Raw genomic sequence first — 544,623 nt, forward strand, 5'->3', positions numbered from 1 at the left:
AGCAGGGAGAGCCCTGTAGGCACTCACTGTCCCCAGCTCAAGACCAGGGAAGCCATTCCTGGCCATGTCTCACAGGGGTCCTTGGGGACGGCAGCCAGCAAAACTAGGGAGGGGCACAGAGTGAAGGACACTCCTAGTTGAACCTGATAATAATTTCCACTGAGCAAAAATTTTCTTGAGCAGAATTGGGGTGGGGGAGCCAATGGGAAGTGCAGATACCAGCACAGAAGTTGCAGCCAAAGGTGCAGGCAGATGGGGAGAGGTGAGGCCTGGGAGCCATGCTTTCTTTCTCAGTGAGGAGGCTTATAGCCTGGGGCAGGATTTCAGCCCTGCTTGCCGGCTGCCTGGATGTAAACTCAGTGCTGTGACTGGGGCACAGAGAGAGTGAGATGGCCTTGCTGGCTGTGTGGGAACTGGGCGAACCAGCTTTCCTCCACTTTCAGGCAACCTTTATGATGTAGCAGAAGCAGCCATAATCTCCCTAATAACATAACTCCACTGGCCTGGGAACCATTACCCCATATGCCACAGTGGCTGCAGCAAGCACCATCCAAGGAGAGTCTGAGCTCAGACCCACCTACCTGTGTCCTCACCTGATGGTTTTTCTCTACCCGTCCTGATAGCCAAAGACAAATGACATAAACTCTTGGGAGCTCAATGGCCCCACCCATCACCTGGGAAACCCAAGTATTTATCCTGGCCAATCTAGGGCAAGCTTACATCCCCCTTCTACCGCAGCTGGTGCTGTCTTGCAAGTGCCACCTGCCGGCTGAAGGCCAACCAACTCAAGCTATTACAGCAACTCATACCAGAACAATCCTGCTCCAAAGAAGATAACCAGAGCTGTGTCCCCAATCAGCTTCACTCCTAGCACAACTAGCATTCAAGAAAGCCAGTGCACTAAACAAAACTACAACCAAGGACTCCCACAGAGTCCACTTCACTTCCCTGCCACCTCCACTGAAGCAGGTGCTGGTATCCACGGGTGGGAGACCCGAAGACAAATCACATCACAGGACTCTTTGCAGACATCCCCAGTACCACTCTGGAGGATGGTAGCACTGCTGGGTAGCTAGACCCAGAAGGGCAGTAACAATCAGTGAAGTCTGGCTCTCAGGAAGCTCCATCCCTAGAAAAAGGAGAATACCACATCAAGGGATCACCTCGTGGGGAAAAAACCCTGAACAACTGCCCTTGAGTTCCAGATCTTTTCACTGAAACAGTCTACCTAAATAAAAAGAAATCAGAAAAGTAATTCTGGTAATATGACAAATCAAGGTTCTGTAACACCCCAAAAACATCACAGTAGCTCTCCAGCAATGGACGCAAACCAAGACGAAATCTCTGAATTACCAGAAAAAGAATTCAGAAAGTTAATTATTAAGCTACTCAAGGAGGCACCAGAGAAAGGTGAAAACCAATTTAAATTTTAAAAACAAGTTCTGAGGAGAAAAATGGCAGATGGGAAGCAGGACTAGATTCCAGCTCCCACTCAGACGAAGACAGCAGTGTGTGGAGACATGCATCACGAATTTTTGCTCCAGAACTACTGCAGGAATAATTCACGAAAGTCAAGAAAACCCACAGACCTTCTGAAGAAGTGGATTGCTCCTGCAGGACCAGGGAAACAGCTCAAATACTGTGAGTGCCCAAATTGTGAAAGTGAGAAACGGGGAGCATCTGCCCCTGAACACATACCCTCATTGGGAAACCTGAAGGTCTAGATCATAGGAGAAGGATCCAATCTTACCTGAAGCTGAGTCAATTTAGAGATCTGAGCAAAACACAGGGGTAAAGGAAGCAGCAGAAAAAGCCCTGTGGGCTCTCTGGGTCCCTTGGGAAGCTATTTAATACCTGTCTCACAGGTGTCCTTGGGGAGAGCTGCCAGAGTTACTGGGAAAATACCACAGTGAGAAGGAAAGCTCCAGCTGAACGTCGTAACAATTCCAACTGAATGTGAAGTCTCCTAGCCAAAACCTGGGGGAGGGCACGAATCCTGTGTGTAGACTCAACAGGTGGGGAAGCATGAAAGCCCTGCTTGCTTTTGCACCTGGGAGGCTGGTAGCCTGGGGCAAGTTCTCAGCCTTGCTCACTCACTTCCTGAAAACAGACTTAGAGCTGTTGGTGGGGGTGCACAGTGGGAGTGAGACCTTTTGGGTTGCATGGGAGATGGGTGAAGCCTGTGACTGCCAGCTTTCCCCAGCTTCCCTGACAACCTGCATGACACAGCAGAGGCAGCAATCCTCCTAGGAACATAACTCCATTGACCTGGGAACCACATCTTCATCTCCCAGAGCAGCTGCAGCAAGACCTGCCCAAGGAGAATCTGAGCTCAGACATGCCTAGCCCTGCCCCCACCCGACTGTCCTTCCCTACCTACCCTGGTAGCTGAAGACAAAAGACATGTACTTGGGAGTTCTAGGGCCCCACCTGCTGTCTATTCTCCTTATACTATCACAACTGTTGCTCTCTTGAAAGCGTCACCTACTGGCAAGAGGCCAACCAGCACAAAAATAGTGCATTAAACAACTAAAACTAAGGACCCTCACAGAGTCCATTTCACTCCCCTGCCACCTTCACCGGAGCAGGTGCTGGTATCCATGGCTGAGACACCTCCAGACAGTCTACATCACAGGACTCCGTGCAGACACCCCCCAGTACTAGCCTGGAGCCTGGCAGCCCTGTTGGGTGGCTAGATCCAGAAGAGAGAGAACAATCACTACAGCTCCGCTCTCAGGAAGCCACATCCCTAGGAAAAAAGAGAGAGTACTACATCACAGGAATAGCTTGTGAGACAAAATAATCTGAACAGCAGCCTTGAGCCCTAGATCTTCCCTCTGACATAGCCTACCCAAATGAGAAGGAAACAGATAAACAATTCTGGTAATATGACAAAACAAGGTTCTTTAACACCTCCAAAAAATCACACTAGCTCAACAGCAATGGATCCAAACCAAGAAGAAATGCCTGATTTAACTGAAAAAGAATTCAGAAGTTCAGTTATTAAGCTAATTAAGGAGGCACCAGAGAAAGGTGAAGTCCAATTTAAGGATATCCAAAAAATGATACAAGAAATGAGGGGAGATATCTTCAGTGAAATAGATAGCATAAATAAAAAACAATCACAGCTTCAGGAAATAAAGGATACACTTTGAGAATTGAAAAATGTTCTGGAAACTCTCAGCAATAGAATCAAACAAGCAGAAGAAAGAATTTCAGAGCTCAAAGACAAAGTTATTGAATTAACTCAACCCAACCAAGACAATGAAAAAAGAATAAGAAAAACTGATCAAAGCCTCCAAGAAGTTTGGGATTATGTTAAGTGACCAAACCTAAGAATGATTGGCGTTCCTGAGAAAGAACAGAAACCTACAAGTCTGGAAAACATAGTCTGGGAAATAATCAAGGAACACTTCTCCAGCCTTGCTAGAGGCCTATACATTCAAATAAAATAAGCCAAAAGGACATCTGGGAAATTCATCACAAAAAGATCATCACCTAAGCACACTGTCGTCAGGTTATCTAAAGTCAAGATGAAGGAAATAATCCTAAGAGCTGTAAGGCAAAAGCGCCAGGTAACCTATAAAGAAAAATCTATCAGATTAACAGATTTCTCAGCAGAAACCCTACAAGCCAGAAGTCACTGGGGCCCTATCTTCAGCTTCCTTAAACAAAACAATTATCAGCCAAGAATTTTGTATGAGGTGGACCAGATGACTCTTGCCTTGCCATGTCTAAGGTGGACAAGATGGCTATTGCCTTGCCATGTCTAAGTGGGATCAGATGGCTCTCACATTGTAGCTTCATAAATGAAGGAAAGATATAGTCTTTTTCAGATAAACAAATGCTGAGAAAATTCACCACTACCAAGCCAGCACTATAAGGACTGCAAAACACACAAAACCACACCCAACATTATACTGAATGGGGAAAAGCTGAAAGCATTCCCTCTGAGAACTGGAACAAGACAAGGATGCCCACTCTTACTATTCAGCATAGTACTGGAAGTCCTATCCAGAGCGATCAGACAAAAGAAAGAAACAAAGGGTATCCATTATCAGTAAAGAGGAAGCCAAAGTGTTGTTGCTTGCCAAAGATATAATTGTATACCTAGAAAACTCTGAAGACTCCTCCAAAAAGCTTCTAGAACTGATAAATGAATTCAGCAAAGTTTCAGGATACAAAATCAATGTGCACAAATCAGTACAAACTTTGCCGAGTTCATTTATCAGTTGTAGGAGCTTTTTGGAAGAGTCTTTACAGTCTTCTAGGTATATAATCATATCACCATGGCAAGGCGAGTGCCATCTGGTTGACAGATATGGGAAGGTGAAAGCCATTTGGTCAACCTTAGACACGGGAAAGCAAGAACCATCTGGTCGGCCTTAGACATGGCAAGGTGAGAGCTTTCTGGTCAACTTTAGACATGTGAAGGCGAGAGCCATCTTGTCAACCTTAGACATGGCAAGGCGAGAGCCACATGGTCAACCTTAGATATGGGAAGGCAAGAGCCATCTGGTTGACCTTAGACATGGCAAGGCAAGAGCTATCTGGTCGACCTTAGACATGGCAAGGCAAAGGCGATCTGGTTGACCTTAGACATGGCAAGGCAAGAGTCATCTGGTCAACCTTAGACATGGGAAGGGAAGAGCCATCTGGTTGACCTTAGACATGGGAAGGTGACAGCCACCTCACTGACCTTAGACATGGCAAGTCGAGAGCCATCTGGTCGACCTCAGATATGGGAAGGTGATAGCCATCTGGTCCACCTTAGACATGGGAAGGCAAGAGCCATCTCATCGATCTTAGACATGGGAAGGCAATAGCCATCTGGTTAACCTTAGACATGGCAAAGTAAGAGCCATCTGGTCCATCCTAGACATGGCAAGGGGAGAGCCATCTGGTCAGCCTTAGACTTACAAAGGCAAGAGCCATCTGATCTATCTTACTCAGAACAAAGCAACGTCATCTGGTTGACCTTAGACATAGGAAGGCAAGAGCCATCTGGTTGCCTTAGACATGGCAAGGCAATAGCCATCTGGTCAACCTTAGACATGTGAAGGTGAGAGCCATATGGTCGACCTTAGACATGGCAAATTCAGCAAAGCTTCAGGATATAAAATCAATGTGCACAAGTCAGTAGCTCTACTATACACCAACAGTGACCAAACTGAGAATCAAATAAAGAACTCAACCCCTTTCACAGAAGCTGCAAAAAAAAAAAAAAAAAAAAAAAAAAAAAAAAAAAAAAAAAAAAACAATACTTAGAAATATACCTAACCAAGGGGTGAAAGGCCTCTACAAGGAAAACCACAAAACACTGTTGAAATAAATCATAGATGACACAAACAAATGGAAACACACCCCATGTGCATGGATGGGTAGAATTAATATTGTGAAAATGACCATACTGCCAAAAGCCATCTAGGAATTCTGTGCAATTCCCTTCAAAATACCACCATCATTTTTCAGAGAACCAGAATAAACAATCCCAAAGTTTGTATGGGACAAAAAAAAAAAAAAACCCATACAGCCAAAGCAAGACTAAGCAAAAAGAACAAATTGGGAGGCATCACATTACCTGATTTCAAACTACACTAAAGGCCATAGTCACCAAAACAGCATGGTATGCATATAAAAATAAGCATATAGAACAATGGAACAAATAAAGAACCCAGAAATAAAGCAAAATACTTACCACCAACTGATCTTTGACAAAGCAAACAAAAACATAAAGTGGGGAAAGGATACCCTATTCAACAAACAGTGCTGGGATAATTGGCAAGCCACACGTAGGAGAGTGCACCTGGATCCCCACCTCTCACCTTATACAAAAATCAACTCAAGATGTATCAAGGACTTAACTCTAAAACCTGAAACTGTAAAAATTCTAGAAGATAACATCCGAAAACTCTTTCTAGACATTGGCTTAGGCAAGGATTTTGTGACCAATAACCCAAAATCAAATGGAATAAAAACAAAGATAAATAGGTAGGACTTAATTAAACTAAAGAGTATTTGCCCAGCAAAAGGAACAGTCAGCAGAGTAAACAGACAACCCACAGAGTGGGAGAAAATCTTCACAATCTACCCATCTGACAAAGGACTAATATCCAGAATCCTGTATGAACTCAAAGAAATTAACAAGATAAAACCAAACAATCCCATCAAACAGTGGGCTAAGGACATGAACAGGCAATTTTCAAAAGAAGATACACAAATGGCAACAAATATATGAAAAAATGCTCAGCATCACTAATGATCAGGGAAATGCAAATCAAAACCACAATGTGATACCACCTTACTCCTGCAAGAATGGCCATAATAGAAAAACTAAATAATAGTAGATGTTGGCATGGATGCAGTAAAAAGGGAATACTTCTATACTACTGGTGAGAATCTAAACTAGTACAACCACTATGGAAAACAGTGTAGAGATTTCTTAAAGAACTAAAAGTAGAACTATCATTTGATCCAGCAATCCCATTACTGGATATCTACCTAGAGGAAAAGAAGTCATTTATGAAAAAGATTTTGCACACACATGTTGATAGTAGCACAATTTGCAATTGCAAAAATATGGAACCAACCGAAATGCCCAGCAATCAATGAATGGATAAAGAAACTGTGGTATGCAGATATGATAGAATACTACTCAGTCACAAAAAGGAATGAAGTAATGGCATTTGCAGCAACCTGGATTGGATTGAAGACTATTATTCTAAGTGAAGTAATTCAGAAATGGAAAACCAAACATCTATGCTGTCACTTATAAGTGGGAATTAAGCTATGAGGATACAAAGGCATAAGAATGACACAATGAACTTTGGGGACTCGGGGGAAATGGTGAGAAGGTAAGGGATAAAAGACTACAAATTGGGTTCAGTATACTGCTCAGGTGATGGGTGCAACAAAACCTCCCAAATCACCACTAAAGGACTTATGTAACCAAATACCACCTGTTCCCCAAAAACCTATGACAACAAAAAATTTAAAAATAAAGCAACTAAAAACAGTACAGCATGTGGTTGAAAGAATCTCCAGAGAAATAGATATCAGGTAGAAAAGACAATCACAACTTTTGGAAATGAAAGACACGCTTACAGAAAAGCAAAACACAGTGGAAAGTTTCAAGAAGAGAATTCAAACAAATAAAAGAAAGAAACTCAGAGTTTGAAGAAAAGGTTTCCAAATTACCCTAATCTGACAAAGACAAAGAAAAAAAGAATTAAAATAAATAAACAAACCTCCAAGAAATGTGAAATTATGTTAAACAACCAAACATAAGAATGTTTGTGTTCCTGAGGAAGGAGAGAAATTTAAAAGTTTGGAAAATGTATTTGAGAAAATAATAGAGGAAAACTTCCCTGGTCTTGCTAGAGATCTAGATATCCAAATACGAGAAGCTCCAAGAACACCCTGGAAATTGATCACAAAAAAGATCACCACCTAGGCACATAGTCATCAGATTATCAGGGAAATTTAAAAATTGTTTTAATTGAACAACAATAGTGACATAACCTATCAAAACCTCTAGGATGCAGCAAAGGTGGTGCTAAGAGGAAAGTTCATGGTATTAAATGTCTACATCAAAATGTCTGAAAGTGCACAATAGACAATCTAAGCTCATACCTCAAGGAACTAGAGAAACAAGAACAAACAAAAGGCAAACCCAGCAGAAGAAAAGAAATAACCAAAAGCAGAACAAAACTCAATGAAATTGAAACAAAACAAAATGAAAAAACACAAAAGATAAATGAAACAAAAAGCTGGTTCTTTGAAAAGATAAACAAACTCCATAGACCATTAGTGAGAGCAACAAAGAAAAGAAGGAAGAAGATCCAAAGAAGCTCAATTAGAAATGAAATGGAAGATTTACGACCAATACCAGAGAAATCATTCAAAGCTACTGCAGATACCTTCATGCGCACAAACTAGAGAACCTAGGGGAGATGGATAGATTCCTGGAAATATACAACACTCCCATATTAAACCAGGAGGAAATAAAAACTCTGAACAGACCAATAACAAGTAGCAAGATTGAAACAGAAATAAAAATATTGCCAACAAAAAAAGCCCAGGACCAGATGGATTCACAGCTGAATTTTATCAGACATTCAATGAAGAAGAGATACCAATCCTATTGAAAGTATTCCAAAAGAGAGAGAAAGAGGGAGTCCTCCCTAAATCATTCTATGAAGCTAGTATCACTCTAATACCAAAAACAGGAAGGGACATAACAAAAAAAGGAAAATACATACTGAAATACCTGATGAACATAGATGCAAAAATCCCTAACAAAATACTAGCTAACTGAATTCATTAGCGTATCAAAGAGATAATACACCATGATCAAGTGGGTTTTATATCAGGGGTGCAGAGTTGGTTTACCTTATGCAAGTCAAAAAATGTGGTACACCACATAAAGAGAATTAAAAACAAAAATCACATGATCACCTCAATAGAGGCAGAAAAAACATTTGACAAAATCCAGCATACCTTTATGATTAAAACCCTTAGCAAAATCAGCATAGAAGAGACATACTTTAAGGTAATAAATGCCATCTATGACAAACCCATAGTCAACATTATAGTGAGTAGGGAAATGTTGAAATCATTCCCCCTGAGAATTGGAACAAGATAACAATGCCAATTTTCACCACTTCTATTCAACGTAGTACTGGAAGTCCTAGCCAGAAATATCAGACACGAAAAAGAAACAAAGGGCATCCATACCAGTAAAGAGGAAGTCAAACTGTTGCCGTTCACCAATGATATGATCATATACCTAGAAAACCCTAAAGACTCATCCAAAAATCTCCTAGAACTGATAAATGAATACAGTAAAGTTTCAGGATACAAAACCAATGTACACAAATCAGTAGCATTGCTATACACCAACAGTGACCAAGCTGAGAATCAAATAAAGAACTCAACCCCTTTTAAAACAGCTGCAAATAAATAAATAAATAAATAAATAAAATACTTGGGACTATACCTAACCAAGATGAACAACCTCTACAAGGAAAACTACAAAACACTGCCAAAAGAAATTATAGATGACATCAAAAAATGGAAACACATCCCATGTCCATGGATGGATATAATCAATATTGTGAAAATAACCATACTGCCAAAAACCATCAATAAATTCAGTGAAATTCCCATCAAAATGCCATCATCATTCTTCACAGAACTAAAAAAAAATCTTAAAAATCATACAGAACCAAAAAATAGCCCACATAGCTAAAGCTAGACTAAGTAAAAACAACAAATCTGAAGGCATCACATTACCCAACTTTACGCTACAAGGTTATAGTTACAAAAACAGCATGGTACTGGTGTAAAAACAGGCACATAGACCAAAGGAATAGAATAAAGAACCCAGAAATAAAGCCAATTACTTACAGCCAACTGATCTTCTACAAGGCAAACTAAAATATAAAGTGGGGAAGAGACACCCTATTCAACAAATGGTGCTGGGATAATCGGCAAGCCATATGTAGAAGAATGAAACTGGATCCTCATCTCTCACCTTATACAAAACTCAACTCAAGATGGATCAAATACTTAAAACTAAGACCTGAAACCATAAAATTTCTAGAAGATAACATTGGAAAAATTCTTCTAGACATTGGCTTAGGCAGAGTTCAGACCAAGCATCTGAAAGCAAATGCAACAAAAACAGAGGTAAATAGATGGGACTTAATTAAACTAAAAAGCTTCTGCACAGCAAAATAAATATTCAGTACAGTAAGCAGACAACCCACAGAGTGGGGAAAAATATTCCCAAACTATGCATTCAACAAAAGACCTAATATCCAGAATCTACAAGCAACTCAAACACATCAGCAAGAAAAAAACAAATAATCCCATTAAAATGTGGGCTGAGGACATGAATAGAAAATACTCAAAAGAAAATATATAAATGGCCAACAAACATATGAAAAAATGCTCAGCATCATTAATTATCAGGGAAATGCAAATCAAAACCACACTGAGATATATATTCTTGCAGTAAATTATTCCTTTTACACTTGACATGAAATGCAAATATTATGAAGTAAAAGATAGACAAATGTTACTAACCAAAATGATCAAATCATTTTGTTAGCAATGTATTGGTAAATAATGTTAAAAAAATAAGTGAAAGATTGAAAGAAAATGTTTACTATATATATATAATAAAAAGATACTATTCAGAATATACAAAGAGTTCATTCCAATAAGTAAGAACTTGCAAAACCCAATGAGAAAATGGGCAAAGAATATTAAGAGGAATTGCACAGAAGAAAAAGACAAATTGTGTATAAACAAATGAAAAGCTGCTTCATCTGTCTAATGGCCAAACTGTCTATTAAAATATAAGATAGTATTTCCCCTATCTCATGGATAAAATTAAAAAGTACACATCCATTACAGAAATTACCTGTAATATCCATTACCTCACAAAACAATGGAAAGGTATTTATTTGTAGTGGAATTCTGAACAGATTCCCCAGATAAAAAAATCAATAATGACCAAACTAATTGGGAGAGTGATAAATTTAACAAACCTTATTTTTTGATCAGTGAAGACTAATTTTTTATTTATTTAAAGATTTTTTGATTTAGCCTTGGATAATAAAGTCAGCTAATATAGGGAATGTTCACTAACATATATAAATTCAAATGAATTGTTAATTTAGAATGATGATTTAATATCAATAAAAGTTGTCTAAATTTTTCAGGAAAAACAATATATATAAAATATATATATATAAAACGTCAGGTAAGTTTAAGAGAAGGCAGACTGTATCCTGTTTATCATCTTGTGCCTGTTTTTATTCTGATTCAGCATACTGCATGAATTTTTTTAAAAAGCTTTATGTGGTTGTGGCTGTTCCGCTCCTCTCAGGTAATATTTAATTGTTCTGTCAGAAACAATTTTAAGGTTTGCAGAGTTGTATCTCTATCAAGCAGTCCGATTAGAGGAACTTGAACCTTTAGATCATGAAAGAGCTTACTTTTGACTTGTCATAGTTGGCATGGAGTCTGTGCCTTATGATGTAAGCAATGTGAACATCGTAACGTCTTCAAGGTTTCTATCCACGAAGACATTAGCCAAAGAAGTGGGGTACTCATCTGATGATATCCGAGATGAAGAATAAGTAAAAGCCATGTAAGAATCTTCCAGAAAACTGAATTCATCTTGGATTCTTTGGAGAAATGAATTCTGACATGGAACTTGGGGAAGGTTTTCTGTATTTACCTGAATTACATCTGACTATAGTTTGTTGAGAATTATTCAGAATTAAGCATGTTTAGAGATATTCACGGATTTTGGATATTTGAATAGCATTTCTCTGATGGCTAAAACGCTTGGAAGATGGTGTTTGTTTAGCAGTAATTCAAGAGTCAAGGCTCCCCAATTAATTGACTGTACAGCAGAAACCCAGTTCCTGAGATAGCGGCAGAAGATGTCCAGGAAAGAGTTAGCAGCAGTATAAGGGGCTTGCACTATACTATACTTGCACTTATATAAGAGGCTCTTGTCATGTCAGAACAAATCCTGGATTGAGATGATCCACATTTCTTATTGTTCTGTAGGTGAACACTGTCACACACCAATCAGCATTTTAGTCTTTTAAAGGCAAAATAAATTGACGCAATGCCTCATAGCACTTAGTCAGTTATTGAAGAAGTGTTCCTGGGATGTCTTTATTTAGATTTTGAATTTTGCACGTTAATAAAACATAATGGAAGTCCTGGATTTCAGGGCTTTTCATCTTATCACATACTCTCGTCTCAAAATCTCATTGTCCATTTCTGAAACCCAACACGCTTGGAGTCATAAAGCAAAGAATTTTTAAGCTGTTGGGCTAATGTAATGTGTCAGCCAGAACAAGTAACAGCTACTTCACTGGGGTTCCCAAGCATTTGAAGCTGATATCTGTTTCTGCATGTTTTCAAGGAGAAAGTTATCATCAGATTATGTTTGTCTACTATACATGAACACAGTGTCTTCTAGTCTTGCTAAAATTGAACTATATTTGTTTGTAAAGAACCTACACACTTCAAAGTAGTTTTCTGTACATTTGATGGCCTTTATATATACATTCACCTCCCCTTTCTGATTTCTGAAAACTCAATTTGTCTATCTCTGATGGAAAACCAGCTTTTCCTCCAATCTTTCTGTCTCTTATGGTCATGACAAATGCCATTTGCAAGAAACAATCTAAAGGCACCAGATGGACATGATATTCACAGATGTCTCTCTGAAGATCCTCACTGACTTTGTTTTTCTGCTTTCCTTTAGTTCATCGCAAAATGAAATGTCTTTTAACTGTTTTAAAATGGTACAATATTGGAAACCAACATGAAAGAGTTATTCAGCAACCTCATCACTGGTCAAAGTCAACTTGTACCTTTGAAAAATGCTCCCAAGAAAAGTGTGTTGTTTCACTCAAAGATTTTAAAAAATGTTTTTAACTTCTTGCATTGCATGAACTACTAATGAGAAAATATTTTAAATTTCCTTTCTGTTTCTCCGGATTCCAACTGCGTCTTTAGAGATCATCTAAAAACTTTTGATTCACCACACAGGAAGCTAAAAAAGCAACTCTTACCTGATATGTACTCAGAGGTGCTCTGGGTTTTATACTATCCATCACACATGCCAAACCAGGCTCCACAAAACAGGAACCAGGAACCTAAGTAGTTTCATTGTTTTTGTGCTCAAAAACATGGGGTGCTGTATCCTGAGTTCTGAAGCAACTGAAATCTATGTTGTCACTTGTAATACTAATGATAGGATGACTGGAGTAAGCTATTTTTTTCTGCAACTAACGACTCTTTAAATAAGTCTTAAGATTCTTGTGATCAAGTTGATACCTCAGGTAACGTGTTGTTTACAAACCTTCACAAAAGCATAGCCAGTTAAGGTTGTGTCCATATTCAAAGACAGTTTATACCAAATCAAAAACAGTCTCATACTATTTGGTTGTAGAAAAGAGAAAATGTAGATTTCTTCACCTGTGATTTACCTGATGTTTCTATGGAGAGCTCTCTTAGGGGCTATTTCAACAAACATGACATTTTCCCCTAATTTGGCTGCAGTTGTGAGAGCCTGGATGAAACCAACTGGCTCTGGAATGTTTCTGTATCAATATTTGCCAGGAGTCAAATCTTCACAAGCTGTTTTTCCTGTTGTTATTGAAATCAGTTCCATTTCTGGCTTCATCCTCCCCAAATTCCCAATGCTCTCTTTAACATCTTTGCACACTGGATCCCTTATATAATTGTAATTAGCAGCTGGAACTGACAGAATATATGAAATATCTTGCTTTTCTCAAACTGCTGAACCACCTCTTCAGGACACTTGGCTATAGCTTCTCCCTTTTCTGACAGGGTACAGGAGCAAGGACTGTTAAAGGTGCCTTGCTCATTCTTTTGGAGGACACTAGAGCCTTTGAATTTCTGTTCTGAGAACCTAAAAAAGCTCTAAAAATTAAAGTCCCTTATTAAAAAATAAAATATAAATCATAACTACATACAATTAAATGTATTACATGCTTTACTACTATATCCATTTCATAGTCACCTCCTCTTGCTATTGCAGTCAGCTCCAGTGTTGCAAGTATCCACGTAAAACACCGGGTGATGCTCGTCATCTCCACAGGAGCAGTTGGACTCGCTGGTAAATCATGTTTCACAGTGAAAAGTGATCTCTCGGGGTATTTTCTAAAATTATTTTTATGGGTGCATAGTAGAGAGATATGTATATATATATATATATACACACACACACACGAGATATTACGCTCAAGGCATACAAAGCATAATAATCACATCAGAGTAAATAGTATATACATCACCTCAAGCATGTATCATTTCTCTGCATTACAAACATTCCATGTATACTTTTTTAGTTTTAGGTTTTTTTTTGTTTTTTGTTTTTTTTTTAAACTGTTTCACTCTTGTCGCCCAGGCTGGAGGGCAGTGGCACAATCGATCTCAGTTCACCACAACCTCCACCTCCCGGGTTCAAGCAATTCTCCTGCCTCAACCTCCCGAGCAGCTGGGATTACAGGCATGTGCCACCACGCCTGGCTAATTTTGTATTTTTAGTAGAGATGGGGTTTCTCCATGTTGGTCAAGTTGGTCTCAAACTCCCGACCTCAGGTGATCCACCTGCCTCAACCTCCCAAAGTGCTGGGATTACAGGTGTGAGCTACCACTCCTGGCCTGTATCTTTTACTTGCTATAATCATGTATTCTGTTAAAACTTAAGATTGTAAGACATGTTGTTCTCTGTTGCCACATAGTGTTAATTATACTTTTATTGAGTGTAATAATATATTGCCTGGATATACCACAGTTCACATAATCATCTTCCCGTCTGTGAAGAATATCACTGGTATGTTGATAGAGACTGCATTGACTCTGTGGATTGCTTTGGGTAGTATGGACATTTTAACAATATGAATTCTTCCAATCCATGAAAATGGAATGTGTTTCCAATTTTGTCTCCTCTTCACTTTCTTGCAGCAATGTTTTATAGTTTTCATTGTAGAGATCTTTCACTTCTTAGGTTAAGTGCATTCCTAGGTATCTTATTTTATTTGTAGCTATTGTAAATGGCGTTAGTTTCTTGATTTCTTTTTCAGATTGTTCACTGTTTTGTATGTTGATTGTTTTCATCCTGCAACTTTACTGAATGTGTGTATCAGTTCTTAGAAGGAGTCTTTAGGTTTCTCAAATATAGGATCACATCAACTTCAAACAAAAATAATTTGACTTCTTTCTTCCCAGTTGGATACCCCTTATTTCTTTCTCTTATCTGAAAGCTCTAGCTAGAAATTCTTGTATTTTTCATGTTTAGTGAAATAGTGTGAACCACAGAACCCAAAGAAAGTACCACAAGTGATGCATAAAGTGCTCCCAAGAAGCAGAGAAATACCATAACCTTGTAAGAGAAAGCCGTGATACTTGATATGTATCATCGATTGAGGTCTGCATCTTTGTTTGCTTGCCATTTCAGATAGATGATTCATCTCAGAAACATATGAAGTAAATTTATGTTACCAATGAATTCAGTACAGTATTGAAAATACACTTTATCTTCCTCATAATTTTCTTAATGACATTTTCTTTTGTCCACCTTATTTTTGTAAGAATATAGTATATAACAAAAAATTAGCCAGCTGTGGTGGCACACGCCTATAGTCCCAGCTACTCAGGAGGCTAAGGCAGAAGAATGGCTTGAACCCAGGAGGCAGAGGTTGCAGGGAGCTGAGATTGCACCATTGTACACCAGCTTGGGCAACAAGATCGAGACTCCATCTCAAAAAAAAAAAAAAAAAAAGAATATAGTATATAATACACTGAACCTACAAAATATGTGTTCATTGACTGTTTATGTTATGAATAAGGCTTCTGGTCAACAGTTGGCTATTAGTAGTTAAGTTTTGTGGGAGTCCAAATTTATATGTGAATTTTCTACTATGCCCCTACACCCCACATTGTTCAAGAGGAAAGGAAAGGAAAACATTAGAATGAACCATGTGGGATTGGACTGAAATGGAGAGTGTCAGTAAGAACTTGGGATTTTCAACATATTTTGATACTGAAATTTGGATTAATGTAAGCATGTATGTATGTGTATTTATGTATATGCATATATTTCTCTGCTCTGTTCCAGGAGGAAGCCTGTGAGCAATGAGAACCCCCACAGCCATATACACATCTGCTTCAACTAGTGGCCAGATCTTGGTTTCTAAATATCATTCTCCCCTAAAAAAAATCTGGTCTGCCAGAAAAATGGCTGATTTCAGGCCTGGGGAAGAGAAAGCAGATGATAAGCTTGGAAGACTGTGTGGCATAAAATAAAGAAACGCTTAAAGAATAATGGCAAAACATCAGAAAGACATGAAGTCAACCTGAAATGGCTATCACTGGCCAAGTCTGGGGGTATTTGAACACCAAAATAATGTTTTCCCTTCTCCCCTGTTTGTTTGTTTTGTTTTGTTTTGTTTCATTTTTTAATCCATGTAGAAGGTATGAAAGAATAAGAAATCATCATGCAGCCACCATCAGGCCAGCATCACTCATCATAGTTAAATTCAAGCAAGAACCATCAATGCAGCCAGGTGTGGTGGCTCATGCCTGTAATTCCAGAACTTTGGGAAGCTGAGGCTGGGCGGATCCCTTGAACCCAGGAGCTTGAGACCAGCCTAGGCAAATAGCAACACCCTAGCTGTTTGGGAGGCTGAATAAGAGGATCGCTTGGGCCCAGGAGGGAGTCTGAGGCTGCAGTGAGCTGAGCTTGTGCCACTGCACTCTAACCTAGGGTACAGAGCATGACCCTGTCTCCAAAAAAAAAAAAAAAAAAAAAAAAAAGAACAGCAAAGAAAAAGGAAAAAAAAAATCATCAATGCAATACTAAATCTAGTGGGTGAAATTTTGAGGTGTAACTAGATATTTATAGAGCCACAAAGTATTGTCACACAAGATATCAGTGAAATACAAAAGGTAAACAGTAACTTTACCATGGACAAACCTGACAGATCCTCCTTAACCAAAGAAGCAAAGTCAACACTGTCCAGCAATGAAACCAACTGACAGCCTCCAGATATGCTCCATAAGTCTCCAGATAAGTTGTATTGGGAAGAAGTCAGCTTCACCTGTGTGACATTCCTGCCTGAATGATATAATCTTAATCTAATAATGAGGAAACATCACATGAACACAAACAGAGAGAAAAGCCATAAATAATTGACCCATACTCTTCAAAAGCATGAATGTTACAAAAATCAAAGAAAGGCTCAAAAACAGTCCCAGATTAAAGGAGAACAAAGAAAGAGGACAATTGGACCCAGCACATCATTGAATGTGAAAATCCCCCATCTTGGATTTTCTTTGGCTATAAAGGATATTATGGGGGAAACTGGCAAAATCTTAATAAGGTCTGTCAATTAGATATTAATATTGAATCAATTTCAATTTTCTGATTTTGATAATGATAATCATAGTTATGTAAGAAAATTTCTTCTTTTTAGGAAATAGGAAAGTATTTAGAAATAAAGAGGCATCATGTCTGTGACTAACAAATGGTTCAGGAAGAGAAATATATATTATGTACCTACATTTATATTTATTTAGAAAGAGAAGAAGAAAAGTGGGTGAATAAGTAAAGCAAATGCAGTAAAATGTTAACATTTGGGGAATGAGACCCAAGGATTCTTTGTACTATTTTTATAATTTTTCCTTAAGTCTGAAATTGTCAAAACAAAACATGTCTAAGAAGAAAAACAAATTTTTAAAAATATCAACAAATTATATCCCATTGCATGAAATAAACCATGCAACCATGTTGATCTAAGTAAATGAATAAATTGAAGATTTTATGAGGAACAGAGATATTTACATAGTCTTAAATTACCTCCCCACAATATATCAATTAATTACAAGATGAAAAAGTAACACTGCAGAAAAGAAATCCAGCAGATACCATCATTAATTGTCAAAGCTAATGTCACCAGTAATAAGACAAATGAAAATTATAGGTTATATGGTAGGATGCAATGAGAAGATCCCAGGATCATCGCTGAGGTACTCTTGCCAAAAATAATACAATCTAAATCTCATCATAATGAAACACCAGGAAAAGACAACTGAGAGATATTCTATACTCTGAAATTTACTCTTCAAAAGATTCAAAGTCATGAAGTCAAGGAAACCTGAGGAACTGTTCCAGACTGAAGGAGTGTAAGAGACACACATCTAAATGCAATCCATGGGTCTGAATGGGATCCGTGTGCTATAAAGGACATGACAGACAATCAAAGCTCAAAAGAAGCTGAAGATTGAATGATACGATGTAGTAAAGTTAACTTACTGATTATTAAGATTGTATTGTAGTTATGTAGAGTGTCCTGACTTGTGGGAATACCTACTAAAGTAATCAGGAGTGCTGGCCTAATGCCAGTAATTTACTCTCACATGGTTCAGAGGGATAATTATTTGTAGTATAACTTGGAACTTTTCTATAATTTTAAGAGTGTTTCCCAAAAGTTCACAAATAAAAATAAAAATAAATAGATAGAAAAGATGAAAAGCCTAAAGCAATTCATATATTTCCAGGAGAAAAGATCTACATACACCAGTGCTTAAAATCAAGAATACGTAAGTTTGATGGCACTACAACAATTGACATACATCCAAACGTTGACAATGACCACAGTACCAATATGTCAAAAGGATGTGTCTAAATCAAAATCTATCACCATATAAAAATTACAAAATAAGAATAAACCATCAATTAACTCCACTGAAGTATTAATGACAACTTAGCTGCTTGGCTGTTTAACCAGATGGCATTTTGAAAGTTTGAGTATGTAAAACTCAATAATACTAGTTTTCTTCTTCTTTCCTATTTTTTGTTTGGTTGGTTTTTTTTTTTTTTTTTTTTTCCTTTTCTTTTTTTGTTTTGAGATGTAGTCTTGCTCTGTTGCCCAAGCTAGAGTGCAGTGGCATGATCCTGGCTCACTGCAACCTCTGCCTCCTGGCTTCAAGCAATTCTCCTGCCTCAGCCTCCTGAGTAGTTGGGATTACAGGCACGCGCCACCACACTCAGCTAATTTTTATATTTTTAGTGGAGACAGGGTTTCACCATGTTGGTCAGGCTGGTCTCAAACGCCTGACCTCATGATCCACCCACCTCGGCCTCCCAAGTGCTGGGATTACAGGCGTGAGCCACCACGCCTGGCCAATAATACTAATTTTCATTTGTAAGATCTACTTGAGAGTTAGTCAAGAGGACCAAGAAACATGATTTTAAATACTATATAAGTTTTCAACAGACATGCATGATACAAAAATATTTTCCTTTAATAAAGATTTTCACATGTCATATACATAATGGGAAGCAAAATGTCAGGTAAACAGACCAATAATGACATTTTGCTATCTTTCAGATATTTCTGGTTAAAATCAATACATATTTCTTAATATTTCCAAACTATATCTTAATTTATAGTTGACTCATTAGTAGGTCCTAGATGAGGAACCACATATGATTCCAATTCAAATTCACCAGCATCTGGAAAGAAAAAGAAAGAATTACTTATCTCAAATATTCCATAGTTAACTAAGTGTAAGTCAGTAACATGAGGCGAGAACTTTATCCATGCTAATAAGAATAAAAAATACATATGCAAAATCACAATACAAAATTACTATGAAATATAATTTGGTCATAGTCACAGATTGAATTATCATTGTGATTAAGTATCAGAGTTCCTGGTTTTCTCATTTTTTCATTCATTTATTCAACAACCATGTGTTCAGGAACTAGGACAAGCACCGAAATTACAAGATGAAGATGATATAGTCCACCCCTCAACATTGCAGGTTGTAGTCAACCTGAAACACAAACAGACACACAGGCAATTTCCATAGACAGTCACGGACACCATAGCAGGTATTAAACATAGCACTGCTGGAACACACAGAAAAGACATGTATCTCAGTTTCATATCAATATTGTAGGCTGTTTGCTGGAGACAATATGTAGGTTAATAGCTTAAGGACAAGAAGGAAGAACAGCTGATGGAGGGAAGAACACGTGCAGAGAGCTGGAGCTGAGGAAGGTCCCTGTGTTCTGCGTAGCCGACTTTGGCGAGATGCTAGAGCGATGGGACAGAGTATGGCAAGTGATGAGAGATGAGGCTGAATAACTTGACAGGAGCCAAACTGATTTGGGTGTTTTTACTCCATGCTAGGAATCTGGAACCTTTCCTGGGGGCAAAAGTAACCCAATGACAAAGTAAATGACTGGAGATTTAAAATGTCACGTGTCACGTGGCTGCCTTTGAACTGGAGTAGCCTGACTGAGTGTTACTAGATGAGCCTGGAGTCTGTCTCTTGGCCTTAAATCACCACCATAAACCCAGGAAATCGATGATGCCTTTGTTGTCTGAGAACAGTTTCAGTGTGCTGGCTGGCAGGTCCCTAGAGATGGCAGAAGTGAAGGACGTGTAAAGCCAGAGAAAAAAAGACAGATTTCTTGAGATTTCTCTGAAGTTATGGTACATGATGAATTAATGACGGGTTAAGTATACTTTTAATTATAAATGTTAATGCTTTCACATCTTTCATTAGTGGTGTGTATGAAAACATATTTAACATATTACCTGTTAACCAAATTATGGAAAAGGATGCTATTTACTATTTGTAGTTTGTTTCAGAAATCAATGAATTAAGTTTAATTCATAAACTTTGGCAAGATACCTTTTTGTAGCTCTCCAGTTATACTGTCTTGAAACTCCTGCAGCATCTGAAATACGTCAAATATAATTTATAATGTTTAAGTTAAACAAGAGACATTATTATGAGAATGATACATCACTTACAAAAATGTAGCCTTTTATATAATAATTTCAAAGGCTAGGTCTAATTTGAGAATTGCTCAAATAAACAATAACCACATAAATAAAATTCCTACTTATTTTAAGTTTAGATAACAGAGAACATATATGTGTTATGCTGTTTAGATTAATCTGATAAAAAGTACAATTGATATATTAAAAATAACAACTATATCATGGTGAAAAGAACTAAGCTCTGATTTTTATCTTATCCAAATTCCTACCTAGGAGTCTGGGGAGTCATGCCCTAGAAACCATACATTCTCATCAGATGGGTTTTATTTAACTCTATATATTGTGACTTAATTTTCAATCTGACTCTGGCATAACATTATGAGACATGGAAAAAAAATTAACCCCAAAATATATTTCTTGCCATACCTTGAAATTGCCCTGCAAAATCTCTTATGGGAAAAATCCACATTCTATAGAGAATCCCCTTGCCTCTTTGTTCTTTCTTTCTTTCCTTCCTTCCTTCCTTCCTTCCTTCCCTCCCTCCCTCCCTCCCTTCCTTCCTCCCTTCCCTTCCCTTCCCCTTCCCCTCCCCCTCCCCCTTCTCCTTCCTTCTTTCCTTCCTTCCTTCCTTCCTTCCTTCCTTCCTTCCTTCCTTCCATCCTTCCTTCCTTCCTTTCCAGAACCAGGAGATAATCGACTAATAGCCAGGCACCCTTTTAAAAACAATTTATAACCTGCTGACTCTAAAGTGTGCTATCAAAGTGCTTCCTCTGCTCAATTAACACTTGGTCTCCACAATCCTGGTTATCTTTAGGTTATCTATCTAGGCCATCCACAATCTAGGTTATCTTTAACCCAACATTCCTTTCTATTGATCCCAGGTCTTTAGACAAACTCAACCAATTGTCAACTAGAAACGTTTAAATTTACCTATAGCCTGGAAGTCCCCGCTTTCAGTTGTCCTGCCTTCCTAAGCCAAACCCATGTATTTCTTAAATGTATTTGATTGATGTTTCATGCCTTCCTAAAATATATAAACCAAGCTGCATCCCAACCACCTTGGGCACATGTTCTCAGCAGCTCCTGAGGATGTGTCATGGGCCACAGTCACTCAAATTTGGCTCAGAATAAATCTCTTCAAATATTTTACAGAGTTTGACTCTTTTCCCCCACAGTGATAATGATAACATGATAGCCAATGCCTTCACAAATTTGGGGTATAAAGACATTTTTCTGACTAACAGGTTTAGGAATAGTTTGAGAGACAGTTTTCTATAACTTTTTTTGTGAAAATAACATTATAGATAGACTTTTTTTTCAAAATTTTTTTTATTATTATACTTTATGTTTTACGGTACATGTGCACAACATTATAGATAGACTTTATAAAATGGGTAACATGACAAAATCATTACTAGCCAGGCCTTGTAAAAGTAAAAACTCAATTCCAGATAAAGGGAGAAGCGTTTATCAAAGAAATCTTACATTATCATTCATTAACACTATGTAAAATGTGCAGTTTTACATGACTTCGGCTAACAACCTACTAATGTAATGTTATTATTTTCTTTTCTTCCAGAAGCTCTTCTCCTAAATACTTCCTTTGTGTAATATATTTTATTAGTTCATGATACCGCAGTTACAAATACTTTCATAATACTTCCATGTTACTTAGATTACAAATCAAATACTTTTCTTGATAGGCTTCTTACTTTTATCCTCAAGAAGTCTTAACTCTCTAGATAGAGGATGCTTTCTGTATAATAGATTTAAGTAAAGGTCGTTCTTTTCCCTCCGAACTCTACAGGGTAGAAGTAATTGTATCCTGGAGCTGCCCCTCCCTACATAAATCCTCTTCCAGCCTTTTGCTGACTTTTGAATGTTTTACCACACAAATGACGCTGAGGGCAACTGCCTTTGGGAAAGAGATACCAGCTCAGATTTGAAGGGTCAGAGGGAAAAGGGACAGACCAGAACACAGGGAGGGAACTGTTCTGAAAGGGGATTCCAAGAGCTGTCAGAAGGGTTGATGGCCCCAGTTTTATCCTGGCTGGTGGCAGGCAGGGGTAGTTCTGCCCATATTCACCAGTGAAAACTGGCAAATATGAAATGACTTTTCAAAATCTCTTTCATTTTATTCTTGCTTTACCATTAAATAATATATTTTCCAAATAATTCTCTTAATAGAAATTCAGAACTGTTGTCACCCATTGAATGACTTAAAACAGTGCCTGGTACAGGTTATAGAAGGAAGATGGAGAGAAAAGCATCTTGGTGACATTAATCACTGTCCTATTCAGTTAGAGACAAAGGTGGCATCAATGGCTTTGGAAGTGTGTAGAGCAACAGCTTAGGAGAAACTGAACATTGTCAGAGGAAATAAAAAAAGCTTAGTAAACTGCTCATCTTCATTTTATGCAATATACCAACCAAATCAAAAGCTACATTAGCTCCTAATGAATTAAAATATATAAACTTTTCATTCAACACATTCTTCCTTTCTCCGTGGTCTTTCTGTTTATTTCCAGGTGGAGATTATGTTTCAGATGGTGGAGGTGGCTTCAAGTCCAACATTAATAAGGGGAACACATTTGAAACTTCATCTGTACTTTTTCATTTAAAAAATCAGTAGGTGACAAAATTATACACAGGAGAACAATGTACCAGCAAATTTTAGCTAATTAGAAACATTCTCTCATAACCGGTAGTTTTCAAACTATGTCCCAAAGAAATCTAAGGTTCCACACAGGACACTGCAGGATTAAAAGATAAGGAAGTCACGGTTTAGAGCTCCCATCCTTCCCTTAGCCAGACAACTGAACTTCTGTTTTACAGAACACAGTTTCATAGACATTTTCTTAAAAAGGAAAGCGCTATTCTTCAATTTTTTAAGGTATGCCACCAGTGTAGTTAAAATCCCTAAGTTTTCATAGGAGGCAACACAGGCTCAGAGAGATTGTAGCCTGCCTGAGGTCACATAGTGAATTAGCTACATACAGGCCAGGAATGGGCTTCAGGTCTCCTTACTGAGCCTGGAGATCTATGCCAGCTGCTTCCTTCTTATTCAGAAAACGGACATAGATTTTAAAATATAACTCAGAAAATGCACATGTAAAACTGTCACATAGCTCAATAATGTTTAGGCACGATACAGAAAAGACTACTTCTCTAAATTGTAAGTTTGAAAGTTATGAAAAAAATTAGAAACAGCAATTAACGTCAGAACTTTTGTTAGTAGCAGTGAATGTACTCAATGTATAAAGAACATTTTTTTTTTTAAGTCACAGGACAGGGAACATGAAATAAAGAGCCTTTAGGTGAACTAAGCAAGCTGGAGCTGAGAAAAATTCTTCCTCAAAAGGACTATTAATTTTCTCCAAATAAAACATGGTTTACCACAATCAATCAATCAAGTCAATTATCCATGTTGTGGGTTATTTATAGCAAAATTGAAGTGGCAAAACAGATTTATCTTTTTCATCTAGCACACTTCTGTCCACCTCCTCATCATTACAAAGACATGGATTTAATTTCAATTACAATTTAAATTCAGGCAGAAGTGATAGGAGAACCTTGGCTTCCCTGACCTCACATTTCCACATGAGGACTAACACGCTCTCTACCTTCCTTGTGGGAAGATTTACCAAAAGGGTGAATTTGTGCTTGCTTGGTTCTGTGTCTCTCCTGTGAAATGATATGTCTGCCCACAGTGACATGAATTCAAGTCAGCTGTCATCTCTGCAGCAGGCAGCCTGCTTTGGGGATGAGTATCAAGCTTTCTCCACTTACAACTGTGTGTGTGAATGCCTAACCTGGGATGAAGTGTTCAGAAGCCCACTGTGCCCGCACATCTGAGCCACATCCCCCATTAGTTACCGGGAGTCAGTAATAAAAGCTAGTATGTTGATGCTCATCTGTCTGACTCCTATGTTCTCAACTTCAAAGGGGATTTGCTGCTTACCTCCCCACAGCCTTAGCAAGAAAGCTGACCTTACAACACGTATACCAATGCTTCCTTCTTCCTCAGTTACATGCTCTTACTGTACATTCTCCAACACACCCAACTTTAAGAGGAGAAAAGTCGAAAGGAAAATTTTAGAAAAAGGAATATAGTGAAATCAATAGCAATGGGAAATCCCAGTAAATACAGATATATAGTTCATTCATTCAACAATAGTGTATAGTACAGGCTACTGTCAATTAACACTTGAGATCCACTGGCTGGAAAACACTGCAGCATTTTTCGAGACTGATTTAATAAATACATGCACACCAAACACACATTTTTATAGCTACTATATTTTCAGTAACTTTTGATGTTTTCAAATTAAACTGTGACAGCATTCTCTATTTTAAGGACCATTCAAGTGTAGTAAAAGTAAACATGCACTCAAGTGCATTAGAATCAAATATGTTTGCCCATTTAAACCACTGCAATTCAACATAAATTTAAATAGGCTAATGAATGGAAGAAATGATATTCGTCCATCTGTAATTATGAAATACATATATTTTGTCACAGAGAAAATAAGTGGGGAACAGTCTGCTGATTGAGGAGCTAAAGGATTCAGCACAGAGCCACACATGTATTTAAAGACCTTGTGAAAAAAGTGAAGAGAAAGAATGGGAAGAAAGTGAGAGATTGCCTGAAACTTTCAAAGGATAAAATGAGTACTGGACATTTGACTAAGAAAGTACAATAAAGTGCAGACAGAGGCTGGGCATGGTGGCTCACGCCTGTAATCCCAGCACTGTGGGAGGCCGAGGTGGGCATATCACGAGGTCAGGAGATCGAGATGGTGAAACCCCATGTCTACTAAAAATACAAAAAATTAGCTGGGCATGGTGGCGGGCACCTGTAGTCCCAGCTACTCGGGAGGCTAAGGCAGGAGAATGGCATGAACCCGGGAGGGGGAGCTTGCAGTGAGTCGAGATCGTGCCACTGCACTCCAGCCTGGGCAACAGAGCGAGACTCCGTCTCAAAAAAAAAAAAGTGCAGGCAGAAGGAATTATATAGAACATATATAAATGACATAACAAAAGGTTAATCAAACACTGCCTTTGTATCCAGAGTAAACAGCATAACTATTATGATAGTTTCATTGGAGTTAAAATTCAGAGTAGACAGGCACTGCCTTCGTGATGCAAACAGGCCTCTTTTTAGTCAGGAAGAAACGCAACTCACTCAGTTGAGACACAATGCTCCACCATGAAAAAAAATCAAACATTTAGAAATGTTGTTTTAGCTTGGATGTACCCATATAACCACATTTAGCTAAAGAGAAAGCATCTTTGAGAAATAGAGAAATTACTTAAATAAGCATTTCTGAATGTGTCCGCAGTGCACCCAAAATCTAAAACCAATCAATGTAAAAAAGAGTCTTCCTATTTAAAACATTAAAAGAAAACATTTACTCAGTGACTACTGTGGGCTTTGCATCTGAAATCTTATTAAACATAAACCTGAAACCTTATTAAACATAAACTCGTCAATGTTCAAAAGTTTATTGAAGACCACAGATTCATGAAAGTAAAAACTAAACATCTAGAGAACGTTTAAGAATCTCACAATAGGCCGGGCGCGGTGGCTCACGCCTGTAATCCCAGCACTTTGGGAGGCCGAGGCGGGCGGATCACAAGGTCAGGAGATTGAGACCACGGTGAAACCCCGTCTCTACTAAAAATACAAAAAATTAGCCGGGCGCGGTTGTGGGCGCCTGTAGTCCCAGCTACTCGGGAGGCTGAGGCAGGAGAATGGCGTGAACCCGGGAGGCGGAGCTTGCAGTGAGCCGAGATCGCGCCACTGCACTCCAGCCTGGGCGACAGAGCGAGACTTCGTCTCAAAAAAAAAAAAAAAAAAAAAAAAAAAAAAAAAGAATCTCACAATAAGAGAAGTTTTTCCCTAAATTACAAAAAATTCAAAGGTATAACATAAAATATTAATAAATTTGAATCCATTAAAAAATTGGGTTTACGCTCTGATATCTAACCTGTACACCACCCCATAGCAAGAGCCTTAGCTCTGGGTATCTTTGGATAGATGAAATTTCCCAAAGTTCTTCAAGTGCATTTTCCTGAGAATATTCTATAGATATTCTATTTTTCTAACATTTAATATTCTATAGGTATTCTACTTTTCTATCATTTTTATAATGTTGTAATAGTTACATTTACTGATATATGATCCATCAAGTCATTGTACTAAGCACTTCTATATACATCAATAAACTCATTTACCACAACTCTAAAAAGGAGAGGTTACAAATAGAAGCAAGCTGCAAGATTTTCCCCAGGTCTTCTGATTCCACTTCTAGTGCTCCTCCCCCAAATCACAGATCCTTCTGTGGTGTAAATATGCAAATACAAAAGAAGCTTATTTCTCCAAGACGCCAAAGGTAAATAAGATGAAATGTACAGAGCTCTTCTTAGAAAATCATGAGATTACTTGCTGTTGCAATAACTTTTGTTTCCTTCACAATGTTGGAAACAGTATTAAATGTGAAATAGGAGGAAACACTAAACTATCTCACTAGGAACAAAAGTAAGTATACGTTATGGTATCGTATTGTTTCGAAAAGCTTTTTGTACTGAAATAAGATACCACTTGGAGAAAACTGTTACTCTCAAAAGTAAGGAGAATCACATTCAAAATATGGTCTCTGAATTGACTGTACTTTTTTGCAAATAATTAACTTCTCCAATAACAAATCAAGGGGATGAAATCACTTCCAAAAATTAGAACATCTATTGTTAGTAGCAAGGGTTTGGAGATAATGGGGAGATCATCGATTCCTATGGAAAATATTAAAAGCCTCTCCTTAGGATGAGGCCGTCATGAGAGTCACTGCTTAACCACTGCACTCAGATGGAGTTGAATTTAAAACATGACTTTATCCAACAGCCAGAAATGCCACCACTACCACCACCCCCAACAATACAGACACACATGAATGGTTTTAAGATATTCTCTATTTGCCAAGATACATATGGTTGGATTTTAAATATATATACACGTACAAACATGTATACGCACACGTATTTGAAAATGACTGAAAGGAAATACCTGAGAATTCCTTTTCCTTCGAGCCAGTGCTATCTCCCTTTGTTTGCAAAGGTGATTGGTCAGGATTTCATCTTGTAATATTCTGGCATTCTTTTCTCGAGAAAGTTGCCTCTGGGTGTCACTCAGCTCTGTACAACCTAGAGATACATTAGATTTTTGGTCTAATAAACATTGAAAAGTCTAAAACATTGAGAGCAGAACCTTTAAAAAAAAAAAAAAAACTCTTTAATAAGTAGCCTATCAAAACACAAGAACCGGCCGGGCGCGGTGGCTCACGCCTGTAATCCCAGCACTTTGGGAGGCTGAGGTGGGCGAATCATTAGGTCAAGAGATCGAGACCATCTGGCTAACACGGTGAAACCCCACCTCTTCTTAAAAAACAAAACAAAACAAAACAAAAAACAAAAAATTAGCCGGGCGCGGTGGCGGCGCCTGTAGTCCCAGCTACTCGGGAGGCTGAGGCGGGGGAATGGCTTGAACCCAGGAGACGGAGCTTGCAGTGAGCCGAGATGGCGCCACTGGACTCCAGCCTGGTAGACAGAGTGAGACTCGATCTCAAAAAACAAACAAACAAACAAAACACAAGAACCTTTTTCCTTGAAGAATTACACAAGCTTTAATAGTATAAGTAACACCTAAATTCATCAAAGAGCAAAAACAGTTTTTAAATACAAGCAGATACAATGTGGTGAGGTAAAATTTCTTTGCAAAATATTTAACTAGTTTCAATACAGTTTTAAAGCTATTTAGCCTGTATTTTAACTTAAAAATGCCTAACGGAACATTTATGTTAGTGATCAAACTCAACGTACCCTTCACTCAGAAAACATACTGAGCATCTATTTGATACCAAGGATATAATAAATAACTTTAGCTATAAATGTCATCGTTTATTTTTAATTTTTGATTTTTTAAGACTAAGTAAGTTATTAAAACAAAGGGATATTATAAGTAATACTGATGAAGTAAAATTAGAAATGGAAACTTTCTACCAAAGATGATTTTACCTGGTTCAAATTATTTCTTACTGTCCTCAATTCCATATCTCGTGTTCTCAGAGTCAGTTGAAGCTTGTTTGTTCGCTTCAACTTCTTTCATGTACTGCTCTTCTTTTCTTCTTAAGTGTCCCCTGATTTTTTCATACAATGTGTTGGCATTTTTTCTCTTCTCTTCTTCTTGTCTTAAGGCAGATCTGCAGTGAAATATGTTTATCTTAATATTAGTTTCATTAGAAAATAATAAGTTCATTTTGTGATCTGGCTCTGCATATGTTGGTTGCTTTCTTAGTAAAATGTCTACACTTGTGAATGTTTTTCCTTTCTAGTTCTTATATTTCCAATTTCTTACTTCCATCTCTTCCAAATGATGCATACTTGAAAGGTAAGGAGGAAAGAACATTCTGGTAATTGGGAAGTTTCTGTTCCTAGTAACTCTGGCGAATATTATAGAAAAGGATATTGGAAATTATTCACCAACACTACAGGTAGAAAAGTAATTTTTTCCCCTATACAGTTGTAATTGCTCCTCAATTAGAGAAAGTTATTTAGAGTTAGCTAATTAAAAAGAAGTTGCCATTTATAAACATGTTTATAAATTCACTAGAAATGTTCATCTTCATGAAATAGTGCAGATATCTCTAAAAATGATTTACAGTGTAAAAGAGCACCTTCATCTGTTTTTCACACATGTATCAGCAGATCGCTATAATGCAAGACTAGGCCAAGGAGTCTAACCGGTTACCCCACACTTTTGATGTTTCTTTTATGGGTGACACTTTGGACAGTATGTGTTTTTCACATAGAACTCTGAATTAATTTTATATGTGGAAAAGTGAGAGATGTTGAATAAACGAATCAGAAATCACTTTCCATTTCAACTTTTATTTCATGCATAGTAAGAATAAAACTATAAATTTAAAAGAATTAATCTGAGTTTTTTTAAAAATGGACATTTCATACCGTGTTGGCTACACTGTAAGCTAATATAAATTTTCTTGTGAACAACTGAGAAATATTGATCAAAGACCATTTGTTAAAAGTTTTTATAATTGAACAAAAAAAATCTATATTGAAGAATTTATTCAAAGTAAATAGCCAAAAATATAGAAAAAGATTTGTATAAAAAGATGTTCCTTGCAACATTATTTAAACACAAAAAACTTTAAAACCCTCAATTCAATTTGCTAAATCAATGATGAGATTGCCATATGGTAAACTCCTATACAGTCATAAAAATGATGATTTAAAAGAGTAAGCATTTAGTTATTTGTAGAAGTATTCACAGTAAAGAACTTGTTATATTATATCAAAGAATTTCATGCTCCAGAAGGCTCAGAAGTTCTCTCCCCTGTTCGGCCCCAGAAGGTAAGTCAGTAAATACCAGAATTCTTCTACATATTTTTAGCATAAAGGAAATACGTCAGCCATTTCTTTAAAACTAGGGTGCCATGCCTCAAACTGTAGAAATCTCGTTTCCATTCATCGTTTTGATGTTCTAACTGTAATTTTATTTCTATTGTTTCAGATAACTCCTTTTGTAGTACATGGACCTCATTTTCCATTTTTTTCATTTTTTCTGTAAGTAGTTTACAGTGATTTTTTTTCAACTTCTAATTGATCTTTCCCATGAATGAATGGCATCCTGAATTTTCAGTAGGTTAACAGGATCTGTATCAGAAAGAAAACAAGATAGACATCAGATAAATGAGTACTTTTTGGATATAAAAAACTGCATTTTAGCATTCAGTCACTCCTCCCTGAATAAATATATATTGCCTACAATGTGGAAGACATTATGCTAAGTTCTGCAATGAAACAGGCAAGACCTCTGCTCTTGTTAGCTTCAAGTGTAGTGAAGGATAAAGACAACAAATATAACAATTTTAAATCCAGATAGATGTTGTCAGAGAAAAGAGTTTTATGAACACATAAGAGAATTTGACCTGTTTCTCTGAGGAAGAGATGGCTACCCTGAGCAATGAAGGATGGAAAGGTTAAGCAAAGGGGGAAGAAAGGCATTCTAGCCAGTCTGCGGCATGTGCTGAAGCTCTGCTGCGATCCACTTCTAGCCAAGAGGGAGCAACAGGTACTGATCTTCCTTCTTACCTGAAACAACCAAAAACAAAACAGACAACATACGTTAAGCAATGATTTTCAAGAATGTGAACTTCAGGCAAAGAAGACACTCATCCCTGAAAGACAGGAAACACAGTAAGCCTATGAATGCCCCAAGCTGCCTGCCTTGACACTTTCCAGGCCGTGACAGAGGAAGAACAAGACTGAGGTGGAGTCTACCAGATGCCTTGAGGTGGAGTGATGAAGCTGAGAGACTCATAAAACCAAAGCAGAGAGACCACAGGAAAGAACACTGGACGGGAGAGCGCAGTGCGGGGAAAGAACTCTGGAGATCTGCAGAAATCTCCTCTCGGGTATTCAGTGCTGGCAAACTATCCGAGACCAAGGAAGAAAACTATCTGAAAAATTAGAGGGAACCATGCCTGGTAGTCACACAGTGCCAGAGGAGTGTCCATTTCCATGAGCCAGGATGGAAAAACTCATACTTTATATACAACAGTGGATAATCAGAAAGGTTTCACTTCAAGACTGGGCAATTGCTCAATCATAAACATAAGATGAAAAAGGATCTGGCTGTTTATAAGTGACTGAACTGGAGCTCAAAGTAAAGCTTGAGAAGATAAGTAGGGGCGTGGAAGATATTTTTAAAAACTAAATTACACTTATGGAAATACCAATTACAATGTCTGAGACAAAACTAAACTGAATGGAAATAAACACAAATTAGACATCACAAAAAACAAGATTCATGAATTTGAGATGTCAGTGAACTGTGAGAAAACTTCAGGCAGCTGGTAGGTAAGTCCCTTAAGAGGGAAGAGAGAGACAGAACAAGATATTTGAAGAGAAAATGGCCAGGAACTTTCTAAACTTAGTTAAAGTTATAATCCCACAGACACAGGATGGATCTGGCTGGGTGACAGGAAACGAAAGTATACTATTGTAATTTTCGTATACCATCTATGATGTGGTACAATATTACTTGAAAGTGGATTGTGATAAGTTAATATCATATACTATAAATCCTTCAGCAACCACTAACATAGCAAAACTAAGAGTTACAGCTAATAAGCCAAAAAAAGATTTAAATGACTCACAAAAATTACTTGACTAATCTAAAATAAAACAGAAAAAGAAAGAAAAGGGAAAAAACAGCTGGGACAAATAGAAATGAAACAGCATGATGACAGACAAACCTGACTATATTCATAATTGCATCATAAATAAAACTGGCCTGAAAAATCTCAATTAAAAGGCACATTATCACACTGGATTAAAAAGCAAAACCCAATTACATGCCACCTCTAAGAAATGCACTTTAAATGTAAAGACACAAATTGGTTAAAAACTGAAAATGATAGACCACGCTAACACTTGACAAAAGAAGTCTCAGCAGGAGTGGCTGTATTATTATTATTTTTTCTTCGAGATTTATTTTTTGTTTGATGAATCTGACACCAGTCGGGGAGAGGAGAATGTGGTGACCCGGCAGAAAAATACGGCCCCAGAGGAGGGGCGGCTTCTTCCTGCCTGGGTGGGTTTGGTGCTGGGGTTTATTTGTTATTATTTTTTAATTTGTTGCTGGAAGTTTTATTTACTTTTATAAATCTCTCCCCAGGCTTGTGAGCTTCCCCTCCCTCCCGCCTCCCCTTCCCCTGCCCCCAAATTTCATTTTTAAAAAGTGAGCTTGCTCGCAAAGCGCATCCCCCAAGCTCTCACAGCTGTAATAAATAAGGAGCACCTGTAAAACAGTAGCTTGCCTTGTGAAGTGACTCTGTACAACGAAGAATCTAGAAATACAGTATGTACACTGCCTCCTCAGGCCGTGGTGCTTCAAGGCCAGCGCCACACCATCCTGGCCCTGCCCACCTGTGACTCGCCACCCCTCCTGCTGAGGCTCCTTGTGGGGCAGGAGCACCTGGACACCTCCAGAGGGAATAATTGCTTTGAGTTAGTAAACAGATACACTGAATCACAAGGTGATTTTTTTTTTTTTTTTAGTTTTCTTCCTTTTTGATTTTTTTCTTAATTTTTTTCTCCTTTTTTTTTTTCCCCCCGTACTCATCAGAATGGGATACTCCACAACTGTCTCACCAACTCAGTGCCAGTACACATGCTCTAGAGGACTTCTGGACTCACAGCTACAACTGTACAAGTGCACACGAGTGAGTCTACCCTGTTATCCTCCACCTACTGATTGAGGATCGAATTGCACATTTCTCTTAACCATGACAGAAGAAAGCAAACAGTGAAACAGAATCATGGGTGATTTTTCTCACTTTCCCTCTTGTTTTCATTGGTTTGTCCATACCATTCTAATTATCATGAAAGGGCTCTGCGTATAAAGAGATTGTCTCACTGACTTCCTGGATCACTGAAAACCATCAGGGTTGACGTTTCCTGACGCCCCGCAAATATTACCCCTCGGATTATTTTACACCTTGAGGGCATTTTGGTCTTCAGTTCAACACTCTTGCTCTTGCTCTTCAGTTCAGCACTCTTTCCAAAGGGGGCGCTATTTAGGGGAATTTAAAGAGAAAGCTGAGAAGAATAAACATTTACTGAGTTCTCCTGGCATTCAGTCTCTGAAAAACCACAGTATAAACTATTCATGCAGCTTCTTACATCTGTCAAATCGAAAATTAAAAGCCATAAAAGTGTAACACTGAAAATATGGCGTCAAAAAGGATAAAGGTGGCCTTTGTAAAAATAACAAGAAAAGTATATTAGCCAATAAGATATTCTAACTCTTCATTTAAAAGTGCATCCTGGGCAGGACAGAGATGACTCTGAAGGGTTGGGCCTCCAGGACCACCCCTCTCCGCCGTCAAAACGTGAACAGTATAGGTCCAAAACCATACAATGCAAATCACAATTCTTAGTGTAGCAGCAAAACCACAGCAGTTTTTTTAAAAGATTTAAAAAGATTTTTTGGGTTCCAATCCATATCATCTTCCAGCCTCAGCCGCTGAGACTTGAAGACGTAGCGGGGAGAATACCTACATTGGTCCTTGTGGCTTGTCCATATTTCGTTTTTTTTTTTTTTTTAAAGCCAGGGGTGAAATCCCTAAGATTTCATAGCAAAAAATCTTGCCAGGAATAAACAAGGCCATTTTATAATGAGAAAACATTTAACTGATTAAGAAGACATAATGATCCTATACGTGTTTATGCACCTGATAACATAACGGCTTTATTTTATTTTATTTTATTTTTTTAATTTATTTATTTATTTTTTTTTTTGAGACGGAGTCTTGCTCTGTCGCCCAAGCTGGAGTGCAGTGGCGCGATCCTGGCTCACTGCAAGCTCCGCCTCCTGGGTTCACGCCATTCTCCTGCCCCAGCCTCCCGAGTAGCTGGGACTACAGGCGCCCGCCACTGCGCCCGGCTCATTTTTTGTATTTTTAGTAGAGACGGGGTTTCACCGTGGTCTCGATCTCCTGACCTTGTGATCCGCCCGCCTCGGCCTCCCAAAGTGCTGGGATTACAGGCGTGAGCCACCGCGCCCGGCCCATAACGGCTTTAAAACATGTGAAGCAAAAATTGATAGAACTGGCTGAGCGCGGTGGCTCACGCATGTAATCTCAGCCCTTTGGGAGGCCGAGGTGGGCGGATCACAGGTCAGGAGATCGAGACCGTCCTGGCTAACACGGTGAAACTCCGCCTCTACTAAAAATACAAAAAATTCGCCGGGCGTGGTGGTGGGCGCCTGTAGTCCCGGCTACTGGGGAGGCTGAGGCAGGAGAATGGCGTGAACCTGGGAGGTGCAGCCTGCAATGAGCCGAGATCGCGCCACTGAACTCCAGCCTGGGCTACAGAGCAAGACTCCGTCTCAAAAAAAAAAAAAAATGATAGAACTACAAAATGAAATTGGTAAATTCAAAGCAATCTCAGATTTCAATACTCTTTGCTTAAGAAGTGGTAGAATAAGGAGACAGCAAACCATCAAGAGTAGAACAGACCTGAGCAACATCACCCTGCTCCAGTACCCATGGGACACCTATCAAAATAGACCACATTCCAGGCCATGCAATACATCTCAATGAAAGGATGAAAGCAAAAGGATGTAAACCTTACAAAGTATGTCCCTGAACACAAAGTAATCAAATTAGAATTCTATCAATAACAAAAGCAACTCTTGAAAATACTCAGATATTTGAAAACTAAGTAACATACATCTAAATACCCTGGGTCAAAAAGGTAATGAAAAGATAAATCAAAAATATTTCAAACTGCCGGGAATGGTGGCTCACACCTGTAATCCCAGCACTTTGGGAGGCCGAGGCGGGCGGATCACGAGGTCAGGAGATCGAGACCATCCTGGCTAACACAGTGAAACCGCGTATCTACTAAAAATACAAAAAATTAGCCGGGCGTGGTGGCGGGCACCTGTAATCCCAGCTACTCGGGAGGCTGAGGCAGGAGAATGGCGTGAACCTGGGAGGCGGAGCTTGCAGTGAGCCGAGATCGCACCACTGCACTCCAGCCTGGGCGACAGAGCAAGACTCAGTCTAAAAAATAAAAATAAAATAAAAATAAAAAATTCAAACTGGATAAAAATAAAAAAATACAACATATCAGAATTAGTAAAATGCACCTAAAAGAGTACTTAATAAACCACTTTGAGCACTGAATATCATATTACAAGAGTCTCAAATCAATGACCATGACACCTACCTTAAGAAACTACAGAAAAAGAAGAGCATATTAAACCCAAAGCGGCCGGGCGCGGTGGCTCAAGCCTGTAATCCCAGCACTTTGGGAGGCCGAGATGGGCGGATCACGAGGTCAGGAGATCGAGACCATCCTGGCTAACACGGTGAAACCCCGTCTCTACTAAGAAATACAAAAAATAGCCGGGCGAGGTGGCAGTGCCTGTAGTCCCAGCTACTCGGGAGGCTGAGGCCGGAGAATGGCGTGAACCCGGGAGGCGGAGCTTGCAGTGAGCTGAGATCCGGCCACTGCACTCCAGCCTGGGCTACAGAGCGAGACTCCGTCTCAAAAAAAAAAAAAAAAAAAAACCCAAAGCATGCAGAGGAAAGGAAAAAATAAACCTGTGTCATGGTCTGAATGTTTGTGTCCCCCCAAATTCATATGCTGAAGCCTAATCACAGAGGTCATAGCATTGGGAGGTAGGACTTTTTGGAGATCGTTAGTACATGGAGGCCACAGTCTCATGAATGGGATTAGTGTCTTTATACAAGGGACACCAGAGCTCTTCTTTGCCCCTTCTGCCATTTGAAGACACAGGGGAATAAAAGACATCTGTGAATAAGGAAATGGTCCCTTACCAGACACCAAATCTGACAGCACCTTGATCATACATTTCACACCTCCAGAACTGTGAGAAATCAATTTCTGTGGTTTAGAAGCTACCCCCTATAGTATTTTGTTATAGCAGGCCAAATGGACTATGACATCAAATATGAAATCAATAAAACAAAAAAATATGGAAAATTAATAAGACTAAACACTTCAAAGAGATCAATAAAAGTGATAAGGCTTCCTCTAGCCAGGATACTCAGGAAAAAGAGAAAATAAAAATTGCTAATTTCATGAGTATACAGATTCCACAAATACTTAAAAAAAAAAGTAATATTATTGCTTTTATGTGAATAAACAGGACAAGTGAGATAAAATTAACAAATTCTTTGAAAAACAAAAATTACCAAAGCTCCATCAAGAAGAAATAGATAACCTGATTTGCCTTACATCTATAGAAGAAAATAAAATCATAGTTGAAAACTTTCCTACAAAGAAAACTTCAGCCCCAGATAGCTATGCTGATGAATTTTACCAAACATAGGAAGAAAAAAATTCTACACAAACTCTCCCCAAAAAGTAAAGACCAGGAGTACATCCCTATGCATTACTCTGAAGCAAAATCAGACATTTATATTACAAAAAATAATCATAAAACAGCTCCCTTGGGAACATGGATACAAAAATTCAACCAATTTTTGAAGCAACCAAGATATCCTCCGTAGGTGAATGAATATACTGTGGTACAGCCATGCAATGAAATATTATTCAGGGCTTAAAAAAACGAGCTATTAAGCCATGAAAAGATATAAAGGAACCTTCGATGCACATTACCAAGTAAAAGAAGCCAATTTGAAAAGTCTACTTACTGTATGCTTCCAACTATATGACATTCTGGAAAAGGCAAGACTATGGATATAATAGAAAGATCAGTGGTTGCCAAAGACTTGAGGAGGGTAGGAAAGCACAAATAGGCAGAACACAGAGGATTTTCAGGGAAGTGAAAACACTTTGTGTGATACTATAGTGATGGATGGATACATGTCATTATACCTTTGTTCAAACCCAGAAAATGTACACCACCAAAAGTGAACCCTGATGTGGACTATGGACTTTGGGTGATTACGATGTGTCCATGTAGGTTCATCCATCATTGCAACCGTATCAGTCTGGTGAGGGATATCGATAATGGGGAGGCCGTGCATGTAGTGGGGGGTATATATGGGAAATCTCTCTGTACCTTCCTCTCAATTTTGAAGTGAACTGCTCTAAAAAATAATCTTTTAAAAATTCTAAACAAATTTTTTAACAAATTGAATCCAATGATATATTAAAAGGATAATATATCATAAGCTAATGGGGTTTATCCCAGAAATACAGGGTTGGTTTCACATTAAAAAATCACTGTTACTCATCACATTAACAAACTAACAAAAAGAACTATATGATCATCTCAGTACATAGAGGCATTTGATAAAATTAAACATTTATTACTGATTAAGACTAAAAAAAAACTCTCAGTAAAGTAAGAATACAAGAGAACTTCCTTAGCGTGATAAGGAGCATCTAGGATAAACCTACAGCTAACACATGTCATGATGAGAAACAGAATGCTTTTCCCATAAGATCGGGAACAACACAGGGATGTCTGCTTTCACTACTTTTATTCAGTGCATTGAAGATTCTAGCCAGTGCATTCAGGCAAGAAAACGAATACAATGGAAGAAAGAGATGAAACTATTTTTATTTACAACCATGATCACATAATAGGGGTGAGGAAACTTCAACCCGTGGGACACCTTCTTGTTTTCATAAATCAAGTTTCACTGGAGCACAGCTATGTTCATTATTTATGTATTGTCTATGGCTGCTCTCATACTTCAGTGGAAGAGTTGATTAGCTCCAACAGAGACTGGTTTGCCGCAAATCTTAGAATATTTACTAGCTTTAATAAGAGCATACTTCGAGAAAGAAAAGGTTTGACAACCTTTGGTCTATGGAGAAAATCTTATCCAATCTATTAAAAAGAAACTACGCAGAAAGCAAAGGTCAATTGAACTTCTTCAAAATTAAAAACCTCTCTTTAAAAAATATTAAGAGAATGAATAGTGAAGCCATAAACTGGAAAAAAAATTCTTGCAAAAATCATAGCCAATAAAGGAATGGAATCCAGAATACAAAAAGAACTCTTAAAACAACAAATAAGAAAACAACAGCATAATATTTTATTTGTTTATTTTAATTAAAAAAATTTTCCCATAAGTTATTGGAGTACAGGTGGTATTTGGTTACATGAGTAAGTTATTTAGTGGTCATTTGTGAGATCCTGCTGCACCCATTACCTGAGCAGTATACACTGCACCATATATGTTGTCTTTTATCCCTTGCCCTCCTCCCACTCTTCCCTGCAAGCCCCTAAAGTCTGTTGTATCATTCTTATGCCTTGTGCCCTCGTAGCTTAGCTCCCACATCTCTGTGAGAACATACGATGTTTGGTTTTCCATTCCTGAGTTACTTCACTTAGAATGATAGTCTCCAGTCTCATCCAGGTCATTGCAAATACCAGCATAATATTTTAAATGGCAATAGATTTGAAAAGACAGTTCTCCAAAGATACAGATGGCAAATAAGCACATGAAATTATACTCAACATTAGTAGTCATTAAGATAACGTGCATTAAAACCATAATAGTATACACAATACACATCCAGCAGAAAGGCAAAAAAAAAAAAAAAAAAAAAAAATTAAGTGTCCAGAAGTCCATGGTGTGTGTGACAATACACAGCAAGTGGAGCTGTTGTTTACTGCTGATGGGAATGGATAATGGTACAAATATTTTGAAAAACAATTTAGCAGTTTCTTAATAAGAGGATATGAAGGGGTATCAGGAGACTTTAGCGGGTGATGGATATGTTAACTATCTCCATTACGGTGATGATTTCACAAGGGTGTATGTATGTCAAACTTACCAAATTCTACATCATATACATGTGCACTTTATCAAATATCAATTATATATCACTAAAGCTACTGACAGCAGGACCACACATCTAAGACAGTGGCTGGGACACAAACAGAAAGAAGAGTATGAAATGATGCAGCAGAGAGCTGGAAAATTGAGATCTTTAACCTTATAGCGATGAGAGTAATAGCTAGCTTTCAAACAAAAGGTAATAGCTAGGTTTCAAGCAAAAGGACAGCATGATCAGATATGAATTTTAAAACATATATAATTATGGTTGCCTAACAGACCATGATTTAGGAAGGTGGGATAATAAGGAAAACAGTTCAGAAGTTATTGCAGTATTCCAGGTGGCGGACAATGGTAACCTGACCTTGAGGAAAAGCACAGGAAAGAAGCAGAGTCAACCAAAAGACTGGGAGTGCCACACACATGGAGTACAGTGGAATTAGCACAGCTCTTTGACTGAGAGTGCATAATATACAATCGTTCTTACTCTCTTTTGACATAAGGCATCCTTCTGGGATGAACATCACTATAACACCTCAGCACTCTATAGTGCAGTGCTAAGCAAAGTGTGCACACACATTACTACAGGATACATAAAAAGACCTTATATTTATGTAATGGTAGTGGTCCTACCTTTACAATCCATGCCAAGTTCTTCGATGAGCAATATAAACTTTTTGTAATTAGAGTAAGGCAGCTCACAACACTCTGAGGCTATTTCAGATGACCAAGTTAAGTCATCAAAGCCATCTATAGAATGGATTTGGTTTCTGACCTATGAAATAAATAACAACATATCAAAAATTTCCACAAAAAATTAGAGCATGTACTAAATGTAAAGAAGTGGTAATCACCCATCTTTTGATATGAGCAAAAATGTCAGTAAAAGAACTGATTTTTTTGATAAAAGGATACCTTTATCAATAACTACTATTTTTTTCAACCTTTGTTTTAGGTTCAGAGGGCACCATGTGCTGGCTTGTTAGTGGATAAATTGCATGTTGCTGAGAGTTGCTGTAGGAATAATCCCATCACCCAGTTAGTGAGAACAGTATCTGATGGTTAGTTTTGCAACAAATGACACCATCCCCGCTTTCCCTCTCCCCTGAGTGTCTTGATCCCATCTTTGTGTCCATCTGTATTCAATATTGAGCTCCCACTTATAAATGAGAATGTGTGGCATTTGGTTTCTGTTCCTGCATGAATAGGCTTAGGATAATGGCCTGCAGCTGAATCTATGTGGCTGCAAAGGACATGATTTCATTCTTTTTATGGCTATGTGGTATTCCATGCTGTATATGTACCACCTTTTCTTTATCCAGTCTACTTTTGATGCGCCTCTTGGTTGATCCCATGCCTGTGCTATTGTGAATAGTGCTGTGATGAACATACGAGTGCAAGCATCTTCTTGGTAGAAAGATTTATTGTACTGTGCGTATATACCCAGTAGTGGGATCGCTGGGTCAAATGGTAGTCCTGTTTTACGTTCTTTGAGAAATCTCCACATTGCTTTCCACAGTGGCTGAAGTAATTTACATTCCCACTCTAGCAGCATATAAGTGTTCCCTTTTCTCTGCAACCTCACTAGCAACTGTTGTTTTTTGAGTTTTTAATAATAGCCATTTTGTCTGGTGTGAGATGATATATCATTGTGGTTTTGATTTGCATTTCTCTAATGATTAGTGATAAGCACTTTTTCATATATTTGTTAAGCACATGTATGTCTTCTTTTAAGAAGTGTTTGTTCATGTCTCTTGCCCATTTCTAAAGGTGTTATTTGCTTTTTGTGTCTTGAATTGTTTAAGTTCCTTATAGATTCTGGATATTAGACTTTTGTCAGATAAATAGCTTGTGAATATTTTCTCCCATTCTGTAGGCTGTGTTTTTACTCTGTGGATAGTTTCCTTTGCTGGGCAGAAACTCTTTAGTTTAAATATGACCCACTTGCCAATATTTGTTTTGTTTCAATTACTTTTGGAGACTCAGTCATAAATTCTTTGCTAAGGCTGAAGTTGAGAATGGCATTTCCTAGGATTATCTACTGGAATTTTCATTATTTGCGGTCTTACATTTAAGTCTTTTATCCATCTTCAGTGAATTTTTGTATATGGTGAAAGGAAGGAGTCCAGCTGCAATCTTTGGCATGTGGCTAGGTAGTTATCCCAGCACCATTTCTTGAAGAGGGAGCCCCTTCCCCATTGTTTGCTATTGTCAATTTTGTCAAAGATCAGGTGGTTGTAGGCGTGTGACTTTATTGCTGGGTTTGCTATCCTCGTTCATTGGTCTATGTGTCTGTTTTTTGCCAGTACCATGCTATTTTGATTAGTGTAGCTTTGTAGTATATTTTGAGGTTGGGTAGTGTTATGTCTCTGGCTTTGTTCCATTCACTTAAGATTGCTTGGATGATTCAGGCTTTTTGGTTCCATTTGAATTTTAGAATAGTCTTTTCTTATTCTGTGAAAAATGACATTGGGGCCAAGCATGGTGGCTCATGTCTGTAATCCCAGCACTTTGGGAGGCTGAGGCAGGTAGATCACTTGAGCTCAGGAGTTTGAGACCAGCCTGGGCAACATGGTGAAACCTCCTCTCCACAAAAGATACAAAAATTAGCATAGTGCCATGCGCCTGTATTTCCAGCTACTCAGAAGGCTGAAGTGGGAGGATGGCTTGAAGGCCGGGAGGTGGAGGTTGCAGTGAGCTGAGATCACACTATTGCACTCCAGCCTGGGTGACAGAGTAGGACCCTGTTTCAAAATAAAATAAACATGACATCGATAGTTTGATAGGAATAGTGTTGAATCGTAGACTGCTTTGGGCAGTATGGCCATTTTTAACAATATTGAATCTTCCTATCCATGAGCATGGAACATTATGCCATCTGTTTGTGTCATCCCTAATTTCCTTCAGCAGTATTTTGTCATTTTTATTTTAGAGATTTCACCTCCTTGGTTAGCTGTATTCCTAGGTATTTGATTCTTTCTGCGGCTATTGTAAATGGCATGTATTCTTGATTTGGCTCTCAGATATTTATTGCTGTATAAAAATGGTATTAATTTTTGTACACTACTTTTGTACCCTGAAATGTTACTGAGGTCATTTATCAGATTTAGGAGACTTTCAGCAGAGTTTTTGGGGTTTTCTAGGTAGTGATTGATATCATCTGCAAAAAATATATATATAGTTTGACCTCCTCTCTTCATATGTAAATACCTTTTATTTATTTTTTTCTTGTCTCGTTGTTCTGGCTGGGACTTCCAGTATCATGTTGTATAGGAGTAGTAAGTGTGAGCATCCTTGTCTTGTTCCAGCTCTCAAGGGGAATGCTCCCAGCTTTTGCCCATTCAGTATAATATTGGTTGTGGGTTTGTCATAGATGGTTCTCATTATTTCGAGGTGTGTTCTTTTCATGCTTTCTTTGCTGAGGGCTTTTAACATGAAGAGATGTTAAATTTTATCTAAAGCCTTTTCTGAATCCATTGAGATGCTCATGTCGTTTTTGCTTTCAATTTTGTTTATGTGGTTAATCAAATTTATTGATTTATAGTTGAATCAACCTTGCCTCCCAGGAATAAAGCCTGCACATTCCTGGTATATTAACTTTTTGATGTGGTACTGGATTCAGTTTGCTGGTATTTTGTTTAGGATTTTTGCATCCATGTTATTCAGGAAAATTGGCCTAAAAGTTTTCTTTTTTTGTTGTCTACCTGGCAGGTTTTTGGTATCAGAATGACACTGGCTTCATAGAATGAGTTTGGGAGGAGTCCCTCCTGCTCAATTTTTGGTAACAGTTTCAGTAGGAGTGATACTAGCTTTTCTTTGTACATCTGGTAGAATTCAGCCATGAATCTATTTGATCTTCAGCTTTATTTTTCCATTGGTAAACTTTTTATTACCGATTTCATTTTGGAATTCATTCGTGGTCTGTCTAGGGTTTCAGTTTCTACCTGGTTCAGCCTTAGGAGGGCTGTATGTTTCTAGAAATGTTTCTTTTTCTTTCTTTTTTTTTTTTTTGTGGTTTTCGAGTTTGTGTGCATAATAGTCTGTGAGGATTTTTTGTATTTCTGTGGAGTCAGCGGTTATGTCACCTTTGTCATTTCTGATTGCAGTTATTTGGATCTTCTTTTTTCCTTATCAACGTAGCTAACAGTCTGTCAATCTTGTTTATTCTTGCAAAAAACCAATTACCAGTTTTGTTAATCTTTTACATGGATTTTTGCATCTCAAATTCATTCACTTCAGCTCTGATTTGGGATATTTCTTTTATTCAGGTAGCTTTGTGATTGGTTTGTTCTTGTTTTTCTAATTCCTCAGGTGCGATATTGGTTCTTAATTTGAAATTTTTCTAACTACATATGTAGGCAGTAAGCACTATAAACTTTCCTCTTTACATTGCTTTAGCTGTGTCCCAAAGAGTCTGCTATGTTGTGTCTCTATTTTCATATGTTTTTTTTTTTCATTTAATTTCACTCTTTATCCGAAAGTCATTCAGAAAAAGGTTATTTAACTTCCATGTAATAGTATGGTTTTGATATATCTTCTTGGTATTGATTTCTATTTTCATTGAGCTGTCAGCTGAGAGTGTGGTTGGTATGATTTTGCTTTTATGAATCTGCTGAGACTTGCTTTACGGCCACACATGTGGTTGATCTTAGAGTATGTGCCATGTGCAAATGAGATGGATGTATTAATATATTATATTTTTGTTGGGTGAAGTTTTCTGTAGCTGTCTATTAGGTACAACTGGTCACATGTCAAGTTTGATCTGTCTAACACTGTAAGTGCAGGGTTGACCTCTCCCACTGTAATTGTGTGGTTGTCTAAATCTCTGTGTATATCTCTAAGAACTTATACATCTTTGTGCTCCAGGTTGGGTGACAGTATATATTTAGGATAGTTAACTCTTCTTGTTGGATTGAGTCCTTTTTATCATTATATAATTCCCTTGTTCATTTCTGATTGTTGTTGGTTGAAAGTCTGTTTTATCTTATGTAAGAATAGTGACCCCAGCTCTTTGTTTTGTTTTCTGTTCACCCGATAGATCTTTCTCCATCCTTTTCCTTTGGGCCAATGGGTGTTATTACTTATGAGATGAGTCTCTTGCAGACAGTTGGGACTTGCTTCTTTATCCAATTTGCCACCCTATGTTTTTTCAGTAGAGCGTTTAGACCATTTATATTCAAGGTTTGTATTTCAAATGAAAAGGATTTCATTTCTCCCTTGCTTACAAAGCTTACTTTGGTGGGACCTGAAATTCTTGGAATTTCTTAAGAATGTTCAAAATAGGCCCCCAATCCCTTCTGTCTTGTAACGTTTCTGCTGAAAGGTCTGCTTTTAGCCTGTTGGGGTTCCTTTCATAGTAACCTGCCCTTGTTCTCTAGTTGCCTGTAAGATTTTTTCTTCTGTGTTGACCTTGGAGAACCAAATGACTATGTGTCTTGGGGATGGTCATCTGGTATAACATCTGACAGGGCTTCTGTGAATTTCTTGAATTTGCATGCTCACCTCTCTAGGGAGACTGGGGAAATTTTTGTGCGCAATATCTTAAATATGTTCTCCAAATTGGGTGTTCTCTCTTCTAATCTTTCGGGATTGCTACTGAGTCATTGTTTTGTTCTCTTTACACAATCCCATATTTCTCAGAGGTCTGATCATTAAACATTTTTTTCTATTTTTCTCTGCTTGTTTTGCCTTGATGGAGCAGTCTTCAGTGTCAGAGATTCTTTCCTCAGCTTGGCCTATTCTACTGTTAATGCTTCCAATTGTATTTCGAAATTCCTGTAGGGAATTTTTACTCCCAGAAGTGGAGTTGGGTTCTTTCTTGAAATAGTTATGTCATCTTTCAACTTGGATTGTTTTACAGCTTTACTTGGATTGGGTTTCAGCCTTCTCTTGTTTCCTGATGAGTTTCCTTGCCATACAAACATTGAATTCTGTTTCGAAGATTTCAGCCATCTCCATCTGGTTAAGCAGCATTGCCAGGGAGCCAGAGTGATCATTTGGGGGTAAGAAGACACTGGCTTTTAGAGCTGCCAGAGTTCTTGTGCTGGTTCTTTCTCATCTGTGAAGGCTGATGTCCTTTCTTCCTTTTAAGCTGCTGTACTTTGGCTTTATAATTTCATGTTTGAGGGTTTGACTGTGGTGCAATGTAGTTATAGATGAATGGCTTCATTTCTGGATGCTTTCAGAGGGCCAAGGCTCAGCTCCACACTCCTGGGCTGAGTGCTCTAACCCTAGGTGGTTGCAACTAGGCCTGTGGCTTTGTTCTCCGGTCTCTTGTAGTTGACCACTGATGGCCTGGGGGAAAAGGTGCTCCCAGACCACTGGCAAGAGAACTCCACTGGGTGCTGGGGATGATAGGGCTCTGGTGAGGCAACGAAAGGCTGCAAAGAGAAGCACTCCAGGGGGCTGCTGTGGGCGGAAATGCTTTGGAGGGTAGGTGGGGATTCCTTGGGCAGCAGTGCTTTGGAGGGGTCGCTGGCTGCTGTTTCTAATTACTTTTTCAAAGTAAATGTCTTTACAATCACAGATTCTCTGTTTTTTCACTTTACCTCTTTTTTTATTTTTATTTTTATTTTTTGAGATGGATCTCGCTCTGTCGCCCAGGCTGGAGTGCGGTGGCGCGATCTTGGCTCACTGTAAGCTCCGCCTCCCGGGTTCAGGCCATTCTCCTGTCTCAGCCTCCCAAGAAGCTGGGACTAAAGGCGCCCGCCCACCATGCCTGGCTAATTTTTTGTATTTTGTTTAGTAGAGACGGGTTTTCACCGTGTTAGCCAGGATGGTCTCAATCTCCTGACCTCATGATTCGCCCACCTTGGCCACCCAAAGTGCTGGGATTATATGCGTGAGACACCGCACCCGGCCAACTTTACCTCTCCTAATGTATTTTTTAACAATCATATTCACGATAACATATTTTTAACAATACCTTGTCCTTCTCATTAGATGTTTTCTTCGTAAGCCTAAAACAACAAAAAGTTCATGTCAGGCAAACGACAAATATGTAAAATACAAAGAATATCTAAAACTATTGTCTTGTGTATAAAATCTCTGTATTTGTTATGTATTTCTCTTATTCTTAAAGTTTACGGGTAATTTTTTTTTCTTCTTTTGAGACAGAGTCTTGCTCTGTCACCCAGGCTGGAGTGCAGTGGCATGATCTCGGCTCACTGCAACCTCTGCCTCTGGGTTCAAGGGATTCTCCTGCCTCAGCCTCCCGAGTGGCTGGGATTACAGGTGCGCACCACCACACCTGGCTAATTTTTGTATTTTAAGTAGAGACGGGGTTTCACCGTGTTGGTCAGGGTGGTCTTGAACTCCTGACCTCGTGATCCACCTGCCTTGGCCTCCCAAAGTGCTGGGATTACAGGTGTGAGCCACTGCACCTGGCCTACAGGTAAGTTTTTTACAGGGAATGGAAAATACAATTATTTTATACAAGGGAGATTAAACTATAAACAGAAAAAGCTACATCAAGGGTCAAAGAAAATATACTGCTAATTAACTATACAACCCAAAATTAAATTTAGAGTAAGCTTTTTGACAGCCACAGCAAAAGGAAAAACAGGTTACTTGCATTATTTGATAGAAGATATATACCACTTTTTGTTATTGTCATTTTCAATGAAAACAAGCTATTTGGAAAATATTACTTATGTTCTTATATGAGAGAAATTCCTCTTAAATGTTATTACTTAGCTTTTCAGGCCTTAGTAGGCAGTTGGATGCTTTCTTCTAAGCCCTGTACATCTTGTAAAAATGCACTTGAATCCTCACTGCAATTATGTGAGGTGGGTAATGTATCAGCTATTTTATAAAGGAAGAAATCAGGCACAGGAAACTCATGTAACTCTCCCCAGCCCTACAGCTGGTCGATAGCAGACCCAGCATTCAAACTCGGGAATTCTGGCTCCAAAACATGTGTTTCACAGCATGCCATGAACTCAGTATTTATTTTCAGCTGTTTTTAAGTGATACGATAGCACATTAATCCAGACTTTCATTCTATTTCTGGCCAAAATTATAAGTAATATTTTCTGAATCTTGCAATTAAAAAAACTACTAAGAACTTATACATAGGCAACTTTAGAAACCTACTTTCAATGAACAAACAATTCAATTTTTTGCTAAAGACCCATCAACAGGCATTCATTCATCTATTCAACCATTTATTCCTGCATTCAACTAATGCTTCTTGAGCACACAATACATGTCAGTTGGTCCAGGAAAACATGGTTGTTATACTTCAAAACTGTATAATCTAAAAGTAATAATCCTTGATAGATCATCAGTAGCTTGCTTTTCTATTGTACATAAACAGAATCATCCTCTTCTCTCCAGAAGCTAAACAGCTATAGAGTTGACATACCTGATATTTCTGAGTACCTCACCAAATCATAGCTATTTATGATGCTATTATCAAAGGTATTGTAATATCAATCACCAAGAAATATGTAAATACTATTTGGTATGACCTAATGTTTGTACATTTATTATTACATTACTTTAAAGAATCTATCTATGATAGTTTAACTTTTCGGTCATCATTTTTATGTTCAGTTTCATTAGAATATTCCATTTCCAACTCAATTCTGAAGGAATAACCTCTTACCATAAAATTATACATGAATAGCAGAGGGAAAAGAATTAGTTTACTATAAATCTTTAAATAACACTGTATCAAGCTTTCTAATGCTTAGGCGTGCAAACCAAATTAAATCTCATAAGCATGCCCTTCTCTACTGGATCAATTACAAAAGAATACAAACATACTCTAAAAGCTTCTATTTTTAAAATAAAAGAAGAAAACACCCTTGAATCCCATATTCCTTTTCACTTATTACCCATTTCTTTGTTGCCTTTCACAGACAATGTTCTCTCTAGAAATGTCTACTGTCATCCACTAGAGTCAGGGTTCCACGGTGATCATTTATTGAAACTGCTCCTTGTCAAACCCACTCATCCTTATCTTTTTTTTTTTTTTTTTTTTTTTTTGTTTGAGACGGAGTCTCGCTCTGTCACCCAGGCTGGAGTGCAGTGGCCGGATCTCAGCTCACTGCAAGCTCTGCCTCCCAGGTTCACGCCATTCTCCTGCCTCAACCTCCCGAGTAGCTGGGACTACAGGCGCCCGCCACCTCGCTCGGCTAGTTTTTTGTATTTTTTTTAGTAGAGACGGGGTTTCACTGTGTTAGCCAGGATGGTCTTGATCTCCTGACCTCGTGATCCACCCATCTCGGCCTCCCAAAGTGCTGGGATTACAGGCTTGAGCCACCGCGCCCGGTCTCGTCCTTATCTTAATCGATCTTTCAGCAGCATTGCTACTGTTGAGTATTCTGTAGCTTTGAAGTATTTTACTATTCTATTTTCAGAAAAAGTAATCACTGCTAACGTTCCTTTACAGAGAAATAAAGAACGCATCAATTTTACCTTCTTTCTTTCTCATCTATTTCAGTTAAACTGCTGTCATCAGTCACTTGCAGCAGATCATGAGTTATTAAATCGGCCTTCTTAAATACTAGCAGAGTCACAGATTCTGTTGTGATCCATTCTTCATGTTCATTTTTCTTTACTTTCTTCATATGCAAGGCAGGGACACTACTTCAAAAAATTCATTAAAAAGATAATGTTTTCTAGTAATTCTACAGACAAAAAATAGTAAACCAAATTTTTATAAAACTGCAACTCTTTTCCATCTCAATTCATTTCTTAATACAAAAACCTGTTATGAAGTACCAACCAAATGCAAGGAAATGTATATTCTCTGCTTCAAAAGACTGACAAATACACAATTATACTACAATGCAATATGTAAGAGCTGATCTATGAAAAGCTTTTCTGAGCACAAAGAAGGCTTTACAGAAGTAGCAAAATGTAAGGGAAGCGCACGAGGAAAAATGTACACGAAAGTCATCCTACTTAGAGATCGGGATGTGAGCACAAAGTCTGGGCACGTGGCATCTAGGTGATTCCTAGGAACCCGAAAAAGTGTAAAATAGAAAGCAGCAAAAAATCAGAGATGCTTTTCTGTAAAGTTTTAATGAGCAGAAAGCATCTGGTTAAAGTTGCCTTCCAGTTAGGAAAGGACTGACCTGTAGCCACGGTAACAAGTAGTTACCCAGAACCAGTTTTAAATCTACTCAATGACCAGTGGCCTCACCCACCAACCAATCAATGTCAGCTGCTTGCTTCTGACACAGAAACAATCAGAGACAAACTCACTCCAATCAGTGAGCCTGGAAATGCCAGCCAATCCACAACAATCTCACTCTGATAACCATGCTGCTCCAGGTGATGTCAACCCATTTATTCCTTTAAAACTCAGCCAGTCCTTCAACTCCACTCTTACCAAAACCCTATGTAAGATCAGCAGCTGCTCCATCAGAAGAGACTGTGCCTGACCAGCACATCTCTCCCACTATAGATGGAAATGAATTCCAACCTTGCCTTTTTTTTTTTTATAATCACTGAAGGCTTCTAATGCTTTGGGAAAATGTTTTCAAGTCAATTACATCTACCACCCCTATATTTTATTTTGCTTAAGAAAATACAAATGAAGTTTGCAATTCCTTTGGTCCACAGTACCATAATTAAAACTATCGTAATTACCAGAAAAAGAATAATTTGTGAATAACCACAATATTGGGCTTTTCTCCCTAGATGGAAAGAGCCAACAGAATCCAAAATATGAATATAACTTCCAGATAAAATTGTCGAAATGAACCCACGTCAAACTGGTTTTTAAGTAAGAATCTACTTAATGTCTAAATCAATATACCCAGGGTAAATTCTATTCACTCATTTGATAAATACTTATTAAGTTGATACACACTATCTGCTAGGCACTTTTCTAGGCACTGAGGGTACAGCAATAAATAGGAATCCCACTCAAGAGTGAAGTAAACACACAATAACAAATACAATCGATAGGCAAAATATACACTACGCTAGAGGGAAAAAACTAAAGCAGGAAAATGAAAGGTTTTATGTGTTGGGGAGGAGGGCTGGTAAAAATAGTAGAATGACCAGAAAGGGTCTTGCTGAGAACATGGCTGTTAGACAAAGACCTGAAGGAACGGAAGGGGCAAGCCGGGAGGATATCTGAGGGAAAACCATCCCAGACAGAGTGAACTGCCAAGTACAGAGGTAAGTCTGGAGTGCTTCAGGAACAGCGAGAAGTTTAGCGTGGTTGGAACGGAGCAAAAGGAATAGAAAAATAGCAGTTTAAGTTGGAGAGATAACAGGTCAGGTCACACATTGCCTTTTAGGTATTAGAAAGAACATTGGCATATATTCTGAGAGAAATAAGAGGCAATTAGGTTGTGAGCAGAGGAGTGCCATCATCTAACATGTTTTAGCAGGTCCTCTGGGTTAAGAATTCATAAACAGAGAATTAAGAAAAAGAAACAAGATCAACTGGCAGTCTGTTACACTCATGGAGACAGAACATGGTAGTGGCTTGAACATGTAAGATGTGACTGGCTTTTGGATATATTTTGAAGATAGGCCTCGTAAGACGTGACAACAGATTAGATGTCAGGTATCAGAGAGAAAGAAAGACAGAGAGAGATGAGTCAAGGGTGACACGAAGGTTTATTGTCAGAGCAACTGAATGAGTTGCCATGTACCCAAGTAGGAAAGACTACCTGTGGGGAAGGTATGAAGAAGAGCATCAGAAGCCCGATTTCGGACCTGACAAGTTTGCGATACTCAACAGGTGACCAAAGAGAGATGTCAAGGAGGCAGTTTGCAGGTCTGAAATTAAGGAGAGAGACCTGGGCTGGAGATACACATTTGGACATCATTCTCAATATACAGGATAGTAACAGTCATGAGAAAGAAGACTGAGGACTGAGCCGTGGGACATGTCAATGTGTGAAAGGTAGGGGATGAGGAGAAGCAAGCCAAACAGACTGTGATAGATGAACTAGAAAGGCAGGAGAAGCCAGGTGAGGGAGAGAGATCCTGAAAGCCAAGTGAGGGAAGTGCTGAGAAGCAGGGAGTTCTCTGTTGAGTGAGGCGTTGCTGGTAGGTTGAATAAAACAGGGTCTCAGAAATTATGGCTGGATTTATTAAAGTGAAAATCAGTGGTAACCTTGAGAAAAACAATTTTGGAGGAGTGATGGGAGAGAAAATTACTGGAGTGACTTTTAGAGTGAATGGAAAGGAAATGTGAGCCCTCAAGTACAGGCAGTTCTTTCAAGGTCATCCTCCCTAAGTGGCATGATCATGAACCATCTAATTTACTTGTCATTTAGCTGCATTTTTCTAATCTTATATAATGAGTATACAGTCTATTTTAACACTTTGAAGATTTTTAAAATACATATGGCATTTAAAAATGCAAAACCAGGGTATTATAAGTTCATAAAATTATAGAACTAAAAAGACTACTGGAACATTTCTAGATTACAGATGCTGATCATCATTTTGCTCATATTTATAAATAAATACCACAGAAAGACTAAACGTTTCATGGGCAGTATTTTGTGCTTGATAACAGCCATTTAACTCTAGGATATTTTATCCTCATCCAATGTACAGAGTAATGACTCATATTAAAATACTGAGTTCCACAACAGGAATAAAAGGTGATCAATGAAGGAAACAATCTTATTGTATAAACCAAATTTTTGTAAATTATATAGTATGAAGTCCTTAATGTGTATGTATTAACACAAATCATGGCTTCCTGTAGGATCTAGTCCCAGCAGTGAAGGTCTCAGGTGAAAGGAATGTTGAAATTTTGACACACTACTAAATTACCATTCAAGAAGAATTTACCAATTTCATTTACCCACAGTGTATGAGAATCCCTTTTTCCTCACATTTGTCAACAATGGTTATTATTTTTAAATAAAATATTGATATAATTGAAAAAATGGTACTTCTTTATTTTTTTGCATTTTTATGATCAGGCAAGGCTGAATATCTCTTGTAAAAGTGTAAAATTTGTTAATCATGGATATTTGCCCAAATTAGGGTTACTTTTATAGTACAGTAGAAATGATCTACTGTTAAATACTGTTAAATAGGCTTACCTATCGCACTCTTCATGCTCTGTCCTAGGAATTTGCTGACCATCAGTTTCTCCACTCTCTCCTTGTTGAATATGGTCATCAGTGGAGCCATCATGTAGGTTTCTTGATGCTTCTGTTTCATTCCTTGCATGCTTCTTCCTTTCTCCCTCAGCCTTTAGTGAAAGTTTCATAGATAGGATAATTGTTATCATTTTATCCAATTGAAAAATTGTTCTGTTTTAATTGATTGTATCACTTCACAGTTTAACTTTCACAATTTTAGTCATTAAAATATTTTGTGCTTATGTTATTATATATAGGATTATATATAGAATTATAAGATATAAGTAGCATAATTTTATCACTGACATTTGTATAAAGTTAGCTTTATTTCTGTGTGAGTGAATGAGACAGAATTTTCCAAAATTTCAAAAGGGCTCTTCTAAATTTTATCCTTTTATTTCCATCCATTCTTTGCTATCTCATATGAATTTTCATCCATTTAACTGGGAAGAAACAGAAATAAAAAGACAAAGACAAATATGCGTCATCTTCTGCCTTTACCTCCTGGATTTTACATCACACAGCCAGATTTAGAGGATGTGACATTTGGGGCTTCAGGAAGAGAAAGGAAGCCCCTTTCTTCACTAAGCTATTCTGTTTCCCACCACATTTTATAATTCTTTTTTCTTGTGGCTCCTGGGATATCAAAAAAGTGAAGGTGCTCACTGAAATACATGTATATACACACACACACACACAATCAGCCCAAAGAACACCAGATGAATACACTGAAAGACTACACCATGCCATATAGATATCAGACTGTCTAAACAGGAACGAAAAAATCCTACAATCATCAAGAAGAAAGCATCAAGTCATCTATAAAAGAAACCTGATCAAACTAACGTCAACTTCTCAGCAGAAGTCTTACAAGGCGGAAGAGACAGGGATCCTATTTTCACAATGCTTTAAGAAATAAACTGCCATCCTAGAATTTTCTCTCCAGCTAGAAAAAGCTTCATAAATGAAGGAGAACAAGTCTTTTCCAGACCAGCAAATGCTGAGGGAATTCTTCACCACTAGATCAGCCCTAGAAGAAATGCTCAAAGAAGGCCTAAACATGGAAAACAGCTGTCGATGTTCATCATTCATAAAAACACACTGAAGTGTAAAATTCATAGCTAGTATACAGTGATTCATGCATACAATGCAAGCATTTTAGGAGGCCAAGGCAGGAGGGTGACTTGAGGCCAGGGATTTGAGACCAGTCTGTGCTATGTAACAAGATGGCATTTCTACAAAAATAATTTAAAATAAATTAGCTGGATGTGGTGTGTATGCCTGTAGTCCCAGCTACTTGGAGGCTATAGTAGGCAAATCTTGTCTTGCTATAAAGGATTACCTGAGGCTGCTTAATTTACAAAAAGGGAAGTTTAATTGGCTCACAGTTCTGCAGGCTGTGCAGTAAGTGTGTCATTAGCATCTGCTCCTGGTGAGAGCCTCAGGAAGCTTACAATCATGGAAAAAGGCAAAGGGGAAGCAGGCACATCACATAGCAAGAGTGAGAATAGGAGCATGAGGAGGGAGGTGCCACACACTTTTAAACAAGCCACTCTCATGTGAACTCACTTAATAGCAAGGGGTTGGGCTAAACCATTCATGAGCCAAATGCTCCCATCATCCAATCATCTTCTATCAAGCCCCAACTCCAACACTGGGAATTATATTTCAATAGGAGATTTAAAGGGAACAAACTTCCAAACCATATCATTCCACCTCTGGCCCCTCAAATCTCATGACCTTCTCACATTTTGAAATATAATCATGCATTCAAAACAGTTCCTCTAAGTCTTAACTCATCCAGCACTAACTGAAAAGTCCCAAGGCCCAAGTCCAAAGTTTCATTTGGAGATGAGTTCCTTATACCTATGAGCCTGCAAAATCAAAAAGAAGTTATTTACTTCCAAGATACAAGAAAGCTACAGGAATTGGGTAACAATTCCCATTCCAAAAGGGAGCTATTGGCCAAAATTAAGGGGCAAGAGGCCCCAGGCAAGTCTAAACCCAGCAGGGAAGTCATTAAATCTTGAAGCTCTGAAATAATACTTTTTCTGACTCCATGTCTCACATCCAAGGCACATGGGTGCAAGGTGTAGGCCCCCAAGGCCTTTGTCAACGCTGCTCCTGTAGCTTTGCAGGCTGCAGCCCCTGTGACTGCTGTCACATGTTAGCGTTGAATGCCTGTGGTTCTTCCAGGTGAAGGGTGCAAGATGCTAGTGGATCTATCATTCTGGGGTCTGGATGTCAGCAACCCCCTTCTGACAGCTCCACTAGGTGGTACCACAGTGGGGACTTGGTGCAGGGAATCCAACCCCATATTTCCCTTTGGCATTGCCCTCGGAGAGGCTTTTTTTCCCTGCGAGGGCTCTGTCCTGCAGCAGGCTTCTGCCTGGACTCAGGTTTTCCCATACATCCTCTGAAATCTAGATGGAAGCCACCAAGCCTCCTTCACTCTTGCATTCTGTGCACCTGCAGGTTTAACAACGTGTGGAAGCCACCAAGGCATATGGCTTGTGTTCACTGGAGTGACAGCCCAAACTGTACCTGAGCCCCATTGAGTCTCTGAAGCCAGAGTGGCATGGATGTGAGAAACAGTGTCATGGAGCTGAGCAGAGTTAACAGGGCCTGGGCATGACCCCTGAAACCATTATTTCTTCCTAGACCTCTGGGCCTGTAATGAAAGGGGCTGCCTAGAAGAGCTCTGGAATAACTTCAGGTCATTTTCCCTAACATTTTGGATATTAGAACTTGGCTATGTTTTAGTTATGATAATCTCTGTAACAAGTGGCTGCTCCCCATCCCATTGTATTTCTCTCCTAAAAAGGCTTTTTCTTTCCCTACTACATGGCCAGGTTGTACATTTTCCAAGCTTTACACTTTGCTTCCAGTTTAAATACAAGTTGCAACTTTAAGCCATTCCTTTTCTCCCGTATCTGACTGTAGGCTGCTAGAGGCAGTCAGGCTACTTCTTGAACTCCTAGCTGCTTAGACAGTTCTTCTGTCAAATACCCTAAGTCGTCATTTTTAAGCTCAATATCCACAGATCCCTAGGACTTGGGCACAATGCAGCCACACTGTTTTCTAAGGCATAACAAGGGTGATCTTCGTTCCATTTCCCAACAACTTTTTCATTCCATCTGAGACCTGGCCTTCACTGCCCAGATTCCTATTACATTTTGGTTCTGACCACTTAACAAGTCTCTAATTAAGTTCCAAACTTTCATCTTCCTGTCTTCTGCTGAGCCCTCCAAACTCTGCCAGTCTCTGCTAACTGCCCAAACCCAAAGCTGCTTCTGGTTTTCTGGTATTTTTATTGTAACACCCAATCTTTGGTACCAATTTTCTGTGTTAGGCCATTTTTGCATTGTTATAAAGAAATACCTGAGGCTGGTTAATTTATAAAGAAAACAGGTTTAATTGGCTCATGGTTCTGCACACTGCACAGGAAACATGGTGTGAGGGCCACAGGAAGCTTACAATCATGGCAGAATGCAAAGGAAGTGCAGGTGTGACACATGTTGAGTATGAGAGCATGGAGAGGGGGAAGTGCCACACACTTTCAAACAACCATATGCAAACTCAGAGCAAGAACTCACTTTCGCCAAGGGATGGGGCCAAACCATTCATGAGGGATCTGACACTATGATGCAAACACCTCTTACCAGGTTCCCCTCCAACATCAGGAATCACATTTCAATATGAGATTTGAAGGGGACAAATATGCAAACACCTCTTACCAGGCTCCCCTCCAACATCAGGAATCACATTTCAATATGAGATTTGAAGGGGACAAACATGCAAACTATATCAGAGGCCAAGGCAAGAGGATCACTTGAGCTTGGAAACTTGAGGCTGCAGTGAGCTATGATTCCACCACTGCACTCCAGTCTGGGTGACCGAGTGAGACACTGTCTCTAAAATAAATAAGTAAATAACATAGAATAAATTTAACAGGATTCCTAAAAACAGTTACACGAAGGGTGAGAGAAAGAAATCAAATGGCAACATGACAGAACTCCATTAGACCACAAACACAGACAGAAGGAAACAAGGAACAAAGAACTTTTAAAACATCCAGGAAACACATAACATTACAACAGGAACAAAATCTCACATATCAATATTAACCTTGGATTTAAATTGATTTAATGCTCCACTTAAAAGATATAGATTGGTGGAATAGATTTAAAAACATAACCCAACTCCATGTTGCTTACAACAATCTCACATTAACTGTAAGGACACTTATAGACCAAAAGTAGTGGCAGGGAAAAAGATACTCCATGCCAACAGAAACCAAAAGTGAGCAGAAATAGCTACACTTTTATTATATAAAACAGATTTTAAATTTAAAAAAGTTAAAAAGACAAAGAATGTCATTATATTATAATAAATGGATTAATTTAGCAACAGGATAAAAACAATCTTAAATATATATATGCACCTAAAACTGGAGCACTCAGATTTATACAACAAATATTATTAGAACCACATATAGATAGCAACACAATCTGAGTGGGGAACTTCAATACCCCACTGACACCACTAGAGAAATTATTGAGACAGAAAATCAAGAAAGAAACATTGAACTCAAATTGGACTTCAGACCAAACCGATCTAACCAGTATTTATAGAGCATGCTACCCAGTAACAAAAGGCTATACATCCTACTCATCAGCACGTGGAACATTCTCCAAGCTAGACCATATGTTAGGCCACAAAATAAGTCTCAATAAATTTTTAAACATCAAAATCATATCAGGTATCTTTTGAAAGCACAGTGGAATAAAACTAGAAATCTTAACCAAGAGAAATGTCAGAAATTATAGAAATAAATAGAAATTAATATGCACTGGAATGATCTTTGGGTCAGCAAAGAAGTGAAGATGGAAATCAAAAAAAGATTTTGACACAAATGACAATGGAAATACAGCATACTAAGACCACTGGAATTTTATGACACTAAATGCCTACATTAAAATAATACAAAGATAATGAATTAACAACCTAACATTGTGCCTTAAAAAATTAGAAAACTAACCACAAACCAAATCCAAAGCAGAAAGAAAGAAATGACAAAGATCAGAGAAGAACCAAATGAAATAGAAACCAAAACAACAATGCCTAGGATCAAAAACCAACAGCTGACTCCTGGAAAAGATGAACGTAACTGATAAAGCCCTAGCTACACTAACCAAAAAATGAGAGGAAAGTCAAATAATCAAAATCAGAAATAAGAAAGAAAACATTACAACTGATACCACAGAAATAGAAAAGATCATCAGAGACTATTTATTATAAACAATGATTCGCTAGAGGAAATGGAAAAATCCCTGGAAACATACAACCTCCCAAGATTTAACCAGGAGGAAACAGAAATCCTGAATAAACCAATAATGAATTCTGAAACAGAATTACTACTAAAAAAAACCTCTGAACAAATAAAAGCCCAGGACCAGATGGATTCACAGCCAAAATCTACCAAACATAAAAAAAAGAGCTGGTACCAATCCTCCTGAAACTCTTCCAAAAAATTGACAAGGACAGACTCCCCACTAACTCATTCTGTGAAGCCCGTATTAATCTGATATCAAAACCAGACAAGGACACAACATAAAAAGAGCACTACAGACCAGTATCCATGGTAAACAGATATGCAAAAATCCACAACAAAATGCTAGCAGCCTGAATCCAACAGCACATTAAAAAGATAGTAAGTACATCATGATCCAATGTGTTTTATTCCAGGGATGCAAGGAGGGCTCAAAATATGCAAATCAATCAATGTGATTCATCTCACACACAAAATTAAGGACAAAAACCTTCAATCATCTCAATACATGTGGAAAAAGCATTTGATAAAATCCAGCATCCTTTCACGATAAAAACTCAACAAACTAGGCATAGAAGGAACATATCTCAAAATAAAAAAGGCAATATACGATAAACCCACAGTCAACATCATATGGAAGAGGTAAAAAGTTGAAAGCATTCCTCTATGAACAGGAACAAGACAAGGATGCCCATTTTCACCTCTCCTGCTCGACAGAGTACTGCAAGTCCTAGCCAGAGCAATCGGCAAAGAGAAAAGAAATAAAAGGCATCCAAATTAAAAAAGAAGACATCAAATTTTCTCTCTTCACTGATGGTATGCTCTCATGTCTAGAAAACCCTAAAGACTCCATAAAAACCTCCTTAGATTTGATAAATGAATTTAGCAAAGTTTCTGGATCAACACACAAAAATCAGTAGAATTTCTCTACTGCAGCAACCTACAGATTCCACCCAATTCCTATCAAAATCAGTGTGAGAACTGAATCAAGAAGACAATCCCATTTACAAATAACAACAAAAATAAAATGAAATAAAATACCTAGGAATCTATGTAACCAAGGAGGTGAATGATCTCTACAAGGAAAACTACAAAATATGGCGAGAGAAACTGTAGATGACACAAATAAATGAAAAAACTCATGCTCATGGATAGAAAAAAATAATAGCATTAAAACAACTGTATTGCCCAAAGCAACCTACAGATTCCACCCAATTCCTTTCAAAATACCAACATGATTTTTCACAGAATTAGAAAAAAAATCCTAAAATTCATATGGAACCAACAAAGAGCCACAATAGCCAAAGAAATCCTAAGTAAAAAGAACAAAGAAAAACTGGAAAATCATTAAAATTAGAAAATAATTTAAATTCAACTGTTAAAAATATTACTCTATGTCTAGCTCCTCCTAAATCACTGGATTATAATTAAGAAGTAAAAAATAATTCACCTCACCCTGAAGTAGGAGAGAAACATGAACCAGAAAACTGTCATTGTTTGTTTGCACTCAACTTAATTCATGATGTGTTTCAATAGGACGGCTATAGTCAATAATAACTTAATAATAATAATAACTTAATTGTACATTGTAAAATAACTTAAAGAGTGTAATGGGACTGTTTGCAACTGAAAGGATAAATGCTTGAGGAGATAGATACCCCTTTCTCCATGATGTGCTTATTTCGCATTGCATGCCTCAGTCAAAATATCTCATGTACCCCATAAACATATATATCTACTATGTTCCCACAAAAACATTAAAAATAAATACATAAATAAAAATGATGATGTGTTAAATCTACCAAAAATGAATTAGCAGATGATTTGTAGCGTTGCAAAGTCCTCTTTTCCTAAAAAGATTTTACCATATGACACCTTAAAGGCCAAGCCCTACAGTGCATTTAAGCACTTTTTCTAAAGATTACTAACTGGAGAAGAGTAAACTTTAAATTATTCAGAGCCCAAATCAGCATCAATCAGAAAGAAAAAGCAAATTCTTAAATTTTATTTCCAATAATGTATCATAATAAGATAGTGTTATGTATCTAGATACACTCTCTGCTTAAATCCAGTTCTAATTTATTACAAGGTCCACTAATGACAGTGGGTTTTAAAATTAGTAACATTTACTGATTTCCTGCATTGAAATAAGTCACAAAGTTACTGTTTGTGTCTTAACACCAAAGATCCCAATCTGCAAAGCACGATTCTCTTCATCAGCAGTTGGGTTGACTTTATAAGACCATTTTCTCCCTGAACATGGACAACGAAGTCAACTAGAGACCAAAAGCTAAAATAAATCTTTAATGTTGGTACTAATGATCAGCAATATCAATCTCCAAATTTTGAACTCCTGGGAATGAGTGCTCCTTTCACATGAATGTAGCTCAGTGGCCTTTACTGCTCAATTGTTTATCATTTCTAATGCTAAATAGTAAAATGCAACATTTAACATTCTTTATCATGTAAGGAGGTTATAAAAACGGAAGACCAAATAAAATTCTAAACATTGTTTGCCTCTATATCAAGAGTTAAACAGTAGCTATGAGATACTATAGATTCTAAGAACATTTTAAAGTTTATATATCATTAAAAATGCTTTCAAAACTAAACATTAAATTATGATCTATTGATTCCAAACAGCTAGTGTGAAAGGTAATTTCATTTGGTCTATGTCACGTCATTAAAGCAAAGCAAACAACATAAAATCAGTATTTAGGTTCAAATTTGTACACACCTGTGGCTTGTTCTTTTCACTTCCTTCAAGCTTTTCTGGCTTTTGCTCTGATATCACTTCTAAATCTTGTTCTGCTGACAAATCCATATAGTTAGTTAAAATGAACTACGTAGAAGAGTTAGATAAAGGCTAAAGTCAATATAAAAATATTTTATAAATTGAGAGTTTAAACGAAGCTTAATGTTTAGTGAAATATTTATTTCTTTAAGAAATACTTCCAGTTATCCAAAACTTCAACAAACCCCTCCAGGACACTAGATATCACCAGTGCAAGCCACACAAAACAGCTCAAAGATTTTCTCACAAATGTATCTACCCAACATAAATAAACAAAACCATCAGAAACAAAACAAAGTGTAAAAATACACTAAGAACATCTATGGTAACACTGTATGCTGTTCTCTACTTCATAACAGTGCCGTGTTATTTATTTTATTTTTTTGAGATGGAGTCTCGCCTTGTTGCCCAGGCTGGAGTGCAGTGGCATGATCTAGGCTCACGGCAACCTCCACCTCCCAGGTTCAACTGATTCTCCTGCCTCAGTTTCCTGAGTAGCTGGAACTACAGGCATGCATCACCATGCCCAGCTAATTTTTGTATTTTTAGTAGAGATGGAGTTTTACCATGTTAACCAGGCTAATCTTGAACTCCTGACTTCAGGTGATCCACCTGCCTCAGCATCCCAAAGTGCTGAGTTTACAGGCATGAGCCACTGCGCCCAGCCCAGTAGTATCATTCTTAACGACACACTACACCTATGATCAGTGATTTCCAGAATTACTGTAACCATTTATACTTTTACCAGTGCACAGCCTGTTCTCGATATCTGAAATGTTTTCCTCTATCATTCTAACCATTTCTTTTTCATCACTCACATTGCTGTGTGAAGTATTCCTTGATTCTTGCTATCTTTCCTTAGATAAACAGGTGTCTCTTTCCTTGAGGCTGACTTAGTACTACATTGATTTTTCTAGTGTATCTTTACCGCCTGAAATGTACATTCTTTCTATGCATGTCTATTACTCCCTTTGTCCTAAACTGTATGGGACAATCTTTCAAATCACCTTTTCTTTTGTTTCATGTTTTTGAGACAGGGTCTTGGTCTGTCGCCCAGGCTGGAACACAGATGTGCGATCTCAGCTAACGACAACCTCTGCCTCCCGGACTCTAGGGATTCTCCCACCTCAGCCTCTGAGTATCTGGGACCACAGGCACGTGCCGCCATGCTCGGCTAATTTTTGTGTTTTTTCCAGAGACTGGATTTCACCGTGTAAAAAAGGAAATGAAACTATTGGGGTGCAAAATATTTTATGATTTATTACTATATAGATCTGATCGTATACCTGATTAAAGACACTGAATTTAACTGGGACATAAAGTAGAACACATATTAGATGCAGTTATTCAACAGATTATGTGTCCTAGTAAAATTAAAATGTATTTTCATGTTATTTTTAAATGACACCACCTTCCTTCAAACCAATATTCCTAGTAAATTGTTACTCATTAAAACAAGGTGATACACTATGTGGACACAGCCGAAAAGACACCATCTAGCAAATTCTCAAGGATACCATTCATACTGGGAAAGTCAATTCTATACTACATAAAGTCACAGAAATTATTAAAAATAACTTAATTTGGGGGTTTGGAAGGTGCTTTTTGGGCTACATTTTATATAGTTACAACTGATACAAATTCAGACCTATGGAAACGGAAAAACAAAGAAACCACATTGTGTTTGAGCAGGCAATCTTTACATCCTTGCCTACATTTGCCCTCCAGTCCCAAAGTTCTATGTGTAATCCTTGGACTCACATTCAAGTTTATGTTAAATACTAGCCTAAACAAAATTACTTATCCTTCTCATTCTCTTTGTTATTTTTATGTTGCTTTGGTTAAAGGAAGAACACAAATGCCCTGCTGATAGGTCCTCTGTTTGGTTGTAGCTTGTATAAGGAGGGTGTAAATACAATACACACTTTGCCACAAAATGATTCTTTAAAAGTTACAACTATGGTGTTATGAAGCCACGTACAGCTATGCTGGGACTGAATTCTCTGTGCTTCTTTATTACCTTCTTTGCTCTCTTTGTTTTCTGGTAGCTGTGACTCACACAGGTCATGGAGAGTGTAATTCCAAAATAGAAATGCAGCTGCAGTGGTCATCTTTTCTTGATCTATTAAGTTCATCTGCCCCAAGTCTGTGGATCCCAACACAGTTTTGGTCATTGGTGGAGATACAAATGGACATAGATCACTAACTTTCAAATTCTCAGATCTTTCGTGAATCTCATTACTAAAATCCAAAGCTGAAAAAGCTGAAAGTAAAGTTGTCATTATTAGAATGTAAATCATAATACAACTTGACTAACGTGGAGAAATTCCTTCTAAAACAGAAGCAGTCCCTTGTCCTCCATTCCCCCAGAAACACACCACTCCTGCATGGCTTATTGTATTCTGCATGTCCTGTACTTGCCATTCACTCACGTCGGTTTTATTAACAATCATCTTCGACATTTTTATTTTTTAGTGTTACTTACTTTGATTCACTCAGTGATATTATATATTTTGTTTTCCATGAGAGCTTTGTTTATTAATAATAAAGAGTCTTCAGGAATATGAACTTTCTTTTAGTAATGAAACTTATGTTTAACCATTAGACACGTGATGGTCATAAGATCATGGGTGATTAATGGGCTGGAGTTATAATGGCTATTGGAATGCATGGAAATGCATGCTTATATTTTAAATTATTCAGCTTCAGTTTTTGATATAGTAAATAATCAATAAATACAATCCACTTAAACAAAAGCTCTTTGGAATCTGCTATCATTGTGGATTTTTTTGGGTTTTTTTTTTTTTTTTTTTTTTTTTTTTTTTTTTTTTGAGACGGAGTCGCGCTCTGTCGCCCAGGCTGGAGTGCAGTGGCGCGATCTCGGCTCACTGCAAGCTCCGCCTCCCGGGTTCACGCCATTCTCCCGCCTCAGCCTCCAGAGTAGCTGGGACTACAGGCGCTCGCCACCACGCCCGGCTAATTTCTTTTTGTATTTTTAGTAGAGACGGGGTTTCACGGTGTTAGCCAGGATGGTCTCGATCTCCTGACCTCGTGATCCGCCCGCCTCGGCCTCCCAAAGTGCTGGGATTACAGGCTTGAGCCACCGTGCCCGGCCTCTGGAATCTGTTATCATTGTTTAATGTTTTCATCTTTTTCTCACCATGAAGAGAGTTTAATTAAATGTGGTAGTCATAGCATGAAATACTATAGAAAATGTAAACTCAACTAGAGCTACTTCTGAAAATAGTGATGGATCTCTTTGATCAAATGAATGGGTGTGAACAAAACATATCAACTGATTTCAAAAATATAATGCTGAGTAAGCAAAAGAAAGCTGCTGAATAATATATATAATGTACAATCATTTCTATGAGTGAAATTTTAGGACAGAAACATCAATTCTACATATGATTTATGGCCATACACATATACAGTAAAATGTATGAAAGCTGCATGACAATGGCAAACACCTAATTCAGGGTGTTGGTTACTTCTATGCAATAATTATTAATTGTACAAAAAACCCTAAGCCTATAAAGTTTCAGACTCACTCTTTGAAATGAGTGTGTCTGCCAAATAGCCATGAAAAGATGATTACTTTCCTCATTTTTGTAATCCAAGATATTCACTGCACACACACACACAATAATCAAAGCATTCGATTTGCTTCAGATTGTCAGTCTAACAACACTAGGATGAAGTAATTAAACTTAATACAAAATTGACATGTTAGCAAGGAAAGCTTTCCTCCAGGTAAAGATCAGAATTCCAATAAGCATTCCCAACACGGGAAAAACTGTAGTCTCATAATTCACCTCTGTGGAACCTGAATGAGTATAGGTATTCCCAACTGAGAACTTCAGCCTAGCAACATGTAAGAGAAGATACATCTAAGTTAGAGCTTATGTTTTAAAAATCTCTCTATATTGGCCGGGCGCGGTGGCTCACGCCTGTAATCCCAGCACTTTGGGAGGCTAGGCGGGTGGATCATGACGTCAGGAGATCGAGACCATCCTGGCTAACACGGTGAAACCCCGTCTCTACCAAAAATGCAAAAAATTAGCCTGGTGGTGGGCGCCTGTAGTCCCAGCTACTTGGGAGGCTGAGGCAGGAGAATGGCGTGAACACGGGAGGCAGAGCTTGCAGTGAGCCGAGATCCGGCCACTGCACTCCAGCCTGGGGGACAGAGCGAGACTCCGTCTCAAAATAAATAAATAAATAATAATAATAATAATAATCTCTCTATATTATGCTTCTAAGTATAATGTTTTTCAAACATAGATACCAACGCTAATATCTGCATTATATATATCAAATCTATCCATCAAATTTGAAAAAAAAGACAGGAATATGAAGACTGTTAGCATTTAAAATATTTTAATGTGCTTCTTTCCAGAGTTAAATTTGTATTGCAAATTGCAGATGAAGCCAGAGCTGAATTCTACCAGATGTACAAAGAACAGGTACTAGTTCTATTGAAACTATTCCAAAGAATTGAGGATGAGGGGCTCCTCCCTAACTCATTCTAGGAAGCCAGTATCAGCCTAATACCAAAATCTGGCAGAGAAACACACGAAAAGAAAACTTCAGACCAATTACTCCGATTAACATAGACACAAAAATTCTTAACAAAATTCTAGGAAACAGAATCCAGCAGCACATCAATAAGTTAATAAACCACAATCAAGAAGACTTCAGTCCAGGGATGCAAGACTGGTTCAACATATGCAAATCAATAAATGTGATTCACCACATAAACAGAACTAAAAGCAAAAACCATATGATCATCTCAATAGATGCAGAAACAGCTTTTGATAAAATCCAACATCACTTCATGTTAAAAACCTCAACAGACTAGGTATCAAGGGAACATACCTCTCAAAATAATAAGAGCCATCTATGACAAACCCACAGCCACCAACCGACTGAATGGGCAAAAGCTGGAACCAATCCCCATGAGAAATGGAACAAGACAATGATGCCCACTCTCCCCACTCCTATTCAACATAGCACTGGAAGTCCTACCTGGAGAACTCAGGCAGGAGAAAGAAAGAATAGGCATCCAAATAGGAAAAGAAGAAGTCAAACTCTCTCTCTTTGCTGATGATATGATTCTTTATCCAGAAAACCAAAGACTCTGCCAAAAGGCTACTAGAACTGATAAACAACTTTAGCAAAGTTTCAGGATAAAAAAATCAATGTGTAAAAATCAACAGCATTTCTATACACCAATAATGTCCAGGTTGAGAGTTAAATCAAGAACAGAATCCCATTTACAGTAGCGACAAAGAAAATGAAATACCTAGGAATGCAGCTAACAAAGGATGTGAAAGATCTCTACAGGAGCTACAAAACACTGCTGAAGAAATCAGAGATAACACAATTAAATGGAAAAACATTCCATGCTCATGGATTGGAAGAATCAGTATCATTCAAATGGCCATACTGCCCAAAGCAATTGACAGATTCAGTGCTATTTCTATCAAACTACCAATGTCATTCTTCACAGACTTAGAAAAGAGTATTCTAAAATTCATATGAAACCAAAAGAGGGCCTCCACAGCCAAAGCAAATCTAAGCAAATGGGCAAAGCCAGAGGCTTCAAACTATAAGGCTATAGTATCCAAAACAGCATGGTACTGGTACAAAAGCAGACATATAGATCAATGGAACAGAATAGAAAACCCAGAATAAAGTCTTACACTTACAACCATCTGATATTGCAAGGTTGACAAAAACAAGCAATGGGGAAGGGACTCCCTATTCAATAAATGGTGTTGGGGTAACTGGCTAGCTATATGCAGAATAATGATACTGGACCCATACCTTTCATCACATACAAAAATTAACTGGAGATAGATGAAAGATTTAAATGTAAGACCTCAAGTGATAAAAATCCTAAAAGAAAACCTCAGAAGTACCCTTCTTGACATTGGCCTTGGGAAAGAATTTTTAACTAAGTCCCCAAAAGCAATTGCAATAAAAATAAAGAATGACAAGTGGGACCTCATAAAACTAAAGCGCTTTGGCACAGCAACAGAAATGATCAGCAGAGTCAACAGACAACCCACAGAACAGGAGAAAACATTTGCAAACTATGCATCCAACAAAGGTCTAATATCCAGAATCTATAAGGAACTTACGCAAATCAACACAGAGAAACCAAATAACCCCATTAAAAAATGTGGAAAGAACATGAACACATACTTCTCAAAAGAAGACATATGAGTGACCAATGAACATATGAAAAAATGCTTCACACCACGAATTGTCAGAGAAGTGCAAATCAAAACCACAATGAGATACCCTCTCACACCAGTCAGAATGGCTATTAATAAAAAGTCAAAAACAACAGATGTTGGCAAGGCTGCAGAGAAAAGGGAATGTTTACACATTGTTGGTGGGAGCGTACATTAGTTCAGCCACTGTGGAAAGCAGTCTGGAGATTTCTCAAAGAACTTAAAACAGAGCTACCATTTGACCCAGTAATCCCATTATTGGATATATACCCAAAGGTAAAAAGACCATTCTACCAAAAGACACGTACACTGATATGTTCATTGCTGTGCTATTCACAATAGCAAAGATATGGAATCAACCTAGGTGCCCATCAGTGGTGGACTGGATAAAGAAAATGTGGTACATATACACGATGGAATTCTACGCAGCCATAAACATGAGTGAAATCATGTCTTTTGCAGCAGCATAGATGGAGCTGGAGGCCATTATCCTAAGCAAATTAATGCAGGAACAGAAAACCAAATACCACATGTTCTCACTTATGAGCTAAACAGCAGGTACTCTTGGACATAAGGATGGGAACAACAGACACTGTGGACTACTAGAGGCAGGTGGAGGGAGAGGGGTGCGGGTTGAAGAACCACCTGTTGGGCATTACGCTCACTACCGGTGTGCAATATACTGACGTAACAAACTTGCACACATACCTCCATATGTAAAATTAAAGTTAAAACATTTAAAACATGAGTATCATTCTGATCTAAGTTTCTTGAGTTGTTCAAAGAATCATTCATTTTGTATCCTAAGAAAGCAATACCCAAAGAGGCCTTAAACGAGTTTTCTTTGAATAAGTAAAAGCAGAATAGTGTGACAACTCATAATTTCCAGAAATTGTGGTGGGTCTTGGAGGTCTGGGGAAAAGAAACCTTAATGGTAATCTCCTTGTTTCAAAAAGTGAAATCCTTAAAATAAAAAAGGGGGTTTCCTTCCTTCCTGTATTTCTAGTATTGAAAAAGACAGATCTTACTCTTCACTGAGCCAGCTAAGTATTTTCCTCCCTATTCACCTAAACCCAGGACATACTCTGCCCTCTGTAGATTATTGCCATGTGAATTCTAAAGGAAATAGTATAGCCTATGTTGTGTCTACACATGTTTCTGTCGTATGAATGGCAGGGTGTAATATTAACATGAAAGGAATTTGAAAGCATGTTCTACGATCTTTTCCTCAAAGGGGAGCCAGATCAGGGAGAGTAAAGGAAAAAGGCCTTTAGTTGGGCTGCTGCACTGGCAGTTAGAACATTTTCTGGAATATTTAGAGGAGAAAAAAGTCATCTGCAGCGAGGCCACTCACCAGCCTAGTGGGGCTCTGCTGCCTTCCGTGCCCACCATGGCTCAGGGCTCTACTCTCATCTGTGCCACTCTGGTACCCACAGCCCTTATATCAAGTATTTTTCTATTTCCACTCAAAAATTAAAAAGCTCCTATGGCAAACTCCAGACACTGAGTTGCTGAAGTGAGTGGTCTGAGTGGTTAGTGTGCTGGTTACAAAGTTGCTATGCTGGAGAGATTTGCCTTGAACTCTCAAACCCTGTATTTTCATGAACTGTCTTTTAGTGCTTTCTGTAGAGTGCAAGGTTTTTCAGGAATTAGTGTATCGTGTTTTAGCAGTGACACTTGTCTTATCAGTTGTTACCTTTCATTTCCTGACGAACTCATCTTGGTCTAGATTGTTGAGGGCCTTGCCAATAAAAGGAAAATCATTCAAATAAGAATAATGTCAATAAAGCCAAAATAGAACATTTTCAAGGACAATCATGGCCTGAAGATACAGTGGCAATAAAGGTATTTTGAATAAAGTAACACCCACAGGCTGGGCATGGTGGCTCATGCCTGTAATACCAGCACTTTGGGAGGCTGAGGCAGGCAGATTGCTTGAGTTCAGGAATTTGAGCCTAGCCTGGGCAACAATGCCAAAACCTCGTCTCTACTAAAAATACAAAAAATTAGCCGGGTGTGCTGGCATGTGCCTATAGTCCCAGCTACTCGGGAGGCTAAGGTGGGAGAATCACCTGAGCCTGGGAGGGTGAGGCTGCAGTGAACCAAGATCAACCCACTGCACTCCAGTCTCGACAACCAGAGTGAGATGCTGTCTCAAAAAACAAAAAATACAAATAAAAAATTTGTTAAAAAAAAAAGTAGCACCCAGCACCAAAGAGGAAATAATAATGGTTTCCTGTAGACATAAGGCTAAGCAGTGTTTATAATGAAAAGATGACCTCCCTTCAGAGCTCCTCCAAGCTTAGGTGAAGTTGGTTGTGAGCAGGAGCAGTGGATTTCAAAATAATACACCTAGATTACCCTAAGAACACAAAATTCTTTTGACTTCACTTACAATTTTATACAAAAGCAGAAGTTACCAAAGATTACTTATCCTTCGTATTTACCACAATCTTTTTACCCCAACCCCTGTGTCTATGTGTAATTAAAGGAAGCTTGTCAAGTAAGCTACCTATTGAATACTTGGAATGAGAGAGGGTGTGCTGGGAGTTGGGGGACTGCTTGTGTGAAACATTTCTCTCTCCTAGATTTAAAACTTAGTCTTTGTTGCCAATCTGTTAACAGACAGTTTGTAAATGAAGGGGAAGAAAAATATATAAATTAGCTTTCTAATCAATCTGAAATTACAAATGTGAACCACAGCAGGGAAAAAATACTTGACCAAAAATATGTAAGTAAGTGGGTGCTGGGGAATCACAATTTTTAAATATCTCAAATTTTTGATATGAAAGTTCTATTTCAAAGTTTTCAAAATGATGCCGAATGTTCCTGCATACTGTGTTCCAAATGTATGTACACACAAGATGGAAACTGTGAAGTATGTGCCTTCAAAAAAGAAAAAAAAAACTGACATTTTACCTATATATATTTAACAGATTTATCAAGAACATATGTAAACATATATAAATACAGATATCTCATCAAGGAAGATTTAGGACATATGAATATGTGGCAGGGGTTGGAATGAACATAATTCTTTCCCAGAAGGGGAAGGGGGAACTATACTTAATTGGATCCAGCTACAACGTAATTGTAAGTCACTTCTCACCAAAAAGTACCTCCACTGCAAATTGTGGTGGATACATTTTCCATGTTTTTTGTTTATGTGGATTATCCAATTCATTTCTTGGTAGATAAAGCCTAAGAATAGAAAAAAAAATATTATTACATTTTCTACTGGGGCTAACCGAAAAGCCATGCAGTTGGGTACCCACATTAGAGCTGGAAGAAACAAAAAAAGAACCTCATCATGAATAGAACTTCGGCCCCTTTTTTGTGTCTCAGTTGGCTCCTTCCACCTTTTTAGTGAGACTTAAAAATACTTTAATCTTCAGCAACACGTGAGTAACACATGCTGACTCTCTTACCATTGCTTTATATGGAATTAATGACATCCAAGTTTAATAAAATATCTCCATTTCTAAATGGGACAGAAATCAGTCAGGATAGACATGAATGAAAACCCAGGAATAAAATACTATATCTCTTTTAATTTATGTGTGAGGTTTGCAATTTTTTGAATTTTTACAATCAGACCTTGGAAATGACCTTGAGGAGTAGGATATAACTCCCACAGGCTGAGCATTCCAATAATGGAACACTAGGCATGAATTGGTTAACCCATTTATGCCTAGTGTTCTAAATGATAGAAGTTAGCATTTTTGGCTAAACAACAATCTCGTAAGTAACAAAAACAGCTTTACCAAGTAGTATGTAAATTTAAATGTTACAGAAATCTTTAGAAATGTATATAAAAGTAAGAATAAAAGTGATCTAGCTTATCACTTCTCCAAAATGAACATAGTGTTTTAAAGGGAAAAAACTATCCTTTAGCAAGAACCCCTTTTGAGGAACAGCATCAAATGAAGCTTCACCCAGGTCTCATTTTGAGGGACTTTGCTCATGTTAGAAGAAAAAGCTTATTGCTTGTATGCATCTAAAAAAAAAAAAAAAAAAAAAAAAAAAAAAAAAAAAAAAACTTGTAAAAACTTTCCATCAAATCCAAAGTTCACTCTATCAAAATCCATTAAATGTTTTGCATTGCAAGTATGTAGGCCAGAGGTTTAATTTGCCGTTGCCTTGCTGGACTTAAGGAGTTATTAGATCCAGTTCACATTTGAAGAAAAGATTAGGACTGGATGTAACAATAACTATCAATTCATGCCACATATAATCATAGCCACTTCTTCAACTCTGACCTACATCATTTACAACAATTTTGTCCTTTTGTATTGAAGAGTATGGTTGACACAAAAAAAAATCTCAATTTTTCACCATCACAAAACAAATGCTACTTATAGTGGAGAACTTCTAAACTGAGAAATGAGTTTCCAAATATGGTAGAAGGTTTTTTGGAACAATAATCTCCAAGCCCAGCTAATAACTTTTCAGAAAGTTTTCCCAATTCATTACTAGAAAGCCACATTTAAATGGCTATTTAAATAGACTATTACTTAATGATATTTTTTAGCTATATTCCTTAATACTGTGTCTTGTAACTTCTCCTAGATATAGGTGTGTCAGTCAACTTTTCAGCTAGCTGAAGCCTCCCTAGGTCTTGCCTCACTTTAGCACAAAATTTGGTGGTGGTTCGTCATTGGTAAATCAGCACCTACTGACGGGGACCTGCCATACTGAAGGCGCTAAGCAGACTCATATTGAACTTCTTTGAGAGGAATTTACTACCACACTAAAAATCTGATTATAATACTTTTGAACTCATAACACAGTCCTATGGCATGGACCTTGAGGATACTGCATCAGAGGGTCTCAAGAACAAACGTATTCTTAAAATAACCAAAATAAGAGGAGTAAGGCGAGGAAAAATGGTGGTTCAATAATTTTTTGCTTTCTATAAATTAAGTTTATGACAACCAGCAAAAGACTTGCCATTATACCTTATACATAGACATTGAAGATTAGGCTGTTTCTATCGGTTTATATTATATTCATACCTGTTACTTTGAATAAAAGATGTGTTGAACCGGAAGAAAAATGGACAATTGTCATAGTATTTAGGAAGACTCTAAAAAGAAAAACAAAAAAAAATTCAAAGTAAAACTGATCCCAAGAACTAATCATTCCAAAGAAATTAAAGTTCCTTCCTTTATTCCTTTATATATTTATCAATTATAACCATTAAATATGTAACACTCTGCAATCTATAACAATACACTCAAGATACAAAGGAGGAGGCTTGAAGAAAATGCTATTGTATTCTTTTGCTGTTTCTATCAACATTTTCAAGGAAGAGTATTTTTCCCATGATAGGTATTTAATTTAGATGCTGATATTTGAATCTGGTTTAGATAGTGCCAAACACACTCTACTAAGGACCTATGCCTATATAGACCCAAGTATATTGTAGTGAATTCTTATCATTTTTTTGCTGCCTCAGCATCCCTTTTAAATATAAATTGGACTTTCTGATAACAGAAGTGGGGTTCAGTCACCCTCAGCAGTTTCCAGTTCACCTCCTCCCAGTTTCTCCATGTGACTGATCCCGATGTCTGTCTTATACAACCTTCTCCTGGTGACCACTTCATTATGGGACAGCTAGATATAACCTACTTGACTCACCCCACAGACCCCCATACTCTACAGGGACCATGTGGATATATCAGTGACCACCTCTCAGTCACAGCAGAGACTCATGGCTGCTTGCATGAAACCAAATTAGACCTCCCCGCAGGAAACCTGCTCAGGTAGCACCTTACATCCCAATAAAGGCTTCCACTCTCAGGTCCTTCCCCCTCTCTCGCTACTGCTCCCACCCATCAGTCGAGCACAGGTCCCCCTTCCAGTTGGCCCTGCAAAGCATGTTGCCCTCTTCTCTCTGGAATTAATAAAAAACTGCTTTGGTTATTTCATGTGTTGTATTGTGCTGCCTTCTCTGTTTCACCCAACTGAGTCACCCAAACCTAACTCTCTTTCCAGTCAGTGCTCCCAGCTACTCGGGAGGCTGAGGTGGGAGGATTGCTGGAGCCCAGGAGGTTGAAGCTACAGTTAGCTATGATCATGCCACTGCACTTCAGCCTGGGTAACAGAGTGAAACCCTGTCTCAATTTCTTAATTGTTTTAAAAAGGTGCAAAACAAAATGTAATCATTGCTATGCAGTAAAACATAGCTTTTTTTTTTTTTTTTTTTAGCATCTTGGCTTTTACTTTTTTTTTTTTTTTTTTTTTTTGAGACGGAGTCTCGCTGTGTCTCCCAGGCTGGAGTGCAGTGGCGTGATCTCGGCTCACTGCAAGCTCCGCCTCCCGGGTTCACGCCATTCTCCCGCCTCAGCCTCCCGAGTAGCTGAGACTACAGGCGCCCGCCACCACGCCCGGCTAGTTTTTTGTATTTTTAGTAGAGACGGGGTTTCACCATGTTAGCCAGGATAGTCTCGATCTCCTGACCTCGTGATCCACCCGCCTCGGCCTCCCAAAGTGCTGGGATTACAGGCTTGAGCCACCGCGCCCGGCCGGCTTTTACATTTTGTTTATTTTGTATGTTTTGCATTTGAGAATACATGTAAATTAAGAAAAATTTAGAAAATTTACAATTAAAAAAACAAAAATTATTTACATTACATATGTTCTTTTAAAAAAATTTGTTATAGATCTGATTTATTGTTTTCCTCCCCCTCCCTTATTGGTAATTGTAGTAAAGCAAATCTTAAATAAAATCATTAGACCAGACAAGAACAATGGCAGAGGCTATTTTGTGATTACTCACCGAAGAGAAAAACTGCACCTTCACATCATCATACAGAGGGGGACCGTCGAATACATCAGTTAATACTCTGTCTGTTTCAGTGTCATGCAATATCTGTGAATGAACACATGGAATTGAGAACTATAAACCTAGATAATGATAACAATGAGGTTCCTTTTCACTTATCATGACTTCCTATATTTATCAAGTATTTTGGTTTCACAGCCCAATCACTACATGTATAAATTATAATCTTTTCTAGTTGCAATACTATTGTTTGTGTGCGTGTGTGTGTGTGTGTGTGTATGTTTTCGTTTGCTCTTTATTTTTTGAGACAGAGTCTCACTGTCACCCAGGCTGAAGTGCAGTGGTGTGATCTCGGCTCACTGCAACCTCTGCCTCCCAGGTTCAAGTGATTCTTCTGCCTCAGCCTCCCGAGTAGCTGGGACTATAGGCACATGCCACCACACCCAGCTAATTTTTGAATTTTTAGTAGAGATGGGGTTTCACTATTTTGGCCACCCTGGTCTCAAACTCCTGGCTTCAAGTGATCTGCCCGCCTGGGCCTCCCAAAGTGTTGGATTACAGGCATGAGCCACTGCACCCGGCCTGTTGTTTATGTCTTTTAAAGGCCAACATGTCTGAGGGTTATCATGAACCACTTTTCTTTTTCTTTTTTTTTTTTTTGAGACAGTCTCACTCTGTCACCAGGCTGGAGTGCAGTGGCATGATCTCAGCTCACTGCAACTTCCACCTCCTGGGTTCAAGTGATTCTCCAGCCTCAGCCTCCCAAGTACCTGGGACTACAGGCATGTGCCACCAAGCCCAACTAATTTTTTTTATTTTTAGCAGAGATGGGGTTTCACCATGTTGGCCAGGATAGTCTCGATCTCCTGACCTCGTGATCCACCCACCCTGGCCTCCCAAAATGCCGGGATTACAGGCAGGATTACAGTGCCCTGCCATGAGGCACTTTTCAAAAGTGTTTCACTTTTCAAAAGTATTGAATTTTCTATTAGACTTTAATCAATTAAATATTATTATTTAATGTGTGTCATTTGATGTTCATGTGTTAGGGCCTTTTTTGAGAATACATTAAGAAGCTCAATTTTAAAGCTAGCATTGACATTCAAAAAGCAATGCTTAACTCATCATGGTTTTTTATTTTCTAAATTTAAAAAATAACAATGGGGGTCTGTAACACTTGGGGGTTGGGCCTGCATGCCCCTTCCAAGGGAAGGGGAGAGTGGGGTCCCCCTGCTCATCATATTTTATCAGAACTCATGTATTTGTCAATGGGATCTTTGAACTTGACCAGTGCAGGCTGCTGGATGGAGGGACCAAAGATAGGTCAAGTTTTGGAATGAATGACTTTGAAGCTATATTATTTCTTTGACTCACTCTCATATAAATAATAGCACCCACAATAAGAAAGGTCTATGCGAGGCCCTGTGAAAAACACAAAAGGAGGTACAGACTCGGTTGGCCCCTTCAGGGAGCCGTACACATAAGAAACAATAGTAGAATGGTACATAACTGAATATGATGATAAAGACTGGGTTTGCTGTTAGGCACTACCGGGGACTAGTTAACAGAAGGTGCAGAATGTGAAAATTTCATTAAGAAGGTAGAAACTGAATTGGGAATGAAGCAGTTTAGATCAAGGAAGAAGAGCTCTGAAAATCCAAAGGGAGGGAAAAAGACCAGCAATAACACAAGGTAGAAATTAGAAACATGGGCAGGGCGCGGCGGCTCCCGCCTGTGATCCCGGCACTTTGGGAGGCTGAGGCGGGCAGATCACCTGAGGTCGGGAGTCCGAGACCAGCCTGACCAACACGGAGAAACCCCGTCTCTACTAAAAATACAAAATTAGCCGGGCGTGGTAGCGCATGCCTGTAATCCCAGCTACTTGGGAGGCTGAGGCAGGAGAATCGCTTGAACCCAGGAGGCAGAGGTTGTGGTGAGCTGAGATTGTGCCAGTGCACTCCAGCCTGGGCAACAAAAGCAAAACTCCGTCTCAAAAGAAAAAAAAGAAAGAAAGAAAGAAAGAAAATCGGAAAAACAACAACAAACAATGTCGGGCAGTGTGGCTCATGTTTATAATCCCAGCAGGTTGCAAGGCTGAGGTGGACAGGTTGCTTGAGCCCAGGGGTCTGAAACCAGCCTGGGCAACATAGCAAGTCCCAGCCTCTACAAAAAATAAAGAAAAATAAAAAAAATAAAAAAAATTGGGGGATTGCTTGAGCTCAGGAGGTTGAGGCTGCAGTGAGCCATGATCATGCCACTGCGCTACAGCCTGGGCGACAGAATGAGACCCTGGCTCCAGGCAAAAAAAAAAAAAAAAAAAAAAAGGAAAGGAAGAAAGGAAGGAAAGAAATAACCAACTAACTAACTAAATTAGAGCTGTGTTCCAAGAGCCAAAAGGGATGACCCAGTTTATTTGGAATGAAGTCTGCTGGTCAAGCTACTGATGGAAAAAAGCTCAGGTATTACGTTAGGGCCATTATATCTTAAGAGCTCAAGAGCCAAGGAAATAAGAGTGAAGGTGTTGAAAAATACGGTGGGGCATTTCCTATGGGACAGAGAGGCCTGGTAATTATCACACATAACACTTATTTAGTGATTTATAGTTTACAAAGAAACTTTCTATATATTATCTAATTTAATTCCCATCACACTTGAGATGTGATATTGATTTTACAGATAAGGACGTTGAGCCAGAGGTGTGAACTGGCTCTGACCACGGGCACACAGTGTGTCTTCTGCTCAACCTACAGTTTTTCATAATGAGAGCAATATTTCAGGACGCATATTTCACGACTCTATACATTGCATTACATAAGGAGAAAGAAAGGGTAAGGAGACCACTGCAGAAATCCAGGCATGAGCAAAGGAGATTCTGGACAATTAGTGGCAGTGAGAACAGAAAGGAAGGAGAACACTGAAAGCTCTCAAAGGCATCATCTACAGAGATTGATGACTGACTGGATTTAAGGGGCCGAGGCAAAGAGAATCAAAGCCCAAGGCCTGAGTGGAAGAAGGCTGGTGCCATTTGCAGAAGCAGAGAGAAAGCTCATTGATAATTCAGACTGGCTGATGCATTTGAGTCGGAGTGGAAACTGTTCATGTTGTAGCTCCTGCATCTACAACTCAGTGGGTGCTCAAAAATATCTGTTCAGTCAATGAATAAATAATAGTTGAAGTAAGGGGAATGGGTCATTCTTTAACTAAGAATAAAGCATTTGCTAAGAACAGAAAGCCAAGGGTCAGGCCTGGGTGAATGCTCTCAGTCAGGAGAGGCCAAAAAAGCCGGGGTGGGGGGAGGGGGAAGGGGATGGCAGGGAACAGGGTCAGTAATAGGAGAATTTGAGACAAAGTCCTGGGTAGGAATTCTAAAAGTTTATGGTTATTAGACCATGAAGGATGCTTTCTTGCTATTTCAGAAAAGGTATATAGTTTTAGGCATTTCTTCATTGTAGCAAAACATTGACTACCAGGTCCCTTTTGCTTTGGATAAAGAGGTTCCTCCTCAGTTCATTCACTCTTGCATTGTTTCTCACAGGGTCATCCCACAGAACCTCTGACTTAGAATCACTTGGGACATTGCTAAGTCTATAGATTCCTGGGCCCCATTCCAGATTTCCCAAATCATACTTTGGGGGTACAACCTAGGAATATAAATCTTTACAAGCTCTTTGGTGGTTTTCATGCACACTAAAATTTTAGAATCAGTGCTATATAATAAAAGAAAATGACTGGGAAGAAGAGAATTGGCTAAAAATGACCGGGTATGTAAATTAAAATCCTTAATACATTCCTGGGAACACACTCAGCATTTGTAGAAGTGTGAAAGGCAAAGCAACACTGAACAGAAATAAATTCTGGAAAGCACCCTGAGAAAACTGTTTTGAGCAAACAGGTTAATTTATCTCTGGTTTGCATCCAAACCCAGTGACACCAAGTTGATGGTAACCAGAAAGCGTTAGGGAATCTCTTTATGGTGAGTGATAGTTTAGGGAGGTGAACATTGCTGGTTTGACATTCAGCCTTAAAACAAACATCAGATTTTTTTCAATTCACGTGTTTTCTCTTACCGAACAATTTCCTAATGAAGTACTGGAAAAAGACAACCTTTTTCTCCATTACTGTTTGGACTTTTAGATCACATACATCGCCTGTTCCAACACCTAAATGAAATTAAAAAGGTAGGTTGGTTAGCGTGAAGATCAATATGTCTCACTAATTAACATCATGGATTAAAAAGAGAAAAAATTATCCAAGCTAACAATGTATCAGTAGTTACTTATTTGGTCTTGCATGGATTTTGTCTTTGAAAGACAAGGTTTCAAGCCAAGTTCTGTCTCCTAAAGCAGATTTTATAAGACTAGAGAAGAGAAAAAAATACATAGAGTTCAGCTTCAAAGACTTAGAATCCCATCACTTTATCTTTCCAGAAAAAATATTTAGGGAAGGTAAGATGGGCATGGTGGCTCACGCCTATAATCCTAGCACTTTGGGAGGTCAAGGTGGATGGATTACTTGAGGTCAGGAGTTCTAAACCAGTCTGGCCAAGATGGTGAAACCCCATCTCTATTAAAAATACAAACATTAGCCAGGCGTGGTGACACATGCCTGTAATCCTAGCTACTCAGGAGGCTGAGACAGGAGAATTACTTGAACCTGGGAAGAAGAGGTTGCAGTGAGCTGAGATCACACCACTGCACTCCAGCCTGGGCGACAGAACAAGACTCTGTCTCCAAAAAAATAAAAGAAAAAGAAAAAGAAAATTCAGGGAAGGTGACTTGCAACCTTTCTTGCTAATGTGTTGCTTTCTTCAGACTTCTAATCAGAATGATTCTTAATAATAAATACTGTAGTTTAACTACTTTAGCCCTTCTTTAAGGCCAGTTCCTGATGCGATCTCTATAAAAATATAGGATAGTTAGATCCAAAAATTCCCGTGGTGTTCAGTGTATATTTACAGACAAAGGCTTTTTTGTTCCTTTTTTTCAATTCAAATGACCCACTTCCCTTAGCGTTTCCTCAAAGACTTGGTTTCTCAGCCAATTAATTTTTGTATTGCTTGCCTCTCAACTCTACATTAATTTTAATTCAAATATGTACAAAACTGAAGGTAGAAAATTAAAACAAATATTTTAATAAATTAGTGTATTATCTTTGATAGATCATCTCATATGCTGTTTGTTTTCATTTAATTTTGTTTTCACTAACACCATGATATTCATTTGTCATTAGAAATCACAGTATCTTGCCTCAGTTCCCTCTTTCCCATTCCAGTTGCAGAACTTCTTTCTATTGATGTCGACCAGAAATCAGTGAAATGTAGAACTAAACTCAGAAGGCTAAAAATCCTGGGCTGTCTGTGTAGACACCAGCATCCTGGCACCATGGCACCTATAGCACCCAGCACTGGCACCATCTCAGGTCCACAAGCTGGCTGCTAGTAGAGGTTTGCCTTAGGGGTTCTGAAGCATAGCCTCCCTGCTACCTCTCTGGCAGCGGGAGTGGTGAGGCCCCATCCCTTCCATGCAGACACATCCTGCTTTCCCACCTCCCCTGAGTGTAAGCTGTGAGTGAGAGGGTTACAGATGAGGAGAGAAGGGAAAGGGAGAGCCCCCTTAAGGTGATGAGAAAAAAAAAATATGCCTGTAAAAGGAGGTGAGAAAATGATACGATCTGGAGACACCTTCACCAAGGCAAACTCTGAACTACAGGTGGTTTGAGAAATAAACAGTCTTGAGGGTACATGGTCCTCCTCCTCCCTCATCAGAGGCTCACTCCGCCCTGAAAAGTCCACCGTGGTTTGAGACCAGAGGAGCAATGAGAACGGGAGAGATGGGAAGGGGATGAAGTCCCCCAAATTGGTGATGGAAAAGAAAAAGTGAAGAACATCTAAGGGCTGGCAATCAATGGGCAATTGCAGGAGGAGTTCATGTGTGAGGACATGTAAAAAGACAGGTATGAGTCAGGATCATTTGCATATACAACTATGAGCAAAACCCTCCCAGAGTGGGAACATTGGCCCTCCTGCCCAATTCTTCATTTATACATAAAGCACTTACCACGAATCGAATAAATAATGAATCTTTTTATAAAGAGTATCCGTCTTGGAGGGAGATTCCAGTTGTAGAGATGTTTCACTTGTGCAAAATATCCAACATATCTATTCTGAAAAGCAACAGAAACCTTACTTTAAGTGGAGATTGAAAAGTCTAAAGTCTGCATTCTTTTTTTTTTTTTTTCTCGGATAAAGCTTGTTAAGGGAGGTAAGTAATTAAGAAAACATTTACTGGATGCCACTATATAACCAGGCGTTTTTCGGGATGCTGCCTCACAACTATCTACCTTGAGGGAAAAATACTGAATTCAGAGCAATGAGGAAGTAACAAGGATGCAGCCAGGTCCTGTTTATAGGCTGCTTAAGGTTGAGACGGCAACTAATCAGAAGCACAACAAAACAGTTACAGCATCATCAGTGTCCAGAGAGAAGCTTAGCTGTGACTGAGTTGGAGGAAGGCTTGTGGTTTGGCGAAGAGCAGCTTCCTGGGCATGAGAGAATATGGTATAAGTGAAAACTCCAGAGGATACCTCCATACCTCAAGCAGGCTTCCTGTCATTCTTCTTTGGTTCCTGACAGCTAGAATTTCTTCACTTTGCATTTCCTCAGTTCTGTTTTCACAAGGAAGCCCTGGAATTCTCTTAGCCTTGTCTTTTCCCCGGGGCAAGCTGTTCACAATGGCTCTCCCCTGAATCTTTCTTCAAGGCATTGAAGAGCTCTGGTCCTGAATCAACTGGTTCAGAATCCAAAAGTTGGCCATCATGGCGGCTCCCGCCTGTAATCTCAGCACTTTGGGAGGCCAAGGTGGGCAGATCACCTGGCATCAGGAGATTGAGACCAGCCTCGCCAACAGGGTGAAACCTGTCTCTACTAAAAGTACAAAAATAGGCCACATGTGGTGATGGGCACCTATAATCCCAGCCACTCGGGAAGCCGAGGCAGGAGAACCATGTGAAGGCAAGAGGTCGAGGTTGCAGTGAGCTGACATTGCACCACTGCACTCCAGTCTGGGCGACAGAGCTAGACGCTGTCTCAAAAATTAAAAACAAAACAAAACTCATAAGTTCACAGACTGTTCCTTAGCCATTGGGAAATGTTCATTAAAGTAACTAACCCACCGGTGTTCATTAAGGTAACTAACTGCCATACTTTCCTTTAGGAAGGGCCATTCATGAGGAAGGCTCATGAAAGTTCTTAACTTAGGAGTAGATGCAGTCCGTAGAATGGCCCACAATGCAGGATCAGAATGCAATGGTGTCTGAGAATCACCAGCAGACGCAGAGGCCACTCTGTCCTGAGGTCTTGCCAACACAGCTCTCAAACGTGCAGCTGAGTCCCTGTGTTGCTTTTTCAGTGAATCAGAAGAGATTCAGTTGCAACCTTTGCTGTGCTAGTTCTGGACTAACGTTAGGGAAACTGTGCAGGACTGCAGAAGAGATGGGGATGGGGAGATGTGTGGGGAGAGTTGTTGAAGGAGCTCCATTTAGCATCCCCTTAGCTTCTGCCACTAGATTCTCCACCTCTCCCTAAGGGCTGTAAACCACCAGGGCCCTCAAGCTGCTTGTACTCCCATGCTTCCTTCTCCTACAACTTAAGACAACGTGGACTTGTAGTAGAAATTAATACAACCAACACATAGGAGGCACTCACTACAAACAAAGAGGATATTATGAGAAAAGGGTGGAAAGATGGGTAAGCCATGGGCTTTGCCTTTAAAGCGGATACAGAAGTCACCACTTCAAATAACTAGAGAATAACGCAAAGTGACGTAGTCCCTAAAACAAACACAAAGGACTTTAAGAATTGAAAAAGCAAGAGATGACTTCAGGCTGAGAAGGGAAAAGGACTCTAGGAAAAGGGGCACGAGCAATGGCATGAGGGTATCAAGTGGCCATAGGCTGGGAAACAGCACACAGTCTAAATGTGTGGCGTGTGGGATGTGTGCATGCACACAGCGGAAGAAAAGGTTGGAAAAGTCAAACTGTGGCTCCCAAGTGACAGGTTGAAACATTTAGTTTATTGCCATTGGCAGTGGGGACATAGTATGGATTTTGAGCATGGAAATGGCAGGATTAGGGCTGCACTTCAGTAAATTCACCTATTACTTTTAGCTTAGGGTCTATGACTATCTTTGTTTTGTTTTGTTTTGTTTAGGGCTTGGGTGTGGGAGGAAAGTATCAGTGGATAAGGCTGAGTTCTCCTGGCCCAAACTCAAGGTTTGGGCCCAGTAGTTAGAGTGTTCTTCTCATAGGGCCAAGAGTACTCACTCAGCTTCCACCACTTAAAGAAAAACTCATTTACAGCCACATCCGAATCTATTCAGGAATTCCCAACCCACTCTCACTTCGGTTTCACGGGCAACATAGAAAAGGCAATAGAAATGAGAGGCTGTGCACAGCGCGGGCTCCAGAGACTGACATTGAGATTTCAGTCCTTGGTTCAACAGTTACTTTCTCTGAACCTCAATTTTCTAATTTATAACATGAAAATCATAGTAGGACCTACTCAAAGAGTTACTGAGAATATTAAATGAGATAGTGAATAGACAACTCTTAGAATGGTTCAGCAAAGTCTAGAACGTTGTAAATGCTATAGGATAAACATCCCGGTTTCTGCAATAAACAAATTACAAGTAATAAAAAATGGTGAGAAATTTATGAACTTAGATTCTTAAAAGAGACTTAGGAGACACAGCAACCAAGCGAAATATGTGGACTTTGTTTGAATTCTGATTAAACAAACTAAATTTTCAAAGATTTTAAGACAATTTTGGAAACAACCATGGACTACAAATTTGATATTAAGGATTTTTAAGGTATAATATTTTTAGATATGATAAAAAGTGTTAAGGTTTTTTGTTGTTGTTTTAAGAGTACTTAAATGTCATACTAAAATGCTTGTGGGATAAAATGATCTGAGGACTGAAATTTCCTTTAAAATTAACCCAGATTTAGGGAAAGCAAGAGTGGAGAGTGGGGTTGGGGGGTTTGAGTGGAGTGGGAAAAGAATGGATGAAACATGGCTGGCTGCAGGCTGAAATGACTGTTGCAGCAATGTGATGACTATGTGAGGATATATTGTATGATTCTCTGCTTTTGTATATGATTAAAATTTTCCATAACAAAATATTTCTAAAAGAAGAAACAGAATAACAGTGTATATTTCCTATGGGTGTTATGGGTATTAAATGAGATATGTGAAAGTGCAATACTGTCTGATATACGGAAGGGGTTTTGAAAAGTTTATTTCCCCTTTTATTTTCTCTTTTAAAATACACCTCCCTGACAACACACAGAAAAGACACACAGAAAAGACACACACACACACACACCCACACACACACACACACACACCCCAGGAGTCATCCAAAAACAGACTTTGTGATGTTTTGCAAGGGTTGAATTGCCCTAATAAGGGTTTGTGAAGGACTTGGATCTTTTTTAACATTGAAATCAAAGGCTGGTGATTTTAGATAAACTTCAGGGTCCTGGAGCCTTGGGTACTGGACCTTCCTACTTTGGGAAAAGAATCAACTCCTGAGCTCCATAAACAATAACCAGTATAGAACAGAAAGCAAGATTCTCTGGGGAGAAGACAGAGTCCCCAACATGTGGGCTGCACCTGAAGCATGACCCTCAGACTCAGGAAGGGACCAAGGCCTGTTGCAGGGCACCCAACTGCTGCTACCTGATCACCAGAGGAGAAGAGTCTAAAATGAAACCAAGTAACAGGTGGCAACCTTAACCCACTCCCCTAAAAACCAAAACTCCCACTTTTAAAAAGAAAACTTACCTGAGAAGGAGTTTCTACTCCCTGAAATTTATTGCTGTTGGTTTTATCTGTTCACCTTTCTCCAAAATAATACAGGCTTTCCTACAAAACAAACAAAAAAAAGGGTACAATACAACCATGGTTCGTCTGCACACGTTCCTTTCCTATATTAGGTACCCTTAGTGTTTCTACACCCACCTTCTTTCCTAAAGTCAGTGATTTGTTTGTTTGTTTGTTTTTTGGTAGAGTCTTGCTCTGTGACCCAGACTGGAGTACAGTGGCAGGATCTAAGCTCACTGCAACCTCTGCCTCCTGGGTTCAAGTGATTCTACTGCCTCAGCCTTCTGAGTAGCTGGGACTACAGGTGTGTACCACCATGCCCAGCTAATTTTTTGTATTTTTAGTAGAGATAGAGGTTTCACCATGGTGGCCAGGCTGCTCTCAAACTCCTGACCTCAAGAGATCCGCCTGCCTCAGCTTTCCAAGTGCTGGGATTAAAGACGTGAGCCACCCGTGCCTGGCCGCAGTGATCTTCGGGCAGAGGCTATCCAAAATAACAAAATTAGGACTTCTCTCATTCAAGGATTCACAAATTCAGAAAATTTTAGAGCTAGAAAGACCTTAGGAAGCATCTGGTCCAACCCTTCTTTCCATATTACAAATGACAACACTGAGACCAAAAGAAAACCAAGCAATCCGCCCTGGAGATGCTGCAGCCAGTTAGAAGCAGCTCAGGCCAGGAATACAGGTCCCTGGATCTCAGTCTAGGGCTCTGGATCAATAGCTGTCAATGACTTTCAAACCGTTTGTTTTTTAAGCTGCAATCCACATTAATAAACCTAGGAGAAACACAGACACACACCAATATTTAAACCTTTTTATATTTTCTATTCTGCTCTATTCCATTTTATTTTTAAAAGATGTCAGTTACAACCCAGTAACTTTATTTTACAACTCACTGATAAATCATGATCCATAGCTTGAAAAACACCATCCTAGAACATCCATTTTCAAAATCTGTGTACCTCAAATTAGAGAAACCAAAGGTGGTGGAATTGGAGTGCTGGGCATTGTGCATAACCACCACCTCTTCCCGAGACTGTAGGCCAAACAACTCCAGCAGAGCTGCTGGAAATGGCAGCAATTCAGCAAGAAAATGGCGGAAAAGAAAATGACTGAGAACTCTGCTTGAAGTGGAAACAGCCCACCTTGTGTTATCAGAAATTTCTAGAGGTCACAGACTCCACATGTATTGACTAAGCAAAGACATTTACATTCAGGAGAGGCTTTGAGTTGTGAAATGTTGCTTTTTATCTACCTAAGAGTTGTGAGGATGGTCAAGGCTGGAGTTATCTAATTAAGCTTGATACTATCCTCATGAGGAAGGAAGAAGTCATGGTACTGGCAGGAGTAAGAGCAGAGCCACGTGAAGTGAGGGAAGCATCTTGATTACTGAATTTTTTTCATCTGTATAACATGGCTTTACTCCCCTCACCTTCATCCTTCCCCATCAGGTCTTGTCTTTATTTAAAATGTTGATATTGTATACATCATAGATTTTTTGCATTAATTTTTGTTGTTAAAATATTGCATTGAAATTATTTTAACTATTGCAATTTTTAGCATTCCCTTAAATTTTGCACCTCATTGACCTCACTCTAGTCCCGGCCCAAAGGGATTCTTAAGTCAGCTACTAACTAGTGCATGTTAAACAAGAAAGTATCGAAAACAGAGTTTCTAAAAACTGCTTCTCTAATTATAATTTTACTAAGCACCATGACTAAAATAATCATCTTAATGTCCTACCAGTGATGTTTCAGAACTAGCAAACTCAATTATCATAAGACAAAGTTTGTAGAACATCTTTAATACCTCTGCAGTTAAAAATATTTCAGAGGCAATAAGGAAGGCACAAATCATAGTTCCAGTTCTTCCTAGAAAAGAAGTTAGTTCAAGGAACATATGTGGTATAAAAATACACTCAGAAATATTCAAGGAGTGCATTTTAAGTTGATTTTCTTTCTTTTTTTGAGACAGGGTCTTGCTGTGTTACGCAGGCTGGAGTGCAGTGGCACAATCTTGGCTCACTGCAACCTCTGCCTCACAGGTGAAAAACATGCAAATTACATTTACAGTAAAAATATCTCACCACCTGTAGACAAAAGGCCACGATGAGGTTTTTACTAAATCTATAAGAAAGCAACAATTCATGTCTTTTATAATTTTTTTGGATAATAGGAAAAAAGAAAAATTCCCAACTCATTTAGTACATTAATATAACTGATTCCAAAATTGCACAAATACAGTAGAAGAAAAGATAACTTTACACCAGTCTCACATATAAATGTAGATTTAAAAATATACATATATTTTCAAAGTGAATTCAGCAATGTAGAAACACCAAGTGCCATTTCTCTTAACGATGCAAGGATGTTTTTTCCAAGATGGCAGATGACAGGCTTTTAGAATGCCTCAGTCATTTGGCAGTAGTAAGCAAGTACATAAAGACCAACTCTGTGAGCTTTCATTCAAGAAAGAAAATGGCAATTCCCCGGAATTCTAAAGGACATCCCAGATCCTGGGGAGGACAAGGCAGGCAAGCAGCCCTTATGACAGCATTCAATTGATAAAAGTGAGTGGAGTGAAGCCTCAGTATGTGAGAGAGACAGACAGCACCCCTCTATCTCACATTCCCACTGGAGATCCAAGCAACCCGGGCAGAGGAAGAGTATTGTTTCTCCCAAGCCTTGGAGCTAACTTGAGGAGAGACTTGGAGACTTTGTGAGGGAAAGACACAGGGAAACGCTGTCAGCATTTTCCCAAACCTGGACTGAGAGCTGGACAAGACTGGGGGATTTTCCCCAGCTGGCTCCACCCATCTTATGCCCCCAATCCCCCTATCCCTAGGGCTGAGGAGGCAGCTCCAATTAATGTGCACTCCGGAAATCAGCCCATTGCCTGAGGCCACAGAGAGCTCCTCCCAATAAACAAGGATCAAGTAGGTAGCCAGCAGCTCTGGCAACAGCCAGCTCTTACCCATGGCGCCATCTACTGGCTTGTAGGTCAAACCACACACCCAGTATAAAACCTGCAGACAGAAGTGCATGGGGCTACAGAAGCAAAGCCAAAAAAGCTTACCTAGCAGGCTCTACAGTCCACCCCCTAGGGAGGAGGGAAAGGAAAAGAAGAAAATAATAATAATAATAATACAGGAGAGGAAAGAAAAAGAAAAAGTCCTACCCAAACAAAAATAATTACACAAATTAGAAGTGCTAGCATCTCCAGCTAAGAAGGACCCGTGCAAGAAATCAGGCACCATGAGAAATCTGAATGCAGTGACACTAACAAAGGATCACACTAGCTCTCTGGCAATGCTTCCTACCAAAATGAAAACTGAGAAATGACAATAAATAATTCAAAGCTTGGGTTGCAAGGAAGCTCAGTGAGATTCAAGCTTGAAATCAACAAAAAGAAAATTCTAAATCAATCCAGGAAATGAAGGAAGAGATAAACATCTTAATAAGAAATCAATCAGAACTTCTGGAATTAAAAAAACTCACTTAAGGAATTTCAAAATACAAGTGAAAGCTTTATCAATAGACGGGACAAAGTAGAAAACATAATTTCAGAGCTTGAAGACTGGTCTTTCGAACCAATCCAGTCAGACAAAAATAAAGAAAAAAGATTTTTTAAAAGTGAAGAAAGTCAGAAATATGAGATTCTGTAAAGTGACCAAACCTGCAAATTACTGGCACTCCCTAGAGAGAAAGAGAAAAAGAAAAGAACCTGGAAAACATATTTCGTTTCTTGAAAATAATTCAAGAAAATTTATTAAATCTTGCTAGATAGACATCTAAGTACAGTGAAGCCAGACAGCGCCTGTGAGATATATAAACAATGAACATTACCAAGGCATATATTCACCAGACTGCCACTGTCAAAGAAAAGCCCTGGAGGCACTAGAGAAAAAGGCCAGATCACATACAAAGTTAGCCCGTCAGGATAACAGCAGACTGCTCAGCAGAAACTTTACAAGCCAGGAGAGATTGAGGGGTCTATTTTCAGAATTCTTAAAGAAAATAAATCATAATCAAGAGATTTATATACTGCCAAACTAAGCTTCATGAGTGAAGGAGAAATAAAAACATTTTTTCTAGAGAAGCAAATGCCAAGAGAGTTCATTACCACTAGATCAGTCTTACAAGAGATGCCTAAGGGAGTTCTAAACATGGAAATGAAAGAATGATACCTGCTGTCATAAAAACACACTTAAGTACATAGCTCACAGATCCTATAAAACAACCATACAATAGAAAGTACTGAAAAAAAAAAAAACCACAGCTAACGATTTCATGATAGGGTGAAAATCTCACATGTCAATATTAACCTTGAATGTAAATGGTTTAAACACACCACTTAAAAGTCACAGAGTGGGCTGGGTGCGGTGGCTCATTCCTGTAATCCCAGCACTTTGGGAGGCCAAGGTGGGCAGATCACGAGGTCAGGAGATCAAGACCATCCTGGCCAACATGGTGAAACCCTGTCTCTACTAAAAATGTAAAAATTAGCCAGGCGTGGTGGCACATGCCTATAATCCCAGCTACTCAGGAGGCTGAGGGAGGAGAATCACTTGAATCCAGGAGTCAGAGGTTGTGGTGAGCCAGTATCGTGCCACTGCATTCTAGTCTGATGATAGAGTGAGATTCTGTCTAAAAAAAAAACCAACAAAAAACAAAAAACAGGCTGGGTACGGTGGCTCATGCCTGTAATCCCAGCACTTTGGGAGGCCGAGGTGGGTGGATCACCTGAGGTCAGGCGTTCGAGAGCAGCCTGGCCAACATGGTGAAACCCCATCTCCACTAAAAATACAAAAATTAGCTGGGCATGGTGACAGGCACTTGTAATCCCAGCTACTTGGGAGGCTGAGGCAGGAGAGTTGCTTGAACTTGGGAGGTGGAGGTTGCAGTGAGCCAAGATTCTGCCATTGCACTCCAGCCTGGGCAACAAGAGCGAAACTCCATCTCAAAAAAAAAAAAAAAGAAAGAAAAGAAATCATTCCCTTTGCAGCATCATAGATGCAGCTGGAAGTCATTATCCTGAGCAAATTAATGCAGGAACAAAAAACCAAATACCATATGTTCTCACTCATAAGTGAAAGCTAAACAATGGGTGTTCATGGACATCAAGATGGCAATAATGGACACTGGGCAGTTCTAGAGGGGACTCAGCAGAAAAGGGCATAGGCTGAAAAACTAACTATTGGGTCCTATGCACAGTACCTGGGTGATGCAATCAATCATACCCCAAACCTCAGCATCACACAATATTACCAATAAACCTGCACACGTACTTCTGAATCTAAAATAAAAGTTACATTGTACCAAAAAAAACTAAGCTCAAAAAGGAAAAAAAAAGTGTTTTGCCCATTAAAAGACAAGTAATAAAAGAGTACAAGAATCATCCTATATCAGAAATCTATATTAATGCAATTTATATGCAGGCTGGATGGCACCCAAGCAAAGAAGGCTTTGCTTACAGAAGGCTTGTGGAACCCTGTTGAGGCTGCATCTTCTTCACAGCCATCAGATTGTTCCCTGAGGTATCTGCTTAGCAGTGCACAGGCTATTTACATGGAGGGCTTTGGGGAGCTGTGGGGTTTGGGTTTGGCTGGGGCATGAGTGTTGGCTGTGGGATCTGTCACAACCTGGTCCTATGGGACACCCAGTCTGGGATCCTTCTTCCCAGACCACCATCCTGCCTGTCACCGCTCCTATGGCAGGTCCACAGCTGCTTGCTGGAAGGGTGTTGGGAAGTGTTGGTCCTCCAGCTGTCACATCCTCCTGTTCAGCTGAATCCCAGTGATCCTCACTTAGAGTCTGGGTCTCAGAAGGCTGTGGCCCTGGGTTCTTGGCTGGCTGAGTTGGTGCTTTTGTAGCCTCTGGGGCTCTTGTATGTGAGGCCTGACCTGAGTTGCTTCAGGAAACTTTTGCCACTGAGGCTGCCTCCTGCTTAAGAGCAGAGCCTTTGTGTGGAGATCTGGCTGGCCTCCCTGGCGCCCAGCCTGTCCTGTCCTGTTATGTCTGGGTTTGAGGCTGTGTGGAGGGCTCTCTTCCCATAGAGGAGGCAAGGCCAGTCATGTGGGTCAGAGTGAAGCATGGCGATCCCAGCTGGCTCTGCCCGTCCTTTGACTGCAGGAGTCTGAGAATGACCAGGCCTGGGGAGCTGCCCTTCCTGGGAAACAGCTTTTCTCCTCCCCTATTGTGGAGTTTCTGGATGTGACCCAGAGGGCGCTGGGCCTCTGTAGCATGTGCTGGGTGTAGCCATGTGATTCAGGGTGGGAGGTGCAGGGGATCATCTGCTCTGAGCCAGGTAAGACCTGGACAGGACTGGGGCAGCCCTCAAAGAAGCCAGGTCTGATGGGAGAATAAGCATGGGTAGGGAGGGGACAGGGTCACTAGGGCTGTGTGTCACCTGTTCTTGCTGCTTGGTCTGCCCTGGGAGTGAGAACAGAGGTGGAGGCTGCTGTGGACCCACTTTGGCTTCCGAAAAGCAGGTGTTCATGTGGGGAGAAAGGTGGGTGGGGGACAAAGCTGGTCTCTGAGGTGTTGAGTGGTTGTTTGTATGTCTTTGTCCTTTTTCTCTCTGCTGTCCCCAACAGCTCTGCTGTACCAGCTCATTGACCAAATACGTCACTCAGAGCATCCTGGTCCTACACACGAGTGTTAAGGCCCCTGAAGGGCCAGAGAGGGTTTAGGAGTTTCTCAGAAGCCTGAGCCCGGTGTGAGAGGGCACCAGAGTCACTGAGAACAGACCATCTGAAAAATCAGGCAGAGGGATCCTGGGCCCTGAGTGTGCCTGCCTGGCCTGAGGTAACCAGGCCAACAGGGCCAGGGCCTCAATAGAGCTTAGCTGCTGAGCTTGGCAGTTGGCCAGTTGCTCTCGGTGGAGGCAGGAACATCCTGATTCCCCAACCCCTGTCTTTTGGTCTCCAGGATCCTTGGAGCAGCTGCAAGGTAGGTAGAGGGGTGTCTCTCCCAGCTGCTTGGTGAGATGAGCCTCCACCTGGCTGCCTCTGCCAGGAGAAAAGAGTAAAGACTGCAGCAGGGAGAAAAGCCAGTTGGGGCCCTTTTAGAGTCAACCCTGCTGCTCTGATTCTAATTTTCAGTTCAGATTTTGCAGGCATGAGTGTGGGTCCCTGAGTGCCCGCCCTTTGAATTCTTTTGGTGAGGACTAAGCATTCCCCAGGGGCTTCTCATTGAACCCCAGAAACACGGCCCCCATTTACCATCCCATACCTTCCCAGGACCTGCTGAAGCGCACACCTGCGGACCACCCAGACTGCCTGTCACTACAGGATGCCCTCCGCATCTCCCAGGACTTCTTTCTGGCATTAGTGATGACATTGACCCCCTGGACTGCAGTCACAATGGACTCCCAAGGGTCAGGTGAGCTCAGGGCCCAGCAAGGCCTCACACTCAGGTTGAGGAGCCCAGGGTGGACCAGATCCCCAGTTTCTTCTCTTACGGCACAGGTATCACTTTGTACCCCTGGTCTCTGCAAACCTGATCCCCCATTCCCAGCCAAGGAGAAGTCTTTGGTCCTTGGTCACCCTGATTTGATTCCCTGCGGCATTTTAAGCCCTAGGCTGAGAGCTTTAAGCCCAGTGTTTCAATAATTTTCCTAAGAATCCACTGAGCCAGAAGAGGAGACAGGCCTGGAGAGTCTCTCCATGTCCACCACACTGTCTTTGAGCTGTGTCAGAGCTGGATTCTTTACCTCGGGCAGGCTGTCTGGAGGCCCCAGGCATTGTTCCCCACACCAGGGAAGTCAGCCTGTGGGTACCTCATTCTTGATTGCAGATGCCTGCCTCTGGCCAGCGTGATGTCATCAAGGTGACCAGGGAGGCTGAGGGAGCAGGAGATCTCAGCCGCTTTACATTGGCCTGCACAAGCAAGAATCAGGGAGTGAGCCCCACATGGGGAAAGGCTAGTACTAGAGGTGGCCAAGGCCATCCACGTTGCTGGAGCATTTTACATGAGCTCCTGGATGTCAGACAGCAGTTTCCATGGGGGCCCTTTTTGGTGCAAGGGTGGGGGTGAGCTCAGTGAGGGGAAGCAACACTCAGCATTAGAGGCACAATTCACCCCTGTGGGTCAGCACCCTGGCCCAGATCAAAGGCTTCCTGACCGATAGAGGCTGTTAAGTGGCCCTTAGGAGTGAAGACTGCCTGGGTTCATGCTCCTGTGTGACATTTGTGAGTGAGGGGCGGGTCTGGAGAGTGCCTGATGGTGCATAGGGAGCTGTTTCTGTGCAGTTTCTGGTGCCACTTTGCAATATCATGGAATGTCACTAGTTTGTTTTTCTCTGGGGATATCTGAAAAATCTCTGGAAGACGTAGAGTAGCATCAGTTGTAGGTCATCTTAACCGTACGCTTTTAGCACACGCACCTACATATTGTAGTATACGTAGGTCACACGGTGTGTCATGGAGACAGGAAAGGCTGGGACAGATGGTCGCAGCCCCACAGAAGCCCTCCTGACTCTGAGGGTGGCTGAGGGGAACTATGGAAATCCTCATGGAGTGGAAACCATCCGGAGCCCAGGTGAGAGGCGGCTGCAGGTCCCCCTAGGACATTTCTGTGGCCCCAGCGACGGCAGCCCGGGGTGTCTCATTCCCTGGGTGTTCTTTTTTAAATGTGTCCACCATACATGAATTTGGCTTTGGTTCCCTTGTTGGGTCTTGTTGTTGTGTATTTTTGTGTGAATGCCAATACCACATTGTTTGGATCACTATAGCTCTTTTTGTCATTTGTAATCAGGGAGCATAATACATCCATGTACTTTGTATTTTCCAGTGGTGAGATTGCTAGATGACATAGTAGCTGTATTTTTAATTTGAGGAGGAACTGCCGACTACTGCTCATAGTGCTTGATCCTGGGAGGCAGAGGTTGCACTGAGCCAAGATTGCGCCACTCCATTCTAGCCTGGGCAACAGAGCGAGACTGTCTCCAAAACAAAACAAAGATTCTCTGCGACAACCACTGTATCGGCCCCTCAGGAGGGAGGGTTTCTCCAGGGCAAGGTGAGGGGAAGCCCAGTGATGGGAGTGCTGCCTGGAGAGGAGTCACTTCCAGTGGCCGGGGCCCTGGGTTTTGGCCGAGGACTGTGCTTTGGCAGCTGCTCTGCCTCTCATAGCCCTTCCCAGCTGCACACATGGGGAGTGTCAGTGTGCAGTCACAGGCCTGCCTCCTTTGGGCCACTTTGTGACCATGATTTTTGCCTGTGGGGCAGGGTAATTTCAGGATCTAACTTGATGCACTTGGATGTTCTCAGCCCCAAAAGGCAGCTCTTCTCATTCTAGCCTTTTGTTTTGTTTTGTTTTGTTTTGTAGAAATGGGGTCTTGCGACGTTTACCAGGCTGGTCTCAAACTCCTTGGCTCAGGTGATTCTCACACCTTGGCCTCCCAGTGAGCTGGGATTACAGGCATGAGCCACTGTGCCATGCTAATTTTCTTACTACTATTTTTTGTAGAGCTAGGGTCTCGCTGTGTTGCCCAGGCTGGTCTCGAACTCCTGGCCGCAAGTCACCCTCCTGCCTCAGCCTTCCAGAATACTGGGATTACATCCCCTTCTTACCTTCTCTGCCAGAAGAGCCCCCATAGTGTGTGAGTGCTGAGTCATGCAGTCTTCTGGGTGCCGAACGGGCTTTGCCGATCTGGTCCTGGGCTCCGTATGTGGACGTGATCTGTGTGAACAGCTACTACACTTGGTATCATGACTATGGGCACCTGGAGTTGATTCAGCTGCAGCTGGCCACCCAGTTTGAGAATTGGTGTAAGACTTATCGCAAGCCCATTATTCAGAGCGAGTACAGAGCGACAGAATTGTAGGGTTTCACCAGGTAAAAGGTGTTGAACTTTGTGATTGCGTGTTCTCTCTGGGCAGAGATGTCACTTGCCTCCCCTGGCCTGCCCTGTGCTCACTGCAGTGCTCCCCTTGCTTCACCTTTAGGCTCACCTGCCGCTACCCCATCCACATTCCCTTCTTGCCAGCATCCAGGCCTCTGCCCCACGCGCTTGGTCCTCAAAAGTGGCCTCCTTACTGGCCTTGTTTCCAGACAGCCTCCTATCACCCGTTCCCAAGTGATATTTCTAACTCCTGACTTCAAGTGATTTGCCTGCTTTGGCCTACCCAAATCCTGGGATTATAGACGGGAGCTGCCATGCCCGGCCTGTCCTCATTTTTTTATCCCTCTCATTTTTTCGTCTTCCTCACCAAAGATAGGTTGCTTTATCTTGTCGGGTTTTTTTTTTTCATGTGGATTCCTGAACCCCATCCAGCCCCTTGTTCCCTCCCCAGCCAGCTCACACTCATTTGTCACAGCTCCTGGGACTCCCGTTGACACATAAAGAACAGCCCCCCACAGTGGACTGTGCTGTTCTGTTTGCACCCTTAAATTTATCATGCTTACAGAATGCCACTTCTGCAAACTAGTCAAGAAGGGGGAAGTGGCTCGTGGATATGCACCCTTGCTCATCCTCTTTGAAAAGGTAACCAGCTCTGATTTCTTTTTTCTTTGAGAGGGAAGATCATTCTTGTCACTCAGGCTGGAGTTCAGTGGCACAATGTTGACTCACTGCTACCTCCGCCTCCCGATTCAAGTGATTCTCCTGCCTCGGCCTCCCAAGTAACTTGGATTACAGGTATGTACCACCACGTTCTCCTAATCTTTTTTTTTTTTTTTTTTTTTTTTTTTTTAGTAGAGGTGAGGTTTCACCATGTTGATCAGGCTGGTCTTGATCTTTTGACCTCAAGTGATCCACCTGCCTTGGCCTCCCAAAGTGCTGGAATTACAGGCATGGGCCACTATGCCTGGCCCCAGTTCTGAATTCTTAAGAAACTCTCGAGAGGTTCTAGGTCAGCACTGATAGACCTGGGTTCTGCAGTGCTGGGTGTGGTGGCTCACACCTGGAATGCTAGCACTTTGGGAGACCGAGGTCAGAGGCTCTCTTGAGTCCAGGAGTTTGAGACCAGTCTGCACAACATAGACCCCATCTCTACAAAAAATTTAAGATTAGTTGTGGCCAGGCAAGGTGGCTGACACCTGTAATCCCAGCATTTTGGGAGGCTGAGGTGGGTGGATCATGAGGTCAGGAGTTCGAGTCCAACCTGACCAACATGGTGAAACCTCATCTCTACTAAGAAAATACAAAAATTAGCTGGGTGTTGTGGTGTGCGCCTGTAATCCCAGCTTCTCAGGAGGCTGAAGCAGGAGAACTGCTTGAACCAGGGAGGCAGAGGTTGTAGTGAGTCAAGGTCATGTCACTGCACTACAGTCTGGGTGGCAGAGCGAGACTCCATCTCAAAGAAATAAGAAAAATAAAAAATAAAATTAGTTGGTTATGGTTGTGCTTGCCTGTAGTCCCAGCTACTTGGGACGCTGAGGTGGGAGGATCGTTTGAGCCCAGTAGGTCACAGCTGCCGTCTGCCATGATTGTACCACTGTGCTCCCACCTGGGGGACAGAGTGAGACCTTGTTTCAAAAAAGAACCCTTGCAATGATAGAAATGCCCCATATATGCACTGTGTGAAATGGTGGCCACTAGTTACATGTGGCTATTGAGGTCTTGATATATGACTAGAATAGCTGAATTTATTTAGTTTAATTAAAAATATTTTTTTTTTGATATAGCCTTACTCTGTTGCCCAGGCTGGAGTGCAGTGGCATAATCACAGCTCATTGCTCAACCTCCTGGGCTCAAATGATCCTCCCTCCTCAGCCCCCGAAGTGGCTGGAACCACAGGCATGCGTCACCACAGCTGGCTAATATTTAAACTTTTTGTAGAGACTGGGTCTCACTGTGTTGCCTAGGCTGGTCTTGAACTCCTGGGCTCAAGTGATCCTCCTACCTTGACCTCCCAAAGTGCTGGGATTATAGACCTGAGCTGCCATGCCCAGCCTGGTTTAATTTCATTATACATACATACATACAAACATACATACATACTTACATACATACATTTACTTATGATAGTGTCTCACTCTGTCACCCAGGCTGGAGTGCAGTGATGCAAACACAGCTCACTAAAGCTTTGACCTCCGGGGCTCAAGCAGTCCTCCCATCTCAGCCTCCCAAGTAGCTGGGACCCCCAGTGTGTGCCACCATGCTTGGCTAATTTTTGTAGTTTTTGTAGAGGTGGTGTCTTGCTATATTTCCCAGGCTGCTCTTGAACTCCTAGGCTCAAGCAATCCTCCCCCTTCGGCCTCCCAAAGTGCTGAGATGACAGGCATGGGCCATCATGCCTGGTCCCAAGGCATATTTTTACTTCTAGTGTAGTTCAGCCTTAAGACTGTACCAGCAGATAGAGGTGGAAAAGTAAGATGAATTGAATATCAAATTATATTTATAAATAAAGCAGTTACTAAGTAATTACTTTCTTTTCTTTCTTTTTTCTCCTTCCTTCCTTCCTTCCTTTCTTTTTCTTTCTTTCTTTCTTTCTTTCTTTCTTTCTTTCTTTCTTTCTTTCTTTCTTTCTTTCTTTTCTTTCTTTCTTTCTTTCTTTCTTTCTTTCTTTCTTTCTTTCTTTCTTTCTTTCTTTCTTTCTTTCTTTCTTTCTTTCCTTCTTTCCTTCTTTCCTTCTTTCCTTCTTTCTTTCTTTCAACAGAGTCTCGCTGTTGCCCATGCTGGAGCACAGTGGCATGATCTCTGCTCACTGCAAGCTCCACCGCCCAGGTTCACACCATTTTTTTTATACTGTCTCACTCTATAGCCCAGGCTGGAGTGCAGTGGCTCAATCTCAGCTCACTGCAATCTCCACCTCCCAGGTTCAAGAGCTTCTCCTGCCTCAGCCTCCCAAGTAGCTGGGATTACAGGCACTCACCATCACGCCCAGCTAATTTTTGTATTTTTAGTAGAGACATGGTTTCACCATGTTGGCCAGGCTGGTCTCGAACTCCTGATCTCAGGTGATCCACCCGACTCAGCCTCCCAAAGTACTGGGATTACAGGCATGAGCCACCACGCCTGTTCCTGGACTGCTTTTTAATAAAATTTTACTCCTGCTTTGCAACTTGCCTCTATCTGGTATCTACCTTGTGACCCTCAGTCAAAGTCTTTCTTCTGAGGAGGCAAGAATTGAGGTTGTTTCAGTTGTGTATGGATTCACCACCGGGAACTCGGATACCTTCCACCTGTAACAGGTCGAGGACGCTAGGTGAAAATGTTATGGAAGCTGCATGCTTTTTACAAATGTAGTGGTTCTCATGTCCAGCCACAGCCACTGCACCTGCGTGAAAGTCCCCTGAATAAACCTACGTCTTTTTTACTGTCTCCAGATCTCTTTCAGATTCCTTCTACACGGTGCCTTCCCTACTGGAGTAAAGTGGGGTCCCGCAGGGCACCCTCTCCCTGCAATTTTTTTTTTTTTTTTTTGAGATAGATTCTTGCTCTGTCACCCAGGTTGGACTGCAGTGGTGCGACCTCGGCTCAGTGCAACCTTCACCTCCTGGGTTCAAGTGAGTCTTCAGCCTCAGCCTCCTGAGTAGCTGGGATTACAGGCGCCTGCTATCATGCCTGGCTCCTTTTTTTTTTTCAGTATTTTCAGTAGAGAGGGGGTTTCGCCATGTTGGCCAGGCTGGTCTCGAACTCCTGGCCTCAAGTGATCCGCCCACCTCAGCGTCCCAAAGTGCTGGGATTACAAGCGTGACCCACTGCACCTGGCCTCTCTCCCTGTATCTTCATGTATCTTCAAAGCCAAGAAGGAGCTTCTGTCCCCTTGGTTAGGGTCGGGGTCCCAGAGGTCCAGGATCAAGGCTACGGCCGCCTCCCAAGGACGTGCATCCCTGCAAGAGGCTGCATCCCCCAGTCATGAAAGAGGCTCCCGTGGGGCCTGCTCCAATTCCTGCTGGGGAAAGCAAGTGGAGGTGCCCCTTGAAGAAACGGGGATGCCACCAATCTCAGGGGTTCTGTCGTGGCCTGGGGCCCTGGATCGTCCAGCCTCTGCTGGGATGGGAAGCAGACGACTCCCTTCTTGGCTGGAGCTGAGGGTGGGGGTCTCGCTTCCCCAAAGGCCTAGCCCTGGATTCCAGCCACAGGTCCTCCTGGGCAGCACCTGGCGCCGCCCCGCCCCTCCAGGCCTGGCACGCGCCCTCAACAAATATGGCGCCGACGGGGTCACGCGCATCACACCGCAGGCGCGTCACGCGACAGGCCCGCAGGGCTTCCCCCGGGCCGCTCTCATCCCCTCAGACTGGCTGCCAAGACAGGGAGCGGGAGGTATGACCTGGCTGGTGGCGGTGTCCTGGGCGGCTCTCAGCAGCTGTTGTGTGGCTGCCCACAGGCGCTGCTGGGCGGGATGCTGTACACCCGGGAGAGCCCGTCGGGGGAGGGCAAGGAGCTCCACTGCCTCTGAAGCTTCCCAGCGGACTTCTCCGACAACAGACGCCGGGGCTTCCAGGAGCAGATGTAGGGGCGACCGTTGGGAGGCGCCCGGAAGCCCGGCGTTGGGAATGGCGAAAGCCCCGGCGCCCTGAACCCTCCTTCACCTGAGTGCCCGGGAGTTGGGGGCCTTGAGGAGGTTAGAGATCAACGGGCTTGGGGGCGCGGGGTTGGAGGACGGGAGAACCCGGGGGACTAGGGGGACCGGGGAGGGCCAGGGCGGAGGAGGCGGGAGGAGGAGGAAGCGCTCCTGTCCAGCCACGTCGGGAGGCGATAGCTGAGCCCGGGCAGTGTACTCTCTTTTATTTTTAATTTTTGAAATGTTTTTGAGACGGGGTTTGACCCTGCCGCCCAGGTTGGAGCGGAATGGCGCAATCCTAACTTCTGAGCTCAAGCGATTCTCCCGCCCTAGCTTTGCAAGTTAGCTGGGGCCCCCATACCTAATTTAAAAAAAAAAAAGAGAGAAAGAAAGAAAAGAAACTTGGTCGGGCTTGGTGGTTCACGCCTGTAATCCCAGCACCTTGGGAGGCCGAGGCGGGCGGATCACCTGAGGGGAGGAGTTCAAGACCACCCCGGCCAACGTGGTGAAACCCGCTCTCTACTAAAAATAGAAAAGTTAGCCAGGTGTGGTGATGAGCACCTGTAATCCCAGCTACTTGGGAGGCAGAGGCAGGAGAATTGCTTGAACCAGGAAGGCGGAGGTTGCAGTGAGCCGAGATCAAGCCACTGCACTCCAGCCTGTGCGACAGACTGAGACTCTGTCTCAAAACAAAAACCAACTTTTTGGTTTGTTTTGTTTTTTAAGATACAGCGTCTCAGTACGTTCTCCAGGCGAACTCCTGACCTCAAGCCATCCTCCCACGTTGACTTCCCAAAGCGCTCATTACAGGCATGAGCCACCAGACACTCGTCAGGCCTGAGGGGCAGGCCCTGCACAGAGCTGGGCCTGGGGATCAGGAGGACGGGACAGTTTAGACATTCTGAGGTTGGCTCTGCCGAGAGGGGAAGGTAGCTTGGTTTTCAGGGTTCAGATAGAGGACAGACAGTGACATCAGACCAAGGACGCCACCCCTGTTGCCCTCCTGACTTGGAATGTGGTCAGCAGAGAAGTGGGATCCGGTGAGGTCTGGGCCGCATTTGCCTGTTCTACCTCCTCTTTTTCTTTGTCTTTTTTTTTTTGAGAGAGAGTCTCGCTGTGTCACCCAGGCTGGAGTGCGATGGCATGATCTTGGCTCACTGCAGCCTCTGCCTCCTGGGTTCAAGCGATTCTCCTGCCTCAGCCTCCCGAGTAGCTGGGACTACAGGCGCCTGCCACCACTCCCAGTTAAGTTTTGTATTTTTAGTAGAGATGCGGTTTCACCATATTGGCCAGGCTGGTCTCGAACTCCTGACCTTGTGATCCGCCTGCCTCTGCCTCCCAAAGTGCTGGGATTACAGGTGTGAAGCACCGTGCCCAGCCTACATCCTCTGTTTCTGACTTTGTGGTATTCAGTACAAGAGAAAGAGAGGAGAGGGCTGGCTGCCGGCATGGGCCTCACTCACAGTGTCCTAAGCAAAGCTCCCCCATTCCCCTAACCAGCCTTCCTCCCTGTGACAGGCAGTGGGTCATTTGCATCTTAGTCACAGGTCTGAACTTTCTTGCCTCAGGCTGCGATGTGCCCCTGGGTTCACCCCTGTCTCCGGAGATACTGGGTGCTATCCGCTCCAACGAGGATCTCCTGGCCCCACTGGTCCAGGTGTACAACCTGCCCTGGCAGTGGACCTGTCATCAGCAGGTTATCTGTCTTTTCCACCAGGAGTCCCCGCCATGTGTCAGAGCTTGTGCTAGGCCTGGGGGCACAGCTGTGCAGCACACTGGTCCCAGATGCCTTTGGGGGCCTAGGAGCTGAGCCCAGCCCTTCTCTTTGCAGTCGGGCCCCACCTTGGACATACCGGTTCTCTGCATCTTCAATGACATCAGCCAGGACTGGGCATTTTGTCAGCTGGGTGTGGTATGAATGGGAGGTGACCCTGCTGAAGGGATGGATCCAGGACCTGTACACAAGAGTGGTACTGAGGATTGGCAGTGCCCACTTCTATGCCATTGTGGTCAGTGTAGCCATTAGCAGGCAGGGCGGGTGGGTGGCCACAGCTGCTGAACAGCCTGGGACCCTCAGATTCCACCCACAGCCTCTCTCCTGGGTTGGGACAGTGGGGGGCCTTACCCTGCCCTGGGGGCTGTGCCCTGTGTAGGGGGATAGGTGGCCTGATCTACCCCACTGGGAAGTCTTTCTTCCCATCTGGCTGGCAGGCCCCTGAGCCCCATGCTGCGGGTTATGTGAGGGGGTGCCCGATAGCAGAGCCCCTCCTTATGCCCCGACCTGCCACCCCCTCCCCATATCTCCTATGTCTGCAGTGGGTGAATGGTGTCCACACGCTAGAGCATGAAAGGGGCTACCTCCCCTTCGAGGCTGACAGCAGCAGCGTGTTCCCGGTGGGGCCCCTGCCCTCCCGCCTCTGCTTCACTGTCGCCATCAACAGCACGCTCACCCCCCAACCCTGCCACTAGGGACCATCCGTACGTGACTGACACGTCCAAGTGGGTACCATCCTGCCTCCACTGCACGCACCCACCTTCCCGCCCCACCCTGTGGTCTTCCTGCCAGGGACAGGGTGGCCTTCGCAGAGAGGAGGCCCTGATCTGGGGGGCATGTGAACTGAGGGCAAAAGACCCGTGGCAAGGGCCCAGCGAACCACAGTCCTCCCGTCCTAGGTATCCCAAGGGTTACTTTGTCCAGAACACAGACTTTGACTTCTTCAAGTACGCGGGACTGCAGCGGTCTGTGCTTCTGTACACGACACCAACTACCTGCATCGATGACATCAACATCACCACCGGCGTGGAGCGAGACAGTGGTGACGGCTTCTGGTAGGATCCTCCCTCAGCGGGGCCCAGGGTGGCTGTTTGTTCCCTATTTGGAAAACTCTCCCAGGAAAAAGGTTCTCCCAGCATCTCTAAACCTTCACAGGTTCCCATCCATCTACGAAGCTAAAATCCAGGCTGTCTGAGTGCGCACGGGCTCCCGAGATCACTCATGTGGTTGATCTCACTTGGAGAAGAGGGGTCTGGCCTAACGTCACATAGCTCAGGGTGGCACTCCTGTCCGTTCCCCACGGTGCTGCTCTCACTCTCGCTCCCCTTGTTACACATTGTGCTCAAGGAACAGGCAGCTTTGGAGGGCCGGGTGCGGTGGCTCACGCCTGTCATGCCAGCTGTTTGTAAGGAGGACTTGGTAGGAGGATCACTTCAGGCCAAGAGTTCAAGACCAGCCTGGGCAACATAGTGAGACCATCACCCCAAAAAATTAAAAAAATTCGCCAGGCATGGTGATATGTGCGGGTAGTCGCAGCTACTGAGGCAGGAGAATCAGTTGAGCAAGGGAGGTCAAGGGTGCAGTGAGCTGTGACCGCGTCACTGCACCCTGGTCTGGGCAACAGAGGGAGACCCTGTCTTTTTTGTTGTATTTGTTTTTGAACTGGAGTCTCACTCTGTAGGAGCCCAAACTGGAGGACACTGGTGCATTCTTGGGTTCACTGCAACCTCCGCCTCCCAAGTTCAAGTGATTCTCCTCCCTCAGCCTCCCGAGTAGCAGCGATTACAGGCACCTTCCACCGTGTCCAGCTAATTTTTGTGTTTTTTTTTTAGTAGAGCCAGGGTTTCACCATGTAGGCCTGGTTGGTCTTGAACTCTTGACCTCAGATGACTCACCTGCCTCGGCCTCCCAAAGTGCAAGGATTACAGGTGTGAGCTACCGTGCCTGACTGGGATACCCTGTTTTTAGGGGGGGAAAATTATTTATTTATTTTTAATATATCTTTTTCCTTTTGTGAGATGAGGCCTTAGACTGTCGCCCAAGCTGGATGGCAGTGGTGCAATGATTGACAGGTGTTTTGGGTCCGCAGTTGTAAGTTTCAAAGAATTTAGGCTAGGTGTGGTGGCTAATGCCTGTCATCCCAGCTCTTTCGGAGGCCACGGTGGGCGAATTGCTTGAGCTCAAAGGTTTGAGACCAGCCTGGGCAACATAGTGAGACCCTGTTTCAAAAAGAAGAAATAATTAAAATAAATAAAGAACTTAAATAAGAATCACACAGCAAAGGTGATGCAGCATAGAGCAATTTATGTAACGGGAAAAGTATTTTGCAAGTGAAGTGCAGAATAGCCTGCGCACAGTTGCTCACACCTGTAATCCCAGCACTTTGGGAGACTGAGGTGGGTGGATGACCTGAGGCCAGGAGTTCTAGACCAGCCTGGCCAATATGGTAAAGCCCCATCTCAAACTCTGTCTCCAAAAGAAAAAAAGACAGTGAGTTGCGGCACACACCTGTAATCCGAGCTACTTGGGAGACTGAGGCAGGAGAATCGTTTGAACCCAGGAGGCAGAGGTTGCAGTGAGCCAAGATCGTCCCACTGCACTGCTGGGCATGGTGGCAGGTGCCTGTAATCCCAGCAACTGGGGAGGCTGAGGCAGGAGAATAGTTTGAACTCAGTGATGAGAGGTTACAGTGAGCCGAGATAGAGTCACTGCACTCCAGCAATCCTGAGGAGGCTTAAGAACTAAACATAGTATGGTCTCCTGGATGAGATCTTGGGACAGGAAAAGAACATTAGGGGAAATAGTAAAGAAATCTGAATCAAGATGAACCTTAGTTAATAATAATATATCGGTATTGGTTTACTGGGACCGGGGATGATGACTCACATCCTAGCACTTTGGGAGGCTAAGATGGGAAGATCTTGAGGTCAGGAGTGTGAGACTAGCCTGGGCAACATAGCGAGACTACATCTCTCTAAATTTTTTTTTCTTTTAGTTAGTCAGCATGGTGGTATGCACTTACAGTCCCAGCTGCTAGGGAGGCTGAGGAGGGAGAATTGCTTGAGCCCAGGAGTTTGAGGCTGCAGTAAGGTGTGACTGTGCCACTGTGCTCCAGCCTGGTCCAATTTTTCATTAAAATTTTTTTTTTCTTTGAGATGGGGTTTCACTCTTGTTGCCCAGGCTGGAGTGCAATGGCGAGATCTCAGCTCACTGCAACCTCCGCCTCCTGGTTTCAAGTGATTCTTCTGCATCAGCCTCCTGAGTAGCTGGGATTACAAGCGTGCCCCACCACTTCCGGCTAATTTTGTATTTTTAGTAGAGACCGGGTTTCTCCATGTCGGTCAGGCTGGTCTTGAACTGCTGACCTCAGGTGATCTGCCTGCCTCGGCCTCCCAAAGTGTTGTGACTATAGGCATGAGCCACCGCGCCCGGCCTTAAATTTTTTTTTTTTTTTTTTTAACTAAAACAAGGTCTCACTGTGTATCCCAGGCTAGTCTTGGACTCCAAGACTCAAGTAATCCTCCCACTTTGGCTTCCCAAAGTGCTGGGTTCATAGGTGTGAGGTACCATGCCCAGCCAGGTTTTTTAACTGTAGCAATTTACCATAGTAATTTAAGATGTTCATAAGAAGGAAGCCAGGTACGAGGGTATGTGTGAACTTAGTGCTGTCTTGGCAATTTGTCTGTAATTGTAAAACTGTTTTAAAATTAAAAGTTTACTCAACTTCCCAATGTGCTGCTAAAGAAAAAAATAATAATAACATTAAAAGTGTTTTATTTTGAAAATATTTCTTATTTTTTTTTTGAGACAGGGTCTCACTCTGTCACCCAGGCTGGAGTGCAGCAGTGCCAAAGTCTTGTTATGCTGCTCAGGCTAGATTCTAACTCCTGTGCTCAAGCAATTCTCCTGCCTCAACCTCCTGAGCAGCTGAGACTACAGCTTGTGCCACCACAGCCAGCCAAAAAGTTTATGTTTCTTTTTTTAAAAAAGAGAGGGCTTAGGACTTCCTGGAGCACAGACTTCAAATAGCAGTTGAGTCCACCATTGTGCTCCCTTCTCTCTGGATCTTTCTTCCTGAGTGCCTGTGAAAAAGAAGCTTTGGCCCTGCCTGTGCGGCTCCAGCCCACCGGTGATTGTCGTTTCCTGACAGCCAGTCCTGTGGACTCTGGGCTTGCTTAGCCAACCCCACAAATGCAGAAGCCAAGGTTTTACCAATCTATCTATCTATCTAGATGTATGTCTGTATATAGCTTTTTTGTTTGTTTGTTTGTTTGTTAGAGATGGAGTCTAGCTTTGTCACCCAGGCTGGAGGGCCCTGGCGCGATCTCGGTTCACTGCAATCTGTGCCTCCCGGGTTCAAGCAATTCTCCTGTCTCAGCCTCCCGATTTGCTGGAACTACAGGCCTACACCACCACACCTGGCTAATTTTTGTATTTTTATTAGAAACAGAGTTTCATCATGTTGGCCAGGCTGGTCTCAAACTCCTGACGTTAGGTGATCTGCCTGCCTCAGCCTCCCAAAGTGCTGGGATTACAGGCTTGAGCCACTGTGCCCGGCTAGAAGCCATCCATTTCTATATCTATGCAGATGTGTGTCACTATATGTTTATGTATCTCTGAATCTGTGTATCTCTCTTACTGGTTCTGCTTCTCTGGTTTGAACCCTAACACAACTATTTTTTTTTTTCTTTTTTTGAGGCGGAGTCTCGCTCTGTCGCCCAGGCTGGAGTACAGTGGCACGATCTCGCCTCACTGCAAGCTCCGCCTCCCGGGTTCCCGCCATTCTCCTGCCTCAGCCTCCCGAGTAGCTGGGACTACAGGCGCCGCCACCACGCCCGGCTAATTTTTTTGTATTTTTAGTGGAGACGGGGTTTCATTGTGTTAGCCAGGATGGTCTCGATCTCCTGACCTCGTGATCCGCCTGTCTCGGCCTCCCAAAGTGCTGGGATTACAGGCTTGAGTCACCGCGCCTGGCCTGTTTTTTTTTTTTTTTGAGTTGGAGTCTTGCTCCGTCACCCCAGCTGGAGTACAGTAGTGTTATCTCTGTTCATTGCAACCTCCGCCTCCTGGGCACAACTAGTATTTTATACTCTTAGGAATTCAAATGTTTTTCAAAAGATCAAACTACATATTTAAATACATATCCAATACAAACTTTTGAAATGATATTATGAAGCATTAAGTAAAATTCTACATTATTAGGCCAGGGACGGTGGTTTATGCCTATAATCCCAGCACTTTGGGAAGCCAAGGCGAGCAGATTGCTTGAGCTCAGGAATTTGACACCCCCCTGGGCAACATAGCAAGACCCTGTCTCCACAAATATAGAAAAATGAGCTGGGCATGGTGGTGCGTGCCTGTGGTCCCAGCTGTTTGGGAGGCTGAGGTGGGAGAATCACTTGACCCTAGGAATTTGAGGCAGCAGGGAAGCATGATTGAGCCATTGCACTCCAGCCTGGGTGACAGAGTGAGACCCCATCCCACCGCCCAAAAAAAGTTAACATCATTATATAATTGTACTCTAAATTATTAGCAAAATGAAAGAAAATTAAGTATTATTTAAAAATAGGCGAGGTGCAGTGGCTCATACCTATAATGCCAGCACTCTGGGAGGGCAAAGCAGGTGGATCACCTGAGGTCAGGAGTTCGATACCAGCCTGGCCAACATGCTGGAACCCCATTTCTACTAAAATTGCAAAAATTTGCCCCGTGTGGTGGTGCGTGCCTGTAATCCCAGCTACTCAGAAGGCTGAGACAGGAGAATCGCTTGAACCCAGGAGGCGAATGTTGCAGTGAGCTGAGATGGAGCCACTGCCCTCCAGCCAGGGTGAAGGAGTGAGACTCCGTCTCAAAAATAAATTAATAAATAAATAGCTAAACTTTGGTTCGAATGGACATAAAGATGGAAATAACAGACATTGGGAACTCCAAAGGTGGGGAGGGAAGGAGCGGAAAGGGTTGAAAAACTGCTCGTTGGGTACTATGGTCAGTGTTTGGGTGATGGGTTCACTAGAAGCCCAAACCTTAGCATTTTGCAGTGTACTCATGGAACACACCTGCACATGTGCCCCATGCATCTAAAGTTTAATACAATAAAAATAATGAACTTAGTGCAAAAGACAATTGTAGACGTTTAATCATAAAACACTTAAGATAAAATAGCACTGATTTTTTGTTTTGTTTTGTTTTGTTTTTTTCAGGCAGTCTCATTCTGTCACCCAGGCTGGAGTGCAGTGGTGAGATGTCAGTTCACTGCAACCTCTGTCTCCTGAACTCAAGCAATTCTCGTGCCTCAGCCTCCCCAGTAACTGAGATTACAGGCGCATACCGTCCGCCTCCTGGGTTCAAGTGATTCTCTTGCCTCAGCCTCCCGAGTAGCTGGGACTACAGGCACCCGCCATCACGCCTGGCTAATTTTTTTGTATTTTCAGTAGAGACGGGGTTTCACCATGTTGGCCAGGATGGTCTTGCTCTCCTCACCTCATGATCCGCCCACCTCAGCCACTATAGCCTTGAAATCCTGGGCTCAAATAATCATCCTGACTCAGCCTCCTGGATAGCTGGGGCTACAGGTGTGTATCATCGTGCCCAGCTTTTTTTTTTTTTTTTGACTTTTTCTGCAGAAACAAGCTCCTGCCATGTTGCCTGGACTGGTCTCCAATTCCTGACCTTAAGTGATCCTCCCACCTCAGCCTCCCAGTGTTGGCATTACAGGCATAAGCCACTGTGCCAAGCCTTTTATCACATCTTGAAGTCAGTAAGAAGTGGATCATCTTGTCTGGCCGGGCACGGTGGCTCATGCCTGTAATCCCAGCACTTTGGGAGGCAGAGGCGGGCAGATCACGAGGTCAGGAGATCGAGACCATCCTGGCTAACGCAGTGAAACCCTGTCTCTACTAAAAACACAAAAAATTAGCCAGGGTGGTGGTGGGTGCCTGTTGTCCCAGCTGCTTGAGAGGTTGAGGCAGGAGAATGGCGTGAGCCCAGGAGGCAGAGCTTGCAGTGAACCAAGATCACACCAATGAACTGCAGCCTATGCAACAGAGCGAAGAGACTCTGTCTCAAAAAAAAAAAAAAAAAAAAAAAAGTGGATTATCTCATAGACCAGAGATTTCAGAACAAGCCAGTATTTTGGCTATTCTTGGCCCTTTGCATTTTTTTTTTTTTCTTTGAGACAGAGTTTTGCTCTTTTTGCCCAGGCTGGAGTACAATGGTGCAATCTCAGCTCACTGCAACCTCTGCCTCCCAGATTCACGTGTTTCTCCTGTCTCAGCCTCCTGAGTAGCTGGGATTACAGGCAGGTGCCACTACACTTGGCTAACTTTTTTGTGTTTTTATAGTAGAGACGGGGTTTGCTGTGTTGGCCAGGCTGATCTGGAACTCTTGACCTCAGGTGATTCACCTGCCTCTGCTTCCTAAAGTTTTGTGATTACAGATGTGAGCCACCACACCCAGCCTGCATTTTCATATAAATTTAGAATTAGCCGGGCGTGGTGGCAGACATCTTTAATCCTAGCACTTGGAGAGACTGAGGTGGGAGGATTGCTTGAGCCCAGGAGTTTGAGGCTTCAGTGAGCTGTAATTGCACCACTATACTCCAGCTTAGACAACAGAGCAAGACGCTTTCTAAAAACAAAATTAGAATCAGCTTGTCAGTATTTATTAAGAAGTATGTTGAGATTCATCCTAATGATGACTGTTTGTTTTAAAAAAAAAAAAAGCGCTGGACGCAGTGGCTCACATCTGTAATCCCAGCACTTTGGGAGGCCGAGGCAGGCAGGTCACAAAGTCAGGAACTCGAGACCATTCTGGCTAAAACCATGAAGCCCCATCTCTACCAAAAATACAAAAGAAAAAAAGAAAGCCGGGTGTCGTGGGGGGCACCTGTGGTCCCAGCTACTTGTGAGACTGAGGCAGGAGAGTGGCGTGAATGCGGGAGGCAGAGCTTGCAGTGAGCCCAGATTGTGCCACTGCACTCCAGCCTGGGTGACAGAGCGAGACTCTGTCTCTAAATAAATAAGTAAATAAATAAATAAGAAAAGAAAGAAATCTGTTTGGATTTTGATAAGAATTACATGTAATCTACAAATCACTTTGAGGAGAACTGATGTTTATGATACTGAGTATTCCAATCCATGAACATGGTATATTTCTCCAGACTCACACAAATATTAATGAATGCAAAAGAAAACATCAGAATGGTAGGGTTTTTGATTCAGAGAACACCCATGGGAATGTCGTTCTGGCATTACTTGCCTTCTAAGGGCTGCCTCTGCTCCTTACTTCCTTTTTCTAGGTTGCTCGATTATTATGTGAACTTGTCATATGCCCAGTGCTGATTGATTCAGGGGAACGCACCTGCCCAGGCCAGTCCAATAAATGTCCTTACACAGATTTTTCAAACGGAGACAGAAAGAGAGTTGAACCAGGTTCTCTGATTGCAAAATACAAAATATAGGAGCTCCCTGTAACCATGCTTCAGATTATGTGAACTAGAGGGTTGGGGGAATTGCTGAGAAATAAGGACAAATCTCAAAGAAACGGAGAAATGACAAGAGAAGAGAGTGGTGTTTGAGTCTCTGGCTCCACAGAGTTCTTAAAGCCAATGAGTTCTGAGAGATAGTCAGAACTATCTTGTTTATGAATTCCATGAGACAGTCCATAAATCTGTCTTTAGGCTTAAGCTAGTTTGAGTGGGGTTTCTGTCACTTGGAACGAGTCCTGACTACTGCAGTGGAGTGGAGTTAAAAGGTATAACCTCAATAGGTGAGCTAGCTCACTTTAAAAGCCTTCCAGTTTGAATTACACTCCATTCCCTCTGGTGCCCCTAGAAAGAGCCTTCTCTAACACAGGCCTGGAACCAGCAGACATGCTTTTGTTTTTTTTCTTTGCAGGAATTTTACTGCCTTGGTTTGGGACAGATTATCAGAGGTGGGCACCGTTATCTTCTCTTTCATGCAGGATTTATCACTTGTAAATATTTGTCTTATGTTTGGATGCTACATTTTGGTTAGAATTTAATGATCATGTCTCTCATCAAGATTACCCACATGATCACCCTAAGGCTGTTGTAAGCCTGACAAGTACTCCATATGTCAAGATGTCAAGTGCAACCCAAAATAAGATGTAAGCACCAAATGGGACTGAGAGAGAAATGCTAGAAATCTTCACCCTTTCTGCCTTTCTTGATAATAACCATGCATGCTGTGAGGGAAATAGTGTTACAGTGATAGAAAGGTAAGGTTCTGAAATTTGAAGAGATTGGAGGCCAGGTGTGGTGGTTCATGCCTGTAATCTCAGCATTTTGGGAGGCCAAGGTGGGTGGATTGCTTGTATGCAGGAGTTCCAGATGAGCTGGGCAACATTGTGGGACCCCATCTCTAAAAATAAAAATTAAAAAAAACTAACTGGGTGTAGTGGCTCACGCCTATAATCCCAGCTACTCATGAGGCTGAGATGGGAGGATCGCTTGAGGAGGTCAAGGCTGCAGTGAGCTGTGATCATGCCACTGCACTCCAGCCTGGGTGACAGAGTAAGACCCTGTCTTCAAAAAAAAAAAAAAAAGGATTGGAGGGAAGAATTTTTGAAGATACTGTGGTGCAGGGAAAGGGCGTGCTGTGTATATGCAGATGGTCCTCAGCTTTCCAAACTTAACTCTGGAACAGGCTACCTTTCATACATTTTATATACTGTATACTGACAGACCCAACACACTTTTCAGAGGACACATTTGAGCCTTTTTGTTTTTTTTTTTAATGTTTTTAAGACAGAGTCCTGCTCTGTCACCCAGGCTGGACTGCAGTGGCACAATCTTGGCTCACTGAAACCTCTACCTCCTGGGTTGAAGTGATTCTCCTGCTTCAGCCTCCCAAGTAGCTGGGACTGTAGGTGTGTGCCACCACGCTCAGTCTGGGCAAGCAGCCCCAAGAACCCAGCCGATGTGAAGGGTCCTGTGGTCGGGCTGGTGGGACGGGGTCGACGGCAGAGCCCCAGGGTTTGTCTGGGTGGAGCCCGTGCTTCACCAGGAGAGGTGAGTGGGCCAGGTGTCCCAGGGGACAGGAAGCTCCAGGCCATGCCAGGCTTAGGCCTCCCCACACCCTGCCAGGACAGTTTTGTGTGCTGTGGGAGAGACCCCTAGATTCCAAACTTAGACTCCAGAAACCAAGAAGGAGGGAGCACAGCCTGCTGTGGGTACACACAGGGAAACTGAGGCTGCAAAGGAAATGACTGGGCCAGGACACCTGGCAAAGGTGACTTGGGAAGTCCCCTAGGAAGGTGGAGGGTTGTCTGCTCTCCAGAGGGCTCTAGTGGAAAGGAGGGAATTAAGAGGGAGGGAGAGACCCTGGGTGGACCAGATGGCCACACCATGAACCCTCCCAGAGACTTTAGACAGAGAGAGGTGCTCCACAGCACCCCACGCTACCTCTGCCATCTCTCACCCCCTCCTCTGTCCACACAGATCAGCCCAAGGCCATCCGCTCAGTCACTGTTTCCGCCATCTTCTGAGGAGATGCAAGCCAACAAGGCCACACTGGTGTGTCTCATGAGTGACTTCTATCCGGGAATCTTGACAGTGACCTGGAAGGCAGATGGTACCCCCATCACCCAGAGCGTGGAGATGACTGTGCCCTCCCAACAGAGCAACAAATACGTGGCCAGCGGCTACCTGAGCCTGACGCCCAAGCAGTGGAGATCCCACAACACCTTCAGCTGCCAGGTCACGCATGACGGGAGCACCGTGGAGAAAGACAGTGGCCCCTGCAGAATGTTCATAGGTTCCCAACCCTCACCCCACCCACAGGGGCCTGGAGCTGCAGGATCCCAGGGGAGAGGTCTCTCTGCATCCGAAGCCATCCAGCCCTTCTCCTTGTACCCAGAAAACCCTCAAACATCCTTTGTCAACCAGAAATCCTGCTCCCTCTCTTCATTTCTTATCTCTCATACAATTTGATGCTTCTCCTGGGTGCTCAGTGTGGCGTTGGGGGAATCCTGGCACCAGTGGGAAAGCAGCCTGGAGGAGAGGATCACAGGCTCCCAGGCGTGTCCCCTGGGGAAATAGGCCAGGATAGGAGGAGTCGGCTCACTGAACACCGGTCCATTCATTCTCTCCCACCTCCCCTTCCTCCTTGCAGCTCACCCTCCAACTCGCTGCCTGTGTTCTGGAGGGAGCTATTTCTGGCTGAGCCTCCAGATACACCCTCTGTCTCTGTCCTGGTCTGGACCTTCCCCTGACCCACAGCCTCTCTTTCCTCAGCCTGGAAATCCTACTCTAGGCCTGGATTCCCTGTGCTTCTGGCTCTGGCCCCTGGAATGCCGTCCTTCCTCTCTGCCCAACTCCCCACCCCCAAGGGCTGGACTGTCTAGGATGCTCCCACACCATCAAATTCATGAGCTCTTAAATTTGGAGCCCACTTTGATTTTTCACCTGACAGCAGGTTCAGAGGTGTGAGAAAAATAGGAGGAAGTCAGGAAGGAAACACACATGAAAGGCCTGCAAGAGGCTCAGGACACTTGTAAAAGATAGGCTGTGAGCTCCCCAGGAACCAGTGCAAGAACGGCAATAGGTGCTCCATCATTTCTTTCTTTCTTTTTTTTTAGATGGAGTCTCGCTCTCGCCCAGGCTGGAGTGCAATGGCACGATCTTAGCTCACCATAACCTCTGCCTCCCCAGTTCAACGAGTTCTCCTGCCTCAGCCTCCTGAGTAGCTGGGATTACAGATACATGCTACAACACCCAGCTAATGTTTGTATTTTTATTAGAGACAGGTTTTCACAATTGTTCAGGCTGGTGTGCTCCATCATTTCTAAGAGATTAAACAAGTGTTTGCTTGAAGGAAGTTGGTGTTTTCAATGCTGAGGCCAGGCAGCTCATCATAATTAAAAGTGGGGATGTGTTTTACCCAAGGCCTCACTACTGATGGGATTTGGGCTCTGACGTGTGCACAGGTGACTGCCTGGCAGCCCTAGGACATGGAGATTTTCTCAGATGTTTGGCACAGAAAGTCACTGACCATCTTTGGAGGAAGCATCATTTTTGGGAAACACTTCTCCATTGGATCCTGAGCCTCAGATGGATAACCAGGTCCTGTGATGGGAATTTCTCTGTGAGGCTCCCTGGGTCTGGGGCTCCAGCTGCTCTCTGAGAAGAAGGTGTAGGGGGAGAGCATGGCCCAGCCACACCCAGCCCCTCCTGCATGGTTCCTGCTGAGCAGGGTGTTAGAGGGGTGGGGGCACCACCAGTGGTCAGGCCAGTGTTTCTGATGGTGGGGCCAAGGAAGGACACTCAGGGCATCCTAGGGAGTCTCTCCGATGGCTCCTGTTTGACTTTCCTGTGGCTGCTGTCACAAATGACTGCTAATTTAGAGGCTTAAAGCATTACGTGTTGATTCTCTCCCTGGTGTGGGGTCAGACGTCCAAAATGAATCCTAGAGTGCTAAAATCAGGGTGCCAGTTAGGCCAGGCTCCTTCTGAGGGCTCTGGGGAGAATCCATTTCCAGGATTTTTCCAGCTTCTAGAGGACACCCTGGGCTCCTGGCCCCTTCCTCCAACTTCAAAGCCAGAGCTCAGCATCTTCAAGTCTCTCTCCCACGCTTCTCTCTCTCTCCCCACCGTCTTCTCTCACCCTCCCTCTTTCTCTCCCTTTCTTTCCCTCCACCCCCACACCTGCTCTCACTCTGATCCTCCTGCCTCCTTCTTTCCCTTATAAAGACCCCACCTTGGACCCACCCAGATAACCCAGGATCATCTTCCACCTCAGGCTCCTTCACATCCTCACATCTGTAAAGTCCCTGTGGCCACACAATACTGCACATGGACAGGTCCCGGGACTGGGACACAGCCATCCCTGGGCCCTAATTCAGCCACCCACAGCTCCTTTCCCTCCTTCCTCTCTCCTCCGGGTATAAGAAGGGAATGCAGAGAGGTTGGTCAATGAATACACACCTACAGTTAGATGCAAGGAGTGTGTTCTAATGTTGGATAGCAGAGTAGGGTGGCTATGGCTAGCAATAATGTATTGTATATTTCAAAATAGCTATAAGAGAGAACTTCAAATATACTCAACACATAGAAATGGTAAATACTCAAGGCCATACTCCAAATTCACTGTCTTAATGATGACATGTTGGATGCAGGGAACCAAACAGTACATGCGCCTCATAAAAATGTTCAATGTTATGTATCAGTATAATATTTTCTACGAATAAGAAAGCAAAAAAAGAAGTTAAGCATAAACTAGCTATTTGACCTAGCAATTCCAGTGCTAGGAATTTATCTAGAAGAAATGAAAGCATGTGTTCAAAAAGATGTATACATAAATGTTCTCAACAACCTCACTCTTTCCAGGCAACAACTGGAAACAACCCAAGTGTCCGTCAGCTGGAGAATAGATAGACCCATGTGGTCTGTGCATACAGTGGAGTGCTGCTCAGTTATACAAAGAAAAGAAACTATGGATACAGGCCACAGGAGGGATGAACTTGAAAACATTACAGTAAGTGAAAGAAGTTGGTGGGTATGGACATAGTTTTGAACTGGCAGAATTTTTCTGTGTTCATCGGGGTATTATGTGTTGAGTCCCTATTGATCAGGTACTGTGCTAGGTACGGCCATTAGAGAAATGAGAAGCAGACACCAGCTCCATTGTGATGAGACTCACCCGATCAGCCATTTCTGATGAACACTCAGGTACCCTAACTCTCACTGCTCACATTTATAGGCTTTACTGAATGCCACTTAAACCTCCCTATTCCCCAAGTCTTCTTTCTTTTCATTTTGTTTTTTAGACAGAGTCTTGCTCTGTCACCCATGCTGGAGTGCAGTGGCACCATCTTAGCTCACTGCAACATCCGTGTCCTGGGTTCAAGCAATTCTCCTGCCTGAGCCACCCGAATAGCTGGGATTGTAGGTGCCCACTGCAACACTGAGGTAATTTTTGTATTTTTAGTAGAGACGGGGTTTTGCCATGTTGGCAAGGCTGGTCTCAAACTCCTCCTGACCTCAGGTGATCCGCCTGCGGAGGCCTCCCAAAATGTTGGGATTACGGGTGTGAGTCACCACACCTGGCCCCCAAGTCTCCTTTCTTTCCAGCTCCCCTCATTAGACACAGCTTTTTAAAGCAATCCCTGCCATACCCATGGCTGCAATTGTTTTTTATATGTTCTGATGACAAAAAAATTTAAATGTCATTTTTATATAGCAGCTTTATTTTACATGACACCTCATTCACTACGATTGTAAATTCAAAGTTGCTCTAAGAAAGTAATAACTAGGCCGGGCGCGGTGGCTCAAACCTGTAATCCCAGCACTTTGGGAGGCCGAGACGGGCGGATCATGAGGTCAGGAGATCGAGACCATCCTGGCTAACACAGTGAAATCCCGTCTCTACTAAAACAAAAGTACAAAAAACTAGCCAGGCGAGGTGGCGGACGCCTGTAGTCCCAGATACCTGGGAGGCTGAGGCAGGAGAATGGCGTAAACCCAGGAGGCACAGCTTGCTGTGAGCTGAGATCGTGCCACTGCACCCCAGCCTGGGTGACAGAGCAAAGACTGTCTCAAAAAAAAAAAAAAAAAAGGAAAGTAATAACTAAAAAGTTGTCATATTTTAGTATGCAAATTTTAGGAAATTTCTGTAATGGTTTGACTGTGTATGTGTTTTTTTAAAAAACGTGACTTTTGATGTCACAGAATGGAGTTATCCTACAGAGGTTTCTATCTAACTTTCTACCAGAGAGCTCCATTTGAATGCAATACTTAAGAGTCCAAAGCTATGTCTTTTTTTTTTTTTTTTTGAGACGCAGTGTCGCTCTGTCACTCAGGCTAGAGTGCAGTGGCACGATCTCGGCTCACTGCAAACTCCACGACCTGGGTCCAAGTGAGTCTCCGGCCTTATTCTCCTGAGAAGCTGGGACTACAGGCACCCGCCATCGCACCTGGCTAATTTTTGTAATTTTAGTAGAGATGCGGTTTCGCCATGTTGGCCAGGCTGGTCTCAAACCCCTGACCTCATAATCCGCCCAGCTCGGCCTCCCAAAGTGCTGGGATAACAGGCGTGAGTCATTACACCCAACTGAAAACTATCCTGAAACTGAAAACTTACCTATTCCTCTTCCTACATTCTCTGTGTAGGAGAAAGTCATTGCTATTTACCCAGTCCTTCAAACTAGAGCCTCAGCAGCCTGTTTTTCCATTTACTTGCCCTGTTCTTCCACATCTAATCATCTAGCGCTTCCTGTTCTCTCTCCCAAATGATCACAAGACTTTTCCATCCACTGCAGTCATTTCCACTACCTTTAGCCTTACCTGTTCTTTCAGATGAACATAATGTCTCTCTCTCTCTTTTTTTTTTTTTTTTTTTTTGAGACAGAATCTCTCTCTTTGGCCCAGGCTGGAGTTCAATGGCATGATCTTGGCTCACTGCAACCTGTAACTCCCAGGTTCAAACAATTCTCCTGCCTCAGACTCTTGAGTGGATGGGACTACAAGCGCCTGCTACCATGCCAGGCTAATTTTTATATTTTTAGTAGAGATGGGGTTAGTGATCCACCCCCGTCAGGCTCCCAAAGTGCTAGGATTACAGGCACGAGCCACCGTGCCTAGTTGTACCAGGGTTTTCTTTTTTTTTTTTTTTTTTGAGACGGAGTCTGGCTCTCTTGCCCGGGCTGGAGTGCAGTGGCCGGATCTTAGCTCACTGCAAGCTCCGCCTCCCGGGTTTACGCCATTCTCCTGTCTCAGCCTCCCGAGTACCTGGTACTACAGGCGCCGCCACCTCTGAGTTTCTTGCCAAGGGTGACTTCCAGTAATAACTCCCCCGCACTTTCCTCAGGACTGGAAAGCTCAGGCAGCCCAGGGTGAATAAAAGGCTGAGTAGTGCCGTCACCACAGAGGGGCAGGGTGGCCACAAGGTGGGCAGCAGCAGGGATGGGCATTGTGAGGCATTGTGTGGGGCTGTGGGGCTGGACATTGTGAGTCACTAGCCTGACCTGGCTGTTTCCTGGTAAGCAGGTGACATAGGAAGCTTTGTGGTTATAGGCATCAGCCAGGGCCAGCAACCCTCCGTCGGTAGCTGGTAGTGTAAGGAGGAGGAGCTCCGACTGTGCTGTCTCACGGCAGTTTTTGTGCCTCTCGGCGCTTGTCGTGTTCATTTATTTTTCAAAGAAGACAGCAGGTCCCCGACCTCATAGATCAGCCAGTTTGGGAAGTGGCGGCAGAGTAAGGGCTGAGGCCCCAGATCTGCCTGGGGTCAGGCTGCTTCTACAAGTGCTGTGCCAGCCTCAGTAGTGTGGCTGCTAGGACAGCACCATTTCAGTTTCATCGAAGTCTCAGGCAGGAGTGGAGAGGAGTGTGGGTGCCCCATGGGGTGTATACTGACCTGTTGTATCAACTCCAGCTGTAGCTGGTGCAGGGGGAAGGTGGCACCCTGTTATGAATCTGTTATTTATGAGGCTGTGGCTGCTGCAACATCAGCATCCACTACTGTAGAGCCTGGCAAGCTGGATGTGGGAGCCACGGAGGGCCACGAACTGCAGCACATCGGCAACCAAAAGATGCCCACAGGTAAAAAAGCCACGGGTGCCGTTTACTCTCTGGCACACCCGTGGCCACCCTCACCCCCTTCCCATAGCCTCATCCCCAGAGACATCCTCAGCTTCCAGCTCCCTCCTGCCCATAGCCAGCTTTCCCAGATCTGGGGCATGGGGGCAAAGGCTGACTCTGCCTCTTGTCTTTGTCATTGAGGCTTTTTTGATCTAGAAAAGGGAGAGCCCTTTTTTCAATGAAAATTCAAATACCCCAATTTTGGTATCCCCATCCCATTCTCTAGCTTACGTATCTGGCCAGTTTGGTACCTAAATAGAGGAACCAGGTAAGGGTCAGATTGTTTCTTTTCTACCATCCCTTAAGGTAGCTTATTTTTTAAAATTTTTATTTATTTATTTATTTAGATGGAGTCTTGGTCTGTTGCCCTGGCTGGAGTGCAGTGGTGTGATCTCAGATCACTGCAACCTGTGTTTCCTGGGTTCAAGTGATTCTTTAACCTCAGCCTCCTGAATAGGGACTACAGTTGCCCGCCACTACACCTGGTTATGTTTTTGTATTTTTAGTAGAGACGGGGTTTCACCGTGTTTGCCAGAACGGCCACAATTTCCTCACCTTGTGATCCACCAGCCTCAGCCTCCCAAAGTGCTGGGATTATAGGCATGAGCCACCGCGCCCAGCCCACATCTTCCATTTCTTTACACTGTGTGTGCGTCCACTGAGTCAGTGGCTGCTCATGCTCGCCCCAGCCCCCGACAGTGGGACAGTCCATCATGGGGATCAGTACCTGGCGAGTGCTGAGCCTCACTCACCCAGCTGTGCAGGAGGTCTCCAGTGAGGGTGATGGGCACCAGGCTAATGATAATGTTGTCCTGAGTTCTGATGTGGCACTGGCCCTTGTCTGTCTGCTATGGATTGGAGCATCTCTTTTTATTTATTTCTTTATTTTTTGGAGATAGAGTCTCACTCTGTCACCCAGGCTGGAGTGTGCAGTGGCTCAATCTTAGCTCACTGCAACCTCCACCTCTCAGGTTCAAGCGATTCTGCAGCCTCAGTCTCCCAAGTAGCTGTGATTACAGGTATGGGCCACCATGCCTGGCTAATTTTTGCATTTTTAGTAGAGACAGGCTTTCACCATGTTGGCCAGGCTGGTCTCAAACTCCTGACCTCAGGTGATCTACTACCTTGGCCTCCCAAAATGCTGGGATTACAGGTTTGAGCCACCACACCCAGCCATGGATTGGAGCATTTCTAAGGCTTGAGGTAGTCGTATTATGAAATACAATGCAGTATCTTCCTGATCTTCCCTGCTTTGACCAAGTGCTGAGGAATGAGCCCAGCACTGACAGATGTTGACCTGCACTGTTCTACATGATCCCTTACACTTCTCAGAATCTGTGAGCTGACCAGAAGCCTGTGGGCTTTCTATGTGTATTTCACAGTAATGTCCATGCCAACATCTCTTGTTCCCTGTACCTTTTGCTACCCAGGGTTATGTGACCACTGGGGCCCCAGTTGATGATGGGCAAAGTTTGGCAGGTTATAGGCCACACAGTTCCAGGGGCACACATACGTGCTGGAACTCCCTGGTGTGGGGTCTTATCACCAAGCCTGAGTGATAACACAGTTGAGTCATACAGACCATCAACATTGGGACCCATTTCTGGGTTCACTTTTGCCTCTTCCATTCAGGAGGTCAAAATCTGGGTTCACTCCTTTCTGCACTCTCTCCATCTAAGGAGTAGGGATATTAAACTGAGTTTCAGGTACAGCTGTGGTGAGAGAAGAAAGAGGTCACTTATGTAAAGTGTATGGTGGTGCTGAAGTTTCTCTTCCTTTCTATTAGAAGAATGACATGACTTGGGAGGCTGAGGTGAGAGGACCACATAGACCAGGAATTCAAGAAAAGTGACACTTGTACTGTGCTGGGCATGTGGGCCACATTTTAGGGATAAAACACACATTTACAGACACACTCACAATCACTACACATTGATTCACCCCTAGCTACCTTCCAGCCCTCCTGCACACAAACCCACACCGTCTAAATGATATGGCTGTCTCCAGGGACTCTAGTGGATGATCACAGCTCTTCACTGAGCCATCTGTTTCTCACACTGCACTCCAGGTCCTCACTCCTATCAGGAACCTGAAGCCAGGCAGTCTCTCCAGACAAAAACAGGCAAGAGAGTCTCCCACAACCCATCACTTAGACTTGTCATCAGCAAGGGAGTGGTCTTAGCATATGTACAGTGTTAGAGAGGCGAATGACACACACTGGGGCCTGTCAGTGGGCAGGGGAAGGGAGAGCATCTGGATAAACACCTAATGCATGCAGGACTTAATACTTAGGTGATGGGTTGACAGGTGCAGCAAAGCACCATGGCACACTTTTACCCATGTAAGCAACCTGTACATCCTGCACATGTATCGCAGAACTTAAATAAAAAAAAAAAAAATTAGGAGGTGGATGGATTGTCTGAGGTTAGGAGTTCGAAACCAGCCTGGCCAAACTGGAGAAACCCTGTCTCTACTGAAAATGCAAAAATGAGCTGGGAGTGGTGGCAGGTGCCGGTAATGCCAGCTACTCAGGAGGCTGAGGCATCAGAATCACTTGTACCCAGGAGGCAGAGGTTACAGTGAGCCGAGATCGAACCATTGCACTCCAGCCTGAGTGACTGAGCTAGACTCCGTCTCAAAAAAAAGAAAAAAGGGAAGAGCCGAGGAGAAATATCACAGGGTGAGTACTCATACCTTTGAGACCCCTTCTGAGTAGGAGTGAGCAGGACCTGGCCTTCCTGCCTGCCGAGAGCATGGTGTGGACATCATCCTAAATGCCTCAAGAATGGAGTTTCATTGCTTTCTCTTGTCATCTCCATCTCTTTGTGCAATGATGGCAGTGACACCAGCAGAAATTGGTGAGGGGTCAGAACAGGAATCAGGTCCCCACTTGTCTGACACAGAGCAGACAGGACACAAGTCAGCAGGGATGGACTTCAGGGTCAGGACAGACACAGACAGGTCCCACGCCTGATCTTCCTGGGGCTGGAACAGATGAGTTTTTCTTTTTCACCTCTTCTGGAAGTCACTTGAGGGATGGTCCTTGAGGAGACACTGTTGGCCAAGGGTTTTCTGGCCCAGAAATATGTGTATGTGGTCTTTTTTTTTTTTTTTTTTGAGATGGAGTCTCACTCTGGAGTGAGTGGTGGGATCTCACTGGCTGGAGTGCAGTGGTGCGATCTCAGCTCACTGCAACGTCCACCTCCCAAGTTCAAGTAATTCTCCTGCCTCAGTCTGCTGAGTAGCTGGAATTACAGGCATGGGCCAGCATGCCCAGCTAATTTTTGTATTTGTAATAGAGACGAGGTTTCTGCATGTTGGCCAGGCTGGTCTCGAACTTCTGACATCAGGTGATCCACTCGCCTCGGCCTCCCAAAATGCTGGGATTACAGGTGTGAGCCACCGTGCCTGGCTGAAATGTGTTTCAATGGGACAGACCCCCTAACACTGGGCCTGTAGCTGCAGCACTCCCGAGTAGCAGGGGAGGTGGGGAGGGACATGAGTTCCAGTGCACCAGGAGCTCAGCAAAGGGATGGTGACGGATTCCAGAGTCCAGCTCATCCTTGCAACTCTTCTGTGGAATCCAGAACACATCAGTTTCCATTTATTTTATAGAAGGTTTGGAATCTTCAGTGTCAAACTCTATCTGTGTTGTGTCTTCCCACAGGTTGGATAGAGGAACCCTGGCTATGGGCATTTCCTGCCAGGGCAATGACTGTGTCTTCCTCATTAGTCCTTATCCCAGAGGTCAGTCCTGGGGAGAACATGTTAGGCCCCATGGGCATTGCGGTGAACACATCCCTGGGATGAGTTCTAGGTCAGCCCTGGGCTGGGATCTAGCGCAGGTGTGGAAATGTTCCCTTCTCAGTCTGTCCAGCCTGTTGAGCCCTACACCAATCCTGGAGCCTGCCCCAGCTCCTGAGTCAGGGTCCCTGGAGATGAGGTTGAGCTCTTGAGGACAGTGAGGTGCCTCTGGCCCTCGGCTCCTGCTTCTCTGATCCTGTCTAGACAGGGTGTGCAGGGCCACGCTCTTCCCTTGTGTGCATGTGTCCCCCCTGGAGGCATCCCTCTGTACCTGGATGTTGTCCTCATTGTTATATCCCCAGCCCCACACAGTGACTGGACCTTTTGCAGATGTTCACTAAGTAACCATAAATGTATGGTAGGAGCAGAGCTGCGAACTATTTTGCAAGAAAACACCAGGCGAGGGGAGTCATGTCTTCCTCATGTCTGGGTCTCCTGTGCCGTCTAGTGCAGTTCTCGGTCATATATGTGCCTCTTCATATTTAAATACATTTAAATATTTACAATTAAAAGTTCAGGGCTGGGCGTGGCGTCTCATACCTGTAATTCCAGCACTGTGGGAGGCCGGGGTGGGTGGATCAGCTGAGGTCAGGAGTTCGAGACCAACCTGGCCAACATGGTGAAACCCCATCTCTTCTAAAAATGCAAAAATTAGCCCATGTGTGGTGGTGCATGCCTGTGAACCCGGCTACTCAGGAGACTGAGACAGAAGAATCGCCTGAGTCCGGGAGGCAGAGGTTGCAGTGAGCCGAGATCATGCCATTGTACTCCAGCCTGGGCAGCAAGAGTGAAACTCTGTCTCGAAAAAAAAAAAATTCAGAACTTCACAACAGCCACCATGCAATCCCCCAGTAGCCTTCTGTTCATGCAGCAGAGAGATTTCCATCCCCGCAGAATGTTTTTTCACATCTGCTGTAAGCCTGGCTGAGGGGCTGATTATTGAACTCCTCTAACTCAAAGTGTGCACCTTAAAATGGGAATCTCAGGGCTGTGAGATTGGAGGTGAGACCTATAATGGGCCATTGGAAGGAAAAAGTTGAAAGGTGGTTCCTTCAGTTCCTCTTTCTCACTTGAAGGCTGGCAAGTGTGAGCAATGCCTTTCTAGAGACCTCTGACTCCCCAGAGCCCAGGGAGAGTCTGACAACACCGAGGGAAGGGCAGAGTGATCTCGTACAACCCAGTGTGGCCTCACCTGGAGTAGGAGGGTGGGTGAGTTGCTCTCTGGAATAACTTTTTGTGGAGTTTTTGTCTTTAAAGATTGGCCAATGGACACCGTCCATGAGGGCAGCTGCAATGAGGCAGACCTGCAGGTAGAGCATGATAGTCTAGGAGGATCTCTGGGAGCAGTTGGGTGACACTTGTTGCTTTGGAAATCAGGAAAAGGGCAGTGAAATCAGAACCAAAGGAAATATGTGTAGAAGTGTGACTTGTTCCTTTTGTATTTTAATAAGATAGAGATGAGGTCATTTGCCTCCATGGGCTTTGTGTGCTGTGTTTGTAACCATTTTTTTTCTTGCTCTGGTGTTTAATGGTTACCAGAAGATCAGTTTTTCCTGTCTATGTCACAGCAAACATCAAAGCCTTGATCTTTGACTTGGGAATGCAGAGTCTTATTAGGTCCAGGCACTGACTAAGATGCGAGATATCTGGTGAGACTCCCTCATGCTCACTAGTTGAACATAGTTGTTTCTCTGAGATGGTCTCAGAATCTTCAGTCCCACGCTCCATATGCCGCATCCAGCAAAGCTCCCTGAGGGACCCACAGTCTCCAACCACCAGGGCACTGACATTAACTCTGTGTCCTTTTAGGCCCCCCTGAGGACAGCCTGAGTTTAAAATCTCTACCAACAAGTGAGGAAGATAATGATGATGCCCAGGTAAGACTCCCTTTCTTTGCATTCTAAGGAAATGGTGCTTTCCTGATGTGAGAAACAAACTCACCCATTGAAACCCAAAGAATGGAGTCAGAGGCCTGCAGAACAGAGAAAGTGAGAATTTTAATGATGGTCTTGCAAGATATATATATATATATATAAAAATAAAAATATAATATATTTTTATATAATATAATATATATATTATATAATATAATATATATTATATAATAATATAATATATAATATATAATATAATATAATAAAATATAAATATATTTTTATTTATATATATATATATATATATATATATATATATATTTATGGTTGTCTTACTGCATTTTGTGGAAGCCCACAATGCATTGCCATCCTAGTCAGCTTAGGAGCTCTTCAAGTATTTGACTTGTGACCTAAGTAGCTGGGCAGGCTGAGAAGAACAGACCAAGCAAGCTATTTTGCAGGCTAGTGAACTTTTAACTTAGACTGTACTTCTTTGTTAAAGTGAGGACAACTAAGCGAGGTGGAAGGGGGACCCAACAAGCCGGCATTGCCCATCCAACCATGAGCCTAGTATTTCTTCTGTGCTTTGCTGAGCTAAACAACTTCAAGGCACTTTGTCTTAAAAATGGACCACTGTATACACTATTTCCTTCACCTGATTTCTTTCCCTCTCAATTAATTTTGGTATAAGGATATGATGGGACACATTATGTACAACATAGACAATAGTCCTTCTTGGGGTGGAGTTCACTGGGAATGTCTTCCCATCTAATACATGACATGGTAGGATGTTTTTGAATGACAGCATCCATCATCAACTGTAATGCAGAGGCATTTTCGTCCACACCAGTTTCCTCTTCGAATTAGGCATTGTGAGTTTACCAATCTAAATCAACTTCAAAGAAATTCTGTGAGAAAAGCTCTTGTCTTTTCCATGCATGTCCTCTATGCTAGAGTGTTTTGTCTTTGATATGGACTCAACCACTGTTTCAAAAGTAGTTTTCTGAAGTCATCAACAGACGAACGGATCTGTGTAAGGGGGCAGCAGAATTGATCTGATCCTCATAGCATCTTCTTTTGTCTCATTACAGATTTTACCATCACCTGTCCTGGGTACGTACCTTGAACTAACTCATTTTCTGAGAAACAAATTTGCTGGCTTGAATATATAGAAACCTTAATCTGGATTCCTGTTAAAAAATGTTGGGGGTCTGTTGAGAGCAAATGATTTTGCAAGTGTATAGGTATGACCAGAGGGGCTGTAGAAATGTGTGTGAACCCAGAGGACCAACCAGGAGATTTTGTGTGAGCCAGTGAGTCTTCACCGGGAGGAGGAGAAGTGAGTGCACCTCTCACTGACTTATCCTGATGTTGGTGGTTTTAAAGAGTGGATTTTGGAAAATCTCAGCAGGGAAGAGGATGCCTTTCCAAGACTTCAGATGGGGTCTAATAAAACAGCATTTCCAAGAACCTTCATGTTATACCTGCTGCTTGGGAGGCTTAGGGAGGGTGTAGAAAGAGAAAAAGGAAAAGTAAATATAAGCCACGTTTGTTATTTTCAGACTTTAATGTCATCATCATGAGGAGTACTATGTTCATGGGCTTTTGAGTATCCTGTATTTTCAATCACCTCTTCTTGGTTTATTATTTAAAGATGATTTTTTGGAGAATACCTGCTCTTTTCTGCCTGTGCCACTGCAAAATGTCACAGCCTTTGGTTTGGGACATAGTTCTGTCACAGGCAGTTACTTAATCCTGAATATAAAACTCTTCTGCAGTGTGCCCAGATGCATAGGAGAGGTTGATCCACACCTTATGAACTTAGGTTTCATGGCAGGACATTCATTTGTCTGTCCTTGCTGTTTACCTCTGGTATCATGCTCCCTGGGCATGGAGGACAGAATGAAAATTCACTGTGGGCTCACTGAAAAGCTCCAGTGTCTTCGAAATGGAGGGAGAAACACAGCCTTGAGCACGCTGTCAGCATTCCATTTCTTCATGTGAATGAGAATATGCAGTTTTACCATCATTTGTGGAAGTTGTTTTCCTTTCCCCATTGTGTATTCTTGGCACCTTTGTTGAAGATCAGCTGACTCTGTATGTATGCATTTAATTCTGTGCTCTCAATTGTATATCTGTGATACTTATGGGTGTCCCCCACAGTAGAAGCATGGTGTCTGAATTTTTCTTTTTTTTTAAATTTTTTTATTTTTAGATTTCAATCTCATGAATGTGCATCTTTCAACACTATTCTTTTTCAATATTGCCATGGCTATTTGAGGCACATAAAAGTTCATTAAAATCTTAGGATTATCTTTTCCATTTCTGCACAGATGGCTATTGCCAGTTTGGTAGCAGTTGTTGTTAGTCTGTAGATCATGTGTGTAGTATTGTGTGTTAGTTAGGTTTAGTCTTCCTATCCATGAATATGGGAAGCCTTTCAACTTACTTGTACGTTCTTTACTTTCTAGAATATTTATGTTGACATCTGATTAGTTAGATTTAATGTGACTGATACGAATTTGTGATTTCTTTTTTTTGTTTTTTTGTTTTTGAGACAGAGTCTCACTCTGTCACCATACAGGTGTGCAATGATATGATCTCTGCTCACTGCCACCTCCACCTCCTGGGTTCAAGTGATTCTCCTGCCTTATCCTCCTGAGTAGCTGGGTCCACAGATGCATGCCACCACATCCAGCTAATTTTTGTATTTTTAGTAGAGATGTGATTTTACCTTGTTGGCCGGGATGGTCTTGATCTCTTGACCTCATGATCCACCCACCTTGGCCTCCCTAAGTGCTAGGATTACAAGCATGAGCCACTATGCCGGGCCAAATTTGTATCTTTTGCCAATATTTTGTCTGTCTGAATGATTATGCATCAAATAAAAAATATTATGTATGCTAGTTAACCAAAAATCACCCCCATACTCAGGGACATTTTTTCATGAATTTGCTCATTTTCTATTGGTATACATTTCCTCATTTCAGTAGCTCATGTATATTTGAACCTGGAAACTTATCCTCATGGCAGAAAGTTTTTAGAGTCATGTCTCTCAGCTTCACTGGTGTAGGTTGCGCAGGCTGTGTGAGCTTGGCCTGTTTGAATGAAGCCTGATCTTTAGCGAATCTCCTGAGGGAGAGTGACACAGAGCTGCTGAAGCCCTTGATCACAGGAACCCAAAAAATTGTATGCACACACCATGGTTCCAGAAGAAGACTTACAAAGAGGAAATCATGACTATTTTTAATTTTAGCATTTTAATAATTAATTTTTTAAATGACCTCTATGAAAAAGAAATTGTGATCCATCTGGTGCAGTGACTCATGCCTGTAATCCCAGCACTTTGGGAGGCTGAGGTGGGCAGATTATGAGGTCAGGAGATGGAGACCATCCTGGCTAACATAGTGAAATCCCATCTTTACTGAAAATACAAAAAAAATTAGCCAGGCGTGGTGGCGGGTGCCTGTAGTCCCAGCTACTTCAGAGTCTGAAGTAGGAGAATAGTGTGAACCCGGGAGGTGGAGCTTGCAGTGAGCCAACATCGTGCCACAGTACTCCAGCCTGGATGACAGAGTGAGACTCCGTTTCAGAAACAAACAAACTAACAAATGAACAAACAAACAAACAAACAAAACTGTGTGATCAGTAGAACAGAGTAATTTGGTTAAAATTGAATCCTTTTCACCAATAAATTAAGTAATTAATCCTTTAAAACAGATGCTAGATGTAGTACCAGCATAATTGGGTGCTAATGTACTTACACAGTCTTGAATACGTTAAGAAAATGCTGTTTGTTTCGTAGAGTTTCAAAACATTAGAGATGGAGGAAGGCACTCTTCCATTGACCCTTAGTGTGTGCTTTATTTCCATTTTGGGTTGACTGTTTTGTGTTGCTGCATGATGTCTTTAGTACAAGGCCAAGGCCTCCATGTCTCATGTCTTTCCTGATCCCCTCCTTTGCCATCCCTCTTCCACTCAGGGGAATAGCCCAGCATCAACTCAGTCCATGCTTGTTAATCAACCACCTCCATACACCACATCCAGAAAAGCTCCCTGAGTGACTCACAGTCACCAACCATCGGTGCACTGATCTTTCTTGTGTCCTTCCAGCTTTTGCTATGGACAACCTGAGTTTAGTATGCCTACCACCAAGTGAAGATGATGACTGGGGTGATGATGATGATGATGATGATGGTGATGATGATGTCCAGGTAAGAACACCTTTCTTTGTCTTCTAAGGAAATGTTGGTTTTCTGATGTGAGAAACAAACTCACCAGTCCAAACCCAAAGAATGGACTCAGGGAGCTGAAAAACAGCAAGAGTGAGATTTTCTTTCCTTTTTTTTTTTCTTTTTGAGACAGAGTCTCACTCAGTTGGCCAGGCCGGAGTGCAGTGGTGCAATCTCAGCTCCATCTCCTGGGCTCAATGAATTCTCCTGCCACAACCTCCCGAGTAGCTGGGATTACACACATGTGTCCCCATGCCCAGCTAATTTTTGTATTGTTAGTGGAGATGGTGTTTCAGCATGTTGGCCAGACTGGTCTCGAACTCCGGACCTCAGGTAGTCTGCCCACCTCAGCTTCCCAAAGTGTTGGGATTACAGGTGTGAGCCACTCCACCTGGCAGAAAGTGAGACTTTTAATGACAGTGTTGCAAGATCTGGTGTCTGATGGGCAGACACACCCAGCACACTTTCCACAAGCAATTTATCTCCTAGTGTGCATTTCCCTCCCCTGGTTCCTCATAGGCTGAGAACTGTGGGGTCACAATCTTCCCAGGTGTTGCCTATTGATTTTTGGGGAGAGACTTTAGATATTTTTCTAGGGTTGTCTTACTGCATTTTGTTGCAGCCCACAATGCATTGCTATCCTAGTCAGCTCAGGGGCACTTCAAGTATTTGACTTATGACCTAAATAGCTGGCCAGGCTGAGAAGAACAGACAAAACGAGCTATTTTCCATGCTAGTAAACTTTCATCTTAGACTAATCTTCTTTGGTTGAAGTGAGGGCAACTAAATGGGGAGGTGAGGGGTCCCAATGAGCAGTTATTGCCCATCCAATCAGGAGCCTGGCATATCCTATTTCTTCTATCCTTTGCTGAACTAGACCAGTTCAAGGCACTTTGTGTTAAAAATGGACCACTGTATACATTGTTTCCTTCATCTGATTTCTTTCCTTCTCAATTAAGTTTGATATAAAAATATGACAAGGCACATTATGTACGACACACACTATTCTCTTTGTGAGGATGGAGTTCAGTGGCAGTTTCCTTTCATCTAATACACGACACACTATGATGGTTTTGAAGGACAGCATCCATCACCAACTGTAATGCAGAGACGTTTTCCTCCACACCAGTTTTTCTCCTTGGATGAGGCATTGTGCATTTACCAACCTAAATCAACGTCAAGGATAAATTTTGTGGGAAAAGCTCTTGTCTTTTCCATGAGTGTCCTCTATTCTAGAATGTTTGGCCTTTGACTTTGACTTTGACTCACCACTGTTTCACAGGTAGTTTTCTGAAGTCATCAAGAGACTCACAGATCTGTGTAAGGGGTGCAGCAGAATTGATCTGATCCTCATGGCATCTTCTTTTGTCTCGTTGCAGATTTTACCATCACCTGTTCTGGTTACGTACCTTGAACTAACTCACTTTCTGAGAAACAAACTTGCTGGCTTTAATATATAGAATCCTTAATCTGGGTTCCTGTTAAAAAATATTGGGGGCCTGGTGAGAGCTAATGATTTTGCAAGTGTATATGTATGACCAGAGGGGCTGTAGAAATGTGTGTGAACCCAGAGGACCAACCAGGAGATTTTATGTAAGCCAGTGTGTCTTCACCTGGGGGAGGAGAAGTGAGTGCACCTCTCCCTGACTTATCCTGATGTTGGTGGTTCTAAAGAGTGGATTCTGGAGAATATCAGCAGGGAAGAGTATACCTTTCTAGGTAGGTAAGAAGATTTCACACGCAGTCTAATAACACAGCATTTCCAGGAGCCTTCATGTTATACCTGCTGCTTGGGAGGCTGAGGGAGGGTGTAGAAAGAGAAAAAGAAAAAGTAAATGTAAGTGAAGTTTGTTCTTTTGAGTTGATGAGATTTTGAGTATCCTGTGTTTTTGATCACTTCTTCTTATTTATTATTTAAAGATGATCTTTCTGGAACACCTGCTCTTTCCTGCCTCTGCCACTGCAAAATCTCAAAGCCTTTAGTTTAGGACAGAGTTAATGCTGGAGACAAAATTCTTCTGTGGTGTGCCCAGAGGCATAGGAGAGATTGATCCTCACCTTATGAACTGTTAAGTTTCCTGGCAGCACACTCATTTGTCTGTTTTTCCCTGCTTACCTCTGGTATCAAGAGCTCTTCCTGGGCATGGAGGACAGAATGAAAATTCAATCTGGGCTCAGTGCAAAAGCTCCAGTGTCTTGGAAATGGAGGGAGAAGCACAACCTTGAGCACACTGTCAGCATTCTATTTCTTCATTTGAATGAGAATATGCAGTTTTACCATCATTTGTTGAGGAGGCTTTCCTTTCCCCCCATTGTGTATTTTTGACACCTTTGTTGAAGATCAATTTACTGTATATGTGTGCATTTAATTCTGGGCTCTCTATATCTGTGAAACTTATGAGTGCCCCTATGCTAGAAACATACTCTCTATATTTCTGTATTTTTTGTGTGTGTGTGTGTGTGTGTGTGTGCGCGCGTGTATTTCAATCTCATGAACTTGCATCCTCTAACACTTTTTTTAACGTCATCATGGTTACATAAGGCACATAAAATTCATTAAAATTGTAGGATTATCTTCCATTTCTGCACAGATGGCTGTTACCAGTTTGATAGTAATTGTTGTGAGTCTGTAGATCATTGTGTAGTATTGTGTGTTAGTCAGGTTTAGTCTTCCTATCCATGAATACAGGATGCCTTTCCACTTATTTGTACCTTCCTTATTTGCTAGAATCTTCATGTTGACAGCTGATAAGTTAGATTTAACATGACTGATAAAAATTTTTGATTTCCTATACCAATATTTTGTATGTCTGAATAGGCATATATATATGTATGTATGTATATATATATATATATATGGAGAGAGAGAGAGAGAGAGACAGAGAGAGAGAGAGATGGAGGTTCACTCTTCTTGCCCAGGCTGGAGTGCAATGGCATGATCTCGGCTCACTGTAATGTCTGCCTCCTAGGTTCAAGCAATTCTCCTGCCTGAGACTCCTGAGTAGCTGGGATTACAGGCGCTCACCACCATGCCTGGCTAACTTTTTGTATTTTTAGTAGACACGGGGTTTCACCATGTTGGCCAGGCTGGTCATGACCTCCTGACCTCAGGTCATCCACCTGCCTCAGCCTCCCAAAGTGCTGGGATTACAGGTGTGAGCCAAAGTACTCGGCCAAAAAAATAATTTTTATGTAAGCTAGTTAACTAAAAATCATCCCCATACTCGTGTACATTTTTTCATGAATTTGTTCATTTCTATTGGTATACATTTCCTCATTTCAGTAGATAATGTGTATTTGAACTTTTAAACTTATCTTCATGGCAGAAAGTGGTCAAAGTCACGTCTCTCAGCTTCACTGGTGTAGGTAGAGCTGGCTGTGTGAGCTTGGCCTGTTTGAATGAAGCTTGATTTTTAGGGAATCTCCCCAGGGAGAGTCACACAGGGGGTGCTGAAGCTCCTGATCACAGGGCCCCAAAAGGGTGTGTAGAAGTCATTCCAGAAGACTTATAAATGGGAAATCATGACTATTTTTAATTGTAGCATTTTAATACTGAATTTTTAAATGATCTCTATGAAAATGAATGTGTGATTAATAGAATAGAGTAATGTGGGTAAAATTGAGTCCATTTCACCCCTAAAATAGGCTTTTAATCAAGTAATAAATCCTTTAAAACAGATGCTAAATGTAGTATCAGCATGATTAGATTCTAGTGTACTGACACGGTCTTGAATACACTAAGAAACGGCTGTTTGTTTAGAAGAGTTTCAAAACATTTGAGAGGCAGGAAGGCACTCTTCCATTGACCCTCAGTGTGCATTTTAGTTCCATTTTGGGTTGACTGTTTTGTGTTGCTGCCCGATGCCTCTAGTACAAAGCCAAGGTCTCCATGTCTCATGCCTTTCCAGCTCCCCTCCTCTGCCATCCATCTTCCACTCAGGGGAATAGCCCAGTATCAACTCAGTCCATTCTTGTATATCAACCACCTCCATACACCACATCCAGCAAAGCTCCCTGAGTGACTCACAGTCACCAACCACCGGTGCACTGATCTTTCCTCTAGGTCCTTCCAGCTCGTCCTGAGGACGGCCTGTTTTTAAGATGCTCACCACAATGCAAAGATGAAGATGATGATGATGGTGATGTTGATTGTGATGATGATGATGATGATGATGATGTCCAGGTAAGATCCCCCTTTTTTGTCTTCTACATCAATGTTGCTTTCCTGATTCTTTACTTCTCAATTAATTTTGATTTGAAAACCTGGCAATGTACATTACGTACACTGTACACTATTGTCTTTGTGGGGCTAGAATTCAGTCAGCATGTCTTCCCAACTGATACATGGTACACTATGCTGCTTTTAAATGACAGCATGCATTATCAACTGCAATACTGAGGCATTTTCCAGAATACCAGTTTTCCTCCTTGGATGAAGCATTGTGCATTTGCATATCAAATTAAATTTAAAGGTAAATTCTGTGAATAGAGGTCTTGTTTTTCTATAGCTATCCTCTGTGCTAGTCTTTGGGGATTTTGACCTATGGCTCAATCACTGTACTGCCTTCTGGTTTTTTATCATTGTCAAGAGAATAACAGATCTGTATGAAGCGCACAACAGAATGTGATTCTCATAATGTTTTCTTTTATATAATTGCAGATAGGAGCTTGGAAAGGAAACGGTATGTACCATGAAATAACTCACTTCCCGAGGGAAAAACTTGCTAGCTTCATTGTATAGAAACCTGATTCTGGGTTCCTGCTGGGAAAGAGGCTTGGGATTCTCGTGAAAGTGATTTTGCCAGTATAGAACTCTGGCCCAAGAAGCTGTAGGAAGGTTTGTCAATCCAGAAGAAAGATTAGGGGATCAGGTAAGAAGCAGCTTGGCATGGGAGAAAAGCCCATCATTCAGCTTCAGCTAACGTAGGAGGAGTGGGTGAGTCACACTCTCTAATGACTTATCCTGGTGTTTTTGTTTCTAAAGACTTGATGCTGGAGAGTATAAGTGATGTGGAGACTCATTCAGGTAGGGAACTACGTGCCAGTAAAAACCCAATGGGAAAAGTTTCCCAGGAGCCTCCAGGTTATCCCTGCTGATTGTGAGGAGGGGCTGAAGGAGGGGGTATGAAATCAGAAGGAAAATGTAAATGTGTGTGAGGTCTGGCTTGTTGTTTTCAGTTTCTTGGCATCATGGTAAGAACTGTCTGTATGGGCTATGAGGGTGCTGCGTTCATGAGAGATTCTCTTTGCAGTCCACCTGCTCTTTTCTTTTTGTGGAACATCAGAGCCTTTGGTTTAGATTAGTCAACACTCCTTGGGATTGGTCATAAGGGGTGTAGGCTTAAGCACTGGGTGTCATCTGTGATGAAGGGAATCTGGGGGACACAGCTCTCTCACAGGCATTTCCTGGAACCTAGAGACACAGTTCTTCTGCTGTGTGCCACGGGGAAATGGAGAATCACCCTCTGAACTTTCAGGACTTGTTAGTGCACATTCATGTTTCTGTCCTCACTGTGCGCTCCTGGTTTAAAGAGATCTCCCGGGGTGGACGGCGGGGTGAATATTCACTCTAGGCTCACTGGTAAAACTCCAGGCTCCTTTGAAGGCAGAAGGAAAGTTTGACCTTGAGCACATTTCCAGCCTCCACTTCCAACCCAGTCACAGATTCTGAGCTGAGGCTTCTTTCTCCCCAGTTCTCTAATTTTGGGGGAAGCCAAGAGTTCCCACAAAAGATAGTATCACACTATTTCCTGTCTTCAAAAATTTGGCTTTGGTTTTGTTCTGTAAGTTGACATTCATCACTCAAGTTCTAGACTTTTTGTTTGTTTCTTTCTTTCTTTTTTCTTTTTTTTGAGTATTTGGATTGCTGTTCTTGCCTTGGTTTGCTAAACATAATAAGCCCCAGGTCTATCCATGCTGCTTAGGACATGATTGTGTGTTCTTCTTATGGCTGTGTAGTATTGTGTGATGTGTATGCACCACATTAAAAAAAAAAAAAAACAAACCTCAAATCCACTGTTGCTGGTCACCTAGGACGCTTCCACATCTTTGTTCTTGTGAATGGCATGGCCATGAATGCGGGAGAGCATGTGTCTTTTGATAGAATGATTTATTGTCTTTTGGGTAGATACCAAGTGTCGTGGAATTGCTGGGTCTGATGGTAGTTCTGTTTTAAGTTTTTTGAGAATCTCTCAACTGGTTTCCATAGTGTGAACTAGTTTTCACATTGACCAAGAGTGTAGCAGCGTTCCCTTTCCTTTGCTGCCTCACCAGCATGTTGTTTTGACTTTGGAAAATTACCCATTGTGACCAACATGAGATGATATCTTATTGTGTTTGGGAGTTGCATTGCACTGAGGTTGTGCATTTTTTCATGTTGGTTGATCACTTGAACGTCTTCTTTTTTTTTTTTTTTGAGACAGTATCTCACTTTGTTGCCCAGACTGGAGTGCAGTGGTGCAATCTTGGCTCACTGCAACCTCTGCCTCCTGGGTTCAAGTGATTCTCCTGCCTCAGCCTCCTGAGTAGCTGGGATTACAGACAACTGTCACCACGCCCACCTAATTTTTGTATGTAGATAAGGGGTTTCACCATGTTGGCCAGGCTGGTCTCGAACTCCTGACCTCAGGGGATCCACCCACCTCAGCCTCCCAAAGTCCTGGGTTTACAGGTGTGAGCCACCGTGCCTGAGTAGCAGTGATTGTTTTTGTAAGGTAAAGTCAATAACAAAAACTAGAGTTTTTGACTTCTGTTGTTGGAAGTGGTTTTTTTTCTATTTTTCTCTTTTGTCTGTTGTTTGCTTTTATATCCTGTGAGCTTAGATTCAGGTTTTCCTCAACTTAAACTCACTCTGTGTTTTCCTGCAGCAGTATTATGCTTTTAGGTCTTGTGTTTAGGGTTTAATGTATTTCGAGTTTGTGTTTGTGTATTGTATAACGTCAACGTCTTATTTCATTCTTTTGTATGTGGCTATCCAGTCATTTCAGACTGCTCAATTGAACAGACTGCTGACTCCTCATCTCATCCTTTTTCCCCTTGGGGACACAGTCCCACTCATGCTGTCACCCAGACTGGAGTGCAGTGGTGAGATCTCAGCTCTCTGCCACCTCCGCCTCCTTGCTTCGAGTGATTCTCCTGCCTCATCTTCCCAAGTGGCTGGGATTGCTGCTGTGCACCACCACACCTGACTAATATCTTTTGTATTTTTACTAGAGATAGGATTTCACCATTTTGGCCAAGCTGGTCTGAAACTCCTGACCTCAAGAGGGCCACCCAACTCGGTCTCTGAAACTGCTGGAAGTACAGGTGTGAGCCACAGCACATGGCCTCATTGCATCTTCTAGGCATTCTTTGAAAAAGAATGTGTTGACTGCAGGTATGTGTTTAGATTCTCTTAAGTCCCTAGGTTGATGGATTCATTTTTATGCCACTACTGTAGTCTTTGGATGAGTGGAGGTGTTACATGTAATTTGAAATTGGGGAGTGTGTGGCCTCCAGTTGAGTTTGTATTCCCTAGAATTGCTTTGCATATTCAGGTTCCTTGGGTCTTCAGTGGATCCATGTGAACATTTAGCCGTGTATTGTTAACATTGCATAAAATGTTTGTTTTACACTTCATGTCCAGAATTAGGGGTGCCTTAGGACATTGTGATACTTGTTTGTATACCTTGAGTATGGATAAAATCAGGGAGTTTCCCATGCTTGTGACCACGTGTAAGTTTGATATCTTCGATGTGTGAACATTCAGTATCCTCCTTGGTAGCTACTTTGAAAACGGCATAACCATATGGTTAAGTATCATCGCCCTGCTTTGGAGTGGAATACCAGAATGTATTCCTCTCCTGTAACTCTCTGTGTACCTATTGCCAATCCTTGAGGTCCTGTCCTCCACCTAGTCTGTGGTGACCACTACTGTATTTTCACCTTCAGTGAGTTAAAGTTTTCAGCTCCCACATGAGTGAGAACATGCAGGCTTGGTCTTTGTCTGCCTTTCTGATGTGATTGAACAGAATATCTGCAGGTGCAGCCATGTTGCTGGAAATGATAGGATTCCATGAATTTTGATGGCATAAAAGTATTCCATCCTGTCTGTGTACCAGAGATTCTTCATCCCTTCATCTGTGGATGGACAGGTAGGCTGATTTCTTTTCTTGGCTTTTGAGCATAGGGCTGAATGCCACCTGGGATGACAGATAATCTCTTCCATGTCCTGATCATGTCCTCTGTGTATATACCTAGGAATAGAATTGCTGGAGAAAATGGTAGTTGTAGTTTTAGGATTTCAAGGAACATCCAAGTGGTTTCTTTAGTGTGCATACTAGTTTACCATTTCCCACCAGATGTGGAGACAAGTGCCTCCTCCGGAAATCCACACCTTGATTGGATTGTGTTTTCATATGTTTCAACTTTTTTCTGGTAGCATCTGTTGCATGTAGAGTGAGATGGAATCTTGAGTGTGTTTTTTATTTTTATGTGTGTGTGATAAGTGGTGCTTGCTATGTTATTGTGAATTTGTTTTTAATTTGTTGTGTAGGACTGGGCAGAGGACCTGAAGACATGAGGTTGATGCACAGGTCAAAGAGAAGATTCTCACCATCGCTGATGCACACAAAAGTGTAAGTGAAAATCACACTCAGATTTCATCTCACTCCAGTTAGAATGAATACTAGCAACATTTGATGGCAGTTTTGTTTCTATAGAGTGTGTGTGTGTGTGTGTGTGTGGGTGGGTATATACATTCACCCACACACACACAACCCAAGGGTGCAAGGGACATTTTGACATATGTATGTGTAGTATCATGATCAAATCATCATATCTGGCATCTCTGTGATCTTCCATCATTATTATTTCTCTGTGGGGAGAATATTCAGAACCGTATTTTCCAGCTGATTTTGAAAAAATTTTCTAGATTCTGTTGACCCTAGTCACCTAGTCACCCTGCTGTGCAATAGAACACCAGAACAGATTCATTGTGTCTCAGTGTCACTCCGTACCTGTTACCAATATCTAAGTGTGGTTTTGATTTACGTTTTGCTGTGGTTAGAGATGTTTGCCAAGTTATCATGAACTTGTTTCAATTTGATGTATAAGACTGGGCAAAGATCCTGAAGACCTGAGAAGGATGCACAGGTAAAAGATTCTGAATCAACATTACTGATCCTCACCAGAAGTCAATCAAAACCACACTCAGATATCATCTCACTCCGGTGAGAATGAGTGTTACCAAAATGGGACGGCAGTTTCATTGCCGTAGAGTAGGTGTGTATAACCAGCGGGTGCAAGGGACAATTTGATCTGTGTAAAGGTAGCATCATAATGAAGTTTCAGTGTCTGGCACCTCCGTGAGCTCTAGAGTTATGGTTTCTCTGTGGAGAGAACATTCACAACTGACCTTTGTAGCTGTTTTGAAAATTTTGGTTTTCTGTTCTTGCCTTTTGTTCATAATGGCCTATGGCTCTGTCCAGGTTTCTGGTAAGAGCATGTATTTGTGTTTTATGACTGTGTAGTGTTCCGTGGTGTGTATGTACCACATTTCCTTTCTCTGATCCACTGCTGATGGGCACCAAGGCTGATTCATGTCTTTACGATTGTGAGTAGTACTGCCGTGAACATAGGAGTGTATGTGAGTTTTGGATGGAAGGATTTTCCTTTTTATAGATCCTTAGGAGTGGGGTTGCAGCGTTGGGTGGTAGTTCTCTTTTAGGTTCTCTGAGAAATGTCCACACTGCTCCCCAGGGGATCTGAACTAGTTTGCATTTCCCCCAACAGTGGACCTGCATTTCTTTGCTCATCTGCCCCAGCAGCCTCTGTTGTTGTGCACTGTGTGTCATAATTGCCATTCTGACCAGTGTAGATCTTATCTCAGTATGTTTCTGATTTGCATTTCTCTGATGATCAGTGAGATCGAACATGTTTTCATGCTCGTTAGTTACTGGTACACCTCCTTTTAAGTGTTCATGTTCCTTGCCCTTTTATAACTTGTTGTTGTTGTTATTTTTTTTTTCTGATTTTATTTGTTTAAGGTCTTTATGGTAAATCGTAGATATTAGACGTTTTTCAGATGCGTAGTTGGGGAATGTTTTCCCTCATTCTATAGGCTGTGTGCTGACTCTGTGGTTGTTTCTTGTTCTGTGCAGCAGCTCTTTTGTGTTTTAGGTCCCACTTATCAGTAATTGTTTTTGTTGGCATTGCTTTTGGGGACTTGACATATAAATGCTTTGCCAAAGCCTCTGTCAAGAAGGGTATTTGCTAGATTCTCATGCATGATTTTTTTTAATAGTTTCAGGTATTGGATTTTTATGTATTTACGTATTTATTTACAGACCAAGTCTCACTCTCTCATACAGGCTGGAATGCAATGGAGTGATCTCGGCTCACTGCACCTTCCAGCTTCTGGGTACAAGTGATTCTTCTGCCTCATTCTCCTGAGTAGCTGGGAGTACAGGCACGTGCCACCACGCCCAGCTAACTTTTGGTTTTTTCTTAGACATCAGCTTCACCATGTCGGCCAGGGTGGTCTCAAACTCCAGGACCTCAAGTCATCCGCCTGCTTCGACCTCCCAGAGTGCTTGGATTCCAGGAATGAGCCACTGTGTCCAGCCCAGCGTTTTACTTTTCAATCTTTGATTCCTTTTGAGTTGCTTTCTGTACATGGTGAGACATAGGGGCCCAGTGGTATTTCTTCTGCATCTAGCTAGGTCACTTATCTCAGGACCACTTGCTGATAGGGAGTCCTTTCTCCATTGCTTATTTTTGTTGATTTTTTTTTCAAATATCGATGGTTTCAGGTGTGCAGGTTTATATCTGGGTCTTCTAATGTGTTCCACTGTTCTGTGGAACCGGGTCTCCAGCTTTTCAGTGAAAATGCCAATCCATTACCTTGTCTATCGGTGTTTTCTTGGAGTGTTTCCTTTGGTTTAATGTTTTTAAATACCTTTAGCAGCCTACATGTATGGATTTCTTTTCTAAAATAATGCACACCCTATGTTTTCTTGTTGGAGTTTTGTGGTTTCAGAATTGAGTTTTAGGTCTTTAATGTATTTTGCATTGATTTTTGTGTTGCGTGACATAAGGGTCCTATTTCAGTGTTTTGTATGTGAATATTCAGTTTGCTCAAAATCATCTATTGGACAAGCTCTTTTTTTCCGATTGCATCTTTTTTGTGTTCTTTTGAAAAACGTGTTCACTATATGTAAATTGGAGTTGAATATTTGGTTTACTCATTCTGTCCACTTTCTTAGTTTATGCCAATAAAAGATTGTTTGGATAATTATAAAAGTTTGTGTTTTTCATTCATGCTTTTAGCTTCTAAGTTTGTATTTTGTGACATAATTTCTATGTTTATTATAGACTAAAGGGTACAAATGCAGATTAGTTACTGTCTTTGGTATATTCCATGACACTGAGACTTGGGGTCCAAGCAACCTTATCATGCAGGCAGTGGGTGTACCCACCAGGTAGGTCTTCGGCACATACCTCATGCCTTCATCCTTTTTCATCGGACAGTCACCAGTGTCTGTTGTTTTCACTTTTACGGTAGGGTGTATTCAATGTTAGCTCCACCTTATAAGTGAGAACATGTGGTATTTGGTGTTCTGTTTTTTCCTTATTTCTCTTTAGATAAAGGCCTCCAGCTCCTTTCATGTTGCTGCCAAGGACATGATTTCCTTCTCTCTCTTTTTTTTTAATGGCTGCCTAGTTTTTTGTGGTATATGTGTACCACATTTTCCTTTTCTGATCCACTGTTGATGGGTACCTAGGCTGATTTCATGTGTTTGCCATTGTAAATACTGCTGCCATGACCATTTGTGTGCATGTGTGTTTTGGAGAGAAGGATTTCTTTTCCTCTGTGTATACCCCAGTGGTGGGATTGCTGGGTCAGATGGTAGTTCTGGTTCAAGTTCTTTGAGCAGTCTCTCCAAAGTGCTTTCCATGGTGTCTGAACTACTTTGCATTTTCACCAAAAGTGGACCAGTGTCCCCTTTCTCTGCTGCCTCAGCAGTGCCTTTTTTTGTTTTTTAACTGAGTTATCCCCATTCTGACCAGCGTGAGATAGATTACATTGTGCTTTTGATTTCTGTTTCTCTGATAATTAGGTTGAGCATATTTTCAATTTGTTGGTTGCTCATCATCATCTTTTGAGAAGTCTGTGTTTATATCCATTGCCTATTAATTATGAGGGTGGTTTTGCTAATTGATTTGTGTAAGGTCTTTAAGGTAGACCTTAGAACTTGGTCTGGTGCATAGTTTGGGAACATTTTCTCTCATCTTGTATGTCGTCTGTCTACTCTGTGGGTAATTTCTTGTGTTGTGTGGTGGCTCTTTAGTGTATTAGGTCCTACATGTCGATTATTGCTGTTGTTGCAGTGTCATGTGGGGTCTTAGGCATATAAATGCTTTGTCAAAGCTGATGTCAAGAAGGGTATTTCCTAGGGTCTCTTGTAGGATTTTTGTACTTTGAGGTCTTCCACTTACATCTTTCATTCATCTGAGTGAACTTTGATACATGGTGAGAAGTAGATGCCTAGTGTTACTTACTCTTCTGCATATGGTTCGCCATTTATCCCAAGACTATTGAAAAGGGAGTTCTTTCCCCATTACTCATCATTGTGTATTTCATCCAGCATCAGGTGGTATGAAGTGTGTGGGTTTACAGGTTCTCTATTCTCTTCCACTCATCCATGCGGAAGCAGGTCTCCAGAGTTTGAGTGCAATTTCACATCAGGGAGTGTCATGCATCCAATGTAGTTTGGATTTCTCAGAATTTCTTTGGAAATGCAGGGCATTTCCTGGTCTCACATGAACTTCAGCATTGTTTATTTCTATGTCTTTAAAACCAATTTGCTCTCTAGTATAGTTATACAATTAAAGAGTAGAGCGGGACATTTTAATCCATGTATACGTACCTTGTGTAATGATGAAAGCCAGGGATTGACTGACTATCTCTGTTACCTTGTGTGGTTATTATTTATTAGTTCTCTGTGGTCACAATATTCAGAATCCTTCTTTTCAGCCTTTTTTGGAAAATATGCTGGATACAGTTAACTCTAGACATCCTGCTGTGGAGTAGAACAGCTGAATTTATTCCTGTCATCTGAGTGTAACATTGCATCCATTTCCCAGTTCCTGTGCTGCCTCCCCAAGCCCCAGGCTCTCTTCACTACTATGAAATGTTCTACTAGGAGATAAAGTCGTTTAGAGACAAAGTTGATCTCATTCTCATAGGCATGGAATCATGCCGTGTTTCTTTCTCTCTTCCTGGCTCATTTCATGGAAAATCATGTCCTCCAGGTTTCTGTACGTTGTTGCAGATGACATGGTTTCATGAATTTCTATGGCCGAGGAGGATTCCATTGTGTACCGCAGTTTCTTTATCCCTTTATCTATGCATGAACAGGTAGGTTGATTGGATACCTTGGCTATTGTGCATAGTGCTACAATTGCCATAAGAAGGCCGATATCTCTTCAACATAACAGATTTCATGCGCTTTCTGTGTGTAACCAGTGGTGGTATTCCTAGGTGAACAGGTAGTTGTAAAATGTTTAAGGCACCTTCAACTGTTTTCCTTCATGTGTATAGTAATGTACATTCCCACCAATAGTGTATAAAATCTCTTTTTCTGCACTTCTACATTGGCCACTGCCTGCGAATGTATGGGATTTTTCTTGTTTTTGGTAAGTTTCATCCTAATTAGAGTGAGAGGTATCTGAGTGTGGTTTGCACTTAGACATGTGTGTGATGATTAGTGAAGTTGAGCAGCTTCTCTTTGACCTGTCAGTCAATTTCGTGATTACTTTTCAGATGTGCCTGTTGAGGTTCTTTGCCCAGTTTTAGCTTGGGTATTAGATTTTGTTCATTTTCCCAGAGTAGTGTTAGTTTCTCATACATGTTAGATTTCAATCCCTTTCACAGATATGTTTCTGCTGAACTTTCTTTCAATGCGTAGGATGCCTTCTTTTTTTTTATTATTATTACACTTTATGTTCTAGGGTACATGTGCAGAACGTGCAGGTTTGTTACATATGCATACATGTGCCACGTTGGTGTGCTGCACCCATTAACTCATCATTTACATTAGGTATATCTCCTATTCTATCCCTCCCCCAACCCCCGGACCCACTACAGGCCCCAGTGTGTGATGTTCCCCTTCCTGTGTCCAAGTGTTCTCACTGTTCAATTCCCACCTATGAGTGAGAACATGCGGTGTTTGGTTTTCTGTTCTTGCGATAGTTTGCTGAGAATGATGGTTTCCAGCGTCATCCATGTCCCTACAAAGGACATGAACTCATCAGGATGCCTTCTTTAATGGTTCATTGTTTCTCTTTCCCATGCAGACGCTCTCAAATGATGTATAGTCCCGTGTGTTTGTATTTATATTTTTTAGCAGTGATTTTTGTGTCCCATCCAAAAAGAACAAAAAATAAGAAAGAAAAAGTAATGCCAAATCAATTGCATGGCCTAAGGGTTTGCTGCCATAGATACTTTTTGCTGTTGTTTTCTTTCTTTTTTGCAAACTGCATGCATAGACACAAGTTTTGCTGCAATAAACTCCCACTTTTCTTATAGGAGCTTTGTGGCTCCAGGACTGGATTGAAGTGTTTATTTTGTGTTGATTTGGGGGTATCATATTTCAGACCCTGAAATGTTGATTTCTTTGACTTGTTTTTGTCTGATATACCACAATGGGGCTTGTGTTCTTGTGATCAAATTAAGCTGTGGGACATCCTTTAGATATTGGGTTCAAACAATTCTCTCCTTCCTTGATGTTCCCTTAGGGGAGAGGTGTCAGAAAGTCTGGGAAGATCCATAGTGGGAAAAGGTTATCTGTATTTCCTGGAGACTCGTGGCCAGCTCCCTTGTGCACAGGACTTCTGGAGAAGGCCAGCCCTACCACTTGCATAAATACCTCCCATCTCCAGCCCTTCAGTAAATATTTAAGTGATTCATTAAATATTTACAACTTAAAAAAGTAGAGTAACCCAGTGGAACTTGAATTTAACTAGAATTTAGGTTTGAGAGTAATTGGTCAGTAGAACAAGTGACATAGATTGGGTGACATACTGTGGATTTTAAGTGTTTTTTTGTTTGTTTGTTTTATTTTTTGTTTTCCTTAAACAGAGTTAGCAATAATTAATTTGAATAAAGAAGGAAAACATTAAACGGTTGGCAGGTGTAACGCGAACGCTATTCCATGACTTGTTCAGCCATAGCCTCAATTTGACATGCTAGACGATGAATCCTAAAGACTGGTATACAGTTACTGCACTGGAGTTACTGTTCTCATTCCAACAACTATAGAACATTCTGAATAGTGTTTTAAAATTTTATTTTAACAAAAGCTAAGAAAAAAACCGTTACTTATACACTAAAGAAAATAAACATAAAATGGTTTCCTGCCTGACATGCAAAAGTCCCATGACCTGATCCTGGCCAGCAGGAGTATCTGGTATTGAGGAGCGGGGTCAAGATGTAGCTGAGCTGCCAGCCACCTAGATGTGATTTCCTGGTGTCTCGGGTCTGGGTGAAGGATGATGCAGAGCCGGTGTTCTGGCCAGCATCCCAATAGGGCCCCAGCCACTGCAGGATGTTTCCCGCCTACTGGGATTCGGGCTCCAGCTGACAGGACAGCTTGTAGCTGCAGGACAGAGAGGCAGCTGTGAGGCCACCATGAGCCACACATCGGGTCCCTTCTCATTGCCTGCCCAACTGGAATCCTGGGTCCCCAGCAGTCCCCATGCAACAGGGCTTGATGCTGGTGGTGGAGTCATGGCCATAGGCTCTCTGCAGCTGTCCACAGGAGAGCCTCCTCTAGGCCAGGTGGGGTGGCTGACACCTGTACTGTCAGTACTTTGGGAGGCTGAGGTGGGTGGATTGCTTGAGGCCAGGAGTTTGAGACCAGCCTGGACATCATCGTGAAACCCCACCTGTACCAGAACAACCACTGGAGAACAACCGCACACGGTGGTGGATAGCAGTAGTGCCAGCTGCTTGGGAGGCTGAGGAAGGGCTTGAGCCCAGGAGGCAGATGTTGCAGTGAGCAGAGATGGTGACACTGCAGTGCAGCCTGGGCGACAGAGCCAGACCACATTTAAAAAAAAAATGGAGAGCCTTCTCCCACCCTCTGCCCATGTGCCAGGCCCTCACCTCTCCTTTTCACTGAGCTGCTCCATTCTTGAGAAACAAGTGACAAATTTCTGCAGAGGCCGAAGCCTGTAATTCATGGCGGCCACTTGGAGCAGCTGCATTTCTTGCAGAACTCGGACCTCCTAGAGACAGAGGACAGGATGCTGACAGGGCCTGGGTGGAAGACACTGAGGGGACCTTTGGCAGGCAGGGAGAAGGGGCTGGTCCCTGGGGCCATTCTGTGAAGGGGCCCCATGCAGCCCCCAGCCTGTTCTCAGAGTTGGATGTGAACAGTCCCTCCTGCAGGAACTTGTCTTTGATTCCAGTGCCTTTCCCACTCTCTCCACTGGGATAGGTCTCCTCCTCCTCCTGTGTGTGTCAAACCCTCCCAGTAAACCTAAGATGTAGAGGATGGAGCCAGGGAGTGTCCTGCCCAGGGTGGACTGTGACGTCCACATCCCCAACCTCATCCAACGAGAATGCCCCAGCTGTTCACCTTCTTCCTCTTGTTGCTGTTGCCCTGGAAGTCAGATAGAGCCCATCAGAAAGGTCCCTGGCCCACAACAGCCCCACCCCATCCCTTCCCATGCTGCACTACTGCCAGGGCCACCAGGGTTAGGGGATGTGCACATGATAGAACTTGAACCTGCCTCAGGCTCTGGGCTCTAGGGCAGGGGTCATGGGAGCTGAGGCTCAGGGACCTTCTGCCCCAACCCTCTGAGATGACAGACAGAGAAACTGAGGTCTCTCGTAGAAAGAAAGTGCTCAGTGACCCTGGAATTGCCTGCCCTTGGAAAGGCTCAATTTCACCCTCCTATTATGGGACTACCCTAGGGAGAGGCTGAGTCCAGCTCAGCCCACAGCTCAGCATCGTTGCAGTCAGGTAGCTCTGCAGCTTCACCACTCAGGGATAGGGGCTGGTGACTGCCATGGAGCCTCTGTCAGTCAGAGGTAATGAGATGGGCCTGGCACCCCCTCCCACAGGAGCAGCTGTGAGACTCTCAGGAGAGGAGGTTTTCCAAGGGCTGAGATCTAAGGGCTCCGTCCAGGCCCCTCTCCTCCCAAGCCTCAGGATCCTGGTTCCCAAGCAGCCTGCCCCAGGCTCACTCACATCCAGATCATCCGGGATGGCCGAATCCAACCTGTGTAACTCAGTCAGAAAATCCCCCAGGAAGGGGACCACGCCCTGTGCCATGGAGGGGTGGGGAGGTGGGAGGGGTAGTGGTGATGAGTATTGACCCTGAGGTGCCTGCCCAAGGCCCTGTCCCATGAAATCCCATCAGCCCCTGTCTCCCAGAACCCCCCTCCCCAGGTCTCCCAGTTGTAGCAGCCAAAGACCCTCAGCTACCTTTCCCAATTCTCTGCCTCCTCTATTCCAGCTGACCTCCAAGTCTGGCAGTCACTCCTAGTTACCTCTATGGTGGGATTTTAACAAGTCACAAGGGCCTGTGGTCCCAGCCTTACCCTTCCCCACATCCACTCTGAGTTCTGCTTTCCCAGACCCTTGCTCTGGTCTCTCCAATGGAGGTTTTCCAGGCCCAGTGGCCATAGGAGGACAGGGCTGGGGAGGAAGCCCCCGCTGTCTTGATACGGAGGTCTCCAGCTGGTGGGGAAAAGAGCCCTGTCCTCTGATCCCCTGTGGTCCCTCCATGACACAGTCTCACTCACCTTATTCTGCGTCCGCAGCCTCATCTGGGCTCTCTGGGGGTTCCTCTCCTGGGTGGCCACCTTAAAGCTCCCCGCCTGCCAGGTGTCAGGGACAGGGACAGTGAGGCTGTCTTCCCTTCCCCCAGTTATACCCCAGCCACCCCACACTTGGAACCCCAGGGACTGGTGTGAGTCACCTGGCATAGTGTTCATACCACTGGCCAGCTCCACACTCCCTGTGTGTGTCACCCAATCATACAGCCAGGCCTCCCTGAGACTGTTTCTTCTTCTGTAAAGAGCCATGAAAACCACAGCTACCTCACAGGGCCTCCTGAGTACTGTTTCCTGTAGCTGTTGTCATTGTTCTCCCCCTCATCCCTCTGAGGAAGAACCATTCAGGAGCACCCTCCAATTGCTTTCTTTTCTCGAACCTCATTTCCACCCTGTGAGGCCCGCACTACAGGCTCAGCATCCCTTCATTTTCCAGATAAAGAAACAGAGACCAAGAGTGGGCAGTAACTCCCCAGGGCCCCAAAAGAGAGAGCACCTCCTCCCCCTACTGGAGGCTCCGTCTCGGCTGCCTTCACCCCACATCCCAGCACCACCACCCATCAGGGTCTTGTTCTCTGGAGTCTCTGAGTGTCTAGGACTCCAGCCTTGCAGAGTCGTGATGGGAAAGGGACAGGGCATTTTAGGAGACCTGGTTAAATGGCACCTGCGTATCTGAGCCCCACCGGAGTCTCTGCCACACAAACTGGGTTTGCGCCATGCCAAATCCACGGTTTGGCCTCGTCAGTGATCCCCCAGGGGAGTTCCATGCACAGAACTCTCTCTTCTTCCACTCAGGATGTGGCCTCCTGAGGCGACATCTCTGACGGATATGGCAGGGTTTTCCAGAATCCTGGGTGGGGTGGCATGTTGCCTTCTCATTTGCATGGAGTTTCGGATATCTGGTTGGGGAGGATCCCCTAGGAATGCATGGATCCCCCAGATACTTGTCATGAGCCTTTGTCACTGCTAATTGTTGAGAATCCTGTGACACGACCATTTTCAGATGTCTGCAAAGCGCAGAGCGGGGAGTCCCAGCAAACACATACATGTGTCCTGAGTTTGCCCATTGGTACCCATAGCTGGGCAGTCTACTGGACTCCCTGGCACATGAGCTTCCTCTGTTGTTGTTCCCCCCAGTGTGGACTGCAGTCCCTGCCCATGGAGGTGCGCTGCAGACAGATGCAGCAGCAGAGGCCTGGCTTCCTGAGGAATTGCTGCCAGTTTGAGGAAGGAAGAAAGTCCCACCTACAATGACCACCCACCAGCCTGGAGGAAGCTCCATGCCAGCAGCATTGACCAACATGGGAGCCAGAGCCCTGCTAATGCTGCAGCTCATCACCGCCACTCAGAAGCCCAGCAGCCATTGCCACATCCCATTTCCAGGACCTCTTGTCCCCGTGCCCCCATGCGCCCATGGACCCACACACCTTTCCTCCTGTTTGCCCAAAGTAGGCATGGAGGGAATTTTTCAAGTGCCCTTTTTGTAGGTAAGTCAAAACATTACAAAATAACCACTGCACACCAGGTCCAATGCCCTTCCAAACTCACTCTTTTCTCTGACCCTCAAACACTTGTCCCGCATCTCCCAGACTCCACTGTACCTTGATCAGCAGGTCCCTCTTCACTGCAGTGTCCTTTTTGCAGAGTTCTTTTAGATATTTTGTGCTCTTGCTATTGACAGAGGAAAGAAAAAAGGGTAAATTTGGGAATCACGGGGGAGATTTGTGAGTTCCAATCCCTTTTGTTTGAAAACTCAATGAATCTCGGCTTCCTGCGTGAGAGTTTCCAGTGGGGTCATCTGATGACAAGGGCTCCAGAGGACCAGGGTGGGACTGTCGTGCTCCTCCCCTGGCCCATCTCCACTTCACATGAGCCCCTGCGTGTTCACAGTTAGCTTCCAGCTGGACACAGTTACACTGCTGGGTATAAACACCTGAAAGCCTCCAATTGGCTCCAGTCTGTTCCTGATGGTTAAAAAACCTTCCTCCTGAGTTAGAAATCCTTGCCTAGGAGTCCAGGGCAGCTTAGTGAGCACACCCACCAGCCCATCCCTACCTCCAACGTCCCTGTTCTCCAAGAACCTTTCACAGTTGTTGAGGGCACATGGGGAGACCTATGGGTCCCTAGGTCAACTCTGGTGCTCCCGTGGAGGGAGCTCCTCACCTGGACACTCCTGCCCACGTCTTGTGTAGCCGATGTATTGGGTTGCTGCGCAGAGCAGAGACGATGGCGTGCACTGAGGAGAAGTTGTTGAGGCGTAGGCACTCCTGGAGAGGGAAGAGTGAGCTGTGAGGTCCAGAGTTGGAGTCTGACCCACTTCAGCCTCAGCCCTCTCTGCTGAGATCTCCCTTCCTGAATGAAGCAGAGGCCCAGGGAGCCTCAGGAGGGTACACCTGGGGCTGAGTGAATGTCACTCATCTAGGAAGATTTCAGTTCAACCCAAGGAAGATCCCAGGTCAGAAGTGAGCAGCCACTACTGGGCCATGGGGGTCAAGGTCAGGGAAGCTCTGGGCAGAAGGGCTTAGGGGATGTGCAGGGCTCAGGCTAGAGATACAGATGCCAATCCTGAAAGCCGATGGCGGAGAAGAGGCAGTTCCCCATTTTGAGAGAGGGAATCCCAAGGCCCAACCATGGCTTACCCTGGCCACCTTGATCCAGTGCTCCACCACCCTGGCCCTGTCCTGGGCCCTCATGCTGTGGTCCCCGAGGCAGGAGGTGGTGACACAGTTGGTGAGCCTGTTGAAGTGTGCAATGGTGGCACAAACTGTGGGTGCCACATGCTCACTCCCCTTCTGATGTCGTTGGCTCCAGATGGAGCCCATGCATTCGTAGAGTTCCACCTTCTTGAACAGCTCCTTTGGGGGAGGAGGAGAGTGTCACGGACACAGCACAGCCCAGCTCAGAGTCACCCAGAGTCCCAGGCAGGAAGTGAGCTCACAGTCATCCACAGTCTCTGGCATGAACAGAGCTGAAGCTGAGAAAGCTTTAAAATATGCTCCAGACCTGTGGGAGTCCCTGCATTTGGTTTTCTGCGCACCGAGGGCCCTGAATGCATCATGGCCCAGAACCCAACAAGGGTGGAAAGTGAGAGTGACGTTTTCTTCCAGGCCATTCTCACTCCAAGAACTAGAAGGTGGCTCAGGCCTGCCCATCCTGAGGCCTCTACTTCCTCCCATCCCAATCAGCCCTCTACTCCTTCTCTCCATACCGGTGCAGTTTCCTTGCAGCAACTGCAACCTTGGGCTCTGTTTGGGTGTCTGCCATAGAATCTAATATGCATGAGATACCTAATAAGTGCTGAGGGTAGTGAGGCTCCTGAGCAGCTGGGTGAGTGACCCATGGCCCTGCCTGCCCCTCACTGATCACCTGCCCTGTCCTGCTTTCTGTCCATCCCCTGTCATTCAGTCTGCACAGTCACTCTGTGCAGCTGGCACGGGTGATTTCCCATCTCTGCTGTCCACATGCAGACAGGGAAGGCTTGTGGTTGAGGAAACTCATCCAGATCCCATGGTTGGTAAGAAGTGGGGCTGAAACTGGACCCAGGGCATTGGCTGCTCTTCAGGGAGAGGCTGGTCTGAGACAGCTGGTGCCAGACGCACAGCCTGCAAAGCCCAGCTGCTCACCGCATCTATGAGGGTCAGCTGCTCTGCCAGCAGCCTGGGAGGGAAGGTGGTGATGTCAGGCCGCTCCTCAGTGTGTTGGCTCTTGACAGTCCCGGGACAGGGACAGGGTGACTCTGGGGCTGACTGTGGCTCCAGCACTGTTCCTGGAGGGGGCCCTTCCCCTGGTGCTGGTGCTGGTGTTGAATGTCGATATCCTTGTGCATCCAGGGCTACAGGTGACTCTGGCTCCAGAGCAGGCGGCAGTTCCGCCAGCAGTGGTGGCGCTGGCTCCAGGGCCAGCATTGTTAATGCGTGTTGCCCAGGAGGTGGAGCAGGATCTGGAAAAGGAGAAAAGGTCACCATTCCAGTCACTCCTCACTGGGATTTCCAAGTATAGAAATGACTGGATGGAAATTAAGGGAATTGTACCCCGAAAACACCAGCCCTGGAAAGTCTTCTCACCATCTGGCTTGGCCTCCTTGGGCTCCGGAAGCACCAACTGGCCTAGGACAATTCCCTGATGGTCCTCCAAGCCCAGTCCAGGCCAGGTGAAGGTCCTGAAGGCCAGCTTTATCCAGAAAGATGACCGTTGCAGGGCCTGGCAGCAAACTGAAGGGTTTTCAGGGGGCCAGGTGAACAAAATGGAGCCGGTGGTGCTGGTGATGGAGTGGACAGCTGAGTCAGAGGCCTGGCCTTCTCCCACACAACCCTCCAGGGCACCCTTGTGTGGTTCTGGGTCTCTGGCCTCTTGCTGCCTGTGTAGAGGACAGCCCCACCCTACCCCAAGCCATCAGTGCTGTCCTGGAAGGGGCAGACCTGGCCATGTAGCAGGGCTGTACGGACCCTTCTGCGCCCCAGCGTCCCACTGACATTCTCTTCCCAATGGCCCTGGAGCACAGCACTGTGCAGCTGGGCACTCAAGACTGCAGCTCCAGGCAGATTTGTGAGCAGCTTGCTCATTAAAGCTCCAGCTCTGGTCCTGGGGTGAGGAGGGTAGGGGCAGATGTTGGGTGGAGGAGGACAGGGAGAGCTGGGAAGGCACGGTGCTGGGGATGGGTCTCTCAGTGGCCAGTTGTGACCTCAACCTCACGTCTCCTTTGCAAGGGACCTAAATCTCCATTTACAGAACTCACTATTTGCCTCGTGCAGGGGAAGTCCCCAGATGTCAGCCTTGTTGTGGGAATTACAAGACATATGAACCCCAGGGCTCCTTTAGTCTCTCCCCAGCCAGAGTCCACATATTTCCCCCCATGTTTTGTGGGTGAAGAGGCCCTTCAGAACCCTAAGTCCCCCCAGTTGATACTTGTTGGGCTCCGTCATTCTAGTCAGGATCTGGGAGGATGCCACCATACGTAGAGGAGGCCATGAGGGTTTCACCTCTAACATTCTGAAGATACCATTTGTTTATTGTGTCTACTGTGAGCACCTGACTCTGAGTAGAATTGAGGCCCAGGGATTGTCATCTGCCTTGTTTATGAAATTGTGCCAAGTCACAAGAAGAACGATGCACAAATGAAGTGTTTTGTATGTATGTGTTGAATGAGTGAACCCCAACCATTGGAGAAACTCAGTGAGCCTCTCCAGATGTCAGAGAGGGCCTGTGGCTCCTTTCTCAGCATGAAGGGACCCCACTTCTGTCTGTATCAAGGAGAAAGTCCAGCCAGAAGGAAACTCAGACATCGTTTACTAATGCCATTGCAGACTTGCTTTCTATGTGCCTTTCCAAACAGGAAGAGAGATGGGCCATTGTGGCAGAATGCTGAGAGCTGCTTCAGTGAGGGGGAAGAGAAAAGTAATAAACATGAATCACAGCACCCACAGCAGATTGTCCAGAGTTTTAGGCTCTAGGGACCCCTTTGTTTGCCGTGTCTTAGATCATTCAGTCCCTACAAGAACCCTGTGAGGTTCATCTTCTCATTACTCCCTTTCCAGAGGAGCCAACTGAGGCTCCAAGAGGTGCATCTTCAAGACACAGCCAGTACGGGACAGAGGCACCCTGGTGCCTTGGAGGGGATGGACACTCACCTTCTAACCAGTAGTTCCAAAAAGTGTGGCACGGTGATAAAGTCCCAGGAGGGACCCAGGCAGGTGGCATAGGAGGAGATGGGTTTAGTTAGAAAGGCTGGAACCAGGGACTCCAACAGCTTCTCCCTTGTGCTGGGCTGGAAAGTTGGCATCCTGCAGATCTCATTTTCATACTAGGGGGACAAGGAGGGACGTGAGAGTCAGTGGTAACACCATGAACCACCAGAGGATCGGGATCTGGAACTCACACCAAGAAGCATCAACCCTTCAGGGACTTGTGCATGTGGAGAACCTGGGTGCCCATGGTGAAAAGGGTTCTAGGCTTTCAAGGTAAAATTGCATGTGAGGATGGGGAAGGATAAAATGATTCATGCCTTCAAGGCATCAGCATGGTGAATGTGAGCTGTGGGGCAACAGCACCCTCTGTATCAACAGCCTGCATGAAGAGCATCATCCCTGCACTCCTCAAAAATCACCCTCATGGTGGAGAAGAGGAGACGCGGGCTTTTGGATGTCAGATGCTTGCTCAGCAGCACCCGGGTCAGAAGAGAGCACCTTCCACAGGGAGGACTGGATGAAATTCCCTCTAGGCCACCTGAGGCTCTGCTTCTTATATGGAAGGGAAGGGTCTGGGGAGGTCTCATCCCCTCCTTATTTTAGTGACAGCACACCGGACAAGATGCTCTAGAAGAACCCTTTGACTTAAAGGGATATGATTGTTTTTGTTCTTTAACATGAATGTGAGTCTGGAGAAACAGCTACGGCCATCCCAGCCCCGGTCAAGGGGAAAGTGCCGGAAGACTCCAGGGTGGGAGGAAGCGCATCCCAAGGCCCAGGATCTGCCAGGCGACTCGTGGAAGAGAAAACGCAGGCAGGTATTGAAAGCAGGAAAGCTTACGGAAATGTATGGTTTAAAGTGGAAATGAAACAAGGTGATTCTCTCTGCCACACAGACAACAGATTGACAAAAAGTTAAGAACATGTTAGTATTCAGGGGAGGTTGTGTTCAAAGAAGCAGCTACGTTCAGAGGCTGCTGGTGACCCTGTGAGCAGCTGGAGCCCTTTTGGAAAGTCAACTGGCTACACCTGTTGAAACTTGCTATCTGCACATCCTTTCACCCAGATTTCCCTTTCCCGGGTGTGTGTCTTCCGCAGGGGATTTGTGTACTTTATGGGTTGAATTGTGTCCCCTCCCCCAAATGTAACTGTTTCTATTCTCAACCCCAGAGACTCAGAATGTGACTGTGTTTGGACACAGAGTTCTCCAAGAGGTAATTCAGGAGAAGTGAGTTCATTAGGGTGGCCCCTAAGTTAATAGGCCTGCGCTTCTTACAAGGAGAGGTGGTCAGTGCACAGAGAAATTCAAGAGAAGACCCTGTCCTGACTGAGATAGAAATCAGCCATCTCCAAGGCAAGGAGAGAGGCCCAGAGAAACCACCCCAGACTGACAGTTTGACATTGGGCTTCCAGTCTCCAGAATTGTGAGGAACCAGATTTCTGTGGTTAAGCCATTCAGTCAGCGTACATGTTATGGCAGCCCTGGCAAACTGCTCCAGCCTATTAGGACACACATAGGATTATGCTCCCTGTAGAAAGGCAGCCTAGAAAGGGAATTTTATCACGACAGGCTCCACCAGCACTGAGAGGCTGACCCGCTGTGGAGCATGGCCTCCCTTAAGGAATATTACAGTGACATGCAAGAGTGCAGCAGCTGCCCCGTGTGTCTGTAGGGATGAGTTCTCTGAGATGACACTTTCAACACAGATGCATAGAGTAGCTTCACCTTCTTTTGTTGTAATCACCACCCCCCCCCCCATCTTGTTTGTGTAGAAGTGTTGGATTTTAAGTCCTGGAAGAGGTCAGCAGGGCAGGGGAGCTGCCTGTTGCTGGACATACACTTAGGGTGGGGAGTTAAAATGATAACAGTATGAGTATGTGCTACAATGTTACCATCATACCCAATTCTTGTAGCAACATGCTGAGATACTCCTGGCATAGCATCAAGTGAAAACAGAAGGATTTTCTCTGATCTTCCTCTGATAGGTGAAAGGGACTTTGCCTGTAACCAAGTTGCCACTGGGGACTAATGGCAGCCAGATTCCTTTGGGAGAGGACAGTGGCTCACTCAAGTGTGAAAGCCCTAGGACAGAGCCTAGGGAATCCCCATATTCGTGTTTGAGTCCTGGGCCCACCCTGGTTTTCTGGAATCCCTGTCTGTGGAGACCCTTCTGTGTCCAGTCTCACCCCAGACCAGCACTGGCCGTGGTTGGTAGCAGGGGGCCCCTGCCCTTCTTTGAAGAAGATGGAGAAATGGAATCCATCCAACAGCTCCTGCTTGATCTGCTGTGTGGAGCTCTGCAAAGAGAATGAGCCAGGCGAAGAGGTGTCAGTGGCCTGCCTGGCTGACCCCATAGTGGGACACCCCCATTAGAACTCCTCCCTGGCGCCCCCTTCCCCAACAGGATTTGGCACATAGGAGCATCTGCGTAGACCTCCAGCCAGAGGAGCTTGAGATCTCTGGCAGATGACAGCTTGAGGTCCTGGGATTCAGATCTGAGCAGACAAACTGTGTCCTCGACACTCACCTTCCCATCCTGAAGGCATGGTCTGGGCTGTGAACCTGACATACTGACCAGGCTCCCAACCCCCGACAACCTACCTGCTCCTGTCCAGGGAGGGCCCCTCTTCTCCTGTTTCCCCAAACACATGGGGAGGGGCTCAGCACTGCCCTAGTGGGCACAGTTGAGGCCTGGCCTGGAGGGGCCTGCCCTGGGCCCTGTGTTACCTGTGGGTGCCTTCTGGCAAAGGGCCAGAGGCGTCGAGGGTGAGGGTTGTACCAATGTCTAGATTCTCGAGAAACAGTCTCATTTTGGCCTCTCCTGCGACGAGGAGGTCGGCAGCATGTTGGGACACAGCAGGAGAACATGTTGTTCTCTGGAGTGTCGACTATCAACTGAGCTGGAAATGGGGCTGTGTGTATAATATGGGTGCCTAGTTACCAGAATTCTAAGTTCTGTTGGGGTCTGTCAGTAAGGAAGTGAGGTCACATCTTGTAGGTTCCACAAGATGGAACCTGTAAGCACCTCCTTTCCATAAGACCTACTCAAAGGCCCCACTGGGCTTCTGGCCGCTCACCCTCCCCCATTGTTTCCTTGGAGGATGGCTCAACTTTAGGAGCATGGGTAGACTTCCATTCAAAGCCCAGCTCCCACTTGTAGCTTGGTGATCTTGAGGAAGTGATAGAACATCCCTGTGCCTGTTTTCTCCTCTGAGAAATGGCGTCAGTGAGAATTGCTTCCCTTTTTAATCACAGAAAATAAAGCATGCAAAGAAGTTAACTTGGTGCCATTGGGTGGCGAGTGAGAGCCCAGCAAACCGGAGACATAAGCTTGCCCACATCAGTGGTGACGACTGCGGAGAATGGGTGAGGCTGGGACAGGAATCAGGCCAGCCTGCCAGAGCCCAGGAACGGGTGAAGGGTAAGACTGAGCTCCTCACCTTGAATTCTCAGGGAACAGAGACATGCAGGGGCTGTGGGGAGCACAATCATCAGGTCTGCTCTCGTTCCCCTGGTTCCCTCCGTATCTGATGTAGTCCCAGGGCCCCTCTCCCTGTGTTTCCTCTCTGCCCTGCTTTCTTCCTGGCTGCCCTCCCAGGACTCATTTTTGGCCCTGATCAGGTGGAGTCTTGAGGTAACAATAGGCCTATTAGTAACTCCTCTGAGGTTCAACCCACCTTTTGTTGAGACCTCTGAGCTTAGTCAGAGACCTCCTCCTGCTGGGACCTGAGAGAGGGCTGGAGGGAGCTGACAGTGCAATGGCAGTTTTTCCTGGGGCTACCGCTCCAGGGTCCAGTGGCAGGTATCTGCTGAATTTCATCTTTCTTTTGGGTCTCTGGGGTTCTGAGGTGTGATTTTCCCTCTGAAGACAGGCGGAGCCCCTGGTGGGTGCCTTCACCTCAGAAATGGGTCCCCCTGAGCTGGGAGCTGTGCTCTAGTCTCAGTGTGCTAGGACACCTCTCACCTGGCCCTGCCCATTCTGGCTTCTGAAGCCCACAGAGAGGGTCTGTAGAAATTGCTAGATACGAAAGGGCTACAAATAAGTCACAGGAAGTGTATTTACATAACTCAGTGGTTTTCAGCCATTACTCTACTTTTATTCAGCAGAGGAGATATTTTAAAATGCGAATACCCTGTGTCACCCTGCGGAGATTTGGATTTATTTGATGGGGCAGATGACAGGCATCTTTGGTTTTTTGTTTGCTTGTTTGATTGTAACAGGATCTTGTGCTGTGGCCCAGGTTGTAGCGCAGTGGCATGATCATGGGCACTGCAACCTTGACCTCCCAGGCTCAAGGAATCCTCCCTTCTCAGCCTCCCAAGTGGGTGGGACTATGGGCATATACCACCATGCCATGCTAATATTTATGTTTTGTAGAGACAGGGTCTCACTATTCCACCCAGGCTGTCCTTAAAGTCCTAACCTCAAGCTGTACTCCTGCCTCTGCCTCCCACAATGCTGAGTTTACAGACGTGAGCTACTGTGCCTGACCCTGTATCTTTTAAGAGCTTCCCTAGTGCTTTGAAGAGGCACCCAAGCAAAGAAGGCTTTGCTTGCAGAAGGCTTGTGGAACCCTGTTGAGGCTGCATCTTCTTCACAGCCATCAGATTGTTCCCTGAGGTATCTGCTTAGCAGTGCACAGGCTATTTACATGGAGGGCTTTGGGGAGCTGTTGGGTTTGGGTTTGGCTGGGGCATGAGTGTTGGCTGTGGGATCGTCACAACCAGGTCGTATGGGACACCCAGTCTGGGATCCTTCTTCCCGGACCACCATCCTGCCTGTCACCGCTCCTATGGCAGGTCCACAGCTGCTTGCTGGAAGGGTGTTGGGAAGTATTGGTCCTCCAGCTGTCACGTCCTCCTGTTCGGCTGAATCCCAGCGATCCTCACTTGGAGTCTGGGTCTCAGAAGGGTGTGGCCCTGGGTTCTTGGCTGGCTGAGCTGGTGCTTTTGCAGCCTCTGGGGCTCTTGTGTGTGAGGCCTGACCTGAGTTGCTTCAGGAAACTTTCACCCCTGAGGCTGCCTCCTGCTTAACAGCAGAATCTTTGTGTGGAGATCTGGCTGGCCTCCCTGGCCACCATTCCAAGCCTGTCCTCATATTTTTATCCCTCTCATTTTTTCATCTTCCTCACCAAAGATAGGTTGCTTTATCTTGACGGTTTTGTTTTTTTTTTTTCCATGTGGATTCCTGAACACCATCCAGCCCCTTGTTCTCTCCCCAGCCAGCTCACACTCATTTGTCACAGCTCCTGGGACTCCCATTGACACATAGAGAACAGCCCCCCACAGTGGACTGTGCTGTTTTGTTTGCACCCTTAAATTTATCTTGCTTACAGAATGCCACTTCTGCAAACTAATCAAGCAGAGGGAAGTGGCTCATGGATATGCACCCTTGCTCATCCTGTTTGAAAAGGTATCCAGCTCTGATTTCTTTTTTCGTTGAGAGGGAAGATCATTCTTGTCACCCAGGCTGGAGTTCAGTGGCACAATGTTGACTCACTGCTACCTCCACCTCCCGGTTCAAGTGATCCACCTGCCTTGGCCTCCCAAAGTACTGGAATTACAGGCATGGGCCACCATGCCTGGCCCCAGTTCTGAATTCTTAAGAAACTCTCGAGAGGTTCTAGGTCAGCACTGATAGACCTGGGTTCTGCAGTGCTGGGTGTGGTGGCTCACACCTGGACTGCTAGCACTTTGGGAGACCAAGGTCAGAGGCTCTCTTGAGCCCAGGAGTTTGAGATCAGTCTGCACAACATAGAGCCCATCTCTACAAAATATTTAAGATTTGTTGTGGCCAGGCAAGGTGGCTGACACCTGTAACCCCAGCATTTTGGGAGGCCGAGGTGGGTGGATCACGAGGTCAGGAGTTCGAGTCCAACCTGACCAACATGGTGAAACCTCGTGTCTACTAAGAAAATACAAAGATTAGCTGCGCGTGGTGGTGTGCACCTGTAATCCCAGTTACTCAGGAGGCTGAAGCAGGAGAACTGCTTGAACCAGGGAGGCAGAGGTTGTAGTGAGTCAAGATCCTGTCACTGCACTCCAGTCTGGGTGGCAGAGTGAGACTCCATCTCAAAAAAAGTAAGAAAAATAAAAAATAAAATTAGTTGGTTATGGTTGTGCTTGCCTGTAGTCCCAGCTACTTGGGACGCTGAGGTGGGAGGATTGTTAGAGCCCAGTAGGTCAAGGCTGCCGTCTGCCATGATTGCACCACTGTGCTCCCACCTGGGGGACAGAGTGAGACCTTGTTTCAAAAAAGAACCGTTGCAATGATAGAAATGCCCCATATATGCACTGTTTGAAATGGTGGCCACTAGTTACATGTGGCTATTGAGGTCTTGATATATGACTAGAATAGCTGAATTTATTTAGTTTAATTAAAGATATATATTTTTTTGACACAGCTTTACTCTGTTGCCCAGGCTGGAGTGCAGTGGCATAATCACAGCTCATTGCTCAACCTCCTGGGCTCAAATAATCCTACCTCCTCAGCCCCCGAAGTGGCTGGAACCACAGGCATGCGTCACCACAGCTGGCTAATATTTAAACTTTTGGAGAGACTGGGTCTCACTGTATTGCCTAGGCTGGTCTTGAACTCCTGGGCTCAAGTGATCCTCCTGCCTTGACCTCCCAAAGTGCTGGGATTACAGACCTGAGCTGCCATGCCCATCTAGGTTTAATTTCATTATACATGCATACATACATACATACATACATACATACATACATACATTTATTTACTTATGATAGGGTCTCGCTCTGTCACCCAGGCTGGAGTGCAGTGGCACAGTCTTGGCTCACTGCAACCTCTGCTTCCCAGGCTTCATCAATGCTCCTGTCTCAGACTCTCATGTACCTGGGATGATTGTGTGTGCCACACCACCGGGGTAATTTTTTTTTTTTTTTTTTTTGTATTTCTTGTAGAGACAGTGGTCTCATTATGTTGTCCAGGCTGGTCACAAACTCCTGGGCTCAAGTCATCCTCCTGCCTCCACCTCCCAAAGTACTGGGATTACAGGTGTGAGCCACTAAGCCCATCCTGAATTACTGATTTTTACATACTGTATAAACTTTTACATCCTACTTGTTCTTACTTTTGTTAAATGTGGCCTAAAGCTGCCTCATAAACAGCGAACTATATCCTAATTTAAGCATGTAAGCATTTCACTAAAGGAATATACAAGTAAAATTTTAAAGAAAGAAAATAAGAAAAAGTGCATAAACATTTGGGAAAAGGCCTTTAGGCCTTGTCAGTTTGTAGAATGTATTTATTTTCACTATGCTGGGGACTCCATTTCCAGTATTAAGGTCCATTCCCAGAAGGTGGATTTGGCGAGCATGAGAAAAGGGGTGGGGGAGTAATCGTACAAACAATTGTGTCCAGTCCAGGTTCCTAGGACCAGAGGGACCCCTCTATATGGCAGAGGTGCCCGACAGCCGTACCTGATGTGTACCCTAAGAATGACTTTATGGTCGAAGAAGAAAGTGTGTTCAGAGCCCCAAGCTAAGGAATCAGGAGTGGCAAGATCCTGGAAGGATGCCAACCCGTGAAACTCTGAGTCAAGAGGTCAAGCTGGGCACTTGGTTTCTCAGGTCGACCGCTTGGCCCTCTTCCAAGTTGCACTTTCCTTCTTTCCTTTACTTCCTGTTCTAAAGTTTTTTAATAACCATTTTTTTTAAATACTATCTCACTCTATAGCCCAGGCTGGAGTGCAGTGGCTCAATCTCATCTCTCTGCAACCTCCACCTCCCAGGTTCAAGAGATTCTCCTGCCTCAGCCTCCCAAGTAGCTGGGATTACAGGCACTCACCATCACATCCAGCTAATTTTTGTATTTTTAGTAGAGACATGGTTTCACCATGTTGGCCAGGCTGGTCTCGAACTCCTGATCTCAGGTGATCCACCCGACTCAGCCTCCCAAAGTACTGGGATTACAGGCACGAGCCACCACGCCTGTTCCTGGCCTGCTTTTTAAAAAAATTTTACTCCTGCTCTGCAACTTGCCTCTATCTGGTATCTACCTTGTGACCCTCATTCAAATTATTTCTTCTGAGGAGGCAAGAATTGAGGTTGTTTCAGTTGTGTATGGATTCACCACCGGGAACTCGGATACCTTCCACCTGTAACAGGTCGAGGATGCTAGGTGAAAATGTTGTGGAAGCTGCATGCTTTTCACAAATGTAGTGGTTCTCATGTCCAGCCACAGCCACTGCACCTGTGTGAAAGTCCCCTGAATAAACCTACGTCTTTTTTACTGTCTCCAGATCTCTTCCAGATTCCTTCTACATGGTGCCTTCCCTACTGGAGTAAAGTGGGGTTCTGCAGGGTACCCTCTCCCTGCAATTTTTTTTTTTTTTTTTTTTTGAGATAGATTCTTGCTCTGTCACCCAGGTTGGACTGCAGTGGTATGACCTCGGCTCACTGCAACCTTCGCCTCCTGGGTTCAAGTGATTCTTCAGCCTCAGCCTCCTGAATAGCTGGGATTACAGGCACCTGCTATCATGCTTGGCTCCCTTTTGTTTTGTTTTGTTTTGTTTTTAGTATTTTCAGTAGAGAGGGGGTTTCGACATGTTGGCCAGGCTGGTCTCGAACTCCTGGCCTCAAGTGATCCCCCCACCTCAGCGTCCCAAAGTGCTGGGATTACAGGCGTGAGCCACTGCACTTGGCCTCTCTCCCTGTATCTTCGTGTATCTTCAAAGCCAAGAAGGAGCTTCTGTCCCCTTGGTTAGAGTCAGGGTCCCAGAGGTCCAGGGTCAAGGCTACGGCCGCCTCCCAAGGACATGCATCCCTGCAAGAGGCTGCATCCAGCAGTCATGGAAGAGGCTCCGCTGGGGCCTGCTCGAATTCCTGCTGGGGAAAGCAAGTGGAGGTGCCCCTTGAAGAAACGGGGATGCCACCAATCTCAGGGGTTCTGTCCTGGTCTGTGGCCCTGGATCGTCCAGCCTCTGCTGGGATGGGAAGCAGACGACGCCCTTCTTGGCTGGAGCTGAGGGTGGGGGTCCCGCTTCCCCAAAGGCCTAGCCCTGGATTTCAGCCACAGGTCCTACTGGGCAGCGTCTGGCGCCGCCCCGGCCCTCCAGGCCTGGCACTCGCCCTAAACAAACATGGCGCCGACGGCCTCACGCGCCTCACGCCGCAGGCGCGTCGCGCGACAGGCCCGCAGGGCTCCGCGGGCGCCGCTCTCATCCCCTCAGACTGGCTGACAAGACAGGGAGCGGGAACTATGACCTGGATGGTGGCGGTGTCCGGGGCCGCTCTGGGGCCCCTGTTGTGTGGCTGCGGGCAGGCGCTGCTGGGCGGGATGCTGTACACCGGGGAGAGCGCGTCGCGGGAGCGCAAGGAGCTCCACCGCCTCTGAGGCTTCCCAGCCCACTTCTCCGTCAACCGACGCCTGGGCTTCCAGGAGCAGAGGTACCGGTGACCGTTAGGAGAGGCGCCCGGAAACCCAGCGTTGGGAATGGGTAAGCCCCGGCGCCCTGCACCCTCCTTCACCTGAGTGCCCCAGAACTGGGGGCCTGGAGGAGGTTAAAGGTCAACGGGCTTGGGGGCGCCTGGTTGGAGGATGGGGGAACCGGGAGGACTAGGGGGACCCGGGAGGGCCAGGGCGGAGGAGGCGTTAGGAGGAGGAAGAGCTCCTGTCCAGCCGCGTCCTGAGGCGAAGGCTGAGCCCGGGCAGTGTCCTTTCTAATATTGATTTTTAGTTTTTGAAATGTTTTTGAGACGGGGTTTGACCCTGCCGCCCAGGTTGGAGCGGAATGGCGCAATCCTAACTTCTGAGCTCAAGCGATTCTCCCGCCCCAGCCTTGCAATTTAGCTGGGACCGCCATGCCTAATTAAAAAAAAAAAGAAAGAAAAGAAACTTGGTCGGGCTTGGTGGCTCACGCCTGTAATCCCAGCACCTTGGGAGGCCCAGGCGGCCGGATCACCTGAGGCCAGGAGTTCAAGACCAGCCCGGCCAACGTGGTGAAACCCCGTCTCTACTAAAAATACAAAGTTAGCGGGGCGTGGTGATGAGCACCTGTAATCCCAGCTACTTGGGAGGCAGAGGCAGGAGAATTGCTTGAACCAGGAAGGCGGAGGTTGCAGTGAGCCGAGATCAGGCCACTGCACTCCAGCCTGTGCGACAGACTGAGACCCTGTCTCAAAACAAAAACCAACTTTTTGGTTTTGTTTTGTTTTTTAAGATACAGGGTCTCAGTACGTTATGCAGGCGGATCTCAAACTCCTGACCTCAAGCCATCCTCCCACGTTGACTTCCCAAAGTACTGATTATAGGCATGAGCCACCAGACACTCGTCAGGCCTGAGGGGCAGGCCCTGCACAGAGCTGGGCCCGGGGATCAGGAGGAGGGGACAGTTTAGACATTCTGATGTCGGCTCTGCTGAGGGGGGAAGGTAGCTTGGTTTTCAGGGTTCAGATAGAGGACAGACAGTGACATCAGGCCGAGGATGCCACCCCTGTTGCCCTCCTGACTTGGAAGTGGTCAGCAGAGAAGTGGAATCCGGTGAAGTCTGGGCCTCCTTTGCCTGTTCTACCTCCTCTTTTTCTTTGTCTTTTTTTTTTTTTTTGAGAGAGAGTCTCACTGTGTCACCCAGGCTGCAGTGCGATGGCATGATATCCAAGGGGATGGCTCACTGCAGCCTCCGTCTCCTGGGTTCAAGCGATTCTCCTGCCTCAGCCTCCCTAGTAGCTGGGACTACAGGCGCCCGCCACCACTCCCAGTTAATTTTTGTATTTTTAGTAGAGATGGGGTTTCACCATATTGGCCAAGTTGGTCTCGAACTCCTGACCTTGTGATCCGCCTGCCTCTGCTTCCCAAAGTGCTGGGATTACAGGTATTAACCACCATACCCAGCCTACATCCTCTGTTTCTGTTTTTGTGGTATTCAGTACAAGAGAAAGAGAGGAGAGGGCTGGCTGCCAGCATGGGCCTCACTCACAGTGTCCTAAGCAGAGCTGCCCCTCCCCCTAACCAGCCTTTCTTCCTCTGACAGGCAGTGGGTCATTTGCATCTTAGTCACAGGTCTGAACTTTCTTGCCTTTGGCTGGGATGTGCCCCTGGGTTCACCCCTGTCTCGGGAGATACTGGGTGCCATCCGCCCCAATGAGGATCTCCTGACCCCAGTGTCCCAGGTGTACAACCTGCCCTGGCAGTGGACCTGTCATCAGCAAGCTATCTGTCTTTTCCGCCAGGAGTCCCCGCCATGTGTCAGGGCTTGTTCTAGGTCTGGGGGCACAGCTGTGCAGCACACTGGTCCCGGATCCCTTTGGGGGCTTAGGAGCTGAGCCCAGCCCTTCTCTTTGCAGTCGGGCCCCACCTTGGACATACCGGTTCTCTGCATCTTCAATGATATCAGCCAGGACTGGGCATTTTGTCAGCTGGGTGTGGCATGAACGGGAGGTGACCCTGCTGAAGCAATGGATCCAGGACCTGCACACAAGAGTGATGCTGAGGATTGGCAGTGCCCACTTCTATGCCATTGTGGTCAGTATGGCCAGGAGTAGGCAGGGCGGGTGGGTGGGCACAGCTGCTGAACAGCACGGGACCGTCAGATTCCACCCACAGCCTGTCTCCTGGGTTGGGACGGTGGGGGGCCTTACCCTGCCCTGGGGGCTGTGCCCTGTGTAGGGGGATAGGTGGCCTGATCTACCCCACTGGGATGTCATTCTTCCTGTCTGACTGGCAGGCTCCTGAGCCCCATGCTGCGGGTTATGTGAGGGAGTGTCCGATAGCAGAGCCCCTCCTCATGTCCCGACCTGCCACCCCCTTCCCATATCTCCTATGTCTGCAGTGGGTGAATGATGTCCACACGCTAGAGCATGAAAGGGGCTACCTCTCCTTCGAGGCTGACGTCAGCAGCCTGTTCCACGTGGGTCCCCTGCCCTCCCGCCTCTGAGTCACTGTCGCCATCAAGAGCACGCTCACCCCCCCCCACCCTGCCACCAGGGACCATCCGTATGTGACCGACATGTCCAAGTGGGTACCATCTTGCCTCCACTGCACACACCCATCTTCCCGCCCCACCCTGTGGTCTTCCTGCCAGGGACAGGGTGGCCTTCGCAGAGAGGAGGCCCTGATCTGGGGAGGCATGTGAGCTGAGGGCAAAAGACACGTGGCAAGGGCCCAGCGAACCACAGTCCTCCCGTCCTAGGTATCCCAAGGGTTACTTTATCCAGAACACAGACTTTGACTTCTTCAACTACACAGGACTGCAGCGGTGTGTGCTTCTGTACACGACACCAACTACCTGCATCGATGACATCACCATCACCACCGGCGTGAAGCGAGACAGTGGTGACGGCTTCTGGTAGGATCCTCCCTCAGCGGGGCCCAGGGTGGCTCTGTTTGTTCCCTATTTGGAAAACTCTCCCAGGAAAAAGGTTCTCCCAGCATCTCTAAACCTTCACAGGTTCCCATCCATCTACGAAGCTAAAATCCAGGCTGTCTGAGCGGACACGGGCTCCTGAGATCACTCATGTGGTTGATCTCGCTTGGAGAAGAGGGGTCTGGCCTAATGTCACATAGCTCAGGCTGGCACTCCTGTCCCTTTCCCACGGTGCTGCTCTCACTCTAGCTCCCCTTGCTACACATCGTGGTCAAGGAACAGGCAGCTTTGAAGGGCCGGGTGTGGTGGGTGACGCCTGTCATCCCAGCTCTTTGTAGGGAGGACTTGGTAGGAGGATCACTTCAGGCCAAGAGTTCAAGACCAGCCTGGGCAACATAGTGAGACCATCACCCCAAAAAATTAAAAAATTCATCAGGCATGGTGATGCGTGCTGGTAGTCCCAGCTACTGAGGCAGGAGAATCAGTTGAGCATGGGAGGTCAAGGGTGCAGTGAGCTGTGACCGCATCACTGCACTCTGGTCTGGGCAACAGAGGGAGACCCTGGCTCTTGTATTTGTTTTTGAGCTGGAATCTCATTCTGTAGGATCCCAGACTGGAGGGCACTGGTGCACTCTTGGGTTCACTGCAACGTCTGCCTCCCAAGTTCAAGTGATTCTCTCCCTCAGCCTCCCGAGTAGCAGGGATTACAGGCACCTTCCACCGTGTCCAGCTAATTTTTGTGGGTTTTTTTTTAGTAGAGCAAGGGTTTCACCATGTAGGCCTGGTTGGTCTTGAACTCTTGACCTCAGATGACTCACCTGCCTTGGCCTCCCAAAGTGCAAGGATTACAGGTGTGAGCTACCGTGCCTGACTGGGATACCCTGTTTTTAGGGGAAAAAAAAAATTTTATTTATTTATTTATTTATTTATTTATTTATTTTTAATATATCTTTTTCCTTTTGTGAGATGAGGCCTTAGACTGTCGCCCAGGCTGGACGGCAGTGGTGCAATGATTGACAACTGTTTTGAGGCCGCAGTTGTAAGTTTCAAAGAATTTAGGCTAGGTGTGGTGGCTAATTCCTGTCATCCCAGCACTTTGGGAGGCCACGGTGGATGGATTGCTTGAGCTCAAAGGTTTGAGACCAGCCTGGGCAACATTGTGAGACCCTGTTTCAAAAAGAAGAAATAATTAAAATAAATAAAGAATTTAAATAAGAATCACACAGCAAAGGTGATGCAGCATAGAGCAATTTATTGTAAAGGGAAAATTATTTTGCACGTGAAGTGCAGAATAGCCTGGGCGCAGTTGCTCACACCTGTAATCCCAGCACTTTGGGAGGGTGAGGTGGGTGGATGACCTGAGGCCAGGAGTTCTAGACCAGCCTGGCCAACGTGGTGAAGCCCCATCTCAAACTCTGTCTCCAAAAAAAAAGACAGTGAGTTGTGGCACACACCTGTAATCCCAGCTACTTGGGAGACTGAGGCAGGAGAATTGTTTGAACCCGGGAGGCGGAGGTTGCAGGGAGCCAAGATAGCCCCACTGCACTGCTGGGCATGGTGGCAGGTGCCTGTAATCCCAGCAACTGGGGAGGCTGAGGTAGGAGAATAGCTTGAACTCAGTGGTCAGAGGTTGCAGTGAGCCGAGATGGAGTCACTGCACTCCAGCAATCCTGAGGAGACTTAAGAACTAAACATAGTGTGGTCTCCTGGATGACATCTTGGGACAGGAAAAGGACATTATGGGAAATAGTAAAGAAATCTGAATCAAGATGAGCCCTAGTTAATCATAATATATCAGTATTGGTTTATTGGGACCAGGGATGGTGGCTCACATCCTAGCACTTTGGGAGGCTAAGATGGGAAGATCTTGAGGTCAGGAGTGTGAGACTAGCCTGGGCAACATAGCGAGACTACATCTCTCTAATTTTTTTTTTTTTTGTTTTAGTTAGTCAGCATGGTGGTATGCACTTACAGTCCCAGCTGCTAGGGAGGCTGAGGAGGGAGAATTGCTTGAGCCCAGGAGTTTGACGCTGCAGTGAGGTGTGACTGTCCCACTGTGCTGAAGCCTGGTCCAATTTTTCATTTAAAAAAATTTTCTTTTTTTTGAGGTGGAGCTTTGCTCTTGTTGCCCAGGCTGGAGTGCAATGGCAAGATCTCGGCTCACTGCAAACTCCGCCTCCTGGTTTCAAGTGATTCTTCTGCATCAGCCTCCGGAGTAGCTGGGATTACAAGCATGCCCCACCACATCCGGCTAATTTTGTATTTTTAGTAGAGACAGGGTTTCTCCATGTTGGTCAGGCTGTTCTTGAACTCCTGACCTCAGGTAATCTGTCTGCCTCGGCCTCCCACGGTGTTGTGATTATAGGCATGAGCCACCCAGCCCGGCCTTAAATTTTTTTTTTTTTTTTTTTTTAACTAAAACAAGGTCTCACTGTGTATCCCAGGCTAGTCTTGAACTCCAAGACTCAAGTAATCCTCCCACTTTGGCTTCCCAAAGTGCTGGGATCATAGGTGTGAGGTACCATGCGCAGCTAGGTTTTTTAACTGTAGCAATTTACCATACTAATTTAAGATATTCATAAGAAGGAAGCCAGGTACAAGGGTATGTGTGAACTTTGTGCTGTCTTGGCAGTTTGTCTGTAATTCTAAAACTGTTTTAAAATTAAAAGTTTACTCAACTTGCCAATGTACTGCTAAAGAAAAAAATAATAAAAACATTAAAAGTGTTTTATTTTGAAAATATTTCTTATTTATTTTTTTGAGACAGGATCTCACTCTGTCACCCAGGCTGGAGTGCAGCAGTGCAGTGTTGGCTCACTGCAAGCTCTGCCTCCCAGGTTCAAGCAATTCTTCCACCTATGCCTTCCAAGTAACTGGGATTACAGGCATGTGTCACCACACCCAGCTGATTTTGTATTTTTAGTAGAGACCGGGTTTCACCATGTTGGCCAGGCTGATCTTGAACTCCTGGCTTCAAGTAGTTCACCCACCTTGGCCTCCCAAAGTGCTGGGACTGTGGTCGTGAGCCACTGTGGCCGGACTGTTTTTTAAATACTTTTTAGAACCAAAGTCTTGTTATGCTGCTCAGGCTAGATTCTAACTCCTGTGCTCAAGCAATTCTTCTGCCTCAACCTCCTGAGCAGCTGAGACTACAGCTTGTGCCACCACAGCCAGCCAAAAAGTTTATGTTTCTTTTTTTAAAAAAGAGAGGGCTTAGGACTTCCTGGAGCACAGACTTCAAATAGCAGTTGAGTCCACCATTGTGCTCCCTTCCCTCTGGATCTTTCTTCCTGAGTGCCTGTGAAAAAGAAGCTTTGGCCCTGCCTGTGCGGCTCCAGCCCACGGGTGATTGTCGTTTCCTGACGGCCAGTCCTGTGGACTCTGGGCTTGCTTAGCCAACCCCACAAATGCAGAAGCCAAGGTTTTACCAATCTATCTATCTATCTAGATGTATGTCTGTATATAATTTTTTTGTTCGTTTGTTTGTTAGAGACGGAGTCTAGCTTTGTCACCTAGGCTGGAGTGCAGTGGCGCGATCTCGGTTCACTGCAATCTCCACCTCCCGGGTTCAAGCAATTCTTCTGCCTCAGCCTCCCGATTTGCTGGAACTGCAGGCATGCACCACCACACCTGGCTAATTTTTGTGTTTTTATGAGAGACAGATTTTCATCGTGTTGGCCAGGCTGGTCTCAAACTCCTGACCTCAGGTGATCTGCCTGCCTCGGCCTTCCAAAGTGCTGGGATTACAGGCGTGAGCCACTGTGCCCGGCTAGAAGCCATCCGTTTCTATATCTATGCAGATGTGTGTCGCTATATGTTTGTGTATATCTGAATCTGTGTATCTTTCCTACTGGTTCTGCTTCTCTGGTTTGAACCCTAAGACAACTTTTTTTTTTTGAGCTGGCGTCTTGCTCTGTCACCCAGGCTGGAGTGCAGCGGTTTGATCTCTGTTCATTGCAACCTCCGCCTCCTGGGCACAACTAGTATTTTATAATCTGTTAGGAATTCAAATGTTTTTCAAAAGATCAAACTATATATTTAAATATATTTCAAATACAAACTTTAAAAATCATACTATGAAGCGTTAAGTAAGATTCTACATTATTAGGCCAGGGACGGTGGTTTAGGTCTCTAATCCCAGCACTTGGGGAAGCCAAGGGGGGCAGATTGCTTGAGCTCAGGAATTTGACACCCCCCTGGGCAACATAGCAAGACCCTGTCTCCACAAAAATAGAAAAATGAGCTGGGCATGGTGGTGCATGCCTGTGGTCCCAGCTGTTTGGGAGGCTGAGGTGGGAGGATCACTTGAGCACAGGAATTTGAGGCTGCAGGGAAGCATGATTGAGCCATTGCACTCCATCCTGGGTGACTGAGTGAGACCCCGTCCCACCTCCCAAAAAGGTTAACATCATTATATAATTGTACTCTAAATTTTTAGAAAAATCAAAGAAAATTAAGTATTATTTAAAAATAGGCAAGGTACAGTGGCTCATACCTATAATCCCAGCACACTGGGAGGGCAAAGCAGGTGGATCACCTGAGGTCAGGAGTTCGATACCAGCCTGGCCAACATGGTGGAACCCCATTTCTACTAAAATTGCAAAAGTTTGCCGAGTGTGGTGGCACGTGCCTGTAATCCCAGCTACTTAGAAGGCTGAGACAGGAGAATCACTTGAACCCAGGAGGTGAACGTTGCAGTGAGCTGAGATGGCGCCACTGCACTCCAGGCAGGGTGAAGGAGCGATACTCTGTCTCAAAAATAAATTAATAAATAAATAGCTAAACAGTTGGTTCAAATGGACATAAAGATGGAAATAACAGACCCTGGGAGCTCCACAGGTGGGGAGGGAAGGAGGGGAAAGGGTTGAAAAACTGCTCATTGGGTACTATGGTCAGTGTTTGGGTGATGGGTTCACTAGAAGCCCAAACCTTAGCATGTTGCAGTGTACTCATGGAACACACCTGCACATGTGCCCCATGAATCTAAAGTTTAATACAATAAAAATAATAAACTTAGTGCAAAAGACAATTGTAGACATTTAATCATAAAACACTTAAGATAAAATAGCACTGATTTTTTTTTTCTTTTTTTTCAGGCCTTCTCATTCTGTCACCCAGGCTGGAGTGCAGTGGTGAGATCTCAGTTCACTGCAACTGCCATCTCCTGAACTCAAGCAATTCTCGTGCCTCAGCCTCTCCAGTAACTGGGATTACAGGCGCACACCGTCCACCTCCTGGGTTCAAGTGATTGTCTTGCCTCAGCCTCCTGAGTAGCTGGAATTGGAGGCACCCGCCCCCATGCCTGGCCAATTTTTTTAAGGTTAGTGGAGACGGGATTTCATGATGTTGGCCAGGCTGGTCTTGAACTCCTGACCTCAGGTGATCCACCAGCCTCGGCCTTCCAAAGTGCTGGGATTACAAGCATTAGTCACCGTGCCTGGCCAAATATTTTTCTTAAAAGTCCTTCATGTTTAAATAATCCCATTTCATTTTGATGACTTTGAGATTATCTGACAGAATTCTTGGGGAAAAGGTTAGGACTGTAATCTTTTCATTGACACCAAGAAGTGTGTTTTGCTCGAAAAAAATCACTGCTTTCTTTTGATCTTTCGGTTTCATCGTGTATGAATGGGGAATTTTTTTTTTTTTTTTTGAGACAGGGTCTCACTCTGTTGCCCAGGCTGGAGTACAGTGGCATGATCGTGGCTCACTGCAACCTCCACCTGCTGGGTTGAAGTGATCCTCGTGGCTCACCCTCCTGAGTAGCTGGGATTACAGGTGCACACCAACACGCCCAGCGAATGTTTGTATTTTTAGTAGAGATGGGGTTTCAGTATGTTTGCTGGGCTGGTCTCGAACTCCTGACCTCAAGTGATCCGCCTGTCTTGGCCTCCCAAAGTGCTGGGATTACAGGTGTGGGCCGTTGCGCCTGACCTAGATGGAGATTTTAATCGATTCCCCAAGTCAGTTTCAATTCTGTCATGTTCATTATCTGCTTCTTCAAAAAGTCTTTGAACCAGAGCTAAGAATGATATTATTGTATCACTAGCTGGACGCAGTGGCTCACGTATGTAATCCCAGCACTCTGCGAGGCCAAGGTGGGTGGATCACCTGTCAGGAGTTTGAAACCAGCCTGGGCAACATGGCAAAAACCCGTCTCTAGTAAAAATGCAAAAATTAGCCAGGCACGGTGGCAGGTGCCTGTCATCCCAGCCACTTGGAAGCTGAGGCATGATAATAGCTTGAACCAGGGAGACAGAGGTTGCAGTAGTTGAGGCTGTGCCACTGCACTCCTGCCTGGGTGACAGAGGGAAACTCCACTCCACCTCAAAAAAAAAAAAAATTATTATTGCATCAGATGCTCTGTTTTGTTGGTGTTATTTTCTGACTCTCGAAGATAGTATAGAAGTGTGAAATATGGAAAAATTATTATTATTTTTTGAGACAGAGTCCCTCGCTCTGTCACCCAGGCTGGAGTGCAGTGGTGAGATCTTGGCTCACTGCAACCTTCGCCTCCTGAGTTCAAGTGATTCTCCCACTTCATCCCCCTGAGTAACTAGGATTACAGGCTTGTGCCACCACAGCCGGGTAATTTTTGTATTTTTTGTAGAGACGGGGTTTTGCCATGTTGGCCAGACTGGTCTTGAACTTCAAACCTCAAATGATTCACCCGCCTTGGTCTCCCAAAGTGCTGGGATTACAGGTGTGAGCCACTGCACTCAGACTGGAAAAATTATTTTTAAATTAATTAAGTGTATCCTTGTTCAATTTGGAATTTTAGTGAATCAAAAAACTCCATGAATAGTCTCAATACAAAATAATTCAGATTTGAGATTCAGGCCAAAACAATAGTATTACACCAACAAACATACCAGTATTTCCATATATAAAGCGAGCACAATAGGCTGCATGCGGTGGCTTGCCTGTAATCCCAAGACTTTGGGAGGCAGTGGTGGACGAGTGACTTGAGGCCAGGGGTTTGACACCAGCCTAGCCACCATGGTGATACCCTGTGTCTACTAAAAATACAAAAATTAGATGGGCGCGTTGGCACGTGCTTGTAATCCCAGCTACTCAGGAAGCTGAAGTTTGAGAATCACTTGAATCCAAGAGGCGGAGGTTGCAGTGAGGTGCGAGCTGCGATGGCACCACTGCACTCCAGCCTGCAAGAGTGAGACTCTGTCTCAAAAATTAAAAAGGGCACAGTGCATAAGGATATTGGAAAATCAGAATGCTGGAGACCAAGGTAGAAGGAGTAGGGTAGAACATAAAGAGAATACATTCTCAACGAATGCTTCTTGGAATAACTCTGTGATATTTTAGACCATTACCGCATCTGCCCTAAAACAGACCTAAAGCTAATGAGTGAGTTTCCTTGCTCTATTGGTGAACTAATTAATGTTTTTTTCCTGAGAGCTACTGTGTGGCCAAATGGGCATTCCTGAGTGAAGACGCGCTACGGGCAGCATTCTGCTAGGGTTTTGTTCTTTCTTTCCTTTGTTTTGTTTTGTTTTGTTTATTTGGAGACGGAGTCTCACTTTGTCGCCCAGGCTGCAGTGCAGTGCAAGCTCCTCCTCACAGGTTCATGCCATTCTCCTGCCTCAGCCTCCCGAGTAGCTGGGACTACAGGCACCTTCCACCATGCCCAGCTAATTTTTTTGTATTTTCAGTAGAGACAGGGTTTCACCATGTTAGCCAGGATGGTCTTGCCCTCCTGACCTCGTGATCCGCCCACCTCAGCCACTATAGCCTTGAACTCCTGGGCTCAAATAATCATCCTGACTCAGCCTCCTGGATAGCTGGGGCTACAGGTGTGTATCATCATGCTCAGCTATTTGTGTTTTTTTTGACTTTTTCTGCAGAAACAAGCTCCTGCCATGTTGCCTGGACTGGTCTCCAATTCCTGACCTCAAGTAATCCTCCCACCTCAGCCTCGCAGTGTTGGCATTACAGGCATAAGCCACTGTGCCAAGCCTTTTATCACATCTTGAAGTCAGTAAGAAGTAGATCATCTCGTCTGGCTGGGCACGGTGGCTCATGCCTGTAATCCCAGCACTTTGGGAGGCAGAGGCGGGCAGATCACGAGGTCAGGTATCGAGACCATCCTGGCTAACGCGGTGAAACCCTGTCTCTACTAAAAACACAAAAAATTAGCGAGGGTGGTGTTGGGTGCCTGTTGTCCCAGCTACTTGAGAGGTGGAGGCAGGAGAATGGCGTGAGACCAGAAGGCAGAGCTTGCAGTGAGCCAAGACCACACCAAGGAACTCCAGCCTGGGCAACAGAGCGAGGAGACTCTGTCTCAAAAAAAAAAAAAAAAAAAAAGAAGTAGATTATCTCATAGACCAGAGATTTCAGAACAAGCCAGTATTTTGACTACTCTTGGCCCTTTGCATTTTTTTTTTTTCTTTGAGACAGAGTTTTGCTCTTTTTGCCCAGGCTGGAGTACAATGGTGCAATCTCAGCTCACTGTAACCTCTGCCTCCCAGGTTCACTTGTTTCTCCTGTCTCAGCCTCCCAAGTAGCTGGGATTACAGGCATGTGTCACTACACTTGGCTAACTTTTTTGTGTTTTTATAGTAGAGACGGGGTTTGCCATGTTGGCCAGGCTGATCTCGAACTCTTGACCTCAGGTGATTCACCCGCCTCTGCTTCCCAAAATTTTGGGATTACAGGCATAAGCCACCACAACCAGCCTGCAGTTTCATATAAATTTAGAATTAGCCGGGCGTGGTGGCAGACATCTGTAATCCTAGCACTTGGAGAGACTGAGGTGGGAGGATTGCTTGACCCCAGGAGTTTGAGGCTTCAGTGAGCTGTAATTGCACCACTATACTCCAGCTTAGACAACAGAGCAAGACGCTTTCTAAAAACAAAATTAGAATCAGCTTGTCATTATTTATTAAGAAATATGTTGAGATTCATCCTAATGATGACTGTTTGTTTAAAAAAAAAAAAGCGCTGGATGCAGTGGCTCACATCTGTAATCCCAGCACTTTGGGAGGCTGAGGCAGGCCAATCACAAAGTCAGGAACTCGAGACCATTCTGGCTAAAACCGTGAAGCCCCGTCTCTACCAAAAATACAAAAGAAAAAAAAAAAAAGCCGGGCGTCGTGGCGGGCACCTGTAGTCCCAGCTACTTGGGAGGCTGAGGCAGGAGAGTGGCGTGAATGCGGGAGGCAGAGCTTGCAGTGAGCCGAGATTGCACCACTGCACTCCAGCCTGGGTGACAGAGCGAGACTCTGTCTCTAAAGAAATAAATAAATAAGAAAAGAAAGAAATCTGTTTAGATTTTGATAAGAATTACATGTAATCTACAAATTACTTTGAGAACTGATCTTTATGATATTGAGTATTCCAATCCATGAACATGGTATATTTCTCCAGACTCACACAAATATTAATGAATGCAAAAGAAAACATCAGGATGGTAGGGTTGTTGATGCAGAGAACACCCATGGGAATGTCATTCTGGCACTACTTGCCTTCTAAGGGCTGCCTCTGCTCCTTACTTCCTTTTTCTAGGTTGCCCGATTATTATGTGAACTTGTCCTATGCCCAGTGCTGATTGATTCAAGGGAACGCACCTGCCCAGGCCAGTTCAATAAGTGTCCTTACACAGATTTTTCAAACGGAGACTGAAAAAGGGTTGAAGTAGGCTTTCTGATTGCAAAATATAAAATTTAGGAGCTCCCTGTAACCATGCTTCAGATTATGTGAACTAGAGGGTTGGGGGAGTTGCTGAGAAAGAAGGACAAATCTCAAAGAAACGGAGACATGACAAGAGAAGAGAGTGGTGTTTGAGTCTCTGGCTCCACAGAGTTCTTAAGGCCAATGAGTTCTGAGAGATAGTCAGAACTGTCTTGTTTATGAATTCCATGAGACAGTCCATAAATCTGTCTTTAGGCTTAAGCTAGTTTGAGTGGGGTTTCTGTCACTTGGAACAAGAGTCCTGACTACTGCAGTGGAGTGGAGTTAAAAGGTGTAACCTCAATAGGTGAGCTAGCTCACTTTAAAAGGCTTCCAGTTTGAATTACACTCCATTCCCTCTGGTGCCCCTAGAAAGAGCCTTCTCTAACACAGGCCAGGAACTAGCAGACATGCTTTTGTTTTTTTTTCTTTGCAGAAATGTTACTGCCTTGATTTGGGACAGATTATCAGAGTTGGGCACCGTTATCCTCTCTATCATACAGGATTTATCACTTGTAAGTATTTGTCTTATGTTTGGATGCTACATTTTGGTTAGAATTTAATGATCATATCTCTCATCAAGATTACCCACATGATCACTCTAAGGCTGTTGTAAGCCTAACTGACAAGTATTCCATATGTCAAGGTGTCAAGTGCAACCCAAAATAAGATGTAAGCACCAAATGGGACTGAGAGAAATGCTAAAAATCTTCACCCTTACTGCCTGCCTTTCTTGATGATAACCATGCATCCTGTGAGGGAAATAGTGTTATAGTGATAGAAAGGTAAGGTTCTGAAATTTGAAGAGATTGGAGGCCAGGTGTGGTGGTTCACACCTATAATCTCAGCATTTTGGGAGGCCAAGGTGGGTGGATTGCTTGTATGCAGGAGTTCCAGATGAGCTGGGCAACATTGTGGGACCCCATCTCTAAAAATAAAAAATAAAAAAAAATTAACTGGGTGTAGTGGCTCATGCCTATAATCCCAGCTACTCAGAAGGCTGAGATGGGAGGATCACTTGAGGAGGTCAAGGCTGCAGTGAGCTGTGATCATGCCACTGTGCTCCAGCCTGGGTGACAGAGTGAGACCCTGTCTCCAAAAAAAAAAAAAAAAAAGGATTGGAGGGAAGAATTTTTGAAGATACTGTGGTGCAGGGAAAGGGTGTGCTGTGTATATGCAGAGGGTCCTCAGCTTTACAAACATAACTCTGGAACAGGCTACCTTTCATACATTTTATATACTGTATACTGACAGACCCAACACACTTTTCAAAGGACACATTTGAGCCTTTTTTTAAAAAAGTTTTTTTAAGACAGAGTCCTGCTCTGTTGCCCAGGCTGGACTGCAGTGGCATAATCTTGGCTCACTGAAAGCTCCACCTCCTGGGTTCAAGCGATTCTCCTGCTTCAGCCTCCCAAGTAGCTGGGACTGCAGGTGTGTGCCACCATGCCCAGCTATTTTTTTGTATTTTTAGTAGAGGTGGAGTTTCACTGTGTTAGCCAGGATGGTCTCAATCCCCTGGCCTGGTGATTCCCACCACCGCCTCGGCCTCCCACAGTGCTGGGATTACAGACGTGAGCCTCTGCGCCTGGCTGTACTACTCTGAATAGGTCTTCATAGGTTTTAGTTGTTAATTATTTTTAAATTGATTTCAAAAATCTTCTACAACATGGATGAAACTTGAAGATATTATACTTAGTGAAATAGGCCAGCCACAAACAAATGTCATTTGAATCCACTTTTATGAGGTACCTAGAATTGGCAAATTCACATAGACAGAAAGTAGATTTGAGGTTATCAGGGCGAGGGGGAAGGAAGAATGGGGGACTGTAGTTAATGGGTTTAGAGTTTCTGTTTGGGAAGATGAAAGAGTTCTGGAGATGGATGGTGGTGAAGGTTGCCCAATAGTGTGAATGTAGTTAGTGCCAACGAGCTGTACGTTTAAAACTAAAGTGGAAATATTGATGCTATGCATGTTTGAGTGCAATTATAAAAATGGATCCAGGTGTGTTGGCTCACACCTGTAATCCCATCACTTTGGGAGGCCGAGGAGGGCGGATCACCTGAGGTTGGAATTTCAAAACCAGCCTGGCCAACGTGGAGAAACCCTATCTCTACTAAAAATACAAAAAATTAGCCAGGCGTGGTGGTGCACGCCTGTAATCCCAACTACTTGGGAGGCTCAAAAAACCCAAATCAAAAACAAAAAGAAAAATTAGCCAGGCGTGGTGGTGGATGCCTGTAATCCCAACTACTTGGGAGGCTCAAAAAACCAAAATCAAAAACAAACTCATTGTGATGAGTTGAAGGTGGAAAATGAGCTGGGCTGGGGGAAGGTAGTCATCTCCTCTGGATGTGATTTGAGAGTCCTGTTGGGTAGTTCACTGGGCATGGTCAGTAGGCAGTTGAGCTGAGAGGGTTTGGAGCTGGGATAGACTCCAGCCTCACCATGTGGGCAAGAGTAGGGGTCACAGAGTGTGAAGATGGCCAAGAAAGAGGACTGAGTGGGGATCTTGGAGAGTCAGCAGCCAGGCATAGGCCATGGAGAAACAGATGCCAGGGGAAGAGGAAAGGGGAGTCAGACCCCAAGGGGAAAGGAGTCACTGGAAGGAGGGGCCAACCCCGTGTCACATCCAGCAGAGGCACCAGGTACAGCAGAAGGACTATGGACATGACCATGAGGAGTGCCTTTTTGGCCATGACCTGGGAGAGATGGGGGTGAGAGCATGGAAGACCACACCATGTCCCCAGTATACAAAACAGTGCCTGGTAGACGGGATGGATTTATGGATGGACGGACAGGTGAATGGATGGATGAATGGACAGATGATAGATGGATGCAAAGACAGATGAATAGACGGACAGATGCATAGATGGACGGATGGACAGATGGAATGAATGATCAGAAAAGACTTCATGAACAATGTGAGACTGAGCTGCATCTCCCTGGATAGATATAAAAGCAGAAGAATCTCGTCTTGAGTTGGGAATGACCCAGTGTCCTGGTCCAGGGAGGAAGTCAGGCTGGCAGCCTGGCTTGACTGGGGACACTTGTGGTGGATTTCAGAGGCCCTTAAAATGGGGCCAAGTGAGGTTGGGCAGGTCTGAGCCAGCTCAGCACTCCTCAGCCACACCACACAGCTGCTTCAGGGGATCTGTCACTCAAGGAGTTGCTGGGACCTTCTGTGCCAGCGTTGCCATCGGCACCAATAGCTTCAGAGAGTGGGACACAGGCTGGGGTGACTCCAGGGCTGTGGGCGGCACCTGCTGCAGAGAAGGGACAGGCACAGAGACACTACTGGGATACTGGGCACCCCCTGCCCTGTGCCTAGGTCACAACCTCTACACTGCAGCCCTGTGCCCCTCACACCCAGCAGGTTCCTGCTCCAGCACAGCTCCTGGACTGGCCCCAGGTGCTAGCCCCAGAGGTTTCAATCCAAGCATAATTTACCGAGGCATGTGTTTGGCAGTGGGACGCAGCTCACCGTTTTAGGTAGGTGCCTCTGACAATTTTCCCCAGCCTGTCCCACCCTCTCCTGTCTCTGGAAAAGTCTGCTTTCTTTCTCTGGGGCTTCTTCCCCTCTGCCCTCCAAGTCTTAAGCATGGAGCCCTTCCTTTCTCCATGGAGTCTGAGGGAAGCGGGCTAGTCTCAGGGTATCCTGCAGTAAGGGCCCCCACCGTGGGATTAGCCGCCTTCAGGTTCCAACAGCAGGACACAGCCTGGTCCCGGTGCATGTGCTGGGATTGGGCAGGGTCAGGGCTCCTCCCCTCTCCCAGGGCAGATGTCTGAGTGAGGGACAGAGGCCAGTTCTGATGAGGGGCCCTGCAGTAGCCTTAGAGACAGTCCCCGGGACCCCAGGATCTAGGCTGAGGGCTGGATGTTCCTCTAGCCTCGGAGGGCCACCCGGGGTCCTGGGGACACAGGGGTCACCCCAAGGGGAGACCAATGGAAGGCACAGAGAGGACTCTGGGTCTAGGCTGCAGCTCTGTGGCTTGTGCTGGGTCAGGACCTGGGGACACCGAGGAACAGATGAGACTGGGCGAGGACCGAGAGCCCAACTATCCCAGGGCAGTCACAAGAAAGGACAGGGTCTCTTGGGGCAGAGATGTGACTGTCCCTGGAGTCCTGTCACTTCTGGGGCCTGGTATCTCTCTGTTCACGGGTCGACCACCTGCCTTCATTTGAGGAAGGGCACCTTAGACTCAGGAGGTGACTAGCGGGGAGTAAATGGGGGTGCAGAGAATTCCAGGGCCACCAGGTGAAGTCCAGGGGCATCAGAGGCTGCTGGGGTGGGCATGGGGTCTGTGGTGACCCGAAGTCTGGGCAAGCAGTCCCAAGAACCCAGCCGATGTGAAGGATCCTGTAGTCGGGCTGGTAGGACGGGGGCGTCGGCAGAGCCCCAGGGTTTGTCTGAGTGGAGCCTGTGCTTTACCAGGAGAGGTGAGTGGGCCAAGCTGGGGCACAGCCTGTTGCCCCAGGGGGTGGGAGGCTCCAGGCCATGCCACCCCACACCGTGCCAGACCAGTTTTGTGTGCTGTGGGAGAGACTCCTAGATTCCAAATTCAGACTCCAGAAACCAGGAAGGAGGGAGCACAGCCTGCCCTGGGTACACATGGGGAAACTGAGGCTGCAGAGGAAATGACTGGGCCAGGATGCCTGGGAAAGGTGACTTGGGAAGGCCCCTAGGAAGGTGCAGGGTTGTCTGCTCTCCAGAGGGCTCCAGTGGAAAGGAGGGAATTAAGAGGGAGGGAGAGACCCTGGGTGGACCAGATGGCCACACCATGAACCCTCCCAGAGACTAGACAGAGAGAGGCGCTCCACAACACCGCACACTCCCTGTCATCTCTTACCCCTTCCTCTGTCCACAAAGGTCAGCCCAAGGCCACCCCCTCGGTCACTCTGTTCCTGCCATCCTCTGAAGAGCTCCAAGCCAACAAGGTCACACTGGTGTGTCTCATGAGTGACTTCTATCTGGGAATCTTGACGGTGACCTGGAAGGCAGATGGTACCCCCATCACCCAGGGCGTGGAGATGACCATGCCCTTCAAACAGAAACAAGTGTGTGGCCAGCAACTACCTGAGTCTGACGCCTGAGCAGTGGAGATCCCGCAACATCTTCAGCTGCCAGGTCACGCATGAAGGGAGCACCGTGGAGAAGACAGTGGCCCCTGCAGAATGTACTACTTTGAATAGGTCTTAATAGGTTTTAATTGTTAATTATTTTTAAATTGATTTCAACAATCTTCTACAACATGGATGAAACTTGAAGATATTATACTTAGTGAAATAGGCCAGCCACAAACAAATGTCACCGTGGAGAAGACAGTGGCCCCTGCAGAATGTTCATAGGTTCCCAACCCTCACCCCACCCATAGGGGCCTGGAGCTGCAGGATCCCAGTGGAGGGGTCTCTTTGTATCCCAAGCCGTCCAGCCCTTGTGTAGCCAGTAAACCCTCAATAAACCTTCCTTGTCAACCAGAAATCCTGCTCCCTCTCTTCATTTCTTATCTCTCATACAATTTGATGCTTCTCCTGGGTGCTCAGGGTGGCGTTGGGGGAATCCTGGCACCAGTGGGAAAGCAGCCTGGAGGAGAGGATCACAGGCTCCCAGGCGTGTCCCCTGGGGACATAGGCCAGGATAGGAGGAGTCGGATCACTAAACACCGGTCCATCCATTCTCTCCCATCTCCCCTTCCTCCTTGCATCTCACCCTCCAACTCCCTGCCTGTGTTTTGGAGGGAGCTATTTCTGGCTGAGGCCCCGGATACACCCTCTGTCCCTGTCCTGGTCTGGAACTTCCCCTGACCCATGGCCTCTCTTTCCTCAGCCTGGAAATCCTACTCTGGGCCTGGAGTCCCTCTGCTTCTGGCTCTGGCCCCTGGAATGCCATCCTTCTTCTCTGCCCAACTCCCCACCCCCAAGGGCTGGACTGTCTAGGACACTCCCACACCATCAAATTCATGAGCTCTTAAATTTTTCCACCTGACAACAGGTTCAGAGGTGTGAGAAAAATAGGAGGAAGTCAGGAAGGAAACACACATAAAAGGCCTGCAAGAGGCTCAGGACACTTGTAAAAGATAGGCTGTGAGCTCCCCAGGAACAAGTGCAAGAAGGGTAATAGGTGCTCCATCATTTCTTTCTTTCTTTTTTTTTTAGATGGAGTCTCGCTCTCGCCCAGGCTGGAGTCCAATGGTACGATCTTAGCTCACCATAACCTCTGCCTCCCAGGTTCAACCAATTCTCCTGCCTCAGCCTCCTGAGTAGCTGGGATTACAGGTACATGCTACAACACCCAGCTAATTTTTGTATTTTTATTAGAGACAGGTTTTCACCAGTTGTTCAGGCCGGTGTGCTCCATCATTTCCAAGAGATTACACAAGTCTTTGCTCGAGGGAAGTTGGTGTTTTCAATGCTGAGGCCAGGCAGCTCATCATAATTAAAAGTGGGGATGTGTTTTACCGAAGGCCTCACTACTGATGGGATTTGGGCTCCAACATGTGCACAGGTGACTGCCTGGCAGCCCTAGGACATGGAGATTTTCTCAGATGTTTGGCATAGAAAGTCACTGACCATCTTTGGAGGAAGCATCATTTTTGGGAAACACTTCTCCATTGGATCCTGAGCCTCAGGTGGAAAACCAGGTTCTGTGATGGGAATTTCTCTGTGAGGCTCCCTGGGTCTGGGGCTCCAGCTGCTCTCTGAGAGGAAGGTGTGGGGGGAGAGCATGGCCCAGCCACACCCAGCCCCTCCTGCATGGTTCCTGCTGAGCAGGGTGTTAGAAGGGTGGGGGCACCACCAGTGGTCAGGCCTGTGTTTCTGATGGTGGGGCCAAGGAAGGACACTCAGGGCATCCTAGGGAGTCTCTCCGATGGCTCCTGTTTGACTTTCCTGTGGCTGCTGTCACAAATGACTGCTAATTTAGAGGCTTAAAGCATCACGTATTGATTCTGTCCCTGGTGTGGGGTCAGACGTCCAAAATGAATCCTAGAGTGCTAAAATCAGGGTGCCAGTTAGGCCAGGCTCCTTCTGAGGGCTCTGGGGAGAATCCATTTCCAGGATTTTTCCAGCTTCTAGAGGACACCCTGGGCTCCTGGCCCCTTCCTCCAACTTCAAAGCCAGAGCTCAGCATCTTCAAGTCTCCCTCCCACGCTTCTCTCTCTCTCCCCACCGTCTTCTCTCACCTTCCCTCTTTCTCTCCCTTCCTTTCCCTCCACCCCCACACCTGCTCTCACTCTGATCCTCTTGCCTCCTTCTTTCCCTTATAAAGACCCCACCTTGGACCCACCCAGATAACCCAGGATCATCTTCCACCTCAGGCTCCTTCACATCCTCCCATCTGTAAAGTCCCTGTGGCCACACAACACTGCACATGGACAGGTCCCGGGACTGGGACACAGCCATCCCTGGGCCCTAATTCAGCCACCCACAGCTCCTTTCCCTTCTTCCTCTCTCCTCCGGGTATAAGAAGGGAATGCAGAGAGGTTGTCAATGAATACACACCTACAGTTAGATGCAAGGAGTGTGTTCTAATGTTGGATAGCAGAGTAGGGTGGCTATGGTTAGCAATAATGTATATTTCAAAATAGCTATAAGAGAGAACTTCAAATATACTCAACACATAGAAATGGTAAATACTCAAGGCCATACTCCAAATTCACTGTCTTAATGATGACATGTTGGATGCATGGAACCAAACAGTACATGCGCCTCATAAAAATGTTCAATATTATGTATCAGTATAATATTTTCTACGAATAAGAAAGCAAAAAAAGAAGTTAAGCATAAACTAGCTATTTGACCTAGCAATTCCAGTGCTAGGAATTTATCTAGAAGAAATGAAAGCATGTGTTCAAAAAGACATATACCTAAATGTTCTCAGCAACCTCACTCACTCCAGGCAACAACTGGAAACAACCCAAGTGTCCGTCAGCTAGAGAATAGATAGACCCATGTGGTCTGTGCATACAGTGGAGTGCTGCTCAGTTATACAAAGAAAAGAAACTATGGATACAGGCCACAGAAGGGATGGACTTCAAAACATTACAGTAAGTGAAAAAAGTAAAACTCCATGAGGGAAGTTGGTGGGTATGGACATAGTTTTGAACTGGCAGAATTTTTCTGTGTTCATTGGGGTATTATGTGTTGAGTCCCTATTGATCAGGTACTGTGCTAGGTACGGCCATTAGAGAAATGAGAAGCAGACACCAGCTCCATTGTGATGAGACTCACCCGATCAGCCATTTCTGATGAACACTCAGGTACCCTGACTCTCACTGCTCACATTTGTAGGCTTTACTGAATGCCACTTAAACCTCCCTATTCCCCAAGTCTTCTTTCTTTTCCATTTTGTTTTTTAGACAGAGTCTTGCCCTGTCACCCATGCTGGAGTGCAGTGGCACCATCTTAGCTCACTGCAACATCCGTGTCCTGGGTTCAAGCAATTCTCCTGCCTGAGCCACCCGAATAGCTGGGATTGTAGGTGCCCACTGCAACACTGAGGTAGTTTTTGTATTTTTAGTAGAGACGGGGTTTTGCCATGTTGGCAAGGCTCGTCTCAAACTCCTCCTGACCTCAGGTGATCCGCCTGCGTCGGCCTCCAAAGTGTTGGGATTACGGGAGTGAGTCAGCACACCTGACCCCCAAGTCTCTTTTCTTTCCAGCTCCCCTCATTAGACACAGCTTTTTAAAGCAATCCCTGCCATATCCACGGCTTCAATTGTTTTTTATATGCTCTGATGACAATAAAATTTAAATGTCATTTATATATAGCAGCTTTATTTTACATGACACCTCATTCACTACGATTGTAAATTCAAAGTTGCTCTAAGAAAGTAATAACTAGGCCGGGCGCGGTGGCTCAAACCTGTAATCCCAGCACTTTGGGAGTCCAAGACGGGCGGATCATGAGGTCAGGAGATTGAGACCATCCTGGCTAACACGGTGAAATCCTGTCTCTACTAAAAAAAAAGTACAAAAAACTAGCCAAGCGAGGTAGCGGACGCCTGTAGTCCCAGCTACTCGGGAGGCTGAGGCAGGAGAATGGTGTAAACCCAGGAGGCAAAGCTTGCTGTGAGCTGAGATCGTGCCACTGCACCCCAGCCTGGGTGACAGAGCAAAGACTGTCTCAAAAAAAAAAAAAAAAAAAGGAAAGTAATAACTAAAAAGTTGTCATATTTTAGTATGCAAATTTTAGGAAATTTCCGTAATGGTTTGACTTTGTAAGTGTTTTTTTAAAAAACATGACTTGAGATGTCACAGAATGGAGTTATCCTACAGAGGTTTCTATCTAACTTCTACCAGAGAGCTCCATTTCAATGCAATACTTAAGAGTCCAAAGCTATGTCTTTTTTTTTGTTTTTGTTTTTGAGACGGAGTCTCGCTCTGTCACTCAGGCTAGAATGCAGTGGCACGATCTCGGCTCACTACAAACTCCATGACCTGGGTCCAAGTGAGTCTCCTGCCTTAGTCTCCTGCAAAGCTGGGACTACAGGCACCCACCATCGCACCTGGCTAATTTTTGTAATTTTAGTAGAGGTGCGGTTTCACCATGTTGGCCAGGCTGGTCTCAAACCCCTGACCTCATAATCCGCCCAGCTTGGCCTCCCAAAGTGCTGGGATTACAGTCGTGAGTCATTGCAACCAACTGAAAACTATCTTATTCCCCATACCTATTCCTCTTCCTACATTCTCTGTGTAGGAGAAAGTCATTGCTATTTACCCAGTCCTTCAAACTAGAGCCTCAGCAGCCTGTTTTTCCTTTTACTTGCCCTGTTCTTCCACATCTAATCATCTAGCGCTTCCTGTTCTCTCTCCCAAATGATCACAAGACTTTTCCATCCACTGCAGTCATTTCCACTGCCTTCAGCCTTACCTTTTCTTCCAGATGAACATAATGTCTCTCTCTCTTTTTTTTTTTTTTTTTGAGACAGAATCTCTCTCTTTGGCCCAGGCTGGAGTTCAATGGCATGATCTTGGCTCACTGCAACCTGTAACTTCTGAGTTCAAACAATTCTCCTGCCTCAGGCTCTTGAGTAGATGGGACTACAAGTGCCCGCTACCACGCCAGGCTAATTCTTATATTTTTAGTAGAGATGGGGTTAGTGATCCACCCCCCTCAGGCTCCCAAAATGCTAGGATTCCAGGCATGAGCCACCGCGCCTGGTTGTACCAGGGTTTTCTATTGATTTTCTTGCAAAGGGTGACTTCCAGTAATAACTCCCCTGCACTTTCCTCAGGACTGGAAAGCTCAGGCAGCTCAGGGTGAATAAAAGGCTGAGTAGTGCCATCACCACAGAGGGGCAGGGTGGCCACAAGGTGGGCAGCAGCAGGGATGGGCATTGTGAGGCATTGTGTGGGGCTGTGGGGCTGGACATTGTGAGTCACTAGCCTGACCTGGCTGTTTCCTGGTAAGCAGGTGACATAGGAAGCTTTGTGGTTATAGGCATCAGCCAGGGCCAGCAACCCTCAGTTGGTAGCTGGCAGTGGAAGGAGGAGGAGCTCCGACTGTGCTGTCTCACGGCAGTTTTTGTGCCTCTCGGCGCTTGTCGTGTTCATTTATTTTTCAAAGAAGACAGCAGTTCCCGACCTCATAGATCAGCCAGTTTGGGAGGTGGCACCAGAGTAAGGGCTGAGGCCCCAGATCTGCCTGGGGTCAGGCTGCTTCTACAAGTGCTGTGCCAGCCTCAGTAGTGTGGCTGCTAGGGCAGCACCATTTCAGTTTCATCGATGTCTCAGGCAGGAGTGGAGAGGAGTGTGGGTGTCCCATGGGGTGTGTACTGACCTGTTGTATCGACTCCACCTGTAGCTGGTGCAGGGGGAAGGTGGCGCCCTGTTGTGAATCTGTTATTTATGAGGCTGTGGCTGCTGCAACATCAGAATCCACTAGTGTAGAGCCCGGCAAGCTGGATGTGGGAGCCACGGAGGGCCACGAACTGCAGCACATCGGCAACCAAAAGATGCCCACAGGTAAAAAAGCCACGGGTGCTGTTTCCTCTCTGGCATGCCTGTGGCCACCCTCACCCCCTTCCCATACCCTCATCCCCAGAGACATCCTCAGCTTCCAGCTCCCTCCTGCCCATAGCCAGCTTTCCCAGATCTGGGACATCGGGGCAAAGGCTGCCTCTGCCTCTTGTCTTTGTCACTGAGGCTTTTTTGATCTAGAAAAGGGAGAGCCCTTTTTGCAATGAAAATTCAAATACCCCAATTTTGGAATCCCCATCCCATTCTCTAGCTTACGTATCTAGCCAGTTTGGTACCTAAATAGAGGAATCAGGTAAGGGTCAGATTGTTTCTTTTCTACCATCCCTTAAGGTAGCTTATTTTTTTAAATTTTTATTTATTTATTTATTTATTTATTTAGATGGAATCTTGGTCTGTTGCCCTGGCTGGAGTGCAGTGGTGTGATCTCAGATCACTGCAACCTGTGTTTCCTGGGTTCAAGTGATTCTTTAACCTCAGCCTCCTGAATAGGGACTAGAGTTGCCCGCCACTACACCTGGTTATGTTTTTGTATTTTTAGTAGAGACAGGGTTTCACCGTGTTTGCCAGAATGGCCACAATTTCTTTACCTTGTGATCCACCTGCCTCGGCCTCCCAAAGTGCTGGGATTATAGGCATGAGCCACCGCGCCCTGCCCACATCTTCCATTTCTTTACACTGTGTGTGCATCCACTGAGTCAGTGGCTGCCCATGCTCGCCCCAGCCCCTGACAGTGGGACAGTCCATCACAGGGATCAGTACCTGGTGAGTGCTGAGCCTCACTCACCTAGCTGTGCAGGAGGTCTCCAGTGAGGATGATGGGAACCAGGCTAATGATAATGTTGTCCTGAGTTCTGATGTGGCACTAGCCCTTTTCTGTCTGCTATGGAATGGAGCATCTCTTTTTATTCATTTCTTTATTTTTTGGAGACAGAGTCTCACTCTGTAACCCAGGCTGGAGTGTGCAGTGGCTCAATCTTAGCTCACTGCAACCTCCACCTCTCAGGTTCAAGCGATTCTGCAGCCTCAGTCTCCCAAGTAGCTGTGATTACAGGTATGGGCCACCATGCCTGGCTAATTTTTGCATTTTTAGTAGAGACAGGCTTTCACCATGTTGGCCAGGCTGGTCTCAAACTCCTGACCTCAGGTGATCTACTGCCTTGGCCTCCCAAAGTGCTGGGATTACAGGTTTGAGCCACCACACCCAGCCATGGATTGGAGCATCTCTAAGGCTTGAGGTAGTCATATTATGAAATACAATGCAGTATCTTCCTGATCTTCCCTGCTTTGACCAAGTGCTGAGGAATGAGCCCAGCACTGACAGATGTTGACCTACACTCTTCTACATGATCCCTTACACTTCTCAGAATCTGTGAGCTGACCAGAAGCCTGTGGGCTTTCTATGTGTATTTCACAGTAATGTCCATGCCACCATTTTATGTTCCCTGTACCTTTTGCTACCCAGGGTTATGTGACCACCGGGGCCCCATTTGATAATGGGCAAAGTTTGACAGCTTATAGGCCACACAGTTCCAGGGACACACATAGGTGCTGGAACTCCCTGGTGTGGGGTCCTATCACCAAGCCTGAGTGATGACACAGTTGAGTCATACAGACCATCAACATTGGGACCCATTTCCTGGTTCTCTTTTGCCTCTTCCATTCAGGAGGTCAAAATCTGGGTTCACTCCTTTCTGCACACTCTCCATCTAAGGAGTAGGGATATTAAACTGACCTTCAGGTACAGCTGTGGTGAGGGAAGAAAGAGATTATTTATGTAAAGAGTATGGTGGTGCTGAAGTTTCTCTTCCTTTCTATTAGAAGAATGACACAACTTGGGAGGCTGAGGTGAGAGGACCACATAGACCAGGAAGTCAAGAAAAGTGACACTTGTACTGTGCTGGGCATGTGGGGCCACATTTTGGGGGAAAACACACATTTACAGACACAGTCACAATCACGACACATTGATTCACCCCTAGCTACCTTCCAACCCTCCTGCACACAAACCCACACCGTCTAAATGATATGGCTGTCTCCAGGGACTCTAGTGGATGATCACAGCTCTTCACTGAGCCATCTGTTTCTCACACTGCACTCCAGGTCCTCACTCCTATCAGGAACCTGAAGCCAGGCAGTCTCTCCAGACAAAAACAGGCAAGAGAGCCCCCGTCACCCATCACTTAGACTTGTCATCAGCAAGGGAGGGGCCTTAGCATATGTACAGTGTTAGAGAGGCGAATGACACACACTGGGGCCTGTCAGTGGGCAGGGGAAGGGAGAGCATCTGGATAAACAACTAATGTATGCAGGGCTTAATACTTAGGTGACGGGTTGACAGGTGCAGCAAAGCACCATGGCACACTTTTACCCATGTAACCAACCTGTACATCCTGCACATGTATCGCAGAACTTAAAAAAAAAAAAAAAATTAGGAGGTGGATGGATTGTCTGAGGTTAGGAGTTCAAAACCAGTCTTGCCAACCTGGTGAAACCCTGTCTCTACTGAAAATGCAAAAATGAGCTGGGAGTGGTGGCAGGTGCCTGTCATCCTAGCTACTGAGGAGGCTGAGGCAGAAGAATCACTTGTAGCCAGGAGGCAGAGGTTACAGTGAGCCGAGATCGAACCATTGCACTCCAGCCTGAGTGACTGAACTAGACTCCATCTCAAAAAAAAGAGAAAAAGGGAACAGCCAAGGAGAAATATCACAGGGTTAGTACTCATACCTCTGAGACCCCTTCTGAGTAGGATTGAGCAGGACCTGGCCTTCCTGCCTGCCGAGAGCATGGTGTGGACATCATCTTAAATGCCTCAAATATGGAGTTTCATTGCTTTCTCTTGTCATCTCCATCTCTTTGTGCAATGATGGCAGTGACACCAGCAGAAATTGGTGAGGGGTCAGAACAGGAATCAGGTCCCCACTTGCCTGACACAGAGCAGACAGGACACAAGTCAGCAGGGATGGACTTCAGGGACAGGACAGACACAGACAGGTCCCAGGCCTGATCTTCCTGGGGCTGGAACAGATGAGTTTTTCTTTTTCACCTCTTCTGGAAGTCACTTGAAGGATGGTCCTTGAGGAGACACTGTTGGCCAAGGGTTTTCTGGCCCAGAAATGTGTGTGTGTGGTCTTCCTTTTTCTTTTTTTTTTGAGATGTAGTCTCACTCTGGAGTGAATGGTGCGATCTCACTGGCTGGAGTGCAGTGGTGCGATCTCAGCTCACTGCAATATCCACCTCCTAAGTTCAAGTAATTCTCCTGCCTCAGTCTGCCGAGTAGCTGGAATTACAGGCATGGGCCAGCATGCCCAGCTAATTTTTGTATTTGTAATAGAGACGAGGTTTCTGCATGTTGGCCAGGCTGGTCTCGAACTCCTGACATCAGGTGATCCACTCGCCTCTGCCTCCCAAAATGCTGGGATTACAGGTGTGAGCCACCGTGCCTGGCTGAAATGTGTTTCAATGGGACGGACCCCCTAACACTAGGCCTGTAGCTTCAGCACTCCCGAGTAGCAGGGGAGGTGGGGAGGGACATGAGTTCCAGTGCACCAGGAGCTCAGCAAAGGGATGGTGACTGATTCCAGAGTCCAGCTCATCCTTGCAACTCTTCTGTGGAATCCAGAACACATCAGTTTCCATTTATTTTATAGAAGGTTTGGAATCTTCAGTGTCAAACTCTATCTGTGTTGTGTCTTCCCACAGGTTGGATAGAGGAACCCTGGCTATGGGCCTTTCCTGCCAGGGCAGTGACTGTGTCTTCCTCATTAGTCCTTATCCCAGAGGTCAGTCCTGGGGAGAACATGTTAGGCCCCATGGGCATTGCGGTGAACACATCCCTGGGATGAGTTCTAGGTCAGCCCTGGGCTGGGATCTAGCGCAGGTGTGGAAATGTTCCCTTCTCAGTCTTTCCAGCCTGTTGAGTCCTACACCAATCCTGGAGCCTGCCCCAGCTTCTGAATCAGGGTCCCTGGAGATGAGGTTGAGCTCTTGAGGACAGTGAGGTGCCTCTGGCCCTCGGCTCCTGCTGCTCTGATCCTGTCTAGACAGGGTGTGCAGGGCCACGCTCTTCCCTTGTGTGCATGTGTCCCCCCTGCTGGCATCCCTCTGGATCTGGATGTTGTCCTCATTGTTATATCCCCAGCCCCACACAGTGACTGGACCTTTTGCAGATGTTCACTAAGTAACCATAAATGTATGGTAGGAGCAGAGCTGCGAACCATTTTGCAAGAAAACACCAGGCGAGGGGAGTCATGTCTTCCTCATGTCTGGGTCTCCTGTGCCATCTAGTGCGGTTCTCGGTCATATATGTGCCTCTTCATATTTAAATACATTTAAATATTTACAATTAGAAGTTCAGGGCTGGGCATGGCGTCTCATACCTGTAATTCCAGCACTGTGGGAGGCCGGGGCGGGTGGATCAGCTGAGGTCAGGAGTTCGAGACCAACCTGGCCAACATGGTGAAACCCCATCTCTACTAAAAATGCAAAAATTAGCCCATGTGTGGTGGTGCATGCCTGTGAACCCGGCTACTCAGGAGACTGAGACAGAAGAATCGCCTGAGTCAGGGAGGCAGAGGTTGCAGTGAGCCGAGATCATGCCATTGTACTCTAGCCTGGGCAGCAAGAGTGAAACTGTCTTAAAAAAAAAAAAAAAAAAAATTCAGAACTTCATCTCAACAGCCACCATGCAATCCCCCAGTAGCCTTCTGTTCATGCAGCAGAGAGATTTCCATCCCCGCAGAATGTTCTTTCACATCTGCTGTAAGCCTGGCTGAGGGGCTGATTATTGAACTCCTCTAACTCAAAGCATGCAACTTAAAGTGGGAATCTCAGGGCTGTGAGATTGGAGGTGAGACCTATAATGGGCCATTGGAAGGAAAAAGTTGAAAGGTGGTTCCTTCAGTTCCTCTTTCTCACTTGAAGGCTGGCAAGTGTGAGCAATGCCTTTCTAGAGACCTCTGACTCCCCAGAGCCCAGGGAGAGTCTGACAACACCGAGGGAAGGGCAGAGTGATTTCGTACAACCCAGTGTGGCCTCACCTGGAGTAGGAGGGTGGGTGAGTTGCTCTCTGGAATAACTTCTTGTGGAGTTTTTATCTCTAAAGATTGGCCAATGGACACCGTCCATGAGGGCAGCTGCAATGAGGCAGACCTGCAGGTAGAGCATCATAGTCTAGGAGGATCTCTGGGAGCAGTTGGGTGACACTTGTTGCTTTGGAAATCAGGAAAAGGGCAATGAAATCAGAAACAAAGGAAATATGTGTAGAAGTGTGACTTGTTCCTTTTGTATTTTAATAAGATAGAGATGAGGTCATTTGCCTCCATGGGCTTTGTGTGCTGTGTTTGTAACCATTTTTTTTCTTGCTCTGGTGTTTAATGGTTACCAGAAGATCAGTTTTTCCTGTCTATGTCACAGCAAACATCAAAGCCTTGGTCTTTGACTTGGGAATGCAGAGTCTTATTAGGTCGAGGCACTGACTAAGATGTGAGATATCTGGTGAGACTCCCTCATGCTCACTACTTGAACATAGTTGTTTCTCTGAGATGGTCTCAGAATCTTCAGTCCCACGCTCCATATGCCGCATCCAGCAAAGCTCCCTGAGGGACCCACAGTTTCCAACCACCAGGGCACTGACATTAACTCTGTGTCCTTTTAGGCCCCCCTGAGGACAGCCTGAGTTTAAAATCTCTACCACCAAGTGAGGAAGATAATGATGATGCCCAGGTAAGACTCCCTTTCTTTGCATTCTAAGGAAATGGTGCTTTCCTGATGTGAGAAACAAACTCACCCATTGAAACCCAAAGAATGGACTCAGAGGCCTGCAGAACAGAGAAAGTGAGAATTTTAATGATGGTCTTGCAAGATATATATATATATATATATATATATATATATATAAAAATATATATATATATATATAAAAATATATATATATATATATATAAAAATATATATATATATATTTATTTATTTATGGTTGTCTTACTGCATTTTGTGGAAGCCCACAATGCATTGCCATCCTAGTCAGCTTAGGAGCTTTTCAAGTATTTGACTTATGACCTAAGTAGCTGGGCAGGCTGAGAAGAACAGACCAAGCAAGCTGTTTTGCAGGCTAGTAAACTTTTAACTTAGACTGTACTTCTTTGTTAAAGTGAGGGGACAACTAAGCGAGGTGGAAGGGGGACCCAACAAGCCGGCATTGCCCATCCAACCATGTTCCTAGTATTTCTTCTGTGTTTTGCTGAGCTAAACAACTTCAAGGCACTTTGTCTTAAAAATGGACCACTGTATACACTATTTCCTTCACCTGATTTCTTTCCCTCTCAATTAATTTTGGTATAAGGATATGATGGGACACATTATGTACAACATACACAATAGTCCTTCTTGGGGTGGAGTTCACTGGGAATGTCTTCCCATCTAATACATGACATGGTAGGATGTTTTTGAATGACAGCAGCAATCATCAACTGTAATGCAGAGGCATTTTTGTCGACACCAGTTTTCCTCTTCGAATTAGGCATTGTGAGTTTACCAATCTAAATCAACTTCAAAGAAATTCTGTGAGAAAAGCTCTTGTCTTTTCCATGCATGTCCTCTATGCTAGAGTGTTTTGTCTTTGACATGGACTCAACCACTGTTTCAAAAGTAGTTTTCTGAAGTCATCAACAGATGAACGGATCTGTGTAAGAGGGCAGCAGAATTGATCTGATCCTCATAGCATCTTCTTTTGTCTCATTGCAGATTTTACCATCACCTGTCCTGGGTACGTACCTTGAACTAACTCATTTTCTGAGAAACAAATTTGCTGGCTTGAATATATAGAAACCTTAATCTGGATTCCTGTTAAAAAATGTTGGGGGTCTGTTGAGAGCAAATGATTTTGCAAGTGTATAGGTATGACCAGAGGGGCTGTAGAAATGTGTGTGAACCCAGAGGACCAACCAGGAGATTTTGTGTGAGCCAGTGAGTCTTCACCGGGAGGAGGAGAAGTGAGAGCACCTCTCACTGACTTATCCTGATGTTGGTGGTTTTAAAGAGTGGATTTTGGAAAATCTCAGCAGGGAAGAGGATGCCTTTCCAGGTAGGCAACAAGACTTCAGATGGGGTCTAATAAAACAGCATTTCCAAGAACCTTCATGTTATACCTTCTGCTTGGGAGGCTTAGGGAGGGTGTAGAAAGAGAAAAAGGAAAAGTAAATATAAGCCACGTTTGTTATTTTCAGAGTTTAATGTCATCATCATGAGGAGTACTATGTTCATGGGCTTTTGAGTATCCTGTGTTTTCAATCACCTGTTCTTGGTTTATTATTTAAAGATGATTTTTCAGAGAATACCTGCTCTTTTCTGCCTGTGCCACTGCAAAATGTCACAGCCTTTGGTTTGGGACATAGTTCTGTGACAGGCAGTTACTTAATCCTGAATATAAAACTCTTCTGCAGTGTGCCCAGATGCATAGGAGAGATTGATCCACACCTTATGAACTTAGGTTTCATGGCAGGACATTCATTTGTCTGTCCTTGCTGTTTTCCTATGGTATCATGCTCCCTGGGCATGGAGGACAGAATGAAAATTCACTGTGGGCTCACTGAAAAGCTCCAGTGTCTTAGAAATGGAGGGAGAAACACAGCCTTGAGCACGCTGTCAGCATTCCATTTCTTCATGTGAATGAGAATATGCAGTTTTACCATCATTTGTGGAAGTCGTTTTCCTTTCCCCATTGTGTATTCTTGGCACCTTTGTTGAAGATCAGCTGACTCTGTATGTATGCATTCAATTCTGTGCTCTCAATTCTATATCTGTGATACTTATGGGTGTCCCCCACAGTAGAAGCATGGTGTCTGAATTTTTCTGTTTTTTTTTAATTTTTATTTTTAGATTTCAATCTCATGAATGTGCATCTTTCAACACTATTCTTTTTCAATATTGCCATGGCTATTTGAGGCACATACAAGTTCATTAAAATCTTAGGATTATCTTTTCCATTTCTGCACAGATGGCTATTGCCAGTTTGGTAGCAGTTGTTGTTAGTCTGTAGATCATGTGTGTAGTATTGTGTGTTAGTTAGGTTTAGTCTTCCTATCCATGAATATGGGAAGCCTTTCAACTTACTTGTACGTTCTTTACTTTCTAGAATCTTTATGTTGACAGCTGATTAGTTAGATTTAATGTGACTGATATGAATTTGTGATTTCTTTTTTTGTTTTTTTGTTTTTGAGACAGAGTCTCACTCTGTCACCGTACAGGTGTGCAATGATATGATCTCTGCTCACTGCCACCTCCACCTCTCGGGTTCAAGTGAGTGAGATGTTCTTTCCTTTTTTTCTTTTTTTTTTTTTGTCCTTTTGAGACAGAGTCTCACTCAGTTGGCCAGGCCGGAGTGCAGTGGTGCCATCTCAGCTCCATCTCCTGGGCTCAATGAATTCTCCTGCCACAACCTCCCGAGTAGCTGGGATTACACGCATGTGTCCCCATGCCCAGCTAATTTTTGTATTGTCAGTGGAGATGGTGTTTCAGCATGTTGGCCAGACTGGTCTCGAACTCCAGACCTCAGGTAATCTGCCCACCTCAGCTTCCCAAAGTGTTGGGATTACAGGTGTGAGCCACTCCACCTGGCAGAAAGTGAGACTTTTAATGACAGTGTTGCAAGATCCGGTATCTGATGGGCAGACACACCCAGCACACTTTCCACAAGCAATTTATCCCCTAGTGTGCAGGTCCCTCCCCTGGTTCCTCATAGGCTGAGAACTGTGGGGTCACAATCTTCCCAGGTGTTGCCTATTGATTTTTGGGGAGAGACTTTAGGTATTTTTATAGGGTTGTCTTACTGCATTTTGTTGCAGCCCACAATGCATTGCTATCCTAGTCAGCTCAGGGGCACTTCAAGTATTTGACTTATGACCTAAGTAGCTGGCCAGGCTGAGAAGAACAGACAAAACGAGCTATTTTCCAGGCTAGTAAACTTTCATCTTAGACTAATCTTCTTTGGTTGAAGTGAGGGCAACTAAATGGGGAGGAGAGGGGCCCCAATGAGCAGGTATTGCCCATCCAATCAGGAGCCTGGCATATCCTGTTTCTTCTGTCCTTTGCTGACCTAAACCGGTTCAAGGCACTTTGTGTTAAAAATGGACCACTGTATACATTATTTCCTTCATCTGATTTCTTTCCTTCTCAATTAATTTTGATATAAAAATATGACAAGGCACATTATGTACGACACACACTATTCTCTTTGTGAGGATGGAGTTCAGTGGCAGTTTCCTTTCATCTAATACATGACACTCTAGGATGTTTTGAAGGACAGCATCCATCACCAACTGTAATGCAGAGACGTTTTCCTCCACACCAGTTTTTCTCCTCGGATTAGGCATTGTGCATTTACCAACCTAAACCAACGTCAAGGATAAATTTTGTGGGAAAAGCTCTTGTCTTTTCCATGAGTGTCCTCTATTCTAGAATGTTTGGCCTTTGACTTTGACTTTGACTCACCACTGTTTCACAGGTAGTTTTCTGAAGTCATCAAGAGACTCACAGATCTGTGTAAGGGGTGCAGCAGAATTGATCTGATCCTCATGGCATCTTCTTTTGTCTCGTTGCAGATTTTACCATCACCTGTCCTGGGTATGTACCTTGAACTAACTCACTTTCTGAGAAACAAACTTGCTGGCTTTAATATATAGAAACCTTAATCTGGGTTCTTGTAAAAAAATATTGGGGATCTGGTGAGAGCAAATGATTTTGCAAGCGTGTACATATGACCAGAGGGGCTGTAGAAATGTGTGTGAACCCAGAGGACCAACCAGGAGATTTTGTGTAAGCCGGTGTGTCTTCACCTGGAGGAGGAGAAGTGAGTGCACCTCTCCCTGACTTATCCTGATGTTGGTGGTTCTAAAGAGTGGATTCTGGAGAATCTCAGCAGGGAAGAGGATACCTTTCTAGGTAGGTAAGAAGATTTCACGTGCAGTCTACTAGCAGAGCATTTCCAGGAGCCTTCATGTTATACCTGCTGCTTGGGAGGCTTAGGGAGGGTGTAGAAAGAGAAAAAGAAAAAGTAAATGTAAGTGAAGTTTGTTCTTTTGAGTTTATGTGATTTTGAGTATCCTGTGTTTTTGATCACCTCTTCTTATTTATTATTTAAAGATGATCTTTCTAGAACACCTGCTCTTTCCTGCCTCTGCCACTGCAAAATCTCAAAGCCTTTAGTTTAGGACAGAGTTCTATCAGAGGCAGTTACTTAATGCTGGAGACAAAATTCTTCTGTGGTGTGCCCAGAGGCATAGGAGAGATTGATCCTCACCTTATGAACTGTTAGGTTTCCTGGCAGCACACTCATTTGTCTGTTTTTCCCTGCTTACCTCTGGTATCAAGAGCTCTTCCTGGGCATGGAGGACAGAATGAAAATTCAATCTGGGCTCAGTGCAAAAGCTCCAGTGTCTTGGAAATGGAGGGAGAAGCACAACCTTGAGCACACTGTCAGCATTCTATTTCTTCATTTGAATGAGAATATGCAGTTTTACCATCATTTGTTGAAGAGGCTTTCCTTTCCCCCAATTGTGTATTTTTGACACCTTTGTAGAAGGTCAGTTTACTGTATATGTGTGCATTTAATTCAGGGCTCTCTATATCTGTGAAACTTATGAGTGCCCCTATGCTAGAAACATACTCTCTGTATTTCTGTATTTTGTGTATGTGTGTGTGTGTGTGTATTTCAATCTCATGAACCTGCATCCTCTAACACTATTTTTTTAACGTCATCATGGTTACATAAGGCACATAAAATTCATTAACATTGTAGGATTATCTTTTCCATCTCTGCACAGATGGCTGTTACCAGTTTGATAGTAATTGTTGTGAGTCTGTAGATCATTGTGTAGTATTGTGTGTTAGTCAGGTTTAATCTTCCTATCCATGAATACAGGATGCCTTTCCACTTATTTGTACCTTCCTTATTTGCTAGGATCTTCATGTTGACAGCTGATAAGTTAGATTTAACATGACTGATAAAAATTTTTGATTTCCTGTACCAATATTTTGTATGTCTGAATGAATAGGCATCATATATATATATATATAGAGAGAGAGAGATAGAAAGAGAGAGAGACAGGAGGAGAGAGAGAGAGAGAGAGATGGAGGTTCACTTTTCTTGCCCAGGCTGGAGTGCAATGGCATGATCTCGGCTCACTGTAACGTCTGCCTCCCAGGTTCAAGCAATTCTCCTGCCTGAGACTCCTGAGTAGCTGACATTTCAGGCGCTCACCACCATGCCAGGCTAACTTTTTGTATTTTTAGTAGAAATGGGGTTTCACCATGTTGGCCAGGCTGGTCATGACCTCCTGACCTCAGGTCATCCACCTGCCTCAACCTCCCAAAGTGCTGGGATTACAGGTGTGAGCCAGAGTACTCGGCCAAAAAAATAATTTTTCAGTCAACTAGTTAACCAAAAATCACCCCCATACTCATGTACATTTTTTCATGAATTTGTTCATTTCTATTGGTATACATTTCCTCATTTCAGTAGATAATGTGTATTTGAACTTTTAAACTTATCTTCATGGCAGAAAGTGGTCAAAGTCACGTCTCTCAGCTTCACTGGTGTAGGTAGAGCTGGCTGTGTGAGCTTGGCCTGGTTGAATGAAGCTTGATTTTTAGGGAATCTCCCCAGGGAGAGTCACACAGGAAGTTCTGAAGCCCCTGATGACAGATCCCCAAAAGGGCGTGTAGAAGTCGTTCCAGAAGAAGACTTACCAAGAGGAAATCATGACTATTTTTAATTGTAGCATTTTAATATTGAAATTTTAAATGATCTCTATGAAAAAGAATGTGTGATTAATAGAATAGAGTAATTTGGGAAACATTGAGTCTATTTCACCCCTAAAATAGGCTTTTAATCAAGTAATAAATCCTTTAAAACAGATGCTAAATGTAGTATCAGCATGATTAGATTCTAGTGTACTGACATGGTCTTGAATACACTAAGAAACGGCTGTTTGTTTAGAAGAGTTTCAAAACATTTGGGAGGCAGGAAGGCACTCTTCCATTGACCCTCAGTGTGCATTTTAGTTCCATTTTGAGTTGATTGTTTTGTGTTGCTGCCCGATGCCTCTAGTATGAAGCCAAGGTCTCCATGTCTCCTGTCTTTCCAGCTCCCCTCCTCTGCCATCCATCTTCCACTCAGGGGAATAGCCCAGTATCAACTCAGTCCATTCTTGTATATCAACCACCTCCATACACCACATGCAGCAAAGCTCCCTGAGTGACTCACAGTCACCAACCACCGGTGCACTGATCTTTCCTCTGTGTCCTTCCAGCTCGTCCTGAGGATGGCCTGTTTTTAAGATGCTCACCACAATGCGAAGATGAAGATGATGATGATGATGATGGTGATGTTGATTGTGATGATGATGATGATGATGATGATGTCCAGGTAAGATCCCCCTGTTTGTCTTCTACATCAATGTTGCTTTCCTGATTCTTTACTTCTCAATTAATTTTGATTTGAAAACCTGGCAATGTACATTATGTACACTGTACACTATTGTCTTTGTGGGGCTGGAATTCAGTGAGCGTGTCTTCCCAACTGATACATGCTATGCTGCTTTTAAATGACAGTATCCAATATCAACTGGAATACTGAGGCATTTTCCAGAATACCAGTTTTCCTCCTTGGATGAAGCATTGTGCGTTTGCATATCAAATTAAATTTAAAGGTAAATTCTGTGAATAGAGGTCTTGTTTTTCTATAGCTATCCTCTGTGCTAGTCTTTGGGGATTTTGACCTATGGCTAAATCAGTGTACTGCCTTCTGGTTTTTTATCATTGTCAAGAGAATAACAGATCTGTGTGAAGTGCACAGCAGAATCTGATTCTCATAATGTTTTCTTTTATATAATTGCAGATAAGAGCTTGGAAAGGAAACGGTATGTACCATGAAATAACTCACTTCCCGAGGGAATAACTTGCTGGCTTCATTGTATAGAAACCTGATTCTTGATTCCTGCTGGGAAAGAGACTTGGGATTCTCGTGAAAGTGATTTTGCCAGTATAGACCTCTGGCCCAAGAAGCTGTAGGAAGGTTTGTCAATCCAGAAGAAAGATTAGGGGATCAAGTAGGAAGCAGCCTGGGGTGGGAGAAAAGCCCATCATTCAGCTTCAGCTAACGTAGGAGGAGTGGGTGAGTCACACTCTCTAATGACTTATCCTGGTGTTTTTCTTTCTAAAGACTTGACGCTGGAGAGCATTAGTGACGAGGAGACTCATCCAGGTAGGGAACTACGTGCCAGGAAAATCCCAATGGGAAAAGGTTCCCAGGAGCCTCCAGGTTATCCCTGCTGATTGTGAGGAGGGGCTGAAGGAGGGGGTATGAAATCAGAAGGAAAATGTAAATGTGTGTGAAGTCTGGCTTGTTGTTTTCAGTTTCTTGGCATCATGGTAAGAACTGTCTGTATGGGCTATGAGGGTGCTGCGTTCATGAGAGATTCTCTTTGCAGTCCACCTGCTCTTTTCTTCCTGTGGAACATCAGAGCCTTTGGTTTAGATTAGTCAATACTCCTTGGGATTGGTCACAAGGGGTGTAGGCTTAAGCACTGGGTGTCATCTGTGATGAAGGGAATCTGGGGGACACAGCTCTCTCACAGGCATTTCCTAGAACCTAGAGACACAGTTCTTCTGCTGTGTGCCATGGGGAAATCGAGAATCACCCTCTGAACTTTCAGGACTTGTTAGTGCACATTCATGTTTCTGTCCTCACTGTGCACTCCTGGTTTAAAGGGATCTCCCGGGGTGGATGGTGGGGTGAATATTCACTCTAGGCTCATTGGTAAAACTCCAGGCTCCTTTGAAGGGAGGAGGAAGGTTTGACCTTGAGCACATTTCCAGCCTCCACTTCCAACCCAGTCACAGATTCTGAGCTGAGGCTTCTTTCTCCCCAGTTCTCTAATTTTGGGGGAAGCCAAGAGTTCCCACAAAAGATAGTATCACACTATTTCCTGTCTTCAAAAATTTGGCTTTGGTTTTGTTCTGTAAGTTGACATTCATCACTCAAGTTCTAGACTTTTTGTTTGTTTGTTTCTTTTTTTGAGTATTTGGATTGCTGTTCTTGCCTTGGTTTGCTAAACATAATAAGCCCCAGGTCTATCCATGCTGCTTAGGACATGATTGTGTGTTCTTCTTCTGGCTGTGTAGTATTTTGTGATGTGTATGCACCACATTAAAAAAAAAAAAAAACAAAAACTCAAATCCACTGTTGCTGGTCACCTAGGACGCTTCCACATCTTTGTTCTTGTGAATGGCATGGCCATGAATGCGGGACAGCATGTGTCTTTTTGATAGAAGGATTTATTGTCTTTTGGGTAGATACTAAGTGTCGTGGAATTGCTGGGTCTGATGGTAGTTGTGTTTTAAGTTTTTTGAGAATCTCTCAACTGGTTTGCACAGTGTGAACTAGTTTTCACATTGACCAAGAGTGTAGCAGCGTTCCCTTTCCTTTGCTGCCTCACCAGCATGTTGTTTTGACTTTGGAAAATTACCCATTGTGACCAACGTGAGATGATATCTTATTGTGTTTGGGAGTTGCATTGCACTGAGGTTGTGCATTTTTTCATGTTGGTTGATCACTTGAACGTCTTCTTTTTTTTTTTTTTTTTGAGACAGTATCTCACTTTGTTGCCCAGACTGGAGTGCAGTGGTGCAATCTTGGCTCACTGCAACCTCTGCCTCCTGGGTTCAAGTGATTCTCCTGCCTCAGCCTCCTGAGTAGCTGGGATTACAGACAACTGTCACCACGCCCACCTAATTTTTGTATGTAGATAAGGGGTTTCACCATGTTGGCCTGGCTGGTCTCAAACTCCTGACCTCAGGTGATCCACCCACCTCAGCCTCCCAAAGTCCTGGGTTTACAGGTGTGAGCCACCGTGCCTGAGTAGCAGTGATTGTTTTTGTAAGGTAAAGTCAATAACAAAAACTAGAGTTTTTGACTTCTGTTGTTGGAAGTGGTTTTTTTTCTGTTTTTCTCTTTTGTCTGTTGTTTGCTTTTATATCCTGTGAGCTTAGATTCAGGTTTTCCTCAACTTAAGCTCACTCTGTGTTTTCCTGTAGCAGTTTTATGCTTTTAGGTCTTGTGTTTAGGGTTTAATGTATTTCGAGTTTGTGTTTGTGTATTGTATAACATCAATGTCTTATTTCATTCTTTTGTATGTGGCTATCCAATCTTTTCAGACTGCTCAATTGAACAGACTGCTGACTCCTCATCTCATCCTTTTTCCCCTTGGGGACACAGTCCCACTCATGCTGTCACCCAGACTGGAGTGCAGTGGTGAGATCTCAGCTCTCTGCCACCTCCGCCTCCTTGCTTCGAGTGATTCTCCTGCCTCATCTTCCCAAGTGGCTGGGATTGCTGCTGTGCACCACCACACCTGACTAATATCTTTTGTATTTTTACTAGAGATAGGATTTCACCATTTTGGCCAAGCTGGTCTGAAACTCCTGACCTCAAGAGGTCCACCCAACTCGGTCTCTGAAACTGCTGGAAGTACTGGTGTGAGCCACAGCACATGGCCTCATTGCATCTTCTAGGCATTCTTTGAAAAAGAATGTGTTGACTGCAGGTGTGTATTTAGATTCTCTTAAGTCCCTAGGTTGATGGATTCATTTTTATGCCACTACTGTAGTCTTTGGATGAGTGGAGGTGTTACATGTAATTTGAAATTGGGGAGTGTGTGGCCTCCAATTGAGTTTGTATTCCCTAGAATTGCTTTGCATATTCAGGTTCCTTGGGTCTTCAGTGGATCCATGTGAACATTTAGCCGTGTATTGTTAACATTTCATAAAACGTTTGTTTTACACTTCATGTCCAGAATTAGGGGTGCATTGGGACATTGTGATACTTGTTTGTATACCTTGAGTATGGATAAAATCAGGGAGTTTCCCATGCTTGTGACCACGTGTAAGTTTGATATCTTCGATGTGTGAACATTCAGTATCCTCCTTGGTAGCTACTTTGAAAACGGCATAACCATATTGTTAAGTATCATCGCCCTGCTTTGGAGTGGAATACCAGAATGTATTCCTCTCCTGTAACTCTCTGTGTACCTATTGCCAGTCCTTGAGGTCCTGTCCTCCACCTAGTCTGTGGTGACCACTACTGTATTTTCACCTTCAGTGAGTTAAAGTTTTCAGCTCCCACATGAGTGAGAACATGCAGGCTTGGTCTTTGTCTGCCTTTCTGATGTGATTGAACAGAATATCTGCAGGTGCAGCCATGTTGCTGGAAATGATAGGATTCCATGAATTTTGATGGCATAAAAGTATTCCATCCTGTCTGTGTACCAGAGATTCTTCATCCCTTCATCTGTGGTTGGACAGGTAGGCTGATTTCTTTTCTTGGCTTTTGAGCATAGGGCTGAATGCCACCTGGGATGACAGATAATCTCTTCCATGTCCTGATCATGTCCTCTGTGTATATACCTAGGAATAGAATTGCTGGAGAAAATGGTAGTTGTAGTTTTAGGATTTCAAGGAACATCCAAGTGGTTTCTTTAGTGTGCATACTAGTTTACCATTTCCCACCACATGTGGAGACAAGTGCCTCCTCCGGAAATCCACACCTTGATTGGATTGTGTTTTCATATGTTTCAACTTTTTTCTGGTAGCATCTGTTGCATGTAGAGTGAGATGGAATCTTGAGTGTGTTTTTTATTTTTGTGTGTGTGTGATAAGTGGTACTTGCTATGTTATTTTGAATTTGTTTTTAATTTGTTGTGTAGGACTGGGCAGAGGACCTGAAGACATGAGGTTGATGCACAGGTCAAAGAGAAGATTCTCACCATCACTTATGCACACAAAAGTGTAAGTGAAAATCACACTCAGATTTCATCTCACTCCAGTTAGAATGAATACTAGCAACATTTGATGGCAGTTTTGTTTCTGCAGTGTGTGTGTGTGTGTGTGTGTGTGTGGGTATATATATTCACCCCCACACACACAACCCAAGGGTGCAAGGGACATTTTGAAATATGTATGTGTAGTATCATGATCAAATCATCATATCTGGCATCTCTGTGACCTTCCATCATTATTATTTCTCTGTGGAGAGAATATTCAGAACCGTATTTTCCAGCTGATTTTGAAAAATATTCTAGATTCTGTTGACCCTAGTCACCTAGTCACCCTGCTGTGCAATAGAACACCAGAACAGATTCATTGTGTCTCCGTGTCACTCTGTACCTGTTACCAATATCTAAGTGTGGTTTTGATTTACATTTTGCTGTGGTTAGAGATGTTTGCCAAGTTATCATGAACTTGTTTCAATTTGATGTGTAAGACTGGGCAAAGAACCTGAAGACCTGAGAAGGATGCACGGGTAAAAGATTCTGAATCAACATTACTGATCCTCACAAGAAGTCAATCAAAACCACACTCAGATATCATCTCACTCTGGTGAGAATGAGCATTACAAAAATGGGACGGCAGTTTCATTGCCGTAGAGTAGGTGTGTATAACCAGCGGGTGCAAGGGACAATTTGATCTGTGTAAAGGTAGCATCATAATGAAGTTTCAGAGTCTGGCACCTCCGTGAGCTCCAGAGTTATGGTTTCTCTGTGGAGAGAACATTCACAACTGACCCCTGTAGGTGTTTTGAAAATTTTGGTTTTCTGTTCTTGCCTTTTGTTCATAATGGCCTATGGCTCTGTCCAGGTTTCTGGTAAGAGCATGTATGTGTGTTTTATGACTGTGTAGTGTTCCGTGGTGTGTATGTACCACATTTCCTTTCTCTGATCCACTTCTGATGGGCACCAAGGCTGATTCATGTCTTTACCATTGTGAGTTGTACTGCCGTGAACATAGGAGTGCATGTGAGTTTTGGATGGAAGGATTTTCCTTTTTATAGATCCTTAGGAGTGGGGTTGCAGCGTTGGGTGGTAGTTCTCTTTGAGGTTCTTTGAGAAATGTCCACACTGCTCCCCAGGGGATCTGAACTAGTTTGCATTTGCCCCAACAGTGGACCTGCATTTCTTTGCTCATCTGCCCCAGCAGCCTCTATTGTTGTGGACTGTGTGTCATAATTGCCATTCTGACCAGTGTAGATGGTATCTCAGTACGTTTCTGATTTGCATTTCTCTGATGATCAGTGAGATTGAACATGTTTTCATGCTCGTTATTTACTGGTACACCTCCTTTTAAGTGTTCATGTTCCTTGCCCTTTTATAACTTGTTGTTGTTGTTGTTTTTTCTGATTTTATTTGTTTAAGGTCTTTATGGTAAATCGCAGCTATTAGACGTTTTTCAGATGTGTAGTTGGGGAATGTTTTCCCTCATTCTATAGGCTGTGTGCTGACTCTGTGGTTGTTTCTTGTTCTGTGCAGCAGCTCTTTTGTGTTTTATGTCCCACTTATCAGTAATTGTTTTTGTTGCCGTTGCTTTTGGGGACTTGACATATAAATGCTTTGCCAAAGCCTCTGTCAAGAAGGGTATTTGCTAGATTCTCATATAGGATTTTTTTTTAATAGTTTCAGGTATTGGATTTTTATGTATTTACATATTTATTTACAGACCAAGTCTCACTCTCTCATACAGGCTGGAATGCAATGGAGTGATCTTGGCTCACTGCACCTTCCAGCTTCTGGGTTCAAGTGATTCTTCTGCCTCATTCTCCTGAGTAGCTGGGAGTACAGGCACGTGCCACCACGCCCAGCTAACTTTTGGTTTTTTCTTAGACATCGGCTTCACCATGTCGTCCAGGGTGGTCTCAAACTCCAGGACCTGAAGTCATCCGCCTGCTTCGACCTCCCAGTGTGCTTGGATTCCAGGAGTGAGCCACTGTGTCCAGCCCAGCGTTTTACTTTTCAATCTTTGATTCCTTTTGAGTTGCTTTCTGTACATGGTGAGACATAGGGGCCCAGTGTTATTTCTTCTACATCTAGCTAGGTCACTTATCTCAGCACCACTTGCTGATAGGGAGTCCTTTCTCCATTGCTTATTTTTGTTGATTTTTTTTCAAATATCGATGGTTTCAGGTGTGCAGGTTTATATCTGGGTCTTCTAATGTGTTCCACTGTTCTGTGGAACCGGGTCTCCAGCTTTTCAGTGAAAATGCCAATCCATTACCATGTCTGTCAGTGTTTTCTTGGAGTGTTTCCTTTGGTTTAATGTTTTAAAATACCTTTAGCAGCCTACATGTATGGATTTCTTTTCTAAAATAATGCACACTCTATGTTTTCTTGTAGGAGTTTTGTGGTTTCAGAATTGAGTTTTAGGTCTTTAATGTGTTTTGCATTGATTTTTGTGTTGCGTGACATAAGGGTCCTATTTCAGTGTTTTCTATGTGAATATTCAGTTTGCTCAAAATCATCTATTGAACAGGCTCTTTTTTTCCAAATGCATCTTTTTGGTGTTCTTTTGAAAAACGTGTTCACTATATGTAAATTGGGGTTGAATATTTGGTTTACTCATTCTGTCCACTTTCTTAGTTTATGCCAATAAAAGATTGTTTGGATAATTATAAAAGTTTGCGTTTTTCATTCATGGTTTTAACTTCTAAGTTTGTATTTTGTGACATAATTTCTATGTTTATTATAGACTAAAGGGTACAAATGCAGATTAGTTACTGTCTTTGGTATATTCCATGACACTGAGACTTGGGGTCCAAGCAACCTTATCATGCAGGCAGTGGGTGTACCCACCAGGTAGGTCTTCGGCACATACCTCATGCCTTCATCCTATTTCATCGGATAGTCACCAGTGTCTGTTGTTTTCACTTTTACGGTAGGGTGTATTCAATGTTAGCTCCACCTTATAAGCGAGAACATGTGGTATTTGGTGTTCTGTTTTTTCCTTATTTCTCTTTAGATAATGGCCTCCAGCTCCTTTCATGTTGCTGCCAAGGACATGATTTCCTTCTCTCTTTTTTTTTTTTATTGGCTGCCTAGTTTTTTGTGGTATATATGTACCACATTTTCCTTTTCTGATCCACTGTTGACGGGTACCTAGGCTGATTTCACGTGTTTGCCATTGTAAATACTGCTGCCATGACCATTTGTGTGCATGTGTGTTTTGGAGAGAAGGATTTCTTTTCCTCTGTGTATACCCCAGTGGTGGGATTGCTGGGTCAGATGGTAGTTCTAGTTCAAGTTCTTTGAGCAATCTCTCCAAAGTGCTTTCCATGGTGTCTGAACTACTTTGCATTTTCACCAAAAGTGGACCAGTGTCCTCTTTCTCTGCTGCCTCGTCAGTGTCTTTTTTTTTTTAACTACGTGATCCCCATTCTGACCAGCGTGAGATATATCTCATTGTTCTTTTGATTTATATTTCTCTGATAATTAGGTTGAGCATATTTTCAATTTGTTGGTTGCTCATCATCATCTTTTGAGAAGTCTGTGTTTATATCCATTGCCTATTAATTATGAGGGTGGTTTTGCTAATTGATTTGTGTAAGGTCTTTAAGGTAGATTCTGGATATTAGAACTTGGTCTGGTGCATAGTTTGGGAACATTTTCTCTCATCTTGTATGTCGTCTGTCTACTCTGTGGGTAATTTCTTGTGTTGTGTGGTGGCTCTTTAGTGTATTAGGTCCCACATGTCGATTATTGCTGTTGTTGCACTGTCATGTGGGGTGTTAGGCATATAAATGCTTTGTCAAAGCTGATGTCAAGAAGGGTATTTCCTAGGGTCTCTTGTAGGATTTTTGTACTTTGAGGTCTTCCATTTACATCTTTCATTCATCTGAGTGAACTTTGATACATGGTGAGAAGTAGATGCCTAGTGTTACTTACTCTTCTGCATATGGCTCGCCATTTATCCCAAGACTATTGAAAAGGGAGTTCTTTCCCCATTACTCATCATTGTGTATTTCATGCAGCATCAGGTGGTATGAGGTGTGTGGGATTACAGGTTCTCTGTTCTCTTCCACTCATCCATGTGGAAGCAGGTCTCCAGAATTTGAGTGCAATTTCACATCAGGGAGTGTCATGCATCCAATGTAGTTTGGATTTCTCAGAAGTTCTTCGGAAATGCAGGGCATTTCCTGGTCTCACATGAACTTCAGCATTGTTTATTTCTATGTCCTTAAAACCAATTAGCTCTCTAGTAAAGTTATACAATTAAAGAGTAGAGTGGGACATTTTAACCCATGCATATGTACCTTGTGTAATGATGAAAGCGAGGGATTGACTGACTATCTCTGTTACCTTGTGTAGTTATTATTTATTAGTTCTCTGTGGTTGCAATATTCAGAATCCCTTTTTTCAGCCTTTTTTGGAAAATATGGTAGCATACAGTTAACTCTAGACATCCTGCTGTGGAGTAGAACAGCTGAATTTATTCCTGTCATCTGAGTGTAACATGGCATCCATTTCCCAGTTCCTGTGCTGCCTCCCCAACCCCCAGGCTCTCTTCACTACTGTGGAATGTTCTACTAGGAGATAAAGTCATTTAGAGACAAAGTTGATCTCATTCTCACAGGCATGGAATCATGCCGTGTTTATTTCTCTCTTCCTGGCTCATTTCATGGAAGATCATGTCCTCCAGGTTTCTGTACATTGTTGCAGATGACATGGTTTCATGAATTTCTATGGCCGAGGAGGATTCCATTGTGTACCGCAGTTTCTTTATCCCTTTATCTGTGCATGAACAGGTAGGTTGATTGGATGCCTTTGCCATTGTGCATAGTGCTTCAGTTGCCATAAGAAGGCCGATATCTCTTCAACATAACAGATTTCATGCGCTTTCTGTGTGTAAGCAGTGGTGGCATTCCTAGGTGAATGGGTAGTTGTAAAATGTTTAAGGCACCTTCAACTGTTTTCCTTCGTGTGTATAGTAATGTACATTCCCACCAATAGTGTATAAAATCTCTTTTTCTGCACTTCTACATTGGCCACTGCCTGCGAATGTATGGTTTTTTTGTTGTTGTTGTTGTTTTTTTTTTTTGGTAAGTTTCATCCTAATTAGAGTGAGAGGTATCTGAGTGTGGTTTGCACTTGGACATGTGTGTGATGATTAGTGAAGCTGAGCAGCTTCTCTTTGACCTGTCAGTCAATTTCATGATTATTTTTCAGATGTGCCTGTTGAGGTTCTTTGCCCAGTTTTAGCTTGGGTATTAGATTTTGTTCATTTTCCCAGAGTAGTGTTACTTTCTCATACAGGTTAGATTGCAACCCCTTTCACAGATATGTTTCTGCTGAACTTTCTTTCAATGAGTAGGATGCCTTCTTTTTTTTTATTATTATTACACTTTATGTTCTAGGGTACATGTGCACAACGTGCAGGTTTGTTACATATGCATACATGTGCCACGTTGATGTGCTGCACCCATTAACTCATCATTTACATTAGGTATATCTCCTATTCTATCCCTCCCCCAACCCCCGGACCCACCACAGGCCCCAGTGTGTGATGTTCCCCTTCCTGTGTCCAAGTGTTCTCACTGTTCAATTCCCACCTATGAGTGAGAACATGCGGTGTTTGGTTTTCTGTTCTTGCGATAGTTTGCTGAGAATGATGGTTTCCAGCTTCATCCATGTCCCTACAAAGGACATGAACTCATCAGGATGCCTTCTTTAATGGTTCATTGTTTCTCTTTCCCATGCGGAAGCTCTCAAATGATGTATAGTCCCATGTGTTTGTATTTATATTTTTTAGCAGTGATTTTTGTGTCCCATCCAAAAAGAATAAAAAATAAGAAAGAAAAAGTAATGCCAAATCAATTGCATGGCCTAAGGTTTGCTGCCATAGATAATTTTTGCTTTTGTTTTCTTTCTTTTTTGCAAACTGCATGCATAGACACAAGTTTTGCTGCAATAAACTCCCACTTTTCTTATAGGAGCTTTGTGGCTCCAGGACTGGATTGAAGTGTTTATTTTGTGTTGATTTGGGGGTATCATATTTCAGACCCTGAAATGTTGATTTCTTTGACTTGTTTTTGTCTGATATACCACAATGGGGCTTGTATTCAAATTAAGCTGTGGGACATCCTTTAGATACTGGGTTCAAACAATTCTCTCCTTCCTTGATGTTCCCTTAGGGGAGAGGTGTCAGAAAGTCTGGGAAGATCCATAGTGGGAAAAGTTTATCTGTATTTCCTGGAGACTCATGGCCAGCTCCCTTGTGCACAAGACTTCTGGAGAAGGCCAGCCCTACCACTGGCATAAATACCTCCCATCTCCAGCCCTTCAGTAAACATTTAAGTGATTCATTCAATATTTACAACTTAAAAAAGTGGAGTAACCCAGTGGAACTTGAATTTAACTAGAATTTAAGTTTGAGAGTAACTGGTCAGTAGAACAAGTGACATAGATTGGGTGACATACTGTGGTTTTTCAGTGTTTTTTTGTTTGTTTTATTTTTTGTTTTCCTTAAACAGAGTTAGCAATAATTAATTTGAATAAAGAAGGAAAACATTAAACGGTTGGCAGGTGTAACGCGAACGGTATTCCTTGACTTGTTCAGCGATAGCCTCAATTTGACATGCTAGACGATGAATCCTAAAGACTGGTATTCGGTTACTGCACTGGAGTTACTGTTCTCATTCCAACAACTATAGAACATTCTGAATAGTGTTTTAAACTTTTATTTTAACAAAAGTTAAGAAAAAAAACCGTTACTTATACACTAAAGAAAATAAACATAAAATGGTTTCCCGCCTGACATGCAAAAGTCCCATGACCTGATCCTGGCCAGCAGGAGCAGCTGGTATTGAGGAGCAGGGTCAAGATATAGCTGAGCTGCCAGCCACCTAGATGTGGTTTCCTGGTGTCTCTGGTCTGGATGAAGGATGATGCAGAGCCGGTGTTCTGGCCAGCATCCCAATAGGGCCCCAGCCACTGCAGGATGTTTCCAGCCTACTGGGATTCGGGCTCCAGCTGACAGGACAGCTTGTAGCTGCAGGACAGAGGGGCAGCTGTGAGGCCACCATGAGCCACACATCGGGTCCCTTCTCATTGCCTGCCCAGCAGGTATCCTGGGTCCCCAGCAGTCCCCATGCAACAGGGCTTGATGCTGGTGGTGGAGTCATGGCCATAGGCTCTCTGCAGCTGTCCACAGGAGAGCCTCCTCTAGGCCAGGTGGGGTGGCTGACACCTGTACTGTCAGTACTTTGGGAGGCTGAGGTGGGTGGATTGCTTGAGGCCAGGAGTTTGAGACCAGCCTGGACATCATCGTGAAACCCCACCTGTACCAGAACAACCACTGGAGAACAACCGGACACGGTGTTGGATAGCAGTAGTGCCAGCTGCTTGGGAGGCTGAGGAAGGGCTTGAGCCCAGGAGGCAGATGTTGCAGTGAACAGAGATGGTGACAGTGCAGTGCAGCCTGGGCGACAGAGCCAGACCACGTTAAGAAAAAATGGAGAGCCTTCTCCCACCCTCTGCCCATGTGCCAGGCCCTCACCTCTCCTTTTCACTGAGCTGCTCCATTCTTGAGAAACAAGTGACAAATTTCTCCAGAGGCCGAAGCCTGTAATTCATGGCAGCCACTTGGAGCAGCTGCATTTCTTGCAGAACTCGGACCTCCTAGAGACAGAGGACAGGATGCTGACAGGGCCTGGGTGGAAGACACTGAGGGGACCTTTGGCAGGCAGGGAGAAGGGGCTGGTCCCTGGGGCCATTCTGTGAAGGGGTCCCATGCAGCCCCCAGCCTGTTCTCAGAGTTGGATGTGAACAGCCCCTCCTGCAGGAACTGGTGTTTGATTCCAGTGCCTTTCCCACTCTCTCCACTGGGATAGGTCTCCTCCTCCTCCTGTGTGTGTCAAACCCTCCCAGTAAACCTAAGATGTAGAGGATGGAGCCAGGGAGTGTCCTGCCCAGGGTGGACTGTGACGTCCACATCCCCAACCTCATCCAACGAGAATGCCCCAGCTGTTCACCTTCCTCCTCTTGTTGCTGTTGCCCTGGAAGTCAGATAGAGCCCATCAGAAAGGTCCCTGGCCCACAACAGCCCCCCCCCCCATCCCTTCCCATGCTGCACTACTGCCAGGGCCACCAGGGTTAGGGGATGTGCACATGACAGAACTTGAACCTGCCTCAGGCTCCGGGCTCTAGGGCAGTGGGCATGGGAGCTGAGGCTCAGGGACCTTCTGCCCCAACCCTCTGAGATGACAGACAGAGAAACTGAGGTCTCTCATAGAAAGAAAGTGCTCAGTGACCCTGGAATTGCCTGCCCTTGTAAAGGCTCAATTTCACCCTCCTATTATGGTACTACCCTAGGGAGAGGCTGAGTCCAGCTCAGCCCACAGCTCAGCATCGTTGCAGTCAGGTAGCTCTGCAGCTTCACCACTCAGGGATAGGGACTGGTGACTGCCATGGAGCCTCTGTCAGTCAGAGGTAATGAGATGGGCCTGGCACCCCCTCCCACAGGAGCAGCTGTGAGACTCTCAGGAGAGGAGGTTTTCCAAGGGCTGAGATCTAAGGGCTCCGTCCAGGCCCCTCTCCTCCCAAGCCTCAGGATCCTGGTTCCCAAGCAGCCTGCCCCAGGCTCACTTACATCCAGATCATCCGGGATGGCCGAATCCAACCTATGTAACTCAGTCAGAAAATCCCCCAGGAAGGGGACCACGCCCTGTGCCATGGAGGGGTGGGGAGGTGGGAGGGGTAGTGGTGATGAGTATTGACCCTGAGGTGCCTGCCCAAGGCCCTGTCCCATGAAATCCCATCAGCCCCTGTCTCCCAGAACCCCCCTTCCCAGGTCTCCCAGTTGTAGCAGCCAAAGACCCTCAGCTACCTTTCCCTATTCTCTGCCTCCTCTATTCCAGCTGACCTCCAAGTCTGGCAGTCACTCCTAGTTACCTCTATGGTGGGATTTTAACAAGTCACAAGGGCCTGTGGTCCCAGCCTTACCCTTCCCCACATCCACTCTGAGTTCTGCTTTCCCAGACCCTTGCTCTGGTCTCTCCAATGGAGGTTTTCCAGGCCCAGTGGCCATAGGAGGACAGGGCTGGGGAGGAAGCCCCCGCTGTCTTGATACGGAGGTCTCCAGCTGGTGGGGAAAAGAGCCCTGTCCTCTGATCCCCTGCGGTCCCTCCATGCCACAGTCTCACTTACCTTATTCTGCCTCCGCAGCCTCATCTGGGCTCTCTGGGGGTTCCTCTCCTGGGTGGCCACCTTAAAGCTCCCCGCCTGCCAGGTGTCAGGAACAGGGACAGTGAGGCTGTCTTCCCTTCCCCCAGTTATACCACAGCCACCCCACACTTGGAACCCCAGGGACTGGCGTGAGTCACCTGGCACAGTGTTCATACCACTGGCCAGCTCCACACTCCCTGTGTGTGTCACCCAATCATACAGCCAGGCCTCCCTGAGACTGTTTCCTCTTCTGTAAAGAGCCATGAAAACCACAGCTACCTCACAGGGCCTCCTGAGTACTGTTTCCTGTAGCTGTTGTCATTGTTCCCCCCCTCATCCCTCTGAGGAAGAACCATTCAGGAGCACCCTCCAATTGCTTTCTTTTCTCGAACCTCATTTCCACCCTGTGAGGCCCGCACTACAGGCTCAGCATCCCTTCATTTTCCAGATAAAGAAACAGAGACCAAGAGTGGGCAGTGACTCCCCAGGGCCCCAAAAGAGAGGGCACCTCCTCCCCTACTGGAGGCTCTGTCTCGGCTGCCTTCACCCCACATCCCAGCACCACCACCCATCAGGGTCTTGTTCTCTGGAGTCTCTGAGTGTCTAGGACTCCAGCCTTGCAGAGTCGTGATGGGAAACGGACAGGGCATTTTAGGAGACCTGGTTAAATGGCACCTGCGTATCTGAGCCCCACCGGAGTTTCTGCCACACAAACTGGGTTTGCGCCATGCCAAATCCACGATTTGGCCTCGTCAGTGATCCCCCAGGGGAGTTCCATGCACAGAACTCTCTCTTCCTCCACTCAGGATGTGGCCTCCTGAGGCGACATCTCTGACGGATATGGCAGGGTTTTCCAGAATCCTGGGTGGGGTGGCATGTTGCCTTCTCATTTGCATGGAGTTTCGGAGATCTGGTTGGGGAGGATCCCCTAGGAATGCATGGATCCCCCAGATACTTGTCATGAGCCTTTGTCACTGCTAATTGTTGAGAATCCTGTGACACGACCATTTTCAGATGTCTGTAAAGGGCAGAGCGGGGAGTCCCAGCAAGCACATACATGTGTCCTGAGTTTGCCCATTGGTACCCATAGCTGGGCAGTCTACTGGACTCCCTGGCACATGAGCTTCCTCTGTTGTTGTTTCCCCAGTGTGGGCTGCAGTCCCTGCCCATGGAGGTGCGCTGCAGACAGATGCAGCAGCAGAGGCCTGGCTTCCTGAGGAATTGCTGCCAGTTTGAGGAAGGAAGAAAGTCCCACCTACAATGACCACCCGCCAGCCTGGAGGAAGCTCCATGCCAGCAGCATTGACCAGCATGGGAGCCAGAGCGCTGCTAATGCTGCAGCTCATCACCCCCACTCAGAAGCCCAGCAGCCATTGCCACATCCCATTTCCAGGACCTCCTGTCCCCGTGCCCCCACGCGCCCACGGACCCACACACCTTTCCTCCTGTTTGCCCAAAGTAGGCATGGAGGGAATTTTTCAAGTGCACTTTTTGTAGGTAAGTCAAAACATTACAAAATAACCACTGCACACCAGGTCCAATGCCCTTCCAAACTCACTCTTTTCTCTGACCCTTAAACACTTGTGCTGCATCTCCCAGACTCCACTGTACCTTGATCAGCAGGTCCCTCTTCACTGCAGTGTCCTTTTTGCAGAGTTCTTTTAGATATTTTGTGCTCTTGCTATGGACAGAGGAAAGAAAAAAGGGTAAATTTGGGAATCACTGGGGAGATTTGTGAGTTCCAATCCCTTTTGTTTGAAAACTCAATGAATCTCAGCGTCCTGCATGAGAGTTTCCAGTGGGGTCATCTGATGACAAGGGCTCCAGAGGACCAGGGTGTGACTGTCATGCTCCTCCCCTGGCCCATCTCCACTTCACATGAGCCCCTGCGTGTTCACAGTTAGCTTCCAGCTGGACACAGTTCCACTGCTGGGTACAAACACCTGAAAGCCTCTAATAGGCTCCAGTCTGTTCCTGATGGTTAAAAAACCTTCCTCCTGAGTTAGAAATCCTTGCCTAGGAGTCCAGGGCAGCTTAGTGACCACACCCACTAGCCCATCCCTACCTCCACCGTCCCTGTTCTCCAAGGACCTTTCAGAGTCGTTGAGGGCACATGGGGAGACCTATGGGTCCCTAGGTCAACTCTGGTGCTCCCGTGGAGGGAGCTCCTCACCTGGACACTCCTGCCCACGTCTTGTGTAGCCGATGTATTGGGTTGCTGCGCAGAGCAGAGACGATGGCGTGCACTGAGGAGAAGTTGTTGAGGCGTAGGCACTCCTGGAGAGGGAAGAGTGAGCTGTGAGGTCCAGAGTTGGAGTCCGACCCACTTCAGCCTCAGCCCCCTCTTCTGAGATCTCCCTTCCTGAATGAAGCAGAGGCCCAGGGAGCCTCAGGAGGGTACACCTGGGGCTGAGTGAATGTCACTCATCTAGGAAGATTTCAGTTCAACCCAAGGAAGATCCCAGGTCAGAAGTGAGCAGCCACTACTGGGCCATGGGGGTCAAGGTCAGGGAAGCTCTGGGCAGAAGGGCTTAGGGGATGTGCAGGGCTCAGGCTAGAGATACAGATGCCAATCCTGAAAGCCGATGGCGGAGAAGAGGCAGTTCCCCATTTTGAGAGAGGGAATCCCAAGGCCCAACCATGGCTTACCCTGGCCACCTTGATCCAGTGCTCCACCACCCTGGCCCTGTCCTGGGCCCTCATGCTGTGGTCCCCGAGGCAGGAGGTGGTGACACAGTTGGTGAGCCTGTTGAAGTGTGCAATGGTGGCACAAACTGTGGGTGCCACGTGCTCACTCCCCTTCTGATGTCGTTGGCCCCAGATGGAGCCCATGCATTCGTAGAGTTCCACCTTCTTGAACAGCTCCTTTGGGGGAGGAGGAGAGTGTCACGGACACAGCACAGCCCAGCTCAGAGTCACCCAGAGTCCCAGGCAGGAAGTGAGCTCACAGTCATCCACAGTCTCTGGCATGAACAGAGCTGGAGCTGAGAAAGCTTTAAAATATGCTCCAGACCTGTGGGAGTCCCTGCATTTGGTTTTCTGCCCACCGAGGGCCCTGAATGCATCATGGCCCAGAACCCAACAAGGGTGGAAAGTGAGAGTGACGTTTTCTTCCAGGCCATTCTCACTCCAAGAACTAGAAGGTGGCTCAGGCCTGCCCATCCTGAGGCCTCTACTTCCTCCCATCCCAATCAGCCCTCTACTCTTTTTCTCCATACCGGTGCAGTTTCCTTGCAGCAACTGCAACCTTGGGCTCTGTTTGGGTGTCTGCCATAGAATCTAATATGCATGAGATACCTAATAAGTGCTGAGGGTAGTGAGGCTCCTGAGCAGCTGGGTGAGTGACCCATGGCCCTGCCTGCCCCTCACTGATCACCTGCCCTGTCCTGCTTTCTGTCCATCCCCTGTCATTCAGTCTGCACAGTGACTCTGTGCAGCTGGCACGGGTGATTTCCCATCTCTGCTGTCCACATGCAGACAGGGAAGGCTTGTGGGTGAGGAAACTCATCCAGATCCCATTGTTGGTAAGAAGTGGGGCTGAAACTGGACCCAGGGCATTGGCTGCTCTTCAGGGAGAGGCTGGTCTGAGACAGCTGGTGCCAGACGCACAGCCTGCAAAGCCCAGCTGCTCACCGCATCTATGAGGGTCAGCTGCTCTGCCAGCAGCCTGGGAGGGAAGGTGGTGATGTCAGGCCGCTCCTCAGTGTGTTGTCTCTTGACGGTCCGGGGACAGGGACAGGGGGCTGACTGTGTCTTCAGCACTGTTCCTGGAGGGGGCCCTTCCCCTGGTGCTGGTGCTGGTGTTGAATGTCGATATCCTTGTGCATCCAGGGCTACAGGTGACTCTGGCTCCAGAGCAGGCCACAGTTCCGCCAGCAGTGGTGGTGCTGGCTCCAGGGCCAGCATTGTTAATGCGTCTTGCCCAGGAGGTGGAGCAGGATCTGGAAAGGGAGAAAAGGTCACCATTCCAGTCACTCCTCACTGGGATTTCCAAGTATAGAAATGACTGGATGGAATTTAAGGGAATTGTACCCCGAAAACACCAGCCCTGGAAAGTCTTCTCACCATCTGGCTTGGCCTCCTTGGGCTCCGGAAGCACTAACTGGCCTAGGACAATTTCCTGATGGTCCTCCAAGCCCAGTCCAGGCCAGGTGAAGGTCCTGAAGGCCAGCTTTATCCAGAAAGATGACCGTTGCAGGGCCTGGCAGCAAACTGAAGTGTTTTCAGGGGGCCAGGTGAACAAAATGGAGCCGGTGGTGCTGGTGATGGAGTGGACATCTGAGTCAGAGGCCTGGCCTTCTCCCACAGAATCCTCCAGGGCACCCTTATGTGGTTCTGGGTCCCTGGCCTCTTGCTGCCTGTGTAGAGGACAGCCCCACCCTACCCCAAGCCATCAGTGCTGTCCTGGAAGGGGCAGACTTGGCCATGTAGCAGGGCTGTACAGACTCTTCTGCACCCCAGCGTCCCACTGACATTCTCTTCCCAATGGCCCTGGAGCACAGCACTGTGCACCTGGGCACTCAAGACTGCAGCTGCAGGCAGATTTGTGAGCAGCTTGCTCATCAAAGCTCCAGCTCTTGTTCCCCTGGTCCTGGGGTGAGGAGGGTAGGGGCAGATGTTGGGTGGAGGAGGAAAGGGAGAGCTGGGAAGGCACGGTGCTGGGGATGGGTCTCTCAGTGGCCAGTTGTGACCCCAACCTCACCTCTCCCTTGCAAGGGACCTAAGTCTCCATTTAAAGAACTCACTATTTGCCTCGTTCAGGGGAAGTCCCCAGATGTCAGCCTTGTTTTGGGAATTACAAGACATATGAACCCCAGGGCTCCTTTAGTCTCTCCCCAGCCAGAGTCCACATATTTCCCCCCATGTTTTGTGGGTGAAGAGGCCCTTCAGAACCCTAAGTCCCCCCAGTTGTTACTTGTTGGGCTCCATCATTCTAGTCAGGATCTGGGAGGATGCCTCCATATGTAGAGGAGGCCATGAGGGTTTCCCTTCTAACATTCTGTAGATACCATTTGTTTATTGTGTCTACTGTGAGCACCTGACTCTGAGTAGAATTGAGGCCCAGGGATTGTCATCTGCCTTGTTTATGAAATTATGCCAAGTCACAAGAAGAACGATGCACAAATGAAGTGTTTTGTATGTATGTGTTGAATGAGTGAACCCCAACCATTGCAGAAACTCAGTGAGCCACTCCTGATATCTGTGTGGGCCTGTGGCTCCTTTTTCAGCATGAAGGGACCACTCTTCTGTCTGTATCAAGGAGAAAGTCCAGCCAGAAAGAAATTCAGACATCGTTTACTAATGCCATTGCAGACTTGCTTTCTATGTGCCTTTCCAAACAGGAAGAGAGATGGGCCATTGTGGCAGAATGCTGAGAGCTGCTTCAGTGAGGGGGAAGAGAAAAGTAATAAACATGAATCACAGCACCCACAGCAGATTGTCCAGAGTTTTAGGCTCTAGGGACCCCTTTGTTTGCTGTGTCTTAGATCATTCAGTCCCTACAAGAACCTGTGAGGTTCATCTTCTCATTACTCCCTGTTCCAGAGGAGCCAACTGAGGCTCCAAGAGGTGCATCTTCAAGACACAGCCAGTAGGGGACAGAGGCACCTCCGTGCCTTGGAGGGGATGGACACTCACCTTCTAACCAGTAGTTCCAAAAAGTGTGGCACGGTGATAAAGTCCCAGGAGGGACCCAGGCAGGTGGCATAGGAGGAGATGGGTTTAGTTAGAAAGGCTGGAACCAGGGACTCCAACAGCTTCTCCCTTGTGCAGGGCTGGAAAGTTGGCATCCTGCAGATCTCATTTTCATACTAGGGGGACAAGGAGGGACATGAGAGTCAGTGGTAACACCATGAACCACTAGAGGATCGGGATCTGGAACTCACACCAAGAAACATCAACCCTTCAGGGACTTGTGCATGTGGAGAACCTGGTTGCCCATGGTGAAAAGGGTTCTAGGCTTTCAAGGTAAAATTGAATGTGAGGATGGGGAAGGATAAAATGATTCATGCCTTCAAGGCATCAGCATGGTGAATGTGAGCTGTGGGGCAACAGCACCCTCTGTATCAACAGCCTGCATGAAGAGCATCATCCCTGCAATCCTCAAAAATCACCCTCATGGTGGAGAAGGGGAGACGCGGGCTTTTGGATGTCAGATGCTTGCTCAGCAGCACCCGGGTCAGAAGAGAGCACCTTCCACAGGGAGGACTGGATGAAATTCCCTCTAGGCCACCTGAGGCTTTGCTTCTTATATGGAAGGGAAGGGTCTGGGGAGGTCTCATCCCCTCCTTATTTTAGTGACAGCACACCGGACAAGATGCTCTAGAAGAACCCTTTGACTTAAAGGGATATGATTGTTTTTGTTCTTTAACATGAATGTGAGTCTGGAGAAACAGCTACAGCCATCCCAGCCCTGGCCAAGGGGAAAATGCCGGAAGACTCCAGGATGAGAGGAAGCGCATCCCAAGGCCCAGTATCTGCCAGACAACTCATGTAAGAGAATACGCAGGCAGGTATTGAAACTGGGAAAGGTTACATAAATGTATGGTTTAAAGTGGAAATGAAACAAGGTGATTCTCTCTGCCACACAGACAGCAGATTGACAAAAAGTTAAGAACATGTTAGTATTCAGGGGAGGTTGTGTTCAAAGAAGCAGCTACGTTCAGAGGCTGCTGGTGACCCTGTGAGCAGCTGGAGCCCTTTTGGAATGTCAACTGGCTACACCTGTTGAAACTTGCTATCTGCACATCCTTTCACCCAGATTTCCCTTTCCCAGCTGTGTGTTTTCCGCAGGGGATCTGTGTATTTTATGGGTTGAATTGTGTCCCCTCTCCCAAATGTAACTGTTTCTATTCTCAACCCCAGAGACTCAGAATGTGACTGTGTTTGGACACAGAGTTCTCCAAGAGGTAATTCAGGAGAAGTGAGTTCATTAGGGTGGCCCCTAATTTAATATTCTTGGGGTTCTTACAAGGAGATGTGGTCGGTACACAGAGAAGTGCAAGAGAAGACCCTGTGCTGACTGAGATAGAAATCAGCCATCTCCAAGGCAAGGAAAGAGGCCCAGAGAAACCACCCCAGATTGACAGCTTGACATTGGGCTTCCTGTCTCCAGAATTGTGAGGAACCAGATTTCTGTGGTTAAGCCCTTCAGTCAGCGTGGCATATTATAGCAGCCCTGGCAAACTGCTCCAGCCTATTAGGACACACATAGGATTATGCTCCCTGCAGAAAGGCAGCCTAGAAAGGAAATTTAGTCACGACAGGCTCCACCGGCACTGAGAAGCTGACCCGCTTTGGAACATGGCCTCCCTTAAGGAATATTACAGTGACATGCGAGGGTGCAGCTCCTGCCTGGTGGGTCTGCAGGGATGAGTTCTCTGAGATGACACTTTAAACACAGATTCATAGAGTAGCTTCACCTTCTTTTGTTGCAATCACCACCCCGCCCGAACTTGTTTGTGTAAAAGTGTTGAGTTTTAAGTCCTGGAGGAGGTCTGGCAGAGGAGGGGTGCTGCCTGTTGCCAGAGATACACTTAAGGTGGGGGTTAAAATGATAACAGTATGAGTATGTTGCTACAGTGTTACCATTGTACTCAATTCTTGTAGCAACATGCTGAGATACTCCTGGCATAGCATCAAGTGAAAACAGAAGGATTTTCTCTGATCTTCCTCTGATAGGTGAAAGGGACTTTGCCTGTAACCAAGTTGCCACTGGGGACTAATGGCAGCCAGATTCCTTTGGGAGAGGACAGTGGCTCACTCAAGTGTGAAAGCCCTAGGACAGAGCCTAGGGAGTCCCCATATTTGTGTTTGAGTCCTGGGCCCACCCTGGTTTTCTGGAGTCCCTGTCTGTGGAGACCCTTCTGTGTCCAGTCTCACCCCAGACCAGCACTGGCCGTGGTTGGTAGCAGGGGGCCCCTGCCCTTCTTTGAAGAAGATGGAGAAATGGAATCCATCCAACAGCTCCTGCTTGATCTGCTGTGTGGAGCTCTGCAAAGAGAGTGAGCCAAACGAAGAGGTGTCAGTGGCTTGCCTGGTTGACCTCATAGTGGGACACCCCCATTAGAACTCCTCCCTGGCGCCCCCTTCCCCAACAGGATTTGGCACATTGGAGCATCTGCATAGACCTCCAGCCAGAGGAGCTTGAGGTCTCCGGCAGATGAAGCTTGAGGTCTTGGGATTCAGATCTGAGCAGACAAACTGTGTCCTCGACACTCACCTTCCCATCCTGAAGGCATGGTCTGGGCTGTGAAACTGACATACTGACCAGGCTCCCAATCCCGGACAACCTACCTGCTCCTGTCCAGGGAGGGCCTCTCTTCTCCTGTTTCCCCAAACACATGGGGAGGGGCTCAGCACTGCCCTAATGGGCACATTTGAGGCCTGGCCTGGATGGGCCTGCCCTGGGCCCTGTGTTACCTGTGGGTGCCTTCTGGCAAAGGGCCAGAGGCGTCGAGGGTGAGGGTTGTACCAATGTCTATATTCTCGAGAAACAGTCTCATTTTGGCCTCTTCTGCAACGAGGACGTCGGCAGCATGTCGGGACACAGCAAGAGAACATGTTGCTCTCTCGAGTGTCGACTGCCAACTGAGCTGGAAATGGGGCTGTGTGTATAATATGGGTGCCTGGTTACCAGAATTCTAAGTTCTGTTGGGGTCTGTCAGTAAGGAAGTGAGGTCACATCTTGTAGGTTCCATCCTGTAACCTCCTCTTTTCCATAAGACCTACTCAAAGGCCCCACTGGGCTTCTGGCCGCTCAGCCTCCCCCATCAACTTCTTACCTTTTACCATTATGCGAAAGTGTGCCCCTTCAGCACGTTGGGAAGACCTGGATGTATCCAGGGTCCCAGGTTTGAGGAGACAGTTCTGGGTCAAACAACCTTTATCTTAGCAGTTGTGAGACCCTAGAGAAGTCCTTTGGTGTTTTGGGGCCTCCCCAGCATGCACAATGGGGATTACGCCAGCATCTCCCTCCTAGGGAACTCATGAGGCGTGTTTGAGATAGATTTATAAAACTCATGGTGTGGTGTTCCCTGTAGATATTGCACACACTTACAGATGCAGGAAATTCAAAAAGGAGTGAGAAGTAGCATGGAATAGAATTCCAGTGGGCGTGGGGTTCACAGTGTGATCTCACGAGAAGACACTTTTGCTCTGGGCCTCCTCTTTCATGCCGCACCGGTAGAGGTTGAGATTAAATGAAATTCAGACATCCTCCTCCTCTGACATTGCACCTTCCAGTGCCTTCCCATTTTATTTAGACCCAGACACTGTGCCTCATCTCAGCCTAAGGTGGGCAGCATGCACAAAGACACCACTGAGGGGTTAGTGACTCCCTTCTGAATGATGGAGTATGACTCAGGTGATGGAATCGCACTTCTGGGCTAGTTCAGGATGTTACAACAAAGAGCCATAGCCTGGGGATCTGATCAAAAACAGAATTATGTTTCTCCCAGTTCTGGAGGCTGGAAGTTGGATATCAGGGTACCAGCCTGGTTGGCCTTAGTGAAGTCTCCCATCCCATTCACTGAGCTTTTACAGTGCTGTCCTTTCCTTGGAGGACGGCTCAACTTTAGGAGCATGGGTAGACTTCCATTCAAAGCCCAGCTCCCACTTGTAGCTTGGTGATCTTGAGGAAGTCATAGAACATCCCTGTGCCTGTTTTCTCCTGTGAGAAATGGCATTAGTGAGAATTGCTTCCCTTTTTAATCACAGAAAATAAAGCATGCAAAGAAGTTAACTTGGTGCCATTGGGTGGCGAGTGAGATCCCAGCAAACCGGAGACATCAGCTTGCCCACATCAGTGATGACGACTGCGGAGAGTGGGTGAGGCTGGGGCAGGAATCAGGCCAGCCTGCCAGAGCCCAGGAACAGGTGAAGGGTAAGAGTGAGCTCCTCACCCTGAATTCTCAGGGGACAGAGACATGCAGGGGCTGTGGGGAGCACAATCATCAGGGCTGCTCTCGTTCCCCTGGTTCCCTCCGTATCTGTTGTGGTCCCAGAGCCCCTCTCCCTGTGTTTCCTCTCTGCCCTGCTTTCTTCCTGGCTGCCCTCCCAGGACTCATTTTTGGCCCTGATCAGGTAGAGTCTTGAGGTAACTATAGGTCTATTAGTAACTCCTCTGAGGTTCAACCCACCTTTTGTTGAGACCTCTGAGCTTAGTCAGAGACCTCCTCCTGCTGGGACCTGAGAGAGGGCTGGAGGGAGCTGACAGTGCAATGGCAGTTTTTCCTGGGGCTGCCGCTCCAGGGCCCAGTGGCAGGTATCTGCTGAAGTGGAGCTTTCTTTTGGGTCTCTGGGGTTCTGAGGTGTGATTTTCCCTCTGAAGACAGGCGGAGCCCCTGGTGGGTGCCTTCGCCTCAGAAATGGGTCCCCCTGAGCTGGGAGCTGTGCTCTAGCCTCAGTGTGCTAGGACACCTCTCACCTGGCCCTGCCCATTCTGGCTTCTGAAGCCCACAGAGAGGGTCTGTAGAAATTGCTAGATACGAAAGGGCTACAAATAAGTCACAGGAAGTGTATTTACGTAACTCAGTGGTTTTCAACCATTACTATACTTTTATTCAGCAGAGGAGATATTTTAAAATGTGAATACCATGTGTTACCCTGCGGAGATTTGGATTTATTTGATGGGGCAGATGACAGGCATCTTTGGTTTTTTGTTTGCTTGTTTGATTGTAACAGGATCTTGTGCTGTGGCCCAGGTTGTAGTGCAGTGGCATGATCATGGGCACTGCAACCTTGACCTCTCAGGCTCAAGGAATCCTCCCTTCTCAGCCTCCCAATTGGGTGGGACTATGGGCATATACCACCATGCCATGCTAATTTTTGTGTTTTGTAGAGACAGGGTCTCACTATTCCACCCAGGCTGTCCTTAAAGTCCTAACCTCAAGCTGTACTCCTGCCTCTGCCTCCCACAATGCTGAATTTACAGACGTGAGCTACTGTGCCTGGGCCTGTATCTTTTAAGAGCTGCACCCAAGCAAAGAAGGCTTTGCTTGTAGAAGTCTTGTGGAACCCTGTTGAGGCTGCATCTTCTTCACAGCCATCAGATTGTTTCCTGAGGTATCTGCTTAGCAGTGCACAGGCTATTTACATGGAGGGCTTTGGGGAGCTGTGGGGTTTGGGTTTGGCTGGGGCATGAGTGTTGGCTGTGGGATTGTCACAACCTGGTCCTATGGGACACCCAGTCTGGGATCCTTCTTCCCAGACCACCATCCTGCCTGTCACCACTCCTATGGCAGGTCCACAGCTGCTTGCTGGAAGGGTGTTGGGAAGTATTGGTCCTCCAGCTGTCACGTCCTCCTGTTCAGCTGAATCCCAGCGATCCTCACTTGGAGTCTGGGTCTCAGAAGGGTGTGGCCCTGGGTTCTTGGCTGGCTGAGCTGGTGCTTTTGCAGCCTCTGGGGCTCTTGTATGTGAGGCCTGACCTGAGTTGCTTCAGGAAACTTTCACCCTGAGGCTGCCTCCTGCTGAACAGCAGAATCTTTGTGTGGAGATCTGGCTGGCCTCCCTGGCCACCATTCCAGGCCTGTCCTCATATTTTTATCCCTCTCATTTTTTCATCTTCCTCACCAAAGAGGTTGCTTTATCTTGTCGGTTTTTTTTTTTTTATGTGGATTCCTGAACCCCATCCAGCCCCTTGTTCCCTCCCCAGCCAGCTCACACTCATTTGTCACAGCTCCTGGGACTCCCGTTGACACATAAAGAACAGCCCCCCACAGTGGACTGTGCTGTTCTGTTTGCACCCTTAAATTTATCGTGCTTACAGAATGCCACTTCTGCAAACGAGTCAAGAAGGGGAAAGTGGCTTGAGGATATGCACCCTTGCTCATCCTCTTTGAAAAGGTAACCAACTCTGATTTCTTTATTCTTTGAGAGGGAAGATCATTCTTGTCACCCAGGCTGGAGTTCAGTGGCACAATATTGACTCATTGCTACCTCCGCCTCCCGGTTCAAGCGATTCTCCTGCCTCGGCCTCCCAAGTAACTTGGATTACAGGTACGTACCACCACGTTCTCCTAATTGGTTTTTTTTTTTTTTTTTTTTTTTTTTTTTTTTTTAGTAGAGGTGAGGTTTCACCATGTTGGTCAGGCTGGTCTTGAACTTTTGACCTCAAGTGATCCACCTGCCTTGGCCTCCCAAAGTACTGGAATTACAGGCATGGGCCACCATGCCTTGCCCCAGTTCTGAATTCTTAAGAAACTCTTGAGAGGTTCTAGGTCAGCACTGATAGACCTGGGTTCTGCAGTGCTGGGTGTGGTGGCTCACACCTGGAATGCTAGCACTTTGGGAGACCGAGGTCAGAGGCTCTCTTGAGCCCAGGCGTTTGAGACCAGTCTGCACAACATAGACCCCATTTCTACAAAAAATTTAAGATTAGTTGTGGCCAGGCAAGGTGGCTGACACCTGTAATCCCAGCATTTTGGGAGGCCGATGTGGGTGGATCACGAGGTCAGAAGTTCGCGTCCAACCTGACCAACATGGTGAAACCTCGTGTCTACTAAGAAAATACAAAAATTAGCTGGGTGTGGTGGTGTGCACCTGTAATCCCAGTTACTCAGGAGGCTGAAGCAGGAGAAGTGCTTGAACCAGGGAGGTAGAGGTTGTAGTGAGTCAAGATCATGTCACTGCACTCCAGTCTGGGTGACAGAGCGAAACTCCATCTCAAAAAACTAAGAAAAATAAAAAATAGGCCGGGCGCGGTGGCTCACGCCTGTAATCCCAGCACTTTGGGAGGCTGAGGCGGGCGGATCACGAGTTCAGGAGATCGAGACCATCCTGGCTAACACGGTGAAACCCCGTCTCTACTAAAAATGCAAAAAATTAGCCGGGCGAGGCAGCGGGCGCCTGTAGTCCCAGCTACTGGGGAGGCTGAGGCAGGAGAATGGCGTGAACCCGGGAGGCGGAGCTTGCAGTGAGCCGAGATCGCGCCATTGCACTCCAGCCTGGGTGACTAAGCGAGACTCTGTCTCAAAAAAAAAAAAAAAAAAAGAAAAAAAAAAGAAAAATAAAAAATAAAATTAGTTGATTATGGTTGTGCTGGCCTGTAGTCCCAGCTTCTTGGGATGCTGAGGTGGGAGGATTGTTTGAGCCCAGTAGGTCAAGGCTGCCGTCTGCCATGATTGCACCACTGCGCTCCCACCTGGGGGACAGAGTGAGGCCTTGTTTCAAAAAAGAACCCTTGCAATGATAGAAATGCCCCATATATGCACTGTGTGAAATGGTGGCCACTAGTTACATATGGCTATTGAGGTCTTGATATATGACTAGAATAGCTGAATTTATTTAGTTTAATTAAATATATATATTTTTTGACACAGCCTTACTCTGTTGCCCAGGCTGGAGTGCAGTGGCATAATCACAGATCATTGCTCAACCTCCTGGGCTCAAATGATCCTACCTCAGTCCCCCAAGTGGCTGGAACCACAGGCATGCGTCACCATACCTGGCTAATATTTAAACTTTTTGTAGAGACTGGGTCTCACTGTGTTGCCTAGGCTGGTCTTGAACTCCTGGGCTCAAGTGATCCTCCTACCTTGACATCCCAAAGTGCTGGGATTACAGACCTGACCTGCCATGCCCAGCCTGGTTTAATTTCATTATACATACATACATACATTTATTTACTTATGATAGGGTCTCATTCTCTTACCCAGGCTGGAGTGCAGTGATGCAAACATAGCTCACTGAAGCTTTGACCTCTGGGGCTCAAGCAGTCCTCCCACCTCAGCCTCCCAAGTAGCTGGGACCCCCAGTGTGTGCCACCATGCTTGGCTAATTTTTGTAGTTTTTGTAGAGATGGGGTCTTGCTATATTTCCCAGGCTGCTCTTGAACTCCTGGGCTCAAGCAGTCCTCCCCCTTCGGCCTCCCAAAGTGCTGAGATGAGAAGCATGGGCCATCATGCCTGGTCCCAAGGCATATTTTTACTTCTTGTGTAGTTCAGCCTTAAGACTGTACCAGCAGATAGAGATGGAAAAGTAAGATGAATGGAATGTCAAATTATATTTATAAATAAAGCAGTTACTAAGTAATGACTTTCTTTTCTTTCTTTCTTTTTTTTTCTTTTTTTTTCTTTTCTTTTTTTTCTTTCTTTCTTTCTTTCAACAGAGTCTCGCTGTTGCCCATGCTGGAGTGCAGTGGCACGATCTCTGCTCACTGCAAGCTCCACCTCCCAGGTTCACAGCATTCTCCTGCCTCAGCCTCCTGAGTAGCTGGGACTACAGGCGCCTGCTACGATGCCCAGCTCATTTCTTGTATTTTTAGTAGAAATGGGGTTTCACCGTGTTAGCCAGGATGGTCTCGATCTCTCGACCTTGTGATCTGCCCGGCCTAAACTTCCCAAAGTGCTGAGATTACAGGGTTGAGCCACCACGCCTGGCCATGTTGTTGTTTTTTTTTTTAATCTCCATTTTATTCTGGGTTAGATCATTCCCTGGCTGTCTTTACCCTAGCATCAGTGAGTCCTGCAGTCAGTACAGCCCCCTGTGAGGTCAGATATTTTCGTCACCATCAAGTGGATCTTTATTTTTTATTTAACATTTACAATTCTGCCAGTTCTGACTCTTAAATTTTCTTTCTCTTGAATTCCAGGATCCATCTCTGATGTTCAGCGAAGACGACCAGAACAGTCTGCCACAGCAGTACCATCTGGGTCTGGATCAAAAATGCAGAAAATACGTAGTTGGAGAGCTCATCTGGAATTTTGCCGATTTCATGACTAACCAGTGTAAGTGGCAGTTTGGCTCATGGGATAATGTACCCGTCCTCATTTTTTCAGGTTGCCTTGCCCTTTCTGGATACTTTGGTTGTAAGAATATTGGAAATAAAGTGAGGAAGCTGGTTTAATCCATGTAGGTCGCGCTGAGGATTTCCTAGGTAAAGGAAGTTGTGCTTAGGAAGTAGGAAAGCAGTCAGGCCCTCATTTCCCAAATACAGTCAAAAAGCAAACAGGAGAGTCTCCTACAGTGAGGTGGACATGGCTAGCTTGCCTTTTTCTTTGTCTATTTCATAGCCAAGGAGGAAGGAAAAACTGGACCTCATTATGGATTTACTTTTGGGATACACTGATTATTCCAGAGGAAGGTACAAAGCCTGAGAAGCTGAAGGTATTTCAGTGTGTTGTATATTACTCACTTGAAAAAGCAGGCTCATCAAACACAGGTGAGTTTCAACGCATCTTGAATATGGCAGTGTTTAAAAGTCTTCAGACCAGGCATGGTGACTCATGCCTGTAATCCCAGCACTTTGGGAGGCCAAGGTGGGAGGATCCCTTGAGGCCAGGAGTTTGAGAGCAGCCTGTCAAGCAGAGCAAGACCTGATCTCCACAAAAAATAAGCACATTAGCTGGGTCTGTGGTGTGTTCCTGTAGTTCCAGCTGCTTGGGAGACTGAGGCAGGCAGATCGCCTGAGCACAGGAGTTGGGGGTTGCAGTGAGCTGTGATTGCACCACTGCACCTGAACCTGGGTGACAGAGTGACACCTGTCTTAAAAAAAAAAAAATGGGTCTTCAAAGACCAGAAGATCTGTGCTGTCACGTTGGGTGACTGCCGGGCTGCAAATTTTGCAATGAATGTTTCCCATTTCTTCTTAGTTTATGGACTTAACACCCTTGGCAGTTTGGTGGGTTGGAGAAGGATATGGTGATGGCGGGAGTTACAATACATTACTTATAGGGGAAGACAGGCTTTTAAAGGTTAACGCTTAAAAGTGAGAAGGGAAAAGGGATGAGTGAATGAACAAGATGAGGTGAGAGGGAAGAGGTAAAGGGAAAAGGAGAACAAGAAGCTCTTCTCTGCATGGCACCTGCGATGAATGGTTTCTGGGGACATCCCTGATGGCAGTTTTGTGGAGATGTGCAAAGATTTCTGTGGTAAGAAATGAGCTGTAGGCCCAGCGCAGTGGCTGACAGCTGTAATCCCAGCACTTTGGGAGGCCAAGAAGGGAGGGTTACCTGAGGTCAGGAGTTCAAGACCAGCTTGGCCAACATGGAGAAACCTTGCCTCTACTAAAAATATAAAAATTAGCCGGGCATGGGGGCAAGTGCCTCTAATCCCAGCTACTCGGCAGGCTAAGGCATGAGAATTGCTTGAACCTGGGAGGTGGAGGTTGCAGTGAGGGAAGATCACGCCATTGCACTCCAGCCTGGGCAACAAGAGCGAAACTCCATGTCATGGAAAAAAAAAAAAAAAAAAAACCAGGGGGACTGGGCGCAGTGGCTCATGTCTATAATCCCAGCTTGATGGGAGGCGGAGGTAGACAGATCAAGAGGTCAGGAGTTTGAGACCAGCCTAGCCAACATGGTGAAACCCCATCTCTACTAAAAGTACAAAAATTGACTGGGCATGGTGGCAGATGCTGGTAATCGCAGACACTTGGGAGGCTTGAACCCAGGAGGTGGAGGTTGCAGTGAGCCGAGATTGCACCACTGCACTCCAGCCTGGGCAACAGAGCGAGACTCCACATCAAAAAAAATAAAATTAAGTGAAGAAGGAGGAGGAGGAAGAGGAAGAAAAAGAAGAAGAAATAGTTAGGTGTGCTGGCTCAGGCCTGTAATCCCAGCAATTTGGGAGGCAGAGGAGGAGCAGGAGGAGGAAAGGAGGAAAAGGAAACAGCCAGGTCAGTCGTGGTGCCTGGTGCCTGTGAGGAGAAGGAGGAGGAGGAGGAGGAGGAGGAGAGGGAGGAGGAGGAAAAAGAAATGGAGGAGGAGGAGAAAGAAACAAACAGCCAGGCCTTGTTTAGTGGCTCATGCCTGTGAGGAGGAGGTCGACGAAAAAGATATGGAGGAGGAGGAGGAAAAAGAAAAGGAGGAAGAAAAAGAAAAGGAGGGCGAAAGAGAAATGGAAGAGGAGGAGGAAAAAGAAATGGAGGAGGAGGAGGAAAAACAAATGAAGGAAGGGGAAGAGGAGGATAAAGAAACAGAGGAGGAGGAGTTCGAGGAGGAGGAGGAGTTGGAGGAGGAGGAGGAGTTGGAGGAGGAGGAGTTGCAGGAGGAGGAGGAGTTGCAGGAGGAGGAGGAGTTGGAGGAGGAGGAGGAGTTGCAGGAGGAGGAGGAGTTGGAGGAGGAGGAGGAGTTGCAGGAGGAGGAGGAGTTGCAGGAGGAGGAGGAGTTGCAGGAGGAGGAGTTGGAGGAGGAGGAGGAGTTGCAGGAGGAGGAGGAGTTGCAGGAGGAGGAGGAGTTGGAGGAGGAGGAGGAGTTGGAGGAGGAGGAGGAGTTGCAGGAGGAGGAGGAGTTGGAGGAGGAGGAGTTGCAGGAGGAGGAGGAGTTGGAGGAGGAGGAGGAGTTGCAGGAGGAGGAGGAGTTGGAGGAGGAGGAGGAGTTGCAGGAGGAGGAGGAGTTGCAGGAGGAGGAGGAGTTGGAGGAGGAGGAGTTGCAGGAGGAGGAGGAGTTGCAGGAGGAGGAGGAGTTGGAGGAGGAGGAGTTGCAGGAGGAGGAGGAGTTGGAGGAGGAGGAGGTGGAGGAGAAGGAGGAGGTGGAGGAGGAGGATGTGGTGGGATTACAGGTGTGAGCCACTGCGCCTGGCTGGAAATCACATCTCATCATGAGATCTGGAGGGCACATACCCGAACCACATTAGCCTTCAAGGGAAATTCCGGGCACCTAGCTATTCTTGAGGAGTAAATTAGCAAGTTGATAAGAAGAAGGTAGTAATTGGCTGGGTGCACTGGCTCACACCTGTAATCCCAGCACTTTGAGAGGTCAAGACAGATAGATCAACTGAGGTCAGGAGTTCCAGATCAGTCTGGCTAACATGGTGAAACCCCATGTCTACTGAAAATACAAAAATTAGCTGGATGTGATAACAGATGCTTGTTATCCCAGCTACTGATGAGGCTAAGGCAGGAGGATTGCTTGAACCTGGGAGGCGGATGGTGCAGCGGGCTTAGATTGGGCCATTGCTCTCCAGCCTGGGAGACAGAGCGAGACTCCATCTCAATAAAAAAAAAAAAAAAGAAAAAGAAAAAGAAAAGAAAAGAAAAGGAAAAAGGTAATAATAGCTCAGAACAATAGACACCCAAGTCGGTTAGAGCCACAAGATATTTGATCCCTTATAGAAAGTAAAGATAATATCTTGACAAATGTCCCTAAGTTGTTTTCGGAAGCGCAGATCTCCACAGGATGAAAAATGGTGACAGCTTTCCCTTCGACCTCAGATAAGGGTGAACGGAGGACTGAACTCTCACTGGCATTCTTTGTTCCAAATTTCTTCCTGAGGGGCCCTGGAGGGAATCACACTCAGGCAAAAACTTAACACCCCTTCTGCTGACCTCAAGGTTTTAGATAAAGCTTTGTTTCCTAGTCAACTGTAAACTGAAGAAATATTTGAAATGGCCAGGTGTGGTGGCTCAGCCTGTAATCCCAGGACTTTGGGAGCCTGAGGCAGGGGGATCACCTGAGGTCAGGACTTTGAGGCCAGCCTGGTTAACATAGTGAAACCGTATCTTTGTTAAAAATACAAAAATTAGCTGGGTGTGGTGGTGAGCACCTGTAATCCCAGCTACTCAGGAGGCTGAGGCAGGAGAATCACTTGAACCAGGGAGGTGGAGGTTGCAGTGAGCCGAGATGGGGCCATTGCACTCCAGCCTGGGTGACAGGGAGAGACTCAAAAAAAAAAAAAAAAAAAAAAAAGAAAGAAAGAAAGAAAGAAAAGAAAAAGGAAGGCATCTTCTCTGGCACCCTTTAGTGTTTTTTTCTATGTTTTATTTTTTTGTTTGAGATGGGGTTTCGCTCTGTCACCTGGGCTGGAGTGCAGTGGCACAATCTTGGCTCACTGCAACCTCTGCTTCCCAGGCTTCATCAATACTCCTGCCTCAGACTCTCATGTACCTGGGATGATAGGTGTGTGCGAGACCTCCGGGGTAATTTTTTTTTTTTTTTTTTTTGTATTTCTTGTAGAGACAGTGGTCTCATTATGTTGTCCAGGCTGGTCACAACTCCTGGGCTCAAGTCATCCTCCTGCCTCCCCCTCCCAAAGTACTGGGATTGCAGGTGTGAGCCACCAAGCCCATCCTGAATTACTGATTTTTACATACTGTATAAACTTTTGCATCCTACTTGTTCTTACTTTTGTTAAATGTGGCCTAAAGCTGCCTCATAAACAGCGAACTATATCCTAATTTAAGCATGTAAGCATTTCACTAAAGGAATATACAAGTAAAATTTTAAAGAAAGAAAATAAGAAAAAGTGCATAAACATTTGGGAAAAAGCCTTTAGGCCTTGTCAGTTTGTAGAATGTATTTATTTTCACTATGCTGGGGACTCCATTTCCAGTATTAAGGTCCATTCCCAGAAGGTGGATTTGGCGAGCATGAGAAAAGGGGTGGGGGAGTAATCGTACAAACAATTGTGTCCAGTCCAGGTTCCTAGGACCAGAGGGACCCCTCTGTATGGCAGAGGCACCCGACAGCCGTAATTGATGTGTACCCTCAGAATGACTTTATGGTCGAAGAAGAAAGTGTGTTCGGAGCCCCAAGCTAAGGAATCAGGAGTGGCAAGATCCTGGAAGGATGCCAACCTGTGAAACTCTGAGTCAAGAGGTCAAGCTGGGCACTTGGTTTCTCAGGTCGACCGCTTGGCCCTCTTCCAAGTTGTACTTTCCTTCTTTCCTTTACCTCCTGTTCTAAAGTTTTTTAATAACAATTTTTTTTTAATACTATCTCACTCTATAGCCCAGGCTGGAGTGCTGTGGCTCAATCTCATCTTACTGCAACCTCCATCTCCCAGGTTCAAGAGATTCTCCTGCCTCAGCCTCCCAAGTAGCTGGGATTACAGGCACTCACCATCATGCCCAGCTAATTTTTGTATTTTTAGTAGAGACATGGTTTTACCATGTTGGCCAGGCTGGTCTCGAACTCCTGATCTCAGGTGATCCACCCGACTCAGCCTCCCAAAGTACTGGGATTACAGGCATGAGCCACCACGCCTGTTCCTGGCCTGCTTTTTAAAAAAATTTTACTCCTTGCCTCTATCTGGTATCTACCTTGTGACCCTCAGTCAAATTATTTCTTCTGAGGAGGCAAGAATTGAGGTTGTTTCAGTTGTGTATGGATTCACCACCGGGAACTCGGATACCTTCCACCTGTAACAGGTCGAGGATGCTAGGTGAAAATGTGATGGAAGCTGCATGCTTTTCACAAATGTAGTGGTTCTCATGTCCAGCCACAGCCACTGCACCTGTGTGAAAGTCCCCTGAATAAACCTACGTCTTTTTTACTGTCTCCAGATCTCTTCCAGATTCCTTCTACATGGTGCCTTCCCTACTGGAGTAAAGTGGGGTCCCGCAGGGCACCCTCTCCCTGCAATTTTTTTTTTTTTTTTTTTGAGATAGATTCTTGCTCTGTCACCCAGGTTGGACTGCAGTGGTGCGACCTCGGCTCACTGCAACCTTCGCCTCCTGGGTTCAAGTGAGTCTTCAGCCTCAGCCTCCTGAGTAGCTGGGATTACAGGCGCCTGCTATCATGCCTGGCTCCTTTTTTTTTTAGTATTTTCAGTAGAGAGGGGGTTTCGCCATGTTGGCCAGGCTGGTCTCGAACTCCTGGCCTCAAGTGATCCGCCCACCTCAGCGTCCCAAAGTGCTGGGATTACAAGCGTGACCCACTGCACCTGGCCTCTCTGCCTGTATCTTCATGTATCTTCAAAGCCAAGAAGGAGCTTCTGTCCCCTTGGTTAGGGTCGGGGTCCCAGAGGTCCTGGATCAAGGCTACGGCCGCCTCCCAAGGAGATGCATCCCTGCAAGAGGCTCCATCCCGGAGTCATGGAAGAGGCTCCTCTGGGGCCTGCTCCAATTCCTGCTGGGGAAAGCAAGTGGAGGTGCCCCTTGAAGAAACGGGGATGCCACCAATCTCAGGGGTTCTGTCCTGGCCTGGGGCCCTGGATCGTCCAGCCTCTGCTGGGATGGGAAGCAGACGACTCCCTTCTTGGCTGGAGCTGAGGGTGGGGGTCTCGCTTCCCCAAAGGCCTAGCCCTGGATTCCAGCCACAGGTCCTCCTGGGCAGCACCTGGCGCCGCCCCGCCCCTCCAGGCCTGGCACGCGCCCTCAACAAATATGGCGCCGACGGCGTCAGGCGCGTCACACCGCAGGCGCGTCACACGACAGGCCCGCAGGGCTTCCCCCGGGCGGCTCTCATCCCCTCAGACTGGTGCCAAGACAGGGAGCGGGAGGTATGACCTGGCTGGTGGCGGTGTCCTGGGCGGCTCTCAGCAGCTGTTGTGTGGCTGCCCACAGGCGCTGCTGGGCGGGATTCTGTACACCCGGGAGAGCCCCTCGGGGGAGGGCAAGGAGCTCCACGGCCTCTGAAGCTTCCCAGCGGACTTCTCCGACAACCGACGCCGGGGCTTCCAGGAGCAGATGTTGGGGCGACCGTTGGGAGGCGCCCGGAAGCCCGGCGTTGGGAATGGCGAAAGCCCCGGCGCCCTGCACTCTCCTTCACCTGAGTGCCCGGGAGCTGAGGGCCCTGAGGAGGTTAAAGGTCAACGGGCTTGGGGGCGCGGGGTTGGAGGACGGGGGAACCGGGGGGACTAGGGGGACCGGGGAGGGCCAGGGCGGAGGAGGCGGGAGGAGGAGGAAGCGCTCCTGTCCAGCCACGTCGGGAGGCGATAGCTGAGCCCGGGCAGTGTACTCTCTTTTATTTTTAATTTTTGAAATGTTTTTGAGACTGGGTTTGACCCTGCCGCCCAGGTTGGAGCGGAATGGCGCAATCCTAACTTCTGAGCTCAAGCGATTCTCCCGCCCTAGCTTTGCAAGTTAGCTGGGGCCCCCATACCTAATTTAAAAAAAAAAAAGAGAGAAAGAAAGAAAAGAAACTTGGTCGGGCTTGGTGGTTCACGCCTGTAATCCCAGCACCTTGGGAGGCCGAGGCGGGCGGATCACCTGAGGGGAGGAGTTCAAGACCACCCCGGCCAACGTGGTGAAACCCGCTCTCTACTAAAAATAGAAAAGTTAGCCAGGTGTGGTGATGAGCACCTGTAATCCCAGCTACTTGGGAGGCAGAGGCAGGAGAATTGCTTGAACCAGGAAGGCGGAGGTTGCAGTGAGCCGAGATCAAGCCACTGCACTCCAGCCTGTGCGACAGACTGAGACTCTGTCTCAAAACAAAAACCAACTTTTTGGTTTGTTTTGTTTTTTAAGATACAGCGTCTCAGTACGTTCTCCAGGCGAACTCCTGACCTCAAGCCATCCTCCCACGTTGACTTCCCAAAGCGCTCATTACAGGCATGAGCCACCAGACACTCGTCAGGCCTGAGGGGCAGGCCCTGCACAGAGCTGGGCCCAGGGATCAGGAGGACGGGACAGTTTAGACATTCTGAGGTTGGCTCTGCCGAGAGGGGAAGGTAGCTTGGTTTTCAGGGTTCAGATAGAGGACAGACAGTGACATCAGACCAAGGACGCCACCCCTGTTGCCCTCCTGACTTGGAATGTGGTCAGCAGAGAAGTGGGATCCGGTGAGGTCTGGGCCGCATTTGCCTGTTCTACCTCCTCTTTTTCTTTGTCTTTTTTTTTTTGAGAGAGAGTCTCGCTGTGTCACCCAGGCTGGAGTGCGATGGCATGATCTTGGCTCACTGCAGCCTCTGCCTCCTGGGTTCAAGCGATTCTCCTGCCTCAGCCTCCCGAGTAGCTGGGACTACAGGCGCCTGCCACCACTCCTAGTTAATTTTTGTATTTTTAGTAGAGATGCGGTTTCACCATATTGGCCAGGCTGGTCTCGAACTCCTGACCTTGTGATCCGCCTGCCTCTGCCTCCCAAAGTGCTGGGATTACAGGTGTGAAGCACCGTGCCCAGCCTACATCCTCTGTTACTGACTTTGTGGTATTCAGTACAAGAGAAAGAGAGGAGAGGGCTGGCTGCTGGCATGGGCCTCACTCACAGTGTCCTAAGCAAACTCCCCCATCCCCCTAACCAGCCTTCCTCCCTGTGACAGGCAGTGGGTCATTTGCATCTTAGTCACAGGTCTGAACTTTCTTGCCTCAGGCTGCGATGTGCGCCTGGGTTCACCCCTGTCTCCGGAGATACTGGGTGCTATCCGCTCCAACGAGGATCTCCTGGCCCCACTGGTCCAGGTGTACAACCTGCCCTGGCAGTGGACCTGTCGTCAGCAGGTTATCTGTCTTTTCCACCAGGAGTCCCCGCCATGTGTCAGAGCTTGTGCTAGGCCTGGGGGCACAGCTGTGCAGCACACTGGTCCCAGATGCCTTTGGGGGCCTAGGAGCTGAGCCCAGCCCTTCTCTTTGCAGTCGGGCCCCACCTTGGACATACCGGTTCTCTGCATCTTCAATGACATCAGCCAGGACTGGGCATTTTGTCAGCTGGGTGTGGTATGAATGGGAGGTGACCCTGCTGAAGCGATGGATCCAGGACCTGTACACAAGAGTGGTACTGAGGATTGGCAGTGCCCACTTCTATGCCATTGTGGTCAGTGTAGCCATTAGCAGGCAGGGCGGGTGGGTGGCCACAGCTGCTGAACAGCCTGGGACCCTCAGATTCCACCCACAGCCTCTCTCCTGGGTTGGGACAGTGGGGGGCCTTACCCTGCCCTGGGGGCTGTGCCCTGTGTAGGGGGATAGGTGGCCTGATCTACCCCACTGGGAAGTCTTTCTTCCCATCTGGCTGGCAGGCCCCTGAGCCCCATGCTGCGGGTTATGTGAGGGGGTGCCCGATAGCAGAGCCCCTCCTTATGCCCCGACCTGCCACCCCCTCCCCATATCTCCTATGTCTGCAGTGGGTGAATGGTGTCCACACGCTAGAGCATGAAAGGGGCTACCTCCCCTTCGAGGCTGACAGCAGCAGCGTGTTCCCGGTGGGGCCCCTGCCCTCCCGCCTCTGCTTCACTGTCGCCATCAACAGCACGCTCACCCCCCAACCCTGCCACTAGGGACCATCCGTACGTGACTGACACGTCCAAGTGGGTACCATCCTGCCTCCACTGCACGCACCCACCTTCCCGCCCCACCCTGTGGTCTTCCTGCCAGGGACAGGGTGGCCTTCGCAGAGAGGAGGCCCTGATCTGGGGGGCATGTGAACTGAGGGCAAAAGACCCGTGGCAAGGGCCCAGCGAACCACAGTCCTCCCGTCCTAGGTATCCCAAGGGTTACTTTGTCCAGAACACAGACTTTGACTTCTTCAAGTACGCGGGACTGCAGCGGTCTGTGCTTCTGTACAGGACACCAACTACCTGCATCGATGACATCAACATCACCACCGGCGTGGAGCGAGACAGTGGTGACGGCTTCTGGTAGGATCCTCCCTCAGCGGGGCCCACGGTGGCTCTGTTTGTTCCCTATTTGGAAAACTCTCCCAGGAAAAAGGTTCTCCCGGCATCTCTAAACCTTCACAGGTTCCCATCCATCTACGAAGCTAAAATCCAGGCTGTCTGAGTGCGCACGGGCTCCCGAGATCACTCATGTGGTTGATCTCACTTGGAGAAGAGGGGTCTGGCCTAACGTCACATAGCTCAGGGTGGCACTCCTGTCCCTTCCCCACGGTGCTGCTCTCACTCTCTCTCCCCTTGTTACACATTGTGCTCAAGGAACAGGCAGCTTTGGAGGGCCGGGTGCGGTGGCTCACGCCTGTCATGCCAGCTGTTTGTAAGGAGGACTTGGTAGGAGGATCACTTCAGGCCAAGAGTTCAAGACCAGCCTGGGCAACATAGTGAGACCATCACCCCAAAAAATTAAAAAAATTCGCCAGGCATGGTGATATGTGCAGGTAGTCGCAGCTACTGAGGCAGGAGAATCAGTTGAGCAAGGGAGGTCAAGGGTGCAGTGAGCTGTGACCGCGTCACTGCACCCTGGTCTGGGCAACAGAGGGAGACCCTGTCTTTTTTGTTGTATTTGTTTTTGAGCTGGAGTCTCACTCTGTAGGAGCCCAAACTGGAGGACACTGGTGCATTCTTGGGTTCACTGCAACCTCCGCCTCCCAAGTTCAAGTGATTCTCCTCCCTCAGCCTCCCGAGTAGCAGCGATTACAGGCACCTTCCACCGTGTCCAGCTAATTTTTGTGTTTTTTTTTTAGTAGAGCCAGAGTTTCACCATGTAGGCCTGGTTGGTCTTGAACTCTTGACCTCAGATGACTCACCTGCCTCGGCCTCCCAAAGTGCAAGGATTACAGGTGTGAGCTACCGTGCCTGACTGGGATACCCTGTTTTTAGGGGGGGAAAAATTATTTATTTATTTTTAATATATCTTTTTCCTTTTGTGAGATGAGGCCTTAGACTGTCGCCCAAGCTGGATGGCAGTGGTGCAATGATTGACAGGTGTTTTGGGTCCGCAGTTGTAAGTTTCAAAGAATTTAGGCTAGGTGTGGTGGCTAATGCCTGTCATCCCAGCTCTTTCGGAGGCCACGGGGGGCGAATTGCTTGAGCTCAAAGGTTTGAGACCAGCCTGGGCAACATAGTGAGACCCTGTTTCAAAAAGAAGAAATAATTAAAATAAATAAAGAACTTAAATAAGAATCACACAGCAAAGGTGATGCAGCATAGAGCAATTTATGTAACAGGAAAAGTATTTTGCAAGTGAAGTGCAGAATAGCCTGCGCACAGTTGCTCACACCTGTAATCCCAGCACTTTGGGAGACTGAGGTGGGTGGATGACCTGAGGCCAGGAGTTCTAGACCAGCCTGGCCAATATGGTAAAGCCCCATCTCAAACTCTGTCTCCAAAAGAAAAAAAGACAGTGAGTTGTGGCACACACCTGTAATCCGAGCTACTTGGGAGACTGAGGCAGGAGAATCGTTTGAACCCAGGAGGCAGAGGTTGCAGTGAGCCAAGATCGTCCCACTGCACTGCTGGGCATGGTGGCAGGTGCCTGTAATCCCAGCAACTGGGGAGGCTGAGGCAGGAGAATAGTTTGAACTCAGTGATGAGAGGTTACAGTGAGCCGAGATGGAGTCACTGCACTCCAGCAATCCTGAGGAGGCTTAAGAACTAAACATAGTATGGTCTCCTGGATGAGATCTTGGGACAGGAAAAGAACATTATGGGAAATAGTAAAGAAATCTGAATCAAGATGAACCTTAGTTAATAATAATATATCAGTATTGGTTTACTGGGACCGGGGATGGTGACTCACATCCTAGCACTTTGGGAGGCTAAGATGGGAAGATCTTGAGGTCAGGAGTGTGAGACTAGCCTGGGCAACATAGCGAGACTACATCTCTCTAAATTTTCTTTTCTTTTACTTAGTCAGCATGGTGGTATGCACTTATAGTCCCAGCTGCTAGGGAGGCTGAGGAGGGAGAATTGCTTGAGCCCAGGAGTTTGACGCTGCAGTAAGGTGTGACTGTGCCACTGTGCTCCAGCCTGGTCCAATTTTTCATTAAAAATTTTTTTTTCTTTGAGATGGGGTTTCACTCTTGTTGCCCAGGCTGGAGTGCAATGGCGAGATCTCAGCTCACTGCAACCTCCGCCTCCTGGTTTCAAGTGATTCTTCTGCATCAGCCTCCTGAGTAGCTGGGATTACAAGCGTGCCCCACCACTTCCGGCTAATTTTGTATTTTTAGTAGAGACCGGGTTTCTCCATGTCGGTCAGGCTGGTCTTGAACTGCTGACCTCAGGTGATCTGCCTGCCTCGGCCTCCCAAAGTGTTGTGACTATAGGCATGAGCCACCGCGCCCGGCCTTAAATTTTTTTTTTTTTTTTTTTAACTAAAACAAGGTCTCACTGTGTATCCCAGGCTAGTCTTGGACTCCAAGACTCAAGTAATCCTCCCACTTTGGCTTCCCAAAGTGCTGGGTTCATAGGTGTGAGGTACCATGCCCAGCCAGGTTTTTTAACTGTAGCAATTTACCATAGTAATTTAAGATGTTCATAAGAAGGAAGCCAGGTACGAGGGTATGTGTGAACTTAGTGCTGTCTTGGCAATTTGTCTGTAATTCTAAAACTGTTTTAAAATTAAAAGTTTACTCAACTTCCCAATGTGCTGCTAAAGAAAAAAATAATAATAACATTAAAAGTGTTTTATTTTGAAAATATTTCTTATATTTTTTTTGAGACAGGGTCTCACTCTGTCACCCAGGCTGGAGTGCAGCAGTGCCAAAGTCTTGTTATGCTGCTCAGGCTAGATTCTAACTCCTGTGCTCAAGCAATTCTCCTGCCTCAACCTCCTGAGCAGCTGAGACTACAGCTTGTGCCACCACAGCCAGCCAAAAAGTTTCTTTTTTTAAAAAAGAGAGGGCTTAGGACTTCCTGGAGCACAGACTTCAAATAGCAGTTGAGTCCACCATTGTGCTCCCTTCTCTCTGGATCTTTCTTCCTGAGTGCCTGTGAAAAACAAGCTTTGGCCCTGCCTGTGCGGCTCCAGCCCACCGGTGATTGTCGTTTCCTGACGGCCAGTCCTGTGGACTCTGGGCTTGCTTAGCCAACCCCACAAATGCAGAAGCCAAGGTTTTACCAATCTATCTATCTATCTAGATGTATGTCTATATATAGCTTTTTTGTTTGTTTGTTTGTTTGTTAGAGATGGAGTCTAGCTTTGTCACCCAGGCTGGAGGGCCCTGGCGCGATCTCGGTTCACTGCAATCTGTGCCTCCTGGGTTCAAGCAATTCTCCTGTCTCAGCCTCCCGATTTGCTGGAACTACAGGCCTACACCACCACACCTGGCTAATTTTTGTATTTTTATTAGAAACAGAGTTTCATCATGTTGGCCAGGCTGGTCTCAAACTCCTGACGTTAGGTGATCTGCCTGCCTCAGCCTCCCAAAGTGCTGGGATTACAGGCTTGAGCCACTGTGCCCGGCCAGAAGCCATCCGTTTCTATATCTATGCAGATGTGTGTCACTATATGTTTATGTATCTCTGAATCTGTGTATCTCTCTTACTGGTTCTGCTTCTCTGGTTTGAACCCTAACACAACTATTTTTTTTTTCTTTTTTTGAGGCGGAGTCTCGCTCTGTCGCCCAGGCTGGAGTACAGTGGCACGATCTCGGCTCACTGCAAGCTCCGCCTCCCGGGTTCCCGCCATTCTCCTGCCTCAGCCTCCCGAGTAGCTGGGACTACAGGCGCCGCCACCACGCCCGGCTAATTTTTTTGTATTTTTAGTGGAGACGGGGTTTCATTGTGTTAGCCAGGATGGTCTCGATCTCCTGACCTCGTGATCCGCCCGTCTCGGCCTCCCAAAGTGCTGGGATTACAGGCTTGAGCCACCGCGCCTGGCCTGTTTTTTTTTTTTTTTTGAGTTGGAGTCTTGCTCCGTCACCCCAGCTGGAGTACAGTAGTGTTATCTCTGTTCATTGCAACCTCCGCCTCCTGGGCACAACTAGTATTTTATACTCTTAGGAATTCAAATGTTTTTCAAAAGATCAAACTACATATTTAAATACATATCCAATACAAACTTTTGAAATGATATTATGAAGCATTAAGTAAAATTCTACATTATTAGGCCAGGGACGGTGGTTTATGCCTATAATCCCAGCACTTTGGGAAGCCAAGGCGAGCAGATTGCTTGAGCTCAGGAATTTGACACCCCCCTGGGCAACATAGCAAGACCCTGTCTCCACAAATATAGAAAAATGAGCTGGGCATGGTGGTGCGTGCCTGTGGTCCCAGCTGTTTGGGAGGCTGAGGTGGGAGAATCACTTGACCCTAGGAATTTGAGGCAGCAGGGAAGCATGATTGAGCCATTGCACTCCAGCCTGGGTGACAGAGTGAGACCCCATCCCACCGCCCAAAAAAAGTTAACATCATTATATAATTGTACTCTAAATTATTAGCAAAATGAAAGAAAATTAAGTATTATTTAAAAATAGGCGAGGTGCAGTGGCTCATACCTATAATGCCAGCACTCTGGGAGGGCAAAGCAGGTGGATCACCTGAGGTCAGGAGTTCGATACCAGCCTGGCCAACATGCTGGAACCCCATTTCTACTAAAATTGCAAAAATTTGCCCCGTGTGGTGGTGCGTGCCTGTAATCCCAGCTACTCAGAAGGCTGAGACAGGAGAATCGCTTGAACCCAGGAGGCGAATGTTGCAGTGAGCTGAGATGGAGCCACTGCCCTCCAGCCAGGGTGAAGGAGTGAGACTCCGTCTCAAAAATAAATTAATAAATAAATAGCTAAACTTTGGTTCGAATGGACATAAAGATGGAAATAACAGACATTGGGAACTCCAAAGGTGGGGAGGGAAGGAGCGGAAAGGGTTGAAAAACTGCTCGTTGGGTACTATGGTCAGTGTTTGGGTGATGGGTTCACTAGAAGCCCAAACCTTAGCATTTTGCAGTGTACTCATGGAACACACCTGCACATGTGCCCCATGCATCTAAAGTTTAATACAATAAAAATAATGAACTTAGTGCAAAAGACAATTGTAGACGTTTAATCATAAAACACTTAAGATAAAATAGCACTGATTTTTTGTTTTGTTTTGTTTTGTTTTGTTTTTTTCAGGCAGTCTCATTCTGTCACCCAGGCTGGAGTGCAGTGGTGAGATGTCAGTTCACTGCAACCTCTGTCTCCTGAACTCAAGCAATTCTCGTGCCTCAGCCTCCCCAGTAACTGAGATTACAGGCGCATACCGTCCGCCTCCTGGGTTCAAGTGATTCTCTTGCCTCAGCCTCCCGAGTAGCTGGGACTACAGGCACCCGCCATCACGCCTGGCTAATTTTTTTGTATTTTCAGTAGAGACGGGGTTTCACCATGTTGGCCAGGATGGTCTTGCTCTCCTCACCTCATGATCCGCCCACCTCAGCCACTATAGCCTTGAAATCCTGGGCTCAAATAATCATCCTGACTCAGCCTCCTGGATAGCTGGGGCTACAGGTGTGTATCATCGTGCCCAGCTTTTTTTTTTTTTTTTTGACTTTTTCTGCAGAAACAAGCTCCTGCCATGTTGCCTGGACTGGTCTCCAATTCCTGACCTTAAGTGATCCTCCCACCTCAGCCTCCCAGTGTTGGCATTACAGGCATAAGCCACTGTGCCAAGCCTTTTATCACATCTTGAAGTCAGTAAGACGTGGATCATCTTGTCTGGCCGGGCACGGTGGCTCATGCCTGTAATCCCAGCACTTTGGGAGGCAGAGGCGGGCAGATCACGAGGTCAGGAGATCGAGACCATCCTGGCTAACGCAGTGAAACCCTGTCTCTACTAAAAACACAAAAAATTAGCCAGGGTGGTGGTGGGTGCCTGTTGTCCCAGCTGCTTGAGAGGTTGAGGCAGGAGAATGGCGTGAGCCCAGGAGGCAGAGCTTGCAGTGAACCAAGATCACACCAATGAACTGCAGCCTATGCAACAGAGCGAAGAGACTCTGTCTCAAAAAAAAAAAAAAAAAAAAAAAAAAGTGGATTATCTCATAGACCAGAGATTTCAGAACAAGCCAGTATTTTGGCTATTCTTGGCCCTTTGCATTTTTTTTTTTTTTCTTTGAGACAGAGTTTTGCTCTTTTTGCCCAGGCTGGAGTACAATGGTGCAATCTCAGCTCACTGCAACCTCTGCCTCCCAGATTCACGTGTTTCTCCTGTCTCAGCCTCCTGAGTAGCTGGGATTACAGGCAGGTGCCACTACACTTGGCTAACTTTTTTGTGTTTTTATAGTAGAGACGGGGTTTGCTGTGTTGGCCAGGCTGATCTGGAACTCTTGACCTCAGGTGATTCACCTGCCTCTGCTTCCTAAAGTTTTGTGATTACAGATGTGAGCCACCACACCCAGCCTGCATTTTCATATAAATTTAGAATTAGCCGGGCATGGTGGCAGACATCTTTAATCCTAGCACTTGGAGAGACTGAGGTGGGAGGATTGCTTGAGCCCAGGAGTTTGAGGCTTCAGTGAGCTGTAATTGCACCACTATACTCCAGCTTAGACAACAGAGCAAGACGCTTTCTAAAAACAAAATTAGAATCAGCTTGTCAGTATTTATTAAGAAGTATGTTGAGATTCATCCTAATGATGACTGTTTGTTTTAAAAAAAAAAAAAGCGCTGGACGCAGTGGCTCACATCTGTAATCCCAGCACTTTGGGAGGCCGAGGCAGGCAGGTCACAAAGTCAGGAACTCGAGACCATTCTGGCTAAAACCATGAAGCCCCATCTCTACCAAAAATACAAAAGAAAAAAAGAAAGCCGGGTGTCGTGGGGGGCACCTGTGGTCCCAGCTACTTGTGAGACTGAGGCAGGAGAGTGGCGTGAATGCGGGAGGCAGAGCTTGCAGTGAGCCCAGATTGTGCCACTGCACTCCCGCCTGGGTGACAGAGCGAGACTCTGTCTCTAAATAAATAAGTAAATAAATAAATAAGAAAAGAAAGAAATCTGTTTGGATTTTGATAAGAATTACATGTAATCTACAAATCACTTTGAGGAGAACTGATGTTTATGATACTGAGTATTCCAATCCATGAACATGGTATATTTCTCCAGACTCACACAAATATTAATGAATGCAAAAGAAAACATCAGAATGGTAGGGTTTTTGATTCAGAGAACACCCATGGGAATGTCGTTCTGGCATTACTTGCCTTCTAAGGGCTGCCTCTGCTCCTTACTTCCTTTTTCTAGGTTGCTCGATTATTAGGTGAACTTGTCATATGCCCAGTGCTGATTGATTCAGGGGAACGCACCTGCCCAGGCCAGTCCAATAAATGTCCTTACACAAATTTTTCGAACGGAGACTGAAGGAGAGTTGAACCAGGCTCTCTGATTGCAAAATATAAAATTTAGGAGCTCCCTGTAACCATGCTTCAGATTATGTGAACTAGAGGATTGCGGGAATTGCTGAGATAAAAGGACAAATCTCAAAGAAATGGAGACATGACAAGAGAAGAGAGTGGTGTTTGAGTCTCTGGCTCCACAGAGTTCTTAAGGCCAATGAGTTCTGAGAGATAGTCAGAACTATCTTGTTTATGAATTCCATGAGACAGTCCATAAATCTGTCTTTAGGCTTAAGCTAGTTTGAGTGGGGTTTCTGTCACTTGGAACGAGTCCTGACTACTGCAGTGGAGTGGAGTTAAAAGGTATAACCTCAATAGGTGAGCTAGCTCACTTTAAAAGCCTTCCAGTTTGAATTACACTCCATTCCCTCTGGTGCCCCTAGAAAGAGCCTTCTCTAACACAGGCCTGGAACCAGCAGACATGCTTTTGTTTTTTTTCTTTGCAGGAATTTTACTGCCTTGGTTTGGGACAGATTATCAGAGGTGGGCACCGTTATCTTCTCTTTCATGCAGGATTTATCACTTGTAAATATTTGTCTTATGTTTGGATGCTACATTTTGGTTAGAATTTAATGATCATGTCTCTCATCAAGATTACCCACATGATCACCCTAAGGCTGTTGTAAGCCTGACAAGTACTCCATATGTCAAGATGTCAAGTGCAACCCAAAATAAGATGTAAGCACCAAATGGGACTGAGAGAGAAATGCTAGAAATCTTCACCCTTTCTGCCTTTCTTGATAATAACCATGCATGCTGTGAGGGAAATAGTGTTACAGTGATAGAAAGGTAAGGTTCTGAAATTTGAAGAGATTGGAGGCCAGGTGTGGTGGTTCATGCCTGTAATCTCAGCATTTTGGGAGGCCAAGGTGGGTGGATTGCTTGTATGCAGGAGTTCCAGATGAGCTGGGCAACATTGTGGGACCCCATCTCTAAAAATAAAAATTAAAAAAAACTAACTGGGTGTAGTGGCTCACGCCTATAATCCCAGCTACTCATGAGGCTGAGATGGGAGGATCGCTTGAGGAGGTCAAGGCTGCAGTGAGCTGTGATCATGCCACTGCACTCCAGCCTGGGTGACAGAGTAAGACCCTGTCTTCAAAAAAAAAAAAAAAAGGATTGGAGGGAAGAATTTTTGAAGATACTGTGGTGCAGGGAAAGGGCGTGCTGTGTATATGCAGATGGTCCTCAGCTTTCCAAACTTAACTCTGGAACAGGCTACCTTTCATACATTTTATATACTGTATACTGACAGACCCAACACACTTTTCAGAGGACACATTTGAGCCTTTTTGTTTTTTTTTTTTTTAATGTTTTTAAGACAGAGTCCTGCTCTGTCACCCAGGCTGGACTGCAGTGGCACAATCTTGGCTCACTGAAACCTCTACCTCCTGGGTTGAAGTGATTCTCCTGCTTCAGCCTCCCAAGTAGCTGGGACTGTAGGTGTGTGCCACCACGCTCAGTCTGGGCAAGCAGCCCCAAGAACCCAGCCGATGTGAAGGGTCCTGTGGTTGGGCTGGTGGGACGGGGTCAACGGCAGAGCCCCAGGGTTTGTCTGGGTGGAGCCCGTGCTTCACCAGGAGAGGTGAGTGGGCCAGGTGTCCCAGGGGACAGGAAGCTCCAGGCCATGCCAGGCTTAGGCCTCCCCACACCCTGCCAGGACAGTTTTGTGTGCTGTGGGAGAGACCCCTAGATTCCAAACTTAGACTCCAGAAACCAAGAAGGAGGGAGCACAGCCTGCTGTGGGTACACACAGGGAAACTGAGGCTGCAAAGGAAATGACTGGGCCAGGACACCTGGCAAAGGTGACTTGGGAAGTCCCCTAGGAAGGTGGAGGGTTGTCTGCTCTCCAGAGGGCTCTAGTGGAAAGGAGGGAATTAAGAGGGAGGGAGAGACCCTGGGTGGACCAGATGGCCACACCATGAACCCTCCCAGAGACTTTAGACAGAGAGAGGTGCTCCACAGCACCCCACGCTACCTCTGCCATCTCTCACCCCCTCCTCTGTCCACACAGATCAGCCCAAGGCCATCCGCTCAGTCACTGTTTCCGCCATCTTCTGAGGAGATGCAAGCCAACAAGGCCACACTGGTGTGTCTCATGAGTGACTTCTATCCGGGAATCTTGACAGTGACCTGGAAGGCAGATGGTACCCCCATCACCCAGAGCGTGGAGATGACTGTGCCCTCCCAACAGAGCAACAAATACGTGGCCAGCGGCTACCTGAGCCTGACGCCCAAGCAGTGGAGATCCCACAACACCTTCAGCTGCCAGGTCACGCATGACGGGAGCACCGTGGAGAAAGACAGTGGCCCCTGCAGAATGTTCATAGGTTCCCAACCCTCACCCCACCCACAGGGGCCTGGAGCTGCAGGATCCCAGGGGAGAGGTCTCTCTGCATCCGAAGCCATCCAGCCCTTCTCCTTGTACCCAGAAAACCCTCAAACATCCTTTGTCAACCAGAAATCCTGCTCCCTCTCTTCATTTCTTATCTCTCATACAATTTGATGCTTCTCCTGGGTGCTCAGTGTGGCGTTGGGGGAATCCTGGCACCAGTGGGAAAGCAGCCTGGAGGAGAGGATCACAGGCTCCCAGGCGTGTCCCCTGGGGAAATAGGCCAGGATAGGAGGAGTCGGCTCACTGAACACCGGTCCATTCATTCTCTCCCACCTCCCCTTCCTCCTTGCAGCTCACCCTCCAACTCGCTGCCTGTGTTCTGGAGGGAGCTATTTCTGGCTGAGCCTCCAGATACACCCTCTGTCTCTGTCCTGGTCTGGACCTTCCCCTGACCCACAGCCTCTCTTTCCTCAGCCTGGAAATCCTACTCTAGGCCTGGATTCCCTGTGCTTCTGGCTCTGGCCCCTGGAATGCCGTCCTTCCTCTCTGCCCAACTCCCCACCCCCAAGGGCTGGACTGTCTAGGATGCTCCCACACCATCAAATTCATGAGCTCTTAAATTTGGAGCCCACTTTGATTTTTCACCTGACAGCAGGTTCAGAGGTGTGAGAAAAATAGGAGGAAGTCAGGAAGGAAACACACATGAAAGGCCTGCAAGAGGCTCAGGACACTTGTAAAAGATAGGCTGTGAGCTCCCCAGGAACCAGTGCAAGAACGGCAATAGGTGCTCCATCATTTCTTTCTTTCTTTTTTTTTAGATGGAGTCTCGCTCTCGCCCAGGCTGGAGTGCAATGGCACGATCTTAGCTCACCATAACCTCTGCCTCCCCAGTTCAACGAGTTCTCCTGCCTCAGCCTCCTGAGTAGCTGGGATTACAGATACATGCTACAACACCCAGCTAATGTTTGTATTTTTATTAGAGACAGGTTTTCACAATTGTTCAGGCTGGTGTGCTCCATCATTTCTAAGAGATTAAACAAGTGTTTGCTTGAAGGAAGTTGGTGTTTTCAATGCTGAGGCCAGGCAGCTCATCATAATTAAAAGTGGGGATGTGTTTTACCCAAGGCCTCACTACTGATGGGATTTGGGCTCTGACGTGTGCACAGGTGACTGCCTGGCAGCCCTAGGACATGGAGATTTTCTCAGATGTTTGGCACAGAAAGTCACTGACCATCTTTGGAGGAAGCATCATTTTTGGGAAACACTTCTCCATTGGATCCTGAGCCTCAGATGGATAACCAGGTCCTGTGATGGGAATTTCTCTGTGAGGCTCCCTGGGTCTGGGGCTCCAGCTGCTCTCTGAGAAGAAGGTGTAGGGGGAGAGCATGGCCCAGCCACACCCAGCCCCTCCTGCATGGTTCCTGCTGAGCAGGGTGTTAGAGGGGTGGGGGCACCACCAGTGGTCAGGCCAGTGTTTCTGATGGTGGGGCCAAGGAAGGACACTCAGGGCATCCTAGGGAGTCTCTCCGATGGCTCCTGTTTGACTTTCCTGTGGCTGCTGTCACAAATGACTGCTAATTTAGAGGCTTAAAGCATTACGTGTTGATTCTCTCCCTGGTGTGGGGTCAGACGTCCAAAATGAATCCTAGAGTGCTAAAATCAGGGTGCCAGTTAGGCCAGGCTCCTTCTGAGGGCTCTGGGGAGAATCCATTTCCAGGATTTTTCCAGCTTCTAGAGGACACCCTGGGCTCCTGGCCCCTTCCTCCAACTTCAAAGCCAGAGCTCAGCATCTTCAAGTCTCTCTCCCACGCTTCTCTCTCTCTCCCCACCGTCTTCTCTCACCCTCCCTCTTTCTCTCCCTTTCTTTCCCTCCACCCCCACACCTGCTCTCACTCTGATCCTCCTGCCTCCTTCTTTCCCTTATAAAGACCCCACCTTGGACCCACCCAGATAACCCAGGATCATCTTCCACCTCAGGCTCCTTCACATCCTCACATCTGTAAAGTCCCTGTGGCCACACAACACTGCACATGGACAGGTCCCGGGACTGGGACACAGCCATCCCTGGGCCCTAATTCAGCCACCCACAGCTCCTTTCCCTCCTTCCTCTCTCCTCCGGGTATAAGAAGGGAATGCAGAGAGGTTGGTCAATGAATACACACCTACAGTTAGATGCAAGGAGTGTGTTCTAATGTTGGATAGCAGAGTAGGGTGGCTATGGCTAGCAATAATGTATTGTATATTTCAAAATAGCTATAAGAGAGAACTTCAAATATACTCAACACGTAGAAATGGTAAATACTCAAGGCCATACTCCAAATTCACTGTCTTAATGATGACATGTTGGATGCAGGGAACCAAACAGTACATGCGCCTCATAAAAATGTTCAATATTATGTATCAGTATAATATTTTCTACGAATAAGAAAGCAAAAAAAGAAGTTAAGCATAAACTAGCTATTTGACCTAGCAATTCCAGTGCTAGGAATTTATCTAGAAGAAATGAAAGCATGTGTTCAAAAAGACGTATACATAAATGTTCTCAACAACCTCACTCTTTCCAGGCAACAACTGGAAACAACCCAAGTGTCCGTCAGCTGGAGAATAGATAGACCCATGTGGTCTGTGCATACAGTGGAGTGCTGCTCAGTTATACAAAGAAAAGAAACTATGGATACAGGCCACAGGAGGGATGAACTTGAAAACATTACAGTAAGTGAAAGAAGTTGGTGGGTATGGACATAGTTTTGAACTGGCAGAATTTTTCTGTGTTCATCGGGGTATTATGTGTTGAGTCCCTATTGATCAGGTACTGTGCTAGGTACGGCCATTAGAGAAATGAGAAGCAGACACCAGCTCCATTGTGATGAGACTCACCCGATCAGCCATTTCTGATGAACACTCAGGTACCCTAACTCTCACTGCTCACATTTATAGGCTTTACTGAATGCCACTTAAACCTCCCTATTCCCCAAGTCTTCTTTCTTTTCCATTTTGTTTTTTAGACAGAGTCTTGCTCTGTCACCCATGCTGGAGTGCAGTGGCACCATCTTAGCTCACTGCAACATCCGTGTCCTGGGTTCAAGCAATTCTCCTGCCTGAGCCACCCGAATAGCTGGGATTGTAGGTGCCCACTGCAACACTGAGGTAATTTTTGTATTTTTAGTAGAGACGGGGTTTTGCCATGTTGGCAAGGCTGGTCTCAAACTCCTCCTGACCTCAGGTGATCCGCCTGCGGAGGCCTCCCAAAATGTTGGGATTACGGGTGTGAGTCACCACACCTGGCCCCCGAGTCTCCTTTCTTTCCAGCTCCCCTCATTAGAAACAGCTTTTTAAAGCAATCCCTGCCATACCCATGGCTGCAATTGTTTTTTATATGTTCTGATGACAAAAAAATTTAAATGTCATTTTTATATAGCAGCTTTATTTTACATGACACCTCATTCACTACGATTGTAAATTCAAAGTTGCTCTAAGAAAGTAATAACTAGGCCGGGCACGGTGGCTCAAACCTGTAATCCCAGCACTTTGGGAGGCCGAGACGGGCGGATCATGAGGTCAGGAGATCGAGACCATCCTGGCTAACACAGTGAAATCCCATCTCTACTAAAACAAAAGTACAAAAAACTAGCCAGGCGAGGTGGCGGACGCCTGTAGTCCCAGATACCTGGGAGACTGAGGCAGGGGAATGGCGTAAACCCAGGAGGCAAAGGTTGCTGTGAGCTGAGATCGTGCCACTGCACCCCAGCCTGGGTGACAGAGCAAAGACTGTCTCAAAAAAAAAAAAAAAAGGAAAGTAATAACTAAAAAGTTGTCATATTTTAGTATGCAAATTTTAGGAAATTTCTGTAATGGTTTGACTGTGTATGTGTTTTTTTAAAAAACGTGACTTTTGATGTCACAGAATGGAGTTATCCTACAGAGGTTTCTATCTAACTTTCTACCAGAGAGCTCCATTTGAATGCAATACTTAAGAGTCCAAAGCTATGTCTTTTTTTTTTTTTTTTTGAGACGCAGTGTCGCTCTGTCACTCAGGCTAGAGTGCAGTGGCACGATCTCGGCTCACTGCAAACTCCACGACCTGGGTCCAAGTGAGTCTCCGGCCTTATTCTCCTGAGAAGCTGGGACTACAGGCACCCGCCATCGCACCTGGCTAATTTTTGTAATTTTAGTAGAGATGCGGTTTCGCCATGTTGGCCAGGCTTGTCTCAAACCCCTGACCTCATAATCCGCCCAGCTCGGCCTCCCAAAGTGCTGGGATAACAGGCGTGAGTCATTACACCCAACTGAAAACTATCCTGAAACTGAAAACTTACCTATTCCTCTTCCTACATTCTCTGTGTAGGAGAAAGTCATTGCTATTTACCCAGTCCTTCAAACTAGAGCCTCAGCAGCCTGTTTTTCCTTTTACTTGCCCTGTTCTTCCACATCTAATCATCTAGCGCTTCCTGTTCTCTCTCCCAAATGATCACAAGACTTTTCCATCCACTGCAGTCATTTCCACTACCTTTAGCCTTACCTGTTCTTCCAGATGAACATAATGTCTCTCTCTCTTTTTTTTTTTTTTTTTTTTTTTGAGACAGAATCTCTCTCTTTGGCCCAGGCTGGAGTTCAATGGCATGATCTTGGCTCACTGCAACCTGTAACTCCCAGGTTCAAACAATTCTCCTGCCTCAGACTCTTGAGTGGATGGGACTACAAGCGCCTGCTACCATGCCAGGCTAATTTTTATATTTTTAGTAGAGATGGGGTTAGTGATCCACCCCCGTCAGGCTCCCAAAGTGCTAGGATTACAGGCACGAGCCACCGTGCCTAGTTGTACCAGGGTTTTCTTTTTTTTTTTTTTTTTTTTTTTTTTTTGAGACGGAGTCTGGCTCTCTTGCCCGGGCTGGAGTGCAGTGGCCGGATCTTAGCTCACTGCAAGCTCCGCCTCCCGGGTTTACGCCATTCTCCTGTCTCAGCCTCCCGAGTACCTGGTACTACAGGCGCCGCCACCTCTGAGTTTCTTGCCAAGGGTGACTTCCAGTAATAACTCCCCCGCACTTTCCTCAGGACTGGAAAGCTCAGGCAGCCCAGGGTGAATAAAAGGCTGAGTAGTGCCGTCACCACAGAGGGGCAGGGTGGCCACAAGGTGGGCAGCAGCAGGGATGGGCATTGTGAGGCATTGTGTGGGGCTGTGGGGCTGGACATTGTGAGTCACTAGCCTGACCTGGCTGTTTCCTGGTAAGCAGGTGACATAGGAAGCTTTGTGGTTATAGGCATCAGCCAGGGCCAGCAACCCTCCGTCGGTAGCTGGTAGTGTAAGGAGGAGGAGCTCCGACTGTGCTGTCTCACGGCAGTTTTTGTGCCTCTCGGCGCTTGTCGTGTTCATTTATTTTTCAAAGAAGACAGCAGGTCCCCGACCTCATAGATCAGCCAGTTTGGGAAGTGGCGGCAGAGTAAGGGCTGAGGCCCCAGATCTGCCTGGGGTCAGGCTGCTTCTACAAGTGCTGTGCCAGCCTCAGTAGTGTGGCTGCTAGGACAGCACCATTTCAGTTTCATCGAAGTCTCAGGCAGGAGTGGAGAGGAGTGTGGGTGCCCCATGGGGTGTATACTGACCTGTTGTATCAACTCCAGCTGTAGCTGGTGCAGGGGGAAGGTGGCACCCTGTTATGAATCTGTTATTTATGAGGCTGTGGCTGCTGCAACATCAGCATCCACTACTGTAGAGCCTGGCAAGCTGGATGTGGGAGCCACGGAGGGCCACGAACTGCAGCACATCGGCAACCAAAAGATGCCCACAGGTAAAAAAGCCACGGGTGCCGTTTACTCTCTGGCACACCCGTGGCCACCCTCACCCCCTTCCCATAGCCTCATCCCCAGAGACATCCTCAGCTTCCAGCTCCCTCCTGCCCATAGCCAGCTTTCCCAGATCTGGGGCATGGGGGCAAAGGCTGACTCTGCCTCTTGTCTTTGTCATTGAGGCTTTTTTGATCTAGAAAAGGGAGAGCCCTTTTTTCAATGAAAATTCAAATACCCCAATTTTGGTATCCCCATCCCATTCTCTAGCTTACGTATCTGGCCAGTTTGGTACCTAAATAGAGGAACCAGGTAAGGGTCAGATTGTTTCTTTTCTACCATCCCTTAAGGTAGCTTATTTTTTAAAATTTTTATTTATTTATTTATTTAGATGGAGTCTTGGTCTGTTGCCCTGGCTGGAGTGCAGTGGTGTGATCTCAGATCACTGCAACCTGTGTTTCCTGGGTTCAAGTGATTCTTTAACCTCAGCCTCCTGAATAGGGACTACAGTTGCCCGCCACTACACCTGGTTATGTTTTTGTATTTTTAGTAGAGACGGGGTTTCACCGTGTTTGCCAGAACGGCCACAATTTCCTCACCTTGTGATCCACCAGCCTCAGCCTCCCAAAGTGCTGGGATTATAGGCATGAGCCACCGCGCCCAGCCCACATCTTCCATTTCTTTACACTGTGTGTGCGTCCACTGAGTCAGTGGCTGCTCATGCTCGCCCCAGCCCCCGACAGTGGGACAGTCCATCATGGGGATCAGTACCTGGCGAGTGCTGAGCCTCACTCACCCAGCTGTGCAGGAGGTCTCCAGTGAGGGTGATGGGCACCAGGCTAATGATAATGTTGTCCTGAGTTCTGATGTGGCACTGGCCCTTGTCTGTCTGCTATGGATTGGAGCATCTCTTTTTATTTATTTCTTTATTTTTTGGAGATAGAGTCTCACTCTGTCACCCAGGCTGGAGTGTGCAGTGGCTCAATCTTAGCTCACTGCAACCTCCACCTCTCAGGTTCAAGCGATTCTGCAGCCTCAGTCTCCCAAGTAGCTGTGATTACAGGTATGGGCCACCATGCCTGGCTAATTTTTGCATTTTTAGTAGAGACAGGCTTTCACCATGTTGGCCAGGCTGGTCTCAAACTCCTGACCTCAGGTGATCTACTACCTTGGCCTCCCAAAATGCTGGGATTACAGGTTTGAGCCACCACACCCAGCCATGGATTGGAGCATTTCTAAGGCTTGAGGTAGTCGTATTATGAAATACAATGCAGTATCTTCCTGATCTTCCCTGCTTTGACCAAGTGCTGAGGAATGAGCCCAGCACTGACAGATGTTGACCTGCACTGTTCTACATGATCCCTTACACTTCTCAGAATCTGTGAGCTGACCAGAAGCCTGTGGGCTTTCTATGTGTATTTCACAGTAATGTCCATGCCAACATCTCTTGTTCCCTGTACCTTTTGCTACCCAGGGTTATGTGACCACTGGGGCCCCAGTTGATGATGGGCAAAGTTTGGCAGGTTATAGGCCACACAGTTCCAGGGGCACACATACGTGCTGGAACTCCCTGGTGTGGGGTCTTATCACCAAGCCTGAGTGATAACACAGTTGAGTCATACAGACCATCAACATTGGGACCCATTTCTGGGTTCACTTTTGCCTCTTCCATTCAGGAGGTCAAAATCTGGGTTCACTCCTTTCTGCACTCTCTCCATCTAAGGAGTAGGGATATTAAACTGAGTTTCAGGTACAGCTGTGGTGAGAGAAGAAAGAGGTCACTTATGTAAAGTGTATGGTGGTGCTGAAGTTTCTCTTCCTTTCTATTAGAAGAATGACATGACTTGGGAGGCTGAGGTGAGAGGACCACATAGACCAGGAATTCAAGAAAAGTGACACTTGTACTGTGCTGGGCATGTGGGCCACATTTTAGGGATAAAACACACATTTACAGACACACTCACAATCACTACACATTGATTCACCCCTAGCTACCTTCCAGCCCTCCTGCACACAAACCCACACCGTCTAAATGATATGGCTGTCTCCAGGGACTCTAGTGGATGATCACAGCTCTTCACTGAGCCATCTGTTTCTCACACTGCACTCCAGGTCCTCACTCCTATCAGGAACCTGAAGCCAGGCAGTCTCTCCAGACAAAAACAGGCAAGAGAGTCTCCCACAACCCATCACTTAGACTTGTCATCAGCAAGGGAGTGGTCTTAGCATATGTACAGTGTTAGAGAGGCGAATGACACACACTGGGGCCTGTCAGTGGGCAGGGGAAGGGAGAGCATCTGGATAAACACCTAATGCATGCAGGACTTAATACTTAGGTGATGGGTTGACAGGTGCAGCAAAGCACCATGGCACACTTTTACCCATGTAAGCAACCTGTACATCCTGCACATGTATCGCAGAACTTAAATAAAAAAAAAAAAAATTAGGAGGTGGATGGATTGTCTGAGGTTAGGAGTTCGAAACCAGCCTGGCCAAACTGGAGAAACCCTGTCTCTACTGAAAATGCAAAAATGAGCTGGGAGTGGTGGCAGGTGCCGGTAATGCCAGCTACTCAGGAGGCTGAGGCATCAGAATCACTTGTACCCAGGAGGCAGAGGTTACAGTGAGCCGAGATCGAACCATTGCACTCCAGCCTGAGTGACTGAGCTAGACTCCGTCTCAAAAAAAAGAAAAAAGGGAAGAGCCGAGGAGAAATATCACAGGGTGAGTACTCATACCTTTGAGACCCCTTCTGAGTAGGAGTGAGCAGGACCTGGCCTTCCTGCCTGCCGAGAGCATGGTGTGGACATCATCCTAAATGCCTCAAGAATGGAGTTTCATTGCTTTCTCTTGTCATCTCCATCTCTTTGTGCAATGATGGCAGTGACACCAGCAGAAATTGGTGAGGGGTCAGAACAGGAATCAGGTCCCCACTTGTCTGACACAGAGCAGACAGGACACAAGTCAGCAGGGATGGACTTCAGGGTCAGGACAGACACAGACAGGTCCCACGCCTGATCTTCCTGGGGCTGGAACAGATGAGTTTTTCTTTTTCACCTCTTCTGGAAGTCACTTGAGGGATGGTCCTTGAGGAGACACTGTTGGCCAAGGGTTTTCTGGCCCAGAAATATGTGTATGTGGTCTTTTTTTTTTTTTTTTTTGAGATGGAGTCTCACTCTGGAGTGAGTGGTGGGATCTCACTGGCTGGAGTGCAGTGGTGCGATCTCAGCTCACTGCAACGTCCACCTCCCAAGTTCAAGTAATTCTCCTGCCTCAGTCTGCTGAGTAGCTGGAATTACAGGCATGGGCCAGCATGCCCAGCTAATTTTTGTATTTGTAATAGAGACGAGGTTTCTGCATGTTGGCCAGGCTGGTCTCGAACTCCTGACATCAGGTGATCCACTCGCCTCTGCCTCCCAAAATGCTGGGATTACAGGTGTGAGCCACCGTGCCTGGCTGAAATGTGTTTCAATGGGACAGACCCCCTAACACTGGGCCTGTAGCTGCAGCACTCCCGAGTAGCAGGGGAGGTGGGGAGGGACGTGAGTTCCAGTGCACCAGGAGCTCAGCAAAGGGATGGTGACGGATTCCAGAGTCCAGCTCATCCTTGCAACTCTTCTGTGGAATCCAGAACACATCAGTTTCCATTTATTTTATAGAAGGTTTGGAATCTTCAGTGTCAAACTCTATCTGTGTTGTGTCTTCCCACAGGTTGGATAGAGGAACCCTGGCTATGGGCATTTCCTGCCAGGGCAATGACTGTGTCTTCCTCATTAGTCCTTATCCCAGAGGTCAGTCCTGGGGAGAACATGTTAGGCCCCATGGGCATTGCGGTGAACACATCCCTGGGATGAGTTCTAGGTCAGCCCTGGGCTGGGATCTAGCGCAGGTGTGGAAATGTTCCCTTCTCAGTCTGTCCAGCCTGTTGAGCCCTACACCAATCCTGGAGCCTGCCCCAGCTCCTGAGTCAGGGTCCCTGGAGATGAGGTTGAGCTCTTGAGGACAGTGAGGTGCCTCTGGCCCTCGGCTCCTGCTGCTCTGATCCTGTCTAGACAGGGTGTGCAGGGCCACGCTCTTCCCTTGTGTGCATGTGTCCCCCCTGGAGGCATCCCTCTGGATCTGGATGTTGTCCTCATTGTTATATCCCCAGCCCCACACAGTGACTGGACCTTTTGCAGATGTTCACTAAGTAACCATAAATGTCTGGTAGGAGCAGAGCTGCGAACTATTTTGCAAGAAAACACCAGGCGAGGGGAGTCATGTCTTCCTCATGTCTGGGTCTCCTGTGCCGTCTAGTGCAGTTCTCGGTCATATATGTGCCTCTTCATATTTAAATACATTTAAATATTTACAATTAAAAGTTCAGGGCTGGGCGTGGCGTCTCATACCTGTAATTCCAGCACTGTGGGAGGCCGGGGCGGGTGGATCAGCTGAGGTCAGGAGTTCGAGACCAACCTGGCCAACATGGTGAAACCCCATCTCTACTAAAAATGCAAAAATTAGCCCATGTGTGGTGGTGCATGCCTGTGAACCCGGCTACTCAGGAGACTGAGACAGAAGAATCGCCTGAGTCCGGGAGGCAGAGGTTGCAGTGAGCCGAGATCATGCCATTGTACTCCAGCCTGGGCAGCAAGAGTGAAACTCTGTCTCGAAAAAAAAAAAAAAAATTCAGAACTTCATCTCAACAGCCACCATGCAATCCCCCAGTAGCCTTCTGTTCATGCAGCAGAGAGATTTCCATCCCCGCAGAATGTTTTTTCACATCTGCTGTAAGCCTGGCTGAGGGGCTGATTATTGAATTCCTCTAACTCAAAGCGTGCACCTTAAAATGGGAATCTCAGGGCTGTGAGATTGGAGGTGAGACCTATAATGGGCCATTGGAAGGAAAAAGTTGAAAGGTGGTTCCTTCAGTTCCTCTTTCTCACTTGAAGGCTGGCAAGTGTGAGCAATGCCTTTCTAGAGACCTCTGACTCCCCAGAGCCCAGGGAGAGTCTGACAACACCGAGGGAAGGACAGAGTGATCTCGTACAACCCCGTGTGGCCTCACCTGGAGTAGGGGGGTGGGTGAGTTGCTCTCTGGAATAACTTTTTGTGGAGTTTTTGTCTTTAAAGATTGGCCAATGGACACCGTCCATGAGGGCAGCTGCAATGAGGCAGACCTGCAGGTAGAGCATGATAGTCTAGGAGGATCTCTGGGAGCAGTTGGGTGACACTTGTTGCTTTGGAAATCAGGAAAAGGGCAGTGAAATCAGAACCAAAGGAAATATGTGTAGAAGTGTGACTTGTTCCTTTTGTATTTTAATAAGATAGAGATGAGGTCATTTGCCTCCATGGGCTTTGTGTGCTGTGTTTGTAACCATTTTTTTTTCTTGCTCTGGTGTTTAATGGTTACCAGAAGATCAGTTTTTCCTGTCTATGTCACAGCAAACATCAAAGCCTTGATCTTTGACTTGGGAATGCAGAGTCTTATTAGGTCCAGGCACTGACTAAGATGCGAGATATCTGGTGAGACTCCCTCATGCTCACTAGTTGAACATAGTTGTTTCTCTGAGATGGTCTCAGAATCTTCAGTCCCACGCTCCATATGCCGCATCCAGCAAAGCTCCCTGAGGGACCCACAGTCTCCAACCACCAGGGCACTGACATTAACTCTGTGTCCTTTTAGGCCCCCCTGAGGACAGCCTGAGTTTAAAATCTCTACCAACAAGTGAGGAAGATAATGATGATGCCCAGGTAAGACTCCCTTTCTTTGCATTCTAAGGAAATGGTGCTTTCCTGATGTGAGAAACAAACTCACCCATTGAAACCCAAAGAATGGACTCAGAGGCCTGCAGAACAGAGAAAGTGAGAATTTTAATGATGGTCTTGCAAGAAATATATATATATATATATATATATATAAATAAAAATATATATATATATATATATATATTTATGGTTGTCTTACTGCATTTTGTGGAAGCCCACAATGCATTGCCATCCTAGTCAGCTTAGGAGCTCTTCAAGTATTTGACTTATGACCTAAGTAGCTGGGCAGGCTGAGAAGAACAGACCAAGCAAGCTATTTTGCAGGCTAGTGAACTTTTAACTTAGACTGTACTTCTTTGTTAAAGTGAGGACAACTAAGCGAGGTGGAAGGGGGACCCAACAAGCCGGCATTGCCCATCCAACCATGAGCCTAGTATTTCTTCTGTGCTTTGCTGAGCTAAACAACTTCAAGGCACTTTGTCTTAAAAATGGACCACTGTTTACACTATTTCCTTCACCTGATTTCTTTCCCTCTCAATTAATTTTGGTATAAGGATATGATGGGACACATTATGTACAACATACACAATAGTCCTTCTTGGGGTGGAGTTCACTGGGAATGTCTTCCCATCTAATACATGACATGGTAGGATGTTTTTGAATGACAGCATCCATCATCAACTGTAATGCAGAGGCATTTTCATCCACACCAGTTTCCTCTTCGAATTAGGCATTGTGAGTTTACCAATCTAAATCAACTTCAAAGAAATTCTGTGAGAAAAGCTCTTGTCTTTTCCATGCATGTCCTCTATGCTAGAGTGTTTTGTCTTTGATATGGACTCAACCACTGTTTCAAAAGTAGTTTTCTGAAGTCATCAACAGACGAACGGATCTGTGTAAGGGGGCAGCAGAATTGATCTGATCCTCATAGCATCTTCTTTTGTCTCATTACAGATTTTACCATCACCTGTCCTGGGTACGTACCTTGAACTAACTCATTTTATGAGAAACAAATTTGCTGGCTTGAATATATAGAAACCTTAATCTGGATTCCTGTTAAAAAATGTTGGGGGTCTGTTGAGAGCAAATGATTTTGCAAGTGTATAGGTATGACCAGAGGGGCTGTAGAAATGTGTGTGAACCCAGAGGACCAACCAGGAGATTTTGTGTGAGCCAGTGAGTCTTCACCGGGAGGAGAAGTGAGTGTACCTCTCACTGACTTATCCTGATGTTGGTGGTTTTAAAGAGTGGATTTTGGAAAATCTCAGCAGGGAAGAGGATGCCTTTCCAAGACTTCAGATGGGGTCTAATAAAACAGCATTTCCAAGAACCTTCATGTTATACCTTCTGCTTGGGAGGCTTAGGGAGGGTGTAGAAAGAGAAAAAGGAAAAGTAAATATAAGCCACGTTTGTTATTTTCAGACTTTAATGTCATCATCATGAGGAGTACTATGTTCATGGGCTTTTGAGTATCCTGTATTTTCAATCACCTCTTCTTGGTTTATTATTTAAAGATGATTTTTTGGAGAATACCTGCTCTTTTCTGCCTGTGCCACTGCAAAATGTCACAGCCTTTGGTTTGGGACATAGTTCTGTGACAGGCAGTTACTTAATCCTGAATATAAAACTCTTCTGCAGTGTGCCCAGATACATAGGAGAGGTTGATCCACACCTTATGAACTTAGGTTTCATGGCAGGACATTCATTTGTCTGTCCTTGCTGTTTACCTCTGGTATCATGCTCCCTGGGCATGGAGGACAGAATGAAAATTCACTGTGGGCTCACTGAAAAGCTCCAGTGTCTTCGAAATGGAGGGAGAAACACAGCCTTGAGCACACTGTCAGCATTCCGTTTCTTCATGTGAATGAGAATATGCAGTTTTACCATCATTTGTGGAAGTTGTTTTCCTTTCCCCATTGTGTATTCTTGGCACCTTTGTTGAAGATCAGCTGACTCTGTATGTATGCATTTAATTCTGTGCTCTCAATTGTATATCTGTGATACTTATGGGTGTCCCCCACAGTAGAAGCATGGTGTCTGAATTTTTCTGTTTTTTTTTTAATTTTTTTATTTTTAGATTTCAATCTCATGAATGTGCATCTTTCAACACTATTCTTTTTCAATATTGCCATGGCTATTTGAGGCACATAAAAGTTCATTAAAATCTTAGGATTATCTTTTCCATTTCTGCACAGATGGCTATTGCCAGTTTGGTAGCAGTTGTTGTTAGTCTGTAGATCATGTGTGTAGTATTGTGTGTTACTTAGGTTTAGTCTTCCTATCCATGAATATGGGAAGCCTTTCAACTTACTTGTATGTTCTTTACTTTCTAGAATCTTTATGTTGACATCTGATTAGTTAGATTTAATGTGACTGATATGAATTTGTGATTTCTTTTTTTGTTTTTTTGTTTTTGAGACAGAGTCTCACTCTGTCACCATACAGGCATACAGGTGTGCAGTGATATGATCTCTGCTCACTGCCACCTCCACCTCCTGGGTTCAAGTGATTCTCCTGCCTTATCCTCCTGAGTAGCTGGGTCCACAGATGCATGCCACCACATCCAGCTAATTTTTGTAATTTTAGTAGAGATGTGATTTTACCTTGTTGGCCGGGATGGTCTTGATCTCTTGACCTCATGATCCACCCACCTTGGCCTCCCTAAGTGCTAGGATTACAAGCATGAGCCACTATGCCGGGCCAAATTTGTATCTTTTGCCAATATTTTGTCTGTCTGAATGATTATGCATCAAATAAAAAATATTATGTATGCTAGTTAACCAAAAATCACCCCCATACTCAGGGACATTTTTTCATGAATTTGCTCATTTTCTATTGGTATACATTTCCTCATTTCAGTAGCTCATGTATATTTGAACCTGGAAACTTATCCTCATGGCAGAAAGTTTTTAGAGTCATGTCTCTCAGCTTCACTGGTGTAGGTTGCGCAGGCTGTGTGAGCTTGGCCTGTTTGAATGAAGCCTGATCTTTAGCGAATCTCCTGAGGGAGAGTGACACAGAGCTGCTGAAGCCCGTGATCACAGGAACCCAAAAAATTGTATGCACACACCATGGTTCCAGAAGAAGACTTACAAAGAGGAAATCATGACTATTTTTAATTTTAGCATTTTAATAATTAATTTTTTAAATGACCTCTATGAAAAAGAAATTGTGATCCATCTGGTGCAGTGACTCATGCCTGTAATCCCAGCACTTTGGGAGGCTGAGGTGGGCAGATTATGAGGTCAGGAGATGGAGACCATCCTGGCTAACATGGTGAAATCCCATCTTTACTGAAAATACAAAAAAAATTAGCCAGGCGTGGTGGCGGGTGCCTGTAGTCCCAGCTACTTCAGAGTCTGAAGTAGGAGAATAGTGTGAACCCGGGAGGTGGAGCTTGCAGTGAGCCAACATCGTGCCACAGTACTCCAGCCTGGATGACAGAGTGAGACTCCATTTCAGAAACAAACAAACTAACAAATGAACAAACAAACAAACAAACAAAACTGTGTGATCAGTAGAACAGAGTAATTTGGTTAAAATTGAATCCTTTTCACCAATAAATTAAGTAATTAATCCTTTAAAACAGATGCTAGATGTAGTACCAGCATAATTGGGTGCTAATGTACTTACACAGTCTTGAATACGTTAAGAAAATGCTGTTTGTTTCGTAGAGTTTCAAAACATTTGAGATGGAGGAAGGCACTCGTCCATTGACCCTTAGTGTGTGCTTTATTTCCATTTTGGGTTGACTGTTTTGTGTTGCTGCATGATGTCTTTAGTACAAGGCCAAGGCCTCCATGTCTCATGTCTTTCCTGATCCCCTCCTTTGCCATCCCTCTTCCACTCAGGGGAATAGCCCAGCATCAACTCAGTCCATGCTTGTTAATCAACCACCTCCATACACCACATCCAGAAAAGCTCCCTGAGTGACTCACAGTCACCAACCATCGGTGCACTGATCTTTCTTGTGTCCTTCCAGCTTTTTCTATGGACAACCTGAGTTTAGTATGCCTACCACCAAGTGAAGATGATGACTGGGGTGATGATGATGATGATGATGATGATGGTGATGATGATGTCCAGGTAAGAACACCTTTCTTTGTCTTGTAAGGAAATGTTGGTTTTCTGATGTGAGAAACAAACTCACCAGTCCAAACCCAAAGAATGGACTCAGGGAGCTGAAAAACAGCAAGAGTGAGATTTTCTTTCCTTTTTTTTTTTTTTTTTTTTTTCTTTTTGAGACAGAGTCTCACTCAGTTGGCCAGGCCGGAGTGCAGTGGTGCAATCTCAGCTCCATCTCCTGGGCTCAATGAATTCTCCTGCCACAACCTCCCGAGTAGCTGGGATTACACACATGTGTCCCCATGCCCAGCTAATTTTTGTATTGTTAGTGGAGATGGTGTTTCAGCATGTTGGCCAGACTGGTCTCGAACTCCGGACCTCAGGTAGTCTGCCCACCTCAGCTTCCCAAAGTGTTGGGATTACAGGTGTGAGCCACTCCACCTGGCAGAAAGTGAGACTTTTAATGACAGTGTTGCAAGATCTGGTGTCTGATGGGCAGACACACCCAGCACACTTTCCACAAGCAATTTATCTCCTAGTGTGCATTTCCCTCCCCTGGTTCCTCATAGGCTGAGAACTGTGGGGTCACAATCTTCCCAGGTGTTGCCTATTGATTTTTGGGGAGAGACTTTAGATATTTTTCTAGGGTTGTCTTACTGCATTTTGTTGCAGCCCACAATGCATTGCTATCCTAGTCAGCTCAGGGGCACTTCAAGTATTTGACTTATGACCTAAATAGCTGGCCAGGCTGAGAACAGACAAAACGAGCTATTTTCCATGCTAGTAAACTTTCATCTTAGACTAATCTTCTTTGGTTGAAGTGAGGGCAACTAAATGGGGAGGTGAGGGGTCCCAATGAGCAGTTATTGCCCATCCAATCAGGAGCCTGGCATATCCTATTTCTTCTATCCTTTGCTGAACTAGACCAGTTCAAGGCACTTTGTGTTAAAAATGGACCACTGTATACATTGTTTCCTTCATCTGATTTCTTTCCTTCTCAATTAAGTTTGATATAAAAATATGACAAGGCACATTATGTACGACACACACTATTCTCTTTGTGAGGATGGAGTTCAGTGGCAGTTTCCTTTCATCTAATACACGACACACTAGGATGTTTTGAAGGACAGCATCCATCACCAACTGTAATGCAGAGACATTTTCCTCCACACCAGTTTTTCTCCTTGGATGAGGCATTGTGCATTTACCAACCTAAATCAACGTCAAGGATAAATTTTGTGGGAAAAGCTCTTGTCTTTTCCATGAGTGTCCTCTATTCTAGAATGTTTGGCCTTTGACTTTGACTTTGACTCACCACTGTTTCACAGGTAGTTTTCTGAAGTCATCAAGAGACTCACAGATCTGTGTAAGGGGTGCAGCAGAATTGATCTGATCCTCATGGCATCTTCTTTTGTCTCGTTGCAGATTTTACCATCACCTGTTCTGGTTACATACCTTGAACTAACTCACTTTCTGAGAAACAAACTTGCTGGCTTTAATATATAGAATCCTTAATCTGGGTTCCTGTTAAAAAATATTGGGGGTCTGGTGAGAGTTAATGATTTTGCAAGTGTATATGTATGACCAGAGGGGCTGTAGAAATGTGTGTGAACCCAGAGGACCAAGCAGGAGATTTTATGTAAGCCGGTGTGTCTTCACCTTGGGGAGGAGAAGTGAGTGTACCTCTCCCTGACTTATCCTGATGTTGGTGGTTCTAAAGAGTGGATTCTGGAGAATATCAGCAGGGAAGAGTATACCTTTCTAGGTAGGTAAGAAGATTTCACGTGCAGTCTAATAACACAGCATTTCCAGGAGCCTTCATGTTATACCTGCTGCTTGGGAGGCTGAGGGAGGGTGTAGAAAGAGAAAAAGAAAAAGTAAATGTAGGTGAAGTTTGTTCTTTTGAGTTGATGAGATTTTGAGTATCCTGTGTTTTTGATCACTTCTTCTTATTTATTATTTAAAGATGATCTTTCTAGAACACCTGCTCTTTCCTGCCTCTGCCACTGCAAAATCTCAAAGCCTTTAGTTTAGGACAGAGTTAATGCTGGAGACAAAATTCTTCTGTGGTGTGCCCAGAGGCATAGGAGAGATTGATCCTCACCTTATGAACTGTTAAGTTTCCTGGCAGCACACTCATTTGTCTGTTTTTCCCTGCTTACCTCTGGTATCAAGAGCTCTTCCTGGGCATGGAGGACAGAATGAAAATTCAATCTGGGCTCAGTGCAAAAGCTCCAGTGTCTTGGAAATGGAGGGAGAAGCACAACCTTGAGCACACTGTCAGCATTCTATTTCTTCATTTGAATGAGAATATGCAGTTTTACCATCATTTGTTGAGGAGGCTTTCCTTTCCCCCCATTGTGTATTTTTGACACCTTTGTTGAAGATCAATTTACTGTATATGTGTGCATTTAATTCTGGGCTCTCTATATCTGTGAAACTTATGAGTGCCCCTATGCTAGAAACATACTCTCTATATTTCTGTATTTTGTGTGTGTGTGTGTGTGTGTGTGTGTGTGCGTGTATTTCAATCTCATGAACTTGCATCCTCTAACACTTTTTTTAACGTCATCATGGTTACATAAGGCACATAAAATTCATTAAAATTGTAGGATTATCTTCCATTTCTGCACAGATGGCTGTTACCAGTTTGATAGTAATTGTTGTGAGTCTGTAGATCATTGTGTAGTATTGTGTGTTAGTCAGGTTTAGTCTTCCTATCCATGAATACAGGATGCCTTTCCACTTATTTGTACCTTCCTTATTTGCTAGAATCTTCATGTTGACAGCTGATAAGTTAGATTTAACATGACTGATAAAAATTTTTGATTTCCTATACCAATATTTTGTATGTCTGAATAGGCATATATATATGTATGTATGTATATATATATATATATGGAGAGAGAGAGAGAGAGAGACAGAGAGAGAGAGAGATGGAGGTTCACTCTTCTTGCCCAGGCTGGAGTGCAATGGCATGATCTCGGCTCACTGTAATGTCTGCCTCCCAGGATCAAGCAATTCTCCTGCCTGAGACTCCTGAGTAGCTGGGATTACAGGCGCTCACCACCATGCCTGGCTAACTTTTTGTATTTTTAGTAGACACGGGGTTTCACCATGTTGGCCACGCTGGTCATGACCTCCTGACCTCAGGTCATCCACCTGCCTCAGCCTCCCAAAGTGCTGGGATTACAGGTGTGAGCCAAAGTACTCGGCCAAAAAAATAATTTTTATGTAAGCTAGTTAACTAAAAATCATCCCCATACTCGTGTACATTTTTTCATGAATTTGTTCATTTCTATTGGTATACATTTCCTCATTTCAGTAGATAATGTGTATTTGAACTTTTAAACTTATCTTCATGGCAGAAAGTGGTCAAAGTCACGTCTCTCAGCTTCACTGGTGTAGGTAGAGCTGGCTGTGTGAGCTTGGCCTGTTTGAATGAAGCTTGATTTTTAGGGAATCTCCCCAGGGAGAGTCACACAGGGGGTGCTGAAGCTCCTGATCACAGGGCCCCAAAAGGGTGTGTAGAAGTCATTCCAGAAGACTTATAAATGGGAAATCATGACTATTTTTAATTGTAGCATTTTAATACTGAATTTTTAAATGATCTCTATGAAAATGAATGTGTGATTAATAGAATAGAGTAATGTGGGTAAAATTGAGTCCATTTCACCCCTAAAATAGGCTTTTAATCAAGTAATAAATCCTTTAAAACAGATGCTAAATGTAGTATCAGCATGATTAGATTCTAGTGTACTGACACGGTCTTGAATACACTAAGAAACGGCTGTTTGTTTAGAAGAGTTTCAAAACATTTGAGAGGCAGGAAGGCACTCTTCCATTGACCCTCAGTGTGCATTTTAGTTCCATTTTGGGTTGACTGTTTTGTGTTGCTGCCCGATGCCTCTAGTACAAAGCCAAGGTCTCCATGTCTCATGCCTTTCCAGCTCCCCTCCTCTGCCATCCATCTTCCACTCAGGGGAATAGCCCAGTATCAACTCAGTCCATTCTTGTATATCAACCACCTCCATACACCACATCCAGCAAAGCTCCCTGAGTGACTCACAGTCACCAACCACCGGTGCACTGATCTTTCCTCTAGGTCCTTCCAGCTCGTCCTGAGGACGGCCTGTTTTTAAGATGCTCACCACAATGCAAAGATGAAGATGATGATGATGGTGATGTTGATTGTGATGATGATGATGATGATGATGATGTCCAGGTAAGATCCCCCTTTTTTGTCTTCTACATCAATGTTGCTTTCCTGATTCTTTACTTCTCAATTAATTTTGATTTGAAAACCTGGCAATGTACATTACGTACACTGTACACTATTGTCTTTGTGGGGCTAGAATTCAGTCAGCATGTCTTCCCAACTGATACATGGTACACTATGCTGCTTTTAAATGACAGCATGCATTATCAACTGCAATACTGAGGCATTTTCCAGAATACCAGTTTTCCTCCTTGGATGAAGCATTGTGCATTTGCATATCAAATTAAATTTAAAGGTAAATTCTGTGAATAGAGGTCTTGTTTTTCTATAGCTATCCTCTGTGCTAGTCTTTGGGGATTTTGACCTATGGCTCAATCACTGTAATACCTTCTGGTTTTTTATCATTGTCAAGAGAATAACAGATCTGTGTGAAGCGCACAACAGAATGTGATTCTCATAATGTTTTCTTTTATATAATTGCAGATAGGAGCTTGGAAAGGAAACGGTATGTACCATGAAATAACTCACTTCCCGAGGGAAAAACTTGCTAGCTTCATTGTATAGAAACCTGTTTCTGGGTTCCTGCTGGGAAACAGGCTTGGGATTCTCGTGAAAGTGATTTTGCCAGTATAGAACTCTGGCCCAAGAAGCTGTAGGAAGGTTTGTCAATCCAGAAGAAAGATTAGGGGATCAGGTAAGAAGCAGCTTGGCATGGGAGAAAAGCCCATCATTCAGCTTCAGCTAACGTAGGAGGAGTGGGTGAGTCACACTCTCTAATGACTTATCCTGGTGTTTTTGTTTCTAAAGACTTGATGCTGGAGAGCATAAGTGATGTGGAGACTCATTCAGGTAGGGAACTACGTGCCAGTAAAAACCCAATGGGAAAAGTTTCCCAGGAGCCTCCAGGTTATCCCTGCTGATTGTGAGGAGGGGCTGAAGGAGGGGGTATGAAATCAGAAGGAAAATGTAAATGTGTGTGAGGTCTGGCTTGTTGTTTTCAGTTTCTTGGCATCATGGTAAGAACTGTCTGTATGGGCTATGAGGGTGCTGCGTTCATGAGAGATTCTCTTTGCAGTCCACCTGCTCTTTTCTTTTTGTGGAACATCAGAGCCTTTGGTTTAGATTAGTCAACACTCCTTGGGATTGGTTATAAGGGGTGTAGGCTTAAGCACTGGGTGTCATCTGTGATGAAGGGAATCTGGGGGACACAGCTCTCTCACAGGCATTTCCTGGAACCTAGAGACACAGTTCTTCTGCTGTGTGCCACGGGGAAATGGAGAATCACCCTCTGAACTTTCAGGACTTGTTAGTGCACATTCATGTTTCTGTCCTCACTGTGCGCTCCTGGTTTAAAGAGATCTCCCGGGGTGGACGACGGGGTGAATATTCACTCTAGGCTCACTGGTAAAACTCCAGGCTCCTTTGAAGGGCGGAGGAAAGTTTGATCTTGAGCACATTTCCAGCCTCCACTTCCAACCCAGTCACAGATTCTGAGCTGAGGCTTCTTTCTCCCCAGTTCTCTAATTTTGGGGGAAGCCAAGAGTTCCCACAAAAGATAGTATCACACTATTTCCTGTCTTCAAAAATTTGGCTTTGGTTTTGTTCTGTAAGTTGACATTCATCACTCAAGTTCTAGACTTTTTGTTTGTTTCTTTCTTTCTTTTTTCTTTTTTTTGAGTATTTGGATTGCTGTTCTTGCCTTGGTTTGCTAAACATAATAAGCCCCAGGTCTATCCATGCTGCTTAGGACATGATTGTGTGTTCTTCTTCTGGCTGTGTAGTATTGTGTGATGTGTATGCACCACATTAAAAAAAAAAAAAAAACAAACCTCAAATCCACTGTTGCTGGTCACCTAGGACGCTTCCACATCTTTGTTCTTGTGAATGGCATGGCCATGAATGCGGGAGAGCATGTGTCTTTTGATAGAATGATTTATTGTCTTTTGGGTAGATACCAAGTGTCGTGGAATTGCTGGGTCTGATGGTAGTTCTGTTTTAAGTTTTTTGAGAATCTCTCAACTGGTTTCCATAGTGTGAACTAGTTTTCACATTGACCAAGAGTGTAGCAGCGTTCCCTTTCCTTTGCTGCCTCACCAGCATGTTGTTTTGACTTTGGAAAATTACCCATTGTGACCAACATGAGATGATATCTTATTGTGTTTGGGAGTTGCATTGCACTGAGGTTGTGCATTTTTTCATGTTGGTTGATCACTTGAACGTCTTCTTTTTTTTTTTTTTTGAGACAGTATCTCACTTTGTTGCCCAGACTGGAGTGCAGTGGTGCAATCTTGGCTCACTGCAACCTCTGCCTCCTGGGTTCAAGTGATTCTCCTGCCTCAGCCTCCTGAGTAGCTGGGATTACAGACAACTGTCACCACGCCCACCTAATTTTTGTATGTAGATAAGGGGTTTCACCATGTTGGCCAGGCTGGTCTCGAACTCCTGACCTCAGGGGATCCACCCACCTCAGCCTCCCAAAGTCCTGGGTTTACAGGTGTGAGCCACCGTGCCTGAGTAGCAGTGATTGTTTTTGTAAGGTAAAGTCAATAACAAAAACTAGAGTTTTTGACTTCTGTTGTTGGAAGTGGTTTTTTTTCTATTTTTCTCTTTTGTCTGTTGTTTGCTTTTATATCCTGTGAGCTTAGATTCAGGTTTTCCTCAACTTAAACTCACTCTGTGTTTTCCTGCAGCAGTATTATGCTTTTAGGTCTTGTGTTTAGGGTTTAATGTATTTCGAGTTTGTGTTTGTGTATTGTATAACGTCAACGTCTTATTTCATTCTTTTGTATGTGGCTATCCAGTCATTTCAGACTGCTCAATTGAACAGACTGCTGACTCCTCATCTCATCCTTTTTCCCCTTGGGGACACAGTCCCACTCATGCTGTCACCCAGACTGGAGTGCAGTGGTGAGATCTCAGCTCTCTGCCACCTCCGCCTCCTTGCTTCGAGTGATTCTCCTGCCTCATCTTCCCAAGTGGCTGGGATTGCTGCTGTGCACCACCACACCTGACTAATATCTTTTGTATTTTTACTAGAGATAGGATTTCACCATTTTGGCCAAGCTGGTCTGAAACTCCTGACCTCAAGAGGGCCACCCAACTCGGTCTCTGAAACTGCTGGAAGTACTGGTGTGAGCCACAGCACATGGCCTCATTGCATCTTCTAGGCATTCTTTGAAAAAGAATGTGTTGACTGCAGGTATGTGTTTAGATTCTCTTAAGTCCCTAGGTTGATGGATTCATTTTTATGCCACTACTGTAGTCTTTGGATGAGTGGAGGTGTTACATGTAATTTGAAATTGGGGAGTGTGTGGCCTCCAGTTGAGTTTGTATTCCCTAGAATTGCTTTGCATATTCAGGTTCCTTGGGTCTTCAGTGGATCCATGTGAACATTTAGCCGTGTATTGTTAACATTGCATAAAATGTTTGTTTTACACTTCATGTCCAGAATTAGGGGTGCCTTAGGACATTGTGATACTTGTTTGTATACCTTGAGTATGGATAAAATCAGGGAGTTTCCCATGCTTGTGACCACGTGCAAGTTTGATATCTTCGATGTGTGAACATTCAGTATCCTCCTTGGTAGCTACTTTGAAAACGGCATAACCATATGGTTAAGTATCATCGCCCTGCTTTGGAGTGGAATACCAGAATGTATTCCTCTCCTGTAACTCTCTGTGTACCTATTGCCAATCCTTGAGGTCCTGTCCTCCACCTAGTCTGTGGTGACCACTACTGTATTTTCACCTTCAGTGAGTTAAAGTTTTCAGCTCCCACATGAGTGAGAACATGCGGGCTTGGTCTTTGTCTGCCTTTCTGATGTGATTGAACAGAATATCTGCAGGTGCAGCCATGTTGCTGGAAATGATAGGATTCCATGAATTTTGATGGCATAAAAGTATTCCATCCTGTCTGTGTACCAGAGATTCTTCATCCCTTCATCTGTGGATGGACAGGTAGGCTGATTTCTTTTCTTGGCTTTTGAGCATAGGGCTGAATGCCACCTGGGATGACAGATAATCTCTTCCATGTCCTGATCATGTCCTCTGTGTATATACCTAGGAATAGAATTGCTGGAGAAAATGGTAGTTGTAGTTTTAGGATTTCAAGGAACATCCAAGTGGTTTCTTTAGTGTGCATACTAGTTTACCATTTCCCACCAGATGTGGAGACAAGTGCCTCCTCCGGAAATCCACACCTTGATTGGATTGTGTTTTCATATGTTTCAACTTTTTTCTGGTAGCATCTGTTGCATGTAGAGTGAGATGGAATCTTGAGTGTGTTTTTTATTTTTATGTGTGTGTGATAAGTGGTGCTTGCTATGTTATTGTGAATTTGTTTTTAATTTGTTGTGTAGGACTGGGCAGAGGACCTGAAGACATGAGGTTGATGCACAGGTCAAAGAGAAGATTCTCACCATCGCTGATGCACACAAAAGTGTAAGTGAAAATCACACTCAGATTTCATCTCACTCCAGTTAGAATGAATACTAGCAACATTTGATGGCAGTTTTGTTTCTATAGAGTGTGTGTGTGTGTGTGTGTGTGGGTGGGTATATACATTCACCCACACACACACAACCCAAGGGTGCAAGGGACATTTTGACATATGTATGTGTAGTATCATGATCAAATCATCATATCTGGCATCTCTGTGATCTTCCATCATTATTATTTCTCTGTGGGGAGAATATTCAGAACCGTATTTTCCAGCTGATTTTGAAAAAATTTTCTAGATTCTGTTGACCCTAGTCACCTAGTCACCCTGCTGTGCAATAGAACACCAGAACAGATTCATTGTGTCTCAGTGTCACTCCGTACCTGTTACCAATATCTAAGTGTGGTTTTGATTTACGTTTTGCTGTGGTTAGAGATGTTTGCCAAGTTATCATGAACTTGTTTCAATTTGATGTATAAGACTGGGCAAAGATCCTGAAGACCTGAGAAGGATGCACAGGTAAAAGATTCTGAATCAACATTACTGATCCTCACCAGAAGTCAATCAAAACCACACTCAGATATCATCTCACTCCGGTGAGAATGAGTGTTACCAAAATGGGACGGCAGTTTCATTGCCGTAGAGTAGGTGTGTATAACCAGCGGGTGCAAGGGACAATTTGATCTGTGTAAAGGTAGCATCATAATGAAGTTTCAGTGTCTGGCACCTCCGTGAGCTCTAGAGTTATGGTTTCTCTGTGGAGAGAACATTCACAACTGACCTTTGTAGCTGTTTTGAAAATTTTGGTTTTCTGTTCTTGCCTTTTGTTCATAATGGCCTATGGCTCTGTCCAGGTTTCTGGTAAGAGCATGTATTTGTGTTTTATGACTGTGTAGTGTTCCGTGGTGTGTATGTACCACATTTCCTTTCTCTGATCCACTGCTGATGGGCACCAAGGCTGATTCATGTCTTTACGATTGTGAGTAGTACTGCCGTGAACATAGGAGTGTATGTGAGTTTTGGATGGAAGGATTTTCCTTTTTATAGATCCTTAGGAGTGGGGTTGCAGCGTTGGGTGGTAGTTCTCTTTTAGGTTCTCTGAGAAATGTCCACACTGCTCCCCAGGGGATCTGAACTAGTTTGCATTTCCCCCAACAGTGGACCTGCATTTCTTTGCTCATCTGCCCCAGCAGCCTCTGTTGTTGTGCACTGTGTGTCATAATTGCCATTCTGACCAGTGTAGATCTTATCTCAGTATGTTTCTGATTTGCATTTCTCTGATGATCAGTGAGATCGAACATGTTTTCATGCTCGTTAGTTACTGGTACACCTCCTTTTAAGTGTTCATGTTCCTTGCCCTTTTATAACTTGTTGTTGTTGTTATTTTTTTTTTCTGATTTTATTTGTTTAAGGTCTTTATGGTAAATCGTAGATATTAGACGTTTTTCAGATGCGTAGTTGGGGAATGTTTTCCCTCATTCTATAGGCTGTGTGCTGACTCTGTGGTTGTTTCTTGTTCTGTGCAGCAGCTCTTTTGTGTTTTAGGTCCCACTTATCAGTAATTGTTTTTGTTGGCATTGCTTTTGGGGACTTGACATATAAATGCTTTGCCAAAGCCTCTGTCAAGAAGGGTATTTGCTAGATTCTCATGCATGATTTTTTTTAATAGTTTCAGGTATTGGATTTTTATGTATTTACGTATTTATTTACAGACCAAGTCTCACTCTCTCATACAGGCTGGAATGCAATGGAGTGATCTCGGCTCACTGCACCTTCCAGCTTCTGGGTACAAGTGATTCTTCTGCCTCATTCTCCTGAGTAGCTGGGAGTACAGGCACGTGCCACCACGCCCAGCTAACTTTTGTTTTTTTCTTAGACATCAGCTTCACCATGTCGGCCAGGGTGGTCTCAAACTCCAGGACCTCAAGTCATCCGCCTGCTTCGACCTCCCAGAGTGCTTGGATTCCAGGAATGAGCCACTGTGTCCAGCCCAGCGTTTTACTTTTCAATCTTTGATTCCTTTTGAGTTGCTTTCTGTACATGGTGAGACATAGGGGCCCAGTGGTATTTCTTCTGCATCTAGCTAGGTCACTTATCTCAGGACCACTTGCTGATAGGGAGTCCTTTCTCCATTGCTTATTTTTGTTGATTTTTTTTTCAAATATCGATGGTTTCAGGTGTGCAGGTTTATATCTGGGTCTTCTAATGTGTTCCACTGTTCTGTGGAACCGGGTCTCCAGCTTTTCAGTGAAAATGCCAATCCATTACCTTGTCTATCGGTGTTTTCTTGGAGTGTTTCCTTTGGTTTAATGTTTTTAAATACCTTTAGCAGCCTACATGTATGGATTTCTTTTCTAAAATAATGCACACCCTATGTTTTCTTGTTGGAGTTTTGTGGTTTCAGAATTGAGTTTTAGGTCTTTAATGTATTTTGCATTGATTTTTGTGTTGCGTGACATAAGGGTCCTATTTCAGTGTTTTGTATGTGAATATTCAGTTTGCTCAAAATCATCTATTGGACAAGCTCTTTTTTTCCGATTGCATCTTTTTTGTGTTCTTTTGAAAAACGTGTTCACTATATGTAAATTGGAGTTGAATATTTGGTTTACTCATTCTGTCCACTTTCTTAGTTTATGCCAATAAAAGATTGTTTGGATAATTATAAAAGTTTGTGTTTTTCATTCATGCTTTTAGCTTCTAAGTTTGTATTTTGTGACATAATTTCTATGTTTATTATAGACTAAAGGGTACAAATGCAGATTAGTTACTGTCTTTGGTATATTCCATGACACTGAGACTTGGGGTCCAAGCAACCTTATCATGCAGGCAGTGGGTGTACCCACCAGGTAGGTCTTCGGCACATACCTCATGCCTTCATCCTTTTTCATCGGACAGTCACCAGTGTCTGTTGTTTTCACTTTTACGGTAGGGTGTATTCAATGTTAGCTCCACCTTATAAGTGAGAACATGTGGTATTTGGTGTTCTGTTTTTTCCTTATTTCTCTTTAGATAAAGGCCTCCAGCTCCTTTCATGTTGCTGCCAAGGACATGATTTCCTTCTCTCTCTTTTTTTTTAATGGCTGCCTAGTTTTTTGTGGTATATGTGTACCACATTTTCCTTTTCTGATCCACTGTTGATGGGTACCTAGGCTGATTTCATGTGTTTGCCATTGTAAATACTGCTGCCATGACCATTTGTGTGCATGTGTGTTTTGGAGAGAAGGATTTCTTTTCCTCTGTGTATACCCCAGTGGTGGGATTGCTGGGTCAGATGGTAGTTCTGGTTCAAGTTCTTTGAGCAGTCTCTCCAAAGTGCTTTCCATGGTGTCTGAACTACTTTGCATTTTCACCAAAAGTGGACCAGTGTCCCCTTTCTCTGCTGCCTCAGCAGTGCCTTTTTTTGTTTTTTAACTGAGTTATCCCCATTCTGACCAGCGTGAGATAGATTACATTGTGCTTTTGATTTCTGTTTCTCTGATAATTAGGTTGAGCATATTTTCAATTTGTTGGTTGCTCATCATCATCTTTTGAGAAGTCTGTGTTTATATCCATTGCCTATTAATTATGAGGGTGGTTTTGCTAATTGATTTGTGTAAGGTCTTTAAGGTAGACCTTAGAACTTGGTCTGGTGCATAGTTTGGGAACATTTTCTCTCATCTTGTATGTCGTCTGTCTACTCTGTGGGTAATTTCTTGTGTTGTGTGGTGGCTCTTTAGTGTATTAGGTCCTACATGTCGATTATTGCTGTTGTTGCAGTGTCATGTGGGGTCTTAGGCATATAAATGCTTTGTCAAAGCTGATGTCAAGAAGGGTATTTCCTAGGGTCTCTTGTAGGATTTTTGTACTTTGAGGTCTTCCACTTACATCTTTCATTCATCTGAGTGAACTTTGATACATGGTGAGAAGTAGATGCCTAGTGTTACTTACTCTTCTGCATATGGTTCGCCATTTATCCCAAGACTATTGAAAAGGGAGTTCTTTCCCCATTACTCATCATTGTGTATTTCATCCAGCATCAGGTGGTATGAAGTGTGTGGGTTTACAGGTTCTCTATTCTCTTCCACTCATCCATGCGGAAGCAGGTCTCCAGAGTTTGAGTGCAATTTCACATCAGGGAGTGTCATGCATCCAATGTAGTTTGGATTTCTCAGAATTTCTTTGGAAATGCAGGGCATTTCCTGGTCTCACATGAACTTCAGCATTGTTTATTTCTATGTCTTTAAAACCAATTTGCTCTCTAGTATAGTTATACAATTAAAGAGTAGAGCGGGACATTTTAATCCATGTATATGTACCTTGTGTAATGATGAAAGCCAGGGATTGACTGACTATCTCTGTTACCTTGTGTGGTTATTATTTATTAGTTCTCTGTGGTCACAATATTCAGAATCCTTCTTTTCAGCCTTTTTTGGAAAATATGCTGGATACAGTTAACTCTAGACATCCTGCTGTGGAGTAGAACAGCTGAATTTATTCCTGTCATCTGAGTGTAACATTGCATCCATTTCCCAGTTCCTGTGCTGCCTCCCCAAGCCCCAGGCTCTCTTCACTACTATGAAATGTTCTACTAGGAGATAAAGTCGTTTAGAGACAAAGTTGATCTCATTCTCATAGGCATGGAATCATGCCGTGTTTCTTTCTCTCTTCCTGGCTCATTTCATGGAAAATCATGTCCTCCAGGTTTCTGTACGTTGTTGCAGATGACATGGTTTCATGAATTTCTATGGCCGAGGAGGATTCCATTGTGTACCGCAGTTTCTTTATCCCTTTATCTATGCATGAACAGGTAGGTTGATTGGATACCTTGGCTATTGTGCATAGTGCTACAATTGCCATAAGAAGGCCGATATCTCTTCAACATAACAGATTTCATGCGCTTTCTGTGTGTAACCAGTGGTGGTATTCCTAGGTGAACAGGTAGTTGTAAAATGTTTAAGGCACCTTCAACTGTTTTCCTTCATGTGTATAGTAATGTACATTCCCACCAATAGTGTATAAAATCTCTTTTTCTGCACTTCTACATTGGCCACTGCCTGCGAATGTATGGGATTTTTCTTGTTTTTGGTAAGTTTCATCCTAATTAGAGTGAGAGGTATCTGAGTGTGGTTTGCACTTAGACATGTGTGTGATGATTAGTGAAGTTGAGCAGCTTCTCTTTGACCTGTCAGTCAATTTCGTGATTACTTTTCAGATGTGCCTGTTGAGGTTCTTTGCCCAGTTTTAGCTTGGGTATTAGATTTTGTTCATTTTCCCAGAGTAGTGTTAGTTTCTCATACATGTTAGATTTCAATCCCTTTCACAGATATGTTTCTGCTGAACTTTCTTTCAATGCGTAGGATGCCTTCTTTTTTTTTATTATTATTACACTTTATGTTCTAGGGTACATGTGCAGAACGTGCAGGTTTGTTACATATGCATACATGTGCCACGTTGGTGTGCTGCACCCATTAACTCATCATTTACATTAGGTATATCTCCTATTCTATCCCTCCCCCAACCCCCGGACCCACTACAGGCCCCAGTGTGTGATGTTCCCCTTCCTGTGTCCAAGTGTTCTCACTGTTCAATTCCCACCTATGAGTGAGAACATGCGGTGTTTGGTTTTCTGTTCTTGCGATAGTTTGCTGAGAATGATGGTTTCCAGCGTCATCCATGTCCCTACAAAGGACATGAACTCATCAGGATGCCTTCTTTAATGGTTCATTGTTTCTCTTTCCCATGCAGACGCTCTCAAATGATGTATAGTCCCGTGTGTTTGTATTTATATTTTTTAGCAGTGATTTTTGTGTCCCATCCAAAAAGAACAAAAAATAAGAAAGAAAAAGTAATGCCAAATCAATTGCATGGCCTAAGGGTTTGCTGCCATAGATACTTTTTGCTGTTGTTTTCTTTCTTTTTTGCAAACTGCATGCATAGACACAAGTTTTGCTGCAATAAACTCCCACTTTTCTTATAGGAGCTTTGTGGCTCCAGGACTGGATTGAAGTGTTTATTTTGTGTTGATTTGGGGGTATCATATTTCAGACCCTGAAATGTTGATTTCTTTGACTTGTTTTTGTCTGATATACCACAATGGGGCTTGTGTTCTTGTGATCAAATTAAGCTGTGGGACATCCTTTAGATATTGGGTTCAAACAATTCTCTCCTTCCTTGATGTTCCCTTAGGGGAGAGGTGTCAGAAAGTCTGGGAAGATCCATAGTGGGAAAAGGTTATCTGTATTTCCTGGAGACTCGTGGCCAGCTCCCTTGTGCACAGGACTTCTGGAGAAGGCCAGCCCTACCACTTGCATAAATACCTCCCATCTCCAGCCCTTCAGTAAATATTTAAGTGATTCATTAAATATTTACAACTTAAAAAAGTAGAGTAACCCAGTGGAACTTGAATTTAACTAGAATTTAGGTTTGAGAGTAATTGGTCAGTAGAACAAGTGACATAGATTGGGTGACATACTGTGGATTTTAAGTGTTGTTTGTTTGTTTTATTTTTTGTTTTCCTTAAACAGAGTTAGCAATAATTAATTTGAATAAAGAAGGAAAACATTAAACGGTTGGCAGGTGTAACGCGAACGCTATTCCATGACTTGTTCAGCCATAGCCTCAATTTGACATGCTAGACGATGAATCCTAAAGACTGGTATACAGTTACTGCACTGGAGTTACTGTTCTCATTCCAACAACTATAGAACATTCTGAATAGTGTTTTAAAATTTTATTTTAACAAAAGCTAAGAAAAAAACCGTTACTTATACACTAAAGAAAATAAACATAAAATGGTTTCCTGCCTGACATGCAAAAGTCCCATGACCTGATCCTGGCCAGCAGGAGTATCTGGTATTGAGGAGCGGGGTCAAGATGTAGCTGAGCTGCCAGCCACCTAGATGTGATTTCCTGGTGTCTCGGGTCTGGGTGAAGGATGATGCAGAGCCGGTGTTCTGGCCAGCATCCCAATAGGGCCCCAGCCACTGCAGGATGTTTCCCGCCTACTGGGATTCGGGCTCCAGCTGACAGGACAGCTTGTAGCTGCAGGACAGAGAGGCAGCTGTGAGGCCACCATGAGCCACACATCGGGTCCCTTCTCATTGCCTGCCCAACTGGAATCCTGGGTCCCCAGCAGTCCCCATGCAACAGGGCTTGATGCTGGTGGTGGAGTCATGGCCATAGGCTCTCTGCAGCTGTCCACAGGAGAGCCTCCTCTAGGCCAGGTGGGGTGGCTGACACCTGTACTGTCAGTACTTTGGGAGGCTGAGGTGGGTGGATTGCTTGAGGCCAGGAGTTTGAGACCAGCCTGGACATCATCGTGAAACCCCACCTGTACCAGAACAACCACTGGAGAACAACCGCACACGGTGGTGGATAGCAGTAGTGCCAGCTGCTTGGGAGGCTGAGGAAGGGCTTGAGCCCAGGAGGCAGATGTTGCAGTGAGCAGAGATGGTGACACTGCAGTGCAGCCTGGGCGACAGAGCCAGACCACATTTAAAAAAAAAATGGAGAGCCTTCTCCCACCCTCTGCCCATGTGCCAGGCCCTCACCTCTCCTTTTCACTGAGCTGCTCCATTCTTGAGAAACAAGTGACAAATTTCTGCAGAGGCCGAAGCCTGTAATTCATGGCGGCCACTTGGAGCAGCTGCATTTCTTGCAGAACTCGGACCTCCTAGAGACAGAGGACAGGATGCTGACAGGGCCTGGGTGGAAGACACTGAGGGGACCTTTGGCAGGCAGGGAGAAGGGGCTGGTCCCTGGGGCCATTCTGTGAAGGGGCCCCATGCAGCCCCCAGCCTGTTCTCAGAGTTGGATGTGAACAGTCCCTCCTGCAGGAACTTGTCTTTGATTCCAGTGCCTTTCCCACTCTCTCCACTGGGATAGGTCTCCTCCTCCTCCTGTGTGTGTCAAACCCTCCCAGTAAACCTAAGATGTAGAGGATGGAGCCAGGGAGTGTCCTGCCCAGGGTGGACTGTGACGTCCACATCCCCAACCTCATCCAACGAGAATGCCCCAGCTGTTCACCTTCTTCCTCTTGTTGCTGTTGCCCTGGAAGTCAGATAGAGCCCATCAGAAAGGTCCCTGGCCCACAACAGCCCCACCCCATCCCTTCCCATGCTGCACTACTGCCAGGGCCACCAGGGTTAGGGGATGTGCACATGATAGAACTTGAACCTGCCTCAGGCTCTGGGCTCTAGGGCAGGGGTCATGGGAGCTGAGGCTCAGGGACCTTCTGCCCCAACCCTCTGAGATGACAGACAGAGAAACTGAGGTCTCTCGTAGAAAGAAAGTGCTCAGTGACCCTGGAATTGCCTGCCCTTGGAAAGGCTCAATTTCACCCTCCTATTATGGGACTACCCTAGGGAGAGGCTGAGTCCAGCTCAGCCCACAGCTCAGCATCGTTGCAGTCAGGTAGCTCTGCAGCTTCACCACTCAGGGATAGGGGCTGGTGACTGCCATGGAGCCTCTGTCAGTCAGAGGTAATGAGATGGGCCTGGCACCCCCTCCCACAGGAGCAGCTGTGAGACTCTCAGGAGAGGAGGTTTTCCAAGGGCTGAGATCTAAGGGCTCCGTCCAGGCCCCTCTCCTCCCAAGCCTCAGGATCCTGGTTCCCAAGCAGCCTGCCCCAGGCTCACTCACATCCAGATCATCCGGGATGGCCGAATCCAACCTGTGTAACTCAGTCAGAAAATCCCCCAGGAAGGGGACCACGCCCTGTGCCATGGAGGGGTGGGGAGGTGGGAGGGGTAGTGGTGATGAGTATTGACCCTGAGGTGCCTGCCCAAGGCCCTGTCCCATGAAATCCCATCAGCCCCTGTCTCCCAGAACCCCCCTCCCCAGGTCTCCCAGTTGTAGCAGCCAAAGACCCTCAGCTACCTTTCCCAATTCTCTGCCTCCTCTATTCCAGCTGACCTCCAAGTCTGGCAGTCACTCCTAGTTACCTCTATGGTGGGATTTTAACAAGTCACAAGGGCCTGTGGTCCCAGCCTTACCCTTCCCCACATCCACTCTGAGTTCTGCTTTCCCAGACCCTTGCTCTGGTCTCTCCAATGGAGGTTTTCCAGGCCCAGTGGCCATAGGAGGACAGGGCTGGGGAGGAAGCCCCCGCTGTCTTGATACGGAGGTCTCCAGCTGGTGGGGAAAAGAGCCCTGTCCTCTGATCCCCTGTGGTCCCTCCATGACACAGTCTCACTCACCTTATTCTGCGTCCGCAGCCTCATCTGGGCTCTCTGGGGGTTCCTCTCCTGGGTGGCCACCTTAAAGCTCCCCGCCTGCCAGGTGTCAGGGACAGGGACAGTGAGGCTGTCTTCCCTTCCCCCAGTTATACCCCAGCCACCCCACACTTGGAACCCCAGGGACTGGTGTGAGTCACCTGGCATAGTGTTCATACCACTGGCCAGCTCCACACTCCCTGTGTGTGTCACCCAATCATACAGCCAGGCCTCCCTGAGACTGTTTCTTCTTCTGTAAAGAGCCATGAAAACCACAGCTACCTCACAGGGCCTCCTGAGTACTGTTTCCTGTAGCTGTTGTCATTGTTCTCCCCCTCATCCCTCTGAGGAAGAACCATTCAGGAGCACCCTCCAATTGCTTTCTTTTCTCGAACCTCATTTCCACCCTGTGAGGCCCGCACTACAGGCTCAGCATCCCTTCATTTTCCAGATAAAGAAACAGAGACCAAGAGTGGGCAGTAACTCCCCAGGGCCCCAAAAGAGAGAGCACCTCCTCCCCCTACTGGAGGCTCCGTCTCGGCTGCCTTCACCCCACATCCCAGCACCACCACCCATCAGGGTCTTGTTCTCTGGAGTCTCTGAGTGTCTAGGACTCCAGCCTTGCAGAGTCGTGATGGGAAAGGGACAGGGCATTTTAGGAGACCTGGTTAAATGGCACCTGCGTATCTGAGCCCCACCGGAGTCTCTGCCACACAAACTGGGTTTGCGCCATGCCAAATCCACGGTTTGGCCTCGTCAGTGATCCCCCAGGGGAGTTCCATGCACAGAACTCTCTCTTCTTCCACTCAGGATGTGGCCTCCTGAGGCGACATCTCTGACGGATATGGCAGGGTTTTCCAGAATCCTGGGTGGGGTGGCATGTTGCCTTCTCATTTGCATGGAGTTTCGGATATCTGGTTGGGGAGGATCCCCTAGGAATGCATGGATCCCCCAGATACTTGTCATGAGCCTTTGTCACTGCTAATTGTTGAGAATCCTGTGACACGACCATTTTCAGATGTCTGCAAAGCGCAGAGCGGGGAGTCCCAGCAAACACATACATGTGTCCTGAGTTTGCCCATTGGTACCCATAGCTGGGCAGTCTACTGGACTCCCTGGCACATGAGCTTCCTCTGTTGTTGTTCCCCCCAGTGTGGACTGCAGTCCCTGCCCATGGAGGTGCGCTGCAGACAGATGCAGCAGCAGAGGCCTGGCTTCCTGAGGAATTGCTGCCAGTTTGAGGAAGGAAGAAAGTCCCACCTACAATGACCACCCACCAGCCTGGAGGAAGCTCCATGCCAGCAGCATTGACCAACATGGGAGCCAGAGCCCTGCTAATGCTGCAGCTCATCACCGCCACTCAGAAGCCCAGCAGCCATTGCCACATCCCATTTCCAGGACCTCTTGTCCCCGTGCCCCCATGCGCCCATGGACCCACACACCTTTCCTCCTGTTTGCCCAAAGTAGGCATGGAGGGAATTTTTCAAGTGCCCTTTTTGTAGGTAAGTCAAAACATTACAAAATAACCACTGCACACCAGGTCCAATGCCCTTCCAAACTCACTCTTTTCTCTGACCCTCAAACACTTGTCCCGCATCTCCCAGACTCCACTGTACCTTGATCAGCAGGTCCCTCTTCACTGCAGTGTCCTTTTTGCAGAGTTCTTTTAGATATTTTGTGCTCTTGCTATTGACAGAGGAAAGAAAAAAGGGTAAATTTGGGAATCACGGGGGAGATTTGTGAGTTCCAATCCCTTTTGTTTGAAAACTCAATGAATCTCGGCTTCCTGCGTGAGAGTTTCCAGTGGGGTCATCTGATGACAAGGGCTCCAGAGGACCAGGGTGGGACTGTCGTGCTCCTCCCCTGGCCCATCTCCACTTCACATGAGCCCCTGCGTGTTCACAGTTAGCTTCCAGCTGGACACAGTTACACTGCTGGGTATAAACACCTGAAAGCCTCCAATTGGCTCCAGTCTGTTCCTGATGGTTAAAAAACCTTCCTCCTGAGTTAGAAATCCTTGCCTAGGAGTCCAGGGCAGCTTAGTGAGCACACCCACCAGCCCATCCCTACCTCCACCGTCCCTGTTCTCCAAGAACCTTTCAGAGTTGTTGAGGGCACATGGGGAGACCTATGGGTCCCTAGGTCAACTCTGGTGCTCCCGTGGAGGGAGCTCCTCACCTGGACACTCCTGCCCACGTCTTGTGTAGCCGATGTATTGGGTTGCTGCGCAGAGCAGAGACGATGGCGTGCACTGAGGAGAAGTTGTTGAGGCGTAGGCACTCCTGGAGAGGGAAGAGTGAGCTGTGAGGTCCAGAGTTGGAGTCTGACCCACTTCAGCCTCAGCCCTCTCTGCTGAGATCTCCCTTCCTGAATGAAGCAGAGGCCCAGGGAGCCTCAGGAGGGTACACCTGGGGCTGAGTGAATGTCACTCATCTAGGAAGATTTCAGTTCAACCCAAGGAAGATCCCAGGTCAGAAGTGAGCAGCCACTACTGGGCCATGGGGGTCAAGGTCAGGGAAGCTCTGGGCAGAAGGGCTTAGGGGATGTGCAGGGCTCAGGCTAGAGATACAGATGCCAATCCTGAAAGCCGATGGCGGAGAAGAGGCAGTTCCCCATTTTGAGAGAGGGAATCCCAAGGCCCAACCATGGCTTACCCTGGCCACCTTGATCCAGTGCTCCACCACCCTGGCCCTGTCCTGGGCCCTCATGCTGTGGTCCCCGAGGCAGGAGGTGGTGACACAGTTGGTGAGCCTGTTGAAGTGTGCAATGGTGGCACAAACTGTGGGTGCCACATGCTCACTCCCCTTCTGATGTCGTTGGCTCCAGATGGAGCCCATGCATTCGTAGAGTTCCACCTTCTTGAACAGCTCCTTTGGGGGAGGAGGAGAGTGTCACGGACACAGCACAGCCCAGCTCAGAGTCACCCAGAGTCCCAGGCAGGAAGTGAGCTCACAGTCATCCACAGTCTCTGGCATGAACAGAGCTGAAGCTGAGAAAGCTTTAAAATATGCTCCAGACCTGTGGGAGTCCCTGCATTTGGTTTTCTGCGCACCGAGGGCCCTGAATGCATCATGGCCCAGAACCCAACAAGGGTGGAAAGTGAGAGTGACGTTTTCTTCCAGGCCATTCTCACTCCAAGAACTAGAAGGTGGCTCAGGCCTGCCCATCCTGAGGCCTCTACTTCCTCCCATCCCAATCAGCCCTCTACTCCTTCTCTCCATACCGGTGCAGTTTCCTTGCAGCAACTGCAACCTTGGGCTCTGTTTGGGTGTCTGCCATAGAATCTAATATGCATGAGATACCTAATAAGTGCTGAGGGTAGTGAGGCTCCTGAGCAGCTGGGTGAGTGACCCATGGCCCTGCCTGCCCCTCACTGATCACCTGCCCTGTCCTGCTTTCTGTCCATCCCCTGTCATTCAGTCTGCACAGTCACTCTGTGCAGCTGGCACGGGTGATTTCCCATCTCTGCTGTCCACATGCAGACAGGGAAGGCTTGTGGTTGAGGAAACTCATCCAGATCCCATGGTTGGTAAGAAGTGGGGCTGAAACTGGACCCAGGGCATTGGCTGCTCTTCAGGGAGAGGCTGGTCTGAGACAGCTGGTGCCAGACGCACAGCCTGCAAAGCCCAGCTGCTCACCGCATCTATGAGGGTCAGCTGCTCTGCCAGCAGCCTGGGAGGGAAGGTGGTGATGTCAGGCCGCTCCTCAGTGTGTTGGCTCTTGACAGTCCCGGGACAGGGACAGGGTGACTCTGGGGCTGACTGTGGCTCCAGCACTGTTCCTGGAGGGGGCCCTTCCCCTGGTGCTGGTGCTGGTGTTGAATGTCGATATCCTTGTGCATCCAGGGCTACAGGTGACTCTGGCTCCAGAGCAGGCGGCAGTTCCGCCAGCAGTGGTGGCGCTGGCTCCAGGGCCAGCATTGTTAATGCGTGTTGCCCAGGAGGTGGAGCAGGATCTGGAAAAGGAGAAAAGGTCACCATTCCAGTCACTCCTCACTGGGATTTCCAAGTATAGAAATGACTGGATGGAAATTAAGGGAATTGTACCCCGAAAACACCAGCCCTGGAAAGTCTTCTCACCATCTGGCTTGGCCTCCTTGGGCTCCGGAAGCACCAACTGGCCTAGGACAATTCCCTGATGGTCCTCCAAGCCCAGTCCAGGCCAGGTGAAGGTCCTGAAGGCCAGCTTTATCCAGAAAGATGACCGTTGCAGGGCCTGGCAGCAAACTGAAGGGTTTTCAGGGGGCCAGGTGAACAAAATGGAGCCGGTGGTGCTGGTGATGGAGTGGACAGCTGAGTCAGAGGCCTGGCCTTCTCCCACACAACCCTCCAGGGCACCCTTGTGTGGTTCTGGGTCTCTGGCCTCTTGCTGCCTGTGTAGAGGACAGCCCCACCCTACCCCAAGCCATCAGTGCTGTCCTGGAAGGGGCAGACCTGGCCATGTAGCAGGGCTGTACGGACCCTTCTGCGCCCCAGCGTCCCACTGACATTCTCTTCCCAATGGCCCTGGAGCACAGCACTGTGCAGCTGGGCACTCAAGACTGCAGCTCCAGGCAGATTTGTGAGCAGCTTGCTCATTAAAGCTCCAGCTCTGGTCCTGGGGTGAGGAGGGTAGGGGCAGATGTTGGGTGGAGGAGGACAGGGAGAGCTGGGAAGGCACGGTGCTGGGGATGGGTCTCTCAGTGGCCAGTTGTGACCTCAACCTCACGTCTCCTTTGCAAGGGACCTAAATCTCCATTTACAGAACTCACTATTTGCCTCGTGCAGGGGAAGTCCCCAGATGTCAGCCTTGTTGTGGGAATTACAAGACATATGAACCCCAGGGCTCCTTTAGTCTCTCCCCAGCCAGAGTCCACATATTTCCCCCCATGTTTTGTGGGTGAAGAGGCCCTTCAGAACCCTAAGTCCCCCCAGTTGATACTTGTTGGGCTCCGTCATTCTAGTCAGGATCTGGGAGGATGCCACCATACGTAGAGGAGGCCATGAGGGTTTCACCTCTAACATTCTGAAGATACCATTTGTTTATTGTGTCTACTGTGAGCACCTGACTCTGAGTAGAATTGAGGCCCAGGGATTGTCATCTGCCTTGTTTATGAAATTGTGCCAAGTCACAAGAAGAACGATGCACAAATGAAGTGTTTTGTATGTATGTGTTGAATGAGTGAACCCCAACCATTGGAGAAACTCAGTGAGCCTCTCCAGATGTCAGAGAGGGCCTGTGGCTCCTTTCTCAGCATGAAGGGACCCCACTTCTGTCTGTATCAAGGAGAAAGTCCAGCCAGAAGGAAACTCAGACATCGTTTACTAATGCCATTGCAGACTTGCTTTCTATGTGCCTTTCCAAACAGGAAGAGAGATGGGCCATTGTGGCAGAATGCTGAGAGCTGCTTCAGTGAGGGGGAAGAGAAAAGTAATAAACATGAATCACAGCACCCACAGCAGATTGTCCAGAGTTTTAGGCTCTAGGGACCCCTTTGTTTGCCGTGTCTTAGATCATTCAGTCCCTACAAGAACCCTGTGAGGTTCATCTTCTCATTACTCCCTTTCCAGAGGAGCCAACTGAGGCTCCAAGAGGTGCATCTTCAAGACACAGCCAGTACGGGACAGAGGCACCCTGGTGCCTTGGAGGGGATGGACACTCACCTTCTAACCAGTAGTTCCAAAAAGTGTGGCACGGTGATAAAGTCCCAGGAGGGACCCAGGCAGGTGGCATAGGAGGAGATGGGTTTAGTTAGAAAGGCTGGAACCAGGGACTCCAACAGCTTCTCCCTTGTGCTGGGCTGGAAAGTTGGCATCCTGCAGATCTCATTTTCATACTAGGGGGACAAGGAGGGACGTGAGAGTCAGTGGTAACACCATGAACCACCAGAGGATCGGGATCTGGAACTCACACCAAGAAGCATCAACCCTTCAGGGACTTGTGCATGTGGAGAACCTGGGTGCCCATGGTGAAAAGGGTTCTAGGCTTTCAAGGTAAAATTGCATGTGAGGATGGGGAAGGATAAAATGATTCATGCCTTCAAGGCATCAGCATGGTGAATGTGAGCTGTGGGGCAACAGCACCCTCTGTATCAACAGCCTGCATGAAGAGCATCATCCCTGCACTCCTCAAAAATCACCCTCATGGTGGAGAAGAGGAGACGCGGGCTTTTGGATGTCAGATGCTTGCTCAGCAGCACCCGGGTCAGAAGAGAGCACCTTCCACAGGGAGGACTGGATGAAATTCCCTCTAGGCCACCTGAGGCTCTGCTTCTTATATGGAAGGGAAGGGTCTGGGGAGGTCTCATCCCCTCCTTATTTTAGTGACAGCACACCGGACAAGATGCTCTAGAAGAACCCTTTGACTTAAAGGGATATGATTGTTTTTGTTCTTTAACATGAATGTGAGTCTGGAGAAACAGCTACGGCCATCCCAGCCCCGGTCAAGGGGAAAGTGCCGGAAGACTCCAGGGTGGGAGGAAGCGCATCCCAAGGCCCAGGATCTGCCAGGCGACTCGTGGAAGAGAAAACGCAGGCAGGTATTGAAAGCAGGAAAGCTTACGGAAATGTATGGTTTAAAGTGGAAATGAAACAAGGTGATTCTCTCTGCCACACAGACAACAGATTGACAAAAAGTTAAGAACATGTTAGTATTCAGGGGAGGTTGTGTTCAAAGAAGCAGCTACGTTCAGAGGCTGCTGGTGACCCTGTGAGCAGCTGGAGCCCTTTTGGAAAGTCAACTGGCTACACCTGTTGAAACTTGCTATCTGCACATCCTTTCACCCAGATTTCCCTTTCCCGGGTGTGTGTCTTCCGCAGGGGATTTGTGTACTTTATGGGTTGAATTGTGTCCCCTCCCCCAAATGTAACTGTTTCTATTCTCAACCCCAGAGACTCAGAATGTGACTGTGTTTGGACACAGAGTTCTCCAAGAGGTAATTCAGGAGAAGTGAGTTCATTAGGGTGGCCCCTAAGTTAATAGGCCTGCGCTTCTTACAAGGAGAGGTGGTCAGTGCACAGAGAAATTCAAGAGAAGACCCTGTCCTGACTGAGATAGAAATCAGCCATCTCCAAGGCAAGGAGAGAGGCCCAGAGAAACCACCCCAGACTGACAGTTTGACATTGGGCTTCCAGTCTCCAGAATTGTGAGGAACCAGATTTCTGTGGTTAAGCCATTCAGTCAGCGTACATGTTATGGCAGCCCTGGCAAACTGCTCCAGCCTATTAGGACACACATAGGATTATGCTCCCTGTAGAAAGGCAGCCTAGAAAGGGAATTTTATCACGACAGGCTCCACCAGCACTGAGAGGCTGACCCGCTGTGGAGCATGGCCTCCCTTAAGGAATATTACAGTGACATGCAAGAGTGCAGCAGCTGCCCCGTGTGTCTGTAGGGATGAGTTCTCTGAGATGACACTTTCAACACAGATGCATAGAGTAGCTTCACCTTCTTTTGTTGTAATCACCACCCCCCCCCCCCCATCTTGTTTGTGTAGAAGTGTTGGATTTTAAGTCCTGGAAGAGGTCAGCAGGGCAGGGGAGCTGCCTGTTGCTGGACATACACTTAGGGTGGGGAGTTAAAATGATAACAGTATGAGTATGTGCTACAATGTTACCATCATACCCAATTCTTGTAGCAACATGCTGAGATACTCCTGGCATAGCATCAAGTGAAAACAGAAGGATTTTCTCTGATCTTCCTCTGATAGGTGAAAGGGACTTTGCCTGTAACCAAGTTGCCACTGGGGACTAATGGCAGCCAGATTCCTTTGGGAGAGGACAGTGGCTCACTCAAGTGTGAAAGCCCTAGGACAGAGCCTAGGGAATCCCCATATTCGTGTTTGAGTCCTGGGCCCACCCTGGTTTTCTGGAATCCCTGTCTGTGGAGACCCTTCTGTGTCCAGTCTCACCCCAGACCAGCACTGGCCGTGGTTGGTAGCAGGGGGCCCCTGCCCTTCTTTGAAGAAGATGGAGAAATGGAATCCATCCAACAGCTCCTGCTTGATCTGCTGTGTGGAGCTCTGCAAAGAGAATGAGCCAGGCGAAGAGGTGTCAGTGGCCTGCCTGGCTGACCCCATAGTGGGACACCCCCATTAGAACTCCTCCCTGGCGCCCCCTTCCCCAACAGGATTTGGCACATAGGAGCATCTGCGTAGACCTCCAGCCAGAGGAGCTTGAGATCTCTGGCAGATGACAGCTTGAGGTCCTGGGATTCAGATCTGAGCAGACAAACTGTGTCCTCGACACTCACCTTCCCATCCTGAAGGCATGGTCTGGGCTGTGAACCTGACATACTGACCAGGCTCCCAACCCCCGACAACCTACCTGCTCCTGTCCAGGGAGGGCCCCTCTTCTCCTGTTTCCCCAAACACATGGGGAGGGGCTCAGCACTGCCCTAGTGGGCACAGTTGAGGCCTGGCCTGGAGGGGCCTGCCCTGGGCCCTGTGTTACCTGTGGGTGCCTTCTGGCAAAGGGCCAGAGGCGTCGAGGGTGAGGGTTGTACCAATGTCTAGATTCTCGAGAAACAGTCTCATTTTGGCCTCTCCTGCGACGAGGAGGTCGGCAGCATGTTGGGACACAGCAGGAGAACATGTTGTTCTCTGGAGTGTCGACTATCAACTGAGCTGGAAATGGGGCTGTGTGTATAATATGGGTGCCTAGTTACCAGAATTCTAAGTTCTGTTGGGGTCTGTCAGTAAGGAAGTGAGGTCACATCTTGTAGGTTCCACAAGATGGAACCTGTAAGCACCTCCTTTCCATAAGACCTACTCAAAGGCCCCACTGGGCTTCTGGCCGCTCACTCTCCCCCATCAACTCCTTACCTTTCACCATTATGCCAAAGTGTGCCCCTTCAGCACCTTGGGAAGACCTGGATGTAACCAGGGTCCCAGGTTTGAGGAGATAGTTCTGGGTCAAACAACCTTTATCTTAGCAATTGTGAGACCCTAGAGAACTCCTTTGGTGTTTTGGGGCCTCCCCAGCATGCACAATGGGGGTTATGCTAGCATCTCCTTCCTAGGGAACTCATGAGGTGTGTTTGAGATAGATTTATAAAACTCATGGTGTGGTGTTCCCTGTAGATACTGCACACACTTACAGATGGAAGAAATACAAGAAGGGGTGAGAGGTAGCATAGAAGAGAACTCCAGTGGGACTGGGGTCCACAGTGTGTTCTCAGGAGAAGACACTTTTGCTCTGGGCCTCGTCTGTCATTCTACAACAGTGGAGATTGAGATTAAATGAAATTCAGACCTCCACGTCTGACATTGTACCTTCCAGTGCCTTCTCGTCTTATTTAGACCCAGATCCTGTGCCTCATCTCAGCCTAGGGTGGGCAGCATCCACAAAGACAGCATTGAGGGGTTAGTGACTCCCTTCTGAATGATGGTATATGACACAGATGATGGAGTCGCACTTCTGGGCTAGTTCAGGATGTTACAACAAAGAGCCATAGCCTGGGGATCTGATCAAAAACAGAATTATGTTTCTCCCAGTTCTGGAGGCTGGAAGTTGGATATCAGGGTTCCAGCCTGGTCAGGCCTTAGTGAGGACTCCCGCCCCATCACTGAGCTTTTACAGTGCTGTCCTTTCCTTGGAGGATGGCTCAAATTTAGGAGCATGGGTAGACCTCCATTCAAACCCAGCTCCCACTTGTAGCTTGGTGATCGTGAGGAAGTCATAGAACATCCCTGTGCCTGTTTTCTCCTCTGAGAAATGGTGTTAGTGAGAATTGCTTCCCTTTTTAATCACAGAAAATAAAGTATGCAAAGAAGTAAACTTGGTGCCATTGGGTGGAGAGTGAGAGCCCAGCAAACCAGAGACATCAGCTTGCCCACATCAGTGGTGACGACTGCGGAGAATGGGTGAGGCTGGGGCAGGAAGCAGGCCAGCCTGCCAGAGCCCAGGAACGGGTGAAAGGTAAGAGTGAGCCCCTCAGTCTGAATTCTCAGGGGACACAGACATGCAGGGGCTGTGGGGAGCACAATCATCAGGGCTGCTCTCATTCCCCTCGTTCCCTCCGTATCTGACATGGTCCCAGGGCCCCTCTCCCTGTGTTTCCTCTCTGCCCTGCTTTCTTCCTGGCTGCCCTCCCAGGACTCATTTTTGGCCCTGATCAGGTGGAGTCTTGAGGTAACTATAGGTCTGTTAGTAACTCCTCTGAGCTTCAACCCGTCGTTTGTTGAGACCTCTGAGCTTAGTCAGAGACCTCCTCCTGCTGGGACCTGAGAGAGGGCTGGAGGGAGCTGACAGTGCAATGGCAGTTTTTCCTGGGGCTGCCGCTCCAGGGCCCAGTGACAGGTATCTGCTGAAGTGGAGCTTTCTTTTGGGTCTCTGGGGTTCTGAGGTGTGATTTTCCCTCTGAAGACAGGCGGAGCCCCTGGTGGGTGCCTTCGCCTCAGAAATGGGTCCCCCTGAGCTGGGAGCTGTGCTCTAGCCTCAGTGTGCTAGGACACCTCTCACCTGGCCCTGCCCATTCTGGCTTCTGAAGCCCACAGAGAGGGTCTGTAGAAATTGTTAGATATGAAAGGGCTACAAATAAGTCACAGGAAGTATATTTACATAACTCAGTGGTTTTCAGCCATTACTGTACTTTTATTCAGCAGAGGAGATATTTTAAAATGCGAATACTCTGTGTCACCCTGCGGAGATTTGGATTCATTTGATGAGGCAGATGACAGGCATCTTTGGTTTTTTGTTTGCTTGTTTGATTGTAACAGGATCTTGTGCTGTGGCCCAGGTTGTAGCGCAGTGGCATGATCATGGGCACTGCAACCTTGACCTCCCAGGCTCAAGGAATCCTCCCTTCTCAGCCTCCCAAGTGGGTGGGACTATGGGCATATACCACCATGCCATGCTAATTTTTGTGTTTTGTAGAGACAGGATCTCACTATTCCACCCAGGCTGTCCTTAAAGTCCTAACCTCAAGCTGTACTCCTGCCTCTGCCTCCCACAATGCTGAGTTTACAGACGTGAGCTACTGTGCCTGGCCCTGTATCTTTTAAGAGCTTCCCTAGTGCTTTGAAGAGGCACCCAAGCAAAGAAGGCTTTGCTTGCAGAAGGCTTGTGGAACCCTGTTGAGGCTGCATCTTCTTCACAGCCATCAGATTGTTCCCTGAGGTATCTGCTTAGCAGTGCACAGGCTATTTACATGGAGGGCTTTGGGGAGCTGTTGGGTTTGGGTTTGGCTGGGGCATGAGTGTTGGCTGTGGGATCCTCACAACCAGGTCCTATGGGACACCCAGTGTGGGATCCTTCTTCCCAGACCACCATCCTGCCTGTCACCGCTCCTATGGCAGGTCCACAGCTGCTTGCTGGAAAGGTGTTGGGAAGTATTGGTCCTCCAGCTGTCACGTCCTCCTGTTCGGCTGAATCCCAGTGATCCTCACTTGGAGTCTGGGTCTCAGAAGGGTGTGGCCCTGGGTTCTTGGCTGGCTGAGCTGGTGCTTTTGCAGCCTCTGGGGCTCTTGTATGTGAGTCCTGACCTGAGTTGCTTCAGGAAACTTTCACCCCTGAGGCTGCCTCCTGCCTAACAGCAGAATCTTTGTGTGGAGATCTGGCTGGCCTCCCTGGCCACCATTCCAAGCCTGTCCTCATATTTTTATCCCTCTCATTTTTTCATCTTCCTCACCAAAGATAGGTTGCTTTATCTTGACGGTTTTGGTTTTTTTTTTCCATGTGGATTCCTGAACACCATCCAGCCCCTTGTTCTCTCCCCAGCCAGCTCACACTCATTTGTCACAGCTCCTGGGACTCCCATTGACAGATAGAGAACATCCCCCCACAGTGGACTGTGCTGTTCTGTTTGCACCCTTAAATTTATCTTGCTTACAGAATGCCACTTCTGCAAACTAGTCAAGAAGGGGGAAGTGGCTCGTGGATATGCACCCTTGCTCATCCTCTTTGAAAAGGTAACCAGCTCTGATTTCTTTTTTCGTTGAGAGGGAAGATCATTCTTGTCACCCAGGCTGGAGTTCAGTGGCACAATGTTGACTCACTGCTACCTCCGCCTCCCGGTTCAAGCGATTCTCTTGCCTCGGCCTCCCAAGTAACTTGGATTACAGGTATGTACCACCACGTTCTCCTAATCTTTTTTCTTTTTAGTAGAGGGAGGTTTCACCATGTTGGTCAGGCTGGTCTTGAACTTTTGACCTCAAGTGATCCACCTGCCTTGGCCTCCCAAAGTACTGGAATTATAGGCATGGGCCACCATGCCTGGCCCCAGTTCTGAATTCTTAAGAAACTCTCGAGAGGTTCTAGGTCAGCACTGATAGACCTGGGTTCTGCAGTGCTGGGTGTGGTGGCTCACACCTGGAATGCTAGCACTTTGGGAGACCAAGGTCAGAGGCTCTCTTGAGCCCAGGAGTTTGAGACCAGTCTGCACAACATAGACCCCATCTCTACAAAAAATTTAAGATTAGTTGTGGCCAGGCAATGTGGCTGACATTTGTAATCCCAGCATTTTGGGAGGCTGAGGTGGGTGGATCACGAGGTCAGGAGTTCGAGTCCAACCTGACCAACATGGTGAAACCTCGTGTCTACTAAGAAAATACAAAAATTAGCTGGATGTGGTGGTGTGCACCTGTAATCCCAGTTACTCAGGAGGCTGAAGCAGGAGAACTGCTTGAACCAGGGAGGCAGAGGTTGTAGTGAGTCAAGATCATGTCACTGCACTCCAGTCTGGGTGAAAGAGCGAGCCTCCATCTCAAAAAAAATAAGAAAAATAAAAAATAAAATTAGTTGGTTATGGTTGTGCTTGCCTGTAGTCCCAGCTACTTGGGACGCTGAGGTGGGAGGATCGTTTGAGCCCAGTAGGTCATGGCTGCCTTCTGCCATGATTGCACCACAGAGCTCCCACCTGGGGGACAGAGTGAGACCTTGTTTCAAAAAAGAACTCTTGCAATGATAGAAATGCCCCATATATGCACTGTGTGAAATGGTGGCCACTAGTGACATGTGGCTATTGAGGTCTTGATATATGACTAGAATAGCTGAATTTATTTAGTTTAATTAAAGATATATATTTTTTGACACAGCCTTACTCTGTTGCCCAGGCTGGAGTGCAGTGGCATAATCACAGCTCATTGCTCAACCTCCTGGGCTCAAATGATCCTACCTCCTCAGCCCCCCAAGTGGCTGGAACCACAGGCATGCGTCACCACACCTGGCTAATATTTAAACTTTTTGTAGAGACTAGGTCTCACTGTGTTGCCTAGGCTGGTCTTGAACTGCTGGGCTCAAGTGATCCTCCTACCTTGACCTCCCGAAGTGCTGGGATTCCAGACCTGAGCTGGCATGCCCAGCCTGGTTTAATTTCATTATACATACATACATACATACATACATACATACATACATACATACATTTATTTACTTATGATAGGGTCTCGCTCTGTCACCCAGGCTGGAGTGCAGTGATGCAAACACAGCTCACTGAAGCTTTGATCTCTGGGGCTCAAGCAGTCCTGCCACCTCAGCCTCCGAAGTAGCTGGGACCCCCAGTGTGTGCCACCATGCTTTGCTAATTTTTGTAGTTTTTGTAGAGATGGGGTCTTGCTATATTTCCCAGGCTGCTCTTGAACTCCTAGGCTCAAGGAGTCCTCCCGCTTCGGCCTCCCAAAGTGCTGAGATGACAGGCATGGGCCATCATGCCTGGTCCCAAGGCATATTTTTACTTCTCGTGTAGTTCAGCCTTAAGACTGTACCAGCAGATAGAGATGGAAAAGTAAGATGAATGGAATATCAAATTATATTTATAAATAAAGCAGTTACTAAGTAATGACTTTCTTTTCTTTCTTTTTTTTCTTTTCTTTTCTTTTTTTTTCTTCCTTTCTTTCTTTCTTTCAACAGAGTCTCGCTGTTGCCCATGCTGGAGTGCAGTGGCACGATCTCTGCTCACTGCAAGCTCCACCTCCCAGGTTCACAGCATTCTCCTGCCTCAGCCTCCTGAGTAGCTGGGACTACAGGCACCCACTATGATGCCCAGCTCATTTCTTATATTTTTAGTAGAAATGGGGTTTCACTGTGTTAGCCAGGATGGTCTTGATCTCTTGACCTCGTGATCTGCCTGGCCTAGACTTCCCAAAGTGCTGAGATTACAGGGTTGAGCAACCACGCCTGGCCATGTTGTTTTTTTTTTTTAAACCTCCATTTTCTTCTGGGTTAGATCATTCCCTGGCTGTCTTTACCCTAGCATCAGTGAGTCCTGCAGTCACTACAGCCCCCTGTGAGGTCAGATATTTTCGTCACGATCAAGTGGATCTTTATTTTTTATTTAACATTTACAATTCTGCCAGTTCTGACTCTTAAATTATCTTTGCCTTGAATTCCAGGGTCCATCTCTGATATTCAGTGAAGACGACCAGAACAGTCTGCTAGAGCAGTACCATCTGGGTCTGGATCAAAAATGCAGAAAATACGTGGTTGGAGAACTCATCTGGAATTTTGCCGATTTCATGACTAACCAGTGTAAGTGGCAGTTTGGCTCATGGGATAAGGTACCCGTCCTCATTTTTTCAGGTTGCCTTGCCCTTTCTGGATATTTTGGTTGTAAAAATATTGGAAACAAAGTGAGGAAGCTGGTTTAATCCATGTAGGTCGCGCTGAGGATTTCCTAGGTAAAGGAAGTTCTGCTTAGGAAGTAGGAAATCAGTCAGGTCCCCGCTTCCCAAGTACAGTCAAAAAGCAAACTGGAGAGTCTCCTACAGTGAGATGGAAATGGTTAGCTTGCCTTTTTCTTTGTCTATTTCATAGCCAAGTAGGAAGGAAAAACTGGACCTCATTATGGATTTACTTTTGGGATACACTGATTATTCCAGAGGAAGGTACAAAGCCTGAGAAGCTGAAGGTATTTCAGTGTGTTGTATATTACTCACTTGAAAAAGCAGGCTCATCAAACACAGGTGAGTTTCAACACATCTTGAATATGGCAACATTTAAAAGTCTTCAGACCAGGCATGGTGACTCATGCCTGTAATCCCAGCACTTTGGGAGGCCAAGGTGGGAGGATCCCTTGAAGCCAAGAGTTTGAGACCAGCCTGTTAAGCAGAGTAAGACCCCATCTTTACAAAAAATAAGCACATTAGCTGTGTGTGGTGGTGTGTTCCTGTAGTTCTAGCTGCTTGGGAGGCTGAGGCAGGCAGATCGCCTGAGCACAGGAGTTGGGGGTTGCAGTGAGCTGTGATTGCACCACTGCACCTGAACCTGGGTGACAGAGTGACACCTGTCTTAAAAAAAAAAATGGGTCTTCAAAGACCAGAAGATCTGTGCTGTCACATTGGGTGACTGACGGGCTGCAAATTTTGCAATGAATGTTTCCCATTTCTTCTTAGTTTATGGACTTACCACCCTTGGCAGTTTGGTGGGTTGGAGAAGGATATGGTGATGTCGGGAGTTACAATACATTACTTATAGGGGAAGACAGGCTTTTAAAGGTTAACGCTTAAAAGTGAGAATGGAAAAGGGATGAGTGAATGAACAAGATGAGGTGAGAGGGAAGAGGGAAAGGGAAAAGGAGAACAAGAAGCTCTTCTCTGCATGGCACCTGGGATGAATGGTTTCTGGGGACATCCCTGATGGCAGTTTTGTGGAGAGGCACAAAGATTTCTGTGGTAAGAAATGAGCTGTAGGCCCAGCGCCGTGGCTGACAGCTGTAATCCCAGCACTTTGGGAGGCCAAGGAGGGCGGATCACCTGAGGTCAGGAGTTCAAGACCAGCCTGGCCAACATGGAGAAACCTTGTCTCTACTAAAAATATGAAAATTAGCCGGGTGCGGTGGCAAGTGCCTGTAATCCCAGCTACTCAGGAGGCTAAGGCATGAGAATCGCTTGAACCCGGGAGGTGGAGGTTGCAGTGAGGGAAGATTATGCCATTGCACTCCAGCCTGGGCAACAAGAGTGAAACTCCATTTCATGGAAAAAGAAAACAAAACAAAAACCAGGGGGACTGGGCACAGTGGCTCATGCCTGTAATCCCAGCACTATGGGAGGCGGAGGTGGACAGATCACGAGGTCAGGAGTTTGAGACCAGCCTAGTCAACATGGTGAAAGCGCATCTCTACTAAAAGTACAAAAATTGACTGGGCAGGGTGGCAGGCGCTGATAATCGCAGACACTTGGGAGGCTTGAACCCAGGAGGTGGAGGTTGCAGTGAGCCGAGATTGCACCATTGCACTCCAGCCTGGGCAACAGAGCGAGACTCCATATCCAAAAAAATAAAATTAAGTGAAGAAGGAGGAGGAGGAAGAGGAAGAAAAAGAAGAAGAAATAGTTAGGTGTGGTGGCTCAGGCCTATAATCCCAGCAATTTGGGAGGCAGAGGAGGAGCAGGAGGAGGAAAGGAGGAAAAGGAAACAGCCAGGTCAGTCGTGGTGGCTGGTGCCTGTGAGGAGGAAGAAGAGGAGGAGGAGGAGGAGGAGAAGGAGGAGGAGAAAGAAACAAACAGCCAGGCCTTGTGTAGTGGCTCATGCCTGTGAGGAGGAGGAGGAGGAAAAAGAAATGGAGGAAGAAAAAGAAAAGGAGGAGGAAAAAGAAACGGAGGAGGAGCATTAAAAAGAAATGTAGGAGGAGGAGGAGCAAAAAGAAATGAAGGAGGGGGAAGAGGAGGATAAAGAAACAGAGGAGGAGGAGGAGTTGGAGGAGCAGGAGGAGTTAGAAGAGGAGGAGGAGGTGGAGGAGGAGGAGGTGGAGGAGAAGGAGGACTTGGAGGAGGGGGAGGAGGAGGAATTGGAGGAGGAGGAGGTGGTGGGATTACAGGTGTGAGCCAATGCGCCTGGCTGGAAAGCACATCTCATCATGAGATCTGGAGGGCACATATCCGAACCACATTAGCCTTCAAGGGAAATTCCGGGCACCTAGCTATTCTTGAGAAGTGAATTAGCAAGTTGATAAGAAGAAGGTAGTAATTGGCTGGGTGCACTGGCTCACACCTGTAATCCCAGCACTTTGGGAGGTCGAGACAGATAGATCAACTGAGGTCAGGAGTTCCAGATCAGTCTGGCTAACATGATGAAACCCCATGTCTACTGAAAATAGAAAAATGAACTGGATGTGATTACAGATGCCTGTTTTCCCCGCTACTGAGGAGGCTGAGGCAGGAGGATTGCTTGAACCTGGGAGGTGGACGGTGCAGTGGGCTTAGACTGGGCCATCGCTCTCCAACTTGGGAGACAGAGAGAGACTCCGTCTCAAAAAAAAAAAAAAAGAAAGAAAGAAAAAAAAGGATAGAAAAAAGGTAATAATAGCTCAGAACAATAGCCACCCAAGTCGGTTAGAGCCACAAGATATTTGATCCCCTATAGAAAGTAAAGATAACATCTTGACAAATGTCCCTAAGTTGTTTTCAGAAGTGCAGATCTCCACAGGATGAAAAATGCTGACAGCTTTCCCTTCGACCTCAGATAAGGGTGAACCCAAGACTGAACTCTCACTGGCGTTCTTTATTCCAAATTTCTTCCTGAGGGGCTTGGAGGGAATCACACTCACAGGTAAAAACTTAACACACCTTCTGCTGATCTCAAGGTTTTAGATAAAGCTTTGCTTTCTTACCAACCGTAAACTGAAGAAATAGTTGATTGGCCAGGTGTGGTGGCTCATGCCTGTAATCCCAGGAGTTTGGGAGGCTGAGGCGGGCGGATCACCTGAGGTCAGGAGTTAGAGGCCAGCCTGGTTAACATAGTGAAACCCTCTCTTTGTTAAAATTACAAAAATTTGCTGGGTGTGGTGGTGAGCACCTGTTATCCCAGCTACTCAGGAGGCTGAGGCAGGAGAATCACTTGAACTAGGGAGGTGGAGACTCAAAAAAAAAAAAAAAAAAAAAAAAAGAGAAAGGAAGGCATCTTCTCTGGCACCCTTTAGTCTTATTTTTTTCTTTTCTTTTCTTTCTTTTGTTTTTTTGTTTGAGATGGGGTCTCGCTCTGTCACCTGGGCTGGAGTGCAGTGGCACAATCTTGGCTCACTGCAACCTCTGTTTCCCGGGCTTCATCAATGCTCCTGCCTCAGCCTCTCATGTACCTGGGATGATAGTGTGTGCCACACCACCGGGGTAAATTTTTTTTTGTTTTTTTTTTTGTATTTCTTGTAGAGACCCTGGTCTCATTATGTTGTCCCGGCTGGTCACAAACTCCTGGGCTCAAGTCATCCTCCTGCCTCCGCCTCCCAAAGTGCTGGGATTACAGGTGTGAGCCACTAAGCCCATCCTGAATTACTGATTTTTACGTACTGTATAAACTTTTGCATCCTACTTGTTCTTTCTTTTGTTAAATGTGGCCTAAAGCTGCCTCATAAACAGTGAACTATATCCTAATTTAAGAATGTAAGTATTTCACTAAAGGAATATACAAGTAAAATTTTAAAGAAAGAAAATAAGAAAAAAAACATAAACATTTGAGAAAAAGCCTTTAGGCCTTGTCAATTTCTAGAATGTATTTATTTTCACTATGCTGGGGACTCCATTTCCAGCATTAAGGTCCATTCTCAGAAGGTGGATTTGCAAGCATGAGAAAAGGGGTGGGGGAGTAATCGTGCAAACAACTGTGTCCAGTCCAGGTTCCTAGGACCAGAGGGACCCCTCTCTATGGCAGAGGCACCCGACAGCCATACCTGATGTGGACCCTCAGAATGACTTTATGGTCGAAGAAGAAAGTGTGTTCGGAGCCGCAAGCTAAGGAATCAGGAGTGACAAGATCCTGGAAGGATGCCAACCTGTGAAACTCTGAGTCAAGAGGTCAAGCTGGGCACTTGGTTTCTCAGGTCGACCGCTTGGCCCTCTTCCAAGTTGTGCTTTCCTTCTTTCCTTTACTTCCTGTTCTAAAGTTTTTAATAACCATTTTTTTTAATACTATCTCACTCTATAGCCCAGGCTGGAGTGCAGTGGCTCAATCACATCTCACTGCAACCTCCACCTCCCAGGTTCAAGAGATTCTCCTGCCTCAGCCTCCCAAGTAGCTGAGATTACAGGCACTCAGCATCACGCCCAGCTAATTCTTGTATTTTTAGTAGAGACATGGTTTTACCATGTTGGCCAGGCTGGTCTCGAACTCCTGATCTCAGGTGATCCACCCGACTCAGCCTCCCAAAGTACTGGGATTACAGGCATGAGCCACCACGCCTGTTCCTGGCCTGCTTTTTAATAAAACTTTACTTCTGCTTTGCAACTTGCTTCTAATGGTTTCTACCTGATGACCCTCAAATTCTTTCTTCTGAGGAGGCAAGAATTGAGGTTGTTTCAGTTGTGTATGGATTCACCACCAGGAACTCGGATACCTTCCACCTGTAACAGGTTGAGGATGCTAGGTGAAAATGTGATGGAAGCTGCATGCTTTTTACAAATGTAGTGGTTCTCATGTCCAGCCACAGCCACTGCACCTGTGTGAAAGTCCCCTTAATAAACCTATGTCTTTTTCACTGTCTCCAGATCTCTTCCTCTACTCTTCCACAGGGTGCCTTTGCTACTGGAGTAAAGTGGGGTTCCGCAGGGCACCCTCTCCCTGCAATTTTTTTTTTTTTTTTGAGATAGATTCTTGCTCTGTCACCCAGGTTGGACTGCAGTGGTGTGACCTCGGCTCACTGCAACCTTCGCCTCCTGGGTTCAAGTGATTCTTCAGCCTCAGCCTCCTGAGTAGCTGGGATTACAGGCGCCTGCTATCATGCCTGGCTCCTTTTTTTTTTTAGTATTTTCAGTAGAGAGGGGGTTTCCCCATATTGGCCAGTCTGGTCTCGAACTCCAGGCCTCAAGTGATCCGCCCACCTCAGCGTCCCAAAATGCTGGGATTACAGGTGTGACCCACTGCAGTTGGTCTCTCTCCCTGTATCTTCATGTATCTTCAAAGCCAAGGAGTTTCTGTCCCCTTGGTTAGGGTCGGGGTCCCAGATGTCCAGGGTCAAGGCTACGACCGCCCCGCAAGGAGGTGCATCCCTGCAAGAGGCTGCCTCCAGCAGTCATGGAAGAGGCTCCCGTGGGGCCTGCTCCAATTCCTGCTGGGGAAGGCAAGTGGAGGTGCCCCTTGAAGAAACGGGGATGCCACCAATCTCAGGGGCTCTGTCCTGGCCTGCGGCCCTGGATCGTCCAACCTCTGCTGGGATGGGGAGCAGACGACGCCCTTCTTGGCTGGAGCTGAGGGTGGGGGTCTCGCTTCCCCAAAGGCCTAGCCCTGGATTCCAGCCACAGGTTCTACTGGGCAGCGCCTGGCGCCGCCCCGCCCCTCCAGGCCTGGCACTCGCCCTCAACAAACATGGCGCCGACGGCCTCACGCGCCTCACGCCGCAGGCGCGTCAGGCGACGGGCCGCAGGGCTTTCCCCGCGCGGCTCTCATCCCCTCAGACTGGCTGACAAGACAGGGAGCGGGAAGTATGGTCTGGCTGGTGGCGGTGTCCTGGGCGGCTCTCGGGCCGCTGTTGTGTGGCTGCGCGCAGGCGCTGCTGGGCGGGATGCTGTACACCTGGGAGAGCGCGTAGGGGCAGCGTAAGGAGCTCCACGCCTCTGAAGCTGTCAAGCCGACTTCTCCGGCAACCGAGGCCTGGGCTTCCAGGAGCAGAGGTACCCACGACCGTTGCGAGAGGCGCCCGGAAGCCCGGCGTTGGGAATGGCGTAAGCCCCGGCGCCCGGCACGCTCCTTCACCTGAGTGCCCGGGAGCTGGGAGCCCTGAGGAGGTTAAAGGTCAACGGGCTTGGGGGCGCGGTGTTGGAGGACGGGGGAACCGGGAGGACTAGGGAGACTCAGGAGGACCAGGGCGGGGAAGGCGGAAGGAGGAGGAAGCGCTCCTGTCTAGCCGCGTCCGGTGGCCAAGGCTGAGCCCTGGGAAGTGTCCTTTCTAATATTTATTTTTAGTTTTTGAAATGTTTTTGAGAGGGGGTTTGACCCTGCCGCCCAGGTTGGAGCGGAATGGCGCAATCCTAACTTCTGAGCTCCAGCGATTCTCCCGCCCCAGCCTTGCAGGTTAGCTGGGACCGCCATGCCTAATTAAAAAAAAAAAAGAAAGAAAGAAAAGAAACTTGGTCGGGCTTGGTGGCTCACGCCTGTAATCCCAGCACCTTGGGAGGCCGAGGCGGCCGGATCACGTGAGGCCAGGAGTTCAAGACCAGCGCGGCCAACGTGGTGAAACCCCATCTCTACTAAAAATACAAAGTTAGCGGGGCGTGGTGATGAGCACCTGTAATCCCAGCTACTTGGGAGGCAGAGGCAGGAGAATTGCTTGAACCAGGAAGGCGGAGGTTGCAGTGAGCCGAGATCAAGCCACTGCACTCCAGCCTGTGCGACAGACTGAGACTCCGTCTCAAAACCAAAACCAACTTTTTGGTTTCGTTTTGTTTTTTAAGATACAGGGTCTCAGTACGTTCTCCAGGCTGATCTCAAACTCCTGACCTCAAGTCCTCCTCCCACGTTGACTTCCCAAAGCGCTCATTACAGGCATGAGCCACCAGACACTCGTCATGCCTGAGGGGCAAGCCGTGCACAGAGCTGGGCCCGGGGATCGGAGGAGGGGACAGTTTAGACATTCTGAGATCGGCTCTGCCGAGGTGGGAAGGTAGCTTGGTTTTCAGGGTTCAGATAGAGGACAGACGGTGACATCAGACCAAGGACGCCACCCCTGTTGCCCTCCTGACTTGGATGTGGTCAGCAGAGAAGTGGGATCCGGTGAGGTCTGGGCCGCGTTTGCCTGGTCTACATCCTCTTTTTCTTTTTCTTTTTCTTTTTCTGTGAGAGAGTCTCGCTGTGTCACCCAGGCTGCAGTGCGATGGCATGATCTTGGCTCACTGCAGGCTCTGCCTCCTGGGTTCAAGCGATTCTCCTGCCTCAGCCTCCCGAGTAGCTGGGACTACAGGCGCCCGCCACCACTCCCAGTTAATTTTTGTATTTTTAGTAGAAATGGGGTTTCACCATATTGGCCAGGCTGGTCTCCAACTCCTGACCTTGTGATCCGCCTGCCTCTGCCTCCCAAAGTGCTGGGATTACAGGTGTGAACCACTGTGCCCAACCTACATCCTCTGTTTCTGACTTTGTGGTATTCAGTACAAGAGAAAGAGAGGAGAGGGCTGGCTGCCAGCGTGGGCCTCACTCACAGTGTCCTAAGCAAACTCCCCCATCCCCCTAACCAGCCTTCCTCCCTGTGACAGGCAGTGGGTCATTTGCATCTTAGTCACAGGTCTGAACTTTCTTGCCTTTGGCTGGGATGTGCCCCTGGGTTCACCCCTGTCTCGGGAGATACTGGGTGCTATCCGCTCCAACGAGGATCTCCTGGCCCCACTGGTCCAGATGTACAACCTGCCCTGGCAGTGGACCTGTCATCAGCAAGTTATCTGTCTTTTCCACCAGGAGTCCCCGCCATGTGTCAGGGCTTGTGCTAGGCCTGGGGGCACAGCTGTGCAGCACACTGGTCCCGGATCCCTTTGGGGGCCTAGGAGCTGAGCCCAGCCCTTCTCTTTGCAGTCTGGCCCCACCTTGGACATACCGGTTCTCTCCATCTTCAATGACATCAGCCAGGACTGGGCATTTTGTCAGCTGGGTGTGATATGAACGGGAGGTGACCCTGCTGAAGCAATGGATCCAGGACCTGCACACAAGAGTGGTGCTGAGGATTGGCAGTGCCCACTTCTATGCCATTGTGGTCAGTGTGGCCAGGAGCAGGCAGGGCGGGTGGGTGGGCACAGCTCCTGATCAGCATGGGACCCTCAGATTCCACCCACAGCCTGTTTCCTGGGTTGGGACGGTGGGAGGCCTTACCCTGCCCTGGGGGCTGTGCCCTGTGTAGGGGGATAGGTGGCCTGATCTACCCCCACTGGGATGTCGTTCTTCCCATCTGGCTGGCAGGCCCCTGAGCCCCATGCTGCGGGTTATGTGAGGGAGTGCCCGATAGCAGAGCCCCTCCTCATGCCCCGACCTGCCATCCCCTCCCCATATCTCCTATGTCTGCAGTGGGTGAATGGTGTCCACATGCTAGAGCATGAAAGGGGCTACCTCCCCTTCGAGGCTGACAGCAGCAGCCTGTTCCAGGTGGGGCCCCTGCCCACCCGCCTCTATGTCACTCTTGCCATCAACAGCCCACTCACTCCCCCACCGTGCCACCAGGGACCATCCGTATGTGACCGACACGTCCAAGTGTGTACCATCGTGCCTCCACTGCACGCACCCACCTTCCCGCCCCACCCTGTGGTCTTCCTGCCAGGGACAGGGTGGCCTTCGCAGAGAGGAGGCCCTGATCTGGGGGGCATGTGAACTGAGGGCAAAAGACCCATGGCGAGGGCCCAGCGAACCACAGTCCTCCCGTCCTAGGTATCCCAAGGGTTACTTTGTCCAGAACACAGACTTTGATTTCTTCAAGTACGCGGGACTGCAGCCGTCTGTGCTTCTGTACACGACACCAACTACCTGCATCGATGACATCACCATCACCACCGGCGTGGAGCGAGACAGTGGTGACGGCTTCTGGTAGGATCCTCCCTCAGCGGGGCCCAGGGTGGCTCTGTTTGTTCCCTATTTGGAAAACTCTCCCAGGAAAAAGGTTCTCCCAGCATCTCTAAACCTTCACAGGTTCCCATCCATCTACGAAGCTAAAATCCAGGCTGTCTGAGCGCGCACGGGCTCCCGAGATCACTCATGTGGTTGATCTCACTTGGAGAAGAGGGGTCTGGCCTAACGTCACATAGCTCAGGGTGGCAGTCCTGTCCCTTCCCCACGGTGCTGCTCTCACTCTCGCTCCCCTTGTTACACATCATGCTCAAGGAACAGGCAGCTTTGGAGAGCTGGGTGCGGTGGCTCACGCCTGTCATGCCAGCTGTTTGTAAGGAGGACTTGGTAGGAGGATCACTTCAGGCCAAGAGTTCAAGAGCAGCCTGGGCAACATAGCGAGACAATCACCCCAAAAAATTAAAAAATTCGCCAGGCATGGTGATGTGTGCCGGTAGTCCCAGCTACTGAGGCAGGAGAATCAGTTGAGCATGGGAGGTCAAGGGTGCAGTGAGCCGTGACCGCGTCACTGCACTCTGGTCTGGGCAACAGAGGGAGACCCTGTCTTCTTTATTTGTATTTGTTTTTGAACTGGAGTCTCACTCTGTAGGAGCCCAGACTGGAGGACACTGGTGCACTCTTGGGTTCACTGCAACCTCCGCCTCCCAAGTTCAAGTGATTCTCCTCCCTCAGCCTCCCGAGTAGCAGCGATTACAGGCAACTTCCACCGTGTCCAGCTAATTTTTGTGGTTTTTTTTTTTGTTTTTTTTTTATTAGAGCCAGGGTTTCACCATGTAGGCCTGGTTGGTCTTGAACTCTTGACCTCAGATGACTCACGTTCCTCGGCCTCCCAAAGTGCAAGGATTACAGGTGTGAGCTACCGTGCCTGACTGGGATACCCTGTTTTTAAGGAAAAAAATTTTTATTTGTTTATTTATTTTTAATATATCTTTTTCCTTTTGTGAGATGAGGCCTTAGACTGTCACCCAGGCTGGATGGCAGTGGTGCAATGATTGACAGGTCTTTTGGGTCCGCAGTTGTAAGTTTCAAAGAATTTAGGCTGGGTGTGGTGGCTAATGCCTGTCATCCCAGCTCTTTGGGAGGCCACGGTGGGTGGATTGCTTGAGCTCAAAGGTTTGAGACCAGCCTGGGCAACATAGTGAGACCCTGTTTCAAAACGAAGAAATAATTAAAATAAATAAAGAACTTAAATAAGAATCACACAGCAAAGGTGATGCAGCATAGAGCAATTTATGTAACGGGAAAAGTATTTTGCAAGTGAAGTGCAGTATAGCCTGGGCACAGTTGCTCACACCTGTAATCCCAGCACTTTGGGAGGCTGAGGTGGGTGGATGACCTGAGGCCAGGAGTTCTAGACCAGCCTGGCCAATGTGGTGAAGCCCCATCTCAAACTCTGTCTCCAAAAAAAAAAAAGACAGTGAGTGGTGGCACACACCTGTAATCACAGCTACTTGGGAGACTGGGGCTGGAGAATCTTTTGAACCCAGAAGGCGGAGGTTACAGTGAGCCAAGATCACCCCACTGCACTGCTGGGCATGGTGGCAGGTGCCTGTAATCCCAACACCTGAGGAGGCTGAGGCAGGAGAATAGCTTGAACTCAGTGGTCAGGGGTTGCAGTGAGCCGAGATGGAGTCACTGCACTCCAGCAATCCTTAGGAGACTTAAGAACTAAACATAGTATGGTCTCCTGGATGAGATCTTGGGACAGGAAAAGAACATTAGGGGAAATAGTAAAGAAATCTGAATCAAGGTGAACCTTATTTAGTAATAATGTGTCAGTATTGGTTTATTGGGACCGGAGATGGTGGCTCACATCCTAGCACTTTGGGAGGCTAAGATGGGAAGATCTTGAGGTCAGGAGTGTGAGACTAGCCTGGGCAACATAGCGAGACTACATCTCTCTAAATTTTTTTTTTCTTTTAGTTAGTCAGCATGGTGGTATGCACTTACAGTCCCAGCTGCTAGGGAGGCTGAGGAGGGAGAATTGCTTGAGCCCAGGAGTTTGATGCTGCAGTGAGATGTGACTGTGCCACTGTGCTCCAGCCTGGTCCAATTTTTCATTTAAAAAAATTTTTTTTTTGAGATGGGGTTTTGCTCTTGTTGCCGAGGCTGGAGTGCAATGGCGAGATCTCGGCTCATTGCAACCTCCGCCTCCTGGTTTCAAGTGATTCTTCTGCATCAGCCTCCCAAGTAGCTGGGATTACAAGCATGCCCCACCACGTCTGACTTATTTTGTATTTTTAGTAGAGACCGGGTTTCTCCATGTTGGTCAGGCTTATCTTGAACTCCCGACCTCAGGTGATCCGCCTGCCTCGGCCTCTCAAGGTGTTGTGATTATAGGCATGAGCCACCGCGCCCGGCCTTAAATTTTATTATTGTTATTTTTTTAACTAAAACAAGGTCTCACTGTGTATCCCAGGCTAGTCTTGAACTCCAAGACTCAAGTAATCCTCCCACTTTGGCTTCCCAAAGTGCTGGGATCATAGGTGTGAGGTACCATGCCCAGCCAGGTTTTTTAACTGTAGCAATTTACCATACTAATTTAAGATGTTCAAAAGAAGGAAGCCAGGTACAAGGCTATGTGTGAACTTTGTGCTGTCTTGGCAATATGTCTGTAATTCTAAAACTGTTTTAAAATTAAAAGTTTACTCAACTTCCCCATGTGCTGCTAAAGAAAAAAAAATTAAAAAATTAAAAGTGTTTTATTTTGAAAATATTTCTTATTTTTTTTTTTGAGACAGAGTCTCACTCTGTCACCCAGGCTGGAGTGCAGCAGTGCAGTGTTGGCTCACTGCAAGCTCTGCCTCCCAGGTTCAAGCAATTCTTCCACCTCAGCCTCCCAAGTAGCTGGGATTACAGGCGTGCGCCACCACAGCCGGCTGATTTTTGTGTTTTTAGTAGAGACGGGGTTTCACCATGTTGGCCAGGCTGATCTTGAACTCCTGGCTTCAAACAGTTCACCCGCCTTGGCCTCCCAAAGTGCTGGGGCTATGGTCGTGAGCCACTGTGGCCAGACTATTTTTTAAATACTTTTTAGAACCAAAGTCTTGTTATGCCTCTCAGGCTAGATTCTAACTCCTGTGCTCAAGCAGTTCTCCTGCCTCAACCTCCTGAGCAGCTGAGCTACAGCTTGTGCCACCACAGCCAGCCAAAAAGTTTATGTTTCTTTTTTAAAAAAAGAGAGGGCTTAGGACTCTCTGGAGCACAGACTTCAAATAGCAGTTGAGTCCACAATTGTGCTCCCTTCCCTCTGGATCTTTCTTCCTGAGTGCCTGTGAAAAGCAAGCTTTTCACAGGAGCTGCCTGTGCAGCTCCAGCCCGCCGGTGATTGTCGTTTCCTGACAGCCAGTCCTGTGGGCTCTGGGCTTGCTTAGCCAACCCCACAAATGCAGAAGCCAAGCTTTTACCAGTATATCTGTCTATCTAGATGTATGTCTGTATATAGCTTTTTTGTTTGTTTGTTTGTTACAGTCGGAGTCTAGCTTTGTCACTCAGGCTGGAGTGTAATGGCACGATCTCGGTTCACTGCAATCTCTGCCTCCCAGGTTCAAGCGATTCTCCTGCCTCAGCCTCCTGATTTGCTGGAACTACAGGCATGCACCACTACACCTGGCTAATTTTTGTATTTTTATTAGAGACAGAGTTTCATCATGTTGGCCAGGCTGGTCTCAAACTCCTGACCTCAGGTGATCTGCCTGTCTCGGCCTCCCAAAGTGCTGGGATTACAGGCGTGAGCCACTGTGCCCGGCTAGAAGCCATCCATATCTTTATCTATGCAGATGTGTGTCACTGTGTGTTTATGTATATCTGAATCTGTGTATCTCTCCTACTGGTTCTGCTTCTCTGGTTTGAACCCTAACACAACTATTTTTTTTTTTTTGAGTTGGAGTCTTGCTCTGTCACCCCGGCTGGAGTGCAGTTGTGTGGTCTCTGTTCATTGCAACCTCCGCATCCTGGGCACAACTAGTATTTTATAATCTGTTAGGAATTCAAATGTTTTTCAAAAGATTAAACTACATATTTAAATACATTTCAAATATAATCTTATGAAGCATTAAGTAAAATTCTACATTATTAGGCCAGGGACGGTGGTTTATGCCTATAACCCCAGCACTTTGGGAAGCCAAGGTGGGCAGATTGCTTGAGCTCAGGAATTTGACCCCCCCCTGGGCAACATAGCAAGACCCTGTCTCCACAAAATTAGAAAAATGAGCTGGGCATGGTGGTGCGTGCCTGTGGTCCCAGCTGTTTGGGAGGCTGAGGTGGGAGGATCACTTGAGCCCAGGAATTTGAGGCAGCAGGGAAGCATGATTGAGCCATTGCACTCTAGCCTGGGTAACAGAGTAAGACCCCTTCCCACCCCCCAAAGAAGTTTACATCATTATATAATTGTACTCTAAATTATTAGCAAAATGAAAGAAAATTAAGTATTATTTAAAAATACGCAAGGTGCAGTGGCTCGTACCTATAATGCCAGCACTCTGGGAGGGCAAAGCAGGTGGATCACTTGAGGTCAGGTGTTCGATACCAGCCTGGCCAACATGGTGGAACCCCATTTCTACTAAAATTGCAAAAGTTTGCCTGGTGTGGTGGTGCGTGCCTGTAATCCCAGCTACTCAGAAGGCTGAGGCAGGAGAATCGCTTGAACCTGGGAGGTGAACGTTGCAGTGAGCTGAGATGGTGCCACTGCGCTCCAGCCAGGGTGAAGGAGCGAGACTCTGTCTCAAAAGTAAATTAATAAATAAATAGCTAAACACTTGGTTCAAATGGACATAAAGATGGAAATAACAGACACTGGGAGCTCCACAGGTGGGGAGGGAAGGAGCGGAAAGGGTTGAAAAACTGCTCATTGGGTACTATGGTCAGTGATTGGGTGATGGGTTCACTAGAAGCCCAAACCTTAGCATTTTGCAGTGTACTCATGGAACACACCTGCACATGTGCCCCGTGAATCTGAAGTTTAATACAATAAAAATAGTAAACTTAGTGCAAAAGACAATTGTAGACGTTTAATCATAAAACACTTAAGATAAAATAGCACTGATTTTTTGTTTTGTTTTGTTTTGTTTTGTTTTTTTCAGGCCGTCTCATTCTGTCACCCAGGCTGGAGTGCAGTGGTGAGATCTCAGTTCACTGCAACCTCCGTCTCCCGAACTGAAGCAATTCTCGTGCCTCAGCCTCCCTAGTAACTGGGATTACAGGCGCACACCTTCCGCCTCCTGGGTTCAAGTGATTCTCTTGCCTCAGCCTCCTGAGTAGCTGGAATTAGATGCACCCGCCACCGTGCCCAGCCAATTTTTGTTTGTTTAGTGGAGATGCAGTTTCATGATGTTGGCCAGGCTGGTCTTGAACTCCTGACTTCAGGTGATCCACCAGCCTCGGCCTTCCAAAGTGCTGGGATTACAAGCATTGGTCACCGTGCCTGGCCAAATATTTTTCTTAAAGTCCTTCATCTTTAAATAATCTCATTTCATTTTGATGACTTTGAGATTATCTGACAGAATTCTTGGGGAAAAGGTTAGGACTGTAATCTTTTTATTGACAGCAAGCAGTGTGTTTTGCTCCAAAAAAAATCGTTCTGCTTTCTTTTGGTCTTTGGGTTTCATCATGTATGAATGGGGAATTTTTTTTTTTTTTTGAGACAGGGTCTCACTCTGTTGCCCAGGCTGGAGTGCAGTGGCGTGATCGTGGCTCACTGCAACCTCCACCTCCTGGGTTGAAGTGATCCTCGTGGCTCAGCCTCCTGAATAACTGGGATTACAGGTGCACACCAACACGCCCAGCGAATGTTTGTATTTTTAGTAGAGATGGGGTTTCAGCGTGTTTGCTGGGCTAGTCTCGAACTCCTGACCTCAAGTGATCCGCCTGTCTTGGCCTCCCAAAGTGCTGGGATTATAGGAGTGAGCCATTGTGCCTGACCTAGATGGAGATTTTAATCGATTCCTCAAATCAGTTTCAATTCTGTCATGTTCATTGTCTGCTTCTTCAACAAGTCTTTGAACCAGAGTTAAGAATAATGTTATTGTGTCAGTAGCCGGGCACAGTGGCTCATGTATGTAATCCCATCACTCTGCGAGGCCAAGGTGGGTGGATCACCTGTCAGGAGTTTGAAACCAGCCTGGGCAACATGGCGAAAACCCGTCTCTACTAAAAATGCAAAAATTAGCCAGGCACGGTGGCAGGTGCCTGTCATCCCAGCCACTTGGAAGCTGAGGCAGTGGGTACCTGTTTGAGAGGTTGAGGCAGGAGAATGGCATGAGCCCAGGAGGCAGAGCTTGCAGTGAGCCGAGACCACGCCACTGCACTCCAGCCTGGGCAACAGAACGAGGAGTTTCTGTCTCAAAACAAAAACAAACAAAAAAAACACCACAAAATAAAGAAGTGGATTATTTCATAGACCAGAGCTTTCAGAACAAGCCAGTATTTTGGCTATTCTTGGACCTTTGCTTTTTTTTTTTTTTTTTTTTTTTTTTTTTTTTTTTTTTTAGAAAGAGTTTCACTCTTGTTGCCCAGGCTGGAGTGCAATGGTGCAATCTCAACTCACTGTAACCTCTGCCTCCTGGGTTCATGTGATTCTCCTGTCTCAGCCTCCCGAGTAGCTGGGATTACAGGCGTGTGCCACTATGCTTGGCTAATTTTTTATCGTTTTTGTAGTAGAGATGGGGTTTTGCCATGTAGGCCAGGCCGGTCTCAAACTCTTGACCTCAGGTGATTCACCCGCCTCTGCTTCCCAAAGTTCTGGGATTACAGGCATGAGCCACAACACCCAGCCTGCATTTTCATATAAATTTAGAATTAGCCAGGCATGTTGGCAGACATCTGTAATCCTAGCACTTGGAGAGACTGACGTGGGAGGATCACTTGAGCCCTGGAGTTTGAGGCTGCAGTGAGCCATAATTGCACCACTATACTCCAGCTTAGACAACAGAGCAAGACGCTTTCTAAAAAACATTAGAATCAGCTTGTCAATATTTATTAAGAAATATGTTGAGATTCATCCTAATGGTAACTGTTTATTAAAGAAAAAAAAAAAGGCCAGACTCAGTGGCTCACATCTGTAATCCCAGCACTGTGGGAGGCTGGGGTGGGTGGATCCCAAAGTCAGGAGCTCGAGACCATTCTAGCTAAAACCGTAAAACCCTATCTCTACCAAAAATACAAAACAAACAAACAAAAGCGGGGGGGAAGGTGCGGCGGACGACTGTATTCCCAGCTACTTGGGAGGATGAGGCAGGAGAATGGTGTGAACACGGGAGGTGGAGCCTGCAGTGAGTCGAGACTGCGCCACTGCACTCCAGCCTGGGTGACAGAGCAAGACTCTGTATCAAAAAAATAAATAATAAATAAAAAGAAGAAAGAAATATGTTTAGATTTTGATAAGAATTACATGTAATCTAGAAATCATTTTGAGGAGAACTGATCTTTATAATATTGAGTATTCTAATCCATGAACATGGTATATTTCTCCAGACTCACACAAATATTAATGAAGGCAAAAGAAAACATCAGGATGGTAGGGTTGTTGATGCAGAGAACACCCATGGGGATGTCATTCTGGCACTACTTGCCTTCTAAGGGCTGCCTCTGCTCCTTACTTCCTCTTTCTAGGTTGCCTGATTATTATGTGAACTTGTCCTATGCCCAGTGCTGATTGATTCAAGGGAATGCACCTGCCCAGACCAGTCCAATAAATGTCCTTACACAAATTTTTCGAACGGAGACTGAAGGAGAGTTGAACCAGGCTCTCTGATTGCAAAATATAAAATTTAGGAGCTCCCTGTAACCATGCTTCAGATTATGTGAACTAGAGGATTGGGGGAATTGCTGAGATAAAAGGACAAATCTCAAAGAAATGGAGACATGACAAGAGAAGAGAGTGGTGTTTGAGTCTCTGGCTCCACAGAGTTCTTAAGGCCAATGAGTTCTGAGAGATAGTCAGAACTATCTTGTTTATGAATTCCATGAGACAGTCCATAAATCTGTCTTTAGGCTTAAGCTAGTTTGAGTGGGGTTTCTGTCACTTGGAACAAGAGTCCTAACTACTGAAATTGAGTGGAGTTAAAAGGTATAGCCTCAATAGGTGAGCTAGCTCTGGCTCTAAAAGGCTTCCAGTTTGAATTACACTCCATTCCCTCTGGTGCCCCTAGAAAGAACCCTCTCTAACACAGGCCAGCAATTGGCAGACATGCTTTTGTGTTTTTTCTTTGCAGCAATTTTACTGCCTTGATCTGGGACAGATTATCAGAGGTGGGCACCCTTATCCTCTCTTTCATGCAGGATTTATCACATGTAAGTATTTGTCGTATGTTTGGATGCTACATTTTGGTTAGAATTTAATGATCATGTCTCTCATCAAGATTACCCACATGATCACTCTAAGGCTGTTGTAAGCCTAACTGACAAGTATTCCATATGTCAAGATGTGAAGTGCAACGCAAACTAAGATGCAAGCATCAAATGGGACTGAGAGAGAAATGCTAGAAATCTTCACTTTTACTGCCTTTCTTGATGATAACCTTGCATCTTGTGAGGGAAATACTGTTATAGTGATAGAAAGATAAGGTTCTGAAATTGGAAGAGATTGGAGGCCAGGTGTGGTGGTTCATGCCTGTAATCGCAGCATTTTGGGAGGCCAAGGTGGGTGGATTGCTTGTACCCAGGAGTTCCAGTTGTGCTGGGCAACACGGTGGGACCCTGTCTCTAAAAAAAATAAATAAATAACTGGGTGTAGTGGCTCACGTCTGTAATCCCAGCTACTCAGGAGGCTGAGATGGGAGGATTGCTTTAGGAGGTCAAGGCTGCAGTGAGCTGTGATCATGCCACTGCACTCCAGCCTGGGTGACAGAGTGAGACCCTGTCTCAGAAAAAAAAAAAAAAAGATTGGAGGGAAGAATTTTTGAAGATACTGTGGTGCAGGGAAAGGGCGTGCTGTGTATATGCAGATGGTCCTCAGCTCTTCAAACTTAACTCTGGAACAGGCTACCTTTCATACATTTTATATACTGTATACTGAGAGACCCAACACACTTTTCAAAGGCCACATTTGAACTTTTTAAAAAATTTATTATTTTTTTAAGACAGAGTCCTGCTCTGTCACCTGGGACATAGTGCAGTGGCACAATCTTGGCACACTGAAACCTCCACCTCCTAGGTTCAAGCGATTCTCCTGCCTCAGCGTCCCAAGTAGCTGGGACTACAGGTGCATACCACCATGCCCAGCTATTTTTTTGTATTTTTAGTAGAGGCGGGGTTTGACTGTGTTAGCCAGGATGGTCTGGATCTCCTGGCCTGGTGATCCCCCCGCCTCGGCCTCCCACAGTGCTGGGATTACAGGCGTGAGTCTCCGCGCCCAGCTGGACTACTTTGAATAGGTCTTGATAGGTTTTAATTGTTAATTATTTTTAAATTGATTTCAAAATCTTCTACAACATGGATGAAACTTGAAGACATTATACTTAGTGAAATAGGCCAGACACAAAGAGACAAATGTCATTTGAGTCCACTTTTATGAGGTACCTAGAACTGGCAAATTCACATAGACAAAAAGTAGCTTTGAGGTTATCAGGGCAAGGGGGAAGGAAGAATGGGGTACTGTAGTTAATGGGTTTAGAGTTTCTGTTTGGGAAGATGAAAGAGTCCTGGAGATGGATGGTGGTGAAGGTTGCCCAAGTGTGAATGTACTTAGTGCCATGGGGCTGTACATTTAAAAATAGTTAAGTGGAAATATTAATGCTATGTATGGTTGACTGCAATTATAGAAATGGAGCCAGGTATGGTGACTCACACCTGTAATCTCATCACTTTGGGAAGCTGAGGAGGGTGAATCACCTGAGGTTGGCAGTTCAAAACCAGCCTGGCCAATGTGGAGAAACCCTGTCTCTACTAAAAATACAAAAAATTAGCCGGGCGTGGTGGTGCATGCCTGTAATCCCAGCTACTCGGGAGGCTGAGTCAGGAGAATTGCTTGAATCCGGGAGGTGGAGGTTACAGTGAGCCAAGGTTGTGCCATTGCATTCTGGCCTGGGCAACAAGCGTTAAACTCTGTCTCAAAAAAAAAGGAAATGGGGCTCTATGTAGCAGGAGAGAGAGAGGGAGAGACAAAAAATATTATAATTCTTTTTTTTTTTTTTTTTTTTTTGAGATGGAGTCTTGCAAAAGAAAAAGAAAAGGAAATGGGGCCGAACATGGCAGGAGAAAGAGTGAGAGATCAATTTTTTTTTTTTTTTTTTAGATTGAGTCTTGCTCTTTTGCTAGGCTGGAGTGCAGTGGCGTGAGCTTGGCTCACTGCAACCTCCACCTCCTGGGTTTAAGCCATTCTTCTGCCTCAGCCTTCCGAGTAGCTGGGACTACTGCTGTGTGCTACCATGCCCAGCTAATTTTTGTATTTTTAGTAGAGATGGGGTTTCACCATGTTGGCCAGGATGGTCTCGATCTCTTGACCTCATGATCCGCCCACCTCAGCCTCCCAAAGTGCTGGGATTACAGGCATGAGCCACAGCTCCTGGCCAATATTACACTTCTTTTTTTGAGACAGAGTTCCTCTCTTGTTGCCCAGGTTGAAGTGCAATGGCACGATCTCAGCTTACTGCAACCTCCACCTCCCATGTTCAAGCAATTCTGCCTCAGCATCCTGAGTAGCTGGGACTATAGGTGCACACCTACACCAGGCTAAATTTTTTTTTTTTTTTTGAGACGGAGTTTCACTGTTGTTGCCCAGACTGGAGTGCAATGGCATGATCTTGGCTCACCGCAACCTCTGCCACCTGGGTTCAAGCAGTTCTCCTGCCTCAGCCTCCCAAGTAGCTGGGATTACAGACATGTGCCACCATGCCTGACTAATTTTGTATTTTTAATAGAGACAGGGTTTCTCCATGTTGGTCAGGCTGGTCTTGAACTCCTGACCTTAGGTGATTCCCCCTACTTGGCCTCCGAAACTGCTGAGTTTACAGGCATGAGCCATAGCACCCAGCCTTTTTTTTTTTTTTTTTTAATATTTTAGTAGAGATGGGGTTTCGCCATGTTGCCAAGGCTGGTCTCAAACTCCTGAGCTCAGGCAGTCTGCCCACCTTGGCCTCCCAAAGTGTTCGCATTACAGGTGTGAGCCACCGAGCGCAGCCCAATATTGCAGTTCTTAAATACACTTCTCTATTCATTAATTGTCTTAAATGTTATATTCTCATAATTTTAAAAGAGGAAAGAGTTTTTTGGGCTGGGGCATGGTGGCTCATGCCTGTAATTCCAGGACTTTGGGAGGCCCAGGTGGGTGGATCACTTGAGGTCTGGAGATTGAGACCAGGCTGGCCAACATGGTGAAACCCTGTCTCTGTAAAAAATAGACAAGTTAGCTGGGTATGGTGGAGCATACCTGCAGTCCCAGCTACTTGAGAGGCTGAGGCATGAGAATTGCTTGAACCCAGGAACTCAGAAGGTGGAGATTGTAGTGAGCCGAGATCATACCACCGCACTCCAGGCTGGGCAACAGAATGAGACTCAGGAGGAAAAAAAAAAAAAAATGGTTGGAGATGGTGTCTCATGCCTGTAATGTCAGCACTTTGGGAGGCTGAGGCGGGGAGATCACGAGGTCAGGAGTTCAAGACTAGCCTGACCAACATGGTGAAACCCCATCTCTACTAAAAATACAAAAACTGGCTGGGCTCGGTGACTCAAGCCTGTAATCCCAGCACTTTAGGAGGCTGAAGCAAGTGGATCACGAGGTCAGGAGATCGAGACCATCCTGGCTAACATGGTGAAATCCCATCTCTACTAAAAATACAAAAAATTAGCCGGGTGTGGTGGCAGGTGCCTGTAGTCCTAGCTACTCAGGAGGCTGAGGGAGGAGAATGGCGTGAACCCAGGAGGTGGAGGTTGCTGAGATTGTGCCACTGCATTCCAGCCTGGGTGACAAGAGCAAGACTCTGTCTCAAAAAAAAAAAAAAAAAAAAACCACGCGTGGTGGCACGTGCCTGTAGTCCCAGCAATTTGGAGGCTGAAGCAGGAGAATCGCTTGAACCCGGGAGGAGGAGGTTACAGTGAGCCAAGATGCCAGCACTGCACTCCAGCGTCGGTGACTGAGTGAGACTCCATCCCAAAAACAAAGTTTTTCTTGAAAATAAAAAATAAAGGCCAGGCAGGGTGACTTACACCTGTAATCCCAGCACTTTGGGATGCCAAGGTGGGTGGATCACAAGGTCAGGAGTTTGAAACCATAATGGCCAACATGGTGAAACCCTGTCTCTACTAAAAATACAAAAATTAGCTGGGCGTGGTGGTGTGCGCCTGTAGTCCCAGCTAGTTGGAGGCTAAAGCAGGACTCTCAGTTGAACCTGGGAGGCGGAGGTGGCAGTGAGCCGAGGTCGCATCACTGTGCTCCGACGTGGCGACAGAGCAAGACTCTGTCTCAAAAAAAAAAAAAAATCTCGCTGGGCATGGTGGCTCATGCCTATAATCGCAGCACTTTGGGAGGCCCAGGATCTTGAGACCAGCCTGGGCAACATGGTGAGACCCCATTTCTCCAAAAAAAAAAATTAAGAGAAAAATAGCTGGGCATGGTAGCACATGCCTGTGGTCCCAGCTACTCAAGAGGCTGAGGTGTGAGGATCGCTCGAGCCCAAGAGATCAAGGCTGCAGTGAGCTGTGATGGCGCCACTTCACTCCAGTTTGAGTATCAGAGTGAGACCCTCTCTCAACAAATAAATAAGCAAATAAACAAAGAAAAATCTTATGTTCACATCACAAAACCAATCACCAATTACTAGACCAGCTTCTAAGGTAGAAACACTCCGGTCTGAACCCCTGGCAGGGAGCTTGCACCCAGTAAGCCCCAGCTGAACACCACATCCTTGTACCAAAGAGAGTTTGAGATTAAAATCCAGAAAAGCAAAGTTCACTCTTCTTGTGGTTTTAGAGTCTCAGAAGGTGGTTTTATTGTTTCTTAATCATATTGAGCCTTCTTTCAGCTTTAAAGGGAATGTCAGCGGGTACAGTGGCTTATGCCTGTAATCCCAGCACTTTGGGAGGCCAAGGCGGGCGGATCACCGGAGGTCAGGAGTTCGAGACCAGCCTGGCCAATATGGTGAAATCCCATCTCTACTGAAAATACAAAATTAGCCGGCTGTGGTGGCACATGCCTGTAATCCCAGCTACTCTTGAGGCTGAGACAGAATTGCCTAGAACCTGGGAGGCAAGAGTTGTAGTGAGCCAAGATCACGCCAGTCTGGGCGACAGAGCGAGATTCTGTCTCAAAGGAGAAAAAAAAAAGGGAATGTCTAGATGCAGTAGCTAAGTACGCAGAAGCCATTTCAGTGTGGGAGGCGAGGTGACTGAGTCCAGGGACTCCAGGTTTCTGGCTGAGGGGTTGAGACCGCCCATGGTCATTGTGATGAGTTGAAGGTGGAAAATGAGCTGGGCTGGGGGAAGGTGGTCATTTCCTCTGGATGTGATTAGTTTGAGAGTCCTGTTGGGTAGCTCACTGGGCATGGTCAGTCGGCAGTTGAGCTGAGAGGGTTTGGAGCTGGGATTGACTCCAGCCTCACCATGTGGGCAATAGTAGGGGTCACAGAGTGTGAAGATGGCCAAGAAAGAGGACTGAGTAGCGGTCTGGGGGAGTCAGCAGCTGGGCATGGGCCATGGAGAAACAGATGCCAGGGGAAGAGGAAAGGGGAGTCAGACCCCAAGGGGAAAAGAGTCACTGGAAAGAGAGGCAGCCCCGTGTCACATCCAGCAGAGACACCAGGTACAGCAGAAGGACTTTGGACATGACCATGAGGAGTGCCTTGTTGGCCATGACCTCGGAGAGATGGGGGTGAGAGCATGGAGGACCACACCATGTCCCCAGCACAGAAAACAGTGCCTGGTAGACAGGATTCATTTATGGATGGACGGACAGGTAAACGGATGGATGAATGGATAGATGATAGATGGATGCAAAGACAGATGAATAGGTGGACAGATGGAATGAATGATCAGAAAAGGCTTCATGAAGAAAGTGAGACTGAGCTGCATCTCCATGGATAGATATGAAAGCAGAGGAATCTCCTCCTGAGTCGGGAATGACCCAGCAACCTGGTCCAGGGAGGAAGTCAGCCTGGCAGCCTGGCTTGACTGGGGACACTTGTGGCGTATTTCAGAGGCCCTTAAAATGGAGCCAAGTGAGGTTGGGCAGGTCTGAGCCAGCTCAGCACTCCTCAGCCACACCGCACAGCTGCCTGAGGGGATGTGTCACTCAGGGAGTTGCTCGGACTCACTGGGCCAGGTTGCCATCGGCACCAACAGCTTCAGAGAGTGGGACACAGGCTGCGGTGACTCCAAGGCTGTGGACGGCACCTGCCTCAGACAAGGAACAGGCACAGAGACACTACTGGGATACTGGGCACCCCCTGCCCTGTGCCTAGGTCACAACCTCCACACTGCAGCCCTGTGCCCCTCACACCCAGCAGGTTCCTGCTCCAGCACAGCTCCTGGACTGGCCCCAGGTGCTGGCCCCGGAGGTTTCAATCCAAGCATAATTCACCAAGGCATGTGCTTGACAGCGGGACCCAGCTCACCGTTTTAGGTAGGTGGCTCTGACAACTTTCCCCAGCCTGTCCCACCCTCTCCTGTCTCTGGAAAAGTCTGCTTTCTTTCTCTGGGGCTTCTTCTCTGCCCTCCAAGTCTTAAGCATGGAACCCTTCCTTTCTCCATGGAGTCTGGGGGAAGCGGGCTAGTCTCAGGGTATCCTGCAGGAAGGGCCACCACAGTGGGAACAGCCGCCTTCAGGTTCCAACAGCAGGACACAGCCTTTGCCCGGTGCCTGGGCTGAGATTGGGCAGGGTCAGGGCTCCCTGCCTCTCCCAGGGCAGATGTCTGAGTGAGGGACAGAGGCCAGTTCTGATGAGGGGCCCTGCAGTGGTCTTGGAGACAGTCCCCTGGACCCCCGGGTCTAGGCTGAGGGCTGGGTGCTCATCCAGCCTGGGAGGGCCACACGGGGGCCTGGGGACACAGGAGTCACTCCAAGGGGAGACCAGTGGAAGGCACAGGACTCTGGTTCTAGGCTGCAGCTCTGTGGCTTGTGCTGGGTCATGAGGACATGGGGACACCAAGGGAAAGATGAGACTGGGCGAGGTCCAAGAGCTCAGCTATCCCAGGACAGTAACAAGAAAGGAGGGGGTCTCTTGGGGCAGAGATGTGTCTGTCCTTGGAGCCCTGTCACCTCTGGGGCCCACTGTCTCTCTGTTCACTGGTCAACCTCCAGTCTTCATTTGAGGAATGGCACCTTAGACTCAGGAGGTGACTAGCAGGCAGTAAACGGGGGTGCAGAGAACTCCAGGGCCACCAGGTGAAGTCCAGGGGCATCAGAGGCTGCTGGGGTGGCCATGGGGCTGCAGTGACCCAAAGTCTGGGGGAACAGCCCCAAGAACCCAGCCAATGTGAAGGGTCCTGTGGCCGGGCTGGTGGGACGGGGTCGACGGCAGAGCCCCAGGGTTTGTCCGGGTGGAGCCTGTGCTTCACCAGGAGAGGTGAGTGGGCCAGGCTGGGGCACAGCCTGGTGTCCCAGGGGACGGGAGGCTCCAGGCCATGCCAGGCATAGGCCTCCCCACACACTGCCAGAACAGTTTTGTGTGCTGTGGGAGAGACTCCTGGTTTCCAAACTCAGACTCCAGAAACCAAGAAGGAGGGAGCACAGCCTGCTCTGGGTACACACGGGGAAACCAAGGCTGCAGAGGAAATGAGTGGGCCAGGACACCTGGCAAAGGTGACTTGGGAAGGCCCCTAGGAAGGTGCAGGGTTGTCTGCTCTCCAGAGGGCTCTAGTGGAAAGGAGGGAATTAAGATGGGGGGAGAGACCCTGGGTGGACCAGATGGCCACACCATGAACCCTCCCAGAGACTTTAGACAGAGAGAGGTGCTCCACAGCACCCCACGCTACCTCTGCCATCTCTCACACCCTCCTTTGTCCACACAGGTCAGCCCAAGGCCACCCCTCAGTCACTCTGTTTCCACCATCTTCTGAGGAGATGCAAGCCAACAAGGCCACACTGGTGTGTCTCATGAGTGATTTCTATCCAGGAATCTTGACGGTGATCTGGAAGGCAGATGGTACCCCCATCACCCAGGACATGGAGATGACTGCGCCCTCCAAACAGAGCAACAAGTATGTGGCCAGCAGCTATCTGAGCCTGACGCCTGAGGAGTGGAGGTCCCGCAACATCTTCAGCTGCCAGGTCACGCATGATGGGAGCACCGTGGAGAAGACAGTGGCCCCTGCAGAATGTTCATAGGTTCCCAACCCGTCCCCCACCTATGGGGGCCTGGAGCTGCAGAATCCCAGGGGACGGGTGTCTCTGCATCCCAAGCCATCCAGCCCTTCTCCCTGTACCCAGTAAACCCTCAATAAACATCCTTTTGTCAACCAGAAATCCTGCTCCCTCTCTTCATTTCTTATCTCTCATACAATTTGATGCTTCTCCTGGGTTCTCAGTGTGGCGTTGGGGGAATCCTGGCACCAGTGGGAAAGCAGCCTGGAGGAGAGGATCACAGGCTCCCAGGCATGTCCCCTGGGGAAATAGGCCAGGGTAAGGGGAGTCAGCTCACTGAACACCGGTCCATCCATTCTCTCCCCCCTCCTCTTCCTCCTTGCAGCTCACCCTCCAACTCGCTGCCTGCGTTTTGGAGGGAGCTATTTCTGGCTGAGCCTCCAGATACACCCTCTGTCCCTGTCTTGGTCTGGACCTTCGCCTGACCCACGGCCTCTCTTTCCTCAGCCTGGAAATCCTACTCTAGGCCTGGAGTCCCTCTGCTTCTGGCTCTGGCCCTTGGAATGCCCTCCTTTCTCTCTGCCCAACTCCCCAACCCCAAGGGCTGGACTGTCTAGGACACTCCCACACCATCAAATTCATGAGCTCTTAAATTTGGGGCCCACCTTGATTTTTCACCTGACAGCAGGTTCAGAGGTGTGAGAAAAATAGGAGGAAGTCAGGAAGGAAGCACACATGAAAGGCCTGCAAGAGGCTCAGTACACTTGTAAAAGATAAGCTCTGAGCTCCCCAGGAACAAGTGCAAGAACGGCAATAGGTGCTCCATAATTTTTTTTTTTTTTTTTTTTTTTTTAGATGGAGTCTCCCTCTGTTGCCCAGGCTGGAGTGCAATGGCACGATCTGAGCTCACCGTAACCTCGACCTCCCAAGTTCAACCAATTCTCCTGCCTCAGCCTCCTGAGTACCTGGGATTACAGGTACATGCTTCAACACCCAGCTAATTTTTGTATTTTTATTAGAGACAGGGTTTCACCATGTTGTTGAGGTTGGTGTGCTCCATCATTTCTAAGAGATTAAACAAGTCTGCTCGAGGGAAGTTGGTGTTGTCAATGCTGAGGCCAGGCAGCTCATCATAATTAAAAGTGGGGATGTGTTTTACCCAAGGCCTCGCTATTGATGGGATTTGGGCTCCAACATGTGCACAGGTGACTGCCTGACAGCCCTAGGACATGGAGATTTTCTCAGATGTTTGGCACAGAAAGTCACTGACCATCTTTGGAGGAAGCATCATTTTTGGGAAACACTTCTCCATTGGATCCTGAGGCTCAGGTGGAAAACCAGGTCCTGTGTTGGGAATTTCTCTGTGAGGCTCCCTGGGTCTGGGGCTCCAGCTGCTCTCTGAGAAGAAGGTGTGGGAGGAGAGAGCATGGCCCAGCCACATCCATCCCCTCCTGCATGGTTCCTGCTGAGCAGGGTGTTCGAGGGGTGGGGGCACCAGCAGTGGTCAGGCCTGTGTTTCTGTGGATGGGGCCAGGGAGGGACACTAGGGGCATCCTAAGGAGTCTCTCCGATGGCTCCTGTTTGACTTTCCTGTGGCTGCTGTCACAAATGACCCCTAATTTAGAGGCTTAAATATCACGTATTGATTCTCTCCCTGGTATGGAGTCAGACGTCCAAAATGAATCCTAGAGTCTAAAATCAGGGTGCCAGCCAGGCCAGGCTCCTTCTGAGGGCTCTGGGGAGAATCCATTTCCAGGATTTTTCCAGCTTCTAGAGGACACCCTGGGCTCCTGGCCCCTTCCTCCAACTTCAAAGCCAGAGCTCAGCATCTTCAAGTATCTCTCCCACTCTTCTCTGTCTCTTCCCACCGTCTTCTCTCACCTTCCCTCTTTCTCTCCCTTTCTTTCCCTCCACCCCCACACCTGCTCTCACTCTGATCCTCCTGCCTCCTTCTTTCCCTTATAAAGACCGCACCTTGGACCCACCCAGATAACCCAGGATCATCTTCCACCTCAGGCTCCTTCACATCCTCACATCTGTAAAGTCCCTGTGGCCACACAACACTGCACATGGACAGGTCCAGGGACTGGGACACAGCCATCCCTGGGCCCTAATTCAGCCACCCACAGCTCCTTTCCCTCCTTCCTCTCTCCTCCCGGTATGAAAAGGGAATGCAGAGAGGTTGGTCAATGAATACACAGTTACAATTAGATGCAAGGAGTGTGTTCTAATGTTGGATAGCAGAGTAGGTTGGCTATGGTTAGCAATAATGTATTGTATATTTCAAAATAGCTTCAAGAGAGAACTTCAAATATACTCAACACATAGAAATGGTAAATACTCAAGGCCATACTCCAAATTCACTGTCTTAATGATGACATGTTGGATGCAGGGAACCAAACAGCACATGCGCCTCATAAAAATCTTCAATATTATGTATCAGTATAATATTTTCTATGAATAAGAAAGGCAAAAAAAGAAGTTAAGCATAAACTAGCCATTTGACCTAACAATTCCAGCCCTAGGAATTTATCTAGAAGAAATGAAAGCATGTGTTCAAAAAGATGTATACATAAATGTTCTCAGTAGCCTCATTCACTACAGGCAACAACTGGAAAGAACGCAAGTGTCCGTCAGCTAGAGAATGGATAGACCCTTGTGGGCTATGGATACAGTGGAGCGCTGCTCAGTTATACAAAGAAAAGAAACTATGGATACAGGCCACAGGAGGGATGGACTTCAAAACATTACAGTAAGTGAAAGAAGTAAAACTCCATGAGGGAAGTTGGTGGGTATGGACATAGTTTTGAACTGGCAGAATTTTTCTGTGTTCATTGGGGTATTTGGTACTGAGTCCCTATTGACCAGGTACTGTGCTAAGTACAGCAATTAGAGAAATGAGAAGCAGACACCATCTCCATTGTGATGAGACTCACCCGATCAGCCATTTCTGATGAACACTCAGGTACCCTGACTCTCACTGCTCACATTTGCAGGCTTTACTTTATGCCACTTAAACCTCCCTATTCCCCAAGTCTTCTTTCTTTTCATTTTGTTTTTTAGACAGAGTCTTGCTCTGTCACCCATGCTGGAGTGCAGTGGCACCATCTTAGCTCACTGCAACATCCATCTCCTGGGTTCAAGCAATTCTCCTGCCTGAGCCTCCCGAATAGCTGGGATTATAGGTGCCCACTTCAAGGCCCGGCTAATATTTGTATTTTTAGTAGAGACGGGGTTTTGCCATGTTGGCAAGACTGGTCTCAAACTCCTCCTGACCTCAGGTGATCCGCCTGCGTAGGCCTCCCAAAGTGTTGGGATTACAGGTGTGAGCCACCGCACCTAGCCCCTAAGTCTCTTTTCTTTCCAGCTCCCCTCCTTAGACACAGCTTTTTAAAGCAATCCCTGCCATACCCATGGCTGCAATTGTTTTTTATATGCTCTGATGACAAAAAAATTTAAATGTCATTTTTTTATAGCTGCTTTATTTTACATGACACCTCATTCACTACGATTGTAAATTCAAAGTTGCTCTAAGAAAGTAATAACTAGGCCGGGCGCGGTGGCTCAAGCCTGTAATCCCAGCACTTTGGGAGGCCGAGACGGGTGGATCACGAGGTCAGGAGATCGAGACCATCCTGGCTAACTCGGTGAAACCCCGTCTCTACTAAAAAAAAAAAAGTACAAAAAACTAGCCGGGTGAGGTAGCGGACGCCTGTAGTCCCAGCTACTCAGGAGGCTGAGGCAGGAGAATGGCCTAAACCCCGGAGATGGAGCTTGCAGTGAGCTGAGATCCGGCCACTGCACCCCAGCCTGGGTGACAGAGCGAAGTCTCCATCTCAAAAAAAAATCAATCAATAAATAAAAAGGAAAGTAATAACTAAAAAGTTGTCATATTTCAGTGTGTAAATTTTAGGAAATTTCTGTAATGGTTTGACTTTGTGTGTGCGTTTTTTTTTAAACATGACTTGTGATGTCACAGAATGGAGTTATCCTACAGAGGTTCTATCTAATTTTCTACCAGAGAGCTCCATTTCAATGCAATACTTAAGAGTCCAAAACTATCCCCTTTTTTTGAGACGGAGTCTCACTCTGTCACTCAGGCTAGAATGCAGTGGCATGATCTCGGCTCACTGCAAACTCCGCGACCTTGGTCCAAGTGATTCTCCTGCCTTAGTCTCCTGAGTAGCTGGGACTACAGGCACCCACCATCGCATCTGGCTAATTTTTGTAATTTTAGTGGAGATGCGGTTTCCCCATGTTGGCTAGGCTAGTCTCAAACCCCTGACCTCATTATCCGCCCAGCTCGGCCTCCCAAAGTGCTGGGATTACAGGCGTGAGTCATTGCACCCAACTGAAAACTATCTTATTCCCCATACCTATTCCTCTTCCTCCATTCTCTGCGTAGGAGAAAGTCATTGCTATTTACCCAGTCCTTCAAACTAGAGCCTCGGCAGCCTGTTTTTCCTTTTACTTGCCCTGTTCTTCCACATCTAATCATCTAGCGCTTCCTGTTCTCTCTCCCAAATGATCACAAGACTTTTCCATCCACTGCAGTCATTTCCACTGCCTTTAGCCTTACCCGTTCTTCCAGATGAACATAATGTCTCTCTCTCTCTCTCTCTCTTTTTTTTTTTTTTTTTTGAGACAGAATCTCTCTCGCCTAGGCTGGAGTTCAATGGCATGATCTTGGCTCACTGCAACCTGTAACTCCCGGGTTCAAACAATTCTCCTGCCTCAGGCTCTTGAGTAGATGAGACCACAAGCCCCCGCTACCATGCCAGGCTAATTCTTATATTTTTAGTAGAGATGATATTAGTGATCCACCCCCCTCAGGCTCCCAAAGCCCTAGGATTACTGGCGTGAGCCACCACACCCGGTTGTACCAGGGTTTTCTATTGAGTTTCTTGCCAAGGGTGACTTCCAATAATAACTCCCCCGCACTTTCCTCAGGACTGGAAAGCTCAGGCAGCCCAGGGTGAATAAAAGCCTGAGTAGTACCGTCACCACAGAGGGGCAGGGTGGCCACAAGGTGGGCAGCAGCAGGGATGGGCATTGTGAGGCATTGGGTGGGGTTGTGGGGCTGGACATTGTGAGTCACTAGCCTGACCTGGCTGTTTCCTGGTAAGCAGGTGACATAGGAAGCTTTGTGGTTATAGGCATCAGCCAGGGCCAGCAACCCTCAGTCGGTAGCTGGTAGTGGAAGAAGGAGGAGCTCCGACTGTGCGACAGCAGGTCCCTGACCTCATAGACCAGCCAGTTTGGGAGGTGGCACCAGAGTAAGGGCTGAGGCCCCAGATCTGCCTGGGGTCAGGCTGCTTCTACAAGTGCTGTGCCAGCCTCAGTAGTGTGGCTGCTCGGGCAGCACCGTTTCAGTTTCATCGAAGGCTCAGGCAGGAGTGGAGAGGAGTGTGGGTGCCCCATGGGGTGTGTACTGACCTGTTGTATCGACTCCACCTGTAGCTGGTGCAGGGGGAAGGTGGCGCCCTGTTATGAATCTGTTATTTATGAGGCTGTGGCTGCTGCAACATCAGAATCCACTAGTGTAGAGCCCGGCAAGCTGGATGTGGGAGCCACCGAGGGCCACGAACTGCAGCACATCGGCAACCAAAAGATGCCCACAGGTAAAAAAGCCACGGGTGCTGTTTCCTCTCTGGCATGCCTGTGGCCACCCTCACCCCCTTCCCATAGCCTCATCCCCAGAGACATCCTCAGCTTCCAGCTCCCTCCTGCCCATAGCCAGCTTTCCCAGATCTGGGGCATGGGGGCAAAGGCTGACTCTGCCTCTTGTCTTTGTCATTGAGGCTTTTTTGATCTAGAAAAGGGAGAGCCCTTTTTTCAATGAAAATTCAAATACCCCAATTTTGGAATCCCCATCCCATTCTCTAGCTTACCTACCTGGCCAGTTTGGTACCTAAATGAAGGAACCAGGCAAGAGTCAGATTGTTTCTTTTCTACCATCCCTTATGGTAGTTTATTTTTTAAATTTTTATTTATTTATTTATTTAGATGGAGTCTTGGTCTGTTGCCCTGGCTGGAGTGCAGTGGTGTGATCTCAGATCACTGCAACCTGTGTTTCCTGGGTTCAAGTGATTCTTTAACCTCAGCCTCCTGAATAGGGACTACAGGTGCCCGCCACTACACCTGGTTATGTTTTTGTATTTTTAGTAGAGACGGGGTTTCACCGTGTTCGCCAGAACGGCCACAATTTCCTCACCTCGTGATCCACCTGCCTCGGCCTCCCAAAGTGCTGGGATTATATGCATGAGCCACCGCGCCCAGCCCACATCTTCCATTTCTTTACACTGTGTGTGCATCCACTGAGTCAGTGGCTGCTCATGCTCGCCCCAGCCCCTGACAGTGGGACAGTTCCCCATGGGGATCAGTACCTGATGAGTGCTGAGCCTCACTCACCTAGCTGTGCAGGAGGACTCCAGTGAGGGTGATGGGCACCAGGCTAATGATAATGTTGTCCTGAGTTCTGATGTGGCACTGGCCCTTGTCTGTCTGCTATGGATTGGAGCATCTCTTTTTATTTATTTCTTTATTTTTCTGAGACAGAGTCTCACTGGAGTGTGCAGTGGCTGGCGTGTGCAGTGGCTCAATCTTAGCTCACTGCAACCTCCACCTCCCAGGTTCAAGTGATTCTGCAGCCTCAGTCTCCCAAGTAGCTGGGATTACAGGTATGGGCCACCATGCCTGGCTAATTTTTGCATTTTTAGTAGAGACAGGCTTTCACCATGTTGGCCAGGCTGGTCTCAAACTCCTGACCTCAGGTGATCCACTGCCTCAACATCCCAAAGTGCTGGGATTACAGGTTTCAGCCACCACACCCAGCCATGGATTGGAGCATTTCTAAGGCTTGAGGTAGTCGTATTATGAAATACAATGCAGTATCTTCCTGATCTTCCCTGCTTTGACCAAGTGCTGAGGAATGAGCCCAGCACTGACAGATGTTGACCTGCACTGTTCTACATGATCCCTTACACTTCTCAGAATCTGTGAGCTGACCAGAAGCCTGTGGGCTTTCTATGTGTATTTCACGGTAATGTCCATGCCAACATCTCTTGTTCCCTGTACCTTTTGCTACCCAGGGTTATGTGACCACTGGGGCCCCAGTTGATGATGGGCAAAGTTTGGTAGCTTATAGGCCACACAGTTCCAGGGGCACACATAGGTGCTGGAACTCCCTGGTGTGGGGTCCTGTCACCAAGCCTGAGTGATGACACAGTTGAGTAAAACATGCCATCAACATTGGGACCCATTTTTGGGTTCACTTTTGCCTCTTCCATTCAGGAGGTCAAAATCTGGGTTCACTCCTTTCTGCACTCTCTGTATCTAAGGAGTAGGGATATTAAACTGAGTTTCAGGTACAGCTGTGGTGAGGGAAGAAAGAGGTCATTTATGTAAAGAGTATGGTGGTGCTGAAGTTTCTCTTCCTTTCTATTAGAAGAATGACATGACTTGGGAGGCTGAGGTGAGAGGACCACATAGACCAGGAATTCAAGAAAAGTGACACTTGTACTGTGCTGGGCATGTGGGGCCACATTTTGGGGGGAAAACACACATTTACAGACACACTCACAATCACTACACATTGGTTCACCCCTAGCTACCTTCCAACCCGCCTGCACACATACCCACACCATCTAAATAATACGGCTGTCTCCAGGGACTCTAGTGGATGATCACAGCTCTTCACTGAGCCATCTGTTTCTCACACTGCACTCCCGGTCCTCACTGTTATCAGGAACCTGAAGCCAGGCAGTCTCTCCAGACAAAAACAGGCAAGAGAGTCTCCCACAACCCATCACTTAGACTTGTCATCAGCAAGGGAGTGGTCTTAGCATATGTACAGTGTTAGAGAGGCGAATGACACACACTGGGGCCTGTCAGTGGGCAGGGGAAGGGAGAGCATCTGGATAAACAACTAATGTATGCAGGGCTTAATACTTAGCTGATGGGTTGACAGGTGCAGCAGAGCACCATGGCACAGTTTTACCCATGTAACAAACCTGTACATCCTGCACATGTATCGCAGACCTTAAAAAAAAAAAAAAAAATAGGAGGTGGATGGATTGTCTGAGGTTAGGAGTTTGAAACCAGCGTGGCCAACCTGGTGAAACCCTATCTCTACTGAAAATGCAAAAATGAGCTGGGTGTGGTGGCAGGTGCGTGTAATCCCAGCTACTCCGGAGGCTGAGGCAGGAGAATCACTTGAACCCAGGAGGCATAGGTTACAGTGAGCCGAGAACAAACCATTGCACTCCAGCCTGAGTGACTGAGCTAGATTCTGTCTCAAAAAAAACGAAAAAAAGAGAGGAGCTGTAGAGAAATATCACAGGGTTAGTACTCATACCTCTGAGACCCCTTCTGAGTAGGAGTGAGCAGGACCTGGCCTTCCTGCCTGCCGAGAGCATGGTGTGGACATCATCCTAAATGCCTCAAGAATGGAGTTTCATTGCTTTCTCTTGTCATCTCCATCTCTTTGTGCAATGATGGCAGTGACACCAGCAGAAATTGGTGAGGGGTCAGAACAGGAATCAGGTCCCCACTTGTCTGACACAGAGCAGACAGAACACAAGTCAGCAGGGATGGACTTCAGGGTCAGGACAGACACAGACAGGTCCCAGGCCTGATCTTCCTGGGGCTGGAACAGATGAGTTTTTCTTTTTCACCTCTTCTGGAAGTCACTTGAGGGATGGTCCTTGAGGAGACACTGTTGGCCAAGGGTTTTCTGGCCCAGAAATGTGTGTGTGTGGTCTTTTCTTTTTCTTTTCTTTTGAGATGGAGTCTCACTCGGGAGTGAGTGGTGCAGTCTCACTGGCTGGAGTGCAGTGGTGCGATCTCAGCTCACTGCAACGTCCACCTCCCAAGTTCAAGTAATTCTCCTGTCTCAGTCTGCCAAGTAGCTGGAATTACAGGCATGGGCCAGCATGCCCAGCTAATTTTTGTATTTGTAATAGAGACAAGGTTTCTGCATGTTGGCCAGGCTGGTCTCGAGCTCCTGACATCAGGTGATCCACTCGCCTGTGCCTTCCAAAGTGCTGGGATTACAAGTGTGAGCCACCATGCCTGGCTGAAATGTGTTTCAACGGGACTGACCCCATAACACTGGGCCTGTAGCTGCAGCACTCCCAAGTAGCAGGGGAGGTGGGGAGGGACATGAGTTCCAGTGCACCAGGAGCTCAGCAAAGGGATGGTGACGGATTCCAGAGTCCAGCTCATCCTTGCAACCCTTCTGTGGAATCCAGAACACATTAGTTTCCACTTATTGTATAGAAGGTTTGGAGTCTTCAGTGTCAAACTCTATCTGTGTTATATTTTCCCACACTGTGGATAGAGGAACCCTGGCTATGGGTGTTTCCTGCCAGGGCAGTGACTGTGTCTTCCTCATTAGTCCTTATCCCAGAGGTCAGTCCTGGGGAGAACCTGTTAGGCCCCATGGGCATTGTAGTGAACACATCCCTGGGATGAGTTCTAGGTCAGCCCTGGGCCTGGATCTAGCACAGGTGTGGAAATGTTCCCTTCTCAGTCTGTCCAGCCTGTTGAGCCCTACACCAATCCTGGAGCCTGCCCCAGCTCCTAAGTCAGGGTCCCTGGAGATGAGGTTGAGCTCTTGAGGACAGTGAAGTGCCTCTGGCCCTCGGCTCCTGCTGCTCTGATCCTGTCTAGACACGGTGTGCAGGGCCACGCTCTTCGCTTGTGTGCACGTGCGCCCCCTGTACGCATCCCTCTGTACCTGGATATTGTCCTCATTGTTATATCCCCGGACCCACAGGACCTTTTGCAGATGTCCAGTAAGTATCCATAAATTTATGGTAGGAGCAGAGCTGCGAACTATTTTGCAAGAAAACACCAGGTGAGGAGAGTCATGTCTTCCTCATGTCTGGGTCTCCTGTGCCGTCTAGTGCGGTTCTCAGTCATATATGTGCCTCTTCATATTTAAATACATTTAAATATTTTCAATTAGAAGTTCAGGGCTGGGCGTGGCATCTCATACCTGTAATTCCAGCACTTTGAGAGGCCGGGGCGGGTGGATCAGCTGAGGTCAGGAGTTCGAGACCAACCTGGCCAACATGGTGAAACCCCATCTCTACTAAAAATGCAAAAATTAGCCCATGTGTGGTGGTGCATGCCTGTAATCCCAGCTACTCAGGAGACTGAGACAGAAGAATCGCCTGAATCCGGGAGGTGGAGGTTGCAGTGAGCCGAGATCATGCCATTGTACTCCAACCTGGGCAGCAAGAGTGAAACTCTATCTCGAAAAAAAAAAAAGAATTTCAGAACTTCATTATAGCAGCTGCCATGCAATCCCCCAGCAGCTTTCTGTTCATGCACCGGAGAGATTTCCATCCCCACAGAATGTTCTTTCACATCTGCTGTAAGCCTGGCTGAGGGGCTGATTATTGAACTCCTCTAACTCAAAGCGTGCACCTTACAGTGGGAATCTCAGGGCTGTGAGATTGGAGGTGAGACCTATAATGGGCCATTGGAAGGAAAAAGTTGAAAGGTGGTTCCTTCAGTTCCTCTTTCTCACTTGAAGGCTGGCAAGTGTGAGCAATGCCTTTCTAGAGACCTCTGACTCCCCAGAGTCCAGGGAGAGTCTGACAACACCGAGGGAAGGGCAGAGTGATCTCGTACAACCCAATGTGGCCTCACCTGGAGTAGGAGGGTGGGCGAGGTGCTCTCTGGAATAACTTCTTGTGGAGTTTTTGTCTCTAAAGATTGGCCAATGGACACCGTCCATGAGGGCAGCTGCATTGAGGCAGACCTGCAGGTAGAGCATGATAGTCTAGGAGGATCTCTGGGAGCAGTTGGGTGACACCTGTTGCTTTGGAAATCAGGAAAAGGGCAATGAAGTCAGAACCAAAGGAAATATGTGTAGAAGTGTGACTTGTTCCTTTTGTATTTTAATAAGATAGAGATGAGGTCATTTGCCTCCATGGGCTTTGTGTGCTGTGTTTGTAACCCTTTTTTTCCTTACTCTGGTGTTTAATGGTTACCTTTCCCAGAAGACCAGTTTTTCCTGTCTATGTCACAGCAAACATCAAAGCCTTGGTCTTTGACTTGAGAATGCAGAGTCTTATTAGGTCCAGGCACTGACTAAGATGCGAGGTATCTGGTGACACTCCCTCATGCTCACTACTTGAACGTAGTTGTTTCTCTGAGATGGTCTCAGAATCTTCAGTCCCACGCTCCATATGCCGCATCCAGCAAAGCTTCCTGAGGGACTCACAGTCTCCAACCACCAGGGCACTGACATTAACTCTGTGTCCTTTTAGGCCCCCCTGAGGACCACCTGAGTTTAAAATCTCTGCCACCAAGTGAGGAAGATAATGATGATGCCCAGGTAAGACCCCATTTCTTTGCATTCTAAGGAAATGCTGCTTTCCTAATGTGAGAAACAAACTCACCCATCCACACCCAAAGAATGGACTCAGAGGCCTACAGAACAGAGAAAGTAAGAATTTTAATGATGGTCTTGCAAGATATATCTATAAATAGAAATATATATCTATAAATATATATATTTATGGTTGTCTTACTGCATTTTCTGGAAGCCCACAATGCATTGCCATCCTAGTCAGCTCAGGGTCTCTTCAAGTATTTGACTTACTACCTAAGGAACTGAGCAGGCTGATAAGAACAGACCAAGCGAGCTGTTTTGCATGCTAGTAAACTTTTAACTTAGCCTATACTTCTTTGTTAAAGTGAGGACAACTAAGCGGGGTGGAAGGGGGACCCAACAAGCCGGCATTGCCCATCCAACCACGAGCCTAGTATTTCTTCTGTCCTTTGCTGAGCTAAACAACTTCAAGGCACTTTGTCTTAAAAATGGACCACTGTATACACTATTTCCTTCAGCTGATTTCTTTCCTTCTTAATTAATTTTGGTATAAAATATGACAGGACACATTATGTATGACATACACAATAGTCCTTCTTGGGGTGGAGTTCACTGGGAATGTCTTCCCATCTAATACATGACATGGTAGGATGTTTTTGAATGACAGCATCCATCATCAACTGTAATGCAGAGGCATTTTCGTCCACACCAGTTTTCCTCTTCGAATTAGGCATTGTGAGTTTACCAATCTAAATCAACTTCAAAGAAATTCTGTGGGAAAAGCTCTTGTCTTTTCCATACATGTCCTCTATGCTAGAGTGTTTTGTCTTTGACATGGACTTAACCACTGTTTCAAAAGTAGTTTTCTGAAGTCATCAAGAGACTAACAGATCTGTGTAAGGGGGCGGCAGAATTGATCTGATCCTCATAGCATCTTCTTTTGTCTCATTGCAGATTTTACCACCACCTGTCCTGGGTACATACCTTGAACCAAATCACTTTCTGAGAAACAAATTTGCTGGCTTGAATATATAGAAACCTTAATCTGGATTCCTGTTAAAAAATGTTGGGGGTCTGTTGAGAGTAAATGATTTTGCAAGTGTATAGCTATGACCAGAGCGGCTGTATTAATGTGTGTGAACCTAGAGGACCAACCAGGAGATTTTGTGTGAGCCAGTGAGTCTTCACTGGGAGGAGGAGAAGTGAGTGCACCTCTCACTGACTTATCCTGATGTTGGTGGTTCTAGAGAGTGGATTCTGGAAAATCTCAGCAGGGAAGAGGATGCCTTTCCAGGTAGGCAACAAGACTTCAGATGGGGTCTAATAAAACAGCATTTCCAAGAACCTTCATGTTATACCTGCTGCTTGGGAGGCTTAGGGAGGCAGTAGAAAGAGAAAAAGAAAAAGTTAATATAAGCCACGTTTGTTATTTTCAGAGTTTAATGTCATCATGGTGAGGAGTATTATGTTCATGGGCTTTTGAGTATCCTGTGTTTTCAATCACCTGTTCTTGGTTTATTATTTAAAGATGATTTTTCAGAGAATACCTGCTCTTTTCTGCCTGTGCCACTGCAAAATATCAGAGCCTTTGGTTTGGGACACAGTTCTGTGACAGGCAGTTACTTAATCCTGAATATAAAACTCTTCTGCGGTGTGCCCAGATGCATAGGAGAGATTGATCCACACATTATGAACATAGGTTTCATGACAGCAATTTCATTTTTCTGTCCTTGCTGTTTACCTCTGGTATCAAGACATCTCCTTGGGCATGGAGGACAGAATGAAAATTCACTGTGGGCTCACTGAAAAGCTCCAGTGTCTTAGAAATGGAGGGAGAAACACAGCCTTGAGCACACTGTCAGTATTCCATTTCTTCATGTGAATGAGAATATGCAGTTTTACCATCATTTGTGGAAGTCGTTTTCCTTTCCCCATTGTGTATTCTTGGCACCTTTGTTGAAGATCAGCTGACTCTGTATGTATGCATTTAATTCTGTGCTGTCGATTCTATATCTGTGATACTTATGGGTGTCCCCCACAGTAGAAGCATGCTGTCTGAATTTTTCTGTTTTTTTTTTATTTTTATTTTTAGATTTCAATCTCATGAATGTGCATCTTCCAACACTCTTATTTTTCAATGTTGCCATGGCTATTTGAGGCACATGAAAGTTCATTAAAATCTTAGGATTATCTTTTCCATTTCTGCACAGATGGCTATTGCCAGTTTGGTAGCAGTTGTTGTTAGTCTGTAGATCATGTGTGTAGTATTGTGTGTTAGTCAGGTTTAGTCTTCCTATCCATGAATATGGGAAACCTTTCAACTTATTTCTATGTTCTTTACTTTCTAGAATCTTTATGTTGACAGCTGATTAGTTAGATTTAATGTGACTGATATGAATTTGTGATTTCTTTTTTTGTTTTTTTGTTTTTGAGACAGAGTCTCACTCTGTGACCATACAGGTGTGCAGTGATATGATCTCTGCTCACTGCCACCTCCACCTCCTGGGTTCAAGTGATTCTCCTGCCTTATCCTCCTGAGTAGCTGGGTCTACAGATGCATGCCACCACATCCAGCTAATTTTTGTAGTTTTAGTAGAGATGTGATTTTACCTTGTTGGCTGGGATGGTCTTGATCTCTTGATCTCATGATCCACCCACCTTGGCCTCCCTAAGTGCTAGGATTACGAGCATGAGCCACCGTGCCTGGCCAAATTTGTATCTTTTGCCAATATTTTGTCTGTCTGAATGATTATGCATCAAATAAAAAATATTATGTATGCTACTTAACCAAAAATCACCCCCATACTCAGGGACAGTTTTTCATGAATTTGCTCATTTTCTATTGGTATGCATTTCCTCATTTCAGTAGCTCATGTATATTTGAACCTGGAAACTTATCCTCATGGCAGAAAGTTTTTAGAGTCATGTCTCTCAGCTTCACTGGTGTAGGTTGTGCAAGCTGTGTGAGCTTGGCCTGTTTGAATGAAGCCTGATCTTTAGGGAATCTCCTGAGGGAGAGCGACACAGAGCTGCTGAAGCCCTTGATCACAGGAACCCAAAAAATTGTGTGCACACACCATGGTTCCAGAAGAAGACTTACAAAGAGGAAATCATGACTATTTTTCATTTTAGCATTTTAATACTTAATTTTTTAAATGACCTCTATGAAAAAGAAATTGTGATCTGTCTGGTGCCGTGACTCATGCCTGTAATCCCAGCACTTTGGGAGGCTGAGGTGGGCAGATTATGAGGTCAGGAGATGGAGACCATCCTGGCTAACATGGTGAAATCCCGTCTCTACTGAAAATACAAAAAAGTTACCCAGGCGTGGTGTCGGGTGCCTGTAGTCCCAGCTACTCCAGAGTCTGAAGTAGGAGAATGGTGTGAACCCAGGAGGTGGAGCTTGCAGTGAGCCAACATCGTGCCACAGTACTCCAGCCTGGATGACAGAGTGAGACTCCGTTTCAGAAACAAACAAACTGACAAATGAACAAACAAACAAACAAACAAAACTGTGTGATCAGTAGAACAGAGTAATTTGGGTAAAATTGAATCCTTTCCACCAATAAATTAAGTAACTAATCCTTTAAAGGAGATGCTACATGTAGTACCAGCATAACTGGGTCCTAATGTACTTACACAGTCTTGAATACATTAAGAAAATGCTGTTTGTTTCGTAGAGTTTCAAAACATTTGAGACGGAGGAAGGCACTCTTCCATTGACCCTTAGTGTGTGCTTTATTTCCATTTTGGGTTGACTGTTTTGTGTTGCTGCATGATGTCTTTAGTACAAGGCCAAGGCCTCCATGTCTCATGTCTTTCCTGATCCCCTCCTTTGCCATCCCTCTTCCACTCAGGGGAATAGCCCAGCATCAACTCAGTTCATGCTTGTTAATCAACCACCTCCATACACCACATCCAGAAAAGCTCCCTGAGTGACTCACAGTCACCAACCATCGGTGCACTGATCTTTCTTGTGTCCTTCCAGCTTTTTCTATGGACAACCTGAGTTTAGTATGCCTACCACCAAGTGAAGATGATGACTGGGGTGATGATGATGGTGATGATGATGTCCAGGTAAGAACACCTTTCTTTGTCTTGTAAGGAAATGTTGGTTTTCTGATGTGAGAAACAAACTCACCAGTCCAAACCCAAAGAATGGACTCAGGGAGCTGAAAAACAGCAAGAGTGAGATTTTCTTTCCTTTTTTTTTTTTTTGTTTTTTTTTTTTTTTTGTCCTTTTGAGACAGAGTCTCGCTCAGTTTGCCAGGCCGGAGTGCAGTGGTGCAATCTCAGCTCCATCTCCTGGGCTCAATGAATTCTCCTGCCACAACCTCCCGAGTAGCTGGGATTACACGCATGTGTCCCCATGCCCAGCTAATTTTTGTATTGTTAGTGGAGATGGTGTTTCAGCATGTTGGCCAGACTGGTCTCGAACTCCGGACCTCAGGTAATCTGCCCACCTCAGCTTCCCAAAGTGTTGGGATTACAGGTGTGAGCCACTCCACCTGGCAGAAAGTGAGACTTTTAATGACAGTGTTGCAAGATCCGGTGTCTGATGGGCAGACACACCCAGCACACTTTCCACAAGCAATTTATCCCCTAGTGTGCAGGTCCCTCCCCTGGTTCCTCATAGGCTGAGAACTGTGGGGTCACAATCTTCCCAGGTGTTGCCTATTGATTTTTGGGGAGAGACTTTAGGTATTTTTCTAGAGTTGTCTTACTGCATTTTGTTGCAGCCCACAATGCATTGCTATCCTAGTCAGCTCAGGGGCACTTCAAGTATTTGACTTATGACCTAAGTAGCTGGGCAGGCTGAGAAGAACAGACAAAACGAGCTATTTTCTGGCTAGTAAACTTTCATCTTAGACTAATCTTCTTTGGTTGAAGTGAGGGCAACTAAATGGGGAGGAGAGGGGCCCCAATGAGCAGGTATTGCCCATCCAATCAGGAGCCTGGCACATCCTATTTCTTCTATCCTTTGCTGACCTAAACCGGTTCAAGGCACTTTGTGTTAAAAATGGACCACTGTATACATTATTTCCTTCATCTGATTTCTTTCCTTCTCAATTAATTTTGATATAAAAATATGACAAGGCACATTATGTACGACACACACTATTCTCTTTGTGAGGATGGAGTTCAGTGGCAGTTTCCTTTCATCTAATACATGACACACTATGATGGTTTTGAAGGACAGCATCCATCACCAACTGTAATGCAGAGACATTTTCCTCCACACCAGTTTTTCTCCTTGGATTAGGCATTGTGCATTTACCAACCTAAACCAACGTCAAGGATAAATTTTGTGGGAAAAGCTCTTGTTTTTTCCATGAGTGTCCTCTATTCTAGAATGTTTGGCCTTTGACTTTGACTTTGACTCACCACTGTTTCACAGGTAGTTTTCTGAAGTCATCAAGAGACTCACAGAACTGTGTAAGGGGTGCAGCAGAATTGATCGGATCCTCATGGCATCTTCTTTTGTCTCGTTGCAGATTTTACCATCACCTGTCCTGGGTATGTACCTTGAACTAACTCACTTTCTGAGAAACAGACTTGCTGGCTTTACTATATAGAAACCTTAATCTGGGTTCCTGTTAAACAATATTGGGGATCTGGTGAGAGCAAATGATTTTGCAAGTGTACACGTATGACCAGAGGGGCTGTAGAAATGTGTGTGAGCCCAGAGGACCAACCAGGAGATTTTGTGTAAGCCGTTGTGTCTTCACCTGGAGGCGGAGTAGTGAGTGCACCTCTCCCTGATTTATCCTGATGTTGGTCGTTCTAAAGAGTGGATTCTCGAGAATCTCAGCAGGGAAGAGTATACCTTTCTAGGTAAGTAAGAAGATTTCAAGTGCGGTGTAATAACACAGCATTTCCAGGAGCCTTCATGTTATACCTGCTGCTTGGGAGGCTGAGGGAGGGTGTAGAAAGAGAAAAAGAAAAAGTAAACGTAAGTGAAGTTTGTTCTTTTGAGTTTATGAGATTTTGAGTATCCTGTGTTTTTGATCACCTCTTCTTATTTATTATTTAAAGATGATCTTTTTAGAACACCTGCTCTTTCCTGCCTCTGCCACTGCAAAATCTCAAAGCCTTTAGTTTAGGACAGAGTTCTATCACAGGCAGTTACTTAATGCTGGAGACAAAATTCTGTGGTGTGCCCAGAGGCATAGGAGAGATTGATCCTCACCTTATGAACTGTTAAGTTTCCTGGCAGCACACTCATTTGTCTGTTTTTCCCTGCTTACCTCTGGTATCAAGAGCTCTTCCTCGGCGTGGAGGACAGAATGAAAATTCAATCTGGGCTCAGTGCAAAAGCTCCAGTGTCTTGGAAATGGAGGGAGAAGCACAACCTTGAGGACTCTATCAGCATTCTATTTCTTCATTTGAATGAGAATGTGCAGTTTTACCATCATTTGTTGAAGAGGCTTTCCTTTCCCCCGATTGTGTATTTTTGACACCTTTGTTGAAGATCAATTTACTGTATATGTGTGCATTTAATTCTGGGCTCTCTATATCTGTGAAACTTATGAGTGCCCCTATGCTAGAAACAAACTCTCTATATTTCTGTATTTTGTGTGTGTGTGTGTGTGTGTGCATTTCAATCTCATGAACCTGCATCCTATAACACTATTTTTTTAACGTCATCATGGTTACATAAGGCACATAAAATTCATTAAAATTGTAGGATTATCTTTTCCATTTCTCCACTGATGGGTGTTACCAGTTTGATAGTAATTGTTGTGAGTCTGTAGATCATTGTGTAGTATTGTGTGTTAGTCAGGTTTAGTCTTCCTATCCATGAATACAGGATGCCTTTCCACTTATTTGTACCTTCCTTATTTGCTAGGATCTTCATGTTGACAGATGATAAGTTAGATTTAACATGACTGATAAGAATTTTTGATTTCCTATACCAATATTTTGTATGTCTGAATGAATAGGCATCGTATATAATTATATATATATATATAGAGAGAGAGAGAGAGAAAGAGAGAGAGACGGGGGGGGGAGAGAGAGAGAGAGAGAGAGAGAGAGAGAGAGAGATGGAGGTTCACTCTTCTTGCCCAGGCTGGAGTGCAATGGCATGATCTCGGCTCACTGTAACATCTGCCTCCCAGGTTCAAGCAATTCTCCTGCCTGAGACTCCTGAGTAGCTGGGATCACAGGCGCTCACCACCATGCCTGGCTAACTTTTTGTATTTTTAGTAGAAATAGGGTTTCACCATGTTGGCCAGGCTGGTCATGACCTCCTGACCTCAGGTCATCCCCCTGCCTCAGCCTCCCAAAGTGCTGGGATTACAGGTGTGAGCCAGAGTACTCGGCCAAAAAAATAATTTTTATGTAAGCTAGTTAACCAAAAATCACCCCCATACTCATGTACATTTTTTCATGAATTTGTTCATTTCTATTGGTATACATTTCCTCATTTCAGTAGATAATGTGTATTTGAACTTTTAAACTTATCTTCATGGCAGAAAGTGGTCAAAGTCAAGTCTCTCAGCTTCACTGGTGTATGTAGAGCTGGCTGTGTGAGCTTGGCCTGTTTGAATGAAGCTTGATTTTTAGGGAATCTCCCCAGGGAGAGTCACACAGGAGGTGCTGAAGCCCCTCATCACAGGGCCCCAAAAGGGTGTGTAGAAGTCGTTCTAGAATAAGACTTACAAATGGGAAATCATGACTATTTTTAATTGTAGCGTTTTAATATTGAATTTTTTAATGATCTCTATGAAAAAGAATGTGTGATTAATAGAATAGAGTGCTTTGGGTAAAATTGAGTCCATTTCACCCCTAAAATAGGCTTTTAATCAAGTAATAAATCCTTTAAAACAGATGCTAAATGTAGTATCAGCATGATTAGATTCTAGTGTACTGACACGGTCTTGAATACACTAATTAATGGCTGTTTGTTTAGAAGAGTTTCAAAACATTTGAGAGGCAGGAAGGCACTCTTCCATTGACCCTCAGTGTGCATTTTAGTTCCATTTTGGGTTGACTGTTTTGTGTTGCTGCCCGATGCCTCTAGTACGAAGCCAAGGTCTCCATGTCTCATGTCTTTCCAGCTCCCCTCCTCTGCCATCCATCTTCCACTCAGAGAAATAGCCCAGTATCAACTCAGTCCATTCTTGTATATCAACCACCTCCATACACCACATCCAGCAAAGCTCCCTGAGTGACTCACAGTCACCAACCACCGGTGCACTGATCTTTCCTCTAGGCCCTTCCAGCTCGTCCTGAGGATGGCCTGTTTTTAAGATGCTCACCACAATGCAAAGATGAAGATGATGATGACGATGATGGTGATGTTGATTGTGATGATGATGATGATGATGATGATGATGTCCAGGTAAGATCCCCCTTTTTTGTCTTCTACATCAATGTTGCTTTCCTGATTCTTTACTTCTCAATTAATTTTGATTTGAAAACCTGGCAATGTACATTATGTACACTGTACACTATTGTCTTTGTGGGGCTGGAATTCAGTAAGCGTGTCTTCCCAACTGATACATGGTACACTATGCTGCTTTTAAATGACAGCATGCATTATCAACTGCAATACTGAGGCATTTTCCACAATACCAGTTTTCCTCCTTGGATGAAGCATTGTGCGTTTGCATATCAAATTAAATTTAAAGGTAAATTCTGTGAATAGAGGTCTTGTTTTTCTATAGCTATCCTCTGTGCTAGTCTTTGGGGATTTTGACCTATGGCTCAATCACTGTACTGCCTTCTGGTTTTTTATCATTGTCAAGAGAATAACAGATCTGTGTGAAGCACACAGCAGAATCTGATTCTCATAATGTTTTCTTTTATATAATTGCAGATAAGATCTTGGAAAGGAAAAGGTATGTACCATGAAATAACTCACTTCCCGAGGGAAAAACTTGCTAGCTTCATTGTATAGAAACCTGTTTCTGGGTTCCTGCTGGGAAAGAGGCTTGGGATTCTCATGAAAGTGATTTTGCCAGTATAGAACTCTGGCCCAAGAAGCTGTAGGAAGGTTTGTCAATCCAGAAGAAAGATTAGGGGATCAGGTAAGAAGCAGCTTGGCATGGGAGAAAAGCCCATCATTCAGCTTCAGCTAACGTAGGAGGAGTGGGTGAGTCACACTCTCTAATGACTTATCCTGGTGTTTTTGTTTCTAAAGACTTGATGCTGGAGAGTATAAGTGATGTGGAGACTCATCCAGGTAGGGAACTATGTGCCAGTAAAAACCCAATGGGGAAAGGTTCCCAGGAGCCTCCAGGTTATCCCTGCTGATTGTGAGGAGGGGCTGAAGGAGGGGGTATGAAATCAGAAGGAAAATGGAAATGTGTGTGAGGTCTGGCTTGTTGTTTTCAGTTTCTTGGCATCATGGTAAGAACTGTCTGTATGGGCTATGAGGGTGCTGCATTCATGAGAGATTCTCTTTGCAGTCCACCCGCTCTTTTCTTTTTGTGGAACATCAGAGCCTTTGGTTTAGATTAGTCAATACTCCTTGGGATTGGTCACAAGGGGTGTAGGCTTAAGCACTGGGTGTCATCTGTGATGAAGGGAATCTGGGGGACACAGCTCTCTCACAGGCATTTCCTGGAACCTAGAGACCACAGTTCTTCTGCTGTGTGCCACGGGGAAATGGAGAATCACCCTCTAAACTTTCAGGACTTGTTAGTGCACATTCATGTTTCTGTCCTCACTGTGCGCTCCTGGTTTAAAGGGATCTCCTGGGGTGGACGGCGGGGTGAATATTCACTCTAGGCTCACTGGTAAAACTCCAGGCTCCTTTGAAGGGAGGAGGAAAGTTTGACCTTGAGCACATTTCCAGCCTCCACTTCCAACCCAGTCACAGATTCTGAGCTGAGGCTTCTTTCTCCCCAGTTCTCTAATTTTGGGGGAAGCCAAGAGTTCCCACAAAAGATGGTATCACACTACTTCCTGTCTTCAAAAATTTGGCTTTGGTTTTGTTCTGTAAGTTGACATTCATCACTCAAGTTCTAGACTTTTTGTTTGTTTCTTTCTTTCTTTTTTCTTTTTTTTGAGTATTTGGATTGCTGTTCTTGCCTTGGTTTGCTAAACATAATAAGCCCCGGGTCTATCCATGCTGCTTAGGACATGATTGTGTGTTCTTCTTATGGCTGTGTAGTATTTTGTGATGTGTATGCACCACATTAAAAAAAAAACAAAAACAAAAACTGAAATCCACTGTTGCTGGTCACCTAGGACGCTTCCACATCTTTGTTCTTGTGAATGGCATGGCCATGAATGCGGGAGAGCATGTGTCTTTTGATAGAATGATTTATTGTCTTTTGGGTAGATACCAAGTGTCGTGGAATTGCTGGGTCTGATGGTAGTTCTGTTTTAAGTTTTTTGAGAATCTCTCAACTGGTTTGCACAGTGTGAACTAGTTTTCACATTGACCAAGAGTGTAGCAGCGTTCCCTTTCCTTTGCTGCCTCACCGGCATGTTGTTTTGACTTTGGAAAATTACCCATTGTGACCAACGTGAGATGATATCTTATTGTGTTTGGGAGTTGCATTGCACTGAGGTTGTGCATTTTTTCATGTTGGTTGATCACTTGAACGTCTTCTTTTTTTTTTTTTTTTTTTGAGACAGTATCTCACTTTGTTGCCCAGACTGGAGTGCAGTGGTGCAATCTTGGCTCACTGCAACCTCTGCCTCCTGGGTTCAAGTGATTCTCCTGCCTCAGCTTCCTGAGTAGCTGGGATTACAGACAACTGTCACCACGCCCACCTAATTTTTGTATGTAGATAAGGGGTTTTACCATGTTGGCCAGGCTGGTCTCAAACTCCTGACCTCAGGTGATCCACCCACCTCAGCCTCCCAAAGTCCTGGGTTTACAGGTGTGAGCCACCGTGCCTGAGTAGCAGTGATTGTTTTTGTAAGGTAAAGTCAATAACAAAAACTAGAGTTTTTGACTTCTGTTGTTGGAAGTGTTTTTTTTTCTATTTTTCTCTTTTGTCTGTTGTTTGCTTTTATATCCTGTGAGCCTAGATTCAGGTTTTCCTCACTTAAGCTCACTCTGTGTTTTCCTGCAGCAGTATTATGCTTTTAGGTCTTGTGTTTAGGGTTTAATGTATTTCGAGTTTGTGTTTGTGTATTGTATAACGTTAACGTCTTATTTCATTCTTTTGTATGTGGCTATCCAGTCATTTCAGACTGCTCAATTGAACAGACTGCTGACTCCTCATCTCATCCTTTTTCCCCTTGGGGACACAGTCCCACTCATGCTGTCACCCAGACTGGAGTGCAGTGGTGAGATCTCAGCTCTCTGCCACCTCCGCCTCCTTGCTTCGAGTGATTCTCCTGCCTCATCTTCCCAAGTGGCTGGGATTGCTGCTGTGCACCACCACACCTGACTAATATCTTTTGTATTTTTACTAGAGATAGGATTTCACCATTTTGGCCAAGCTGGTCTGAAACTCCTGACCTCAAGAGGTCCACCCAACTCGGTCTCTGAAACTGCTGGAAGTACTGGTGTGAGCCACAGCACATGGCCTCATTGCATCTTCTAGGCATTCTTTGAAAAAGAATGTGTTGACTGCAGGTATGTGTTTAGATTCTCTTAAGTCCCTAGGTTGATGGATTCATTTTTATGCCACTACTGTAGTCTTTGGATGAGTGGAGGTGTTACATGTAATTTGAAATTGGGGAGTGTGTGGCCTCCAGTTGAGTTTGTATTCCCTAGAATTGCTTTGCATATTCAGGTTCCTTGGGTCTTCAGTGGATCCATGTGAACATTTAGCCGTGTATTGTTAACATTTCATAAAACGTTTGTTTTACACTTCATGTCCAGAATTAGGGGTGCATTGGGACATTGTGATACTTGTTTGTATACCTTGAGTATGGATAAAATCAGGGAGTTTCCCATGCTTGTGACCACGTGTAAGTTTGATATCTTCGATGTGTGAACATTCAGTATCCTCCTTGGTAGCTACTTTGAAAATGGCATAACCATATTGTTAAGTATCATCGCCCTGCTTTGGAGTGGAATACCAGAATGTATTCCTCTCCTGTAACTCTCTGTGTACCTATTGCCAATCCTTGAGGTCCTGTCCTCCACCTAGTCTGTGGTGACCACTACTGTATTTTCACCTTCAGTGAGTTAAAGTTTTCAGCTCCCACATGAGTGAGAACATGCGGGCTTGGTCTTTGTCTGCCTTTCTGATGTGATTGAACAGAATATCTGCAGGTGCAGCCATGTTGCTGGAAATGATAGGATTCCATGAATTTTGATGGCATAAAAGTATTCCATCCTGTCTGGGTACCAGAGATTCTTCATCCCTTCATCTGTGGATGGACAGATAGGCTGATTTCTTTTCTTGGCTTTTGAGCATAGGGCTGAATGCCACCTGGGATGACAGATAATCTCTTCCATGCCCTGATCATGTCCTCTGTGTATATACCTAGGAATAGAATTGCTGGAGAAAATGGTAGTTGTAGTTTTAGGATTTCAAGGAACATCCAAGTGGTTTCTTTAGTGTGCATACTAGTTTACCATTTCCCACCACATGTGGAGACAAGTGCCTCCTCCGGAAATCCACACCTTGATTGGATTGTGTTTTCATATGTTTCAACTTTTTTCTGGTAGCATCTGTTGCATGTAGAGTGAGATGGAATCTTGAGTGTGTTTTTTATTTTTGTGTGTGTGTGATAAGTGGTACTTGCTATGTTATTGTGAATTTGTTTTTAATTTGTTGTGTAGGACTGGGCAGAGGACCTGAAGACATGAGGTTGATGCACAGGTCAAAGAGAAGATTCTCACCATCGCTGATGCACACAAAAGTGTAAGTGAAAATCACACCCAGATTTCATCTCACTCCAGTTAGAATGAATACTAGCAACATTTGATGGCAGTTTTGTTTCTATAGAGTGTGTGTGTGTGTGTGTGTGTGTGTGTGTGTGTGTGTGGGTATATACATTCACCCACACACACACACAACCCAAGGGTGCAAGGGACATTTTGACATATGTATGTGTAGTATCGTGATCAAATCATCATATCTGGCATCTCTGTGACCTTCCATCATTATTATTTCTCTGTGGAGAGAATATTCAGAACCATATTTTCCAGCTGATTTTGAAAAAATTTTCTAGATTCTGTTGACCCTAGTCACCTAGTCACCCTGCTGTGCAGTAGAACACCAGAACAGATTCATTGTGTCTCAGTGTCACTCTGTACCTGTTACCAATATCTAAGTGTGGTTTTGATTTACGTTTTGCTGTGGTTAGAGATGTTTGCCAAGTTATCATGAACTTGTTTCAATTTGATGTGTAAGACTGGGCAAAGAACCTGAAGACCTGAGAAGGATGCACGGGTAAAAGATTCTGAATCAACATTACTGATCCTCACAAGAAGTCAATCAAAACCACACTCAGATATCATCTCACTCCGGTGAGAATGAGCGTTACCAAATTGGGACGGCAGTTTCATTGCCGTAGAGTAGGTGTGTATAACCAGCGGGTGCAAGGGACAATTTGATCTGTGTAAAGGTAGCATCATAATGAAGTTTCAGAGTCTGGCACTTCCGTGAGCTCCAGAGTTATGATTTCTCTGTGGAGAGAACATTCACAACTGACCTTTGTAGCTGTTTTGAAAATTTTGGTTTTCTGTTCTTGCCTTTTGTTCATAATGGCCTATGGCTCTGTCCAGGTTTCTGGTAAGAGCATGTATGTGTGTTTTATGACTGTGTAGTGTTCCGTGGTGTGTATGTACCACATTTCCTTTCTCTTATCCACTGCTGATGGGCATCAAGGCTGATTCATGTCTTTACCATTGTGAGTAGTACTGCCGTGAACATAGGAGTGTATGTGAGTTTTGGATGGAAGGATTTTCCTTTTTATAGATCCTTAGGAGTGGGGTTGCAGCGTTGGGTGGTAGTTCTCTTTGAGGTTCTTTGAGAAATGTCCACACTGCTCCCCAGGGGATCTGAACTAGTTTGCATTTGCCCCAACAGTGGACCTGCATTTCTTTGCTCATCTGCCCCAGCAGCCTCTATTGTTGTGGACTGTGTGTCATAATTGCCATTCTGACCAGTGTAGATCTTATCTCAGTATGTTTCTGATTTGCATTTCTCTGATGATCAGTGAGATCGAACATGTTTTCATGCTCGTTAGTTACTGGTACACCTCCTTTTAAGTGTTCATGTTCCTTGCCCTTTTATAACTTGTTGTTGGTTTTTTTTTTTTTTTTTTTTCTGGTTTTATTTGTTTAAGGTCTTTATGGTAAATCGTAGATATTAGACGTTTTTCAGATGCGTAGTGGGGGAATGTTTTCCCTCATTCTGTAGGCTGTGTGCTGACTCTATGGTTGTTTCTTGTTCTGTGCAGCAGCTCTTTTGTGTTTTAGGTCCCACTTATCAGTAATTGTTTTTGTTGCCATTGCTTTTGGGGACTTGACATATAAATGCTTTGCCAAAGCCTCTGTCAAGAAGGGTATTTGCTAGATCCTCATGCAGGATTTTTTTTAATAGTTTCAGGTATTGGATTTGTATGTATTTACGTATTTATTTACAGACCAAGTCTCACTCTCTCATACAGGCTGGAATGCAATGGAGTGATCTCAGATCACTGCACTTTCCAGCTTCTGGGTTCAAGTGATTCTTCTGCCTCATTCTCCTGAGTAGCTGGGAGTACAGGCACGTGCCACCACGCCCAGCTAACTTTTGGTTTTTTCTTAGACATTGGCTTCACCATGTTGGCCAGGGTGGTCTCAAACTCCAGGATCTCAAGTCATCTGCCTGCTTCGACCTCCCAGAGTGCTTGGATTCCAGGATTGAGCCACTGTGTCCAGCCCAGCGTTTTACATTTCAATCTTTTATTTCTTTTGAGTTGCTTTCTGTACATGATGAGACATAGGGGCCCAGTGTTATTTCTTCTACATCTAGCTAGGTCACTTATCTCAGCACCACTTGCTGATAGGGAGTCCTTTCTCCATTGCTTATTTTTGTTGATTTTTTTTTTTCAAATATCGATGGTTTCAGGTGTGCAGGTTTATATCTGGGTCTTCTAATGTGTTCCACTGTTGTGTGGAACTGGGTCTCCAGCTTTTCAGTGAAAATGCCAAGCCATTACCTTGTCTATGGGTGTTTTCTTGAGTGTTTCCTTTGGTTTAATGTTTTTTAAATACCTTTAGCAGCCTACATGTATGGATTTCTTTTCTAAAATAATGCACACCCTATGTTTTCTTGTAGGAGTTTTGTGGTTTCAGAATTGAGTTTTAGATCTTTAATGTATTTTGCGTTGATTTTTCTGTTGCGTGACATAAGGGTCCTATTTCAGTGTTTTGTATGTGAATATTCAGTTTGCTCAAAATCATCTATTGAACAGGCTCTTTATTTTCCAATTGCATCTTTTTGGTGTTCTTTTGAAAAACCTGTTCACTATATGTAAATTGGGGTTGAATATTTGGTTTACTCATTCTGTCCACTTTCTTAGTTTATGCCAATAAAAGATTGTTTGGATAATTATAAAAGTTTGTGTTTTTCATTCATGCTTTTAGCTTCTAAGTTTGTATTTTGTGACAAAACTTCTATGTTTATTATAGACTAAAGGGTACAAATGCAGATTAGTTACTGCCTTTGGTATATTCCATGACACTGAGACTTGGGGTCCAAGCAACCTTATCATGCAGGCAGTGGGTGTACCCACCAGGTAGGTCTTCGGCACATACCTCATGCCTTCATCCTTTTTCATTGGACAGTCACCAGTGTCTGTTGTTTTCACTTTTACGGTAGGGTGTATTCAATGTTCGCTCCACCTTATAAGCGAGAACATGTGGTATTTGGTGTTCTGTTTTTTCCTTATTTCTCTTTAGATAATGGCCTCCAGCTCCTTTCATGTTGCTGCCAAGGACATGATTTCCTTCTCTTTTTTTTTCTTTTTAATGGCTGCCTAGTTTTTTGTGGTATATATGTACCACATTTTCCTTTTCTGATCCACTGTTGACGGGTACCTAGGCTGATTTCATGTGTTTGCCATTGTAAATACTGCTGCCATGACCATTTGTGTGCATGTGTGTTTTGGAGAGAAGGATTTCTTTTCCTCTGTGTATACCCCAGTGGTGGGATTGCTGGGTCAGATGGTAGTTCTGGTTCAAGTTCTTTGAGCAATCTCTCCGAAGTGCTCTCCATGGTGTCTGAACTACTTTGCATTTTCACCAAAAGTGGACCAGTGTCCTCTTTCTCTGCTGCCTCGCCAGTGTCTTTTTTTGTTTTTTAACTGCGTTATCCCCATTCTGACCAGCGTGAGATAGATCACATTGTGCTTTTGATTTATATTTCTCTGATAATTAGGTTGAGCATATTTTCAATTTGTTGGTTGCTCATCATCATCTTTTGAGAAGTCTGTGTTTATATCCATTGCCTATTAATTATGAGGGTGGTTTTGCTAATTGATTTGTGTAAGGTCTTTAAGGTAGATTCTGGATATTAGAACTTGGTCTGGTGCATAGTTTGGGAACATTTTCTCTCATCTTGTATGTCGTCTGTCTACTCTGTGGGTAATTTCTTGTGTTGTGTGGTGGCTCTTTAGTGTATTAGGTCCCACATGTCGATTATTGCTGTTGTTGCAGTGTCATGTGGGGTCTTAGGCATATAAATGCTTTGTCAAAGCTGATGTCAAGAAGGGTATTTCCTAGGGTCTCTTGTAGGATTTTTGTACTTTGAGGTCTTCCACTTACATCTTTCATTCATCTGAGTGAACTTTGATACATGGTGAGAAGTAGATGCCTAGTGTTACTTACTCTTCTGCATATGGCTCGCCATTTATCCCAAGACTATTGAAAAGGGAGTTCTTTCCCCATTACTCATCATTGTGTATTTCATCCAGCATCAGGTGGTATGAAGTGTGTGGGTTTACAGGTTCTCTATTCTCTTCCACTCATCCATGCAGAAGCAGGTCCCTAGAGTTTGAGTGCAATTTCACATCAGGGAGTGTCATGCATCCAATGTAGTTTGGATTTCTCAGAATTTCTTTGGAAATGCAGGGCATTTCCTGGTCTCACATGAACTTCAGCATTGTTTATTTCTATGTCTTTAAAACCAATTTGCTCTCTAGTATAGTTATACAATTAAAGAGTAGAGTGGGACATTTTAATCCATGTATATGTACCTTGTGTAATGATGAAAGCAAGGGATTGACTGACTATCTCTGTTACCTTGTGTGGTTATTATTTATTAGTTCTCTGTGGTCACAATATTCAGAATCCTTCTTTTCAGCCTTTTTTGGAAAATATGGTAGGATACAGTTAACTCTAGACATCCTGCTGTGGAGTAGAACAGCTGAATTTATTCCTGTCATCTGAGTGTAACATTGCATCCATTTCCCAGTTCCTGTGCTGCCTCCCCAACCCCCAGGCTCTCTTCACTGCTATGAAACGTTCTACTAGGAGATAAAATCATTTAGAGACAAAGTTGATCTCATTCTCATAGGCATGGAATCATGCCGTGTTTATTTCTCTCTTCCTGGCTCATTTCATGGAAAATCATGTCCTCCAGGTTTCTGTACGTTGTTGCAGATGACATGGTTTCATGAATTTCTATGGCCGAGGAGGATTCCATTGTGTACCGCAGTTTCTTTATCCCTTTATCTGTGCATGAACAGGTAGGTTGATTGGATACCTTCGCTATTGTGCATAGTGCTACAATTGCCATAAGAAGGCCGATATCTCTTTAACATAACAGATTTCATGCGCTTTCTGTGTGTAACCAGTGGTGGTATTCCTAGGTGAATGGGTAGTTGTAAAATGTTTAAGGCACCTTCAACTGTTTTCCTTCATGTGTATAGTAATGTACATTCCCACCAATAGTGTATAAAATCTCTTTTTCTGCACTTCTACATTGGCCACTGCCTGCAAATGTATGGGATTTTTCTTGTTTTTGGTAAGTTTCATCCTAATGAGAGTGAGAGGTATCTGAGTGTGGTTTGCACTTAGACATGTGTGTGATGATTAGTGAAGTTGAGCAGCTTCTCTTTGACCTGTCAGTCAATTTCATGATTACTTTTCAGATGTGCCTGTTGAGGTTCTTTGCCCAGTTTTAGCTTGGGTATTAGATTTTGTTCATTTTCCCAGAGTAGTGTTAGTTTCTCATACATGTTAGATTGCAATCCCTTTCACAGATATGTTTCTGCTGAACTTTCTTTCAATGTGTAGGATGCCTTCTTTTTTTTATTATTATTACACTTTATGTTCTAGGGTACATGTGCACAACATGCAGGTTTGTTACATATGCATACATGTGCCACGTTGGTGTGCTGCACCCATTAACTCATCATTTACATTAGGTATATCTCCTATTCTATCCCTCCCCCAACCCCCGGACCCACCACAGGCCCCAGTGTGTGATGTTCCCCTTCCTGTGTCCAAGTGTTCTCACTGTTCAATTCCCACCTGTGAGTGAGAACATGCGGTGTTTGGTTTTCTGTTCTTGCGATAGTTTGCTGAGAATGATGGTTTCCAGCGTCATCCATGTCCCTACAAAGGACATGAACTCATCAGGATGCCTTCTTTAATGGTTCATTGTTTCTCTTTCCCATGCGGAAGCTCTCAAATGATGTATAGTCCCGTGTGTTTGTATTTATATTTTTTAGCAGTGATTTTTGTGTCCCATCCAAAAAGAACAAAAAATAAGAAAGAAAAAGTAATGCCAAATCAATTGCATGGCCTAAGGGTTTGCTGCCATAGATACTTTTTGCTGTTGTTTTCTTTCTTTTTTGCAAACTGCATGCATAGATACAAGTTTTGCTGAAATAAACTCCCACTTTTCTTATAGGAGCTTTGTGGCTCCAGGACTGGATTGAAGTGTTTATTTTGTGTTGATTTGGGGGTATCATATTTCAGACCCTGAAATGTTGATTTCTTTGACTTGTTTTTGTCTGATATACCACAATGGGGCTTGTGTTCTTGTGTTCAAATTAAGCTGTGGGACATCCTTTAGATATTGTGTTCAAACAATTCTCTCCTTCCTTGATGTTCCCTTAGGGGAGAGGTGTCAGAAAGTCTGGGAAGATCCATAGTGGGAAAAGTTTATCTGTATTTCCTGGAGACTCATGGCCAGCTCCCTTGTGCACAGGACTTCTGGAGAAGGCCAGCCCTACCACTGGCATAAATACCTCCCATCTCCAGCCCTTCAGTAAATATTTAAGTGATTCATTAAATATTTACAACTTAAAAAAGTAGAGTAACCCAGTGGAACTTGAATTTAACTAGAATTTAGGTTTGAGAGTAACTGGTCAGTAGAACAAGTGACATAGATTGGGTGACATACTGTGGTTTTTCAGTGTTTTTTTGTTTGTTTGTTTTATTTTTTGTTTTCCTTAAACAGAGTTAGCAATAATTAATTTGAATAAAGAAGGAAAACATTAAACGGTTGGCAGGTGTAACGCGAACACTATTCCATGACTTGTTCAGCCATAGCCTCAATTTGACATACTAGACGATGAATCCTAAAGACTGGTATACGGTTACTGCACTGGAGTTACTGTTCTCATTCCAACAACTATAGAACATTCTGAATAGTGTTTTAAAATTTTATTTTAACAAAAGCTAAGAAAAAAACCGTTACTTATACATTAAAGAAAATAAACATAAAATGGTTTCCCGCCTGACATGCAAAAGTCCCATGACCTGATCCTGGCCAGCAGGAGTATCTGGTATTGAGGAGCGGGGTCAAGATGTAGCTGAGCTGCCAGCCACCTAGATGTGATTTCCTGGTGTCTCGGGTCTGGATGAAGGATGATGCAGAGCCGGTGTTCTGGCCAGCATCCCAATAGGGCCCCAGCCACTGCAGGATGTTTCCAGCCTACTGGGATTCGGGCTCCAGCTGACAGGACAGCTTGTAGCTGCAGGACAGAGAGGCAGCTGTGAGGCCACCATGAGCCACACATCGGGTCCCTTCTCATTGCCTGCCCAGCTGGAATCCTGGGTCCCCAGCAGTCCCCATGCAACAGGGCTTGATGCTGGCGGTGGAGTCATGGCCATAGGCTCTCTGCAGCTGTCCACAGGAGAGCCTCCTCTAGGCCAGGTGGGGTGGCTGACACCTTTACTGTCAGTACTTTGGGAGGCTGAGGTGGGTGGATTGCTTGAGGCCAGGAGTTTGAGACCAGCCTGGACATCATCGTGAAACCCCACCTGTACCAGAACAACAACAGGAGAACAACCGCACACGGTGGTGGATAGCAGTAGTGCCAGCTGCTTGGGAGGCTGAGGAAGGGCTTGAGCCCAGGAGGCAGATGTTGCAGTGAGCAGAGATGGTGACACTGCAGTGCAGCCTGGGCGACAGAGCCAGACCACATTTAAAAAAAAAATGGAGAGCCTTCTCCCACCCTCTGCCCATGTGCCAGGCCCTCACCTCTCTTTTTCACTGAGCTGCTCCATTCTTGAGAAACAAGTGACAAATTTCTGCAGAGGCCGAAGCCTGTAATTCATGGCGGCCACTTGGAGCAGCTGCATTTCTTGCAGAACTCGGACCTCCTAGAGACAGAGGACAGGATGCTGACAGGGCCTGGGTGGAAGACACTGAGGGGACCTTTGGCAGGCAGGGAGAAGGGGCTGGTCCCTGGGACCATTCTGTGAAGGGGTCCCATGCAGCCCCCAGCCTGTTCTCAGAGTTGGATGTGAACAGCCCCTCCTGCAGGAACTGGTCTTTGATTCCAGTGCCTTTCCCACTCTCTCCACTGGGATAGGTCTCCTCCTCCTCCTGTGTGTGTCAAACCCTCCCAGTAAACCTAAGATGTAGAGGATGGAGCCAGGGAGTGTCCTGCCCAGGGTGGACTGTGACGTCCACATCCCCAACCTCATCCAACGAGAATGCCCCAGCTGTTCACCTTCTTCCTCTTGTTGCTGTTGCCCTGGAAGTCAGATAGAGCCCATCAGAAAGGTCCCTGGCCCACAACAGCCCCACCCCATCCCTTCCCATGCTGCACTACTGCCAGGGCCACCAGGGTCAGGGGATGTGCACATGACAGAACTTGAACCTGCCTCAGGCTCTGGGCTCTAGGGCAGGGGTCATGGGAGCTGAGGCTCAGGGACCTTCTGCCCCAACCCTCTGAGATGACAGACAGAGAAACTGAGGTCTCTCGTAGAAAGAAAGTGCTCAGTGACCCTGGAATTGCCTGCCCTTGGAAAGGCTCAATTTCACCCTCCTATTATGGGACTACCCTAGGGAGAGGCTGAGTCCAGCTCAGCCCACAGCTCAGCATCGTTGCAGTCAGGCAGCTCTGCAGCTTCACCACTCAGGGATAGGGACTGGTGACTGCCATGGAGCCTCTGTCAATCAGAGGTAATGAGATGGGCCTGGCACCCCCTCCCACAGGAGCAGCTGTGAGACTCTCAGGAGAGGAGGTTTTCCAAGGGCTGAGATCTAAGGGCTCCGTCCAGGCCCCTCTCCTCCCAAGCCTCAGGATCCTGGTTCCCAAGCAGCCTGCCCCAGGCTCACTCACATCCAGATCATCCGGGATGGCCGAATCCAACCTGTGTAACTCAGTCAGAAAATCCCCCAGGAAGGGGACCACGCCCTGTGCCATGGAGGGGTGGGGAGGTGAGAGGGGTAGTGGTGATGAGTATTGACCCTGAGGTGCCTGCCCAAGGCCCTGTCCCATGAAATCCCATCAGCCCCTGTCTCCCAGAACCCCCCTCCCCAGGTCTCCCAGTTGTAGCAGCCAAAGACCCTCAGCTACCTTTCCCAATTCTCTGCCTCCTCTATTCCAGCTGACCTCCAAGTCTGGCAGTCACTCCTAGTTACCTCTATGGTGGGATTTTAACAAGTCACAAGGGCCTGTGGTCCCAGCCTTACCCTTCCCCACATCCACTCTGAGTTCTGCTTTCCCAGACCCTTGCTCTGGTCTCTCCAATGGAGGTTTTCCAGGCCCAGTGGCCATAGGAGGACAGGGCTGGGGAGGAAGCCCCCGCTGTCTTGATACGGAGGTCTCCAGCTGGTGGGGAAAAGAGCCCTGTCCTCTGATCCCCTGTGGTCCCTCCATGACACAGTCTCACTCACCTTATTCTGCGTCCGCAGCCTCATCTGGGCTCTCTGGGGGTTCCTCTCCTGGGTGGCCACCTTAAAGCTCCCCGCCTGCCAGGTGTCAGGGACAGGGACAGTGAGGCTGTCTTCCCTTCCCCCAGTTATACCCCAGCCACCCCACACTTGGAACCCCAGGTACTGGCGTGAGTCACCTGGCACAGTGTTCATACCACTGGCCAGCTCCACACTCCTGTGTGTGTCACCCAATCATACAGCCAGGCCTCCCTGAGACTGTTTCCTCTTCTGTAAAGAGCCATGAAAACCACAGCTACCTCACAGGGCCTCCTGAGTACTGTTTCCTGTAGCTGTTGTCATTGTTCTCCCCCTCATCCCTCTGAGGAAGAACCATTCAGGAGCACCCTCCAAGTGCTTTCTTTTCTCGAACCTCATTTCCACCCTGTGAGGCCCGCACTACAGGCTCAGCATCCCTTCATTTTCCAGATAAAGAAACAGAGACCAAGAGTGGGCAGTGACTCCCCAGGGCCCCAAAAGAGAGGGCACCTCCTCCCCCTACTGGAGGCTCCGTCTCGGCTGCCTTCACCCCACATCCCAGCACCACCACCCATCAGGGTCTTGTTCTCTGGAGTCTCTGAGTGTCTAGGACTCCAGCCTTGCAGAGTCGTGATGGGAAACGGACAGGGCATTTTAGGAGACCTGGTTAAATGGCACCTGCGTATCTGAGCCCCACCGGAGTCTCTGCCACACTAACTGGGTTTGCGCCATGCCAAATCCACGGTTTGGCCTCGTCTGTGATCCCCCAGGGGAGTTCCATGCACAGAACTCTCTCTTCCTCCACTCAGGATGTGGCCTCCTGAGGCGACATCTCTGACGGATATGGCAGGATTTTCCAGAATCCTGGGTGGGGTGGCATGTTGCCTTCTCTTTTGCATGGAGTTTCGGAGATCTGGTTGGGGAGGATCCCCTAGGAATGCATGGATCCCCCAGATACTTGTCATGAGCCTTTGTCACTGCTAATTGTTGAGAATCCTGTGACACGACCATTTTCAGATGTCTGCAAAGGGCAGAGCGGGGAGTCCCAGCAAGCACATACATGTGTCCTGAGTTTGCCCATTGGTACCCATAGCTGGGCAGTCTACTGGACTCCCTGGCACATGAGCTTCCTCTGTTGTTGTTTCCCCCAGTGTGGGCTGCAGTCCCTGCCCATGGAGGTGCGCTGCAGACAGATGCAGCAGCAGAGGCCTGGCTTCCTGAGGAATTGCTGCCAGTTTGAGGAAGGAAGAAAGTCCCACCTACAATGACCACCCCCAGCCTGGAGGAAGCTCCATGCCAGCAGCATTGACCAGCGTGGGAGCCAGAGCCCTGCTAATGCTGCAGCTCATCACTGCCACTCAGAAGCCCAGCAGCCATTGCCACATCCCATTTCCAGGACCTCCTGTCCCCGTGCCCCCACGCGCCCATGGACCCACACACCTTTCCTCCTGTTTGCCCAAAGTAGGCCTGGAGGGAATTTTTCAAGTGCACTTTTTGTAGGTAAGTCAAAACATTACAAAATAACCACTGCGCACCGGGTCCAATGCCCTTCCAAACTCACTCTTTTCTCTGACCCTTAAACACTTGTGCCGCATCTCCCAGACTCCACTGTACCTTGATCAGCAGGTCCCTCTTCACTGCAGTGTCCTTTTTGCAGAGTTCTTTTAGATATTTTGTGCTCTTGCTATTGACAGAGGAAAGAAAAAAGGGTAAATTTGGGAATCACGGGGCAGATTTGTGAGTTCCAATCCCTTTTGTTTGAAAACTCAATGAATCTCGGCTTCCTGCGTGAGAGTTTCCAGTGGGGTCATCTGATGACAAGGGCTCCAGAGGACCAGGGTGGGACTGTCGTGCTCCTCCCCTGGCCCATCTCCACTTCACATGAGCCCCTGCGTGTTCACAGTTAGCTTCCAGCTGGACACAGTTACACTGCTGGGTACAAACACCTGAAAGCCTCCAATTGGCTCCAGTCTGTTCCTGATGGTTAAAAAACCTTCCTCCTGAGTTAGAAATCCTTGCCTAGGAGTCCAGGGCAGCTTAGTGAGCACTCCCACCAGCCCATCCCTACCTCCACCGTCCCTGTTCTCCAAGAACCTTTCAGAGTCGTTGAGGGCACATGGGGAGACCTATGGGTCCCTAGGTCAACTCTGGTGCTCCCGTGGAGGGAGCTCCTCACCTGGACACTCCTGCCCACGTCTTGTGTAGCCGATGTATTGGGTTGCTGCGCAGAGCAGAGACGATGGCGTGCACTGAGGAGAAGTTGTTGAGGCGTAGGCACTCCTGGAGAGGGAAGAGTGAGCTGTGAGGTCCAGAGTTGGAGTCCGACCCACTTCAGCCTCAGCACCCTCTGCTGAGATCTCCCTTCCTGAATGAAGCAGAGGCCCAGGGAGCCTCAGGAGGGTACACCTGGGGCTGAGTGAATGTCACTCATCTAGGAAGATTTCAGTTCAACCCAAGGAAGATCCCAGGTCAGAAGTGAGCAGCCACTACTGGGCCATGGGGGTCAAGGTCAGGGAAGCTCTGGGAAGAAGGGCCTAGGGGATTGCAGGGCTCAGGCTAGAGATGCAGATGCCAATCCTGAAAGCCGATGGCGGAGAAGAGGCAGTTCCCCATTTTGAGAGAGGGAATCCCAAGGCCCGACCATGGCTTACCCTGGCCACCTTGATCCAGTGCTCCACCACCCTGGCCCTGTCCTGGGCCCTCATGCTGTGGTCCCCGAGGCAGGAGGTGGTGACACAGTTGGTGAGCCTGTTGAAGTGTGCAATGGTGGCACAAACTGTGGGTGCCACATGCTCACTCCCCTTCTGATGTTGTTGGCCCCAGATGGAGCCCATGCATTCGTAGAGTTCCACCTTCTTGAACAGCTCCTTTGGGGGAGGAGGAGAGTGTCACGGACACAGCACAGCCCAGCTCAGAGTCACCCAGAGTCCCAGGCAGGAAGTGAGCTCACAGTCATCCACAGTCTCTGGCATGAACAGAGCTGGAGCTGAGAAAGCTTTAAAATATGCTCCAGACCTGTGGGAGTCCCTGCATTTGGTTTTCTGGGCACCGAGGGCCCTGAATGCATCATGGCCCAGAACCCAACAAGGGTGGAAAGTGAGAGTGATGTTTTCTTCCAGGCCATTCTCACTCCAAGAACTAGAAGGTGGCTCAGGCCTGCCCATCCTGAGGCCTCTACTTCCTCCCATCCCAATCAGCCCTCTACTCCTTCTCTCCATACCGGTGCAGTTTCCTTGCAGCAACTGCAACCTTGGGCTCTGTTTGGGTGTCTGCCATAGAATCTAATATGCATGAGATACCTAGTAAGTGCTGAGGGTAGTGAGGCTCCTGAGCAACTGGGTGAGTGACCCATGGCCCTGCCTGCCCCTCACTGATCACCTGCCCTGTCCTGCTTTCTGTCCATCCCCTGTCATTCAGTCTGCACAGTCACTCTGTGCAGCTGGCACGGGTGATTTCCCATCTCTGCTGTCCACATGCAGACAGGGAAGGCTTGTGGTTGAGGAAACTCATCCAGATCCCATGGTTGGTAAGAAGTGGGGCTGAAACTGGACCCAGGGCATTGGCTGCTCTTCAGGGAGAGGCTGGTCTGAGACAGCTGGTGCCAGACGCACAGCCTGCAAAGCCCAGCTGCTCACCGCATCTATGAGGGTCAGCTGCTCTGCCAGCAGCCTGGGAGGGAAGGTGGTGATGTCAGGCCGCTCCTCAGTGTGTTGGCTCTTGACAGTCCCGGGACAGGGACAGGGTGACTCTGGGGCTGACTGTGGCTCCAGCACTGTTCCTGGAGGGGGCCCTTCCCCTGGTGCTGGTGCTGGTGTTGAATGTCGATATCCTTGTGCATCCAGGGCTACAGGTGACTCTGGCTCCAGAGCAGGCGGCAGTTCCGCCAGCAGTGGTGGCGCTGGCTCCAGGGCCAGCATTGTTAATGCGTGTTGCCCAGGAGGTGGAGCAGGATCTGGAAAAGGAGAAAAGGTCACCATTCCAGTCACTCCTCACTGGGATTTCCAAGTATAGAAATGACTGGATGGAAATTAAGGGAATTGTACCCCGAAAACACCAGCCCTGGAAAGTCTTCTCACCATCTGGCTTGGCCTCCTTGGGCTCCGGAAGCACCAACTGGCCTAGGACAATTCCCTGATGGTCCTCCAAGCCCAGTCCAGGCCAGGTGAAGGTCCTGAAGGCCAGCTTTATCCAGAAAGATGACCGTTGCAGGGCCTGGCAGCAAACTGAAGGGTTTTCAGGGGGCCAGGTGAACAAAATGGAGCCGGTGGTGCTGGTGATGGAGTGGACAGCTGAGTCAGAGGCCTGGCCTTCTCCCACACAACCCTCCAGGGCACCCTTGTGTGGTTCTGGGTCCCTGGCCTCTTGCTGCCTGTGTAGAGGACAGCCCCACCCTACCCCAAGCCATCAGTGCTGTCCTGGAAGGGGCAGACCTGGCCATGTAGCAGGGCTGTACGGACCCTTCTGCGCCCCAGCGTCCCACTGACATTCTCTTCCCAATGGCCCTGGAGCACAGCACTGTGCAGCTGGGCACTCAAGACTGCAGCTCCAGGCAGATTTGTGAGCAGCTTGCTCATTAAAGCTCCAGCTCTGGTCCTGGGGTGAGGAGGGTAGGGGCAGATGTTGGGTGGAGGAGGACAGGGAGAGCTGGGAAGGCACGGTGCTGGGGATGGGTCTCTCAGTGGCCAGTTGTGACCTCAACCTCACGTCTCCTTTGCAAGGGACCTAAGTCTCCATTTACAGAACTCACTATTTGCCTCGTGCAGGGGAAGTCCCCAGATGTCAGCCTTGTTGTGGGAATTACAGGACATATGAACCCCAGGGCTCCTTTAGTCTCTCCCCAGCCAGAGTCCACATATTTCCCCCCATGTTTTGTAGGTGAAGAGGCCCTTCAGAACCCTAAGTCCCCCCAGTTGATACTTGTTGGGCTCCGTCATTCTAGTCAGGATCTGGGAAGATGCCACCATACGTAGAGGAGGCCATGAGGGTTTCACCTCTAACATTCTGAAGATACCATTTGTTTATTGTGTCTACTGTGAGCACCTGACTCTGAGTAGAATTGAGGCCCAGGGATTGTCATCTGCCTTGTTTATGAAATTATGCCAAGTCACAAGAAGAACGATGCACAAATGAAGTGTTTTGTATGTATGTGTTGAATGAGTGAACCCCAACCATTGGAGAAACTCAGTGAGCCTCTCCAGATGTCAGAGAGGGCCTGTGGCTCCTTTCTCAGCATGAAGGGACCCCACTTCTGTCTGTATCAAGGAGAAAGTCCAGCCAGAAGGAAACTCAGACATCGTTTACTAATGCCATTGCAGACTTGCTTTCTATGTGCCTTTCCAAACAGGAAGAGAGATGGGCCATTGTGGCAGAATGCTGAGAGCTGCTTCAGTGAGGGGGAAGAGAAAAGTAATAAAGATGAATCACAGCACCCACAGCAGATTGTCCAGAGTTTTAGGCTCTAGGGACCCCTTTGTTTGCTGTGTCTTAGATCATTCAGTCCCTACAAGAACCTGTGAGGTTCATCTTCTCATTACTCCCTGTTCCAGAGGAGCCAACTGAGGCTCCAAGAGGTGCATCTTCAAGACACAGCCAGTACGGGACAGAGGCACCTCGGTGCCTTGGAGGGGATGGACACTCACCTTCTAACCAGTAGTTCCAAAAAGTGTGGCACGGTGATAAAGTCCCAGGAGGGACCCAGGCAGGTGGCATAGGAGGAGATGGGTTTAGTTAGAAAGGCTGGAACCAGGGACTCCAACAGCTTCTCCCTTGTGCTGGGCTGGAAAGTTGGCATCCTGCAGATCTCATTTTCATACTAGGGGGACAAGGAGGGACATGAGAGTCAGTGGTAACACCATGAACCACCAGAGGATCGGGATCTGGAACTCACACCAAGAAGCATCAACCCTTCAGGGACTTGTGCATGTGGAGAACCTGGGTGCCCATGGTGAAAAGGGTTCTGGGCTTTCAAGGTAAAATTGCATGTGAGGATGGGGAAGGATAAAATGATTCATGCCTTCAAGGCATCAGCATGGTGAATGTGAGCTGTGGGGCAACAGCACCCTCTGTATCAACAGCCTGCATGAAGAGCATCATCCCTGCACTCCTCAAAAATCACCCTCATGGTGGAGAAGAGGAGACGCGGGCTTTTGGATGTCAGATGCTTGCTCAGCAGCACCCGGGTCAGAAGAGAGCACCTTCCACAGGGAGGACTGGATGAAATTCCCTCTAGGCCACCTGAGGCTCTGCTTCTTATATGGAAGGGAAGGGTCTGGGGAGGTCTCATCCCCTCCTTATTTTAGTGACAGCACACCGGACAAGATGCTCTAGAAGAACCCTTTGACTTAAAGGGATATGATTGTTTTTGTTCTTTAACATGAATGTGAGTCTGGAGAAACAGCTACGGCCATCCCAGCCCCGGTCAAGGGGAAAGTGCCGGAAGACTCCAGGGTGGGAGGAAGCGCATCCCAAGGCCCAGGATCTGCCAGGCGACTCGTGGAAGAGAAAACGCAGGCAGGTATTGAAAGCGGGAAAGGTTACGGAAATGTATGGTTTAAAGTGGAAATGAAACAAGGTGATTCTCTCTGCCACACAGACAGCAGATTGACAAAAAGTTAAGAACATGTTAGTATTCAGGGGAGGTTGTGTTCAAAGAAGCAGCTACATTCAGAGGCTGCTGGTGACCCTGTGAGCAGCTGGAGCCCTTTTGGAAAGTCAACTGGCTACACCTGTTGAAACTTGCTATCTGCACATCCTTTCACCCAGATTTCCCTTTCCCGGGTGTGTGTCTTCCGCAGGGGATTTGTGTATTTTATGGGTTGAATTGTGTCCCCTCCCCCAAATGTAACTGTTTCTATTCTCAACCCCAGAGACTCAGAATGTGACTGTGTTTGGACACAGAGTTCTCCAAGAGGTAATTCAGGAGAAGTGAGTTCATTAGGGTGGCCCCTAAGTTAATAGGCCTGCGCTTCTTACAAGGAGAGGTGGTCAGTGCACAGAGAAATTCAAGAGAAGACCCTGTCCTGACTGAGATAGAAATCAGCCATCTCCAAGGCAAGGAGAGAGGCCCAGAGAAACCACCCCAGACTGACAGTTTGACATTGGGCTTCCAGTCTCCAGAATTGTGAGGAACCAGATTTCTGTGGTTAAGCCATTCAGTCAGCGTGCATGTTATGGCAGCCCTGGCAAACTGCTCCAGCCTATTAGGACACACATAGGATTATGCTCCCTGTAGAAAGGCTGCCTAGAAAGGGAATTTTATCACGACAGGCTCCACCAGCACTGAGAGGCTGACCCGCTGTGGAGCATGGCCTCCCTTAAGGAATATTACAGTGACATGCAAGAGTGCAGCAGCTGCCCGGTGTGTCTGCAGGGATGAGTTCTCTGAGATGACACTTTCAACACAGATGCATAGAGTAGCTTCACCTTCTTTTGTTGTAATCACCACCCCCCCATCTTGTTTGTGTAGAAGTGTTGGATTTTAAGTCCTGGAAGAGGTCAGCAGGGCAGGGGAGCTGCCTGTTGCTGGACATACACTTAGGGTGGGGAGTTAAAATGATAACAGTATGAGTATGTGCTACAATGTTACCATCATACCCAATTCTTGTAGCAACATGCTGAGATACTCCTGGCATAGCATCAAGTGAAAACAGAAGGATTTTCTCTGATCTTCCTCTGATAGGTGAAAGGGACTTTGCCTGTAACCAAGTTGCCACTGGGGACTAATGGCAGCCAGATTCCTTTGGGAGAGGACAGTGGCTCACTCAAGTGTGAAAGCCCTAGGACAGAGCCTAGGGAATCCCCATATTCGTGTTTGAGTCCTGGGCCCACCCTGGTTTTCTGGAATCCCTGTCTGTGGAGACCCTTCTGTGTCCAGTCTCACCCCAGACCAGCACTGGCCGTGGTTGGTAGCAGGGGGCCCCTGCCCTTCTTTGAAGAAGATGGAGAAATGGAATCCATCCAACAGCTCCTGCTTGATCTGCTGTGTGGAGCTCTGCAAAGAGAGTGAGCCAGGCGAAGAGGTGTCAGTGGCCTGCCTGGCTGACCCCATAGTGGGACACCCCCATTAGAACTCCTCCCTGGCGCCCCCTTCCCCAACAGGATTTGGCACATAGGAGCATCTGCGTAGACCTCCAGCCAGAGGAGCTTGAGATCTCTGGCAGATGACAGCTTGAGGTCCTGGGATTCAGATCTGAGCAGACAAACTGTGTCCTCGACACTCACCTTCCCATCCTGAAGGCATGGTCTGGGCTGTGAACCTGACATACTGACCAGGCTCCCAACCCCCGACAACCTACCTGCTCCTGTCCAGGGAGGGCCCCTCTTCTCCTGTTTCCCCCAAACACATGGGGAGGGGCTCAGCACTGCCCTAGTGGGCACAGTTGAGGCCTGGCCTGGTCGGGCCTGCCCTGGGCCCTGTGTTACCTGTGGGTGCCTTCTGGCAAAGGGCCAGAGGCGTCGAGGGTGAGGGTTGTACCAATGTCTATATTCTCGAGAAACAGTCTCATTTTGGCCTCTCCTGCGACGAGGAGGTCGGCAGCATGTTGGGACACAGCAGGAGAACATGTTGTTCTCTGGAGTGTCGACTATCAACTGAGCTGGAAATGGGGCTGTGTGTATAATATGGGTGCCTAGTTACCAGAATTCTAAGTTCTGTTGGGGTCTGTCAGTAAGGAAGTGAGGTCACATCTTGTAGGTTCCATCCTGTAAGCACCTCCTTTCCATAAGACCTACTCAAAGACCCCACTGGGCTTCTGGCCGCTCACCCTCCCCGATCGTTTCCTTGGAGGATGGCTCAACTTTAGGAGCACGGGTAGACTTCCATTCATAGCCCAGCTCCCACTTGTAGCTTGGTGATCTTGAGGAAGTGATAGAACATCCCTGTGCCTGTTTTCTCCTCTGAGAAATGGCGTCAGTGAGAATTGCTTCCCTTTTTAATCACAGAAAATAAAGCACGCAAAGAAGTTAACTTGGTGCCATTGGGTGGAGAGTGAGATCCCAGCAAACCGGAGACATCAGCTTGCCCACATCAGTGGTGACGACTGCGGAGAATGGGTGAGGCTGGGACAGGAATCAGGCCAGCCTGCCAGAGCCCAGGAACGGGTGAAGGGTAAGACTGAGCTCCTCACCCTGAATTCTCATGGAACAGAGACATGCAGGGGCTGTGGGGAGCACAATCATCAGGGCTACTCTCGTTCCCCTGGTTCCCTCCGTATCTGACATGGTCCCAGGGCCCCTCTCCCTGTGTTTCCTCTCTGCCCTGCTTTCTTCCTGGCTGCCCTCCCAGGACTCATTTTTGGCCCTGATCAGGTGGAGTCTTGAGGTAACTATAGGCCTATTAGTAACTCCTCTGAGCTTCAACCCGCCGTTTGTTGAGACCTCTGAGCTTAGTCAGAGACCTCCTCCTGCTGGGACCTGAGAGAGGGCTGGAGGGAGCTGACAGGGCAATGGCAGTTTTTCCTGGGACTGCCGCTGCAGGGTCCAGTGGCAGGTATCTGCTGAATTTGAGCTTTCTTTTGGGTCTCTGGGGTTCTAAAGTGTGATTTTCCCTCTGAAGACAGGCGGAGCCCCTGGTGGGTGCCTTTGCCTCAGAAATAGGTCCCCCTGAGCTGGATGCTGTGCTCTACCCTCAGTGTGCTAGGACACCTCTCACCTGGCCCTGCCCATTCTGGCTTCTGAAGCCCACAGAGAGGGTCTGTAGAAATTGCTAGATACGAAAGGGCTACAAATAAGTCACAGGAAGTGTATTTACATAACTCAGTGGTTTTCAGCCATTACTCTACTTTTATTCAGCAGAGGAGATATTTTAAAATGTGAATACCCTGTGTCACCCTGCGGAGATTTGGATTTATTTGATGGGGCAGATGACAGGCATCTTTGGTTTTTTGTTTGCTTGTTTGATTGTAACAGGATCTTGTGCTGTGGCCCAGGTTGTAGCGCAGTGGCATGATCATGGGCACTGCAACCTTGACCTCCCAGGCTCAAGGAATCCTCCCTTCTCAGCTTCCCAAGTGGGTGGGACTATGGGCATATACCACCATGCCATGCTAATTTTTGTGTTTTGTAGAGACAGGGTCTCACTATTCCACCCAGGCTGTCCTTAAAGTCCTAACCTCAAGCTGTACTCCTGCCTCTGCCTCTCACAATGCTGAGTTTACAGACATGAGCTACTGTGCCTGGCCCTGTATCTTTTAAGAGTTTCCCTAGTGCTTTGAAGAGGCACCCAAGCAAACAAGGCTTTGCTTGCAGAAGGCTTGTGGAACCCTGTTGAGGCTGCATCTTCTTCACAGCCATCAGATTATTCCCTGAGGTATCTGCTTAGCAGTGCACAGGCTATTTACATGGAGGGCTTGGGGAGCTGTGGGGTTTGGGTTTGGTTGGGGCATGAGTGTTGGCTGTGGGATTGTCACAACCTGGTCCTATGGGACACCCAGTCTGGGATCCTTCTTCCCAGACCACCATCCTGCCTGTCACCACTCCTATGGCAGGTCCACAGCTGCTTGCTGGAAGGGTGTTGGGAAGTATTGGTCCTCCAGCTGTCACGTCCTCCTGTTTGGCTGAATCCCTGCGATCCTCACTTGGAATCTGGGTCTCAGAAGGGTGTGGCCCTGGGTTCTTGGCTGGCTGAGCTGGTGCTTTTGCAGCCTCTGGGGCTCTTGTATGTGAGGCCTGACCTGAGTTGCTTCAGGAAACTTTCACCCCTGAGGCTGCTTCCTGCTTAACAACAGAATCTTTGTGTGGAGATCTGGCTGGCCTCCCTGGCCACCATTCCAGGCCTGTCCTCATATTTTTATCCCTCTCATTTTTTCATCTTCCTCACCAAAGATAGGTTGCTTTATCTTGTCGGGTTTTTTTTTTTAATGTGGATTCCTGAACCCATCCAGCCCCTTGTTCCCTCCCCAGCCAGCTCACACTCATTTGTCACAGCTCCTGGGACTCCCGTTGACACATGAAGAACAGCCCCCTACAGTGGACTGTGCTGTTCTGTTTGCACCCTTAAATTTATCGTGCTTACAGAATGCCACTTCTGCAAACTAGTCAAGAAGAGGGAAGTGACTCGTGGATATGCACCCTTGCTCATCCTCTTTGAAAAGGTAACCAGCTCTGATTTCTTTTTTCTTTGAGAGGGAAGATCATTCTTGTCACCCAGGCTGGAGTTCAGTGGCACAATGTTGACTCACTGCTACCTCCGCCTCCCGGTTCAAGTGATTCTCCTGCCTCGGCCTCCCAAGTAACTTGGATTACAGGTACGTACCACCACGTTCTCCTAATCTTTTTTTTAAATTTTTTTAGTAGAGGTGAGGTTTCACCATGTTGGTCAGGCTGGTCTTGAACTTTTGACCTCAAGTGATCCACCTGCCTTGGCCTCCCAAAGTACTAGAATTACAGGCATGGGCCACCATGCCTGGCCCCAGTTCTGAATTCTTAAGAAACTCTCGAGAAGTTCTAGGTCAGCACTGATAGACCTGGGTTCTGCAGTGCTGGGTGTGGTGGCTCACACTTGGAATGCTAGCACTTTGGGAGACCGAGGTCAGAGGCTCTCTTGAGCCCAGGAGTTTGAGACCAGTCTGCACAACATAGACCCCATCTCTACAAAAAATTTAAGATTAGTTGTGGCCAGGCAAGGTGGCTGACACCTGTAATCCCAGCATTTTGGGAGGCCGAGGTGGGTGGATCACGAGGTCAGGAGTTTGAGTCCAACCTGACCAACATGGTGAAACCTCGTGTCTACTAAGAAAATACAAAAATTAGCTGGATGTGGTGGTGTGCACCTGTAATCCCAGTTACTCAGGAGGCTGAAGCAGGAGAACTTCTTGAACCAGGGAGGCAGAGGTTGTAGTGAGTCAAGATCATGTCACTGCACTCCAGTCTGGGTGACAGAGCGAGACTCCATCTCAAAGAAATAAGAAAAATAAAAAATAAAATTAGTTGATTATGGCTGTGCTTGCTGTAGTCCCAGCTACTTGGGATGCTGAGGTGGGAGGATTGTTTGAGCCCAGTAGGTCAAGGCTGCCGTCTGCCATGATTGCACCACTGTGCTCCAACCTGGGGGACAGAGTGAGGCCTAGTTTCAAAAAAGAACCGTTGCAATGATAGAAATGCCCCATATATGCACTGTGTGAAATGGTGGCCAATAGTTACATATGGCTATTGAGGTCTTGATATATGACTAGAATAGCTGAATTTATTTAGTTTAATTAACGATATAGATATTTTTGACACAGCCTTACTCTGTCGCCCAGGCTGCAGTGCAGTGGCATAATCACAGCTCATTGCTCAACCTCCTGGGCTCAAATGATCCTACCTCCTCAGCCCCCCAAGTGGCTGGAACCACAGGCATGCGTCACCACACCTGGCTAATATTTAAACTTTTTTAGAGACTGGGTCTCACTGTGTTGCCTAGGCTGGTCTTGAACTGGGCTCAAGTGATCCTCCTACCTTGACCTCCCAAAGTGCTGGGATTACAGACCTGAGCTGCCATGCCCAGCCTGGTTTAATTTCATTATACATACATAAATACATACATACATATATACATACATACATACATTTATTTACTTATGATAGGGTCTCGCTCTGTCACTCAGGCTGGAGTGCGGTGATGCAAACACAGCTCACTGAAGCTTTGACCTCTGGGGCTCAAGCAGTCCTCCCACCTCAGCCTCCCAAGTAGCTGGGACCCTCAGTGTGTGCCACCATGCTTGGCTAATTTTTGTATTTTTTGTAGAGATGGGGTCTTGCTATATTTCCCAGGCTGCTCTTGAACTCCCAGGCTCAAGGAGTCCTCCCACTTCGGCCTCCCAGAATGCTGAGATGACAGGCATGGGCCATCATGCCTGATCCCAAGGCATATTTTTACTTCTCGTGTAGTTCAGCCTTAAGACTGTACCAGCAGATAGAGATGGAAAAGTAAGATGAATGGAATATCAAATTATATTTATAAATAAAGCAGTTACTAAGTAATGACTTTCTTTTCTTTCTTTCTTTTTTTTCTTTTCTTTTCTTTTTTTTTTTTTTTTCTTTCTTTCTTTCAACAGAGTCTCGCTGTTGCCCATGCTGGAGTACAGTGGCACGATCTCTGCTCACTGCAAGCTCCACCTCCCAGGTTCACAGCATTCTCCTGCCTCAGCCTCCTGAGTAGTTGGGACTACAGGCGCCCGCTACGATGCCCAGCTCATTTCTTGTATTTTTAATAGAAATGGGGTTTCACCGTGTTAGCCAGGATGGTCTCGATCTTTGACCTCGTGATCTGCCTGGCCTAGACTTCCCAAAGTGCTGAGATTACAGGTGTGAGCCACTACGCCTGGCCATGTTGTTGTTTTTTTAAACCTCCATTTTCTTCTGGGTTAGATCATTCCCTGGCTGTCTTTACCCTAGCATCAGTGAGTCCTGTAGTCACTACAGCCCCCTGTGAGGTCAGATATTTTCGTCACCATCAAGTGGATCTTTATTTTTTATTTAACATTTGCAATTCTGCCAGTTCTGATTCTTAAATTCTCTTTGTCTTGAATTCCAGGATGCATCTCTGATATTCAGTGAAGATGACCAGAACAGTCTGCTAGAGCAGTACCATCTGGGTCTGGATCAAAAATGCAGAAAATACATGGTTGGAGAGCTCATCTGGAATTTTGCTGATTTCATGACTAACCAGTGTAAGTGGCAGTTTGGCTCATGGGATAAGGTACCCGTCCTCATTTTTTCAGGTTGCCTTGCCCTTTCTGGATATTTTGGTTGTAAAAATATTGGAAACAAAGTGAGGAAGCTGGTTTAATCCATGTAGGTTGCGCTGAGGATTTCCTAGGTAAAGGAAGTTGTGCTTAGGAAGTAGGAAAGCAGTCAGGCCCTCATTTCCCAAATATAGTCAAAAAGCAAACAGGAGAGTCTCCTACAGTGAGGTGGACATGGCTAGCTTGCCTTTTTCTTTGTCTATTTCATAGCCAAGGATGAAGGAAAAACTGGACCTCATTATGGATTTACTTTTGAGATACAATGATTATTCCAGAGGAAGGTACAAAGCCTGAGAAGCTTAAGGTATTTCAGTGTGTTTTATATTACTCACTTGCAAAAAGCAGGCTCATCAAACACAGGTGAGTTTCAACGCATCTTGAATATGGCAGCATTTAAAGTCTTCAGACCGGGCATGGTGACTCATCCCCGTAATCCCAGCGCTTTGGGAGGCCAAGGTGGGAGGATCCCTGAGGCCAGGAGTTTGAGACCAGCCTGTTAAGCAGAGCAAGACCCCATCTCTACAAAAAATAAGCACATTAGCTGTGTGTGGTGGTGTGTTCCTGTAGTTCCAGCTGCTTAGGAGGCTGAGGCAGGCAGATCGTCTGAGCACAGGAGTTGGGGGTTGCAGTGAGCTGTGATTGCACCACTGCACCTGAACCTGGGTGACAGAGTGACACCTGTCTTTAAAAAAAAAAAAAAATGGGTCTTCAAAGACCAGAAGATCTGTGATGTCATGTTGGGTGACTGAGGGGCTGCAATGTTTGCAATGAATGTTTCCCATTTCTTCTTAGTTTATTAACTTACCATCCTTGGCAGTTTGGTGGGTTGGAGAAGGATATGGTGATGGCGGGAGTTACAATACATTACTTATAGGGGAAGACAGGCTTTTGAAAGGTTAACGCTTAAAAGTGAGAATGGAAAAGGGATGAGTGAATGAACAAGATGAGGTGAGAGGGAAGAGGGAAAGGGAAAAGGAGAACAAGAAGCTCTTCTCTGCATGGCACCTGGGATGAATGGTTTCTGGGGACATCCCTGATGGCAATTTTGTGGAGAGGTGCAAAGATTTCTGTGGTAAGAAATGAGCTGTAGGCCCAGCGCAGTGGCTGACAGCTGTAATCCCAGGACTGTGGGAGGCCAAGAAGGGCAGATTACCTGAGGTCAGGAGTTCAAGACCAGCCTGGCCAACATGGAGAAACCTTGTCTTGACTAAAAATATAGAAATTAGCCGGGCATGGTGGCAAGTGCCTGTAATCCCAGCTACTCAGGAGGCTAAGGCATGAGAATCGCTTGAACCCGGGAGGTGGAGGTTGCAGTGAGGGAAGATCACGCCATTGCACTCCAGCCTGGGCAACAAGAGTGAAACTCCATTTCATGGAAAAAAAAAAAAAAAAAAAAAAAAAAAAACAGAAAAAAAACCAGGGGGTCTGCGCGCAGTGGCTCATCCTTGTAATCCCAGCACTATGGGAGGTGGAGGTGGACAGATCACGAGGTCAGGAGTTTGATACCAGCCTAGCCAACATGGTGAAACCCTGTCTCTATTAAAAGTACAAAAATTGAATGGGCATGGTGGCAGACGCTGGTAATCCCAGATACTTGGGAGGCTTGAACCCAGGAGATGGAGGTTGCAGTGAGCCGAGATGGCACCACTGCACTCCATCCTGGGCAACAGCGCAAGACTCCACATCAAAAAAAATAAATAAAATTAAATGAAGAAGGAGGAGGAGGAAGAGGAAAAAAAAGAAGAAATAGCTAGGTGTGGTGGCTCAGGCCTGTAATCCTAGCAATTTGGGAGGCAGAGGAGGAGCAGGAGGAGGAAAGGAGGAAAGGGAAATAGCCAGGTCAGTCATGGTGGCTGGTGACTTTGAGGAGGAGGAGGAAGAGGAGAAGGAGGAAGAGGAGAAAGAAATGGAGGAGGAGGAAGAAACAAACAGCCAGGCCTTGTGTAGTGGCTCATGCCTGTGAGGAGGCGAAGGAGGAAAATGAAATGGAGGAAGAAAAAGAAAAGGAGGAGGAAAAAAAAATGGAGGAGGAGGAAAAAGAAATGTAGGAGGAAGAGTAGGAAAAAGAAATGAAGGAGGGGGAGGAGGAGGATAAAGAAACAGGAGGAGGAATTGTGGGAGGAGGAGGAGTTGGAGGAGGAGGAGGAAGTGGATGAGAAGGAGGAGTTGGAGGAGGAGGAGGAGGAGGAATTGGAGGAGGAGGAGGTGGTGGGATTACAGGTGTGAGCCACTGTGCCTGGCTGGAAATCACATCTCATCATGAGATCTGGAGGGCACATACCCGAACCACATTAGCCTTCAAGGGAAATTCCAGCACCTAGCTATTCTTGAGAAGTAAATTAGCAAGTTGATAAGAAGATGGTAGTAATTGGCTGGGTGCACTGGCTCACACCTGTAATCCCAGCACTTTGAGAGGTCAAGACAGATAGATCAACTGAGGTCAGGAGTTCCAGATCAGTCTGGCTAACATGGTGAAACCCCATGTCTACTGAAAATACAAACATTAGCTGGATGTGATAACGGATGCCTGTTATCCCAGCTACTGAGGAGGCTGAGGCAGGAGGATTGCTTGAACCCGGGAGGCGGATGGTGCAGCGGGCTTAGATTGGGCCATTGCTCTCCAGCCTGGGAGACAGAGTGAGACTCCGCCTCAAAAAAAAAAAAAAAAAAAGAAAAGAAAAGAAAAGGAAAAAGATAATAATAGCTCAGAACAATAGCCACCCAAGTTGGTTAGAGCCACAAGATATTTGATCCCCTATAGAAAGTAAATATAACATCTTGACAAATGTCCCTAAGTTGTTTTCAGAAGTACAGTTCTCCACTGGATGAAAAATGGTGACAGCTTTCCCTTCGACCTCAGATAAGGGTGAACCGAAGACTGAACTCTCACTGGCGTTCTTTGTTCCAAATTTCTTCCCGAGGGGTCTGGAGGGAATCACACTCACAGGCAAAACTTAACACCCCTTCTGCTGACCCCAAGGTTTTAGATAAAGCTTTGCTTTCTTAGTCAACTGTAAACTGAAGAAATATTTGAATTGGCCAGGCGTGGTAGCTCAGGCCTGTAATCCCAGGACATTGGGAGCCTGAGGCGGGCGGATCACCTGAGGTCAGGACTTTGAGGCCAGCCTGGTTAACATAGTGAAACCTATCTTTGTTAAAAATACAAAAATTAGCTGGGTGTGGTGGTGAGCACCTGTAATCCCAGCTACTCAGGAGGCTGAGGCAGGAGAATCACTTGAACCAGGGAGGTGGAGGTTGCAGTGAGCCAAGATGGGGCCATTGCACCTCCAGCCTGGGTGACAGGGCGAGACTCAAAAAAAAAAAAAAAAGAAAAAGAAAAATCTTCTCTGGCGCCCTTTAGTCTTATTTTTTTCTTTTCTTTTTTTTTTTTTTTTTGTTTGTTTGTTTGTGATGGGGTGTTGCTCTGTCACCTGGGCTGGAGCGCAGTGGCACAATCTTGGCTCACTGCAACCTCTGTTTCCCGGGCTTCATCAATGCTCCTGCCTCAGCCTCTCCTGTACCTGGGATGATATGTGTGTGCCACACCCCCGGGGTAATTTTTTTTGTTTGTTTGTTTTGTATTTCTTGTAGAGACCGTGGTCTCATTATATTGTCCAGGCTGGTCACAACTCCTGGGCTCAAGTCATCCTCCTGCCTCCCCCTCCCAAAGTGCTGGGATTACAGGTGTGAGCCACTAAGCCCATCCTGAATTACTGATTTTTACATACTGTATAAACTTTTGCATCCTACTTGTTCTTACTTTTGTTAAATGTGGCCTAAAGCTGCCTCATAAACAGCGAACTATATCCTAATTTAAGCATGTAAGCATTTCACTAAAGGAATATACAAGTAAAATTTTAAAGAAAGAAAATAAGAAAAAGTGCATAAACATTTGGGAAAAAGCCTTTAGGCCTTGTCAGTTTGTAGAATGTATTTATTTTCACTATGCTGGGGACTCCATTTCCAGTATTAAGGTCCATTCCCAGAAGGTGGATTTGGCGAGCATGAGAAAAGGGGTGGGGGAGTAATCATGCAAACAATTGTGTCCAGTCGAGGTTCCTAGGACCAGAGGGACCCCTCTGTATGGCAGAGGCACCTGACAGCCGTACCTGATGTGGACCCTCAGAATGACTTTATGGTCGAAGAAGACAGTGTGTTCGGATCCCCAAGCTAAGGAATCAGGAGTGGCAAGATCCTGGAAGGATGCCAACCTGTGAAACTCTGAGTCAAGAGGTCAAGCTGGGGACTTGGTTTCTCGAGTCGACCGCTTGGCCCTCTTCCAAGTTGTACTTTCCTTCTTTCCTTTACTTCCTGTTCTAAAGTTTTTAATAATCATTTTTTTTTTATACTATCTCACTCTATAGCCCAGGCTGGAGTGCAGTGGCTCAATCTCAGCTCACTGCAACCTCCACCTCCCAGGTTCAAGAGATTCTCCTGCCTCAGCCTCCCAAGTAGCTGGGATTACAGGCACTCATCATTACGCCCAGCTAATTTTTGTATTTTTAGTAGAGACATGGTTTCACCATGTTGGCCAGGCTGGTCTCGAACTCCTGATCTCAGGTGATCCACCCAACTCAGCCTCCCAAAGTACTGGAATTACAGGCATGAGCCACTACGCCCTTTCCTGGCCTGCTTTTTAAAAAAATTTTACTCCTGCTCTGCAACTTGCCTCTATCTGGTATCTACCTTATGACCCTCAGTCAAATTATTTCTTCTGAGGAGGCAAGAATTGAGGTTGTTTCAGTTGTGTATGGATTCACCACCGGGAACTCGGATACCTTCCACCTGTAAAAGGTCGAGGATGCTAGGTGAAAATGTTATGGAAGCTGCATGCTTTTTACAAATGTAGTGGTTCTCATGTCCAGCCACAGCCACTGCACCTGTGTGAAAGTCCCCTTAATAAACCTATGTCTTTTTCACTGTCTCCAGATCTCTTCCAGATTCCTTCCACATGATGCCTTCCCTACTGGAGTAAAGTGGGGTCCCGCAGGGCACCCTCTCCCTGCAATTTTTTTTTTTTTTTTTTTGAGATAGATTCTTGCTCTGTCACCCAGGTTGGACTGCAGTGGTGTGACCTCGGCTCACTGCAACCTTCGCCTCCTGGGTTCAAGTGATTCTTCAGCCTCAGCCTCCTGAGTAGCTGGGATTACAGGCGCCTGCTATCATGCCTGGCTCCCTTTTTTTTTTTTTTTTTTTGAGTATTTTCAGTAGAGAGGGGGTTTCGACATGTTGGCCAGGCTGGTCTCGAACTCCTGGCCTCAAGTGATCCGCCTACCTCAGCGTCCCCAGGTGCTGGGATTACAGGCCTGAGCCACTGCACTTGGCCTCTCTCCCTGTATCTTCATGTATCTTCAAAGCCAAGAAGGAGCTTCTGTCCCCTTGGTTAGGGTCAGGGTCCAAGAGGTCCAGTGTCAAGGCTATGGCCGCCTCCCAAGGAGGTGCATCCCTGCAAGAGGCTGCATCCAGCAGTCATGGAAGAGGCTCCCGTGGGGCCTGCTCCAATTCCTGCTGGGGAAAGCAAGTGGAGGTGCCCCTTGAAGAAAAGGGGATGCCACCAATCTCAGGGGTTCTGTCCTGGCCTGCAGCCCTGGATCGTCCAGCCTCTGCTGGGATGGGGAGCAGACGACGTCCTTCTTCGCTGCAGCTGAGGGTGGAGGTCGGGCTTCCCCAAAGGCCTAGTCCTGGATTTCAGCCACAGGTCCTACTGGGCAGCGTCTGGCGCCGCCCCGCCCCTCCAGGCCTGGCACTCGCCCTCAACAAACATGGCGCATACGGCCTCACGTGCCTCAGGCCGCAGGCGCGCCGCGCGGCACGCCCACAGGGCTCCGCCCGCGCCGCTCTCATCCTGTCAGACTGGCTGACAACACAGGGAGCGGGAAGTATGACTTGGATGGTGGCGGTGTCCGGGGCCGCTCTCGGCCGCTGTTGTGTGGCTGCGCGCAGGCGCTACTGGGCGGGATGCTGTACACCGGGGAGAGCCGGTTGCGGGAGAGGCCTCTGAAGCTTCGAAGCCCACTTCTCCGACAAGGGACGCCTGGGCTTCCAGGAGCAGAGGTACGGGCGGCCGTTGGGAGAGGCGCCGGGAGCCCGGCGTTGGGAATGGCCTAAGTCCCGGCGCCCTACACCCTCCTTCACCTGAGTGCCCTGGAGCTGGGGTCCCGGAGGAGGTTAAAGGTCAACGGGCTTGGGGGCGCGGGGTTGGAGGACGGGGGAACCGGGGGGGACTAGGGAGACTCAGGAGGGCCAGGGCGGAGGAGGCGGGAGGAGGAGGAAGAGCTCCTGTCCAGCCGCGTCCGGAGGCGAAGTCTGAGCCCGGGCAGTGTCCTTTCTAATATTTAGTTTTAATTTTTGAAATGTTTTTGAGACTGGGTTTGGTCCTGCCGCCCAGGTTGGAGCGGAATGGGGCAATCCTAACTTCTGAGCTCAAGCGATTCTCCCGCCCCAGCCTTGCAATTTAGCTGGGACCGCCATGCCTAATTAAAAAAAAAAAAAAAAAAAAAAAAAAAAGAAAGAAAGAAACTTGGTCGGGCTTGGTGGCTCACGCCTGTAATCCCAGCAGTTTGGGAGGCCGAGGCGGGCGGATCACTTGAGGCGAGGAGTTCAAGACCACCCCGGCCAACGTGGTGAAACCCCGTCTCTACTAAAAATACAAAAATTAGCCGGGCGTGGTGATGAGCACCTGTAATCCCAGCTACTTGGGAGGCAGAGGCAGGGGAATTGCTTGAACCAGGAAGGCGGAGGTTGCAGTGAGCCCAGATCAAGCCACTGCACTCCAGCCTGTGTGACAGACTGAGACTCCGTCTCAAAACAAAAACCAACTTTTTGTTTTGTTTTGTTTTTTAAGATACAGGTTCTCAGTACGTTCTCCAGGCTGATCTCGAACTCCTGACCTCAAGCCATCCTCCCACGTTGACTTCCCAAAGCGCTCATTACAGGCATGAGCCACCAGACACTTGTCAGGCCTGAGGGGCAGGCCCTGCACAGAGCTGGGCCCGGGGATCGGGAGGAGGGGACAGTTTAGACATTCTGAGGTTGGCTCTGCCGAGGGGGGAAGGTAGCTTGGTTTTCAGGGTTCAGATAGAGGACAGACAGTGACATCAGACCAAGGACGCCACCCCTGTTGCCCTCCTGACTTGGATGTGGTCAGCAGAGAAGTGGGATCCGGTAAGGTCTGGGCCGCGTTTGCCTGTTCTACCTCCTCTTTTTCTTTGTCTTTTTTTTTTGAGAGAGAGTCTCACTGTGTCACCCAGGTGGTATGCACTTACAGTCCCAGCTGCTAGGGAGGCTGAGGAGGGAGAATTGCTTGAGCCCAGGAGTTTGACGCTGCAGTAAGGTGTGACTGTGCCACTGTGCTCCAGCCTGGTCCAATTTTTCATTAAAAAAATTTTTTTCTTTGAGATGGGGTTTCACTCTTGTTGCCCAGGCTGGAGTGCAATGGCGAGATCTCGGCTCACTGCAACCTCTGCCTCCTGGTTTCAAGTGATTCTTCTGCATCAGCCTCCTGAGTAGCTGGGATTACAAGCGTGCCCCACCACTTCCAGCTAATTTTGTATTTTTAGTAGAGACCGGGTTTCTCCATGTCGGTCAGGCTGGTCTTGAACTCCCGACCTCAGGTGATCCGCCTGCCTCGGCCTCCCAAAGTGTTGTGACTATAGGCATGAGCCACCGTGCCCGGCCTTAAATTTTTTTTTTTTTTTTTAACTAAAACAAGGTCTCACTGTGTATCCCAGGCTAGTCTTGAACTCCAAGACTCAAGTAATCTTCCCACTTTGGCTTCCCAAAGTGCTGGGATCCTAAGTGTGAGGTACCATGCCCAGCCAGGTTTTTTAACTGTAGCAATTTACCATAGTAATTTAAGATGTTCATAAGAAGGAAGCCAGGTACAAGGGTATGTGTGAACTTTGTGCTGTCTTGGCAATTTGTCTGTAATTCTAAAACTGTTTTAAAATTAAAAGTTTACTCAACTTCCCCATGTGCTGCTAAAGAAAAAAATAACAATAACATTAAAAGTGTTTTATTTTGAAAATATTTCTTATTTTTTTTTTGAGACAGGGTCTCACTCTGTCACCCAGGCTGGAGTGCAGCAGTGCAATGTTGGCTCACTGCAAGCTCTGCCACCCAGGTTCAAGCAATTCTTCCACCTCAGCCTCCCAAGTAGCTGGGATTACAGGCATGCGCCACCACACCCGGCTGATTTTTGTATTTTTAGTAGAGACGGGGTTTCACCATGTTGGCCAGGCTGATCTTGAACTCCTGGCTTCAAGCAGTTCACCCACCTTGGCCTCCCAAAGTGCTGGGACTACGGTCGTGAGCCACTGCGGCCAGACTATTTTTTAAATACTTTTTAGAACCAAAGTCTTGTTATGCTGCTCAGGCTAGATTCTAACTCCTGTGCTCAAGCAATTCTCCTGCCTCAACCTCCTGAGCAGCTGAGACTACAGCTTGTGCCACCACAGCCAGCCAAAAAGTTTATGTTTCTTTTTTTAAAAAAGAGAGGGCTTAGGACTTCCTGGAGCACAGACTTCAAATAGCAGTTGAGTCCACCATTGTGCTCCCTTCTCTCTGGATCTTTCTTCCTGAGTGCCTGTGAAAAACAAGCTTTGGCCCTGCCTGTGCGGCTCCAGCCTACCGGTTATTGTCGTTTCCTGACGGCCAGTCCTGTGGACTCTGGGCTTGCTTAGCCAACCCCACAAATACAGAAGCCAAGGTTTTACCAATCTATCTATCTATCTAGATGTATGCCTGTATATAGCTTTTTTGTTTGTTTGTTTGTTTGTTAGAGACGGAGTCTAGCTTTGTGACCCAGGCTGGAGTGCAGTGGCACGATCTCGGTTCACTGCAATCTGTGCCTCCCGGGTTCAAGCAATTCTCCTGTCTCAGCCTCCCGATTTGCTGGAACTACAGGCCTACACCACCACACCTGGCTAATTTTTGTATTTTTATTAGAGACAGAGTTTCATCATGTTGGCCAGGCTGGTCTCAAACTCCTGACCTTAGGTGATCTGCCTGCCTCAGCCTCCCAAAGTGCTGGGATTACAGGCTTGAGCCACTGTGCCCGGCTAGAAGCCATCCGTTTCTATATCTATGCAGATGTGTGTCACTATATGTTTATGTATATCTGAATCTGTGTATCTCTCCTACTGGTTCTGCTTCTCTGGTTTGAACCCTAACACAGCTATTTGTTTTTTGTTTTTTTTTTTTGAGTTGGAGTCTTGCTCTGTCACCCCAGCTGGAGTGCAGTAGTGTTATCTCTGTTCATTGCAACCTCCGCCTCCTGGGCACAACTAGTATTTTATAATCTGTTAGGAATTCAAATGTTTTTCAAAAGATCAAACTACATATTTAAATACATTTCCAATACAAACTTTTAAAATGATATTATGAAGCATTAAGTAAAATTCTACATTATTAGGCCAGGGACGGTGGTTTATGCCTATAATCCCAGCACTTTGGGAAGCCAAGGCGGGCAGATTGCTTGAGCTCAGGTATTTGACACCCCCCTGGGCAACATAGCAAGACCCTGTCTCCACAAAAATAGAAAAATCAGCTAGGCATGGTGGTCTGTTTGGGAGGCTGAGGTGGGAGAATCACTTGACCCTAGGAATTTGAGGCAGCAGGGAAGCATGATTGAGCCATTGCACTCCAGCCTGGGTGACAGAGTGAGACCCCATCCCACCGCCCAAAAAAAGTTAACATCATTATATAATTGTACTCTAAATTATTAGCAAAATAAAAGAAAATTAACTATTATTTAAAAATAGGCGAGGTGCAGTGGCTCATACCTATAATGCCAGCACTCTGGGAGGGCAAAGCAGGTGGATCACTTGAGGACAGGAGTTCGATACCAGCCTGGCCAACATGATGGAACCCCATTTCTACTAAAATTGCAAAAGTTTGCCCGGTGTGGTGGCGCGTGCCTGTAATCCCAGCTACTCAGAAGGCTGAGGCGGGAGAATCGCTTGAACCTGGGAGGCGAACGTTGCAGTGAGCTGAGATGGAGCCACTGCCCTCCAGCCAGGGTGAAGGGTCTCAAAAATAGATTAATAAATAAATAGCTAAACAGTTGGTTCAAATGGACATAAAGATGGAAATAACAGACCCTGGGAACTCCACAGGTGGGGAGGGAAGGAGGGCAAAGGGTTGAAAAACTGCTCGTTGGGTACTATGGTCAGTGTTTGGGTGATGGGTTCACTAGAAGCCCAAACCTTAGCATTTTGCAGTGTACTCATGGAACACACCTGCACATGTGCCCCATGAATCTAAAGTTTAATACAATAAAAATAATAAACTTAGTGCAAAAGACAATTGTAGACTTTAATCATAAAACACAAGATAAAATAACACTGATTTTTTGTTTTGTTTTGTTTTGTTTTTTTCCGGCAGTCTCATTCTGTCACCCAGGCTGGAGTGCAGTGGTGAGATGTCAGTTCACTGCAACCTCCGTCTCTTGACCTCAAGCAATTCTCGTGCCTCAGCCTCCTCAGTAACTGGGATTACAGGCGCACACCTTCCGCCTCCTGGGTTCAAGTGATTCTCTTGCCTTAGCCTCCCGAGTAGCTGGGACTACAGGGACCCGCCATCACGCCTGGCTAATTTTTTTGTATTTTCAGTAGAGATGGGGTTTCACCTTGTTGGCCAGGATGGTCTTGCTCTCCTGACCTCATGATCCGCCCACCTCAGCCACTATAGCCTTGAACTCCTGGGCTCAAATAATCATCCTGACTCAGCCTCCTGGATAGCTAGGGCTACAGGTGTGTATCATCGTGCCCAGCAATTTTTTTTTTTTTTACTTTTTCTGCAGAAACAAGCTCCTGCCATGTTGCCTGGACTGGTCTCCAATTCCTGACCTTAAGTGATCCTCCCACCTCAGCCTCCCAGTGTTGGCATTACAGGCATAAGCCACTGTGCCAAGCCTTTTTTTCACATCTTGAAGTCAGTAAGAAGTGGATCATCTCGTCTGGCCGGGCACGGTGGCTCATGCCTGTAATCCCAGCACTTTGGGAGGCAGAGGCGGGCAGATCACGATGTCAGGAGATCGAGACCATCCTGGCCAACACGGTGAAACCCCGTCTCTACTAAAAACACAAAAAATTAGCCAGGGTGGTGGTGGGTGTCTGTTGTCCCAGCTGCTTGAGAGGTTGAGGCAGGAGAATGGCGTGAGCCCAGGAGGCAGAGCTTGCAGTGAGCCAAGATCACACCAATGAACTGCAGCCTATGCAACAGAGCGAGGAGACTGTCTCAAAAAAAAAAAAAAAAAAAAAAAAAAAGTGGATTATCTCATAGACCAGAGATTTCAGAACAAGCCAGTATTTTGGCTATTCTTGGCCCTTGGCATTTTTTTTTTTTCTTTGAGACAGAGTTTTGCTCTTGTTGCCCAGGCTGGAGTACAATGGTGCAATCTCAGCTCACTGTAACCTCTGCCTCCCAGATTCACGTGTTTCTCCTGTCTCAGCCTCCTGAGTAGCTGGGATTACAGGCATGTGCCACTACACTTGGCTAACTTTTTTGTGTTTTTATAGTAGAGACGGGGTTTGCTGTGTTGGCCAGGCTGATCTGGAACTCTTGACCTCAGGTGATTCACCTGCCTCTGCTTCCCAAAATTTGTGATTACCGGCATGAGCCACCACACCCAGCCTGCATTTTCATATAAATTTAGAATTAGCCGGGCGTGGTGGCAGACATCTGTAATCCTAGCACTTGGAGAGACTGAGGTGGGAGGATTGCTTGAGCCCAGGAGTTTGAGGCTTCACTGAGCTGTAATTGCACCACTATACTCCAGCTTAGACAACAGAGCAAGATGCTTTCTAAAAACAAAATTAGAATCAGCTTGTCAATATTTATTAAGAAATATGTTGAGATTCATCCTAATGATGACTGTTTGTTTAAAAAAAAAAAGCGCTGGACGCAGTGGCTCACATCTGTAATCCCAGCACTTTGGGAGGCTGAGGCAGGCAGATCACAAAGTCAGGAACTCGAGACCATTCTGGCTAAAACCGTGAAGCCCCATCTCTACCAAAAATACAAAAGAAAAAAAAGCCGGGTGTCGTGGGGGGCACCTGTGGTCCCAGCTACTTGGGAGGGTGAGGCAGGAGAGTGGCGTGAATGCGGGTGGCAGAGCTTGCAGTGAGCCGAGATTGCGCCACTGCACTCCAGCCTGGGTGACAGAGCGAGACTCTGTCTCTAAATAAATAAATAAATAAGAAAAGAAAGAAATCTGTTTAGGTTTTGATAAGAATTACATGTAATCTACAAATCACTTTGAGGATAACTGATCTTTATGATATTGAGTATTCCAATCCATGAACATGGTATATTTCTCCAGACTCACACAAATATTAATGAATGCAAAAGAAAACATCAGGATGGTAGGGTTGTTGATGCAGAGAACACCCATGGGAATGTTGTTCTGGCACTACTTGCCTTCTAAGGGCTGCCTCTGCTCCTTACTTCCTTTTTCTAGGTTGCCCGATTATTATGTGAACTTGTCCTATGCCCAGTGCTGATTGATTCAGGGGAACGCACCTGCCCAGGCCAATCCAATAAATGTCTTTACACAGATTTTTCAAACGGAGACAGAAAGAGAGTTGAACCAGGCTCTCTATTTGCAAAATATAAAATTTAGGAGCTCCCTGTAACCATGCTTCAGATTATGTGAACTAGAGGATTGGGGGAATTGCTGAGATAAAAGGACAAATCTCAAAGAAACGGAGACATGACAAGAGAAGAGAGTGGTGTTTGAGTTTCTGGCTCCACAGAGTTCTTAAGGCCAATGAGTTCTGAGAGATAGAACTATCTTGTTTATGAATTCCATGAGACAGCCCATAAATCTATCTTTAGGCTTAAGCTAGTTTGAGTGGGGTTTCTGTCACTTGGAACAAGAGTCCTGACTACTGCAGTGCAGTGGAGTTAAAAGGTATAGCCTCAATAGGTGAGCTAGCTCACTTTAAAAGGCTTCCAGTTTGAATTACACTCCATTCCCTCTGGTGCCCCTAGAAAGAGCCTTCTCTAACACAGGCCTGGAACTAGCAGACATGCTTTTGTTTTTTTTCTTTGCAGGAATTGTACTGCCTTGATTTGGGACAGATTATCAGAGGTGGGCACCGTTATCCTCTCTTTCATGCAGGATTTATCACTTGTAAATATTTGTCTTATGTTTGGATGCTACGTTTTGGTTAGAATTTAATGATCATATCTCTCATCAAGATTACCCACATGATCACCCTAAGGCTGTTGTAAGCCTTACTGACAAGTATTCCATATGTCAAGATGTCAAGTGCAACCCAAAATAAGATGTAAGCACCAAATGGGACTGAGAGAGAAATGCTAGAAATCTTCACCCTTCCTGCCTTTCTTGATAATAACCGTGCATCCTGTGAGGGAAATAGTGTTATAGTGATAGAAAGGTAAGGTTCTGAAATTTGAAGAGATTGGAGGCCAGGTGTGGTGGTTCACGCCTGTAATCTCAGCATTTTGGGAGGCCAAGGTGGGTGGATTGCTTGTACCCAGGAGTTCCAGATGAGCTGGGCAACATTGTGGGACCCCATCTCTAAAAATAAAAATAAAAATAAATTAACTGGGTGTAGTGGCTCACGCTTATAATCCCAGCTACTCAGGAGGCTGAGATGGGAGGATCGCTTGAGGAGGTCAAGGCTGCAGTGAGCTGTGATCATGCCACTGCACTCCAGCCTGGGTGACAGAGTGAGACCCTGTCTCCAAAAAAAAAAAAAAAAGGATTGGAGGGAAGAATTTTTGAAGATACTGTGGTGCAGGGAAAGGGCGTGCTGTGTATATGCAGATGGTCCTCAGCTTTCCAAACTTAACTCTGGAACAGGCTACCTTTCATACATTTTACATACTGTATACTGACAGATCCAACACACTTTTCATAGGACACATTTGAGCCTTTTTTTTTTTTTTTTTTAATGTTTTTAAGACAGAGTCCTGCTCTGTCGCCCAGGCTGGACTGCAGTGGCACAATCTTGGCTCACTGAAACTTCTACCTCCTGGGTTCAAGTGATTCTCCTGCTTCAGCCTCCCAAGTAGCTGGGACTGTAGGTGTGTGCCACCACGCTCAGTCCGGGCAAGCAGCCCCAAGAACCCAGCCGATGTGAAGGGTCCTGTGGTCGGGCTGGTGGGACGGGGTCGATGGCAGAGCCCCAGGGTTTGTCTGGGTGGAGCCCGTGCTTCACCAGGAGAGGTGAGTGGGCCAGGTGTCCCAGGGGACAGGAAGCTCCAGGCCATGCCAGGCTTAGGCCTCCCCACACCCTGCCAGGACAGTTTTGTGTGCTGTGGGAGAGACCCCTAGATTCCAAACTTAAACTCCAGAAACCAAGAAGGAGGGAGCACAGCCTACTGTGGGTACACACGGGGAAACCGAGGCTGCAGAGGAAATGACTGGGCCAGGACACCTGGCAAAGGTGACTTGGGAAGGCCCCTAGGAAGGTGCAGGGTTGTCTGCTCTCCTGAGGGCTCTAGTGGAAAGGAGGGAATTAAGAGGGAGGGAGAGACCCTGGGTGGACCAGATGGCCACACCATGAACCCTCCCAGAGACTTTAGACAGAGAGAGGTGCTCCACAGCACCCCATGCTACCTCTGCCATCTCTCACACCCTCCTCTGTCCACACAGGTCAGCCCAAGTCCACCCCCTCAGTCACTCTGTTTCCGCCATCTTCTGAGGAGATGCAAGCCAACAAGGCCACACTGGTGTGTCTCATGAGTGACTTCTATCTGGGAATCTTGATGGTGACCTGGAAGGCAGATGGTACCCCCATCATCCAGGGCATGGAGATGACTGTGCCCTCCAAACAGAGCAACAAATACGTGGCCAGCAGCTACCTGAGCCTGACGCCCGAGCAGTGGAGATCCCGCAACATCTTCAGCTGCCAGGTCATGCATGACGGGAGCACCGTGGAGAAGACAGTGGCCCCTGCAGAATGTTCATAGGTTCCCAACCCTCACCCCACCCACAGGGGCCTGGAGCTGCAGGATCCCAGAGGAGGGCTCTCTCTGCATCCCAAGCCATCCAGCCCTTCTCCCTGTACCCAGAAAACCCTCAAACGTCTTTTGTCAACCAGAAATCCTGCTCCCTCTCTTCATTTCTTATCTCTCATACAATTTGATGCTTCTCCTGGGTTCTCAGTGTGGCATTGGGGGAATCCTGGCACCAGTGGGAAAGCAGCCTGGAGGAGAGGATCACAGGCTCCCAGGCGTGTCCCCTGGAGACATAGGCCAGGATAGGAGGAATCGGCTCACTGAACACCGGTCCATCCATTCTCTCCCACCTCCCCTTCCTCCTTGCAGCTCACCCTCCAACTCGCTGCCTGTGTTTTGGAGGGAGCTATTTCTGGCTGAACCTCGAGATACACCCTCTGTCCCTGTCCTGGTCTGGACCTTCCCCTGACCCACGGCCTCTCTTTCCTCAGCCTGGAAATCCTACTCTAGGCCTGGATTCCCTGTGCTTCTGGCTCTGGCCCCTGGAGTGCCATCCTTCCTCTCTGCCCAACTCCCCACCCCCAAGGGCTGGACTGTCTAGGACACTCTCACACCATCAAATTCATGAGCTCTTAAATTTGGGGCCCACTTTGATTTTTCACCTGACAGCAGGTTCAGAGGTGTGAGAAAAATAGGAGGAAGTCAGGAAGGAAACACACATGAAAGGCCTGCAAGAGGCTCAGGACACTTGTAAAAGATAGGCTGTGAGCTCCCCAGGAACAAGTGCAAGAACGGCAATAGGTGCTCCATCATTTCTTTCTCTTTTTTTTTTTTTTTTTTTTTTTAGATGGAGTCTCGCTCTGTTGCCCAGGCTGGAGTAAATAGAAAAGAGAGTGGTCGACACTCTAAGAATTATCCATCTCAAGAAGTCAGGAAAAGAACAAATTAACCTAAAGAGTACAGAAGAAAATACTAAATGTAATAGTAATTGATGAAATAAAAAATGAATAAATAATAGAGACCACCAAAAAGGCCAAAAATTTGGTACTTTTAAAAGACTAGTAAAATTGATAAATCCCTGATGAGACTAATCAAAAGAAAAAAGGGGAGAAGGCACCAAGAAAGCAATGTAAGGAATAAGAAAAGGAACACCTCTGTAGACATTAAAATGGTAAAATGATATTGTGAACAATTTGATGTTAAGACATTTCAAAGTTAGATCACATGGACAAATACTGGGAAAACTATACAAAATGGGCAAAATAAATAAAATTATTTAAAAATTCTATATGTGGAATTGAATTTAAAGACTTCTCTCCAGAGAAAACTCTAGGCCAATGTGCCTTTACTGGTGAATTTCACTTTACACTTAAGAAAGAAAAAAATCAGCATGTGTAAATTTACCTAGAGAATAAAAGCAGAGAAAATGAAATCTAACTCATTTTATGAAGCCAAGATTTGAAGAAACTATGAGAAAGGAAAATTATAACCAATTGCCCAGATTACATGAATTTAAAAATCCTAAACAAAATATTAGCAAACAGGATCTGGCAATTTAATAATAAAATAATTTAATAATTATTTGGCAAAATAATATAGCACAAGTAAATTACATTTATTCCAGAAATATGTTGGTTTACCACTTAATCAATGTAATTAGCCACATTTATTAATAGGATAAAGTAGAAAAATTAGAAAAATTATCATCTCAAAGATTCAGAAAAATCTTTAAAAATTCAACATCCATTCATGATTGGAAAAAAAAAAACCAACTCTTAGCAAACTAAAGGAATTTCTTTTTTCTTTCTTTTTGTTTTGTTTTGCTTTGTTTTGTTTTTTGAGACAGAGTCTCACTCTGTCATCCAGGCTGGAGAGCAGTGGTGCGATCTTGGCTCACTGCAACCTCTGCCTCCTGGGTTCAACTGATTCCCTTGCCTCAGCCGGAGTAGTTGGCATTGCAGGCATGCGCCACCACACCTGGCACATTTTTGTATTTTTGAATAGAGATGGGGTTTCACCATGTTGCCTAGGCAGGTCTTAAATTCCTGGCCTCAAGTGATTTGCCCCGCTGGGCCTCCCAAAGTGCTGGAATTACAGGTGTAAGCACAGCACCCAGCCAAGGAATTTCTTAATCTAATAAATGGTAGCTAACACACACACACGCGCGCGCGCACACACACACACACACACACACACACACTCATAAAGCAATTGGAGAGATGTTGAAAGCTTTTCCTTTGAGAATGGAAATGTTGATGGTCACTATTGCCACTTCTAATTCTACACTGTACTAAAGGTTTTAGTCAGTGCTAGAAGAGAGAAATGACTGAAATAGAAAAAATACAATGTATTATTTTCGTATGATGTAATCATGTACCATAAAATCCAAAAGAATCTATAGATATATTAATAGAACTAATAAGTGAGTTTAGGCTGGACACAGTGGCTTAGGCCTGCAGTCCTAGTACTTTGGGAGGCGGAGGCTGAGGCTGGCAGATCACTTGAGCTCAGGAGTTTGAGACCAACCTGGGCTACATAGCGAAACCCCATCTCTACAAAAAAATCAAAAAATTAGCTGGGCATGGTGGCACCTGCCTGCGGTCCTAGCTACTCAAGAGGCTGATATGGGAGGATCACCCAAGCCCAGGGAGGTTGAGGCTGTAGTGAGCCATGATCGTGACACTGCACTCCAGCCTGGGTGACAGAATGAGACCCTACCTCAAAAAAAAAAAAAAAAAAAAAAAAGTTAGTTTAGGAAAGTTGCTAATTGCAAGATGAATAAATAAAATGAACTGCATTTAAAACAACAAAAAATAATTAGAAAATAAACATTTTAAAGGGATATCATTTAAATAACCACACAAAAAAAATCTAGGCATAAATCTTGCCAAAAATATGCAAGCTTTCTATACAGAAAATGAGAAAGCATTGTAAAGAGAAATTGAAGAGGACCTAACTCAACGAGAGAATACCTCTGTTCATGGGTTGGATGAGTCAATATTGTAAAGACTCGATTCTCCCCAGGCTATAAATTCAATGTAATTCCAAACAAATTTCTATCCAGTGTGTGTAATTTGACTAGTTGATTCCAAACTTTACATGGAAATGTAGATGACCTAAAATACCCAAACAATTGTGAAGAAAAAGGAAAAGATAATTATACTCCATGACTGGAAATGAGGACGTATTAGAAAGCCACAATAAGATAGTTGTGCTATTGGCACACAGATGAAAAATCGATGAACAGAACAGAAAGGTCAGAAACAGATTCATGTTCTGCAAGGTAGTAAAGAAATGAAAATCTTCTCAACCAGTGTGCTGCAATAATTCGATAGCCATACATGGAAAAAGATGAAACCTGATGCCTTCCTCACACCACACACATAAATCAATTTTAAAAGGAATGAACCTTCTAGAAGAAAATATAGTAGTAAAATGTCCTTTAAACTCAAGGAAAATTGTCTTAATCAGGACCCAAACACACAAGCTTTATAAAGGGAGAGCATGGTACCTATGACGGTAATCCAACTAAGAACCTCTGTCAACCAAAAGATACTCCTGAGAGAGAGAAAAGGCAAATCACAGAGCAGAAAAGCTTTCTTGAAATACATTTATGATCAATAACATAATTGAAATCAGAATACATAAAGAACTCCTACAATCAAGAGAAAAAAGATGAATAACCCAGGAGAAAAATGGTTAAGAAAATTTAAAATTTACTGTACAAAAAAGGATATCCAAATACTTAATAATCTTAAAGAAACTTCCTCAGTTTTCTTAGTAATTATAGAAATGCAAATGATCACCACTGTAAGATGCCATCACACAAACACCCAAAGGCTAAAAATAAAAATACTCAGAATTGCAAGTATTGGGGAAGATATGGGATGCTTGAAGTATACAATACCAGTGGAGTAAAAATTTGTACAACTGTTTTAGAAAACAGGTGACATTATCAAGTAAAGTTCAAGATTCATTACCCTAAGACAGAACAATTTTAGTCCAAGGTATATACTCAACAAAAATGTGGCCACATGTGCAACAAGAAGCGTGTATTTTTAAAACCAGTATTATTGGGCTAGGCGCGGTGGCTCATGCCTATAATCCCAACACTTTGGGAGGGAGAGGAAGGCGCATCACTTGAGGTCAGGAGTTTAAGGCCAGCCTGGACAACATGGCAAAACCCCATCTCTACTAAAAATACAGCTGGGTGTGGTGGTGGATGCCTGTAATCCCAGCTACTTGGAAGGCTCAGGCACCAGAGTTGCTTGAACCCAGGAGGCAGAGGTTGCAATGAACTGAAATCATGCCACTGCACTCCAGCCTGGGTGAAAAAACAAACCCAGGCTGATACAAACAGCCTGGGTGATAAAAACAAACAAAAAAAGCCGTATTATTTATCACAGTAAAAATTGGAAACAACCTAATGTAACAGAAAAAAAGATGCCATTTTCAGTTACAATTTGTGTAGGAACGAATTTTTGAAAAGATATGCAAAGACATGATGAAAAAAGTATAAAACATTATTTAAAAAGGAACAAGATAATTCATATGTACAACTCAATATTGCAAAGTTGTCAGTTCTCTCAAGTTAATCAATAATTTCAATGTAGTTCCAACAAAAATCCTAAAAGCGTTTTATTATGGCATTTCACAAAATGACTTTAAAACTGAACATAATAATAAAGTTCCAAGGAGAGCAAGACTATTCTGCCTTTATCAAACTACATTATAAAGCTACAAATATTACAAAAGTGTGGTAGAGAGAAGTTAGAAACAGTTTTGAATATTTATAGAAATTTAGTATATTACTGAGAGGGATTACAAATTAATGGAGAACAAAATAGCATGCAATTGATGGTGTTGGGACAATTGGCTATCTATATGAAAAAAATACCTCTCCCAACTTCCAATTAGATTAAAGACCCAAATATTAAAAATAGAACTTGAATATTTTTGAAGAAATGTGGAATATCTTCACTACATTAGTATAGGGGTGAATTTCTTAAACATGACAGAAAAGCATGAAATACATACACACACATAGATGAACAAATTTTACTACCTTCAAAATTACAAACTCCTCTCCAGGCACGATGGCTCATGCCTGTAATCCCAGCACTTTGGGAAGCTGAGGTGGGTGGATCACTTGAGTCCAGGAGTTCGAGACCAGTGTGGGCAACATAGTGAGACCCTGTCTCTACCAAAAATACAAAAATTAGCCAGGCATGATGATGCTCGCCTGTAGTCCCACCTACTCAGAGGGGCTGAGATGGGAGGATCGCTTGAGCCCCAGGAGTTTCAGGCTGCAATGAGCCGATCGTGCCACTGCACTCCAGCCTGACAGAGTGAGATCATGTCTCAAAACAAAAATTTACAAACTTTTGTACAACAAAATAAATCACAATCAAATTTAAAAGGCAACATGTTGGGAGAATGTAATTGCAATACTAAGAAAAATTGGCATTCAGATTCTTGACGAACTCCTATAAATCAATATAAAATATTTTTACTATCATGATACTATTGGTAACCTGCAGGCAGCAACCACAGAAGACAGCAAGACTAATATGAATGAACACTTAAAAAAGAGGCTGCTCTGGTACATACCAGCTGAATGTTAATCCTCTAAATAACCTTTAACAAAATCAACAAAATATTATGTGAACACAGAATAATGTAAACCCCCTCTCAGCAAAAAAGAAAAAAGTCAAATTTGAAACGAATGCTTTCCTTCAAGCAAGGAATTAGCATTAGTTAATAGAAAACTGATGCTAACTTCTTGAATGATAACATTTTAGGTTGGGCAATGTGAAATGGCCATTTTTAAAGCAAAAGATGGTTTAAAACTGGCAATTTCAAATGATTCAACCTCTATATTCTTAATTTAACTATGGTATTGTAAATTGCCAGTTTATACACAATATTCCAACCTGTAGAGCTAAACACAGAACCTGTATATCAACTAATATACAGCTAAACACAGAACCTGTATATTAACTAATGGGCTTGAAACTAGTCAATAAGACTAAAACTTGATTTTACTGAATTATGTAAGTCAGTTTACAGTGTTATGTTTTCCTGGAATTTGATATAAAAATTGATTTAGAGCCCACTAAAAATGTAATTATTTATGTTTGTCAAAAATTGTGAAATATGCTTAGATGATTAGTTAAAGCCTAAACCTGAAGAGAGAAAATCTAACTAAACTTAAATTGGTTGAATTTACAAAATTGGCCTCTTTATCCCCATTTTAACCCCACCAATGTCAACTTCTTTGTATCATTACACTATAAAATTTCCAGTATAATTTTTGAAATAGCATCTCTGTTGGTTCCCTTAATCTAAAAGGTTTTCACAAAGTTTAAGAACAACCTTAAATATTACTGGAACAAAAACAGACATGTAGACCAATGGAACAAAATAGAAAGCCCCAGAATAAATCCATGCATTTATAGTCAGCTGATGTTCGACAAAGGTGCCAAGAATCCAAGATGGGGAAAGGACAGTCTCTTCAATAAACAATACGGGGGAAACTGAATATCTACTTGTGGAAGAATGAAATTGCAACCTTTCTCACCCATATACAAAAATCAACTCAAAGTAAATGCTTAACTGTGAAACCTGAAACTGGAAAACTACTAGAAGAAAACATAGGTGAAAATCTTCTTGACATTGGTCTGGGACAAGATATTTTTGGATATGACTGAAAAACATAAGCAACAAAAGAAAAAGTAGACAAATGATACTGTATCAAACTAAAATGCTTTTGCACAGCAAAGGAAACATTTATAGAGTAAAGAGACAACCTACAGAACGGGAGAAAATATCTACAAAGCATACATTTGATAATAGGTTAATAGATTTTTTTAAAAAAGGAACTCAGACAACACAATAGCAAGAGAACAAGTTACTTCTCTAGAAAATGGGCAAAGAACCTGACAAGGTATTTCCCAAAAGAAGACACACAAATGGCTGAGAGGTATATGAGAAAATGCTAAACATCATTAATCATCAGGGAAAAGCAAATTAAAACCATAGAGATATCCTCACACCTGTTAGGATGGTCATTAACACAAAGACAAAAGAAGAGTTGGTGAGGATGCAGAGAAAAGGGATCCCCCTTGTACACTGTTGGTGTGAATGTAAATTAGTAGTTATTGTGGAAAACAGCACTGATTCCTCAAAAAAATAAAAATAGAACTACCATATGATTTGGAGATTCCACTTCTGGGTATATATCCAAAGGAAATGAAATCTGCACTCCCATGTTCACTGCAGCATTATTCCTAATACCCAAGCTATGGAGTCCATGTAAATGTCATCAATGGATGAATGGATAAAGGACATGTGGTATGTATAAATAAAGGCATACTCTTCAGCCTTAGAGGATATCCTGTCACTTGAGATAATATGGATGAATCTGGAGAACATTGTGCTAGGTGGAATAAACCAGGCATAGAAAGACAAATATTGCATGTCTCACTTATTCATGGAATCTAAAAATGTCAAATTCATAGAAGCAGAGAGTAGAGTGGTTACCAGGGTTACCAGGGACTGGGGGGACAAAAGTGGGGGGATTGTGGAGATGTTGGTTTTTACTTTATTATTATTATTTTTTTAGATGGAGTTTTCTTCTTGTTGCCCAGGCTGGAGTGCAATGGTGCAATCTTGTCTCACTGCAACCTCTGCCTTCCGGGTTCAAGCGATTCTTCTGCCTCAGCCTCCGGAGTAGCTGGGATTACAGGTGTATGCCACCGCACCCGGCTAATGTTTTGTATTTTTAGTAGAGATAGGGCCTCACCATGTGATCCACCTGCCTCAGCCTCCCAAAGTGCTGGGATTACAGGTGTGAGCCACTGTGCCCAGCCTGAGATGTTGATTAAAGGATGCAAAATTTCAATTAGACAGGAAGAATAAGTTCAGGAAATTTATTGTACAACATAGTGACCATAGTTAATGATAATGTATACTTGAAAATTGCTGAGAGAGTAGATTTTTAAAGTTCTCACCACAAAAATATGTGGAGCAATGAATATGTTAATTAGCTTGATTTAGCCATTTCACAATGCTTATATACATCAAAACATCATATTGTACATCATAAATATATCGATTTTTATGTTAATTTAAAAATTTAAAAAGATCAGCCTTAAATAAAACAAAAGTACTCTGACATTCTAAAATTAAAGACTGTTTCTATTTTGAGAGATATAAACTGGCAAAGCAAAAATAAAGAAATCCAAATACTAGGAAAACGAGGGAAAATATGCTCAACCTTCCATAGTTCTTTTTTCCTGCTTTCTTTCCTTCCTTATCCTCTCCCTGTCTCCTACCCTTCCTCCTCTCCTCTTTCCTTTCTCCTTCCCTTCTTTCAGTCTTGGGGCTAATATTTTTAAATGCTAACAATTGTTAATATGTATTAATAGCAATATGTATCTTGTTCTTGTACTTTATCTATATTTACATGTCTTTAGAAAGGGAGAAATAAAAAGGAAAATGTTATTACCTCGCCTCCTTTACAGCTAATCGCTACGATGTTTTCAAGATCTTGAGCCATCCACTCATTTAATTCCTTGGTGAAAACCACCATCTCACTGATTTCAAGTTTAAGATTTTTAGTTAAAATATTTTCAAAAAATCAAGCCCAATATAATTAGCCCTCTTCTGATAGTAAACTTAGCATAAAACTTACTGTAGAGTGGGGACATTATGATCATCAATCATGATTCTACTGACCCTATTATGCAAGTGTTTAGGATCATAAGCTCTTTCACCTAAAATAAATAATATGTATGTCATATCTCTATAGGGAATAATATGATAAACAATGAAGTTATGAATAAATTAACATATCTTATTGGAATTCCTTATCTATCTTCAAAAAGAGCTTTCCAAGTTGCTCCTGCCACTCTAAAATAAACGCAGGGGTCTCAAAAACGTAAGGATGGTAGTGGTTTATCCATCTCATGTAACCTAAACTCAACTTATTTTTGTTTAATAGGTATAATTTTTAACTTTCTAGCAGATCATTCATTATATTATTGCAGGGTAGTTAGAAACCACACAAGAGGCAAATGTAGCTGACCAAAATTATTGCCCCCTGAAAATGTCTATTGAGTATACAGGTAGAGGAAAAAATCAAGAGAGACAGAATATTAATCTGGGTTACAACCTATTTTCCACAGAGTTTTTTGCTTTTTTCCCATCTAGGGCTCTGCTCTCATCACAGCCCACTGCTGGTGGGGCAGAGGACTCGTTTGTTAAATTGTCTATGTCCTCATAACACAATCTGGCAGGAAAAACAGAAAGATTTTCCTAAACCTAATATCGCTAGAACAGAGCTTCCCGAAAATGGTTTGCTTCCACTCCAGCCTCACTGGTCCTGCCAAAAGCCTCCTCCTTCACAGGAACTTTGTGCTGCTGGGCTAACTCCTTCTACTAAATGGGGCCAGTCCAAGATGGGGATTTTTAAATTCATTCCTTGCCACCACCAAATACTTACGATTAAATGCAAGGTAAAAAGCATAATCATCTTCTTACATACAGTAAACTTTTCTATCTACAGTAGCAAAATATAGAGTAATGTACATACTGCATAGATTGTAGACTCGATAGTGGTTTGGATGTTTCTTATCTAGAAACCGCACGACTTCCTAAAAAAGACAAACACATATCTTACATATTTACATGGCACCAACATAAGCTATTTCCTAGGGGGAACCTAAAATGGTTATTGCTTTCATTAATTTGTCTCTCACTAGCATCTTCTAGGGGAGATTTAGAGAATACAAGGTATGCAAATTTCAAGTTCTAATCCACTGTGATTTTTCAAATAGTCCACAAAGTGTGTTTGGCTACTCAGATGAATCTCTTGTAAATACACACTGTTTAAGCTATCAGATAAGGAAATTAGCTGGTTAACTAACTTTAAGTAATTTGTTCTAAATCATTAATTCACAGTTAATGTGGTTCTTGTTTAAATCTAATTCATATTGGAGTTCTTATTTAAATTTAATTATGGATAGATACATCTTTAGAGAGTGATCTTCATATTACAGTCTACCTAAGCACTATGTAAACAAATAAATGCAAAAAGCATATAGTGTTATTGTGTGTATGCATGATAGAAAAATATAAACATATCAAATTTTAAATAACTGGTAACAATATGGAGACTGTTTTGGCTCATCTGTTCTCTTATTTTTTAAAATGAAGATATATGTGTACCTATGAGTGTGTGTGTGTGTATATATATGTATATATATGTGTAACCTTTAAAATGAAAAACAAATAGTAGTTATTATTTAAAATACAGTTAATACCACTATATGAATCCAACTTTCAGTAAATGTACCTTTCTGAAACATATACACACATAAGTATATATCTCTGTGCAACAACAAAAATGACACAAAATCTTAAAACTGATTAGTATGTTACCTCAGAGCAATGTTTACTGGCTTAATATTGAGAAAAATAAAATTAAGGTATCAAAATCATCCATTTATTCAACTGGCTATCTCTGTTAGGAAGAAATAATAAGTCAAAAAGATGAACACTCTGAATCTACATAGTGGGGGAGGCAAGGATAAACAGTTTCATATACTTCAGAATTCATGGAATTTCTTACATAAAATTCATATGGGTTTAGAAATCACATATAAAAACCACAAATGTCTATGAGATATTTAAGCAAATTTTAAGCAATTCTTTGGATGAGGAAGAACTGAAAGTGTTGAATCAATGGAAGATCAATAGGCTTAGGTTTGACTTCATAAAAATCTGAAATTTCAGCTTAAAAATGCTATAATGAATAACAGGGGAAGCGATTTTTCAGAAAAATGGACTGAATGAGGACTATGCCTAGTATTATAAATTAATAATTCATTAACAACAACTTAAATATTACTCACTCACCTTATAGATAACTGCACCAAGGACATAAACAATCCATAAAAGAGAAAATCTAACTGATTAACAACCTACATAAATATTCAGTGTCACCAATAAAGAAGTCAAAACAATGACATGCCATTTGCACCCATGAAATTAACCCTTTCCCTTTTAATGAGAAATCCAATGTTGGCAAAATAAGGCATGAAATTTAAAACTTTGATTTATTGTTGATACAAGAATACAATTGCTCTTGGATTTGGCAATATATATTAAGAACCCTAAAAATATTCATACTCTTAGTTACGTAATGTCACTCCTAGCAATCTATATGGAAAAAGCCTTATGTGCAAAGATGTCTGTTACTGTATTATTGATTATAGTGACACTTAAATGTCCAACATTAGAGGTTAATCACAGAACTAATGAAATATCATGCAACCATTAGAATACAGTCCTGTCCTTCGTTTCACTTTATTTTATTTTATTTTATTTTATTTTGAGATGGAGTTTCACTCTTGTTGCCCAGGCTGGAGTGTAATGGTGCGATATCAGCTCACTGCAACCTCTGCCTCCCAGGTTCAAGCAATTCTCCTGCCTCAGCCTCCTGAGTAGCTGGGATTACAGGCGCCTGCCACCACATCTGGCTAATTTTTTGTATTTTTAGTAGAGACGGGGTTTCACCATGTTAGCCAGGCTAGTTTTTAACTCCTAACCTCAAGTGATCCACCCTCCTCAGCCTCCCAAAGTGCTGGGATTACAGGTGTGAGCCACCACGCCAGCCCCTGTCCTTCATTCTCTCAACAAGTATCTCACAGTGGTAATTTGTGTGTAGCCTTCCTTAGTATACATATATAGAAAAACAGTCAATATTTGCTTTTTCATGGGAAAACAAATATACCTGGATGGTTAAGCTTTAGGGATTTTTCCGAATCCACTTCCTAGTTCTCTCAATGTCTAAAAAATTACATATATATAATTTTTGTAATCATATAATATATAATTTTTATAATCATATATATATATATCAACTCAATATTTAGATGATTTACTGCTGTGTTTTCTGATCTAAGTAGTTTACTGAAGACTCTAAATACCTCTTATCCAAATTAGGTGAAAAAGGACATAAAGAATCTAGAAAAAATTTCAACTGTGCTAAGAATCTACATTTTTCTGGTCACAATCTGTCACCAGATGGACAGTTTCTGTTTTCAGCCAGAACAAAGCGATTCAATTCTACCAAGAACAGAAATTAAAAGATGGTTAAGAAGATTGTAGGAATGTAGGTAATTGCATATCTGATTTTTCTCAATAGCTCAGCCTTTGCATGGGCTCACTAAGTTTATAATTTCTGAAACTCTTCCTTGTGATGCAAAAGTAGAAAATGCTATCTACTCCACAAGGCCAGGTGTGGTGGCTCACACCTGTAATCCCAAGCCTTCTTGCAACAAACTCCACCTCCGGGTTTTCCTAAATCTACCAAACTCTTCTCTCTGCCTATCTTAGTACATTCCTTGATTTGGAGGCAAAGGTATACTTCTGTACTTGCATGAGGTGGTAGCAGTGGCCAAACGTGTTGATGCTTCCACCATAGTGCTTGTCTCTCCACTAACTCTATGGGTCCTGCACCTCTAAAGTTTCTGCTACTTCAAGGCAGCATCTGACATTTCCCCACTAGTCAATTTACCACTTATGAAACTGTAATGTCTGCTTTGCATATTCGCTGCTGTTCAAAATGTAACCCTGCAACTTTATTCCCTTTTAAGAATAAAGGGGAATCACATGACTGTTTAGCATCCTCTCAGGAGTTAAGTATGCCTGGATTTGAATCTTCTCCCTTTTAGCCAAAATTGATTTAATACACTTTGTAGATGGTTCTCAAATATGACAGAGACACTCCCAGTGCAGGATATGCTGTTATCATTGAACATGCAATCACTGAAGTGCTCCATGGCCTGATTCCCAGCCTGCCCAGTAGCTGAACTAGTAGCTTAGATTTGGGGCTGCACTCTGGCAGTTGAAAGACTAAATATTAATATGGATGGTAGATTTGCTTTTTGGGTGGTTTATGATTTGTGGAATTTATTAAAAACACGTGATTACCTCCTTTTTGGATACTCTGATTAAAAGTGGTAAAGGAATCAATGACTTATTAGTACTTTGTCAATGCCCCAAGGAGATAACAGTTTAATAACTGATAGAAACCAAGAGTCTAGAGATCACCCCAGAAGGAAATAGTCATGTCTTTGTTTTGATTTACATGCTAAAAGTTTTTGGCTTTTTAAAAACACCCCAGCTAATATTAAGTGTTGCCAAATTTGTATTAGTCACCACCAAATCTACTAAAAGAAAATTGGCTCAATTTAGACATGCTATAATTAACTCACAGTTATTAGCTTAACCTGCTTTAAAAAACAATATTAGCAATCAAGAGATGTTTTACCCATAAAGATGGAATTTGAAAATTTTGGGATGGCTGCCCTCAAGTGCCATGACCCATCCAGTGGGCCCTAGTCACGTTACTCCATGACTGTGCCCATTAGGAGCGACAAAAAGTAATTCCACCTCCAATAAATAGTTTGAAACAATTTTCAAAATTGGCCAAGGGAGTGGTAGAGTCATGTCTTAGCCGAGAATAGCATAACCTGGGTGAGATGTGGTTCAGACCCTTCTCTTCAAGGTTTTTAGGTATTTACAAATGTACTTTTATACAATTGCTGAAGTCTTGACTCTCTGACTATATATTAGTTATTTCTTGTGAACTATCTGCATGTATAAAAACGCTTCCCTGCCTGAGAATAAGGTAGAATCATTCCATCAGTGGTCTCAATTCTTCACCTTTTCCTGAATCCAAGCCCTCGTATTTCACCTCGTAGTACCCTTTCACTCTAATTTTGTGTTCCATTATGTGAGTTGATTTGGCCACTGGGATGCCACAAAGGAGAGGCCTGCAAAAGCACTGGCAAGATTCCACTCTAGCTCTTTTCTTTTGCCATTACCATGAAACATATCCATCATATTCATCCGGATGGAGGATGAAGATGAGTTGAGCAGATAGGAGTTACCCAAGGCACTTAAGCTAAGGTAATTGTAGGCCAGCTGACAAAGACATTTCAAGGAAAGAAAACTACATGTCACTCATGAACACAGATGAAAAGTTCTACATAAAATATTAGCAAACAGAATCTAGTGTTATATAAAAAAGATAATACGTTAAGACCAAAAGGAATTTATTCCAAAAATAAAAAAGGTTACTTTAACATTTGAAAATCTCATTAATGGAATAACAGAAAAACATTTTGATTACCTTGATAGATGCAGAAAAAATATCTGATATATTCAATACCAATTCATGATTCAAAACTTTTAGCAAACTAGAAATAAATGGACTGTGTTAATCTAGTAAGGAATGACTACAAAAGCCTATAGCAAACATCATTTCAAATAGTGAAGCATGAAATTCTTTCCACCCAAGTTTAGGAACAGGGCAAGGCTGCCTCCTCTTACCACTTCTATTCAATATTACAGTGAAAGTACTAGATAATTCAATAAAGAAAGAAAATAGTATAAAAAGTGGGAAGAAAGTAGTAACTTTATATGATTATATACATTTAAAAAATCCCAGGGAATCTACACATTCATTATTAAAATGAATGTGTGAATTTATGAAGGATGCTAGATGTAAAGTCAACATACAAGGCCAGGTGTGGTGGCTCACACCTGTAATCCCAGCACTTTGGGAGGCTGAGGTGGAAGGACTCTTTGAATCCAGGAGCTCAAGACCAGCCTGGGTCAATGAGACCAGAGAGACTCCTTCTGTACAAAAATTAACTAAAAAACATTAGCCAAGTGTGGTGATGCCTGCTTATAGTCCCAGCTATGTGGGAGACTGAGGTGGGAGAATCGCTTGAGCCCAGGTGCCACTGCACTGCTGGCACCTGTGGTGACAGAGCAAGGCCCTGTCTTAAGACAAACAAATAAACAATAGTCAATATGCAAAAATTAGTTATGTTCCTATATACCAATAGCAAATATTTAGAAAATGAAGATCTTCAAATATCTTTTAAAATAGCATAAAAACTTATCAACTACGTAGAAATAAAACTAACAAAAGATGTGTAAAACCTGTACACTACAAACACTGCTAAAAGAAATCAAAGAAGATGTCAGTAGAGAGATGTATTATGTTCATGAGTTGGAAATCTCAGTATTTTTAGATGTCAGTTCTCTCCAAATTAAGCTATGTAGTCAATGTCCAAGTCAAAATACTAACAGGGTGTGTGGGGGGTGGGGAGTGGGGGATGGAGGAGGCGTTGAGTGGAGGTGTGTGTATGTAAATTGCCAAGATGATTCTAAAATTTATATGGAAATTCAAAAAATCTAGGAAAGCCAAGATAGTTTTTAAACAAAGAAGTATACAGTTGGAGGACTTATAGACAAGTTTTCAAGAGTCACTACAAAGCCATAATAATTAAAACTGTGATCTGGACTTAAGTACAGTCATAATGAAAGGACGAAAAGCCCAGAAACAGACCTATACATATATGTGCACGTTATTTGCAATAAACACACCTCTGCAATTCATTGGGGGAAATTATGCTTTTTACAATAAATGGTACAGGAGGAATTGATAGCTATGTGAAAAACATGAACCTTGATACTTTATATCTTTACAACAATTAATTGGAGGTCAGTCATAGACCAAAATATTGATAGAGGTGTTAGTTACATGTATATATACTTACGTATAATATCATCAAGATAAACACTTGGTTAGTGAAACCTACTATATGTGTTATACCTCAATAAAAATGTGGTTATATATGCATGCATGTATAATGTATACTTACATCAGGCATATGTATATACAGATAATTTTATATATCTTTTTTACTTCAACTTTTATTTTAGATTCAGGGGTACGTGCACAGGATGTGCAAGTTTTTTACATAGGTAAATGTGTGCCATGGTGGTTTACTGCACAGATCATCCCATCCCTAGGCATTAAGCCCAGCATCCATTAGCTGTTCTTCCTGACGCTCTCCTTCCTCCATCCCCTCCCTCCCGACAGGCCCCAGTGTGTGTTATTCCCCACCGTGTGCCCATGTGTTCTCATTGTCAGCTCCCACATATAAGTGAGAACATGCGGTGTTTGGTTTTCTGTTCCTGTGTTAGTTTGCTGAGGATAACAACTTCCAGCTCCATTCATGTCCCTGCAAAGGATGCAATCTTGTTCCTTTTTATGGCTGCACAGTTTTCTATGGGTGTTTATGTACCACATTTTCTTTTTGTTGTTGTTTTTTAAGTGTTAAATACTCTTTATTTGAAATCACACAGAAACCACACAAAATGCCTTTGAATCAGTAAAAGGAATCATCTTAAATACAGGGCATTCTAATTAGATTGGCATAGTTAAGGCCAAAAATACAAAGTAGACATTGCTACCTTATCCTCAACCCTTGCCTGTAAAAGGCAAATAAACACAAAATACAGGTGAATCTTGCTTGGTTCTGAGACAGTGAAGAAATTTCCCCAGTATTTAAATATATTCACATAACCAGTCATATAAATCTAAATATAAAGCAATATAAATATAAAACCAATCTCCAATAAGTTTTAAGATGGTACTCACCATCTTTGTGAAAAGTTGAACATTATTAACAAAGTCTAATCATATCTTTAGAAGGGGTAAGCAGTGATAGCATTTACTGAATTGGAATCACTATTAATATTCAAGAACCAGACTTACTCATTTAACCACAAGCCAGTCTTAGTTTTAAATCAGGACTGCCCAACAAAATATTCTGACAGTCATTCACAATCTGAATTCTGGTGTATGAGATCTACTAAATTATGGTACACATAAAAAAGTCATGAGACATTTCTGTTTTGTAATATAAGGCAGTGGCCAATTATTACTCACTTGTAGCTTTTTTGAGATAAGCTAGCAAGTCTGCCCTTTCTGCCTTCTTCTTAATGCTGGCAAAGATCATTTTTGTTCCAGGAATGTACTTCCTGGGATTCTCCAAATACTCTGTCAGTGTATCCTCTCCCCAGGTGATGCCTTTCTTCTTACCAGTGTCTATGTAAGAGAATCCAATGGCCTGACCTGTCTTCCACCTGAAGAGACCATGGAGATTAGGCCCAGTCTTGTGCTTGTCTCCTTTTTCCACAGTGTGGCACGAGGCACACTTCTGAACAAAAATCTTCTTACCTTTCTCAACATCACCCATATTTAATTCTCTCTTTCGTCACTGGCGCTACAAAGGTTCCTGCTCAGAAGCCAGAAGTCCCACTCTATGTACCACATTTTCTTTATTCAATCTATCATTGACTGGCATTTAGGTTGATTCCATGTCTTTGCTATTGTGAATACTGCTGCAATGAACATATGTGTGCAAGCATGTATCTTTATAAGACAATGGTTTATATTCCTTTGGGTATATACTCCATAATGGGATTGCTGGGTCAGATGGTATTTCTGCCTCTAGGTCATTGAGGAATTGCCACACTGTCTTCCAAATGGGTTGAACTAATTTACACACCCACCAACAGTGTAAAAGCATTCTTTTTTCTCCGCAACCTTCCCAGCATCTGTTGTTTTTTGGCTTTTTAATATAGCCATTCTGACTGGCATGAGATGGTATCTCATTGTGGTTTTGTTTGCATTTCTTTAATGATCAGTGATGTTGAGCTTTTTTTTTTCATATTTTTGTTGACTGCATGCATGTCTCTTTGGGGAAGTGTCTGTTCAGATCCTTTGCCTGATCCTTTGTCTGTTCAGATCCTTTTTAAAGGGGTTGTTTTTTTCTTGTACATTTAAGTTCCTCATAGACTCAGAACGAGGTATTACCAGCGAAGGCCGCGAAACAGCAAAGATGGCAGCCAGCTCCTTCCTTTGGAAGCTCCAACCCAGGGGGATACTGACCTATAGCCAGCCCACACACACCTGCAGGAGGTGGCTGGAGACCTCTGTTGCGTGTTCTCACCCAGTTAGGAGGCATGGGATCAGGGACCCCTCCAAAGAAGCAGTCTGGTTGCTTTGGGGTAGAGCAGGTGTGCCGCATTGTGGGGGATACTTCCTCCTGCAGCCCACCCGTATTCTCCAAAGCCAGCAGGTTGGAGTGGCTGAGTTGGCCAAACTACAGAGACGGCAGCTGCCCCTCCGGCCAGGAGCTCCATTTCAGGGAGAGATCAAAGCTCTGTCCATAGAACCATTGCTGGAGTGGTTAAAGCCCCACAGGGATTCCTGCCCAGTGAGGAGGAATGAATTGGGGTCCTGCTTAAAGAAGCAGTCTGGGCCGGGCGCGGTGGCTCACGCCTGTAATCCCAGCACTTTGGGAGGCCGAGGCGGGCGGATCACAAGGTCAGGAGATCGAGACCACGGTGAAACCCCGTCTCTACTAAAAATACAAAAAAAAAAAAATTAGCCGGGCGCGGTTGTGGGCGCCTGTAGTCCCAGCTACTCGGGAGGCTGAGGCAGGAGAATGGCATGAACCCGGGGGGCGGAGCTTGCAGTGAGCCGAGATCGCGCCACTGCACTCCAGCCTGGGCTGGGCGACAGAGCGAGACTCCGTCTCAAAAAAAAAAAAAAAAAAAAAAAAAAAAGAAGCAGTCTGGTCACGATCTGGCAAGCCAGCTGTGCTGTGTTGTGGGGAACTCTTCCTTGTCCAGACTGTATTCTCCATAGCTGGCAGGCTGGAGTGGCTGAGTCTATGAACCACAGTGATGCCGGCTGCCTCTCACCACCTCCCCGGGAACTCAGACCCATCTGAGGTGGATTCCAGCCTGCTGCTTTTGGCAGGCTAGGATTCCAAGCCAGTGGGTCTTAACTTGTGAAGTGCCATGGAAATGGGGCCTGTAGAATGACGCTGCCTGGCTCCCTGGATTCAGCCCCCTTCCCAGAGATACATATGGACAGATTTCCCACTGTGCTGAAGATCCCGGGTGCTAGAGTGTGTCAAACTCCTGGGTTTCTGTGTGTGCCTGAGCAGCTGATGTGCGCGACTCCATACAGTTCTGTGTAGCAGACCCAAGGCCCTGGTGGCATGGGCTCACAAGGTGATCTCCTGATCCATGGCTTGCAAAGATCCATGGGAGAAACAGTTTCCTGGGCAGGATTGCACAATCCCTCGCTGCTTCCCTTGGCTGGGAGTGGGGGTTCCTTTGGCTCCATGCTGCCCCTGGCTGGGCCATCGCACCCTCTCCCTGCTTTTCTTCGTTCTCCATTGGCCGACCTGTTCATCCAGTCAGTCCCAACGTGAGAACCTGGATATCTCAGTTGAAGGTGCTGAATTCCCTCGCCGCTTTTCATTCCTCTTTGTGAGCGCTGCAGACTGCAGTTGCTTCTAATTGGCCATCTTGCATCACTCTAAACATTTCTTTTCCAGCCCAGTTCTTAATTCCTATAGTCCCTCGTTTATCACCAGTTTCTTGATAAAATAATCTGTCCACGTTCTCCAGTCATGGGATGATGACTCAGGCCGGGGGTCCAGGACATTTTCTGGGAAGCAGCTGAACTTGCAGCCCTGCCCTGTTGGGAACTGAGCTAACTCACCCGCAGAGAGGCGCTGTCCTGTTGGGAACTGAGGTAACCCACGGCAGAGAGGCGCTGTCCTGTTGGGAACTGAGGTAACCCACGGCAGAGAGGCGCTGTCCTGTTGGGAACTGAGGTAACCCACGGCAGAGAGGCGCTGTCCTGTTGGGAACTGAGCTAACACACCGCAGAGGGGTACTGTCCTATTCGGAACTGAGCTAACACACCGCAGAGAGCTACTGTCCTGTTGGGAACTGAACTAACACACTGCAGAGAGCTACTCCTTCCACCTCTCAGCAACTGATGCCGGCCCTCGATAATTATACTTTTATTGAGATATAATAAGTATTGTAAATTACATAAAATTAAACAGTGATCCTTTCAGCTGGCATTTCACAGTAAACAGCATTATATGTTTGAAATTAATTTAGTCATCCACAGAGCCTAAACCAGTATGCCCTCACTATAATTTAGGACCTCAACCTAAGAATACCCATTTTGGTTATAGCATCCCCATCTGTCTTCCCTATGGCAGACTATCAAAAAAGGCCACAATTCTTTATAATTCCTTTTATCAAGAATTCGAGTTTATTTTCTACTCCTTGAATCCAGACTGGTACTGTAATTTGCATTGTCCAGTAAAATAGGGTAGAAGTAATATATAATTTTGAGCCTGGGCCTTAAGAGGATTTGCATTGCTTTGTTGCCGCTCCAGGGACTCTTGCCTCTGCCATCATGTGAACAGGACTGAAGTAGCCTACTGGAGAATGAGAGACCACCTGGGGCCATTCAGCCAAGTCAGGTTATTTTCTTTCCTTTCATTTAAAAAATTTGTTTCCTTCATTCTTTAAAAATATTTTTAATCGACACATAACACTTGTTCATATTTAGAAGGTAGAGAGGGATATCTCAATACCTATATACAACATGTAATGATAAAATCAGGATAATCAGCATATCTATCACCTCAAATATTTATCATTGTTTGTGTTGGGAACACTCAACATCCTCTCTATTTAAAAATATACAATAAATTATTGTTAACTGTACTCACCCTACAGCACTATAGAACACCAGAACTTAGTCCTATCTGTAAGCTTAAATCCGATATTTCTTTGTTGATTTTCTGTCTGGATGATCTGTCCCATGGTAAGAGTGGGGTGTTAAAGGCCCCAACTGTTACTGCATTGAAGTCTATCTTTCCCTTTAGATCTAATAATATTTGCCTTGTTTATCTGAATGCTCTAGTGTTGGGTACATATATATTTACAATTATTATATCTTATTGCTAAGTTGATCCCTTTATTATCAAATGACCTTCTTTGTCTCTTCATACAGTTTGACTTAAAGTCTGTTTTACCTGATAAGTATGGCTACCTCTACTCGCTTTTGGTTTCTGTTTGGCTGAAATAATTTCTTCTATCCCTTCGCTTTCAGTCTATATGAACCTTTACAGGTAAAGTTAGTTTATTGTAGGCAGTATACAGTTGGGTCTTTTTTTTTTAATTTTGGCAGCCAACTCTATATCTTTTAATTGGGAATTTGATCTGTTTATATTACATTCAAGGTTACTATTAATAGATGAGGCTTTATCCTGTCATTTTGTTCAATTTTTTTCTGGTTGTTTTGTATATCCTTTGTTCTTTTCTTCCCCTATTTTTTTTTTTTTTTTTTAATCTTTGTGGTTTGGTCATTTTCTGTAGTGATAAAGTTTGATTCCTTTCTCTTTCTCATGTGCATATCTGTGCTACCAGTGAGTTTTATACTTTCGTGTGTTTTCACAATGGTAATCATCCTCTTGCTTCCAGATGTAGAACCACCTTAAGCAGTACTTATAAGGCCAGTTTAGTGGTGATGAATTCCTTCAGTTTTTGCTTGTCTAGGAAATACTTTATTTCTCCCTCATTTCTAGGGGATAGCTCTGCTGGGTATAGTGTTCTTGGTTGACAGTTTTGTTTATTTTTTTCCTTCAGTACTTTGAATATATCATCCCATCTCATTGTCTACTGACCTGTAAAGTTTCCACTGGGAAATCTACTGTTAATCAATGGAGATTCCCTTATATGTGACTTGATGCTTTTTTCTTGCTGTTTTTAATATTTCCTTTCTTTTTTGGATACAGTCTTGCTCTGTCACCCAGGCTGTAGTGCGGTGGTGTGATCTTGGCCCACTGCAACCTCCACCTCCTGGGTTTAAGCAATTCTTGTGGTTCAGCCCCCCAAGTAACTGGAAGTACAGGTTCATGCCACCATACCCAGCTAATTTTTTTGTATTATTAGTGGAAATGGGGTTTCTTCATGTTGGTCATGCTCATCTTGAACTCCTGGCCTCAAGTGATCTACCCGCCTCAGCCTCCCGAAGTGCTGGGATTACAGGTGTGAGCCACCACACCTGACAAATATTCCCTCTTTTTGACTTTTGACAGTTCGACTATTATGCACCTCAGAGAAGAACTTTTTGGGTTGAATCTATTTGAGAACCTTTGAGCTTCCTAGATTTTGGCCATATCTCTCCCATGTCTGTTTTTAAACTTCTTGATTGCTTTTTTTTTTTTTTTTTTTTGAGATAGGGTCTCGCTCTGCCACCAAGGCTGGAGTGCAGTGGCACAATCTTGGCTCACTGCAACCTCCACCTCCTGGGTTCAAGCAATTCTCATGTCTCAGCCTCCCAAGTAGCTTGGATTGCAGGCATGCGCCACCAAACCCAACTAATTTTTTTATCTTTTAGAGACAGGATTTTGCCATGTTAATCAGGCTTGTCTTGAACTCCTGGCCTCAAGTGATGCACTGCCTTGGCCTCCCAAAGTGCTGGGATAACAGGTGTGAACCACTGCACCTGGACTCTTGATGGTATTTTTATTTTATTCCTTAAATTCTTCAGCTCCAAAATCTCTGTCTGGTTTTTAGTGACATATATATATCCTTGTTGAATTTCTCATAAGATCATAAATTGTTTTTCTAATTTCATTGATTTGTCTATCTGTATTCTCTGTATCTCATAGAGTTTCCTTAAGATCATTATTTTGAATTTCTTAGCCATTTGATATACTCTTAAAATTTAGGGTCTGTTCATGGGGAATTATTGTGTTTCTTTGGAGGTGTAATGTTTCCTTGCTTTTTATGTTTCTTGGGGCCCTAAATTGATTTTTGCACATCTACGGGAACAGTTGCCTCTTCCAATGTTAGAGAGCTTTCATAAAGAAATACTTTTTCCAATAGTTGTCCCCTATAGTGTTCATTGAGCAGGGTGCTTTGACTTTGGTTCTGGGTGGGTGCAGTAATATAGTCTTCATGCGACTTTTTTGGCTATAATCAGAATTCAGTGGTGTCTGTGAGTGCCTCAGTGGTCTGATGGTGAGTGTTTGTGGAGACAGTGGTATGGTTTTTCTTGGTGTGGGAGCCATCATTCAGATGAGTTCTCAGGCACTAAGCATATGCATGCTAAGTGCAGTGGCTTTGCTAGTTGTGGCATATTGCCACCAGCAGGGTGGGCACCAGGCAGGCCAGTCCTCAGTGCCTTAGAAGTGCATGCAGCATATGGTGGCTCTGCTGGTGAAGGGGGTGGAGCTGTTAGCAGCAGTGAGTGCCAGATGGGATGGGCCTTGGACCTTAGGGGGTGCATGTAGCATGTAGTGGTTCTGTCAGTTAAGGGTAACCAAGTCATTTTAGACTAGTCAGTCCTCAGATGACCCAGTAGCTGCCCATAGATACATGAATGAGCTTAGTTGAGACAGGAAATCCTTTCTGCAGTCACCTGAATTGGACAGTTAAGCCCATGCCAAATTCACAAACCATAGTATCATGAGCCAGATAAATAGTTGCTGTTATAAGCCAGTAAGTTTTGGGGTGGTTTGTAACCACTGGCACAATTGTAACTGGTATTAATCCATTATGATTTTTTTTTTTTTTACTTGAAAGAGTACATTTTTAAAAGAATACTGCCGTATCTGGGTCAATAATAAACTCATGACTACACAGCCTACATTCACTGAGAAATGAGTATTTGTCAGATAAAGGCCCTTTCCTCAATTAGATTTCTATAGAAAGACTGCCTTCCAGAAGATGGCAATGACATAGCGATAATACGTTCTGAAAACCAAAACCATCACTATTACAAACATTATTATAGATTTCCTATAACATACAAAACATAATTTATTCATGATCACACTCCATTTTCACAGAAAAAAAAAACTTTTAAGATTGAGGTTAACAGAAAAGAGCTAATACTCAGGATAATCAAATAACATATTAAATGATCCAACATAATGACAATTAAACTGGCATGGCGTTCTTAAGACTCCACTAGTACTAACCGTATGCCATGTACTTATGTTGGCCTCAGTATGAAGCTCTCCCTGTTCTTAGAATTTATTTCTTATCTTAAATACCAGAGAAAATCCAAGAGTTCTGGGCACCAGTGATGGTGGGAACTCCCAAGGTGCTTTGCAGCCCTCTGACTCAGAAAACCTGAGATCTACCAAGCACTGACCTCATTCTCTGGGGTTCTAGGATGCGAAGAGGTCTCTCTGGGATCCTTGAGACTCAGAATAACTACTAGAGCTTCATAAATTGAAACTCAAACGGAGTCGGCTGAAAATCCATTCAAGTTCCTATGCTGCAACCGAGTAGTCCTGAAATGAGAAGGCATGCAACCCTTCCATTGCCAGGGGCTAAACCACAAATATGTCACACTATCACAGTGGCATATATCCTCATGAATAAAGAATATTTTGAATGAATGTGTCTTACATGAGGCAAAAAAAAAAAAAATACAATTACAAGAAAAAGTGAAGTAATACAAATAAATCAACAGTTAAGTGTCACAAACCTGTAACATAAGCGAGGTCTAGGTCAAATCCATCCCTTGTGTATCGCCTTTTGTTTTCTGAAACCTGAGAGTTTAAAATCATCATTAGTTTGTGAAACATTCATCAACATAAAAATAAAAACATTATACAGTATAGATATCAACCCTTGCCAATGGGTCCCAAAACACAAAATATTTTTTCTGAATCATAAGCATGTTTTGCCACTTACCAGCCTTCTCATCAGCTTTTCAAGTTGTCTTTTTTGACGAATCAGATGAAAAATTCTTATCAGAATAACAAGTCGTAGAAGTCGAACTAAATGTGTTCATCTAACAATAAATTTAAAAGATCGATTTTTGCTTCAGAAACAGAATTTTATCAATATAAACTATGTCTAGAGCAGCAGTTGTTAACCAGAGGCAATTTTCCCTCCTCTCCCCAATTACCTACCTACCTTGGGAATATTTGGCAATGTCTGGAGGCATTTCGGTTTTCCCAACTGATGTGTGTGTGTGTGTGTGTGTGTGTGTGTGTGTGTGTGTGTGTGTGTTACTTACATCTAGTGGATAGAGGCCAGGAATTTTGCTAAACAGCCTGCAGTTAATGTAACTGCTCACCACCCTCTCATGACAAAGATCTGGCCCAAAATGTCAGTAATGCTGAGGTTGAGAAATTCTGGTCTAGAGAAATAGTGATACAACAGGCTCTTCGCATTTGTTAATTTAATTTTGGGATTTAAGACTAGCATTTTCAATTTTTCCACATCAAAACAAATTGATTATTCTTGTTCATCTTTGTTATTCCCATGAGTAACAGAGGTTCACTACAGCTGCTAATGCACATCAGGCAGGCAACAGATTGAGATACTTCCAAAGTGTGCTAGCTGGTGTCTCTCCTACCATCAGAAACACTGAAGAAGAGAACTGATGGTCTGGACTAGTGCTTCTCTGATTTGGGCACACGTAAATAAGAGCCATCTGGAAAAGCTTGTTAAGCTGCAGATTGCTGGGTCCCAGAGATACTGATTCAGTGGGTCCAAGGTGGGGCCTAAAGTATTTTTCTTCTTGTATTTCTAGCAAGCTCTCAAGTGATGCTGAGGTTTCTAGTCAGAGGACCACATTGGCTAAGGTTATTTTCAAATAACTCCAAAAGCCTATCACTTAACATGCTTAGTTGGGGCCTGAGCTGTAGTCCAGGGAAGCTAGGATACAAAAAGAAATCAGCTATTTGACCCATGAACAAGCTTAGGAAGCCACCATCTACATCCCAGTATACATTTGCTCTTTCATTTTCCTCATTGTCACAATAAAAAAAGAAAAAAAAGTCACCAGGTCCTCATACACTCTTTAGTTCCCTAATCCTAACAGTTCTAACTTTGCCTAAGCTTTCTTTGTGTCTACCACAACTATACTGCAAAACTCCACCATTGTGTTGCCACACGTGTCATCTCCTAGTTTCTGTTCTGTTTGCTATTTTTTAGAAACTCATGATTGAAGTCACTCAAATTTTGCATATGCTCAAATAGATTCCCTCTTGGCTGTAGGAAAAATCCAGACAGAACATTATGTGTAAGGGATTTGTAGTTGAAGCACAGAGGGGAATTGTTTTGAATATAAAATTTTTTTTACATAGCAGATATTAAACTGATAAAAATATTATACTTGATCTTAGCCAAAAGGCCAAAAAAAAAAAATGATACAAACGGGAATTTGATGAGAACTTCAAAATGTAGAGAAGTTAAAGTTAGTACAAGAGTAAAAAGGTCCTTCTTTGGGTACTCCATCTTCTTCATTCAATTAATGGTACTTAGTGTGGATGCTCTTCACTGGTCCCCAAATGTCACAATCTTTTAGTTTCAAAGTATGTGTGAATTTACCTAAACATTTCATTTTAAAGCAATGTATTTGGTATAGAATGAGAACATCTGAAGTTTAAAAGATTATATAGAAGGCCAGGCGCGGTGGCTCAAGCCTGTAATCCCAGCACGTTGGGAAGCCGAGACAGGCAGATCACAAGGTCAGAAGATCCAGACCATCCTGGCTAACACGGTGAAATCCCTTCTCCACCAAAAAATACAAAAAACTAGCCAGGCGAGGTGGCGGGCGCCTGTAGTCCCAGCTACTGGGGAGGCTGAGGCAGGAGAATGGTGTAAACCCGGGAGGCGGAGCTTGCAGTGAGCTGAGATCTGGCCACTGCACTCCAGCCTGGGCGACAGAGCGAGACTCTGTCTCAAAAAAAAAGATTATATAGAATAAAAGCCACAGAAAATGTAAAATTAATGAAAAACTTTAAAACTTTAAGAGAGGTAAGTCTTACATTTCATACCTGGGAATATTCCTAAGAAACTTAATGTCAAAAAAAATGTAAATGACATCAATCAGCAGAGGAGTCACAATAATGGCAGTATCTAAAATGTTAAATAAGTCAGAAAAATACTGCTGTCTCCTGTAATATTAAAAAAAAAAAGTTCATTCCCCCCTGCAAGAAGAGCTAGGAATATTTAAAGAACACAAACTATTGACTCATCCACATTAAGAATTCTACTTTCATTAATTATTTAAAATGTATTTTCTAGAGTAGACTAAGAGAAAAATATAACATTCATGGGATGTTTTCAAACAATAAAGTTATATTCATCATTTGACACATATATATGATTAAAGCACCAACATGGCAATTCAAGTAGTTAATATTTTTGATTGGCTCATAGTTTAGTCTCTCTACTTAGAATAAGAGTAGTTTATATATCATAGTTACAGTGTTCTAACATTTTGCATTTTTCTGTGTACCTACTATCACCAGTGAGTTTTATATCTTAAGGTTGTTACTTACTGCTTATTAATGTCCTTGTCTTTCTGACTGAAGTACTCCCTTTAGCATTTCTTCTAGTACAGGTCTGGTGTTGATGAAATCCCTCAGCTTTTGTTTATGTGGAAAAGTCTTTATTTCTCCTTCACTTTGAAAGATATTTTCACCGGATACACTGTTTCAGGGTAAATGTTTTTTTCCTTCAGCACTTTCAATATGTCATGCCACTCTCTCCTGGCCTGAAATGTTTCTACTGAAGAGTCTGCTGCCAGATATATTATAGCTCCATTGTATATTATTGGTTTCTTTTCTCTTGCTGCTTTTAAGATCCTTTCTTTATCCTTGATCTTTGGGACTGTGATTATTAAATTCCTTGAGGTCATCTTCGAGTTACATCTGCTTGGTGTTTTATAACTTCCTGGTACTTGGGTATTTGTATCTTTCTGTGGGTTTGGGAAGTTCTGTTACTATCCCTTTGAATAAACTTTCTACACTTCCCATCTCTTTAAGGCCAATACCACTTTGATTTGTCCTTTTGAGGCTATTTTCTTGATCCTGTAGGCATGTGTCATTGTTTTTTATTCTTTCCTTTGTCTGCTCTATGTATTTTGAAATAGCCTGTCTTCAAGCTCATTAATTCTGTCTTCTGCTTGATCAATTCTGCTATTAAAAGGCTCTAATGCATTCCTTGGTGTGCCAATTACATTTTTTAGCTCCAGAATTTCTGCTTGATTCTTTTAAATTATTTCAATCTCTTTGTTAAACTTATCTAAATAGAATTATGAATTCCTTCTCTGTGTTGTCTTGAATTTCTCTGAGTTTCCTCAACACAGCTATTTTGATTTCTTTGTCTAAAAGGTCACATATCTCTGTTTCTACAGGATTGGACCCTGGTGTCTTATGTAGTTCATTTGGTGTGGTCATGTTTTCCTGGATAATGTTGATGTGAGCAGATGTTCTTTGGTGTCTGGGCATTGAAGAGTTAGGTATTTATTGTAGTTTTCACTGTATATTGTAGTTTTCACTGTCAGAGCTTGTTTGTACCCATCTTTTTTGGGAAGGCTTTCCAGATATTTGAAAGAACTTGGATATTGTGATCTAAGCTGTATCTGCTTTAGGGGACACCCCAAGCCTCCTAAACTCTGTGGTTCTTGCAGACTCACAGTGGTACTGCCTTAATGGTCTTGGACAAGATCCAGGACAATTCTCTGTGTTACCAAAAAAAGACTCTTGTTCTCTTTCCTTACTTTCTCCCAAACAAACAGAGTCTCTCTCTCTCTCTGTTCTGAGGCACCTAAAGCTTGGGGTTGAGTGACACGAGCACCCATGTGGCTACCACTACTGTGACTTCACTAGGTCAGACCTGAGGCCAGCACAGCACTGGGTCTTGCCCAAGACCTGCTGTAGCCACTCCTTAGCTATTGCATAAGTTTCCTGAAGGCCCTGGGGCTCTACAATCATCACATGGTAAAAACAGCCAGGCCTGTGTCCTTCCCTTCAGGATGGCAAGTTCTCCCAGCCTCTGGGTGGATCCAAAGGTGCTGCCTGGGAATCAGGGCCTAGATCAAAAACTTTTAAAGTCTACCTAGTGTTTTATTGTGCTATGGCTGAGCTGTCACTCAAACCACAAGATGCAGTCCCTCTCACTCTTTCCACCCCTCTCCAAAGGCAGAGGAGCATCAATCCATGGGCACCTCAAACACAGGCCATGGTGGGTACTGCCAGACTACCGCCAATGTTCTTATAAGGCCCAAAGGCTCTTAAGTCAGTTTGTGGTGAATGCTCCTGTTAATTATTTTAAAATGCTTCTTTTTTTTGTTTTTTGTTTGTTTGTTTGGTTGGTTTTTTGAGATGGAGTCTTGCCCTGTCACCCAGGCTAGAGTGCAATGGTGTGATCTCAGCTCAGTGCAACTTCTGCCTCCCAGGCTCAAACGATTTTCCTGCCTCAGCCTCCCAAGCAGCTGGGATTACAGGCACCCACCACCACACCCAGCTAATTTTTCCATTTTTAGTAGAGACGGGGTTTCACCATGTTGGCCAGGATTGTCTTGAACTCCTGACCTTGGGGTCCTCCCACCTCAGCCTCCCACAGTGCTTCTTATAAAAGTACAAAACAGCATAATGCATTATAAAAATAATCAAACTTACCCTTCGACAAATACTCGAAGAAGAACATCCATGAGAAAAAATAAGGCAATAGCTAGAGAAATAGAACGATGCACCAAAGGAATATAAAGTTTGCTATCATTGAAAATTAGGTCGGCAAGGAGGAGAGTGACATGCAGTAAGACCAGGAAAACTCCAAATATTCTAAAATAAATAAATAAATACAAAGATAAAGGGGCTTTTGTCCCTCTAGCTATACTGTATTTAGGCCACTGATCAGGTACCAAAATGTTATTATTTAGTATTAAGCCGCCCAGTGTCAGGAAAAACTGTAATGCCTTAGAATCTCAGAAAGTCACTGTTTTCACCCAATAGAAGCAGTTCTTAATAAACAAAATTCTCACCAAACCACTTCACAAGATATTATCATGCCCTTTTATAGTAGAAACATCAGACCAACACCTCAAGAGAGAAAAGTAAAACTGAATTAAAATCACCTGTGTCTGTTTGGAAACTCTTCTTAAAATTTGAGAATTTTATAAGAAATTTATACCAATTTCTCATAAAAAATAAACCCTCAATCTGGATAATTCTAAAGAATTTATTAATAAACACCAAATGAAAGCATGAGTAACATATGCTCATAAAAGACCAAGATTTTTCATCAGTGACATTTTCAACAAGTACATGATTCCATATTTATGGGTGCTTCTAGCATAGTGATGGGCACGTGAGTCTTGAACTCTAAAGTACCTCCTGCCACTTGCTGTTACATATTCTAAATACATTCTCCATAAATTGATTAGACTATTTGCCTAATCCATGAAGATGAATTAGTCTTCGAAGTACTTTTTTAAAAACTTGCAGCTCAAATTAAAATAGTATTAATTCAAAAGGAAACAATTATATTGCATAAATCTATATCATAGTATGAAATCTCACTCTTATGTAGAGAAGAGTCTAAGTAAATTATTTCCAGAATTAAAGAGTAAGTCTAGATGTATACGGTACTTAATAAAACACTTAACTTATAGAATTTTAACATTTAATTTTCATTAATGTTACTTTTGCAGATGGAAGAAAAACAATATTAATATGTTACTATTAATCTTAGGCAAAAGCCATTTATTTGCAAGTCTTAATGTCCAGCTTAAACCAGAATTCCATGATAAATTAGATTACATTAGAAGGGGCACATGGCTACTCAGCAACTGATGGAAGGTGGAAATGCTTTTTTGTTTTTTTATTTCAGTCTTTCTCATTGAAGTATTAAGTCATATATATATATATATATGACATATATATATATGACATATATATATATATATGACATATATATATATGACATATATATATATATGACATATATATATATGACATATATATATATATATATATATTTTTTTTTTTTTTTTTAAGATGGAGTATTGCTCTGTTGCCCAGCCGGCAGTGCAATGGTGCAATTTCAGCTCACTGCAACCTGTGCCTTCTAGGTTCAAGCGATTCTTCTGCCTCAGCCTCCTGAGTAGCTGGGATTACAGGCACCCGCCATTATGCTCAGTTAATTATTGTATTTTTAGTAGAGATGGGGTTTCACCATGTTAGCCAGGCTGGTCTTGAACTCCTGACTTCAGGTGATCTGCCCGCCTCAGCCTCCCAGAGTGCTGGGATTACAGGCGTGAGCCACCACGCCAAGCCAAGTCTCAAATATATTTAACACATGGTGTTTTCTATGTCCCACATACCCAAATGCAAAGGATGATACAATTGAATGCACAATTTTCTTAATCTTGCTGCTGCAAAAAGAAGTAAAAATAAAATTAATCAGATTTCTTCTAACATATATGGTAAATTTAACCAAAAAACAAAGGCCTTTATAAATACAATTTAAAAGAAAATTATTCAGAAGTTGTATAACAAAATGCTTTTTACTAATCGCTAAAATTTCATTCTTTCTGCTCCATGAGTATTTCACTTTGCTATCCAGAATATATGCGAATAAGACAGTAAACTTTGGATGTTTAGTAACATTTCCATTGCATGCAAAGCCCCAACCCCAACTTTATGGCAATACTAAACTTAAACTTGTGGTCATCTACTCAGGGAGTATAGCATGAAGACAGAAAAGGGTGGTAGAAGACAACCGTATTTTAGTGCCAGCCTGGGCAAGTCATCAAACTTTGGCCAGATCTCAGTTTCCACCACAATAAAATAAGGTATTTCAGGAATGAGCATAGGGAGTAAATGATGCTTTTGTCATCTCTTCAAACGAGACACCTAGTAAACAGACACATTAGCAAGAGTCACATTTGAGGTTGCAAATGAACTTCAGAGGTAAGACATTTTAGTAAGATATACTGCAAAGGAGAAACACCCGAAAGACTGGGCTCCTTCCATTAATCAAAGGAAGGAGAACCTGTTTGATGGAGCCTCCAATAATGCCTCATTTTACCTTATGGCTGGAGACAAGGTAGCTGATGAGGAACAATTGTTTTGTCCTACTGAAGCCTCGTGTGTTGGAGGCTCTTTAGAAGGAGAAGCCTCCAACACAGGAGGCTTCAGTAGAAGTCTTCAGAAAGTTTCTGTCATACTGAAGCCTCCAACACAAGACTTAAGTTCCACCCTGAGAACCATGAATCCTAAGACAATGCTCACAGCCTGTGCCTAAGACTGGAGAACAAAGAGGGCAGATACTGAGCAGAACTGGGGCACTGCCAAAATTGGCCTTTGACATGAACAGACATTTCTCAAAAGAAGACATACATGTGGCCAACAAGCATATGAAGAAAAGCTCAACATCACAGATTAGAGAAATGCACATTGAAACCACAATGAGATACCATTTCACACCAGTCAGAATGCCTATTACTAAAGAGTCAGAAAATAACAGATGCTGGCAAGGTTGCAGAGAAAAGGGAACACTTATACATTGTTGGTGGGAGTGTAAATTAGTTCAACCATCATAAAAAGCAGTATGGCAATACCTTGAAGAGCTAAAAGCAGAACTACTATTTGACTGAGCAATCCCATTACTGAGCATATACCCAGAGGAATATAAATCATTCTACTATAAAGATACATGCATATGAATGTTCACTGCAGCACTATTTACAATAGCAAAAACATGGAATCAACCTAGGTAACCATCAATGACAGACTGGATAAAGAAAATGTGGTACATATATACCATGGAATACTATGCAGCCATAATAAAAGAATGAGATCATGTCTTTTGTGGGAACATGGATGGAGCTGGAGGCTATTATCCTTAGCAAACCAGTGCAGAAACAGAAAACCAAATACTGAATGTCGTCACCTATCAGTGGTAGCTAAATCATAAGGACTTATGAACACAAAGAAAGAAACAGACACTGGGGTCTACTTACGTGGGGAGGGTAGGAGGAGAGGGAGGAGCAGAGAAGATAACTATTTGGGTACTGAGCTTAACACCTGGATGATGAAATAATATGTGGAAAAAAAAAAACACCTCCCTGACATATGTTTACCTATGTAACAAACCTCTCATGTACCTCCAAACCTAAAATAAAAGTTAAAAAAAAAAAAACTGGCCTTTGCTGAATGATATTACGTTAACCTGAGATAAAGGAAATCCCCAATCCTTCTAATTTTCCCCTCTCCACCTGGACCCACCACCTCTGCCCAGGCTTGGAGAATTAAGGCTGATGTAGATGGAGAATCAATTGGCCAAAAGAGGTGAATTCTCTCCTCAAGTTGCCATTCTCTTACTATAAGACCCTCTGATCCCACACAGTCTACTGGATCTCTGGGTATCAAGGAAATATAAATCTGAACTCACTTGACAATGTCACCATACAGAACCAAGCCTGACAGATTACGAAGGCATGAAGGAGTGGCTTGGGTGGCTTTAGCCCCTTAATCTGTTTCAGTGTCCACTGAAACTATATCAAATAAATATACAGTTGAGACTTTTTTGGTTTAAAAAAGTGTGCTATGTAAATGCAGTTTCAAGCAGTTATGTGCAGAGTTTGCAGGGAAATAACTATGACCCAATAAATCCATATCCAGGAAAAGTACTTTTCACACTTGGGAGCAATAGACAGACACTCCAACATGCAGCAACTCGAAGCATAGCCTCCATGTACCTTTCCTAAAAACAATTACTCAACGGGCTTGAGTCAGCTGAGCAATGAATCAAAATGAAGAACATAGAAATAAGGAAGATGACTTACTGAGAAAAGATGGTACATAATATAAACTCAGAATTAGGTAAGTCTAAATAATAATTGTTAATGTAGCATAAAAACGTAGCAGGTGAAAATGTAAATAAATGATTCTAAAAGTAAAGATAAATCATATAAAATCACGAATAATAGTATTGATTTGAATTTTTAGGCATTCTTACACTAGGATTCAAGGTGTGGAAGAAGATAGAAGTAAAGGCAGGTTGCATTTCTTATCTTTCACAGGTACAAGTCCAGTTTTATTCTCGATATTGATGGAGAAAAGTGATATAATTATATTCTCTATATGTTTAAATATAAACTTTGATAGACTAGAAATGGGCTTCTGACTTGCATACAAATAAAAAATGCAGGAGATAAAAACAAATCAATAGCAAAAAATATAGACCAATTTAAAAAGAAAATATCAAAGTATTTTTAAAAAGAAAAAGATGATAAATAAAACCAAACATACCAGAAATCATAAATACAAACATATTACTCTCATATTGCATATTGAGAAATACTCTCAGATAACTTTGAAATTAAAGGCATTACATGCTATACACGAGAGACAAAAACTAAATTTAAATGACAATTTAAAAATAAAGAGTGGCCAGGCGCAGTGGCTCACATCTGTAATCCCAGCACTCTGGGCGGCCGAGGTGGGCAGATCGCGAGGTCGAGATTGAGACCATCCTAGCCAACATGGTGAAACCCCATCTCTACTAAAAATACAAAAAATTAGCTGGGCATGGTGGTGCGTGCCTGTAGTCCCAGCTACTCAGGAGGCTGAGGCAGGAGAATCTCTTGAACCCCGGAGGCAGAGGTTGCAGTGAGCTGAGATGGCGCCACTGCACTCCAGCCTGATGACAGAGCAAGACTCTGGCTCAGAAGAAAAGAAAAAGAGAGAGAGAGAGACAGACAGAAAAAGATATGCGATACTAAACCTTAAAACACTAAAAGTTCCAATATCAATATCAAAGTTGAATTAAAAGCACAAATATTAACTATGAACATGATTTATTTTTTATCAATAGAAGGTGGGAGATACATGACACTAACCAGACCATGTTTAATGAAGTGGGATTTGTATTGGAGGCAGGTGCTGTCTCTCCCACTGGACACATTTTTCTCTGGTACAGACTCTAGGGGAAGGGAGATGGCCATGATGCAAAGCACTAAAAACACTGTAGTGACTCTGGTCTTCCTGCTCACTCTAGATCACTAAAACACAGTAAAGACAACACAGGGGGATGACATTTTCATGCTGAGAAAACTATGAGTCACTTAGGAGAAAGGTAAATTTCTACACTTTATACCTTAAGACAAAGAAAATTCAGGGCAGATATTTTATACAAATGAAGAAAATACATTCAAAACAGAAATTTTGGTGAATACATTTAAAATCTTGGGGTAAGAAGGACTTTCTGAGAATAACATTAAAGACAAAATCACAAAGAAAAGTACAGATACATTTGATTAGATGAAGATTAAATACTTTATATAGTGAAAAGCAAGACAACCTGGGAGAAATTACTTATATTACATAAAATAGAAAAAGGATCAATAGATTTAACTTTTCAGTCCAAAGACAGAAAAACACCCCAATTTTAACTGGGCAAAAGTAGTTTGCAAATGATGAAATATTAACTTAGAAAGGGTAAATGAAGGTGTGTCAAAGAATGTGCATTAGAAAAAATATATTTACTGATATCAAAGAAATCAATGATGGTTAGTGCTAAGTGTGGGAAGGGAGAAATGTACACTTGCATCTTGATGTTAAAGCACATATCAATATCCATAGCGTCACAATCATTCCCTTTGACACAGAATTTCCACTTCTGAGAATTTATAACAAGCAAATAACCAACAATATACGGAGATTTAGCCTCAAATATATTCATTTTTTGTAACACTTAAAAACTTGTAAAAAAACTTAATTGTTCAGCAATATCTGACTATTAAATGAATTATAGCACATCTACACCATGAAATATTTCATGGTATATTACTTTGTAAATATAACAGTTTGTAAAACAACTGTTACAAATAATGTTGTAAGTGCACATGAATATATATTAACAAAAAATATAGTCATGATGTCATGAAGTAATAAGGTTATTTACAAAAGAATAATAATAAGTATGGTCTCATATCTGTAAACAAAAAAAGTATATGCTTAAAGAACTTAGAAGTGCATGCATCCAAGTTTAAGAAGGACTATACGTGGGTAGATTTGTTGATTGTATTTTCTGATTTTCCTTTAATGAACTCTTATGTTATTTTCAGTTTTTAGAATAAAACCTATTCACAAAGCTACAGAGTTTTCAAAGTATTTTTGTGTGTTATTTTAGTTTTATTACTAATTTTTTACAATACAATATCCAATACATAGATAGCATCATAACCAGTTTACATTTGAATAATCTGAAAGTTAAAAAGGTTTAGTGACTTGCTGAGTATCAGGTGAATGAATATATGATGTCAAAGCCAAGCACTGATTCCAGCTTTTACTATAAATCCAAGATCATCCCCCTGGTATGAAACACCAGCGTTTCTCACAGGGACTACTGCAAATTCCTCCTATATCTATGTAATGAGAATTTGTAATTTAAAAATAAAATAAAATGAAATCCTGCTTTATTTTGTTTGGAGTGGGGAAAGAAGGAAATGCTTGCCTTGCTTAATCTGTCTAATTTTGCTTCATCCCTGGGCAGCTCCATTACAGAAAACGTATAGATGATTTGCAGACACACAGTTTAATTCAGTGGCAAATTCAGGGTAATTTGAAGAACTATTTGTATTTGCCCCCTTTGTTTCCAATCTTTGTTTAGACAGACACCAACCACTTACAACCATGGTGAGTTAACTTCCTCTATGGCGGGACTTGGTCTCCAACATTGACACAAGCTGGCAAATGGTTATACAACTGGGCAAGAAAGAAGCAGAAGAAAAATTTCCTGAATATGTCTGCAGTTCAGACACAAGCCAGTTTAAGAATGTATTGTTTCATTACAGTGAGTACATGATAAAATGCCTTCAGGTCAGTGCAACAGGAAGTACTCTAGTGAGATTAGAAACAAATAAGAATAAAATCCCAATGAGCATAAAGAGGCCTTTTTTTTTTTTTTTTTTTTTTTTGAGACGGAGTCTTGCTCTGTCGCCCAGGCTGGAGTGCAGTGGCCAGATCTCAGCTCACTGCAAGCTCCGAATAAAGAGGTCTTTAGTCAGCAAAACATGTTTGCTTTTGCTATCAATACCATTTGCTCATAGGCAAAATCTACAAAATTGGAAATCACACAATATCCGGTAAAAATGAGAAATGTTCACTAGTGATGAGTTAAGTAGCATTCTGCATTCCTGTTTTTTTTTTTTTTAAAAGAAAACTTTTAATGGAATTAATTTCTTCTAAGAATACTTTTTACATTTTCAAGCTAGAAGAACATTTATTTCTGAATGGATGGAATTTTTTTTTCAAAATAATACTTGTCTAATAATTCAACTGGAGTAAATACGGTGTATGCTCCCACCCATACATTTTGATATCTTTCCATAGTTTCCCTTTTTTCTTCTTGCCTCAGCATAAGCTCTGTTTAACTAAAGATAAGAGATCCATCAATGGCTCCCTCCTTTCAAACTTCAAACTGACTTACTCATATGAAGCAACACTTTCAGCATCTTCAACTTCAAACTTGGAAAGTCGTTCTAACATACTTTATCTACCAAAAAAAAAAAAAATGCAAAAATATATCATTAGATATTTGCTACACAAAATAGTGATGAAAAATATATTTGAATAACAAGAATCCCATGAATCTAAAGGATATAGTAAACATGACTTAGCTCACTGGAAGACTTAATATTTAAGAAAGAAAATTACAATCATTAACCAGAAACTCTTTCTTCATGGATACTCCCAACACTGAATTTTGCATATTTTTGTCTTCTTTGCTCTATCTCTTTCTATATATATGTATATAAAGATATATAAAAGAATATGTATACAGATGTATAATATATAAATAATATGTGTATAGACATATCTCAAAGACATTGTGGGTTTCATTCCAGACCACTGCAATAAAGCAAAAACTGCATTAAGCAACTCACACAAATGTTTTGGTTTCCCTGTGCATATGAAAGTTATATTTACCCTACACTGTAGCCTGTTAAGTTTGCAATGGCATTATGTTAAAAAAATTATGCACATAACTTAATTAAAGACTACATTATTGGTTAAAAAAATGCTAATGATAACCTGAGCCTTTAGCAAGTCCTAGTCTTTTTGCTGGTGGAGGGCATTGTTGCCTCCATGTTGATGGCTGCTGACTGATCAGAGTGGTGGTTGCCAATGGTTGGGGTGGCTGAGGCAATTTCTTAAAATAGGACAACAATGAAGTTTGCTGTAGCAAATGACTCTTCCTTTCACAAGTGAGAATTAAGTGGTGAAGCCATCAGGTCCTGGACTTTGTTGAAAGCCTTTTTATTACTGGTTCAATCTCATTACTTGTTTATGGTCTGTTCAGGTTTTCTATTTCTTCTTGGTTTAGTCTTGGTAGGTCGTATGGGTCAAGGATTTTGTCCATTTCCTCTAGGTTTTCAAATTTATTGTAGAGTTGCTCATAATAGTCTCTAATAATTATTTTTATTTCTGTCATGTCTGTTATGAAGTCTCTTTTTCGGTTTCTGAATTTACTTATTTGTGTCTTCTCTTTTTCTTAATTAGTCTAGCTAATGGTTTGTTGATTTTTTAAACCTGCTTTTTGTTAACCTTTTGTAATTTTTGCCTCAAATTTGTTTATTTCTGTTTGGTCTTCATTATTTATTTCTTTTTAATAATTTGGGCTTTGGTTTGTTCTTACTATTCTAGTTTCTTAAGGTAGAATTGTTCAGTAGTTTATTTGAAAGTTTTCTAGTGTTTTTGATCCAGACATTTACTGCTAAAAACATACTTCTTAATAACTGCTTTTGCTGTGTCCCCTAGTTTTGGTATGTTGTGTTTCTAGTTATATTTGTTTCAAGGAATTTTTAAATTTCATTCTTAATTTCTTTCTTCACTCATTGTAACTCAAGGGCATGTTGTTTAATTTCCATATGTCTGTATAGTTTTTAATGTTCCTCTTGCTATGAATGTCTAGTTTTATTCCATTGTGGCAAGATAAGACACCTGACATAATTTCAATTTTTAAAAATTTGCTGAGACTTGTTTTGTAGCCTAACATACGGTCTATCTTGGATAATGTTTCATGTGCTGATGAAAAGAATGTGTATTCTGCAGCTGTTAGGTGAGATGTTCTGTAAATGTTTGTTATGTCCATTTGGTCTATGGTGGAGTTTAAGTCTGATGTTTCTTTGTTGATTTTCTGTCTAGATGATTTGTCCAGTGCTAAGAGTGAGATACCGAAGTGCCCAACTCTTATTGTAACTGGGTCTATCTCCCTCTTTAGATCTAGATATTCGCTTTATATGTCTAGGTGCTCTGGTGTTTGAGTGCGTACATATTTACAATTACACACAAATTACAATTATGTTATATTTCTTGTGGAATGGAACCCTTTATTATTATATAATAATCTTGTTTGTCACTTTTTATGGTTTTTAACTTGAAGTCTGTTTTGTCTTATACAAGTATAGCTGTTTCTGCTCACTTTTGGCTCTCATTTGCATGGAATATCTTTTTCCTTCCCTTCATTATCAGTCTATTTGTTTCTTTACAGGTAAGGTGAGTTTATTTTAGATAAAATATAGTTGGGTCTTATTTTTTAATCCACTCAGCAAGTCTCTATCCTTCATGGTGTATTTAATCTATTGATATTCAAAGTTATTATTGGTAGGTGAGGAGTTACTTCTGACGTTTTATTGTTTTCTGGTTGTTTTGTATATGTTTTCTTCCTTTCTTCCTCTCTGTTTACTTTTGAAGTTGGGTAGTTTTCTGTAGTGATAAGGTTTCATTCCTTTCTCTTTCTCCTTTATGTATTGACTCTAACAGTGACTTAAAGTTTTGCATGTTTTTATGATAGTGGTTATCATCTTTTTACTTCCAGATGTAAGACTCCCTTGGGCATTTCTTGTAAGGCTGGTCTAGTAGTGATGAATTATCTTTGTTTTTGTTTATCTATGACAGATGTCTTCTTCATTTGTAAAGGATAGCTGTGCTGGGTATAATATTCTTGGCTGAAAGATTTTTTTCTTTCAGGACTTCAAATATATCATCCCATTCTCTTCTAGCCTAAGGTTTCTGCTGAGAAATCAGCTGTTAGTCTAACGGGGATTCCATTATAAGTGTCTTACTTCTCTCTTGCTATTTTTAAAAATCTTTGTCTTTGATTTTTCACAATTTGATTATAATGTCTGGGTTGAATGTATTTGGGGTTCTTTGATCTTCCTGAAACTAGATGTCTAGCTCTCTTTCAAGAGTTAGGAATTTTATGCTCTTATTTTATTAAATATGCTTTCCTCACATTTTCTCTTCACTTTTCCTTCTGGAATGCCCATAATATGAATATTTGATCAAATTAATGGTGTCCCATAAATCCTGTAGGCTTTTTTCATTCTTTTTTATTCTTTTTTGCCTGCCTGTGTTATTTCAAAGGACTTGTCTTCAAATTCAGAAATCATTTGTTCTGCTTGTTCTTGTCTGTAAAGCCATTGATTGTATTTTTTCATTTCATCCCTTGAACTGTTTAGCTCTTAGGGCTTCTGTTGGTTCTTTTTAGGGTATCTGTATCTTTACTGAATTTCTCTTTCAAATCCTGTTTTCCTGATTTCATTGACTGGTCTATCTGTATTACCTTATATCTCACTGAGTTTCCTTAAGATTATTCTTTTTTCTGTCATTTCATATGTGTATGATTGGGGTCTATTACTGGATAATTATTATTTCCCTTTGTAGGTGACATGTTTGCTTGCATTTCATGGTTGGTGTGTTTCTGTGTTGATTTCTACGCATATGGTGAAAAAGTCACCTTTTCCAATTTTATGGAGTAGGTTTACTTGTATGAATTTATTTGTATGAATGGGTCTTGGATGTCAGTTCATTGGGGTATATTGGCCTTGGTTCTACACTTACTTGGATGCAGTAAGTGTAGTCTCCACGTAGTTTATTCAGCTGTGATCCACACTAGTAACATTTGCAAGTTACTCAGTGGCCTAGGCTAAGGAAGTTTGTGGTGATGGTGGTGCAGCTTTGCCAAGGGTGGGCTCACTGGGCTGTTTCTTAGGGTAGAGGTGTGTGCAGGCATACAGTGGGTCAGAAAACTTGGAGTATGGCTTTATGTGGCTGACCATGGTGCTGTCACTCTAGCCAGGAGCATGGGGATGCAGTTGCTCAACCAGGGCATGCCAGCCAGATGTGCCTTGCAGGACAGTTTCTCAGGCCCAGGATGCAGGCACACAGCTGTTTGCCTGGCCTGGAAGCGTGCACTCCCAGAGTGGCCTGAAGGGCTGTTTCTCATACCTGGTATGTGGGTACACAGCTGTTCATCTGGCCTGGGGCCAGTCTGCTGGGGGAAACTCATGGGCCAAATATATAGCTGCATGGCTGCTAAGCTGGACTGAATGTATCTTTGCCATGGCTGACCAAGAGGGGGTGTTTCTCAGGCCTGGGATACAGTCAAATGACTTCTCAGCTGTCCTGGATGTGTGTCTGCTGGGGGTAGTCCATAGGACTATTCTAGCTCAGGATGTGGGCACACTGCTGCTCAGCTGGCCTGTGTGGTGCCTGCCAGGGGAAGCCCAGGGGACTGCTTCGATGACCCAGGATGTGGGCACGAGGCTGCTTGGCTGGCCTAGGGGCATGTCTTCTGGGAGTAGCCCATGGGGCTCTTTCTCAGGTCCAGGACATGGGCATTCATGGCTGATTGGCTGGTCTGGAGGTGCATCTGCCAGGAATGGCTACAGGACTATTTCTCAGGCTCAGGAAAGGTTGCACAGCTGCTTAGTTGGCCTGGGAGTGTTTCGGTGGGGTGTGGCCTACAGGGATGTTCCTCACCTGGGACATAGGTGTGTGGCTGCTTAGTTGGCCTGAGGGTATGTTGGCCAGAGTAAGCTCCCAGGGTTGTTTCTCGGCCCTGAGACTTGGGCATACACAGCTGCTTGTCTCTCAGGTCTGAGACACGGGTGCAAGGCCCACTCAGTGGTGTGCCTGCTGGGGGCAGCCTGTGGGACTGCTCCTCAGGCCCTTATTAAAGGCAGAGGGCTCCTGGGCAGGCCAGGAGCATGTCTGTGGTGGATGGGGCCTGCAGGGCTGTTTCTCAGGTCCTGAGCATGGGCTCATAGTCACTCTGTTGACCTGGGGGTGTATCAGCTGCTCAGAGGCTTAGGGGCCTCTCCCACTTGGGAGAGGGCAGCTAGTGGTTTGGCTGGCTTAAGAGCGAGTTTACCCTGGATGGGACTGCAGATTATTCCTCTGTCTGGAAGTGTGGTGGTGGGGGTTGATTTCCCTGCTCTGCAGTACTTGAGTTACAGCCAATCCTGGGACCAAGCTCCACACAGCTGGGATTGTGGCTTTAACCCACCCATGTGGGCTTGGTGTACTGAAGTTAAAGCTCCAGTGGTGGAGAGGCACAGTGGCTACTGGCCCCCAGAGGAGGGCACACTCCAGAGATGACTCTGGTCTCAAGATGGTGCTGTGCTGCTGCAGCTTAGGTCTCTGGGGGTGGGAAGTCTTCAGCTTGTACTCCTAGTTCAGGACATGCAGTTGCGTAAATTCTTGGCAGTACTCCACATTGGCCTCAGGGCTTGCAAAGACTGTGAGATTCTCCTGTTGTAAAGACTTTGTGTTAGTGATGGCGGTGGGGCTGGTGGGGATCTTTTGCTAACCTTCACCCTGCAATGAGAAGTCCCTCCTCTCTCTGGGCTGATTCAATCCAGATGGGGGAGAAGGGGCTGCAGAGGCTGAGTGTTTCCATGCTGTGGGGACTTCCAGTCACCACAGGTGTGTCTCCACTCTAGGACTATCCCTTTGATACTCTAATCAAATCTTAGATGTGTATTTGTTGCCTTGGTTCTTTCTTGTAGGGGAGACAAGCACCAGGCATCTCTAGTCACCCATCTTGCTTGATTTAGCATAATTCATAGGGCCCTAGGATTTTCAGAATAGTCAATGATTGTTGGCTTCAACTTAAAGCCACCAGCTTCATTAGCCACTAACAAGAGAATTGGTCTGTGCTTTGAAGCTTTGAAACCGTGCGTTGACTTCTCCTCTCTAAATACTAAAGTCCTAGATGGCATCTTCTTCCAATAAAAGGCTATCTTGTCTACACTGAAAATCTGTTGGTTAGTGTGGCCACCTTCATCAATTATCTCAGCTAGATCTTCTGGATAACTTGCTGCTGCTTCTGCATTGGCACTTGCTGTTTACCTTGTACTTTTATGTTGTGGAGATGGCTTATTTCCTTAAACCTCATGAACCAACCTTTTAGCTTCAAGCTTTTCTTCTGCAGCTTCCTTACCTCTCCCAGCCTTCATTGAATCAAAGAGAGTGAGGGCCTTGTCCTGGATTAGGCTTTGGCTTAAGGGAATGCTGTGGCTGGTTTGATCGTTTATCCAGACCACTAAAACATTCTCCATATTAGCTATCAGACTATTTTGCTTTCTCATCATTTGTATGTTCACTGGAGTAGCAGTCTTAATTTTCTTCAAGAAATTTTTTGGCTTTTTCATTTTGTTTTGTTTTTGTTTTACATTCACAACTTGGCTGAACTGGTGCAAGAAGTCTAGCCTTCCTCACAATCATTTCTAGCTTTTGGTTTAAAGTGAGAGACATGTGATTCTTCCTTTCACTAGGACACTTAGAGACCATCATAGGCTTACTAAATGGCCTACTTTCAATATTGTTGTGTCTCAGGGAATAGGGAGGCCCAAGGAGAAGGAGAGAGATGGGGGAATGGCTAGTCAGTGGAGTAGTCAGAACCAACATATCATTGATTAGGCTTGTCGTCTTAATATGGGCGTGGTTCGTGTTGCCCCAAAACAATTACAATAGTAACATCAAAGATCACTGATCAGAGATCACCATAACAGATATGATAATAAAAAGTTTAGAATATTGCAAGAATTATTAAAATGTGACAGAGACACAAAGTGAGAACATGCTGTTGGAAAAATAAAACCAGGAGACTTGCTCAATGCAGGGCTGCTACAAACCTTCAGTTTATAAAATAGTAATATCTGAGGGGCAATAAAGTAAAGCACAATAAAACAAGATATATATGCATACACACACATATATGTATATATAACCTATATATGTATACATATACATATATAGGCTAAAGGATATAAACATATGCTTTCATATATATACACATGCTTATATATATTAAATTATATATGACTACTGATGTTATTAATTTGGGTCAGTGCTAAAGAATATATCTATATATAGATATATACACACACATTTAAATATGCACATATATAGACATATGTATAGCGCTATGTGTATCTACATACACACAAATACATATTTATATACCTATATATACTACATATATAGCTAAAAGATATATCTGTATATATATACACACACACACATATATACGTGTGCATTGTGTGTGTGTGTGTAGATAGATCCTTTAGCAGTGACCCAAATTAATAACCTCAGTAGTTTTCAATGACACCACCATTGAAAGGCGAGTTATATCAAAGATATATCGAAGTAGTGAAAGACTACTGATGTCATTTTATCCGGGCCAGTGCTAAGGATTAAAAATGTACAGGTCAGGTCAAGTGACTTCAGAGACATACTTTTCTGGTTGAAGTTATGTACTATCACACTACATTTATAAACTGGTTGAACTCTGAAAATGTATATGTCAATGATTTGGAGTCTACTATTAATATATCATTTTTTCCTAGAAGAAAACCTTACATTATGTAAAGGTGCTCTTGGGCCTTAACAGTCTAATGAATCACAGCTTAAGTGCAGTTCTTTATTACTTCATTTGTGAGTGAATTTTACCAGTCTCAATATATCCCTCTCTTCTTTCTCTCCATATTTTGAAATCTCACCCATCATTGATGACTACCACACATTACTCTTTTTAATTCAATGGGGTAGTAGCTAAGGGATTAAAAATGCACATAGCAAGACTCCACATGTTATCCTAGACTTAATTTTCTGATACAAATTAGTGATAATTATTCTATAATTTATAATCTAGTTACCCTGAAATATTGACATTAATCAGTTATTTATTTGAAACCTGGTATTTAATTTTTCTCTGGAAATGAAGTTTTAGATGTTTGTAATGAAATTTTTCAGCCTGTGAAAAAAACTTAATGAAACAAGTTTATTTACATTTCTTCACTCCTAAACGTAATCCCCAAGTTACTGTTTCTGGCAAAATTTACATTAATTCAACTTCAGTTTGTAAATACCCACCTTGCTTGTCCTTGTAATTTTCTGCCTTTTCACATTCAAATACCACCAGTAACTCTTCACCAATCATGGATGTCTTTCCTGCCCCTCAGAAAGGGCTAAGTAACTACAGACCCAAGGCAGGGCCTCCATACAATCTGATGGTGGGTTTATCTTTGGGGCAGTAGCCTCCTGTGGTAACAGACAGAGAGACCAGGGGTCTATTAGCTTTGTTCTTTTCTGTTGAGAGCTCCTCAGCTACCTGTCCACTGTTACCTCCTCCTTGCTCCAAATAGGACTGTTGCCTCTTTTGGCTTACTCTAGTAGAGTGTCATACAACACACACATTCTCATATTTTCCTAAGGTTTCAGGGTGCTGGTAAATAAGCAGTGGAATAGGAATGGAATAGGAATAAGAAGCATTCCTCTTCAGACCTATTCCTCTTTTATCCAACTAGATCAAAGAAAGAAAGGTAACTACAGACACTACAGTAATAAGACTTTAGAAAACAGTGCCTAAAACACCTGTATTGTTATGGATACTCCAGACCATGAACTTCCCAAATCTGAATCTCCCTTTTCTACATGTATGCTTTTGTGTGTGTCTATGTGTGTATTTACATATATGTTTACATCTAGCTTTTTATTTACTTAAACCTCAAATTTTGTTGAAAGTCCCTTCATGTGTTACCTGTTGTCATTTCACTGAAGGCAGTGCTGATGGAGCAAAAAGGTACATAGACATATAGTGAATTTCTCTTTTTTGACACTATTAGCAAATACATTTTTTGTACCAAAAGAAGTAGATTTTCTATAAATATGAAGTACGTACATATATAATAAGTGAGGGTATGCAAATACTACCACATAAGCCCAGTAAGTAAAGTCCAACAATTAACAAAGACTCATTTATCAATGGTCAATTCATCCGAGATTAAACTATATATAAATTAAACCTATGTACATATTAGAAATACATTTTAGCCAGGTGCGGTGGCTCATGACTGTAATCCCAGCACTTTGGGAGGCCGAGGCGGGCAGATCATGAGGTCAGGAGTTCAAGACCAGCCTGGCCAATATAGTGAAACCCTGCTCCTACGAAAAATACAAAAAATTAGTCAGACATGGTGGCACGTGACTGCAGTCCCAGCTACTCAGGAGGCTGAGGCAGGAGCATCACTTGAACCTGGGAAGTGGAGGTTGCAATGAGACGAGATCGTGCCACTGCGCTCCAGCTTGGGCAACAGTGAGACTTCGTCTCAAAAAATAATAATAATAATAATAGAAATACATTTTAATTTGCCCATGCCTCCAATGTCCTATAAAATAAATTCTTTTAAAGATTTACTTATTGGCTTAAAAATCAATACTACACACAAAACTCACATACTATTGCTTCATGAGCAACTACAGAATTCTCACCTAGATGTTTCCTTAATCAGCCACTGATTAAACACAATCCTTTTATTCCTTCTATAAAATCTCATTCATTTTTGCAAATTTTCTTGAGCATTACACTATAATTAACTTGAATCAGGTTTTCCATATTACTTACACCTTTATGATTTATTTCCAGGAGAGGTTTTCACATGACTGGGAAAACCCTTCATCACCTCCTTCCCTTCATTGATCATGCTAGTCTTTCCTGCCCATGAAACACAGTGAAGTACCTGTGCACCTAAGGAAAGCGGCATCCAACGAGGTGGTGGGTTTGAGTTGGGTCTGGGCACCAACCTCACATGTGGATAGAGCTCTTGAGGGTGTGGGACAAGTCCACATTCCATTAGCTCCATTCTTTTTTTCCCAGGGCTTCACTACTCCTTATTGGCCGCCATGTCCTCCATGCTGCAAATAGGATTCTCTCCTTTCTTGGCACACTATGGTAGGGTCTCAAACTCAGGAAACCCAAATCCCTTAAAAAATTGCCTCAGAAATTGAGGGTGACAAATACACTAACAGGAAGAAGTGGCTCTCCTATGAACTGACTTCCTCATACAACTCCATCAAAAAAGGATGCGGTTACCTACAAATGCTACAGTGAGAAGAATTGGAAACCCTGTTAAAAACACTCTGTATGGCCATGCAGGCTCCTGAGAGTAAATTCCACAAATGTCCATCTGTCTCCATGTTTTGTGTTTCCATTGTGTGCATGGGTTTGTTTGTGTAAATGTGTTGACAGAAGTGAGTATGGATGGAGATAGATGGATCTATTTGTGTATGTGCGTGTGTGTATGTGTATAGCTCTATGCACACTTATGCATACATGTGTCTTTATGGATTTATAACTCACCTTTTACTGATAGGTGACACCAGGGCTGCTCCTTTACATTCACTGCTGTGTGGGCTAGAGGATGATAAAAGAATACAGTCAGCTAGGAGACACGATTCTAAATTCACTTTTTTGGAAAAATTAGCTTTTATTACTCTAGACAGAAACCAATTAATTTCTGTCAGGAAATCTGAGTCCCATAAAAAAACTGCTTACTAGGAACTAAGGGTGACACATACACTAACAGGAGGAAGCAACTCTCCTATGACCTGCTCCTCTTTATACAACTCCACCAAAGAAGGATGCAAAGTTACTAGCAGATGCTACAATGAGAAGAATTGGAAACTCCATTAAAAAAAAAATCTATATGCCCAGACAGGCTCCTAAGTTCCACAAATGTCCATCTGTCTCTTTTCTCCTTGTTCTAAGTTTCCACGATGTGCATGGATTAATTTGTGTATGTGTGTTGAAGAGAAGTGTGGATGGATGGATGGAAGGATGGATGGATGGATGGATGGATGGATGGATGGATGGATGGATGGATGGATGGATGGATGGATATATTTGCTCATGTGCCTGTGTGTGTTTATAGTTCTATGCACACTTATGCTGATGGATGTCTTTATTTAACCATTTACTACTTACATATCATTCGTAAGTGTCTCCTCGGTTGCTCCTTTAAATTCATTTGTCTGTGGACTAGCAGATGATAAAAGAATACAGTCAGATAGGAGGCATAGTTCTGAAGTTACATTTTGGAAAAAATACCTTTCATTACTCTAGACAGAAAGCAATTAATTTCTGACTATTCATGTGTATGGCACTATTGGAACATGGAATGTCTTTTTTCTTTATTAGAAATGAGGATTTATGTGACGACAACCAAAATCATAGGCTGGGGAAAATAGTAATGCTTCGCAATTTAAGTCAACCTCTTTATTATGACCTCAGTCCCAGTGTGTGACAGACTTTGTGGTGACAGTAATTTCAAACTCAACTCAGTTTGTAGGTAGTCAGCCCTCTTATTCCATTCAGTGTTCTGCTTCAAAGGCCGTCCATTAGCTCCTTACCTTCACCCAGCATGATGGTTTCTCTAGTCCCACAAAAAGGGTCAGGTAATTAGAGGTCTGACACAGGAGCGCAATCCAAATAGGATGGTGATTTGAGGTTTGGAGCTCCAGCCTCCGTGGTGGCAGAGTTCTGGAGGGTGGAGAACAACTCCAAGGCTCTTAGCTCTGTTGCTTTCTGCCGAGGGCTTCACAGTGCCCTGAGCACTCCTACCTCCTCCTCACTCCAAACAGGATTATCTGTTCCCTTGGCCCACTCTGGTATGTCTCATACACAGAAAATCAGAGTTTCCAAGGCATTTGACTGCTACTAACAAATGATGAAAAGACAGTCACAGACAAGAGCCTCTCTCTGTAGTCTGTTTCTTTTTTTCTAAACAACTGTAAAAATGTGGAAGTTATCTATGCGTGATACAGTGAGACGACAAAGAAAGAAACTGTGTCAGAGACACTCTGTGTTATCCTGAACACTTCTGAAAGTGAATCTCACTATTCTCAGTCTCTTTCCCTGTCACTGTTTGTGCGTGTGTGTGTGTGTGTACACATCTTATTTATTTATTTCTTTATTGTGACAAAGTTTCGCTCCTGCTGCCCAGGGTGGAATGCAGTGGCGTGGTCTTGGCTCACTGCAACCTCCACCTCCCCCGGTTCAAGTGATTCTCCTGCCTCAGCCTCCTGAGTAGCTGAGATTAGAGGCACTTGCCACCACACCTGGCTAGTTGTCGTAGTTTTAGCAGAGACAGGGTTTCACCATGTTTGCCAGCCTTGTCTCGAACACCTTACCTCAGGGTATCTGCCTGCCTCGGCCTCCCAAAGTGCTCAGATTACAGGTGTGAACCATTGCACCTGGCCATGTGCATCTTTTATAACTCATCTGTCACTGGGGCTTCTCTCAATGATGACTCCCTCCAGGGCATTTGGATTGGGACTAAAGGAAAAATATGGTCAGAGTCAGACACAATGCATAATTGTAATGTTTTTCAACAAATAGCCAGTTAGACTATGCGTTATTCCCCAGTTACACTGTAATTATTCACATGTATGTACATCACTAAATTGACCTGGGATGGCATTTGTTTTTTATTAGAAATGAGGTTTTTTTTTTTATTTTTAATTTTTTTAGGCCAGACAGAAAGTTTTATTTGTGGAATGCCATTATCAAGAATGAGGCACATGAAGATCTTTAATTCTCACAATGGTCAGAGTAGTTATGACCCCCATTTTCCAGAATAGGAAACTGAGTTGCACAAAAGAATCAGGAACTTTCCCAAGGTCACACAGTTTTTAAGTGGTGAAGGAATTTAAATCCGGATCTGCTGAAGTCCAGAACATGGCTTAGTACCACTGGGGCTGTAGGCGGAAGTCCAGCAGATAAAATTGTGAGTTGGGGCAGGCACAGTGGCTCATGTCTGTTATCCCAGCACTCTGGGAGGCCAACGCGGGATGATCACTTGAACCCAGGAGTTCAAGGCTGCAGTGAGCCGTAATTGCACTGCTGCATTCCAGCCTGGGCCACACAGCAAGGCTCCATCTCTCCAAGCTTATCAAGGACCCGAGAGAGCTTCAGCACAGCTTCCACAGGTCATGTCCACAGAGAACACGTGCGGCATAACTAAGGCAGCGGCGGCGTGGCGGCGGTGGCAGCAGCGCCTCTCTGGGCTTGGAGGGTGGGTTCCAGAAATGAGGTTTTTTTTTGTTTTTTTTTTTGAGACGGAGTCTCGCTCTGCCGCCCAGGCTGGAGTGCAGTGGCCGGATCTCAGCTCACTGCAAGCTCCGCCTCCCGGGTTCACGCCATTCTCCTGCCTCAGCCTCCCGAGTAGCTGGGACTACAGGCGCCCGCCACCGCGCCCGGCTAGTTTTTTGTATTTTTTTAGTAGAGACGGGGTTTCACCGTGTTAGCCAGGATGGTCTCGATCTCCCGACCTCGTGATCCGCCCGTCTCGGCCTCCCAAAGTGCTGGGATTACAGGCTTGAGCCACCGCGCTCGGCCTAGAAATGAGGTTTTATACACCAATAGTGAGTATCTTAGGCTTTGAACCTAGTGATGCATCCAGATTAAGTAAGGGCATCTACACCTCAATGTGTAGCAGCATTTCTGGAGAGCATTTAATTCTAGTTCAAATTTTGTTTGTAAGTTCCTCTTCTTATAATTGCATCTGAGTTCCTCATTCTCTATGATGTCCAATCACCTCCTCACTTTTCACCCATCCTAGTTATCTTTCCTGACCAAGAGTTGTGGCCAAGTAGCTACAGGCCTCAAGCAAGGGCTCCATCCCATGTGAGGGTGGGTATGGGCCAAGGCAGTCAGCCTCACATAAAGGCAGAGCTCAGGAGGGTGTGAAATAATGCCAGGGTTGTTAGTTCTGTTCTTTTCTTTGGCTGGCATTTCTCTGATCTTTGTCCACTCCTATCTTCTTCTCACTCCAAGTAGGATTCGCTTTTCCCTTGGTCCACGCTACTAGTACAGTCTCATTCTCACAGAAAGGAAATGTGACAAACACTAGCATAAAAACCTCCCTCTATGAGTTCCTCCGCATTTTCCTACCTCCATCCAAAAAACAAAAGAATATTCCATACAAAGCTCATTCTGAGAGGACTCTAGAAATAGTTTCCAGGGAACTCCTTGTTCCCATGGATGCTTGTGACAGTCAATAGTCCAACTCAATCTCTCTTGTGTGTATGAATGCATGTATGTATGTGTTTGTTTATGCATATATACATGTATAGCTGTATTCCTTTATATCACATGTTGCACTGGCCAGCCTACTAGAAGATACTCTCAATTCACACACAGGGTAGTGCCAAAGAACTTAAAATGTACATAGGAAGACAACATGTAACTTCCTAGACTTAACGTTTTCAGTTCAAAAGAGTTCCAATTGCTTTTTGTTTTTGTTTGTTGTTGTTGTTGTTGTTGTTGTTTTTTGAGACAGAGTCTGGCTCTGTCTCCCAGGCTGGAGTGCAGTGGCACGATCTCGGCTCACTGCAAACTCTGCCTCCCAGGTTCAAGCAATTCTCCTGCCTCAGCCTCCTGAGTAGCAGGGACTACAGGCACCCGCCACCATGCCCGGCTCATTTTGTATTTTTAGTAGAGACAGGGTCTCACCATGTTGGCCAGGTGGGCCTTGAACTCCTGATCCCACTATCCACCCGCCCTGGCCTCCCAAAGTGCTTGGACTGCAGGCCTGAGCCACTGCACTCGACCTTCCAACTACTTTCAACCTGTAAACTGCCTTACCTTACAGAAGTCATGTGTGTATTTGGTTCTTTGGAATCTGCCATGCCATTTACCCTACACATCATACTTTATATGATTGCAGCACATACTTTACACCTATCTGAGACTCACTGACTCAAGAGTTCACCAAAACTCTCTACCACTGGAGCTGGCCAATCCTCGACAGCCTTTTGTGGGTAAACTTCTTTTAAATTCAACTCCACTGTGTAGGCATTCCTCCCTCTAATCCCATCTATGGCCCACTTCCTGGATCTCTCCATCACCTCTTTCCTTTCACCCATCGTGCTAGTCTTTCCTGTCCAGGAGACACAGGCAAGTAGCTTGGGCCTAAGGAAGGGCTGCATCCAATGAGGTGCTATGCTCGTGTTTGTGTTGTAGCACCAACCTCATATGTTGACAGAGCTCTGGAGTGTGAGGGACAAGTCCATGCTCCATTGGCTCCATTCTTTTCTTCCAAGGCTTCACCACTCCTTGTCAGCTGCTATCTCCTCCATGTTGCAGACAGGATTTTCTCCTCCCTTCTGTCAATCTCACAGGCTCTCAAATTCAGGAAATCTGAGTCCTTTAAGAAGCTGCTTACTAGGAACTAAGGGTGACAAATACACTAACAGGAAGCAGCAGCTCTCCTGTGACCTGCTCCTTTCTATATGACCTCCATTAGAAAAGGATGCAATGTTACCTACAAAGGCTATGATAAGAAGAACTCGAAACCCTGTTAAAAACCACTCTCTATGGCCATGCAGGCTTCTCAGAATAAACCCCACAAATGTCCGTCCACCTGTCTCCTTCTTGTATGTTTCCATTGTGTGCATGGGTTGCTAGTGGATGTGTGCTGAGAGAAGTGTGTATGGATGGACGCATGGATGGATGGATGGATATATTTGTTTATGTGCCTGTGTGTGTGAAAACTTCTATGCTCACTTATAATTACATAAATAAAGACACACGTATGCATAACTCACCTTTCATGGATACGTGCCTCCGGGTTCGTGCCTGATAATTCATTTGTGGGTGGACTGGAGGATGATAAAAGAACACAGACAGGAGACACAACTCGAAATTCACTTTTCTGATAAAACTCGCTTTCATTACTCTGCCCATAAACCAGTTAAGTTCTGACTATTCATGTGTATAGCACTATTTGGTTCTGAAATGTCATTTTTTATTAGAAAGGAGGATTTATACGATGGCAACCAACATCTTAGGCTGTGGAAAATAGTAATGCTTCCAGATTTAAATAAACCTCTTTGTTATGACCTCAGTCCCAATGCGTGGCAGCCTTTGTGGTGACAGTTATTTCAAACTAAACTTTTGTGTGGAGGTAGTCGGCCCTCTTATTCCACTAAATATGCTGCCTCAAAGGCTCTCCATTACTTCTTTACTTGATCGTCTGTCTTGGTCCACAAGTAGGGTAAAGTAACTGCAGGTCTGAGTCAAGGACACAATCCAATATGATGGGGTTTGGGGTTTGGAGTATCACCCTGTATTGTGGCAGAGTTCTGCAGGGTCAAAAACATTTCTAGGGTTGTTAGCTTTTTTCTCTTCTTCGGAGGTCTTCACTACTCTCTGTCCCCTGCTATCCTTTTCTGTTTCCAAAGAGGATTCTCTGCTGTCCTCAGCCATTGTAGTGAGGTCTCACATATAGGCAGTCTGAAAATTATTTTTGATTGTTACTCAGAGTATCAAACAGACTAGTAAGAAAAATCATCCTTCTTATTATGTGGTCATCTTTTATCTAAATTCATTCAAGAAGCCATAAAGGCACCTTCGTATCCTATAGTGAGATCATGTAGACACGTGTAAAAGTTTTTTGTTTTTCCATTAATGCCCTTGAATCTTCCCTAATCTCAACCTTTATATTTCTCTGCAGTACCTGTGGGTGCACCCTTGATTTAATATGAATCCATATAGGTTTATATAAATGGTATATAATCGTTTCCTCCTATGCTCATATATCCTTATATCTGTATTGATTGATTTCTGTCTCACAGTTCATTGATAGCTCCATTCGGGGGTAGTGATTTGAATTTAGACTTGGCAGTGCTACAGAATTTAAACATATATATATATGTGTGTGTGTGTGTATATATATATAGAGTCCAACACCAATATGACATCCTAGACTTCACTTTCTGGTTTGACTTACTCACAAGTGATGTTTAGTTGCTACAATTGAATGAAGCACAAAGTAAGCATTTGGTGGTTTACTTTAATTCAAATTCAGCTGCAGTTTCTATGTACAAATCCCTTTGACCTCATCTCATTTCCTGATACTAAAATCCCTTCATCAGTGCCTTGTTTTCACCATCATAGGTGTCTTCTCTGCTCTCACACAGGGTCAAGAAACTGCTCCGTACCATGTGATGATGGGTGTGGGCTTGTAGTGTTAGCCTCACATGGTGGTAGAGCTCTGGGTGTGAGGAACCCTGCCAGGCCATTAGCTCTGTTATTTTCCCTAACGGCTCCACTGCTCCCTGCCCATTGCTACTTGCTCATTGCTCTGCATAGGATTTTCTTCCCTTGGCCCACTCTAGTATGTCTCATACACAGGAAATCTGACTTTCCTAAGTATGTGCCTGCTACTAAGGGTGACAAGACAATAACAAGAAGTTTCGGCCGGGCGCGGTGGCTCAAGCCTGTAATCCCAGCACTTTGGGAGGCCGAGACGGGCGGATCACGAGGTCAGGAGATCGAGACCATTCTGGCTAAACCGGTGAAACCCCGTCTCTACTAAAAATACAAAAAAACTAGCGGGGCGAGGTGGCGGGCGCCTGTAGTCCCAGCTACTCGGGAGGCTGAGGCAGGAGAATGGCTTAAACCCGGGAGGTGGAGCTTGCAGTGAGCTGAGATCCGGCCACTGCACTCCAGCCTGGGCGACAGAGCGAGACTCCGCCTCAAAAAAAAAGTTTCCCTTTTTTGACCTGTTCCTTTTTATCCAATTTAATCAAAAAGTTGGATAAGGGACCTGCAGGGCCTATAGTGAGGTGATTTATAAACAGTGTGAAAGACATTCTGTATGGCCTTGGATGATCCTGAGAGTAAAGCACATAATCTTCATCTTTCTCTCTGTTGTTTCTCTCTCTCTCTTTTCTCTCTCTCTCCCTGTTTCTCTCTCTCTCTCCCTGTGTTTGTGTGTCTAGACAGACAGAAGTATGCATGCATATTTCTTTACATATGTATTTCTTTACATATTTGTGTATATATATTTTATAATTCACATTTCATTGGTGGTTGTATCATAGGTTATTGATGTCAATTCATCTGTATGCAGGCTAAAGGAATATAAAAGTAGATAGCTGGACACACATGTAATTCTAAACTTACTTTTTGGATCAAACAGCTACAGTTACTCTATAATGTACTATCTGGTTGATGTTTAAATATTCACGTGTATTCACTAATTCGAACTTTTTTTTCGAACTTTTTTAGATGTATCTTTTTTTTTTTTTTTTTTTGGCAGAGTCTCACTCTCACCGAGGCTGGAGTGCAGTGGTGTGATCTTGGCTCACTGCAACCTCTGCCTCCCATGTTCAAGCAATTCTCCTGCCTCAGCCTCCTGAGTAGATGGGATTACAGGCATGCACCACCATGCCTGTCTAATTTTTGTATTTTTAGTAGACACAGAGTTTTGCCACGTTGGTCAGGCTGGTCTCAAATTCCTGGCCTCAAGTGATCTAGCTGTCTTGGCCTCCCAAAGCGCTGGGATTACAGATATGAGCCACCATGCCTGGCCAGTGGCATTTATTTCTAATGTAACTGCAGTCTGTAAGGAAACATGCCTCTTACCCCATCTAAATTTTTGATTCCTAAGTCCCTCTGTCACTTCCTTACTTTCACCCATCATGGCTGTCTTTCCTGCCCAGAAGATATGACCATGTAGCTGTAGGCCTGAGTCAGGAACTCCCTACAAAATACTGTGGGTTTGGGTTTGGTTTGGGGCACCAGCCTCACATGGTGGTAGAACTCTAGAGGGTGAGGAAGCCATTAAGGTTTCATGAACTCTGTTCTTTTTGATGAGTGCTTCACTCCTCCCTGTCACCTGTTACCTCCCCATTGCTCCAAATAGGATTCTCTCTCCCTTTGGCCCACTCTAGTAGTAGTAGAGTCTCATAAATGGGAAACTTCAAAGGTTCCTAAGGGATTGAATACTAATAACTTAGAGTGACAAATATACTAAGAGGAAGAAGCATCCCTTTCATGACTTCTTCCTCTTTCATCCAATGTGGTCTGAAAAAAAAATAGAAAGTTATCTATAGACCCTACAGTGAGAAGATTTCGACATAGTGTCAAAGATACTCTGTATTTCCAAGGACATGCCTGACAGTGAATTTTACAAATATCAACTTCTTTCATTGTTTTATGTTTCTGTGTGTGTATGTGTATGCATGCGTGTATGTTGATAGAAGTATGTATTTATGTGTATATATGTGTATATACACTTACATGTATATAAATCTTTGTTTTTAACTCACATATCATGGGTGGCTCTATCATAGGTTACTACCATCAACTCAATTGGCTGTGGGCTGAGGAATTATAAAAGCATATTATTCAGATACAAACATAATTTGGACTTACACTTTTGGTCAAATAGCCGCAGTTACTCTAGACATGAGTCTACCTGCCAAGGAATGCTAAAGATTGCCAGCAACCAGCAAAAGCTAGCAAAGAGGTATCAAACAGATTCTTCTTTATAGCCCTCATAAAAAGCCAACCCTACTGATAACCTCAATTTCAGATTTCTAGTCTCTAGGACTATGAGATGATTCATTTTTGTTTAAGACACTTGGTTTGTGATACTTTGTTAAAGCAGCCCTAGAAACGAATATAGCCCAACCTGGCAGAGTCTCATACATAGGCAATCCACCAGGTTTCTAAAAGTTTTGGCTACTAGTCAACTCAGCTAGGAAGAAGTAGACTTTTTGTGATCTATTTATCTTGTATCCAACTAGACCCAAAAAGAAAAGGATGTTACATACAGAAGTTGAAACTACCAGTACTTTAGAAACAGTGTCCAAGAAACTCTATATTTATTTAACATTTGTTAGCTTACTTAAGACCTAATTTTTTAGAAAGAATTTTAGAATCAGTGTCCAGAAAACTATTTTCTCATGAATAATTCTGAGACTAAATTTCACAAACCTGAATTCCTCCCATCTCCAATATACATTATGATATCACCTTTCATTGTTGACTCCAGCACAGATTTCTGATGTCAATTCATTGGAATCAGTGCAAAGGATTGAAAGGTAAGTAGTAAGAAACAACGTAAATGCATACACGACTTTTTTTTTTGGTTCAAATTGGCTATGATTGTGCTACAAATCACAATGTGTTGTCCCTAAAAATTATCATGTAAATCTGTCACTTGGCACCTGGTACTTCATTTTTCTCTAGAAAAAGGTCTTTATGTGTTTTACAAGTTCCCGGAGGGAGGGGCAGCCGCTATATCTGTGGTTTGAGTTGGCCACTCTAACCTGCTGGCACCAGGGACCAGGAGGAGTTCCCCATAACATAGCACAGATGCTGTGCCTGATTGTGGCCAGTCTGCATCTTTAAGTGAGACCACAATCCATCCCTCCTCACTGGACAGGACCTCCCCATCAGAATTTTAGCAAATCCAGCCAGAGTTCTATGGACAGAACTCTGATTTCTCCCTGGGATGAAGTCCCCAGGGAGAGGGATAGCTGCTATCTCCCCAGTTCAGCCGACCTAGCCTTTCCAGCCTGCTGGCTCTAGAGACTCCTGGGCGTCAACACAGCACACCTGTTCTGCCAAGGGGCAGCCAGACTGCTTCTTTAAGCAGTCCCTGATCCTGTTCCTCCTGACTGGGCGAGACCTCCCAACAGGGGTCTCCAGACACCTCCTACAGAAGCATTCCAGGTGGCATCAAGTTGGTATCCCCTTGGACTCGTGCTCCCAGAGGAAGGATCAGGCTACCATCTTTGCTGTTTTGCAGCCTTCACTGGTGATACCTCCAGGTGCAGAAGAAACTGAGGCGACCAGGGTCTAGAGTGGACCCACAGAAAACCACAGCAGCCCTAGGGAAGAGTGGTCTGACTGTTAAAAACAAACAGAAAGCAACAAAAACAATATCAACAAAAAAAACCCCACAAAAACCCCATTCAAAGATCAGCAATGTCAAAGATCAAAGGTAGATAAGGCCACAAAGATGAGAAAGCATCAATACAAAAATGCTGAAAACTCAAAAAGGCAGAATGCCTCTTCTCCTCTAAACGACAACACCACCTCCCTAGCAAGGGCACAGAACTGGCCGGAGGCTGAGACGGCTGAATTGACAAAAGTAGGCTTTAGAAGGTGGGTAATAACAAACCTCACTGAGCTAAAGGAGCACATTCTAACTTAAAGCAAGGAAGCTAAGAATCATAAAAAATACAGGAGCTGATAACCAGAATATTCAGTTTAGAGAGGAACATAACTGACCTGATGGAGCTGAAAAACACAACATGAGAACTTCACAATGCTACCACAAGTATCATGAGCAGGATAGGCCAAGTGGAGGAAAGAATCTCAGAGCTTGAAAACTATCTGTCTGATATAAAAGACAGGAAGAGAAGAATAGAGAAAAAAGAACAAAAAAGAATGAACAAAACCTTCAAGAAATATGGAATTATGTAAAAAGACTGAACCTAAGACTGATAAGGATACATTGGTCCACCATGATCAAGGTGGCTTCATCCCTGGGATACAAGGTTTCTTCAACATAGGCAAATCTATAAATGTAATTCATCACATAAACAGAACTAAACACAAAAACAGTGTGATTATCTCAAAAGATACAGAAAAGGACTTCAATAAAATTCAACATCCCTTCATGTTAAAAACTCTCAATAAACTACTAGCTATTGAAGGATCATATATCAAAATAATAAGAACCATACATGACAAACCCACAGCCAATATCTACTGAATGCGCAAAAGCTGGAAGCTTTCTCCTTGAAAACAGGCACAAGACAAGGATGGTCTCTCTCACCACTCCTATTCAACGTAGTAGTGAAATTTCTGGCCAGGGCAATTGGGCAGAAAAAAAAATAAAGGAGTTTAAATAGGAAGAGAGGAAGTCAAATTATCTTTTTCTGTAGATGACATGATCCTGTGTCTGTAAAACCCCATCATCTCAGCTCAAAAGCTTCTTAAGCTGATAAACCACTTCAGCAAAGTCTCAGGATACAAAATCAATGTGCAAAAGTCACTAGCATTCCTATACACCAACAACAGGCAAGCAGAGAGCCAAATCATGAATGAACTTCATTCACAATTGCTACAAAGAGAATAAAACACCTAGGAATACAGCAAACAAGAGAAATGAAGGACCTCTTCAAGGAGGGCTACAAACCACTGCTCAGAGAAATCAGAGAGGACACAAACAAATGGAGAAACATTCCATGGTCATGGATAGGAGGAATTAATTCATGAAAATGGCCATACTGTCAAAAGTAATTTGTAAAATAATTCAATGTTATTCCCATTAAACTACCATTGATATTCTTCAAAGAATTAGAAGAAGCTATTTTAAAATTCTTATGGAACTAAGAAGGAGCCCAAATAGTCAAAACAATTCTAAGCAAAAAGAACAAAGCTGGAAGCACCACACTACCCAGCTTCAAACTATACTGTAAGGCTACAGTAACCAAAACAGCACGGTACTGGTACAAAAACAGACACATAGACCAATGGAACATAATGGAGAACTCAGAAATAAGACCATTCACATACAACCATCTGATGACAAACCTGACAAACAGAAGCAATGGGGAAAGGATCCCTTATTTAATAAATCATGTTGGGAAAACTGGCTAGCCATATGCAAGAAACTGAAACTGTACGTCTTCCTTACACCTTATACAAAAATTAACTCAAGGTGGATTAAAGACTTAAACATAAGACCTAAAACCATAAAAACCCTAGAAGAAAACCTAGGCAATATCATTTAGGACATAGGCATGGGCAAAGACTTCATGACTAAAATGCCAAAAGCAATGGTAACAAAAGCCAAAATTGACAAATGGGATCTAATGAAAATAAAGAGCTTCTGCACAGCAGAAGAAACTGTCATCAGAGTGAACAGGCAACATACAGAATGGGAGAAAATTTTTTCAATCTATCCATCTGACAAAGGGCTAATATCCAGAATCTACAAAGAACTTAAACAAATGCACAAGAAAAAAAAAAAAAAACCCCGTCAAAAAAGTGGGCAAAGGAAACAAAGAGACATTTCTCAAAAGAAGACATTTATGCGGCCAACAAACATATATTAAAAAAAAAAAACTCATTATCACTGTTCATTAGAGCAATGCAAATCAAAATTACAATGAGATACCACCTCACACCAGTTAGAATGGTGATTATTAAAAAGTCGGGAAACAACAGATGCTGGAAAGGATGTGGAAAATAGGAATGCTTTTACACTGTTAGTGGGAGTTTAAATTAGTTCAAAAATTGTGGAAGACAGTGTGGCAATTCCTAAAGGATCTAAAACCAGAAATACCATTTGACCCAGCAATCCTATTACTGGGTATATACCCAAAGGATTATAAATCAATCTTCTACAAAGACAAATGCAAACATATGTTTATTTCAGCACTGTTCACAATAGCAAAGACTTGGAACCCACCCAAATGCCCATCAATAATAGACTGGATAAAGAAAATGTGACAAACATACACCATGGAATAGTATATGCAGCCATAAAAAAGGATAAGTTTATGTCCTTTTCAGGGACATGGATGAAGCTGGAAACCATCATGCTCAGCAAACTAACCCAAGAAAAGGAAACCAGGCCAGGCACCGTGGCTCATGCCTGTAATCCCAGAACTTTGAGAGGCTGAAGTGGGCAGATCGCCTGAGGTTGGGAGTTTGAGACCAGCCTGACCAACGTTGAGAAACCCCATCTCTACTAAAAATACAAAAAAATAGCCAGGCGTGGTGGCACATGCCTGTAATCTCAGCTACTTGGGAGGCTGAGGCAGGAGGATAGCTTGAACCCAGTAGGCAGAGGTTGCAATGAGCTGAGATTGTGCCATTGCACCCCAGCCTGGGCAACAAGAGTGAAACTCCATCATGAAAAAAAAAAAAAGAAGATGAAGAAGAAGAAAGAAAAGAAAACCAAAAACCACATGTTCTCACTCATAAGTGGGAGTTGAACAATGGGAACACATGGACACAAGGAGGGGAACATCACATATCGAGGCCTGTCTGGGGGTAGGGGGCTGGGGGAGGAATAGCATTAGGAGAAATACCTAATGTAGATTATGGGTTCATGGGTGCAGCAAACCACCATGGTGTGTCTATACCTGTGTAACAAACCTGCATGCCCTGCCCATGTATCCCAGAACTTAAAGTATAATAAAACAAACTTTACATAAATGCATAAAGTCTAGTATAGTTAATATATTATAATGAAATGTCAACTATAATCCAAGCTCAAAAAGAACATCACAAAATTAAGGCCTTTCCACAAATCTCTAAATTTATGTCCTCATAAGATTATATATCTATTCCTTTATAAATAATTTCCTTATTTTAGCTATGATTTAGTGACAGTAAGATGGTAATTATGGGGAGAAAATCCTGCCTCATTTCACCACACACCTGAGTCTTAAGCAGTCACTTCTTTTTTTTTTTTTTTTTTTTTTTTTGAGACAGAGTCTCACTTTGTCGCCCAGGCTGCAGGCTGCAGTGCAGTGGTGAAATCTGGCTCATTGCAAGCTCCATCTCTCAGGTTTATGTCGTTCTCCTGCCTCAGCCTCCTGAGTAGCTGGGACTATAGGTGCCTGCCACCACGCCGGGCTAATTTTTTGTACTTTTAGTAGAGATGGGGTTTCACTGTGTTAGCCAGCATGGTCTCCATCTCCTGACCTCATGATCTGCCCGCCTCGACCTCCCAAAGTGCTGGGATTACAGGCATGAGCCATCGTGCCCGACCAAAGCAGTCACTTCTAATGCAACTGAATAATACTCACCCAGCTGAGTCTATGAATTAAATCCATGTATGTGAGATAAGGTCCCCAAGAAGTGGTAATAAGCTGGGAATGCCATCAGCTCATCTTCTTTCAGGCCTATATTTGTCATTGTCATTGTCATTGTCACTTATAGAAGCAGGACAGCCCTGGCATTGAGATTGTTAGAAACAGAGTGTATCAAAGGGAAAACTGAACTCCCCTAATTTTTGAAAAACAGCAGATTGGAAACAGATGGGTTCCAGCGTTTTCCATGTGTGAGGTCATTGTCCCAGGTAACCTTGCTCAGGACCACATTTCTTGTCAGCATAACAGAAGTCAAACAATATTTCTACCTTCCAAGAGAATAGAACATAATGTCAGATTTTCTCATGGACCCCAAGTTCAAGACAGTTTCACGGCCTTCATTTATTTCTTCTTCAGTGGCCTCAGGGTCACCTAGAAATAGGTGACCAACAAAGCTACTTTGTTGGAATTTGGAGATACATCACACTCCAAAATTACTTAAAAGATGTGCTTTTACTCCCTGGGAACACAGCCCCAAGTCAAGGCATCTGGCATGAGAAGCAGAATGTAGGTTGCTTTTCACCTCTCATATAGTAGGCCTGATATATTTATCAAGGGGAGAAGAGGACACCTTCATTGCAGGCAGCACTGATGACTGAGATGCACACTGTCCTTCTTTATATATCTTATTTTGACATAAATTTCCAGGAACTTGTGTTTGCCATCCCATTCCTTTTTCTCCTCTACTGTCTCTAGTCATGGAGATATTTTATTTCACAAACTAGAACGCCCACTTCTTGGCAACAAATTTTTTGCTTTGTGACACCCACCAACCAAACCCGAAATATAACTTTAACCTTAATCGTGATTATAACTGCCACATTTAGGATTCTTTTAATTAAAAAAAAAAAAAAAAAAAAAAAACACTTGATGTTATAAGGGTAGTTTTTCTTCCCATAAACCTACATATCTTAGCACAGAGCACAAGCTCAGTCTGTTTGGGTTTGGCATGGTGTGTTCTCATGCATTGTCTTTGATTCTATAACAAACAAGTGTTCCAACCGGCCTCATTTAGGACACCCTCACGCTCAGACTTCTACTTTCTGTAAATACAATTCTGCCTGAACTCTTGACTGGGTCCATTCTGTCATTAACTGCCATAACTACAACCTCAATACTCAGTCTTTGTTGTTTCTTAGCTGTTTATTTGTTCATTTAATTGCCTTATTTGAAGTTTCTCTATTTCTTCTTTTCAAAAGTTCCTTGGCCAGTGCTCACAGAAAAAAAATAAAACCGTCAACTAAGAATCCTACACCTACCAAAGCTATGTATCAAAAATTGAGGATTGCTTGAGCTCAGGAGTTCAAGACAGACCTGGACAACATAATGAGACCTCATCTCCGCTAAAAATAAAAAAAAATATGCATTAGCCAGGTGTGGTGGTGTACACCTGTAGTCTCTCAGCTACTTGGGAAGCTGAGGTGAGAGAATGACTTGAGCTCAGGAGATCTAGGCTCCAGTGAGCTATGATTGTGCCACTGAACTCCAGCCTGAGTGACAGTGAGGTACTGTCGCAAACAGACAAACAAAACACCACCACCACCACCACCAACACAGAACCTTCGGGAATCTAACAAAAATGTAGTTTTGGTCAATTCTTCCTATTTTAAATTCCTGATATTTTCTTACATTCTAATGCAAAGGGAAATGAAAGCACTGGTGAGACCTAGGCTGGAGGGGCTTGCCCTAGGCTCACCATATGTTACCTCTGGGTGACCCCTTCAAAATCTCCAGAGACATCTGGGGTGAGGAATAAGCCAATGTCAGCGTCTCAGAAAAGGTTTTCACTTTAGGCCTTCCTGAAGCAGGAGCCTAAGAGCATTGGGATCTAGCTGGAGCATATTGTGCTCTCTTAAGCATTTCCCAGCAAGTGACCTGGATACAGGGCTGTCTCTAGGATGTGGGTGATCGGTTACCAGAGTTCTGAGTTCAGCTGGGGTCTGTCATCAAGGAAGTAAGATCACTTTTTCAAAGTTTCATCCTCTAGGCTCCTTGCTTTCTTCCATAAAACCCATTCAAAGGCCCTGCTGGGCTACTGGCTGCTCACTCTGCCTGCATGTCAACTCTTCACCTGTGCACAATTATGGAAGCACAGCCCTCCTCAGTTCCTTGAAAATATCCGAATGAAGCCAGGGCCTCAGGTGTGAGGTCATAGATCTGAGTAAGAACCTACTTTTTCTTATTAGTTCTGTGACACTAGAAAAGTTAGTGTGGGTTTGGGGGCCTTTCAACCTGTGCAGTGGGTAGCATGCCAGCATCTCCTTCCTAGGGAATTCATCACGTGTGTATGAGATAAAACTTGTAAAACTCACGGTATGGCACCCTATGTAGATAAATGAACACACTTAGAGATAAAAGAACTGTAAGGAGGAATGGGAGGTAGCATAGAATACAACTCAAACAGGCCTGTGTCCAACAGTGTGATATTGGCAAGTCGCTTCCCCTCTCAGCCTGTTTTCATTCTGCACCAGTAAGAGTTTGAGATACAATGAAAAGCAGATGTTGTCATCCTCTGACATTATTCCTGTCAGTGCCTTCTCATCATATTCAGAATCAGACCCATGTCCTTCATTGTGACCCATGTGGTGCGCAGACCACAGGAAGGCTCACCACACTAAGCGGTCCGTGGCTCCCTTCTGACTAACAGAATACAATAAACGTGATGGGATAACACATCTGTCTTCGATCAGGCTGTTGTAGCAAAGATAGACTGAACCACTTAACAACAGAATGTTCTTTCTCACAGTTTTGGAGGACAGAAGTTGAAGATCAGAACGTCAGCATGATTGAGGTCTGGCGAGAACTCGCTCTTCTGAGCTTCAGACTGTAGACTTTACATTGTGTTTTTACCTGACAGATAGTGGAGGCGGGAGCTCTCTGCATTTTTTTTTTTTTTGTTTTTGTGTAGAGAGCCAGTAATCTTGTTCCTGAGGGTTTCACCTTCAGGACCTAATTACCTCCCACTTCCTAGTACTGTTACACTGGGGGCTAGGATTTCAACATACACCATTGTTGGTGGGGAAATGTTCAGTCTATTGTGACTCTCATTATGTCCTTATCAAAAAAGCTGTCATTTTCTCCTGTTGACTTTCTCCTGTGTTTCCTCCCTCAATCTCTCTCGATTTCTCTTATCTCTTCTACTTACTCTGTTCAGTGTTTTCTCCCTCCTTTTCTGCCAATGTCTTTCTCTTTCTCTGTCAATATGTATTTCTCTCCCCGTCTTTCTACTGCATTCCTCATGTTCAGAAAGCAAGCTCCAGTGTTATAAGCTGCCTATTCAGCAGCCCACACAACAGAGAAAGAGGGAGTGCCCAGGCCCCGGGAGACCCTCAGGCTGTCAGTCTACACTGAATCCGGCCAATACCCACATGAGCGTGCTTGGAAGCCAATCCTCCCGCAGCCCAGCTTCAGCTAAGAACAGCCCCAGCCTCATGGAGCCCCATGTGCAGGAAACCAGCACAGCTGTGTCCAGATTCCGGTCCACATAAGTTGTGAAACAGCAAGCATTTGTTGTTAAAGGTGTTAAGTTTGGGAACAATGTTGCCAGAGAGAAGCAGATCACTAACTTCTTCTTCCAGGCCCCAGAGTCCTCCTTCCCTCTCCTTTTCTCTTCCCCAGGCTCCCTCTGGCCCCCACTGACCTCTTTATCACATCCTCTGCCAAAGTCACTTCTGCCTGCGTGTCTCTGCACCAGGAGTGGCATCTCCCTGACATGTTATTCCCAGACTTGTGCAGGGCTGGCCCTCTGTTGTCATCCTGGTCATGGCACAAATGTTACCTCAGTGAGGCATTTGGGTCCCTCAAATGCTGTGGCCCCCCGCCCTCCCTCCCAACATCCTACTTTAATTATAGCATTTACTCTTTTACATGTACTTGCTTTAGTGTTTTCGTCTGTATGTCCTCAGACTGTGGGCTCCTTGAGTGGGGGAAAGGGCCACTCAATCATCTCTCAGCACCACATGCTGGGCTCACCAGGGCAATTGGCACAGGTTTACTTCTGTGGCAGTGTTGCTGAGTGAATAAATGAGGAATTGTCTAATCTCCTTGTCTGCTTCTGATCACCTCATAATGACCTATTTATTTCTTTTAACAATAATTATAGTTGATAGTAAAATATAAATGGCAAAATAATTTCTGAAGTTTCCTGTTGAGTATTTGTGGCAGCTTTTATTATATAAATAGCCCCATGAAGATTTTACGTTTTATAGCTTTTACATATTGATTTTTGATAAAAAAACTTTTAATTCTGAGTTGTAACAATAAACTTTATAGGCTATCTCCAAATTCTTCTATAGTTTAATAATTTTATTCTAATTTTTATGAATGATTTTCATCCCAATATTTATTTTGGAAAGAGAAATTCTACAAGTTTCCTAGCAGGTCAGGCCAATCACAGTTTGTCATCCAGGATTTAGCATCTTATGTTCCAATTAACAGGTGTACAAGTCGGTATGTCAAGTAACCCTGGGCCATATGTGCCCTAAATAATTCTAAATTATTTGATGAATATTTAATTTTCTTGTTTAGTTTTTTAAAATCGTTAATTATAACTTGTTCATGTACAACTCTGAACTCATGCGCTAGATTTAAATTCTGCAGTTGCTTACAAATCTGGCTCATAGTAAAGGTTGATCTTTAGATGAAACAAACAATTTGGGAAGTATGACAGTTGGGAAAATAATTTCAGAACAAAAAGCAAGAAGGAGAAGTCAACGGTGGAGCAAAAGAAGAGGGATCAGAATCATAAGGGGCAGGAGGGAGAGCTGCATGCCAGGAGCCAACCGAAGGACAAGGAGGGGAAGGATTTACCAAAAAATGTGTCTAGTTTTTGTTGCTTCTGATTGTAAATTTTTTCATCTTTAGCCACAACGTATTTTAGTGGAGCAATGTTTAATTCAGAATTCCATGTAGAGCCTTGTGCCTACCAACTAAAAATACTGCCCATTGGACCTGAGGAATCTTTGTTTTCCTAAAGTGCCCCTCAAAGGAACAATGTTTCTCTAGTCAACATCCATTAATGTGGCCATTAAAGGTTCAAATAATCCTTGATGAAGAAATGCTATTCAGAGAAATAAGTGTAAGAATTGTAAAGTATATATAAGTACCAATAGTTTTATCCTAAAATGAGGAGTGTTTAGAGTACAGTTTGTGTGTAATCCTGTGTACCTAATATCTCAGCCCTAATGCAATGGTTGGCCATATCTTAAAGCAGAAGAAAGCCTATGACTCTAGTGGGTATAAAACCATAGAAAACATGCTATATGGATTAAATATTTTTTAACATGAAAAAAGTGAAAGGAGAATGTAACCAGTTTCACAGTAACTGACAGTAACATTTATCCAAATTGATGCTGATCGAGGGAAAAACCACTAACTGTCCCCTCTGTGAGGCTGGCTGAAACAATTGGCACAAAGGTCCTAGGCCTGTGGTCTACCCTCAGATTGTTCTTATAAAAATGTAGCTTTAGGCATTATAACACAGAACAGTAACACAAGGATAGCACAATGGGATGAAGATGGCCTGATTCTACCAAGAATGTCAATGAAATGGGGTCTACAAAATCTAGGTAGCAAACTGAGAATAAATAGCTGCAGAACTCAATAGAAGAGAACAGAGTTCAGCTCTTGTGCTGACTTACCACATTATCATGCACTTGACAAGTCAGGAAAAGCAAGGCAAAGGCAACATTCATGGGTGGTGCATATAGTCAAGGCTGCCACCTATGGCAGTGGGTAGTGCAGAATATGTTTCAATGGAATCTTCATGTGACCATGAAAATTAGCAGACCACCTGAGGTAAGTGCCCTATTCAAGTGTACCATTTTTACATATTTTATAACATAATTTTACTCTGCCTTTTCTGCTTATGTACACAAATGCTGACCATTGTGTTACAATTGCCTACAGTATTCAGCAAGGTAACATGCTGTACAGGTTTGTAGTTTAGGAGCAATAGACTATACTGTATAGTCTAGGTCTGCAATAGGCTATACCACCTAGGTTTGTGTAAGTACATTCTATGATGTTCACACAATAATCATATTATACAATGGTACATTTCTCAAGATATATCCCCATTATTAAAAATGCATGATTGTATAAAAAATAAAATGAATGTTGAGAGTGTGAAATTGCCATCTATTGTTTTACAACATGTAACCCCAAAACTTGTGGCATAAAATCACAAGATTTATTACCTAATTGAGTTTCTGTAAATGAGAAATTCAAGAACGATTTATCATGGTGGTTGTGCCTCAGGACATCTCATGTTATTACAGTCAGATTTCAATTAGGTCTGCCATTCAAAGGCTTGACCGAACCTAGAAGATCCACTTTCAAGTTTGCTAACATTCATGGCCTGCAAGTTGGTGGGGTTTGTAGTTGAAGGCCTCAGGTTCTCTCCACATAGATATTTTTGTAGGGCTGCTTGACTGTTCTCACCAAATAGCTACTGGTTTCTTCCAGAATGAGTGGCTTAGGAAAAAGCAATGCATTACTGGCAAAATCTTTTATGACCTAGACTCAGAAGTCACACATGGTCACTTCCGTCACATTCTATTCGCCAGAAAGGATTTTTAAGTTTGACATACCTTCAAGAAGAAGAGAATTAGGGTCTATCAGAGGACTTCAGTAAGTCTGTGAAAAAGTGAAAGTAAAACACAAAAATAAAATATGTAAACTTTATTTCTCAACATAAGCTTCATCAAGTTCAAGACACTTTTATAAGGAATAATACCAGCCTTTAGTCTATCCCTACAAAAAGTAAGGCCCTGGGAATTTAACCATGTCAAGAAAATATTTTTTACATTATTAACTGTAGAAAAATTGGTATCCTTTAAAGTTTTTTTTTTTTTTTAATCAGAAAAGAAAAAGAAGTTAGAGGGAGCCAAATCAGGGCTAAAAGGTGGATGCTTAATAATTTTCTATGGAAACTTTGCAAAATTGTCTTTTTTTTGAGACGGAGCCTCGCTCTGTCGCCCAGGCTGGAGTGCAGTGGCCAGATCTCAGCTCACTGCAAGCTCCGCCTCCCGGGTTTACGCCATTCTCCTGCCTCAGCCTCCCAAGTAGCTGGGACTACAGGCCCCCGCCTCCGCGCCCGGCTAGTTTTTTGTATTTTTTAGTAGAGACGGGGTTTCACCGGGTTAGCCAGGATGGTCTGGATCTCCTGACCTCGTGATCCGCCCGTCTCGGCCTCCCAAAGTGCTGGGATTACAGGCTTGAGCCACCACGCCCGGCCAAAAATTGTCTTTTTTTTAAATGAGAGGAATGAGGAGGAACATTGTTGTGGTGGAGAGGAATTCTCTGGCAAAATTTTCTGGAAATTTTTCTTCTAAAGCTTTGGCTAAATTTCTCAAAATACTCCATAACAGCATGTGTTATTGGGTTTTTGTTTGTTTGTTTTGGGCCCTCTAGAAAGCCAAGAGGCAAAATGCCTTGAGCATCCTAAGACACCATTGCTATGAGCCTTGTTCTAGACCAGTAACCTTTTGCTGGGACTGGACCATTTACACCGCTTGGTAGCCATTGTTTTGTGTTTTGTCTTGAAAATTTCACTGGAACATCTGCGTATGACTTCCTCACACAATTATTTGAAGAAATGCTTCAGCATCTTGATTGCACTTATGTACAATTTCAGTTGAAAGCTCTGCTCTTGTCTGCAGCTGATCTAGGAACAAGAGTTTTTGCATCTATTGAGTGGAAAATTTTTCAAAATTGTGTAAATTTAATCAGTTGAGATAGCTGTGGTGTTGACTGTTGTTTATACTGTTGTCATTCCTAAAGCAGGGCATGAACAAGATTAATTTCTTTTCTGGTGAATTAACATGAATCGTCTGCCGCTGCAGGCTTTATCTTCAACGCCTTATCCCTTCTTTTTTTTTTTTTTTTTTTTTTTTTTTTTTTTTTTTTTTGAGACGGAGTCTCGCTCTGCCGCCCAGGCTGGAGTGTAGTGGCCGGATCTCAGCTCACTGCAAGCTCCGCCTCCCGGGTTCACGCCATTCTCCTGCCTCAGCCTCCCGAGTAGCTGGGACTACAGGCGCCCGCCACCGCGCCCGGCTAGTTTTTTGTATTTTTTAGTAGAGACGGGGTTTCACCGTGTTAGCCAGGATGGTCTCGATCTCCTGACCTCGTGATCCGCCCATCTCGGCCTCCCAAAGTGCTGGGATTACAGGCTTGAGCCACCGCGCCCGGCCATCCCTTCTTAAATGAGTTATTCATTTGTATACTTGTGAAAGTTGGGGGGGCATTGTCCTCATAAATTGTTATAAAGAATCAGTGATTTTACTATTCTTTCACCCCAAATTGCCATAAATTTGATGTTTATTTTTGCTTTACTTTTAGCAGAATTCACGCTGCTGTAATAGGATCTCTTTTCAAACTGGTGTCTTACTTTCCTTATTATAATTCCTCAAATTAGATCCTGTTCAGACATGTTATAACAAAGTTAGTACAAATTTATTCAGGTGCAAAACATTTTTGAAATCTATGGAGTTTCTTCATAACATGCATTTCCCATGAACTTTTTGAAGATCCTTCATACTTTTTGAAGAGTTTCAAATAATTTTGAACATATTTTTAAACTGTTACAAGAAAATTTTCTATAGAACTGAATTTCAGATTTATCAAGTTTGTAATAGATATAATAACCAATGGAAATACCAGATGGGCAGCTTAGCTATTGAAATAGAATTGGAGTTAAATGATTATAGAGAAATTCAGTAAAGACCTGCAAGCATTGAAAAGCATTAAAAAATTTAGAAATAAAATAGCAGGATCATAGGTACCATTTAAGAGGAGAGAGATCAGAAAAAAATAAGAACATGGAGAAGGACCAATAATAGAAAATGTTATGTAAAATTTAAGTATAGTGAAGCCATTGCTGTTCTCCACAGGAGCACTGACATTTCTTTGTCAATAGTATCACTGAAACTTCTGCTTCCATTTCCAAAATCTTGTCTTTGTGAAGCAGGTTTTTTTGTTGTTTTTTGGTTTGTTTGTTTGCTTGCTTGCTTGTTTGTTTTGTGCAATGATGGCAATCAAAATAAGAGTATAAAGCAGACTGGACATAAGCACCACATTCTGGGGGTCGCTGTCTCCCATCACCCTGATAGCACTGTCTAGTTGCAGGGAAACAAGCTCAGGGCTCCCACTGATTCTACATTATGGTGAGTTGTATAATTATTTCATTATATATTACGATGCAATATAATGAAGTAAGAAATAAACGTAATATACTTGAATCATCCTGAAACCATCCCCCTGCCCAGTCCATGGATAAGTTGTCTTCCATGAAACTAGTCCCTGGTGCCAAAAAGATTGGAGCCTGCTGCAATATAGAAAGAAAAATATAAAGAGAGGAAAACACAAAATCTATAACACCTTTAATAATATATGCACTGATGCTCTACAGAATACACTAATTATATTCATTTATTTAAGTATCAACCAATACCTACAAATCAATACAAATGCCTGGAATTGTTTTAGGAGAACAGTGAATGAAAGAGCAAGAGAGAAAGATAGCAAATTAAAAATATACATGTATGATTATGAAAGCAAGACCCCATCTCTATAAAAAATCTACACATGCACGTCAAGTAGTAATGAGTACTAAGAACAAAAATGAGGAATGAGAGAAGAAAAAGACGGATAATTTAATTCATGTCGAATGACCAAGGAAGTTTTTCTGCAATTACAGTGGTTACCATCGCAGGTTTTAGAGTCAGACAGAGGCCAGTTTTAATCCTGGCTCTGCATCTTATAGCTGGGTGTCCCATGGACAATTTATTCCACTTTTAAATCTTATTTCTAATTTTTAATTTCTAAATGTTTATTATTAGAAATAGAAGCACATGAACAAACATAAACAAAGAATCAAGCACAGAAAAATGATGAGACTGTATAATGAATCAAGAATAATGATTATAAAAATGGAGACAATAAAACTGCCAAACTTATTAGACAATTCTGAAGATTAGAAGATACATATATATAAAGAATTTAGCATGTCATGTGGCATATAGTTAACTCATGGTAACTACAATTATTATTCTCATATTACTAAGGGAAATATGTATCATACTTGGGCATTAAAAAAGCTGTGAGACATACTTTTTCAAATTATGCAAACACATAATTAAAAATTCAATTTTATGTTAAATAGTTCTACCTTTAACATTTTTAAAAGATTCCTTGAAAGCATATGTCAAAAATCTCATGTAATGCTTTCTGCTTCTTAACCAAAGTTTAGAGAAACTTAACAATCAAGCTCTTAAAATGTAGTTACATTAAATAAACTATTTAAAGCAAGAATAAGCACAAGAGCTTTAACTTCTTAAAAACTGCTTAAGCATTTCAACTGAAAAATCATTTGTCTTTCAAATACACAGGAATCTGTTTAGAAAAATTTTAACTAGAAAAAGTTGGAATTCTAAAGTGAAAAGTGCCTAAGGCCATAAAATTTTTTTACAGATTTTAATTTAGATGTCAACTGTGGGGAAAAAAACATTCTCTGAAGTTTGCTTTTATACCATCAAAGACTTATTTTTTATTACCAGCAATACAGAGTGACTCATTCATGTTGAATTTTGAAGTTGGCTAATTTTTAAGGATTTCTCAGTCACCTACCACGATTTCATCTCAGAAACCAAGATCTCAATTTCATATAGACATTTGGAATATTAAAACAGAAGGTTAAATGCTTCAAAATAATATTCATGTAGAGGCTTGCATATGTGGACCAGGAATCTCCATGTATTACAAAGTTTATGGGAACATAACAAATGTTGATACACATATTTAATTCTGAAATAAAAACTTACAACAAATAAAATTTTAACAAATCAAGAAAATTCTGTAGGTTACACATTTTATGTCTAAAAATACATGTATTAAACACTGAAGGATGGATAAAAGAAGAAATCACAAGAGAAAAAGAAAATATCTACAGACAAATTGAAAATATGAAATACTGAAAGTTAAGAGACATCAAAAACAGTAGCATAAGAGAAAAATTTATAGCCACAAATGATTATAAAAAGTAGGATATCAAATTAAAAACTTAACTTTATACCTAACGAATTAAAACCAGAGGGAAAAGGAGGGAACTAAAAGCTAGCAAAATTAAAAAAAATGTTAAAGATAGCAGTGGAAATAAGTGAAATAGAGAATAGAAAAATATCAACAATCAACAAAACCAAGTTTGTTCTCTGAAAAAGTTCAACAAAACTGACAAACCTTTAACTAGATGGACTAAGAGAAAAAAGAATACTCAGATTACAAAACTCAAAAATCAAATGGGTACATTACCACAAATTTTTGGAGTAAAAAAGGAATGTAAGAGAGAACCATAAGAAACTGTACACTTAAAAATTGAATAACCTAAATAAAATGAACAAATTCCTAGAAACAAAAACCTACTAAGACTGAATCAGAAAAGTTGAATAAACCTATTCAGCAAGGAGATTCAGCAAGAAGACTGCATCAGTAATCAAACACCCAGCAAAAAAGAAAAGCCTGGACCAGATGGCTTCACTGTTGAATTCTACCCAAAGTTTAAAACAAAATTAACACCAGTTTTTCTCAAACTTTTTCAAAGCATTGAAGAGGATGTAACATTTTCTAACTTACTCTACGAGGCCAGTATTACCCTGACACCAAGTCAGACAAAGACACCATAAGAAAACTACAAACAAACATCCCTTACAAATGCTGATGCAAAAATCCTCAACAAAATACCAGCAATTCAAATTTAGCAGTGCATTAAAAGGATTATACACTATGAATGAGTATAATTGACTCCTGAAATAAAAATATGCTCCAACACATGAAAATCAGTATAATATCACATTAACATAAAGAAGGAAAAAACCCTCATGTGATCATTTAATCAAAGAAAAGCATTTGTCAAAATTTAACCCACATTCATGATAAAATATACTTAATAAACTATAAAAAGAAATAAAACACCTTAACTTAATGTTATATTTTAAAACACACACACACACAGAGCTAACATTATGGTGAAAGACTGAAAGCTTTTACCCTAAGAGTAAAAACAAGGATGCCTGCTTTTACTATTTCTATTTAATATAGTACTGAATGTTCTAGTTAGTTAAAACAATAAGGCAAGTAAAATAAAAGATACTCCAATTTTTTAAAAATTAAAATTATCTGTTCGCAGATGACAATCTTATATGTTAAAAATCTTTTAGTTTCTGTGAGATAAACAGTCAGATGCAATAAATAAAAGTCAGCAATACTGCAGGATACAATATCAATACACAAAAATCAGCTGTATTTCTACAATCACAATAAACTATCTGAAGAAGAAATCAAGACATCGATATCATTTATGATAGCGTAGCATCAAAAGAATACTTAGAAACCAACTTAACCAAGGACATGAAAAACCTGTACAGGAAAAACTATAAACATTGCAGAAAAAATATTAAAGATGATACAAATAAATGAAAAGACATCATGTGTTGATGGATTGGAAGACAAAAGCTTGTCAAGATGCCATTGTTTTCTATAGTCATCCATGGATTCAATAAAATCACTATGAAAATTCCAATATTTGCAAAAATAGAAAAACCTATTCTAAAATTCAGATAAAATCTCAAAAAACTCCAAGTAGCCAAATCAATCTTAAAAACTAACAAAGTGGATAGGAACAGCTCCAGTCTCCAACTCCCAGCGCGAGCGACACAGAAGACCGGTGATTTCTGCATTTTCAACTGAGGTACTGGGTTCATCTCACTGGGGAGTGCCGGACGATCAGTGCTGGTCAGCTGCTGCAGCCCGACCAGCGAGAGCTGAAGCAGGGCGAGGCATTGCCTCACCTGGGAAGCGCAAGGGGGAAGGGAATCCCTTTTCCTAGCCAGGGGAACTGAGACACACAACACCTGGAAAATTGGGTAACTCCCACCCCAATACTGCGCTTTAAGCAAACAGGCACACCAGGAGATCATATCCCACACCTGGCCGGGAGGGTCCCACACCCACGGAGCCTCCCTCATTGCTAGCACAGCAGTCTGTGATCTACCAGCAAGGCAGCAGCGAGACTGGGGGAGGGGCGCCCGCCATTGCTGAGGCTTAAGTAGGTAAACAAAGCTGCTGGGAAGCTCGAACTGGGTGGAGCTCACAGCAGCTCAAGGAAACCTGCCTGTCTCTGTTGACTCCACCTCTGGGGACAGGGCAATAACAAACACAGCCGAAACCTCTGCAGACGCAAATGACTCTGTCTGACAGCTTTGAAGAGAGCAGTGGATCTCCCAACACGGAGGTTGAGATCTGAGAAGGGACAGACTCCCTGCTCAAGTGGGTCCCTGACCCCTGAGTAGCCTAACTGGGAGACATCCCCAACTAGGGGCAGTCTGACACCCCACACCTCACAGGGTGGAGTACACCCCTGAGAGGAAGCTTCCAAAGCAAGAATCAGACAGGTACACTCGCTGTTCAGAAATATTCTATCTTCTGCAGCCTCTGCTGCTGATACCCAGGCAAACAGGGTCTGGAGTGGACCTCAAGCAATCTCCAACAGACCTACAGCTGAGGGTCCTGACTGTTAGAAGGAAAACTATCAAACAGGAAGGACACCTACACCAAAACCCCATCAGTACATCACCATCATCAAAGACCAGAGGCAGATAAAACCACAAAGATGGGGAAAAAGCAGGGCAGAAAAGCTGGAAATTCAAAAAATAAGAGCGCATCTCCCCCGGCAAAGGAGCGCAGCTCATCGCCAGCAACGGATCAAAGCTGAACGGAGAATGACTTTGACGAGATGAGAGAAGAAGGCTTCAGTCCATCAAACTTCTCAGAGCTAAAGGAGGAATTACGTACCCAGCGCAAAGAAACTAAAAATCTTGAAAAAAAAGTGGAAGAATTGATGGCTAGAGTAATTAATGCAGAGAAGGTCATAAACGAAATGAAAGAGATGAAAACCATGACACGAGAAATACGTGACAAATGCACAAGCTTCAGTAACCGACTCGATCAACTGGAAGAAAGAGTATCTGCGATTGAGGATCAAATGAATGAAATGAAGCGAGAAGAGAAACCAAAAGAAAAAAGAAGAAAAAGAAATGAACAAAGCCTGCAAGAAGTATGGGATTATGTAAAAAGACCAAATCTACGTCTGATTGGGGTGCCTGAAAGTGAGGGGGAAAATGGCACCAAGTTGGAAAACACTCTTCAGGATATCATCCAGGAGAACTTCCCCAACCTAGTAGGGCAGGCCAACATTCAAATCCAGGAAATACAGAGAACGCCACAAAGATACTCCTCGAGAAGAGCAACTCCAAGACACATAATTGCCAGATTCACCAAAGTTGAAATGAAGGAAAAAATCTTAAGGGCAGCCAGAGAGAAAGGTCGGGTTACCCACAAAGGGAAGCCCATCAGACCAACAGCAGATCTCTCGGCAGAAACTCTCCAAGCCAGAAGAGAGTGGGGGCCAATATTCAACATTCTTAAAGAAAAGAATTTTAAACCCAGAATTTCATATCCAGCCAAACTAAGTTTCATAAGTGAAGGAGAAATAAAATCCTTTACAGACAAGCAAATGCTTAGAGATTTTGTCACCACTAGGCCTGCCTTACAAGAGACCCTGAAGGAAGCACTAAACATGGAAAGGAACAACCAGTACCAGCCATTGCAAAAACATGCCAAAATGTAAAGACCATCGAGGCTAGGAAGAAACTGCATCAACTAACGAGCAAAATAACCAGTTAATATCATAATGACAGGATCAAGTTCACACATAACAATCTTAACCTTAAATGTAAATGGACTAAATGCTCCAATTAAAAGACACAGACTGGCAAACTGGATAAAGAGTCAAGACCCATCAGTCTGCTGTATTCAGGAGACCCATCTCACACGCAGAGACATACATAGGCTCAAAATAAAGGGATGGAGGAAGATTTACCAAGCAAATGGAGAACAAAAAAAAGCGGGGGTTGCAATACTAGTCTCTGATAAAACAGACTTTAAACCATCAAAGATCAAAAGAGACAAAGAAGGCCATTACATAATGGTAAAGGGATCAATTCAACAGGAAGAGCTAACTATCCTAAACATATATGCACCCAATACAGGAGCACCCAGATTCATCAAGCAAGTCCTTAGAGACTTACAAAGAGACTTAGACTCCCATACAATAATAATGGGAGACTTCAACACTCCACTGTCAACATTAGACAGATCAACGAGACAGAAAGTTAACAAGGATATCCAGGAATTGAACTCATCTCTGCAGCAAGCAGACCTAATAGACATCTATAGAACTCTCCACCCCAAATCAACAGAATATACATTCTTCTCAGCACCACATCGTACTTACTCCAAAATCGACCACGTAATTGGAAGTAAAGCACTCCTCAGCAAATGTACAAGAACAGAAATTATAACAAACTGTCTCTCAGACCACAGTGCAATCAAACTACTACTCAGGACTAAGAAACTCAATCAAAACCGCTCAACTACATGGAAACTGAACAACCTGCTCCTGAATGACTACTGGGTACATAACGAAATGAAGGCAGAAATAAAGATGTTCTTTGAAACCAATGAGAACAAAGATACAACATACCAGAATCTCTGGGACACATTTAAAGCAGTGTGTAGAGGGAAATTTATAGCACTAAATGCCCACAAGAGAAAGCAGGAAAGATCTAAAATTGACACTCTAACATCACAATTAAAAGAACTAGAGAAGCAAGAGCAAACACATTCGAAAGCTAGCAGAAGGCAAGAAATAACTAAGATCAGAGCAGAACTGAAGGAGATAGAGACACAAAAAACTCTCCAAAAAATCAATGAATCCAGGAGTTGGTTTTTTGAAAAGATCAACAAAATTGACAGACCACTAGCAAGACTAATAAAGAAGAAAAGAGAGAAGAATCAAATCGACACAATTAAAAATGATAAAGGGGATATCACCACCGACCCCACAGAAATACAAACTACCATCAGAGAATACTATAAACACCTCTACGCAAATAAACTGGAAAATCTAGAAGAAATGGATAATTTCCTGGACACTTACACTCTTCCAAGACTAAACCAGGAAGAAGTTGAATCCCTGAATAGACCAATAGCAGGCTCTGAAATTGAGGCAATAATTAATAGCCTACCAACCAAGAAAAGTCCAGGACCAGATGGATTCACAGCTGAATTCTACCAGAGGTACAAGGAGGAGTTGGTACCATTCCTTCTGAAACTATTCCAATCAATAGAAAAAGAGGGAATCCTCCCTAACTCATTTTATGAGGCCAACATCATCCTGATACCAAAGCCTGGCAGAGACACAACAAAAAAAGAGAATTTTAGACCAATATCCCTGATGAACATCGATGCAAAAATCCTCAATAAAATACTGGCAAACCGGATTCAGCAACACATCAAAAAGCTTATCCACCATGATCAAGTGGGCTTCATCCCTGGGATGCAAGGCTGGTTCAACATTCGCAAATCAATAAACATAATCCAGCATATAAACAGAACCAAAGACAAGAACCACATGATTATCTCAATTGATGCAGAAAAGGCTTTTGACAAAATTCAACAGCCCTTCATGCTAAAAACGCTCAATAAATTCGGTATTGATGGAACGTACCTCAAAATAATAAGAGCTATTTATGACAAACCCACAGCCAATATCATACTGAATGGGCAAAAACTGGAAAAATTCCCTTTGAAAACTGGCACAAGACAGGGATGCCCTCTCTCACCACTCCTATTCAACATAGTGTTGGAAGTTCTGGCTAGGGCAATCAGGCAAGAGAAAGAAATCAAGGGTATTCAGTTAGGAAAAGAAGAAGTCAAACTGTCACTGTTTGCAGATGACATGATTGTATATTTAGAAAACCCCATTGTCTCAGCCCAAAATCTCCTTAAGCTGATAAGCAACTTCAGCAAAGTCTCAGGATACAAAATTAATGTGCAAAAATCACAAGCATTCTTATACACCAGTAACAGACAAACAGAGAGCCAAATCAGGAATGAACTTCCATTCACAATTGCTTCAAAGAGAATCAAATACCTAGGAATCCAACTTACAAGGGATGTAAAGGACCTCTTCAAGGAGAACTACAAACCACTGCTCAGTGAAATCAAAGAGGACACAAACAAATGGAAGAACATACCATGCTCATGGATAGGAAGAATCAATATCGTGAAAATGGCCATACTGCCCAAGGTAATTTATAGATTCAATGCCATCCCCATCAAGCTACCAATGAGTTTCTTCACAGAATTGGAAAAAACTGCTTTAAAGTTCATATGGAACCAAAAAAGAGCCCGCATCTCCAAGACAATCCTAAGTCAAAAGAACAAAGCTGGAGGCATCACGCTACCTGACTTCAAACTATACTACAAGGCTACAGTAACCAAAACAGCATGGTACTGGTACCAAAACAGAGATATAGACCAATGGAACAGAACAGAGTCCTCAGAAATAATACCACACATCTACAGCCATCTGATCTTTGACAAACCTGAGAGAAACAAGAAATGGGGAAAGGATTCCCTATTTAATAAATGGTGCTGGGAAAATTGGCTAGCCATAAGTAGAAAGCTGAAACTGGATCCTTTCCTTACCCCTTATACGAAAATTAATTCAAGATGGATTAGAGACTTAAATGTTAGACCTAATACCATAAAAATCCTAGAGGAAAACCTAGGTAGTACCATTCAGGACATAGGCATGGGCAAAGACTTCATGTCTAAAACACCAAAAGCAACGGCAGCAAAAGCCAAAATTGACAAATGGGATCTCATTAAACTAAAGAGCTTCTGCACAGCAAAAGAAACTACCATCAGAGTGAACAGGCAACCTACAGAATGGGAGAAAATTTTTGCAATCTACTCATCTGACAAAGGGCTAATATCCAGAACCTACAAAGAACTCAAACAAATTTACAAGAAAAAAACAAACAACCCCATCAAAAAGTGGGCAAAGGATATGAACAGACATTTCTCAAAAGAAGACATTCATACAGCCAACAGACACATGAAAAAATGTTCATCATCACTGGCCATCAGAGGAATGCAAATCAAAACCACAATGAGATACCATCTCACACCAGTTAGAATGGCGATCATTAAAAAGTCAGGAAACAACAGGTGCTGGAGAGGATGTGGAGAAATAGGAACACTTTTACACTGTTGGTGGGATTGTAAACTAGTTCAACCATTATGGAAAACAGTATGGCGATTCCTCAAGGATCTAGAACTAGATGTACCATATGACCCAGCCATCCCATTACTGGGTATATACCCAAAGGATTATAAATTATGCTGCTATAAAGATACATGCACACGTATGTTTATTGCAGCACTATTCACAATAGCAAAGACTTGGAATCAACCCAAATGTCCATCAGTGACAGATTGGATTAAGAAAATGTGGCACATATACACCATGGAATACTATGCAGCCATCAAAAAGGATGAGTTTGCGTCCTTTGTAGGGACATGGATGCAGCTGGAAACCATCATTCTTAGCAAACTGTCACAGGAACAGAAAACCAAACACCGCATGTTCTCACTCATAGGTGGGAACTGAACAATGAGATCACTTGGACTCAGGAAGGGGAACATCACACACAGGGGCCTATCATGGGGAGCGGGGAGGGGGGAGGGATTGCATTGGGAGTTATACCTGATGTAAATGATGAGTTGATGGGTGCAGCACACCAACATGGCACAAGTATACATATGTAACAAACCTGCACGTTATGCACATGTACCCTACAACTTAAAGTATAATAATAATAAATAAATTTAAAAAAAAAAAAAAAAAAAAAGAAATGAAAGAGAAAAAAAAAAAAAAAAAAAACAAATAGATTTTGTTCAGAGGCAGTGGTCTTGGGTTATTTAGTCTGCAATATTTCTGAAAATGAAAGACTGAAAAAGTTTAGCTTCAAAAGGGAATAAATATATTGAGAAAAGCAGAGGATCAAACTTGGGCCAGTTCTCCCACATCAAAAAGTGAATAATCTTATTAGAGGCAGACACCAGGAAGTAAATGTCTTTCTTGACTCTTCAACCTCTTGTGAAATCATCTGGTTTTCCAGAAAATGCTTAGTGGCTGTCATGTGTGTACAGATCTTTATACTTGTGTTGAGTACATGTGAGCTGTACATCAATATGTACTACAAGTGATAAGGTTGAGAATGTCCCATTTACTAGAATTCTTCTGATAGTACATGCAATATTTGAGAGTGATTTCTTGATAGGTTAATTTAAGATGGAATTTGAATCATTGTGAGACTGTCAGATAATACTGACATTTATAGAGGAGGGAATTAATCTGCATTCCAGATGACGAGGTGTTTTGTTTTGAATATGTTTTGACTCTTTGATTTTTTTTTTAAATGGGAGAAGGGTATAAGAAAGAGAAATGAGGGGAATGTATATAATTTAGAGGTCAGATGGCAGTAAACCCACTCTCTCTTTATTTTTCATTTCTAGTAAAATTTACTGAAATTCATGATATACTTATTGAGAGCTTTGTGGACACCCATATTTGGGAAGAATAAAAGTAACGATGTGAAAGAGTAGCATGTGTAAAACCACAGAAATTGGAGGTAGGAGGTAATTCTCAGAGATTAGCAGAAACTTAACTTAGTGAGTTTTTTGTTGTTGTTGTTGTTTTATGCAGTTTCATAGTAATCTTACTTTGTTCTTGAGGGCTGGAGAGGCCCCAGAAGACATTTAGGCTGCACTCATGTGCCCATGTACCTGCTGCAGCAGAGCTTTCCCTCATTTTGTGATATTTTCCACAAGAAACAAGATGGATTTGACTTTTGTGGAATTACTGAACCGGAGACAGCAACTTACACACAGTTATTGGCTCTAATACTTGTCTCTGCAGCTCTATAAGATGAACACAGATGTGACTCAGTAGTGATTTAACAACCATCAATCCACCCTTAGGATAATTTATGTGAGCCAGTAATGTCACTTGCTGCTACACAGACATCAGCACTGGAGCTGTTGCATGGGGAATTGCTCTATGGGCCAACAGGGGAAGAAAAGAGAAAAGGATTAGATTTTATAGTGCACTCACATTTTTTCTTTATTTTTGTATTTTTAGCCCACTTTCTGATATTAAATAAAGTTTTTGTTTCTATAAAAAAAAAAAAAAAAAAAAACTAACAAAGTGAGAGGACTAACACCTCTTGGTTTCAAACTTACTGCAATGCTTCAGTACCCAAAACAATGTTGTATCAACATAGAGACAGACATAAAGACCAACGCAATAGAAATAAAGAACCAAAAAATGTGGTCATGATTTTTAACAAGGGAGCCAAAACTATTCAATGGGGAAAGGATAGTATTTTTTAAATGGTGTTAACAAACAAATATTTACATGGAAAACAATGAAGCTGGAAACCCTTACTTTACACCACATAAAAAACTTAATTTCAAATGGACCAAACATCTAATTGTAAGAGATGAAACCATAAAACCCTTGGAAGAAAACATAGGAAAAAAGTTTCATAACATAGAATCTGGTAATAATTTCTAGGATATGACAGTGAAAGCACAGACAACAACAGCAACAAACAACATACATGAAAAGAACTTAAAGTGAAAAGCTTTTATGTATCTGAAGATACAATGAATAGATTGAAAATACAATTCACGGAGGGGGAGAAAATACTCACACGTTATATATTTGATAAGTAATTAATATCCAGGCTATATAAAGACCTGAGCGACAACAACAAAACACTCAAATTTAAACATGAGCAAAGGTTTTAAAATATACATTTCTTTAAAGAAGATATACAAATGACCAGTAAATACAGTATAAGGTGCGCAGCATCACTAATCATGAGAAAAATGTAAATCCAAACCACAATGCAATACCAACTGACACATATAAGTACAGCTACCATCAAAAAACCCAACACCACCAAATCAAAGCAAACAACACAGCCCCAGAAAACAGCAAATGCTGGATGTGGAGAAGCCAGGACTCCTGCACACCGCCGGTGGAAAAGTAAGATGGCACAGCCACTGTGGACAACAGTAATCACAATAGGATCCAGTAATTCCACATCTGGGTATATACCCCAAAAAACTGAAAGCGTGAATTTGCACACCCATGTTTATAGCAGCATTCACAAGAGCCAAAGGCTAGAAAAAGCCCAAAGGTCCATCTACAGATGAATTGATAAGCAAATATGATCAACATACACAATGATGTATTATTCAGCCTTGAAAAGAAATTCTAATACATGCTACAACACAAACCTTGAAAAGATTAAAACAAAAAATGCAAATATTCTATGCTTTCCACTTTTATAATGTACCTAGAGCAGTTAAATTCACAGACACAGAAAGTAGGATGTGGTTTCCAGGGGATGGGGGAAGGGAAATGGGAGCTATTGTTCCGTGGATATAGAGTTTCACTATGGGATGATAAAACAGATTTGGAAATGAATAGTGGTGATAGCTGCACAACAATGTATTTGTACTTCATGTTCTAAAAAATTCTGTTATACATATTTTACCAAAGTAAAAAAAAATTAATATTTAAAAATCTACATGTTTCTTTGAACTGTTTCTTTACATCCCCTATCCATTTTTCAATTTGGCTGTTGGTCTTTTAATATATAGGATATATATATATATATGTAACCCAAATCAGCATTTTGTCTGTCATGTATGTTGCAGATCTATTTCCCCAGTATGTTGACTTTTGACTTTGAGGCATTTTTCTCTCATAGAAAGTTTTAATTTTTATGGAATCAAATGCATCCGTCTTCTATTCAAAGACTTATTTATGGGCATAGTGTTTCAGTTTAGGATGATAAAGAAGTGGTAGATATGGATAAAGGAGATGGTTGTACAACACTGTGAATATACTGGATGCCACTGAGCTGTTCGTTTAACCATGGTTAAAATGGTAAGTTTTATGTTATATGTATTTTACCACCAAAAAAGGGCCAGGCTTAGATGTTTATAGGTTAGGGGTTTGGAGTACCTGTAACATGTATTCCCCTCCAGGGCTCTAATTTATAAAACACCCACACAAGAAAAGTAGACACTGACTTCACAAATCTCCTTACAAGTCCCACAGCAGAGGCTGTCTGGGAAAGCAGAGGTGGAAAAAGTCACATAAACTTGAGGTCGATGTGAGACCTCCCGTCCCCTGCTCTGGAATCAGATGGAGGAAGGCACGCATGCAGGCCGAGCTGGAGAGATGAGCTGAGGTGGGCAGAACAGTCCTCCCACGAGCCTAGACCTTAAGTGCTCTCACGTGCTCTCAGGAATGTATCGAACCAAGAAAGCAGGCTAGGAGGGTAACACATCTACCTGTATACAGGCAGCTATGAAATTTGTGAGCTGAGCAAGTGATGCACAAGGAGACAGAAGCAGTATGACCTTTACACAGTGACCTGGCTCAAATCATTTCAGGCTCTCATTAACCAGGTGAGCCCCTCTTTCTCTCTGAGGTAGGTAAACTTGAGGGGGTAAAGTGGGATTTGGGGATAATGGAAAAGAAAGCCTGATAGCATTTCTTCTAACTCTTATAAATAAAAATTAAAACATAAATGCCCTTCCTCAGGGCCCACATGTCAGGTGAAAAAAATGTTTGTCCTCTCAGTCATGTGACATGCACTTTAGCAGAGCAGTACACACATGGTCATTTATCCTTTCCCTCTGCATGTTTTATGCGTTTTGTTTTATAATGTACCTTATCCACTTGTCTCATCATGCTAGTTGCAAACAAGGCCACTGAATGTCACAGCAGGTGGCCAGCGTGTCTGTGAAGGGCAGAAACTGGGGCAGCCAAACGGCTGGCAGAGGCCAGCTAGCAAGTACCCGATGCCCACTCCATAGAGGACTCCACACTTGAAAGACAAGGTAAGCAAGTGTCAGGCTGCCTCACTCGTTGTCCCCCCAAATAAAAAAATAAATAAAAGTAACTCCTCCAGGGAACGTGTGTACACACCAAAGTACATGCACACAGCTACACGCAAAGAGGAAAGGCTGGGAAGCAGTCAAACCCACCTCTGAACACCAGTTACTTGTGGGGAAGGAGCAGGTGAAGCCGGTTGCCAGCATTATTCACCTTTTCCACTCATAAGCTTGCATCAGTTTTGGCAATTTCTCATAAAGGCAATTTTTACTCCCTGGTGATCACCCAGGTCCCGCAAAACTGAGCCACCAACAACCACCTGCACCATTTCCCATGAGGCCAAATAATGGCTTCCCTCAAAGCTCAGCCCTCCCACCCACCTCCCAGTCCTGTCCCATGCAGGGGGTACTGGCCTCCTGGAGTTCAGGAATCCAGGCCAAACCCAACCCATAGATGGTTGGTGAAACCAGCATGTATCCAAGGGCCTTTCCCCAAGCTGGACCGTGTGCCCACTGCATAGATATGCCTGTGCTTGCTCCCCTAGGACAGAAGACTCCCTTTTCCTACAGTTGGAATGAGAGATGGAGAGATTTGGTGGTGTCCTCTACAGGTCGGATGTTAATATGATGTGGTGCTCTTGGAAAAGCTTGCCTGAGTTAGGCGCTTTCTTAGCATGTGGTGTGTGCTGCCCCTTCAAGCTACTGAAGTCCCAGAAGATAAGGGCTTCCGCAACCCCCATCTACTGGTGAGCAGAGGTCAGGTGATCTGCAGCCAGCCAAGCAGCTGCTTACTGGCCAACAGGCTGGATCTGCATCTCACTTGCAGAGGCCCTGCCTGGCTGCTGGGGTTGCCCTGAGACTCCTTCTGCCTCCTCTTCCCTCCACAGCTCTCCCGGCTTCTATTCACAGCTGTGCTCCAGGTGGGGAACACCTATGGATGCACAAGGGGGCAACTCCGCAGACTCCAGTGTGCAGAAGGGCCCCGGCTCCATGCTGTTTCCATTTCCAAGCCCAAGCTTCATAGAGCTTCAGCAAATCCAAACCTCCCTGAATTCCCTGCAAGACCAAACTGAGCCCTACAACCCCCACTACACTGGTTAGCTGCCAGTCCCAGCCCCTGCTCCCTCATGGGCTGTCTGTACAGTTCTGAAGTTCTACAAGAATGTTGAGGTCCTAAGCCAACTCTCACCCAAAGAGGTAAACAACCCGGGGCCTCCAGGGGCAGAGAACATACCCAGACAAGTTCTGCTGCCTATAGGCTTGATGTCCTTCCCCTACAACAGGCCATGCTTGCCAGGTTGGGAGGGGGGCTCCAGAAACTTGGGAAACCTGGGCCTGAAGCTAGCATATAGAAAAGGGCCTGGAAAAGCACCACTCCTGTCCATGAAGCCCCCAGACGGAACCAGGTAACTGGGAAGTACATGGGCACCAAGCCTGACCCCCACTCAGAGCCAGGTGGGAACTGCAGCAGTGACTTGCCCCCTCCGCCACTCTGGCTGTACCCCTACAGGAGGGAGGAACATCTAATCCCACGCGTGAGTGGAGACACTAGGTGTGGGCAGGTTCCAGCGGTTGCTACAGCTGAATCTTCCCAACCAGGCCCCACGCAAGGCCATCTCAGATGGATGCACACCTGGGTTGGGCAAGGACACCCCTCAGAGTGAGAGTCACTGAGGAGGACTGTCGCTGAGGCCCCTTTTCCTGCTCTGAGAACAGGCTGGGGGAGTGTGGGGGACCTCTCCCACCTTCCAGATGCTTCCAGGAGCCACTTCCTTTGAGATGAGGCACTCTCCTGCCTGCCTGTTCCCATTTGGATGTAATAGGCCATTGCCAACATTCAGAGAACAAAAAGAAAGGGGCCTCGCCTGTCTTCCCTGACACATCTGAGGCAGGTGGGTATGCCCAAGTGGGCTAGAACCCGTACATCTGCCCACCCCCAGGCTATGCTGGCTTCATCTTATCTGTGTGATGGGGGTGGGGGGTGGGGGGTGGGAATTACCAAGAGGTCATCACACAGGGCATGGACAAGTTCTACAAGAGCCAGGTTGAAGAGCACTGGCCTGGCATGCTGCCCAGCACCCAGCTCACACACCTATCTCTTATTTGACAGCTTCCCCAAAGCAGGCTTTGAAGTCCGAGCTCCCCAAGAAGCCTGGGGAGGAGACTCTGCCCAGCTAAAGGACCTATCACCACAAGTCTCATCCTGATGATCTTGGATTATTGTTGCCCTGAAGTTCTGGAGTGGGGGACAGAGGCAGCAGACGGTGCGCATTAGCCACCTTTCCAGAGGACATCAGCCCTCCAGACTGGGGCGGGTCAGACCTCCACTCTGGTGTTTTTCTCACTGATTGCCAGTTAGGGGAAGCGGCACTTGTGAGCACCTGCCTCTCTCCCCAGGTCCTGTTCAGAAACCCCATCTGTGCCTTTGGAGAGACTGCCCCGAGCACACAGGCCCAGCAACCACCATCTACGGCCCCCAGGACCTAATCCCCTTCTACATAAGGTTCAGTGCATGTGAGCATACACTGGGCTTGATTCCTGCCCACTGGTCCCTGCCAGATGTCCCATGCCCACCTCATTAAGAGAATGAGGCCACATGGACACACCCAGGCCATCATGATGATGGAACGGCTGGGGTCCTACTTGCCCACCCTTCATTGCTGGTTCAGAACCAACTGTCTGATCACATTCCTACGCTGGGGACATTATTGTCTACCAGGGTCACTGATCACTTTTAAAGTTCCAGAAACAGAGGGCCAGCTGGTCCCCTAGAAGTTTGGTACATGGGATAAGCCAAGCCTTGCCTTCAGGAACAGGTTTTCCACCACGTAGCTGCCCAAGGCCCAGGGCACCCCCAAGTTCATGTGAAGCCTGACTACCATGTCCACAGCCCATGCCGACCCCTCCTGGAACCACTGGAATGCTTGTTCCTGGGCGTGTGATAAGCCCAGACAGCTTCAGCCTTGCAGGACAACTATGCGCATCTGGCAGCAGTAGCCAAGAGCCTAGAGAAAGAAGTTGGAGGTGAAACCAGATTCTACGAAAATACTTTATTAGGCAAAACCACATACTAAAAAACACTTTAAAATGCATCAGGAGAGGTGAAGACACAAACTAGTGTGTAGTGACACATGACTGTCAGAACACACTAAAGAATCCAGTTTCCCTACTCTACCCAGAAAAATAAAGTTCTAGGCCACCTCCTCCTCAACACACTCAAACTCCTCCTGCTTGGCTGTGGCATCCTCCTGTTCTTGATACTGTTTGGCTAAGTAGTTCATGTTGCTCTAGGCCTCTATGAAATCTGTCTCATCCATTCCTTCGCCTGTGTACCAGTGGAGGTAGGCCCTGCACCTGAACATGCTGTAAACTGCTCTGAGACACGCTTGAAGAGTTCCTTGATGGCCGTGTTATTCCCAATAGCAACAGTCGAAGTTTTTAGCCCCCAGAGTGGGATGTTACAGAAGGCTGTTTTAATGGTCAGCAAAGTTGCTACTATTTTTATTTTGAAAGTTGAACATTTGTTCCTTCACCTCTCTCAGGCGTATTCGACCCCTGAAAATGGCAGCTGCCATTAGGTAGCTGCCATGACAGGGATCGCAGGCTGTCATATGCCTAGTATCAAACATCTGCTGGGTAAGCTCAGCCACGGACAGGGCTGGGTACTGCTGGCTGCCCTGGCTGGTCAGTGGGGCAAAGTTAGGAATGAAGAAATGCAGCCGGGGAAATGGGACCATGTTCAGGGCCAGCTGCTGCAGGTTAGCATTCAGCTGGGCTGGGAAGTGCAGGCACGTGGTGACCCCACTCCTGGTAGCAGATGCCAGGTGGTTCAGATCACCATAGGTGGGTGTGGGCAGTTTTAGGGTGCTATCGCAGATGTCCAGTAAGGCTTCATTATCTAAATAGAATGTCCCATGTGAGTTTTCTATGCGCTCATTAAATGAGAGTGTTGTGTTATAGGGCTCCATCACGGTGTGTGACACCCTTGGGCGAGGGCAGGACGCTGAATGTGTTTATGATCTTGTCTGGATACTCCTCCCAGATCTTACTAATAAGAAGGGTACCCATCCCAGATCAAGTCCCCCCACCCAAGGAGTGGATCAGCTGGAAACCCTGCAGGCAGTCACAGCTCTCAGCCTCCTTTCTGACAACGTCCATCACTGATTCCATCAGTTTTGCGCCTTCTGTGTAGCGCCCCTTGGCCCAGATTTTTCCGGCCCCACACTGACCTGTAAGACAGTACAGCCAGTCACTCGATGGCCAAGTATACCGTCATCAGTGGTCACCACCACAATGCAAAATGGGCCAAGCATCACATGTGAGATGAAAGCGCCATTCACCCTGGAGGTGGAGCAAATGAACCCCCCTCCCCCAGAGTCACAGCAGCTTCCCCTGTTAGAAATCAAGTCGGGAGTCAAACCTGAGACAGGCTAACAGAACCTCCTGCAGGTGGCTCCTGCCCATTTTCAGGGAAGGCAGTAGACAGGGCCCCAGCTCAGCTCCCTGCAGGGAGTTTACAGCAGTAGCTCCACACCTCGAGGAGACACCTGGGCCTTCCTCCCAAAACCCCTTTAGGAGAGGCAGATTGAGCGACTCGGAGGATAGGAGGGTGTTCAGGGGCCCTGGTTCCACAGTTCCCACAGCAATGACCTTGGGGCATTCCTAGATTTTGAGCTACCCTGGCTAAGGAGCCGCACCCCAGTCCTCACACCCATGCCCCGCCCCCCGCCAGCTCACCAAAGATGAAGTTGTCTGGCCTGAAGATCTGCCCCAAGGGCCCCAAGCACCGAGTTCATGGGGCCTGGCTCCAGATTCACGAGCACAGCACGGGGCATGTACCAGCCACCTGTGTGGGGCGGGAAGGCATTAGCGAGGGGAGGGCCGCCATTCCCAGGAGGGCGATCGGAGAAGGACTGGGGTCTCACCCCTGGCCTCGTTGAAGTACACGTTGATGCGCTCCAGCTGCAGGTCGCTGTCCCCGTGGTAGGTGCCAGCAGAGTCGACGGCATGTTCATCAGAGATCGCCTCCCAGAACTGCAAGAGATTGGAGGGGCCAGACAGACCAGGGCTGAGTCACGGAGGCCTGGGAGCTGGAGGCACCCCAGCTCCTGTCCTAGCTCCTCTTCCACCCCCAGCCTCATCCACACCCCACCCCTAGCCTCCGTGTCCCTGGGATCCATCCCGGCCGCCTCGCCAGTCGCCCAGTTCCACCGTGTCCCCAGCAGGGAGCCCAGGGGTCGCAATGCAGGAGCACCACCCCTCCACTGCTACTGCCAACATCTTCCCTGGCCACCAGGCAGGCCCGAGCTGGGCCCTCAGAGCCCCGGATGCCAACCTTGGTGCCGAAGTTGTTCCCGCATTGCCGGATCTGCATGAGCATAATCTCCCCCATGGCCAAGGTGGGATTAGAGCAGTAGGAGAAAGGCCAGAAGGAGTAGCAGATGCGCAGTGACCCAGCACGCCCTCCGCCAACCCTTACATAGCCGGGTGCCCACGTGCCTCAGCCTCGGATTGGGCTCCCAGAAGAAGCAACAGCTTTACTTCCACACAGGTGTACCCACCTGTGAATCCCTTGGAGTTGAACGTCCATTGGGGAGCTCAGGTGGGCTTGCTGTGGTCCTTTCCACGTTGGGGAAAGCTGGTCAGCTGGAGAACTTCCTCCCACGTCTTTAGTAAGACTAAATCCCTAGCTGACCTGAAACTGAATTTTCCAAAGCCTCTTGTTTCCATATTCACAGAGTGCCTTTGCAACTGTCCTAGACCGATGACATATTTTTTTGTAATTGATGAGCCTTTTCATCTATTAGGAGATCTGTGGTTAGGAAAGACCACAGATGTTAACTCGACAGGACTTAATTGTAAGTTTGACTTTGGAGCAGTTCAAACCCACAGTAAGCTATGGGTGTTAGAGATAGGCCTCTGGTTTAGCTAGTCTTCTTTAGAGTAGGATTAGCCCCTTCACCTTTCCAGAGGACTGCGGTCTCCATGCAGAGTGAAGGTCATATTGGATTCCTAAAGCTGAGCATAGGTGTTGGGATAGGCCTGCTGTGAAAGATGGGCCATTGTCACTTTGCAGGCTTTTAGATGACCCAAACTGAGGAGTTATTTCTTCTGGTAAACACTTTTCAGATGGGGTGAGGAATGCCTCGATCTAACCAGCGAAGGTATCAGTAAGCATTAGCAAACATTTGAATCTCCTGCAGAAAGGCATGTGAGTAAATTAGAGTTGCCAGTTCTCACCTGGATAGGTTCCTCAATTTTTGGACAGGTTTAACTGGAGAAGAAGAAAATTGCTGGCCGTTTGGGTCATGTCAGGCACAGAGCTCACAGGGTTGAATCACCTGTTTTAGTGTCTTGAAAAGATTTACCCCTATAAACAAATGAGACATTAACAGAAACAAAGAATTCCTTTGTTTCTTGGCCCATTCAGTGCAGGGGCCTTGGCTGGGGCATCTACAAGGGCATTTCCTTTTACATGGTCAGTCTCTCTTTTGATGTCCTCAGCAACTAGTTATAGTCACTTTTTGGCAGCAAAACAGCATTTTAACAAGCTCAAAATCTGCATGATGTTGCATGGAAAAGCCCTGGGGGTCAGGAGTCCCTACCCATTCCAAATTGCAGCATAAGCATAAAGCACTAAAAAATCATACTTGGAATCAGTGTCAATGTTAACTTTTAAATCCTTTCCCAACTGCAGGGGCCTAGTAAGTTCAATTAACACAGCTTTTTGAGCTGAGGTAGAGGCTAGCAAGGCTTGTGCCTTGATTCTCTTGTGCTGACTAATAATAACATATCTAGCCCTCCTGTTTTCCTGATGCATAAAACAACTTGCATCTGTTAACCACTCTTCCTTGGGATGGTCAAGGGATTCATCTGTCTTAAGTCTGGCCTGCTAGAACAAATTTGTTTCATGACCTGTAATATGCTTTGGCTGTGTCCCCACTCAAATCTTACCTTGAATTGTAGCTCCCATCATTCCCATATATCGTGGGAGGGACCCAGTGGGAGGTAATCGAATCGGGGGATGGGTCTTTCCCATGCTGTTCTTGTGACAGTGAATAAGCCTCATGAGATCGGATGGTTTATTTATTTATTTATTTTTGAGACACAGTCTTGCTCTGTTGCTCAGGCTGGAGTGCAGTAGCATGATCTTGGCTCACTGCAACCTCTGACTCCTGGGTTCAAGTGATTCTCCTGTCTCAGCCCGGGATTACAGGCACCCACCACCATGCCTGTCTAATGTTTGTACTTTTAGTATAGACGGGGTTTCACCATGTTGGCCAGGCTGGCCTCCATCTCTTCACCTCAGGTCATCCACCGCCTTGGCCTCCCAAAGTGCTGGGATTGCAGCTGATGGTTTTATAAAGGGGAGCTTCCCTACGCAAGCTCTTTTGCCTGCTGCCATGTAAGAGATGTGACTTTGCTCCTCATTTGCCTTCTGCCATGAGTGTGAGGCCTCCCCAACCATGTGGAACTGTGAGTCAATTAAACCTCTTTTTTTATATAAGTTATCCAGCCTCAGATATGTCTTTATTAGCAGCATAAGAACAGACTAATACAACGTGTATGCCAGAAAGGCTGGGAGCACCTGTGGACTCTGGCAGATAAGTAGCTGGGTTTATGGTTTGGCAGGCTTTAAGGGTTATGTCTGGAGTGTCTAGCAATAAGGCCTGATACTTTCATAAATATTCTCCTATTATCCACTGGTGCCCTTTAGCTTCTAGGACCACCTCCCCTTGGTGTGGGGTCAAAAACCTGTAGGTGCTGTTCTAATGTTAGTTTATTAGCTTTGCCTACGAGAAAAGTGGTAGCAGCAATAGCTCTAAGACATCAAGGCCACCCTGAGGTCACCTCATCTATCTGCTTAGAAAATTAGGCTACTGGCCTTGGAATGTCCCCCAGTTTTGGGGCAAGATTACCCAAGGCCTATGCCTTGCTTTTTGGCCACATAAAGAAAAAAATGGTTCATCCAACTTGGGGACTCCCACAGCTGCAGCAGAGCCCAATTTCTCCTTGAGAGTATTGAAGGTTTGCTTGCAGTTCTACTCACATTCTGGGACCTCTAAATCTTTCCCTTTAGTGTATCATATAAAGGTTTGGCTACATGTCCAAATCTGGGCACCCATAAGTAGCAGTACCCAGCTATCTCCTAAAAAAGCCCATAGTCATTTGTTGGACTGGGACCCTTACATGACTAAAATAACTTTTTTATCTTCTAGGGATGTTGATCAGTTCCAGAGGCTAAGACAGATTTCAAATAATTAAGTCTTTGAGTCAAAATCCGAGCCCTGTATGGTGATGCCCTATATCTGCAAGTTCCCAGGAAATTTACCAATTTAACAGTATTATTATTTGAGTCTTCTTTAATTGGGCTAGCAATGAGCAAGTAGCCTACATACTGAATAATTGTGTCCCTTTCCAATTGTAGATTTCCTAAGTCCTCAGCTAGAGCATTTTCAAATAAGTAGGGGCTATGCCAGAATAGCTTTCAGAGATGGCTGTCCAGGTTAGTTTTGAGGCGGAATGTATATCTGAATCAGTCCATTCAAAGGCAAACATATTATGAATCTGGATGCATTGAGATGCAGAAAAATGCATCTTTCAGATTTAAGGATGTAAACCAGCTTGCATCCCCTGGGACTTGGTAAGTATTGGGGACAATGAGGTGTATGGAGACAACTGCATTTATTAATGCTGTAAGGTTTCTAACAAATCTGTACTTCCCATTAGCCTTTTTATCTGGTGACATGAGAGTATTGTAAGGAGACTCTCATGGCCTTAATAACTCATATGGCAAGAATTTGGCAATAAGGGGTTGAATTTCCCCTCATGCTTCTTGCCTTAAAATGTATTGTCTCTTCCGAGGGCGAGGAGCACTAGGCTGAAGTTGGATTTGAATGGAGGAGGTGTTTAGTGCATTTCCCAGAGCCTGTGTGGCCCAAACCTCAAGATTTACTTGAGACAACACCTCATGTGGTAAATGTGACAACTCATTCTCAACTTCTTTTTTCCCGTGAGGGGTTGGGAACAAAAGTAACACTTCCTATGCTTTATGATCTGTGAAGGTGACCATGACTTGGTCTCCTGAGTCAATAAATCTCTCCCCAGTAAGAGGTCAGGCATTCAGACAGTACTAAAAAGGCAGGTGAGAAACCCAGAGGCTCTGGAGGACAACTTAGAAGTTGTGTTTGGGCTTGTCCATCATGAGAAGACAGGAGCCCATTGTATTGAATCAGGACGGAATCATCTGCTCCCATACCTAATAAGACGTTAACACTCCTACCTGCCACTTTAAGAGTCACCTGAGGCTCTTCCATCTCTCAATAGCTAACAGTCCAATGGGAGCGGAGGCAGGAAGTATCAGGCCCTATCACTTTTGGATCTGCTGGGCTCTGATGGTGGCTCCCTTGGAAGCGCAGTGCATTTGCTTCGGCAGCGGCCTACCGTCTTACAGAAGGCACATTGATTTATATCCAAGGCACAGTGGCCCAGAGGCACAGACTGAGACTTTTACCTTCTCACTTCCTCTGCGAGGGCCAGGGCTTAAAGGACTGCCTCTGAAGTGGTGGAGAGCACAAGGCTGCAGCTAGAAGCAGGGCCTCTTTGGAGATTTGCTTTATTTTGTGTTTTCTCTGCCCTATTCCTGTGATGGAAAGCTGCAAAATCCAAGTCTAAAAGCTGATCCATGGGAGTCTGAAAGCCTAAAGCTGCTTTTGGCGGCTTCCTGCAGATATCAGAAGCAGACTGGGCTATAAAATAAACTCCTAGGAATGCCTGTCCCTTCTTGGAGTCAGGGTCAGTGTTAGTGTATCTCCTCAAAGTCTAAATTATCCACCCTAGTAATAAGGCTAGGTTTTCATCTTTCCCCTGAGTAATTTTCCAGACTTTATAAAAATTAAAAAGCTTTATCACACTTTTTTTTTTTTATTCCTTCAAGGAGTCAAATGATCATAATTTTTTCTCTATATATCCCACTTTTTTCCTAATTCATTTCTCTTTTCTAGATTCTAGTTCTCTTTTGGGTCCTGGTCAGGCACTGCTGTGCCTCCTACCTGATAGGTGCCACGTCCCTGGTTACAGGCTGCCACCCTATTAGCAGGTGCTCTAGCCACTCTCGTAATACACTGCTTTTCTACCATGCAGCAGGTAAACATAAATATATGCAAATCTTGCCTGCTTAAATTTGTCTGTGAATTTTCCCGGAACCTCTGAACACTGTTTTAGTTTTTCCTTGCATATGGTTAATTCAGACATAGAAAAGGGTACATATACCTATATAGTGTCCCTATTATCATCTGTCACTTCCCAGAGAGGCCAAAAATTCAGCTTTGACAGCTGACAAGAGGCCCCACTGTGTGTTGTTCTGGGGAAGCTCGGGTGTTTCGAGAGTGGGGTATGTATGTAAGATAGGACTCGAAGGGCAGGGGGAAGATGATGACTGGACACTAGATAACCGTGGAAAACTAGAAGGAATGAATAACATGCTGCACACCTCACCAGAACTGGAAGGAGTCTGACTGTATTCTTATGGGGTGCTTGGACTGGCAGGGGAGAGTTCAGCCCCAGCTGAGAAAAGCCTAATATTAAGAGGCACTCGCATTAGAAGGGTAATCAATTATTTGCTGTCCCTATTTTGTCTTTTCCTCCATCATACATATAGGAGCCCATTTTAGTTTTTTATCCTGACCAAGCATCAGAGAAGCCTGTATATAATGTATTTCCTCCCACTTAGTTTCTCTTCTATAAAACAAATTAAGCTGCAAAAAAAATGGAGTCATATTGAACAGGGGAAATGGGAAGGCTGTAACTTGTATGTTGTAATGTATGAGTCCATTTTCACACTGCTATGACAAAACTGACAAAACTCTTTCAGGGAAAAAGTGACATGCTGGGTTTAGAAAGAAGAGTCCAGCTGCCCTATACCAGCTCATCAAAGATGACCTTATGGTTAAGAAATGAGAGAAAACTGTTAAGAAAAAGTCTCATGTTCTCCATCTTGAGCCTAATCGTTTGCAGGGGTTTGTAATAAAAGAGCCTGTCACTAAACAGGCATATCTGAACTTATCATGTAGGGCTGTTAAATACCACATTTCAACTTCTAGTCATAATGATGGAGAGGTTATTGTTGATTTTTTCTGATAACTAAGGTACCAAAATACTAGGTTCCCAGACATCTGTTTTTTTCAGTGTCACTTGGAGCAGTGGCAAATTAAATAAGCAATCAGCTAAAAGTTAGAGGATCGTTGAGGAAAGTAAAAGCTAAACTGTTTGGGGCCTCTTTCCTGGGGCAGCCTATAGGCTACCATAAAACAGAGGTGGTGAGCAGAAAGGTGACAAGAGGCAGAGCACTCAGGTGAGGGACAGAGAGCACAAGGTGGACAGTCCAAAAAGAGAAAGTGGCAAACATCTTGTTTAGCCAAACTCATTCTTCTCAATGTACCCCAGGGCATCTAACCTTGGGATCTTGGCCTCTAATCTGAGTATGACACCCCCAGCTCTCTAACTTTTTGGGCTGAGTCTCTCACCCTAACATTATACCCTAGGGCCTCTCACTTAAGTAATAGTGGATAATCATTCTTGCCCACCTGAATGGCTTCACGACTCTAAAAGGCGACCCACTTGCCAGCTGATTGCTTCTATGTGGATTGTTTTCCTTGGAGTGGGGGTCTGGTCTTGGTGTCCCTCCATGGTGTCACTGAAAAGTGTTGCTAGAAAAGGATCCTGATACAGACCACAAAGTAGGATATTAGATCTCGTGCAGGAAAAAATTTGAGGTGAGTCAGAGAGCACAGTGAAAGAAACAAGTTTCTTAGAAATGACTCCATTACAGAGTTGGACACCCTCAGAAAACAAGAGCAGGAATGCATTGTCTTCTGTTAGTGCCTCTACTTATAAGTAACTACAAAGAGAAAGAGTTATAATTAAACGTGGAAGGTTCAGATGTACTCACTAAAGTCAGGGGCTATTGGTTTTGACATTGACCATTAACCCGTTGACCTAAGCTAGCTCATCAATATTATCTTTAAGAAAAACTGCTGTACTCCTAGGACATTTATACATTTTTCAAGCTTGGTGGAAGATGTCTCGTATGACCATAAATATTCTGCAATTGTAATTTGTGGCCAGCTAAAAAATGTGGCTATTTTCAGACCATTAGTATTAACTTTCTAGATGCCTTGTGAGTATCTAGCTACTCGTATTAAGATAGAATATTCTAGTCATGTTTATTAAACTAGAAGCTTGGTAACCATGCCTCTAACACAGCAAGTCTACTCCTCAAGGATAGACTGTATTTCTCAGGAATTTTGTCCATTTTGTTTGATGGCGTTTGGTATGTTTACCAAAATGTGGTCCTGGTTAGTCTCAAACCCCTGACAGCAAGTGATCTGCCCACCTTGGTCTCCCAAATTGCTGGGATTACAGGCATGAGCCACCGCTCCCAGCCATAATTAAATTGTTAAATAATTCTAACTGATTTCCTGCTGTTGAGCAGGGAGCTGAGCAAATTCAACAGATCATGGAGAAGAACAGATCCTCGGAGAAGACCGAGGACAAACTCTCTAACACATGTGACTAAATTAATTACAATCGAAACCAAATCACATTTAATAAGGCTGTACCTCTTAGTTTCAAGATGTTTCCCATCATTTTGGAATGTGGTATTATTCAGTGGAAAAGAAAAACAGTGTTTATCTCCAGAGTAAAGAACAGGGTTCCCTGCAGGGGTTGACTGAGAGCTGTGGCTCAGGACTAAACATTCTTCTTTTTTCCACTTATAAACTAAAAATTAATTTCTAAGCCCCTGTTGACTAAATGGACCCCTCTCCTTGGATAAGGACATTCCAAAGTTAACCTGAAAAGCTAGTTCAAGCCATGGGTCACACATGCCTCATTATACTTTCCCCCCTTTGGTTTTAATTTTAATTTTAATTTTTAATTTATTTTTATGGGTATATAGTTTAATTTATATTTTGTGGGTACCTAGTTGGTGTATATATTTATGGGGGTACATGACATAAGTCATGGGGGTACATGATACAGGCATGCACTGAGTAATACATAATTAAAAATGTATTTTTATTTTTTAAAAATTTTATTTATATCCCCTCAAGCACTTATAGCTTATGTTATAAACATTCCAATTATACTCTTTTAGTTTTTATAAAATGTATAGTTAAATTGTTTTTGACTATAGTCACCCTGTTGTGCTATCAAATACTGTCTTATTCATTCTTTCTAACAATTATTTGTACCCATTTAGCATCCCCACTATCCCCCTGTTCCCCCATTGCCCTTCCCAGCCTCTGGTAACTACCCTTATACTCTCTATCTCTATGACATCAATTGTTTCAACTTTTAGCACCCATAAATAAGTGAGAAGATGTGACATTTGTCTTTCTGTGCCTGATTTATTTCACTTAACATAAAGACTTTCAGTTCCATTTATGTTATTGCAAATGACAGACTCTCATTCTTTCTTATAGCTGAATAGCACTCCATTGTGTATATGTACCACATTTTCTCTATCAACAGTCATCTATTGATGGACATTTAGGTTTCTTCCAAATCTTGGCTATTACCAGTATTTGTTTCTGACTGACTTCTGGATAAAAGCCCCCTTAACTGGGGTGAAATGATATCTCATTTTGGGTTTGATTTGCATTTCTATGATGATCAGTAACGTGAAGCACTTTTTCATTTGCCTGCTTGCCCTTTATATGTCTTCTTTTCATAAATGTCTATTTAATTTTTTGTCCACTCTTAAATTACTGTTTTTTTCTATACAATTTTTTGAACTCAATATATTGTAGTGTATTCGTCTGTTTCTGCACTGCTATAAAAAAATAAATAAAAAAAACCCAGAGACTAAAAGACTAAAGACTAAAAGAAAGGGGCCACAGGAACCATGCAAGTCTGAAACCCAGAAGGGGAGTTGTTGAATTGTAAGGCTCCAAAATAATTATTTTTGATTCACGTTCCATTTCTAGGGCACACTAATGCCTTGGGAAGTTTCGACCTTGTGGCTTGGCATGGTTCAGCCCCCACAGCTGCTATCATGGGCTGGCATTGTGTGCCTCTGACTTTTTCAAGTGCAAGGTGCAAGCTGTAGCTAGATCTATCACTCTGGGGTCTGGAGGACAGTGATCCTCTCCTCACAGATCTACTAGGCCATGACCCATGGGGAGCCCGCATGGGGACCCCACATTTCTTCTCTGCATTGTTTTAGTAGAGGTTCTCCATGAGGGCTCCACCCCTGCAACACACTTCTGCCTGCACACCCTGACTTTTTCCATACATCCTTTGAAATAAAGGTGGAGGTTATCAAGTCTCAACTTTTGCATTTTGAACACCCACAGGCCTAACACCACATGAAAGTTACCAAGGCTTATGACTTGCACCCTCTGAAGCAGTGACTATAGTTGTAACTGGGCCAATTTGAACTACACCTGGAGCTGGAGCAGTGGCCAGGATGTAGGGAGCCATGTTCCAAGGCTACCCAAGACAGCAGGTCCTGGGTCTAATCCCAGAAACTATTCCCTTCTTTTAGGCCTCAGGGCCTGTGATGGAGGGCTGCCTTTTAAATTTCTAAAATGCCTTCAATTCCTCTTTCCTATTGTCTTAGCTATCAACCCTTGCTTTTTTTTTGAGTTTATACAAGTATCTCTAACAAGTGGTTGCTCCACAGCCTGCTTGAGTTCCTCTCTTATAAAAGCTTTTTATTTTTCTGCCACATGATTAGACTGCAAAACTCTCAAGCTTTTACACTATGCTTCCCTCATAAGTATAAGTTACAACTTTTTTTTTTTCTCCAACATGTGAGCATAGGTTGTTACAAGCAGCCAGGCCACATCTTGAAAGCTTTGCTGCCTAGACATTTTTCCAACAGAAACATGTGAGCATAGATTGTTACAAGCAGCCAGGCCACATCTTGAATGCTTTGCTGCCTACACATTTTTCCAACAGAAACCCTAAATCATCACTTTCAACTTCAAACTTCTATATATCCCTAGGGCACTACAGAAATTCAGCCAACCACTTTGCTAAGACAACATGCATGACCTTTGCTTCAGTCCTAGTAAGTTTCTTTTTTTTTTTTTTTTTTTTTTTTTTGAGACGGAGTCTCGCTCTGTCGCCCAGGCTGGAGTGCAGTGGCGCGATCTCGGCTCACTGCAAGCTCCGCCTCCTGGGTTTACGCCATTCTCCTGCCTCAGCCTCCCGAGTAGCTGGGACTACAGGCGCCCGCCACCTCGCCCGGCTAGTTTTTTGTACTTTTTAGTAGAGACGGGGTTTCACCGTGTTAGCCAGGATGGTCTTGATCTCCTGACCTCGTGATCCGCCCGTCTCGGCCTCCCAAAGTGCTGGGATTACAGGCTTGAGCCACCGCGCCCGGCCCAGTCCTAGTAAGTTTCTAATTTTCATCTGAGACCTCCTCAGCCCAGCCTTCTCTGTCCAGATCACTATCAGCATTTTGGTCACAGCCAAACAACCAGTCTCTAAGAAAATCTCAACTTCCCCTCATTTTTCTGTCTTCTTCTGAGTCCTACAAACTCTTCCGATCTCTGCCTATTTACCCAATTACAAAGCTGATTCCACATTTTCAGGTATTCTTATAACAATTTTCCACTCCTCGGTGCCAATTTTCTGTATTAATCTATTTTTGCATCACTATAAATACCTAAAACTAGATAATGCATTTTTTTAAAAAGGAGGTTTAAGTAGCTCATGATTCTGCAGGCTGTAGAGAAGACACAGCACTGGCATATGCTTCTGGGAAGGCCTCTGGAAGTTTACAGTCATGGCAGAAGTTGAAGCAGAATCTTACACATAACAGTGCAAAAAGCAGGAGCAACAAAGAGAGGGTGAGTTGTTACACACTTTTAAATAACCAGATCTTACGGGAACTCAGTCACTATCATGAGGATAGTACCAAATGGGATGGTGCTAAGCCATTTATGAGTAGTCCACCCGGATGGTTAAATCACCTTTCAGCAGGCCCGCATCCAACATTGAGAATAACATTTAAATATGAGATTTGGGAGGGGATACACATTCAAACCCTTTCAGAGGAATCTTTATGTCTTTTCAAATATAAGATTATATCGTCGGCAAAAAAGATAATTTGACTTCTTTTCCAGTTGGGATGCCTTTTATTACTTTCTCTTGTCTGATTGCTCCAGACAGGACTTCCAGAATTATGTTGAATAACATAATGGTAAAAGTGGATATTCTTGTCATCTTCCAGATTTTAGAGGAAAGGCTTTTAGTTTTTCCCCACTTAGTATGATACCAGCTGTGGGTCTGTCGTATATAACTTTTATTATGTTGAGGTATCCTTCCTTACCCAGTTTTCAAAGGGTTTTTTATTATTAAAAATATTAAATTTTTTCAAATAATTTTTTAGCATAACTGAAATGATTATATGGATTTTTGTCCTTCATTCTGGTTTTTTTGTTTGTTTGTTTTTCTTTTGATGAAGTCTCCCTCTGTCACCCAGGCTGGAGTGCAAAGGCATGATCTCGGCTCACTGCAACCTCTGCCTCCCAGGTTCAAGTGATTTTCCTGCCTCAGCCTCCCGAGTAGCTGAGATTACAGGTGCCCACCATGGTGCCTGGTTAATTTTTCCATTTTTAGTAGAGATGGGGTTCCACCGTGTTGGCCAGGCTTGTTTCGAATTCCTGACCTCAAGTGATTCACTCACCTTGGCTTCCCAAAGTGCTGGGATTACAGGCGTGAGCCACTGTGCCCGGCCCCTTCATTCTGTTTATATGATATATCACATTGATCGATTTGCATGTTGAACCATCCTTGCATCTCTAGGATAAATCTCACTTGGTCATTATGAATTGTCTATTTATGTGTCATTTAATTCAGTTTGCTAGGTTTATTGCAAATTTTTGCGTCAATATTCTCAGATCAAAGAATGAGTTTGGAAATGTTCTTTCCTTCTCTATTTTTCAGTCTGGTCCTACAGACTTTTTTATTATGGTTTTAACTTTGTTATTTGTTATTGGTCTGTTCAAGTTTTTAATTTTTTCCCAGTTCAATCTTGGTAAGTTGGGTATGTCTAAGAATTAATTTCCTCTAGGTTTTCTACTTTGTTGGCATACAATTGCTCATAGTAGCCACTAATGATCCTTTGATTTTCTGAAGCGTTACTTGTAATGTCTCCTTTTTCAACTCTGATTTTATTAATTTGCATCTTCTCTGTTTTTCAGTTAGCCTGTCTAAATATTTGTCAATTGTTTTACTTTTCAAAAAAATCAACTTTTGTTTCATTGATCTTTTGCATTATTTTCTTCACTTTAACTTTATTTATTTCTGCTCTAATCTTTATTATATCTTTCCTTCTAATTTTGAATTTGGTTTGGCCTTTTTATTCTAGTTAATTAAGATGTATTGTTAGGTTATTTACTTGAAGCATTTCTGTTTTTTATGTGTACATTTATGGTTATACATTTTCCTTTTATAATAGTGCCTCTTTGCTATACTATGGTTCCATTATCATTTGTTTCAAGAAATTTTTCTATTTTCTTTTTAACTTTTTATTGACCTACTGATTATTCAGGAGCATATTTTTAAATGTTTAATATCCAAGTGTTTGTATAGCTTCTGAAATTCATTTTTTAATTGATTTCTAGTTTTATTCCATTGTGGTCAGAGAAAAAGCTTGATGTTACTTCAATTCAAAAAATTTTTTTGAATGTTTTTAGACTTGTTACTTAACACATGGTCTGTTCTTGAGAATAGCCCATGTGCTGAGGAGAAGGATGTGTATTCTGCAGCTGTTAGATGAAATTTTCTGTAACTATCTATTAGGTTCATTTGTTATATAGTGCAGATTAAGTCTGATGTTTCTTTGTTGATTTTCTGTCCGGAAAGTCTGTCTTGAAGTGTCCAGCCATTATTGTATTGAGGTCTCTTTCTTTAGCTCTTATAATATTTTCTTCATTTATCTAGGTACGTTAGTGTTAGGTGCATATATATTTCCAATTATTTTATTCTCTTGATGAATTGATCTCTTTATTATTACATAATGACCTTCTTAATCTCTTCCTACAGTTTTCTGTTGAAATCTATTTTTGTCTGGTATAAGTATAGCTATTTCTGCTCTTTTGTGGTTTCTATTGGCAGGGGGTAACTTTCTCCATCCTTCTATTTTCAGTCAAATGTATCTTTATAGGTAAAGTATGTTTTTTTTTTTTTTCCTTAGGTCACAGATTATTGTCTTGCTTCTCTATCCATTCATCCACTATTTGTCTTTTGATTGGAGTATTTAGTTTATTTACATTCAATGTTATTACTGATAAGCACTTACTCCTGCCATTTTGTTATTTGTTTTCTGATTGATTTTTGTCCTTTTGTCCTTCTTTTCTTTCTTCCTGTCTTCCTTTTAGTGAAGGTGATTTCTCCTGTAATATAATCAAATTTCTTTTTTCTTACTTTTTGTACATCTGTGGTGTGCTTTTTGATTTGAAATTACCATAAGGCTTGAAAATAATATCTTATAACACATGATTTTAGACTGTGGACAATTTAACACTGATTGCATAAACAAAGAAACAAGCAAAGCAACTAAAACTCTACACTTTAATTTTATTGCCATTCTTTTAAACTTTTTGTTGTTTCTCTTCAATCCCTATTTTACTGTTCATGTCTTGGAAATATGTTGTAGTTATTATTTCTTTATTGGTTGTTTACTCTATTTGAGATTTTTGCACATCATAATTACCATGTTATAATATTCTGCGTTTTTCCGTGTGCTATTACTAATGAGTTTTGTACCTTCAGATGATTTCTTATTGCTCACTCACTTTTTTTCTTTCAGGTTAAGAATTCCCTTTAGCATTTCTTGTAGGACATGTCAGTTGTTAATGAAATCCATCAGTTTTTGTTTGTCAGGAAGAATTCTTATTTCTTCATCAGGTTTAAAGGACATTCCACTGAATGTTATTTGCGTCTCTTCTCTCACTGCTTTTAGAATCATTTCTTTATCCTTAACCATTGGGAGTTCAGTTAAGTGCCTAGAGGTGGTCTTCTTTGGGTTAAATCTGCTTGATATTCTGTAACTTTCTTGTACTCAAACATTGATATCGAATGCTGGGGAATTGCTAAATATTATTAACACCATTTCTTTAAATAAATGTTTAATCTCTTTTTCTACCTCCTCTTTAAAGGCAATAGCTCTTAGATTTGATATTTTAAAGCTATTGTTTTTAGATTTTGTAGGCATGCTTTAGTTTTTATTCTTTTTTGTCTCCTCTGACTTTGTATTTTCAAATAGTCTGACTTCAAGTTCACTAAATCTATCTTCTTCTTGATCAATTCTTTTAAGTAATTCTGATACATTCTTCAGTATGACAATTGCATTTTAGCTTCAAAATTTCTGCTTTATTCTTTTTATTTCAATCTCATTGTTAAATTCATCTGCTAGAATTTTGAATTTTTTCTCTGTGTTATATCGCATTTCTTTGAATTACCTCAGCCAGCTTTTTGGATTTCCTGTATGAAAGGTCACATATCTCTGTTTTTTCAGGATTTGTCTCTGGTGCCTTATTTAGCTTGCTTGGTGAGGTCATGTTTTCCTGGATGGTCTTGATACTTGTAGATGTTCATCTATATCTGGGCATTGAAGAGTTCAGTCTTTATTGTAGTCTTCAGAGTCTGGGCTTGTTTGTGCCCATTATTTTTGGGAATGCTTTCCAGGTATTCAAAGAGACTTGGGTCCCAAACCCAATAACACAGTAGTTTACACAAACACATAGAGGTACTGCCTTGGTGGCCTTGGATTAACATTAAGAAAAATTTTCTTGATTTATCAAGTAGAGACTCTTGTTCTCTTCCCTTACTTTATCTCAAACCAGCAGAGTCTCTCTTTCTGTGCAGAGGCATGTGGAGCTGGAGTTGGGGTAACATAAGGACCGCTGTGAACACCACTGAGACTGTGCTGGTTCATACCTGCCAAGTTCACAGAACTTGGTCTCACCCAAGGCCCACTGTAACCACTAGTTGGCTACCATATAAGTTTACTCAAAGCCTAGGACTCTATGATTAATAGATGACAAAGTCAGCCAGGTTTGTGTCTCTGCCTACAGGGTGGCAAGTTCCATGAGTGGGTCCATAGATGCTATCTGGAAGCCAGAGATTAAAGTATAGAATCTTCAAGTTTTACCTGCTTTTCTATTTTACTGTAGCTAACCTGGCACTTAGGGGGTTCTGCCCAAGGACTATTTAGTTAGCTTGTGATAAACTCTGCAATGCCTGGGACTCAATCTTTGGCCCAGGCTAAGTGCACAAATGCTGACCAAGACCCTAGACCTGGACTCAGGGACTCTAAGAATCTGCTTGGTGCTCTACCTCACTGTGGCTGACCTGGTAGATGAGGTGCAACACAGAGTTCCCTTTACTTTCCCCCCTGCTTTTCTCAAACAGAAGAAGTCTTTCATCATAGCTACCACAGCTGGAAATGTGCTGGGTCCCACCTGAAGTTAGCACTTCTCAGGCCCAGTACCCATGGTGTATTGCCTGGGTATCACTGTTTCATCATTCTGGGTACAGGAGTTCTTTAGTCAGCAGGTGAGTAATTCTGCTAGGTCTTTACTGACATGGCAGCACTGACTTTAATGTTAAGTCCCCCAGTCACTGTGCTCTCGCTCTCCCAAATTCACAGGTTTCTCTGTGTTGTGTGGCTGCTGCTGGGTGGGGGGGTGGGGGAGGGGTGGTGTGAGCACTCCCTTAGCTGCTCTGGCTGGTGTCTCAGTAGGCCACATTCTCCCCACCCTCTACATTCCACTGGCTCCAAGCCCAACTCAGCAGTATGGCTTGCCTAATAATTGAAGTCCTTGTGGCCTAGACTGCCCCTTAAGTGTTCTTAGGGTCCAGTAGCACTTCAACTCATGACGGCAAGGCTTGTAAAGACTCAAGCTCCCAACACTGAGATGGGAGATTTTTCTCTTGCTGGGGCCAATCCAAATGCTCCCTCTGTTGGCAAATGTCAGCTGAGTACAGTCTGGTTCTGCTTTTTACTGTGACAGGCTAGTGCTGAGTTTATTGCAAAGTCTCACAAACTGTGCTCTCCCTCTCCCAAACATTCGATCTCTGCACCACGTGGCCACTACTGGTGGTTGAAAAAGAGGTGGCATCGGTGTTTCCAGACTGTCATGTTTTTGTGTCTTCTCCAATGTCTCTTTCAGTGATATGAAGTTAACACCAGGTACTGTGAGCGCTCACCTATTTTTTGGTCACTTTGACAGTGCTTCTTGAATATAGTGAGTTGTGAAAATTTGGTGCTTTGGTATGGGGATGAGTGGTATAGGCTTCTATTCTGCCTTCTTACTCTGTCTCTGCCTTAAATTTTTTAGATTCAGGGAATACATTTGCAGGTTTGTTACATGGATATATTGTGTGATGTTGAGCTATGTGGGATATTACTGATCCCATCACCAAGGTACTGAGCATATATTGTGGGATATAATTGATCCCATCACCAAGGTACTGAGCATATATTGTGGGATATAATTGATCCCATCACCAAGGTAGTGAGCATAGTACCCATAGTTTCTCACCCCCTGCCCTCCTCTCAGTGTCTATTGTTGACATCTTTATATTCATGAGTACCCCATGTTTAGATCCCACTTATAGGCAAGAACATGTGGTACTTTGTTTTCTGTTCCTGTATTCATTTCCTTAGGATAATGGCCTCCAGATACACCCATGTTGCTGCACAGAACATGATAGTATTCTTTTTAATGTGTGCATAGTATTTTATGGTGTTTATGTGGCATATATTTCTATCCAATTTATTGATTCACATGTAAGTTAATTCTATGTCTTCCCTAATGTGAATAGCAATATGATGAATGTACAAGTGCATGTGGGGTTTCTTTTTGTAGAATTTTTAATTTTCTTTTGGATATATACTCAGTAATGGAATTGCCAGTTTAATGGTACTTCTGTTTTAAATTCTATGAAAAATCTCCAAACTGCTTTTCACAGTGGCTAAACTAATTTACATTCTCACCACAGTGTATAAGCATTCTATTTTCTCTGAAATCTAACCAGAATTTGTTACTTTTTTACTTTTCAATAGTAGCCATACTGAATAATATGAGATGGTATCTTACATTGATTTGCATTTCTCTGATGATTAGTGATGTTGAACATTAAGAAAACCATGCCATTAAAACACTGACAAGGGACATAAGCAGACACTTCTCAAAAGAAGACATACAAGTGGGATTCTTATTCTATCACAATAAGCTGCCTTTCTTTTGAAAAATACAAAATCAGACCATTTGAAAATTCACTTTAATTTTAGTGATTGACAATATGTTTCCCCTTCTCTATCTCCTTTTCTTATTTGTGAACTTTTTTCTGATCATTATGAATCCACTCAGCAGAGTAACCTCCATTCTTAATCTGTGTGAATTGTGCTGATGAGCTAGTCAGCTCTCTTAAAATCACCAACAAGGCCGGGCACGGTGGCTCAAGCCTGTAATCCCAGCACTTTGGGAGGCCGAGATGGGCGGATCACAAGGTCAGGAGATCGAGACCATCCTGGCTAACCCGGTGAAACCCCGTCCCTACTAAAAAAATACAAAAAACTAGCCGCGCGAGGTGGCGGGCTCCTGTAGTCCCAGCTACTCGGGAGGCTGAGGCAGGAGAATGGCGTGAACCCGGGAGGCGGAGCTTGCAGTGAGCTGAGATCCGGCCACTGCACTCCAGCCTGGGCGACAGAGCAAGACTCCCTCTCAAAAAAAAAAAAAAAAATCACCAACAAAAGAGTTTTAAATTTCCTAGTTGTTAATACATTTTTAGCGTGCCACAAGGTACTCTTAGAACAATGATTTCTGGTCCAGGCATTATGGATTATGATGATTAGTTCTCTGGATTTCTATAAGCTTTGAAATTAAGAGGTATAAATCTAAAATAAATTGGACTTCATACTCTTTACACATTGATTGTGTTTGTTAATTATTCCATAGGAAAACAGACAAAAGACTTCTGTAGAATTCAATTCTGTTTCACCATATTTAGGGTTACAAGAAGGGAATTATATTGACGTAATTGAGACACTGAATTAACCTCAGTCATCACATGTGATTTTTCTAGAGTTTTTTAATGTTACTGAGGTTCTTTTCAATATGTCAATGCCTAGTTTGGGTTTCTGGGGGAGACGTGAGTAGCTAGTACTATCCATCTAAAACATAATATTCATTAGTTGGAATAATAGTGTGATAAGATAGTCTTCAAGATGATGCCCTCAATTTCTTTCCTCCCTGCACGCACATACTGCTCTTTACATTGACAGGTAGAGTCAAATCTCCCATTTCTTGAATCTGTGCTGGTCACAATGACTTGCTTTACCAATAGGATGCAGCAGAAGTCATATTCTAGGACCTCCAAGGCTAGTTCATAAGAAGTTTTGTAGTATTTCCCTGTGTATCTTGAGACCAACTACCATGTTGTGAGGACTCCAGGTAACATGGAGAGGTCAGATAGGCATCACACACAGCAGCCAATGTGCACTGCCAGCCATGTGAGTAACCCGTCTAGGATCTTTAGCCTAGTTGAGCTCTCAGGTAACTTCAGCAGCAGCCAACAAACAGCAATGGCAAGAAAGACTCCAAAAGAGAACTTTTGTAGCGCCCGTCAACCCACAAAACCATGAGAAATAATGTTATTTAAAATTACTAGACAATAACAGTAAACAATATTAAACAATAAATAATTCCTTAAGTTTTGGAATAGCTTACTATCCTGCAAGAGAGAGCTAGAACAAGTACTAAATATTGCAAAATACTGAACAAGTATAAGTTTACTTGTGTAATATACTTGTATATTTTAAAGCCATTGACATTTCTGGACAGAGTGTAAAAGTGAGCACCAATTAAATGACTCCCAAGAGAAGCTGTCTGTTGTCTCTCAACATCATGATTTACCAATGGGAGCTGTATTTTGCTTTTGGAAAATATACCTTTTAAACTTCATTTAAAAAAAATATACTAACAATTGTTTAGAAAGGCATATGCTATTTTGAAAAAAAATTTGAGAGAACCAGAAAAGTGTAAACTTCAAGCCTCTAATCATATTTATATGCTATTTAACCCATAAATCCAAAGTCTGATGGCAAATATGCTTATGTTACACTGATATTTGGATAAATAAGTTAAATTAACAGTTTCCTTTTTAAATGATAGGCCTTATAATTGGTATAATGTTGAGATGGCTGCAGTGGATGGGCTCATCACCATAATAATATTTTCTCTTTAATACTTTTTCAGAACATTAAGTGACAACCAGAGAGTCTAAAACTGGGTTCCATAGCAGTAATAAAATCAGAGGGACACTTAATTTGCAGCAACGGGATTGGAATTCTTGCTGTTGGGGTTGGTGGTAGCAAATGGCTTCTGCTTCATGCTTAGATGGTGTGTTGGAACATTTCCTGTTTAGAACTTCCTAACGCTTCCTGACTGGAGCTGTTTACAACAGAAACAAACCCCTCCGATTCTGAATTTAGCCAATTTGCTGTTATAATTTGTTCATGTGTTTCTACTTTCATGTAGACAGAAATTGTATCTGATACCTCTTTTTCTTCAGCAATGGTGTGCCTGGCACCTAGTTGAATTGTCAGGTTTGTTGAATAAGTAAAGTAAAATTTCACCAGAAGTAAATTATTAAATTTATCAACTTTACTCCGAAAACATATAGCTAAGTAAGATGTATGAATTAATTCACTCACTTATTCAACAAACATTTATTAAGTGACTACAGTATACTATGAGCTAGGAATATGGCAGTAAACAAATCTCACCTTGTCTCAAACTTCAGTGGATCCAGGAGTCTCTAGAAGTTTGATTCTTGCTCAATCAGCAATTCCTTTTCACTGAAGACTTGACAAGAAAGTTGGAGAAAGCAAGTGCGTGTGAACCCAGCAGATGTTTGTGTTGCACCTACTGTGTTCCAGAAGCTATAGCGTCACAGGATCTGCCTGTCTCCTAGCAAAAGTGAACACTAAAAACATTATCTTAAGCAACAAAAAATGCCAAGTATGCCAAGCGATGAAGAGGCAAAGCACTGGGTCCCAAGAGTATAATGGGCACTGAGCCTAGCGTGGGGTCCAGACGTCTCTGGCATGGTGCCCTCCTAGGTTGTTGTTGTCCCTCCTTGTTGCTCCTGCTGTCTTCTTCAGTTACATCTGCTTCTCTGCATTTCTTCATTTTACGGCGTGTGGGATGCAGTTATCTCCGAACAGGAATAGGCAACTGTACACCTGTTACGTTGTGCTTGATTCTCTGCATTGACGTACACTGGGCCCAGGTTTCCCTGGTGGACTGCTTGGGCCATTCTTGTCATCTGGCTCTGAAGATTTTGTACACAGAGATGTACTTGCCAGATGGGGAAGCCAGAGATCTGAGGTCCTCTGTTGAGGCCACTCTCACCCTGCTTATCTTCCCTGACATACCTAACAGATGAAGCTCAGGTGAGCGATGCACGTCAGGCCACAGTGTGGACCATGTACAATTCTTCAAGCTCCAGCTTTACCTCTCTTTCTTAGTGCTCTCTTAGGACAATATATTTAGATGGAAGTAAATGAAAATAATGTTATTAGAGGATAAGATTCAAATCAATCCCATTTGTAATAAAAGGAAGTAGATTATTTGTGAAATGTAATACTTTATTTTTAGTGAGAAATCACCTTAAAATTTGGAACCTAGGTACAAGATAATTACTTCATTCTGCAACTGTTCAAATGTTTAGTAGCAAACTATATGCCAGGACTGTGCTAGGTACTAGGGATACATGGTTGAATATATAGTCTAAGATTCCTTGGAGTTTCATATAAATGGCTAATGCAGCATATCGACATGGTAAAAAAAAGAGACTTCTGAGATGCACAGAGGACAGGCAATAAAGCGTCTTTGAATGGTGGATAAATGTGCTTGGACATTTCACTCAGGGCTGTCAGAAGTTTTTGAAAGTCAGTGGTCTCAGAGTTTTGGCGTTTTCAGGCCCTGCTAAGTACTTTATTTCTAGCTGATTATTGGCCACAATTACTGATCATCAATTGGCTCTGTCTGATCCAGTAACTCCACCACTGAGTATCTAAACAAAGGAAAGAAATCAATGCATCAGAAAGATACCTGTACTTGTATGTTTGTTGCAACACTATTCGCAGTAGCACAGATATAAATCAACCTAAATGTCCATCAACAGACATAAATTTATAACCCATAAATTTATACACAAAATGTCTTAGACCTCTGTCTCTTCTCTCATAAGCCTCAGAGGCCAGTGATCCCCTTGGATCGCCTCAGTCTGCTAAGTTTTGACTTTCCTTCCTAAGGTGATTTTGGGGAGAGGTAAGGGAGTGTTTCAGGAAGATGCTCTCAGGCACGCTGCTTCTGCAGAAACATTAGAGGCCCTTGTGGTGGCCTTTATCTATTCACTGCTTTAAGCAAGGAATAAAAGATCTGAGGCTAAAATGAAAAAAACTGTGTTTCCAACCCACCCTTCAGACCTGACAGAAGTGATTTTAGAATTTTAAGGGAACAGCTTTTTCCTGACCCAAAGGGCACAGTAATGCAAAGGCCAATGTCATGTAAGGTAAGTACCTTTTCCCCATCTGTAACGTAACTCTAAGATGCTATTCCCACAGCTGGAATCGGTACAATGTTCTGACTGAGGTACTGGAAAAGCCTATGAGCTCATTATCATTTGAGCATAAGAATAATGTAAAATTTGGCAGAATTTTATTTGAAAGAACTATTTATGCAATTTTTAGTTAGCTGATTTATATTGCGATTATGTCAAACAATAAAAATCAGGTTGGTATGTTGTTAGCTAGAAATATTTACAGTAACACATGGTCTTGATGATCTCACATGATGAATTGAAGATTAAAGCAAAATAATTTATCTTAGGGAACTTGGTGACAGTTTCCGTTTAACTTTGCCTAATAATGACTTCAAACTGTTGTGCATATATAGAGAACTGACTGAAGAGACTTTTTTTGACTATTGTGCTACATTTATTATTGTAACTTTTTGAGATCTGGGGGAACATATCTTTTTTTTTTTTTTTTTTTTTGTTGTTGTTGTTGTTGTTGAGACGGAGTCTCGCTCTGTCGCCCAGGCTGGAGTGCAGTGGCGCAATCTCGGCTCACTGCAAGCTCCGCCTCCCGGGTTCACGCCATTCTCCTGCCTCAGCCTCCCGAGTAGCTGGGACTACAGGCGCCCGCCACTGCGCCCGGCTAATTTTTTCTGTTTTTAGTAGAGACGGGGTTTCACCATGGTCTCGATCTCCTGACCTTGTGATCCGCCCGCCTCGGCCTCCCAAAGTGCTGGGATTACAGGCGTGAGCCACCGCGCCCGGCCCATGGGGGAACATATCTTTAGTCTCAGTTGGCCCAGTAAATGTTTTGGAGTAAGCTTCTGTGTTATGTGCTGAGTATTGAAGCGACAGTGGAGACAAGGCTGCTGCCCTCGCAGAGTCTGGAGGAGAAAACCTGATGGAGTATGGCAGGGAACACGCTGGGAGCATCCCAGGATGCTAACAGTGCACACAGATGGAACACCTGCCCTAGAACGGGGGAGGGTCGGACAAGGAGAGGTGTCAGGAAAAACAAGGAAAGATCTGCAGGAATAGAAACACACTTGAGAAATCCATGGGGAGTGAAAAGAGAATGGCTGAGCAGCAGCAGACTGTCAAGAAGGAAACCAAGAAGGAGCAGCCAAAGAGGTTGATGGAGAACGAGGAGAAAGACGGTGACACTGAAGCCAAGGACAGGAAGCTGTTTCAACATTTCTGGAAAAAATATCACATGCTCTGCCTTAACCTTGCTGTTTTATGAGTCATATAGCCGCATTCCAGGTTCTGAGATGTCCAGCACTAAAGATTTTTCTTTTAGTTTGCTTAACCCAGCATTTGCCAGAATAACCTGGGCTCAGTGTGAGTGTGTGCATGTGTGTGTGCGCGCGCACGCCTGTGTGTTCCACTAATATCTCACTGGGGCTACTGTTCTATACAACATAATTTTTAAAACACTAGTTTTATCCATCCTGTGTTCAGCTGCAGCAATCCTTACAAAGGTCAACTTTGATCATGTGTCTTAGTTACTAAAGAAAACAAAACAAACCAATGAATAAAGCCCATCCTGCAGTGGCTCCTCACTACCTGCACAATGGAGCCCACCTGGCTTGGCCTGGGTGCCCTGTGCTGACCTGGCCTTCCTGCCGTCTGCCTGCTCCTTTGCCTCCCCTTTCCTCCTGGAGAAGGTAGGGATGCTCTGAGCTTTGGCCAGCATGGAACATGTGCCCTACTCCTAAAGCAGACCATGTTTTCCTGAGTGCACTTTAATCTCTTTTAAGGGTATAGATCAAACAATGTATATTTTCTGGCCTCTCTTTGTCTCCCCTTCCAATCTCCATACAGAGATCTGACCTTTCCTTAAAGTTTTTCATCAGGTCTCACTCTGTATGCAGTTTTCCTGCCACTTCTGCAATGTATGCACTTTACTGGTACATAAATTTTGCTATACCAGCCTGGGTCTTTCATTTATGTATCATTTTATATCATCTTTTTTCTTAGAGCTTACTTCACTTATTTATTCAATCTCTCCACAATATAATTGTATGTCATATAATTTTATATTTATTTTCATTGGTATTTATATATCTTTTCTGTAAAAATGGTGACTTTCTAAATAGCTCTTCATTAATGTTGAAAGAAAGTTTTAAGTCTTTATCTCAGCCAAAGGAGTTCCCCGCATGAATGAGGGAATGAAACACTTGCATTGTTGCATTAGATATTATTACAGAGAAACAGAAACGCGTGTAATGGAAAATTGCTAACTTTGCCTCAGGGAGATCAGGATGATTCACTGAGAAAGTTTGAACTGGTTTAGAAAGCATGGTTCTGAGTCATCTAGGAGAAGGAGAAAAAGTTAGAGTAGGGCATAAGAAGTAATGCCCACATCAAAAAGTTAGAAAGATCTCATATGAACAACCTAACATCACAACTGAAATAATTAGAAAAGCAAGAAGAAATCAACCACAAAGCTTGCAGAAGACAAGAAATAACTAAAATCAGAGATGAATTGAAAGAAATTGAGACATAAAAAACTGTTCAAATGATCACTTAATCAAGGTTTTTTGAAAAAAATAATAAGATAGATAGGCAGTAGTTAGACTAATGAAGAAAAGAGAGAAGATTCAAATAAACACAACTATAAATGATGAAGAGAATGATACCACTGACCCCACAGAAATAAAAATAACAATCAACAACTACTATAAACACTTCTACACACACAAACTAGAAACCCTCGAAGAGATGAATAAATTCCTGGACACATACACCCTCTCAAGACTGAACCAGGAAGAAATTCAGTCTCTGAACAGACCAATAATGAGCTCCAAAAATTGAATCAGTAATAAACAGCCTACCAACCAAGAAAAAAAAAAGAAAAGAAAAGAAAAAGAAAAAAGCCCAGGACCTGACAGATTGACAGTCAAATTTTAACAGATGTACAAAGAAGAGCTAGTACCATTCCTACTAAAACTATTTCAAGAAATAGTGGAGGAGGGACTTCTTCCCAACTTGTTCTATGAGGCCAGCATCATCCTGATACCAAAGCCTGGCAGTGACACAACAAAAAAAGAAAGCTTCAGGCCAGTAACCTTGATGAACATCCATTCAATAATCCACAACAAAATCCTTGCAAACCGAATCCAGCAGCACATCAAAAGGGTAATTCACCACAGTGAAACCCCGTCTCAACTAAAAACATAAAAAATTAGCTGGGCATGGTGGCAGGCGCCTATAATCCCAGCTATTCAGGAGGCTGAGGCAGGAGAATGACTTGAACCTGAGAGTCGGAAGTTGCAGTGACACAGGATTGTGCCATTGCACTCCAGCCTGGGAGACAGAGCAAGACTCCATCTCAAAAAAAAAAAAAAAAAAAAAATTACAAAATGTAGCCAGGCATGGTGGCAGGCACCTGTAGTCCCAGCTACTCGGGAGGCTGAGTCAGGAGAATGCCGTGAACTCAGGAAGCAGAGCTTGCAGTGAACTGAGGTTGCACCACTGCACTCCAGCCTGGGAAACACAGTGAGACTCCATCTCAAAAACAAAACAAACAAAAAACACTGCTCAACGAAATCAGAGGATACACAAGCAAATTTAAAAACATCCCATGCTCATGGATAGGAGGATCCAATATGACTAAAATGGCTATACAGAACAGCAATTTACAGATTCAATGCTATTCCTATTAAATACCGATGAAATTCTTTACACAGCTGGAAAAAACTATTGTAAAATACATATAAAACTGAAAAGAGCACAAATAGACAAGGCAATCCTAAGCAAAAAGAACAAAGCTTAAGGTATCACATTACCTGACTTCAAACTAAACTACAGGGCTACCGTAAGCAAAACAGCATGATACTGATAAAAACAGGCACACAGACAAATGGAACAGAATAGAAAGCCCAGAAATAAACAATGCTGCACATCTGTGACCATGTGGTCATAGACAAAGCTGACAAAAGGAGCAATAAAGAAAAGATTCTTCATTCAATAAATGGTGTTGGGACAAGTGGTTGGGACAACTGTGGAAGATTGAAGCTGGATCCCTTCTTTATACCATACACAAATAAATAAATAAACTCAAGATTGATTGAAGACTTAAATATAAAACCTAAAATTATAAAAACCCTAGAAGACAATCCAGGCAATACAATCCTGGACATAGGAAAGGGCAAAGCTTTCACGACAAAAATCAATAGCAAGAAAAGCAAACACTGACAAGTAGGATCTAATTAAACAAAAGAGCTTTCGCATAGCAGAAAAAAAGAAAACTATCAACCGAGTAAACAAAGAACCTAGTGACTGGAAGAAAACATTTGCAAACTATGCATCTGAAAAAGATCTACTATCCAGCATCTATAAGGAACTTAAATTTATAAAGAAAGAAACAACCTCATTAAAATGTGGGCAAAGGACATGAACAGATACTTTTCAAAAGAAGACACACATATGGCCAATAAATGTATGAAAAAAACCTCAGCATCACTGATCATTGGATAAATGAAAATTAAAACCACAATGAGATGGCCGGGTGTGGTGGCTCAGGCTTGTAACCCCAGCACATTGGGAAATCGAGGCAGGCAGATTATGAGGTCAAGAGATCGAGACTATACTGGCCAACATGGTGAAACCCTGTCTCTACTAAAAATACAAAAAGTACCTGGGTATGGTGGTGCACACCTGTAATTCCAGCTACTGGGGAGTTTGAGGCAAGAGAATCACTTGAACCCAGGAGGCAGAGGTTGCAGTGAGCCAAGATCATGCTACTGCACTCCAGCCTGGTGACAGAGTGAGACTCCGTCTGAAAAAAAAAAAAAAAAAAAAAAAAAAAAGAAATCACAATGAGATACCATCTCACACTTGTCAGAATGGCTATAGTTAAAAAGTCAAACAATAAATGCTGGCGAAGTTGTAGAGAAAAGGGAACTTAAACACTGTCGGTAGGAGTGTAAACTGGTTCAATTGCTGTTGAAAGCAGTTGGGCAATTCCTCAAAGAGCTAAAAGCAGAACTACCATTCAATAGATCTGCTCGCAATCCCATTACTGTGTATATTCCCAGAGAAATAGAAATTATTCTACCATAAAGACACATGCATGCAAATGCTCACTGCAGCCCTATTCACCACAGCAAAGGCATGGAATCAACCTAAATACTATCAGTAACAGACTAGATAAAGAAAATGTGCCACATATACATTATGGAATACTATGCAGCAATAAAAAAGAGATTACGTCTTTTGTGGCAACACGAATGAAGCTGCAGGCTATTATTCTTAGCAAACTAACACAGGAACAGAAAACCAAATACCACGTGTTCTCAGTTGTAAGTGAGAGGTAAATGATAAGAACTTAGAAACTCAAAGAGAAAAACAACAGACATTGGGGTCCATTTGAAGTTAGAAGGTGGGAGGAAGGAGAAAAGTAGAAAACATTGCTATTGGGGACTGGGCTTAATACCTGGGTGATGAAATCACCTGTATAGCAAACCCCTGTGACATGTGTTTACCTATGTAACAAACCTTCACAGGTACCCCCAAACCTACTATAAATGTTTTCAAAAGTTAATCCTTAAAACCTCTTAGCAAAAAGCATAAGCAAAAATCTTATAACATTAAATTTGGTGATAGTTTCTTGACTGTGACACCAAAAGCATAGGCCACAAAATATAAAATAGATAAATTGGACTTGATTAAAATGTGAAACTTTTCTGGGTTTTTTTGATATGAAAAACACCTGTTGTTCATGGTTTTTGATCAAAAATAACCCTTCTCTACTAAAATTTGTTACAAACAGCATGAACAACAGAGTGAAAAGACAATCAGCAAGTGGGAGAAAAGATTCGCAATGTATCTGACTAGGTACATAAGGTATAATATAATAAGCGGAATATACAAAGAACTTCTAAAACTTAACAACAAAACAACAACAACATTTATAAAAGGGCAGAGGACATGAATCTATATTGGGTCACTAAGTCTACAGAGAAATGCTCAGCATCACCGGTCATTAGGGACATGCAAATCAAAACCACAACGCAATATCACATTACATCTATCAGGGTGGCTATATAAAAAACAAAACAACAAAAATGAAAAAGAGCAAGTACTGGCTAGGATGTGGAGAAAGTGGAACCCTGGTGCATGTCTGGTGAGAATATAAAATGGTTTATCGACTGTGACAAATAGTTTGGCAGTTCATCAGAAAGTTCTCCGTAGAATTACTGTATGTTCCAGCAACGGGTGGAGCAGTTCCATGTGTTCCAACTACAGGTGTATCCAAACTAATCAAACGCAAGGACTTAAGCTGCAACCTCTGCCTCTGGGGCTTAAGCGATTCTCATCCCTCAGTGTCCCGAATAGTTGGGACTAAAAACATGCACCACCACGCCCAGTTAATTTTTGAATTTTTACTAGAGACGAGGTTTCACCACGTTGATCAGGCTGGTCTTAAACATGAGCTTAAGTGACATGCCCGCCTCAGCCTCCCAAAGTTTTGGAATTACAGGTGTGAGCCACCATGCCTGGCCTCTGTTTTTCAATCTAAGAACCGCTGCCCAGGCGTGGTGGCTCACTCCTGTAATCCCAGCACTTTGGGAGGCCGAGGTGGGCGGATCACCTGAGGTCAGGAATTCAAGACCAGCCTGGCCAACATGGTGAAACCCCATCTCTACTTAAAACACAAAAAATTAGCTGGGTGTGGTGGTAAGCACCTGTAATCCCAGCTACTCGGGAGACTGAGGCAGGAGAATCACTTGAACATGGTAAGCAGATATTGCAGTGAGCTGAGATCGTGCCACTGCACTCCAGCCTGGGGCACAAGAGCGAGACTTTATTCCCCCACCAAAAAAAAACCTGCATGCAGAAATGTATTCAGGTTTTAAAATTTTATTCACTTATGCACTGATACTTTTACACCAATTTTTATAGCAGCATCATTTATAGCACAAAATGTAAAAACAAATCCAGATATCTTCTAAGAGATAAACAGGCAAAGAAAATTAGGTATATACACACAACAGAATATTATTTAGCCTTAAAATGAATGCAGTGTTGACGGGCGTGGTGGCTCATGCTTATAATCTCAGAGCTTTGGGAGGCAAAGATGAGAGGATCTCTTGAGCCTGGGAGTTTGAGACCAGCCTGAGCAACACAGCAAAATCCCATATCTACAAAAAGTACAAAAATTTCTAGGCTTGATCGTGTGTGCCTGTAGTCCCAGCCACTGGGGAGGACCATCTGAGTCAGAAGGATCAGTTGAGCCTGGGGAGGTTGAGGCAGCAAAGAGTCAGGATTGCATTGCTGTGCACTCCAGCCTGGATGACAAAGAGAGACTCCATCTTAGGAAAACAACAACAACAAAAAAAAGCAATGCTGATACATGCTGCAACATGGATGAACCTTGAAGACATACTATGTAAAATAAGCCAAATACAAAAGAATAAACATTTAATATCAAATTTTGTGTGTAAAGGAATGTCATATGAGGCTGGCCAGTTCTCAGCAGGAGCAGATTGTAGGGATGTTAGAATACTGGTGGCTCATTACGTTTACACACCAGGTCATGGCTGGCAAAGTAGGGAGGCAAGTGCTGCTTTGTTACCCATCTACCCCAGTGATTGTTCTGAGTCCTGGGGCTGTTATCTGGTGCCTTCCAAGGCTGAACGTCTGTGTAGATATAATTCTGTGCCTCATCTGGGAAGCAGAAAGTTGCATGGGGTATAAGGAGCAGCAATGATGGCCAGCAATAGCTCTGAGGCTCCCAAATCTGGCTGCCAGTTACTGTCTTTGCAGAACTCCACACAGGAGACTGGCAAAAAGGTGTTAATGGGGCAACACTCTGTTTCCTCTGGTGAGAGGCAGAAGCTTGCTGCTGCCAACAAGGGCCAGCATTGAAATGAGGTGAGCGGAAGAACAGAAGGTTCTCCAAACCAGTCCATAGATGGCTGAGAAAGGGCCTCTGCACAGACACCGCCATGACAACTCTAAAGAGCTCTGTCCCATATATTAACACACACATATATATATACACATATATGAATACACACACGCGGATATAGACATAGAGGTAGATATTTATTCTATTGCTTCTATTTCTCTGAATAAGTCTAATACAACCTGTAACAAGCAAAAGACCACATAAGTTATCAAAAATATACAACAAGAAAAGTCCAGAACCAGATGGTTTCACTGATGAATTGTTTTAAACATTAAAAGTTGTAACTCCAATGTTTCTCACTCTAACAATTGCAATTAGTCAATGCAATATACCAACTCAGTAGAATGAATTTTAGAAAGGAACATGATCATCTCAATTAATAGCGAAAAAATTTGACATAATCCGAAACACTTTGATAAGAGCACTTAGTAAACTATATATAGACTAAAACTTTTATATGTACCTCAATAAAAGGTACATATAAAAAACTCAAAACTACCATTACATGCAATGGTGAAAGACTTAAAAACTTTAAGTTTGCCAGAATAATTGAGCAATACAAGAAAAGAAACACTACAATTGGAAAAGTAATAAGCTTATTTCTACGTAGAGATGTTATAATTATATATAATGTACACACATACATATAATTAAAATCCTAAGTAATGATAACACTATTAACACCAACAATCAAATTCTGCAAAGTTGTAGGATACAAGATCAATACATACACATTCATGGACTAGAATTAAGGGTCAGGAAATAAATCCATACATGTAATTTTTTAACGTAGACTTGACAAAGCTGCAGGAACTGTTGGAAACAATCTAGTTCATGTATTTTAGCCCAGTTTTTTATTTTTATTTATTTATTTTTTTAGGAGAACTAAATCAAACAGATTTTATTCAACTTTTTAGATGAGGAAAACAAATGATACAAAATAAGTCATAAGAAACGCTTTCTTATACCACTATCTCAAACAACTTTCATTGTTTTACAAAATACTCACACAGCAAATATGAAAAGCTTCAACACTCTTCCTTTGTAACTTGCTGCAATAAATGCAGCTTTAACAGACATACAAATTTCTTCCGTATCTTAAAAGTTGAATTACTAATTTTTATGATGTTACTCATATTTTTATTCATATACTTTTAATGACATCATTGCCAATACATAATTTTCTTTAACTTTATTTTTACATTAAGCCAACATCTGTCATGCAGCCATCAAAAATCTTACAGTAAATTACACAGGTTTGTAGTCCAATTTAGACTCTAGCTTCTTAGAATCAGCCACTTTTCTGACTGCTTTCATGAAGTCGTCCTGTACTACAAAATCATGATCAGCACGAATCGCGAACATACCTGCTTCAGTACAAACATTTCTCAGGTCTGCTCCATTAAAGCCATCTGAAAGCTTCACAATTGCTTCATAATCTATTTCACCATGCTTTGTAATGGGACGTGCGTGGATTTTCAGTATGTCTAACCTTGCTTGTTCATTTGGCGAATCAATATGTGTTTTTCTATCTAATCTCCCTGGACGCAGCAAAGCAGGATCCAGTGTATCTGGTCTGTTTGTCGCCATGATCATTTTAACTCTGTGCAGAGTACCAAATCCATCCATTTGATTCAGTAACTCCATTAACGTTCTCCGAATCTGTCAGCTGAAGTACCCTCAGAAAACCGACGACCACCAATAGCATCTATTTCATCCATAAAAATGAGGCATGGTTGACGGTCTCTGGCATAATTAAACATTTCTCTGATCAAACGAGCACTTTCACCAATGTACTTGTCTACAATAGAACTAGATACAACCTTTAAGAAATTGCAGTCCAGCTGGCTAGCAACGCCTCATGCCAAGAGTGTTTTTCCCGTACCTGGTGGTCCATATAACAAATAGCCTTTTGGAGGTATGATTCCTACACGCTGAAATAACTCCGGGTTTGCAAGAGGTAATTCTATCACCTCTCTTAATTCCCAGATCTGTTCTGATAGCCCTCCAATCTCAGAATAAGAAACATTCCCAGGGTCCTCATGAGACATGTTATAAACCAATGGATCCACCTCTCTTGGCAAATATGTCATGAGAGTTAGTGTAGTCATATCCAAAGCAACTCTTGTTCCTGGCTTCAGCTTACTTTTGTCAAGCTGTCGACGACAACCCACAACATATCTTGGTCCATTGGTAGCTTTAACAATGAATTTTTCTTCAGTTAACTGTTTAAGCACTTCACCCACAGTCTGCCCGACACTTTGTAGGGCCTTCAGATCATTCTCAGACTTTTCCTACTGCTTGGTAAGTTCTTTTAATTGTTCCCTTAACTCCTTAAGACGGCCGTCGATCTCTTTGTGCTCAAGCAGCTTCTTGCAGTAGTCCCGAAGCGCCTCATCTCTAGGGTCCGCCGTGATGAGAAGCCGTCTCCTATAGGGGATGCCGGGAATGGCTGGTTTTTTGTTTTGTTTTGTTTCGTTTTTTGAGACGGAGTTTCAGTCTTGTTGCCCAGGCTGGAGTGCAATGGCCTGATCTCGGCTCACTGCAACTTCTTCCGTCCAGGTTCAAGCGATTCTCCTGCCTCAGCCTCCCGAGTAGCTGGGATTACAACCACGCGTCACCACGCGTCACCACGCTCGGCTAATTTTGTATTTTTAGTAGAGACGGGGTTTCACCAACTGTAACCAATCCTTTACCTTGGGTTGCTTTCTCATGAACCTTATAAAAGCCTTTCCTTCATGCCCCTGGGGTGAACCACAAATCACGGCTGGGTGCTTTCCATTTCACCAACCACTGCTGAAATAAACTGGTTAACATTTTAACAAGGACTCCCTTTAATCCCAGCACTTCAGGAGGCTGAGGGGGGTGGATCAGCTGAGGTCGGAAGTTTGAGACCAACCTGACCAATATGGAGAAACCCCGTCTCTATGAAAAATACAAAATTAGAGAGGCATGGGGGCGCATGCCTGTAATCCCAGCTATTCAGGAGGCTGAGGCAGGAGAATAGCTTGACCTTGGGAGGCGGAGGTTACGGTGAGCCGAGATTGTGCCATTGCACTACAACCTGGGCAACAAGACAGAAACTCCGTCTCAAAAAAAAAAAAAAGCAGCAATGTATCAGTGTATCTGTAGCATAATTTAAAAGTTTCTCTAGTATTACTTGAATGCTTATTTTTAAAAATTTTCTCATTAAAACTCTTTATGAGTAATTATGTGTTTCCTTTGAAATGTTGCTGCCCTGACTGTATTCAAAGGATTCAAAATTCGTGATGTGCATGGACGCACAGTTAGAGTTGAAAATTTAGTTATCTAGAATTCTGTTCTATGTTTATACAGGGTTTTATGGGTTAAAGTTTCTCTTCATTATGTTTTGTATTTATATTTCTGCATTTTTTAGAGTGGGCTCCTCTTATCAGTTGTGTTTCTAGTTTCTACTTATTGTGGTTTTGAATTACACTATTCAAAGCAGAATTTTGGGGGTTAATGTTAATTTTAACTTTGTTTGCAATTTTGTATTGGTGTGTTTCATTTTTTAGGGTAGTCCACCTTACATAAATTTAGTTTTTAGTTTTAATTTATATATTATAATTTTGTATGACAATATTCAACTCTGTACACCTTAAGACAGTGTGGGGCAAAAGTCAACTATGAATCAGCCCTATGTCCTTTGTCAGTAAAATTATCTAAGTGTTTGTTTGCTTGTATAAATATTACCCCTGTTTTGTTTATGATTGGTATGTTTTTCTTCTTGCCTGGTGGCCAATAATTGATTCTGTCTAGGTGAGTAGTCATGGAAATTGTATTAATTTCAACATCTTTATCTTACATTATCTTAGTGTGAAAGAAACAGTTTTTTGGTTTAAAGATAATTATTCAGAAAGTTTGTAACTCTATCTCTTTTAGGTGTCTTATTTATTTATTTAAGAAAGAGTCTTGCTCTGTTGCCCAAAGTGCAGTGGCACAATCTCGGCTCACTGCTGCCTCCACCTCCCAGGTTCAAGCAATTCTCCTGCTTCAGCCTCCTGAGTAGCTGGGATTAAAGGCATGCACCACCATGCCTGGCTAATTTTTGTATTTTTAGTAGAGATGGGGCTAGGCTGGTCTTGAATTCTTGACCTCAAGTGATCTGCACACCTCAGCCTCCCAGAGTGCTGGGATTATACCCATGAGCCACCCACACCCTGTCCTCAGGTGTCATTTTTAATTTTGATTGTGGCAAAAATACATAACATAAAATTTAGAATCTTAAATATTTTTTCTTATACAGTTTAGTCATGTTGTGTATTTACATTGTTATGCAGCATAGCTGTAAAACTTTTTTGTTGCAAAACTAAAACTCAATAAACATGAAATAAATTAATAATGCCCATGTTTTTTACCACCTGGCTCCCAATTAAAAACCATTCCATTTTCTGTTTCTAAGAGTTTCAATACTTTAGATATTACATATAAGTGGAATCATAGAGTATATCTTTTATTGTGGCTAGGTTTACTTAGCATCACGTCCTCAAGGTTTATCTTTATTGTGGATGTTACAAGATTGTCTGCTTTTAAAAGCTGAGTAGTTTTCCAATACTTTTATATTACAAATTGTATTTATTCATTCATTCAGTGAGGAAAGTTTGGCTTTCAAATATCGGTCTTTGTGAATAATGCTTCAATGAATATAGGTGTTCAAATAACTATTTACCTATATGTACAAGGTTAACATTTGTGCTACATTGTGTTTTACTGGAAAACTTGTCTGTCTTTATGCCAGAGCCAAACTGTTTTTATTACCGTAGCTTTGTAATGTGCTTTGAAATTAGAAAAGGTGAGGTCACTAACACTGTTTCTTTTTTAAAACATTTTTGTGCTCTTTATTGTCCCTTGAGATTCCATATAAATTTTTGGTTGCTTTTTCTATTTCTAAAAGAAAAAAAAATTGTTAATTGTAAAGGGATTGCATTGAATCCATAGCTCACTAGGCAGCACGAACATCTTCACAATATTAAGTCTTACAATGTTTGAAGATGAACATGCTCAAAAGTGAGTTAATTTCCATATGTATGTTGACATTTTTGTTTTCTTGTTATTGATTTCTAGTTTTATTCCATGTTTATCAGAAATAATAATCTTTAAGATTTATATTTTTAAAAAATTGTTAAGTCTTCTTTTGTGGCCTACTAGGTGGTGTATCTAGGAGAATGTTTTATGAGCTATTGAGGAAATTGTATGTTTTGCTGTTGCTGTGTATTCTGTATATGCCCACTAGGTCTAATTTTTCTCTAGTGTTTTCAAACCTTCTGTTTCCTTATTAATATTTTGGCTAGCTATATTAATTATTATGAAAGTTTGAATTAAAATATTCTACTATTATTATTTTTATCTATTGTAATAATTATTTCAATGTTCGCTTTATACATTTGGGAACACTGGTTGAGAATTATATATATATATATACACACACATATATATAAAATAAAATTTCATAAGTTCTCAGTGAATGAGCCCTTCTATTATTATTTAATGGCCTTGTTTGTCTCCTGTGACAGTTTAAAGTTTATTTTATGAACTATGACTAAAATGTATTTTGCCTAACACAGTTATGACCAGCACTGCTTTCATTCGATTACCATTTACATCAAAAGTCTATTTTCATTTTTTTATTTTGAGACGGAGTTTCGCTCTTGTTGCCCAGGCTGGAGTGCAATGGCGTGATCTTGGCTCACAGCAACCTCCGCCTCCCAGGTTCAAGCCATTCTCCTGCCTCAGGCTCTGGAGTAGCTGGGATTACAGGCTTGCACCACCACGCCGGCTAATTTATTTTTGTATTATTAGTACAAACGGGGTTTGTCCATGTTGGTCAGGCTGGTCTTGAACTCCAGACCTCAGGTGATCCTCCCACCTCAGCCTCCCAAAGTGTTGGGATTACAGGCATGAGCCACCATGCCCGGCCCCCAAAAGCCTATTTTCATCTTGCTACTTTCAGTCTAGTTTTGATATTAGATCTAAAGCGAGTCACTTATGGAGAGGATGAAGTTGGGCTTTGTTTTATTAATCCCTCTATTCAATTTACATGTTTTGATTGAAAAATTAAGTCCATAAATATTAAAATAGGTTTTTGAAAGCGAAGAACTTACTTTTGTCATTGTTTTCTCTGATTTTTATAGTTATGTGACCACCTTTACCACTGTTTTTAATCTTCCTTTTTGCTGATTTTTGTAGTGACATGCTTTAATGTATTTTTTTTGTGTGTGTGTATCTCTCTAAATGTTTTCTTTGTGGTTGCCATGGGGATTACATAAAATCTTTTTTTTTTTTTTTTTTTTTGAGACAGAGTCTCATACTGTAGCCCACGCTGGAGTGCAGTGGCACGATCTCAGCTCACTGCAACTTGTGCCTCCTGAGTTCAAATGATTCTCCTTCCTCAGCCTCCCAAGGAGATGGGATTATGGGCGCCCACCACCACGCCCGGCTAGACTTTTTGTATTTTGAGTAGAGATGTGGGGTTTCACCATATTGGCCAGGCTGGTCTCGAAATCCTGAACTCGTGATTCACCCGCCTCGGACTCCCAAAGTGCTGGGATTATAGGCGTGAGCCACTGCTCCTGGCCCATAAAACCTCTTAAAGATGACAATATATTTTAAATTGGTAACAACTTAACTTTTTTTTCTTTTTTTTGAGACGGAGTCTCGCTCTGTCGCCCAGGCTGGAGTGCAATGGAGTGATCTCGGCTCACTGCAAACCCCGCCTCCCTGGTTCAAGTGATTCCACTGCCTCAGTTTCCCGAGTAGCTGGGATTACAGGTGCCTGTCACCATGCCCAGCTAATTTTTTTTGGTATTTTTAGTAGAGATGGGGTTTCACCATGTTGGCCAGGCTGGTCTCAAACTCCTGACCTCAGGTGATCTACCTGCCTCAGCCTCCAAAAATGCTGGGATTTCAGGCATGAGCCACCGTGCCTGGCCAGTAACAACTTTAGTTGCATACAAACATTCTTCCTCTTTCCATCTGCCTCACCTTCATGTTATTGATGTTACTAATATCTTTTTATATTATATATCATTAACAAACTTTTTTGACTATTTTTACACTTTTTAAAAATTATATAACATATTACATATGTTTTAGGAACCATCATTTGAATTCATCAGAATTTTATTTTTGTGCCTGTATATGTCTTTTCTAGAGAGTTATGTACTGTCATGTAATTTTGCAATGCTGTTTAACATCACTTTATTTTTAATGAGAAAAACTCTCTGTAGCATTTCTTCTAATGCCGGCCTAATGGCGATATGCTTTTGTAGTATGTGGTCATCATGAAAGGACTTTACTTTTTCTTCATTTTGACAAACAGTTTATCTGGATATAGTATTATTGCTTAAAAGTTTTTGTTCTTGGCCGGGCGCGGTGGCTCAAGCCTGTAATCCCAGCACTTTGGGAGGCCGAGACGGGCGGATCACTAGGTCAGGAGATCGAGGCCATCCTGGCGAACACGGTGAAACCCCGTCTCTACTAAAAAATACAAAAAACTAGCCCGGCGAGGCGGCGGGCGCCTGTAGTCCCAGCTACTCGGGAGGCTGAGGCAGGAGAATGGCGTAAACCCGGGGGGCGGAGCTTGCAGTGAGCTGAGATCCGGCCACTGCACTCTAGCCCGGGCGACAGAGCCAGACTCCGTCTCAAAAAAAAAAAAAAAAAAAAAAAAAAAAGTTTTTGTTCTTTCAGCACATTGACTGTATTACCCATGTCCCTTCTGGCCGGCAAGATTCCTGCAGCTAGGTTCACTGATTATCTCACAGAAGCACCCTTATAAATAACATAGCTTTTCTTTTTTGGCTTTCAAGATTATCTACTAGTCTCTGACTTTCAAAACTTTGCTTATAATTTTTCTCATTATGAATCTTTTTGTGTTTATCCTCGTTAAAATTTGTTGAACTTTTTAATTTTTATGTTTTTTTTCTTGTTTGATCATTTCTCAGGCATTCTTTTTATATTCTTCAACTCCATAATTTGCTTTTAACTATTTTTTATCTTATTGTGTATGTTCTCATTTTCCTGATTTTATTTAGTTGTCTGTGCTCACATTTTGCTGAGTACCATTTAGATAATTATTTTAAAATTTTTTAGGTAATTTATACATCTCCATTTCTTTAGGGTAGATTTCTGGATATTTATCCTATTTTTCCTATTGGGCCATAATACCCTAATACTTTGTATATATTGTAATTTTTGGCTGATTATATTACATTATATATGTCCATTAAACTTGGGCATTCAAAAAAATTACCAGTCACACCTTTTACATAGTGGCTTTGTCCAGAGGGAGTCTGACACAAACTTGTTGGCCAAGAAATTCTGAAGGTCTCTCAAAGCTTTTTTCTTTTCTTTTTTTTTTTTTTTGAGACGGAGTCTCGCTCTGTCGCCCAGGCTGGAGTGCAGTGGCCGGATCTCAGCTCACTGCAAGCTCCACCTCCCGGGTTCATGCCATTCTCCTGCCTCAGCCTCCCGAGTAGCTGGGACTACAGGCGCCTGCCACCTCGCCCGGCTAGTTTTTTGTATTTTTTAGTAGAGACGGGGTTTCACCGTGTTCGCCAGGATGGTCTCGATCTCCTGACCTCGTGATCCGCCCGTCTTGGCCTCCCAAAGTGCTGGGATTACAGGCTTAAGCCACCGCGCCCGGCCTCTCAAAGCTTTTTTCAAGATTCATTTTCTTTTATTACCTTTGGTCTCAGCCAAACCAAACTGTCATTCGAAGTATACCACCCTGTCTTTGAGCATTCTGTGTCACGGCAGACAGAAACCACTCTTTAGGAAAGGCCCAAAAGCCAGAAGTAGGAACATACATTCTACTATTCTTTTCCTTCTTTTTATTTTATTTATTTTTTTGAGATGGAGTTTCACTCTTGTTGCCCAGGCTGGAGTGCAGTGGTGTGATCTCAGCTCACCGCAACCTCTGCCTCCTGGGTTCAACGGATTCTCCTGCCTCAGCCTACCAAGTAGCTGGGATTACAGGCATGCTCCACCACACCCAACTAATTTTGCATTTTTAGTAGAAACAGGGTTTCCCCATGTTGGTCAGGCTGGTCTCGAACTCCCGACCTCCGGTGATCCGCCTGTCTCGGCCTCCCAAAGTGCTGGGATTGCAGGCGTGAGCCACCGCGTCCAGTCACAAACATTTCTTCTTGTGAATGTGGAGGACATGCATGTGCCTGACAAAAAGTTTTAGACTTTTAAAAAAATTTTATATGGGGCGGGTGATAATCTAACCACTGATACCTACAAGAAATCCTCATGAAATTTTGTCAGCTGTGAAGCAACAGCACCCAACAGTATTAATAGCCTGTATGAAGTGCATTTTCCACTGAGTTCTCCAAAAAAGTCCTCAGTGCAGAGATGAGAACACACAGGCTTTGCAATTCAAATGGCTGCTGAACAGCACATGGGTCAGAACTAAGAACCTTCCACAGAGAGTACTGCATGACGTTCCCTCTAAATTACCTGAAACACAGTGGCTTCTGACATTGAGTGCAAGCACCTGGAGAAGCCTTATTGCCTCTCCATTTTGGAGACAGTGAACAGAACAAGACAGACAAGACAGATAACTTGAGGAACAGAAAACCTAAATCCATATTTAAAATTACATCTAAAAGGTGACTCAAACATATCAGTTGGAAAGCTGGAAATAGAAGGAACAATGTGTTTTTATTTGACCCACAGACATGAGATTGTCAAAAAATTCAAAGAATGTTAACATCCAGGGAAGGCTGGGTCCAGAGAAGCAACTAAATTCAGGGACTGTTGATAGCAATGTACTTGCCACAGACCTTGTGGAAAGTCGTCCGGCCGTAGCTATACAAATTTTACATACGTATATCCTTTCACCAAGTAATCACTTTCCTGGGAATCTACCATCAACAGGGGGTTAATGCATCTTATGTTCTAAATTGTGTCTCTTTGGAAGAGATGCAAAAGTACAACAAAGTTTCTGTAACTCCTTCTTATTCCATTCCTTATCCTGAATTAAACCAGGTAAACATTCTAAGGAATGCCTATTTGTCTTATCAGATCCTACTGCCTCAGTAATTGGAAACTCTTCCCTAACACCAGACTTCTGAAGAGTTTCTTTGATGGAAGGTCTAGCTTTCATTTGTTTGATATAAAATTCATTTTCACTTTCTTCAGTTTCAGGTTCCAAAATCACTGGAATATTACTTGTGTTTCTTGTGCTCTTTCTCAGGTGAACCACTGCTTCTTTGGTGTTTCCTGCTTTGGTTTTCTTAACTTCAGCTTTCCTTTTAATTTCTTTTTCTGTTTCACTTTCTTCACTTGACAAATCGGGTGAGGACTGATGAGAGGAAATACATGGAAAATCCCAGAAGAAAAGGATCCCATAAACATGTCACTAAGAAAAAGCCAGCCAATCCCAAAGGCCAAAATGGCAAGCGAGGTGATGCTGATCAGAAACAAACTATTAAGATAACTGCCAAAGTGGGAACTCTTAAAAGGAAGCAACAGATGAGGGAATTTCTGGAACAGTTGCCAAAAGATGACCATGATGATTTTTTCAGTACAACACCTTTACAGCATCAAAGAATACTGTTGCCAAGTTTACAGGACAGTGAAGATGATGATGATATTCTGCCAAATACAAACAAAAATCTAACAACTCTATCATCAGTTATCTTTCCGTTGGTAAAAACTCCTCAATGTCAGCATGTCAGTCCTGGCATGCTAGCTTCTATAAATAGGAATGATAGTGATAAATATGTTTTTCCTATGCAAAAATATCATAAAAGTAATGGTGGTATTGTCTGTGGCAACATCAAGAAAAAATTAGTTGAAACTGATTTCTCAACTCCAACACCAAGAAGGAAAACCCCACTTAACACAGATTTAGGAGAAAACTCTGGTATTGGAAAACTTTTCACTAAGGCTATGGAATCTTTAGATGAAGAAGAGAAAGATTATTATTTTTCAAACTCTGATTCTGCATAGTAAAATGAGAAAATATGATTCCTGGGATTTTTACCATAAAGCAGACAGGGTGTTTGTATTTTCAACTGGAGTACATGTGTTTTCTTTGTAAAGTAGCTTCCTATGAAAATGTGGACTTTTTTGAAGGTTTCATGTGTTTGTGTTCAAAGTAAAATATCCTCATTGCTGAAGCTTACTAAAAATGTAAAGAAAATTGTTTTTGCTTGTGTAGATATCTGTACATTTGTTTTTGCATATTAAAATATATATAGATACATTTTAAATAAGCATCCAAGTCTGTTTACTTTAATAAAATCATTTCCCAAACAGTTTTTTTCTTTAATTTCAAGAAAATTTTGCTACCATTTAAGTAAGGGAAGGTGAGAAGGATGACAGAGGTTGTACTGGTAGCTACTGAATTCATGAAAACTTTTAAGTTAGCATTTGCTATCAGTTATTATCCAAGCCAGAGTAGGATTTGTTACCAGTTGTTATCCAAGCCTAATGTTTAAATTACACATTGTTGGAATTAAATTACACATGTTGACATGCTTCTCTCCTGATTGTTTTTATTTTATGTGATTGGCATATCTATGAAACCTACGTAAATTTAGTTGCCATTATTTTACTAGGTAAAATTAGAGGACAGATTTTGTTCTTATTTACATATGCAGATATAGCTTAAATATTTTGACTAGATTAGACAGTTAATAGATCCACCATTAGGAATCAATATGTTATGTCATAATAAACATCCTTTTTCTTTCACTGAAATTTCTTTTAGAAATAAACTTATTTTCACTTGTTATGTTTTGAAACTTGACATAGGATATTTTCCCTCTGGCTACACATTCACCTACTCTCGTTCTCTGTTTAGATTATTCAAATAAAGTTAGTTTGCTTTAAAAAAAAAAAAAAATTGTGTCTCTTCTCCCAAATTTATATGTTGATATTCTAAGGCATATATAATGTAATCGGCCTCAAATTGTGAGTGTTTGGACATATGGTCCTTAAAGAGGTGACTATGATTAAGTAAGTTAAGTAAAGTGGACCCCAATCTACTATGACTGGAGTCCTTTTAAAAAAGAGTAAAGACGGCCGGGCGTGGTGGCTCACGCCTGTAATCCCAGCACTTTGGGAGGCCGAGGTGGGCGGATCACAAGGTCAGGAGATCGAGACCATGGTGAAACCCCGTCTCTACTAAAAATAGAAAAAATTAGCTGGGCGCAGGGGTGGGCGCCTGTAGTCCCAGCTACTCGGGAGGCTGAGGCAGGAGAATGGCGTGAACCCGGGAGGCGGAGCTTGCAGTGAGCCGAGATTGCGCCACTGTACTCCAGCCTGGGCGACAGAGCGAGACTCCGTCTCAAAAAAAAAAAAAAAAAAAAAAAAAAAGAGTAAAGAGAGTAAAGACACAGAGAGGCTCAAGGGAAGAGCCTGTGAAAACAGAAATAGAAGGTGGTCATCTCATCTCAAGTAGAAAGAGGCATTAAAGAAATCACTCCAGCCAATAGCTTGATGTTGAATTTCTAGCCTCCAGAATTATGAGACACTCAGTTTTCATTGAGACCTTCAGTCCGTGGTACTGGGTTATGGAATCCAAGCAAACTGTTCCAGCCAATCATGACACACAGATAATGTGTTCTGCATTACAGCCAAAATGAAAATAGAAGGTTATCATGGCAGACTCCAGCAGCATTGAAGGGCTAAACCACTCTGGGAAATGACCTCCTTTTATAGAACATTACAAAGACACAAAGACATGCGAAGGGACAGCTTCTGCCCTGAACTCCAGGGATGAGTTCTCTGAGATGACACATTTCAGACAAACGCATGGAACAATGTAACCCATTTTTCATGTAACCTCTTCCCTATTTTTGTGTAAAAGCCTCCGTAGTAATAGTCATGGCTTTTAAGTCTCGGAGAAGGTCTGGCAGTACAGTGAAGCCACCTGCTACAGAAGATACCTGGGGTACATAGTTAAAACAATACAAACTGTAGCAACATGAATAAATTCAGCCTAGTGTAAAGTAAAAACAACACAAACACCTTCTCTGATATTTCCACAAGTATGTCAACAGGGACTTTACACCTAACCAACTTGCCATTGGTACTAATGAAGGCTAGATTTCTGGGGGTGAGAACTTTGGGTCACTCATAGAAAACAGCACTAAGACAGAGTGGAGAGAGAGTCCATATTTGAGTCTGGGTCCTGGGCCATCCTGGTCTTATCAGGCCCCTGTCTGTAGACACGCCCATGTGTCTGCTCTCACCATAGCTTGCTCTGGGCCATGCTTGGTGCTGTAGTAAATCTGCCCCTTCTCCAAGGAGATGGAGGAGTTTAACCCATCAAATAGCTGCCCATAGGTTTTAATGCAGCTCTGTAAAGAGAGTGCCCAGCAGCCAAGCCAAGACAACAACAAAAAGTTAATGGTCTGCCTTATTTTCACCACAAGGTGACATTCCCATTAGAAATTCTGCTCCCCGGATCAGGCACATAGCATCTGCATAGACCCCCAGGCAGTGAGGAAACCAGAAGACAGCTTAAGGCCTTTGGATTCACATCTGAGTAGACAAACTTGGTCCCCCAACACTCAAATTTGTATTCCACCAGCCATGACCTGGGTGTGAACATGACAGACAGATCCACCAGGATTGCAACGCCTGACAACCTACCCCTGTCAGGGAGAGCCCCCTCCTTTCCTGCTCCTCCTGCAACACACGGTTATGGTGGGACAGGTGGGGTTGCCCAGTTTAGATGACAAGAGAGGTCTGGCATGGACAGACTTGCCCTGGGCTACACTGTGTTACATGTGGGTACACTGTCTTACAAATGGACAGAGGCATTAAGGATGCGGACGGAGCCAATGTCTACATTATAAAAAAAGGTTCTCACTTTGAGCCTTTCCAAGGCAGCAGCTTAGAAATGTCACCATATAATGAGAACATAAGTGCTCTCTTAAGCATCTCCCATGAAAGGAGATAGGTATAGGGCTGTCTCTAGAATGCGGGTGTCTGGTTTTCAAAGTTCTAAATTCTGTCAGGTTCTCTCACAAGGGAAGTGTGTTAATTCTTCAAGGTTCCATCCCCTGAGCCCTAGTCTTTCATAAATCTATGCAAAGGCCCACACCGCTGCTGATTACTCACCTTCCTCTCCCATGTCAACTCCTCACCTGTACACAATTAGGCAAACACAAGCCCCTTACCCCCTGCAAACATCTAAATACAGGCAGGGCCCCAGGTTTGAGGGAACAGAGCTGGGTTAGAACATTCATTTTCTTTTCATTTCTGTGATCATAAAAAAGTCATTGTGTGTTTCAGGTCTCCCCAGCCGTGAAATATGCACAATGGGGATTATGCTAGCATTGACTTCCAAAAATATTCCTTGGGTATATATGAGATAGAATAAATAAAATTCAGTCAGGTGCAGTGGCTCGTGCCTGTAATCCTAGCACACCGGGAGGCCAAGGCACGTGGATCAACTTAAGGCAAGGAGTTTGAGACCAGCCACAGCCAATGAGGCAAAAACCCAGGAGGCTGGGACAGGCCAGTCGCTTGAACCAGGGAGGTGGAAGCGGAGGTTGCTGTGAGCCAAGATTGCACCATGGCACTCCAGCCTGGGTGACAGAGTGAGACTCTGTCTCAAAATAATAATAACAACAATAATAATAAGATTAGCTGGGCATGGTGGTGCATGCCAGTATTCTCAGCTACTCTGGAGGCTGAGATAAGGAGAAGATCACTTGAGGCCTGAAAAGTCGAGGATGCAGTCAGCCTTGTCCACTCTAACATGGGCAATCCTGTGTAAGAGAGAGACAGAGAGGGAAAGGAAGGGGAAAGGGAAGGGGAAGGGGAAGGGGAAGGGGAAGGGGAAGGGGAGGAAAGGAAAGGAAAGGAAAGGAAAGGAAAGGAAAGGAAAGGAAAGGAAAGGAAAGGAAAGGAAAGGAAAGGAAAGGAAAGGGGAGGAGAAGGAGGAGAAGGGAAGGAAAAAGAAAGAGAACCAAAGAAACCAGTGTGCAATGTGCTATGCATAGATGTTCCACATTTATTGATAATGAAAGGGCTACTGACCATGGGGTCAATTTGATACAATGGCAAGGCTACACCAACCTAGCAGGGAAACTGCTATCTGGCTGGGCGCAATGGCTTATGCCAGTAATCCCTGGACTTTTGGTGGCCGAGGCAGGTGGATCACGAGGTCAGGAGATCAAGACCACCATGGCCAACATAGTGAAACTCCGTCTCTACTAAAAATACAAAAATTAGCTGGGCGTGGTTCGGTGTGCCTATAATCCCAGCTCCTCAGGAGGCTGAGGCAGAAGAATCGCTGGAACCAGGGAGCCAGAGATTTCAGTGAGTCGCGATCCTACCACAGCACTCCAGCCTGGCGACAGAGCAAGACTTCGTATAAAAATACAAAAAAAGAAAACTGCAAACTGCAATCCAAGCTTGGCCACCACCCCATGTGCAGCTCATAGTGGATCTACCCATTTGTCAACTCTGAGATCTACAGTCCTTCCTTCCTTCCTTCCTTTCCTTTCCCTTTTCATTTTCCTCTTTCTCTTTCTCTTTTTCTGTCTCTCTCTCTCTCTCTCTCTCTTTCTTTCTTTCTTGACAGGGTCTCACCTTGCCACCTCCATCTTCCAGGCTCTAGCGATTCTTGTGCCTCGGCTTCCCTGAGTGGCTGGGATCGTAGGTGCATGCTACCACACCTGGCTGATAATTGTATTTTTAGTGGAGATGGATGGAGTTTTGCCATGTTGGCCAGGCTGGTCCACTCTCATCTTCATTTTTTTAAATTCATTTTTTTGGAGATGGAGTCTTGCTCTGTTGCCCAAGTTAGAGTGCAGTGGCGTGATATCAGCACACTGCAACCTCTGCCTGCTGGGTTCAAGTGGTTCTTCTGCTTCAGCCTCCCAAGTAGCCGGGATTACAAGTTCCTTCCACCGCGCCCAGCTAATTTTCATATTTTTAGTAGAGACGGGGTTTCACCATCTTGGCCAGGCTAGTCTCGAACTCCTGGCCTCGTGATCCACCTGCCTCGGCCTCCCAAAGTCCTGGGATGACAGGTGTGAGCCACCACCCCCGGCCCTACTCATCTTTAAGATAACTACACTGTACAAGAAGGAAGGAAGGAAGGAAGGAAGGAAGGAAGGAAGGAAGGAAGGAAGGAAGGAAGGAAGGAAAATGTTTTTGGTGCCAATAATATTTGTGAAATAATACGTGGAATTTTGCTTTAATGAAATAGTTTTAACTAAGTAGTGACATGATCTGCTTAAGTGTATTGACCCTACCAATCAGAGGCCTCCAAATCCCCACCACGACTTTTCGGTTACATTTGACAAGCATTGATTCTCCTATCATACATACAGGATAGTCAGAATTTCAGAATTCCAACTCTCGCTATGCTATTTGGGCACATTGCGCAACATCTCTAAGACTCGGTATTTTTACTCTTAAGATACTACTAAGAATAGTACCTAGCTTTTATGATATAATGTGTATCAAAGGCATTATACTTTCAGGCAGATAGCATTTCTCAATAAATATTTGCTAATATTTTAGTACAAACAGGAAAATTGGATTATGATATTTATGACACTGTTGATTCTTCTTCTAGAAACACTCATTTCTAAAACTTGTTTTCAAGTTACAGCACTATTTTGTGTTCAAACTGAAAACACTTTATGTTCAGACTTTTTAAAAAACAGTATTGCATGAATGTTTTAATAAAAATATTCCTAAATGAGCTTGAGCAAGGAGGACAGGGGAGATACGTGAAATAAGGCTTTGTGGCATAGGAGACATTTGGTGGAAATCTTTCAGCTCAACTAAGATTTGGGAAAAAAAAAAGAGAATTTTTATAAAAAATGTAAAGGCAGGATTTACCCTGATGATCTTGTGGAGAAAATACAGAGTCTAACGTAATTCAAAAGAGCTTTTAAGGAAATATCTTTAAAAGTAGCTTTTAAGGAAATATCTTGAAGAGAGAGAACATAAAATGAAGATCAGGTATGTAATTATTTTAATAATCTATTCATGAGATTAAAAAATTGATTTTTTTTTTATTGGTCAAAAAGGGACAATAGTTTCAAGAACCATTCTTTGTTCAGCCTAAAGAGGATTTTACATTTTGAACCAGCGATGTATTGTGCTACATATGATAATATCCAAATCCGTGTTTATATCAACCATTTTGTTCTCAATAAAAACACTTTATTCACACAACTGATGATTATCTGAATTTGATTTAGTGCTGAAATGCCAAAGGGGGACTAATAAAAACAAAATATTAGAGTTACAAGTGGCTTAAGTGGAAAATAATGATCATATTCAACTCATCATTACTGAAACAAGAAAACAAACCGAAAAATAAATAAGAAAAAAATTGACTACATGAACATTTGCTTCTCTCCTAAGATTCAAAATCCTTAATTTGCTGTGGCAAAAAAGCATCTGGGTCCATGAACCCATGCAAAAGTCAACTGTTTCTGGGAGACAAGAAGCAGCAAAACACATCAGCTTTCAGAGAAGGTTAAGAAACCTATCACACCCTAACCCACCCTACCTGAGACCAGGCAAAGGCTCACTGTTTCTGGGGGAGGGATGGAGGAAAAATACTTCTCCATCAGGAAAGGAACAGGGATTGTTTTGGGGCCCAGGATTTTGCACTAATGCAGAGTTGTGCTACTGTGGTAAAGGGTTGGAAAATCTCCATCCAGTGACCACAGACAAAGGTGCATTGTTCCTATGGAAGGAGAAATAAGAGTTTGTCCTTATTGTGGGGCTGAAAACTTGCAATGATATAAACCAAAGGTTTTCTACCACTGATCTGGGAGGAGGGCAAGGTATTATTTCTTCCTCAAAAAACAACACAGATAAGTAACAGTTTGACTTCCACTAGAATAAGAGTCAGGAAGTGCTAAAAATACCCCTTCTCTGAGTGTCCGATGATGAAACTGGCTCAAAAATAACATGAATCATCCCTCTGCCCTCAACCTGAATTTTCTGCCTAGTCACACACATACACATACACAAAATGATGTTCTATAGTTAGAGAGGAAGAAGAAAGTGGAGAGAGACCCTATCTATGACACAGGTGGTAAGGACTACCAAAAGCTAACTGTGGAACAGGACATTGGCATATGCCCTCCAGAGCCTAAGGCCTCACACAAGGCACATGATATAGCAGCCTACTGCTGGAGAAATTTGAGTTACATGGTTCACTGAATGTTTCAGACACCACAGCAAGAAGCAACCTTTGTTCCTGTACACACTAATAACATGACACACACCAAAATGAAACAGAAATATAAAACAATCTGGACATAAATAATTGTCTCATCTACTGTTTTTCTACATCTGATGATTTGCATTTTTTAGAAACTGAGAGACACATAAAAGCAAGTTAGAAATTTGAGTTATGAGTTACAATATTTTCAAAAGATGAAAAGTCAACAGAATCAAATTCAGAGGTAATTCAGATGGTGGAACTAAATGCAAGTAATTTAAAACAATAATGATCAAAATGTTAAAGGATCTAGTTTAAAAAACATGATGTGAATGGAAAAATGAGGAATTTCAGCAGAGATGGGAACAGTAAAAGGCAAAAGCTAGAAATAAGTGAAAGCATGAGAACAGAGATGAAGAATTACATCAGCAAGCTGATTAGCAGACTGGTCATCAGAGTTAAAGAAAGAAGCAGTAAATTTTATACTGGGTCAATACAAATTATTTGAATGGTAGCATGAAGGAAGGAAAGAGAAAAGCAAAATAAACCAATGAAGCAAGCAAATAAATACCCCAGTGAATCCAAGAATTCTCTGGTAATATGAAATTAACTAAAATACAAAATTTTTAAATAACTGAAAAAAAGTCAACCCCCAATCTTATATTCATTAACTATATAGCAAAAATAACAATTAAATGAAGACATTTTCAGATTAACACTGGAAGAGTCCCTTGTTAACAGGTCTGCACTAAAATAAATGTCAAAATGATTTCTTGAAGCAAAAGGAATATGGAAGCAGATGAAAGTTGAAACTACACAAAGAAATAAAGAGTGCCAGAAAAGATATAAAGATATATCACCCAATGATTTTACAGTGCTCTAAAGATAATTGTCTATTTTGTTTTAAAAAGAGTAACTTTATATTATGGAATTCACAATATTTGAGACTATAATGCATGACATAAATAGTACAGAGGAGAGAGGAAACAAATATACATTTTAAGGTTTTTATACTACAGTTGGTATAATACAAATTATAGGTTACTTTAATAAGCTAGAATAGGTATTGAAATCTCTACAGAAACCATGAACATTTTAAAAAGATGGTATGTGCATTAATGTTTTCATAGAACTTCCAGCTTTTATTTGTTTTTATTTATTTAATTGTATTTATTTATTTATTTATTTTTGAGTCTCACCCTGTTGCCCAAGTTGGAGTGCAATGGCATGATCTCAGCTCACTGCAACCTCTGCCTCCCAGGTTCCAATGATTCTCTTGCCTCAGCCTCCTGAGTAGGTGAGATTACAGGTGCCCACTACCATGCCCAGCTAATTTTTGTATTTTTAATAGAGACAGGGATTCACCATGTTTGCCAGACTTGTCTCAAACTCCTGACATCATCATTGGCCCACCTCAGCTTCTCAAAGTGCTGGAATTACAGACTTGAGACACTGTGCCAGGCCCCAGCTTTTAGTTTTTAAGGTAGTTGTTGTGTTATTACATGTGAAGTAAGGTTATTCTTAAATATCCATGTTTTGAGAATTAATGATAATGACAAATTATCTCAATCTAAATAACATTTTAATATTAAATATTTAAATATTTTTATTATTTTTACTTTTTAACAGAAGTCATTCTAACTGGTGTGAGGTGGGATTTCACTGATATTTTGTTTTGCATTTCTCTGATGATTAGTGATGGTATATATGTGTTAATATATTTGTTGGCCACATATGTGTTCTTTTGAAAACTGTCTGTTCATGTTCTTTGCCCATTTTTTAATGGAGTTATTTATTTTTTGCTTGTTGATTTGTCTAAGTCTCTTATGGATTCTGGATAATAGGCCTTTGCTGTATGCATAGTATGTGAATATTTCTTCCATTCTGTAGGCTGTCTGTTCAATCCCTTGATAGTTTCTCATGCTGTGCAGAAGAAGCTCTTTAGTTTAACTAAAACACATTTGTCAATTTTCATTTTTCTTGCAATTGCTTTTGAGGACTTACCCATAAATTCATTGCCAAGTGCAATGTCCAGAAGAATATTTCCTAGGTTTTCTTCCAGGATTTTTATAGTCAGAGGATGTAATCTTATGCCAATGGGTCTCAATAATCAAATGACTCCACAGTGAGAATCATTACTCTGAAAAATCGATTTTGTTATAATGATGGAAATTTAAATATTTGAAAGTAAAAACAGATGCCACCTTTTTGCTAGAACTCTACAAGGCAAATTGCTATGAGAGAGGCAGAGGAAACACAACATATATATATATATCTCCAAAATATAATTTGCAATGAAATAAATGAAAGCACATTATAAATAAACTTACCTGATTTTACAAACTAACCTGTAAAGGGATTTCTACTAATTTTTCTATTGCCTGCATTGCCCTTTCTTCTAGATCTGATTTATATTTTTGTATTTCACCAATGTCTCTTCACCAATGTGTACTTCCCATGTTTCTTAAGATTTAATATTTCTTCTTCCAACATTTTTATCCTCCTCAAGTTTTTTACATTCCTATTGTACTTTTTTCATAGATAATAATTCCTGTTGAATAACTTGATTGTTTTTAGTCAAATAGACATATTTTGAAGATACAGCTTCCAGCTCTGCTGTAAGATCATCAAACTACAATAATAAAATCATATATCTTGATAATGAAGGAGGATGAGGATAATCTCATACAAAACCAATAACAAATTTTCAAATACATTTACTTGCAATAAAATGTTATCTATAATATAGATTCTTTAAATGTTAACCCTTAAATTACTCAGAAATTCAAGAACAAAGTAAAAGCCACCATGAGTCACAAACATATATTCTTTACTATCATCATCTTTGCCACAGAACTTTTACACTTGATCTTTCTTTTATTTTTCTGATAATTTGCATTTGTTCCTCCATAAATGGCTCTAAGTTAACTCTTATTACAAAGTTTCAAACCCCCTTCTCTCATTATTATGCCCCAAAATTTGTCAAAAAAGGTATCAGAGATATTACATTGAGTTATTTAGGCCAAAGTCAATAAATGGCTCTTAGAATAAGACTTTGAAAATAATGTAATACTCTATGCTAGGCATGGTGGCTCATCCCTGTAATCCCAGCACTTTAGGAGGCTGTGGCAGAAAGATCACTTGAGGCCAGGAATTTGAGACCAGCCAGAGCAACACAGTGATACCATAATCTCAAAAAAAAAAAAAAAAAAAAAAATGGCTGAATAGGAACAGCTCCAATCTCCAGCTCCCAGTGTGAGCGACACAGAAGACAGGTGATTTCTGCATTTTCAACTGAGGTACCAGGTTCATCTCACTAGGGAGTGCCGGACAATCGGTGCTGCTGGTCAGCTGCTGCAGCCCGACCAGCCAGAGCTGAAGCAGTGCGAGGCATCGCCTCACCTGGGAAGCACAAGGGGGAAGGGAATCCCTTTTCCTAGCCAGGGGAACTGAGACACACAACACCTGGAAAATCGGGTAACTCCCACCCCAATACTGCACTTTACCAAGGGTCTTAGCAAACGGGCACACCAGGAGATTATATCCCACACCTGGCTGGGAGGGTCCCACGCCCACAGAGCCTCCCTCATTGCTAGCACAGCAGTCTGCGATCTAGGCAAGGCAGCAGCGAGGCTGGGGGAGGGGCGCCCACCATTGCTGAGGCTTAAATAGGTAAACAAAGCTGCTGGGAAGCTGGAACTGGGTGGAGCTCACAGCAGCTCAAGGAGGCCTGCCTGTCTCTGTAGACTCCACCTCTGGAGACAGGGAACAGCTAAACAACAACAATAACAACAACAACAACAAAAAGCAGCAGAAACCTCTGCAGATGCAAACGACTCTGTCTGACAGCTTTGAAGAGAGCAGTGGATCTCCCAACACGGAGGTTGAGATCTGAGAACAGACAGACTGCCTGCTCAAGTGGGTCCCTGACCCCTGAGTAGTCTAACTGGGAGACACCCCCCACTAGGGGCAGACCGACACCCCACACCTCCCACGGTGGAGTACACCCCTGAGAGGAAGCTTCCAAAGCAAGAATCAGACAGGTACACTTGCTGTTCAGTAATATTCTATCTTCTGCAGCCTCTGCTGCTGATACCCAGGCAAACAGGGTCTGGAGAGGACCTCAAGCAATCCCCAACAGACCTACAGCTGAGGGTCCTGACTGTTAGAAGGAAAACTAACAAACAGGAAGGACGCCCACACCAAAACCCCATCAGTATGTCACCATTATCAAAGACCAGAGGCATATAAAACCATAAAGATGGGGAAAAAGCAGGGCAGAAAAGCTGGAAATTCAAAAAATAAGAGCGCATCTCCCCCGGCAAAGGAACGCAGCTCATCGCCAGCAACGGGTCAAAGCTGGACGGAGAATGACTTTGACGAGATGAGAGAAGAAGGCTTCAGTCTATCAAACTTCTCAGAGCCAAAGGAGGAATTACGTACCCAGGGCAAAGAAACTAAAAATCTTGAAAAAAGAGTGGAAGAATTGATAACTAGAATAATTAATGCAGAGAGGGCCATAAACGAACTGACAGAGATGAAAACCATGACACGAGAAATACGTGACAAATGCACAAGCTTCAGTAACCGACTCGATCAACTGGAAGAAAGAGTATCAGCGATTGAGGATCAAATGAATGAAATGAAGCGAGAAGAGAAATCTAAAGAAAAAAGAAGAAAAAGAAATGAACAAAGCCTGCAAGAAGTATGGGATTATGTAAAAAGACCAAATCTACATCTGATTGGGGTGCCTGAAAGTGAGGGGGAAAATGGAACCAAGTTGGAAAATACTCTTCAGGATATCATCCAGGAGAACTTCCTCAACCTAGTAAGGCAGGCCAACATTCAAATTCAGGAAATACAGAGAACGCCACAAAGATACTCCTCGAGAAGAGCAACTCCAAGACATATAATTGTCAGATTCACCAAAGTTGAAATGAAGGAAAAAAGGTTAAGGGCAGCCAGAGAGAAAGGTCGGGTTACCCACAAAGGGAAGCCCATCAGACTAACAGCAGATCTGTCAGCAGAAACTCTCAAAACCAGAAGAGAGTGGGGGCCAATATTCAACATTCTTAAAGAAAAGAATTTTCAACCCAGAATTTCATACCCAGCCAAACTAAGTTTCATAAGCGAAGGAGAAATAAAATCCTTTACAGACAAGCAAATGCTTAGAGATTTTGTCATCACCAGGCCTGCCCTACAAGAGATCCAAAAGGAAGTACTAAACATGTATAGGAACAACAGGTACCAGCCATTGCAAAAACATGTCAAAATGTAAAATCCATCGATGCTAGGAAGAAACTGCATCAACTAGCGAGCAAAATAACCAGCTAATATCATAATGACAGGATCAAGTTCACACATAACAATATTAACTTTAAATGTAAATGGACTAAATGGTCCAATTAAAAGACACAGACTGGCAAATTGGATAATGGGTCAAGCCCATCAGTTTGCTGTATTCAGGAGACCCATCTCACATGCAGAGACACACATAGGCTCAAAATAAAGGGATGGAGGAAGATCTACTAAGCAAATGGAAAACAAAAAAAAAAAAGCAGGGGTTGCAATCCTAGTCTCTGATAAAACAGACTTTAAACCGTCAAAGATCAAAAGAGACAAAGAAGGCCATTACATAATGGTAAGGGATCAATTCATCAGGAAGAGCTAACTATCCCAAATAAATATGCACCCACTACAGGAGCACCCAGATTCATAAAGCAAGTCCTTAGAGACTTACAAAGAGATTTAGACTCCCATACAATAATAATGGAAGACTTTAACACCCCACTGTCAACATTAGACAGGTCAACAAGACAGAAAGTTAACAAGGATATCCAGGAATTGAACTCAACTCTGCACCAAGCGGACCTAATAGACATCTACGGAATTCTCCACCCCACATCAACAGAATATACATTCTTCTCAGCACCACATCACACTTATTCCAAAATTGACCACATAATTGGAAGTAAAGCACTCCTCAGCAAATGTACAAGAACAGAAATTATAGCAAATTGTCTCTCAGACCACAGTGCAATCAAACTAGAACTCAGGACTAAGAAACTCAATCAAAACCATTCAACTACATGGAAACTGAACAACCTGCTCCTGACTCACTACTGGCTACATAACCAAACGAAGACAAAAATAAAGATGTTCTTTGAAACCAATGAGAACAAAGCTACAACATACCAGAATCTCTGGGACACATTTAAAGCAGTGTGTAGAGGGAAATTTATAGCACTAAATGTCCATAAGAGAAAGAAGGAAATATATAAAATTGACACTCTAACATCACAATTAAAAGAACTAGAGAAGCAAAAGCAAACACATTCAAAAGCTAGCAGAAGGCAAGAAATAACTAAGATCAGAGTGGAACTGAAGGAGATAAAGACACAAAACACCCTCCAAAATATCAAAGAATCCAGGAGCTCGTTTTTTTTTGAAAACATCAACAAAATTGATAGACTGCTAGCAAGACTAATAAAGAAGAGAGAAGAATCAAATAGGCGCAATAAAAAATGATAAAGGGGATATCACCACCGACCCCACAGAAATACAAACTACCATCAGAGAATACTATAAACACCTCTATGCAAATAAACTAGAAGAAATGGATAATTTCCTGGACACTTACACTCTCCCAAGACTAAACCAGGAAGAAGTTGAATCCCTAAATAGACCAATAGCAGGCTCTGAAATTGAGGCAATAATTAATAGCCTACCAACCAAAAAAAGTCCAGGACCAGATGGATTCACAGCCGAATTCTACCAGAGGTACAAGAAGGAACTGGTACCATTCCTTCTGAAACTATTCCAATCAATAGAAAAAGAAGGAATCCTTCCTAACTCATTTTATGAAGCCAACATCATCCTGATACCAAAGCCTGACAGAGATACAACAAAAAAAGAGAATTTTAGACCAATATCCCTGATGAACATCAATGCAAAAATCCTCAATAAAATACTGGCAAACCAAATCCAGCAGCACATCAAAAAGCTTATCCACCATGATCAAGTGGGCTTCATCCCTGGGATGCAAGGCTGATTCAACATACGCAAATCAATAAACATAATCCAGCATATAAACAGAACCAAAGACAAAAACCACATGATTATCTCAATAGATGCAGAAAAGGCCTTTGACAAAATTCAACAGCCCTTCATGCTAAAAAGTCTCAATAAATTCGGTATTGATGGAATGTATCTCAAAATCATAAGAGCTGTTTATGACAAACCCACGGCCAATATCATTGTGAATGGGCAAAAACTGGAAGCATTCCCTTTGAAAACTGACCCAAGAGAGGGCTTCCCTCTCTCACCACTCCTATTCAACATAGTGTTGGAAGTTCTGGCTAGGGCAATCAGGCAAGAGAAAGAAACAAAGGGTATTCAGTTAGGAAAAGAAGAAATCAAATTGTCCCATGTTTTGGCACCGGTACCAAAACAGAGATCTAGACCAATGGAACAGAACAGAGTCCTCAGAAATAATACCACACATCTACAGCCATCTGATCTTTGACAAACCCGACAAAAACAAGAAATGGGAAAAGGATTCCCTATTTAATAAATGGTGCTGGGAAAATTGGCTGGCCATAAGTAGAAAGCTGAAACTGGATCCTTTCCTTATTCCTTATACAAAAATCAATTCAAGATGGATTAGAGACTTAAATGTTAGACCTAAAACCATAAAAACCCTAGAAGAAAACCTAGGTAATACCATTCAGGACATAGGCATGGACAAGGACTTCATGTCTAAAACACCAAAAGCAACGGCAACAAAAGCCAAAATTGACAAATGGGATCTAATTAAACTCAAGAGCTTCTGCACAGCAAAAGAAACTACCATCAGAGTGAACAGGCAACCTACAGAATGGGAGAAAATTTTTGCAATCTACTCATCTGACAAAGGGCTAATATCCAGAACCTATAAAGGACTCAATCAAATTTACAAGAAAAAAACAAACAACCCCATCAAAAAGTGGGCAAAGGATATGAACAGACACTTCTCAAAACAAGACATTCATACAGCCAACAGACATATGAAAAAATGCTCATCATCACTTGCCATCAGAGAAATGCAAATCAAAACCACAATGAGGTACCTTCTCACACCAGTTAGAATGGTGATCATTAAAAAATCAGGAAACAACAGGTGCTGGGGAGGATGTGGAGAAATAGGAACACTTTTACACTGTTGGTGGGACTATAAACTAGTTCAACCATTGTGGAAAACAGTGTGGCAATTCCTCAAGGATCTAGAACTAGAAATACCATTTGACCGAGCCATCCCATTACTGGGTATATACCCAAAGGATTACAAGTCATGCTGCTATAAAGACACATGCACACGTATGTTTATTGCAGCACTATTCACAATAGCAAAGACTTGGAATCAACCCAAATGTCCATCAGTGTCAGACTGGATTAAGAAAATGTGGTACATATACACCATGGAATACTATGCAGCTATAAAAAAGGATGAGTTCGTGTCCTTTGTAGGGACATAGATGCAGCTGGAAACCATCATTCTCAGCAAACTATCACAAGAACAGAAAACCAAATATTGCATGTTCTCACTCATAGGTGGGAATTGAACAACGAGATCACTAGGACACAGGAAGGGGAACATCACTCACCGGGTCCTATTGTGGGGACGGTGCGGAGGGATAGCATTAGGAGATATACCTAATGTAAATGACATGTATACATATGTAACAAACCTGCACGTTGTGCATGTGTACCCTAGAACTTAAAGTATAATTAAAAAAAAAAAATTAGCCAGGCATGGTGGTGGGCGCCTGTAATCCCAGCTACTCAGTAGGCTGAGCTGGAGAATTGCTTGAACCTGGGAGGCAGAGGTTGTAGTGAGCCGACATTGTGCCTCTACACTCCAGCCTGGACAACAGAGTGAGACTCTGTCTCAGAAAAATAAATAAATAAATAAATATTTGCATATATAAATAGACATTTGTGTTTTCTTCTGGTGCTTTTCTCCTTTTGTATATTTAAAATTTTTAATCAATACTCCAGGAACTTATTTTTGTGACATAAAAATCTAGCTAGTTTTCTCCAAACAGCATGAATTATTCAGCATTGATGAATAATTCATCTTGTTTTACCAATAAGAAACATCACCATTATCAAGTGATAAATTCTTACATGTATTTGGGTATTTCTGGATTTCCTATTCTGTTCTATTCATTGATGTCTTTTCAGCTGTTAGTAAATAATTTGTGGAAATAGCACATGCACATTTCGATATCTGGAAAAGCAAGTCTTTTTCCATTCTGTTGCAAAAAAATTAATTTATCACAATAATAAAATACAGCATGTCCATTTTAAAAACGCTAAAACTTCGCTATTTTTATTTGGCTTACATAAAAGTGATAAACACAGAAGCTGCTCACATCTTCAGAAAAACGAATCTTCCTATTCAAGGACACGAACCATACTTCCCATTTCAGTTTCCTTTTACGGTTCCTCAGTAAAGAACATATTTGCGAAGGGTACATCGATATAAAATCCATATTGGATTTTATTTGAAAAATATTTAGCCCATAAGTTGATGTATTATGGGACTTAGTTCTCAATATGCACCTTTCTATAATGTATAGAACATTGTTTTCAAATGTGTACATTAAAAATTATCTGCTGCATCAACTTAATTTTGCGAGTTAAATCACTTTAAAACAGACTATTGGTGTTCTATAAGAGAAATAGTAATTGGATTGGAATTCAGCTACAGTTTTGTTTTTGTGTTGCTGTTCATAAAGGGCCTGTGCCCTGTCCTCTCTGAGGTTTCCACACCCAGGGAAGTGTGGGGCCTGCGGAGGCGAGAAAGCCAGTCTCCCCACTCTCCCGCCAGGAGGGTATGTCTCCATCATCCCCCCACGTCCTGCCTCCTCCCAGCCCAGGCCCGGTTACCTCTTTTGCTTGTCCCTCTTGTTCACTTCAGTGCCCCTGAGCATGAAGATGAGATCCTTTCTGGGGACTTTACCCCATCAGGCAGCTCTGTGGAGCTTGCCCATATCTTCTTGACGGACGTGGTACCGGGGCTCCATGAAGGCGCTGTCGTCGTAGTCTTCCCAAGCACCCACGTTGCTCTTGCCGCTCCTCCTGCAGCAGGGGAAGCAGTGGCAGCACCACTTGCCCATCTTGCTCCTGAGACCAAAGGGCTTCTTCATAGAGGAGGCAGCAGGCATTGAACAAACCTCAGCCACCACCTGCTTTTAACAGCCAGGGGAGGCCGGTAGTAGTGAGCAGATCGCGTCTACCAACCAGTTTCAACAACTAGCAGGAAATTCTGGGTTTCCAATCTGCTCTAAGAGAAAGGTCAATCCCAACCAAAACCTGCCAACCCCAGCTGGGGAGCCCAACCCAGCCCACCCAGGGAAAACCCACACCTGCCCGGGAAAGCCCAGCCCACCCGGGGCGACCCAACGCCCACCCCAGGAAAGACCAAGCCCCCCACCCCCAAGGAAACACCCAGCCCAGTCAAGGGAATACCAAACCCAGCAAAGAAAAGGTCAAGCCCAGCAAAGGAATGCGAGGGAGGAAATGCCAATCCAAGCAAGAAACTCCAGGCAAAGCGACTAAGGCCAAGCCAAGCTACGAACGCCAAGCCAAGCTAGGAGCACAAAGCCAAGCCTAGCCCGTTACAGGCAAGCCAAGCCGGCGTGCGCGTGCGGCGTGCGCGGCGTGCCTCAGGCTGCGTCATTGCACGTGGCGCAGACAGTGGCTATGTGTGCAACCCGCGTGCGCAAGTCTTGGCGCCACAAATGTCAGTGACAGCTTTGTGTTATCGGCAAACTTTATGGGAGTTGGCCGAGCATTCAGGCCACTGAGGAGAGGCCTCTGGTGGGAAAAAGCCCCTTGAAGCAGGACTGGGGCTAGAGCACCTGGAACTTGAGGATGCTGACAGACTCCTCTGAAGAAAGCCCCCAGGACACGTGGTGGTGCTATTGCGGGTGGCCGCCGCTGCGGCTCAGAGCTCGGGTTGGCAGAGCTGGATGCAAATGGCCTCAAAATCGCTGAGCACAAGACGCCCAGGGAGCCCAGGGCCTGCCTAAGGGCCTTGGACACCGCTCCTCCTTGGTCCACACCCCGAACACAGGACCATCAGCGACTGGGCACTCCGGGTCACAGAATCACGGCTGGGCGGCCAGCTCCTGCTCTGGTGCCCCCTGCCTGGTGTCCAAGCCAGGGTCAACAGCTGTGGGGCTTCTGGCCCGGGGTGCTTCGCTTCACTGGCATGCAGTAGGGCTGAGGTGCAGGCCGCTGTCTCCAGGCCTACAAGAGGGGGTCTGGAGGAGCATGTACCACCGATGGGGAGATGCAAGAAGGTAACCCCCATGTGCAGATCCTGGGAACAGGACACTGCCAGCACCAGGGAGCAAGACCCGTGCCTCCTGGAGGCCTCTGAGCTGGACCCAGGCAGGGGCACCTTGACCCTCCTGCCGGGACCCTTCTGCTGTGCAGGCTTATGCAGTCAGGCTCCAGGCTGCTTCGCCCATACCGCAGGTGCTTTGATGTGGAGGAAAAATGGCTTCTGGCCGGTTGCGGGGCTGACGCCTGTAATCCCAGCACTTTGGGAGGCCGAGGCAGGCGGATCACGAGGTCAGGAGATCCAAGACCATCCTAACACGGTGAAACCTCGTCTCTACTAAAAATACAAAAAATTAGCTGGGCGTGGTGGCGGGCACCTTTACTCCCAGCTACTCGGGAGGCTGGGAAGAGGAAGAGAGATGGATTCTAAGCCTGGGACACCAACCTGCTCTTGCCAACAAAAACAGAGGGGAAGCCAATTACAAATGCAAAAAAAAAAAGTTTTTATTTCAGTGGGACGAATACCTAGGCATGCAGTCACTGGTGTAAACTTCACTGGGGCATGCTGTGTAATTCTTTGTGTATATTGCTGAGTTCTACTGCTAATGTTGTTAAGAATTAGTATTATCTATGTTCAAGAGAATTACCGGACTAGAGTTTACTTTTTTGTACTATTTTGATATCACAGTAATGTTAGCTTCATAAAAATGAATTGTGAAAGATTCTCTATTTTCAGAAATGATTGTGTGTATTAGTGTCAGTTCTTTAAGCAGTAGGTAAAATTCTTCAGTAAAACCATTTTGTCTTGGAGATTTCTCCTTCAGCAGTCTTTAAAATTAGAAATTAAATGTCCTTAATTTTTTTTTTTTTTTTTTTTTTTTTTTTTTTTTTTTTGAGACGGAGTCTCGCTTTGTCGCCCAGGCTGGGGTGCAGTGGCCGGATCTCAGCTCACTGCAAGCTCCGCCTCCCGGGTTTACGCCATTCTCCTGCCTCAGCCTCCCGAGTAGCTGGGACTACAGGCGCCCACCACCTCGCCCGGCTAGTTTTTTGTATTTTTAGTAGAGACGGGGTTTCACCATATTAGCCAGGATGGTCTCGATCTCCTGACCTCGTGATCCGCCCGTCTCGGCCTCCCAAAGTGCTGGGATTACAGGCTTGAGCCACCGCGCCCGGCCAAATGTCCTTAATTTTTAAGGCTATTAAATTATCTACTTTAGATTGGGTGAATTTTGTGGTAGTTTCTGTTTTTCATGAAATTGGCCCATTTTCTCCAAGTTGTCAAATGTATGTTAGTGGAGTTGTTCATGACATTCCTTTATTATCATTTTCATGTCTTCAGAGTCTGTAAGGATAGCCCATTTCATTCATGAAATTGGTTATTTAAAACATCCCTTTTTTCTTTGTCATTATTAGAAAAGATTTGTCAATTTGATTGATATTTTCAAAGAACCAACTTTATTTCTTTGCTTTTCTTTGTTGTTTTCTTTTGGCTGTTTCATTTATTTCCTGCTCTTATCCTTATTATGTTCTTTCTTATATTTGTTTTGGTTTTATTTTGCTACTATATTCTACTTTCTTGGTATGATAGCTTGAATTTTTATTTGAGAAATTTCTACTTTTCTATTATACACATTTAGTGAAATACCTTTTCCTCTCAGCACTGACATTCACTGTGTTAAATCAAGTTTGATATGTTGTTTTTTTTATTCAGTTCAATATATTTAATTGTTTCCCTTGAGACATTCTCCTTAGAGGTGTGCTTGCTGTTTAGCACTATTCTCAATAGCAAAGACACGGAATCAACCAAAATGTCCATCAGTGATAGAATGGATGAAGAAAATGTGGTACCCATACAACAGGGAATACTATGTAGCCATAAAAAGGAACGAGATCGTGTCCATTGCAGGGACATGGATGGAACAGGAAGCCATTATCCTCAGGAAACTAATTCAGAAACACGAAGCCAAACATCGAGTGTTCTCACTTGTAAGTAGGAGCTGAACAAAGAGAACACATGGACACAGGGAAGGAAACAACACACACTGGGGTCCGTGGATGGAGGAGGGAGAGGGAGAGCATCAGGAAAAACAGCTAATGCATGCTGGGCTTAATACTGAGGTGATGGGTTGATAGGTACAGCAAAGTACCATGGCACAAATTTACCTATGTAACAAAACTGCACATCCTCCACCTGTACCCCAGAACTTAAAATAAACAAAAATGTAAAAAAAAAAAAAAAAGAAGAAGAACTAAAAAAGTGTGCTGCTTATTTTTCAAGTATTTAAGATTTTGCTGTTATCTCTTTTATTTATAATTGATGCCATTTTGGTTGGAGGATACATTCTACATGATTTCAGTTCTTTTAAAATTCTTAATGTTTGTTTAAATCCAGGACACAGTCCATCTTGGTTTATGTTCTGTGGGTACCTAAATGTTCTGCTGTATTCTGCTGCTAGGGGGTGGAGCACTTTTTTTTCTCTTTTTTTTTTTTTTTAGGCAGATTCCTGCTCTTTTGTCCAGGCTGGAGTGCAATGGTGCGATCTTGGCTCACTGCAACCTTTGCCTCCCGGGTTCAAGGGATTCTCCTGCCTCAACCTCCCGAGTAGCTGGGATTACAGGCACCCACCACCACACCTGGCTAATTCTAGTATTTTTTATAGAGACGGGGTTTCGTCATGTTGACCAGGTTGGTCAACTCCTGACCTCAGGTGATCCACCCACCTTGGCCTCCCAAAGTTCTGGGACTACAGACTTGAGCCATCACGCCCAGCCGGCATTGGAGCACTTTATGAATGCCAGTGAAATCCTGTGGATTGATGGTGTTGTTGAGGTTTTTTTTTTTTTTTATAACATTGATAGTATTTAGGTCTAGTTTTTCTACCAATTATTGAAAGATGCTTGTTGAAGTCTCCAATTGTAATTGTTGATTTGTGTATTTATTCTTTCAGTTCTATCAGATTTTGCTTCACATACTTTGTAGCTCTGTTATTGGTTGTATATACATTTAAGATTGCCAAGTCTTTTTCACGAACCGAATCTTTTTTTTTTCTTATGTGATGCCCTTCTCCGTCTCTCCCAATTGTCTTTGCTCTGAAATTAATTTTAGCTGACATTGAGATAACACTCCTGTTCTCCTTTGATTAATGTTTATACAACATATCACCTTTCCTCCTTTTACTTTCAACCGATCTATATTGTTATTATTATTGTGTGCTAGTGTAGACTCTCATTGCTTCATCTCCTTATAAGTTTTAAAGAAAACTCCTAAGACTGGTCATAAATAGCAAAATAGACCAAATGGCAATAACCACCAACCCACTAAATCTTGTCATGTGATATTCCTGTATATCATACTTGCACCTTCTCTGTTCAGTGATTGTGACACTTCAAAGAATTTGGCAGGTTCAGCACAGTTTCTTATATACATAACTAATTGCCCAACCTTTCTCAAGTTTCCAGTGAAATCTTAGCTCTATTTATGAAACATATATTTTGGATAGCAAACTAAAATTTATTTTTTTACTAAACTCCGTATCAATTCCTCTCTAACAGCCACTGTAACTCTTTCTTTCCTGGTATCCAAAAGACACAACCTTGGCTGGCTCTGATTAACATTTGCTTAGACATGCTGATAGGCCCACTAAATTATGCAATTATGACAATAATATTAAAAAGCTTAGAATTAATCTGTTTTCAAGCCCAAGATTCTATGAAAACTATAGAACATTTACCAATTAACTTTGTATTAGGCACTTCACACATTTGTCATGTTCTTATTTAATCCTTGTAATCGCACAAATGATCTTCTGCAGTAGGCATCATCTTCTCTTCTTAACAGCTGAAAAACTGAACTCAACATCACATAGCTGGAATTAAGCTGGACTTTTACTGACACCCACCTTTGTGCCAGTCTTTGGGAGATTGTACATCTGACTAAAATGTTTACACTTCTCTGAATCCACTCCATGTGCAGTGTCCTTTTACTATGGCTCGGTGACCTAGGTTTACTCCTGGGGCTTGCTTTGACCAGTGGAACTTCAGCAGGTATTACACAAGCAAAGGCTTAAATGGAGTTTGCATAATTAGACTTGATTTGTGTCTCTTTCACTACCGCGAGACAAACATATCTCAGCTAGTCTCTTGGTTGCAGGAAGATGAAAGAAAGATGGTGCAGATCCTCATTAGATAATTTGCCCAATGCAAGCCAGTAAAGAATAGAGCTCCCTCCAGTCAGTAAACTGCAGAAGCACAAGTTCAGTCAACCCCAACTAGGTTCAACCTAGATCAGCTTGGTCTTAGATGTTTCCAGATACTTGAGCTGAAAGGATAAATGATTATTTGTTTTGAGCTGTGGGGTGGTTTGTGATGCTGCAGTTGATAACCAACACAAAATTGTAAACTCTTTCCCCTGCTTTTTGCAGATGATGAAATGAAACACAATGTCTGATAGGAGAAGCTTACAGAAGTGTTGAAACATCTTTGCTGTCCGTGCATAAGAAAAGTTCAACACTAATGTTAAGAGGCAGGAAAGAGTGATATTAAGTGGCTTGTTAGTTTTTCTATCTGAAAACGGTACTTGATGTTCTCTATTAATCTAGGACAAAAGATGAGAACCAAAAGGAAAGGAGAGAATACTATCTATGATGTACCGTAGTAACACACCAGTATACTTCTGAGTATATAAATGTCAAGAAGAAGTGTTCTGACTCGCTCCTCTCTGTATGCCCTGCTGGAAGAGGTAAAATATAACAGGCAAGACTCACTTTTCCAGTTAAAGTAACCGTGGAAATTTTAAGCGTTCCATCATGGATTAACAAACCATACCCCATAAGCCAAATCTAGCCTGCTGCCACTTTTTATTAAGCTTCACTGAAGAAGACAGCCATATCTGTCATTATATATTGCCTACTGCTGCTTTTGCTCTACACTGGCAGAGGTGAGCAGTTGAGAGACACATTACAGCACATAAAACTTAACATACTTACTATCTGGTTCAGTTTAGAAAATGTTTGCTGACCCTTGCTGTAGAGTGCTGTAGGAAGGCATGGCTGGAAGATGTTAGACTAGAGCAGGAAAGTACAGCTGATCATGTGAGGAAATCGTGTAGCTATAGTTGTGGCTGTGGTTGTAGTACTGTGATTGTGCTTAACAAATGGGAAAAGAGACATGATTTCAGGGAATTCTCACTGGGGTCCACTGTGAAATGTGAAGTCAATGCTTCTGTCATTCACCTGTTGTAGAAAATTACTGAATGGCTTATCTACTTTAAAAAACCTTCTTTTGATGCAGCATCTTTACAACATTAGTGTCATCTCAAAGATTCAACTTGATTTCTAGGTGGAAATTGGAACAAAGAGAAATGGGACACTCTGGAAATGTAGCCAGGCCCAGATGTATTTTCTATAAAACATCATGCGTGTGTGTTGAAAAGGTATCAGTCAGATATTGCCCCCAAAATACGTATGTTTGGATCAAGCACAAAGTGTAGACATAACTACAAGGTATATGCTGTCAGACCACATTTCAGAGCACTCTAAATTGTTTGTTGTGCGCATCCTCCAGCTCTGACAAATCCCCAAGGACCAAATAAAGACTACACTCCTCTCCACTTCAAAGTTCCTGTGAGTTTTACTGTTCAAATTACGGTAGTGACTGCTTTCCCCTTCTCTATTTGCTTGTCCTTTGTCTGTTTCTTTTTTTTTTTTTTTTTTTCTTTTTCTTTTTTTCTTTTTTGAGATGGAGTCTTTGCTCTGTCACCCAGGCTGGTATGCAGTGGTGCAATCTCGGCTCACTGCAAGCTCCGCCTCCTGCATTCACGCCATTCTCCTGCCTCAGTCTCCTGAGTAACTGGGACTACAGGCGCCCACCACCGCGCCCAGCTAATGTTTTGTATTTTTTAGTAGAGATGGGGTTTCACCGTGTTAGCCAGGATGGTCTCGATGTCCTGACCTCGTGATCCACCCACCTCGGCCTCCCAAAGTGCTGGCATTACAGGCGTTAGCCACAGCACCCGGCCTTGTCCTTTGTCTGTTTTCAAACTCCTCCCGGCTGTGTAATCACTTATTCTCTCTCATTGATCACAACCTTTTCCAGTCCTGACTATGCTATCTCCCCATTTTTGTCATGGTGCACTGGTACATTACAAATTCAATCAAACTTCTTACGACATTGCAGCTTTTGCCCAACACATCCCAGCTTCAAGGTTGAAAGATTTCTGATATTACCTCTGATACCAGTTCTTTCCCATTTATCAACAGTATCCGGACTAATGCAGTAGTGTTGCATTAATTAAAGGAAGCATGTACTACTACTGCTCTTTTTGCCAGTCTGACACTGAATCAGGAGTCTAATGCCTGCTCATGTTTTAAGAACCATTTATCACCCATGGCATCCCAAAGCAGCCAGCTGTCTGAGCCAAGCCTCATTTGCATTTCATCAACCACAGGCTCTCTTTCCCCATCTCACTCTCATGTCCTTGTACTGCAGCCTTAATTTTTTAAAGCACATTTTTCAAAGAAGGAGCTTAGCTAAAATTACATGCTCCATAGAAAGTTGATTTCAATACCACACACAAGTCTCCATACTGATTGTGGTCAAAATGAGTAACACAGACTGTGCCTTGAATTTGTTCTTTCTCTTGGTCAGGTGATGGAGAGATGGGGAGAGCTGTAACCACTACCTCGCTCCCAAAATTGGTACAGAAATTTTATTGATATTTGAGTTTGATAGTAAATCTAAAAATTCAATTTCATTTTCTGATTATGAAAATAATTTATTACAGTAACAAATGAAACATATTTGATTTCATTTCATAATTCATTTTGCACTTGGCCCTCTGTTCTTCCTACTCTCTCCAGTCGAACGTTATATAACTTCCCTACCCACCAAAGCTTTCTAGACATATCTTGACAATGGCCCACATTTCCCAAACCAATGAAAACTCAACTAATGAAACTGCAATTTGAAGCTATTTCAAAATAAGTTCAGCATTGATCTTCATAATTTCAAAATCTGTTTCTTTAATGTACACATTTTATTTTTTACATATGTCTTTACTATATCCCCCTTTTCTATCCGTTGATCCAAATTCTAATACCGTTTGAGAAAATTTAGCTTTTTCTTTCCAAGGAAAAAGTAATACTTCTCCCTTTCCTTGAATCTTTTTTTTTTTTTTTTTTTTTTTTTTTTTTTTTTTTGAGACGGAGTCTCGCTCTGTCGCCCAGGCTGGAGTGCAGTGGCGCCATCTCGGCTCACTGCAAGCTCCGCCTCCCGGGTTCACGCCATTCTCCTGCCTCAGCCTCCCGAGTAGCTGGGACTACAGGCGCCCACAACCGCGCCCGGCTAATTTTTTGTATTTTTAGTAGAGACGGGGTTTCACCGTGGTCTCGATCTCCTGACCTTGTGATCCGCCCGCCTCGGCCTCCCAAAGTGCTGGGATTACAGGCGTGAGCCACCGCGCCCGGCCTCCTTGAATCATTTTTATAGTAAACACCTTTTCAGAAAGCTTATGCAGAGTGTGTGTGTGTGTGTGTGTGTGTGTGTGTGTGTGTGTGTGTGTGTTGGGGGGTTGTTGGTTGAGGTATGTATGGAGAGTGGGGTGGATGAGATTATGTTAACTCACTGTGCCATAGACTTGTCCAACCTCAATGTTTGACCTAAATCAAATCCCTGGAGATAATTTTTTTAGGGGCAATCATCCCCTTTTATGTTCTTGCTTTTAAACTCAGATGGTCAGCAACAGTGGACACCTGTCTCCTACTGAGACCATTTGATAAAGGTCATTTAACAGTTTTTCCTGACAATACCCTTTAGTCACCATGGGGTTGGTTTCAGATTCCATTCGGTGACCTAGAAACTTGAAAGCTCTATATCCATAACTAATGCTTTGGGATTTCTGGTCCTCAATAGGGAATTATTGCAACGAGTTTCTTTTTGAAAAGTAAATGACCTTTTGGAATTTTTATTAAATTGAATGGGGAAATAAGAATTTTGTATGTATTAAATCTAGTTCACATCTCAAGCACAGTTTAAGATGAATATCACTTAAATTTTAATCAACCATGTATCATTTAGAGCACAAGAACAAATACTTTCCAATATACTATGTAAAAAGAGGTTTTACCTAGGTAATACCATTCAGGACATAGGCATGGGCAAGGACTTCATGTCTAAAACACCAAAAGCAAAGTCAACAAAAGCCAAAATTGACAAATGGGATCTAATTAAACTAAAGAGCTTCTGCACAGCAAAAGAAACTACCATCAGAGTGAACAGGCAACCTACAGAATGGGAGAAAATTTTTGCAATCTACTCATCTGACAAAGGGCTAATATCCAGAACCTACAAAGAACTCAAACAAATTTACAAGAAAAAAACAAACAACCCCATCAAAAAGTGGGCAAGGGATATAAACAGACATTTCTCAAAAGAAGACATGCATACAGCCAAGAGACACATGAAAAATGCTCATCATCACTGGCCATCAGAGAAATGCAAATCAAAACCATCTCACACCAGTTAGAATGGCGTGATACCATCTCACAACAGTTAGAATGGCAATCATTAAAAAGTCAGGAAACAACAGGTGCTGGAGAGGATGTGGAGAAATAGGAACACTTTTACACTGTTGGTGGGATTGTAAACTAGTTCAACCATTATGGAAAACAGTATGGTGATTCCTGAAGGATCTAGAACTAGATGTACCATATGACCCAGCCATCCCATTACTGGGGATATACCCAAAAGATTATAAATCATGCTGCTATAAAGACACATGCACACATATGTTCATTGTGGCACTATTCACAATAGCAAAAACTTGGAATCAACCCAAATGTCCATCAGTGACAGACTGGATTAAGAAAATGTGGCACATATACACCATGGAATACTATGCAGCCATAAAAAAGGATGAGTTTGTGTCATTTGTAGGGACATGGATGCAGCTGGAAACCATCATTCTCAGCAAACTATCGCAAGAACAGAAAACCAAACACCGCATGTTCTCACTCACAGGTGGAAACTGAATAATGAGATCACTTAGACTCGGGAAGGGGAACATCACACACCGGGGCCTATTAAGGGGAGGGGGGAGGGCGGAGGGATTGCATTGGGAGTTATACCTGATGTAAAGGACGAGTTGATGGGTGCTGACGAATTGATGGGTGCAGCACAGCAACATGGCACAAGTATACATATGTAACAAACCTGCACGTTATGCACATGTACCCTAGAACTTAAAGTATAATAATAAAAAAAGAGGTTTTAATTTGATTAAGTGTAATTTATTGTTAATGTATTTGATAATCTTCCTAATTCATTGTCAAAACACCTTACATTTTCAGAGCTATAAAATGTGCTTCAGTAAGAAAAGTTATGTTCTAAAATCCCTTTTAATGCAGTGAGGATACTCTAAATTATTGCATAAACACTGTACACTTATTTTCCACTGACTTGAAAATGCCATATTGGTACTTCTGAACTAACATTCATTTTTCAAACAGTAAACTGGTTTTCTGTAGCTTCTATGCTGTCATATATTCACAAGGATTCATAAAAGAAATATTTATTCTTATATATTTTTTTCATATCTCTTAGTACCTTTATTTTCTCTTTATTTTCCTTCAGATTTGTGAAGTAAGACGTTAATGCTTGAAGCTGAAACTTTTTCCGTCAGCTTTTGCACATGTAAATCTCTTTTTATATTACAACTCTTCCTGCCATGTTCAAGGTTATTAAAATATGTTCACATTTTTATAGATAGATTGTTTTGCTAATAACATTTTCGTGAACACTTTCCCTTTGACCACTTTAATTTGCTTTCATATTTTTTCATAATCCTTACAATATCATGAATTTTGAAAACATGGAATAAGGGCTTCTGACTTGAAGAAGAATGGGTTTAATGAAATCACATAATTTGGTTTCTGAGTATATTTTGCCCCTCTTTAGCAAAACCATCATAAAATTGGGATAGAAGATGTCTGTTAGTTGTATGGATGGATTGCTTTAAACACTGGCTGGATATGCATATATAGTCATTTCTATTTTTATTTTTATTTTTATTTTTTGAGATGGAGTCTCACTCTGTGGCCTAGGCTGGAATGCAGTGGCACGATCTCGGCTCACTGCAAGCTCTGCCTCCCAGGTACACACCATTCTCCTGCCTTAGCCTCCCAAGTAGCTGGGACTACAGGCGCCCGCCACCACGCCTGGCTACTGTTTTGTATTTTTAGTAGAGTTGGGGTTTCACCGTGTTAGCCAGGATGGTCTCGATCTCCTGACCTGGCGATCTGCCCTTCTCAGCCTCCCAAAGTGCTGGGATTACAGGCGTGAGCCACCGCCTCCAGCCTATATAGTCATTTTTTAAGATAGAATTTTAATTTTAGAATAGCTTTAGATTTCTAGTTGGAAACATTAACAGCAGTATAGGCAAGCTGAGGTAAGAACGTCACAGCTTGAAGATTGGTTCTTTGAATCAACTCAGTCAGAGAAAAATAAAGAAAAAAGAATCTTAGTCAATGAACAAAATATCTGAGAAATATGGGATTGTGTAAGGAGACCAAAACTACAACCCACTGGCATTGCTAAGAAACAAGGACAGAAAGTAAGCAACCTCAAAACCATGTTTGAGGTTATAGTCCATGAAAAATTCCCCTATCTCACTAGAAAGGTTGACATGCAAATTCAAAAAATTGAGAGAATCCCTGTGAGATACTATGACCATGCAAAAGGCACATAGGTCATTAGATTCATTCAGGTGAAAGCAAAAGAAAAAAATCTTAAAGGCAGCTAAAGAGAAGAGGCAGATCACTTACAAAGGGAACCCCATCAGACTAGCAGCAGAATTCTCAGCAGAAACCTTACATGCCGGAAGAAATTGCAGATGCTATTTTCAGCATCCTGAAAGAGAAGAAATTCCAACCAAGTATTTAATACCCCAACAAACTAAGCTTCATAAACAAAGGAGAAATAAAATCATTCCCAACAAATAAACACTAACCTTATAAGAGGTTCTTAAGAACATGCTAAACATGGAAGTGAAAGAACAATACCCGCTACCACAAAAGTTCACTTTAAACACATAGCCCACAGACACCATTAAGCAACTAGATAATCAAGTCTACAAAACATCCAGCTAACAACATGATGGAAGGATCAAAATCTAACATATAAATACTAATCTTAGATGTAAATTGTCTAAACACCAGACTTAAAATGCATACACTGGCAAGTTGGATAAAAAATAAAAGGCCCAACCATCTGCTGTCTTCAAGAGACCCATCTCACATGTGGTAAACACCTAAAATCAGTGAATTAACACAGTAATGATACAACTTTTCAGTAACATTTGTCGATGTCAAAATAAAGGATGAATTTCTAAATTTAACGTTTTATTTTTGGAAGCAACAGTTGCAATTCAGGACATATACACAGGTGGTCTTTGGTATATCTGAAGAACAAAGAGAAGTTTGGGGGTTTTATTTTAAAAAGAAACATTACGTATTGTTTTGAAAGAAGGCTCATGGGCACTAGAGAAGCTTTTGGGAGCTGGAAAGCTCTGATTGGTGAGTGATGGTGGCAGGTAAAACTGGTCTTGGTGTCAAAGCAGGAAGTTTCATCAGTCACTAGGTAAAACCGGTCTTAGGCTGACAGCAGGCCATTTCAGCAGCTGGACTTGTGGAAAATAAAATTCTTGGAGCAAGTGCTATGTTCCCTTAGTGCTTTTACCCCCTGGTCCCTAGAGTCTGATTTAGTTAAGCATAACAAGAATTACACAATTTATAAACTTTCACACATTATTTGATTCTATTTTTAAACACCTATCTAAAAACACTTCACTGCACACATTATATACATGTGTTGAAATAACTTGATGAAGCTAAGTTTTTAACCTTAATGGTAAGTCGTATGTTTAAAGAAGTATATGTAAACACTTGATCATTTAGTTTACAGTTAGGTAATCATATAATCACTAAATAGGCACTGTTAACAAATCATTTTTAAGCAACATTATTATAATCATCTTTTATGTATGTATGTATGCACAAACACTTCACCATACATTACAATGCTCTAAAATACCACACTTCAGCACATTCAAGCTTTACGTCCATATGGCACCCAAAATGTTTAAAGAAGTATTTTCAAACACTTCTTTACCTAGTTTACAGTTTGGTACACACTTAAGTTCACTCATGTACCCTACCACCACATTGCAGAAAAAAAGAGCATCGTTTCCGACTTACTGTTCTGGAATTCAGTTTTCTCTTCCTTTTTGACCCCTGGTGATTCTCCCTTACTGTCTTGCAAGTTTAGCTACATACTAAAAATTAGTTTATAAAGCAAAAATTGCCAAACACACTAAGGGTCAATTTACCATGAATTGGCAGATGCAACAAACAAACAAAACATCTGGTATCTACTTGGAACTTCTCAGCTTTTCAAACTTCACAAGAGACAGAGTTGTTTAATAGTCAGAGCTACTTAAAATGGAATAGGCTGCCTAGATACCTCCTGAGCTCCCTGTCACCACAGGTGGATGAACAGAGGAGACAGGACTTCCATTTGTTGGAAATGTAGCCCAAGGTTTTGGCATCAAAAAGGAGAAAAATAAAGAGCTCTGAGCTTCTGAGACTGTTACTGTTTGTTTCCTGGTAGACTGTGAGTTTCTGGTGGGCAGGGACCACATTGTTTTGAGCTCTTTGTCCTCTGTACCCAGTACATGTCTGCAGTGAATGAGGGAATATCATAACAGCATTACTGCAGTGTGAAGAATGCTATAATATAAGTATGAACAAAGAGGAGGGAGCATGGCCCTGTACTGGGCACTGAGGGAAACCCAAGACGAGTGAGACATGGGTGTTGCACTCTGGGTACAAAAGGTCTGATCTAGATGATAAGATGATCTGCAAATACTTATTACTAGCAGGTGCATGGAGTTAAACTTTATAATACAGGTACAGATAGCTTAGGGAGCCAACTTGAGAAGATTCTGGAAAGCATCATAGAGAAGAGATCTAGCAGTTAGGCCTTGACAGACAGGAACTGGCAAGAGGGGGTCGCTCCAGATGAGTCAGAAGAAAAGGCACAGAAGTGGAAATACCCAATTTCAGTTTGGCAGTAGTGTGTCGGCAGAGTGTAGGGAAGATCAAAAAGATCAGCAGAGAGCAGTGCTCTGAAAACTAGGCTGAGTCATTCTGCATCATCCAGCAGACCTGGGCATCTCCACATTTCCACCAAACTACTTGGTATCAGAGTAGGGGACTTACCCAAAGCAGCCTGACATGAGCTCAGAGTCTCTCTACAATCTCATTGTACCTCAGAGACTCAGCTAAGCAAGGAGGTGAAAGATTACTTTATGGCGAATTACAAAACACTGCTGAAAGAAATCAGAAATGACACAAATAAATGGAAAAACATCCCATGCTTATACAAGAAGCAACATCATTAAAATGATCATACTTCCCAAAGCAACTTACAGATTCAATGTTATTCCCATCAAACTACCAACATCGTTTTTCACAGAATTAGAAGAATTATTCTAAAATCCATTTGGAACAACAACTACAGCAACAACAACAACAAAAAATCCCTGAAGAGTCAAAGTAAGCCTAAGCAAAAAAAAAAGAATACAAAACAGAACAGAAAACAAAACAAAAAAGTGGGAGGCATCACACTACCCAACTTCAAACTATGCTATGGGGACACAGTAACCTAATACTGACTGGTACAAAAGTGGATACAAAGACCAATGGAACAAAATATAAAAGCCAGAAATAAAGCTGCATACCTACAACCACCTGATCTTCAACAAAGTCAACAAAAATAGGCAATGGGGAAAGGACTCTCTATTTAATAAATGGTCCTGAGTAACTGGCTACGCATACGCAGAAGAATAAAACTGGATCCCTATTGCATTAGTCAGCTTTCTCTAGAGGGACAGGACTAGTAGGATAGATGTACATATGAAAGGGAGTTTATTAAGGATTGTTAAGTCACACAATAATGAGGTGAAGTTCCACAATAAGTCGTCTGCAAGCTGAGAAGCAAAAAAGCCAGCCCTAGTCTCCAAACCTAAAAAGTAGGGAAGCTGACGGGGCAGCCTTCAGTCTGTGGCTGAAGGCCCGAGGGCCCCTGGCAAACCACTGGTGTAAGTCCAAGAGTCCAAAAGCTGGAGAATTCGGAGTCCAGTATTCAAGGACAGGAAGCAGCCAGCCTGGGAGACAGATGAAGGCCAGAAGACTCAGCCAGTCTAGTCCTTCCATGTTCCTCTGTCTGCTTTTATCCTAGCTGCACTGGCAGCTGATTAGATGGTGCCCACGCAGATTGAGGGTGGGTCTGCCTCTTTCAGCCCACAGACTCAAATGTTAATCTTTTTTGGCAACACCCTCACAGACACACCAAGGAACAATACTTTGCATCCTTCAATTCAGTCAAGTTGACACTCATTATTAAACATCACACCTACCTATCATCACATACAAAAATTAATTCAAGATGTATTAAAGACTTAAGTGAAAGATCTCAAACTAATCAAAATCCTATAAGAAAACCTAGGAAATATCCTTCTAAATATAAGCCTGGGCAAATAATTGTGGCTATGTCCTCAAAAGCAATTGCTACAAAAACAAAAATTAACAAGTGAGACTTAATTAACTAAAGAGCTTCTCCACAGCAAAGGAAACTATCAAGGAAGTAAACAGACAACCCACATAACGGAAGAAGGTATTTGCAAACCATGCATTCAACAAAAGTCAAGTATCCAGAATCTATAAGTAATTTAAACACTTGAACAAGCAAAAAGCAAATAACCCCATTAAAAAGGCAGCAAAGGACATAAACAGCCACTTCTCAAAAAAAGACATACAAGAATATTCATGAAAAAAATGCTTATCATCACTAATTACCAGAGAAATGCAAATCAAAACCATAAAGAGATATCATCTCACACCAGTCGGAATGGCTATTACTAAAAAGTCCAAAAATAACAGATTGATGAGGTTGTTGAAAAAGGAGTGGGTATATACGGTTGATGGGAATTTAAATCAGTTCAGTCACTGTGGAGAGCAGTGTGGAAATTTCTCAGAGAACTTAGAACTACCATTCAACGGTAGTTTTTTTTTTTTTTTTTTTAACAATAGCAAAGACGTGGAATGACCCCAGGTGCCCATCAATTATGGGTGGAATAAATAAAACGTGGCACATATACACTATGGAGTATTACACACCTATAAAAAAAGAATGAAATCAAGCCCTTTGCTGCCACTTGGATGCAGCTGGAAACCATCATCCTAAACAAACAAATGCAGAAACAGAAAATCAAATATCACATGTTCTCACTTATAAGTGGGAGCTAAACATTGGGTATGCATGGTAATAAAAATAGGAGCAATAGACTTTTGGGAATACAAGAGCAAGGAGAGAGGGAGGGGTGTAAGGGTTAATAAAAACTACCTATGGGTCTCTAGGTTCACTACCTGGGTGATGGATTCACTCGTGTTCCGAACCTCAGCACCATACAATATACCCAGGTAACAAACCTACACATATACCCTGATTGTAAATTAAAGTTGGACAAAAAGACTCAGGCATGTAGTTCATAATTATAAACACTTGTTTTAACATAAATGCATATTTTTCTTTGTTGAATATTAGAGAATATAGCTCCAGGAAAAAGTGCTACATTTTTCCTGTGGCTTTACATACCACTTGCCAACAAGCCAGTTTGAGAGTCAAGACAGAAAAGTATAGGATTTTACTGTTTATGAAATTCTTCCACATGTGTTCTAAAAGCACATTATGGTTTGGATATATGTTCCGTTGCACACAAGCTCTGGGAAGTGCTTGTACCAAGGCACATGCATCAGGCTATGCCAGTTTCTCTGGGAGCAGCAGAGCTTGCTCAGGGGGCCATCATATGTAAATTTCCAGAAGCATTAGGAGCTTAAGAGTAATTTGGGGAATTGTTTTATTTTCTTAAAAGTATGAAGTTCCATTCTATAGGGGAAAATGGCATTCGATGATCTTTTTTCTGTTGTGAATATTTTTCCCTCTCTCTCTCTCTCTCTCTCTCTCTCTATGTATGCATATGTGTGTGTGTATAGGTTCTGTCCATCCGTCTGCCTTTCTGTCCCTATTTGTTGATATTGTGTGTGGGGTGAGGAAAAACTGGATAGGGCAGAATTACAAGAAAAAAAGAGGGACTAAGAGAGAAGATGCTGTTATCTCCCCTCTGGCAGCTCTTTTGATCTTTTTTAATCATCTGTGGGAGGTGATTGGCTAATCTGATATGTTATCTAAGAAATGCTCCTGGGAAATGAGTGAGTTAAACCACTGCTCGAGCAACGTCTTCTGCAGTAGTCAGAGGACGTGCACTGGGGAGATGAGGGTATTGGGTGTTAAGCCAGCTCGAAGCTCTGTGGAATCTTGTACAAATCTAGGGCACTGTACTCAGGATCTGAGGACAAGAATAGGGCTAGAGTAACTGTCATAAATGCTGCTTAAATCAATTAAGAAACACTACATTGTGCTTAGGTGTTTTCTTTAAAATATATCATTATTAGAACTAGTGCTTGGTGATATTGCTGCAGGTGCAGCTGTATAATGTGATAAAGGGTAATGAGGGGAAAGCTTGCTCATGACCAAGGACCCATACCACAGAACCCCAGCACACTCCCATTGACCTGACTGTAGGATCATGTCCCAAGGGGGTGACTAATTGTCTTGCAAGTTGACTCTGCAAATCTAAAAGTAGAAGACGAAAGCAGGAACATGACTGCGGGTAAGCACCATGGAAGAATAGAACGCCAAACTAGTAGAAGGTAGACATATCCTCACCTGAGAGATGAGGAAATCCAGGCCCAGGGAGGTTTACAGGTTGAGTCAGAGACGCTCACTGACCATGGCCAGACAGCAAGTGAGGACGAGCACGGGGGCTCACACCGAGGTCTTGATGCCACTGGATTTGGCCAATGGACCAGGGCTGTAGCTGCTGGGCTCCTGTAGGAACTTATGAATCCTTCATCCACTGCCATGTGACCTGACCAATTCTTTTCTCCATCTGAATCTCAGTCATTTAATTGATAAAATGGGCATTACTTTAAGGTGGTATGAAGTGAAAGGTCACATAAAAGGCCCTCATGTCAAGATGAGAAGCTGGCCTGTGTTTGCAGGCAGAAGCTGTTGGCACCATTTGTAGGCAGTTTCTCAGGACTCCAGCCAGGTTGGATGTAGTGAAGACGACTTCCCAGAGGAGGTGACTGTTTTCTAGTCCAGTTACTGGGCTGATTCTGGTGCCCACTGCCTTGCCTTGTTTCCTCCTCAGGACTTTCATGTTCCCAGTGAGGCTTACACTAAGCAGCAATTATGGTAGGAGGCCTGGACCTCACAGGAGAGTGAGCTGACTGGCTTCTGCCCTGAGCACATGGCCAAGTCAGATACGGGCAATATCGTTTTAATCAATCTGGGTGCCCCATGCTGCGTGAACAGCATCCCTCAGGCCTTGTTCGTGGTTTTTGAATAGACGCTGATTTTGCACTTCCTGTCTGCCCTTGGTTCTCCGCATTATGGTCAATGGTAGATGGTAGAAAGGAGTGAGAATGTGGGCTGGAGAGAGTGGGTCTTGCTTTGCATTGCTGACATGATCCCCTGAGGTCTGTGGATACGTGAAGGCCCCAGAGGGCCTCAAGCCATTGTCAAGGTAGTAGGTAGCAACGGGATAAGAACTCAAGATGGGCACAAGGGTAGGTGGGAGGAGGGGTCCTCGCTGGCTGCTTGACATCACTGACTTTTCTCAATGAGTCCATGGTGGTGGACTGCGTCCTCCTGTGTGGAGCTCCCATTCATTCTGGTTTCAGACATGTTTTTGTTGAATGCAACAAACGCAGTATTTACTATCTATGGCTACCTATTCACTTTATGGCTTGCTTAAAAATCACTCAAACTTTCAGCTTTGATTCTGTGAAAGTAAGCTTTGATCCAGGTTTATAGTATGACCTCAAGGCAATTTCTCCTCTCTGAACTTCAGGTTCAGCAGAGGAGGTTGGCTATGATCTCTGACTTCCCAAGCTGCGGCTCCTTGTTCTTCTCAAACTTCCTGGTGAAGGACTTGTTTTTTTCTAATTTTGGTCTGCTGCAGACCATTACTTTTGTAAAATACAATAAAATGACTTACCAAAAAAAAAAAAAACAAAAACAAAAAAAAAAACCCTGTGTTTATGTGGCCATGGTAATATCACAATGCTTTACAGGTTTCTAAAGGCTTCCTCCATTTCTGAACTTACATTGCCTTGAAACAGCTGAGTGGCCCACACTTTAAGAAGTGCTATTCTGTGCGGTGGGCCGTTTGGAGAAATGCATGACTGATCTTTCCAGATTGTCTAGTGAGAAGAGAAACAAAGCTGGGATCTGGAAATCAGCTTGTTCCAGGGAATATGGGCATGAAGAGGATCTCCTTCCTGTCTCCCATAGGACCACACCTCTGCCATCAGAAGCCAGTGTACACCACCATGTCCTCTTCTGTCAGCATAATTCTCATACTGATGCCTGCCTTTCTCATTTGAAGGCAGGGGGATAACTTTGGGTGACTCTAGGGCCAGGGTGCTGAGCAGGGCTGCAGGAGTGGACTCGGGGTGGAGTTGGAGCCAGAGGCACTGCTCTGCATAGGTCTGAATGCCCTGTCCCAGGGAAGCAGGGAGAAAGTGGTGTGGGTGGAATAACTCATGGCGGCTCTAGGGCCAGGCCCCTGAACAGGGGCTGCAGCAGTGGACTGGGACAGAGGTGGAGCTTGCTGCTTTGCAGGGGTGTGGATGCTCTCTCCTGGGGAACCATGGAGAAAGGGGTATGGGGGCTGCTGTGGTTGGAATGATGTTGACATGAACTCCGTGGCAGACCTGAGCCCCAGCCTTAGAACCCTGGTATCACAAGACCTTAGGACACACTAATCTTTGGCTCCTGGGGCTATGGGATGTCAGAGCTGGAAGGGATTTCAGGGGTTACCTTGTTATACCGCTTATTTTCCAAACCAAGGTCATTGCTGTGTTTCCAATCCCAGACACTCTGGGCCAAGTGTTCACCTTCTCTTCCTCCGGGTCCCATGCCTCCAGCCTCACTTTGAACTAGAAATGCCTGTTCTGCCTTTGGCCTGGAGACC

The 544,623-nt window shown here is 44.0% G+C and overlaps 9 protein-coding genes, 4 long non-coding RNA genes, 6 pseudogenes and 1 gene segment (V, D, J or C); 10 read left to right on the top strand and 10 right to left on the bottom strand.

The window, feature by feature from the left end:
• Positions 1-29,536: 29,536 nt before the first annotated feature.
• On the bottom strand, positions 29,537-414,279 carry LOC105465821 (phosphatidylinositol 3,4,5-trisphosphate 3-phosphatase TPTE2-like). Its single transcript, XM_071079934.1, is given in 26 exon segments — positions 29,537-30,092; positions 39,368-39,509; positions 45,660-45,693; positions 48,158-48,328; positions 51,769-51,920; positions 59,880-59,953; positions 61,957-62,082; positions 69,285-69,376; positions 71,191-71,261; positions 72,957-73,049; positions 77,030-77,059; positions 77,061-77,110; positions 79,019-79,124; positions 82,807-82,887; positions 84,658-84,715; positions 332,050-332,054; positions 385,716-385,803; positions 385,902-385,983; positions 386,802-386,862; positions 400,656-400,726; positions 401,469-401,532; positions 401,678-401,777; positions 403,774-403,893; positions 406,405-406,566; positions 408,108-408,158; positions 414,221-414,279. Coding segments are annotated over 26 exon segments (2,208 nt in total). The 3' UTR covers positions 29,537-30,027.
• On the top strand, positions 91,271-110,914 carry LOC105465820 (uncharacterized; annotated as a pseudogene).
• LOC139358652 (aspartate-rich protein 1-like) lies at positions 111,021-157,348 on the top strand. 30 transcript variants are annotated; one of them, XM_071079928.1, is made up of 15 exons: positions 111,021-111,159; positions 112,422-112,569; positions 112,679-112,763; positions 115,557-115,631; positions 121,284-121,351; positions 122,440-122,461; positions 125,462-125,562; positions 129,644-129,763; positions 130,241-130,262; positions 130,565-130,606; positions 132,793-133,712; positions 134,114-134,195; positions 152,345-152,510; positions 153,468-155,976; positions 156,474-157,348. In XM_071079928.1, exons 3-11 carry the CDS (start codon positions 112,724-112,726, stop codon positions 132,921-132,923), a joined length of 621 nt encoding a protein of 206 aa, XP_070936029.1. In that variant the 5' UTR covers positions 111,021-111,159; positions 112,422-112,569; positions 112,679-112,723; the 3' UTR covers positions 132,924-133,712; positions 134,114-134,195; positions 152,345-152,510; positions 153,468-155,976; positions 156,474-157,348. The 30 variants fall into 30 exon arrangements, with proteins under 30 accessions (XP_070936029.1, XP_070936006.1, XP_070936010.1 ...); XM_071079905.1 differs by lacking the exon at positions 112,679-112,763 and having other exon boundaries at positions 114,442-115,631; positions 153,468-153,710; positions 154,426-155,976; XM_071079909.1 differs by lacking the exon at positions 112,679-112,763 and having other exon boundaries at positions 114,442-115,631; positions 153,468-153,710; positions 154,426-154,502.
• On the bottom strand, positions 140,949-152,669 carry LOC139358648 (ral-GDS-related protein-like). 5 transcript variants are annotated; one of them, XM_071079877.1, is made up of 13 exons: positions 152,530-152,669; positions 151,276-151,386; positions 149,032-149,204; positions 147,469-147,662; positions 147,028-147,344; positions 146,044-146,259; positions 145,568-145,671; positions 145,006-145,075; positions 143,375-143,449; positions 142,818-142,892; positions 142,203-142,226; positions 141,728-141,849; positions 141,082-141,218 (listed from the first exon to the last, which is right to left on the bottom strand). In XM_071079877.1, exons 3-13 carry the CDS (start codon positions 149,181-149,183, stop codon positions 141,179-141,181), a joined length of 1,389 nt encoding a protein of 462 aa, XP_070935978.1. In that variant the 5' UTR covers positions 149,184-149,204; positions 151,276-151,386; positions 152,530-152,669; the 3' UTR covers positions 141,082-141,178. The 5 variants fall into 5 exon arrangements, with proteins under 5 accessions (XP_070935980.1, XP_070935978.1, XP_070935977.1 ...); XM_071079876.1 differs by lacking the exon at positions 152,530-152,669 and adding an exon at positions 151,817-152,025; XM_071079879.1 differs by lacking the exons at positions 149,032-149,204; positions 151,276-151,386; positions 152,530-152,669 and adding exons at positions 141,417-141,507; positions 147,788-147,966 and having other exon boundaries at positions 140,949-141,218.
• LOC105471462 (immunoglobulin lambda constant 6-like) lies at positions 173,644-176,585 on the top strand (annotated as a pseudogene).
• LOC139358650 (ral-GDS-related protein-like) lies at positions 205,679-216,684 on the bottom strand. Of its 3 annotated transcripts, XM_071079884.1 has the most exons (13): positions 216,544-216,684; positions 216,004-216,114; positions 213,760-213,932; positions 212,188-212,381; positions 211,756-212,063; positions 210,772-210,987; positions 210,296-210,399; positions 209,734-209,803; positions 208,105-208,179; positions 207,548-207,622; positions 206,931-206,954; positions 206,456-206,577; positions 205,813-205,948 (listed from the first exon to the last, which is right to left on the bottom strand). In XM_071079884.1, exons 1-13 carry the CDS (start codon positions 216,682-216,684, stop codon positions 205,909-205,911), a joined length of 1,653 nt encoding a protein of 550 aa, XP_070935985.1. In that variant the 3' UTR covers positions 205,813-205,908. The 3 variants fall into 3 exon arrangements, with proteins under 3 accessions (XP_070935986.1, XP_070935985.1, XP_070935987.1); XM_071079885.1 differs by lacking the exons at positions 213,760-213,932; positions 216,004-216,114; positions 216,544-216,684 and adding exons at positions 206,147-206,237; positions 212,507-212,685 and having other exon boundaries at positions 205,679-205,948; XM_071079886.1 differs by lacking the exons at positions 213,760-213,932; positions 216,004-216,114; positions 216,544-216,684 and adding an exon at positions 212,507-212,685.
• Positions 213,831-219,148, top strand: LOC139358653 (uncharacterized). The gene is made up of 3 exons (XR_011613837.1): positions 213,831-214,634; positions 217,840-218,005; positions 219,056-219,148. It is a non-coding gene; the product is annotated as an uncharacterized lncRNA (long non-coding RNA).
• LOC139358655 (uncharacterized) lies at positions 220,001-228,077 on the top strand. Of its 3 annotated transcripts, XR_011613841.1 has the most exons (4): positions 222,340-222,614; positions 222,716-222,851; positions 223,137-223,285; positions 227,478-228,077. It is a non-coding gene; the product is annotated as an uncharacterized lncRNA (long non-coding RNA). The 3 variants fall into 3 exon arrangements; XR_011613840.1 differs by lacking the exons at positions 222,340-222,614; positions 227,478-228,077 and adding an exon at positions 220,001-220,122 and having other exon boundaries at positions 223,137-225,102; XR_011613839.1 differs by lacking the exon at positions 227,478-228,077 and having other exon boundaries at positions 222,338-222,614; positions 223,137-225,102.
• LOC139358792 (putative inactive beta-glucuronidase protein GUSBP11) lies at positions 229,518-243,144 on the top strand (annotated as a pseudogene).
• Positions 243,251-282,042, top strand: LOC139358651 (aspartate-rich protein 1-like). 16 transcript variants are annotated; one of them, XM_071079894.1, is made up of 14 exons: positions 243,251-243,389; positions 244,652-244,799; positions 244,909-244,993; positions 247,796-247,870; positions 253,531-253,598; positions 254,568-254,589; positions 257,596-257,699; positions 261,784-261,903; positions 262,381-262,402; positions 262,705-262,746; positions 264,934-265,096; positions 265,742-265,853; positions 266,255-266,336; positions 276,678-282,042. In XM_071079894.1, the coding sequence occupies exons 3-11, from the start codon at positions 244,954-244,956 to the stop codon at positions 265,062-265,064; spliced, it is 624 nt and encodes a 207-aa protein (XP_070935995.1). In that variant the 5' UTR covers positions 243,251-243,389; positions 244,652-244,799; positions 244,909-244,953; the 3' UTR covers positions 265,065-265,096; positions 265,742-265,853; positions 266,255-266,336; positions 276,678-282,042. The 16 variants fall into 16 exon arrangements, with proteins under 16 accessions (XP_070935995.1, XP_070936003.1, XP_070935989.1 ...); XM_071079901.1 differs by lacking the exons at positions 243,251-243,389; positions 244,652-244,799 and adding exons at positions 248,257-250,589; positions 251,577-251,656 and having other exon boundaries at positions 244,918-244,993; positions 247,704-247,870; XM_071079902.1 differs by lacking the exon at positions 247,796-247,870.
• LOC139358649 (ral-GDS-related protein-like) lies at positions 273,085-284,163 on the bottom strand. 3 transcript variants are annotated; one of them, XM_071079881.1, is made up of 13 exons: positions 283,955-284,163; positions 283,414-283,524; positions 281,168-281,340; positions 279,605-279,798; positions 279,164-279,480; positions 278,180-278,395; positions 277,704-277,807; positions 277,142-277,211; positions 275,511-275,585; positions 274,954-275,028; positions 274,339-274,362; positions 273,864-273,985; positions 273,218-273,354 (listed from the first exon to the last, which is right to left on the bottom strand). In XM_071079881.1, exons 1-13 carry the CDS (start codon positions 284,093-284,095, stop codon positions 273,315-273,317), a joined length of 1,662 nt encoding a protein of 553 aa, XP_070935982.1. In that variant the 5' UTR covers positions 284,096-284,163; the 3' UTR covers positions 273,218-273,314. The 3 variants fall into 3 exon arrangements, with proteins under 3 accessions (XP_070935983.1, XP_070935982.1, XP_070935984.1); XM_071079882.1 differs by lacking the exons at positions 281,168-281,340; positions 283,414-283,524; positions 283,955-284,163 and adding exons at positions 273,553-273,643; positions 279,924-280,102 and having other exon boundaries at positions 273,085-273,354; XM_071079883.1 differs by lacking the exons at positions 281,168-281,340; positions 283,414-283,524; positions 283,955-284,163 and adding an exon at positions 279,924-280,102.
• LOC139358654 (uncharacterized) lies at positions 292,738-294,900 on the top strand. The gene is made up of 2 exons (XR_011613838.1): positions 292,738-292,984; positions 294,040-294,900. It is a non-coding gene; the product is annotated as an uncharacterized lncRNA (long non-coding RNA).
• LOC139355406 (aspartate-rich protein 1-like) lies at positions 295,789-355,065 on the top strand. Of its 26 annotated transcripts, XM_071079955.1 has the most exons (19): positions 295,791-296,034; positions 297,926-298,103; positions 298,769-298,924; positions 307,174-307,252; positions 313,396-313,514; positions 314,903-315,091; positions 316,050-316,171; positions 316,400-317,946; positions 320,655-320,815; positions 326,477-326,544; positions 327,496-327,835; positions 330,530-330,618; positions 330,792-330,991; positions 332,037-332,058; positions 334,760-334,888; positions 335,366-335,387; positions 335,690-335,731; positions 339,245-339,326; positions 341,220-345,487. In XM_071079955.1, the coding sequence occupies exons 12-19, from the start codon at positions 330,538-330,540 to the stop codon at positions 341,395-341,397; spliced, it is 756 nt and encodes a 251-aa protein (XP_070936056.1). In that variant the 5' UTR covers positions 295,791-296,034; positions 297,926-298,103; positions 298,769-298,924; positions 307,174-307,252; positions 313,396-313,514; positions 314,903-315,091; positions 316,050-316,171; positions 316,400-317,946; positions 320,655-320,815; positions 326,477-326,544; positions 327,496-327,835; positions 330,530-330,537; the 3' UTR covers positions 341,398-345,487. The 26 variants fall into 26 exon arrangements, 23 of the variants coding, with proteins under 23 accessions (XP_070936052.1, XP_070936051.1, XP_070936043.1 ...); XM_071079951.1 differs by lacking the exons at positions 327,496-327,835; positions 330,530-330,618; positions 330,792-330,991; positions 332,037-332,058 and adding an exon at positions 299,720-299,812 and having other exon boundaries at positions 295,789-296,034; XM_071079950.1 differs by lacking the exons at positions 327,496-327,835; positions 330,530-330,618; positions 330,792-330,991; positions 332,037-332,058 and adding an exon at positions 304,045-304,480 and having other exon boundaries at positions 295,789-296,034.
• Positions 346,111-357,113, bottom strand: LOC139358656 (ral-GDS-related protein-like). Of its 3 annotated transcripts, XM_071079935.1 has the most exons (13): positions 356,973-357,113; positions 356,431-356,541; positions 354,191-354,363; positions 352,628-352,821; positions 352,187-352,503; positions 351,203-351,418; positions 350,728-350,831; positions 350,166-350,235; positions 348,537-348,611; positions 347,980-348,054; positions 347,365-347,388; positions 346,890-347,011; positions 346,254-346,380 (listed from the first exon to the last, which is right to left on the bottom strand). In XM_071079935.1, exons 1-13 carry the CDS (start codon positions 357,111-357,113, stop codon positions 346,341-346,343), a joined length of 1,662 nt encoding a protein of 553 aa, XP_070936036.1. In that variant the 3' UTR covers positions 346,254-346,340. The 3 variants fall into 3 exon arrangements, with proteins under 3 accessions (XP_070936037.1, XP_070936036.1, XP_070936038.1); XM_071079936.1 differs by lacking the exons at positions 354,191-354,363; positions 356,431-356,541; positions 356,973-357,113 and adding exons at positions 346,579-346,669; positions 352,947-353,125 and having other exon boundaries at positions 346,111-346,380; XM_071079937.1 differs by lacking the exons at positions 354,191-354,363; positions 356,431-356,541; positions 356,973-357,113 and adding an exon at positions 352,947-353,125.
• LOC105480772 (immunoglobulin lambda constant 6-like) lies at positions 362,567-378,788 on the top strand. The segment is given in 3 exon segments: positions 362,567-368,329; positions 375,332-375,368; positions 376,902-378,788. Coding segments are annotated over 3 exon segments (450 nt in total).
• LOC112426480 (cytochrome c-like) lies at positions 394,018-394,341 on the bottom strand. Its single transcript, XM_071080956.1, has one exon. It carries the CDS (start codon positions 394,333-394,335, stop codon positions 394,018-394,020), a length of 318 nt encoding a protein of 105 aa, XP_070937057.1. The 5' UTR covers positions 394,336-394,341.
• LOC139359037 (U2 spliceosomal RNA) lies at positions 403,027-403,139 on the bottom strand (annotated as a pseudogene).
• Positions 414,280-464,486: 50,207 nt separating the features above from the next.
• On the bottom strand, positions 464,487-465,782 carry LOC105480770 (tubulin beta-8 chain-like; annotated as a pseudogene).
• A 23,039-nt stretch (positions 465,783-488,821) lies between these two features.
• LOC105480769 (uncharacterized) lies at positions 488,822-524,833 on the bottom strand. Of its 7 annotated transcripts, XR_011613851.1 has the most exons (5): positions 524,652-524,833; positions 524,357-524,461; positions 524,070-524,261; positions 516,144-516,279; positions 488,822-489,009 (listed from the first exon to the last, which is right to left on the bottom strand). It is a non-coding gene; the product is annotated as an uncharacterized lncRNA (long non-coding RNA). The 7 variants fall into 7 exon arrangements; XR_011613849.1 differs by lacking the exon at positions 524,357-524,461 and having other exon boundaries at positions 524,657-524,833; XR_011613847.1 differs by having other exon boundaries at positions 524,070-524,461; positions 524,657-524,833.
• Positions 495,347-498,445, bottom strand: LOC105480768 (26S proteasome regulatory subunit 10B pseudogene; annotated as a pseudogene).
• Positions 524,834-544,623: the final 19,790 nt, after the last annotated feature.

This window comes from Macaca nemestrina, chromosome 15, assembly GCF_043159975.1.
Source record: "Macaca nemestrina isolate mMacNem1 chromosome 15, mMacNem.hap1, whole genome shotgun sequence".
NCBI lineage: Eukaryota > Metazoa > Chordata > Mammalia > Primates > Cercopithecidae > Macaca > Macaca nemestrina.

Bases quoted from the DNA above. Each gene is read 5' to 3' on its own strand.
- LOC139358650 (XM_071079885.1), bottom strand. From the start codon at position 212,685: ATGAGCAAGCTGCTCACAAATCTGCCTGCAGCTGCAGTCTTGAGTGCC. The intron at 212,064-212,187 runs GTGAGAAGACTT...CTCCCTTTCCAG, and splicing joins CAAGGAGGCCAAGCCAGATG to ATCCTGCTCCACCTCCTGGG. The intron at 205,949-206,146 runs GTGTCAGCCACC...TCTGTCCTGCAG, and splicing joins CCAAAGTACTGACAGTACAG to CTACAAGCTGTCCTGTCAGC.
- LOC139355406 (XM_071079951.1), top strand. From the start codon at position 317,771: ATGTTCTCAGTAGCCTCATTCACTACAGGCAACAACTGGAAAGAACGC. The intron at 317,947-320,654 runs GTAAGTGAAAGA...CTCCACCTGTAG, and splicing joins ATGGACTTCAAAACATTACA to CTGGTGCAGGGGGAAGGTGG. The intron at 335,732-339,244 runs GTAGGGAACTAT...TTTGTTGTGTAG, and splicing joins TGATGTGGAGACTCATCCAG to GACTGGGCAGAGGACCTGAA.
- LOC139358648 (XM_071079879.1), bottom strand. From the start codon at position 147,966: ATGAGCAAGCTGCTCACAAATCTGCCTGGAGCTGCAGTCTTGAGTGCC. The intron at 145,672-146,043 runs GTAAGCCATGGT...TTCCCTCTCCAG, and splicing joins ACTGGATCAAGGTGGCCAGG to GAGTGCCTACGCCTCAACAA. The intron at 143,450-145,005 runs GTACAGTGGAGT...GACACCTGGCAG, and splicing joins AGAGGGACCTGCTGATCAAG to GCGGGGAGCTTTAAGGTGGC.
- LOC112426480 (XM_071080956.1), bottom strand. From the start codon at position 394,335: ATGGGTGATGTTGAGAAAGGTAAGAAGATTTTTGTTCAGAAGTGTGCC.
- LOC139358649 (XM_071079882.1), bottom strand. From the start codon at position 280,102: ATGAGCAAGCTGCTCACAAATCTGCCTGGAGCTGCAGTCTTGAGTGCC. The intron at 277,212-277,703 runs GTGAGGAGCTCC...CTCTGTCAATAG, and splicing joins ACGTGGGCAGGAGTGTCCAG to CAAGAGCACAAAATATCTAA. The intron at 274,363-274,953 runs GTGAGTGAGCCT...TCTGACTTCCAG, and splicing joins CCATCCCGGATGATCTGGAT to GGCAACAGCAACAAGAGGAA.
- LOC139358651 (XM_071079888.1), top strand. From the start codon at position 247,669: ATGGGGTGTATACTGACCTGTTGTATCAACTCCAGCTGTAGCTGGTGC. The intron at 254,590-257,595 runs GTACGTACCTTG...GTGTCCTTCCAG, and splicing joins TTTACCATCACCTGTCCTGG to CTTTTTCTATGGACAACCTG. The intron at 261,904-262,380 runs GTAAGATCCCCC...ATATAATTGCAG, and splicing joins ATGATGATGATGATGTCCAG to ATAGGAGCTTGGAAAGGAAA.
- LOC139358656 (XM_071079936.1), bottom strand. From the start codon at position 353,125: ATGAGCAAGCTGCTCACAAATCTGCCTGGAGCTGCAGTCTTGAGTGCC. The intron at 352,504-352,627 runs GTGAGAAGACTT...CTCCTTTTCCAG, and splicing joins CAAGGAGGCCAAGCCAGATG to ATCCTGCTCCACCTCCTGGG. The intron at 346,670-346,889 runs GTGAGGGCCTGG...GTTCTGGTACAG, and splicing joins CAGCTCAGTGAAAAAGAGAG to GTGGGGTTTCACGATGATGT.
- LOC139358652 (XM_071079903.1), top strand. From the start codon at position 115,430: ATGGGGTGTATACTGACCTGTTGTATCAACTCCAGCTGTAGCTGGTGC. The intron at 115,632-121,283 runs GTAAAAAAGCCA...GTGTCCTTTTAG, and splicing joins CAACCAAAAGATGCCCACAG to GCCCCCCTGAGGACAGCCTG. The intron at 125,563-129,643 runs GTAAGAACACCT...TCTTTCCTCTAG, and splicing joins ATGGTGATGATGATGTCCAG to GTCCTTCCAGCTCGTCCTGA.